Source organism: Salvelinus alpinus, chromosome 1 (genome assembly GCF_045679555.1).
Source record: "Salvelinus alpinus chromosome 1, SLU_Salpinus.1, whole genome shotgun sequence".
Lineage (NCBI taxonomy): Eukaryota > Metazoa > Chordata > Actinopteri > Salmoniformes > Salmonidae > Salvelinus > Salvelinus alpinus.
The window spans coordinates 79,539,521-80,033,604 of NC_092086.1; the positions used below are offsets into that span (position 1 = coordinate 79,539,521).

General features: G+C 41.9%; 1 protein-coding gene and 3 long non-coding RNA genes across 16 annotated transcripts; 2 read left to right on the forward strand and 2 right to left on the reverse strand.

The window, feature by feature from the left end:
- Positions 1-10,987: 10,987 nt before the first annotated feature.
- LOC139530641 (uncharacterized) lies at positions 10,988-39,520 on the reverse strand. The gene is made up of 2 exons (XR_011666089.1): positions 39,444-39,520; positions 10,988-14,719 (listed from the first exon to the last, which is right to left on the reverse strand). It is a non-coding gene; the product is annotated as an uncharacterized lncRNA (long non-coding RNA).
- Positions 39,521-174,918: 135,398 nt separating this feature from the next.
- Positions 174,919-458,562, forward strand: LOC139530740 (neural cell adhesion molecule 1-like). 13 transcript variants are annotated; one of them, XM_071327406.1, is made up of 23 exons: positions 174,919-175,168; positions 369,686-369,760; positions 370,701-370,910; positions 373,027-373,170; positions 374,626-374,763; positions 375,627-375,744; positions 377,082-377,242; positions 377,396-377,538; positions 400,017-400,046; positions 406,026-406,176; positions 408,366-408,550; positions 414,048-414,144; positions 415,116-415,283; positions 419,552-419,677; positions 423,324-423,338; positions 423,781-423,816; positions 427,698-427,745; positions 435,478-435,602; positions 436,011-436,191; positions 449,508-449,715; positions 449,941-450,057; positions 450,586-451,149; positions 455,239-458,562. In XM_071327406.1, the coding sequence occupies exons 1-23, from the start codon at positions 175,120-175,122 to the stop codon at positions 455,366-455,368; spliced, it is 3,219 nt and encodes a 1,072-aa protein (XP_071183507.1). In that variant the 5' UTR covers positions 174,919-175,119; the 3' UTR covers positions 455,369-458,562. The 13 variants fall into 13 exon arrangements, with proteins under 13 accessions (XP_071183507.1, XP_071183523.1, XP_071183514.1 ...); XM_071327422.1 differs by lacking the exon at positions 423,781-423,816; XM_071327413.1 differs by lacking the exon at positions 400,017-400,046 and having other exon boundaries at positions 174,920-175,168.
- Positions 236,758-244,908, reverse strand: LOC139530656 (uncharacterized). The gene is made up of 3 exons (XR_011666093.1): positions 244,684-244,908; positions 237,120-237,283; positions 236,758-236,995 (listed from the first exon to the last, which is right to left on the reverse strand). It is a non-coding gene; the product is annotated as an uncharacterized lncRNA (long non-coding RNA).
- A 778-nt stretch (positions 458,563-459,340) lies between the features above and the next one.
- Positions 459,341-475,673, forward strand: LOC139530804 (uncharacterized). Its single transcript, XR_011666124.1, has 2 exons — positions 459,341-459,704; positions 473,776-475,673. It is a non-coding gene; the product is annotated as an uncharacterized lncRNA (long non-coding RNA).
- The last annotated feature ends 18,411 nt before the right edge of the window (positions 475,674-494,084 follow it).

Here is a 494,084-nt window from a genome sequence, read left to right on the forward strand (position 1 = left end):
ATTTGGTGACGTGATTATATTTGGTATAGTTGTATCTAAAAAAGGATAAAGTTGAAGTGTGAATGTTTTTACTTCTGGTAAAGTGCAGGTTTTGTCCTTGAGTCTGATGATTAGCTTGATAAAAGTCTGAAGTTTACAAAGTGAAGCTAACAAGCCTGGCAAGTTTAAATATTGACTCAAAAACTGCTTTAAATTGTTTTGCGGCTATAGTTTGAATTCCTTTTTTTAGGTTTGCTTAATCTTATTCATTCCCTAGACAGACTGGCTCTGTCAGATTGTCTCTCTTTTGTAACACTGCTGTAATATACAGTATAACAATATCTATTAAGCAGTGACGTGTGGTGATGTCAGTGGCTGGGTAAGCACTGGCTATTATCAAAGCCAGATTTATTCACACATAAACATAGTTGAAGCCCAAGTTCACCATACAACTGCGAGCTCCAACAACCCAGAGTGACATAGGCTATTAAAGGGATACTTCAGGATCCCTGTGTTTTTTAAAATGTCTCTGTGTCCAGTATGAAGAAAGTTAGAGGTAGTTTCACGAGCTAATGCTAACTAATGTTAGCGCAATGGCTGAAATTCTATGGGTATCTGCTAGCATGTAGCTGTGATACGCAAGCGATAGTCTCAGATTGCCGCATAGGCATATTTCATATCATCCGACAAAATCACTCACAGCTCAACTCCAACAGCGGTAGCCATCCACAACCGATAGGCGCACTTATGATCAATATATGGACAATATAAGTAGCGTACTCAGTCACACTTGGTTTTCAACATACAAGCTATAGCTAGCACATTATCTTGTTAAACTGTTAAATGAGTAGGTAGCAAGCTACACGTTATGCCAAATAACAGACATATTATGTATTCTACAGTGGCACTTGTGTTGCTGCATGCAGAATGCAAACAGTGACCTGTTGAAAAAAATGTGAGGTTTGATACACAAGTTTGATATTTTTATGAAGCTTAAAATATGATATTTTCTACAGTATATAGGGCCTAAAATGTATGTCGTGGACGATGCGACTTATAATCAGTTGTGTAGTGCTATTGTTTTAGGTACCGGAGTGCACATTTTTTGTTGTATATGTCATCATTTCTCAATGAAAGTTGGTACCAACATGTAGCCTATTGTATAATATAGTTTTAGTAGAATATACCTAGCCTATACATAGCCTACGATGCATCATTCAAATGTAATGATTGCCTATGTTTAAATGACTCTGAGGGGCCACGTTGTTAAAGCTGTTTGCCTGAGGCTGATGCCATGCAGGTGTTTGTACACATGCATATACACACACTCTTATTCAAATGCACACACGTGCATATACACGATGCACACAAACATACACACATATAAATAGTGCCATACACTCAAACATATTCAGTTGGCCTTGCTGTTATGATTTTTGTTATGCTTGATGTCTTTTGTTTTTTGGGAATGGAATGGAATTATTTTATTTAATTGTATTGTTTTTTGGTTGAGAGGCAGCTCTCGGGAACTGTGGGGGGGGGATCTTGGAGGGCTGGTGGCATGGCGGTTGGGAGTTTGGGATGGTGGCTGATAGTTCGCTGGTTCAGGTTTCCGTTTTTGACCTTGTGGGAGATCTATCGATGTGCCCTTGAGCAGGGCATTGACCCTGGTTGCTTCTGTGGGTCTCTCTGGATGGGAGTCTGTTAGATGATTGAAAGTAATGTAAATGTTGAGCGGCTTCACTGCAAGTAGATTGTATGTATTTATATAAATAAAATATTTTTTTTAAACATAAGAATTAAATCCCTTTGTTATTGGAAGCCGAAATAAGTTCAGGAGTAAAAATATGCTTAACAAGTCACATAATACGTTGCATGGACTCATTCTGTGTGCAATAATAGTGTTTAATATGATTTTTGAATGACTACATCATTGATGTACCCCACAATTATCTGTAAGGTCCCTCAGTTGAGCATTGAATTTCAAACAGATTCAATCAAAAAGACCAGGGAGGTTTTCCAATTCCTCGCAAAGAAGGGCACCTATTGGAAGATGGTAAAAAAAAGCATTGAATATCCTTTTGAGCATGGTGAAGTTAGACCTTTTTTTTTACCACCATTGAGAGCAGGGTCTCTTTCGCAAGGGAGCTCTGCACATACAATCACGAGACAAAATCAAATCAAAATCAAATATAGTGCAAAAACAAACTAAAATACAGCACAACACAAACATTCTTGAAAAACAGCCCATTCATCAGCAAGTAGTTCCCCAATCAATATTTGTAATTGCCTGAGGTGCACCAGAGCATTGAGTTGCAGTGTATTTTGCAGTTGGTTCAAGCAATGAAGTGCATTAAAACTAAAAGTGGATTTATCTAGTTCGGTGGAGACCTGAGGAACCTCAAGAGTTAACCAACCCTGTGAGCGGATTTGGTATCTCATGTTTTATATTTTAACAAGAGAGGTTTGTAAACAAAAAAGGAGTAATAAAGTGATCTATGAGACTTTAATGAGGACCAGCCAACCTTTTGATACAGGATGCAGTGGTGAGTATTAAAACTGTCACCAGTGATAAAACGAATGGTGCTATTGTAGACGGCATCCAAAGGCTTAAGAGTATTGGCTGCTGCAATCTGGTAAATAGTGTCACCATAGTCAAGAACTGGCAGGAAAACGGACTGTACAATCTGCTTCCTGCTATTTAGGGAGAGGCAAGATCTAATTCTAAAAAAGAAGCCCACTTTAAAATCTTTGCCAATCCAAATGCCCAGATATATATAGGTGGGAAAACCGATCAATGGGAAAACCATCCAATTGACATTTTGAGAGAATTAGAGAATAACAGGTTTCTTGTCTTGCCCACATTAAGTAGAAGTTTTAAACCAACCAGGGCTTTCTGTAAGGTAACAAGGTCCAATTGCAGCTCTAACACAGCCTGGTCAACATATGGGACAATGGCATACATAACAGTGTCATCTGCATACAGAGTTTTAACAGATAGACCAAAATGATTTATCTAAATAGTAAAGAGAACAGGTCCCAGTACCGACCGCTGCGGTACACCTTTTTTTAATATCCAGGAAACTAGACTTAACACCATCAGAAATCACACATTGAGTCCTGTCTGACAGATAATTCTCAAACCACTTGCAAAATGCCTGATCAAGGCCTTTTTCAGTCAACCTTTGAGTAAGAAGGTGATGGTCAACAGTATCAAAGGCCTTGGAAAGGTCTATAAATTAGGAAGCTCAAGCAATTTAACACATCATCTGAAACAAGCGTAGCAGCTGAAATGGTGCTCTGTCCAGGTATAAAACCGAACTTGTGCGCATTAAGTATAGAGTGAGAAGTTAAAAAAGTTCCTAGCTGAAAGTTAGCCAAGGATTCGAATACTTTGGAAAGGCAAGATCATTTAGAAATTGGTATCTACAATAAGTGGGGCAGAGAGCTGCAGAAAGGGATCAAGTGAATCTGTCTTTTACATGTATCTTTAACAAAGCGCGTACTACATAAAAGACTTCAAATGGTTTAAATTAAAATAAACTTTGTCAGTCTGTTAGTGCATCATTCTCTAGTCTGTTCTGAGGTGCCTAATGGACTCTCTCTAGTGGGATAAGATTCATTTTCAAAGATGATCCTTTCAAGTAGGTGGCCAGCTGAAGCAAAAAGGTTATTCAAAATATTAAAAAATGCAATTGTTTTATTATGGGACCAGAGGCTGTCAAAACATACTGGTGCAACAAGGGGGTGAAGTTTTGTTAAAATGATTTGACCACTTTCCAGAAATTGGCTGGATTACCACCACTCTCCGATACACAATTAAAGAAATATGTTGATTTTTTTAAACCAGGGATAGACATCTATTTCTGAAATGCCTGAAGGACTGCCAATCAGACGTAGAATCAGGCAGTCTAGTCTTAGCCCTACATTTATTTCCTGTCATTTCTCAGACAATTACATTTGGATGGTGTATCAATACACCCAGTCACCACAAAGATACAGGTGTCCTTCCTAACTCAGTTGCCGGAGAGGAAGGAAACTGCCTAGGGATTTCACCATGAGATCAGTGGTGACTTTCAAACAGTTACATAGTTTTTTAATAGCTGTGATAGGAGAAAACTGAGGATGGATCAACAACATTGTAGTTACTACAAAATACTAACCTTAATTACAGAGTGAAAAGATTGAAGCTTGTACATCATAAAACCTATTCTCAAACATGCATCCTGTTTGCAATAAGGCACGAAAGTAAAACTGCAACAAAAAAAAGGTGGCAAAGAAATGTACTTTGTCCTGAATACAAAGCGTTATGTTTCGGGCAAATCCAACACAACACATCACTGAAATCCACTCTTCATATTTTAAAGCATTGTGGTGGCTGCATGGGTATGCTTGTCATTGGCAAGGACTAGGGAGGGTTTTTTTGGGGGGTAAAAAGTAAAAAGTAATGGAATAGAGCAGGCAAAATTCTAGGGGAACACCTGGTTCAGTCTGCTTTCCAACAGACACTGAGAGACAAATTCACCTTTCAGTAGGACAATAACCTAAAACACAAGGCCAAATATACACTGGAATAGCTTACCAAGACGACATTGAATGTTCCTGAGTGGCCTAGTTACAGTTTTGACTTAAATCATCATTGAAAATCTATGGCAAGACTTGAAAATGTCTGTCTAGTAATGATCAACAACCTTGAAGAATTGTTTAAATAATAATGTGCAAGTATTGTACAATCCAGGTATGCAAAGCTAGAGACTTACCCAGAAAAACATGTTTTCACTTTTTTTATAGATGGGTGAGAAGAAAATCAATTGAATCCATTTTGAAATCAGGCTGTAACACAACAACATGTGGAATAAGTCAAGGGGTATGAATACTCTCTGAAGGCACTGTATATAAAGAGAAAAAATAACCTATTAAGGTGAAGTAGGAAAAGTTGCATCAAACGCCTACTATCCTGAATTCCTGAAATCCTGATATTGTCCCAGTATCCCCAAAAAACGTGTCCATTTCATTTAACATCCATAACGGTTCTAATTCTGAAATTTCAAAGTGTAATTTACAAACTTTAGAAGCCTTTTTAAAGCTATTATACACGATAAGTTTGCATTTCCTGCTTTTCAGGAAAATTCTCAGCAGCAAAATAGTGATCAAAAAAAGATCCTACATCTGTACATTGTTGCCAAAATAATCAAGTATAGCCAAAGCCAATGAGAGGCTCCTCTCATTATGTGGAGATATTATGACTTGTATTAGTGTACCTATAATGAGGTTTGAGGAAAGATTTTAATATAGCCTGTGTGCCTCCTTTTTATCGATGGCCCTGTTGTCACCTTGTGTTCCAAAACAGATTTTCTGATTTGAAACAGCTTTGCTTCAGAATTTGGACAAACAAAGGAAGGAAAAAGCATGTACTTTGAGGGCCATGGCAGACTGGGCCAATTACTCAAGCCTTCTGGTTGATCCTCCATCCCCTGTACCAGATGAGCGTATTATTGCAATGCTTGAAACCCACTGCTCTGTTTTGGATGGGCGCTTGCCAGGCATCCAAGGAAAAAATAAAGGACACAGATTTAAGCCATCTTCCCATCAAACTTCCTCTTCATATACAGGTATACTGATACTAATGCACCCTGTTACCATCTCTATAAATATAGCTTGACACATTTTCTGTGAAGATCTGCTTTTATTTACAATAGAGCCCATGGTGATTGCAGGGCACTGATGCATTTTAGCACAGAGGTACTGCCAAAAATGGTACCACATTGTGCAATTGCCCTCCTGAAAATAATATTTTGACTATCAATTATATGTTTGATGCTGGGTTTGGCAATATGTGGGAGCAACAGATTACAGGGAAATTGAGAGTGACAAAGTTTGAAACTGAACAAGGGCATGGATCGAAATTTGTTTCATACTACCTAGTACGTACAGTGTAATTATTTTCACAATTTGCATATATATAGAAAATCAACCAGGCATGGCTAAACACTGTCTTGACATGCTATTTGTGTACTTTCGATTTTAGATATTCATGCTGTTTTGAGGTTTCGAAAGACCTCGCTGCTCTTTCAGAGATAACCTTTTGTCTTACTCGCTGTTTTTATATTTAGACCTAGTTGATCTCACAGCCTCATAATTGTTTACAAAATAGTTATGCACATCTATATGTATCATACATTTTCACGACTTTCTATTTCTGTATTTGACTGTGCAACAAACTAATTCAGTCTTTATTATACTGTTGCAGCTTTAGTGGGTAAGAGGGGTGCTTTGTGCAGACAAAGAACACAGCTCTGCAAAGACACTGCCTGTAATAGTGATGAACTGGAGTTAGTGTAGATCTAGTGAGTGAGAGTGGCTTATTTGTATTATTATTTTAATAAGTGTGGCTTACTCTCAATGATAAAGAAATATGATACAATTTAAGAATTATAATTTGCATTCATCTTTTGGCCAATGCAAACAAATGTGTCCTACATAACTTAATACATGTTCATCACTTACAATATCTTCTAGAAAAGCAAGATTTACATTTATATTGATCCTTAATCTGATTTACTGTAAATGTTGGATGTTTGTTCTAGAATAAATGTTTTTTAAATGGTTTAAACGTTTTAAAAAGAGATGAGGGGCATATTTCCTTATAATATACTGTAAGTCAATCATCTTCATTTTATTGATCATGTGAAATATAAGAATCCTTTAAAAAATACATAACATTTACTACTGTATTTTCATTCAACAAAAAGGATCTGTTCATCGGTCTACTGCTGTATAGAGTGTGCTTCAATTGAGGACATTTGTAGCTTTCACATCGTCTATATTGTTCGACTGTGGACCTTCCTACAGATAGATCGTCTTCTTGGTCTGTGTGAAAGCAGAGCTTTTTAATAACAGTACAGTTGCAGAAATTGGAGAGGCCTTGTGTATAGATTTGGCAGTATCAGAGATGGCAATTATTCCTGAGAATTCTTTGTTTTCACAGTCTGGTACTTATCTCACCATTATGCTCCCTAGTAAGTTTCAGTTAGTTTTTTACAACTCAAAATGTATTTCCGTACAAATTGCTTATGCACCTGAAGTCTGGGAAGGATGCTACTATCCCAATAAAAGACAACCCATCTCTATAAATGTCAATAAACCATGAAATGGCATGTGTAACTTGCACACAATGCAGGCTATCCTATCAGGATGGTGCAGGTTCATCGCCTTGGTACTCAAGCTTGAAAGGGTTTGTTGGGATCTAGTAAATTGGCAGCATTTCTCATGCCTTTCATGGGCCATCTCCATCCATACAGACCCACACTGTACAGGATTTCCATTCTCTGATATGCAAGTTATCTTTTTAGAGGAATTCTAACTTAAAATGGTAATATGCTAATTTGGGCATACTGTAGATTGAATCGTTACATTGAGGAACTGAAGAAAAATATTATTTTCAGGTGTAATTTACCTTAGCGGGTTGACGTCAGCAAACAGCGGTTAGTATTTCTCTTACTTCGGCCTCAAAAGCAGTATTGGTTTGTGCTTGAATTTGTTGTGATTTAACATAGCTTACATAGCTTGTGTAAAATATATTTGCAAATTATGCACTATGGTGAAATGTGACTCATTCTGCTACAATGATATGCAAATTAATTCACTATATTGATAAATGTTTGAGTCAATATATTTGCAACAACTTGTGAAGGACATACTTCTGTAGCCTACTTATTTCAAACAGAAATTTGGCAGGATTTGAGACACATTGCCTCTGGCACAGGCTTAGTAGGCAGGCTTTATTCCTGAAACAAGGACTTGATAATAGCAAAGCCCAGAGAAAGCATAATGAATGATTTAACAATGTCTGGTAAAGAATGAATGCATTGTCTTCTCTCCACCAGCTTGGCACCGTAGTCCACTACAATTAATCCCAGAGAAGCAATGGTCAGGATAGCTATTCAACACCAACAGTCAAAGGAATTGTAGAGTTGCATATCGCAGCATTTCATGTTTTCTGGCGGTGCCTGATAACCTAAATACACCAGTACTGCAAGGGTACAGTACATTATGTCTACCAGTGGCTATATAGTAAGGCTACAATTCACCTCTTTTTCCTGCTTGGGCCTGTTTAGTATACCTACTGTAGTCCTCATTAATACCATTCTAAACAGCCTGTCATTAACTTCTAGGGTTTGACATGGACTTAATCTACCATGGACCATATTAAGATACATTTCAATCACTTTGATTTAGCATGACAATTTTTCTGATTTTGTCAATGCATCACGTGATGAAGAATTGAATCATCACGAATGCAGAAGTGATCTGTTCATTTGTGTTACATTTGTTTGAAGACAATCATATCCAGACAGGAAAATGATTTAGATTCCCAGGCACGCAGAGGGAGCATCATTAAAGAAAACGTGGATTATATAAAGAGGTTTTGTAATGATTGTTTCAGAGTTCAGAATGCCACCATGGCGCATCTATCAATATGCAGATGAAATGAGGCGTTGGAGCAGGAATACAAATACTGGGTTTTTATTACAAACCGAGACACAGGAGAACATGGGGAAAGGTTGCAGGATAAGCAATTGTTGTGGTTTACTAGGGAAATACAAGAGAAGATACAAACACATGTTAACATACAAGCATGACTGACAGGTGCATAAACTGAAATGCATTTTACCAACAAACTGAGGATATATCTTACAAGCTGGACTGACAGGAAATAGTACTAAGGATTATGGCAGCATATGAACTTTAACATCAAACTAAAAGGATCTTAATATTAACATTTATACATATTCTTCAATAATGAAAGGTACTCACTTTGTCAGTCACGCACAACATGGAAAGGAAAAACATAGGATGGCCACCCCATGCATTCAGCAACAGGAATAAGGAAGACTGGGGGGGAAAATTGCTGCTTATATTAGACAAGGGGTGCAAATGCCTAGGATCCTGAATCTGGTGTCCAGTGTCCCCAAAAAACGTGTCCATTTCATTTAACATCCATAACGGATCAAATTCAGAAATTTCTAAGTGTAAATTACAAACTGTAGAAGTCTTTTTAAAACTATTACACACTACAAGTAGTGGGGACAGGTGAGTTGAGTGGCAATTGTATTTTGTTATTTTATTTAACCTATTTAACTAGGCAAGTCAGTTAAGAACAAATTCGTATTTACAATGACGGCCTACCAAAAGGCAAAAGGCCTTCTGCGGGGACAGGGGCTGGGATTAAAATAAAAAATATAGGACAAAACACACAGCATGACAAAAGAGACACCACAACACTACATAAAGAGAGACCTAAGACAACAACATAGCATGGCAGCAACACATGACAACACAGCATGGAAGCAACACGACATGACAACAACATGGTGGAAACACAACATGGCAGCAGAACAACATGGTAGCAGCACAAAACATGGTACAATCATTATTGGGCACAGACAATGGCATAAAGGCAAGAAGGTAGAGACAACAATACATCACGTGAAGCAGTCACAACTGTCAGGAAGCAAGGGATGGGTGGTCTAAGGTTAAGGGTGAGAACATGAGCCTTCACAACAGCCCCCTTCAAATTTCCATGGGAAAAAGGGTCCGTATTGGAGTTGGAAAGTTTGTTTCTGTTGGAGAGTCTGTCTGCCCTCTCTCTGTTGTGGTTAGAATGTATAGTTCAGAGTGACATTCATTCATGTCGTTATAGGTTAGATGTTTCGGCGGTTGTCGGTCTTCGTGTTCAATGATACCGAATTCCTAGCTGCAGACTAGTAATTAATATCAAAGACTTGTTCTTATTCTGTCGGTATCGATAGTCTAAGAGTTTAACCACGTGGTATGATTAAAAGATTCAGCCATCTACTCAAACCTTGGCCCTCTCGTGGTAAGCTGGTCTGCAACCTTTAGCCATCTCGTAATTGAGGTAAGCTCGGTCTGGTGATAGAAAACCCAGGAGGTCGTTTTATTCAGAACATCAATAAGGGCTGTCTCATGAAGCCAGGTCCTGTCTGGGCCCCTGGGGGAGTGCCAATGACTTAGTGAAACTTTTTAGGGAATTGGAGTTTCCTTCATTAAACAGTCCAAAATCACATTACACAATTTCACAAACAGTATCATCCTCACTCATTCATCTTATACAACAATTAGATGTAAGCCTCATAACTGAGGCTATTATATAAACAGCGTTATGGTAATGTGGCAGTATTGTCTCCCATGAGTTTCACATAATTGTACCAAACGGACCAGTTCGTAGCTGGATTCTTCACCGATTGTTTATACCTTCTCCAGAACATAAATGTTGTTCGGACCTCAAGTTCTGTGAGGTGGAAGAAATTCAATTGTTCTCTCTATGAAAACTCACTCTCTCTCTATACTGTGGCCATGAGGAGATAATCTCCTCCAGGAATTTACGACCTCTCTGACCACAGCAGCCTGGTTGTAGGAGACAGAGAGAGGGGGATGGTGCTCGCTGTACCCAAAGAGGGCAACGTCATGACACTAGAATGGTCCAAACACACCAAGACAGTCGAGAAGAGGGCACGACAAAGCCTATTCCCCCTCAGGAAACTAAAAAGATTTGGCATGGGTCCTGAGATCCTCAAAAGGTTCTACAGCTGCTACATCGAGAGCATCCTGACTGGTTGCATCACTGCCTGGTACGGCAATTGCTCGGCCTCTGACCGCAAGGCACTACAGAGGGTAGTGCGTACGTCCCAGTACATCACTGGGGCTAAGCTGCCTTCCATCCAGAACCTCTACAACAGGCGGTGTCAGAGGAAGGCCCTAAAAATTGTCAAGACCCCAGCCACCCCAGTCATAGGCTGTTCTCTCTACTACTGCATTCTCTCTAGTACCGTATGGCAAGCGGTACACTGATAAAAGGTGGACTGTATAAGTTTTTGTGACCAGTGATGGAAAGAGTACCCAATTGTCATACTTGAGTAAAAATAAAGATACTGTACCTTAATAGAAAATGACTGTCGTGGAAATTTACCACAAAGGACTCAAACTCTATGGAAATGAATCATTTCTTTATTATCGGAGAGGTTCACAAAACTCAATCCATGTTAATGAAAACTCTGAAAAGGGCTTTCCCTCTCAGTTCTTATATACTGCTGCACAAACAAGTCATATACTCATTATTTACATTATTCATTATTAACGTTGGTTCTTGCATGTGTCTGACTCCTGCCTGTGACTGACCGATACCTCACGAGGCTTCTTCTCTCAAAGCTGAGACCTTGAAACTGAGATACACCTCCTGGTTCCCAGAGCAATGTTCTGGGCCTATTGCCAAATTGCTTATAAAGTGAGTGAGGATTCCTCCCATGTACAATCAATCAGTCTGTACAATCAATCAGCCACTCGCATGAACCTAACAGAGTTGGTTATTAGAAAAGCAGCATTTTTGCTAAACATACGATCTGTGTACAATCTGATACACACAAACATAACATTTTCCCTTACATTCCCTCCATTTATCACTCTGTGATAATTATCATTACATTTTAAGGTAAGCATTAGATCATATTTTCTATCAAAGGAGGTTCTATCAAAATACTTCTAATAAAGTAAGCGAAATCAACACATAAAACCAGACACTTTATCCTTTCAAACCCTTCACTCTGGGTTGTACAATCTAAAATACACACAAAAACACAAGGGATCTATAGACTCAAAGGTAAATAAATCTCTCAATATTTAACCATTGTTTCCATAGCCCTTACCACAATCGGGTTGCATTGACCTGTTCTGTACTAACTGTCCCTGGGACATCAACTAGTCAAAATCTAAAACCTGTTGTTTAACAAATCCGCTAGGGCCTTCAAAAAGTTGGTGCTCTCTTATCACCTCAATATTTAGTACTAAAAACATTTACTTGGATCTACTCCAATTCTCGATGTTGTGCAATGTAATGGAAACAGATTATTGTTTTTGTCACATCTGCTCCTGCATCGCCCTCTACTGCTCATCCTGTGTCTTCTTGACCTGCCGCCACTCCCCCAGTACTCTCTACCTCTCCCTCTCTGTGTGTGTGTGATTGCGTGGGCGGAGACAGGTGTGCTGGAGTCAGAACAGATCCCCACCAGCTGCAACCTATTTCATTTTCAAGGCCTCTACAAATACTCAGCCCTGCCACTTCCACGCTGCCAGATCGTAATCTCTCAGCTCAGTCAGTCTACGTTTCTAGCCATTTGTTACTATTCAGATCCTGATGCTGTTTTCCTCTCCGCTACAGTTCTGCCCGCTCTGACTCTGGTCCCTGTCTCCAGTCCCACGTCTCGTCATCCTGCTACTATGTCCTGGATTCCCCACTCTACTACTCCTTTGGATTCCCCTCCAGACCTGCTTACCCTTTCTCAACCCCTCTCGCTCCAGCCTCAGCCTCTGCTCCTGGTTTCCAGCAACCCGCCCGAGCTTCCCCTGACCTGCACTCTATCTCCCCGTGTTTCAATAAATTCCTTGGTTACTTCATTCCAGTCTCCTCGTCTGAGTCTGCTCTTGTGTTCCCCTGTTCCATTCCGTGTAACAGTTTTAGATTACATTACCTTATTTAACTCACTGGTGTATTCAAACTATCGAATTGAGACATAATAATTGGAAATTGTCAAAAACGTATCATATTCAATTATTCATACCACTGTCCCAAATGTTCTACTGTGTCCCTTTACAACCTGTTTGAGTTCAGTGAGTAACACTGACTTTCACTGGTGGCTTATCTATTGGTCCACAGGAAGCTTATCTTTAAACCAATCACCAGATGGCAGCATCTAATATAATCAGTCCCAAGGCACAATCCCTCTGTTTGTCATGTGACCTTGTATTGAAACATTTACTTCAAATTACTAAGATATTGCATTATTAGTTTTATCTGAAAGCCACTAATATTACCATTCACATACTGTCAACACTCATTACATTTGACATCAACTGATAGATCATGAGTACCATGAATCTTTTTACTTTCACTAGTCTCCATATTGGTTTCCTTCAACTAGGAACCCTCTGCTCTTCCCAATAGGAAAAACCCTCTCAATCACTACTGCTAATGCATATGGATCACTCTCAAACTATGTTCTGCTTTTACCCCTATTGTTAGGTTAAAAAACAAACAATACAAACATGGTAACTTTTTCCTTATTGGAAGGCATTGTTTTCATTTTAGTCTACCCTAACAATGTTACTCTATATTTATTATCAATTTTTGCTGGATATTCACTTTCTGTTTTGCACTCACTAAATGTCTATTTTGAGATTCATAAGCAATGAGCCGAAATGATAAAATACATCAGCCAATTCAGAAGTGGAGAGATAAACTTTGGAGGGAGCTTCATTTTTAAATGTAGCTCTCGAAACTAGAGTTTCTTTCGAGCACTGCCTATCAGTCCACTGTCATTGGACTGCTCTGTCCATAATGAGTCTGGCACCTGAGACAGGATAGACTGGGAAACAGTGTCAGACCCCACTCCTCCTGCTTTTTTTGCCTGCTTACTCATTGGTTTAATTTCTCATTGTTTGGGATATCAACGAAAACATCTAGGCTACAATAAATTGTAAGTTAAGTTTAGTTAATAAGTCTCTTCCTGAGAAGTTACACGTTTGGGTGGATGAATACAGAACATCATTTTCAACATTCATTGGTCCTATGGAATAGGGCATGAGTTTTGTTTCAAAATGTATTACCGGGGTGGAGGAAATTCCATAAGCGTTTAAGCACCTACTATATCTACCAACATAGGAATTTCCTTCCCTTGTATGTTTACCATAATGTTTGAGCCAGATTGGTCTACTTTTATCTGAGGGCATTGCTGTATTAAAGTTTTTGTTTCCTCTGAGGGGCGTCCCTATTGTTGCTGGTTAATTTCATTTAATTATTGACGAAGCTTCTGATTTAACGTGGCAATGATATGTTTAATTGGAAGCTGTTATAAAAGCATATAAAATGCGCCAAGAGGCTTTATATCCCAAACCCTTTAAACAGTCATACTCATCAGAAAACTTGGTAATGGCCATTCCATCAGTCTTCTTGAATATGGGTGCCCAGCAGGGCTCTCCTTCTCCGATGACCATCTACTTCTAGGTGACTACTCAGGGCCTGCGTTGGTCCCTTGGACTCAGGATTAATCTCACCCTCTGTCAGGTTTCTCCGGAAGTCTTTGACCACCACGAAATCACCTGGGTTCAAATACTGCTGAGCTCCACCTGCCAAGTTCGGCAAAGACGCCTTCACCCGAGGGAAATTAGTCTTTAGAACACTGTTAAGGTTGACACAATACTCAACCATGTCTTCTTCCATTCCGTGCAGGGACAACCTGTTATGGGGAAAGGGAGAAACCTAGTCTCTCAGCACCTCGTGTGGAGAGAGATCAGTAACTGTGTGGGATCAGCCTCTCATACTCATCAGTGCCAGTGGAAACACCTTTACTCATGTTAGGCTTATTTCACCAATTAGTTTAATAAATTATGTTTTCAGAGTTTGTTATTCATGCAAATCAAACATTGTACAACCCCACCACCAGTGACATTTTTTGCAAACACAGTAAAACCTACTGTACACCAATATTTATTTACCATCCCTCCTTTTGATACATGGTCTTGACCATGTGATAATTTAGCAAGGAATTGGAAGATACAACAGGGCATGGCTGGTCTGCTCCACCCGAGGCGTCCTTCTCTGATGCATCAGCCGTTGCCTGCAGTCATTAACAGAGAAATGGCTACTGGAAGCAGGAACTGCTGCCATCTGTAGAAGGGTGGGGGGGGACAGAAGATGAAGCAGCCAATTTAGAAATGTTATCTTCAAAGGAAGTATGTCCCTGACACAGCCTGTAACAGAGACGAAACAAGATTACTGTCTGCAATCTGTTTTCAAGACGAGGTCAAAAACCTTCTATTCTTCCACAATGTTCCAAAATCATGCACTATACCAAATACATATCTACTGTCAGTGTAAATGTTAACAGAACTGTCCTTTTCCAAAATACAAACTCTAGTCAGGCCAAATCATTCTGCTGCCTTTGTAAATAAGTGTGAGACTCTTTTTCAGTTCTCTGAGCAGACCCATCTACAAAAAACTCAAAGTCTGGATTGTCTAACGGGGTGTCTCTCAGGTCCAACCTAGGTCTACAGTAAGCTTCACTAGCCAAATCACAGTCATGGTCTTCACAGGCATCTGCTGTAGGGATAAGAGTTAAAAGGTTTTAAGAATTATACATCATTTCAGAGTAACATGGGACATTGACAACAGAATGTGCTGGTAGTCTAGCAGTCTCGCAGGCGTCAAATGAGCCATTCTTGCCTGTGCAATAATTGCGTGCACAGAATGGGGCACATGTACGGTTAGAGGAGACATTGCCACAATATCAGAACATGCCAAAACAGCCTCAGTAGCAGCCACTACAGATCTCAACTTCACTCGCCACCATCTTTCTTCCATATATACAATCCTGCAGTGGTTGAACAAATTAATTGCCTGTAATCTATCGCTGGAGAGGGCGCGACCCTTAGAAGTAATGTCATTATCCAAATATTTAATGGAACTCCAGCATAATTGCATCTTGCTGGGGGAAACTTCATTATCTTTTTCTTCCCCCAATAAATCTACAATGCCCAAGTGTCCTTGTGACATATCTCCTCTGATTGTGAGCAAATCAACAAATCGTCATCATACTGAACCAAAATACTCCCTCCAGGAGCAACAAAAGAAGAGAAGAGAAAGAAAGCATTAGCTAAATCAACAACAACTACCTGGAGGCACCTGGGATAAAATGGTAAGTGTTAGGCACCAGGGGTGCTCTAGCATGCGGGCCGCCCCCCAAAACTCACGGACCAGGCAAGGAGGGCATTAATCAGAGAGGCAACAAAGAGACTAAAGATAACCCTGAAAGAGCTGCAAAGCTCCACAGCAGAGATGGGAGTATCTGTCCATAGGACCACTTTAAGCCGTACACTCCACAGAGCTGGGCTATATGGAAGAGTGGCCAGAAAAAAAGCCATTGCTTAAAGAAAAAAATAAGAAAACACGTTTGGTGTTCGCCAAAAGGCATGTCGGAGACTCCACAAACATATGGAAGAAGGTACTCTGGTCAGATGAGACAAAAATGTAGCTTTTTGGCCATCAAGGAAAAAACTGTCTTGCGCATATCCAACACCTCTCATCACCTCGAGAACACCATACCCACAGTGAAGCATGGTGGTGGCAGCATCATGCTGTGGGGATGTTTTTCATCGGCAGGGACTGGGAAACTGGTCAGAATTGAAGGAATGATGGATGGTGCTAAATACAGTGAAATTCTTGAGGGAAACCTGTTTCAGTCTTCCAGAGATTTGAGACTGGGATGGAGGTCATTGTCCTAAGTATGCTTAGGACAATGACCCTAAGCATACTGCTGTAGAAACTCTTGAGTGGTTGAAGGGGAAACATTTAAATGTCTAGGAATGGCCTAGTCAAAGCCCGGACCTCAATCCAATTGAGAATCTGTGGTATGACTTAAAGATTGATGTACACCAGTGGAACTCATCCAACTTGAAGGAGCTGGAGCAGTTTTGCCTTGAAGAATGGGTAAAAATCTCAGTGGCTAGATGTGCCAAGCTTATAGAGACATATCCCAAGAGACTTGCAGCTGTAATTGCTGCAAAAGGTGGCTCTACAAAGTATTGACTTTGGGGGGAGTGAATAGTTATGCACACTCAAGTTCAGTTTTTTTGTCTTAATTCTTGTTTGTTTCACAATAAACATATATTGCATCTTCAAAGTGGTAGGCATGTTGTGTAAGTCAAATGATACAACCTCCCCCAAAAAATATATTTGAATTCCAGGTTGTAAGGCAACAAAATAGGAAAAATGCCAAAGAGGGTGAATACTTTCGCAAGCCACTGTATCCCATTCATGGTCATCTCAACTTTCTATTTTTGTTTTGACCATCTCTGTTGGTATACAGGTTCCTCTTTGCATGAGGGAACAGCAGCCGTGCAATGTAGGTGTTTAGACATGTCCTCGTTGGCATACAACGGCTCCCTCAACATGTTGATCATTCAGGTGCCAAGCATAGTAACAGTTCATCAGGCACAGGAAGATTCAATTTTATTTTAATCCCAATGACAATCCTTCTTCAGTACAGGCAACAGATAAATTCATTTTACACATCAAATCTCTTCCTAATAAATTTACTGGGCAGGCAGAGGAGTATTGGAATCGGTGTCTCCATTTGCCCTCTCCCCACTCCACGTTCAGGAGAAAAGTCAAACATTCTTCAGAGGGAATTGCACCCATGAAAGGGTTCCCCCTTGGAGAAGGGCGAGCCAGGCTTCTTCTTTTTCGTTTGTCCTTCTTTCTCTTCAAGTTAGCCTCTCAGACTCCAGTTTTTCTGTGCTCAGTGTCCTGTCTTGTCCAGTCTTCTGTTTTGTTCAGTATCCACTTACCAAATGTTTTAGCCATTACACTACATGGCCCTTTTGGTTCCTAGCACGGATCCTCCATCCTACTCTTACTATTTCCCTGTCCCATACTAAATCCCTTGTTGAACTCATAGAAAAAACTTCCAGCTTAACACATCATCCCACATTCACACAACTCTCACAGCGGGGCTAAACCCCTGTTCAGTTAATTTGTCAATACTCACATCCACATTCACTATTCCCAAACACACTCACTGATCTCCCTTATTACTCCTCATGCATCTTCAACTATTCTCTTGTCATTACCTCCTATGCATACATATGTATCTTCAACAGTTCCTCTATAGTTTCTATAGTATCTATAGTCACTGAGTATCTAACGTTTCTCAGTCTCTATCGTCTCTATAGTCGATATAGTCATAAATGCCATAGTCTCTATAGATTCTATAATCTTGCCACTTCCTATACATATAGAATAGCACCTCATGCACCTTATGCTATTACCAGTGGTTCCCAGACCCCATAGATACTTCTCATAAATGCCTAGAGACAATTTTCAGTGGGGCTTTTCCTGCTCTCACTCTAACCTTCTCCTAAGACTAGTTATAGCCTTCTCTTAAGACTATGGTACCTTTCCTCATTTTTGTGGTCAGTTTAATTGTTTATATTATTTATTTTTATACATTCATTTAAATTGACTTGCTGAAATCAGCTGAGTTGTCCTTCTAGGTTTCGTAAATGTTGCGTTTCCTCCCAGACGTGTCCCCAAGTGAAAGTCTGTTACGGGCGGGTCCTCGTCCTCTTTTAGTGTGACAGGAATTTCCCTTTATGCATTCCCAAGAATGCGCCACCTGTGTTCTTTTTCAGACCTTCACTGATGGATCACACGAAGAAGATCAAACCCCGGTGTTCGTGACGCCAAAATTGTCGTGGAAATTCACCACTAAGGACTTAAACTCAATGTAAATGAATCAATCTTTATTATCAAGGCCAGATAGGTTCACAAACTCAATCCAAGCTTCATGAAAACTCTGAGAAGGGCGTTCCCTCTCAGTTCTTATATACTGCTACACAAACAAGTCATATAAGTATGATTTACATGATTAATTTATTAATGTTGGTTCCTGCACATGACTGACTCCTGCATGTGACTGGTATTTGGTATTGGTATTTTAATAGGATCCCCATTAGCTGTTGCAAAAGCAGCAACTACTCTTCCTGGGGTCCACACAAAACATGAAACATGACATAATACAGAACATTAATAGACAAGAACAGCTCAAGGACAGAACTACAAAAAAAAAATTAATGTCAGACATTGCCTATATATCAGTGCATATACACAAACTATCTAGGTCAAATAGGGCAGAGGCGTTGTGCCTTGAGGTGTTGCTTTATCTGTTTTATTTTTAAACCAGGTTTGCTGTTTATTTGAGCAATATGAGATGGAACGGAGTTCCTGGTGGCATGTCTGGTGGGGTAGGTTTGTGTGTCAGAGCTGTGTGTATGTTGACTATACAAACAATTTGGGATTTTCCACACATGAATCCAGTCAGTCTCTCCTCAACTCTTAGCCAAGAGAGACGGGCATGCATAGTATTATATTGGCCCTCTGATAACAATGAAGAGCAAGACATGCCGCTCTGTTCTGGGCCAGCTGCAGGTTAACTAGGTATTTCCTTGCAGCACTGGACCATACGACTGGAAAATAATCCAGATTAGACAAAACTAGAGCCTGCAGAGCTTTTTGGAGTGTGGTGTTAAAAAAGCAGAGCATCTCTTTATTATGGACAGACCTCTCCCCATCTTTTACAACCATTGAATCTATATGTAAAGATAAAAAGGTAAAAATCTGTCATTCTGCACCTGAACAAGGCAATTAACCCACTGTTCCCCGGTAGGCCGTAATTGTAAATAAGAATTTGTTCTTAAACTTCTTCAGGCTGCAAGCCCGACGCCGGTACACTTATGACAACATCCAGCTCAAGTGCAGGGCGCGAAATTCAAAATGTATTTTTTAGAAATATTTAACTTTCACACATTAACAAGTCCAATACAGCATTTGAAAGATAAACATCTTGTGAATCCAGCCAACATGTCCGATTTTTTAAATGTTTTACAGCGAAAACACCACGTATATTTATGTTAGCTCACCACCAAATACAAAAAAGGACAGACATTTTTCACAGCACAGGTAGCATGCACAAAGCCAACCTAACTAACCAAGATCCAACCAAACTAACCTAGAAACAACTTCATCAGATGACAGTCCTATAACATGTTACACAATAAATCTATGTTTTGTTCGAAAAATGTGCATATTTGAGGTATAAATCAGTTTTACATTGATGCTACCATCACAGCTACTGTCAGATATAGCACCGAAGCAACCAGAGTAATTACAGACACCAACGTCAAATACCTAAATACTCATCAAAAACATTTCTGAAAAATATATGGTGTATAGCAAATGAAAGACAAAGATCTTGTGAATACAGCCAATATTTCCGATTTTTTAAGTGTTTTACAGCGAAAACACAATATAGCGTTATATTAGCTTACTACAATAGCTAACACACAACAGCATTGATTCCAGGTAATCGGTAGCGATAGCACAGTTCGACAGATATATGAAATATCATCCCAAAATGGGTCCTACTTTTGCTGATCTTCCATCAGAATGTTGTACAAGGGGTCCTTTGTCCAGAACCGTCTTTGTTTGGGTTTAGAACGACCTCTTTCCCTCTTGAATTAGCAAGCACACTGGCCAAGTGGTGCTAAGCTCTCCATCCTGAACAAAAGCAGACAACGCAACACACCTAACGTCCCGAATAAATTTCAATAATCTAATAAAACTATATTGAAAAAAACATACTTTACGATGATATTGTAACATGTATCAAATAAAATCAAAGCCGGAGATAGTATTCGCCTATAACGACGACTTTCCAGAAGGCGATTCCAGGTCCAACTTCGCGCTTTCGAAAAAACAGGAAATGGCGGACTACTCATTCCAAGAGGATTTATTCCACTTCAGACCAAGATAATCCACTCATTTCTTCTCTCACTTCCTCTTGACATCTAGGGGAAGGTGTATGACGTGTATGTATACCAATGCGTATCATGACCATTTATAGGCAAGCCTTTGAACAGAGACCTCGATTTCAGAAATCTCACTTCCTGTCAGGAAGTGGGCTGCAGAAGGAGTTCTGTTTCACTCAGAGAAAAAATTCAAACGGTTTTAGAAACTACAGAGTGTTTTCTATCCAATAGTAATAATAATATGCATATTGTACGAGCAAGAATTGAGTACGAGGCCGTTTGAAATGGGCACATTTTTCCAAGTTACTCAATACTGAGCCTGCAGCCATAAGAAGTTTTAACTGACTTGCCTAGTTAAATGAAGGTTCAATTAAAAAATATATATATATGTTTTGACCATGACAGTTTACAATCTAAGGTAACGCCAAGTAATTTAGTCTCCTCAACTTGTTCAACAGCCACACCATTCATTACCAGATTCAGCTGAGGTCTAGAACTTAGGGAATGATTTGTACCAAATACAATGCTCTTAGTTTTAGAGATGTTCAGGATCAGTTTATGACTAGCCACCCATTCCAAAACAGACTGCAACTCTTTGTTAAGGGTTTCAGTGACTTCAATAGCTGTGGTTGCTGATGCTTATATGGTTGAATCATCAGCATACATGGTCACACATGCTTTGTTTAATGCCAATGGCAGGTCATTGTTAAAAATAGAAAAGAGTAGAGGGCCTAAAGAGATGCCCTGTGGTACACAACACTTGACATATTTGACATTAGAGAAGTTCCCATTAAAGAAAACCCTTTTAGTTCTATTAGATAGATAGCTCTGAATTCACGATATGGCAGAGGTTGAAAAACCATAACGCATACATTTTTTTGGAACTACAGGTTATGGTCAATCATATCAAATGCTGCACTGAAATCTAACAGTACAGCTCCCACAATATTCTTATTATCAATTTCTATCAACCAATCATCAGTCATTTGTGTCAGTGCAGTACATGTTGAGTGCCCTTCTCTATAAGCATGCTGAAAGTCTGTTGTTAATTTGTTTACAGAGAAATAGCATTGTATTTGGTCAAACACAATTTTTTCCAACACTGCTAAGAGCTGGCAGCAAGCTTATAGGTATGCTATTAGAACCAGTAAAGGCCACTTTACCACTCTTGGGTAGCGGAATTACTTAGGCTTCCTTCCAGTCCTGAGGACAAAGACTTTCCTCTATGCTCAGATTAAAAATATGACAGAAAGGAGTGGCTATAGAGTCAGCTACATTCCTCAGTAGCTTTCCATCTAAGTTGTCAATGCCAGGAGGTTTGTCATTATTGATCGATAAGAATCATTTTTCCACCTCTCCCACACTAACTTTACAGACTAATAACTTGCAGTGCTTTTCTTTCATTATAATTTTTTATGCATGAATACGATGGCTCACTGTTAATTGTTGGCATTTCCTGCCTAAGTTTGCCCACTTTGCCAATGAAGTAATCATTAAAATAATTGCCAACATCATATGGTTTTGTGATGAATAAACCATCTGATTCAAGAAAAAAGGAGTTGAATTTGTCTTTCTGCCCATAATTTCATTTAAAGTACTGCAACGTTTTTGATCTTGGCTTCATAATATAGTTTCTTCTTCTTTTTTTGAGTTTCGTCACATCATTTCTCAATTTTCAGTAAGTCAGCCAGTCAGATGTGTAGCCAGACTTATTAGCCACTCCTTTTGCCCCATCTCTTTCAACCATATAGTTTTTCAATTCCTCGTCAATACATGGAGCCTTAACAGTTCTAACAGTCAGTTTCTTAACAGGTGCATGTTTATCAATAATATGAAGAAGCAATTACATAAATTCATCAAGTGCAGCGTCTGGATGCTGCTCATTAATCACATCAGACCAATAAATATTTTTAACATCATCCACATAAAATATTTTGTATGATCTCTTATACACTATTTTAGGCCCAGCTGTTGGAACTTTGGCTTACCTGGATATCGCCACTATATTGTGATCCCTGCATCCAATGGGTAAGGATACAGCTTCTACAGTATTAGTAAAAATGTGATCGATACATGTGTATCATCTTGTTCCTGTAGTGTTTGACCCTGGTAGGTTGATTAATAACCTGAACCACTTGTTACAGTAAGAAGCTTCCTCTTGAACAGACAGCTTGATGAAAACCAGACTGACCGATACCTTACAAGGCTTCTTCTCTCAAAGCTGAGACCTTGAAACTGAGATACTCCTCTGGTCCCAGAGCAATGTTCTGGGCATACTGCCAAATTGCTTATACAATGATAGTGAGTATTCCTCCTATGTAGAATCAGTCAGTGTGTACAATCAATCAGTCACTAGCATGAGCGTTATTTGTAACTTATTTTGTACATAATGTTTCTGCAACCTTATCTTACGGCAAAAAAGAGCTTCTGGATATCAGGACAGCGATCGCTCACCTCGGATTAGACAAAGATTTTTTCTTCAACAAACAAGACGCACAAGAGATTCTCCAAACACCCGGCAGGGCCGACATCCCCGTTATTTGCAAGAGGAAGCGACGCAGGTACAGAGGACAAAGAGCCGGATGCCTGGTCAGGACCCGGAAAAGGCAAGTGGGAAAGGTGCCGTTACCGTCAATACTACTCGCCAACGTGCAATCATTGGACAATAAACTAGACGAGGTACGATCCGGAATATCTTCCCAACGGGACATCAAAAACTGTAATATCCTATGTTTCACGGAATCGTGGCTGAATGACGACATGGATAATCAGCTAGCGGGATACACGCTGCACCGGCAAGATAGAACAGCACACTCCGGTAAGACATATGTAAACAACAGCTGGTGCACGAAATCTAAGGAAGTCTCTAGATTTTGCTCGCCTGAAGTAGAGTATATTGTGATAAATTGCATGCCACACTACTTGCCTAGAGAGTTTTCAGCTATACTTTTCGTGGCTGTTTATCTACCACCACAGAGAGTTGCTGGCACTAAGACCGCACTCAGTCAGCTGTATAAGGAAATAAGCAAACAGGAAACCACTCACACAGAGGCGGCGTTCCTAGTGGCCGGAGACTTTAATGCAGGGAAACTTAAATCAGTTCTACCAAATTTCCATCAACATGTTAAATGTGCAACCAGAGGGAAAAATATTCTAGATCACCTGTACTCCACACACAGAGACGAGTACAAAGCTCTCCCTCACCATCCATTTGGTAAATCCGACCACAACTCTATCCTCCTGATTCCTGCTTACAAGCAAAAATTAAAGCAGGAAGCACCAGTGACTCGGTCTATAAAAAAGTGGTCAGATGAAGCAGATGCTAAACTACAGGACTGTTTTGCTATCACAGACTGGAACATGTTCTGGGATTCTGAGGCTGAGGGGCCAGACGGATTACCAGGACGTGTGCTCCGGGCATGTGCTGACCAACTGGCAGGTGTCTTCACTGACATTTTCAACATGTCCCTGATTAAGTCTGTGATACCAACATGTTTCAAGCTTTATGAGGTCTTGGCTGATTTTATTTCATTTTCCCATGATGTCAAGCAAAGAGGCACTGAGTTTGAAGGTCGGCCTTAAAATACATCTACAGGTACACCTCCAATTGACTCAAATGATGTCAATTAGCCTATCAGAAGCTTCTAAAGCCATGACATCATATTCCAAGCTCTTTAAAGGCACAGTCAATTTAGTGTATGTAAACTTCTGATCCACTGGAATTGTGATACAGTGAATTATAAGTGAAATAATCTGTCTGTAAACAATTGTTGGAAAAATTACTTGTGTCATGCACAAAGTAGATGTCTTAACCGACTTGCCAAAACTATACTTTGTTAACAAGAAATTTGTGGAGTGGTTGACAAACTAGTTTTAATGACTCCAACCTAAGTGTATGTAAACTTCCGACTTACATGCTGGACTGACAGTAAATTGTACTAAGGCATATGGCAGCAGCATATAAACTTTAACATCAAACTAAAAGTATCTTAATATTAACATTTATACATAATCTTCAATTATGAAAGGTACTCACTTTGTCAGTCACGCACAACATGGAAAGGAAAAACATAAGATGTCTCCACCATGCATTCACCAACAGGAATAAGAAAGCATAGTGGGGACAAGTGAGGAGAGTGGCAAGGGAGGGGTGGTCTGAGGTTAGGGGTAAGAACATGAGCCTTCACAATGATTATAATTAAGCTTACATGAAATTAAACAAAGAAGTAAGCGAAAGGAATAGGAATTAAGTGCAGGGTATAAAGTTTAAATTATTATTTGTGGGGTGCTGGGGATTTTGTATGTTTTTTAAATGTGTAAACAAAACCATAAATGCAGTATGCAACAATTTCAAATATTTTGCTGAGTTACAGTTCATATAAGTAAATCAGTCAATTTAATTAAAATAAATATATTAGGCCCAACCAGCGGTTGTGTGCACGGTTGGACGTACTGCCAAATTCTCTAAAGCGACGTTGGAGGCAGTTTATGGTAGAGAAATTAACATTCAATTCTCTTGCAACAGCTCTGATGTACATTCCTGTAGTCTGCATGCCAATTGCATGCTCCCTCAAAACTTGAGACATCTATTGCATTGTGTTGTGTGACAAAACTGCACATTTTTATAGTGGCCTTTTATTGTCCACAGGCTAAGGTGCACCTGTGTAATGATCATGCTGTTTAATCAGCTTCTTGATATGCCACAACTGTCAGGTGGATGGATTATCTTGACAAATTATAAAATGGTCACTAACAGGGATGTAAACAAATTAGTGCACAGAATTTGAGACAAACAAGCTTTTTGTGCATATGGAAAATGTATTGTATTTCAGCTCATGAAACATGGGACCAGCACTGTACATGTTGCATTCATATTTCTGTTCAGTGTTAATACATTTGGCTTTGAAAGTGTTGGTATGTAAGGATCAGTACAATGATATTAATTAACCATTATTTACACAGTTTGTCCCAGGTTGTGATTTGTTGGTCAGTTGATAGAATTGTGTTTATGTTCCTCCTGCACATGGCCTTTCCTATCCCAATCTTATACAGATAATGGCAAATGTGTAGACATACACAAATACATGTGGCCTGTGAGAACCTCAAATGGAGATTATTGAGCCAAATGCAAGCGCTCTTCCCACCATTTCTAGTGAACCTTTGTGCCTGACAACTCTGTAAACTCCCCTCCCCTCTGCATTTATGACAGGATAAATGTTACCCGCAACACACTTTGTCACTAGTAATGGGGACATTGAATCCTATCACATTGTGTAGCATCAATTAATTGATCTTCATTCTTCAAACTGCCATTATTCCTTGGAGTAAGGCAGAGATATTGCTCTAGTGTCATAGTGAACTTTTCCTCAGATCATTGTGCTGCGTGCAGATTTGATCGGCCTATCACACATTTTTTATTATGCAACCCTCAATGCGGGTGGTTCAAGCCTTACCAACATTGTTTTCTAATGGAATCTATTTTGAGCATGCCTCCCCATATAGAGCACATTTCTGCTTCCATGAAATTGTTCTATAATGACTTTGTTGCTGACAAATGCGGAGTCAATGCAGGTGAAGCACATCAAAATTGCACTAATCTCAGAGTATATCCGTACATTCGCTGGTTTGTTTATCCCTGTTAATTGTCCTCATAATGTCCCTGGCAAGATGATTACATTCTAATAACTTGTTGGTCGTGGCTGGCCAAAATGAAATATGAAAAAACAAAGTTGATGGAAACTTTCATTCATTACAACTGAAATATTGCAAAATGTACAGTACCTGTAGGATAATATAGTAGCCTATAACATTTGTGCTGTTATGGCAGTATACAGGATATTTGTTTCTTATGTCACATAAGTTAACCCATGTCCAGTCCACCTTAACTGTGAACTTCTCAGAAATCACTGCTGAAAAGAAAACACAAACCTTCAAATAGAATGCACAATCATCTCATGATTATGTCCAAGGCATGCTAGTCACATCAATTCCAAGGATAGGCCTGTTCCAAGTGTTAGAAATATGCATTTAATTAGATTGTGCTAATGTGCCTTTGGATATATTCTTGCACATATTTCTACTTTTGAGTAGCCCTATAGAGGTAAATACATGATTCATTAAACAAATATCTTGATTCACATAATTCTAATGTACCACTATCTTTGATGCAGAACTCTTATTGTGTCCTGGAGATATGTATTATACAGTTGCATGACTCTCTGTAGCCCACATGAATATAGAAGTCATGGCTTTCTGCAGATATATCTGCATTATCATCCCTGTGTAAATCACAAGCAGTTTCCTCCTGAAGACAACACCTTCATTCTCCTGTGATCTCTGCATGCACAGCAATGTAGGGACCAACAAAGTAAGATATACAAAATCTATTTCATTCAGTGCTTAGATGCATTTCCTACCTTCCTGTAGGACTATTGTGGACTATATGAGAAAATGTAGTTGAAGTTGCATCGGTTAAAACAATCTATTCCTAGCAGCACTGCCACTTTTGCCATCCAATGTCACTAAAGCCAACTTGGGAATTGAAGAAAAAACATTTATGGTCAAATATTGACTCAGCATCGTCTACAAAACCACAGTGTTTCCTGATATCCACTGAATCATTAAAATACCACTTGTTACCAAATGGAGGCAGTGACAGGCAGGTGTGACTATCTATTATTCCACCAATGTGGACAACCTTACAAGCCTACGTGTCAAACATCTAAAACAAGGCTATCGTAAAGAAGTCAGAATTAATGATAGAGGTTTTTGAAAACAACCAAGAAAATCTAAGGTTGTAACCTAAAAGAGGGTATAGTATAGAATGTTACTTTTAATTTGTAATTAGCTAGCAATCTGCCTGACATCATCACTAACAATGCAGAGCATGGTTGTGTTCCAGACTGCCTTAATCCATCTGTTTCACAATCAGACAGCCACACCGTTGTTACACCACACAGATACAGGATTAGTGGACTTTCTTAGCTATTGGCATTCAAGGACCAAATCTAAAGGCAGAGATGGTTTAGAAATATGACTCAGATCAAATGTATTTAGTCTCTGTGCTTTAATGTGGAAATATTAATGTCATTTCAATTATCCATGGGGCCACGCTGACATTTTCTCTTCTGTACTTCTTAACGTCTGTGCTAATGTATGTTTGTTACCTGGCAGCACTACTAAGGGGTCAAATGAACTCCCCTAAACCTTAAGTGTAGGCTATTTTCAGAGGAAATCTACAGACCCCTTTTAAAGAGGAAATTTGTCAAAATAAAACAGCTTCCCGTTTAAAGGCTTTTTCTAAGGTTCATTATAGTAATCACTCATACATTTCCAATGAAGGCTCTGAAAATGGTGATGTTTTTTTGGACACTACATCACCAAGGGTGGGATTTGGCTTAGCCTTTCCAAAAACATTTGAGATTGGTGCCTTGTTCAATTCTCCGTTCTTGCGGTCTGAGCACTCCCACACTATGGGTAACATGTTTCCAAGTGCAAGGTGCTTTGGAGGCCTGCTGTCATGCGGTCTCACAGGTAAAGCTCAAAATGTGCCATTGAAGTGCACTGTCGTGCCCTCACACACTTAGTAAAGACAAGAATGGGACACTCCCAACCTTTTTTGTGATTTTGAAAAGAGAACGGGGTGGAAAAAGATTGATTCAGCACTCTAACAGATCTTGCCATATGCAATGCATGGTGAAGTTGGGTACTCTCCCAGATCAAATCTACAGACACGTTTGGCGAGTGGAGGTCATTTTACCTTGCCATTTCCACAGCTCAGGCACTTGTGTTACATCATACAGGACTTGCTAACCAGAGCATGCTTGGTCTCTGGAGGTCAGTGCCACAATGTGAAGAGTATAGAGCAGGTGCTGCTATTAACAGGCTGCCCGTCTCCATACCTTCCGGCTATGGCGGCACCACAGTCCTCCTGTCCAAGTGCAGCAGGTGCTGTTTTACAGGTCTCCAAAAGAGGACCCTTCCTCTAATGGGATACATGACCAGAATCTCAACAGGGGTGTAAGGCAGCAGAGGTGTCTCTCGCTGCCTCCCGGCGATAAAGAGTTTTCAAACACGGCGCAGGCTTGAGATGTGCGACAAGGCGAGCCACAGGGAGAAGTTGAGGGCTCGCCCCATGTGAGCGTCTTACCAAGTGACAGGTCCTTATTTATCAGGTCAAACCAAGGGAATCTGGGAAGGAGGTGAAATAATGAGAAGGCGGGCTGAAAAAGAGAATGTGTGGTCCTTGCATTTGACAGCCGTCGGAAGACTGAATCTACTCTCCTCCTGGCTGAGGAACGGAAAATAACCTCATCCCACTCTATAATGCAATTATGTTGCCTCCAATGAAGATCCTGATAAATTGCTCTCATGAGGGTAAGTTGGCTGCGAGGTTGAATAAATACCCACTCTAATGGAAGATTAATACAACTCACTTTTATACAAACTAAAACGTTTTTTGTTGTCGTAAAGTAAACACAGATTTCATTGTAATTTCTATTGCTCAAATGTTCAAATATGGCTTTCAACAGTTGTTTGTATTGTAAAGGTCTTTGAAAATATTTAATTTAGCTTCTGAGCCTAAATATATGATTTAATTAGAGAGTATTTTGTTACGCTAAAGCTAACATAGCCTATACAGTGTAGTTCAAGCTCACAGCATTGCAGTTACGTGTTGGCAGGGTGGACCTTTAAGTATTGCTTGTGCACATTCCCCAATAATGCTAATGTTCTATGAGAATATCAGCAAGTATTCCATTCTGAACTGTTCTGTTACAGGTCTCTCCCACTATATCAGTGGTTCCCAAAGTTTTTAAAGTCTCGTACCCTTTCAAACATTCAACCTCCAGCTGCGTATCCCCTCTAGCACCAGGGTCAGCGCACTCTCAAAGTGTTGTTTTTTGCCATAATTGTAAGCCTGCCACACACACACACTATACAATACATTTATTAAACATAAGAATGAGTGGGAGTTTTTGTCACAACCCGGCTCGGGTTATTATAATAATATAATAATAATCAATCATTTTGCTCTTTATTTAGCATCTTACATATAAAACCTTATTTGTTCATCAAAATGGTGAATAACTCACCACAGGTTAATGAGAAGGTTGTGCTTGAAAGGATGCACATAACTGTGCAATGTTGGATTGTATTGTAGAGAGTGTTACAACTCTCGTGGGTTGAAGAAGGAGACCAAGGTGCAGCGTGGTAGGCATTCATGATTTTTAATAAAACTGAACACCGCAACAAAATAACAAAGTAGAAAACGAGCCTCTATGAGGCTCTATTGTTCAGATATCGGGAAAGTGGACTGGAGGCAGGGCATGAAAGGGATAACGAATCCAGTTGTTTGTGTCGTCCGTTTCAGGTAAGTACCTCCGTATTTGCCCACCCAACTCACTCAGGTGCTTCGCTACATCACATTTGACATTGTAAACTTGAGTTAATTTGCACACAAAAAAATCATACAATGATGGAAGGACCTACAGTATGTGTTGTCCTTGTTAATGCAGACAGAGAAGAGCTCCAATTTCTTAATTATAGCCTACATTTTGTCCCGCACATTGAATATAGTTGCGGACAGTCCCTGTAATCCTAGATTCAGATCATTCAGGCGAGAAAAAACATCAGCCAGATAGGCCAGTCATGTGAGAAACTCGTCATCATGTAAGTGGGCAAACAAGTGAAAATTATGGTCAGTAAAGAAAACTTTAAGCTCGTTGTCAATACTTTGCCCCTTGATAACCAGCGCACTTCTGTATGTTGTAAAAGCGTTACATGGTCGCTGCCCATATCATTGCATAGTGCAGACAATACACGAGAGTTCAGGGGCCTTGCTTTCACAAAGTTAACCATTTTCACTGTAGTGTCCAAAACGTCTTTCAAGTTGTCAGGCATTCCCTTGGCAACAAGAGCCTCTCAGTGGATGCTGCAGTGTACTCAAGTGGTGTCGGGAGCAACTGCTTGCACGCTCGTTACCACTCCACTATGTCTCCCTGTCATGGCTTTTGTGCCATCAGTACAGATACCAACATATCTTGACCACCAAAGTCCATTTGATGTCACAAAGCTCGCCTGTTGTCCTGGTTTCCAGTGGTTTGCAGAAGAGGATGTCTTCCTTAATTGACCCCCCATAAATTTAATGGACAAATACCAGGAGCTGTGCCAGGCCCGCCACCTCTGTTGACTCATCCAGCTGTAACGCATAGAATTCACTGGCTTGTATGCAAAGCAGTATTGTTTCAAAACATCTCCTGCCATGCCACTGATGCGTCGTGAAACAGTGTTGTTTGTTGAAGGCATTGTCTGTATACTTTTTGGGGCCTTTTCCCCAGCCTTGTTCCGGCCATATCCACGGCAGCAGGAAGAATTAAATCCTCCACAATAGTCTGGGACTTGCCTGTCCTAACCGCTCGGTAGCTCACCATATAATATGCTTCTAGCCCCTTCTTATTATTGGTATCTGTTCCATGTCTTACTACTCGAAAGTCGTCTTAATTTTCGCTCAAAAAACTCCTATGGCTTATTTTTCAAGTTAGCATGTTTCGTTTCTAAATGTCTGCTCAAGAGTGAAGGTTTCATTGAGTTGTGAGATGGTACTTTGCACATATAATACACTGTGGCTGAGGAAAGGCACTACTATCAATTTAAGTGATCCCCAAATCAATGTAGTTCTCATCACATTTGCGCCTCTTTGATGGTCCAACGTCCCTGTCTGTCCGGTGCTTCCCGGGTAAGGGGGCAGTAGCTCTTCGGCTGTAGAATGTAGAATTGCTGATGCTAGCAGGTGCAGGTGTAGTACTGCTGGTAGTAGCAATACTACCAGTAGAGCTGGTATGTGTCTCTATGGACGCGGGCCTGTTTTTTTTTTAACCATTTATCAATTTCTGAGCAAACGGAATGAGCAGCAGCTACGTTTGGCTGCATAAGGACTGTTAGTGGAATTCCCAGGAGAGAGTAATGGTTAATGTGATTGGATGTTAATTATTTGACTAGGCTACCTGCATTTGACATTGTTGTTATTTTGCTGCACATGCGCACCCCAGTTTGGGAATAGCTGCACTAAATGGTGTCACATTTACATTATAATCAGATAGTTAGACATGAAGGCTCTTGTTGAGCCTATACTTGGAGAAAATACTCAGTTATGGCATAAACAATATTCACGATACTAGTCTGTAATACCTGTAAAGCATTATACTCATTTAAACAGAATGTTATTAGGAGCTTATAAGGAGCTGTCATAAATCATTATAAATCTTTATCCTAGACAGCTAATAGTTTATCTAAAACAGTTGGGGTGACTGTAAAAAAACACCCAATGTTCGAAGAATGTACTTATGTCAGCACACAATCTACATGGAACTACTACAACTACTAGGTTGCTAACCAGATCAAAGACTTATACCACAAGCTTCCGATTATCTGGTAATCAAAAGAATGAACACAACAATATCTGTTTCTAATCCCTTAAAACATTTAGATTTGTTCAGATTTTGACATGGCAGAAAACCAACTTCATGCTTTTCTATACTTTCAAATTCAAGCGATATAATTTATTCATTAGTAGGTATTTAACATTTCAGAGATTACACAGACAAGCTTTAAGTATCTGCTGCGTAATACTCGGACACACTATGTGAATGGCAAATGAACTGTCTAATGAGACACTTAATGCTATCATGAATATGATATGGATGCAAAGTTAATTTGTTTGAGGAACCATTTTGTAAGAATTGGCTGTTCAAGAATTGTAGAATTGTAGATCCAGGTTTTGATATAAATCTGATAACTATTTGGTAGTACTGCTAACAAATTAATTATTTCTGCCATACTGTACAGACATGGTAATTAATTTTGTCCAAAACATCAACCACCTTCTCTCGGTTCATATGGCTGATCTTTTTGAAAGGCAGCCCATGAAAATGTTGATCAAAAACTTGATAAAAATAAACTCCACAGAGACATGGAATCACAGTAGGCTAACGTCACCAACCATAAACAATACAATTCTTTATCATCTACCTTCCATGTGACATGACAAATATTGTTTTACCATCCTTCAAAATGAAATATATAATTTAATCTACACACAGCGGATCTTCTTACGACAATCGATTTTTACATTGGGACACACATGAATCTTATTGATCTATACATTTTGTATGTAATATTATATTGACTCCTATAGATGTTGGATCTTAATGTCAGGATGGTGTATTAAAGGCGAAGTCAAGTGCAGGAGAGCAGATATATTGATGAACAGGCACACTTTATTATAGTTCCAAAAACGAGAGGACTACATGAAACAAACACGCTCAAAAAACGGAACATAAAAGTAGAGCGCGTAAGCTAACACCACCTAACATAAAAACAATTACACACAAGACATGATGGGAAACAGAGGGTTAAATACAAGTAGCTTGATTGGGGAAATGAAAACCAGGTGTGTATGAAAACAAGACAAATGGATATACGAAAAATGGAGCGGCAATGGCTAGAAAGCCGGTGACGTCGATCGCCGAACGCCACCCGAACAAGGAGAGGGGCTGACTTCGGCAGAAGTCGTGACACTTAATTTGATAACTCATTTGTTACTGAGAATTTTCCAGCACAGAAAGAAATCCGTTTACAGAAGACTTTGAACGCTTGTTATTTCCACTTTGAAATTTCAAACTTTATGTGCCCTAACGTAAAATGTATCAACCCCTACAAAAATATCCATATTTTTTTTTTTTCGTGTTTCTGCAGGATTATTTTTCTGCTGTAGCAAACTGGATCAAATTAAGATCCTACATCTGCACATATAATATTGATGCTTTTAGACATTTTGATTGATTAGTCGCTAAGTGAGATTACATATTGACTTCCCCCTGGAAGCCCTTTATGGACTGAGGAGTAAAATCTGTATGAAAGCCATCACTCACGTGACACCATTTGTTCCTATGTGAACACTCAATAGCGCATTTAAGCCAAATTAAGTCAGTTAAGATGACTTCTCATGGAGACAACATGCACAGTTGGAGCTACTACAAGAAGTGATGTTGCAGGCTAGCTCAGTGCTGCCCACTCATTGAATTACTCAAGTTGAAGGCCAACCGGGGTACTGCAGGCTGCCATTAGCAACTAAATTATGTTCTTCTGTGTGCTATTTTAAAATAATCGGTTCAATTCGAAGCAATTATTGGTACTATGATTGTCTTCAAAATAAAACAATTTTACATAAAGATTAACCACAAGGATTGGCATTTTCCCATTCACTATGATGGGTGATCCGGTTTTCGTTTTCTGCTAACAATGCCTGCAGTACCGCGGTCTGCCTTGAACATCTGTGGCTTCAATGAGAGGGGGCAGTCGTTCTCCCCTGGTTGTAACCATTAAAGAAAAACTTCAATGACTACAACAATTCAATGGAGGAGAGGCAGGCTAATGTTCCACTGAATAAAACTATTGATTGACCTTGAACACATTTCCAAATTATCAAAGCTATTTTTCTCACTTCTAGCATTGATCAATGGGAACCATGATGATTAAGGATCAGAGACACTTATTGGATTTGGAATTGCCAACCAACTGAAAACAGAAAATGGAGAGTCAAATCCTCAGCTCATTCTCACTCGCACTGGAAGCAGGGCCACAATCCAATCCTCTGCCTTCCTCTCACACCCACTCCATCTCACCAACAGATCCATAACAGATGGGGGAAGCGAAGCCTTTTGGTGTAGATGGAGTATTATTGGTTAAATCTCATAACCCTCTCTGCCCAACACCAGTTTATTGAATCCATTGATATCTTCTTATCAACAAAACACACCTCACCTGAATTTGTTTCCCCCTTCCTCTTTCATTAATTCCTCAGTATCTGGCCGTGAATGCAGGGCCCTTCCTGGCTATACTAATGTAGAGAGTCACCGTCAGTCTACCATTGAAAGAGGGGTACAAAAGAATGTTCAATTTGCTGACAAGTAAGTAATGAGACACACATTATATAAACAACAGTAACATCTCCCAGAGTGTGGAGAGATAATTTGATACCATAATGAGTGGTATTCTCAATTGCAATATGATTACTATGGAGAGAGGAAGCTCTGGAGGGGAAGGGCTCCTAGACAAATTAAACCATATTGCCAAAAAGTTCTGATTTTAATTATTTCTGAAATTAGGCATATTCTGCTCTAGCCTCAGGGGTGAGTACAATTATTTAATTCAAGCTCTTCAATGCAACCAGGATGATAGTATTTTCAGACTGAGGGATGGGAAAATTTTAACTCTTCTCTCAAAGGTCTGGCTATACAGATTAATTTGGCTGATGGAAAAGCCCCATCCAGTCTAGCCGTACACACAGCCACATCTTCATTTAGATGCTATTCATCCTGGAAACCTGTACAAGCAACCTTAGTAATTGTCTCCTGATGTGTGGTGTGTGCCAAATACTGATAAAGATTTTTGCATCCGCACATGCTAGACATACTGATGGGCAGACATAGTGGAAGGCCAGCTATTACAAATGGGCACATGTTTGATTGGTCTCCATGGGGTCTATTGTGCACATACCTTTTAACATCCCTCAGTGGCAGGGATGTTATTAAACAACTGTTTTCATTTAAACAACATCCCTCAGTGGCAGCGTTATGCATGACACATGGGTGTGCCTCAACTGTACTTCTTAAATACTTTTCACAATATGCTGTTTCAGTTTTCTACTTTGTCCTGAGAGAGATTGAGGATGACCATATGCCTTGCTACATTTAAATTTACTTCACAGAGCCAAGGAATGATACCTGCCCCTAATTCCATATACATTTAAGCACTCTATGATGGTACAATAGATGATCATCTGAGATCAAAAGGATACTGGCAGATACTTCCATTATCATTGCAGAATAAAATCCTCACCTTTTTTGACTGTGATTGTTTCATAGGCTACTATGAAACTGCGAAATACCCTATAGGCCTACAACAAGTTAGGATATGCTACCATTCGTCTCCCCTTTCTCAAATTTAATTGGACCCACTTCACAGTATTAAATAGATAAGCTATTTTAAGTATTTTGCTCTATGCGATTCGATCCGAAGCTCAGTTTAACTATAGAACAGACTGTTCACCTTGTCCATTGACGTTTGTAGGCTCAGCCTAAATACTTTAATGTACGTTAAAGCCAACAATATTTAATTTATGAACATAATATATATACTGAATGCACAAAACATTAGGAACACTTTCCTAAAATGTTAAGAAATACACAAAACTCCTTAGCCTGGTGCGAAATTGCGCGACATCCTCGAAATTAAACTTCAAAATGAATTACAGATTTCTTGATATCTTGATTTATTAGGTAACATGATAAGATTCATGGGAAGAAGTTGCACCGAGTCGGCACAGGATGCCCACTCAATAAAGAGGCTTCTGATGGGTGCAATGGAGCCCTCGAGGTCTTGACAAGTAGCGTTTGAGATTGACTCGATTGACTCGTGAACATGCATATCGAGTGATCGAGTGCTCAAAGTGTTCGGTTTGAGATTCAGCCATGGTGGATTTTCTGAGCCACATTTTATTTAATTTATTTATTTCACCTTTATTTAACCAGGTAGACTAGTTGAGAACAAGTTCTCATTTGCAACTGCGACCTGGCCAAGATAAAGCAAAGCAGTTCGACACACAACAACAAGGAGTTACACATGGAATAAACAAACATACAGTCAATAATACAGTAGAAATGTCTATATACAGCATGTGCAAATGAGGTAGGATAAGGAAGTAGGATAAGGAAGGTAAGGCAATAAATAGGCCATGGTGGCGAAGTAATTACAATATAGCAATTAATCACTGGAATGGTAGAATGTGCAGAAGATGCATGTGCAAGAAGAGATACTGCAAAGGAGCAAGATAAATAAATAAATACAGTATGGGGATGAGGTAGATTGGATGGGCTATTTACAGATGGGCTATGTGCAGTGATCTGTGAGCTGCTCTGACAGCTGGTGCTTAAAGCTAGTGAGGGAGGTAAGAGTCTCCAGCTTCAGTGATTTTTGCAGTTCGTACCAGTCATTGGCAGCAGAGAACTGGAAGGAGAGGCGGCCAAAGGAAGAATTGGCTTTGGGGGTGACCAGTGAGATATACCTGCTGGAGCGCGTGCTACGGGTGGGTGCTGCTATGGTGACCAGTGAGCTGAGATAAGGCGGGGCTTTACCTAGCAGAGACTTGTAGATGACATGGAGCCAGTGGGTTTGGCAATGAGAATATGAAGCGAGGGGAGGGGAGAAACAAATCTGCGAGGGAGGGTGCTTTTCAGACAGATAACTCTCCCAACAAATCACAAGTTTGGGTAGGTGGGGCTTAAAATGCGAGTGGGAATTGTGCTCTTGAAAAATAGAAAGACATATGAGGAAACACGTCTGTCCAAGTACGGTCTGCACACAGGGGAGAAAGACTGCCCCCTCTCATTGAAGCCACGGAAGTTCAAGGCCGAGCCGAGGTACTGTAGCCATTGTTAGCAGAAAATAGGATCTCCCATTATAGTGAATTGAAAAATGGCCGTCTTCATGGTCAGTATTCGTGTAACCAAAAATTGCTTCTTATACACCAACTGTATGTCCTTGAACCATTTTTTATCATACATAGAATAAGTTATAAGGATCATTTATGTAGTTGCAAATGGCAGCCTTAAACTTGAGGTGCTCAATGAGAAGGGGCAGCACTGAGCTAGCCTGCAACGTCACTTCCTGGAGGAGCTCCATCTGTGCATGTTATGTCTCCATGAGACGCCATCTTAACCGACTTCATTTGGCTTCAATGCACTATTGAGTCTTCACATAGGAATGAATGGTGTCACGTGATCGATGGCTTTGTCCATTCATATATAGTCATTGTCTGCACTTCAAGTGGGACAGAGAGGAGGAGGTAGAAATGGGACACGCCATAAATCTGTCCAGAGCCTTATCCATTCATGTCCTTTTGCCATAGGTCTGGGATTTCGGAGACTAGCCGCAGTTAGTGGTAGAATGCTTGTAACTATAATGTTAGTTGTAATGTCGAATGCAAAACTACTCACGTGCGAAATACACTAATTGAAGCATTCTCTCATAACCCGTCTGCCCAGGGAAACACATTTTCTCATAGCTACAAAAACAGCCTTATTTGTGAAAGTTGAACCAGTACAGACTACAGAGTACTACAACAAGGCTAACAAGGCTAAGTCTGTAAATGTGTTTCTATATTAACATTTAGTCATGGACACATTCTTGGTCAGGGATGTCTTAAATATCAGATAGGTCTACATCCATATCAGTGACATTTATAAAACATACAGTACCTTGAAACTTTCTCCACCAATAATGCTATATTCTGTTTTGCTTTCAGCTCTGAATTAACCAATTAGACATTTCTACTTCACTGTCAGAAATGCATCTTGTGTCTCACTCTATTTGAATCAGCTTTTGAATGGAACACAATAATGGCATAGCTCTGGCCTCATGTACTCTATAGTCATTGATTCAAACATAAACATTCTCAGGGGCAAGTATGAAAATAGCAACAACAACAAAAACAGAAATCATTAAACGCCTATTCAAATATGCTACAAAGCCCAGACATTGGATTCACATTATTCTCCTCTGTAATTAACCATCCATATCAGACAAATAACTCTGACTTTGTGCTATATCTGCATGTGGTGCCAGCGGTGACGCTCAGAACAATTTGTTGGCCTGGAAAAGGGACAGAGAACAGTATCTACCTTATCTACTGTATGTGTGGACTCAAGATGGACCCAGTCCATCTTGAGTACACACTGTGCATTAATGCGATACTGATTGCACTCGCAACTCATCCAGAATGCATTACAATGTCACGTTTCCGTAGTCTATGTATTTCAATTAGCTTTTTGTCGGGGCATTAGCTTGGGCCAGATGAAGACAGCATTGGTTTCGGTGGATATTGCTCCATATTGAAGGATGACACAGCTGTATCCCAGCGGCCTTACATTAATAGGAGCTGTCAGTTCAGCCTCTCATGAACTCCCATGAGCTCCCATAACCACTAGGCTACCCGGCAGGTAGCCTTGTGGTTAGAGCGTTGGGCCAGTAACCGAAAGGTTGCTGAATCGAATCCCTGAGCTGACAAGGTAAAATATGTCGTTCTGCCCCTGAACAAGGCAGTTAACCCACTATTTCCCCGGTAGACTGTCATTGTAAATAAGAATTTGTTCTTAACTGACTTGCCTAGTTAAATAAAAAAATCAACTCTGGTTTTGAATTCAAGAGTACACTACACTTTGAAACGGCATGATATGTGAATTCTTCCACACAGCCATTACACAGTAGTGTAAAGCATAGCACAGAGAATTTTTCACCAACCTTTACTTGGCAATACTTCCTCAATTCCCCACTAGGAAGACTACACGTCTTCTAAACCTCTAAATCAAATCAAATCAAATTGTATTTGTCACATACACACATGGTTAGCAGATGTTAATGCGAGTGTAGCGCTTCTAGTTCCGACAATGCAGTAGTAACCAACGAGTAATCTAACCTAACAATTCCACAACTACTACCTTATACACACAAGTGTAAAGGGATAAAGAATATGTACATAAAGATATATGAATGAGTGATGGTACAGAACGGCATAGGCAAGATGCAGTAGATGGTATCGAGTACAGTATATACATATGAGATGAGTAATGTAGGGTATGTAAACATAAAAGTGGCATAGTTTAAAGTGGCTAGTGATACATGTATTACATAAAGATGGCAAGATGCAGTAGATGGTATAGAGTACAGTATATACATATGAGATGAGTAATGTAGGGTATGTAAACATTATATTAAGTGGCATTGTTTAAAGTGGCTAGTGATACATTTTTACATAATTTCCATCAATTCCCATTATTAAAGTGGCTGGAGTTGAGTCAGTATGTTGGCAGCGGCCACTAAATGTTAGTGGTGGCTGTTTAACAGTCTGATGGCCTTGAGATAGAAGCTGTTTTTCAGTCTCTCGGTCCCTGCTTTGATGCACCTGTACTGACCTCGCCTTCTGGATGATAGTGGGGTGAACAGGCAGTGGCTCGGGTGGTTGTTGTCCTTGATGATCTTTATGGCCTTCCTGTAACAGGATTGTAAACAAATTTGTACACAAAATGTCAGAAAAATAAGTTGTTTGTGCGTATGAAAAATGTCTGGGATCTTTTATTTCAGTTAATGAAATCATGGGACCAACACTTTACATGTTGCGTTTAGATTTTTGTTCAGTATAGTTTAAATTGAGCATTTAAAATCACTAGATCAATATATCCACAAGCAACAGGAAGAGAGTTATACATAAAAACGAACCAATCTGTGAGTAAAGCAACGCTGAGACTGGAACCCAACAAGCCAAGGCTTCACTTAGAGGAAAAGACAAAGAACAACTTGGAGATGCAAATAAGAGCAACGAACAGCTGAAGGATATCCAAGAAAACATGGCTAAAATCCTCCCAATTCTCACAAAATAAACTGGTACAATCTGTTGTTTAAAAAAGTAGATTTGCTCGAAAGGAAAGTTGTCTATTGTGTCAGATATGCATACACAGGGTGGGCATGTAACAAAGAGGACAACAAAATATTCCTTCTGGAAACAAAGGTGCAAACTTTAGAAGATGAACTGGACCAGCAAGAAAACAGAACGAGACAAAACAACATGAGAATATTGTCCCTACCAGAAGACGAAGAAAAAGGAGACCTTTACAAAGGGGACCTGATCAAGCTGATATCAGAGGAGCTTTCCGTGGGTTTATCACCGGAGGATCTGGAGTGATGGCATCAGAAGCAGAAGAACGCTACCCTCCCATGGTAATATTTAAGCTGTGGAACTATCACACCAAAGTCAACATTCTAAGGGCACAGGGGCGAAAGGAGATCAAGGTCCATGCCAAGTCCATTTGATTCATCCAGGACCTGTCTGCTAGATTGAGAAAAAACCTGCAAGCAATTTATTCCGATCAGAAAGTCATAAGAGGAAAAAGGAATCAAGTCTCAACTCCAATTCCCAGCAGTACTGTGGGTATGGAAGGGAACACAAAGAATGGAGTTCACAGGCGCAGATGAAGCCCTGAACTGGCTGCAGGAAACCTTTGCAGTTGAAAGAGAGCTCAGTGCCCTGAGCAGAGGCAGAAGTGGAAAAAACAGATAATCAAACTTGGTTACATACAGTGATGCCCAAAACCATCTTATAGTAAGTTTAGACAACATTCCTTTTCCCTCCCACCGAAACAATATATTCTCTATTGTCCCCAAGTAATTGTTTCCCTCTAGGAAGTAACAATATAATTATCGGATGGCAATGATATACATGGACACTGACAATACCAAATAAAATAAGAAGTATAGTACACAGTGCCGCCAGAAAGTATTTAGATCCCTTGACTTTTTCCACATTTTATTTCGTTACAGCCTTATCCTAAAATGTATTAAATAAAACAAATTCCTCAGCAATCTACACACAATACCCCATAATGACAAAGCGAAAACAGGTTTTTAGAAATTGTTGCAAATGTATAAAACAACAAAACATATATACCATATGTACATAAGTTTTCAGACCCTTTGCACTCAGGTTAAACCTGTTTCCATTGATTATCCTTGAGATGTTTCTACAACTTGATTGGAGTCCACCTGTGATAAATTCAATTGAAGGAAAGGCACATACCTGTCTATATAAGCTCCCACAGTTGTCAGAGCAATGTCAGAGCAAAAACCAAACAATGAGGACGAAGGAATTGTCAGTAGATCTCAGAGACAGGATTATGTCGGGGCACAGATCTGGGGAAGGGTACCAACAAATGAACACAGTGGCCTCCATCATTCTTAAATGACAGAAGTTTGAAACCACCAAGCCTCTTCCTAGAGCTGGCCGACCAGTCAAACTGAGCAATCGGGGGTGAAGGGCCTTGGTCAGGGAGGTGACCAAGAACCCGATGGTCACTGACAGAGCTCTAGAGTTCATCTATGGAGATGGAGGAACATTCCAGAAGGACAACCATCTCTGCAGCACTCCACCAATCAGGCCTTTATGGTAGAGCGGTCAGACGAAAGGCCATGACAGCCCGCTCTGGTCTGATGAAACCAGGATTGACATTTTTGGCCTGAATGCCAAGCGTCACACGTGGAGGAAACCTGGCACCATCCCTATGGTGAAGTATGGTGGTGGCAGCATCATGTTGTGGGGATCTTTTTCAGTGGCAGGTAGTCAGGATTGTCAGGATTGTGTAAGGGTTGAGGCAAAAATGAACAGAGCAAAGTACAGAGAGATCCTTGATGAAAACCCGCTCCAGAGAGCTCAGGACCTCAGACTGGGGCGAAGGTTCACCTTCCAACAGGACAACAACCCTAAGCACACAGCCAAGACAACGCAGGAGTGGCTTTGGGAGAAGTCTCTGAATGTTCTTGAGTGGCCCAGACAGAGCCCGGACTTGAAGCCGATCAAACATCTCCCTAGAGACCTGAAAATACCTGTGCAGCAATGCTCCCCATCCAACCTGACATAGCTTGAGAGGATCTGCAGAGAAGAATAGGAGAAACTCCTATTGTGCCAAGCATGTAGCATCATATCTAAGACCCAATGCTGTATTCGCTGCCAAAGGTGCTTCAACAAAGTATTGAGTAAAGGGTCTGAATTATTTTAAATAAATTTGCAAAAATGTCTAAAAACCTGTTTTGCTTTGTCATTATGGGGTATTGTGTGTAGATTGATGAGGGAAATATTTTAGAATAAGGCTGTAATGTAGAAAATGTCAAGGGGTCTGAATACTTTCTGAAGGGACTGTCAGTCAACTGTCCATAGTGTGTGTGTGTGTGTGTGTGTGTGTGTGTGTGTGTGTGTGTGTGTGTGTGTGTGTGTGTGTGTGTGTGTGTGTGTGTGTGTGTGTGTGTGTGTGTGTGTGTGTGTGTGGGCGAAAGGGAGTAAGTGGGTGTATGTGTCTGTGCATATGAAGTTGAGATTGAGGGAGGGTGAAAATTAATATATATGTGTAGGAGGACGGGAGAGAATTGGTGTGGGGAGGCATTGGGTGTATGTTGTGTGTGTTAATGAAGGAGAATGGATGAGTAAGAGGATGCATAGAGGGGTGTGTCTTAGAAGAGGATAGGAGGAAAAGATGGTTTGGGATAAACTTGGCCTGGGTGGGTTAGGGAGGGCAAGGAGGGGAGGTGGTGATGAGCTTGGCTTGGGGGGGTAAGGGTGGGAGAGCAGGGAGAGGGGTGGATTTGGTTTGGGAGAGATAGAGGAAGGACTTAAATATACTACAATGTAATTGCATTTTTTTTCATTAATACATTTCATGGTATCCAGTTGGTAGTTACAGTCTTGTCTCATCGCAGCAACTCCCATACGGACTCGGGAGAAGCAAAGGTCGAGAGCCGTGCGTCCTCCGAAACACAACCCAACCAAGCCGCACTGCTTCTTGATACAATGCCCACTTAACCCGGAAGCCAGCTGCACCAATGTGTCGGAGGAAACACCATACACCTGGCGACCGTGTCAGTGTGCACTGCGCCCGGCCCGCCACAGGAGTTGCTAGTGTGCGATGGGGAATGAACATCACTGCCGGCCAAACCCTCCTCTAGCCCGGACGACGCTGGACCAATTGTGCGCCGCCCCATGGGTCTCCCGGTCGCGGCCGGCTGCGACAGAGCCTGGATTCGAACCCAGAATCTCTAGTACCACTGCGATGCAGTGCCTTACATAATGACCAGACCGGACACGTCGCGTGCGCAGGGCGTCGCAAAATAAATGTAGGAACCCATGTTATTCAATTATTGCACCCATACTGCTTGCGCCACCAAGGGCTAAAATAGATGTCGTTCCTATTTCTGACGTAGATCGCGCTGCAAGTCCTGCCTCTCCCATCTCCTCATTGGTTTATAGAAGCAGGTATCCACGTGCCATCTCCTCATTGGTTTATAGAAGCAGGTACCCACGTGCCATCTCCTCATTGGTTATACTCACGTGGGTGATAGAAAGACGAAAACTGTTTTGCCGGTAGTCGTGGTAATACAATGAAAGTTTAGATGCGATCACCATTTAATTTAAATGATGAAAAAGCCTGGAAGGAGGAGAGATGACTAGAAACGATTCGGTTGGCCGTTTTATATGTGGATTAATTGTCGGAGTAGAGATCCTTGTCCATTTCAGGTAAAATAACAACTTAAGGTTTATATCCCAGGACAAATTAGCTAGCAACAGCAAGCTGGCTAAACAGGACAAATTAACGTTAGCTAGCAAGTGCAAGCTAACTAGCTAAAATACCATACATGTTTAATGCTTTTCGACCTGTCCCCAAATGAATGTCATTGGTTCAGAGTTTTTTTGGATATTTTAACCTGCGTGTCGTGATCGCGTTTGGTGTGGGGGGGCAAAATAAATGTATGCACGATGGCGCACGCACGCAGCCGGTTTGGGCAAGGTGTTAGACCACTGCGCCACTCGGGAGGCCCTTTTTTCTTTTTCATGACTTCTAAATCTGTTATAAAATGAAAAAGAGTTCTGGACAGATAGGAAAGGATGCCAAATTATTATTATTCCTCGTTTGTCATAACTAGGATTTAATGGTGGTTATTGGTGAGAATGGAGAGGGATTATATCCGGGGGATTGGGATATGGGGTGACTAGGAGGGCATCAGACGCTTTTATGAGGTGTGTGTGGGGCCTCCACTCATCCCATTTCAGTCCCTCAGCGGACCCACTCAGTGGACTCCCCCAAGTAGACCCTCACCAGCCATTACACTTTAACTTAACTTATAAGGTAATACAAACCAACCACAGTACATAAGTGGCAGTCTTTCTTCAAATGTATGTACAATACCAGTCAAAAGTTTGGACACAGCGACTCATTCCAGGGTTTTTATTTATTTGTACTATTTTATACATTGTAAAATAATAGTGAATACATCAAAACTATTCTCTCAACCAGCTTCACCTTCGCACATATGCTGAGCACTTGTTGGCTGCTTTTCCTTCACTCTGTGGTCCAACTCATCCCAAACCATCTAGTTGGGTTGAGGTTGGGTGATTGTGGAGGCCAGGTCATCTGATGCAGCAATCCATCACTCTCCTTCATGGTGAAATAGCCCTTACACAGCCTGGAGGTGTGTTGGGTCATTGTCCTGTTGAAAAACAAATTACAGTCCCACTAAGCGCAAACCAGATGGGATGGCGTATCGCTGTACAATGCTGTTGTACCAATGCTGGTTAAGTGTGCCTTGAATTCTGAAGCTGGTTGATAGAATGCCAAGAGTGCACAAAGCTGTCATCAAGGCAAAAGGTGGCTACTTCGAAGAATATCAAATATAACATATTTTGATTTGTTTAACACTTTTTACGTTACTATATGATACCATGTGTTATTTCATAGTTTTGATGTCTTCACTATTCTACAATGTAGAAAATAGTAAAAATAAAGAAAAACCTTGGAATGAGTAGGTGTGTCTAAACTTTTGACTGGTACTGTATTTATGCCTTAATTAATAAATATATATAAACTCTTAGCTTTCATATGACACCAAATTGGATTGGTTGTTAAGAGGGCTGTTCACCACAATCCCCGGGTAATGCCTGTTAGCAGTTCCATTTGAATTATTAATGCACATCCACTGTCCCACAGCCCAGCCAGGCAATCTTCCCTGGAAAAAAGCATCTAGACATTATTTCCCCATGCTTCTAGCCTAGCATTTCGTTTGCAACATTTGAGGTTTGTCTAAACCTTGCTGGCTGCCTCTCCAACCTGTGCAACAATGTAAATTGTTGTTGTTGTTGTTGTGATTTCCGCTGTGCCATATAGAATGAACTTGTCCAGGATCAGGATCATTATAACGGATATATCCAAATAATTGGTAAAAAACCCGAAAAGGCACATACTGTAGTCTGCTGTCATCCCCGGTTTCTCAAGCTTTATTGCTTAAATAACACCACTGATGTAATATACGTCTTTTGTTGAGGACAATGAAGGTCATGGACTGGTGCATGAGTCACTCTTGGATGAATAAGGGTTTGGAGAGGAATCCGGGCTGATAGTACTATAATTGTATGTGGCCCCCAGTCTCTCAGTGGTACTACTCTCTAAACCTGCTCTTTGAAGTAGACACATCATATATGAAGATACCACACTTCTGTGACTACAATCAATGTTGTCTTCTTAACCCCGAGACATCTTATACAGTACCTGACACTGCAGGGTATTGGACAGAGAGAGAGAGAGACAGAGTGTGTCAGCATTTGATCAGGCGGCAGCCATGCACAATAGGATCGAGTTCAGTTAGTTGGAAAGCACACTGTCTGTTGACATCATGACAGCCAGGGAGCAAGGAGCTGTGTTAGCACTTTGCTAAGGTAAAGAATTATCACTTAGAGGTTTTCCCTGAGAGCGATAAAGGTCAAAGACACCCTTCACTCTCCATGAGAAAAGCTACTATACTTACAGGGTTGGGTAGGTTACTTTCTAAATGTAATCCATTACAGTTACCTGCCCACATTCTTTATCAGTAACGGAATTTATGGATTACCTAATCTCAGTAACGTAATCTGATTACTTGCAGTTACTTTTGGATGACCTTCCCATTAAGAGGCATTAGAGAAGACAAAAATGATCCATTAAATGTATTTGGTGTGTCATCATAGTGGTCTCTGACTTGTGGTCAGACTCAATCAGGTGGAACAAACTTAAAGTTGCACCTTTTTTCAATGCTGAATTGAATGACATTCAGAAAACATTGTCATTGTGTATTGTTTTCCCGCAAACATCCTTTTAAAATGTAAAAGTGATCCAAGAAGTAATCATCTAGTTTTTCAAAAGTATCTGAAATCTGATTGCAATATTTTTGCTGTTAATGTAGTTAATTACAGTTAGCTTTTTATAATCAGATTACATGGAACTGATTAATCAGTTATTCCCCATCCCTGTATACCTGACCAATTTTATTAACCGTGTGTTTTGATAGGTTCATGGTACCACACCAAACACTGTTCGCTGGAAATGTCATAGGAATTGCTGATGAGTTTTGTCTATTCAGGAAATGTAATCATATCTTAGTGAATCTATTATTTACTAACTAAATACTGTACAATGATCAAGCTCCTCTCTCCAGACACCTCTTTGGACTTTCATGTTTGATTAAGCTCATAAACAAAGGCATTTGTGAATTCATTAAACCTCACTAAACGGGTATGAAGCATCTCTCACTAAACAGGTTTGACCCATCTCTCAGCAATTTAAAATCTGTCATTCACCTCTATTTTCCAAAGTGTACAGTAATACTCCAACATGCCTCTAGTCTTCTATTGCCACATCTGGTATAAACTCCTGGGGTAGCATGCCTCAATGGAGAGACTTTTCTAAATACCTCCTAATGTGTGTCTGAGACATCTGTCAGAAGCACGTGATAGGACTGTGGAGAGGAATCCCACAGCAGAGTATCATACTGTACCGAAACACTTCAGGCAGTCAGAGAAACCTGACTCTTTCCATGGATGGATTACCCAGTTAGTCATTAGTGTTTTTCTCATTCCATCAGCCCTCTGCATCCCTTTACCGTTATGCCACGTTGTACTGTATTCCCCCTCCTGTACATTGTTAGGCAGAGATGGAGAATGTTGGAAACAGGAACATTTTATAAATGGATGCTGTGTGTGCGAATGGCCAGTGGGGAGCAGTGTTCCCTCTGCACTGTAGTGAAAAAATGGTTTTTCCTTTAATAAGAAGGATCCTTTCACCGCGTTTCCATGTACAACCATCACTTTCAGAGATGGCTTGTCTATTCCTTCAGCATTTTCATTGACTGACTCAGACACACCCATCCATATCCAAAATAATTGGATGTGAAGAATAGCCACTGTAATCCATTCACTCATGTAGTGTTCATATGTCCTTCCTGATTCTTTAGCCATTTTAATGCACAGACTTGTCAGCTACTTATTCTACTATGTAGTTATAAGCAAGGAACTGCCAATTGAGAGTACGTTTAAGGTGATGGACTCCCTGGCAGTGCACTTTAACCTTTCAATTGAACAGGAACTTGATCCATCAGCGAGACAGTCTGGTCTGGGATCAGTAATCATTCAATTGGATTAGGCTGCCACAATTCCTAATCTAACTTGATTCCAACCCAAAGAGCAATATTACTCCCGGTAACGGCATTGCAAAGTGAGCTCACTAAAAAAACTGAAACAACCATGTGAACATTATAGCATATCTGATGACTGCTCTAAGGGATATTGTACATCCTTGCTAACTTGAGCGAAAACCCCAGTGCATCTATTTTGTTCCACACAGTGGAGATTCTCTGCTTTGATGTACCCAATCCTTAGATCCACAATATGGTGGTAGGTCTATATAAAGCATCCACCATCTGAGGCTACAAATCGGTGTGCTTCCTCCAACACAGGACACACAACACGTTTTATTACATGAGGAATTTGTTTAAATGAAACAAACGAGGGCTGTGATCTACTAGATCAGCATTAGGATTAAATAACTCTTTAGGCTGTTGAAGCTCCAGAGCTTTGATTTACATTGGGAAAAAAACTGTTTCACTTAAGGGCAGAATTCCCACAAGGTATAAATCAATATCGCTGTTTCTGCAAATACACTGAGGGTAGGAAAAGCTCGTAAATTGTGTTTTCCATTTCACTAATTTAATGTAACGAACCATTCTGAGATCTTTGTCCATAGCTGATTATCTTTGAATTGTGGGAAGGGAAATGTATACTGTCAAGGTACAGTACCAGTCAAAAGTTTGGACACACCTACTCATTCCAGGGTTTTTCTTAATTTTTTACTATTTTCTACATTGTGGAATAATAGTGAAGACATCAAAACTATGAAATAACACATGGATTTTTTATTTATTTCACCTTTATTTAACCAGGTAGGCAAGTTGAGAACAAGATCTCATTTACAATTGCGACCTGGCCAAGATAAAGCAAAGCAGTTCGACACATACAACGACACAGAGTTACACATGGAGTACAACAAACATACAGTCAATAATACAGTAGAAAAATAGGTCTATATACAATGTGAGCAAATGAGGTGGGATAAGGGAGGTAAAGGCAAAAAAAGGCCATGGTGGCGAAGTAAATACAATATAGAAAGTAAAACACTGGAATGGTAGATTTGCAGTGGAAGAATGTGCAAAGTAGAGATAGAAATAATGGGTGCAAAGGAGCAAAATAAAATCATGTAGTAACCAAAAAAGTGTTAAACAAATCAAAATATATTTTATATTTGAGATTCTTCAAAGTAGCCACCCTGTGCCTTGATGACAGCGTTGCACATTCTTGCCATTCTCTCAACCAGCTTCACCTGGAATGCTTTTCCAACAGTCTTGAAGAAGTTCCCACGTATGCTGAGCACTTGTTGGCTGCTTTTCCTTCAATCTGCGGTCCAACTCATCCCAAACCATCTCAATTGGGTTGAGGTCGGGTGATTGTGGAGGCCAGGTCATCTGATGCAGCACTCCATCACTCTCCTTCTTGGTCAAATAGCCCTTACACATTGGGTCATTGTCCTGTTGAAAAACAACTGATAGTCCCACTAAGTGCAAACCAGATGGTTGTATAGTGACACTAGAACTCTCACAAGTCTATCATGGGCGGATTTCAAAACGTATTGTAATGTAAAAACTGCCATAGCTAAAGCGACTTACTTCAAAGTTTTTATTCCCCTGGGAGGTATGTTATTACTTTGCAATTACAGCTTGCATAATATGTATGCATACCATATGCTTCTGGTACAGAGGTGTGCTACAAAACAAGGAAACATTTAAATATAATTAATCTGATGTATGAGGTGTCTTTGTACAGCCCAATTGCATTATCATTTGGCTGTAAGAAAAGTTAGGAAAGTTGTGAGCCATCTCATTTTCATAATATTTCTTGATAGCTGTGGTCAAGGTAGGCAAAGTCCGCTGAATGAAATAGAGCTCTCCAAACAAATCACATTTTTCAATTTAGAGCGGAGGAACCACTTTGCTAACACCTTTAAGTGATCATCTTTCATCTGCTCATAATTTCCTTCCACCTTTGGCCGCTAACGGTGTAATAATCCCATTACATGGCCCATATTACTTTACTGACTATATGCCTTTTAGAGACCCTTAAAATGGGTCTGTCTAAATGTATTATTGGTGGAAAGTGAGAAGTTTCATAATCTAGAAAATATACACAGATTCTCATCATGCCACAGAAAGGCAGAAAAAGACCTGATACAGCATGAAATAAATTACATTTAGCAAAGTGGTTTGGGTACCTCGGTTCTCGATTGGCCATGGAGCTTGGCGCAGAAATATATTTACGTGAGAATAATCCTGCACTCCCAATTTCATATTTATGTATATTACTGTGGGGCACATTGTGTTCAGTGAATGGGAGGTCCTCATATATTGTAACCTTATTGACAGAGTGAAAAGAAGGAAGCTTGTACAAAATACAAATGTTCCAAAACATGCATCCTGTTTGCACCAAGGCACGAAAGTAATACTGCAAAAAATGTGGCAAAGCAATTAACTTTTTGTCCTGAATACAAAGTGTTATGTTTCCAATACAACACGTAACTCTCATACCACTCTCCATATTTTCAAGCATAGTGGTGACTGCATCATGTTATGGATATGCTTGTAATCGTTAAGAACTGGAGAGTTTTTCAGGATAAAAAATAAATGGAATGGAGCTAAGCACAGGAAAAATCCTAGAGGAAAACCTGGTTCAGTCTGCCTTCCACCAGACAATGGGAGATGAATTTACCTTTCAGCAGGACAATAACCTAAAACACAAGGCCACATCTACACTGGAGTTGCTTACCAAGAAGACAGTGAATGTTCCTGAGTGGCCAAGTTACAGTTTTGACTTAAATCGACTTGAAAATCTATAGCAAGAGCTAAGAATGGTTGTCTAGCAATGATCAACAACCAATTTGACAGAGCTTGATGAATTTTGAAAAGAATAATGGGCAAATGTTGCACAATCCTGAAAGACTCACAGCTGTAATCGCTGGCAAAGTCGCTTCTACAACACCATTCTCAAAGGGATATTTAATTTCTTTAATGACCCTTCTACCAATAGGTGCCCTTCTTTGCAAGGCATTGGAAAACTTATTTGGTCTTTGTGGTTGAATCTGTGTTTTAAATGTAAATGCTCGGCTGGGGGACCTAACAGATAATTGTATGTGTGGGTTACAGAGATGAGGTAGTCATTCAAAAATGTTAAACACTATTATTGCACACAGAGTGAGTCCCTACAACTTATTATGTGACTTGTTAAGCACATTTTTACTCCTGAACTTTTTTAGGCTTGCCATAACAAAGGGGTTGAATACTTATTGACTCAAGAAATAATTCCACTTTGACATTATGGGGTATTGTGTATAGGCCAGTGACCAAAATCTCAATTTAATCCATTTTAAATTCAGGCTGTTTCACAACAAAATGTGATAAAAGTCAAGGGGTGTGACTACTTTCTGAAGGCACTGTGTATTTCAAATTATGTTAATATAATTTCAAATATTTGTGGGAAAAATGTTGAGGTTGTCCCGTCTTTAAAGAATCCCTGAGCTCTAAAACAGCAAAATTTTCTCTCTGCCTTTTGACAAAAATATGTAAAATAGCATGAGATTAGCTATAAAAATGCACATTTGTCTGTCTGCCCCATGGCTCGAACCTTGCAGGGGGCCCCGTAAAACTGTGTTACGCCATTGGAGTTAAGACCCATGTTGCATTGGGTTTGTCTAGAGCCTTGAAAAAAACACCCACCTTGGCATGTGGGAAGATTGGCGCCAAGGAGGTTTGCCGCTCTTAATTTGATTTCAATCATTTACTTGATGTTTTGGGGGATTTGTTAATGACTTAAAAAGCAACAGATCTCATACTAATATGTGGGTATTAAACCTTTCCTTGTTTCCTGAACTATTATGTACCCAATGTTGCTATTTTGGTTCTTATAATTATGTTTTGACAAGAGACATTTTTAATGACAGAATCTCAGGCATATGGATAATTTCAGAAATTATATTGCTGATCAAGCACAATGTTACAACGTTGCCTCACAAACTATTATTTTGCAACTTTCAGCACATTCAAACATTTTAAAGGTAAAATAGGAAATTAATAGCCTAATGTGGGATAGTTATGAAGAATTGTTGTGTGTGTTGCTATGCTATGCTATACACTGTTTTTAAAGATCAATGAGAATTGGTGGGTTTGGTTGAGTTTTAATCTCAGTTGGCCCCTCCCCCTGAGGTGGGACAGTTTCCCTGAAGGTCAGACATATTAATCAAGCCCCGTCAGGAGTGAGCCATAATGCTCAGAGTGATCTCCCTATTCAGCATGTAATGATTAGACGTTGTTTTTAGGAAGCCCGCTGATGATGGGGATGATAATTACAACATTGTTGAGCATGATGACAATGATAATGATCGAGATGATGATGTAGGTGGTGGGTAAGACGATAAGGGTGAAAGTGGGTATGATGGTAATGCTGATGACAATTTTCGGCTGAAAAGAACACAGTGTATGTATAGATTGAAACACCTGAGTACAATACAAACATTCTGAAATATGGTTAGTCCCCACTGCATGATTTATTTTTGAAGCACTGTGGGTTGTCTAGCCTTGGACAAGCTGTACATCATGCCGAGTACCTTGGAGACAGGATGCTCAACAACAAAAAGCAGGTTGTGTCACCAACTCGGTTGGGTTACAGCAACATTGTGCATTCGCAGGAATGATACTTCTCATTCCCCTCTCTGTACAGCCCGGAAATTAATCTGGGTGAATACAGTGACAGCAACCTGAATGCAGTGGCTTGCTTATCCCCTATAGCATAGAATATCACTACTGTGCATTTGAGGGTATCGTACCACATACAGTGCCTTCAGAAAGTATTCATACCCCTTGACTTATTCCACATTTTGTTGTGTTAGTCTAAATTCAAGATGGATTTTTTCCCCTCACTCATCTACACACAATACCCCATAATGACAAAGTGAAAACACGTTTTTATATTTGCTAAAATATTGAAAATGAAATACAGAAATATCTAGTTTGCATAAGTATTCACACGCCTGAGTCAATACTTTGTAGAAATACCTTTGGCAGAGATTACAGCTGTGAGTCTTTCTGGGTACGTTTCTAAGAGCTTTGCGGAACTCGATTGTACAATATTTGCACATTATTTTATTTGTTTAATTCTTAAAGCTCTGTCAAGTTGGTTGTTGATCATTGCTAGACAGGCATTTTAAAGTCTTGCCATAGATTTTCAAGTCGATTTAAGTCAAAACTAACTAGGCCACTCAGGAACATTCCATTTCATCTTGGTAAGCAACTGTATATTTGGCCTTGAGTTTTAGGTTATTGTCCTGCTGAAATGTGAATTTGTCTCCCAATGTCTGTTGGAAAGCAGACTGAACCAGGTTTTCCTCTAGGATTTTGTTTGTACTTAGCTCTATTCCGTTTCTATTTATCCCCAAAAAAACTCCCTAGTCCTTGCCGAGCATACCCTTAACATGATACAGCCACCATCATGCTTGAAAATATGAAGAGTGGTACTCAGTGATGTGTGTGTTGGATTTGCCCCAAACATAACGCCTTGTATTCAGGACATTAAATGAATTACTTTGCCACATTTTTTGCAGTTTTACTTTAGTGCTTTATTGCAAACAGGATGCATGTTTTGGAATATTTTTATTAATAAGGTTAGTATTATGTAGTAACTACAATGTTGTTGATCCATCCTCAGTTTTCTCCTATCACAGCCATTAAACTGTAACTTATTTAAGGTCACTATTGGCCTCAGTGAAATCCCTGAGCGGTGTCTTTCCTCTCTGGCACCTGAGTTAGGAAAGATGCCTGTATCTTTGTAGTGACTGGGTGTATTGATACACCATCTAAAGACTAATTAATAACTTCACCATGCTCAAAGGTACCAATAGGTACCAATAGGTGCCCTTCTTTGCAAGGCATTGGAAAAGCTCCCTGGTCTTTGTGATTGAACCTGTGTTTGAAATTCATTGCTTGACTGTTAGGGACCTTATAGATAATTGTATGTGTGGGGTACAGATATGAGGTAGTCATTCAAAAATCAAATGTGGTAAAAGTCAAGGGGTGTGAATACTTCCTGAAGGCACTGTAATTGGCAGCATGGATCTCTTATGAGTTTGTCAGCTTGTTGGTGCTTTGAAGGTTTCATAAATTCACAAATAGCGATTAAATATTCACTTACTTTTTGAAAATCTTCCTCTGATTTGTCATCCAAAGGGTCTCAGCTATAACATGTAGTGTCGTTTTGCTAGATAAAATCCTTCTTTATATCCCAAAAAGTCTGTTTAGTTGGCGCCATCGATTTGAGTAATCCACTCGTTCAACATGCAGAGAAAGGAATCCAAAAATCTACCCCTAAACTTTGTTTCAACAAGTCAAAATACGTTTCTATTAACTGCTCAGATACCCTAAAATGTAGTCAAACTATAATATTTCTTACGGAAAGAAGTATGTTCAATAGGAAACCGATTTTAGCAGGTGCGTCCTGTCTTCATGGCGTGCGCAAACACGAAAAGACTATGTCCTTGTACTAAAACTGATATTTCCTATTCGTTTTTGAAGGTACAAGCCTGAAACCTTGAACATAGACTGCTGACACACGGTGGAAGCCATAGGAATTGCATCCAGGGAGCTAATTTTCAGTCTCTCTCAAAAAAAAATCTCTTTTTTTTTGTGGATTTTCTCCTACCATATCTATTGTGTTATATTCTCCTACATTATTTTAACATTTCTACAAACTGCAAAGTGCTTTCTTTCCAATGGTACCAATTATATGCAAATCCTGGCTTCAGGGCCTGAGCAACAGGCAGTTTACTTTAGGCACGTCATTCAGGCAGAAATTGAGAAAAAAATGGCCTAGCCCTAAGAATTAAGTAAACGATGGATAAGTAAAAAATAGAAAATAAAAATAACAAATAATTGAACAGCAGCAGTAAAATAACAATAGCGAGGCTATATACAGGAGGTACCGGTACAGAGTCAATGTCACGATTCCTAATGAAGGTGGCCCCCCTTCCTGTTCGGGTGGCGCTCGGCGGTCGTCGTCACCGGCCTACTAGCTGCCACTGATCCTTTTTTCCCCTTTTCTGTTTTTTGGTTTCACCTGTTTTGTGTTTGGTTAATTAGTTGGGCTATATTACCCAGCAGGCCCGCCTGCTAGTTGTGCCGGATTGTTTGTGTAACTAGGGTGCACGTTTGAGGTATACGTGTTTCGTGTTTTGTGGGTTTTGCTGGACTGTTGAAGTCCCCGGTTTTGGGGCACTTGTTTTGTGTGCGCCCTGTGTTTTTTGGGGTGGCTTATGTTCGCCGTTTTGGTGCATTAAATTAGCACTACCACTGAACTCTCTGCTTCCTGCACCTGACTTGGCACCCACTACACCCAGAGCGTTACAGTCAATGTGCGGGGGCACCGGTTAGTTGAGGTAATTGAGGTAATATGTACATATAGGTAGAATTAAAGTGACTATGCATAAATAATAAACAGAGAGTATCAGCAGCTTATGTCTGATCAATTTGATGTTATTTTAATGGACAAAAAATTTGCTTTTCTTTCAAAAACAATGACATTTCTAAGTGACCCCAAACCTTTGAACTATAGTGTAAATTATCAAGCATTTCACACATATTATCCAGATACTGACTGTTGACACTGGGTGGTCTATAGCAGCGTCCCACAAGAATGGGCTTTAGGTGAGGCAGATGAACCTGTAGCCATATTACTTCAACAGTATTTAACATTAGTTCGTCCCTAAGCTTTACAGGAATGTGGTTCTGAATGTAGACCGCAATACGCCCCCGTTGGCATTTCTGTCTTTTCGGTAGATGTTAAAACCATGTATTGCTGCCACTGTATCATCGAAGGTAAGTTTCAGAGATAGTCAGAATATGAATGTCATCTGTTACAAGCAAGTTATTGACCATGGACCTTGTTTCTTAGGCTACATATGTTAATATGGGCTTTTTTAGCCCTTTTCTGGGTAAATTGATTGTTTTTAATGCTTTACTGGGAAGCTTATCAGAAGTAGACTTACTCATGTTATTTACATTGGAGCTGATAGTGCAGGGTGAGCTGCACAATGTGGTCTTCCTACTAGGGCACACAGCCTCAGTGCTAACAGTGTAATTCTGGTTCATAACCTGAAAAAGCTTAAAACCAGCCAGCTGGCCATTCAGCCACGACTCGGTGAAACATAAGATATTATCGTTTTTAATGTCCCATTTGATTGGATATACGTGATCATAGTTCGTCTGTTTTATTATTGATTGATTGTAGGTTGGCTAATGGGACCGATGGTAAAGGTAGATTACCCTCTCGGCATCGGATCCTTACAAGGCACCCGGAACTTCATCCCCGATACAGTACCTCCATCTCTTTCTCCTGTGAATGACGGGGATGAGGGCCTTGTCATCCAACTCTTTGAAGAAAAAGTATTCCTCCAGGACAGAGTGAGTAATCGCTGTCCTGATATCTAGAAACTCTTTTCGGTCATAAGACACGGTGGCAGAAACATTATGTACAAAATAAGTTACAAATAAAGCGAAAAAACCTCCACACAATAGCACAATTGGTTACGGGATCGTAAAACGGCAGCCATCTCCTTTGGCGCCATTCTCTTAGATCTGGTAGATATTGCTGCAGTCAGCATGCCCAATGAACACTCACTCAAAACTTGAGACATCTGTATCATTGAGTTTTGTGCCAAAATTGCACATTTTAGTTATTTATTGTCCCCAGCACATGGTTCACCTGTGTAATGATCACACCGTTTATCAGCTTCTTTATATGCCGCACCTGTCAGGTGGATGGATTATCTTGGCAAAGGGAAATGGTCACTAACAGTAATGTAAACAAATGTGTGCACAAAAGTTGAGAGAAACGTTTTTTGTGAGTATGTAACATTTCTGGAATCTTATTTCAGCTCATGAAACATGGGACCAACACTTTAAATCAAATCAAATTGTATTTTTCATATGCGCTGAATACAACAGGTACCTTACCGTGAAATGCTTACTTACAAGCCCTTAACCAACAATGTAGTTCAAGAAATAAAGTTATTCACTATATAAACTAAAGTAAAATCTAATCAACTAAAAAGTAACACAAGAAATTTACATAACAATAACGAGGTTACAGTTGAAGTCGGAAGTTTACATACACCTCAGCCAAATACATTTAAACTCAGTTTCTCACAATTCCTGACATTTAATCCTAGTAAAAATTCCCTGTCTTAGGTCAGTTAGAATCACCACTTTATTTTAAGAATGTGAAATGTCAGAATAACACTAGAGAGAATGATTTATTTCAGCTTTTATTTCTTTCATCACATTTCCAGTGGGTCAGACATTTACATACACTCAATTAGTATTTGGTAGCATTGCCTTTAAATTGTTTAACTTGGGTCAAACGTTTTGGGTAGCCTTCAACAACCTTCCCACAATACGTTGGTTGAATTTTGTCCCATTCCTCCGACAGAGCTGGTGTAACTGAGTCAGGTTTGTAAGCCTCCTTGCTCGCACATGCTTTTTCAGTTCTGCTCACAAATTTTCTATAGGATTGAGGTCAGGGCTTTGTGATGGCCACTCCAATACCTTGACTTTGTTGTCCTTAAGCCATTTTCCCACAACTTTGGAAGTATGCTTGGGGTCATTGTCCATTTGGAAGACCCATTTGCGACCAAGCTTTAACTTCCTGACTGATGTCTTGAGATGTTGCTTCAATATATCCACATAATTTTCCTTCTCATGAAGGACATCAGGGATAAAATTGTAGACCTGCACAAGGCTGGGATGGGCTACAGGACAATAGGCAAGCAGCTTGGTGAGAAGGCAACAACTGGTGGCGCAATTATTAGAAAATGGAAGAAGTTCAAGATGACGGTCAATCACCCTCGGTCTGGGGCTCCATGCAAGATCTCACCTCGTGGGGCATCAATGATCATGAGGAAGGTGAGGGATCAGCCCAGAACTACACGGCAGGACCTGGTCAATGACCTGAAGAGAGCTGGGACCACAGTCTCAAAGAAAACCATTAGTAACACACTACGCCGTCATGGATTAAAATCCTGCAGCGCACGCAAGGTCCCCCTGCTCAAGCCAGCGCATGTCCAGGCCCGTCTGAAGTTTGCCAATGACCATCTGGATGATCCAGAGGAGGAATGGGAGAAGGTCATGTGGTCTGATGAGACAAAAATAGAGCTTTTTGTTCTAAACTCCACTCGCCGTGTTTGGAGGAAGAAGAAGGATGAGTACAACCCCAAGAACACCATCCCAACCGAGAAGCATGGAGGTGGAAACATCATTCTTTGGGAATGCTTTTCTGCAAAGGGGACAGGACGACTGCACCGTATTGAGGGGAGGATGGATGGGGCCATGTATCGCGAGATCTTGGCCAACAACCTCCTTCCCTCAGTAAGAGCATTGAAGATGGGTCGTGGCTGGGTCTTCCAGCATGACAACGACCCAAAACACACAGCCAGGGCAACTAAGGAGTGGCTCCGTAAGAAGCATTTTAAGGTCCTGGAGTGGCCTAGCCAGTCTCCAGACCTGAACCCAATAGAAAATCTTTGGAGGGAGCTGAAAGTCCGTATTGCCCAGCGACAGCCCCGAAACCTGAAGGATCTGGAGAAGGTCTGTATGGAGGAGTGGGCCAAAATCCCTGCTGCAGTGTGTGCAAACCTGGTCAAGAACTACAGGAAACGTATGATCTCTGTAATTGCAAACAAAGGTTTCTGTACCAAATATTAAGTTCTGCTTTTCTGATGTATCAAATACTTATGTCATGCAATAAAATGCAAAATAATTACTTAAAAATCATACAATGAGATTTTCTGGATTTTTGTTTTAGATTCCGTCTCTCACAGTTGAAGTGTACCTATGATAAAAATGACAGACCTCTACATGCTTTGTCAGTAGGAAAACCTGCAAAATCGGCAGTGCATCAAATACTTGTTCACCCCACTGTAAGTGGCTGTAGAAACAATTGTCTCAACATCCACTGACAGCTGATCGCAGACGTGCTTGCAGGCATTATGTGCTATGTGAGCTGGGCAATTAGCTTTCAGAATGCGATTGTTGGCACTGCTCAATAACTGGAAAAACGGAGTGGTGTTTTCCAATTTTGTCAGTTTCCGCAGTAGATGTTCTTGTGCATTTCTGTGGATGCATGCTGAGTTAGGTCATTCTCGCCTCCATGGCCAATTGAGAAAGCCCGACAGCATAAAGTACAGAAATCTTTCGTTCGAGTTACCACTGACGGGCTTAACCCACGTCTTTTTTGCTTGACATTGTTTGTTGTAGCTGTACAGGTTTTTCTTTTTTGCTGGTTTATCCATATTTCCTTGATATGCCAAACCGACCGAACAACAACAGAAATTACTTTGCAGGAAATGGCGTGTTTACGCTATACTGTGATTGGATGAATATTCGAGACAATGGAGGTCCCATATGGGACAAACCAATTTAGCGCAATATAAGGGATATCCCGGCTAATACGGGACAATTGGCAAACCTACATGCATCCCACATTTAATTTGTTTGCCCCAGCAAGGTTTACATGCTAAAATCACCACTTCAAATGTCATTGACAGAAGAAAACTTGAATCAATAGTTGTTTAGTAGTCCGAAAATGTCGGAAACATTAACTTGATTGGCCATGCTGTAGGTAATGTAACTGTTTGTTACATGCAATATGCTTTGTGGACTCTGGTTTTGTGATGAAACAAAGGTGTGGTTGAATTTATTTTTCCACTGTCTTCTTATCGTCTCAGCCTTAGGCCTATATATCAGGTGGCAAGGCATATGAACTAACAGGTTGTAGAGCACAACACATAGTTTGTAATATGGATTTTTATTCCTGGCTTGGCTTCCCCAGTGATTTTACCCATGCTACTGTTCCTTTATTGTGCAAAACGACTTAGGCTGTGGCGTAAGCACTCGCTGTAATACCTGTGTTTGGTCTGCGATGTTAACACCAGGTTATCTTGGCAGACGTAATATTACATACATTATTAATTGTTCTCGACAAGACCCCGATTTCAAAAGGTCTCTCTGTGCTCTATTTTAACACTGGGATTTGCAGCATTTACATATATTTCTGTTTCAAAGGTTGAGTGGTGAAAAACAGGGATTAGTGCGATATGAAACAGCGGGGCTCATCAATTCAGTTTATCTCTTCGCAGACTCCTTTCAGAGGGGCCCCTAATCTCGCCCCGCCTCAGTCTTCACATGAATTATCAACACTATTTAGATTAGTCTGAAATTGATGAGACAGTCTTTTGACTGAATAGAGAGTAATAGTAATGGCGTCTTTTTGTAGGTACTAACTCTGCCATGGTTCATTTAACAAAGCCTATGGGGAAATTGATTTTTTTTGGGGGGGGGGGGTATAACAACCCATCAATCATTTTCTATCCGAATACAACTCTTTTCTCTAAGAATATTCTAGAACATGGCTTGACCAATGTTTTGTGACTAACACATTTATTGTTATTTAGCACAGTTGTCATAACTATTCCGGGGGGGCATGAAACTCTTATATGTTGTCTACTAAGCTAACATATGGAATTGTTTTAAGATGGTCATACCACGGATAATTTAGCTATTTGATTTGAAATTTTGCTGGTATCAAAATATTTTTTAAATATTTGTTGAAACAATGAATTTGGCCTTACTGCTATTAGCCCAGAGAAACGCATTGAATAACACATTCATACATGGAAAAACAGATGTTTGTTTTGAAGTGACTGTCCTATATCTATGAGATATAAGCAACGTCTGACTCAGCTTTTTACAGTTTTGAATGCTGAACCAAAGCTTCAGAGTTCAAACTGCAAATATACAGCAGCGCAATCATTTCCCAAAGCTATTCGTTAGTCTCATTAGCCTTGCACTGAACTGTACAACTATATAAAGATGTAACTTTAGTGTTGTCAAGAAAGTTTGGAAATCATGCTGTGTTGAGGGATATATTGTATATGAAAAGCCAACTGGTTGCCATCTCCAATAGAGATTCCAGTTTATTATAGGTGCAACTGTCCAACAGTCCCGGTAAGAGGACTGATAAACAAATAAAAAAGCATACATGTCAGTAGGTATGCGCATCTTCCCCTTTCAAGATGATTCGAACACCTGCCATGACATACTGTAGACTGACCAGTTTTTTTTATTTATTTTTTTATTTCACCTTTATTTAACCAGGTAGGCTAGTTGAGAACAAGTTCTCATTTGCAACTGCGACCTGGCCAAGATAAAGCATAGCAGTGTGAACAGACAACACAGAGTTACACATGGAGTAAACAATAAACAAGTCAATAACATGGTAGAAAAAAGAGAATCTATATACAATGTGTGCAAAAGGCATGAGGTAGGCAATAAATCGAATAATTACAATTTAGCAGATTAACACTGGAGTGATAAATCATCAGATGATCATGTGCAAGAAGAGATATTGGTACTGGTGTGCAAAAGAGCAGAAAAGTAAATAAATAAAAGCAGTATGGGGGGTGAGGTAGGTAAATTGGGTGGGTAGTTTACAGATGGACTATGTACAGCTGCAGCGATCGGTTAGCTGCTCAGATAGCAGATTTTTAAAGTTGTTGAGGGAGATAAAAGTCTCCAACTTCAGAGATTTTTGCAATTCGTTCCAGTCGCAGGCAGCAGAGAACTGGAAGGAAAGGCGTCCAAATGAGGTTTTAGCTTTAGGGATGATCAGTGAGATACACCTGCTGGAGCGCGTGCTGCGGGTGGGTGTAGCCATCGTGACCAGTGAACTGAGATAAGGCGGCACTTTACCTAGCATAGCCTTGTAGATGACCTGGAGCCAGTGGGTCTGACGACGAACATGTAGCGAGGGCCAGCCGACTAGGGCATACAGGTCGCAGTGGTGGGTCGTATAAGGTGCTTTAGTAACAAAACGAATGGCACTGTGATAAACTGCATCCAGTTTGCTGAGTAGAGTGTTGGAAGCTATTTTGTAGATGACATCGCCGAAGTCGAGGATCGGCAGGATAGTCAGTTTTACTAGGGTAAGTTTGGCGGCGTGAGTGAAGGAGGCTTTGTTGCGGAATAGAAAGCCGATTCTTGATTTGATTTTGGATTGGAGATGTTTGATATGAGTCTGGAAGGAGAGTTTGCAGTCTAGCCAGACACCTAGGTACTTATAGATGTCCACATATTCTAGGTCGGAACCGTCCAGGGTGGTGATGCTAGTCGGGCGTGCGGGTGCAGGCAGCGACCGGTTGAAAAGCATGCATTTGGTTTTACTAGCGTTTAAGAGCAGTTGGAGGCCACGGAAGGAGTGTTGTATGGCATTGAAGCTCGTTTGGAGGTTAGATAGCACAGTGTCCAAGGAAGGGCCGGAAGTATATAGAATGGTGTCGTCTGCGTAGAGGTGGATCAGGGAATCGCCCGCAGCAAGAGCAACATCATTGATGTATACAGAGAAAAGAGTCGGCCCGAGAATTGAACCCTGTGGTACCCCCATAGAGACAGCCAGAGGACCGGACAACATGCCCTCCGATTTGACACACTGAACTCTGTCTGCAAAGTAGTTGGTGAACCAGGCAAGGCAGTCATTAGAAAAACCGAGGCTACTGAGTCTGCCGATAAGAATATGGTGATTGACAGAGTCGAAAGCCTTGGCCAGGTCGATGAAGACGGCTGCACAGTAATGTCTTTTATCGATGGCGGTTATGATGTCGTTTAGTACCTTGAGTGTGGCTGAGGTGCATCCGTGACCGGCTCGGAAACCGGATTGCACAGCGGAGAAGGTACGGTGGGATTCGAGATGGTCAGTGATCTGTTTGTTGACTTGGCTTTCGAAGACCTTAGATAGGCAGGGCAGGATGGATATAGGTCTGTAACAGTTTGGGTCCAGGGTGTCTCCCCCTTTGAAGAGGGGGATGACCGCGGCAGCTTTCCAATCCTTGGGGATCTCAGATGATACGAAGGAGAGGTTGAACAGGCTGGTAATAGGGGGTGCGACAATGGCGGCGGACAGTTTCAGAAATAGGGGGTCCAGATTGTCAAGCCCAGCTGATTTGTATGGGTCCAGGTTTTCCAGCTCTTTCAGAACATCTGCTATCTGGATTTGGGTAAAGGAGAAGCTGGGGAGGCTTGGGCGAGTAGCAGCGGGGGGGGCGGGGCTGTTGGCCAAGGTTGGAGTCGCCAGGAAGAAGGCATGGCCAGCCATTGAGAAATGCTTGTTGAAGTCTTCGATTATCACGGATTTATCGGTGGTGACCGTGTTACCTAGCCTCAGTGCAGTGGGCAGCTGGGAGGAGGTGCTCTTGTTCTCCATGGACTTTACAGTATCCCAGAACTTTTTGGAGTTAGAGCTACAGGATGCGAATTTCTGCTTGAAAAAGCTGGCCTTTGCTTTCCTGACTGACTGCGTGTATTGGTTCCTGACTTCCCTGAACAGTTGCATATCGCGGGGGCTCTTCGATGCTATTGCAGTTCGCCACAGGATGTTTTTGTGCTGGTCGAGGGCAGTCAGGTCTGGAGTGAACCAAGGGCTATATCTGTTCTTGGTTCTGCATTTTTTGAACGGAGCATGCTTGTCTAATATGGTGAGGAAGTAACATTTAAAGAATGACCAGGCATCCTCAACTGACGGGATGAGGTCAATATCCTTCCAGGGTACCCGGGCCAGGTCGATTAGAAAGGCCTGCTCGCAGAAGTGTTTTAGGGAGCGTTTGACAGTGATGAGGGGTGGTCGTTTGACCGCAGACCCGTGGCGGATACAGGCAATGAGGCAGTGATCGCTGAGATCTTGATTGAAGACAGCAGAGGTGTATTTGGAGGGCAGGTTGGTCAGGATAATGTCTATTAGGGTGCCCATGTTTACGGATTTAGGGTTGTACCTGGTGGGTTCCTTGATGATTTGTGTGAGATTGAGGGCATCAAGCTTGGATTGTAGGACTGCCGGGGTGTTAAGCATATCCCAGTTTAGGTCACCTAACAGAACAAATTCTGAAGCTAGATGGGGAGCGATCAATTCACAGATGGTGTCCAGGGCACAGCTGGGAGCTGAGGGGGGTCGGTAGCAGGCGGCAACAGTGAGAGACTTATTTCTGGAGAGATTAATTTTTAAAATTAGAAGTTCGAACTGTTTGGGCATAGACCTGGAAAGTATGACAGAACTTTGCAGGCTATCTCTGCAGTAGATTGCAACTCCTCCCCCTTTGGCAGTTCTATCTTGACGGAAAGTGTTATAGTTGGGTATGGAAATCCCAGAATTTTTGGTGGCCTTCCTAAGCCAGGATTCGGACACGGCAAGGACATCAGGGTTGGCAGAGTGTGCTAAAGCGGTGAGTAAGGCAAACTTAGGGAGGAGGCTTCTGATGTTGACATGCATGAGGCCAAGGCTTTTTCGATCACAGAAGTCAACAAATGAGGGTGACTGGGGACATGCAGGGCCTGGGTTTACCTCCACATCACCCGAGGAACAGAGGAGTAGTAGGATGAGGGTGCGGCTAAAGGCTATCAAAACTGGTCGCCTAGAGCGTTGGGGACAAAGAATAAAAGGAGCAGATTTATGGGCGTGGTAGAATAGATTCTGGGCATAATGTGCAGACAGGGGTATGGTGGGGCACGGGTACAGCGGAGGCAAGCCCAGGCACTGGGTGATGATAAGAGAGGTTGTATCTCTGGACATGCTGGTCTCAATGGGTGAGGTCACCGCATGTGTGGGGGGTGGGACAAAGGAGGTATCAGAGGTACGGAGAGTGGAACTACGGGGTCCATTGCAAACCAAAACAATGATAATGATAACTAGCCTGAACAACAGTATGCAAGGCATATTGATATTTGAGAGAGACATACAATAAGGCATAAAGTGATTGCAGGTCTTGATTGGGAGAGCTAGCTAAAACAACAGGTAAGATAACAGCAGCTAGTCCACTAACACAGCAACAACAGGTAAAAATGGCGACGACTAGGCAGAGAGGGTCGGATTAACTACACACAGATCCTGAGTTAAAGCACAGAGCCGACAGATAAACCACAAATAAACAGAATGGAGTACCGTGAATTAATGGACAGTCAAGCAGGCATCAGCTATGTAGCCAAGTGATCATAGTGTCCAGGGGGCAGCCGTAGATGGAGCAGGGAGGCCTCCACTAAGCTAGCACGCGGCGTTTAAAGTTAGTAGCCCGGGGGGTGGTCTGCTCAGACGGAGGGGGTCTGCTCAGACGTGGTCGTGTCGACAGAGAATCCAAGCCGGATGGCGATGGCGAAAGAGAGGTTGTGAATTGTAGAATTGTGTTTGCTAACTGGTGCTAGCTTCGTGGCAGTGGCGCTAGCTGCGCTAGCTGCAAGCTAGCTGTGAGGATCAGAAGTAGTGGCTCAGGGATTACGGCAGGAATCCGGCGTTGTTGTCGAGAGACAGTCCGATGCTGGTAAATTGGTGAGTAATATCCAGGCTAATAACAGGGCTGGTGTCTGTGCAGAAGGTAAAAGCTGCTAGCAGCGGCAAAAAATGGCTAAATTAGCTTGTAGCTGATTTAGACCAGTTGTGATGGATTGGCAGGGCTCTGTGTCGGCAAAAAAAGGTCCAGTCCAATTGGCAAAAGAGGTATTGTAGCCCAAGAATTCGCTGGTAGACCTCTTCGGCTAGCCGGCAGATGGGCCTAGCTCGAGGCTAGCTCAAGGCTAACTGGTGCTTGCTTCGGGACAGAGGTGTTAGCCAGTAGTAGCCACTCGGTTGCAGCTAGCTAGCTGTGATGATACGGTGTAATTGTCCAGAGCTTGCGTCAGGAATCCGGTGATGTGGTAGAGAAAAAGCAGTCCTATATGCTCTGGGTTGATATCGCGCTTGCAGACTGGCAGGTATTGGCCCGAGCTGAAGCTGGCTGTGTCCGAGTTAAGGGTGAAGACCGCAGCAGTGGCTAACTTACTACTAGCTAGTTATCTGGCTAGCTTCTGATTGGGGTTACGGTTCTAAAGTATAAAAAATAGCAGGTCCGTACCACATTGGGTGAGGCGGAATGTAGGAATGTATATTCAGTTCCTAGATGGAAAGTGAAATTAAAATATATACGAAATGTATACGAAAAATACGAGGACTATTTACACGGGACAAGACAAACACACGTCCGACTGCTACGCCATCTTGGATTCTATGATATGGCCCGCTTAACCACTTACTGTCACGCCCTGACCTTAGAGATCGTTATTATTCTCTATGTTTGGTTAGGTCAGGGTGTGACTCGGGTGGGAAAGTCTGTTTTCTATTTCTTTGTTTTTGGCCGAGTGTGGTTCCCAATCAGAGGCAGCTGTCTATCGTTGTCTCTGATTGGGGATCATATATAAGTTGTCATTTTTCTTTCGGGTTTTATTGGGATCTTGTTTTCTGTTTAGTGACTGTGCCTGACAGAACTGATCGCTTTCGTTTTTGTCTTTGTTATTTTGGTGTCATCAATAAAAAGACGATGTACGTCTACCACGCTGCGCCTTGGTCCACTCTTCATACCACCAACGAGAGCCGTAACACTTACACTCTGGCTCTCAAATGAACATGCAGATGCAACCAAAAAGTTGAAATAAAATAAAGTTATGGGGAGGCAATGTGTGTGAGGATTAGGGTTGCACATTTTGGGGAATATTCAGAGGTGGAAACTTTCTGTGGGAATTAATGGAAATATATGCAGATTAATATTAATACCATTTAAATGTAGATGTTTTTTGCATTGGACATTTTACCTTATAAGTAGACATAATTGCAAATGATAAAATCCTTCCAATAAAAGTTAAAAAAAATATGTATATATTTAGTTACGAATTGAACTTTATTTAAATGAGTTGACTCTTCACATGGGATGATTTCACTGAACAACAAAAGGGATTATTGAATGATCCCCAATGATCCATCGCATCTCCCCAAAAATGTTTTCAACATACATCTCTAAAATGATAGTCTAGAAACTAAAGTTTTGTTTGTCTTCCTCTCAAGCTTCCATGTCTTCTCCCTGGACCTCATCAATGTCCACCTCTTGAACATCAGACTCTGAGGCCTCATTTTCACTGTCACTTTCCAACCTTGTTGAGGATGGCTTGTTGTCAAGCTCAAAAAGCCTTAAATTGGCCACCAATTTTTCAACCCTTGTATTGGTCAGCGTGTTGCGTTCTTTGGTGTGTGTGTTTCCAAACAAGGACCAGTTGCGCTCTGAGGCACCTGAGGTTGGTGGAATTTGGAGGATGATGGAGGCAACAGGGGAAAGAGCCTTAGATCCACAAAGTCCCTTCCACCAGGTGGCTGATGAGACATGTTGGCACGACTGCCATATTGCATCTCCATCCCAAAGCCCTTGCATGGAAGTGTACTTCGCCAGACTACCAAGAACCTTACCCTCATCCAGCCCAAGGTGGCGAGACACGGTAGTGATGACACCATAAGCGTTGTTGAGCTCTTGCCAGCATACTTGGGGTCCAACATGTACGCTGCGGCGTGTATGGGCTTCAGGAAGAAGTCTTCACGCTTTTTGATGTATTTCAGAACTGCAGTTTCCTCTGCTTGGAGCAACAGTGAAGTGGGCAGGGCAGTACAGATTTCTTATCTTACATCTGCAAGCAGAGTCTGAACATCAGACAGGATGGCATTGTCTCCCTCAATCTGTTTAATGGCTACAACTATAGGTTTCAGGAGTTTCAGGCTGCTTACCACTCTCTCCCAAAATACATCATCCAGGAGGATCCTGTTGATGGGGCTGTCCATGTCGGAAGAAAGTGATATGGCCATTTCTTGGAGAGACTCCTTCCCCTCCAGGAGACTGCCAAACATGATGACAACACCACCCCAACGGGTGTTGCTGGGCAGCTTAAATGTGGTGCTCTTATTCTTCTCACTTTGCTTGGTGAGGTAGATTGCTGCTATAACTTGATGACCCTTCACATACCTAACCATTTCCTTGGCTCTCTTGTAGAGTGTATCCATTGTTTTCAGTACCATGATGTCCTTGAGGAGCAGATTCAATGCATGAGCAGCACAGCCAATGGGTGTAATGTGAGGGTAGGACTCCTCCACTTTAGACCAAGCAGCCTTCATGTTCACAGCACTGTCTGTCACCAGTGAAAATACCTTGTGGTCCAAGGTCATTGAAGAGAGCCTTTTGCTCATCTGCAATGTAGAGACCAATGTGTCTGTTGTCCCTTGTGTCTGTGCTCTTGTAGAATACTGGTTGAGGTGTGGTGATGTAGTTAATTATTCCTTGACCACGAACATTTGACCACTCATCAGAGATGATTGCAATACAGTCTGCTTTCTCTGTGATTTGCTTGACCTTCACTTGAACTCTGTTGAACTCTGTATCCAAAAAATGAGTGGATAAAGCATGTCTGGTTGGAGGGGTGTATGCTGGGCAAAGAACATTCAGAAATATCTTCCAACACACATTGCCTGTGAGCATCAGAGGTAACTCAGTTGCAAGCACAGCTCGAGCAAGACATTCATCAGCATTTCTCTGACTACGTTCCTCCATTGAGTCAAAAAACCTTCTGATTCCAGGAGGACCATGAGCTGTTGCTATCGAAAGGGTGTTTTTCATTTTCACCTCAAATAAAAGTAGAGGGACTTTTGTCAGAGTTTGCTTGTTGTGAGCTCTGAGGGAACTTTATGCACTTGGTCAGATGATTCTGCATCTTTGTTGCATTCTTCACATATGATTTGGTACAGTATTTGCAAATGTACACAGCTTTTCCTTCTACATTAGCTGCAGTGAAATGTCTCCACACATCAGATAGTGCCCGTGGCATTTTCCTGTGAAGATTAGGAAAAAATGAGTAACAAAAACAACAAATACAATTCCATGTACAGATAAATAGTTAAGCAGTTAGATTAAACAACTTGTTTGTAAGATAAATGTTTTAAAATGAAACACGTATCAAAACAGGTGAATTAACACTCCTCAGTTAGCAGGTTCCAGCAAGCTAAACTCACATGGTGGCAAAAACTAACTAGCAGAAATTGTTAACAAGTTAGAAATGATTTAAACACACTTTGCTGTAGGCTACTATTTACTAGTTAACAAAAAATCATGTCATATAAAATATATTCACCCCACCCAATATTGTAAACAAAACTTACCAGAAAGCATGCAGTCCTTGGCTCAGACAGTGTAGTAGTGTGGGCTCAATAGCATCTCATTAGTTTGCAAGATCTTGAGAATCAGCTGTACATGTGATGGAAGAATGCACTGTGCATGCAGAGGGTTGCAATTCCATTGAATTGGGGATAGTTTAAGCAAAATATGCCACAACACCTAGAATTGCCTTGTGTATCCCACAAAAAGGTTTACTGTTCACGGAATTGTACCGTAAAGTTTTCGATCCTTTGCAACTCTAGTGAGGAGAACTAAGTACAGCTTTGCCCAACAGCGACTGAAACGCTCATGCTTATTCAGAATTCGCACTGTGACCTGTAAGACAAGAATGCACATAGATGGTCCACTGACTGCAAAATATACACTCCTACAACACACAAAAACATCCAGTACCACATTTCATTACCTCACAAAACATCACTTCAGAGATGAAGTGGAAGTGCGTGTCAGTGTCAAAGTCCTTGTCCAGCTGTGCAATGACCCAGAATATCTTCCTTATGAGGGCCTGTTGGCACTTGGAGACTGCAGGATGAGCAAACTCTGAGTCTTCTTTTTGTCTCACTTTGGACGATCCTGAAGGATCCAGCCACTTGCTCATCCGGTCGTTTTTGACTCTGCCGTCGGAAAGCTCTCAGTATGCATAGTTTAGTGGAAGGGTACTGTTAGCCATGTGTGAATTGTAAGCTAAATGTAGTTGAGAGACTCATCAAGACAATCATAATTCTTCAGAGAAGAAAATTACCTAAATGTCTTTGTCAGTGAGGGCATCAATGCCGAGGTGGTGGTGGTGGAGGGCAAGTGTTCTGGAAAATACCAAGTAATAAAGTTCATTATTTTTCTTTGATCAAACGTTTTAGTCCAATTGCAAAATGATGCATCTACTATGAGGTGGAATCCAATTACATACCTGTTTTATGTCATCTTTGTCACTGCATACTCTGCCAGAGACACGGCACGGTATCAACAAAGATGCCACAATGCTGACTCATCGAGTTCCTGTGTCTCCACCAAAAGGCTGTGAACCTCGAGTCTGCCACCTGTAAGTCATAAGCAACAATATGATTGAGTTGAACATCTTCATTCAGACCCTTGGTTCAGAACCTGGAACACACAGATTGCGTATTTAAATAAGGCAACGACTTATGGAGCAGACTAAGAATCCAGTTGTAAGAATCCATCTGAGCCTGGCGCCATTGTGATGGGTACACAATGGTCCATTTACTCAGATCCCAGATTTCCTGAAGGGAAGGGAAATGCTATATATTTAAAATAGATTTTTTGAGGGTTTGTATCATTTAATTTACACAACATGCCTACCACTTTGAAGATGCAAAATATGTTTTATTGTGAAACAAACAAGAAATAAGACAAAAAAACTGAACTTGAGTGTGCATAACTATTCACGACCCCAAAGTTTATACTTTTTAGACCCACCTTTTTTTGCAGCAATTACAGCTGCAAGTCTCTTGGGGTATGTCTCTATAAGCTTGGCACATCTAGCCACTGGGATTTTTTCCCATTCTTCAAGGCAAAACTGCTCCAGCTCCTTCAAGTTGGATGGGATGATGTCTCGGGGTGATGAGAGGTTTTGGGTTTGCACCAGACATAGCATTTTCCTTGATGGACAAAAAACTATATTTTAGTCTCATCTAACCAGAGTACATTCTTCCATATGTTTGGGGAGTCTCCCATGTGCCTTTTGGTGAACACCAAATGTGTTTGCTTATTTTTTTCTTTAAGCAATGGCTTTTTTCTGGCCACTCTTCCGTAAAGCCCAGCTCTGGGGAGTGTACGGCTTCAAGGGGTTCTATGGACAGATACTCCAATCTCCGCTTAGCAGCTCCTTCAGGGTCGTCTTTGGTCTCTTTGTTGCCTCTCTGATTAATGCCCTCCTTGCCTGGTCCGTGAGTTTTGGTGGGCGTCCCTCTCTTGGCAGGTTTGTTGTGGTGCCATATTCTTTCCATTTTTTAATAATGGATTTAATGGTGCTCCGTGGGATGTTCAAAGGTTCGGATATTTTTTTATAACCCAACCCTGATCTATACTTCTCCACAACTTTGTCCCTGACCTATTTGGGGAGCTCCTTGGTCTTCATGGTGCCGCTTGCTTGGTGGTGCCGCTTGCGTAGTGGTGTTGCAGACTCTGTGGCCTTTCAGAACAGGTGTATATATACTGAGATTATGTGACACTTAGATTGCACACAGGTGGACTTTATTGAACTAATTATGTGACTTCTGAAGGTAATTGGTTGCACCAGATCTTATTTAGGGGCTTCAGAGCAAAGGGGGTGAATACATACAGTTAAAGTCGGAAGTTTACACACACTTAGTTTGGAGTCATTAAAACTCGTTTTCAACCACTCCACAAATTTCTTGTTAACAAACTATAGTTTTGGCAAGTCGGTTAGGACATCTACTTTGTGCATGGCTCAAGTAATTTTTCCAACAATTGTTTACACACAGATTATTTCACTTATAATTCACTGTATCACAATTCCAGTGGGTCAGAAGTTTACATACACTAAGTTGACTGTGCCTTTAAACAGCTTGGAAAATTCCAGAAAATGATGTCATGGCTTTAGAAGCTTCTGATAGGCTAACTGACATCATATGAGTCAATTGGAGGTGTACCTGTGGATGCATTTCAAGGCCTACCTTCAAACGCAGTGCCTCTTTGCTTGACATCATGGGAAAATCAAAAGAAATCAGCCAAGACCTCAGAAAAAAATTGTAGACCACAATTCTGTTTCATCCTTGGGAGCAATTTCCAAACGCCTGAAGGTACCACGCTCATCTCTACAAACAATAGTACGCAAATATAAACTCCATGGAACCACGCAGCGTCATACCGCTCAGGAAGGAGACGTGTTCTGTCTCCTAGAGATCAACGTACTTTGGTGCGAAAAGTGCAAATCAATCCCAGTACAACAACAAAGGCCCTTGTAAATATGCTGGAGGGAACAGTCACAAAAGTATCTATATCCACAGTAAAACGAGTCCTATATCGACATAACCTGAAAGGCCGCTCAACAAGGAAGAAGCCACTGTTCCAAAACCGCCAAAAAAAGCCAGACTACGATTTGCAACTGCACATGGGGACAAAGATTGTACTTTTTGGAGAATTATCCTCTGGTCTGATGAAACAAAAATAGAACTGTTTTGCCATAATGACTATCATTATGTTTGTAGGTAAAAGGGGGAGGCTTGCAAGCCGAAGAACACCATCCCAACCGTGAAGCACGGGTGTGGCAGCATCATGTTGTGGGGGTGCTTTACTGCAGGAGGGACTGTTGCACTTCACAAAATAGATGGCATCGTGATTATGTTGATGTATTGAAGAAAAATCTCAAGACATCAGTCAGGAAGTTAAAGCTTGGTCGCAAATGGGTCTTCCAAATGGACAATGACCCCAAGCCTTCTTCAAAAGTTGTGGCAAAATGGCTTAACTTCTCTAGGATATGTGGGACGGTAGCGTCCCACTTGGCCAAAATCCAGAAAAATGTAGCGTGCCAAATTCAAATATATTACTATAAAAATCTATCTTTCATGAAATCACACATGAAAGATAGCTGGATTCACAAGGATGTTGTGAATCCAGCCAACATGTCTGATTTCAAAAAGGATTTACGGGGAAAGCACACCAAACAATTATGTTAGCTCAAAACACAGCCATTTTCCCAGCAAAAGATAGTAGTAACAAAAACCAGAAATAGAGATAAAATGAATCACTAACCTTTGAACATCTTCATCAGATGACACTCATATGACATCATGTTACACAATACATTTATGTTTTGTTCGATAATGTGCATATTTATATCCACAAATCTCGGTTTAGATTGGCACCATGTTCAGAAATGCCTCCAAAATATCCGGAGTAATTACAGAGAGCCACGTCAAATAACAGATATACTCATCATTAACTTTGATGAAAGATACATGTTTTACATATAATTAAAGATACACTTGTTCTTAATGCAACGGCTGTGTCAGATTTAAAAATAACTTTACGTAAAAAGCACACTATGCAATAATCTGAGACGGCGCTCAGATTTAACAACATTTCTCCGCCATGTTGGAGTTAACAAAAAAACGAAATTACATCATAAATATTCCCTTACCTTTGATTATCTTCATCAGAATGCAGTGCCAGGAATCCTAGTTCCACAATAAATCGTTGTTTTGTTCGATAATGTCCATTACTTATGTCCAATTAGCTAATTTTGCTAGCATGTGTAGTACACGTGTCCAAACGCTCGCGCAGATGCAGGCTAACGTCGGACGAAAACTGCAAAAAGTTATATTCCAGGTCGAATAAACTGGTCAAACTTAGTAGAGAATCAATCTTCAGGATTTTGTTATCATTTATATCCAATAGCGTTCCAACCAAAGCATACTTTCATGTCTGTATAAGTAATGGAACGCAAGGCGACAACATGAAGAAAGCGCGTGGCCAAGAACTGGCAATCTGCCAGACCACTGACTCATTCCCCTCCCATCCGCTCACTGACTCATTCCCCTCCCATCCGGTCCCACAACACAGCATAAGCTTCATTCCACGTTCTACTGACTGTTGACATCTAGTGGAAGGCGTATGAAGTGCAAACAGATCCATATATTACAGGGAATTGAATAGGCGATGACTTTAACAACGACCACTCTCAGAATTTTCACTTCCTGTTTGTTTTTTTTCTCAGGTTTTTGCCTGCCATATGAGTTCTGTTATACTCACAGACATCATTCAAACAGAAACTTCAGAGTGTTTTCTATCCAATAGTAATATTAATATGCATATATTAGCATCTGGGACAGAGTAGGAGGCAGTTCACTATGGGCATGCAATTCATCCAAAAGTGAAAATGCTGCCCCCTATATCAAAGAAGTTACGGACAACAAAGTCAAGGTATTGGAGTGGCCATCACAAAGCCATGACCTCAACCCTATAGAAAATTTGTGGGCAGAACTGAAAAAGCGTGTGCGAGCAAGGAGGCCTACAAACCTGACTCAGTTACACCAGCTCTGTCGGGAGGAATGGACCAAAATTCACCCAACTTATTGTGGGAATCTTTTGGAAGGCTAACCGAAATGTTTGACCCACGTTAAACAATTTAAAGGCAATGCTACCAAATACTAATTGAGTGTATGTAAACTTCTGACCCACTGGGAATGTGATGAACGAAATAAAAGCTGAAATAAATCATTCTCTCTACTATTATTCTGACATTTCACATTCTTAAAATAAAGTTGTGATCCTAACTGACCGAAGACAGGGAATTTTTACTAGGATTAAATGTCATAAATTGTGAAAAACTGAGTTTAAATATTTGGCTAAGGTGTATGTATGCATGCACCACTTTTCTTTTTGATTTTTTTATTTTTTTTTGAAACAAGTGAATTTTTTCATTACACTTCAACAATTTGCCTTATTTTGTGTATGTTCATTACATGAAATCCAAATAAAAATAAATTTAAATTACAGGTTGTAATGCAACAAAATAGGAAAAACACGAAATGGGATTAATAATTTTACAAGGCACTGTACACTACCGTTCAAAAGTTTGGGGCTACTTCGAAATGTCCTTGTTTTTGAAAGAAAAACACATTTATTGTCCATTAAAATAACATCAGTACCGGAGCGCCAAGTCTAGATCCAAAAGCCTCCTTAACAGCTTCTACACCCAAGCCATAAGACTGCTGAAAAATTATTCAAATGGTCACCCGGACTATTTACACTGACCCCCCCCCCCCCCCCCCCCCCCGTTTGTATTTACACTGCTGCTACTCTCTGTTTATTATCCATTTAAGATCACTTTACCCCTACTTTCATGCACAAATTACCTCGACTAACCTGTACTCCCACACACTGACTTGGTACCGGTACCCCCTGTATATAGCAACATATTATTATTACATTTTATTTGGTAAATATTTTGGTAAATATTTTGTTAACTCTATTTCTTGAACTGCATTGTTGGTTAAGGGCTTGTAAGTAAGCATTTCACGTTAAGGTGTACACCTGTTCTTTTTGGCGCATATGACAAGAACTATTTTATTTTATTTTAATTGTGATTTATTCAGCCCAGATGCAAATGCAGTTGCATTGTTTTTCAATAAAACCTTTGATGGTGTCCCATTTAAATTCTAAGATCATCGACTGAATTTTTTTGTAGTACGGAAACATTAAAGCGCCATCTTGTGGCTGTTTTAGGAGATTCTGAAATGTGTATCTGGCAGTAATAAGCATGATGATCAGAAAACCTATTTTCTTGATCAAAGAAAATAAAGGAGTACATAATAGTACAAAATCAATTTGGGAGAACGTTTTGTGCCTATTTGAATAGAAAGTGTACTCTTTTTTTCTTTAGGGTTATGAGCTCGCCAGGCATCATTGAGGTTGTAATCAGATACTATATGTTGGAGAGCCTTGGTTGCCTGTGGATTGTAGGTGGTCTTATTCGATTTGGGCTGGTGTGATTACAAGTAGTCTGCGGTTGTGATGCCGGTTGGACGTATTGCCAAATTCTCTAAAACGACGTTGGAGGCAGCTTATGGTAGAGAAATTAACATACAATTCTCTGGCAACAGCTCTGGGGGACATCCTTGCAGGCAGGATGCCAATTGCACGCTCCCTCAAAACTTGAGACATCTGTAACATTGTGTTGTGGGACAAAACTGCACATTTTAGACTGGCCTTTTATTGTCCCCAGCACAAGGTGCACCTATTCCACAGCTGTCAGTTGGATGGATTGTCTTGACAAAGGAGAAATTCTCACTAACAGTGATGTAAACAAATGTGTGCACACAATTTTAGAGACATAAGCTTTTTGTGCTTATGGAAAATTTCTAGGATTTTTTATTTCAGCCATGAAACATGGGACCAACACTTTACATGTTGCGTTTGTATTTTTGTTCAGTATAATAATAAATTAAAACTACATAAGTAACCAATTCAGACCTTTACAATTAAGCTAACAGACTTGATGAGTAACGTAGGGTAATGAAGAAAAAAGAAAGACAATTAAAGCAAAAAGAAGATGACATATGCAAGCCTGATAGTCCCAGTACATTTTTTATTTAGTTTTTTTATTTAACCTTTATTTAACTAGGCCTTATTGACCTCTTGTGTTTTTTTTGACTCTGCTGTCACCTCTTAATATGGTGGTGCAAACTGTGTGTTCAATATGTATGTATTGTTTGTTGGTCATGCAGGTACCATCGTTTAACTTTTCCTCATGCTTGTTTATATTTATAAATAAGAACAAATTCTTATTTACAATGACGGCCTACCCCGGCCAAACCCGGACGACGCTGGGTCAATTGTGCGCCGCCCTATGGGACTCCCAATCACGGCCGGATGTGATGCAGCCTGGTCCAATATGGTCCATTGCTCATTAATGGTGTCATCACTGTGTCAATTTCCTGGATCATATGCAATATAATTATAACAAGTTCAATGATCAGCAATAAAAGTAATATTTTTCCTTGTACCCAAACATGAGGGGTGTTCTCATCTTCTTATGCTGAGGGCAGCATCATAGCCATAGGCTAGGCTGCGTGATTGTGCATGGATAGCGTACCTGAATAATGAGCCAGTCATGGGGTTCCATCTGTCGGCTTTTCCCCTTGTGTATTGGGTTTGATGTGCTTCTCAAATACAAATTATTGAGCTTCCTTGGTAGTGGAAAACGTGTGTGTTGTGTACGGGAAGGCAAAGATGAGTTCTGCCATGTGATAAGATAATCATGCGTGCTTGTTTTTCAAATCAGATTTGCTACTTTGCAATAATGTTGAGAGCTCATTTGCTTGCCAGAAACATTATGCTTTTGAACAGGCCACCTATTGACATATCACACTGTCACATCCTGATTAGTTCAGACAAATCCTCTTAAAGTTCTTACAACCTTTGCATATCTTTCACTATACAGTCATGGCCAAAAGTTTTGAGAATGACACAAATATTAATTTTCACAAAGTTTGCTGCTTCAGTGTCTTTAGATATTTTTGTCAGATGTTACTATGGAATACTGACGTATAATTACAAGCATTTCATAAGTGTTAAAGGCTTTTATTGACAATTACATGATGTTGATGCAAAGAGTCAATATTTGCAGTGTTGACCCTTCTTTTTCAATCCGCCTTGGCATGCTGTCAGTTAACTTCTGGGCCACATCCTGACTGATGGCAGCCCATTCTTGCATAATCAATGCTTGTAGTTTGTTAGAATTTTGGGGGTTTTGTTTGTCCACCCGCCTCTTGAGGATTGACCACAAGTTCTCAATGGGATTAAGGTCTGGGGAGTTTCCTGGCCATGGACCCAAAATATCGATGTTTTGTTCCCCGAGCCACTTAGTTAACCCTTTTGCCTTATGGCAACGTGCTCCATCATGCTGGAAAGGCATTGTTCGTCACCAAACTGTTCCTGGATGGTTGGGAGAAGTTGCTCTCGGAGGATGTGTTGGTACCATTCTTTATTCATGGCTGTGTTCTTAGGCAAAATTGTGAGTGAGCCCACACCCTTGGCTGAGAAGCAACCCCACACATGAATGATCTGAGGATGCTTTACTGTTGGCATGACACAGGATTGATGATAGCGCTCACCTTGTCTTCTCCGGACAAGCTTTTTTCCGGATGCCTCAAACAATCAGGAAGGGGATTCGTCAGAGAAAATGACTTTACCCCAGTCCTCAGCAGTCCAACCCCTGTACCTTTTGCAGAATATCAGTCTGTCCCTGATGTTTTTCCTGGAGAGAAGTGGCTTCTTTGCTGCCCTTCTTGACACCAGGCCATCCTCCAAAAGTCTTTGCCTCACTGTGCGTGCAGATGCACTCACACCTGTGAAGTACGTATAAGGAGAAGTATGTGGCTATTGGCATTCTCTCAACCAGCTTCATGAGGTAGTCACCTAGAATGCATTTCAATTAACAGATGTGCCTCGTTAAAAATGTATTTGTGGAATTTATTTCCTTCTTAATATGTTTGAGCTAATCAGTTGTGTTATGACAAGCTAGAGGTGGTATACAGAAGAAAGCCCTATTTGGTAAAAGACCAATTCCGTATTATGGCAAGATTCGCTCAAATAAGAGAAATGACAGTCCGTCATTACTTTAAGACATGAAGGTCAGTCAATACGGAAAATGTCAAGAACTTTGGAAGTTTCTTCAAGTGCAGTTGCAAAAACCATCAAGTGCTATGATGAAACTGGCTCTCATGAGGACCGCCACAGGAAAGGAAGACCCAGAGTTACCTCTGCTGCAGAGGATATGTCCATTAGAGTTACCAGTCTCAGAAATTGCAGCCAAAATAAATACTTCACAGTGTTCAAGTAACAGACACATCTAAACATCAACTGTTCAGAGGAGTCTGCGTGAATCAGGCCGTCATGGTCGAATTATTGCAAAGAAACAACTACTAAAGGACACCAATAATAATAAGAGACTTGCTTTGGCCAAGAAACATGAGCAATGGACATTAGACTGGTGGAAATATGTCCTTTGGTCTGATGAGTCCAAATTTGAGATTTTTGGTGAACGGATGATCTCCGCATGTGTGGTTCCCACCGTGAAGCATGGAGGAGGTGTGATGTTGTGTGGGGGTGCTTTGTTGGTGACACTGTCTGTGATTTATTTAGAAATCAAGGCACACTTAACCAGCATGTCTACCACAGCTTTCAGCAGCGATATGTTATCCCATCTGGTTTGCGCTTAGTGGGACTATCATTTGTTTTTCAACAGGACAATGACCCAACACACCTCCAGGCTGTGTAAGGGCTATTTGACCAAGATGGAGAGTGATGGAGTGCTGCATCAGATGACCTGGCCGCCACAGTCACCTGAACTCAACCCAATTGAGATGGTTTGGGATGAGTTGGACTGCAGAGTGAAGGAAAAGCAGCCAACAAGTCCTCAGCATATGTGGGAACTCCTTCAAGACTGTTGGAAAAGCATTCCAGGTGAAGCTGGTTGAGAGAATGCCAAGAATGTGCAAAGCTGTCATCAAGGCAAAGGGTGGCTATTTTGAAGAATCTCGGTTAGATACTATGAATGATTTGTGACCTCCCGAGACTCAAAACGCTCCGTCTGAGCAAATTGCGGCCTCTGTCCAAGGGAGCGCCAGATTACCTTCCACTGGCACTCACTGACACTTTTTTGGTTACTACATGATTCCATGTGTGTTATTTCATAGTTTTGATGTCTTCACTATTATTCTACAATGTAGAAAATAGTAAAAATAAAGAAAAACCCTTGAATGAGTCAGTGTGTTCAAACTTTTGACTGGTAATGTATTTGACAATGCTGAGCCATCTTTCACAGAATTTTTTTCCACATGAATGATACTGGTGACTCGTGCTATTTACAAGGTCAGCCAGTGTCACAGCCATGGCCTTTGTTTCTATGGAGACACAGGGCCCGCTGGTTTGTGACATCCATCACCACTTAACAGCCTTGTATGGCGACTCGGTTAGATACTATGAATGATTTGTGACCTCCCGAGACTCAAAACGCTCCGTCTGAGCAAATTGCGGCCTCTGTCCAAGGGAGCGCCAGATTACCTTCCACTGGCAGCAGCATCACCCACTCAGATGTTGTGACAGTGATGCTGTTGCCCAGCTAATTTGACACCTCAGAAAGCACTTCATGAAGAGGTATGAGGTGATTAAGAGGGGTGCAGCTGTAGCATGTTATAATTAAGCAATAAGGCCCAAAGGGGTGTGGTATATTGGCCATATACCACAACCCCCTTAGGTGCCTTATTGCTATTATAAACTGGTTACCAACATCAATAGAACAGTAAACAAGTATTTTTACCTCATACCCATGGTATATTGTCTGATATACACACGGTTGAATTGTTGTTTCAGCAAATCAGCATCAGGGACCCAAACTAACCAGTTTATAATGTGGCGTACTCACACTGTGTCTTTGGTACTGCTTAATTTTTGGGCCACGGCAGAGCAGATTTGAACAATTTAGGTGTGTGCTGCTTTAAGGCACTGTGGGACATCCCTCCCATTTGAAAGATACTAGCAGTTTTCTTAGACTTGATGAATAGACTTCTCCATACTGTGTGATAAGATACTGAATTACTTAAGCCATGCGCTGAAATACTGTAATGTGAAATATGATGAACTCTACTTTTTGGAAGCTGACTTTCGATTTTAGCCACCAAGATCATGCCACTGTTTGAGTGTGTAGTGTATTGTTAAATTCACATGGAATATTAACCCATGTGTCTTCCACTCCACAGACGGTTGAAATAATGCCAACATAAGGTCAAGGGGTTATTTGTTTGTGCAAATGAACCCCAATTAGCATATAAAAAATATACTGTACATGCAGTACATATAGAATACCAAATACATTATTCTTCACCCATGTCCTTCAGATTGAGCGAAAAATCAAAAATGTTGAGTATCGCACTATTTTATTTGACAATATTATATTGATACTGTGATTACAAGTCTGATTCCTTGCGAGGTTGTTAATGTTAGCTAGCGTTAGTCACCTGTACCTGTGCCAACATGTAGGTATTTGTCATCTTATAGCTTTACTCAGCTTGTTCTGTCTTCTTTTTAAATGGTGAGCCAGCATGATTTCAGCACTTTTATTTGTGAGGTCCCTGGCAAATCTATCCCTAAGTGTCATTGACAAGAAATTCCACTCATGGTATTGCATTATAGCTTTCAGTACTGTTTTTCTCTGTGCAGTAGATGCATATCATGAATAGCAATGGCTTAGTTTTTTTGTTCCTCTGCCTTTTCCCAAAAGCACCACTCTACTCAGGAGAGAATGGCCTTGACTGTTTATTGCATAATGTATGGAATTTCTAATCCAGCATATGAAAAAGCTTGACAGCAGGGACTGTATTTTCAGTCAGAATTAGCTTCCTTCGGATTTTGGCCGGGTCTCGGTGCCTCCAGTGTAACTGATTTTCTGATTATATATTTGATTGCTGGAGGGATCTCTCTTTCTCTCTCGATCTCTCCCTCCCTCCCCGTGGACAGGTTTTCAAGAAAAGTTTAAACCTGGCTGAGGGTACAATTTAGTGTCACAATATTGTTTTCAATGTTCATTTTAGGTCTGATGCCCAGCTGAGCATTCAGCTGTGCCTCAAGGAACTTTACTGGACTATGCAAACTGGAAACCATATATCCTGGGGCTTGATTTATTGTAGCTGGGATTTTAACAAAGCAAATTTGAGAACAAGGCTATCTAAATTCTATCAGCATATTGATTGTAGCACTCGTGCGGGCAATATACAGGATCACTGCTACTCTAACTTCCGCGATGCATACAAGGCCCTTCCCCGCCCTCCTTTCGGCATATCTGACCATGACTCCATTTTTTTCCCTCCCGTACTATAAGCAGAAACTCAAACGTACCCGTGACAAGAACTATTCAACGCTGGTCTGATCATTCGGATTGGGAAATGTTCCCGGGTTGCCTCAGAGAATAATACAGATTTATACGCTGATTCGGTGAGTGAGTTTATAAGGAAGTGCATTGGAGATGTTGTACCCACTGTGACTATTAAAATCTACCCTACCCTTTTCCTTAGATCTCTCAGATATAGGACAGACACTTCAGAACAAACTTCCTTTAGGGGGAGACTATCTGTTGTTCCGTGTAGTGAATCTCTTATTCTATGTGTATGTATGGGCTAATAGCAGTAAGGCCAAAAGGTATTTTTCAGCATATATTTATTTAATATATCTTTTTGATACTTCAAGGGGTCTTAAAATTCAAAATCAAATAGCAAGCTGATCCTTGATATGACCCCCCCCCCCCCTCCCCAGACCAATGGCAGTTGTAGGCCTATGTCATCCCATGTAATGCAATTTATGGTGGAACTCAGTGGAGGTTGGTGACTTGAAAAAGTGAGGAGGATGGGAGACCCACAGTATAGGCGCTGAATGCACGGACATGTCAAAGTGTGTTTCAAAAGTTATTTTAACCTAAAGCATTTAATAAAGACATTTATTGTACAATATTATGGGGAATGGGAATGAGAGGGCTACTTACACAGTGTTTGGAAGGGAGCACAGCAGGGATTGAATGAGGGTATGAGGCATGAGTTGAGATGTTCTCAAGGTTCTCAATGTTCTCAAGGCTTGACTTCAGTAAAGGACAGGATTTGTCTGGGAAGACAAAAAAACAATAACACAACACACTACACAGTTCGACCAAAGAGCTAAGAATGAGTTAGTCCAAGCAAGGAGTAATAATGTAATTGTGTTTGTGTATGTGATTGACTCTACATAGAGTAATGAAAAAAAATGGATAGGGGTACTCACAGTGCTTGGAGAGGAAACATTCAATGTGCCAGTGGATGAGCGGGCACATGAGACGTAGCTTCAGTTCATATCAGGACAGAGTTGACTGTGGTAGTAGAGTCATCACCTCTTGATCAGGGAACAGGAGGGAGGGGACTTAGCTGGAAATACAAATAGCAGATACATTCCATTACAACTGCGCCATCGTGGTTTGAACAAGTTTCTCCGTTAAACACAGAGTTCACATCTCGCCCACTTAACACATCAAAGTAGCCCAAGAAACATTCCTGAATAACGCCCTGGGGGCAAATTTTATACCCTGGGCCCTGGAGTTTTTCCTTATCTGTTAATTAACCTAACCAGGAAAACTCTGGACCCTATAAGGTATGACAGTGATTAATCAGTTGTAAAAATGTTTTGTAAGGGCTATGATGGGACCAGTTTTTCCTAATCAGGTCACATGGTTTTAAAAAATGAAAACAACTCCGGGCCCTGGGGGGGGGGGGTGAAACCCCTGTCAAATTGCAGCAACCTTATACTTGTTCATATTAATTATATTTAGACTAGATTAGAAAGGGGATTTCCTCTACCCTGACACAGAGACAACAACTGATAGACAATAGAACTGACAGGGCTGACCTTGCTTTATGAATGTTTGCATCATGCAGTTCTATGCAACTGTAGACCTTATTAAAAAAAAATACTCACATCTGTCATCATCATTATGTTGATTGATTAATTCCAGTTAATAATTTGGATTGAAAACATATTGGCAGCCTAGCCAGCCCAATTTTTTATATAAACCAAATTTAATCACATTCACATTTTCTCCTGACACACAAATGGACTATAAATACATAACGTTACTAAATAGTTAAACTGACCAAATGGACAGTGCACATAGGCTGTATGCATCTGCTCTTATTAGTACCCTACAGTTGATCAGACTGAAAAATTGTCTAGTTTTCATCCCATACAGCATGTCAGATCTCTAATGTTTAGGTGTAGCCTAGGCTGCTGCAACATTTATATCATGAGTTTTTGCTTGTGCCTGTCCGGAGTGATTATATATTTTCATCTTTGCCAAATAAATACCAGAGGAAAGTGGAAAGCCTACTTGAGCGCACTTGGAAAAATGCGCTGCATCAACCTCTCTCTTTAATCTAACTTTTTGTTCGAAAAGAACCTCTCACTCAACGTCAAAAAAACAAAGGAGATGATCGTGGACTTCAGGAAACAGAAGGTGGAAAGTTTTAAGTTCCTTGGCGTACACATCAACGACAAACTGATAGGGTCCACCCACACAGAGAGTATGGTGAAGAATGCGCAACAGTGCCTCTTCAACCTCAGGAGGCTGAAGAAATTTGGCTTGTCACCCAAAACTCTGACTAACTTTTACAGATCCATAATCGAGAGCATCCTGTCGGGCAGTATCACAGCCTGGTACGGAAACTGGTCCACACTCAACTGCAAGGCTCTCCAGAGGGTGGTGCGGTCTGCACAACGCAACACCGGGGGCAAACTACCTGCCCTCCATGACACCTATAGCACCCGATATCACAGGAAGGCAAAAAAGATAATCAAAGACAACAACCACCCGAGCCGCTGCCTGTTCACACTGCTCCCATCCAGAAGGTGAGGTCAGTACAGGTGCATCAAAGCTGGGACCGAGAGACTGAAGAACAGCTTCTATCTCAAGGCCATCAGACTGCTAAACAGCAATCACCAACTCAGAGAGTCTGCTGCCACTTTATCAAATGGATCACTAATCACTATAAACAATGCCACTTTAATTAATGCCACTTTAATAATGTTTACATATCTTACAATACTCATATCGTATGTATATACTGTATTCTATTGCAACTTGCCTATGCCGCTCGGCCATCACTCATCCATATATTTATATGTACATATTCTCATTCCCCCCTTTTTAGATTTGTGTGTATTAGGTAGTTGTTGGGGAACTGTTAGATTACATGTTAGATATAACTGCACTGTCGGAACGAGAAGCACAAGCATTTTGCTACACTCGCATTAACATCTGCTAACCATGTGTATGTGACAAATACAATTTCATTTCATTTGACTAGATAGGCTCAATGGTTGAAAAAGTACCCAATTGTCATACTTGAGTAAAAGTAAAGATACCATAATAGAAAATGACTCAAGTAAAAGTGAAAGTCACCCAGTAAAATACAACTTGAGTATTTGATTTTAAATATACTTTAGTATCAATAGTCAAATGTAATTGGTCAAATATACTTATCAAAAGTAAAAGTATAAATGATTTCAAATTAATTATATTAAGCAAACCAGACGGGACTATTTTATTTACGGATGCCCAGGGGCACACTCCAACACTCCAACATAATTTACAAACAAAGCATTTGTGTTTAGTGAGTCCACCAGATCAGAGGCAGTAGGGCTGACCAGGGTTGTTCTCTTGATAAGTGTGTGAATTGGACCATTTTCCTGTCCTGCTAAGCATTCAAAATGTGATGAGTACTTTTGCATATCAGGGAAAATGTAGGGAGTAAAAAGTATATTATTTTCTATGGGAATGTAGTGAAGTAAAAGTAAAGTTCTCTGCAACTGTGCAAGTGTGTGAGCTTGAGTGAACGACAGGGAGATCAAGCCAGAGAAAAGGGGAAAAACTTTACAAGACTCACCAAGGGATGTGTCCGTTGTTGGGTTGGCAGGACACAGGTTTTGCACCTGAAAAAATGGGCAAGTTGAAATAGGATTTATTTGCTTAATGAAGTGTACAGTCATTGTTCATATATGAATCATTAGTCGTAAATACAACTTAATCAATCCTAGTATCAATCAAAGAGATTTCCTTAGTGGTGCTAATGATGATGACATACTGATTATCTGCTGTACTTGTTTTGGGATAGTGCCTCCTCCACAACTGTGTTAACGTAGTTGGATGCATTTCTCTCATATGACCATTTCCACTGTGTTCTGAAAGTAGAAAGGTAATAAATACTTGCCCTTACCAAAAAACGTGTCTGAATACAACAGTGACTTTATATTTGGACATCCCAGGTTGGTAGAGCCAGGTGTTATACTGCATTGAAAACCAGACAAGTACAAATCAGGCTCTAATGTCTGGCACAAAGACAAGAAATGGGTGTAATTTGCCTCTGCAACTGTGAACTTGTGTGAGTAAAAGTGATTTACCTTGACAGTAGGGTTGATTTACTTTACTTTTGTATTTAGAACAAACTAGGAATCTATTCTCAATGATTACTTGTTAATACTGTTGTTTATATGTATTATGTATCACTACAGATCATGTCATTCATAAATTTGGAGTTGACTCTGGACAATTTAAGGCAGTGATCCGGACGAAGCTAAGCAATGAGGGCAGGGTGTTATTTATGTACGTTTTCATTACAATTAACCTTGGAATTTTGGGAACAAAGTAAGTAATTCATTTCACATTTCCAATCATTTTTATTTTGTATATTGCATTTAAGAAAATACACCCCATATATTTTAATTCTGTGCAGTATCAGTAGTAGTGGTGTCAAATTAAGCTTCAGACGGTAAGATGACACTGGGAATAAATCATGTCCCCATTTTAAGCCCACACATGCACAGTTCTTCATACATGATGCCTCCAGTCTTATTTTGGATTAATAGAGCTATCTCAAATAACTGTTTTTTTTCTCAACAAAGCCTAAACAGGTACTGTAGTGAATCTAAACGTTTCTGAATATCAGGTTAATGGCAGGGTAATTAGGAGTGAGCTAGATTTCCACAGTAATCAAACCTGCTTTATAGGTAAGGGTTTTTCATAGAAAGTTTGATTGCTGTTTATTGAGCTTTATTGGAGTTTATGCTTGAATTCATCGCACACCTGTTTTGGTATCCCTTGCTGTTTGGCCTAGTAATAGCCAGCTGTTTCACATCCCATGAGTTATTGATGACTTCCCACTAAATATGTGAATGTCAAATCAAATCAAATGTTATTTGTCACATGCGCAAAATACAACAGGTGTAGACCTTACAGTGAAATGCTTACTTACAAGCCCTTACCCAACCATGCTTTAAGAAGTTTTAAGAAAGAATAAGTGTTAAGTCAAAAATAGATAAGTAAAAATAGAAAATTAAAGTAACAAATAATTAAACAGCAGCAGAAAAATAACAATGGTGATGCTATATACAGGGGGTACCGGTACAGAGTTAATGTGCAGGGGGCACCGGTTAGTCGAGGTAATTGAGGTAATATGTACATGTAGGTAGAGTTAAAGTGACTATGCATAGATAATAAACAGAGAGTAGCAGCAGCGTAAAAGAGGGATCTGGGTTTTCAGTCTCCTGAGGGAGAATAGGCTTTGTCGTGCCTTTTTCACGACTGTCTTAGTGTGTTTGGACTGTGATAGTTTGTTGGTAATGTGGACACCAAGGAACTTGAAGCTCTCAACCTGCTCCACTTCATCCCCGTCGTTGAGAATGGGGGCGTGCTCGGTCCTCTTTTTCCTGAAGTCCACAATCATCTCATTTGTCTTCATCACGTTGAGGGAGAGGTTGTTGTCCTGGCACCACACGGCCAGGTCTCTGACCTCCTCCCAATAGGCTGTCTCATCGTTGTCCGTGATCAGGCCTACCACTGTTGTGTCATCTGCAAACTTGATGATGGTGTTGGAGTCGTGCCAGGCCATGCAGTCATGAGTGAATAGGGAGTACAGGAGTGGCCCCAGTGTTGAGGATCAGTGAGGTAGATGTGTTGTTGCCTACCCTTACCACCTGGGGGTGGCCCGTGAGGAAGTCCAGGATCCAGTTGCAGAGGGAGGTGTTTAGTCTCAGTGATGAGCTTTGAGGGCACTATGGTGTTGAACGCTGAGCTGTAGTCAATGAATAGCATTCTCACATAGGTGTTCCTTTTGTCCAGGTGTTAAAGGGGAGTGTTGAGTGCAATAGAGATTGCATCATCTCTTGGGGCTGTATGCAAATTGGAGTGGGTCTAAGGTTTCTGTTACAATGGTGTTGATTTAAATCATGACCAGCCATTCAAAGCACATCACGGCTACAGACGTGAGTGCTACAGGTCGGTAGTCATTTAGGCAGGTTACCTTAGTGTTCTTGGGCACAGGGACTATGGTAGTCTGCTTGAAACATGTTGGTATTACAGACTCAGTCACAGGGACAGGTTGAAAATGTCAGTAAAAACACTTGCCAGTTGGTCAGCGCGTGCTCGGAGTACACATCCTGGCAATCCGTTTGGCCCTGCGGCCTTGTGAATGTTGACCTGTTTAAATGTTGACCTTACTCACATCGGCTACGGAGAGCGTGATCACACAGTCTGTCCAGTAGTCAGCTGATGCTCTCATGCATGTTTTAGTGTTACTTGCCTCAAAGCGAGCATAGAAGTAATTTAGCTCGTCTGGTAGGCTCGTGTCACTGGGCAGCTCACGGCTGTGCTTCCCTTTGTAGTCTGTAATAATTTGCAAGCCCTGCCACATCTGACGAGCGTCGGAGACGGTGTAGTACGATTCAATCTTACTCCCGTATTGACGCTTTGCCTGTTTGATGGTTTGTCGGAGGGCGTAGCAGGATTTTTTATAAGCTTCCGGATTAGAGTCCCGCTCCTTGAAATCAAGAGCTCAACCCTTTAGCTCAGTGCGGATGTTGCCTGTAATCTATAGCTTCTGGTTGGGGTATGTACGTACGGTCACTGTGGGGATGACGTCATCGATGCACTTATGAAGCCAGTGACTGATGTACTCCTGGTGTACTCCTGAATGACATCAGAAGAATCCTGGAACATATTCCAGTCTGTGCTAGTAAAACAGTCCTGTAGCTTAGCATCTGCTTCATCTGACCACTTTCTTATTGACCGAGTCACTGGTGCTCCTGCTTCAGTTTTGCTTGTAAACAGGAATCAGGGGGATAGAATTATGGTCAGATTTGCCAAATGGAGGGCGAGGGAGAGCTTTGTACAGATCTCTGTGTGTGGAGTAAAGGTGGTCTAGAATTTTTTTCCATCTGGTTGCACATTTAACATGCTGGTAGAAATTAGGTAAAACATATTTAAGTTTCCCTGCATTAAAGTCCCCGGCCATTAGGAGCGCCACCTCTGGGTGAGCGTTTTCCTGTTTGCTTGTGGCCATATACAGCTCATTGAGTGCGGTCTTAGTACCAGCATCGGTTTGTGGTGGTAAATAGACAGCTACGAAGAATATAGATGAAAATCTCTTGGTAAATAGTGTGGTCTACAGCTTATCATGAGATACTCTACCTCAGGCGAGCAAAACCTTGAGACTTCCTTTGATTTCGAGCACCAGCTGTTGTTTACAAACATACGTAGTCTAACCAGAGGCCACTATTCTGTCCTGCCGAAAAAGCTTAAAACCCGCCAGCTGTATGTTATTCATGTTGTCGTTCAGCCACGACTCTGTGAAACATAAGATATTACAGTTTTTAATGTTCTGTTGGTAGGACATACGTAGCTCGTCTATTTTTTTATCTAATGATTGTAAGTTGGCTAATAGGACCGATGGTAAAGGCAGATTACTCACTCGTTGTCGGATCCTTACAAGGCACCCCGATCTTTGTCCCCAATATCTCTGTCTCTGTCTCTTTCTCCTGCGAATGACGGGATGAGGGCCTTGTCGAGCTTGTGAAGTAAAACCTTCCCGTCTGTAATTTCCTCAATGACGCAATTCAGTTTGCAGTTTACACAATATATATGGACAAAATCACCATTTAAAACAATTTGTTACATCAAAGGCATATTTAGCATTAATGAATAAGTAAATGAGGGGAATAGTTCAGCTAAATTAAAAATATATTTGTTAACTTACCTTGAAAGCAGTCTATGGACAAATAGAGACTACAATTCACACTTTTGTTTTCTTATTAAACTAGCCACTGCCACCAACTGTTAATATTAAATCCATGTATCTCAAGGTCCCCAGTTACAAGTAGTATGCTTCAATGGTAATGCCTGAATCATCTCAAAGTAACTAAGTCACTGAGCCACACAATCCCTTTCAAAGATGATTCTCACAAGAAGAATTTCCTCACATAACTGTTTACGGCATTGCGTACATAGCTAATCTAGTTAGTTTATGGCTTGTAGCTTAGTATAATCTTTGTTTATTCTTTCTCACCCTTGTTTTCAAAGGGAAAAAAGTAAATCCTCATCAGAGGGAAGACATTTTTATTCATCCACTAAAGGGTTTCAAGACATTTCAAAGTGTGAGCATCCAGAATGACTTGAATTGAAATACCATGTATCTAATTGGACTGGCTAACCCGAATGTCCAGGCAGTCATATTCCTAAATTCAAATACACATTGGATGTGAACTTTCAGAAATAGATGGGTACAATACAATTTATTCCCAGGGACTTGTCTGTGGGAAAACTAGTGAGGAGGAAACTCTGGGAACAATCTGTGAGAAAATAATATCAACAGAGCGGTTTATACAATCACTCAGCAAAGATGGAGCTTAGGCCTTATCTCACAGGGTGATTTATATGTATGAGCCCATATGAAGTGCTCAGATTTCCCCCTAACTAAATACAAGATAAATATCTGGTCATTATCATAAATATACATGAGCAGTATTTTACATCAGATATCAATCAGAATTTTGTGTGACAGAAAAACTTGTTTTTTTCAGTTTTACTGTTTTGACAATACAATGTCTCCACCCCCAACCACAGCTGTACCTTCACCCCCAAAGAAAGTTCACGAGTAATTCAATACAACTTATCTAGGGAAATTTCCTTGAAACCAGTTTACTTATGACTACTGGACAGTTTTTGAAATACAAAACTGTGTTCTGAAAAATGCTTGAAAGGAATTAGGCTACACCGCAAGATATGCTAAACACTTTTCTGCCATACATTCCGGCCTGGTGTCCAGTTATAGTGCTTTGAAGTTTGGAAAGCCTTTGCCTCTATCCATCTGGATTTCGTTTTCTCTCAGAGAACTACAGACCCACAATTCATCCCCTCAAAAGCTATCTCACAAAGTGACCATTTTTGATTCACAGTGCCATTGACTTTGAGGTTACATTTCATGTTGGTTGGGTTCTGGGCTACTGGCTCTACCATGTATCTGACATTTCAAAGGTATGAAAATATGGAGAGTTCCATTTGCTACGAACTATCATTTTCATAACACATTGCTCAAGGACAACCAGGATTTCAGTTGGTCTCTTATTCAATCACTTCACAATGCTTTTTTAAAATACATCTCTATGGAAATTGAACTTTTTGATAAATAAATGCCATGGACATTTGTCAATGTCTGTGTCTTATCATATGACCTCTTATTATGATTCATTCTCGAAGAGTCAGAAAGAGGCGTATTTGTTTTTTGCACTAGATGTCATTTTTAATTCAAAGTTACTTTATTTGGACTTGTGCTGGCAGGTTTGACATTAAATTGTTAACAACCTGCTGAAAATACATGTCTGGCACACTGGCTAGGTTTGTTCATGCATTTTACAGCGTCTGATTTCTCTTCATCTCTGGCTGGGTTCTTGTCATTTTTCTTGTATCCGGCCTTTTGCACTTTCAACAATCCTCATTCTATGTTCCTACCAAGGTTCACCAAAAGCCACTGATCATTTCCACTAGCTAGGTATTTTGGGAGGGGGGGACTCGGGTTTCAGGGTTTGAAGTTGTGTGTGTACTGTAAATGTGTCGTTGATGAAGTGAACCCTGATCCTTGGGTGTGTCTATTGAAAGAGAACTTCATATGGGCCTGCTACCATCCTCAGCATGCATGTTCTTTCTCCTGGAAGTAACATGGTTCAAAGCCAGGTCACTCTGTCAAACTTCCGCCTGTCAACATAGTGGGGTGAACGTTTTGTTATTTTCAGTTTATACAGAAAAGAAAGGGTCTTTTTAGTTCTGTGTTTCAAACCTCGTTGAAATAATACCCAATAAGTGTCAAGTGTTTTATTTTTATCTGATGAAGGGAAATGCGTTTGTTTGTTGGGAGTTGAGGCAGTGGTTAAAGTACCCAATTTTCATACTTGAGTAAAAGTAAAGATACCTTAATAGAAAATTACTTAAGTGAAAGTCACCCAAGAAAATACTTGAGTAAAAGTCTAATACTATTTGGTTTTAAATATACTTAAGTATTAAAGTCAATTTAATTGCTAAAATATACTTCAAAGTAAAAGTTTAAATCGTTTTAAATTCCTTATATTAAGCAAATCAGACAGCAGAATTTTTATTTTATTTACGGATAGCCAGAGATGTTCTGTTGATACGTGCGTGAATTGGACATTTTTACTGTGCTGCTAAGCATTCTATCATGATAAAGGTAAGACCCAGATGCAGACCGTGTCGAAGCAACAATGTTTATTACAGCAACAGGGGCAAAGGTACAGGACGGCAGGCAGGATCAGTGTCAGGGGCATGCAGAGTGGTCAGTCGGGCGGGCTCAGGATCAGGACAGGCAAGGGTCAAAACCAGGAGGACGAGAAAAGAGAGACTGGGGAAAAGCAGGAGCTGATACAAAAAAACACTGATTGACTTGGCAAACAAGACGAACTGGAAACAAACAGAGAACACAGGTATAACTATACAGGGGATAATGGGTAAGATGGGCGACACCTGGAGGGGTGGAGATAATCACAAGGACAAGTGAACAGATCAGGGCATGACACATTCAAAATGTAACAAGTACTTTTGGGTGTCAGGGAAATGCATGGAGTAAAAAGTACATTATTTTCATTAGGAATGTAGTGAAGTAAAAGTACAAGTAATTTTTTAAATAAATTGTAAAGTACAGATACCCCAAAAAATGGCTTAAGTAAAAACACTTAAAAATACTACATAGGTACTTTACACCACTGTTGAGAGGTAAGAACTACATCCATAGATAAAATAATCAAATTTTCTAATCAAATGAACCTTTCTCCATCTTGACGTAAGCCCTTGGCTCGGGTGCCCTTCATCACACTTGGTTTGTGGCAAGTTCTTCTAGGTCGCACCAGTTTTCTCCATCCCGGCCCATACAGTATGTCAAATATACATTTCCAAATAAACAAAAACAGTCCTCTTGGGTAATATTTCTTTAAATACAGTATTTAGACACATATCCCTAGAAATTGAATGCAAGCTGTCATGAATGAGGCAATCTGTCACGATCGTGTGGAGGAGAGACGGACCAAAACGCAGCATGTGGAAAATAAGCCATCTTCTTTTATTATAACGACGAAGATGAACATGAAACGAAACACTTATACAAACTATACAAAAACAACAACCGACCGTGACGCTACCAACGCAAGTGCACACACAAACTACTTACGTTCAACATAGACAATTCCCCACAAACAGCTAAAGCCTATGGTTGCCTTAAATATGGCTCCCAATCAGAGACAACAATAACCAGCTGTCTCTAATTGAGACCCAATTCAGGCAACCATAGACTTTTCTAGATACCTACACTCAACCATAGACACAGCTAGACTACTATACTAAACATAAACCCAACTACTCTAATAAACCCCCTAAACCTTACAACCACCCTAGACACTACAAAAAACACATACATTCCCCATGTCACACCCTGACCTAACTAAAATAATTAAGAAAACAAAGAATACTAAGGCCAGGGCGTGACACAATCCTTTTTGGTGGATATACTGAAAACCAGCAAGTGATATTAGCAAAGAGATAGCAAAGGCATGCTTTAGTATCAGGATTTTCTCTGCTGTGTCAATTACTTAATGTCATCCTATTTCATTCCAGATTTTGAGTGTGAATTAAGCCTTCATTACGATGGAATTACCCACATCCATCAACGTGTTCTAGAAAATCTACATAGTTCTGAATGCATCACTGATCTTTTGGGTAGCCAGCAGGTGTGAACTTTAGTCTTTTTTCCCCTGCAGAAGTGTCTGTGTCGGTGTGAGTGTGTGTCCTTGCCTTCTAAACAGTTTAGTTGCCGGAAGACAGCAATTGCACTTTCCTAACCCTTTCCAGCATCGATCCTTGCATTTTCTACAAACTTACTCCACTTTTGACAGGTTTCAGCTTCATCGCTCTGCCTTTGAGTCATGCACTATCTCACTTTTATGTATTACCAGTCGATATCCAGACAGATGATCCGCTGCATTGCCTCTCAGCTCTGCTCCATCAGCCATTGTGAGAACTTATGCAGAGGCACGACTCCATATTGAACTGGGTGATAAGTAAAGTTGGTGAACAGAATGTACTATAGAATGCATTATTCCACCACTTAGAGAGATCCCAAAAAATTAATAGTTTTGATTAGTAAAATAAGCTTTCTGAGAGATTATATTTTCTTTGCTTACATCTGACTACTCTTTTAGAGGCACATGGTTTAGGAAAAGGCTCTTAATAGAGACAGTCATTAGATCATTTACTTTGATACTGACCATATGTAGCTTGTTTTTGGTCACAGGTCCAGGAATGGCTGAAGAATTGCAACATTTACCTGGAGCTAACTCTGCAGATATCACTACCGGGTGATTTGTAAAGTCGATCAATAATATAATAATACTTTAGCAAAAATCTTTATCTTTAATTTACAATCTGTACAAACTATGAGAATAGAAAGGTTCAGAACTTTTGTGAAACATCACAGAACAGTTGAAAAATATATGGGAAATATAAATCCCATATGGATGGTGTTAAGAGACAGATGGGAGGGGTTGAGTGGAGCTGAAGGATGGGACTAATAACAACAACATAACTCATGTAAAATATACTGTGTCCGTAAAATATATATAGGTTCAGAAATGTTGTGAAACAGCACAGTAAGAAATATATGGTAAATAGAAATCAAACTGGATGGACATCAGAAATAGATAAGATAATTTAAGGGTAGAGGAAGGACAGGACTAAAAACAAATAAAATAGAACTATTGTAAGATAAATAGTGTCTGTAAAATGTATATAGTATGTATAAGCTGGAAGTAGAAGCCTAAGTAGTGTTGTTCATTAGTTTATTCCAATTAGGGGAGGGGTGGTAGGGTTAGTGGAAAGTAATAGAGGAAAATATATTTTTTAAAGATATGCATGTACAGTGGGGAGAACAAGTATTTGATACACTGCCGATTTTGCAGGTTTTCCTACTTACAAAGCATGTAGAGGTCTGTCATTTTTATCATAGGTACACTTCAACTGTGAGAGACGGAATCTAAAACAAAAATCCAGAAAATCACATTGTATGATTTTTAAGTAATTAATTTGCATTTTATTGCATGACATAAGTATTTGATCACCTACCAACCAGTAAGAATTCCGGCTCTCACAGACCTGTTAGTTTTTCTTTAAGAAGCCCTCCTGTTCTCCACTCATTACCTGTATTAACTGCACCTGTTTGAACTCGTTACCTGTATAAAAGACACCTGTCCACACACTCAATCAAACAGACTCCAACCTCTCCACAATGGCCAAGACCAGAGAGCTGTGTAAGGACATCAGGGATAAATTGTAGACCTGTACAAGGCTGGGATGGGCTACAGGACAATAGCCAAGCAGCTTGGTGAGAAGGCAACAACTGTTGGCACAATTATTAGAAAATGGAAGAAGTTCAAGATGACGGTCAATCACCCTCGGTCTGGGGCTCCATGCAAGATCTCACCTCGTGGGGCATCAATGATCATGAGGAATGTGAGGGATCAGCCCAGAACTACACGGCAGGACCTGGTCAATGACCTGAAGAGAGCTGGGACCACAGTCTCAAAGAAAACCATTAGTAACACACTACGCCGTCATGGGTTAAAATCCTGCAGCGCACGCAAGGTCCCCCTGCTCAAGCCAGCGCATGTCCAGGCCCGTCTGAAGTTTGCCAATGACCATCTGGATGATCCAGAGGAGGAATGGGAGAAGGTCATGTGGTCTGATGAGACAAAAATAGAGCTTTTTGCTCTAAACTCCACTCGCCGTGTTTGGAGGAATAGAAGGATGAGTACAACCCCAAGAACACCATCCCAACCGTGAAGCATGGAGGTGGAAACATCATTCTTTGGGGATGCTTTTCTGCAAAGGGGACAGGACGACTGCACCGTATTGAGGGGAGGATGGATGGGGCCATGTATCGCGAGATCTTGACCAACAACCTCCTTCCCTCAGTAAGAGCATTGAAGATGGGTCGTGGCTGGGTCTTCCAGCATGACAACGACCCGAAACACACAGCCAGGGCAACTAAGGAGTGGCTCCGTAAGAAGCATCTCAAGGTCCTGGAGTGGCCTAGCCAGTCTCCAGACCTGAACCCAATAGAAAATCTTTGGAGGGAGCTGAAAGTCCGTATTGCCCAGCGACAGCCCCGAAACCTGAAGGATCTGGAGAAGGTCTGTATGGAGGAGTGGGCCAAAATCCCTGCTGCAGTGTGTGCAAACCTGGTCAAGAACTACAGGAAACGTATGATCTCTGTAATTGCAAACTAAGGTTTCTGTACCAAATATTCAGTTCTGCTTTTCTGATGTATCAAATACTTATGTCATGCAATAAAATGCAAATTAATTACTTAAAAATCATACAATGTGATTTTCTGGATTTTTGTTTTAGATTCCTTCTCTCACAGTTGAAGTGTACCTATGATAAAAATTACAGACCTCTACATGCTTTGTAAGTAGGAAAACCTGCAAAATTGTCAGTGTATCAAATACTTGTTCTCCCCACTGTATATATATAGTACCAGTCAAAAGTTTGGACACAAGTACTCATTCAAGGGTTTTTCTTAATTAAAAAAAGTTGTAGAATAATAGTGAAGACATTAAAACTACAAAATAACACATATGGAATCATATAGTAACCAAAAAAGTGTCAAATGAATCAAAATAGATTTTATATTTGAGATTCTTCAAAGTAGCCATCCTTTGCCTTAATGGCAGCTTTGCACACTTGTTGCATTCTCTCAACCAGCTTCATGAGGTAGTCACCTGGAATGCATTTCAATTAAAAGTTGTGCCTTGTTTAAAGTTCGTTTGCGGAATTTCTTTCCTTCTTAATGCATTTGAGCCAATCTGTTGTGTTGTGACAAGGTAGCGATTGTATACAGAAGATAGACCTATTTGGCATTCCAGGTGAAGCTGGTTGAGAGAATGCCAAGAGTGTGCAAAGCTGTCATCAAGGCAAAGAGTGGCTACTTTGAAGAATCTAAAATCTAAAATATATTTTGATTTGATTTACACTTTTTTGCTTACTACATGATTCCATTTGTGTTGTTTCAATGTTTTGATGTCTTCACTATTATTCTACAATCTAGAAAATAGTAAAAATAAAGAAAAACCCTTGAATGATGTCCAAACTTTTCACTGGTACTGTATATGTATTTACAAAGAAATATATGGGGGATTGGAAAATATTCACACAATTACATTGATGGAAGCTACAATCTCTCTGCAATATTAAAGCTGATCTACCCCCCAAAAAATTTCATTAAAAAAATTATGAAAATAATTAGAGACAGACCAAAGACGCTCGAATCCAAGTCGAATGTCACCTAGAGGCCGTTATGGCCCTCAGTTTTGCTGTCGGAATTGATGGGGCATCGTAAATTCCACAGTGATCAAATGTGTTTTATTCCTCTGTGTTTCAGAACCTATTCAATGTTTTATTGCCTCCAAGATCCACATCACAGCCAAGGGGGTCATTACAAAACAATCCACTATGCCCCTGAAGAATAAACTTGCAATGACAGATACATATTTCAATGAGGATGTTCGAAATTGTAACTGTAACTTGAGAATAACAAAGGCTAAAATGGCCAGGGAGTTGGGCTATAATTATTGACAATAGTGCTGAGCAATTACCTGAAATTGAGGTTACTTTTCTACTTTTGACAACTAATTGAACGACATGGGTTATTATTCAATTATTTGAATACCATTACGTTAGTTTTCTTTCTGTGAGCTCAATGCGCACATTGCAGTTTCTCTAGAGATGAATCAGATCCAACCTGAACTGTGCGATGTATTAGGGCGTTGTAGTTTCCAACAGGCTAATATTCTACATAGTTTAGAGCATAAAACTTGGTAATTAACTACAATGACCATAATACATTGCGCATCTACTTTTCCGGTCAGTGTTTATTTTTTGACTGATACAGAAGAGACTGAAAAAATGCGGGATCATGAGGTTATATAGAGAGCAGCTGTTGCTTGGCGAGGTATCTCTACCTGAAAATACATTTTCTAAGTGATTGATAGTTGGTATTCAGCAGACATAAAAGTAAGCTTTATTGACTTTGAAGAACTACAAAATAGTGATTTTGTCAGACAGCATAGGCAGCCGCTCTATAGAGATGAGATGATGACTTGGAATGAAATAATCAAATAAAACAAATGTAATATATGTAACAGTATAACTTTAGACCGTCCCCTCGCCCCCACACGGGCGCGAACCAGGGACCCTCTGCACACATCAACAACAGTCGCCCACGAAGCGTCGTTACCCATCGCTCCACAAAAGCCGCGGCCCTTGCAGAGCAAGGGGCAACACTACAAATAGGTTTCAGAGCAAGTGACGTAACTGATTGAAACGCTACTAGCGCGTACCCGCTAACTAGCTAGCCATTTCACATCCGTTACATATACACAACAACTGAAATATTTTATTAAAATGGTTGCTCATGGGACTATTTATTAATTGCTTTATTTTGAGTTGTTACAGGATTCAACCCACATAATGCATAGTGCATTTAATGTAAAAATGTTTTATCGAAACTGAAATTGAAAACCAAACCGACCTCAAAAAGCACTAATTGCTCAGCACTACTGAGCGAAGCTTACTTGTGGAGTGGCGAGAAAGTCTGATACTGTAAATCTGCAACTACAAAAAAATACCTAGGTTCGCCACCTGTCATATTCAATCGTTATTAGTTACTAAACAGACCCTTCGGCTCAACAATATGATACTTGGAATGGAACACTAGTGAAATGGTCCACCCACAGACAGGAGGCTGAAGAAACTTGGCTTGGCCCCTAAGACCCTCACAAACTTTTACTGATGCACAATTGAGAACATCCTCTCGGGCTGTATCACTCCCTGGTACAGCAACTGCACCGCCCGCAACCGTAGTGCTCTCCAGAGGGTGGTGCGGTCTGCCCAACGCATCACCGGGGGGCACACAGCCTGCCCTCCAGGACACCTACAGCACACAATGTCACAGGAAGGCCAAAAAAGATCATCAGGGACATCAACCACCTGAGCCATGGCCTGTTCACCCCACTATCATCCAGAAGGCGAGGTCAGTACAGATGCATCAAAGCTGGGACAGAGCGACTGAAAAACAACAGCTTCTATCTCAAGGCTATCAGACTGTTAAATAGCCATCACTAGCCGGCTACCATCCGGTTACTCAACCCTGCACCTTAGAGGCTACTGCCCTATGTATATAGACATGGAATCACGGGTCACTTTAATAATGGAACACTAGTCACTTTAATAACGTTTACATCCTTCATATGTATATTCTGTATTCTACTGTATTTCAGTCAATGCCACTACGACATCGCTCCTCCAAATATTTATATATTTCTAAATTCCATTCTTTTACTTTTAGATTTGTGTGTATTGATGTGTTGGAGCTAGGAACACAAGCATTTCACTACACCCGCATTAACACCTGCTAAATATGTGTACGTGACCAGTAACATTTGATTTTATTTGATTTAGCTGACCATGCTGACTATCTATCAAGCTCTCAAACAATATTTCACTACACTACACTACATTACACTACAATACACTAGAGTTTTTGGAGATACTAGTAAACTAGTCTTTAGCGAGATAGTCTTTGAAACAAATGGGTGATTTCTCCCCTAATTTGCCCCTTCTCCATCACTATCGGGTAAAAAAATAATTGGGGAAAAGAAAGTGCATTTAGCTGTTAAAATGAGGTCAGTTAATTGGGTCAGTTAATTGGATCTCAGAGATTGAAAAGGACACACACCTAAATATTATAACCAAGATTCACAATTTTCAACATCAGCTGGAGCAAAATAAATCTCTCAAATTAAATATTCCAGCAACAATGAGATGGTAAGAAGCCACTGGGAAGCCAAAGAAGTGCTAGAAGTGTGTCTGTGGCGATTTGGAAATTAAATCAGTCTTCAGCATGCCGACTGGCACACAACCTGCATTTCAAATTCAACTTTGGGAAATTTCCATGCTGAGGTGCCGTTGATGTTTCTTTCACTGTAGTTCCCTGGAGCCCTACCATCAGTCACACAGTAAACAGTTCTGTTCAACAACAGGTGGTGGCCTGATTATTATCTTTTTGAGATAATGAGAATTAAGATGACAGTAATCCTCTCGCTCTCAGGTTTTTAGCTCTGAACCGTCTTATCGTCCACAGAGGTTTAGGCCTGTATATCATTCCCAATCCTAGCACTGCACTGATAATGTAAGGTAGGCCTGTATGGTAAAAATAGTTCAATGAAGAATGCAAAACCCTGCCATGTCCCACTCATTATAGTGGCAGGTTTATGGTAGAGGCTAGGGTCATGATGAGTTCACGACCGATAAATCTCAAGGAGCGGTATTACTAACAATAACCCTATATGCCTTCGCGCTGTGACAGTACAATATCTTGCAGTATAATGTTACCATGGTTACACATGTCATAAGGTCAAGATCTTTGAGAGGGTCAGATGTTTTTTTCTAATTTGCAGTCAGAGACATGAAGCTTCTTGATTTTCATTAGACCTTAGAGTCAAAGTCATATTCAATATGTTTTGAACTAAAACGAGGTGATCTGCTCCAGCTTGGCTGTAACATAGCTATCAGGTTTTCCTTGTATCGAGTAAGCCAATTCAAATAATTTCTGTAAGGCATTCATGTGTAAATAGAACTGACGTTCAACCCCAAAATTTGAGTGGCACAGTTTCTAGCGACTTTCAAAGTAGCCTACAGTACATGCCAATTCAATCTGAAAAGCTTATCATTGTAATCCTTTTAGTCCTTTGAAATCCAAGCAGACAGAGCAGCCTTGTTTCAGCCTTGTTTCCAAAATGGAAATGTTCTGTTAATTTGAACTGTCAATTATGCGAATTAATTACAATTAATTGTAATGACATTGGGCCTTTTTTTTCAATGAGGATTTGTTCAAGTGGTGAGTTGACCAAGACTGTGAAGGCCCGGGACCATCTTTCCCTGCGCAGGGTATCACAGCAGCCAGGCAAGGACAGACCTCTTGGGTATATGTTTTGCTGTCATTGATGATTTCCTCAGGGTCTCTCAAGCATTAGATGGGAATCTCCAAATCCACTGGCTCCTGTCGACCAGAAACCATTCATCCTCACAGGCCATAGTCCACAATACTTTTGCACTCCATTTAAAAAAATGTACGCCTTCGACTAGACATCTCTTTCTCGCTGTCATCTTAAATCGACATCGGTCAGGTCAGTTTTTAGTACTCTGTATAGTTTGTTTTCAAACTGAGATTGTGTGTTTTGGATAACCTGACAAACTACTGTCAAGAGCTTCAGCATGGCTTATATGGCTTGAATCCAAAAACGTTCAGTCCCTATCTTGAACATCACATTGACAACTTGCCAGTGGGGAATTTTCATGAGAAACATGGTTCAATCAATGAAAGGATTTGAGTGGGGGCTTACGTTCTCTGTTTGTGTCTGCAATTTTCTGTTCAGGCAAAGTAACAGATGCAGTTGACAGGGAAATATTTTTCTTTGGCAAGAACATGACATGACAACAAGATATTACACAGAGATAATGTAACAGCGTTCCTCTCTCTCTTCATACGAAGAGGAGGAGCTGGGATTAAACCAAGGTGCAGCGCGTTGAAATTACATACTGAAGTTTATTTCAACAAGAACAAAAACGAACTATACTTGAAATGATACAAAATAACAAAACGAAAGTAGACAGACTTAGGACGACGAACTTACATGAAACACGAAGAACGAACGAACAAGTACTTACTACAAAACAAACGAACGAACGAACGAACGAACGAACGAACGAACGAACGAACGAACGAACGAACGAACGAACGAACGAACGAAACAGTCCCGTATGGTGCAAACATAAACACAGACACAGGAGACAACCACCCACAAACAAACAGTGTGAACAGCCAACCTATATATGGTTCTCAATCAGAAGACAACGTCAAACACCTGTCTTTGATTGAGAACCATATAAGGCTGATTACAATAGACCTAAACATAGAAACACAAAACATAGAAATGCCCACCCAAACTCACGTCCTGACCAACAAAACATACAAAACTAACAGAAAACAGGTCAGGAACGTGACAGATAAGGGGTTATTGGAGGAACATTTAGTAGGCTAATCATTTCCATTTTTATGAGCTCATAATAAAACATTGTAAGGGCCCTTTGGTTATAACCGGTAATATATTTAAATACCACCTGTCGACTGGATGTGAAGTAAGCTGTCAGCAATTTATTATGCAATATTCGTGGGCAGCTCATAGATTAATCAAATAAATAAAGCATTATAAACAATAAATTATTGGTGTGTCAGTGTCCCGATTAATTAATGGATTGTTTCACCCAGCATATAACATGTATGTAGCCTAGCGAAAGTAAACCCAGCACAGGACACAAACTAATTTGGGGTTGTTTATTCTGTCGAAGCTTACATTTAAAATAGGATAATGTAGGAGGGAAATCCCCATAAAGTAAAGTTCAGTCTAAATCACAATCAAGTGAAATACATCTGTTAGTAAAGTGCATAAAAACAATCTGAGTACAATAAGAACAAAGTGAAATGCATAAACGGTAGTGGCTCTGCTTTTAGCACACTGTCTACGTGATACCCTAACCCCACATGGAACAGTAGATCTCACCCATACAGCAGCTTCAAATAATGTTATCAACTCCACAACATGGTTCTGAGAGCACTGGTTTTCAGCTAGCAAGAAGCTAGCATCCTCATGTCAATCCATCTAAAGTAACGTTGGACCCACTATGAATTACAACAGCTCTCCAGTATAATTACTTGCTCTCACTCTTACACACTGCGCAGGCGTGCCCATAAGCTCATAAACGCCCATAAGCGCTTGCACACATTATTTAAGGATCTCTTAAAGAGACAGTGCCATCTAGTGGATATAAATGAATACAGCTATGTGTTTTTACCACCTGGCTACACTTATATTAATTGTGGCGGGATTAAAGAGAACCTATTTCTCAATGTCAGAAAGTTAGAGCACCCCAAGAAGACATTCCCAAATTACAAATTTAAAATAATTGTTATAATATTGTAATGTTGTTCTAGAAGTTGGGTTTGAGGTTTTCTCCATATCAGCTCTAACTTCGGAAACAATGCCCTGCGGTCAGTGTCACATGGTGAATTAAAAACTTGTGAAAAAGTGGGATAAATTTGGGAGAATGAGGTGGGCGAATTGGGCGTCTACTTGTCAATCTGACAAGCACATTTCATACCTGAGAATTTTCAAGGCTATCAACAAAGTATATGCTGTCCTTACCATTAATGTGGCATCTCAAACAGACAGCAGCACCAGCGGAGATCAAGCTTTATCACTGGCATGGAAGTGAACCGTGTAGGTGGAAGAGCTAGCTTGGTACCGCTCTACTAACGTTAGCGAGCTATAGAGCTACCTCATTTAGCTCAAGTCTTCCATCTAAATAACACTGATAAAACTAACCAAATGTAAACATGTCTGCCAAGCTGTTGGTTGCTAACTGCTGATGATGTCATAGCCCACCTTGAAACCTAATATATTGACATACTGTATATTTCAAATACATACAGTATATGTAATATATGTACTAATATTTGAAATAAATATATGTAAATACATGTATTACTCACACACAGCATGTCCATAAACAGTACCAGTCAAAAGTTTGGACACACCTAATCATTCAAAGGTTTTTCTTTATTTTTACTATTTTCTACATTGTAGACTAATAGTGTCACACCCTGATCTGTTTCACCTGTCTATGTGCTTGTCTACACCCCCTTCCAGGTGTCGCCCATCTTCCCCATTATGCCCAGTGTATTTATACATGTGTTCTCTGTTTGTCTTTTGCCAGTTTGTTTTGTTTGTCAAGCCTTCCAACGTTTTCCCCTTGCGCTTGTCTTTGTCTAGTTCCTGTTTTCTAGTTTCCCGTTTTTGACCATTCTGCCTGCCCTGACCCTGAGCCTGCCTGCCATTCTGTACCTTGTCACACCACCCTGGGTTATTAACCTCTGCCTGACCTTGACCTGTCGTTTTGCCTGACCCCTGTTCAAGTAATAAACTTTTGTAAATTTGACACTGTCTGCATCTGGGTCTTCTCTTGAAACGTGATAAATAGTGAAGACATCAAAACTATGAAATAACACATATGGAATCATGTAGTAATCAAAAAAGTGTTCAACAAATCAACATTTTTGATTTAATAAGTGCAAACCAGATGGGATGGCGTATCGCTGCAGAATGCTGTGGTTGCCATGCTGGTTAAGAGTGCCTTGAATTCTAAATCAATCACAGACAGTGTCACCAGCAAAGCACCCCCACACCCTCACACCTCCTCCTCCATGATTCATGGCGTGTGCAAAGCTGTCATCAAAACAAATGGTGGCTACTTTGAAGAATATCAAAAAGAAAATATAACACTTTTTTGGTTTCTACATTATTCCATACGTGTTATTTCATAGTTTTTGAAGCCCATGTAATGCTTTGTAGGTTTGCAGTAAAACCTTGAAATCAGCCCGAGCCTTAACAGGAAGCCAGTGCAGAGAGGCTAGCACTGGAGTAATATGATCAATTTTTTTTGGTTGTAGCCAATATTCTAGCAGCCATGTTTAGCACAAACTGAAGTTTATTTAGTGCTTTAGCCGGAAAGTAGAACATTGCAGTAGTCTAATCTAGAAGTGACGAAGGCACGGACACATTTTTCTGTATCATTTTTGGATAGAAAGTTTCTGATTTTTGCAATGTTATGTGGATGGAAAAAAGCTGTCCTTGTAACAGTCTTGATATTTTTATCAAGAGATCAGGGTCCAGAGTAACGCCGGGGTCCTTCTCAGTTTTGTTTGAGACAACTGTACAACCATCAATATTAATTGTCAGATCTAACAGAAGATCTCTTTGTTTCTTGGGACATAGAACTAGCGTCTCTGTTTTGTCTGAGTTTAAAAGTAAAACATTTGCCACCATCCACTTCCTTATGTCTGAAACACAGGCTTCCAGGGAGGGCAATTTTGGGGCTTCACCATGTTTAATCGAAATGTACAGCTGTGCATCGTCCGCATAGCAGTGAAAGTTAACATTAGGTTTCCGAATGACATCACCAAGAGGTGAAATATATAGTGAAAACAATAGTGGTCCTAAAATGGAACCTGGAGGAACACCGAAATGTACAGTTGATTTGTCAGAGGACAAAAATCTAAGCCAGGCCAGAACTTGTCCGTGTAGACGAATTTGTGTTTCCAATCTCTGTCCGATGGGATCCACACAGACTCGTTTCACCAAAAAACCCTGCAATGCAAAATTCTTTCTCATTTTATGAGGGAATATTGGCGTTATGTTCGAAGAAACCCACTGAGCACAGACATCAGTTCCATGCCTAGTTTTGATTTACATTTGGTTGAGTTTTCAACTAATTAGAATTCATTGTGAAATCAGCAAAAAATGTAAGGTTAAGTTACCTAAAAAATACAAAATTCCCTTAGGTTAATGACTTTTTCAAATCCAATCAGTTTTTACGTCATCACATTGACGTCATCGCATAGCATTTTTTGGTTGAAATGATAGTTTGACCCATAGGTTGGATGAAGGCGTCAACTTCAATCAGATTTCTGGTTTATGTTCAGTGGAGAATGTTGTAGCAAAAGGTTTTGAAACATATATATATATAATACACAATTGACAAAGCATAGATCATATTAAGAAGGAATAGTCTATCATCCCAAAGTTCTTGAAATAGATTTTGTGGCTTAATTGATTTGGATATGAATTGAAAAACATGCTAATATCAGGAATATTATCTTTATTGATGCTAAAACGTTTGGAGACCAGGTAAACAAAACCAAAGCATGGATTGCTGTCTTACCTGAGTGTACAAAACATTAGGAATACCTGCTCATTTCATGACATAGACTGGCCACGTGAATCCAGGTGAAAGCTATGATCCCTTATTGATGTCACCTGTTAAATCCATTTCAATCAGTGTAGATGAAGGGGAGGAGACAGGTTAAAGAAGGATTTTTAAGCCTTGAGACAATTGAGACAGGGATTGTGTATGTCAGAGGGTGAATGGGCAAAAGGGGTGCAACTCAATATTAGGAAGGTGTTCCTAAAGTGTTGTACACTCAGTGTAGACTGCTAATCGCTTGTGGACAGACTATATAGCATAAATGGTATCGTAACATCTGTCAAAACTGTCCAATGCGACATCTAGCAACCTATTGCCCACCTTCTGTTTCTTATTCTATAATTTCTCATTCATCTCCTCTCAGTACTTAATCGACAGTGGTGTTGTGGAGAGTAAACGCCATTTACACTTATTTTGCCTGAGCGCTTACCTACCTATTGTGGAAAAATTATTGAAAAACATAGGGATACTGTATTTACCGCGGACGGGAATCAGATTTTAACTGTTTTAAATTTGACACTATATTGCTGTCAATTGAGTAGGTGGTGCAACAATTTTGTTCTGGGTTGATGAGATTAATAGACTGCTTACAGGGTAAGAAAACTGAAATGTAATTTTGTAATTTGGATGACCTATCTCTTTAATGACTTTTAAGAGGCCACACAGTTTGAAGAGTGCATGTGGTTCCTTACAATTTCCCTTTCAATTAAGCATCTGTTGTTGTGCAGGTTAGTGGACTGGTATTCCCTCCGAGTGAAATGAAACGGGTTTATGCCAGTCCTACCTCAAGAGGAGTCATCCTAGTTAATTAAGAAACTTCAAATTACCCCCTCTTTGGATGAATCTATTAAGATATCGGCTAATTAAAAGAAGGAGAGGCAATCCAAAGGTTACTACAGGATGATTGATTGTAAAACCTTAGAGAGTTTCAAAGACGATCATAGGTAGTCTGCAAGAGTTTTATTTGTAAAATTTGCATGGCTCTAAGGGACAAAATAGTTTCCCCTGACTCAAGTCATGCTGAGTTGACAATCATCATTCCACATCATTAGTTGCCACCTATTAAGGTAAAATCAGCAATATGACATCATTATAGACAGCAGGATGACTTCCTGCTCACAGACATCAACCACAACATAATTCAAATCTTCCAAAACTGCCTCTATTGCCTTTCCCAATACACTTGGAAAGTGGAGATGTCACAAACCGCATTAATGTAAACACAACTGCAGACACCTTGTCAGTTTTGGAGACAGACTTTGCTTGCAAAGCGAACTAATGGTAAATAGCTAAATGTCTTCTTCCCACAGTTAGCCAAGATGGTTAGCTATCTATCTAAGTTTGTTTACATTTAGCAATTGTTTATACAGTCTTTTGCTAGCTATCGTAGCATTGTCGTATCCAAAAATGATGAGATGGTTCCAATTGTTAGTTTAGTGATTGTGACACAGCCTTCATTCACTTTCCATGCGTATTTGTGCCCTTCCTTGAGGCATGTCCACATTGGGGAAGAGCTAGTAGTGGCAGTAGGTTTGGAATTATTGTATTGTTAGTAGGAAGTCTCCCCTGCTGTGTATGATGATGATTCGAATTTCAGACAGATGTTCTCTCTGTACACAATCAAGTATTACCTGAATTTGGTAGAGAGACTTTAAAAGGTCCAATGCAGCCGGTTTTATTTCAATATTAAATCATTTCTGGGTAACAATTAGGTACCTTATTGTGATGTTTTTCAATTAAAATTGTCAAAAATAAACTAAAATAGCTTCTTAGCGAAGAGTAATTTTAGCAAGAATTTTGCTTGGACTGCCTGGGAGTGGTCTGAGTGGGAAGGGAAAACTGAAAACTAGCTGTTATTGGCAGAGAGGTTTGGAACTATTTTTCTTATTGGTCTATTAACTAGGCAGGCCAAAACTCCATCCCACCGAAACAGGCTGAAATTTCAGGCGGTCTTTTCAAACAGCTGTTATGTCATAGTACTGACTTTAGCTCCTATATGAATAGAATTTACACTGACATTTGCATGCTCTCACAAATGATTGTCCTTAATTGGGCTCCCAGGTGGCGCAGCGGTCTACGGCACTGCATCTCTGTGCTAGAGGCGTCACTACAGACCCTGGTTCGATTCTATATCACAACCGGCCGTGATTGGGAGTCCCATAGGTAGTAGTAGTGCTTGAAAACAAAACCGATAGTTCTGCGAATGCCGCTTCTTATCTTGCAGGAGTGCGGTTTGTTGAGGGGCAGATCGAGTTGCCAAACCAGGGAATCCATTTGAGACATTAATAGCTGTGGAAAGAGTGATGGGCATGCAAAGAGCATGCAAAATGCAGTGAGGATTACAAGATGTTTTGATTTTGTGTACTTCTGAGAAGCAGAAAGAGCTTGTGTTGCATTGTACTCATGTCGTGCGTAGCTCTTCGGAGCAAGGCACCCCTCAAGGAGGTAATATCTGGTGTTTCCTGGGAAGTCAAGATAGAAAAAATACAAAATATCCTTGGAGTGATTGATGCGTGTCGGATGAATCGAGTAGTTAATGGAGAGAAAGTGAAGTCTATCTGTGCTTTTGTTTCTGTGATTGCTTTAGGACACGTGGAACGTGTATGTAGAAGCAAGAAGCAAAGGTGTGAAGGTTGTGGAGAAGATCTTATTGAGTGTAGTTTGAGTTTTGATCGTGTGAAATGCTTCAATTGTGGTGGGAACCATGTTGCTTCATCTTTGGAATGCCCGACGAGGGTGAAGGAAAATGTGGTGGCTAAAGTCAAGGCCAACCAGAACATATCATATGCAGCGGCTGTCAAGAGTGTTGAGGGAGCGAATGTTCCGAAAGGGCCCATGGTAGTGGATAGGTATTGACTGCAGGTGGCAGGGGTTGTCTCTCATCAGCAAGATCCAGATATTCTACAAAATAAGTAGGTGGGCATCGTGGTGGATGCAGCAGAGGTTTCTGGGATTGGAGGACTTCTCGGCGAAGGAGTTACATTAAAGGCTGTCATGAGCCGTACTACCCTCTCAGGCCCCAGAGCCTGAGTGGGGAGATATGGAGCTTTGAAGGAGGGAAGAAGTGGGAGACTTTTTGTTTTGTTTTGTCGACTATTTTAGTTGCGAAGAGTAAGTTAGTTTTCCCCATTAAGTATGTTTTATTGTTTACTTTGAATCCAGTAGTGGGTGGCAATACAACTTTTGGGATGTAGTCCACCCTAAATCCCCACCAAAGATGAAGGAGCGCATCCGTGGCGCTGGAGTACAAGATGCAAGTTCTCGGTCCAAACGACAAAGGTCTGAGCTGCGGAGCTCTGGTTGGAGCTATTTCGTAATGGTGCCCGTCTTAAACATAGTTCGCTCTGCGTTAAGGGTTGTCGGCTATCGTTTGTTCTTTTATAGTTCTTGCTCCAAGTGACAGTTCATGATTTGATTTCCTAGGTATTTACTATTGGCTGAGTAGCGTGCAAGCCACCATCCGGGTATGTATTGATTGATAATTGTTGTGATATTGGCTTGAAGAAAGAAGATTTCCAGTTGGTTTTTAACCTGTAAATGAACAAAGTTTATTGTAATATTGCTCATGACCCAATCCAATAGATGGCCTGTCACAAATGTGTGTCTTATACTGGTTGAGGTGTTCCCCTCATTAAACAGGAACTGGCATAGTCTGGTAGTTGAGCAATTTTAGTCACTGCCCCTCTTGGCCAGGGTGTGACTCTTACACTAAAATGCCCTTATTATCATTTCACAGTACTTTTCCAACCTCATAGTGTGAAAATACAGTATATATAAAACATAGGAAATCACTTTTTTCTCTGCACTGGGCCTTTAGATATTTAGATTGTGCTTGAAAAAGAAATGTACTTTATCATACTAAACTTATTTTAATTTACTAGAAGACTTTGAAACTCAGATGAAAGCACTGCAGGGCACTTTAATTCAAAACCTGAATGAAGTTATTAAAAAAGATAAATACTGAATACATTATGATACAATATAACTTTATTATCCCTCATGAGGGAATTACCTCAGACGACAAAAGAAAAACGAATGGAACATGTCATAAGTTGAATTCATTTGCACAGTAGGCCTACATATTTTATCTATCATGGCATACTATCCCAACTAATAGGAAGCCTGCTTCTTATCATGCACTGTAGACAGCACTACTTAAAAAAATTCAACCGAGTGTGTTGCTCAATCGGGGATTGCTGTTCAGTAGTGCGAGAACAATGAGATGGCAAATAACAAGGCATACTCATACCAACCAATTAGAGAGGGAGACTCACATCTCCTCTTTAAAGAAAAGTCAATAGACTGCATTATATGGTGATGATATTAAACTCCATCACTAGGACTCTGGGGTGTATTGTATTATCCTTAATTGAAAATATTTGAAAAAGATGAGCTGTGAATCATAAGCATGCCCACTGTGTCTGCTCTCTGACTAAGTTAATCAATTGACATGAATTAAACACAGATCCCGCACTAATGGCATTAAAATGATGGCGACCACTGTTTTCATATTCTGCCTTTTCACCTTGTGCTTTATTGCATTGCAGATTCCACTGCGCAGTTTGAACACAATGATGGGGAAATGCACTGATAGAATCATTTCTGAACCATCCATTCTGTGCATGTACTGAACAGCCGTCCTACAAACAGTCCCGAGTGTTTCATTGTTTTTCTTCCCTCCAGACATTGAGACGCAGGGTAAATTGGTCATGGTCTGCACAGAAGCCATGGGTATAATACCTTGATTGCATGTTGCAACATGTTTTTTTCTATAGAAATAAATTAAGTTATTTGCTTTCCTCCCATCACAAAATGATAGTATTCATAAGAGATTTGTCAAGTGCTTACGTGCCCATCTCTGTTACTCAATCGCACAATTTTTCTGATGTGGTGGTTGTTTTGTTCAAGAGGAGCTCATTAGGGAGGTTGCAATTTGTTCCACAGTGACAGTTGAAACTACTCATCCCCCGACAGTGTCTGTCACAAGTTGTCCTGAAATGTATAACACAGAGATCCAGCACTGTGTAGCCTAGGCTATATACTTTTTTATAGACTTGTTGTTTTGACAGGGCATGATATTATACATTATACTTTATAGATGATATAATAACTGTATATATAATATACAGTACATGCCATTTAGCTGATGCTTTCATCCAAAGTGACTTAGTCATGCATGCATTATTTATTTGACCCGTATGGGTGGCCCCAGCGGGAATCGAAAACACAATCCTTGCAAGCACCATGCTCTACTAACGGAGCCACAGAGGACCACAAGATAATGATGAAAGTGAGAGAAATAACATTTTAGTCAATACTGACTGGATTTTCTAAATGTAATATCTGCAGTTAGAATTCACATAGACGCATAGATGTTTTTTTTTTACCTTGGTATTATACAATTGTCAAAACACTTGTCAGAAAGTTAACCACAGTGTTTGGCAACTTTGTTCTTATTTACATTTTTTGCACTTCAGAGGGATACTGACAATGTGGAAATGCAACCAATATTATATAAGGGACTTTGCAAAGTCTGTTCACGATGATAAGTCCCTTATATAATATGACAAGGTTGGTGCATTCAACCCAGCATTTTTCAGTGAGGACAACTTCTGTCACTATGGCCTTGATATCGGCCTAGTGAAATCAGTCCCTAGCATAAAGCATGACATCGGAGACGTTCGTTAACATCGCCCCAGGAGGGGTCGGGAAGGTTCCCGTCAGACTCTATGATGGTATACCTTCCCGGATGCTGTAATGGTTCATAGGCCACAGGCTACAGAGAGTCACCAGAGACAATGATGAGAAAAAGGGCAGGAGAGAGAGGATACTCCAAGGCCATGTTGTATTTCAGTGACATTGGGAATATCTTTTTCAATTAGCGTTTTTGTCCCAGTTGTCTTGGGTAAAATGTGATGCAACATTTAGAGTAAATAAGTGTACATTAAATACACTTAGTGCTCGTGGAGAATTCCTCAGTCAATAAATAAATCAACCACCAATCACCTGAACTGATTGAAATACTGTAGCTTACGGTATTCATCTGAAGATATAAGCTTGGGGGTTTACCCTGACCACGGACCATAACTTTTAACCATTATCTATCAGTGTTGCATATCTCTGGGGTTCACCTTTCAAAACATAGGGGCACTTCAAGGCTCTTAAACCCATTGTAATGATATCCGCTACTGTGATACCATCAGCCTTACCTCTGCACCAGATTGATCTTTAAAGGCCCAGCACAGTCCCCCCAAAATCAGTGTCAGTGTTTTTTCCCCCTCCCCACTCAGACCACTCATAGACGGTCCTAGCTAAATTCTTGCTTGATAAATAGTTTTTGCTAAAAAGCCATTTTTGCTAATTTTAATGGAAATCTATTAGAGTAAGGTACTTAAAAGATCCAATAAAGTCATTTTTATCTCAATATCAAATAATTTCTGGCTAACAATTAAATACCTTACTATGACTGTTTTCAATTAAAATGGTAAAAAATAAATAAAAATAGCGTCTTAGCATAGGGCAATTTTGCTAGGACTGTCTGCGAGTGGTCCAAGTAAGGAGGGGGAAACTGAAAACTAGCTCTTATTGGCAGAGAGGTTTGGAACTCTTTCTTGTTGGTCTATTAACTACACTGAACAAAAATATAAATGCAACATGTAAAGTGTTGGTCCCATGTTTCTTGAGCAAAAAAAATATATCCCCAAAAATGTCCATACACACAAAAAGCTTATTTCTCTCAAAATGTGTTTACATCCCTGTTAGTGAGCATTTCTCCTTTGCCAAAATAATCTGTTCACCTGACAGGTGTGGCATATCAAGAAGCTGATTAAACAGCATGATCTTACACAGGTGCACCTTGTGCTGGGGACAATAAATAAAGGCCACTATAAAATGTGCAGTTTTATCACACAACGCAATGCCACAGATGTCTCAAGTTTTGAAGGAGCGTGCAATTGGCATGCTGACTGCGGGAATGTCCACGAGTGCTGATGCCAGATAATTGAATGTTAATTTCTCTACCAAAAACTGCCTCCAATGTTGTTTTAGAGAATTTGGCATTATGTCCAACCGGCCTCACAACCGCAGACCAAGTGTAACCAAGACACACCAGGACCTAATGAATTCATTTCGATTGACTGATTTCCTCATATGAACTGTAACTCAGTAATATCTTTGAAACTGTTGCATGTTGCGTTTATTTTTTTGTTCAGTATAATTCACTGCATGGTGATGGAAGGCCACAATGGATGGCCAAATCTCCAATCCCAAAATCTCCATGTCTTTTCAAACAGCTCTTACACTAAAAGGGCATTTATCATTTTCACAATTTCACATCATATTCCAACCTCAGGATGGAAATATATATAAAGCACTGCACTGGGCCTTTAATTGTTAACCAGAAATTATTTGATATGGATATGAAAATGGCTGCATTGGGCATTTAACACACAACATTTACTATGTCCCGAAGATTTATTTCAGCTAGGGTACTTTCTCGTCCCTATGAAATGAATACTCAAGTTATTAGGTGCAGCATATAAATTGTGTAGGCTGAGAGATCCACTGTACTGGAAGGCCTGGTACAATGTGCTTAATGGTTTACAGATGCAAAATGTTGGTCTTTAAAGCCCTAAGATGGACTTGGAGGGGAAAAAAGAGTTGAGTGCACTTTTTTAGCAAACGTTGCCAAGTCTCACAGCTTGTATTATTGAATTGCTCCCTTCCTCACATAATTACTTAATTCTGTCCATTTCTAACTTTCACGGCTGGCTGTCAACTATACATTTCTTGTACATTTTTACTAATGTATAATTTAAAAAAAAATGAAATACCTTATTTGCATAAGTATTCAGACCCTTTGCTGAGACTTGAAATTGAGCTCCGGTGCATCCTGTTTCCATTCCATTGATCATCCTTGAGTTGTTTCTACAACTTGATTGGAGTACACCTGTGGTAAATTCAATTGATTGGACATGATTTTGAAAAGCACACACCTGTCTATTTAAGGTCCCACTGTTGACAGTGTATGTCAGAGCAAAAACCAGGACATTCAGAGACTTGTCCCGAAGCCACTCCTGCGTTGTCTTGGCATTGGGCTTAGGGTTGTTGTCCTGTTGGAAGTTGAACCTTCGCCCCCAGTCTGAGGTCCTGAGCGCTCTGGAGCAGGTTTTCATCAAGGATCTCTCTGTACTTTCCCTTTCCCTCGATCCTGACTAGTCTCCCAGTCCCTGACACTAAAAAACATCCTCACAGCATGATGCTGCCACCACCATGTTTCACCGTAGGGATGGTGCCAGGTTTCCTCCAGACGTGATGCTTGACATTCAGGCTAAAGAGTTCAATCTTGGTTTCATCAGACCAGGGCTGTTTTTCATGGTTTGGGCAGGGAAATCTTAACATTACAGCATACAATAACATTTTAGACGATTCTGTGCTTCCAACTTTGTGGCAACAGTTTGGGGAAGGGCCTTTCCTGTTTCAGCTTGACAATTCCCCAGTGCACAAAGCGAGGTCCCTACAGAAATGGTTTGTCAAGATCGGTTTGGAAAAACTTGACTGGCCTGCACAGAATCCTGACCTCAACCCCAATTCACCTTTGGGATGAATTGGAACGCTGACTGCGAGCCAGGCCTAATCACCCAACATCAGTGCCTGACCTCAATAATGCTCGTGGCTGAATGGAAGCAAGTCCCTGCAGCAGTGTTCCAACATCTAGTGGATTGCCTTACCAGAAGAGTGGACGCTGTTATAGCAGCAAAGGGGGGACCAACTCCATATTAATGCCTGTGATTTTGGAATGAGATGTTCAACGAGCAGGTGTCCACATACTTTTGGTCATGTAGTGTATCTACCTCAATTATGCCTATACATTGACTCAGTACTGGTACACTGTGTATATACCCAAGTTATTGTTACTCATTGTTTATTTATTATTACTTTTGTTATTTCACATTTTACTTTTCTATTATTTCTCAATTCTTTTCTTTCTGCATTTTTGGCAAAGGCCCGTAAGTACACTTTAAGTCTACACCTGCTGTCTCTGAAGGTCCTTGAGTGGCCCAATCAGAGCCAGACTTGAACCCAATCTAACGTCTCTGGAGAGACTTGAAAATAGCTGTGCAGCGACGCTCCCCATCCAACTTCACAGAGCTTGAGGGGATCTGCAGAGAAGAATGGGAGAAACTCCCCAAATGTGCCAAGCTTGTAGCGTCATACCCAAGAAGACGCTAGGTGCTTCAACAAAGTACAGAGTAAAGGGTCTGAATATTTGTGTAAATGTGATATTTCAGGGCTTTATTTTCAATACATTTGCAAAAATGTGTAAAACCTGTTTTTGTTTTATCATTATGGGGTATTGTGTGTAGATTGCTGAGGGGAAAAAACAATTGAATCAATTTCAGAATAAGGCTGTAACGTAACAAAATTTGGAAAAAGTCAAGGGGTCTGAATACTTTCCGAATGCACTGTATGTCATTGCCGAAGTGAATAACAATGATGTGATTTCGGAATACTCTGATATGGAAAGTTGGGAAGTAAAACAAATAAAATTGTTCCGCAGGACTCCGGACTTGAAGTAATTCAAAATTAGTGTTTGCTGGATAACAATGCAAGCCTTTGGCTCTGAGACAGCTGTTGATAGCTCTCCCAGAAGCCACTGACAATGGCTGACATATTCTGTGCCCTTTTCCACAAAGTCTATTAAAGCAGTAACATATAGCAAGCCTTGTATTTGAGCAATGGTTCCACTTATCGAGGGGGAAAAAATAATTTCTACGAGTGAGCTATATATCAGTGCCAATATACAGTAGTGACAATACTGGAGAAGAAGAAAACAACATCCACTCAATGGAATGAGACACTAAATCATGGTGAATAACAAAATCTCAAAAGCCATATCTGCATTGAAAACAGATTGGATATGGATGCAGATTATTTTGATCCACTGCGGATGAGTTCATAAAAGGCCTGCTTATGTTGAATCCCCAAAGAGTGCCACAGACAGTGAATGGTAACAGATTTTCTTTTGAATATGTCTTACTTAGGAAGATTTATTAGAAATAAACAGCAGGAGGGATGTATTATCAGACCAAATGCGACAATGTCAACAACAATGGACCCAAACAAAATAAATTAAACTTTTCTCTCGGCCCGTTTTTACTGTCAAATTACTGGTTGATCGCTAAAGTGTGGTGCGCAGCCACCAAAAATAATTTAAAATGTACTTAATTTCCCAGGGTGCTCGTGGGAAGTCGCTCTGATTGTCATTCCAGTGAGCAGCACACGTTGCTTTCAGTCTTTCAGCACGGAATCTGGCCATTGATTTTGAGGGACCTGTATTTGATGTTTGCCCTGGATGCAAACTTGCCCAACTGTTTCTGAGCTCTATAAGTGACAGGGGAATAAGGCGAGAGTTGCTGACACAATGAGGCCCTTCTGGATGGCTCTGGCTGGCCTCAGATTGACAGAAAAACTGTCTCTTCCTTTCTCTCTGTCTATTTTTCTTTCTTTCTCAAACTCTCCTCTCTCTCTCCTGCTTGATTCAATCTCCTCCCCTCTCTGTCTCTCTCCCCCCTCAAAATATATTTCCCCTCTTCCTCCCTCTCTCTCTCTGTCCCAGTCTCCCTCTGGTCTTGTTTCTCTCCTGTCCCTCTGTCTTCCCCTCAACCACTCTCCCTCGTCTCCTCCTCACTGTCCTCCTCCCTCCCCCTCTCCCAGTTCTTCTGCCTCCACCCCTCCTCCCAGTCCTTCTCCCTCTCCCTGGCCATGTCACAGCGGCTAAGTGTAATGTAGTGAGCCGCGGCTGCACTCCAGTCACCTGCCCTTAATCCCAGCTTCAAACCACAATCCAGGGGCTCACTGTCACAGCCAATCTCCTCTGCCAGCAATGACTCCCTCCCAACCCCCATCCTCCCGCTTCTGACTCCTGCACAGCAGCTAGCACCTGGTTTATTCCATCTCACCCTTATCATTTGTCACATATTGTATACTGCGACAGACTCCTCTGTCTATAGACATCACTGTATCACTCACACCTACAGTAACAATGTCACACTGACACACACATTTACACACACACACGCACCCCATACTACTATACAATTATACTATTTTTCAGCCTCACACACACCATTCCCAATCACACACACACACACACACACACACACACACACACACACACACACACACACACACACACACACACACACACACACACACACACACACACACACACACACACACACACACACACACACACACACACACACACACACACACACAGACACACACACACACACACACACACACACACTGTTCCCGTTCACTCCACCCACACGTGATACAAACTTATCCACTTCCCAACCTTCCTCTTTATGTGTTTCATCACCCTTCCCTCCTCCCTCCCACCCCACCTCACAGAGTACCAGTGAGTGAGTGGGTTGTTTACTGTGGCTTGCCAAACTTGTCACCGGGTAGGCCTGCAGGGACTGTGCAGTAAATATGGTGACAGACAGAATAAAGGCTTGTCTTGTCTTGTCACATACCTGGACAGCTCGGAGCTAGGAGGAGGAGGAGAGGAGTAGGAAGGGGGCAGGACTACAAGGCAGAGAGTGAAATAACTGGACGTGAAGCCAAACCCCTCAGGAGGGCGTGTGTGCTGAGCCGGTGGTGCTCTCCTACAGCCTGTGCAGCATGTACCACCGCCGGTGGTTTTTCAATTGATATGATATCTAATCCATTATGAAAATGCTCAGCAGAACCGCTCACTTTTTCTCATGAGGACACCACTGTAATATGGATTATGGTAAACACATTTGCCTTTATTGATGGAACAAGAAAGGCGACAACTCTTTCTGATTTGTGCTGACGTGCACTGATAGAGAGGAGGGGGAGAAAATACCGAACTCAGCATGAGGGTCTGCCCACTCTCTCCTTAAACTCTGATTGGGGGAGGCTGTAAACGGAGGACTTTGGGAAAGTGATGGACTATGAAGTATGTCCGTGCAGAGCCCAGTTGCCTAATTTTGGAATGGCATTTTGGCAGTGACCCCAGTGGATAAGCTATATTTGCAATTTTGTTTCCCATAACAGAAAGTAGTTAGTCACATGGCTAACGTGACTGATAATGGTGCAAGAGCATCTCTAAAAGGGCATTTTCAGTCAGTATACTTAGCCAGGGTTAGAATGGAAAAATAGTCCTTCAAATTGGTAGCCTGAGAGGGGAGATACACCAGACTAACTGTGGCTGATCCACTGATCCAAAACCACGCCTGACACTGGAGAGGCCAAGACCTAGGCCATGAGTGTACTTATGTGGCCATAACTATAGTTTTATCGTCCAAAACCATTTACCATGCAATACGAGCTTTCACGTCATTAGGGGGAAATGCTCAGAGAGGAATATCGGTAGGAAAAAGTAGTAAATACACATAAACAAAAACATAGAGAGGTGCTGGAGGGAAACTGGACTAAAGGCAGGGTCAAAGGTCGAAGTAAGAAATGGAAGGGGCAGTGCAGTACCGTTGATGGAGTGTATATTACAGAATGCATGGTTACAGTCTCTAGCATCCAGCCACCTGTTCTTATTCAAGGCAGAGGTAAAATAACTTTGAAGTGGTAACTGTGAGTGCAGTGTATACATCATTCAGGACCAAATAAGAAGAGTTTAGCTTTGGGTTGGCTTAGCTTAATAAGATCAATTACGCTTCAGCAGCCCAGGCCTAAATATGATATAGCATGTGATATACAGCAGCATCTTTCTGTATGAATGAGGCATAGGGGATGAGAGGGCTGAGCATTTGGGTCTGTTAGTGGTATTTCCATGTCCCTTGGCACCGCACATACTGTATGGCAGGCAGCATTCTGAGTTTCCCGGTAAACCCAATCCTCTGTTTGATATGCCAGGGTCACTGCAACTCAGCAATATTCTCGATGGCAGTGATCAGTACAACATAGGCCCCATCAGTATCCACACGCTCCCAGCCTCCCAGCTACAGCACAGTCCAAGTCCAATTCACCTTTGTTGCAGTGCATTATTTGAGAATAATTATTTTGAAAGTAAAGGGAGAGAAAGCATTGGGTGTGAAAGCGCTACATGTTTTTTTATGCATATTTATAGCGATGGCCTCGCTTATTTTCCGCTTCTTTAGCTCTGCACTTTAAATCTGTACGTTGCACATCCGCCACCTCTCGTCGGCTTGGGCCTTTCCATGCATACCAAAGCCTATGATTAACAAAAAACAAGAGACTTGGATGTGATCCAAGCAACTCTGTGCCAACAATGCACTAAAGTCACTGTTGTAATTTTCCTCCCTCAGATTGAAATAGGTTTTGTTTTGATTGGCTTTTCGTCATGGGCTAACTTTTTGCTGATTTATTTTCAATGTGTATCCATTCGAAAACAACAGCATAAAAACCTTGAGATTTAACCGCATGAGGTTGTGCACAGTTGTTCACTAGTTTGCGTCAATAATACATTTGGAAAACAACCTGAAACGTTTTTTGTAATGCAATAAACATGTAAGAGGAGGAATTCCTTATATAACGGCGAAATGAATGACCAAGTCGGCACTACCTGGAGAGAACATGCCTCATGAGGATGTGATGATGAAAGAGCAAAGCAAATCCACACATTTCTCTCTTGGTCCCCAGGCTTACCTACCTAGGGTGTGTGGAGAAAGATTAAGTGCACCTCTAAACAAAGCAATAAGGCAGTCTTGTTCTCAGTATGGGGAGAAAAAGCAATTCATGCCAGCCTGATCCATCATAACCTTGTTAGTAGGAGTCGGGAAGCTTACTTTGAGTTGTGTCAGAGAAAACTAAAAGCACCTAATTCAGATTGCTCAGCAACACCGCCCACTCGTAGTCAGGAAGTCCAGTGTTTTACATTTCCAATTTATACACAGATACATGAGCAGAGCTTGTTTTACAGAGAATCTCCGGAGTCACCCTGTTTTGCAGAAGGGCTACATGAACAAGCATGGAATAACACCTTCATGAATGCTCCCTGAACCGTTAAGAAATAAAGATATAGAATAAAGAAAATGTATTTCAGAATAACGCTCAAGAAAGGAATGAAGGAGAGAGGAAGAGATGGAAAAGCATGGTGGTGAGATATTCTGTAGCTAAAGCCAGGTAATGTGTCAGCCTATAAAATGCCCCATTACTAAGCTATTCAAAACCAAATACAAATTCACTATAATTGTAGGCTAACTCTGTAAGCCAACCTGCACAATCAATAAACCAACAGCTGCAATGAACCAACAGCATCGCCTATGCCTATACTGTAAGGACAGACACTTGGAGACGAGAAGAAAGTACAGGGATTGAACATTTAATTAATAAACAGACATGAAACAGGACAGCGTCTGGACATGAAAAACATAACGACATTAATGCCGACACGGGGAAGAAACTGAGGAAGTGACAGATATAGGGGAGGCAATCATTAAAGTAATAGAGTCCAGGTGAGTCCCATGAAGCAATGATGCCCGTAACGATGGTGACAGGTGTGCGTAATGATGGGCCACCTGGCACCCTCGAGCGCCAGAGAGGGGGAGCAGGTGTGACATATACATTCTCTCCCAGACTCATGTATATATAGTATATATAGTTGTATATATCCAAACTATATATAGTTTGGAGTGTTGCATAAAGTAACCAGTCCTTCCAGTATGTTCGTGACAGAATAACCCTACGATCCCCAGTCCGGGGCCTCCAGCGATGATCCCCAGTCCGGGGCCTCCAGCGACGATCCCAAGTCCGGGGCCTCCAGCGACGATCCCCAGTCCGGGGCCTCCAGCGACGATCCCCAGTCCGGGGCCTCCAGCGACGATCCCCATTCCGGGGCCTCCAGCGACGGTCCCCAGTCCGGGGCCTCCAGCGACGGTCCCCAGCCCGGGGTCTCCAGCGATGGTTCCCAGCCCGGGGCCTCCAGCGACGGTTCCCAGCCCGGGGTCTCCAGCGACGGTCCCCAGCACAGAACATCCGGCGATGATCCACGCAGCGAGGGTCCCCAGCCCGGGGCCTACGGCGAGGATCTGCAGTCCAGAGCCTCCGGCGATGATCCACGGGTCAGTGCTACAATTGAGGACTCAGTAAAGAAGGGGAGCGGCGTCCAGATCCAGAGGCGCCACCGAGGGTAGATGCCCACCCAGACCCTCCTTCAGGTTTGCGGTCGGGAGTCTGCACCTTGGGAGGGGGGGGGTACTGTCACGCCCTGACCTTAGTATTCTATGTTTTCTGTATTATTTTGGTCAGGTCAGGGTGTGACGAGGGTGGATATGATTGTTTTGTATTGTTTAGGGGTTTTGTATGTCTATGTGATGTTGCATGTTTCTTATAGCGTTCACGTTCGTTTTTGTTATTTTGTATAGTTTGTTCAGTATTCGTCTTTATTAAAGGAAGATGTATTATAATCACGCTGCGCCTTGGTCTCCTCACTACGACGTTCGTGACAGTATGGCTGTTTTGAATTAGTCATCACCTTAGAAAGTGCTGTCGATTTTGTTGTGTTAGGCTTTGAAACAACATCCACAACGACCATGTTTTCCACTCAGTTTCAACCTGTTGTTGAACTTCTTTCTTCAAATTGATCAGTCACAGTGAAGTGAGTTTTAAAAGCACATACTGTTTTGATGATGATTTTCGATTGCATTTGCATTGATATCAGAGTGGTTAGAGGGACAATAGAGCCCTGAGTACCAGTCCATTAGTGACCTGATGATATTTAACCAATGCATGTCCAGAGTGCATAAGAGGAGATTACAATGACTCAACGGTCACGTGGAAATTACTCATGACCGCCGGTGTGGCGGTAATCAATCAAATGTATTTATAGAGCCCTTTTTACAACAGCAGTTGTCACAAAGTGCTTATACAGAAACCGAGCCTAAAACTCCAGAGAGCAAGCAATGCAGATGTAGAGGCATGGTGGCTAGGGAAAACTCCCTAGAAAGGCAGGAACCTAGGAAGAAACAAAAAAAGGAACCAGGCTCTGAGGGGGGGTCAATAATAATATGGTAATATAGTCAACCGCAACAGCCCTACTTACGGTTCAAGCTGAATTTCCTGAGGTTGACGAGGCGCTGTTGTGCCTTCACCACGCTGTCTGTGTGAAGGGACCATTTCAGGTTGTCAGTGATGTGCACGCCGAGGAACATGAAGCTTTTGACCCTCTTCACTGCGGCCCTGTCAATGTGGATGGAGACGTGCTCTCTCTGCTGTCTGCTGTCTGCTGAGGTCCACTATCAGCTCCTTTGTTTTGTTGACACTGAGGGAGAGGTTAATAATGGTTAATAAACAACTCTGAAAGTTTTATATTTTCCCCAATTATGTTTTCTCAGTTTTATTTTTCCTGGTTTTGGGTTTTTCCACTCTCAAAATTACAATTGCTCATAGAAAACAAAAAAAAGTGGATGTTCAGTCAATGGTTAAATCACATCAGAAGAAAACAAACATTTATTTTTAAGTGTAATTCCCCTTTAAATCTGCATCAAGCCCTTTAATTGCACATCTAGCGAGTGAGGAATGTGCCCTCTAATGTGTCGGTCTAGTGATGGTTCTGTACCGCTGCTGCTCATTTCAATGCAAAGTTTGCAAATAACAAATAATAGATACAAATTATATACTTACTCAAGATCAGTGGAGGCTCATCAGAGGAGGAAGGGAAGGACCATCCTCCTCAGTGAAATTTCATAAAAAATTAAAACATTAGAAACATTTAAGAAATTCGTCATTTTTAGATACAACTATACTAAATATATTCATATGTCTCCAAATAATTGATTAAAATACACTGTTCTGCAATGAAGGTCTACAGTAACTTCAACAGCACTGTCTGGGGTAGCACCATGGTGTAGCCGGAGGACAGCTAGCTTCCGTCCTCCTCTGGCTACATTGACCTCAATACAAAACCTAGGAGGCTTCTAGGCCTCACCCCCTTCCACCCCCTTTAGACATACATGGTAATTATGACCACTTCCGGAGGGCGTCCTCCAACCAATCAAAGCTTTTGCAGTATGAACTGACATGTTGTCCATCCAATCATAGAATTAGGATCAGAGAATGAACCTAGTGTGTTGTATTGGGATTGTGCCAAGAGCATTATGGGGTTCTATGTGTTGAGAAGCTTGCTGACATTGTAGGATAGAGATTAAGAGTGAAGAGTGATAGTTGAGCATTTTTGTGATATTATTCAATACAAATTCGTTTTTTGAAATTACAGAAGAAGGAAAAGGTATATTCTAAAAAGTTTTCTTGGTTTTAGAACTTTATTTTTGTGTCCAGTTAGTGCAATTTATTTAAAATGTTTAAATGTTAGCCATGATAACTTCAGTAGCTAGCTAGCTACCAGCATTAGTGTGCTGGTAGCTAGTTTTCTCCACCAGAATGGTAGAATGGCCAACATTGCCGAAAATGTTGTGGGCTTTTTGTTGAAGAACCCCTTTCATTCTCTGGGGTACATGGAAAAAGTGCGAATTATAAGTGAGGGTCGACCTCTGCCTGAGATCATTTTCCTAAAGAATGATGAAAAGGTGAGGGCGTTCAATATCAACGGGTATCAAAAGTATAGCTGGTTAACAAGGAGCCGTTCATCAAGCCGCCTGTATTGCTGGCCTTGCCTGCTTTTTGGAAAGTCTGAGCCTTGGTCGAAAGGTGGGTACAGTGCCCTGAAGAACATCGATCGTTCAGCTAAACAGCAAAACAAAAGCAGGGAGCATATAAATGCACACATCAGATTCAAGCTTCTGGGCAAAAGCTGCATTGATAGAGGACACGACGAGAGGGAAAGTTCCCGCCAACAAGGTCAACTACAATGAGCTTGCAGAGGTAATTATGACGCTTTACTTGCTTAACATATCAAACTTTCGACTGTCTTTTCTAGGATGTCAAAAACAATTCAGAATGATTTGATAGCTTCCATCGCATCATCCATTAAAATTTAGATTAAAGAGAGAGGTTGACGCAGCACATTTTTTTGAGTGCCCTCAAGTAGGCTTTCCACTTTCCTTCGGTATTTATTTAGCAAAGATGATAACACATAATCACACCCAAGCAAGAACTCTACACCTAAACATTAGAAATATGACATGCTGTATGGCAGGTATTCCCAAACTGGGGTACGCGTGCCGTTTTTTGTATATTTTTATATATACTGTATATATTTTTTTCAAACAGTACATTTATGTTTTCAAACTGGGCTATACATTTGGGTGCGTTTTTTTCCTCGCCTGAGTAGCCTCATTTCACAGCCAAAAATACAAAAAAATAACAACACAATGTCAAATACAGGTAGCCTAGTCAAATAATCAACATCCAATCACATTAACTGTTACTCTCTCGCAAGAAACCTTCACTCTTGTACAGACATTTAGATAGGAAACATGACAATTTGAAAAATAAGCCACAAGAGGTTTTTGAGCGAGAATAACGACTCTTGAGTAGTAAGACATGTATAAAAGCAACAGATACCATTAATAAGAAGGGGCTAGAAGCGTCTTATACGGTGAGCTACCAAGTGGCTAGGACAGGCAAGCCCCAGACTATTGTGGAAGATTTCATTATTCCTTCTGCCACGGATATGGCTGGGACAATGCTGGGGGAAAAGGCCAAAAAAACTATACAGACAATGCCTTCATCAAACAACACTGTTTCACGACGCATCAGTGACATGGCAGGAGATGTTTTGAAATGTTTTGAAATGAGTAAGACATTTAAACGTGTTAACCCTCACAATGCTGCCGGCCCAGACGGCAACCCTAACTGTGATCTCAGAGCATGCGCAGACCAGCTGTCTGGTGTGTTTACGGACATATTCAATCTCTCCCTATCCCAGTCTGCTGTCTCCACATGCTTCAAGATGGCCACCATTGTTCCTGTACCCAAGAAGGCGAGGTCAGTACAGGTGCATCAAAGCTGGGACAAAGTGACAGAAGCTGTTTTTCAATCTCAAGGCCATCAGATTGTTAAACAGCCATCACTAACACAGAGTCCACCTTCATCACAAAGGGTATCGTGGGATCTGGGTGTTTGAGCAATGGGGCGGGGGTAAAATGTCCCTTCAGTAGGCGGAAGGCCTCGTCAGCTGCTGGACTCTTCACCAACCTACGGGGACCACCCTTGAGTAGAGAGGTGAGAGGAGCGGCTATGGTGCTAAAGTTCATGATGAAACGGCAGTAGAAGTTGGCAAACCCCCCAAAACCTTTGTAGCCCCTTTATGGTGGTTGGGACCGCATATACCTTCTTGAGGTTGATTTGGTAGCCTAGGAAGGAGGCAGCCTTCTGATGAAACTGGCACTTCTCAGCCTTGACAAACAGTTGGTTATCAAGGAGGCGTTCCAGGACTACTCAGACTTGAGCGATGTGATCCTCCAAGGTAGCCGAGTAGACCAGGATGTCGTCGATATACACGACCACCTGGCGTCCGAGTATGTCCCGGAACACCTCAATGACGGATGCCTGGAACACTGACGGAGCATTGGTTAAGCCAAATGGCATCACCTAGTACTCGTACTGACCAGACATCCTGCTAAAAACTGTCTTCCTTTTATCCCCTCCAGGATGCGGATGAGATTGTATGCACTCCGCAGGTCCAATTTGTTAAAGAACCAGGCCACGCGGAGCTGTTCGATGAACATGGAACCATACAACATAGGAGTAGCGTTTTGACATGAAACACAGAAACAGTACTGCCTTGGTAAAGGGAGGTAATGAGTGAGGTAATGGAGTCCAGGTGTGCCTCATGATGAAGAGAAGGTGACGTAATGATGGTTACCAGGACCGGTGGTTAGTAAACCGGCGACGTCGAACACCGGAGGGGAGGAGCGGAAGTCGACGTGACAGGTAGCAAAAATATCAGGGCTGATATGATAGCGATTTATGCCAGCAGCATACCTCCCTGCATCCCACTGCTGGCTTGCTTCTGAAGCTACGCAGGGTTGGTCCTGGTCAGTCCCTGGATGGGAGACCAGATGCTGCTGGAAGTGGTGTTCGAGAGCCAGTAGGAGGCACTCTTTCCTCTGGTCTAAAAAATATCCCATTGCCCCAGGGCAGTGATTGGGGACACTGCCCTGTGTAGGGTGCTGTCTTTTGGATGGGATGTTAAACGGGTGTCCTGACTCTCTGAGGTCATTAAAGATCCCATGGCACTTATCTTAAGAGTAGGGGTGTTAACCCTGGTGTCCTGGCTAAATTCCCAAGCTGTCCCTCATACCATCACGGTCACCTAATCATCCCCAGCTTACAATTGGCTCATTCATCCCCCTCCTATCCCCTGTAACAATTCCCCAGGTTGTTGCTGTAAATGAGAACGTATTCTCAGTCAACTTACCTGGTAAAATAATGGTAAAAAAAAAAATATATAAAAAAACCCGGCATGTCCTAAATTGCACCTCATTCCAACAACTATAGTGATAAATTATATGTCCTTAATTAGGCATACGCCCCATTCCAACTATTTTATTTTCAGTAGGAGGAAGTCATGTAGATCACACACACCCTCAATATTCACATGAAACTCACAACTATGTACGAGTAAATACGTTTTTGTAATTGCTGTGCAGTTTTTACAGTGTGGTTGAGTTTGAGATGGACAGTGCTCAAATCAAAGGTTGTTTGTGGATCGTATTGCTGTCAAGGTGATGAACCACTGTGAGGGAAAAATAATTTGTATGTGCTCATTTCTAACCACCACTCGGTGTTAGACTGGTTAGAATGTGTTCTTCATAAGGACAAAAACAGACTTCTCAACGGAGGTTTGGACATTTTGGCATCAAAGATGGCTGCCAAAACCAAATTTTGGAGCTGTCTGTTTTAAAAGTAAATGCAGTTGGCTGTTTTAGTGCTAATGATAGTCTTTGCCTTGTGTGCAGAGTGCCATTACACTCCAAACAGTGTTGTTTGTCCTTGGTTGAGCGTAATACGTTGTGAAATGTTAAAATCTTAATATTGTCCCCAGAGTGACAGATTGTGTTTTCTCTTCATCAACGATGGCCATTCAGAGCTCGTCCTAATTTTGGAGTTAATAGTGACGGGTGTTGTTTGTATGGGGGAAAAAAACATTTGGCACACAAAAACAAACCCAGACACTCTCTGATGCCAGACAAAAACACAACTGTGTTCAAATCGCTTTGCCTTTTCATCTCTTTCCATCTTAGCTATGCATTCTCATATGGAGAAACACCAGGAAATTCTAAATTATTTATAAATTACCTTTACCTTATCAGATAAAATCCATTGCCTTTTATCATTTACAATTAATTTATAATGGCATCAGGAAGAAAGGTTTAGGTCCATTCCTGGGCATTCCAAGGAGCAGAAGGCCAAAAGCCAATACAAAAAACACTGTCATATCTGCATAATCAGAGGTTTGGCGTTTCTAATTGAATGATATTGAAGCTTTATTATTTATTGCCCATAGTGACTCATGCTTGACCTATCAGTGTTTCCTGAGGGGAAATTTAAAATGCATTAGCCCCCTTGCACTTCAGATTGTCAGTCGGGATAGCTCTATCAGATTAATGGGACTATGATGGTGTTGGACCAGCTCCATGTGCAGGAAAGGAGAATTTCCCCAAGTCGTTTCCAGCTCCGCTGTTATAGCACAGTGATCATCCCGGCAAATATTTACTGGGATTTAGGAGTTTTCCCTCCTCGGATGATTTAGGAAATCAACACCTAGTAGTGGAAAGTCAAAAACATCTTTCAGGTGACTGAAAGTCACACACAATGGATTCCTCAATATTTTGTCAGGCACATTAAGTGTAAAATCTCAACTGCCCAAAGTGTCAACATTCTTATATTTCTTAACTCTCTGAGATCAATAGCCCCCAGCGGAAATAGTTGGGACTGGAGTAAAAATATAGTCCACTCTTGGGTCACAAGGTATTATTACATGTCATTAAGGATACCCCTAGGAATAGTCATTACTGCACCATGAGACAGCTTGTTTGAATTAAAGGGTAGTTGAAAAAATTATCATAATTTCTTAATCTCTTACTGTCCTGGTCCGGTTTTGATTGAGTGTGGTCCATTGGTCCTCCCGATAACAGCATAGCACAGGGAAAATCTTGTATGATGGCGGCAAAGTGTTCTTGGAACCACAAGAAGCAAATCAATTACAAATTTGATGTGCCTCGTGCACTTATTCTAACAAATCTGCCGAAGCCATATTAATTGGGACCACATCCAAGCTCCCTACAGTTCCGCTGAAGGCCACCTTGCACCACCAATTAGACATAATGACTGAGAGTGCATTACTGAAAATCAACAGAACAAAGACAGATGGAATACGTCAAAACCTTTTGCCTTTGTTATAAATGCCTCTTTCATGTGCCTTTGAAGTGCTGGCTATGGTAATTGTGTTCTTAATTAGCTGTTTAGACGATGCACTGAATTCAGTCAATTTTAATAGTGTTACATGGTTATCAGTTTCAGTCATCCAAACCTTTAAGTGGATTTATGAATTCACTCGGAACAATCATCAAGGCTTTCACTCTTAAAGACTCAATACTACAATAATATGCTTGTGTTGGTGTGTGTTTGGGTGCTGTGTGGAGTATTCTCAACACATTTCACTACTATCTTCTACACATTATACATACACATCATACACAGTAGGCAGCTTGCCTGACCAACAGAGAGAAAATAGCTTTTCTGATTTCCATAATCCTATACCCCCCAGTACAACAGTCTCCTGAATTGTACATTGTGAATCAAAACATTTAATTCATGAGACCTTGGTGGCTGGTTTCAGATGTGATGTGCACACTGCAATCATTCAAAGTCACAGACAAATGTCCAGTGGCATTCACTTAAAAAATAATGAAGCTACAAATCAGAAATTATGCCTTAGTTCATCGATAATAACATCTGTTGCCATTCTAGCCTAATTGTATCACTTGTCAAACATGCAGTATGGTAACTGCACCCATGTCACGCCCTGACCGTAGATTGCTTTGTATGTTTCTCTTTTTAGTTTGGGCAGGGTGTGATGTGGGTGGGTATTCTATGTTGTAGGTTTTCTATTTCTATGGGTTTGGCCTGGTATGGTTCTCAATCAGAGGCAGCTGTCTATCGTTGTCTCTGATTGAGAGCCATACTTAGGTAGCCTGTTTTCCCACTTTTGTTTGTGGGTGGTTGTTTTCTGTTTTGTTTGTTCACCTTACAGAACTGTTCGTTTGTCGTTTTTGTTGTTTTGTTCAGTGTTCAGTTGTTTAATTAAAATAATGAACACTTACCACGCTGCACCTTGGTCCTCTTCTCCTTCTCCCGACGACGTGCGTTACAGAACCACCCACCAACAAGGGACCAAACAGCGTGGTGGAATGGACTCCTGGACATGGGAGGAAATCTTGGACGGCAAAGGACCATGGGCACAGCCGGGAGACTGTCGCCGTCCTAAAGAGGAGCTGGAGGCAGCTAAGGCGGAGCAGCGACACTATAAGGAGTTGGCCCGAGGAAAAGTGCACGAGAGGCAGCCCCAGATCTTTTTTTGGGGGGGGCACACGGGGAGATTGGCGGACTCAGGTAGGAGACCTGAGCCAACTCCCCGTGCTTCCCGTGGCGAGAGAGTGACTGGGCAGGCACAGTGTTATGTGGGGAAGCGCAAGGTGTCCCCAGTGCGCACGCATAGCCCGGTGCGCTACATCGCAGCTCCTCGAATCGGCCGGGCGAGAGTGGGCATCTAGCCAGGAGGGATGATGCCGGCTCAGCGCATCTGGTCTCCAGTGCGTCTCCTCGGCCCGGGGTATACTGCACCAGCCCTACGCACGGTGTCCCCAGTTCGCCAGCACAGCCCAGTGCAGCCTGTTCCAACTCCCCGCACTTGCCGGGCTACAGGCGGGATCCAGCCAGGACGAGTGGTGCTAGCTCTGCACTTGAGACCGCCAGTGCGCCTCCACGGTCCAGTGCATCCGGTGCCTCGGCCAAGGACAAGGCCTCCTGCATGTCTCCCCAGCCTGGTGAGTTCTGTGCATGTGCTAAGCTCTAACCCTCCTGCATGTCTCCCCAGCCTGGTGAGTCATGTGCCTTATCCCAGAGCCAGGCCTCCTGTGTGTATCTCCAATCCAGTGATGATCCATGGCACGAAGCCTCCAGTGATGATCCATGGCACGAAGCCTCCAGTGATGATCCATGGCACGAAGCCTCCAGTGATGATCCATGGCACGAAGCCTCCAGTGAGGATCCATGGCAAGAAGCCTCCAGTTAGGATCCATGGCACGAAGCCTCCAGTGAGGATCAATGGCATGAAACTTCCAGTGAGGAGTTATGGCACGAGGTCCCCAAAGAAGGACGTCAGTCCGGAGCCTCCAGCGACGCCCTCTAGTCCGGAGCCTCCAGCGACGCCCTCTAGTCCGGAGCCTCCAGCGACGCCCTCTAGTCCGGAGCCTCCAGCGTCGCCCTCAAGTCTGGAGCCTCCAGCGTCGCCCTCTAGTCCGGAGCCTCCAGCGACGCCCTCTAGTCCGGAGCCTCCAGCGACGGGCTTCAGTCAGGAGCAGCCAGAGTCTCCCTCCTGTCCAGAGCAGCCAGAGTCTCCCTCCTGTCCGGAGCAGCCAGAGTCTCCCTCCTGTCCGGAGCCCGCTGCGAGGGTCCCCGGTCCGGGGTCGACGGTAAGGGTCCCCGCTCCAGAGGCACCACCTAAGTGGGCCAAGACTAAGGTGGAGCGGGGTCCACGTCCCGCACCAGAGCCGCCACCGCGGTGAAATGCCCACCCAGACCCTCCCCTATTGGTTCAGGCAAAGCAAGTTGTATTTTAGGAAGGGGCATATCTATATTTTTGTTGTGTTGTAGGTCATAATTTTGCCCGTTACAGAAATGGACAGCAAAAACGTCTCCTTCTGCAGCCAGACAAATGCATTTAATTAAGGAGCTGTTTCAGAAGGTTGCCTCTGATATTTCCAGATATCAGCTAGAAATGTTCCCTGTAATGGATAAGGAGCCTGATGCTATGATATGAAATACCTGAAAGCCCACTGCATGCTTGGGGACACTATCCAACTAATACATAATTCAAATACTGAACATGTCATATCTTATGCTATACAGGCTTCCTGAAAATAATATGCTAATGTATGCCGCTGCTTGGCTTTGATTTATAGTAAGGGACAAATTGTACCATAACACATTATCATTCAGACGTTACAGTCAACACCTTAATATTCTTTCAACAGCTAACCCTTCCATCAGCCAATCTGGCTATACTACTAACAATGTGCAATACCTTCTGCTTGCTGATGTTCTATGAGTAGGGAAAGGCTTTGAGTTTGATAAGTCTTTGCCGGGTCTTACTCCCATTAACAATCAACCAATGGTTAGCTGAGTGGAAGGGGGAGATACAGTATCTGACAATATACACTGGCACCCTTCCACTTTTCTTAAATATTTCCCTATTTCTTCTAAAATAAATTCACCACACCTTGGATTTTCTACATTGCAGTACCAATTATATTTTTGTAAAGCTACATTTACAATTTAAATGTGAAAATAAAGATAAATGGCATGGACAAAATGATTGGCACCCTGGAGCTAGTACTTGGGCCAAAATAACAGCAGACAAACCGTTCTACTAAACATTAAAAAAAAATATTTACACTTTGACATTATGTGGTATTGTGTGTCGGCCAATACACCCAGTCACTACAAAGAATCACTAACTCAGTTGCCGGAGAGGAAAGAAACCATTGTGGCTCAGTTGGTAGCGTAAGGCACTTGTTACGCCATGGTTGTGGGGTCGATTCCCACAGGGGACTAGGATGAACAAATTTGAAAATGTATACACTCTGTTAAAGGCGCTGCATGGTCAATCCGACGTGTGCATTGGCCGTATCGCATTTACGTATCGCATTTACGGCGATACTGACTCAGCAGAAGGCAGGGCATTCATACTTCTTGCAGAGCTGTTGTGAAGGAAGTTGTTTGTGTTTTTACAGGACCTCCTGCACCCACCTGCCGTCAACCAATCATGTCAATGCAGAGCTACAGTGGGGCAAAAAAGTATTTAGTCAGCCACCAATTGTGCAAGTTCTCCCACTTAAAAAGATGAGAGAGGCCTGTAATTTTCATCATAGGTACACTTCAACTATGACAGACAAAATTAGAAAAAAAAAACAGAAAATCACATCGAGAGGAACCAGGCTATGAGGGGTGGCCAGTCCTCTTCTGGCTGTACCGGGTGGAGATTATAACAGAACATGGCCAAGATGTTCAAATGTTCATAAATTACCAGCATGGTCAAATAATAATAATCACAGTAGTTGTCGAGGGTGCAGCAAGTCAGCACCTCAGGAGTAAATGTCAATTGGCTTTTCATAGCCGATCATTAAGAGTATCTCTACCTCTCCTGCAGTCTCTAGAGAGTTGAAAACAGCAGGTCTGGGACAGGTAGCACGTCCGGTGAACAGGTCAGGGTTCCATAGCCACAGGCAGAACAGTTGAAACTGGAGCAGCAGCACGGCCAGGTGGACTGGGGAAAGCAAGGAGTCATCATGCCAGGTAGTCCTGAGGCATGGTCCTAGGGCTCAGGTCCTCCGAGAGAGAGAAAGAAAGAGAGAATTAGAGAGAGCATACTTAAATTCACACAGGACACCAGATAAGACAGGAGAAGTACTCCAGATATAACAAACTGACCCTAGCCCCCCGACACATAAACTACTGCAGCATAAATACTGGAGGCTGAGACAGGAGGGGTCAGGAGACACTGTGGCCCCATCCGATGATACCCCCGGACAGGGCCAAACAGGAAGGATATAACCCCACCCACTTTGCCAAAGCACAGCCCCCACACCACTAGAGGGACATCTTCAGTTACAGATTTAAAACAGTTACAGATTTTATTGGCTGTGATAGGAGAAAACTGAGGATGGATCAACAACATTGTACAGTAGTTACTCCACAATCCTAATTTAATTGACAGTATGAAAAGAAGGCAGCATGTACAGAATACTATAAAAACTACTTGAAATCTTGCATCCTACTGTAGGCACAAAAATAAAACTGCAAAAATGTCTTATATATTTTAATTTGTTTAACACATTTGTGGTTACTACATCATTCTATATGTGTTATTTCATAGTTTTGATGTCTTCACTATTATTCTACAATGTATAATAGTCAATAGTCAAAAAATTATGAAAATCCCTGGAATGAGTAGGTGTCCAAACTTTTGACAGGTTCTGTAGATAGATAGTTCTATAAACTAATTTCACCAAAAATAGGAGTAGCCTATCAATAACCACACTTGTCATCGAACGGTGGAAGAAAAACCATCATATAATTATTATTCTCCTTATTTTCTAAAGAAATGTGTGTATATGTAACCTGTTTCAATAAGCTGCTACCAGCTTTGCTTCCTCCACTGCCCCTGTCCCAATGCTAGGCTCGAACCAGTGGTCCTCTGATCACAGACACATGTGACCACCAGACAAACAGACCAGGGGTTAATTCAACGCGACGCAACCTTTTGGAAGGTAAAAAATATATATAATATGTAGAACAAACACCCCTCAGAGCATATTGCCGGGCTCCATCACAGCCTAGTATGGCAACTCCACCTCCATCGACTGCAAGGTGCTACAGAGGGTGGTAAGCTCAGCCGGACACACCATTGGGTGCACACTGCCTGCCCTCTAGGACACTTACAACACCAGGTGTCGCAGGACGACCAAGAAGGGACCCCAGCCACGGACTGTTCTCCCCGCTTCCATCACTCAGACACGGGAGGTATAGAAGCATCATGGCAAGAATTGAAAGACTGGCCAATAGCTTCTACCCCCAGACCATCAGGCTGCTGAATAGCCACCACTAGTCTGCAACCTGCTCACCCCTGTCCCCAGTGGTGGGAAAAAGTACCCAATTGTCATATACAGTGGGGCAAAAAAGTATTTAGTCAGCCACCAATTGTGCAAGTTCTCCCTCTTAAAAAGATGATAGAGGCCTGTAATTTTCATCATAGGTACACTTCAATTATGACAGACAAAATGAGAGGAAAAAATCCAGAAAATCACATTGTAGGATTTTTTATGAATTTATTTGCAAATTATGGTGGAAAATAAGTATTTGGTCACCTACAAACAAGCAAGATTTCTGGCTCTCACAGACCTGTAACTTCTTCTTTAAGAGGCTCCTCTGTCCTCCACTCGTTACCTGTATTAATGGCACCTGTTTGAACTTGTTATCAGTATAAAAGACACCTGTCCACAACCTCAAACAGTCACACTCCAAACTCCACTATGGCCAAGACCAAAGAGCTGTCAAAGGACACCAGAAACAAAAGTGTAGACCTGCACCAGGCTGGGAAGACTGAATCTGCAATAGGTAAGCAGCTTGGTTTGAAGAAATCAACTGTGGGAGCAATTATTAGGAAATGGAAGACATACAAGACCACTGATAATCTCCCGCGATCTGGGGCTCCACGCAAGATCTCACCCCGTGGGGTCAAAATGATCACAAGAACGGTGAGCAAAAATCCCAGAACCACACGGGGGGACCTAGTGAATGGCCTGCAGAGAGCTGGGACCAAAGTAACAAAGCCTACCATCAGTAACACACTACGCCGCCAGGGACTCAAATCCTGCAGTGCCAGACGTGTCCCCCTGCTTAAGCCAGTACATGTCCAGGCCCGTCTGAAGTTTGCTAGAGAGCATTTGGATGATCCAGAAGAAGATTGGGAGAATGTCATATGGTCAGATGAAACCAAAATAGAACTTTTTGGTAAAAACTCAACTCGTCGTGTTTGGAGGACAAAGAATGCTGAGTTGCATCCAAAGAACACCATACCTACTGTGAAGCATGGGGGTGGAAACATCATGCTTTGGGGCTGTTTTTCTGCAAAGGGACCAGGACGACTGATCCGTGTAAAGGAAAGAATGAATGGGGCCATGTATCGTGAGATTTTGAGTGAAAACCTCCTTCCATCAGCAAGGGCATTGAAGATGAAACGTGGCTGGGTCTTTCAGCATGACAATGATCCCAAACACACCGCCCGGGCAACGAAGGAGTGGCTTCGTAAGAAGCATTTCAAGGTCCTGGAGTGGCCTAGCCAGTCTCCAGATCTCAACCCCATAGAAAATTGGAGTTGAAAGTCCGTGTTGCCCAGCAACAGCCCCAAAACATCACTGCTCTAGAGGAGATCTGCATGGAGGAATGGGCCAAAATACCAGCAACAGTGTGTGAAAACCTTGTGAAGACTTACAGAAAACATTTGACCTCTGTCATTGCCAACAAAGGGTATATAACAAAGTATTGAGATAAACTTTTGTTATTGACCAAATACTTATTTTCCACCATAATTTGCAAATAAATTCATTAAAAATCATACAATGTGATTTTCTGGATTTTTTTTTCTCATTTTGTCTGTCATAGTTGAAGTGTACCTATGATGAAAATTACAGGCCTCTCTCATCTTTTTAAGTGGGAGAACTTGCACAATTGGTGGCTGACTAAATACTTTTTTGCCCCACTGTATATATATATATATATATATATATTTTTTTTTTTAAATAAATGTTATCCCCTTTTTCTCCCCAATTTTCGTGGTATCCAATCGCTAGTAATTACTATCTTGTCTCATCGCTACAACTCCCGTACGGGCTCGGGGGAGACAAAGGTCGAAAGCCATGCGTCCTCCGAAGCACAACCCAACCAAGCCGCACTGCTTCTTAACACAGCGCGCCTCCAACCCGGAAGTCAGCCGCACCATGTGTCGGAGGAAACACCGTGCACCTGGCCCCCTTGGTTAGCGCGCACTGTGCCCGGCCCGCCACAGGAGTCGCTGGAGCACGATGAGACAAGGATATCCCTACCGGCCAAACCCTCCCTAACCCGGACGACGCTAGCCCAATTGTGCATCTCCCCACGGACCTCCCGGTCGTGGCCGGTTGCGACAGAGCCTGGGCGCGAACCCAGAGACTCTGGTGCCGCAGCTAGCACTGCGATGCAGTGCCCTAGACCACTGCGCCACCCGGGAGGCCCCCAATTGTCATACTTGAGTCAAAGTAAAGATACCTTAATAGAAAATGACTCAAGTAAAAGTATCAATCATTTCAGGTTCCTTATACTAAGCCAGTCAGTGTCATGCCTTTACTTTCATTGATCTGATGACTGTTATTTATCTAATCAACCCATTATGTTTAATTGTTACCCAATTTAAAAGAATCACATAACAATTAACTCATTAGGATTTGGGGCACCACGAGACCGGTTCTATAAAGAATTATCAAATCCCGAATTAAACTCTAAAAGTCTTTACCTATCACATCTATAAACAGTCAACTTATTAATCATATCCTCGTATCATATCATCATTCTGAACAGTCGTAACCTTGCATCTGCAAAAACCTGAGCCAAGCTTATGATTCAATACTACACAAATTGGTTTAATGATTTATTTACTAGCTAACTAAATGGTAACACACGATAAACATACATACTTAATACATTAGAAACAGGTCCCTAGAGACCCAGATGCAGACGCAGGAGGCAGATGGTTTCAGTCTCTGATATTTATTATAATCCAAGGGACAGGCAAGAGAATGGACAGGAAAAAGATCATAACAAGGTCAGAGTCCAGGTGGTACAGAGTGGCAGGCAGGCAGGCTCGAGGTCAGGGCAGGCAATATGGTCAGGCAGGCGGATTCAGAGTCAAGGCAGGCAAGGGTCAAAACCGGGAGGACAAGAAAAAAAACAGAGAAAAGGAAAAAGCAGGCGCACGAAGTAACTCGCTGGTTGATTTGACAAAACAAGAGGAATTGGCACAAACAAACAGAAAACACAGGTATAAATACCCATGGGATAACCTGGAGGGGGTGGAGACAAGCACAAGGACAGGTGAAACAGATCAGGGTGTGACTGAACAATTCTTCGGTGAATTTGGAGAGGGATGTCTGAGTGTTCTGTCCTTCATTTACAACAGGGAGTGAGGTGTTAACCCCCACCAGCACTCCTCCCTCTGCGGGTGAGAGGGGGTCTGGTTGAAGTTATTTATTGCTAAGCTGATCTGACCTATTTGGATCCTCACATGACATCAGACTGCATAATTTTTTATTTAAGGATAGCCAGGGGCACACTTCAACACTTTGACAATAATTTACAAACAAAGCGTTTGTGTTTAGTGAGTCAGCCAGATCAGAGGCAGTACAGATGACCAGAGATGTTCTATTTATAAGTGTGTGAATTTGGCAATTTCCCTGCCCTGCTATGCATTAGAAATATAACGAGTAGTTTTGGGTGTCAAGGAAAATGTATGGAGTAAAAATAATATTATTTTCTTCAGGAATGTAGTGGGGAAAAATAAAGGTTGTCAAATATATAAATAGTAAAGTAAAGCACTGATACCCCCAAAAACGACTTAAGTATTACCATAAATATTTTTACTTAAGTACTTTACACAGCTGCCTGCCCTCCCGGGTTGTGTCAAGTTGGCTGGATGTCCTTTGGGTGGTGGACCAGTCTTGATACACACGGGAAACTGCTGAGCGTGAAAAACCCAGCAGCATTGCAGTTCTTGACACACTCAAACCGGTGCGCCTGGCACCTACTACCATACCCTGTTCAAAGGCACTTCAATTATTTTGTCTTGACCACCCTCTGAATGGCACAAATACACAATCTATATCTCAATTGTCTCAAGGCTTAAAAATCCTTCTTTAACCTTTATCCCCCCCTTCATCAACACTGATTTGAAGTGGATTTAACAGGTGACTTCTATAAGGGATCATGGCTTTCACCTGGATTCGCCTGGTCAGGCTATGTCATGGAAAGAGCATTTGTTCCAAATGTTTTGTACATATAATATAACACAGGAATAACAAGGTGTGGTGACCATTTAAAACTTGTTTAAGAAGAAATAGGGAATTATTTAAAAGTCACAGTGCAGTCGATAATGTGTTTTTTATAAATCATGTTTTTCCTGTGTTTTTTGCATTTTCCTGATTTCATTTTGCATCATCATCGTGATGTGGCCGGTGACACTTTGCGTTTTGAAAGTCCAATATCTTGAAAAATTCACTGCTGACATTCAAAACATTTTGGGACTGTATCAAGTGGACAAAATAACAAAATATATTGGGGGTGGATTTTCCCTTCAAGAAAAGTGGAAGGGTGCCAATATATTTGTCAGACACTGAACTAGCTTGAAGAAGTGCTTTAGTACCTTCAAAGTATGCTGCATCTACTAGCTAGATATATACATCAATGTTCCTCACTTCCAAGTTGTTACTGTATGTCTCTTGGCCATTCATTAGACTTTCACAGAGCTTAACTATTTACCGACACTTGTTTAAGACCTTATCCTAGCCCTTGTTTTCCAGGAAACGCAGAGATCCTGGTTCGGCCCCCATTACTATCCAACACCATAATGAACCTGGCTGTGATATTAAGGGGTTGAGAAAAGGGACAAATAATTAATGAATTACTCCCCTATGATAATGGTTTCCTGAAGACTTGTCATTAAATACTTTAATGGTGACTTTGGCCATTGATGTCATCGAGATACTGCGGCGTGGCAGTTTTTAGCATAGCTTCAATAAAAAAACGAGGCCCTTTGCTCCACTAAGAGCTAAAAGGAATAGTTAAAGTAGTCAAATGAAAAGCTTTGGTTGAAAGTTATATATTGTTCAGGGTCTGTGATGGTCATTGTACACATTTGGCAACTGAATTAGCTTATTCTTGATTGATGTGATCAAATGATCTCTTCTACGTTACAATTAATGTATTGGTACAGTTTTATAGCACTTATTTATTGCGACTAAATATTTGGTGGTCATATGATCGTGGACAAAATTTATGTAATGCATTTTTTTTTATCCTTCTTACTGCATGACACACTTGGGATGTCCGTAAGCCAGATATGCACATAAGTTATCTATCCATTTTAGCATTATTAGTTTACAATCCTTATTGTTTTATATTGAAATATTTGAAATTAGTTGTTTTCTTTTCAAGGTGAAATTAGTTGTTTCCTTGTCAGGTAACCAAATGGCTTTAAAATAGATTATTCCAATCTGGCTACGATGACAATTAGATTGCGAGGGCAGGAAAGGTATACAATCTACTATTTAAATAAATAATTCTCGCTCTATGTCGCTCTTAACTTTCCAATCTGGAAAAACAAAAAGTTAACAGAAGGGGAAAATCTATAAGTATCCCCTGGAGAGACACTAAGAAACCATATGGTAATTTACTTTAGACCATAGTCTCATAAATTACCCAGCGTCCCCTCACTAACTTTGCCCCGATCAGAGTGTTGTGGGGCCTCCCCTGGTGTGTGCATTTTCATCTCCACACCAGCACTGTGGCTCCACACCTCTCTGGGGGGGACCCCAGAGGGACTCACAACCTGAGACATCTGGAAGGGAAGGAGAAGGATATGTGTGAGGGGATGGTGTTTAGGAGGGAGATGTGGTGTATATGAGTGTAACAGACTCCCACTTGGCCTCCCTGACAGCCCATTGACAAGTTGCAGCTGCTGGGTAGACTCTCCCACTGCTCTGGGGGCTACTGTTGCGCACGTGCCTGGAGTCAAGAGTCCTCCGAGTTCCATCAATTCCTGGCCCGCCAAGATTCCCTGCATTCCACTTTCTCTTTCTCTCCATTCATGGCTTTTTGGCAGCCTTTGTTCCCAAAAAGCCATGCTTTGTTGAAGCGGGGAAGTTTCGATCAACTGCTAAAGTTAGCACTTAACAGCACTCAACATATTTTGTACTTCACTTTTTTGTTAGACGGGCCCCGAATGCTTGACGATCCATAATGTTTGCTGTTTTACTTCCTGAAGAAACACGTTAATAATCTGGTGTACAAAACATGTTAATGACAAGGTTTGAACATATTGAAGGGTAATAATAGGGGTTTAACTTGCTTTATGCATCTCCTCTCAGACCCACACAACTCAAACGAACACACACGAGGTGGTGCCTCCCATTTCACTTTATGGAACTTGAAATGACATCCCCCTCCCAGTGCTATATTTTATCCTTAGTTCAAGTAGTCAAGCCATCTGTCAGATGCCTCTCACTTTAATTTCCTGCTTAGTAAGAGCAGTGCACTGGAGAGTCGCTCGAACCAGTGGTCCAGAGTTAATTTATGTATTATGCAAAATGGTCCATTTCCCTCTCTGTGCCACAGTTCCTGCATGTCACATTTGATTCATTCTTCGTCTCCATCCTAGGTCTGTGCAGTGCCATTCCTCCTGTGTGCTTGGCAGTTTTCGACATCCATCTTACTTGTGCGGGCATTAATCACCTTAGCCCATGGTTGCAAATCAGCAGGCTGGGGTTGAAGTAAAGTGGGCACCCTTTCAATGGAATAGGGCCACACACTCATCTCCATGCTAGTTAGTTTATTGTTAGATCGTTTTTTTTGGAATGCGGAAAAACCCAATGGGTGGTGTGTGTGTGTGTATAGTTGTACCATATCAGTTTTTTCTCTAGGGTTATTCTTGACATTACTACATTTTCACATGTAATCAAAGGCATTCAAGAGGGGTTACGGATATACACCATTGCAATCTCCGATATTACATTACCAAGGTTTTTTCTACTAGTGTTAAAACCTCTCTAGTGATTCATGTTCACTTACCTTTGCTGATCTTCGTCGGAATGCACTCCCAGGACTCCCACAAGAAATGTTTGTTTTGTTCGTTAATGTCCATCATTTATGACAAAACAAATCCAAAGTCACGAAGCGCGTTCACTAAAAGCAGACGAAATGTAAAAAAGTTCCGTAACAGTCAGTAGAAACATGTCAAACGATGTATTGAATCAATCTTTAGGATGTTTTTAACATAAATCTTCAATAATGTTCCAACCGGAGAATTCCATTGTCTTCAGAAGTGCGATGGAACAGAGCTCCCTCTCGTGTGAATGCGCATGGTCAGAGCATGGTCAGCTCATGGCAGACCTTACTCATTCCCCTCTCCTTCGGGCCCACTTCACAGTAGAAGCATCAGACAAGATTCTAAAGACTGTTGACATCTAGTGGAAGCCTTAGGAAGTGCAACATTACCAATATCCCACTGTATCTTCAATAGGAGCTGAGTTGAAAATCAACCAACCTCAGATTTCCCACTTCCTTGTTGGATTTTTTCTCAGGTTTTTGCCTGCCATATGAGTTCTGTTATACTCACAGACATCATTCAAACAGTTTTAGAAACGTCAGAGTGTTTTCTATCCAAATCTACTAATATATATGCATATTCTAGCTTTTATGGCTTTGTAGCAGGCCGTTTACTCTGGGCATGCTTTTCATCCGGACGTGACAATACTGCCCCCTACACCAAAGAAGTTAAATGCTATTCTCCTGCTGCACTACTAGTTGTATCACTCCGTAAATGTGAAAATCACCAATACCAAGGCTGCCCTACCATACCTCCTTGCCCTTCCAAATTAAATATTGCTGATTTATTTGACCGAGAGGAGAGCCAACAGAAAGAAGCATCAATCTCAGATAAAGCATCCGAGTGAGCGAAAATATCTGCACCCCACTGTCTCAGTATGTGTAGGCCATGTATCTGATGCTGTCTGGACAAAAACAACATGACATGTAAATACTATTTTTTGGCCAGACAAAGATCTCTGGTATCAGCTACTTGCAAATTGGAAAGGACTGTGCGTGTGCAGTTCAGATGCTGGTTTCCCCTAAAGTACATTAGATTTTTTGTAAAAATTATGTAATAACTCCTGTCTAAATAAAATCATTTTAAATACTTCACCAGAGAGCATGACTTAGCCACAAAGGATCATTAGCATCTTGAAAAAAAATTGCTGTGGATTGTTTCAAGTCACAAGTGCATAGGCCTATGCCTAATTGAGAAGCCCGCAATTTGGGCAGCGCACGTGGCAATAGGCCTAGCTGATCATTGAGTTGCAGCTGTCAGTGAAAAGCATCTAAAATATGTGATAAGATAATGTGTCTTGAGTATAATTTTAAATGTTGAGACAAGAAGAAGGGGAGGGTATGTGGCGAAGATATGACATAACTCTCTCCAGAATGCATCCACTCAGCTCTCCAGAATGCATCCACTCAGCTCTCCAGAATGCATCCACTCAGCTCTCCAGAATGCATCCACTCAGCTCTCCAGAATGCGCACAGCTGTCTCCCGCCAATTCTTGCGTGAATTGTTCGCTCTTCGATTGTTTGTTTTTATCAATTTCCCATGACATATGTCATCAGCTGTAAATGTACCATTAATCGCCGTTATTTGGTTACATTAAATTCTGTTAATGCATGTATTAATTACAGTAATTTACAGTTCTCATTATCGGAGTTTGCAGAGTTCACAACCTGCTACACTTGTGAGAATACAAGTTTTGGTTTATTTCTTAACCATCATTTACGAGTTTTGCCAATCTTTTCATTGTCTTTTGTTTGGAATGCTCCACGTGAGCAATGAGCATGTGCCTGGTTTCTCTTTCGTGATAATGTTGAGGGAGTGGGTGCGGCTGAGTACGCATAGAAGTAGGCCTACCTGGCATGCTGCGCAAATGTAGGAACGTTTCTATTTGGGGGATGTTGAATTTCTAATCGTTTTAACTCACCATGTCCACCACAAATAAGCTGAGCTTCTCAGTCATTTTTTTCTTCAACTCACACAATAAGTCAATGAAGTCTGTTTTTTTAACATCCATTGTAAATGATAGACTAATAGTTTCTTACAGAAATTCTACACATTTTGCCATGACTTATACCATGTTAATGATATCTGAGTGAGAGTGACTAACAAAATCAATGGGGTCCCCTGTAGGTCAGGGCCCCTGGGCACGTGCCCGATCGCTATTTGGCCATGATTAATACAAGTTAAGATAGTCTAGCCAGCTAACTAACCAATCTAAAAATTGTTAGCTGACATGGCTAATTGAGTGGCTGTCAGTGATTGACATAAGAGAAAAATTACTGATGCACAACTAAATAAGTTGAAACCCCGACTGTGTTCCTTTTCTTTTTGGGGCCTGAGTCCCGAAGCGACCGCTTATAGTATGTCGCTTATGCCTGGAGCCGGCCCTCGGGCCCTGCCTCACAGTATTCCAACACTCTCCTGGCCTTGATAATCACCAAGCCTTTGTGTGAAAGAGCACAATATCATGATCTGATGATCCCATAAATCCAGTGGAAACATCTTTCCCAAGCTTGCGCAAAAATAGCTGCTGTCCCAAGCTCACTGGCGCGGGAAACTCTGAGGGCCCCGAATAGGCAAGTTGATACAAAGTTTGCTCGTGACAGCTTCGGGCCATATCCATTTGATTGATTTGATACAATGTTGCACTTCACTAACGATAGCTCAAGTCAAGACTGATAGAAAGCGAGGCAGACAGGTGAAGAAGAGAGATGAATGCGATTTGAAAGAACCTGCATTTTCATCAGGATATTTTCTCCAGTTTTCATTTGTTTGCTTTAGGCCTACTATGTAATAGACTTAGTTGACGATGGAAGTTATAGGCCTGCTGCTACATTGGCCTATCGCTGAGTTCCATGTGCTCATTTCTTTAGCCGCCAATGGATCACGGTGTATCAATGTGTCCATATGGTAGAGGCTGGTGCTCTCGCATTAGTTGAATGGTCTTTACTATAACACCCATGAAATAAAAAATGTGCACATGTAAGCTGATTTGTTCTGGCGCCGGCCCTGCTCAATGCTCATACCAGTAATTTACAGTACTGCAGTATTGTTGTCAGAGAGCAGACAATCCGGGCATTACTACTTCCATTGATAATTGCAATTTCACAGACTTCTGTGCACAGACAAGCAAGGTCGGTACAGAGTCGGTCCTTGGATAGGAGTTAAGATTCTGCTGGAAGTGGTGTTGGAGGGCCAGTAGGGGTCCCTCTGGTCTAAAGATCAAATCCCAACGCTCCATGGCAGTGAAGGGGACATTGCCCTGTGTAAGGTGCTATCTTTTGGAGGCAACGTTAAACGGGTGTCCTGACTCTCTGTGGTCACTAAGAATCCATATGCCAATCATCCCGCTCATTCCTAATTGGCATATATCCCTCCTCACCTCTCCACCTCAAAGCTGATGTGTGGTGAGCGTTCTGGCACAAATTGGTCGCCTTGCAAGTGCGTGCTACACATTGGTGGTGGATGAGGTGAGGATTTTCATTACTATGTATAGCGCTTTGGGTGTCGAGAAAAGCGCTATATAAATCCAATCAATTATTATAAGTCTGTGTATGACCTCACATAACATGGAGAGCACCGTTGAAGAGAGACAGGCCAAAATATTCCAGCAATTACTTGCACAATTAAATACAGCTTTCAAGCAACGTTAAATCCACTCGCCACACCTCCCGCTTGGGTTGAGCTCTCCTATTCCTTATGATGGTGTATTTTTTATCAATTCACCCTGACATCCCATTATCTTTTAACCTACAAATTATATAGTGACTTTACCTAATTTACTTTCGGGGATAGAACAACGACTATTTAAATGTACTTAAACTTAATAAACTGTTGTAAAACATGGCTTTGTATTATCTGTAGGGACAAAACTGACAACACTGCTGCACGGCACATTTTTGTGGGGAAGCTCAAGAACATTTCCGAGAAATTATACCATTTACAGTATATAATGTTTACATTTAAAAAAAGTCAGGAAGTGGTTTCAAGCTAAATATAAATAGTTTTGTTCAAATGCTATACCTCAACCTTGAGGGGATGTCCTGCACAAACTCAAAAGATTTCCCGATACTTGAACTATTATAATAGTATAGGGTGTCTATATAAGAACAGCTTCAGAGTACCTGGAGATAAGTTTAGATTTTACATGATAATTTAGTGGATATTACACAATTGTAGACCTATGCACTAAAGTAGTGACAGACAACTGTTACTTTGCCAGAACTTTAACAGGCACCCAGAAGCAGTCCACTGGTTCGATAACTCCTGGGAGATTCACATGATCCAACCTACTGTAGCGACTCATCTGGAAGCACTTCCCCATTTCCCCTGGTGGAGTTGCAGACCCCAGTCAAGGCAGGTCATGTGCGGACATATGATTTACGTTCACACGTGAACGCTTCCCAGTTTCAGCAGCGGCCATCAGACTTCCATCTCTGACAACCGACCCATTTGGTCCTGAAGTGTGGTAAAAACAGATCTAGAGAGATGGGGGAGGTAAGAGAGACAAAGAAGGAGGGAGGGAGGGAAAAAGAGAGTGAGGGGGCAGCAGTTTGTTGATGAATTGACAAAAACACACAGAAGCTGTCTGTCTGTGTCCATATCCTAGTGAGCGAAAGACCTTCAGTCCAATTCTCCTTGGCCTTCTCACCTGTCTCCCAGGTTTAGAGATGGGGAGTGGAAGGGAGGTGGGGGAGGTGGAGGAGGTAGGAGTGTATGAACTTCAATAGAGTGCGCATGAGGAGGATGTTTTCTATTAGAGGGGCATGAGGCACATGTGACAGGATAGACAAGACGTGTTGGAAGGGAAGGGGGGGATCTCCCAGATGGAGGGGAAGGAGGGAGGGAATGCTGTCAGATGGTTCTGATTTTACAGCCCAGTGAGCAGCCTCTCCACAAACACACAGAGACAGATCTGTTGTGAGGCAAGGCGGAGAGAAATAACAGTCCCTCCATAATTCATTCTAATTACCTCCGCTGTCAGACCTGGTTACTTATCAGTACAGTGAAAGCTTATTATTCCCCCCTTTTACTTTTATCCCTGGTTCCCAGCAGTGTATTGATAGTCACTTTTAACACTCTTTATTCCACTTTTCAACAGTGCGACGCTCATTCCCCTCATTCCTCACTCCTCGTGACAGTTAATTAGTATTTAGAATGGTTCATTTGAGCAATGTGTTGTTACATTCCCCCCCCTAAAATGTGTTTTAAATTGAAATGTTGTCAATTAGCATTGTGGGAAAAGTAATGACTAATTTAAAAGATGTGAGTTGTGGAACTTAACGCAGAGCAGGTGGATCAAGGATTGTTATTTGACTGAATGATTTGCATGATTTACTGTTTGAAATCTGATGCTCATTTTGAGAAATTGTAATAGGGGATAGGATTCACCCACAGTGTGTAAATTAGCAACAATGTTTGACCACATTACCTTACAGCTCAATTTAGTCGTTAGCACAGCTAGGATACCTGCTCCGTGGACAAAGAAATGCAGCTAAGCACACTCAATATCATCTACCTGTTGCCATATACTGCAGCAATAATAAGAGCATAAAGTGTAAACTGCAGGTAAATACTAAATGAAAATCAATACCGTAATCAGGAGCATTGAATATGTGAATACCTTTCAATTAAAGTAGTTAACTGGCCCGTTAACTCTCAGTTTTAAGATGCTGACTAGACCATTCTATTTTGAAACGCATAAACTATTTCAAGTGTTTTAATGCAATATGAACGGGGAGCACCTGATGGAGTGAGATAAGACAGCTGTGCCATCCGCCCTCTCAGTTCTGCCATGCACCTGTACCTCCGCAGCAGAAACGGGGTCTGTTCATGAGGGCGCACTATAAAAGAGAGCGCAGGTGTTGCACAGTCCGTGACACCGACTCTGTTTGAGGGGCAAACTACAAGGATACACAATTCTGGAGCCTCATCAAGTGTTGTTACCACACAGCACTGTGGGAGATGGAGTGTATCCACAGAGCTGTGGCTGCCACTGCCACTCCTAGGCTCTGTCACACATCTTCATTACTCTCAATTAACCTCGATTAGCAGCTTTGGAATGTGTTGGGAGGCTGGAATCAGTTGGGCTTTCAAAAAAATACATTTCTCACTGAATGAGACAAGACTGTATTCTGTCTCTTTGAGTTGAGTGCATGTCTGATGAATATGTGAAGCTGTGTGACAGGTCTGTTTCAATCCACACTAACGTTGTTGGATCATCACTTGGGCCATTTCCAAAGCAGTGCACCAGAATCATTGGATGTTTAAGACAACGTGTTATATGCATGCCACCAATTGTACTATAACACCTTTAAGATGTAGCTGAAACGAGCAACTGTGAAATGTTTTATTTATCCGAGTGAGTATGCCAATTCAATAAAGGTATTCAACATGTTGAGACATTTGAAGAGTGCCTTGGAATGTTTCCAAATATGAGTTCTTCAAAACAAATAAAACGTTTTAAAACATGTTGATGTAGTATCCAAAGATGCAGCTGAGGAATTTGTGAAAAGGATGCACAGGTGCAGACCCTGGACCTTTAGCCTTAACCCAAGCTGGAGCATCAATAAAGTATTCCCGTGGCTCTCTGAGAGACTGGACCCCGTACCACTTGAGTGAAATGAATACTAGATACAAAATAAGCCTTGTGGTTATGGTAAAACACAACGATACGGAATAACTTTGATTGCTGAAAGATTGACACCCACCATCTCAGATTGTTGTAAAATTATATCACCTTACACATTTAGTAATGACAGAATGCATTTTAAATGCACAGTAACACTTGTGTGATTTAATACAATTATTTCATCGATAGGAGTGAGAACAAAGGTGCTTGTGGTTGTGCATTGATAAGCACACCAAAGGACCCCAAAGTCGGAATTAACGATAAGTAATTAAATAAATACGGCACTTTATTTTAAAAGCCTATTTCACACCATAGCCTGCTGAATTTGCAAGATAACTTTTATTTGATTTTGATTTCGGCACAAATTAAAATGTTGCACTGACCCCCCCCCCCCCCCCCCCATGGATTGTCTCAATGAAGAGGTCAGTGTTCGACTAGCCATGTGCGACATGCATGCGCAGTTACAAGCCTGTTAGAGTCAACAGCAGGCAGACGAGCAATGTCCACCGTCGTAGTATGGATGAAGCCTGGGATAAGATGCTAACTGAATCTGGTTAGCTTTTAGAAAACTCCAAAAAGTTATCATTTGTAACAGTGGCCAGGTAAACAAACCAAAGCATGGGTTTATGTCATACCTGGTCCATAGACTGCTTACAGGGTAAGAACACCAATATGTAAGTGTGAAATAATGGGGGGGATTCTTTAAATTATCAACTAATAGCATGAAGGTTCTGACCATCTAGTGGTCAGAACCTGGTCATATCAGGATGTAGATTTGGACATAAACCCAACAGCTTCAATTACTAATTTCTCTGAACAAGGGGGGAAAGCATCACTCCGAATCGCAGCACTATACTACTTGTCAAACATAGAGAACTGGTACTGTATACTCGTTGTTGGGGTGGGATTGTCATGGGGTGTGGGGGGCCCGTGGATGGCTTTTATTATTAGATGTCTTACTCATTAGAAAAAAAGTTTGGTCCAAATCGGATGTTACGTACTATAATTATTGAATATGAATATAATATTCTATTAAAATGGCCAATTTGGGTGCAATCGATTAGCTTAATTTCTCAGAGATCAAATTCTATTTCAGCAAAATAATGCTTCAGGAATGGTTATCTTATCGATACATGACACCCCAAACCGCACTTCTTAACACCCGCCCACTTAACCCGGAAGCCAGCTGCACTAATGTGCTAGAGGAAACACCGTTCAACTGACGACCGATGTCAGCCTGCCACAAGGAGTCGGGAGGCCACCTTATCTGTTTCTAACTACAGAAACGATTTCAGAACAATCTGAGATGGTGTGTGTCATGTTTTGCTGAAATGACATGGAACAAACGACCCATGTTCTATTTTGCCAGGGGACAGGTTTGCATGTCTCAATGAGAAAACACAATTTACGAAGATTTTGTGGTTTCAGAAAATACATTTCTCCAAGTCTCCAAAGAGCATTATTAGGCTTCCGTCCTTTATGATTTTACAAGATAAAGTCGCCGTCATTATTTGAAGATTTAAGACTTCCTTTGCGCTTTCAAAAAGGACGAGAAAATCAGAAGATAATTGTAATGATAATGTTCCGGTTTGTGCAAAGGTTCAAAGTCCTGCAACTCAAAGTAAAAAACACTGTGATGTTTTTTTATCTAACAGAAGGCTCTTAAAATCCTTTCATGCGGTGACTCCAGAAGCAAGTCCCATTTCCAGTAATCTATTGTGTCCTCTAGGTGTGCACTGATTGCAGAAAATAATCTTATCAGATGTGGCATGTCACGGGCAAAGAAGTTTTCAGCTCCTGGAAACTGCCAGGTCAGGTCTTTATCAGAAAATTGGAGATGGAATTGTTTCGTAATAAAGGATTTGCATATTTTGGACAGAGACATACTTACAGACATTGTTCTGTGAAAAAACAAACATTGAGTGACACATATAATACAAAGAAGAAGAAAAAGCTCCGTGAAGTGAATATTTTTTACAACGTCACCTTCATAGCAGACAAATGTTCCCTGGCACACGATGAAAATCCATGACCTCTTTGGCTGGAACCCAGAGGAGACTGGCACTAGGAGTGATGTTCCATGTAGAGGGTCAGCCGAAGCATTTCACGGTGTCTCTCCTCTCGCCGGCACCAGCCCTTTACTCTCCAGAGCAAGGTTATTATAGTAAACTAAAACAAAAACTAGTCATGGAAAAACTATTTAGTAAACAAATAAAATCATTAACAAATCCGTTTGAAAACTAAAACTATACTAAAACTATTTTCTTTGACTCCAAAACGAAATAAATAAAAACCTTAATGAATTATGTTTAGTCTTAGTTTTTTCCCCTAAACTTTGGGCAAAAGCCTAAGCAGGTCAATGGGGGTTTCAAGTTTTGTGGGTTTTAAAGCTACTGAATCTGATGGGTAAATGCTGCCAGGAGATGGCGACGTATCAAATAGGCATAGTTTGTATCACTAGCACTAGCTAACAGGGGAAAAAATGGCTAGGTAGCTAACTTGATTCTTCTTACATGTACTACTAAAGTTAACAAGCATTGGATTGGTGTAAACATGGACGAGAGAGGTTCCTTTCAGCAATTTCTTTTGCACCAGTCTAAGCACTATTCATTTTAAATCCAAGTCACATTGAGATTGCCCTTATCATTTAAACCTAACCTATGTCCTGACCCATTACCTTATGTATTACTGCCCCCCAGTGGCAAGAAGTGACATCCCAAAAAACTACACAACACAAATGGCTCTGTAACGGCTGTCGTCTTCCTCCTCGTCTGAGGAGGAGAAGTTTGAAGGATCAGAGGACCAATGCGCAGCGTGGTAAGTGTTCATGATGATGTTTTTAATTAAACTCAGAACACTAAACGATGTGAACAAACGAAACAGTACCGTGTGGCGACAAACACTGACACGGAAGACAAACACCCACAAACCAAAAGACAAAACAGGCTACCTAAATATGGTTCCCAATCAGGGACAACGATTGACAGCTGCCTCTGATTGAGAACCATATCAGGCCAAACACAGAAAACCAACACAGAAATAGAAAACATAGATTACCCACCCAACTCACGCCCTGATCAACTAAAACAAAAGACAAAACAAAGGAACTAAGGTCAGAACGTGACAGGCTCCTAGCCTCCCACGCATGCTTTCTCTCACTATCACTAAAACAAAAACATAAACTAAATTATATAAAAACTAAATATAAATATTTTTATATAACCAAAACTAAATAAACATTTGCAAATCAGATCTGAAAACGAACTGTAAACTAAACTGAATTTCAAATAAACATCGAAAAACGAATAGAAATAAAAAATAATAGAAAAAAACTAAAGTATAATAACCTTGCTACAGTGGTTCCTTCTTTAAAAGCTGCGAGCTTGCACCGCAGGACTTAGAGGTACCCAGCATCACGCTTCATTGCTCCAGACCACCACAAGGGGGAGTTGACGTGAGCCACCTGTGTTCTTTTGGCGTTCTTCAACAAAGATGACTGACAAAACATTACGGTGGAACCAAATGTAAGTTGTTATAACGTCATAACGAGTCAAGCAAAACATTTACAATTGAGAGGAATATGTTAGTTAATGTAGAGACAAACGTTTGTGCATATTTTTTTTGTCATAAAGTTAATTTACGAAAATTGCCAGCTAGCTAGTGTTAGGAGAATTAATTTGTAATTCGTGTTGTTAAATGTTTTAGGAACTCCTGAAAAAACCAGCAAACTAGGCTGTCATCTTGTGTGAACGCTGCGTGTAACACATCCGGTGTCAGGATAAATAAAAAGCAAGGTCTACTAACTTTCTTTAATTATGTTTAATTACCGCAAACAATGAATGGCAAATGCAATTTTCGTATATACGGGTTCGCTGTATCACCGCGCAGGATGAACAGGGAACTGGCAAGAAGTACGTAAACAGCTGTTCTTATACCGTGATGACGTAGTTTCAACGCGTCTGTTAGCCTATCACAGTAGAGGCTGGGCTTGGTTTAGACTTTGCCCCCCTTTGCTGGCCCTTTGTCCAAGCCCCTTGGCGCGTTCCTTTGTTCACATCTGGTTGCTGGGTAGATTAGCTCCGTCTTGGGTCTGTCGATTCTACACTAAAACAGTTCCTAATATGGTATTTGTCCAGTATTCTAACCTCCTGGTTGGTCTAGAGAGATGCACCCCTCCCCTCTCCAGACTGTCCACAACTTTTATGGCCTGTGTTGGTCAGTCCTTACACCTACACACACACACCCCTCTGTATAGTTTGTGTATGTGTGTAACAAAACAATATTCCTCTTCAACCAATATGCTAACAGGCTATTATGCATAAACATAAATCCTAACACTTGTGAAACAGTTGGTGTAAAGAATCTAGCTAGCTAAAGCATTTACTGCAAATTGAATGTAGAATTGTGTAAGCTTGCCTTGCAATGCAGTTGAAGTAACATAGCTAGCTAACTATTTACATGCTTATTGTGTAGTGGAGGATAAAAATAACTGTATGCCTATTGATGTGTAGCTAGCTACAGTATATAGCCGATCTGTGTATGGACCCTAAAACGTTAGGTTCTGAACTAATATTCATACCAATCTATGAACCTAAGCTATTGTTGATGATTCGTTACTAGAGAAATGAGACCAAGTCAAGACGCTGGACAGGGTGGATCGGTATATAGTCAGACAGTTTATTCGGATGTGAAGATATCTGAGAAATCGTGCAGCACGGCCCCTTTCTGTCTGACTCGTAAGGAATCGTCGGAAAAGAGACCGCTAAACAATTTGTGCTGATTATATATGCAACAAGTAAAGTAGGTTGATCTTGTAGTCTGGCCTTCCGATTGGTCGATCTGGGTCGTGGGTAGTCCTGTCCGGGCCTGATGTCGACGTTCCATTGGCTCTTAACACAGTTCTTTGTCTTAGAGTCTCAACCTCGAACAGAATGCATGTGCGCTTGTTTTAACAGGGGCCTGTTCATGGGGGAGGGGAGTGTGTGTGGGTCTGTGGTTATTATAAGGGTACGAAGAGTGGGGGTATAGTGGGGGATGGGTGCATGTTGTGTCAAGTATAGCTTGTGTTGAGAAGTTGTTAAAACAAGTTGCCAGTATCTATTACAATTCCTTACACTATCATAGTCTGAATGGCATTAATGAAGCCTATGGATAGAGTAGAATATAATAACTTAATTGTGCCAAGGTTGCAAGTCCTATATAATCAAATCAAATTTGATTTGTCACATACACATGGTTAGCAGATGTTAATGCGAGTGTAGCGAAATGCTTGTGCTTCTAGTTCCAACAATGCAGTAATAACCAACGAGTAATCTAACCTAACAATTCCACAACTACTACCTTATACAAAGATAAAGAATATGTACATAAAGATATATGAATGAGTGATGGTACAGAACGGCATAGGCAAGATGCAGTAGATGGTATCGAGTACAGTATATACATATGAGATGAGTAATGTAGGGTATGTAAACATAAAAGTGCATAGTTTAAAGTGGCTAGTGATACATGTATTACATAAAGATGGCAAGATGCAGTAGATGATATAGAGTACAGTATATACATATACATTATATTAAGTGGCATTGTTTAAAGTGGCTAGTGATATATTTTTGATCAATTTCCATTATTAAAGTGAGCTGGAGTTGACAGTATGTTGGCAGCAGCCACTCGAGGTTAGTGGTGGCTGTTTAACAGTCTGAAGCTGTTTTTCAGTCTCTCGGTCCCTGCTTTGATGCACCTGTACTGACCTCGCCTTCTGGATGATAGCGGGGTGAACAGGCAGTGGCTCGGGTGGTTGTTGTCCTTGATGAACTTTATGGCCTTCCTGTGACATCGGGTGGTGTAGGTGTCCGGAAGGGCATGTAGTTTGCCCCCAGTGATGCGTTGTGCAGACCTCACTACCCTCTGGAGAGCCTTATGGTTGTGGGCGGAGCAGTTGCCGTACCAGGCGGTGATACAGCCCGACAGGATGCTCTCGATTGTGCATCAGTAGAAGTTTGAGTGCTTTTGGTGACAAGCCGAATTTCTTCAGCCTCCTGAGGTTGAAGAGGCGCTGCTGCGCCTTCTTCACAACGCTGCCTGTGTGGGTGGACCAATTCAGTTTGTCCGTGATGTGTACGCCGAGGAACTTAAAACTTACTACCTTCTCCACTACTGTTCCGTCAATGTGGATAGGGGGGTGCTCCCTCTGCTGTTTCCTGAAGTCCACAATCATCTCCTTTGTTTTGTTGACGTTGAGTGTGAGGTTATTTTGCTGCCATCAATCCACAGTTTCTGGTTTGGGAATGTTTTAATAGTTGTGGGTACGACATCGCCGATGCACTTTCTAATGAACTCGCTCACCGAATCAACGTATTCGTCAATGTTGTTGTTGGACGCAATGTGGAACATATCCCAATCCATGTGATCGAAGCAGTCTTGAAGCGTGGAATCAGATTGGTCGGACCAGCGTTGAACAGACCTGAGCGCAGGAGCTTCCTGTTTTAGTTTCTGTCTATAGGCTGGGAGCAACAAAATGGAGTCGTGGTCAGCTTTTCCGAAAGGAGGGTGGGGGAGGGCCTTATATGCGTCGCGGAAGTTAGAATAACAATGATCCAGGGTTTTACCAGCCCTGGTTGCACAATCGATATGCTGATAGAATTTAGGGAGTCTTGTTTTCAGATTAGCCTTGTTAAAATCCCCAGCTACAATGAATGCAGCCTCAGGATATGTGGTTTCCAGTTTACATAGAGTCAAATAAAGTCCGTTCAGGGCCATCAAATGTGTCTGCTTGGGGGGGAATATATGCGGCTGTGATTATAATCGAAGAGAATTCTCTTAGTAGATAATGCGGTCGACATTTGATTGTGAGGATTGACTGTAGGCTGTGAGATTGACTGTATGACTATTTGAAAACACATTTGTAGTGTGTGTAGGGGCAGTGATCACCAACCATCCTCCTGGAGATCTCTCCTTCATTAGATTTTCAGCCCAACCACAGCTTGAGCACATGTAAAACAATAACTTGAGGCCTCCCGAGTGGCACAGCGGTCTAAAGCACTGCATTGCAATGCTTGAGGCGTCACTACAGATCTGGGTTTGATCCCGGGCTGTATCGCAGCCGGCCACGACCAGGACAACCATGAGGCGACGCACATTTTGCCCAGCTTCGTCCGGGTTAGGGGGGGTTTGGCCGGCCGGGATGTCCTTGTTCCATTGCGCTCTAGTGACTCCTGTGGCGGGCCGGGCACATGCACGCTGATAAGGTCGCCAGGTGTACAGTGTTTCCTCCGACACATTGACTACCATGTGCCTTTGTTGAGGATTTATTTGAATGGGTAAGGTGCTGGTCTCTAGACTATTCAATCAACCAATCAGGGCTGTATATGCAAACATATTCACATTTGTATCACCACGCCCACACAGTTGGACTGAGCATTTCAGTGGCTCGGGGAGATATATTATTGAAAATATATACACTGAGTGTACAAAACATTAAGAACTCCTTCCTAATATTGAGTTGCACCCCCCTTTGCACTCAGAACAGCCTCAATTAGGGGCCTCCCGGGTGGCGCAGTGGTCTAGGGCACTGCATCGCAGCGCTAGCTGTGCCACCAGAGACTCTGGGTTGGCGCCCAGGCTCTGTCGCAGTCGGCCGCGACTGGGAGGTCCGTGGGGCGACGCACAATTGGCCTAGCGTCGTCCGGGTTAGGGAGGGTTTGGCCGGTAGGGATAACCTTGTCTCATCATGCACCAGCGACTCCTGTGGCGGGCCGGGCGCAGTGCGCGCTAACCAAGGCAGCCGGGTGCACGGTGTTTCCTCCGACACATTGGTGAACAGCCTCAATTAGTCAGGGCATGAACTCTACAAGGTGTCGAAAGCGTTCCACAGGGATGCTGGCCCATGTTGACTCCAATGCTTCCCACAGTTGGGCGGATGTCCTTTGGGTGGTGGACCATTTTTGATACGCACGGGAAACTGTTGAGTGTGAAAACCCCAGCAGGGTTGCAGTTCTTGACACACTCAAACTAATGGTATGGTAGTACCCCATTCACCCTCTGAACGGCACACATACACAGTCCATGTCTCAATTGTCCCTTCATCTACACCGATTGAAGTGGATTTAACAGGTGACATCAATAAAGGTACATAGCATTCAAATGGATTCACCTGGTCAGCCTACATCATGAAATAGCAGGTGTTCCTAATGTTTTGTACACTCAGTGTATTTTGGAGTTATATAAAAAAAAAACACAGCCAGTGATTTATTATACATAAAGTGATCATTTAAACATTAAATTAAAAAGATTGCATGGGGGCTTTAAGAACAGCGCCTGAGACTAAGTACCTCTCGAAAATAAAGCACTCTCAACTGACAGCCCCTTAACTTATTAAAACCTCTAAGACAGGCTAGGCTGTCTGAGACTGCGGCTAAATAAAGAGTGAGCACTATCGGGAGGCTGGATATAACGTAAATGAAGGAGGGAGAAAGAGAGAGCTTTGTAAGGATATCCGTCCCTATCACAAAGACACGGCTCTTTAGGGAATTCACAATGCACCGCCAATGTGTCTGAATGGCAACTAGCCAGATGTCGTGCCTCAGTCCAGATGCCACAACAGACACCTTTGTAACTCTTAGTGTCTGACGAGGAGACATTGGGTACAACATTTATGTGCTTCAAGAGGGCAGCTGAAATGCTGGGATTTTTTTATTGTATTCTTTGGTCAGGGACAGTCCAGTTTATGAGTGTGGGAATATAGTCCTAACAGTCAGACAGACCTTCTATCCCAGTGGCCCAGAACGTTCCCTGGTAATACTTGACAATAGCAGAGAACATGCCAGATGCAAGCCATAGAATTTGTTTTCTTTGATGTTTACAATAAAACATGTAGGCCTAGAAGTCTAACACGTTTCCAGTCCTACTATAACACAGAAAATGTAAAGGGGCAATTTCAAAAGTAGGAGGTGTGGTGGGGGGATATGACAAGGAACTCAAATGCAATCACTCTAGCTCTCAAAAAGAGTCATCTCCCATTTGACATCAGTACTGTATACCTCATGCCATAGCACAAAACTCTTTGTTTTTACAATATGTTCCCCTCTTGTATTAAATGTGCATTTCTTGCTGCTCTGCTGACTGTCAGGGTTTTCTATTTACAGAGCTGAGAGTTAGTGTCTGGGACAAAATCAAAGCTTTTTTTCTCCAACTGTAATCCAGCTTTCGGAGCTAGTGGTTTATATGATGACTGCCCCAGATGCCACTGTTACATCATGTTATTGAGATCGTAAAAGATCTGTACCATGCTGAATAACAGTAAAACACCTCCTGCACAGACCTCTTCCTCATTCCCAAACCTTTTATTGGGCTCTATGTGCGACAAAATACTTTTAAAGATGCGATATGCAGAAATTCAAATAGTTTGCCTAATTTCAGTTTATGTGACAAAACTATCTGCCATTGTCTAGCAAATCATTGTGCCATCTGTCAGGTTTTGGCCAAGACTGTTCGGGTTTTGGTCACTAGATGTCCCCATTGCACCTTTTTTGTACCTTTTGTTTTTTCTTGCTCTAATTATTGTTTGCACCTGTGGGTCGTTCCCTTGTTAGTATTTAAACCCTGTGTGTTCCTCAGTTCCTTGCTCAGTGTTTGTAAGTTAGCACCCAGCCCCAGCCCAAGCCTTGTTTTATACAGATATTTCTCTTGTTGGATTTTCCAGAGGTTCTCTGGTTTAGTTCTTGTGTATTATTTGAGTAGTCTTTTGAGGTTTGTTTTTCCCTGCTGTTTTTTACCACTTTGTGGAGTTTCTTTTGTATTTTGGAGGATTTCCATTTTGTGCCTCTTGGCTTTATTTTTGGACATTGTGGATTTAGTTTCTTTGCCTGAAGATTTTGTTCTTTAATTAAACCACCGTCTCTAATACTGCTGTGTCTGCCTCATCTTCTGGGTTCTGACGATTATTAGTGACTGTTTCTCGCACCGGGTCCTGACACCATCTAAACAATATGTGAAATATATTTTCCATAACCAAAAATATTGTATTTTCAGCTGTTAGAAGCTAGTGTACAAAACTGAAAGTCAAAAAGGCAAAAACGAAACTTAAGAATGAGAAGCATAGAACTGGCTTACATAGAACAGATAGATCTACTGCTTCTTAGACTTGCTTTCAATGAGTGACAGATCTGTAACACAAATTTCTATGTGAATTTGGTTGGGTCGCCCAAAAAGTAACATATTGTAGCTTTAAATGAGAATCACTAATGTGTTTTTTTAATGCATTAATTGAAAACCATAACCCTGTTTGGATTTTGTTTTAAATTAATTCAACACTTGCCTGTAAAAGTTAATAACTATGCTATGTAGAAAAGCTCTGTGGGCGCCATGGAGTTCAAGCTGTTAGAGAAGGGAGTGAAAATAACCTCTTCAAAGCAAACAGCCTTATCTGGATAGTAACTTAACAAGGTCCAGAATGGCCAAAGGGGGTCCATTTTAAGTGTCAAGGCAAATTCATCAATCTCTCTCTGTCTCTTGGTAGCCAGGCCCATAGGTGTCACGTTGTCAGCACAGCGTTGACAAGCAATGCATTAACATTGTTTTACAGGCAAAGTAATTGGCCTGATCTGTATCTTGCTGCTGGTTGGCCACGTTTGTTTAAGGAACATGTCAGGTTTTTTCCCAGAGGATCGGGTCAAAACGTTCATCTTGTACTGAGAAGTAGAAGGGCAAGGGTCGATGTGGGGGAGTTGAACCAACCTAAAGACTTTAATTTCAATTAGTTTATTCTTCCTTTAAACATTCTGTAAGGGAGGATGGAACAGTGCACTTTATTATGTGTGTTGATCCTTAGGGCCTAGTTTTTATGTGTTCGGATTTTGGCAATCGGATAGGATTAAATGCATAGAAATAGAATGAATAGAACATGGCATCATTGACTTGAAAGGGGATTCCCATCCTATTCATTAAATTGTTTTGCATTTAATCCTATCCGATTGCTGAAATCCGATCAGATAACTGTTGAAAAACTGCATCCTGGGAACGCTGACAAAATTGTAGCCAAGGCAACTCCAGAGTGGCGCAGCGGTCTAAGACACATCATCTCAGTGCTTGAGGCGTCACTACAGACCATGGTTCGATTCTAGTCTGTATCACAACCGGCCGTGATTGGGAGTTCCATAGGGCAGCGAACAATTGGCCCAGTGTCATCCGGGTTAGGGTTTGGCCGGGGTAGGCCGTCGTTGTAAATAAGAATTTGTTCTTAACTGACTTGCCTAGTTAAATTAAGGTTAAATAAAAATAAAAATCATACAGATTATGACAGTACACAAGCACAAGCATATGAGTTCTCAGCATGTTTTTTTTAAATTAATCAGTCAAAGACCTTGATATTCTGGACATGTCATTCTATCAAATAGAAAATAATTATTCGATCTATAAGGAAGCAGATCCCTTATTCAGCTTTGTTTGATTTATGTCCATGAAGCAGGAGTGCTATACATAGATGGTCACTTTAATTTATCTCTGTAATGGAAAGTTAAGTTTTTTTGAATTGATGTGACAACTGTGGTTGTGTTATATCTAAATGTTTATTGTGTTGTTTCATTTCTACAGTATGGCATCACCAGATGTTGTCAACCAAAATATGAATTATGAATACCACATTCATAAGAGGCTTGAGAAAATGTCTGTAGTGCCTCTATTCTCACATTGGCAAACTATGCATTCACACTAGATCTGTTTTTGACCAGATTCAGAGGCATTACATGCCATTATGAATCATGCTTCCATATTGTAACAGCCTAAAAGGGAGTTTGAGCAGCTGGCTTATCGGCGTCATTGTGAGTTACATATTTTCACATCTCACCTTTGACTTGCTGTTGCACTCCTCCATCTGCCCACAATGAAGGCCCTTGACCCCTCTACCATTAGTAATATTACACAATCGAAAAAGGCCCATTTGTTTTGACCCGAGCAACACTTCAGTAAATTTCACTCTTTGCACAAATGGCATAAAAACACCAGCTACAGTTACGTGTGAAGAAGTCTACAATTCCACAAGCAATTTACCACTAACCACAAAACTAGAGCCAGCCCCTGTTGTATTTTACTAGGGTCTTGTTGCTAATCTTATGTATTTTCCAAAGGAATACCATAATACGTATCCTATGCATGTCTCACCTTTACAATATATGGCATAAACAAACTGGAAAATCAATGAGGATCAGAGTAAACATGAAAGTGAGAAGCCGAATGCAGCGGGATCAAAGCGAGCTTCCATGTACGTGCTGGGATGAAACGGGGTGTAAATATTCCTATTTATCCAGATAGACTGACTCTAGTGTGTACCAGAACAAGAGGAAAAGTTGGGTGCACGATAACAGAGTGCTTGTCAGCTTCAGTATAGAATGTACTGTATGTTGCTACTGTAGATTACATGGAGAAGAGGAGCAAGCGAAGTAGTGTGGCCTAGTTAACAGGCTGTGAGATACAGTATGTGGTGGCACAGAGATATGGAAGGAGGCCATTGTTCATTAACAGCGTCTCACCGGCTCACCCCGGCTGGCTTTGTGCCGCCAAATTTCCCCTTGCTGAGTTGCTGAATCGGGCATATGCAAAGCCTTTGTTTTCCTGTTGGGATTGGGGGGATAATCCTGCCTGAAAATGGCAACCATGCAGTGTTGCCACAACCATGCAGTGTTGCCACAACCAGGATTCTGGTGAAAGCAGGCTAGCTGAGGGAGCATTGGGTTTCTGTGGTGGATTTCATAGAAGACAGGCCACGAGAGGCCGTTTGACACAACATGTTACCTCTATAGCAGGGGAAATTAACACATTTATTTCCCCTTTGGAAGAGTTGTACTGTATGGGCTGTATGCTACCGTGAGCTGAAGAAAGGCCTGGTATTAAACGCCAGGTCACTGCTCTGAGTGAATGTGGAGGGAAGTGGGGGTGGATGTGTCATCAAAATAGGCTTGCCCTCACATTGTTAGCATCTGCCACGTACAAATGGTTCCCCCAAGTTTTGCATTTTTATTGAGGCATCCCTTCACTGTGAAAATGAAGTGTCTTTTCAGCATCATAAATACGTTGACGTGTCTATCAATCAGAAATTCATTATAGTTCATTTCAGAAACAGAGGGTCAAAAGAAAATGTTTTATTAGGCCTAGTTTCTTGAGTTCATAACTTTGGTTGAGAGAGTTTGGCTTTGAGGGCACAGTGGTCTTGGTTCAAACCTACATTTCTCTAAAGTAGAGTTAAAGGTCAACTTCCCCTTAGAAACAACTTCTCTGGTTTTAAACAGACTATGCATAAGTCAGAAACATTAATTATAGTGTCAAAATTGACTACAAGGTGTAAATAGGAAAATTTTGTCAGTCACACATGTGCGATTCCTGAAAATGTACTAATTTAAAATGGAGATAGCGTCAATGGCACTGCCCATGCTGTCACAGAAGCTATAATGTCACAGCTACAAAGATGATTCCTCTATCTATCTCTATGTTTATCTCTGCCCTCTTATTGGCTAGAATGGTCCATCCTGATCTTGTCTCACCTTCCATCTCTGAGGACATGTATTTCCATTGTTAGAGCATTCACTCGAATATGAAAACGATCTAAACCATATGCCATGGCCATCTCAGTCACCAGATCTCAACCCAATTGAACATTTGGAGATTCTAGAGTGGTGCCTGAGACAGCATTTTCCACCACCATCAATGTAAAACCAAATTATAGAATTTCTCTTGGAGGAATTGTGTCGCATTCCTCAAATAGAGTTCCAGACATTTGTATAATTTATGCCAAGTTGCATTGAAGCTGTTCTGGCTCGTGGTGGCCCAATGCCCTATTAAGACATTTTATGTCGTTGCTTCCTATATTTTGGCAGTTACCTGTAGATTGGCAATGTTTTTGAGCACTGTGACCATTAAGCTGCCCCCCACATACAAACCTGGCAGGACAGAATTATCGGTGTTGTCCCTAAATCACTTTATTTTTCATTGGGACAAAAAGTAAGAGCTCCAAACACAAAAATATATGAATAAATCATACCTGCATGTAGAAACACTTGAGAGAGTCACTGCAGGGAAGGACAGGGCTAACTGCAGACTATTAAAGGGTGACTGCACTTCCTGATTTGGCCTTGTTTTTCCATCAATGCTCATTAAGAAATGCTAGCGGCCGTGACTGAAGGTAAACGAGAGTTGTCTTGGGGGTGTGGTTTAATGTTGGTGTTTCTTGGGTGTGTCTTCGCCATTCAATCACAACAAACAAGGGCAGTAGTGAGTACAGTGAAGTAAGCTAAGCTAGCTTTGCTATGGAGAGAACTGGAATGGCATTTGCTAGGTCTAACCAGAACTAGAATGGCATTCTATTTGGCTGTCTAACCACAAACTGACATGCGCAGCTCTCTGGGTGAGGTTCTGTCTTCAAGTTTCCAGTGGGTGATTAAGTCCCTTACATCTATGTAGTGTATTACAGATTATGGGCAGGTGCAGTCAGGTGGCAGGAGGGGTGGAGTGCATGATACTGCATCCTGACCTGGACATGAAAGAGTTTGCCCCAACCCATGGGTCCAGTAGGAAGAGTTCAATAATACAGGCAGATGTGTGACGCAAGAAGATCCAGGAAGAAGCTTTGCATCGGGCAGTAGCTGACTCACAGCTAATTCACAAGGGACAGGTGCCAGCATGGCACTGGCCGGTTGGCATTACTCACTCAGGCCCAGGAGTAGTCCATTGGCACAATGAAAGAGGGCACCTCCTTACAACATACAAGACACATATATAAACACAGCACTGATTATTATCAATGGGTGAATTTCAGGATAGATAAGCTTCCATGACTGGTCAAAATACTACCTGTCCTGGAATATAACGTGCCTCATTTTCTGGTGTTTTTTGCACCTGGTAGTTAACAGGTAGGCCAGCTACTCACTTATACCTCCACCTATATATCTATATGAAGAGCATACTCTACTGCATACGCATAGCTTTTATGCATTGATCAGTTCATACAATACAGTACATCGTTGATCTTTCTTCCCATGAGGGCTGGAAGATAATCAGCAAGAGTCTCCAAGGTTGATGGTTTGAGGACTGTCTGACTGTCTGTATGTAGCCTGTCATGCCGGTAGAAAATGCAGTATACAGTGCTCTCAATCAAAGGAATTAAAATCTCTTCTCAGTGCAGCGCAAGTTTAACTATCTAATTTTGCCGGTTGTCATCCGATTACCTTGACAACTTATTGAGGGCTGCAGACATAAACAGGATCATTTCAACTGCAGTTGTGAGCTATCCATAAAGGGGGGGCCACAGAATTATTGTCTAGAGCCTCCCATACACATTATTGCCATGACAACAAATGGATTCTCCTTCGTTAATATCGATTTATTTGTGTAGCCCATGCCCTTGTCCAAGGTGATGTTAAATGCCCACAATGAAATGGTCGCTTATGCAATCAAGAAATGTAACTACCAAGGTCATAGCTTTATCTGCTTAATGGAAAGAGTCAATGTGTCTGGATGAGCTGTATGGGAAATTACACTGGTTCAGATTCTAAGAGACCAAACTTTCTGTTTCTAAGGCCCTGGGTGTAACAACCTACTCAGACATAAGTGGCCTAGCCTAGTTGAACTCCTTTGCGAGAGAGTGACTCAAGATGGTAATTATCTTTTTTTAAACGAGAAATTAAAAGGAATGAGAAAGTATGATAGGAAAACTTAACTACAATCTCTAACATTGAAATTGTTAAACGAATCAGAGGAGGAGCAGACCTGGGTTCAAAATACTATTTAGAGTATTTAAATTACTTTCAACGACATTTGGAAGGAAGTATTTCTAAATGTTTTATTTGGAAAGACAAGTAGTTGAATATTGGAATGTATACTCCCTTGTGTATTTATTTGGATAGTGAAGATAAACCTTTAAATTTGACTCAATACTCCAACATTTTGGATTTGAGATTTTAAAAAATGTATATGAGGCGACAGTACAGTACCTTTTATTTTAGGGTCTGTTCATACATATCTGTTTTACCATTTAGAAAAGAAAGCACTTTCTGTATCCAGTTCCCCCATTTGAAGGTGTCATAAGTATTTGGATATAATTAGATTTATATCAAATCAAAGTTTTTTTGTCACGTGCGCCGAATACAACCTTAAAGTGAAATGCTTACTTACAGGCTCTAACCAACAGTGCAAAAAAGGTATTAGGTGAACAATAGGTAAGTAAAGAAATAGAAACAACAGCAAAAAGATAACAGTAGCGAGGCTATATACAGTAGCGAGGCTATAACAGTAGCGAAGCTACATACAGGCACTGTCACGACTTCCTCCGAAGTCGGTCCCTCTCCTTGTTCTGGCGACGTTCGGCGGTCGACGTCACCGGTCTTCTAGCCATCGCCGATCCACATTTCATTTTCCATTTGTTTTGTCTTGTCTTTCCACACACCTGGTTTCAATCCCATCAATTACATGTTGTGTATTTAACCCTCTGTTCCCCACATGTCCTTGTCCGATATTGTTGATTGTAAGAGTTTGAGCACGTTATGTCTGGCGTGCGAAGTGTTTCGTCCCATTGTATTTATTTATTGCTTTTGTTCACAGTGATTTTAATATTAAACTGCACCGTTGTAACACAGTCTTTGCTCTCCTGCGCCTGACTTCTCTGCCGCCAGTACGCACGCATTACAGACACCGGTTAGTCGGGGTGATTGAGGTAATATGTACATGTAGATATGGTTAAAGTGACTATGCATATTTGATAAATAGAGAGTAGCAGTAGCATAAAAGAGGGGTTGGCGGGTGGCGGGACACAATGCAGATAGCCTGGTTAGCCAATGTGCGTGGGCACTGGTTGGTCGGGCCAATTGAGGTAGTATGTACATAAATGTATAGTTAAAGTGACTATGCATACATGATAAACAGAGAGTATCAGCAGCGTAAAAGAGTGGTTGTGGGGGGGGGGGGCACACAATGCAAATAGTCCGGGTAGCAATTTGATTACATGTTCAGGAGTCTTGTGGCTTGGGGGTTAAAACACTTGAGTAGCCTTTTTGTACTAGACTTGGCACTCCGGTACCGCTTGCCATGCGGTAGTAGAGAGAACAGTCTTTGACAATTTTTAGGGCCTTCCTCTGACACCGCCTGGTGTAGAGGTCCTGGATGGCAGGCAGCTTAGCCCCAGTGATGTACTGGGCCGTACGTACTACTCTCTGTAGTGCCTTGCGGTCAGAGGCTGAGCAATTGCCGTACCAGGCAGTGATATAGTGTATTACATTTAGTCAAAAGTCTAATATTTTGTCCCATATTCCTAGCACAAAATGACTACATCAAGCTTGTGACCCTACAAACTTGTTGAATGCATTTGCAGTTAATTTTTTTTGTAGTGCCCAAAATAAATGAATTGGAAATAAGAATAGAAAGTTTCAGAACTTCTACATTAATGTGGATACTACCATGATTGTGGATAATCATTAATGAAGCGTGAATAATGATGAGTGAGAAAGTTACAGAGGAATTGATATCATAGCCCCCCCCAAAAAAATGCTAACCGACCCTGTTATTGTTAATCATGGTAGCATCCACCGGGGTTCCGCTACCCTCGCCAACAGCCAATGAAATTGCAGGGCGCCAAATTCAATCAACAGAAATCTCATAATTCAAATTTCTCAAACATACAAGTATTAGACACCATTTTAAAGATAAAATTCTCGTTAATCCAACCACAGTGTCCGATTTCAAAAAGGCTTTTCGGCGAAAGCAGAACATATCATTATTTTAGGTCAGCAACTAGTCACAGAAAGCATACAGCGATTTTCCAACCAAAGAGAGGAGTCACAAAAAGCAGAAATCGAGATAAAATTAATCACTAACCTTTGATATTCTTCATCATATGACACTCCCGGGACAACATGTTACACAATACATGTATGTTTTGTTCGATCAAGTTTATATTTATATCCAAAAACCTCCAAAACATCCCGTGAATTTGCACAGAGCCACATCAATTTACAGAAATACTCATAATAAACATTGATAAAAGATACAAGTGTTATTCACCGAATTAAAGATATACTTCTCCTTAATGCAACCGCTGTCAGATTTCAAAAAAACTTTACAGAAAAAGCACACCATGCAATAATCTGAGTACGGCGCTCAGAGACCAACACAACACAAACAGATATCCGCCATGTTGGAGTCAACAGAAGTCAGAAATAGCATTATAAATATTCACTTACCTTTGATGATCTTCATCAGAATGTACTCCCAGGAATCCCAGTTCCACAATAAATGTTTGATTTGTTCGATAAAGTTCATAATTGATGTCCAAACACCTCCTTTTTGTTAGCGCGTTTAGCCCAGTATTCCAAATTCATGACGCGCGATCACTAGGAGAAAAAGTTACGTTACAGTCCGTAGAAACATGTCAAACGATGTATAGCATCAATCTTTAGGATGTTTTTAACATAAATCTTCAATAATGTTCCAACCGGAGAATTCCTTTGTCTTCAGAAATGCAATGGAACGCAAGCTAACTATCACGTGAACGCGCATGGTCAGCTCGTGGTACTCTGGGAGAGACCTTACTCAATCCCCTCTCATTCGCCCCCACTTCACAGTAGAAGCATCAAACAAGGTTCTAAAGACTGTTGACATCTAGTGGAAGCCTTCGGAAGTGCAATATGACCCCATAGACACTGTGTATTCGATAGACCAAGAGTTGAAAAACTACAAACCTCAGATTTCCCACTTCCTGGTTGGATTTTTTTCAGGTTTTTGCCTGCCATATGAGCTCTGTTATACTCACAGACATCATTCAAACAGTTTTAGAAACTTCAGAGTGTTTTCTATACAAATCTACTAATAATATGCATATATTAGCAACTGGGACTGAGTAGCAGGCAGTTTAATCTGGGCACACTTTTCATCCAAATGTGAAAATGCTGCCCCCTATCCCAAACAAGTTAATGTAAAAGTTTGACGAAATGTCAGAAAGCACAAAGTTCAGCAAGAACATTACCTTTCAATGTTGTTCCGGACTCTGATATTGCTCGTTCTTATGTGTTTTATTTCTTGTGTGTATTGTTATTGTATTGCTAGATATTGCTGCATTGTTGGAGCTAGAAACATAAGCATTTCGCTGCACCTGCGATAACATCTGCAAAACTGTGTATGCAACCAATAAACTTTGACTTGATTTGATTTGTTTATATTCCACTAACCTGAGGGATGCATCTCTAAGTATAATTTCAGGATATTTTAGGTAGCCTACAGTAGGCCTATATTTGGATGTAATTAGATATTTAGAGACACATTGCATGTCCCTGATCAGTTTATTGGAATATATTAAACAGCGACTAAATTGAACAAATATTATTAACAGATAATACTAAATTAATAAAATATTTTGATTTGATTTGACAGGACTTGGCTCTCAGAAGGTCGTTACAGTGCTATTTTTGTTTTTAATCCAGAATGAGCTGTCGCGATCCACAAATACCAATCTCTCCCAGAAATAGGTACGATTTTTCTTTCAGATTAGCATTTCCCATCCAAAAACCATTGAGGATCCCACTTTACTATGAGTGTCCTGACAAACTACAAAGTTATATGTAACTATGTTAACCTACATTGTAATTACACAGTACTTGCCTGTGTAACTAACTACCATGTAAATACATTGGTATTATGGACATTTTGTAGTTTAGTTGATCAGACTTCAATTAGCTTAGCTTAGTAGGGACATGTTATAGCATGACAGTATTTTTTCATCAGTTAATGCATGTTTTAATCAGCCACGTACTTCCCATTTGTGATTCACTTAATGAAGTAGTACAAATCTGTCAATTATGTATATGTTACAAAATAAAATGGTATTCACTTAGTAGTCCATTTTCAATTGTTTCCAAAGTGGTGGTTGGGTTGGTCAGTGTTTACTTAGTCTGGGGGTAACTTTGTCACACCCTGATCTGTTTCACCTGTCTTTGTGCTCGTCTCCACTCCCTCCAGATGTCGCACATCTTCCCATTATCTTCTGTGTCAGTTTGTCTTGTCAGGTTTTACAGGGTGCTTTCCTGTCTTCCTTATTCTCAAGTTCTGTTTCCTAGTTTTCTCGGTTCTGACTATTCTGCCTGCCCTGACCCCGAGCCTGCCTGCCGTCCTGCACCTGCCTGACTCAGACCTGATCACGAACTCCTGCCTATCCTCGGCCTGCCCTTTGCCTGCCCCGTGTTTACAATAAATCATCTGAGAAATGTATTATCTGCTTCCTGTGTCTGCATCTGGGTCATATCCTGAGTCGTGATAAACTTTTTGTTTTTGATTGGGTTTTAAGAGGTCATGAGACAGAAATCGGCATTAACTGGACAGTTGGTGGGCTCCATGAATACACATTTAAGGTAAACTATTGCAGGATTGTCTTTACAGCTTTTGGTAGATAGCCATCTTACAGTAAGACCAACTGCAATTTTTTTTTTACGCCATGAAGCCAGAACCCCTTGACCAGCTCGCTAGGTGTTGTGTAAAGGTCGCTTCAATATGTTTTCAGAAAAACGTGTCTGTCACGATCGTCTTCGTATTGTGAGAGAGAGGACCAAGGCGCAGCGTGATATAGAGACATCTTCTTTTTAATAATGAAGAAGAAACAAACACGAACACTAATACAAACTAAACCAAAAAACAACAAACGACCGTGAAGCTACAAACGAAAGTGCAGACACAAGCTACTAATGTCAAACATAGACAATTACCCACAACCTACTTAATGCCTATGGCTGCCTTAAATATGGCTCCCAATCAGAGACAACGATAGACAGCTGTCTCTGATTGAGAACCATTCCAGGCAACCATAGACTTACCTAAACACCTACACTGAACACAACCCCATGAACTCTACAAAAACTCCCTAGACAATACAACCACCCAAGAAGAGACAAACACACACAAACATCCCCCATGTCACACCCTGACCTAACTAAAATAATACAGAAAACAAAGATAACTAAGGCCAGGGCGTGACAGTACCCCCCCCCCAAAGGTCCGGACTCCGGCCGCAAAACCTGACACAGAAGGGGAGGGTCCGGGTGGGCCTTCCTACGGCGGCGGCTCGGGTGCGGGACGTGGCCCCCACTCCACCATAGTCAATACCCGGTTTGGTGGCGCCTCTGGAACGGCTACCCTTGCAGCGAGTCCCGGACTGAAGACCATCCCAGAGGGCGCCACTGGACGGAGGGGCAGCTCCAGACTGAGGGGCGGCTCCGGACTGAGGGGTGGCTCCAGACTGAGGGGCGGCTCCGGACTGAGGGGCGGCTCCGGACTGAGGGGCGGCTCCGGACTGAGGGGCGGCTCCGGACTGAGGGGCGGCTCCGGGCTGAGGGGCGGCTCCGGGCTGAGGGGCGGCTCCGGGCTGAGGGGCGGCTCCGGACTGACTGACGGCTCCGGACTGACTGACGGCTCCGGACTGACTGACGGCTCCGGACTGACTGACGGCTCTGGCAGCTCCGGACTGACTGACGGCTCTGGCAGCTCCGGACTGACTGACGGCTCTGGCAGCTCCGGAATGACTGACGGCTCTGGCAGCTCCGGACTGACTGGCGGCTCTGGCAGATCCTGGCTGGCGGGCGGCTCTGGCAGATCCTGGCTGGCGGGCGGCTCTGGCAGATCCTGGCTGGCGGGCGGCTCTGGCAGATCCTGGCTGGCGGGCGGCTCTGGCAGATCCTGACTGGCGGGCGGCTCTGGCAGATCCTGACTGGCGGGCGGCTCTGGCAGATCCTGACTGGCGGGCGGCTCTGGCTGCTCCTGACTGGCGTGCGGCTCTGGCTGCTCCTGACTGGCGGGCGGCTCTAGCGGCTCAGGACAGACGGGCGGCTCTAGCGGCTCAGGACAGACGGGCGGCTCTAGCGGCTCAGGACAGACGGGCGGCTCTAGCGGCTCAGGACAGACGGGCGGCTCTAGCGGCTCAGGACAGACGGGCGGCTCTAGCGGCTCAGGACAGACGGGCGGCTCTGAAGGCTCAGGACAGATGGGCGGCTTTGACGGCTCAGGACAGACGGGCGGCTCAGACGGTGCTGGGCAGACGGGCAGCGCAGGCGGTGCTTGGCAGACGTACAGCTCAGACGGCGTTGGGCAGACGGGCAGTGCAGGCGACGCTGGGCAGACGGCAGACTCTGGCCGGCTGAGGCACACAGTAGGCCTGGTGCGTGGTGCCGGAACTGGAGGTACCGGGCTAAGGACACGCACCGCAAGGCTAGTGCGGGGAGCAGCAACAGGGAGCACAGGACTCTGGAGATGCACAGGAGGCTTGGTACGTGGTGCCAGAACTGGTGGTACTGGGCTGGAGACACGCACCACAGGGCGAGTGCGTGGAGGAGGAATAGGGCTCTGGAGATACACTGGAAGCCTGGTGCGTGGTGTTGGCACTGGTGGTACTGGGCTAGGCCGGGGAGGTGGCGCCGGATATACCGGACCGTGCAGGCGTACTAGCTCCCTTGAGCACCGAGCCTGCCCAACCTTACCTGGTTGAATGCTCCCCGTAGCCCGATCAGTGCGGGGAGGTGGAATAACCCGCACTGGGCTGTGTTGGCGAACCGGGGACACCATGCGTAAGGCTGGTGCCATGTATGCCGGCCCGAGGAGACGTACTGGAGACCAGACGCGTTGAGCCGGCTTCATGGCACCTGGCTCAATGCCCAATCTAGCCCGGCCGATACGAGGAGCTGGAATGTACCGCACCGGGCTATGCACACGTACAGGAGACACCGTGCGCTCTACCGCATAACACGGTGTCTGCCCGTACTCTCGCTTCCCACGGTAAGCACGGGGAGTTAGCGCAGGTCTCCTACCTGACTTCGCCACACTCCCTTGTAGCCCCCCCCCCAAGAAATTTTGGGGTTTGACTCTCAGGCTTCCAGCCTCGCTTCCGTGCTGCCTCCTCATATCGCCTCCTCTCGGCTTTAGCTGCCTCCAGCTCTTCACGAGGGAGGCGATATTCTCCCGGTTGTGCCCAAGGTCCCTTACCGTCCAGTATTTCTTCCCAAGTCCAAGAATCCTGTGTGCGCTGCTCCTGCTGCTGCTTATAACGCTGCTTGGTCCTGGTATGGTGGGTAATTCTGTCACGATCGTCTTCGTATTGTGAGAGAGAGGACCAAGGCGCAGCGTGATATAGAGACATCTTCTTTTTAATAATGAAGAAGAAACAAACACGAACACTAATACAAACTAAACAAAAAACAACAACAAACGACCGTGAAGCTACAAACGAAAGTGCAGACACAAGCTACTAACGTCAAACATAGACAATTTCCCACAACCTACCTAATGCCTATGGCTGCCTTAAATATGGCTCCCAATCAGAGACAACGATAGACAGCTGTCTCTGATTGAGAACCATTCCAGGCAACCATAGACTTACCTAAACACCTACACTGAACACAACCCCATGAACTCTACGAAAACTCCCTAGACAATACAACCACCCAAGACGAGACAAACACACACAAACATCCCCCATGTCACACCCTGACCTAACTAAAATAATACAGAAAACAAAGATAACTAAGGCCAGGGCGTGACAGTGTCCCCACGCTTCTCTATACCAATTCCCTCTGATGGCCTCACAGGCGTCATCCCACTTCGGACACCAATGCAGCAAAAATGTGGGATAGCCACAGCTGGGCCTCAAACCCCACTCCAGCGACTGTCATTCCAAGAGTCAAGGTCACTAGGTGTTACAATATATGTTGGACTGTGTACTGTGATCAGTGTACATTTTGTTTTAGATGCATGCCAGCAAAGCCACTACACAACACAACACTAAACAATACATGAATTGTAACGGTGCCAAACGGTGCCCACAAACTGTTAAGGCCTACATAAAGCTTTCCCAACAGCAGTGCTTTCATTTCAGCACCAAGGAGTGAATCCTTACCACCGCTACACCTGGCTATCAGCGGAGCCTTGTCTGGCAGCAAAACAGTTCATTCAACATCATTTACTGCCATTTAAAAAATATAGCTGATATGGCTGACTTGCTTAAACAAATGTGGTTTCTGCTGGCAATTGAGATGTACAAGCTATGTCATAAGGGAACGACGAGCGGATAAAAGGTCATCTGTAATTTCGATTAAGACATTAATGAGAGAGCTAGGACGGACGTAGTCAATATAACTATTTGTTCAACACTTGTGAAATGTACAGCAACAGAATACAGAACATGGGCTGTTCTTACAGTATTCTCCCTGTACACCAAGTCAGAACCGTAGGATACATAAAGGGGGCATACAATCAGACAATTAATGCGCTTGCAGTATTTGATGATTACATTTCTCTAAAACAGGCTGTGCACCACAAAGTCAGAACAGTAGGCTAGGTTATGAGGGGGAAAGGGACCAAATTATAATGATGAGGCACATGGGCTACTAACAGCTTTCTACACAACATACACTTAGTATTACTTTCTTAGCTACAGTATACATATCTCCCTGGCATATTACATAATTTAGGCAGAAGCATACAATACATATTTGGACATACCTTGCTGTGCTCACTTTATTTTATTTAACCAGGAAGGTCTCGTTGAGATTTAAAATCTAGTTTTCAAGAGCGTCCTGGCCAAGATAGGCAGCACCAAGTCATTACACAATTACAGACAGGCAACATGAAAAACTACAAGTAATCTAGTAAAAACCATATAAATCACTGGAGTATTTATTTATTTAACCTTTATTTAGCTAGGCAAGTCAGTTTAAGAACAAATTCTTATTTCCAATGATGGCCTACACCGGCCAAACCCAACAAGGACGACGCTGGGCCAATTGTGCGCCGCCCTATGGGACTCCCGATCATGGCCGGTTGTGATTCAGCCCGGGATCAAACCAGGGTCTGTAGTGATGTGTCTAGCACTGTGATGCCGTGCCTTAGACCGCTGCACCACTTGGGAGCCCCTAAGTATTACGAAATCATAAAACAGCAAATTAAAAACATTGACAGGTCAAGGAATCAGCCTCAAAAATCTTCATCAATGATTTAAAGCACCAATTGGGACAAGTTCCTCCATTTAAACTATTTTGTAAGGCGTTCCAAGCCGATGGCGCAGAGTACATAAATGACCTTTTACCAAATTCAGTTTGGACATTTGGAACAGTTAGCAAGATGAAGTCCTGCGAACTTTGAGAGTACTCACCACATTTCTGAAGAATAAAAATGCCCAAATAAAATAGTAGTAAAACCTGAATGGCTTTGTAAATAAAAGTATACCAGTGATTGACTGAGCCTACGAGTGACTAGAGGAAGCCAGCCAACACTAGAATATAAAGTGCAGTGGTGCATAAGGGTTTTGCAGTTTAAAATAAATCTCAATGTTTCATGGTAAAGGGTGTCAATTGATCTCAAACACTGAGCGGAAGCATTCACATATAAAATATCACCATTGTCTAGTATAGGCAGGAAGGTGGCGCGGCGGTCCTTCTTGTGGACAAATTCTGTCATCAAACTTTGTCATCAAAGTCTGGCATTCTGGATTTGTGGTGCTTTCAAGACAACTGGGAACTCAGAAGAAAAAACAAGGTTGAATCATGACGTCAGTGATCTTCAGGTAGGAGTTCTAGAAAGAGGCCCGAGTTCCCGACTTGGAATTCCGAGTTGGATGACGTTCAAAACGTGTTTTCCCTGTCTGAACTCGATTTGTGTTCCCAGTTGTCTTGAACTCACTGAAGACTGAGATTTCCCAGTTCCGAGTTTCCAGTTGTTTTTAACGCAGCAGAAGTCATGCTGGATTGACAGCATGGCCAATGTATTCAACCTTTTTGGCCCATGGTATGTGGATGTTTATCCTTTTAAACTTGCAAAAAGGACTCTTAATCCCAGACTTGTACCACACACCTGCTCCACTGAATAGCAGGCTAGTGATTGCTGTCACAACTGTCCTTGTGCTTGTCTCCACCCCCCTCCAGGTGTGGCTTATTATCCCCGGTGTATTTATCCCTGTGTGTCCTATCTCTCTGTGCCAGTTTGTCGTGTTTTGCCAAGTCAACCAGCGTTTTTCCTAGCTCCTTTCTTACCCAGTCTCTGTTTTTTCTTAGCCCTCCTGGTTCTGACCTTTGCCTGTCCTGACGCCGAACCCGCCTGCCTGACCACTCTGCCTGTTCTGACCTTGATTCGGCCTATCCCTTTGTACTGTTTGGACTCTGACCTGATCACTGAACCCCTGCCTGTCCTGACTTTGAGGCTGCCTATCGCCTGGTACTGTTTGGACTCTGACCTAGATTATGAACTCTTGCCTGTCCCCGACCTGCCTTTTGCCTACCCCTTTTGTTATAATAAATATCGGAGCTCAACCATCTGCCTCCTGTGTCTGCACTTGAGTCTCGCCTTGCGCCCTTATAGTACGAACCAGTTCGAACTGGTACGAACTGGCCAGGACAGACCCAGCAGACTTGGACCAGCTCCGTCACGCTATCTCCCTGTAGGGAGCCACCATTAGGGGGCATGAGGAGCTATTGCGGGCTTCATTCCCTGATGGAAGGCCACGACCAAGGGTTCAAGGCTATAATGGAGCAAATCCGTGAATTAGCTCATAGGCAGCACGCCACATCTGAGACCTCCCAACCACCCAGTAACCTTTCTACTACTAGTGGATTTGTTCAACCTACCCCGGCTCCCTGAGAACCCCGCTTACCACCTTTTGTTATAATAAATATCGGAGCTTAACCATCTGCCTCCTGTGTCTGCATTTGGGTCTCACCTTGTGCCCTTATTTCTTTGCAAAGCTTGCAGTTAGACACTGATTCCTTCCAAACCACTCATTGTTGAATTTGCATTTTCCAACTTGTTGTGTAATGTTTATGTCCAATAGCCGATGAGCATTGATACGTTTTATCTATACTTTCTCTTCATATGACAAGGATTGAAAAGGATTTGCCAGTAGAAACTTTAAAAGTTCTTTACATTTTCCGGCTTGATTAACCTTCATGTCTTAAAGTAATGATGGACTGTGTCACGCCCTGACCTTAGAGAGACTTTTTATTTCTCTATTTGGTTAGGTTAGGGTGTGATTTGCGTGGGCATTCTAGTTAGTCTATTTTTTTGTTGGCCGGGTATGGTTCGCAATCAGAGGCAGCTGTCTATCGTTGTCTCTGATTGGGGATCATACTTAGGCAGCCTGTTTTCCACCTGAGTTTGTGGGATCTTGTTTTTGTTAGTTGACTGAGTAGCCTGCAGAACGTTACGTTCGTTTATCTTTTGTTGTTTTTTGGGTGTTCATCTAAAATAAAGAAAGATGTACGCTTACCATGCTGGTCTCCTTCTCCTTCTCCTTCTATTAACGAGCATAACATACTGTCATTTCTCTTTGCTTATTTGAGCTGTTCTTGGACTTAGTAGAGCTGTTCTTGGACTTAGTACTATTCAGTACTACCTTGTCACAACACAACTGATTGGCTCAAACGCATTAAGAAGGAAAGGAATTCCACAAATTAACTTTTAACAAGGCACACCTGTTAATTGAAATGCATTTCAGGTGACTATATGAAGCTGGTTGAGAGAATGCCAAGAGTGTGCAAAGCTGTCATCAAGGCAAAGGGTGGCTACTTTCAAGAATCTAAAATGTATTTTGATTTGTTTAACACTTTTTTTTGGTTATTACATGATTCCATGTTTTGATGTCTTCACTATTATTTTACAATGTAGAAAATAGTAAAAAATAAAGGAAAACCCTAATTAGTAGGCGTGTCTAAACTTTTGACGGTAGTGTAAATATTTTTGTATTATTTTCTTTTTTTTTAGCTAAACAGGTAGGGATCAACTGAGTGACAGGTTGCCACTGACTGTGCTCTTTAATGCGTAATTACTGTAGGCCCATCCCCCTTTTTCAATCTGTTAGTAATGATAGCAATAAGTTCCATTGATCAAATTCATATCACTGGTGTGAATATGAGAATGTCTGCTCATGACAGATAGCTGTAAAAATGGCGTAAAATGCTGTTAAATGTAGCCAGTGTAAAATGCTTAGTAGCCTATTTATCAAATGGCCATAGAAATGCAATTCTCGGTTTTCTATGGACACCATCATGTTGTTGCACCTGCTATAATGATTTATTTGCTCTAGTCACCTTTGAAACATTAAATTAAATGTGGTTTGTAGACTCAGCATAAAGAGAGACGCACCACATGAGGGATGATGAGTCTGTTTTGTCCATTACTGCTTATACGGGAATAGGAAACTAAAAATATAGTTAAGAGGGGACGTTGGTGACACAGTGAAGAGGACGCCCTATTTCTCGGGAAGCATCTTATTAAATCAGGGCGCCGGCCGAGTGTCGTTGTCATGACCAGATGGTGAGACTGAACACAAACTATTTAATACGGACTGCAGGTTTCACGATTCATACCATTTATGGTCTAAAGCAGGTAATACAGTGTTTTAACTAGGTGTATGCTAAATACAAAACGTGGGAACCAACCAACAAGCTGCTTTATGAATGCATGCATGCATTATGAGAAAGGAGAATTGGTCATTTGGCGAGTCACAGGCCCATAAATAATAGGTCGACTATGCGCAATTACGCACAATTGCACATTGGACATCTCATCTGGTGCAGGTATTTTGAATGGTTGAAAATAACTGGGCAAAATAATGTTGGTTAAATATCTTCTCAAAATGCACTTCTATGTTGTACGGATCAATAGAGGTTTCGTGAGATTCCTAATCCGAATTACTCCCAGTGGAGAGCGACTAGCTGAGCGCACTAGTTTGTGCCTGCATCCATTATCCCCCTTGAGTGTGTGAGCACGAACATTTTGCCCAGGCGGATTAATTCGTGTTGTGTGTGTGCTACGGCTGCTAGTCACTCATTCTGCGAGCTGCTCTCGTGCGTATTCGGGTAGCTGCAAGGACCAATTCGAATATTGCTATCAGAATACAGTAGTTGGAAAACATACATTTCTTCAGAACACTGAAATCGTTTAGTCAAGTCTGTCCATCTATTCTTCAAGGAGAATATCTTCGTGAGATATTGCAATGCTTCAAACAAGGTATCTCATCTGGGCATTGCTCTTTGGCTATGCAGGTAAGATTGTTTTTTTTAAATGTTTTTTTTGGAGAAATTATTGGATATCGCCAACTGATACATGTTACAATGCAAATTCTATAAATTCTGAAAGTGCTTTGTTTTGTTCACAGTATAGCAGTGTCCGTATGTGTCCCATCCGTGCTAACTGCGTCTCATATGTATCTCAACGAATGGACAGTTAGATCTATCATATTAGAGCTGTCGCCTCGGAATATAAACAGGCAATGGAAACCTGAGTTTCTCATAGATAAGAGACGAACGGGAAAGTATGGCTCTTCTCTTAGTAATGGCTGTGGTAACATGAAGGGAAATGAACGGTATTTGAACCTTATTTCATAATCGTATAGACTAAATCACAAGTATGCTCTGTCTGTAGTTTACTGTTTAGGCTACTAATTCTCTGCGTAATAAGATATCACTTGTCCGTTAATTGAGTCGTTGCATTGCGTCATGGTTTGAAAATACATGGTTTGAGCAGTTGGACAAACTGTTTTTCCTAACCTTGAGCTTTGTTGTTGCGGAGGAGTGGGTATAGCGCCAAGGAGGAGATGGATGCGTTCGGTCTTGGGAGGAGAGTCAGTGAAACAAGTATTGCCTTGCTGGTCCTTTGTGTCAGCAAAATCACCCAACAGTTAATGTGTTTGAATTATTGTCCGTCACGTTTAATTCATGGAACCAATAGGCTTACCCTTTTTACAGTAGGCTAATAAAAGGAGTTTGGTAGCTTTTTATGCTTTATATATATATATATATTTGGAGGTGGCGCGCATATTGTGCTCTCAGCGTTGGTTGCCGATGGGGAGGATTTGTTTCGGTCCTCAAACCTAGCACCTGCAAATATTTTTTTGAACGCGGTAACTACGACACTTCTTGGTGGATTAAGTAACGTAATAGTAGTCTAGGTTAAACGCGAAAGCCTAATGTTTTAATTAAACTTGTTTCACAGTTCTTTATCAATTCATGCGTAAATGTGAAAGCTCTAGACTGATTTTCAATTGCAAAGTTGAAGCCTTCCAATAGGCTACATTGTATTTGATGCGTGGAGCCTACTCAGTGCAGACTGTGCGTGCTTGTAACGTGAGCCACATAGGAGCATAGTTAGCTATATCAATACATTTCACATGAATACATACAGACCTAGCCCTTCTAGACAGGCTTATATATGCGACAAAGATTTTTTTCTTCCCCGAACTGAATAGGACTACAGATTTTTGGAGAGATAACAGAAAACAGACCTCCATAGACAGAAAAAGTAATTGGTAAAATGCTACTATTATCTATACAAATATCTAAAGAAATGGGTCAGTAGTCATTATGAATCCCATGGTAAACAATGTTATCCAACCAGAGAGCGCGAACTCAGGCGGGGGACCCGTTATATTGGATCAGTCTGTATATTACCCCCCCCCACACACACACACACACACACACACATGCACACGCAGATACACACCACAAACAAACTCATATTTTTCTTCTTCTAGAATGCATGTGTGTTTTTGCATAAAGATGTCTATATGTAAAACAAATGTATTGCTAAACAAACACAAAACACTCCTTTGTCTTTGGTTGAACTAGGGGCGTGGCATTGATCTGCAGGGAGGTTTAGGAGGGAAGCTCCACTGGCAATGTGGGGAAGAAAGTTGTCATGAGGACTAAGCAACAGTAGGGGGAATATTAATTAAGAGCACCTCAAAATCAGTAGCCTACTTCAGTGTTCACTATAAATACCCAGAGACTGCTTCAGTTCTTTTTTGAGGAGGGAAAGTGCAATGGACTAGACAGAGATAATTGAACGATTGTGAATAACTAAGTTCTAACCCATTGCAAGGGAGTTAAAATAAGAAATTGATCACATTATTTGATTGGCCTGGGAGGTATTAAGTGAGTAATGACAGTACTGTGATGTTAGAAAGCAAAATAAAAAAATTGTGCAGAAACAATGTAATTAAATGCTGACAATTACATTTCGATGCCAAGGGCTAATAAACTTAGAAGGAACCATGGCCACTGTCCAAGAAAATGCCCAATCACCGCTAGATTCTTTGCTGGATGAAATGCAATACAATTGTGTGAGAGAGAAACTAATTGAATATGAAAAGTGGCTTATAGTACTGTCTTGACAAAAAGGCAGCGAGACAAAGGCTTTGGCTGGTTGGGGGTGTATGAACAGTAACTGGTTCTGTGGAATGGAGGTGCATCATCACATCTGTTACCATCGGTGTGAAGCCAGAGAGCACATGGGGGTTCCAACCAGACAGACTGGGAGCTGTTGCTGGTTACATTCCATTCTCTGACTTAGTCAAGTACAGATGTTGGATCTTCATTTGATCACTATTTTGTTGCTGAGAATTTTCCTGGCACTTCAGGAAATGCAAACGTGTAGTGTATTTGAGTTTTAAAAAGGCTTCTAAAGTTTGTAATTTCCACATTGACATTTCAGACTAGATTTACCCTAATGAAAAATGTATCAACCCCAACAAAAATGTCCATTAATTATAATCCACATAATAATTCTTATTTCCTGCAAACTGGCTCCAAATAAGATCCTACACATATGTAAGAAGCACATTGAGAACCACCTCCATTCTTTCTTCCCTCCTCTTTTTTATACATCACTTTTGTCCATCAGAGCTGTTTTAAGGAGCTGGTATAGTTGACTCCTTTCACGGTTTGAATATATATTACATTTGGGCGATGAGATTTGTGGCAAGGGGTAATGGTGCAGAAACTCTCCCTGTGCGGTTGTCATGTGTTGACATGTAAATGTTAGCATGCAGCTGCTCCTACAGCGCTCCTTACCATTAAGTGCATGTGTGACTGCCAGCCAAAAGATGGCCCCGGCCACACCTTCCCATCACATTGCTGACATTCTCTGGGAAGCCCCTGGCCCTGGTGCTTTTTGCCAGGTTCAGGTCCCCATCAACATCAAAGAAGTACATCCAGGAGAGAACACGCTTCAGGGAGTTCTTTAAAGTCAAGCAAATAAATAAAAGGGAGTGCAAAGACTTTCCAAAAAGCGTGTTGTTTATGTGTGTCCGGCGTAGAGTTCACCTCAAGAAGAGGGCGAAGTTTAAGATTAGTCAACAGTTGGGGAGAAAATAAACAATTCCACAATGGTTAACATCTGGGACTTCAACTTCTGTGGCAAGTTCAAAGCCACTATGAAAATAGGATTGCCTATTTTTGAGAGGAGGAAACAGTAAAAAGCAGCCTAACAAGGGAAAATTATAAGTCTTTCGGTCTGTTGCTTGGAATGGGATATGAATAAAACATCCAGCTGGATACTTCAAACCCCATCCCATTCTAGTTGGGTGAGAGGCATAGCGTTTAAAGGGATATACACGGTTTCAGACTTCTCTGTTGCCATAACTCTGCAATAATGTAGCATTGTAAATATTATTGCCCTTGTTCCGGATTGCTATTGTTACCACCTCCAATTTATGGTATAACCTAACTGTGTGTATCCACCTGGAGGATGACCTTATCCCACCCAGAATGGAGGTAAATTATACTTCAAATTTGGCATAACATTGATTGTCTTCAATGTAACACTACTGTTATTTGTAATGATTGGCTACATCTGTGCGTATGAAGTATAGGTTATTCCTCCCGTACATAATGGCACGTCCGCCCTTGATCTCCCGGTGTGGGCCCAATGAGGCGTTAATAGCAACCTCTTTTAAAGTTTATCATTCAATCTGGCAGCTGTCCCTTAGCAGATTTTGCGGTCAAGGCTGATTGTGTTCACCACAACTTAGGAGAACCACTGTGTGTCTAGGATTGTTCAAAAGACTGAATGTGGAGATGGACGGCAATTCAATTTAGTGAGGCGAAATGTGTTCATAGATAAGCCACATTTGGAAGAATTGATTTCATCCCAAGGATGAGTGTTCATGGAACATAAACATAAACATAAAGAGATCCCCTTTGAACCAATCCAGTCAAAAATTATAAATTCCACTATATTTAATTAGAGTAAGACAGCAAGTGCAAAAATAGACTGAAAGTGAAAAGGCTTAAATTATTTGCTCAACTGGCAGGCTAAAAAGTCATATGATTAACCACGAAACCGAATCTCATCGGTGAGTAATTTATTGCAGCGCCACTTCTTCCATTTGCTGAAGCCTGATGAGATTGCAGAGGTTTTATTATTTATTTAACTATGCAAGTCAGTTAAGAACAAATTCTTATTTTCAATGATGGCCCAGGAACTGCCTTGTTCAGGGGCAGAACGACAGATTTTTACCTTGTCAGCTCGGGGATTTGATCTTGCAACCTTTCGGATACAAGTCCAACGCTCTAACCACAAGGCTACCTGCCGCCCCAACACTCTAAGAAAAATAGGGTTCCAAATTGGTTCTTGTGCAGCCCCATAGGAGCACCCTATTTGGTTACACATAGAACCCTTTTTAGTTCCAGGTAGAACCCTTTTGGGTTCAATGTAGAACCCTTTCCGGTTCTACCTAGGCTTGGGGGGGTATACTGTATATACTGTATACCGGGGTATTTGGAAAAAGCCAATGCATAGTTTTTCAATACCATCAAAACTATTTATTTGAAGTGTTTCAATACATTTGACTATTTGTACACTCTTAGGGGGAAAAAAAGGTGCTATGTAGAACCTTAGACGGTTCTTCGGCTATCCTCATAGGATAATCCGTTGAAGAACCCTTTTTGGTTCCAGGTAGGACCCTTTTGGGTTCAATGTAGAACCCTTTCTACAGAGGGTTCTACAAGGAACCCAAAAGAGTTCTACCTGGAACCAAAAGGGTTATCTTATGGGGACATCCGAAGAACCCTTTTTTCTAAGAGTGTAGCTACTTAAGTTATTACCTGCTGTCAACTTGTGCAAATCCTTAGGATATGAAGCATATTGTGTTCTTCATTTCACCTGTCACATTGTCAATTATTAAGCTTACCGTAGTTCCCCAGAACAGATGAGCCAGTCACGTGTTTGTTTGTAAATGGGAAAAAGCGAGCTTGGTGAGTCCATAGCATTCTATATCTCTCTGCGAGTCTCTGTTGTGTGGTGCACATCATGTGATGAAGTTACACTTGTATGCAATTCACTACAAACATTTTGCCATCAGATATCTTATAATGGTTTTAAGAGCTTTGGATGAGTTATCTGTACAGCTGCCATTTTTTCGCTGTGCTTCCTACTAGTGTTTTTTTCCTCCTCCGTTCTTAACCCATCTGCTCCATCTATACATGCTGCTCTTCCTTCAGAAAAGCATTCATAACAACTTTGTTTATTTGCACAGTTTCTCTCGTCCACACTCACCGGAAATGACATTCGGTAGCTACTAGCTATGCTTATATTACTTGATGAGCTGGATTTGCCTGTTTTTGCAGTTTGTTTGTTTTTGCTCATTAGAATTTAGCTAACAGCGTCTGTGATTTCGCTATTAGTTTGTAATAATTTTGTTAGCATTCTGTTAATAGAGGCCCAATGGGCTTTTCTTGCGTTTTTAGCGGCCCCTTGTGTGCTATGCCGTATGCCAGTAATACCGTAAATCCCGGTATGAGAGAAGGATGGTATGACAATATGAAACCTGTAACCGAAAGGGTTCTACCTGGAACCAAAAAGGTTAGGTTCTAGATAGCACCTATTTTTCCCAAGAGTGTAAAGACTACACTAATGTGTTCAAGTCAATGATATTTCTGTGGCTCTAGCGTAGTTGTAGGCGTGCATTGGAGTAGTTTGACTGTGAGACAGATATTGGGGGCTAAATAACCAGTATGTGCCAAAGATTCTCAATACCATGGTTTTACTGTCTCATAATACGATTAGTGAGTTGGAATAATTGTCAGAAACTGCAACGTTATCATCAAAACGAAATGGTTTCATATTTCACTACTTGAATGAACCCAAAGAGCAAATGGATGAAAAATTCTAAATGTCTACACTGGCAGCTTGTGTTGTATTTTTCCATTGCTGACTGTTTGATAAGGATGGGTCGTCTTTGCATATTAATCAATCCATGAAAAGGGACTCATACTGATTTGCATTGTGTAAGCTCTGAAGGCATCCTATAGAGTATTGGAGGAGAAAAAGAAAGAGAAATGGGTTCGGGTTTGTCATGCTGAAAAGCAACCTCTCCCTCCCCTTGCCAACCCCCACCCCCCACCCCCCGTCTCTGAAAGGATTTTTTTTTTCTTAATTGAAGTGGAAAGGCCTTCGAAAGTCGAGAGGACCTATAAAAGGCGACCCTGTATGGGACCCAGGACGTGCGCACGCACACACACGCACACACGGCTGTTAGGGAGGGACACAAGGAGGACTGGGGGCATGTGCTGTACCCCAAGATCAGTGAATGACTCATCACTCTGATGTATTGGCACCTAGCAATGGCACTTAGCTCATCCTGTGGGTTAGATGCACGCCTGCTGATTGGCTAGGTTGGTTTTATAGGTCCTATGGATGATGCTGCAGCATCTTTGTCGGAAGCAAAGAAAACATTGGCTCCACTGGGGGAGAAGAACATGACAGGATGTGTGCTAGTCTCTAGAATTGTTTACTCCTTAGTAGAAACGGTGCTGCTATCGCCACACCTTAAGCACAGGCAATGTCAATGTTGATGCAGGACTATTCTTAGGTCATCAGAAAATAACTGATTGCTATATGATCTATGATATATTACTTATTACTATCAACAAGCGTTTACTAGGGCCGGGACGATACCAGTATCGCGATAATGGGGAAAGGAAACAAAACACGAAGGGAATTTAACTTCTTTAGGAAACTATCCTTAATGTCAGAAACAAACATCATTATGTTGTCATCCAGAGTCACATTTATTTATTTCCCAAGTTAGAGCACACAATATTTTACATACAGCAGGTTTTTAACCTTTTAGAATCCAAAGTTGCCTTCGACGGCCTTTCTTTAAATTACTATAGCGGCTGCGAACGGCCTTGTTTTTCAAACTATAATATCTGTGTCAATATCGCAAAATGAACTTGCTAAAAACCTGTTGTCATGAACCAGAAACCGGAAAGAGGGTATAATGTAATTTGACTTTTAAAATAATAAATGACTTCATTACTCAATGACAGCAGCGGAGCGGCCACGTTGGTTGGTGATATGGACTCGGACATGTCCTTGCACTGTGGCAGCCCAGGGGAGTCAGAGGTGAAACTCACAATGAAAAAAGACAGCGGTTGACCGTTTTGCGGTGGTCAAACAAAAGTTGTTCTTTAGTAAAGGTTGGGGAGAACAGGGAGGGGAGAAATATCAAATCAAATCAAATGTATTTCTATAGCCCTTCTTACATCAGCTGATATCTCAAAGTGCTGTACAGAAACCCAGCCTAAAACCCCAAACAGCAAGCAAATACAACTGAAAGGCCTCTCAGGTAACGGGTGGGTCACTCCTCGGACCGCCTGTGTGAATGAAAAAAAAAGAGGGAGAGAGAGCGATGAGGCCGGGGTTTCAATACTGTCACGTACAGTATACTCCCTCTCTGGCTTCTATGTCATCAGGCTGCTGATTATCCCGCACACCTGTCACCATCGTCAAGCGCACCAGCGCCTCGTGACACTCACCTGGACTCCATCACATCCTTGATTATTTTCCCTATATCTGTCACTCTCCTTGGTTCTTTCCTCAGGTGTTATTGACTCTGTTTCATGTCGGTGCGTTGTTTGTGTTTCGTGTTTGTTTTGTTTATTTAATAAAACACTCACTCCCTGTACTTGCTTCCCAACTCTCAGCGCACTCATTACAAATACTTGCACCAGGTGGCGTGCTGCCCGGGAATGGGTCCTCTTCTCCAATTCTTCTGATGTCTAGGCGTACCCACTGACAGTCTGACTGCATCTATACTTATACCCATCATAGGCTATACATTGCCTTGTTTTCCTATTATTTGACCGCTTAGCTGTCGTGTTAGGGTAGATGCCCACACAGTGGTTCTCAGATGATATTGAATTGCAGTGATATTTGTTTACATAGCCTGCTAATAAGTTGCTTGTTTTGTCCTGTTTCTACTGATGCTATTAATTTGGAAACTGTCCCAGCTTCGTAACTAAACAGCTAACATTGGCGAAGTCTGTATGTCTGTCAGGCAAGAAAACGAGAGTTGGAGGCAACATTGTGCTTCGCTCGCAACGCTGTCACTTGATCGTCTCACTCTCTCCCTACAAAGACAACCAGCTAACTATGCCCATCGAAATAGGTGAAGAATTATTCTTAATTGCACATAGAGTCATCTTAGGAAATCTTTTACTTTCAGCATCCTAAATAAATAATAGTTGATGTGTTGAATCTGTAAACCGGTGTGCCACAAACTTGACTTCTTACTAGATATGAAAACTAATCTGACCACGGGTCTTGAAGTGTGAATACCCTATATAGCTTTTATGGTTATAATCTGACACATCTAACATAATAATGAACATATTTTTGTGTACTCTATCCTGTCTGATTATTCATAAGTCTGACATACTGTACATATGCACACCATCAACTGAGAAAAAATCTAGCCACTAAGGACTTCATAAAATAATGTTGATTGATTGATTGAAAGTGTTGTATAGCATCATGATAATACTGTTGGAGCGAGAGGAAAATGGAGGGAAAGAGGAAAAGGAGAGTGAAGAGCAGTGAGAGGAGAGTGGAGGGAGAGGAGGAAGAGGAGGAAGCAGAGGGAAGAGGGAGAGGAGAAGGAAGAGAGAGAGGAGGAAGAGAGAGAGCACACCCGAGAGGGGAGCCTAGGTTTCCATGCAGTGCGTTGGCCCGAAGTCCCACCATTCACGAGGTATTGCTCGCCTGAGTTAGAGTACCTCATGATAAGCTATAGACCACACTATCTACCAAGAGATTTTTTATCTATATTTTTCCTAGATGTTTATTTACCATCACAAACCAATGCTGGCACTAAGAAACCACTCAGTGAGCTGTTTAAGGCCATAAGAAAACAAAAGAAATGCTCATATAGAAGCGCCATTCTTAGTGCGGGGGATTTTAATGCAGGCAAACTTAAATCAGTTTTGCCTAATTTCTACCAGCATGTCACATGTGCAACCAGAGGATTTAAAAAAATCTAGATCACACACAGAGATGCGTACAAAGCTCTCCTTTGCACTCCATTTGGAAAATCTGACCATAATTTTATCCTCCTGATTCCTGCTTACTAGCAAATCTTGAAGCAGGAAGTACCAGTGACTCGCTCAATACGGAAGTGGTCAGATGACACGGATACTATACTACAGGACTGTTTTGCTAGAACAGACTGAAATATCTTCCGGGGTCATCCAATGGCATTGAGGAGTATACCAGCTCAGTGTGGCAGGGCTTGCAAACTATTGCAGACTACAAAAGGGAAACCCAGCTGCGAGCTTCCCAGTGATGCAAGCCTACCAGACGGGCTAAATGCCTTTTATGCTCACTTCGAAGCAAGCAACACTGAAGCATGCATGAGAGTACCAGCGGTTCCAGATGACTGTGTGATCACGCTTTCCGTAGTTGATGTGAGCAAGACCTTTTAAACAGGTCAACATTCACAAGGTCCGCAGGGCCAGACGGATTACCAAGACGTGTACTCAGAGTATGCGCGAACCAACTGGCAAGTGTCTTCACTGATATTTTCAATCTCTCCCTGACCGAGTCTGTAATACCTACATGTTTCAAGCACACCACCATAGTCCCTGTGCCCAAGAAAGCTAAGTTAACCTGCCTAAATGACTACTGCCCCGTAGCACTCACGTCGGTAGCCATGAAGTGCTTTGAAAGGCTGGCCATGGCTCACATCAACTACATCATCCCGGGAACCCTAGACCCACTCAAAATCACATACTGCCCGAACAGATCCACGCAATCTCAATCGCACTCCACACTGCCCTTTCCCACCTGAACAAAAGGAACACCTATGTGAGAATGCTATTCATTGACTACAGCTCAGCGTTCAACACCATAGTGCCCTCAAAGCTGATCACTAAGCTATGGACCCTGGGACTAAACACCTCCTTCTGTAACTGGATCCTGGACTTCCCGACGGGCCGCCCCCCAGGTGGTAAGGGTAGGCAACAACACATCTGGCCACGTAGTTGTGTTCACCCACGAATGCGTGGCCAAGTACGACTCCAACACCATCATTAAGTTTGCTGACGACACAATGGTGGTAGGCCTAATCACCGACAACGATGAGACAGCCTATAGGGAGGAGGTCAGAGACCTGACAGTATGGTGCCAGGACCACCACTTCTCCCTCAACATGAGCAAAACAAAGGAGATGATTGTGGACTTCAGGAAAGGAGGGCCGAACACGCCCCCATTAAAATCGACTTGGCTGTAGTGGAGCTGGTCAAGAGTTTCAAGTTCCTTGGTGTCCACATCACCAACAAACTATCACGGTCCAAACACACCAAGAAAGCCGTGAAGAGGGCACGACAACGCCTGTTTCCCCTCATTAGACTGAAACATTTTGGCATGGGTCCCCAGTCTCTCAAAAAGTTCTACAGCTGCTTCTTCGAAAGCATCCTGACTGGTTGCATCACCGCCTGATATGGCAACTGATCGGCATCCGACCGTAAGACGCTACAGAGGGTAGTGCGTACAGCCCAATACATCATTGGGACCAAGCTTCCTGCCATCCAGGACCTATATACTAGGCAGTCAGAGGAAGGCCCAAAGAATTGTCAGACTCCAGTCACCCAAGTCATAGACTGTTATCTCTGCTTCCGCATGGCAAGCGGTACCAAAGCGCCAAGTCTAGGTCCAAAAGGCTCCTTAACAGCCTCTAACCTCAAGCAATACGACTGCTGAACAATTAATCAAATGGCCACCCGGACTGTTTACAGCAGCATTTTAGAATTATATTTGGGTTTAAACGGTTAACTTCTCTGGGATATGTGGGACTGTAGCGTCCCACTTGGCCAAAAGCCAAAAAAAATGTAGCGCGCCAAATTCAAATATATTCCTATAAAAATCTATCTTTCATGAAATCACACATGAAAGACACCAAATTAAAGCTACACATGTTGTGAATCCAGCCAACGTTTCTGATTTCAAAAAGGATTTACGGGGAAAGCACACCAAACAATTATGTTAGCTCAGTACATAGCCACAGAAAAACACAGCCATTTTCCCAGCAGAAGACAGTAGTCACAAAAAGCAGAAATAGAGATAAAATGAATCACTAACCTTTGATGATCTTCATCAGATGACACTCATAGGACATCATGTTACACAATACATTTATGTTTTGTTCGATAATGTGCATATTTATATCCACAAATCTCGGTTTACATTGGCGCCATGTTCAGAAATGCCTCCAAAATATCCGGAAAAATTGCAGAGAGCCACGTCAAATAACAGAAATACTCATCATAAACTTTGATGAAAGATACATGTTTTACATAGAATTAAAGATACACTGGTTCTTAATGCAACCGCTGTGTCAGATTTCAAAAAAACTTTCCGTAAAAAGCACACCATGCAATAATCTGAGACGGCGCTCAGATTTAACAACATTTCTCCTCCATGTTGGAGTCAACAGAAATACGAAATTACATCATAAATATTCCATTATCTTTGATCATCTTCATCAGAATGCACTCCAAGGAATCCTAGTTCCACAATAAATCATTATTTTGTTCGATAATGTCCATTACTTATGTCCAAGTAGCTACTTTTGCTAGCATGTGTAGTACACGTGTCCAAACGCTCGCGCAGATGCAGGCAAACGTCGGACGAAAATTCAAAAAGTTATATTACAAGTCGAATAAACTGGTCAAAGTAAGTAGAGAATCAATCTTCAGGATGTTGTTATCATATATATCCAATAACGTTCCAACCGGAGCATCCCTTCATGTCTGTAGAAGTTATGGAACGCAAGGCGATATCATGAGGAAAGTGCGTGACCAGGAACTGGCAATGTGACAGATCACTGACTCATTCCCCTCCCATCCGGCCCCACAACACAGTATAAACTTCATTCAACGTTCTACCGACTGTTGACATCTAGTGGAAGGCGTAGGAAGTGCAAACAGATCCATATATTTCAGGGAATTGAATAGGCGATGAGTTTAACATCGACCAGCTTCAGAATTCTCACTTCCTGTTTGGATTCTTTCTCAGGTTTTTGTTATACTCACAGACATCATTCAAACAGTTTTAGAAACTTCCGAGTGTTTTCTATCCAATTTTATAATAATATGCATATATTAGCATCTGGGACAGAGTAGGAGGCAGTTCACTATGGGCATGCAATTCATCCAAAAGTGAAAATGCTTCCCCCTATATCAAAGAACTTAAAGGACCAAATAGTTGGGTCTGCTTTGTGTTTTCATTTTTGCCATGGAAAAACTATTCCCAATAGTTTTCCAATTGAGTTTTTTTACATTTTCTAGAGGACATTCTGCTATGTTCTGCTATGTACATTTTGCGTATTTTTTAAGCACATTATTTTCTGCACCTATAGTCAGTGCTTGACTTGGACTGAAATAGGTTCCGGTACTCATTTAGGGTGCCGGTACTGTTTATGTTTAGTTGAAGGAGCTCCACAATACTTTTGCGCTGATATTCTATAAGAGGAACAGGAGCTCAAGCAGTAGAACATTTTAGGTGCCGGTACTCAGCAACAATTGAGCTCCTGCTCAAGTCAAGCACTGCCTATAGTAGGCTACATAAACTGTTGCCAAAGGCTCCTCTGTATTCAACTGGCATGTTTTGCTGGGTTCTCTTTCAGAGCACAGGATGAGCTGAGAAGTTGAATAAGAAGGTAACAGCTAACCCAAAAGTAATTATTGAGGCAACTAGAACAGAGAAATATTAATGAGGTCTTTCATTTGATGAGGTAAATATTATCTGTTAAAGCTTAATGAAATGGATATTGAGTTTGTGTCTACATGCAACGATTTGGATAGCCTGGTAATATCTCTCTTTCACCTGGATATATTCACTACAAAAATTTAAACCATCTAAATGAATTTAAGTTGGAAGAGATAATGCTGCCATAGCCTCCCTTTTATTTACTTTTGCAGCAGCGTGGGACATTAGCAGAAGATTTGGCAAGGTTACTAAATCCATGCCTAGTTATCCCCATACTGTTTATGCCCCTTTAGCAGGCTGTGAAATACATTTTGAAAAGCATTATCTACAATTAGACACATTTGCTGGCATTGCTGTGATGTTCAATCCATGCATCTCTGTATCAATGTTCTGTGCAAGCCAAGATCATGTTTGTAGAGGCCAAACAATAGATTTACAGTGGTGGTGGTGATGGGTTGCTGAGGCGCTGCTGCTGTCAATACGGAAATGTGGACGCCTTAATCAACTCTGATTGGCTAAGACGAATGGTGGTGTTGTGTTCGGGGGTAGCAGATGGTTAGTGGACTGATGTGTTTGATTTCCTGAGAGAGATTGGTAATGTCCCTCCTGTCCCAATGAATTGTCCTTGAACCACACACCTTTCAACCAAAGTCTGGGAAGAGTCCTATTTTTTACATTCTAAGATCTTGTGACCAATTTTTTACAGCGTGTGCCTTTGCAGACAACTTGCAGATAAATTATACAAAGTAAAATAATAAATAAAACAACATGTTACTAACCAACCAATCTGAGATCACATTCCATCATACTATATGAGGAAACCTTTGAAACAGTGTGAGACTTTCCCCATTTGACCCCTTCGAAAGACCACGAAGAAGGGCTTCTCATTATGTTGTTTATGGTCAAGCCGCAGGACTTCACAAGAATAGGGGAGCCCGTGATTTATTAGGGTTGTGGACTAAAAACAATATCAAAGAAGACCTCTTAAAGAAAAACCTGGTGCCCCTATATGCACCCAGTGAGAGAAAAAAGAGAGGCAAAGGCAAACAAAGGTAGAGAGGCAAGGTGGGGGGAAGGGGCGGAGGAATAGAAACAGAGAGGGCACAATGGAGAGTGTCATCAGGGAGGGGCTGCTGGGCAGTCGAGTGAGCGTGCAGCTGAATTGATTGTGGTCCGTTGCTGTGTTACAGCCCATCATCTGTAATATGCCTCACTCAAATGGTAGTTAAGGCGTTTTTCTCCGTACAACCACAAATCCCTTTATATAATCTTGGACCATGACCAATCCAGACCTATTAAGATGCTTACTCTTTCATATTCCCAATATTAACTTGACCACATTTACACATGGACAATTCCATGGTAACAGAGTGACAGTGAGCCTTTAAAATGTATGTCAAACAAAAACACAATGATTGCAAAGTTATACAAACCATACAACTCTATGCACAAGGACCACTTTTAACAATTTCCACAGAAAATTTGACAAAAATACATTTGTTTGAAGAACACCGCACAACAGAAGTTTGGTAACAGAATGAGCACAAACTGTCATTCTGTTACCAAACTTAGCATCTGCACTTTTCTTCAAGTAAATGTGTTTTTGTAAAATGTTGTATGGTTTGTTTAACTTTGCAATCATTGGTTTTTGTTTGACATGGGCCTACATTTTAAAGTGAAAAATCTTAGTCTCAGTTTTACCATGGAATTGCCCACATCTGAACAAAATAAATGGTATAATGAACAGAAATTGTAAATGGCCACCAAAAATAGTGCAGCCGAGATGCTCAGGCATCAAATCTAAACCAGCAAACTCACTTGGCTGGAACATAAGGACTGATTATCTTCTCTAACTCGCTGCTCTTAAGCCAGTGTATAATGTTCTGATTACACCACAGCAAGTGTAGAACTGCTCAGATGACTGATAGCTGTCTCGTTTCATCTGCAGTGGCTGCTGTGCAAGTGGTGCTTTACTGATCAGTTAGCCATTGCAGCAAGGTTCTGCATCTGCACACATAATTAGTCTAGTAAGTGGGCTGAAAATATTGTATTTTCTGAAATAGTATGTTTAGCTCCAGGAAAACTAGACCAATGTATTAGTGTTCCTAAACATGTACTGTAAGAGATGTATTACACTACATTGCCAAAAGTATATGGGCACCTGCTTGTCGAACATCTCATTCCATAATCATGGGAATTAGTATGGAGTTGGTCTCCCCTTTGCTGCTATAACAGCCTCTACTCTTCTGGAAAGGTTTTCCGGGAAGGTGTAGGAACATTTCAGTTTTCCCATTGTTTCTCACCTGTGCTCTTACAATAGCCGATTTATTGCATTAGCATATTAATCAAAATCAGTGTTATATCTAGTGCGAAAAGATAATGAATTCTATGATCAAACTCTGACTGATATAAACCTATCTTGTCAATACTATACCTTAATGATTTCAGCACCTAGATAGATAATGTAATGAACATACTGTTGCTACATAATATACTGTTGCTACATACAGCTTCATGAAATGGGTTTCCATGGCCGAGCAGCCATGGGGCAGTGTTGGGTTGGGGCAGGTAGCGTTCTCCTGGCATCCGCCAAACCCAGATGCGTCCGTCGGACTGGCAGATGGTAAAGCGTGATTCATCACTCCAGAGAATGCGTTTCCACTGCTCCCGGGTCCAATGGCGGCGAGTTTTACACCACTCCAGCTGACGCTTGGCATTGCGCATGGTTATCTTAGGCTTGTGTGCGGCTGCTAGGCCATGGAAACCCATTTCATGAAGCTGTATGTAGCAACATTATATTATGTAGCAACAGTATGTTCATTACATTATCTATCTAAGTGCTGAAATCATTAAGGTATAGTATTGACACCATAGGTTTATATCAGTCAGAGTTTGATCATAGAATTCATTATCTTTTCGCACTAGATATAACACTGATTTTGATTAATATGGTTAATGCACTAAATCGGCTATTGTAAGAGCACAGGTGAGAAACAATGGAAAAACAGGAGTGATCTTCCCCTTCAGGACATCATAGCATAATAGTCTATAATTTACTGTTGAACACAAGCATCAATATGCACAAAGAATTGTGCTTAAGTGACAAGGGCACTCCCTAAATTCCTCCGCTTGTAAGTACATCTGACCAAGAGTTTGAGATCACTTCACTATAAATATACTCTGACCCAAGTTATCTGAAGGCCCTGCAAGAACCCGTTTAGATTTGAATTTAATGTCAGTATTAATTTCTTTCATGCCAAGGGGCCTTACCGGCGGAGAGAGAGACCTGACATTTCCCACTTGCTTCAAATGGGAATGAAGGTCTGAGCAGCACAGAGAATATTGTTATTCTGGCTTTTCATAATTCTCCACCACAGGGAATCAGAAACAATCAACCCACTTCTTCAGCAGACCTGCAATTTAGAGTCACAAGCTCATGGCACACCACTGATTGTACCTGCTCCTTTCATTGCTTCTGGTGCCTATACATGTCTTAACCATCCTTCATCAGAAAGCAGTTCACTCTACTTATTCTACATAACATTTGGCTGGCAGCATGTTATTTGGCTGTCCTGCCAGTGTTTGCCAAAAAAACATTGAGTCATTGCAGCCAACCAAGTTAATCTTCAATAGGGCTCTTCAAGCTTTCAGTTAGCCTCTAGTTAGCAGTTGACAAGGGACAGAGGCTGAGCGAGCTCTGGGCAGATTAAAAGGTGATGACCTCGATGCGCATTGCCATATCGATGTATATTTGGGGCATTAATCTAGCCGCTAGCTGGAAACGAGTAGGCCGTTTGTTTCCCACCACATCTGCATCTCTCACCCAATTCTCTTGACTAGGAAGGAGATGAGATGAGCAGGAGGGTGGGTGCAGATGTGCCGCTTCCTCAGAGAGTGGAGGATACCTTCAAGAGCTGCCGGCTCCCAAGGAGTGTAACAGATTAGAGTGATTAGCAGCAAAAATAGTCTGCACCACCTTGTCTGTGAAAAGGGCTGCAGTCCACTGACCGAACCAAGCTAAGAAATAGATTTGGCCAAATTCACCATAGATGCCAAGTTGATGTCTCTTGGCTTCTATGGACAGGAATAGACTAGTGGATTTGAGTCAGATTTTTGTTTTCTCAAGAAAAGCCCTCATTCCTCTACATAACTTGCGACAGACTGGTTGTAGACAGAATATCAATGGAGATCATTCGGTCGAGCCCCCGAGGAAAGACATCTGTTTACATTGGAGGAACAAAGGGGGATGTCAGGTCAAATATGATTGATACTGCCCCGCAATATGTACAGCTAGTTGGGCTGCACTCCGTGAAGTCAATAGGGGGGCGGGGGTTACCCTTTTACCAAAGCCAAGAAGGTCTGCTTCAGTTACTCAGTTGATAGGCGCAGGCCCAAAGATTTCAGATGTTTTTGGCATGGCTCATTGACTTTCTTGCCTCATTGATGTTGTAGTGAATCTGCACATCAACGAGATTGGCTCGTGATCCATAAGATGACCAATATGGTATCTCAAGGATGATCAATGGAAACAGGACGCACCGGAGCTCAATTTCGAGTCTCATTAGAAAGGGTCCGAAAACTTATGAAAATATTTTTTTTATTATTATTTTTTTTTATTATACATTTGCAAAAATTTCTAAAAACACGTTTTCGTTTTGTCATTATGCGGTATTGTGTTTAGATTGCTGTAAAAAAAAAAAAAAAAAAATCAAGGGGTCTGAATACCTTCTTATTTTCATAAGTTTTCGGACCCTTTCTAATGAGACTCGAAATTGAGCTCCGGTGCGTCCTGTTTCCATTGATCATCCTTGAGATGTTTCTACAACTTGATTGAAATCCACCTGTTGTAAATTCAATTGATTGGACATGAAAGGCACACACCTGTCTATATAAGGTCCCACAGTTTACAGTGTAAAAACTGTCAACTGTGTTGACAGAGAAAAAACCAAGCCATGATCTCAAAAGAATTGTCCGTAGAGCTCCCAAGACAGGATTATGTCGAGGCACAGATGCGGGGAAGGGTACGAAAAAATGTCTGCAGCATTGAATGTCCCCAAGAACACAGCGGCCTCCACCATTCTTAAATGGAAGAAGTTTGGAACCACCAAGAATCTTCCTAGAGCTGGCTGCCCGGCCAAACTGAGCAATCACCTCCACCAAGAACCCGATGGTCACTCTGACAGAGCTCCAGAGTTCCTCTGTGGAGATGGGAGAACCTTCCAGAAGGACAACCATCTCTGCAGCTCCACCAATCAGGCCTTTATGGTAGAGTGGCCAGACGGAAGCAACTGCTCAGTAAAAGGCACATGATAGTCCGCTTGAAGTTTGTAAAAAGCCACCTGAAGACTCTCAGACCATGAGAAACAAGATTCTCTAGTCTGATGAAACCAAGATTGAATTCTTTGGCCTGAATGCCAAGCGTCACATCTGGAGGAAACCTGGCACCATCCCTACGGTGAAGCATGGTGGTGGCAGCATCATGCTGTGGAGATGTTTTTCAGCAGCAGGAACTGGGAGACTAGTCAGGATCGAGGTAAAGATGAATGGAGCAGTGCAGAAATATCCTTGATGAAAACCTGTTCCAGAGCGCTCAGGACCTTAGACAGGGGGGACAGTTCAACCTTCCAACAGGACAACGACCCTAAACACACAGCCAAGACAACGCAGGAGTGGCTACGGAACAAGTCTCTGAGTGGCCCAGCCAGAGCCCGGACGTGAACCTGAAAATAGCTGTGCAGCAACGCTCCCCATCCAACCTGACAGAGCTTGAGAGGATCTGCAGAGAAGACTGGGAGAAACTCCCCAAATACAGGTGTGCCAAGCTTGTAGCTTCATACCCAAGAAGACTCAAGGCTATAATTGCTGCCAAAGGTGCTTCAACAAAGTACTGAGTAAAGGGTCTGAATACTTTTAAAAATGTTGCTAACATTTCTACAAACCTGTTTTTGCTTTGTCATTGTGGGGTATTGTGAGTAGATTGATGAGGAAACAGTTTTTAAAATCTATTTTAAAAGAAGGCTGTAACCTAACAAAATTTGGAAAAAGTCAAGGGGTCTGAATACTTTTCCCGAAGGCACTGTATATTGAGTCTCGCTCAGCATTGTGGTCTGCTAATGATTTGTCAGATGATTCGTATTTGTCGTTCTTCTTATTGATATCTTCATGGTGTTGATTGTTTTCAATCCACGCATACATACCCTCATCTACCCTAAGAATGTCCAACTGGGGCCAATGACGCATAGTGGATCTCCCATGAAGATAAGTGTTTGTTGAATGATACAGCAGTTGAACGTTAATTAGACACCGTTGAACATCAGATCTAGTATACCTCTCCTGAGGTAGTGTAAACAGTGGAGAGAGGATGGGAAGCAACAGAGCAATAATTTGTGAAAGGTACTATGGTAAGTGTGTCCGTTACAGGACATGAAAAGGTATCAATTAGCAAAGCGTCTTGAGTGTTTAGACCTAATCACTCCGCCATTTCCTGGTTGAAAAATGTCTAATAGTCTAATAGTCTAATTTCTGTTTATGTGACAAAACAAACAAGTACAGTGAAGAGAATCATTGTACCATCTACACTTCTTTGTAATATATTTTCCCTTACCAAAAATATTGTGTTTTCAACTGTTTGAAGTGGGTGTACAAAACCGAAAGTAAAAGATGCAAAAACTTTTATCAAGAATGGGAATCATAGAAATAGAGCACATAAAACATATCTATCACTTCTTAGACTCGCTTTCAATGCGAATGACAGATCTATAACACACATTTTGTTTGTGAATTTGGTCAGGTCTCCCAAAAAGTTACATATAGCAGTTTTAAATGCCTTCTGCAATACCTTCGGTTTGAAAAGGCAATAAAATAATCTTAGTTCACACTTCAAACATATATCACCTCTGTGAAAATGGGAATCTGGACTCAGGTGTCATTGACAGCTGTTTAAAGCTAAACCAATGAATCTGGATGCAGAGAGCCCCTAAAATGGCTTCTGGACACATTGTTTTTCTTTATGGTGCTGGATGCTCCTCATTTGTAAATCTATCTTGCAAGAGGACAGATGGTGGGTTGTGGGCGATATGTGGTGTGTGTCAAAAGACAAACCACAGGGATTGTTTTGTGTTAGTCACCCTCCCTTTGCAGCAGAATGTCCAACTTTGAAACCTCTGTCACACGCTCTCATATCTTTTCACCTGGCTTTCAAAGCATTGTCACGTTATGCACCTTCCTCACATTTTCATACAAATTACCGGTTCTATTACAGGAATGCAATACCTATGTTCTTGCACTCTTATCGTCATATTATCACTGCTACCATTTTTCTTCTTTTATCGGGCTGTCAATAGGCATTGATAGCTCACTTATCAGCTTTTGACCTATTGCCAATTTAAAGACCCACTTGAAATGCCACATCAGAGAAATTCTCCACTAATTCACTGAAACTATTTCTTCCCCTTTTTACGAAAGCTTTAGGAAGCATACCATACTCTGTGAAGGCCAAGAAACACACTCAAAGTATTGACTCAATTGTTTTGTCAGCACCAATGCACTTTAATTGCATAGTGCATCACTTGGATACCATACCAGACACCATGTTCCATAGAAACCTCTGGGACTGTTGATTCCCAGGTTCTTTGCTCATTCTCTAGAAATGGGGACCAGGAAAGGCAGACTCCTCATTAATCATTGTGTCAGATTTACCCTCGGGCAATTATAACCAGAATCATCCCCAAAGTGTCAGGAGGTAAAACGGATGGTGTACATTGGAAATAGACTACCAGTAAATGAGAGATGGAGAGAGAAAAATAGGGAGTGAGAGAGAGTTGCTGAGAGGGCTGCAAATGAGGCCGAATTTCTCTCTGGTGAGAATGGGCTGGTTGTTAGCTGTGCTGCGCTGGTTGCAGGAGACTGGGGAAGATGCAGTAGGCAGACATGGCCAGGGCAGGGCCTTTTTAGAGGCTCTCCTCCTCATTAGAGGAACAGCTTCTATTGTTTATGGACTGTAATGGGCTTTGCCACGACCAGGGAGAAAAATAAAGAGGAGTGAAGCGGAAAACACAGACATCGCCATCGCTCTGAATATAACATGTCTACTCTTCGAGAGGAGAGAGCTCCAAATCTCACCCCTTCCCCCCTGTTTTGTGTCGACGCAGACAGGCACCTCACGGGTCTGAAGGCTGCTGGCTCTCCCTCTCTCACTCTTTCTCTCACCTTGGCTCCCTTTCTTCATCTCACACACTCTCTCTAGTTTGTTATTTCTCATTACTGTTATTGGGGAAGACAGTCTCAGGGTACCATTTTGCCGAGGACATTTAAGAGCCTTAATTAGTTAATTCCCAAATATGGTGGTTCTTACTAGTTCAATGGTTTTTAATGCCTCCGGAGAGCCTTAAATGTCAAATTCCCTCTCACAGACAGAACCCTTAAACACAAAAAGTTCATACGGAGGCACCCTCGCAAATGGTAATGTTCAGTCTGCGGCATGCATTTATTTATAACGTCTGTGCTCTTTTCCTTGGACAGATTCAGTTCAATGCGTGGTGCACACAGATTTATGTCTCTTAACACTAGTAGGGACAGAGAAAGAAAAATACAGCAATTAACTTGGCAATGTATATTGAAGGGAAGTAGGGGAGGCTGCTGCGGGATCTGCATGAATACCCCAGGGGCTCTTCCTTTGCAAAAGATTTATTGCTGTGATCTTCGTTCTTGATTTGCAGTATTCAAAACACTGGGTAAATGCGGGAGGCTTGTAGGATGGGGGGGATCAAATGTTGAGAATGGGGGATACAGAGAGCAGGGTTAAAAGGTAATGAAAGAAGTTCCTAGATGAGACTACTGTTTATATTCCTTTTTTTTGCAGCAACAGCAGCAGACAAACTGGATCGAAAACTTTGGTACAATTAGCATGGGTTGTTTCAACTTTCATTGACGTGAGTTGTGATAGTTTCTGGGGCGTAGCTAGAATTCAAGGCACAATCAAGCCTCTCCTATCGGTTGGATTTACTCTGGAAATTAAATCACGTGAAGCATAGAATGATGTTAGTTGTCTGATTGAATGGGAAATCTAGTTTGGAGGCTGTGGCCGTCTCTGGGCAACAAGAGTGACAGCTGTGCATGCCTTTGTAACAGGGGGTGGGGGGCACTGGGATGAAAGCCCTGTGTCCATGGGAGCCTGGGCCGGGCCTATCGATGCAGCTGTGTTTGAATAGCCAGATTACACGTCGATCACAGGCCCCAGGGACCCCGTGTGTGATACAGTCTGAAGTAAAGAAAGAACTTTATAAGTTTCTCTTCTTGAATATTGCAAGAGTGAGGCAGTTGGCATAGCCCTAATTATCTTCAGAGAGTCAAGGGAAACAGGGGAGTGTGAATGAATGACAATTAGACCAGAGGGGCTGGTAAAAACCCTGTCTTTGAGAGATGACAATAGGCAGCAGATAAAGAATGTACGTTGCTTTGACTTTAAAATGCCGGGGCCAGCCGAGCAAGGACCCAGTCTAGGAAATGCTCACTGTCTTTTTGTTTATCGATTTGGATGGTCCAGGAGAGATTTTGAGTCTAACAGCAGCAGCAGCATGACGAAACAGGAGCTCACTGCAGGCACAACCTCATTAATCACTGACCTTTATTTCATCAAAATCAAATCAAATGTTATTTGTCACATGCTTAATTAACAAGCCCTTAACCAATCATGTCATTTTAAGAAAATTGAGTAAAGAAAATATTTACTAAATAAACTGAAGTAAAACAAATATAAAAATATAAAAAAGTTACACAATAAAATAAAAATAATGAGGCTATATACAGGGGGTACCGGTACCGAGTCAATGTGCGGTGGTGCAGGTTAGTTCATGGCTGGACAAGGTGGTGGTGTAAGTGGATGGAGGTGGGGTGTGGGGGACAGGATTTTGGGATGGGTGGTCGTCTGTACTGGGATGTTCTGGGGGAATGGGTCGTTGAGAGTTTGTGCCCCAAGCTCTAATGCCTGCCCTTCATCTGACATGCCATTAAGCCCATTTACGCTGTGCCTCCTCATCAGTATCAAAACGAGGGGCCATTATCTGCATGGCACTTACGCCACATCAGCTGCCTATTTGCCTGTGGGCAAAAGGGTGTGTGCAGCAGGGGTCTGTCTACTTCTGAGTGACTCTCTATCCTAGTAGCCACAGGCTACACAGCCACATTGTGTGTATTATACAGTAGGCCAAATACTGTATATACAGTGGGTATAGAAAGTCATGACCCCCTTTCAAAATGTTCACCTTTTGTTGCTTTACAGCATGAAATGAAAACGCATAAAATCAGACTTTTTCCAGCTTTATTTACGCACAGTAACCCACAATATCCAAATGGTGGAAGAAAAAAAAACGAATTAATTAATGAATCAGAACTAGAAGAGTAAAATACCCCATTTGGATAAGTGAACCCTTCCCTGAGTTAATATCAAATCAAATGTATTTATGTAGCCCTTCTTACATCAGCTGATATCTCAAAGTGCTGTACAGAAACCCAGCCTAAAACCCCAAACAGCAAGCAATGCAGGTGTAGAAGCACGGTGGCTAGGAAAAACTCCCTAGAAAGGCCAAAACCTAGGAAGAAACCTAGAGAGGAACCAGGCTATGAGGGGTGGCCAGTCCTCTTCTGGCTGTGCCGGGTGGAGATTATAACAGAACATGGCCAAGATGTTCAAATGTTCATAAATGACCAGCATGGTCAAATAATAATAATCACAGTGGTTGTAGAGGGTGCAACAAGTCAGCACCTCAGGAGTAAATGTCAGTTGGCTTTTCATAGCCGATCATTAAGAGTATCTCTACCGAGTCTCTTTTAATACTTGGTGGAACCACCTTTTGCTTGAATTACAGCCATGAGTCTCTTTGAATACGTCTCTACTAACTTTGCACACCTAGACTGTGCGATATTTGCCCATTCTTCCTTGCAGAATTGTTCAAGCTCAGTCAAATTGCATGGTGACCGCTCATGGAATGCACTCTTCAAGTCATTCCACAGATTCTCGATGGGATTTAGATCAGGGCTCTGACTAAGCCACAAAGACATTTACCTTCTTGTCCTTCAGCCACTATACGGTTGCTTTGGCGGTGTGCTTTGGGTCATTGTCATGTTGAAACGTGAACCATCTTCCCATTTTCAACTTTCTGGTAGAGGGCTGCAGGTTCTCAAGAATCTGTCGGTATTTTGCACTGTCCATTTTCCCTTCTATCCTGACAAGTGCTCCAATCCCTGCGGAAGAGAAACACAGCCACAACAGGATGCTGCCACCGCCGTGCTTTACTGTAGGAATGGTGTTCTTTGGGTGGAAAGATGTATTGGGTTTTCGCCATACATATCGTTTTGCGTTCAGGCTAAAAAGTTCACTTTTGGTCTCATTTGACCACAGCACCTTTTGCCACTTGGCCTCGGAATCTACAGTGTGCTTTTTGACAGAGCTCAAACGAGACTTGATGTGGCTTTTTTTGGAGGAGTGTTTTTTTCTTGCCACTGTCCCATAGAGGTCAGATTTGCGGAGCGCTTGTGATATTGTCATCACATGCACACATTGACATTACATTTACATTTACATTTAAGTCATTTAGCAGACGCTCTTATCCAGAGCGACTTACAAATTGGTGCATTCACCTTATGATATCCAGTGGAACAACCACTTTACAATAGTGCATCTAACTCTTTTAAGGGGGAGGGGGGTTAGAAGGATTACTTTATCCTATCCTAGGTATTCCTTAAAGAGGTGGGGTTTCAGGTGTCTCCGGAAGGTGGTGATTGACTCCGCTGACCTGGCGTCGTGAGGGAGTTTGTTCCACCATTGGGGTGCCAGAGCAGCGAACAGTGACCAGTCTTGCCATAAAGGCCTGATGCTCCTTCAGTCGCCATTGGCTTCTTGGCAGCCTCTCTGATCAGTCTCCTCCGGCCTGATCTATGCAGGGTCTGGGTGGTGCCATACGCCTTCCACTTCTTAATAATGGTCTTAACTGTGCTCCGAGGGAGAGACAAAGCCTTTGAAATCTTTTTATATCCATCCGCTGACTTGTGCCTTTCCACAACTTAATCTCATAGATATTTTGAAACTACCTTTCCGCCCATAGTGGATTCTTTGCTTTGAATTCCACTACTAAGCAGTGGAGTCCTCTATCAACAACTGCTTTTATTCTGAACTAGTCAAAGTCACTACAATTGATCACAGATGGAACCCAATTAGCTTGTTTTGTGATCTGGAAGGTGGTTGGTTATACCTCAGCAAGTTTGCAATTGCAAATTTAAGGGGAGGGGGTGTTCACTTATCCAAATAGGGTATTTTACTGTTTAATTTTTTTTTTATTATAATAATTTCACTTTGATATTGTGGGTTACTGTGTGTAAATAAAGCCGGAAAAATTCAAATTGTATGTGTTTTCATTTCAGGTTGTAAGGAAACAAAAGGTGAACATTTTGAAAGGGGGTGGTGACTTTCTATACCCACTGTATGGTCTGCACAGTAACAGTTTTCTTTAGAACGCTAGACAGCTGTCAAGTCACTTGTCAAGCGCACCAGCCATCGCTGTGTTAAGATGTTTTATAATGACACAGATTATAGGTCAACTACTGTATTTTTCCCACAACAAAATCCAAAGTCCCTACTGTGATAATTACTTGAGTGTGTAACTGTTTTCACATTTAGAGACAAGACTTTTGAAAAGGGGTTGTGATTATGTAATTATGGTTATTGAAAAGTATGAATGAGCACCACAGTATGGACTAGAGCTTGTGATTACGTACAGTTCAACTGTGAATAGTCCCATTCGTAACCATCCACCATTTTCAGAAAATGTACACCAACCACACACCGATTTCTCCTAATCCTTTAAGGCTGAGGTCAACCAAATGCTTTGGTTTGTGAAAGGTTTAAACCTATGTTGCATCTTAGTGTCTCAGAGAAGACCTTGTGGTACATTTAATTTGGCACATTCACCGTTCACAAATAATATTATATGCTTTTGTATGTTAAGATCGATTACATTTAAGAGCAAAATTGGTTTGACATGTCAGCTTGAAGATATGTTACAGATGAGTGCTAATAATGCTAATAATGCTAATAATCAGTTGTGAATTATCAGAGAAGCCAGTAAACAAAACCAAATTCTCTATAAAAAAATGTTCCCCGTGGACTTTAGAACGGAGGCGCCATCTATCCCGCTGAGATGCCAGGCGGTGGGGGTGGCAACAACGGTGTGATAAATAATAAATACAGATCCCTGTATTCCCTGTGCTGATTGAGGCATTTAGTCTGGCTGGGGCTATGGCAGCCCCCATTGGCCATGCGGCAGGGACTGCCAGTGCCAGAGTGGCGCCAAGCTGGGAAGCAGGGTGTGGCCACCATGGGGGTGGCTGGTTCCCCCTAGTAAGGTGAGGGTGGCAGATGGCGAGGCGCCAGGCTGGCGTGCGACAAACTCCCAGGAGCAAGCACAATGTAGCCCCCCTGTGGTGGGAGAGGGGGCCCCACCACAGACAGACTGCCTGAGCCAAGCTAAGGGGCTCCCAGGAGCAGCCATCTTCTGCTTGAGACTCTGAGCCAGCCTGAAAGATTCAAGCCCAAAGTGTACTGGAGGAGACACTGAGCCAAGAGACAAAAACAGCGTGAACATAGGACCACACACACAGACACACACACACCCTAGAACACACTCTCCCTTGAGCCAGCACTCATCAACATCCACTCATTATCTCTCACTCTCTCTGCCTCCCTCTCTGCCTCTCTGTTTCTGCGTCTCTCTCTTCCTCGCACACACACACTCTCTGGCCCCGGTCTGTCATTCTTTTTACATGCCTCATTTTGTTCATTAGGTGGATATGAGCAATTCCAGGAAACAAAATGAAATATATCTACCAGCTAAACCTGCGTACCCCCTGCTGTAGTACTGAGTCATAGTGAAAAGATGTTCCTGTCGTCGGAGTAAAGCAGCAGCTCGCAGCTAAGAAGCATTAATGTAGGGGTTAGTCGTGAATCAGCCTTGCTGACTGAACGAAGAGGTGTTTCACTGGGAACGTCCTCTCGAGGCTCTGCACATTGTTCTTGTTAGCCCTGTCTGCCGCCCCTTCCTCTCTAATGTCAGGTTCTGTCTCCTCTAGTAGAGCGCTGTTTGCTGCTGCTGGTCTTCATCCAGAGTCCAGCATGTGAAAGATTACCCAGGCTTCTTTTGGCTACGGTGTCAAGACAATTCCTAGTGAGGTACTATGATCGCGAAGGGATGTGATACTAGCCAAAAGCTTCCAATGGGGAACCTGACCCCTACTACTAGCATCATTGGTGATGACTTTTGCACAATTACTTAATGTATTAATCATTTGCATAGCATCAGCATGATATTCAGTGGTTGTGGCTTTAAAGCGGCAATCAGCGGTTGAAACAATAACAAAGCATATTCCGCACCACTGTTTCAGTAAAAAATGGGGGGATGGGGCAGGAGACATGTAACCACTCTCAAATTCAAAGACAGTGCTATGGATGCAAGGATTGACCATCCATGATATCAAAATGATAGTTTTAACCATGTTTTATAGATTATATTGTGTTTGTTTGCATGTACTCTGTTTAGAAACATTGGAGTAAAACAAGTGTATAGTTTGGGTTCTGATGGGGTACGACAGTTGAACTAAGCTCATGAGGCATTTATAAGTTGTATTTTTCAAGAATCAATGGATATATATCATGAATTTTTAAGTCAAAACATGGATGTAGCAAGTAAGGATTCTAGCTTTAACCCGTGGCTATTATGAAGGTTTGATGTCCCAAGCTTACAATCAATGCATTGTTTCTGTTCCTCTTGTTCTGAGATCAATCATCACATTTGATATGTTATTTGGGGACTTGTGCGGCTTGTCTCAGCCTTACAGTAAGAAGAAATAAGAAGGCCCATCTTACCGTTCCATCTTGCTGTTAAAGCCAGACAATAAGTTAGATAAGATCCGGCTTGGCTCTCAGTCCCACAGAGGACTCCGTGCACCAGCTCCCCCACGTCCTGAAGATCCCAAAATAGCGCCAAGGAGAGAACCCTGAAATGTGTCAAGGTTAGAGAGTGGAACCGGCTGATCCCACCGAGATTAATCTACGTGACTTCTTTTTTTTCGGGAGTGATGTGATAAATCATAAGAGAGGGAAATATGGCGCCCGGGATATTTGCGTGGGCTGCAATGCAGTTTGTCTCCCCTTTACTCTAATGAAAGTGTGAGTCATCACAGTTTATTGTGTTGGGAAGAGGGCATTATGACAATTTCAAGAGTGCTTGTTTATTGTCACAATATTAATCTTCACGCATGATTGGCTGTGCTATTTCTCTATTTTCCCAATTTAGGCCACTGCCTAGACTTTAATAAGCCAGTATGAGAATATTAATAATGATAGTAGTAGTAGTAGAAGTAGTAGTAGCAATACAAGTGTATAATTTTAGAGGTTTATCTTTCAGAAATCTATTCCAATTCATATTCACGTCATTATAAGACTCGGATATGACTCAAATGCACATGGTAGGGATCATTATCTTGAGACAGTTCTCTAGATGCCTGGGAGCTTTCAACCTTGTGAGTGTGTGTGCGTGTGTGTGCGTGCATGAGGTGACTGATTCCTGGACGAACCACACAGTTGTTTTTACAGTTTACCCTCTGTTTACCCACCGGACTCCAGGGGTACATACAGTGCCTTCGGAAAGTATTCAGACCCCTTGACTTTTTCCACATTTCGTTATGTTACAGCTTTATTCTAAAATGGATGCAATATTATTTATTTCTCAGAAATCTACACACAATACCCCTATAATGACAAAGCGAAAACAGGTTTTTATACATTCTTGCAAAAAAAAGAAAGAAAACATTTTTTACATAAGTATCCAGACCCTTTGCTATGAGACTCGAAATTGAGCTCAGGTACATCCTGTTTCCATTGGTCATCCTTGAGATGTTTCTACAACTTGATTGGAGTCCACCCGTGGTAAATTCAATTGATTGGACATGATTTGGAAAGGCACACACCTGTCTAAATTAGGTACCACAGTTGACAGTGCATGTCAGAGCAAAAACCAAGCCATGAGGTCAAAGGAATTGTCCGTAGAGCTCCTAGACAGAATTGTGTCGAGGCACAGATCTGGGAAAGGGTACCAAAACATGTCTGCAGCATTGAAGCTCCCCAAGAACACAGTGGCCTCCATCATTCTTAAATGGAAGAAGTTTGGAACCACCAAGACTCTTCCTAGAGCTGGCCGCCCGACCAAACTGAGCAATCGGGAGAGAAGGGGCTTGGTCAGGGGGGTGACCAAGAACCTCGATGGTCACTCTGACAGAGCTCCAGAGTTCCTCTGTGGTGATGGGAGAAACTTGCAGAAGGACAACCATCTCTGCAGCAATCCACCAATCAGGCCTTTATGGTAGAGTGGCCAGACGGAAGCCACTCCTCAGTAAAAGGCACATGACAGCCCGTTTGGAGTTTGCCAAAAGGCACCTAAAGACTCTCAGACCATGAGTAACAAGATTCTCTGGTCTGATGAAACCAGGATTGAACTCTTTGGCCTGAATACCAACCGTCATGTCTGGAGGAAATCTGGCACCATCCCTACGGTGAAGCATGGTGGTGTCAGCATCATGCTGTAGGGATGTTTTTCAGCAGCAGGGACTGGGAGACTAGTCAGGATCGAGGCAAAGATGAATGGAGGCAAAGATGAACAGAGCAAAGTACAGAGAGAATGAAAACCTTCTCCAGAGCGCTCAGGACCTCAGACTGGGGTGAAGGTTCACCTTCCAACAGGACAACGACCCTAAGCACACAGCCAAGACAATGCAGGAGTGGCTTCGGGGCAAGCCTCTGAATGTCCTTGAGTGGCCCAGCCAGAGCCTGGACTTTAACCCGATCGAACATCTCTGGAGAGACCTGAAAATAGCAGGGCAGCAACTCTCCCCATCCAACCTGACAGAGCTTGAGAGGATCTGCAGAGAAGAATGGGAGAAACTCCCCAAATGCAGGTGTGCCAAGCTTGTAGCGTCATACCCAAGAAGACTTGAGGCTATAATCGCTGCCAAAGGTACTGAGTAAGGGATCTGAATACTTAAGTAAATGTGATATTTCCGGGGGGTTTTTAAACATCAATTAGCAAACATTTCAAAAATACTGTTTTTGCTTTGTCATTATGGGGTATTGTGTGTAGATTGATGAGGGAAACATCTAAATGTTATCAATTTCAGAATAAGGCTGTAAGGTAACAAAATGTGGAAAATGTCAAGGGGTCTGAATACTTTCCAAAGGCACTGTATGTCATTTTGGCTAAGATGCCTGACATTGCGAAAAGTTACAGCTGTATAGTGGATTTGTTTTCACTCCAGCCCCAGATTGAATTTCAGTAAGAGGCTAGTAAGCGAGGCTAGTAAGGAAGAATATGACTGAGATAATTCAGGTGTATGTTCTATCAAGGGACAATTAAACTGTACTGTGAGAAACAGCAATTGGATCAGTTTTTTTACATAAATATTTTATCTTTTGCTCTTTTATCTTTTTCTGAAACACTGTTGGAACACATTAAATCCAGTTAGGGCCTACTTATCCGTATTCAAACGGCCTGTTATGACAATAGACCAAAAAAGAGGATTCTAGCTGAAAATGGGTAGCATGCTGAGATTTCAGAGTGGTCCTTTCAAACCCCTTTTGCTCTAGCCCTTTGAATGACAGACCAGATAGAGAGTGAACTCTCTTCTCTCGTATTCCCTGTGCTAGTAGCCTTTTTTACAGCCCTCATGTTACTTTGCACTTCTGACACCAATCTTCAACTCCAAATTGTTACTGACATTACAGCGAAGCCCTACTGGGTTGCCTCTAACCGGTATACGCCTAATGATACCTTCATGCCTGTTATTCTTTTTATGGACAGATGTATTTGGAATTTCCGGTGCATTTGGATTTGGAGTATTCCAGCAGTTGAGGAGAATACAGTAGCCCCCATTATCCTCAGCTGAAAGGAATGCTACTATTTAGCTTTTCACGCTCACCGAGCAGAAATAATGCAGAACATTATTTATGGAATAAACCCTTCCCAACCTTCCTCACCATCCACCCCAAACGGTTTTAAACATTTAGAATGCCCAGATAGTGGCACTGTGTGTTGCTGTCACACTGGCTTAAAGTAATTGCTTTTTCTCCAGCAGCACCCTGTACTGCATAGAGCCGATCACTGAGTATAAATCGCCTGAACTGGTGACACAGTCTATCTAGCTGGGAAGGATAACAGCTAGTCCTATTCTATTAAAGATGCATGGGGAAAACCCCTTGTCCCTTCAAAGAGAAGACCAAAAACACACAACCCCCCCGCCCCCCCCTCATTTACTCTGCACATGTCTGCAATACATACAGTCGTCATACTTTTTGACATCTTCTCAACCGTTTTTTTTTACTTCAACTAGGCCTAACTGATTTGAAACAGCCCACAAGTCTAGTTTGCTAATCACAATCATCCCCCTCCCTACATAACTGCCAATTATTGCTTAGCTAATTAATTTACATTTCTGTTAGTTAGAATTTATCATTACGATTTCTTTCGCTCTTAGCAAATTGGCTAACGCCAGTCTAACACTACATGGTGACTTTACTGAGTGAAATATTGTGAATGTGGTGAGAAAGGTTGAATTTGCCCATGAACCCTTTAGGGCGTTGAAAAGTCGAGAGTGCGAAAGCTTGTTTGTCTAAGACCTGCATAAGCACACAGAATTGATATTGAAAAATGTCACTTAGAAAAGTTTGCCTGCAATGTTTGCACAACTGTCGGGGGTCGTAATTGGAGGTTATAGTTGCAGTTGGTGGTCCTCACCATATACATTCCTAAATGAGGGGCATGCGTTGAGATCTCAGAGAGTTAATGTTGGGGAAGGGGGTTGTGGGTGCAGATGTTACATTTCTCAGTGGAATGCACCATTGGTATATTTATGATGTACTTCTGGCAAATGTGATCATGTGTTGTGTCATTTTTTTGTTGACTCTTCATGCATCGAGTTAAGCTGTTTGTTTCATTTGTTTAGTGTCTTTTAATGCTTATAGACAGATTTCTTTGTTGTGTCAGGGCTTTTAGCATGCAGTGTTTATATAGTAGCATATGGTGTTGAAATCAGTCTACCCATTGTCGCCCAAGACACTATCTGTGTGTGTGTGTCTTTTAAGAGTTTTTGGCAAAAGGAAGTGCTATGAGATTTCACAAAAACATGTCTATGTGCATGGTCTCATCTTAGACCATATTTCTTGGGTAGAGTCCCAAAACAAACTCTCAGTGGGCTGCCTGAAAATGAAAAGCCCCGCAGCCCCACACTTTGAGCTAGATCTTTGACGACTCACAAAGAATGCTAATGGAAATCCGATTGAACGCTGAAGGGCAGATTGTACAAGGTACAATATCTGCTCTCATGCTGCTTTTGAAAGCAGGCCAGTCTTTCTTTGGGGATTCTCCTCCACTCACTGCTCATGTTATTTGCAGTAACTAATAGATGGGTAGTAGGCCCCCCTTATCTGTGTGTTTCAGCATTTACAGTAGTAGTGCTGAAGACAAATGTCATAAGGATGCCTTTGAGATGCAGGACAACAAAGGCACCATTGAGAAGTTGTCGGAAGTCCTACCAAGCCAGAGCAATGGACAGTCTCTGTGCAGCTGTTATGGAAACCACTGATGGTTGCCAGTTGAAGAGTTGGACTCTGGACCGTCTTGGACATGTTTCCTTCAATGTTAAATGTTTTTCAATAGCTGTTCATGTCTGGTCTGTGAATGTGGTTGCCTCATCAACACTGTCAGACTTTGTCCTTAATGCCAACACTGGCAGACAAAGAGAGCACCTATGGTTTCCAAAGAATACAACAGTCGAGCAGACACTGAATGCTCGTTCTTGTTCCTTGTTTGTTACTGCGAATTGGAGCGCAGCTAGTTCCAATTAGGATTGATTCCCTAAATTTAGGTCCTGCCAACAATAATCATTCATGCATAAAGTGAAATGTCTCCAATTTGACGACCAGGGAAATAGTGTGTTCTATTGACTGCACTATTCTGCATTTATTAATATTTCCATTTGTAACCTTCAGTGTTCATGTTCTGATTTCTATATCCGCTGAATGCTCAGAATAGGAGAATCGTCAGCACAAAGCCCAAGTAACGCATTTTGCATTTAGAAAGGCCTGCCTGTGTGTTCTGTAATTGGGACATGCATTCATCTGTCAAACAGGCTTGTTTCAAAATGAAGGACAGACCATAATACATTGCACTCCAGTTGCGTCATTCTTCCAGTGATCAATCTTTAGTGTCTTACAGGGAATCATTTCCCCCCATGTATCTGAGGAGAAAAACAGAAAGACAGATTCTGTACATTTTAAGTTACTCCAACTGCCAGTTCTTGGGGGCTTGCAGATCAAAAGCATACACTCTATCCTGTCATTTAAATTATTAACCATGATTTGAGGTGAGCTATTTATGGACTTGTTGAATACTTGAAGCTTAACTAGTTTACTGGAAACAACTGGAGCATGTGGAGTACTCAGTTGACCACAGAATGAAAATTGACAGACATATTGTTCTGAAAGATGATAATAAGGGTAATTTATGGTTGAGTAGGACCACTCATGTTCTGTTTCTCGAAGCAACCCAAGCGAAAGAATCCCATCATCCTTAGCTTCACAAAAACTTTCGGGGCAGGAGGAGAGGAGTGGATGCAGCCCTTTATTTTCTGAAACCCTAATACATGTATTAATAGCAATGCATTATTGAATAGTTTGTTTGATGGTCATACAAGAGAAAATAATTTGTCATAAAGAATATGTTTGAGCAGCATCAATAAGAGAAAGTAACACATTTCAAGCATAAATGATTCCAATGCACCATGATATGTGAGGGGAAAACTTGACTTTCAGCGTCATCAAACTGTTATTTAAAAGCATGATGGATGGTGGCCATTTTGTAACTCATCATGAGGATCTTTCATAGGTGAATCATGGAATAGAATTGGAGGTCTTCTGATGGTTGCCTGCTGCGTACGGTGGCTCCGCTTGCTTCATCCTCACTTCAGCCCGCTAAGTGCGATTGATGTCATCTTCCTGCCTGACCTGTGTGCTGTCGGCTCTGCAGCAGGGCAAGGGCTCGGGGGAGGAGAGAAGCGGGGAAGAAGGGGAGAAGCAGCCCACTTGAACTTTCTCAGAGTCACTGCAAATCAGTTTGCACCCCAGGAAGCATTCAGAGTGAACTGCTCACCCTTTGGCGCGGTGCCCACCAGGGCTCTGAGAGCCTGTGAGGGCCGGGGGGATTGTCTGGGGATCCCGCTCTCCACAGGAAGTCAGAGAGGCGCTGGATAATGGTTGGGGCGTTCTTTGTGTGGTATGTTTATCCCGCAGACCCGGAGTGCAAGCCCATACACCCACCAAAACTCAGACTCGCCTCCTACTGGCTGGACTCACCTCTGGGGCAGGATAGTCATTGAGAGCCTCAGCGATGATCATAAGCAGTTGAAAGTTCCATGTTCAGTGGTTAGACCCATCGGAATTACCCAGAAACCCTGCCCGCCTCCGCTCAAGGAGGCAACCTAAGCTGAGTGACCTCTCAGAGCCGCCTGCCTCCCCAACCTTTCTGTAAACACTGGGGGAATGTGGGAGAATGCTCCTTCCCTGACCCCTCTCTGTGAGGGACCAGAGGGACACCTCCACAGCATGTCAGCACCTCGACAAAATCCATTAACTTTGCAATAGTAGCACAGGCTGACTTCGTATTTATGACATTTGAAATTGAACTATACATCTAGACATTTTCGAGCCTGCACCCCCATATCTCTTGGTAGTGAGTGTAATTTGCTCCCAGCCGACTTTAGGATGCAGCACGGAGAGGCCCGGTAGTAAAGTTTGTCATTCAGCCAAGGTTGTTGATAGGGGGGACACAACTTATTTGCCTTGTTAGAAGCTTGGGTTCAATTTCAGTACGATCAGCACAAGTCGTTCACTCTTAACGGCAAGTAATAGCAAGCACTTTTCAAGGTCCTGAGCCGTATAGATCTGATGAGTAATTCTTGTCTGTGGGGATGGCAAGAGTCAACGAGTGTTATTGGACTACAGCTTTTTGGGGAGTTCATTTCTGCTGATTATAATGCAGTCAGGAAAATCACTGAGGCTGCGATTGTGGACTGGCACAATGATTACTGAACATGTGGATATTGAGAACACACATACACCGACCGATCTTGGTAGTTGGATCCAAAGCCTTTGCAGTTAACAGCGTAAACCTGACCACGCGTCATAGGAAGTGAGTTTCCCAGAAACATTGTACGTCAAATCAAATGTATTGGTCACATACACGTGTTAAGCAGATGTTATTGCTGGTATAACGAAATCCTGTGTTCCTCGCTTCGACAGTGCAGTAATATCTAACAAGTAATATCTAATAATTTCCCAACATATAGGGAGAGCTGATCCCATTCACATTACAATGTCCTGTGTAACTCTTAACATTGGTGTACTATAGATCTCCAATCCTGATTGGTTTGATGTTATGGTGTGTGTACGTGTCATGGGTGAGGCAGAATGCCCCCCTGGGTGGGAGATGAGATGGAAGAGGGCAGGGGTGATAACTCACTGTCATGTTGACTAAGTCATCATAAATTTAGCTTGGTCAAGCTCCGAGCACATGATTTTTGCTGGGGGATTATAGGACAGCTAAGCTCTCGAATGTTCCATCTTCTGTGGCTCTAATTAATCAGGGCAGGACTCTACCGTGGGGCTTAACAGTTCTCTCGTCAATTTGCAGCTCTCGCCCTGCGCACCCAATGCAGTTTGTCTAGTCCTAGTTATCATCCACTATGGATTTCAGACTCTCAGATCCCATTTGAGATACATGTTGATCAATCAAGGTTTACAAATACTGTTTTGGATGCAATTAAATGTTATATTTAATTTGATGGTCCATAATCGAAAGAAAACAAGCACAGACACACACACGCTAACAGTGCTTTGTAACTTGCGGTACCAGGCCCTTTGTATGTGAGGGAGCTCCCGAAGGACATATACAAAATTTAAGCTCACTTATCTCGGAAGAGGAGTTGCTTCAACTGAGTGCTCAATTTGTAAAGCCTAATGTGGGAATGCGTTAACTCAAGTCACTTAAAAGGTCCGTCAGACACATTAATAGCCTTGTTTTCAGGAGGTCTTGAAGCTAGTGCTAATCGACTGGCAGCTATGCCCCACTTCCTTTATCTTTTAATGAACTGCACTGTCACGGTCAGCTCGGTTTAAAATGGAGGCCAGTTGTTGTTATTGGTCAACTGCTAGTCATAGCGATGCCACAGACTACATGCCTCGAGCAGTGCTGTGTCCATTTTTGATTGACTATTGTGAGCACTCATCTTCAGCTTCCCCCACCACCGCACACATGCGTATGCACACACATGCACACAAATTTCTTCCTGAACACTTCAAGGCTCACTGTAAAGGTAACATCTTTAGCCTTGCAGTGGGACTCGGCTTACGATTCAGGTCTCCGTGTCCCTGAATCGATACATCACTGCTCTTTGAAAAGACCAAATCAAAATCGAATAAAATGTTATTCCTGTCTAATTTATGTATAACTCTGCATCGTTGGGAAGGGCTCGTAAGCAAGCTTTTCATGGTAAAGTCTACACCAGTTGAATTCAGCAGGGGGGGAGTGGGAGGCACACTCAGGCCAGGTCAGATTCCAAGGTACGCCATGATACCAATCACCTCATCCGCTTTTTTTGTTCTCACGATATACAGTACCAGTCAAAAGTTTGGACACACCTACATATTCAAAGGTTTTTCTTAATTTTTACTATTTTCCACATTGTAGAATAATAGTGAAGACATCAAAACTATGAAATAACACATGGAATCATGTAGTAACCAAAAAAAGGTAATAATATATTTGAGATTTGAGATTCTTCAAAGTAGCCACCCTTTGTCTTGATGACAGCTTTGAACAAAACTCTTGGCATTCTCTCAACCAGCTTCATGAGGTAGTCACCTGGAATGCATTTCAATTAACAGGTGTGCCTTGTTAAAAGTTAATTTGCAGAATTTCTTTCCTTCTTAATATGTTTGAGCCAATCAGTTAATCTGGAAAATTTCAAGAACTTTGAAAGTTTCTTCAAGTGCAGTCGCAAAAAATAGTGTTGATGTCTTCACTATTATTCAACAAAGTATAGTAAAAATTAAGAAAAATTCTTGAATGAGTAGGTGTGTCCAAACTTTTGACTGGTACTGTATATACACTACCGTTCAAAAGTTTGGGGTCACTTAGAAATGTCCTTGTTTTTGAAAGAAAAATACATTTTTTGTCCATTAAAATAACATCAAATTGATCAGAAATACAGTGTAGTTATTGTTAATGTTGTAAATGACTATTGTAGCTGGAAATGGCAGATTTTTTATGGAATATTTACATAGGCTTACAGGGGCCCATTATTGGCAACCATCACTCTTCTGTTCCAATGGCATGTTGTGTTAGCTGATCTAAGTTTATCATTTAAAAGGCTAATTGATCATTAGAAAACGCTTTTGCAATTATGTTAGCACAGCTGAAAACTGTTGATCTGATTAAAGAAGCAATAAAACCGGCTTGGTATGTGGTATGTGTTTGTGAACAGTGAGGAAGAGGCTAAGCGAGATGTTTCACTCTCGCCAAAATCTGTCCAAAATAAGGCCAATGCATTTCTATGGGCTTATTTTTGACCTAGGCTTGTCGCCTGCTTTTCTGCCTTTAGGACAACGACTCCCATTGTTAGAGCGGAGACATGAGCATGTCGTCATTATATACAGATCTGGTGAAATTGAGAAGGTGCACACAGCACAGAAGGCGCGAAGGAGACGAGACCAAAAAGACAACATGAAACCAAGCGGACATAAACGCTCAGTAAAACGATAAAATAAAACAAACCTCAATGCCTTGCAATACAAGCATTTGGAATATCGCGCAAAAACATACATTTGAATTCGATATATCGCCCAGCTCTAATGACAGGACCCCTCTAAAGTGCTGGATGAACAGACATTACTCATTATAGCTCCTCTACTGTGTGAGGAGAGTGTGTATAAATAAACTACCGTTTAGTCCGGTGGTAATAACACTTGAGTATTTGCAATAGGCTGCTGTGACGAAGGTTGAAAGTAGAAGCAAAAAAAACAAGCTACTACTAACATCTCTTAAGGTTAATTTAAGTTTCAAACCCCCACTCTATCCACCCATACATAACCTCACCTCAGGCAGACCGATTGTTGGATTCAGAAGTCAGCCACACTACTATCATTGGCAATATAAATCATCCCAGAGTTCTGGATGCTTTCAGAGGGCTTTGATTGGCTGCTGTACTTTGTGGACTGGCAGGGCCACTCACATCTGGAAGAAAGATGGACAGGTGGCGGCCAACGTTGAAATGATGATAAAATAAGAAAAGTGGGATGATTCAGCCTGACTAACCGAGGTGGAAGGCACAAGATGGTTAAGAAAAGATAAGCCAAGGGAGAGAGCACTCTTGTTTACCAAAAGGATAGAGATATGGTGAGAGGCTTAAGGAAAGGAAGGAAGATGAAGGGATTTAGTGGCAATCTTCAGATCAACAAGATTGGGGAGACTATGATATTTAACCCACAATGGGTTTGGAGAGAAATAGAGTGTAGGGTAAAGAGGTTTTTTCTCTGAGCCGAGCGCCTTTCATTTCCTACCGGAAGAAGCCTGGCTTTGTTTTATCACTTCTTGTTGTCCTCTAATGATTGCTCTGAATTCATTGCCAAAGTGGAAAATGTATCACAGGTGGTGAGCTTGATTCAATTCACTGTTACCACTACTCAGACCTCTCCTGGATAGAAAACTGTTGGTCGTTAAAGTCTTCCTCAATAAAAAGTTATGTATGTGGCTCTCAGTACAATCATAGAAAAAATTGCCTCGCCAAACAACAGTAGGTCGGAAATGGGGCTTTTAAATCAGAGTTCTCCATCTCACCATAGCAGATATTGCTTGTCTGCCTCCACCAACTCCTTTTGTGACAACAGGGCATTTGTCACCACACAAACCTGTTAAAACATGGTGCACTGAGCGTGCACTTTTAGAGCGACGCACCATTAAATGTGTGATAGGTGTATTGGAGAGGCGATTTTATCACCCCGGGGTTCAGAACCCTACTCTTCGTGTTACATGACAGGTGACTGATGGGAATCACAAGCATCTCTCGTCTGTCTTGGGGTAAATTTATTTTTGTGCCAAATACAGCCCACGTCTTGTATTTCTGGCCATGGCAATTGAGATAGGAGGGTGTTTTTTTTCCTTGGGGTATTGACAAAGATCATGTGTTCCCTGCCGAAGCCCTAGCAGTGGGGTAACACGCATGGTCACTCCTTCGCTTTGTAATTTGGTATTTGGCCGGTGTTGACATTAGCTCTATCACTGTAAGCCAAACTCCTCAACCAAACAAACTATAAAAGAGCCGAGTCAAGGGTCGCTTTCATCTGCCAGAGAAACAAAGGTGTCATTTTGCCCTCTAAATATTTAGCTAATTTGAAACTGGTGCTATTTGTTTTCTCAAGTCATTCAATTCCTGCACATGTTGCATAGTCCCAAATTAAATCTAATACATTCTGCGAACAAGTACAGTAGGTAAAAGTACAGCAGGGGGATAGCAGCAGCAATGCTGTCCTCCATTAATAAGCACATTGGAAAACCAAGCACATGTCCTGGCTGAGTAGATGAATCCAGTCTGTATAATGATAATAAAGCTGGACTCCATCGAATGGAATGTTCGATGAAGAAATAGACTGGCCTCTTAAAGAGCAGCGTGTGTGTATAGGGCCTACAGAAGATAAGTGGGCTAGGAGACAAGAGGACTAGGGCCCAGATGAACCACAGATAAGGAGTTAATGATGATGGTTATAATTCATTTCATCATTGAGCGAAACAAAAGATAGCAGGGGAGATAGTGTCTCCCATTAGGGATCTGACAGGCTGTTGCAGCAATGATTGTCTGTTCATGGGTTGAAGGGCAAAATGCACCGTGGTATTGATACAAGTAATTGCGTATTCGAGGTTCAGATTAGCATAGTTTTCAAAATGGCCTCATACTTCAGACACATGAATTGGTGTAGACAATTTGTGTCCATTTTTTTCTCCACAAAAAAACCTGTTTATAGTCTTTATATTTCATTGCCCACCTTTCTTTCCCTGGCAGTCTAGAACTTATTTGCACCCAGAGCTCATACATTATGTATGATGTAGGGAGCTCCACTCACTTTGTAGCAGGAGGATATTCCCTGGATTCTGTGTTGGAAATGGTTAAATAAAGCTGTCACTGGATTGAAACATGAGATCTCAATAGAGTGTGCCCATATGCCTCACCAGATATAGGTTTACTACCAAGTTTTTGTTCATTTCTGGTTAGAACGAATGATTATCCATATTTCACGATTGGCTATGGCAAGGCACCATTCCGACTGTCACATTCTGACACTCATGCGGTAACATCATACATTTATTTTCTGTGTTGTTAAGTGACGCTCAGTGAGCTGTTAGCCAGTGTGCTTTTGGCTTGACATAAAACATTTGAGCTTACCTTACCTCAAATTGTGCTAGTAGTGATGAAGAGGTGCCTCAGTGTGCCATTGTTGGGGCTCTTCAATCAATTTTACAAATGTATTTTATAAAGAACTTTCAACATCAGTAGTTGTCACAAAGTGCTTATACAGATACCCAGCCTAAACCCCCAAAGAGACAGCAATGCAGATGTAGAAGCACAGAAGCTCTTATCTGTTTGTAACTGCTTCTTTGGACTGTGCCTCACCGGTCTAGCCCGCCCCCTTGAACAGTTGTTTTGGCATGGCCACAACTCAAGGAATTTTGCAGACACGTCTTCAGCAGTCAGACACAGGAGGTTCATTTAGAGGCTACAGATTGCTATTGTTGACACACAAAATAACCCCAGATGCTGAGATTGTCTAGAAGCAGAACCTCATTATTCCCTTGTTCCTACAATAACACTACTCTAAATGGCTTATGCTATTTCTCCACATTAGAAATGCTACTCACTTACAGAATCTGTTAATATTTTTGGAGTGCAATGCTGTGGAGAGACATATTCATGTTGAGTTTCTTTTCATCCAGTTCTAGAGATGGCACTTCTCTTCAAATGAAAACAAACAGTTAGCTACTTTCTCAGTGGACAAAGATCTCAGACGTAAGAGCTGTGGCTCTGATAGAGATTTCCAGCCTCTGAACAACAACCCCACCTCCAACCTGCCCAGTCAAGCCTTACACAGCCTCACACTGACCGTATTCCCCTTAGCCTCATCTTGTATTACTGGGTGGTAAAGAAAGAACACATGGATCCCCTATCCCCAACCTCCACTACACACACATCTTGTAAAATACCTGCTACCAGTTGCCAGTTCAAATTGACCCAGGTTTCTTTTGTGGAAGTGCATCCCGAGACGTTCACAGTTTAAGCGGCCTCTCTGCTAATCGACCCCGGCCAGGCAGTGTGTGTAAGTCCCCGCTGCAGTCTCCAAGGCCAACTCTGTCGGGGTTCAGTGCATGGCATAAGCTATTTCGAGGAGCGAGGCAGCACTTGCGGGTGACACCGATACAAATTCCTGCTCTTTGGCACTCCGCTCCGCCTGCTGCAATATGAGATTGCATTAAGTGAGCGGTATCCCAGAGCATACAGCTCTCTCCATTAACCTAGGTTGATGGGTAGAGAGTGAACTACTGGAGAGCAGTGCAGACTGAGACCTGCTACAACCCATGAGGAGCTCATAAGGATGTACATGAAACATCGATTACATCAGCTTAGCTGAAACAAACTGCTGAAGGAGGACAACACGAGTGGTTTCCTACTATGTAAATGTCAGTTAAGTTGAAAGAGAGAGAGAGAGAAGAGAAAGGACTAGTAGCTGTTGATTATTCAAGCATATTTTCACATTGCTCAGACGGGAAGAAATAGCCCTCCCGCATCGTGAGAGGTAAATGTGCCAAATGTTTATCTTGGTGGAACTCGATTCTCCTCACATCAGCGAGCCGCGCCGTCCTCTCAGATCCGAGCGGCGGGGAAGCTGCTCAGCATTCAGGAACCCGCCGTGTCACCGTTGAGAGGGACGGGGGACTCGGCACTCTCCACTGAATCAACCACTCCAGAGTTCACACAGGCCGACACTGAGAAGAGTCTCTCAGCTTTTACAACATTCATTATCATTAGTCAGAGATATGGAGAAGTGCACAGCTGCCTCTTGCTATTGCACTGAATATCTGAGCTCAGATATTAGAAGTACCAATCCAGCCAGTGTATATTGTTAGAGATATTGCTTGTGTTACTTATAGACAATTCCCAAAATGTCATTTTTTCTCAATTTTGGACAAAATTATTTCAAGTTTATACCCAGGTTAAAAGGGAGTAGAAGATCAATATGTTGCTAAATGTTAGCTTTAAATGCTTTGGTCCCAGAGCTGCCGATGTTGGGCTGGCAACGTACAATTAAGACAGCGGGCGCTCTCTTTAAAGCACTTTACAGTGAATATCAATGATCTGTGTGTGTCAGCTTAAGCCTCCATCTGTAAAGTCATTTGTGTTTTTGCTTGGCCCTTTGTACCACTATATCCTGGCAAGCACTAGAATAAGCTGTGCTAACTGCCACTTACAACGTTAAATGGAAAGTATGCTTTTGCAGAGAGTTACAGTCAACCCTGGCATTTGTCACAGGCCTTTAGTTGTGCAAAATGCTATGTGTCCGATTGGCTCGGCAGCCGAGTATTCATTGTGAATCTGAAGTTCATTAGAGGATGAATGAGCGAGTGTTCTATGGTGTTGTTAGCTGGAATTTAGGAAGTGATCTGGAATGGACAAGGCTAATTGGCCAAGGGGCCTAAATTCTTCCCATCTCCCACCTTTTCCTCAATAATAATCCCCAGTGTTCTTCTGCAGAGCCTATTGGAGCTTTGGGTTATTGGAATAATTTTCAACAATTAATAATTTAACAATAGACCAAACCAGACAGAGGAACTCCACTCTGAGGAAAGAAACATACAGCTGTGACCTTTGCACAAAGAGAACAAGAGCGCTTCTCAAATGACGTTCTCAGTGAAAACTTGCAAACGCTGAGCCAAAGTCTATGTTGGTTATTGTCGCTTATTGTCGCTTATTGCTATGCGCGGATCCCTGATTATAGTGTGACCTCGCTGCTGAAAGGATGCCATGTAACCTGAGATAGCGTTAATCTCTTAGACCAACACAAATTCAATTACTGGCAAGCAAACACTGGTGGTTTAGCTGCAGTGATTTTTACCATTCAGAGATGATGTATATCCATGACAACACCCTTCGAACTTGTCTAAAAGACACAGCTTTGTAATTCAGACAGTACGCCATGTCCTTCTCCTGTGCGTCGTAATAAATGTGAGAATATGATTAACCTTGGGCACACAGTCTTTATTCACCTCCATTAATTCTCACATGATGATGAACAATCACAAGATATGAGGACAGTATCTCAGTTAGCCATTAGAATTTGAAACGGCCACCTGAGACTATCTTAGGAAGTTTTCTCATGAAGATGACTGGTGAACTTTGTTGTTAATGGTACTGTATGTAGATATTTTCCGACCATCACTATCGTATAGAAATGTTTCGCAAACTGCACACCCGAATCAATGTGATTTACAACTTGTATGTTACCATTCAAATCATAAACCAATGACTAATTCAGTGTTTGGACTTTCTCTCCTGTCCTCTGGATCCTCTGGTGTCTTGATGGTGTTTTCTTGGTATTCTGTCTCTTTCTCAAGGTAAGTCATTTATTGTTTACTAGTAACTTTGAACCTTTTAGTTTAGGTTACTTCTAAGGTGTATCATACTATTTCTACTACTGTTTCACATTACTCCTACTCTTAAAAACAATTACGCAGAGAACTCCAGTGAGATGGATCCTTCATATTAAGTAATGTGAATGATCCAGCGACCCCCAAGCCAGGTGGTTAATGGGTCAAAACATAATGACGCCCAGAAAGAACGCACATATTCTGACACATTCATCCAAATCCCCTTACACACGCACATACACAAACAGTCACACACACATATGCAATTAGGCTCGCATCTTAAGACCCATAAACTGTACGAGCTTTTGGAGTTTTGTTTTCATCTTAATGCTCCAAATCTGGTTACGATTAAGCAGCTCAGCGAGACTCTCAGGAAGTCGTCCATGCACTGCCTGTTCTTTCTAAATGCTCCCGTCTGCTCACTCCACTCCACCATTCACCATGGCACATTTCTCTAGAGGGGCCTCCGGCCTCCTGTCAGGGATGGGGCCTGACGTCTGAGCCATAGGGGAGAATACAGTGGCCACCACCTGTAGGCTAGGTGATGCACAGCCTAGCGTTGTCCATAACACTCAAGTTTCACCCCCAGAATGTATCATTGTTTTCCCCAAGGGCTCGTGCAGGGCGGCTTTTCCCCCCTCATTTTTAACTCTACTTGTGGGAACTTCCAACATCTGTAAATGTAGGTAAAATAAAATCTGCCTTGCGTGTTTTTAATTGGTCATAATTCACACTTGGTCATAATAACCCACTAGTTACTCCTAGTTTCACCTCGTTTATATGCTTAGCAATTGATTTGTATCTTTGATGATTTTCAAGTGCGGTGGTGCAGTAGTAAAGGAACACTTGTTACCCCACATAAAGTCATTGTAGGTTAAAAACCTGCTGTTGTTGCTCAGTGACGTGGTATTGGATGATGGCAATACCAGACCAGTTAATAAACAGGAGCAGAGTTGCTACAGACCTATATCTATCCTGCTACAGACCTATATCAAACTGCTACACACCTATATCTATCCTACCCTGCCTTTCTAAGGTCTTCGAAAGCCAAGATAACAAACAGATCACCGACCATTTCGAATCCCGCGTTACCTTCTCCACTATGCAATCTGGTTTCCGAGCTGGTCATGGGTGCACCTCAGCCACGCTAAAGGTCCTAAGGTCCTAAACGATATCATAACCACCATCGATAAGAGACAATACTGTGCAGCTGATTCACCGACCTGACCAAGGCTTTCGACTCTGTCAATCACCACATTCTTATTGGCAGACTCAACAGCCTTGGTTTCTCAAATGACTGCCTCGCCTGGTTCACCAACTACTTCTCTGATAGAGTTCAGTGTGTCAAATCGGATGGCCTGTTGTCCAGACCTCTGGCAGTCTCTATGGGGGTGCCACAGGGTTCAATTCTCGGGCTGACTCTTTTCTTTGTATGCATCAATGATGTCGCTCTTGGTGCTGGTGATTCTCTGATCCACCTCTACGCAGACGACACCATTCTGTACACTTCTGGCCCTTCTTAGAACACTGTGTAAACTAACATCCAGACGAGCTTCAATGCCATACAACTCTCCTTCCGTGGCCTCCAACTGCTCTTAAATGCAAGTAAAACTAAATGCATGATCTTCAACCGATCGCTGCACGCACCTGCCCGCCCGTTCAGCATCACTACTCTGGACGGTTCTGACTTAGAATATGTGGGTAACTACAAATACCTAGGTGTCTGGTTAGACTATAAACTCTCCTTCCAGACTCACATTAAGCATCTCCAATCCAGAATTAAATCTAGAATCGGCATCCTATTTTGCAACAAAGCATCCTTCACTCATGCTGCCAAACATACCCTCGTAAAATGGACTATCCTGCCGATCCTTGACTTCGGCAATGTCATTTACAAAATAGCCTCGAACACTCTACTCAGCAAATTGGATGCAGTCTATCACAGTGCCATCTGTTTTGTCACCAAAGCCCCATATACGACCCACCACTGCGACCTGTACGCTCTCGTTGGCTGGCCCTTGCTTCAAATTTGTCGCCAAACCCACTGGCTCCAGGTCATCTATAAGTCTTTGCTAGGTAAAGCCTGGCCTTATCTCAGCTCACTGGTCACCATAGCATCACCAACCCATAGCACACGCTCCAGCAGGTATATTTCACTGGTCACCACCAAAGCCAATTCCTCCTTTGGCCGCCTTTCCTTCCAATTGTCTTCTGCCAATGACTGGAACGAATTGCTAGAATCACTGAAGCTGGAGACTCATATCTCCCTCACTAACAGAGCAGCTCACAAATCACTGCATCTGTACATAGCCCATCCAACTACCTTATCCCCATACTGTTATTTTTTGTTTGTTGCTCCTTTGCACCCCAGTATCTGTACTTGCACATTCATCTTCTGCACATCTATCACTCCAGTGTTTAATTGCTAAATTGCTAAATTGCCTTACCTCCCTTATCTTACCTCATTTGCACACACTGTATATAGACTTTTTTTCTATTGTGTTATTGACTGTATGTTTGTTTATTCCATGTGTAACTCTGTGTTGTTGTTTGTGTCGCACTGCTTTGCTTTATCTTGGCCAGGTCGCAGTTGTAGATGAGAACTTGCCCTCAACTAGCCTACCTGGTTAAATAAAGGTGAAATAAAAATAAAAAGAGGGGAGTGGAGACCCGGCAATAGCATTTCTGTCTGATGTATTATACGGAACAAAAATATAAATGCAACATGCAACAATTTTAAAGATTTTACTGAGTTACAGTTCATAGAAGGAAATCAATCAATTGAAATTAGGCCCTAATATATCGATTTCACATGACTGCACAGGGGCACAGCCATGGGTGAGCCTTGGAGGGCATAGGCCCACCCACTTGGCAGCAAAGCCAACCCACTGGGGAGCCAGGCCTAGCCAATCAGAATGAGTTTTCCCCACAAAGGGCTTTATTACAGACAGAAAACTCCTCAGCACCTCTTCCCTAAAATGACAATGTAGGCAGCTTATGGTAGAGAAATGAACGTTCAATTATCTGCAACAGCTCTGGTGGACATTCCTGCAGTCGGTGTGCCAATTGCACGCTCCCTCAAAACTTGAGACATATGTGGCATTGTGTTGTGTGACAAACTGCACATTTTAGAGTGGCCACATTTTTCTATTGTCTCCAGCACAAGGTGCACCTGTGTAATGATCATGTTGTTTTATCAGCTTCTTGATAGGCCACACCTGTCAGGTGGATTGATTTTCTTGGCTAAGGAGAAGTGCTCACTAACAGGGATGTAAACAAATTTGTACACGTTGCTGACAGGTGTATAAAATTGAGCACACGGCCATGCAATCTCCATAGACAAACATTGTCAGTAGAATGGCCGTACTGAAGAGATCAATGACTTTCAACGTGGCACCGTCATAGCATGCCACCTTTCCAACAAGTCAGTTCTGCAAATTTCTGCTCTGCTAGTGCTGCCCCTGTGATTGTTATTGTGAAGTGGAAACGTCTAGGAGCAACAACGGCTAAGCCGCAAAGTGGTAGGCCACACAAGCCCACAGAATGGGACTGCCGCGTGCTGAAGCACAATAACTGTTTGTTGCAAGCATCATGAAATGGGTTTCCATGGCTGAGCAGCCTCACTCAAGCCTAAGATCACCAATGCCAAGCGTCGGCTGGAGTGAAGTAAAGCTCGCTGCCATTGGACTCTGAAGCAGTGGAAACATGTTCTCTGAAGTGATAAATCACGCTTCACCTGGCAGTCTGACAGACAAATCTAAGTTTGGTGGATGCCAGGAGAACACTACCTGCCCGAATGCATAATGCCTACTGTAAAGTATAGTGGAGGAGGAATAATAATCTGGGGTTGTTTTTCATGGTTCGGGCTAGGTCCCTTAGTTCCAGTGAAGGTAAATCTTAACGCTACAACATACAATGACATTCTCAACGATTCTGTGCTTCCAACTTTGTGGCAACAGTTTGGGGAAGGCCATTTAATGTTTCAGTATGACAATGCCCTTGTGCACAAAGCGAGGTCCATACAGAAATGGTTTGTCGAGATCAGTGTGGAAGATCTTGACTGGCCTGCACAAAGCCCTGACCTCAACCCCATCGAAACATTTGGGATGAATTTGAACGCCGACTGTGAGCCAGGCCTAATCGCCCAACATCAGTGCCCGAACTCACTAATGCTGTTGTGGCTGAATGGAAGCAAGGCTCCACTGCAATGTTCAAACATCTAGTGGAAATCCTTCCCAGAAGAGTGGATGCTGTTATAGCAGCAAAGTAGGGACCAACTCTATATTAATGCCCATGATTTAAGAATTAGATATTCGACAAGCAGGTGTCGACATACTTTTGGCTATGTAGTGTACATATACCCACGTACTGTACATGTACAAACCCATACAAACACATCTCCAGCTCTAGACAGTGCATCTTCAGCTCTGGATGGCTCCACTGATAACACATTCATGTGGTGTAAGAGAGGAGGGTTAAGTATTGCCCTTTTAGTTTGAATGATCTGTACTGTATCATCTCTATCCTCGTCTAGCAGTGATATACTGAGATTGAGATTACTGAGATTTTTCCAAGGATATGCTGTCAATGTAGCTTTCCAATAAAGAATATATATTACACAGATGGTAACCTAGGTTACAAAACTTAGGGAAAACAGTATCTAAATCCAATAAGTTAATAATATTGAATTTACTGTACACATTCATGAGTATGACAGTCACTTATTTAAGGGGTTTTCAAACATTTCTTTCCAAGGGATAGTTAAAGGGATAGTTAGAGATTTTGGCAATGAAGCCCTTTATTTACTTCCCCAGAGTCGGATGAACAGGAACAGCTAATGTATTTTTTACTTTTTCTTTTTTGGGGGGCGTGCAGTACCTTCACGGACAGTACTCTGCGGATCCTACTGACTGGAAGTCTACAGGAACAGTTAGCATGCTAGCTGTTCCTGTTCATCTGAATCTGTAGAATTAGATAAAGGGCTTCATTGCCAAAATCTCAAACTATCCCTTTAATATGGAGGAAATTACCATCATTGGAGCTAATTACAAGTTTTTTCCTGTATAGAAAATTCTTAGGCGGGCCGTCTAATTGGTCATTTTTGGGATGGAAAAACAGTTTCAGTGTCAACATAAATGACCAAAACGAGATAGAAAGCATGCAGAAAAGATATTGAACAATATACAGTATATATATTTTATATATTTTTATAATACCGTCTTTGAGAACTAACTCAAATAATACTAGGAGCCAGTTTGAATCCCCCTTGCTTAGTTAACTCAATATGGCTGGCTTCATAAGGAAACTATTAGAAGACACTTTTGAGAAAACCAATCAAGGTATCATTGGCTGAGGCATAGATGACCTGGCAGGCATTCTTATTGCTATTCTTAACATGGGCTCTCTTTAAATGCTCATTAAATATCCTTTTTTAATTAGGGTAGAGCCAGGATGGGAGGCTCCTGGTGCAGTAGGCATCATCACTGAGATGTCTGTTTGCCTTTTCAGTTTCCTGCTGGGACACTACTTTAAAGACATGTAAAATGGCAGAACTGTAACGAGATTGGAGGAGATTCTAGACATGATATAATTGTCGAGACAGAGTATCCGAGGCGCACAGAGCTATCAAAAAAATATGGAGGAAAATGCACTTAAAGGTGTTGAACAGCATGGCACTTTTCAAATGCCAAATGCATTATTTAACAGCTTTGACAGCTGAGGTATCTTTAGGAAAGGAATATAGTCATGATGTCTGGTGCATCTGAAGTTGAGTCATATGATGAAAACACTGACTTCCTAGCAATAGAAGGATTGTGTGTTCAAGGCCAGTCTCTCCTCTCGGTTGTTAATTTATTTACAGCTCTTGTCTGAATCCCGGCTCCTCTGCCTCCACAACATACCCCCGGAAGTTCACCTCTCTCTCCCTCCCTCTCTCTCTTCTTTGAATACTTTTTGACTCGATTGTGCCTTAAGTGTGAAAACCTGAAGTGCTAAGAAGAGCCAAATAACCGCTAATAGTAGAAGGTCTCAGAGAGCCACAAAACAATTTGCCCTCTCTGTCGGTGTGTCAGCGCTGCAAGCTAAGTCTCGTCTGCCAGTGTCAGAAGGTCTGGGAGAGCTGGCGTAGCAATGAGGATGTTTTCCCCGCTCCACATTCCCAGGAAAAACGCTCCGCTGTGCTCTACTCACGGCCCGCCAGTCTATTTCTGTAAACCCTGATTGGCTGGCTGGGAGGGATCGGTGTCGGCAGGCTGGTTGTGGCACATGGCATTCCCTATCATCTGTTGCCCGTGTGTTGAGCTGGCTGGAAATCAGGTCGACCCCCTTTGCAGCTCTGTTTGGTAATGACTCCCCAACCCTAAAGACATTTCAACAATTTCGAAGATACTCCTTGAGTTGGCACATCCTGCACTGGCAGCCAGGAAAGGCCCCAAAATGGATGTTAAACATCCAAAGACCTTGTGGTATTTCCAAAAGGCCCAGGGTTTTTGATGACTACGAACCAGGCCTGGTTCAAAGCCAACCACACTACTCACACTCCAAAAAAAGGGCAACAGAGCGCCGCTGCCCTCGAAATTACCCTGGAGCAGCCACAATTACAACCTTTAGAGCGAGGCAGAGTTTTAAAAAGAGCAAAGAGGGGAGGAGAGTTCGTTTTTAAAAAGAGGTCAGATGAATGTGAATCAGGGATTTGACTGGTTTTGTGAAGGCTTTCATCTTCACGGCTATTTTAAGAGCATGTCATTAAACACTGAGGGAAGAGTATGCCATTTGAAAAAAACATATGCTTAAGCTCTGTGTTGTGATGGCTGTTTGTTTACTTTTTTATTTCATGAAAGCCTGAGATTACCATGGCCTAAGCATCTTAAAAACATCACGGATGGAATGCACCCTCCGTATGAAGATATGACCTAGAAACATGGAATCGTTGCATTCAAGGCGTGAACACAGCAACTTCCCGCATACATAAAGCAATGTTTCCTAACGGTGTACCCCATTAATTAGTTGGGAGTTAATTGCTTTACAGATGAAGCATTAATATCTCAGCTTGAGCTGGCATTTTATTAATCTTCTGGACCTTTTATGTACTTATATAGTATTAACTTAGCTAATATCTTACCTGCAATGCTGTATATCATAACAGACCACAATCACTGAGGCTCACTGAGGCCCTTTTCTCTCTGGCCATAAAGGGAACCGTCTTAAACCGGTTCTTACCGGGGCTGACTGTGCGAGATACAGAGCTGTTTATGTCCAAACAAACCAAATGTAACAGTGTCCGTCCCTCTAAATAGATTACAGCTGTGGTGAACCCTACATGTTTGGGTTGTCAAAGGCACTCAGGGATACTGCTATCCTGTAGCTAAAAAGGATCAAACCAACTGCAGCTTTCAGACAGAGAATTCAAGCATTTTGCTGTGTTTTTTAGATGTACAGATGTAGGATCTTAATTTGATCCAGTTTGCTACAGCAGTATAATTATCCTTCAGCAACAGAAAATGTGAGTTATGTGGATTATAATTAATGGACATTTTTGTAGGGGTTGATACGTTTTTTTTGTAAGGGAAAATCGAGTCTGAAATTTCAAAGTGGAAATTACAAACTTTAGAAGCAATTTTTAACCTCAAATACACTACAAGTTTTACATTTCCTACAAAAAACTTTTTGGGTTATTAAGGATTGGCCAGAACTATATATAATGTTTGAATAACAAATCACTTAAGACATAATATATGACTAATAAGACAAAATAAAGGCCTTATAAGCTACTTATATACAGTTGAAGTTGGACGTTTACATACACCTTAGCCAAATACATTTAAACTCAGTTTTTCACAATTCCTGACATTTAATCCTAGTAAAAATTCCCTGTCTTAGGTCAGTTAGGATCACCACTTTATTTTAAGAATGTGAAATGTCAGAATAATAGTAGAGAGAATGATTTATTTCAGCTTTTATTTCTTTCATCACATTCCCAGTGGGTCAGACGTTTACATACTGTACACTCAATTAGTATTTGGTAGCATTGCCTTTAAATTGTTTAACTTGGGTCAAACGTTTCGTGTAGCCTTCCACAAGCTTCCCACAATAAGTTGGGTGAATTTTTTCCCATTCCTACTGACAGAGCTGGTGTAACTGAGTTAGGTTTATAGGCCTCCGGGCTTTGTGATTGCCACTCCAATACCTTGACTTTGTTGTCCTTAAGCCATTTTGCCACAACTTCGGCTTGCAAGCCTCCCCCTTTTTCCTCCAAACATAGCGATGGTCATTATGGTCAAACAGTTCTATTTTTGTTTCATCAGACCAGAGGACATTTCTCCAAAATGTACGATCTTTGTCCCTATGTGCAGTTGCAAACCATAGTCTGGCTTTTTTATGGCGGTTTTGGAGCAGTGGCTTCTCCCTTGCTGAGCGGCCTATCAGGTTATGTCGATATAGGACTCGTTTTACTGTGGATATAGATACTTTTGTACCTGTTTCCTCCAGCATCTTCACAAGGTCCTTTGCTGTTGTTCTGGAATTTATTTGCACTTTTCGCACAAAAGTACGTTCATCTCTAGGAGACAGAACACGTCTCCTTTCTGAGCGGTGTGACGGCTGCATGGTCCCATGGCGTTTATACTTGCGTACTATTGTTTGTACAGATGAACGTGGCACCTTCAGGCGTTTGGAAATTTCTCCCAAGGATGAACCAGACTTGTGGAAGTCTACATTTTTCTTCTGAGGTCTTGATTGATTTCTTTTGATTTTCCCATGATGTCAAGCAAAGAGGCACTGAGATTGAAGGTAGGACTTGAAATACATCCCCAGGTACACCTCCAATTGACTCAAATTATGTCCATTAGCCTCTCAGAAGCTTCTAAAGCCATGACATCATTTTCTGGAATTTTCCAAGCTGTTTAAAGACACAGTCAACTTAGTGTATGTAAACTTCTGACACTTGAATTGTGATACAGTGAATTATAAGTGAAATAATCTGTCTGTAAACAATTGTTGGAAAAATTACTTGTGTCATGCAACAAGAAATTTGTGGAGTGGTTGAAAAACGAGTTTTAATGACTCCAACCTAAGTGTATGTAAACTTCCAACTTCAACTGTACATACTTATAAACTACAGATTAGTGGCTAATACAGTATGTGTACCTTAAAATGAAGTGTTACCAATTGGGTATTGAATGTTATCGATGGACGCAGCATTAGGCTGCGATGGACACAGCTTTAGGCTGCGATGGACACAGAACCTAGGATACACAGCCTGCTTCTGCTCAACATTCGAACTCGAGAAGAAATCAGGGGGCTGCTGCAGTTCGAGAACGATATGTGCTTATCTCCTCGTCAGTCAAGTCATTCCACAAAGAGTCATTCACAATCTAGTGCGGTTACGATAGCACCTTGTTTTCTAAGAGTGTAGACATTGTTTCAAAGGTAGCAATAAATAATCATATTTTTTGTATGCCTAGCAGTCACAAATGTACATTGTTTGAAGTACACTTTTATAAGTCTCTTAGTCACATCTCTCCATCAATAAGCCCCCTATGGCGAGAATCATGACTCTTTCAAGTTTTGAGGGCTCTGGGCATTTCTGAATCAAATGAAAATGTGTTATTTTGACTGAACGAGTTGAAAAGATCAGAGTCAGTAAAAAAAAACGGAACTTCCCATCACTACAGTGTTGCCTCTTCGCCCTATAACATAGTAGGGGGGACTTTATGGGGTCAATTTAATATGACATCATTCTAAATGGCCACCATAAATCAAGGATTCCTGGTTACTAAATGGGTGGGACCCTTTATGCAAATGAGTCCGTATTAACCTTTTCTAGAAAAGATGCTTCATCTGTAGATGCTATTATACATTTATTGGTCTTTATGAATTCACAAACTAGTATGTCTGGGCTCTACTGTAAGGCTTCAGTGTGCTTGTAGGAATTCAGCCTTTCAGTAAAAACTGATAAAGAAAACATGTTCAGAGTGGCCCAGTGGTCTAAGGCACTGCATCTCAGTGCAAGCAGGCGTCATTATAGTACCTGGTTAGAGTCCAGGCTGTATCACAACTGGCCGTGATTGGGAGTCCGATAGGGCGGCGCGCAATTGGCCCAGCGTCGTTGGGGTTTGGCCAGAGTAGGCCGACAATCAATCAATCAAATTTATTTATAAAGCCCTTCTTACATCAGCTGATGTCACAAAGTGCTGAATAGAAACCCAGCCTAAAACCCCAAACGGCAAGCAATGCAGGTGTAGAAGCACGATGGCTAGGAAAAAATCCTTAGAAAAGCTGGAACCTAGGAAGAAACCTAGAGAGGAAGCAGGCTATGAGGGGTGGCCAGTCCTCTTCTGGCTGTGCCAGATTCTTGAAAATAAGAATTTGTTCTTAACTAGTTAAATAAAGGTTAAATAACAAAAAAACAAAAAAAATTAAAGGGCTATTGGCTCATTGAAAATGAGGAGGTCTATGGGCCAATTCACCTCTAATGAATTGTCCTCCACTGTAAACATGGATGGTGGAAATTGTAGTAGAGCACAGGTCAGGATGACTATCTATTCTGATGTCTGTTGACAGAGTGAAACAAAGAGAGAGTGAGAGAGAGAGAGAGAGAGAGAGAGAGAGAGAGAGAGAGAGAGAGAGTTGAGCTTCTTTAGCTGTCAAGACATTGCAGATCCAACTGCTCAGAGGGGTTCCTCTGCTCTGAGTGTGGTTCAGCCAGGCAGGTTTAATTGTATTGAGGCTAATATCAGTCTAATGGAAAGCAGCTGCAGAGAGGGCTGACTAACATAGAGATGGTTTACATTAAGTTCTTGGTCACAGGGACGCCTTGTCTTCTAACACTAACATGCATGTCTGCGTCTCGGACTGCCAGGGGTAAGCAGCTCAGTCAATATACTTCTACATCACATAGAGAGAAAACAGTTTGCTGGAAAGAAAAGAGGACTGAAAGCCAAGGAAGCTCCAACTGCTTTCCAGTGCCTCCCTCCCCCCCTTCTCACAGTGAACTGTGTATGAGATTCTCAATAAGCATTTCATCTTTTTTGCTTTCTTGTTCTCTCTCACTCTTACTGTACAATTCATCTGAGCCATTTGGTGTTGTGTACACTGTGAAGTGGTAGAACATTTGAGCTCTCATCAAAAATATGGGCTCCTGTGGAATTAACTGAGTGTTGATCCACAAGCACAGTATTGGATCGAAAGCCTCCACTTTTGAACAGCCTGGTAACAGCCTGAAGGTCTTACGTCAATGCTTTCTCCACATTTGCTGCTTGAGTTACCATGAAAAAAAGACAGCAAAGGAACGAAAACAGAGCAGACTTACGGCACTGAGGTAAGCAAGCCAATCTTCCTCTTGAAGAAGTGTAAGTATTGCAGAGGCTGGCAGGGGCTAAGGTGATTGCTGAAGCCATATGGCTCAGCCAGGCGCCAGGCAGAACGGTGGAGATCAATGTGTTCAGGGAGCCTGTCAGCTGCCATTTTGTGTCTGTGCCTCAGAGAGAGAGAGAGAGAGAGTAGTGGTAGTAGACAGGCCCCATCTATCCCATCCAACCCCCCCCCCCCCCCCCCCCCTGCATTTAATCAGACCCCTGCTCGAGTGTCGCAGAAAGTATCCCATGCTGGAATGCTTATGTGTTTATTGCTACTGCTTTGATTCATTAAGGCACTACTCTCTCATTCTCCTCCCACCCCCCACACTCTTAACACCATGACTGGGCTGTAGACCATGTGAGAGCTGGGTAATCGAGGGAGCCAGGATGCTTTTGAGAAGATTCCCCAGGTGCCTAAGTGTCATTGTTTGTGGAATTACCCTTGCAGTTGTCCTTTTGAAAATGGGGGTGAGCCCATGCCAGCTTTCACTGCAGACAGTAATCAGGCAGCTTTGATGTGCACCCCTGGTTTTACCCTCTCCTAAGTTTTTTCCTCCTGTCTAGACATTGTTGTGTGCCAGACAATCACCATTGACGAGTCCTTTACAGCACAGTTGTACTATGAGGAGCGTCAACAAACACATTTTATTAGGACCATTTATTGAATTGCAGCTGCTATTCATCTGTCCAACAAATAAATAAATATGTTATCGACTCTACTGAATCAAAACCCCGATTGTGGAGGGTTATTTTGTGAAGAGGATATGTTTTCAATACCACCACTTCAATAAACATATTGAAGATGTCTCAGACTGCCTTTGGAGTTAGACAGTAAAGTACAGCAAATGAAAACAACACAATTGTGTTATATTTCAGTTGTATTTGAAATACATATTAGTCCATCTGTTTGAGTATTAAGGTGATTGACAGTTACTGTGGCTTTAACTGTTTTAATGCTGATGAGCTCGACCATTGGGACATTACATTATTATGCCAAGAAATGCAATACCCATTAAAAAAGTAGTCTCGCTGGATTACTTTAATTCAGGGGAATAGATGTATTGATTTGCTGTCATAACTAGGCCAACTGTAAGACATTTCAGCCCATTACACATAATGGCCCATAGATTAAGTTAATCAAATTAATTGTAAGGACTGCACCGGATTTGGAGCAGCTATGAGAGCAGGTGGCATAACGTTGTGCCAAGTGTCCAAAAGGCAGAAATAAAGTATCAAAATTTAAATCGTTGTGCCGAAATCTAAAAACGTTGTTTGAACGGCTTGAACTGTCTGTGAAGAGATAAAGTGATCTCTCAAGACATATTTTGGAACGGCTGCATCTTTCAGCTGTGAAGAAATTGTTTCTATGTAAATTGAATTCTCTCTTAGCTAACAGGAGAAGAAATCTAAATTGCCAAGTGTTTGCAGTTGAGGTTTGGAGCGACAGTCAACTATCCACTCGTGGTTGTGCGCACAGCTCAGACAATGTGCAGTCAGGTTAAATCTAAACCCTGTAGTTCTGTAGATGTTGCGACTTACTATCTGGAGCCACAGAACCAGACAATGCTTTCAGTGACTAGATTACTGGCAGTTGTGGTCTGCTGATAGTCAAGGTAACCTGAGCCACCAACAGATTGCCTGGAATTGAGGCTTCTGAGATCTTGGGAGAGGTCATTAGCATATATCGGATGTAACCTTTGTTTCTAACCTTGAACACTTACATGATAGATGGAATAAACCAGAGAAGAGGGATGAGCATGTCAAATGCGTGCAAAGCAAGAAGAGCATATCTACTCTTGGTAGGTGTTGGTTGTCATGGCAGTATCTTCGGACAGGGAATTGCCAGGGACCTCACGATATGATATTAACACGATACTTAGGTGCCGATACGATATGTATTGCGATTCTCACAATTCTATATGTATTGCGATTCAATACTGTGATTTTATTGCGATTGCATGGTCCTAACATATTTCTCACCATATGTCTGCTGCAGGGGGACAAGAGAGAGCCATTAGAAAATGAGTATTAATCAGTCATGAAAATAAAAGTCATGAAAACAAATTGGTTTGTTTTGGTGCAGGTACAGCCAACTACAGAAAACATTATCTTGCGATATTGTCAAAACAATACAATGTATCGTAAAAAATAATATCCCGAAATGTAACTGTAGTGATTTTTTCCCCTGCATCACTACAGTATCATGGCTAAAACACAACAACAGTTCATGAGGAGGTAAGGAGAGGTATTCACCCAAACGGTCAGCTTTTCGAATCTAGTATGTGTGCCGTGTTTGAACAGCTTTATAGACTCAGCTCTCATTGGAGGATCTCGCCAGTAATCTACTAGTCAGGGTGAAAATAGTGTCACATGCTGTCAACTGGGTCGTATTCTATTTCCATGGCAGGGTATGATAATCTTCACATACTGAGAAATGAGCATGTCCTAGACCAGTGTTTCCCGACCCTGATCCGCGAGTACCCCTAAAAGTACAAGTTTTCATTGTAGCCCTGGACAAGCACACCTGATTCAACTTGTCAACTAATCATCAAGCCCTCAATGAGTTGAATGAGGTGTGTTTGTCCAGGACTACAACAAAAATGTGTACTATCGAGGACCAGGGTTGGAAAACACTGTCCTAGACATGTACTTGAGATTCATGGTCTGTCGCTGAAACATCTCTAGGTCAAACATCCAACTAGGCTTTACATGATTATGTTCATTGATCCCATCTAATGAATGATCATGAAACCATCTTTGCGATCGTGGCACTGCTATTTGTGTGAAAGGTGAGAAGACATTCACTGAGAGGCCTCCTTAGAATGCAGCAAATAAGTCTTCCCTTAATTTATGTTTCTACACTGCTCTGTCCCATTTTAATGGGCCCAATTCATCTCTTTGATCCTTGAAAGGCAATCTACAAAGACCTATTAGCACTCCCCTAAATCTGCTTATTCAAGGGGAACATCCTCACACGCAGAAAAGCCCTGTTGACTGTTTCAGTACCATTCATTTGTAAGTAGCAAGTGTTTTCTTTCTCTCTTTTTTTGCTGCCAATTTATTTATTTATTTTCCCAGCGGCAGTTGACATACGAGTCTGTCTAATTGGCAGGGGGGTAGGGAGAAGAGAAGACCCCTCAGACAGTGAGATTGGGTTAAGATTAAATAATTGTATGCATAAACATTAAGCCGAAGGCTGCTCATCGATTGCTGAATGTGTTTTCATTAGCATGAGTCACGCGTTGCCCTGAACACATTGAGACAGGGAATTGAACCCAGTGTGCTGAGCTAGGGTGTAAAAAGAGAGAAGAATAACAGGTTGGTAAAGCCCCCCAAAAATACTTCATTAGACTTCTGGATCTCAATCGGTGCGTATTAAATGAGCTGGCTACACGGTGTAAATGAGCTGGCTACACGGTGTACTAAGAGTTTACTTTAACTGACTCTAAACAGAGACCCGGAGGCTTAGAGAGGTGAAGGTGGCAGCCTTTTAGCTCCTCATCACTTCTCTAGTGCTCGGGGTGGGTCAAACCCGGAGGATTTAACAACCAACCCCTGAGATCATACTGTGAAGGATTGTGCTATAACTCAACAAGTACGATCAGGGCCTTGTCGGCAGTATTATTACTGCCCCCTGCACACTCAGCAGCTTTAGAAGAGAACTACCCTCTTAAGCAAACTGAATTTTCAGAGTTGAAGGCACCCCCAAGAACAATAGCAAATTCCTTTAGTCATGAATCACCTATTGCTACTGAGTACACATGGATCATATTCCTAGATTCTGTTCCACAAATACTCCTATTTTAAGTCTCAGCACAGTTCCCCTCCAGTGGTCATCTGCATGGTGTTTTTTTCCAGCTGTGGTCTGACTTGGCAGTGAATAGATTTCCCTCATGTGCTCTACTAAAGACATTCAGATGCCTTTTCCCCCCTCTTGGCTCGGTGAACAAAGCAAAAGAAACCTTAGCTCCTCCAACCTTGAAGTTGCCCAGGAGTTCAGGCTCGATAGTGTATCTGATAAACATTTAGAACCTTGAAGTTGCCCAGGAGTTCAGGCTCGATAGTGTATCCGATAAACATTTAAAACCTTGAAGTTGCCCAGGAGTTCAGGCTCGATAGTGTATCCGATAAACATTTAAAACCTTGAAGTTGCCCAGGAGTTCAGGCTCGATAGTGTATCCGATAAACATTTAAAACCTTGAAGTTGCCCAGGAGTTCAGGCTCGATAGTGTATCCGATAAACATTTAAAACCTTGAAGTTGCCCAGGAGTCAGGCTCGATAGTGTATCCGATAAACATTTAAAACCTTGAAGTTGCCCAGGAGTTCAGGCTCGATAGTGTATCCGATAAACATTTAAAACCTTGAAGTTGCCCAGGAGTTCAGGCTCGATAGTGTATCCGATAAACATTTAAAACCTTGAAGTTGCCCAGGAGTCAGGCTCGATAGTGTATCCGATAAACATTTAAAACCTTGAAGTTGCCCAGGAGTTCAGGCTCGATAGTGTATCCGATAAACATTTAAAACCTTGAAGTTGCCCAGGAGTTCAGGCTCGATAGTGTATCCGATAAACATTTAAAACCTTGAAGTTGCCCAGGAGTTCAGGCTCGATAGTGTATCCGATAAACATTTAAAACCTTGAAGTTGCCCAGGAGTTCAGGCTCGATAGTGTATCTGATAAATTCTTAAAGAGTTTAATCGAGCTCCCGCACGGACAGTCTCTTTTTGTTCTGAGGAGCTAAGAAAATGAAATGAAATGACAATACTTAGCTACAGGCCTTAATTGATGTCTTTATCTCTTTCCTTCCGCTCTGGCAAAAGGTAGTAATTACAGAGTCAGTTAGAAAGAAAGTGAAAACTGTGGAGAAGTGTGCTATTCCCGGTATTTTTATTCAAATATGCGTCCTTTCAAATACTTGTGTATATCCATCCCTTAAGCACGTCTTAGTAGTGAGAGACAAATTAGTTTGACACTAGTAGAGACACACATCCTCTTCGCTAAGTGACAGACTCTGCAGCTTGATCGATGAAGGGAAATGGTCAATCCAATTAGATTGGTTTAACATGAGCATTATTGAATTAAAAGTCTTTCAGCTTTCCCATTGATCCTGCCAGAGCTTAGGCCTAGTAGGCACTGTACATATCTAGAAGGCCACGCCCTCTTTACAGGACAATACATGTGGATATGAGCCCGGGGTAAATTGTAGTAATGGGGGGAAAAAGCTATACAGTTTACATATCTCAATAGTTTTTGGGGACAATATGGGACTCGTTTCAGGAAACTAGGTGTATGTCGCAAGCCACTACTTTACAGAAGAGGCATTAGAATGTTTAATTTTTTTATCAAAATGCATTTTTTGGGCAGAATGCCTTCTGGAACACGTGTACTTTCATGTGCCTTAATAACAAACTTGCATGCCATCTGTAAATACGAATAAAAATAATAATCACAAGCCTAGATTTTTTTAGCCACAGAAAAAGTTAGGAACCTTCCCGCTAGACATGATTGGCTGAGATAATGAATGTGCTGGACAAGCCGAGAGATGAGTTCGGATTGATCTGCCATGTAGCACATTCTGTCTATAACATAACCTGCTCGGTATGTGTAGATACTCCTTTCTACTGCAGCTTTTTTGAAAGATATCATCGAGGTGTTTCTCCGGATTACATATTCAAACTAAGAGCAAAAATGGAATCCACGACAGAGGGAAAAAGATCTGATGATTCTTATGGCATTGCACACGGTCAGTGTGAACCAGAGTGACTTGACACAACGGGCGAAGTAAGCTGTACAAACGAAACGGAAACGACACAGGACGTCTAATTTAATGAAATGGGTTGCAGTCTGCCGTGAAGCGTTCATCAATGTATACGGGTAAGAATCCAGCTACATTTTCAGATATTATACATTTCTAATTTAGTCAGGAAGTCGTTTTCATTGCAAGTTAAAGCTAGCTAGCTAACATTAGTTGGCTGGCTCACTAGCTAACATTACGTTTATGATCTCTGTATTAATATTATCTCATGAAGCCATTTGCATTGCTAGTTATAGCCTAATGTTAGCTAACTAACTTTGAACCTAGTTGGTTAGCTTTAACTAGCTATGACAATCGGTTTGTATTGCTTGTACTCTATGGGTTGGGGTTATGGTTCATTGTTTAGCTAGCTACATCTCTAAACAAGACTCCACTTCGGCAGATGATTACATGACTAATCAAGTTAGTCAGGTGTGTATGGCGGTGATTACGGCTATCTATAGTATAATAATGCTAAGATATTTGTATCTGGAATTTGTCTTTCAGCATCCGTAGAACACGACAGACTCTCCTCCACCAGTCATACAAGGAGAATGGTCTAATGCCTCTCATCAAAAAGAGATCCGGGCCAAGCAAGCGCAGGTTACACCTGAAGCATGAGGACTTGCAGCGAGTTGTGAACTTCAACAACTACGCAGAGGATAATGCAATAATATTACCAGGACGTCACCCAGGACACAAACACTTTGGTGGAAAGCTGCTGCTATCACATGTGACAAAAGCAGCAGTGTGGTGTCTCTACAAGGAATCGATGACAACACTTGGTATGTAAAGCATAAATAACACATCTTTTCATTATTTAATTTACCTCCAACATGATTGGCACTACTTTTATTGATCTCACATTATTTGTTTATTTTTCAGAGGTACATGTAGTCGGGCTTTCTTCCTTCAGGAATCTGTGGGGAGATTGCTGGTGTGGTGAAGGACAGCACTGTGACGGGACAACATCCCACTGTTGGTTGGACTGGAGGTTGGTACAGTGCTGGTGTAAGGCTATGGCTGGCAACAACACCTGACTCCTTACTTCAGGCGGCTGCCACAGTTTAAGCAGTACCAGCACTTCAAATTAATATAATTTTTATTGCATTGTATGAGGTTATTCTTCTTATCTAAACTTGGGAGGTCAATTGATGTTATGCAAGGTTGTAATGTCTTACATTTTTTGGTCTATTTTCCTGTTTTACAGCTTTGATGCTCTGGAGCCTGGTGTTGTTGTCGCCAAAGGAGCAGCGACAGTCGGGACCAGGTTTCAGCTGCTGCGCAATGCCGATGTCCTTTCTCCCATAGATGGTCTGCCTGTACAAGCACCACCTGGACACAACTAGACAAAGATATATTTTTGAGAAGATTAGGGAATTTTGCGACAAGGAGGCCATGGACTTCAAATCTTCTTAACCAAATTAAAGGGCAGGACAGAAACAGGCTCTACGAATATACATGCCCTTGTTCATGCGTGGTGCGGACGGACCAGTTCATCACTGGGGGCCGAGTTCCCATTCATCCGGACTCTCTCTAGTAGCAGCACATCACTCTCCCCCTAACATGCATACCATACGTTGCTGCTACAATTGTTTTTTATCACGCTGCTCAGCCACTTTACCCCTTATTGTATGCATATAACTTCATTGTCTATCAAAAGTATCACTGATATCGTTATTGATATTGTTCGTGTACATACTGTATATTTTGTTCTTTCTCTTACTGGCACTTTGACACTTTTGTTTATTTATATTGACACTTTATATTTTTGATATTGCTACTTTGCAAGTAACCATTTCACTGTATTGTGTACACCTTCTGTACACTTAACAAGATGTGACTGGCATTTATAGCATTTCTTTCACAGGACCCATCAATTTAGACATTTGTCTGGGGTAAGCATCATCTAATATTTATAAAATATTTTTATCTGGACACTTTGTTTTTGATATTGTTACTTTACAAATATGCATGGAACCATTTCACTGTACCGTTTACACCTTCTGTATGTGACAAATAAACTTTGATTTTGTTTGATATAGTGTGTGTTTACCAGAGACAGTAATGTGAAGAACAACATGACCTGCACCAAAGTCAGATTAGGATATAGGCCAAGGACTAGATGAAGTGTATTTTTACCTGGAGTTTTTCCTTATTGTAGGCTACTACTTTTAGTCTTGAAATATTTAGTTGTTTACTATACTGTTTAGCACATGGCTTGTCATGTGAATCCTTAAAGAAATGGGTGGTGCTAAGGCTTCACAGGGTGTGAACATGCTGAATGTGTTGTCAAAGAAGAACTCTCCAGTAGGTGTACCAAAACATTCAATGGCCATTTTCTCAAATGGGGTTACAAGTTTATCAACTTCCAAAGCAGAATTACTTTCCCATTGTTCCTCAACAACAGTTTATTATATACCATTTTCTAGCTCTGAGTCTCTACTTTTATCCATTGTAAAAAAACAAAAGCAAAAATAATAATAAAAAACAACAGTTCCTCTGTCTAGTGTCTGTGTTCTTTTGCCCATCTTAATCTTTTCTTTTTATTGGCCAGTCTGAGATATGGCTTTTTCTTTGCAACTCTGCCTAGAAGGCCAGCAACCCGGATGCGCCGCTTCACTATTGATGTTGAGACTGGTGTTTTGCGGGTACTATTTAATGAAGCTGCCAGTTGAGGACTTGTGAGGCGTCTGTTTCTCAAACTAGGCACTCTAATGTACTTGTCCTCTTGCTCAGTTGTGCACCGGGGCCTCCCATTCCTCTTTCTATTCTGGTTAGGGCCAGTTTGCGCTGTTTTGTGAAGGGAGTAGAACACAGTGTTGTACGAGATCTTACATTTCTTGGCAATTTCTCGCATGGAATAGCCTTCATTTCTCAGAGCAAGAGTAGACTGACGAGTTTCAGAAGAAAGTTCTTTGTTTCTGGCCATTTTGAGCCTTTAATCGAGCCACAAATGCTGATGCTCCAGATACACAACTTAAGAAGGCCCGTCTTAAGAAGGCCCGTTTTATTACTTCTTTAATCAGATCAACAGTTTTCAGCTGTGCTAACATAATTGCCAAAGGGTTTTCTAATGATCAATTAGCATTTTAAAATGGTAAACTTAGCTAACACAATGTGCCATTGGAATACAGGAGTGATGGTTGCTGATAATTGGCCTCTGTACGTCTATGTAGATATTCCATAAAAAATCTGCCCTTTCCAGCAACAATAGTCATTTACAACATTAACAATGTCTACACTGTATTTCTGATCAATTTTATGTTATTTGAATGGACAAAATAATTGCTTTTCTTTCAAAAACAAGGACTAAGTGGTAGTGTATATATGTTTTTTATTTTTAATAATTTTGCTAGCATTTCTAAGAAACTGTTTTCGCTTTGTCATTATGGGGTAGTGTGTAGATTGATGAGGAAATTATTTAATTTAATCAATTTTAGAATAACATTAATGTAACAAAATGTGGAAAAAGTCAAGGGGTCTGAATAATTTCCAAATGCACTGTATAGTGTGCAATGTTTGGAACATCAAATGGCAATAAAATACACAATATTTAATCACAATACTTCTAGAATCGTGAGAATCGCAATACATATTGTATCTACACCTAAGTATCGTGATAATATCGTATTATGAGGTTCCTGGCAATTTCCAGCACTAGTAAATTGCATTTGGCCTGCCTGTAATGCTTAAATCAGAAGGCACTCTGCCAGAGGGTAAAGTGACCCGGTTTTAAAAATGTCCGATACGGTTGCGTTGAGCACTTACAATAAAAAATTTTTTTCATGAGAACGATCAGGACATGTTATTGCTCTATGCTCAAGGTAATTCATAAAAATAGTTCCTTGGCTGAACCCGCCACTCGTGTTACAGTTGTTCCCTCACAAAGAACCTTTTGTTCTTCGGTGCCATTCGCCGCTGATTTTTGTTACTGTGTCATCCGTGTAAGTGTCATCGCCAAGTCAAAGCTATTCTATTTTCTTTCATGTCCACATTTGAGCTGCCTGGAGTGTTGTGTTAACACTGGCCAGTTGCCCCTTACAAACGCCCTCACCCTTACCCCCCGCATACAGGAACCTTTCGAAACGTGTTGGGGAATAAGGTTACATTACTGAACTATACCCCTATGGAGAGCTAGAAACTCTAAAGAAAGCTGACTCGGATGCATAATTAATGCTGAACTTAACTTGGGACAGGTTATAGTTGTAGCATATTGCTTCGCTGAACAAAGTGGCTCTAAGTTTGTCCTTCATTACCTCCCTCCTGCCATTTAAAGCCTATATGGCCTGTCTTTTTGTGACGGAAGCCTGGTGTCCAGTTCTACTTCTTTGGCTTTTCCCTCCATTTTGTGCCGCTTTTGTCTAGACAGCTGTGGGTAGCCGGGGTCTTTGTGTTCTTGCATTGAGCTCCCATACGTTACAAAGTGAGGGGAGATACCCCTTATGCTACCAGTTGCCAGAAACTCAGCTGCCACTGTAACTGAATCAATGGGCGTCCCAGCAATTGCCTGATTGGTTAGATAAGATTCAAAAAGCATCTCTTTATTTGGGAGAAATTATGACCGAAGTTGGGAGGGGGCTAGGCTCCCTGGCTTTAAAGTAATTCATAAAAAGTGGCTTTACATATTTCTCTGCATTCTTATCTTATTGTTGTGAAGCTGACTGGAGATGTTTAATATGGTTTAGTCAAGCTGATGGGCTATGCATCCATTATGTATGACTGCTCTATATATGGTCGTATTCACAGCCTGTTCGTTACAAGGGAATAATCCCCAGCCCAGCTGCATCGACCACACGCTCCCCCTTTTAAAGAGGGTCCTTTATGGTAGAAGGCCTCTCTTAATTTATGGCTCCTGGTGGGCCTCTTAAATAGCGTATGAACCTGAGAAGAGTAGACAGAGATGTGGGCAGTACATTGTGTCATCTCATTCCCCACACAGATTTAAAAGCCCTCCTTGGCTATCTGGTACAGACAGACAATCAGTTGGAATGTCTGTCCCACCAGCCCAGTATGGGTCGGTCACCCAGCTCTCGTTTAGTATCTAATTCATGCTGTTCCTCAACACATGTTTTAATAGATCTTTACATATTTCGTGGCCTCATTTGGGTCCTTTTGGTACTATTCGCCAGTCCAGACTCCAAGGGGGATTTATTTGGCTTCCTTTGTGCCTGTGTTAACAAAAACAAGACCTTAATCAAACCCCAACTTTGAAGGTTTGAACTCACAGCCTGCATTCAGTTCTTCCTGATAAAAAATATCAATATTCTATTTTGATATGAGCCATGATCCCTACCGGGAGAACCATTTATTGGAATGATTTCAAGCCTGCCATAGTGTTTGTGTTTCCATGCCAATTCTCATTTCTGCATGTGGGGAGAAAATATGCTCACCTCGGTTCATTTGTTTTTAATATCACAGATTGTGGGCCGCTAACCTAGGCTAATGCTGGGGAGCTATAGATGTTTGCCTCCCATACATTTTGGGCCAGCAGCATACCACTTTGCATACCACCCTGCAACCCTGCTGTCTTGCCTCTGACACTAAGCAGCGTTGGTCCTTGTCCGTCCCTGGATGGGAGACCAGATACTGCTGGAAGTGGTGTTGGAGGGCCAGTAGGAGGCACTCTTTCCTCTGGTCTAAAATAAAATATCCCAGTGCCCCAGGGCAGAGATTGGGGACAGTGCCCTGTGCACTGTCCCCAATTGGCTAATTCCTCCCCCCTCCTCTCCCCTGTAATTATTCTCCAGTTTGTTGCTGTAAATGAGAGTGTTCTTAGTCAACTTACCTGGTAAAAAAAATAATGATATATATATATGGACATATTTGGACAGACCTACTCATTCCATTTTTTTTTGTTGTTGTTGTTATATTTTCTACATTGTAGAATAATAGTGAAGGCATCAAAACTATGAAATAATGCATATGGAATCATGTAGTAACCAAAAAAGTAGATTCTTCAAAGTAGCCACCCTTTGCCTATTTGGTCTGGCTAGACTGTAAACTCTCCTTCCAGACTCATATTAAGCATCTCCAATCCAAAATTAAATCTAGAATTGGCTTCCTATTTCGCAACAAAGCCTCCTTCACTCACGCTGCCAAACATACCCTCGTAAAACTGACTATCCTACCAATCCTCGACTTCGGCGATGTCATTTACAAAATATCCTCCAACACTCTACTCAGCAAACTGAATGCAGTCTATCACAGTGCCATCCATTTTGTCACCAAAGCCCCATATACTACCCACCACTGCGACCTGTATGCTCTCGTCGGCTGGCCCTCGCTACATTTCGTCGCCAGACCCACTGGCTCCAGATCATCTATAAGTCTTCGCTAGGTAAAGCTCTGCTTTATCTCAGCTCACTGGTCACCATAACAACACCCACACGTAGCACGCGCTCCAGCAGGTATATCTCACTGGTCATCCCCAGTGATTTGGCCGCCTTTCCTTCCAGTTTTCTGCTGCCAATGACTGGAACGAATTGCAAAAATCGCTGAAGTTGGAGGCTTATATCTCCCTCACTAACTTTAAGCATCAGCTATCTGAGCAGCTCACCGATCGCTCCAGCTGTACACAGCCCATCTGTAAATAGCCCATCCAACTACCTACCTCATCCCCATATTGTTTTTATTAACTTCTTTTGCTATTTTGCACACCAGTATTTCTACTTGCACATCATCATCTGCACATCTATCACTCCAGTGTTAATTTGCTAAATTGTAATTACTTCGCTACTATGGCCTATTTATTGCCTTGCCTCCTTACTCTATACTGTATATAGATTTTTCTATATTTAGTGACTGTACTTTTGTTTATCCCTGTGTTGTTGTTTTTTGTCGCACTGCTTTGCTTTATCTTGGCCAGGTCGCAGTTGTTCTCAACTTGTTCTCAACTGGCCTACCTGGTAAAATAAAGGTGAAATATATATTTTTTTAAATGACAGCTTTGCACACTCTTGGCATTTTCTCAATCAGCTTCATGTGGTAGTCACCTGGAATGTACTTCAATTAACAGGTGTGCCTTGTTTAAAGTTATTTCCTTCTTAATGTGTTTGAACCAATTAGTTGTGTTGTGCCAAGGTAGGGGTGGTATACAGAAGATAGCTCTATTTGGCAAAAGACCAAGTCCATATTATGGCAAGAACAGCTCAAATAAGCAAAGAGAAACGACAGTCCATCATGAAGGCCAGTCAATCCGGAAAATTTCAAGAACGTTGAACGTTTCTTCAAGTGCAGTCGCTAACACCATCAAGCACTATGATGAAACTGGCACTCACAAGGACCGCCACAGGAAAGGAAGACCCAGAGATACCTCTACTGCAGATGATAAGTTCATTAGAGTTACCAGCCTCAGAAATTGCAGCCCAAATAAATGCTTCACAGAGTTCAAGTAACAGACACATCTCAACATCAACTGTTCAGGCCTTCATGGTTGAATACTGCAAAGAAACCACTACTAAAGGACACCAATAATAAGAAGAGACTTGCTCAGGCCAAGAAACACGGGCAATGGACATTAGACCGGTGGAAATCTGTCCTGCGCTTAGTGGGACTATCATTTGTTTTTCAACAGGACAATGACCCAACATATCTCCAGGCTGTGTAAGGGCTATTTGACAATGAGGGAGAGTGATGGAGTGCTGCATCAGATGACCTGGCCTCCACAATCACCCGACCTCAATCCAACTGAGATGGTTTGGGATGAGTTGGACCGCAGAGTGAAGGAAAAGCAGCCATTAAGTCCTCAGCATATGTGGGAACTCCTTCAAGACTGTTGGAAAAGAATTCCAGGTGAAGCTGGTTGAGAGAATGCCAAGAGTGTGTAAAGCTGTCATCAAGGCAAAGGGTGGCTACTTTGAAGAATCTAAAATCTAAAATATATTTTTATTTGTTTAACACTTTTTTGGTTACTACATGATTCCAAATGTGTTATTTCATAGTTTTTATGTCTTCACTATTATTCTACAATGTAGAAAATAGTAAAAATATAGAAAAACCCTTGAATGAAAGATAGGTTCTGAACTAATATTCATACTAAAAGCTTTAGGGTCCATACACAGATCGGCTACATACTGTAGCTAGCTAAACATCCATAGGCATACAGTTATTTTTATGCTCCACTACACAATAAACAAATAAATAGTTAGCTAGCTATGTTACTTCAGCTGCAATGCATGGCAAATATGAGCAAAATCAAATCAAAATCAAATGTATTTAAATAGCCCTTCTTACATCAGCTGTTATCTCAAAGTGCTGTACAGAAACCCAACCTCAAACCCCAAACAGCAAGCAATGCAGGTGTAGAAGCTAGTAAAAACTCCCTAGAAAGGCCAAAACCTAGGAAGAAACCTAGAGAGGAACCAGGCTATGAGGGGTGGCCAGTCCTTTTCTGGCTATGCCAGAAGGCAAGCTAACACAATTGTACATTAAATTTGCAGGAAATGCTTTAGCTAGCTAGATTCTTTACATCCACTGTTTCACAAGACTGCAGCCTGGTTTCCTGCTTTTCTCAGGAATCCCTAAAACATTAAACAACACGAATTACAAATTCTTACTCGTGTCATAACACTAGCTAGCTAGCTGGCTAATGTTAGCTGGTCAGCTAACTTGCTAAATAGCGATTTTCGTAAATTAACTTTATGACCTAAAAATATGCACAATCGTTTGTCTCTACATTAAATAACATATTCCTCTCAATTGTACATTTTTTGCTTGACTCGTTATGACATTATAACTACTTACATTTGCTTCATCCGTAATGTTTTGTCAGACATCTTTGCTGAAGAAAGTCACCAGGGAAGGGTGGCTCGTGTCAAATTTGTCATTGGAACCACTTGATATGATTGGTCATATAAAAACCTTGGGACCCAAATACATAATGAGTGCTCTAACTCCCCCTTGCGGTGGTCTGGAGCAATGAAGCCGTGACGCTGGGTACCTCTTAAGTCCCGCGGTGTAAGCTCGCAACTTTTAAAGGAGGAACCACTGTAGGTGTGTCCAAACTTTTGACTGGTACTGTATATAGTATGCAGACAAAGTGAGCATTTGCACTCCACATTACCTTAAATCAGAGCCATATCTGCCTGATATTATTCAACCCTTTTTTAGAGAGCTATTCTTTTCCCCCCTACTTTCAGCAGTGGTACTTTAAAATAGATAGTAGAGTAGCATGCTATTTCCATACCCAACCACATCTAGCTAGGATACCGAAGTGGGAAATTACATTGAAGCCCTGTTCTGTCACCATCAAATTGGCCATCACTGAAGAATGACATCATTACAAAGCAGCATTGGTTTGCGTATCTTTAGGCCATTGGACATGGTGCACAGTTTGTTATAACACTGTCAATGCTTGTACAAATGCCATTCAAACTATACTGAATAAAAATATAAACGCAACATGTAACAATTTTTTGAGAGTTACAGTTCATATAAGGAAATCAGTCAATTCAAATAAATTCATTAGGCCCTGTAAAATGAACTGTAACTCAGTAAAATCTTTAAAATTGTGTTTATATTTTTGTTCCGTATAATATATCAGACAGAAATGCTATCCCCGGGTCGGCACTCTCCTCTGCTCCTGTTTATTAACTCGATCTGGTGTCACCATCATCCATTGGCACGTCAATGAGCAACACTAGCAGGTTTTTAACCTACAATGACTTTATGTGGGGTAATAAGTGCACCCCTGGACTTGAAAATCATCAAAGCTACAAATCAATTGCTAAGCATATAGATGAGGTGAAACTAGGAGTAACTAGTGTGTGTTCGAGCGGAAAGGCACATTTGTTGATTTTTTTATAATGATGATGCAATTAAAAACATGCAAGGACGATTTTATGTTACCTATTATTTTTTTCCCCACAAGGGGGGTTTTTACAGACAGAAATACTCCTCCTACTTTACATATTGCATTTATATTTTTGTTCAGTATAGCATGTCATTCCTCACTGCCAGAATGAATAGGGATCTGTGTTTGTGTAGCTAGATTGCAAATATAATGCTGCTCATTTAGCAAATTTGTTTGGAGACTAACTGAAATTATACTCAAGGGGATTTCACAATAATGATATGGAAAGCACGGTGCAGCAGCACTAGAGTGCAGAGAGATGTTTACTTTCTACTGCTTCTGACTCATATAATGGTTTTATACACTGAGCATAAAATACATTAGGAACACCTTAATATTGAGTTGCACCCCCTTTGCCCTCAGAACAGCCTCAATTCGTCGGGGCATGGACTCCATAAGGTTTTCGAAAGCGTTCCACAGGGATAGTGGCCCATGTTGACTCCAATGTTTCCCACAGTTGTCAAGTTGGCTGGATGTCCTTTGGGTGTTGGACCATTCTTAATACGCACAGGAAACCGTTGAGCGTGAAAAACCCAGCAGCGTTGCAGTTCTTTACACAAACCGGTGCGCCTTGCACCTACTACCATACCCCGCTCCAAGGCACTTAAATCTGTTGTCTTGCCCATTCACCCTCTTTAATGTGTATATTGTCTATTATGTTTGTCTATACCTGCCTGTAGTATGTGCTTGTTTTTGTATTTTGCAGAGCTCATTTGTAAAAGAGATTTTAGTCGCAATATGACTTCCCTGTTGAAATAAAGGTAAATACAATTAAATTCACCTGGTCAGTCTATGACATGGAAAGAGCAAATTAAATTAAATAGTTTTTCAACCTCGGGCCCCCGCAAGGCTCTGACATACAGAATTCTGACGTCTGCTCAGCAGCAGACGACATACAGTAAAAACCAAGAGGACCAAGCCCCCATTTAATCTTCAACTATAGCGGGATATTATTTGCTAAGGTTTTTTACTTCTCTCTTAGTCTCATTGACTTCACAGCTGTGCACACATAACCGGATCTCACGTCATCTTCCAGATCGCACAGACGTGGTTTTATATCACAGAGAAAAATCCTACTGGAATAAACGCATCAGGCCCTGGGATAGTGTGAAGACTTTAACAGACGACACGGTGGAAATGAAATATGAGTCTGCTCCGTTGGGCTGGGGGAACTTCAAACGACAGACCTATAATCATTTATCCAGTGCTTTACGGCATGGCGGGTTGACTGTCCCAGGTTCCGCCTTGCTGCCAGGCAGGCAGGCAGCCCTCGATGCTCCTATTCCACAGATAGGCCAGCGCCAGACCTCATGGAGTATATAGAGTTTGGTCTAGTGAGGGGTCAGGCAGGGAATGGGGTGGAGGTGGAGAAGAAAGGGAGGTCCCTCCAGTCCACTTGAAAAAGAGTGCTTCTTCCTAACCTCTGTCTAGACACAATTAACATTCCAGACAGTCGGTCTCTGATATGAAGGAGGGTCATCCGGAATATATGTGCACCTCTCACGTGATCTAATTTGGATTTGAGGCTTCGTTTTCGGCCCCGTTTAATAACTATAGGTGTATATTTGCTTCATTGATAAAGAAAGTTTTGACTAGGGCACCATGCATTCTTGCGGAGGTGCTTGTCAGTTTAAATCTTGCGATTTCCCTCCTGTAGTTGTCACTCCTTCCACCACCTCATGTATGATTTAGTCGGTCTACAAGGAGCAATAACTTTGCATCATGCATCATGAAAATGTCCCCCCTGTTGTTTCAAACTATTTACAGAACAGACGCTTAAGAAAACAGATTGTTTTAAGATATGAAGTGGCTCTAAAGTGAATGTTACCATATTCTCCCCATGTAGACTTCTAAGGAGAGTTGGTTGTGTTAAAAGAGACTCCCTGAGGCACAATTTCAAAATGCTCCCCCTCCTTTAAGACATTATACAACAATAACAAATAAAGACACAGGAGGAGTTCCCAGGAGCATTAGCGCTTGTCACGCTTAAGTCTTAGCCTCTCTCAAAATTGCCGGCAGAGTAGCGTCAAACAAAAAAAAGTGTGTGGTGGCTTCCAGTACCCTGGGCCTTCTCCTCTCCCCTTTATCTTCCGTGTAGACACAGAGGAGAGGAGAGGCCAGCTACCTACAAAAGCTCCCTGAGAACCACAGAGGATGAACGGGGTCACCTGGAGGTTAGAGCAGGGACCCCCTGAGCAGGACGACGCCAGTGTGCCCTGGGAAACAAAAACTCCAGCGATCATTTCACCTCAGAGGAGAGAGGGGTGGGGGAAAGACATAGTCAGACATGGCCATTTCTCACCTGGAGACACTAGTGCATGACTTGGTGCCAGTTTGTTTCAGAATTGTCAACGGAAACAAAATGGTTGGCCTACATACACAGTGAAGGCAACACAATTGAAATCCTTGTTCCACATTATCATGAATAGCCAGTCAATATTAGAGTATCTTGTGGGATTGCAATAGCGGGACCCCACACAGATCACAGTTGCGACAGACAGACTGTGTCATTGGACGGTGGACCTTTGAAGCATAGTGTGCTTGAATGAGGGTCGCGACCCCACAATACCGTCTGAATGAGAAGCCTCATGAATTGTTAGTGGAATTGGCTATGCAGCTTTGCAGCACCCCAGTGAGCACATAGAGAACACGCTGTGGTTCCAGGCTCTCTAACCCTCATACCGTTGTTCGGCCAGCATTTTTACATGCAAAGCCTGACAGTTGGAGGGAGAAAAAGTGTACTTTACAGCGGCAGCCCTGATGTGTAAAGGTTTCATGCCATTTTTGATCAATTGGCTGCATGTCTGGCTGAACATTTTAACAATGGATTCCGTTGTGGTTTCTCTTCCCTCCTCCATTTACAGGACTCAAGGCAGGGTACAGTTCATGTTCGCTAAGGCTACTGAGCCCTCTGACTCATTCTGGTTGGCTGTCTATGGACCCTGAGCTACGTGCGAATGCAGATTTCATGCAGCATGTAATTAAGGGACTGCTTAAGCATGGACATTTGAGCATTCAGCATTCAAGCCCGGGAGCGGTCAGGGAATCGTAATAGTTGCGCAAGGACAGGCTTGCCTTTCTCCCAAAACAGAATCCACTGTGAAAAAGCCTGTCAGAAAACTGGCTGCCATTATCGTGACCGTCTCAGCTAGACGTAATGTGATTCGTGTCGGTCAGCTTCTTTTCTTCTCCAGACAGGCCTCTTCAGATGACAGACCCTAATACGGCTGAGGATGTGCACAGTATGGCAATAGAAAGGCGCCTAAGCTGTGTGGATGGTATTTTGGTCTCAATGCAGTCATCTATTGCGCTTCTTTGTGTGGTGCATGTTGAAAGTGCTGTGATATGGGAGAAGGAAGACAGATCCGGAATGTGAAAGGTCATCGATGTGTGCAAATGTTTGTTAGCGGTTTGTTGAACCACCAACAGTTCTAATTCATTCACATTTTACTCTGACACATTTTTTGGGCTTGCCAGAAGGCCAAGGGAATTTATTTCAGGACGCCAACACATCTTGAGTCTGCAGCACACATTCAGTCTGAAGTGAAATGCCAATCACGTCCCAGTGTTTATGCTGCTGGTTGCCATACACTCAAGAGGTAAATAATCTCTTGTAGAGGATTACTGGCAGCCTCTATGTCGTGTCATTCATTGAGAATGTGTCAGGCCTCTGGTGTACTGGGCTCTACGGCCACCTGTTGTATTAGAACCCAAGGATTTTAGAACCTCCCTCTGATGGCATGGCATTTACCTCAACAGACAACCTTTTCCTCTCTACGTTTGAGCCATGCCCAGATGATGCCATTTTGTGGCACTATGGAACTAGTTAACCCATATTAAGGATCGTAATTGAAAATGTCACCGCTAATAAGCTATAGCATGACCTTTCTATCAAGAAATGCATGTTTGAGATGTACCCTTTATGCTTGTGCTATAATAGCCTGTGATAAAACTAGGCTTTCCCTTAGTCCCCCTCTAACAGTAAAGAGCAGTAAACAGTAAAGTAGAAGTAAAAAAAACTATGCAAATCTGAACTTCACCTTTTGCCGTTGCTAAGCTATCTATCACGTCGCCCACAACCCGCAGTCCATGAGACGTGCTCGTCAACAGATTAGCAGGCCCCTGGTGCATTATAAATGAGCGACGGAATGGAGGCTCAGCGAATAACACTCTGTGTTGGACATGGACGCCTTATTTCAGCATGCTTAGGAGCGCTGGAGTTTATCACTCACCATCAGTGACATGTACACTCCACTCTGAGATAGATCCATCTCTTCTGACAGGACGGTTCTGGATGGGTGAGCTGTGATGCAGGCTCTACTGTGGGATTCTTGGGCTCGCTCGAGGAATTGATGTCATTTCCCTCCAAGTCTCTGTCTCCCTGGTTAATGGGTAATTAAGAAGACTCCAAAGGTCGATGAGACTGACATAAGCTAGACTTACTGATGACAAGGAGGCATAGCTATTTTGAGTTTTTGAAAACAATTTATTTGAAATTTCCAGATTTTCTTTTCATTGTTCTATCTTGATAGCATTTCCTACTGATGGTAAACATACAAAGAACATGATGCAATTGGTTTAGGAAGTTTTGAGGAACTCCGGAGTTCTGAGATAATCCTTTTACATGGTGTTCTCTTACCCTCCCTGTCTACATAGCTGCTTCGTATTCTGCCCATTTATTTGGGGGGTAGATCTCAAGTATCCGAGTCATGACACCGGGGGTAAATAGCACAATAAAGGAAGCAATTGAACCCGTGAACTCTGCTACCACACACCGCATTCCTAACCTAAATCCACAGAAGAGCCATTTCTCAGAAGAGCCCTCTAGACAATAAGCCATGGTTGCAGAACAATACGTACAGTTGAAGTCTGAAGTTTACATACATCTTAGCCAAATATATTTAAACTCAGTTTTTCACAATTCCTGACATTTAATCCTAGTAAAAATTCCCTGTTTTAGGTCAGATTTATTTCAGCTTTTATTTCTTTCATCACATCCCCAGTGTGTCAGAAGTTTACATACACTCAATTAGTATTTGGTAGCATTGCCTTTAAATTGTTTAACTTGGGTCAAACATTTCTGGTAGCCTTCCACAAGCTTCCCACAATAAGTTGGGTGAATTTTGGCCCATTCCTCCTGACAGAGCTGGGGTAACTGAGTCAGGTTTGTAGGCCTCCTTGCTCGCACACACTTTTTCAGGTCTGCCCACAAATGTTATATAGGATTGAGGTCAGGGCTTTGTGATGGCCACTCCAATACCTTGACTGTGTTGTCCTTAAGCCATTTTGCCACAACTTTGGAAGTATGCTTGGCGTCATTGTCCATTTGGAAGATGGTGTTCTTTGGCTTGCAAACCTCCCCCTTTATCCTCCAAACATAACGATGGTCATTATGGCCAAACAGTTCTATTTTTGTTTCATCAGACCAGAGGACATTTCTCCAAAAAGTATGATCTTTGTCCCCATGTGCAGTTGCAAACCGTAGTCTGGCTTTTTTATGGTGGTTTTGGAGCAGTGGCTTCTTCCTTGCTGAGTGGCCTTTCATGTTATGTCAATATAGGACTCGTTTTAATGTGAATATAGATACTTTTGTACCTGTTTCCTCCAGCATCTTCACAAGGTCCGTTGCTGTTGTTCTGGGATTGATTTGCACTTTTCAACCAAAGTACGTTCATCTCTAGGAGACAGAACGCGTCTCCTTCCTGAGCGGTATGATGGCTGCGTGGTCCCATGGTGTTTATACTTGCGTACTATTGTTTGTACAGATGAACGTGGTACCTTCAGGCATTTGGAAATTTCTCCCAAGGATGAACCAGACTTGTGGAGGTCTACAATTTTTCTTCTGAGGTCTGATTTCTTTTTATTTTCCCATGATGTCAAGCAGAGAGGCACTGAGTTTGAAGGTAGGCCTTGAAATACATCCACAGGTACACTTCCAATTGACTAGAATGATGCCAATAGCCTATCAGAAGCTTCTAAAGCCATGACATCATTTTCTGGATTTTTCCAAGCTGTTTAAATGCACAGTCAACGTAGTGTATGTAAACTTCTGACCCAGTGGAATTGTGATACAGTGATATATAAGTGAAATAATCTGTCTGTAAACAATTGTTGGAAAAATTACTTGTGTCATGCACAAAGTAGATGTCCTAACCGACTTGCCAAAACTATAGTTTGTTAACAAGAAATTTGTGGAGTGGTTGAAAAACGAGTTTTAATGACTCCAACCTAAGTGTATGTAAACTTCCGACTTCAACTGTATGTGTGTCCACCCCCATACTGAAGACTTGATACATGCAACCATTTTCCGACCACTTAACATTTATCTGGGGTGTTTGGTCAAATCAATATAGGGAATGTTCCCTATTGCTTTATTTTCGGGAAGATAATAAATATTTTTAGTGGCCGCATTCCACGGAGTAAAAACACAAGAGCTTTAAGAAATTATCTGATTTTAATCAGGGATAAGAAACCTTGGATAACCTTAAACCAATCTGACTCGGTGCAAGCTTTGACTAGACAGCTTTATTTAGTATGAAACTATTTCTACCGAAGGAATGCACAATAAAATGTCTGTAACAATTAAGTCCCCATTGAGGTGAGATTTCTATTTGCTGTGAACTCAAAGCCCTCTTTACTAAAGATGCCTTCAAGCAAACAACTTTGTGGGCTGTGTCCAAGCTTACAGCGAAATTATGTAAGTGTTGTCGTGATTTGAAACATTTTGTTTAAACACTTTCCTGAAAGTCTCTGGTATTGGAAGCCAAATATTTGTGGTGGAATGCTGTCTCCTCTCCCAAATTGAAATTGATCGTCATTACATTGTGGTTAGTCTCTGCTGTTGTTGTTTTTTTTACACTGATATGTTGGTTCTCCACTCTGCTGCAACCTTCATCTATTCTTGTCCTCGATATTCGGCAATTAGTTCTCTGTTCACTCCTTATTTATTTAACCTTTATTTAACTAGGCAAGTCACTTAAGAACACATTTCTATTTACAATGACAGCCCACTCCGGCCAAACCCTAACCTGGACGGCACTGGGCCAATTGTGCACCGCCCTATGGGACTCCCAATAATGGCCGGTTGTGATACAGCCTGGAATCGAACCAGGGTCTGTAGTGACGCCCCTAGCACTGAGATGCAGTGCCTTAGACCGTTGCACCACTCGGGAGCACCTAATATAAAATCACACAACCTACTTTCTAGTTTTGGTATTATTGACAGGAAAACATGTTTTTCATTTTGTAGGGAAAATGCCTTCCATCAATTGTACTCGTCAGATGTATTTGCCTTGTAAAGTTTAAGCTTGTTTAAGCTCCTACATAATATTTTAGGGTTCTACCTCATCACATTGCCAAAGAAGGGCTAAGTTGACCAGTTAAGCAAGTATTTGCCACCTCAGTGCTTGGCCTTTGAACAACAGTTAGCTCTCGTGCTGTCCTGCAAATAGTTCACATTAGAGCAGTGTTTTGGGAGACCAGAGAGAAAGCTGTTAGCATTAAAATTGCACACACATGCCAGTATTCATAAAACTTTTCAATGACGAAACGTTGAATAAACATGGCAGTCTTTTGTCTTTGTAGTGACTGGGTGTACTGACACACCATCCAAAGTTTAATTAATGACTTCACCATGCTAAAGGGATATTCAATGTCTGCTTTTTTCTACCAATAGGTGCCCTTCTTTGCGAGGCATTGGAAAACCTCGCTGGTGTTTGTGTTTGAATCTGTGTTTGAAATTCACTGCTTGACTGAGGGACCTTACAGATAATTGTATGTGTGGGGTACAGAGATGAGGTAGTTATAAAAAAAAGAATGTTAAACACTATTATTGCACACAGAGAGAGTCCATGCAACTTGTTAAGCAAATTGAACTTATTTAAGCTTGCCATAGCAAAGGGGTTGAATACTTATTGACTCAAGACATTTCAGCTTTTCATTTTTTATAAATATTTTAAATATGTCTAAAAACATACTTCCACTTAGACATTATGGGGTATCAAATCAAATGTATTCAATATACGCTTTTTCAACTTAGTGTGCGCTGTCCTTAAAAAACATAAGAGCTAATGGACTTTTTTTTACCCTCTTCTTTTTTCGTTCCATCTCTTTCTTTGACCGTTCACAGGGAGGGTTCTAGAAAAGGTCTATAAGGACTCATTTGCATAAAAGGTCCCACCCATTTAGTAAGCAGGTATCCTTGATTTATGGTGGCCATTTAGAACGATGTCATATTAAATTGACCCCATAAAGTTCCCCCTTCTATGTGTTGTATACAACACTCCTTCCGTGGCCTCCAACTGCTCTTAACGCTAGTAAAACTAAATGCATGCTCTTCAACTGATCGCTGCCCGCACCTGCCCGCCTGACTAGCATCACTACTCAGGACGGTTCTGACTTAGAATATGTGGACAACTACAAATAGCTAGGGGTCTGGCTAGACTGTAAACTCTCCTTTCAGACTCATATGAAACATCTCCAATCCAAAATTAAATCCAGAATTGGCTTCCTATTTCGCAACAAAGCCTCCTTCACTTACATACCCTCCTAAAACAGACTATCCAACCGATCCTCGACTTCGGCGATGTCATTTACAAAATATCCTCCAACACTCTACTCAGCAAACTGGATGCAGTCTATCACAGTGCCATCCGTTTTGTCACCAAAGTCCCATATACTACCCACCACTGCGACCTGTACGCTCTCGTCGGCTGGCCCTCGCTACATATTTGTCGCCAGACCCACTGGCTCCAGGTCATCTATAAGTATTTGCTAGGGAAAGCTACGCCTTAGCTCAGCTCACTGGTCACCATAACAACACCCACCCGTAGCACGTGCTCCAGCAGGTATATCTCACTGGTCATCCCCAAAGCCAACACCTCTTTTGGCCGCCTTTCCTTCCAGTTCTCTGCTGCCAATGACGGGAACGAATTGCAAAAATCGCTGAATTTGGTGACTTATATCTCCCTCACCAACTTTAAGCATCAGCTATCTGAGCAGCTTACCGATCGCTGCAGCTGTGCACAGCCCATCTGTAAATAGCCCAACCAACTACCTACCTCATCCCCATATTGTTTTTCTAAACTTTTTTTTGCTCTTTTGCACACCAGTATTTCTACTTGCACATCATCATCTGCACATCTATCACTCCAGTGTTAATTTGCTAATTTGTAATTACTTCGCTACTATTGCCTATTTATTTCCTTACCTCCTTATTACGCCATTTGCACACACTGTATATAGACTTTTTTTCTATTGTGTTATTGACTGTACTTTTGTTTATCCCATGTGTAACTCTGTGTTGTTGTCTGTTGTCGCACTGCTTTGCTTTATCTTGGCCAGGTCGCAGTTGTAAATGAGAACTTGTTCTCAACTGGCCTACCTGGTTAAATAAAGGTGAAATAAATAAATAAATAAATGTAAAATAGGGCGAAGAGACAATACTGTAGTGATAGGAAGTTCCGTTTTTTTACTGACTCTGATCTTTTCAACTCGTTCAGTCAAAATAACAAGTATTTTGACTAATTCTGTTCATTTGATTCAGTAATGCCCAGAGCATGCAGGTCCCCCTACTGGCGAACGATGAATTGAAAACTCGAAAGAGACAGGTTTCTCACCATAGGGGGCTTATTGTTGGAGAGATTTGTGACTAAAAGACTTCAAACAATGTTCGTTTGTGATTGCTAAGCATACAAATAAGATTATCTATTGCTACCTTTGAAACAATGTCTACACTCTGAGAAAAAAAGGTGCTATCTAGAACCTTAAAGGTTTCTTCAGCTGTCCCTATAGGATAACCTACATGGAAAAGGGTTCGACCTGGAACCAAAAATGGTTCTCCTATGGGGACATCCGAAGAACCCTTTTGGAGTGTAGTTGCGGCCACAACTGGACTAGATTGTGTACGACTCTTTGTGGAATGACTTGACTGGTGCGAGGGAGATAAGCACGTATAATTTGTGAACTGCAGCAACCCCCCCAAATGATTCATTCTCGAGTTCGAATGTTGAGCAGAAGCAGGCTGTGTAGCCTAGATTTTGTGTCCATCACAGCCTAAAGCTGCTACAGCCTAAAGCTGCTTCAATCGATAACATTCAATAATCAATTGGTAACACTTTATTTTAAGGTACACATACTGTATTAGCCACTAATGTGTGGTTTATAAGTATGTACAGTACCAGTCAAAAGTTTGGCCCCACTACTCATTCAAGGTTTTTTATTTATTTATACTATTTACTACATTGTAGAGTAATAGCGAAGACATTAAAACTATGAAACTATAAAACTATGTAATAACCAAAAACAGTGTTAAACAAATGTTATATTTTAGATTCTTCAAAGTAGCCACCCTTTGCCTTGATGACAGATTTGCACTCTTTTGGCATTCTCTCAACCAGCTTACTAATACATGACTAATAAGACACAAAAAAGGCCTTATAAGCTACTTATATACATACCTATAAACTACAAATTAGTGGCTAATATGTGCACCTTAAAATAAAGTGTTGCCAATCAATACATTTCATTCTTGCACCATGTGATCAATTATCAGTTCTATACAGTATTTTTCTAGACAGTTGGTGGTAGGAGCATGTCTCCAGAGCCGGTGAGTCGGGAGGAGCACGTATTCATCCTGCTGTTGAATTAGTTGCGGCCAGCAGGTCAAACAATTACTAAAATTAACGAGTCACTCGGAAGAACGAACCATGACTCTCGAGTCAGTAAAAATCATTTTCCAATAAGCACATCACTTCAACAATGAGAGAAAGAAACTGATTTGTGTAGATAAAGATTTCTCAGAAGAGAAAATGGAAGTTTAAAGACTACGTCATAATTATCTACTGTATATTTTTTTTATCTATTGAGTGGATAGGCCTACCCTTAACTTCCATTTATTCTACTAAGAATACCCTATGTGTGTGTATTGTCACAATATAGCCACCACACTGTATTAGCATGTTGGTCTCATTGACTTTGTTCATAATGCCCAGTTTTTAGTAATGAAGTTTCAGTTGTTCATCAGCTGGAGGGCTCAGATAACCCCACAATGCTAACAAATGGTCCAAGCACACCGAGACACTCGTGAAGGGGGCACAACAAATCCTATTCACCCTCAGGAGACTGAAAAGATTTGGCATGAGTCCTCAGATCCTCAAAAGGTTTTACAGCTGCACCATTGAGAGCATCATGACTGGTTGCATCACTGCCTGGTATGGCAACCGCTCAGCCTCTGACCGCAAGGCACTACAGAGGGTTGTGCGAACGGCACAGTACATCACTGGGGCGAAGCTTCCTGCCATCCAGGACCTCTATACCAGGCGGTGTCAAATTGTCCAAGACTCCAGCCACCCTAGACATAGACTATTCTCTCTGCTACTGCACAGCAAGCGGTACTGGAGCGCCAAGTCTAGGTCCAAGAGGCTTCTAAACAGCTTCTACCCACAAGCCATAATTCTCCTGAACATCTAATCAAATGGCCACCCAGACTATTTGCATTGCCCCCCTCCCCCCACACTCTTTTACACCGCTGCTACTCTCTGTTGTTATCATCTATGCATAGTCACTTTAATAACTCTACCTACATGTACATATTACCTCAACTAACCGGTGCCGCCGCACCGGTACCGCCCTGTATATAGTCTCGCTATTGTTATTTTATTGCTGCTCTTTAATTACTTGTTACTTTTATTTCTTATTCTTGTTCGTAACTGCATTGTTTGTTAGGGGCTTTTAAGTTAGCATTTCACTGTAAAGTCTACACCTGTTGTATTCAGCGCATGTGACAAATACAATTTGATTTGATTTGAAATGTCATGGGAATACTCAGCCATTTTGTGTCTTGTCCTGCGCTTGTAGACATGTATGTGGTGTGAGTTGAGGTAATGGTGGCTGGGTTAGGAGCTAATGCAGAGTGGTTGTCTCTGTGATGCTGAGCAGCGCGGGCCAGTGTGTGGCTCCCAAAGACCAAAGTAAATCAGTGAACTCCTGTGGCAGATCTGGAGAAAGAAATTGAATAACGCTCCACTCTCTCCCCTCTGGCCCTATTAATTTCACACTTGATCGCCTGCCGCCGTAACATGTGGCCTAATCCTCCCCAGCCTTCAACTTCAGGTATCAATGGCTTGTACGTTTTGTCAGAGCTCCACACTCCATCCGCCTCACACCGAAGGTCCTTCGCATCAAGTGCTGTCATTTCTGGGGAGGTGTCAGTGGGGATGCTTCAGTGAGCTCAATAACACCTAATGACTTAATTACCCTACACTCTTGTCACATTATTTACTGTCCACGTGTGGAAAGACAGAGCAACTCCTCACTCAGTGAGGATACTGTTGTCTTGCCTCCCTTGTGGCCCTTTAGCTAATGCCAATGCATGGTGTACAGGTTAAAGATGTTTTTTGGCACTTATCTACTTTTTTTCTCTTCTCTTTTCTCCCATGGTGCTGTGTTGACGTTGGCTGTACTTTTCATCATCGTGATAGGTAAGAGACGTATTCTATTAAACATCATTACATAGACATGCAAGGTGTTTCCTTGCTGTCAAACACAACAGCTCATGAAATTCAGTACCACAACTATTGATATATACATTATAGCCTATTGATTAGCAAATTATCTTAAATTCATAATTTGATCATGAGTTATACAAATCCTATTGCGAAGACCATCCTTGGTAATGTGTTGTCAACATCCAGGCTGTATCACATCCGGCCGTGATTGGGAGTCCCATAGGGGCGGCGCACAATTGTCCCAGCGCCATCCGGGTTTGGCCAGGGTAGGCCGTCATTGTAAATAAGAATTTGTTCTGAACTAACTTGCCAAGTTAAATAAAGGTTCAAATAAAATCCTAAAATCCAAATCCAAATAATAATCATAACATACCCTAGTTTATCATTCAGCATAGGATTATAGCTATGACATTCAAGACACAGAAGGTATGTCAGATAAGCACTGAGGAAGTAGGCCATGGGCTCTATACCCAGCCTTCTGGGCCCTCATCACAGGTTCAGTAGCAATGACAACTCTGGGTTCAGGTCTGGGGTTAGCTTTAGAAGGCTCCTTGAACATCCTCCTCCCACAAGCTCCAGGGAAGGTTTGATGTTCAAAGGATCCCCCTGAAGCCTACTGCTATACTTACACAGAAAAGAAGGAGAAAATGTCCTCTTTCATTTTGTTTTTCTAGCTGTCACACTTGCCTCATATTCTGCCGGGGCTGAGAAAATGTACACTGGGGTGGACACTGGGTTTTTAATTTATCTTGATATTGCTTGGTGTACTGGTGAATCTCCTGGGAAAGTGTTGAATAACCGTTGAATAACGTCTGTGTGCGTGTGCGTGTCTGTGACAGCCTCTGTGTGTGTGTGTGTGTGTGTGTGTGTGTGTGTGTGTCTGTCTGTCTGTCTGTCTGTGTCACGATCGTCTTCGGGTGAAAGAGAGGACCAAGGCGCAGCGTGATATAAATACATCATGTATTTAAGAAAGACGAATAACACTAAAACAAACCGACGACCGTGAAGCTATACAAACAAATAAATGCAGACACTGGCAACTTACACATAGACAATCACCTACAACCTACCTAATGACTATGGCTGCCTAAATATGGCTCTCAATCAGAGACAACGATAGACAGCTAGCTGTCTCTAATTGAGAACCAATCTAGGCAACCATAGACTTACATAAACACCTACAATGAACACAACCCCATGAACTCTACAAACACCCCCTAGACAATACAAACACCCTAGACGAGACAAAAACACACAAACATCCCCCATGTCACACCCTGACCTAACTAAAACAATAAAGAAAACAATGATAACTAAGGCCAGGGCGTGACTGTCTGTCTGTCTGTCTGTCTGTCTGTCTGTCTGGCTGGCTGTCTGGCTGTCTGGTTGTCTGGCTGTGACAGCCAGTCTGTGTGTGTGTCCATCCGCTCAATCCCGATGAGTGAAAGTGAGAAATTCACCAGAAGTGTTTTCCCAAGGCTATATCCATTGTCACCAGCGAGAAGCCACACATGGCGTCAGAGCCAAGGCCATTGTTCCAACATTGTTTCAGCTCCAGCAATGCAGCCAGATAGAAGTGCCTTTTAGCAAAGCTATGTCCATAGGCTTGTTTACTGCATCACAGATCTGCCTTTTCTAATACTCTTTTATGTCTCCACATGCAATAACTGAATACAAAGACATTAGTGCTACCAATCTATTTCCCTGTCTTTCCCCACTGTTCTCACTAGTTTTTTTATCCTCTATTGGATTGCACTGTGAATAAGCTGAGGCCTAGTCTTCTGTGGATTAATAGTAGTGCACAGCAGTGGAGTCTGGTGGGAGGAGCTATAGGAGAACGGGGTCATTGTAATGGCTGGAATGAAATAAATGGAAGGGAGTCAAACATGTGGTTTATGTTTGATGTGTTCAATACCGTTCCATTCATTCCATTCCAGCCATAACAATGAGCCGTTCCTCCTATAGCTCCTCCCGCCAGCCCTTCTCTGGTGCACAGAGATAAAGATGTGAGCATAATGAATTGAACAAAAACAAACAGACAGTTAGCTAATATGTGCTCCCAGTCATGTGGCAGGTGGGAGCTTAGGGCCTGTCTCGGGAGTCTAGAGTGACTTCCTCTCCTTGTGTTCTCTTACATTCATCCCTTTTTTTCGCATCAGCGCAGACTAGGGAAAGAACACAAGGAGAACACAGTCACTTTAGATGATCGAGAAGCACTCGCACTGTCTTCTTTCCTTACACTTTCAGGGCTCTCTGCTTTCCCACCCTTAGCCATGCTAGTCGCGCTCCCAAGGAGCTGATATATTTATTTATTACAGTCGTTTTTTTTGTCATGAAGATTTATGACCTGGCATTTACAATATTAATGAGGGTGTTTGCCCAGGTAGGCTAGGGACCTCGGCAGAGGATGTCGGCGGTGAAAAGATTCCAGGTTCTCTTATTACTCCTGAACGGTTAAAACGCCAGGGGAGCAGGAACGTCGACGAGACCACTACCGCTACTACAAAGGAAAGATTCCTCAGAAGGGGAAGTGGTGGGAGGGGGTACACACATTGCCTTTAGTGATGTTTTTGTGGCTAGGCGGAGTATAGGATGGCGAGAGAGAGCAACACCGCAAGTGTTAGGGACATTTCTTGTCATCGCGGGTTCGTTTTAACTCACTGAGCCGCCATTTTGGATCACGAAGAGAAGACACTAGCAGGGTTGTGTCCTACTGACTAAACGACCAAACTCACTGGGCTGGCTGTACTGTACTACTGTACTAGAACACAGCTTTCTGTACTGTAACATTTGTCACTCCTGTAAACTGGGAAAGTCCTTGTCCCTGACCTTGTGGAAGCGTTCTCCATTCCCCATTTCTCTGAGGTGCTGTGGAACAGAGGAATGGGGCCGAGGACATCTCCTCTGGTCTCCGAGAAACAATAGGCCAATTCTGTGCTAGACATGCCGAGCATTATCCCTCTCTATCCCATCTCCACCCCTCCCCTAATAAGAGCTCTCCCCTTCCCCGCTGTTCTAGTGGATGAAGGGCCCTCATTGCAGATGTTAGTAGTCTATTGTTGAGCGTGATGTAGTGTCTGCTCAAGAGGGGGAGAGTGGTGGGGATGCGAGCCAGCCAGACATAGACAGGCGAATGGAGGGGGAGGGAAGGGGAGGGATAAACATTCCCGCTGAGATGGCGTTACCTCATTCTCACCCCTCCACCCTCCCCTCCTCCCCTGCCTCCGGGCACCCAGACATTGTCTTACCATGCATATATGCCTCCCCTCCACTCCCCTACTCTTCTCTTCTTCTCCTTATATCCACCAACCCTAACCCTAACCCCTTCCACTGTTACCATCAACAACGCTCCTGGTCCTCTGGGAAGAAGGGGAGAATCAATTAGAAAATAGAATGGAAGGAGAGAGCGGGACAAAGACGTCTGTAATGCAATACTAACAAATTAAGCACTTTGTAATGGGGGGCTCCCCGCTCTCCCTCCCCTGCCGGACTCCTATTGAGCCAATCCAATTGTTTCATTATCTAGACTGGCAGTGGTAATGGGGAGAGCGGGACAGCTTTGTCTTCCTTAATGGAACACTGTACACTAGTGTAGAGCAAAATGTGGCAACAGTTCCAAAGTCTACCTTGACAGGGGTCTGGAAAATCACCCTGATGGCTCTACTAATGATGGTGCTGAACACCCCAGCACAGGAGCTTATCTTGTGGCTGCTTGTCAACAAGTTAAATGATCACAGCTCTCCTGGAATGTGATTTGGGAAGGATATAGGACACTGCTCTATCCCTCCCATTAGGGAAATGTATGTCATTTCGAGAAATGACGCATGCGGTTATCATCCTTTCTGGATGTCCATCTTAAACAACTGCCACAGGGCCACCAATGGCCATCTGATGCTACAATCGTGCCACTCTGGTAGAAGCATGGATAATGGGATTATTATGGAGTAAAGGCTTGCTGAATGATGACGCAAACCTTTTCGTTGTTTTCACATCTTCCCCCAGTTCTATCCCGATAATAACCACATGAATATGAAATATTAGATTTAGTAAATAAGTTCAGTTTCTACTCAAGTAAAATGTACTATGCTATTGCTTGGGGAGATATTATCTTTAAATGGAATCTATTGCCAATCCAGTTGGTGATTTCTTTGGACTGCAGCCAGAATAAATGGATTTCCAGTGGGAATGGAATAAAGTATCAGATTTATCTATCCAGATAAACAATAACTCGGTTTATCATTGCCCTCCCATTTGAAGCATTGCAGGCCATGCATTCCACCAGGTTAGTGTGTCTTTCAAAACACAGGATAAACAGAGGAATTTAATGAGAATTCAAATCCTTTATGTGTTTATGACCTAGCAAGAGATGCTTGATTTATGTATGGCACATTTTATACCAATACACTTAAATGCTGTTTATTTGTCCTATTTCTAATTTTACATGTGAAAAAAAAAACTTAAATCTGAACGGTTCTAGAAATTCTGTACCTGTAGCAGACAGTAGCATCCGGACTAAACAAGCAGGTCATGACATTTTCATCAGCCAGACGTGATGGATGGCCTTGAAAAGCATCACTCATGTCACTGCAACAGCATTTTGAAACCAGGACAGTCCAGATTCTTCCTTTGTTTTGCCATGGCTGTCTTGGAAGGTAAGTCAGTTTCAGGTCATAAATTAACGCCTCTGCAAGGTGAATTCATTTCAGCCAGCCAGGGACAGCATCCCCTGACGCCTGTGACCGGTCAAAAAAAAGAGTGTATTTGTAAACTCTCAAATCCCCCTTTGATGGATGCAGAAGTGGGAGCACAACTGGTGGATGCAGAAGTGGGAGCACAACTGGTGGATGCAGAAGTGGGAACACAACTGGTGGATGCAGAAGTGGGAACACAACTGATGGATGCAGAAGTGGGAGCACAACTGATGGATGCAGAAGTGGGAACACAACTGATGGATGCAGAAGTGGGAACACAACTGATGGATGCAGAAGTGGGAACACAACTGATGGATGCAGAAGTGGGAACACAACTGATGGATGCAGAAGTGGGAACACAACTGATGGATGCAGAAGTGGGAACACAACTGAGAGGGACAAGTCTGCTTGCTCTCTCTCTCTTTCTCTCTCCGCCTCTTTTTCTCTTTCTGTCCCCCCCTCCCCCATGTTTGGGACGAGCAAGGTGTTTTGGCAGCCCAACCATGACTATACTTCACGTTAATAAAAAGGACAGTTGAAAGCACAGTGGGAGCCATGCAGGAAGAGATTTGTCCAGATAACCTGTCACCTCGTCCTCCCCTTCCTTGCCTCGCTTCAGAGGGCATATGCCGGGCTCCCCGAGAAGACAATTAGGAATGATTAAGCTTTCTTAAATTCAGAGTTCACTGGAACGCTTCCTACTTTGTGTTTGTCTATATTCCTGGAATCAATACAGAAATTATACTAGTCTTATCTCCTTATATACAGTTGAAGTCAGAAGTTTACATACACTTAGGTTGGAGTCATTAAAACTCGTTTTTCAACCACTCCACAAAAGTCTTGTTAACAAACTATAGTTTTGGCAAGTCGGTTAGGACATCTACTTTGTGCATGACACAAGTCATTTTTACAACAATTGTTTACAGACAGATTATTTCACTTATAATTCACTGTATCACAATTCAGGAGTCAGGAGTTTAAATACACTAAGTTGACTGGGCCTTTAAACAGCTTGGAAAATTCCAGAAAATGATGTCATGGCTTTAGAAGCTTCTGATAGGCTAATTGACATAATTTGAGTCAATTGGAGGTGTACCTGTGGATGTATTTCAAGGCCTACCTTCAAACTCAGTGCCTCTTTGCTTAACATCATGGGAAAATCAAAATAAATCAGCCAAGACCTCAGAAGAAAAAATATAGACCTCCACAAGTCTGGTTCATCCTTGGGAGCAATTTCCAAACGCCTGAAGGTACCACGTTCATCTGTACAAACAATAGTACGCAAGTATAAACACCATGGGACCACGCAGCCATTATACCACTCAGGAAGGAGATGCGTTCTGTCTCCTAGAGATTAACGTACTTTGGTGTGAAAAGTGCAAATCGATCCCAGAACAACAGCAAAGGACGTTGTGAAGATGGTACAAAGGTATCTATATCCACAGTAAAACGAGTACTATATCGACATAACCTGAAAGGCCGCTCAGCAAGGAAGAAGCTACTGCTCCAAAACCGCTATAAAAAAGCAAGACTACATTTTGCAACTGTACATGGGGATAAAGATTGTACTTTTTGGAGAAATGTCCTCTGGTCTGATGAAACAAAAATAGAACTGTTTGGCCATAATGACCATCGTTATGTTTGGAGGATAAAGGGAGAGGCTTGCAAGCCAAAGAACAACATCCCAACCGTGAAGCACGGGGGTGGCAGCATCATGTTGTGGGGGTGCTTTGCTGCAGGAGGGACTGGTGCACTTCACAAAATAGATGGCATCATGAGGCAGGAAAGTTATGTGGATATATTGAAGCAACATCTCAAGACATCAGTCAGGAAGTTAAAGCTTGGTCGCAAATTGGCCTGGTCGCAAATGGACAATGACCCCAAGCATACTTCCAAAGTTGTGGCAAATTGGCTTAAGGACAACAAAGTCAAGGTATTGGAGTGGCCATCACAAAACCATGACCTCAATCCTATATAACATTTGTGGGCAGAACTGAAAAAGCGTCTGCGAGCAAGGAGGCCTACAAACCTGACTCGGTTACCCTAGCTCTGTCAGGAGGAATGGGCCAAAATTCACCCAACTTATTGTGGGAAGCTTGTGGAAGGCTACCCGAAACGTTTGACCCAAGTTAAACAATTTGAAGACAATGCTACCAAATACTAATTGAGTGTATGTACACTTCTGACCCACTGGGATGTGATGAAAGAAATAAAGGCTGAAATAAATCATTCTCTCTACTATTATTCTGACATTTCACATTCTTAAAATAAAGTGGTGATCCTAACTGACCTGAGACAGGGACTTTTTACTAGGATTAAATGTCAGGAATTGTGAAAAATGTGTTTAAATGTATTTGGCTAAGGTGTATGTAAACTTCCGACTGTAACTGATCTCCAAGCAGCAAGTTTCTACAATGAGGATAGTAAGTAGTACTGTTGCGCTGCACACTATTCTGCTCCAGTCTTCTGTGTATCCGGCGTGGTATGAGTCACCTGTCAATATGATTTTGAACTAGTTAAGTTGTCATTGCACAAAGGCTCTGTAAACCTACTCAGTCCTTCCTTTGTAAAACACAAGGTAGCATGACTGATTCATGTTCAGACAAAGTAATCAGAGTCAGACATTCTGTAACCTTAGAGGTGGAGTCACCACCACTGTATATCTCACAGGTCTTCTCTTCCTCTCGAGGCCAATTCCGAAACAGAGATCGTCTCAGCCCAATTAGTCTCCCTCCATCACATACAGTAGGTCCCACATTGTTTTTGGTTAAACGGGTCCTGTAAAACCAGCCACACACATTTAATTGCAGCTTTATTGTGGTTAAAAAAAGCTTGCCTTAGTTTCCCCTCACTGTTGGGGGAGGTGTTGAGTGCTGGAAATGTATGTATACAAAACCCATCCATTAAATGGGCTGTAGCCTGCTTTCCTCCTCTCCTCCGTTCGCTCTGGCTACGGCAGGAATTACCTCCGCCTGGCAATCAGTCATCCAATGGTCTCACAATCAGTGTGTGTAGGGAAATGATCTTGAAGAAACACACCCACCTTATCATGACAAGTTCAGAAGGCCTCCTTGTTATTTATTACTCTGCCATTATATGCCTCGATTCATGTTACTAGGGGTGTACTGTACTTAAAGTGGGTGAGAATATTCAATTTCCAACCCTATGACACAATAGCTCCATCAACATGAAAGGTGAAACTGTATTTGTTATATTGCAAGTTACATTACGTTAATTAACAGTTTGGCATCACCAAAATTAAATTCAATATATTCCCTGCCCAGGTAAGTCTGAAACAGCCATCAGTTCAGGGGGCTTTGTAAGTGGAGGTTTCTGTGCAAAATCACAGCTAATATACTCCTTGTTCAAACAAGTGGTAATGACGTGCCAGTAATTCATCGGACTGGTAAATCAGAGTCAGCCTTTCAACCTTGTAAGAAATCTTATTAACCTAAGTGCAACCTGACACCGTCCTTGTCACCATGCCCGCCCGGGTGCGTCGGCGAGTTAAGAACCTCTCACTCTCGTCGAGCCTTACCTTTCCGCCACGCAACAGCCCCGCAGCCCTCCAAATCTGTAGCCGTTGAAATTTTTTATTACAATAGCCCTCTCATTTATACACTTCGATTAGTCTGGTAGCGTTCAAGAAAAGACTGTTTCGGTGCGCTCGCCACCTCACCCGGCCTCTATTAACAACGGATTCCGTTGACACACATCTTTGTTTATGTCTGCTGAGTGTAAGATGAGCAAGGGTGTAGGATCATACTGTAGCACAAAGGCTGGTGGGCAAAAGGTAGGATGAGTGACAGTAGTAATAATTCCTTGGTACTTTCTGTTCCTGTTTTGAGCTCTATAATGTCATGGTTCTGATATTTGACCTTTTGACTGTTACTTTGGCACATAAGTTAAAAGGTCTTTCTTTAGTACTTAGAAGTGCTGCTTGGAAAATAAATAACATTGGACATGTTGTAACCTCTGATAAATATGCCAAAATGGACAAAAGATCACCCAGAATTGGTGAACTCAAAAAGTCCTGCCACAGCAGGATGGTGTGCGCAAGAAATGATTAGTCTGGTGAAAAACTTCCCACCATTCTCTGTCAGCACTGCCCCCAATTGTTATTCAGCGAGCGTGTTCCCGGCTCTCTCAGCTGCAGAACGTTACCATGGCAACCAGCACAGCCTCCTGTTGCTGATGTTGATCAAAATCTGTGTGCGCGAATGGTGAGGAGTTCTATCCTTTTACGGCCTAGCCCAAGCCGGAGGCCCATCGAAACCACTTTGATTGCCAATGATCTAAAACGATTGATGTCCCCAATAATCTCGGATTAGGGTTTCATAATAAAAAGGATTGTGTAGAAAGAATCATATCATTAACAGTCGAAAGAAAGAGACCGCTTTAAAAAATATATATATATATTAAAGGACAAAAAAAGCTCTGATACAACAGCGACGGCTACAAAGGAGCCTACATCTGAAAGTCTCGCATGCATTTGCATGTGTGAGATGTTTTCGAGATGGTCTCTTGTAGAGCGCTCTGGTTATGTTCCCTAACCTGTTTGCGGCTAATTAAGACTCTCGTAAACAGAGCGTTTTTTTTTATGAGCTTTAATTTGTTGCGTCTGCACCTATTAGCCGGTGACAAATCGGAATATGTTTTGTCCAATGAGACCAGATTGGTCTGATTCATGCCATTAGAGGCCAATGAAACCTGAGCGCTGACACCGGGTCAGTGGAATTCAAACCAGACCTCTGGGTTTCAGACTCTAGCTGTGGCTATCTCTCTCTCTCTTACCGTTGAATGGAGAGGCTACTTTTAATTCAGCCCATTTACCTCCAATGCCCACTTGGTATGTTTTATCTGTCACCAGGACAGCTTCCTGCCGAGAGCTGTATGAGCTTAAGGACAGGCATTCGGAGCATAAGCTTTCTAATAGAGCCATAGCCCGGGCCCTATAACCAATAGCAGATGGTTTATTTTTAAAGTGACAGACGTGGCAGATTGACTCGAATATGGTGAAGCACAGTCTATTCTGTTACTCCTTTAATGTAGACATCCTGTACAGTGCATTTGATTGTGTATTTCTAAGGGGTGGATGTAGTCACTAGGTACTATTTTTGAGGAATTTCCTCCGTTGAAATACTTTTTGTTATAGAAAATAATTTGCTTGTTAAATTGTAGCCCCAAACTCCTATCCTTAGGTACAATGTCTAAATGTAATAGCAGCATTACAATAATGAGGAGGATGTCAACATAGTGTTTATCTATTTGGCCTAGAGGTAACAAGTTATGCTAAAATCAGAACCGACTGAACTCTGAAAGTTTATGGTTAAACTCAATAATTGAGCTGAACCCATCAGGGGTGTTTCGAGGTCTCGGTAGGGTTTAGTGGGGGGACTATAAATGGTGGTGTCTGTGGTGGAATATGGCTCATAAGCTGCAGGCTAGCCCTCCCCGGCCTGGATCAATGGGAACAGGGCAGCGCAAGCCCATTAATGGATTACCGCTAGCTACCTCACATCCTCCCATCTCTCCACTCACCCACTTTATTTATCTGCTCTGTCAGATCAATCAATAGCTACTGATTCCCAGTCAGAGGCGCAGCCGCCCCCCCCTCCCGGCATTTATGAACACGCTACTGAAATGAAATGAGTTTTGGACTAGGCTAAATGAGCCGAGTTTTCAGTATCATACAGACTGGAGGCGGTTGACTTAATCTATTACGCAGCGAACAATGTGTTACTTATTAAGGTGCTATGAAGTACTAGTCAACTGCCATTTTTCTCTCAGGTTGCAGGAACTTCATAACCTTGGTTATGCCCTTTGAGGTTGCTTGAACCCCTTAACTTCTGCACTGCAGTGTCTCCTACACTCACATGGAAGAAGAGGGAGAGTTGAGTGACAATGTCCAAGATGGTAGAAGCATCAGAATGTTTAGCCGTTATTCCCCTTTACCCTTGCATACCCTAGGAACTACTCTACCCCTCATGTGTTTGAATAATGTCCCTCACTTAGCATGCGCCCCTACAGTGGTGGGACACCTCAGTGTAGTGGGGTCAGTCCAGAGAGCAGGCACCTTACAAAACAGGCAACAAGCACCATCGACAACAACACGCCATGAGAGAGACTATACCAGGAAGCTTATGTGAGACCCATGCTGAATAATGTTTCTGCTTGCTTCTCATCCTGTGTAGAGTCTAGTAGTCTATCTCCAGGTCCCCGCTTTGGCCTTCAGTCTGAAACTTTTCTGCTGAGTCATGACTAACTCTGTGCTGAGTCATGGATAAGACCAGGACAGCATTGTTACACTCCCATCTGCATAGATTAGATTTGTAGATATATGGACATTGAAAAACTCTTTGCATGGAGATGGCGGGAAATATTTGAGATTTGTAGAAATATTTAAAATGGAAAAACTCTTGAAGGGCCATGGTGGAAATATAATGATCGTATATGACAAAGTTGAAAGAAATGCTTTCATGTCTTAAACGTATTTTTGTCCAAAGTTGTCCAGGTCACGCTTCTGTGGCAAGTAAATAAGGCTTTGATTTTGCTGCCGGCCTCAACCCCCTTTATCGATCAGGCCCCTGTTTGCTGTGCTTTTACAGCTCTTTAAAAATGTTACCATACTATGACAAACCACACTGAAACAGGGATCACAAGTCGAGCAGAAAATGTGGAGTGGCTAAAAAATTCCGCCTGTGTGGGGAAATTTTAACACTGGGCTGATAACTGCCCTCAGGGTTAAAATTTGACCACTAATTGAAACAGCCGAACAGTATGATTATTTTGGTTTTTCCTCCCACATAGCCGTTCACTGAGCAGTCTGTGTGTGTAGGTGTGTGTGTATGTTGGAGACAAATTCTATTCCCATGTCCAAACCACATTGGTATGAAGGTCAAATTATAGTTCGGAAAAAAGCACTCCCCTTTTTGAAAGACTGTTTTTAATTTAATTTTATCTCCCGCATTCCAACTCAAATGAAGATCAGAGTCACTACTGATCGTTAAAGTAGCCCAACTTCAGAACCTAATTTATTCCTCCCATCTAATGCATAGGAGATTAGGGCTGAGTCAGGACACCTGAAACAGCATGGAGGGCACTGGCAGGGACAGTTAATGGTGTTTGTGAACTTATATTCCACTCACATCTGGCCCAGAAACAAACATGTGTGTAGTGTATAGCAGAACCATGTTTTAGGGGGCTTTGTAGGTTCAAACTTCAGAGGGTGGGCTTCTCAAGCTTTTGAAGTTATGCCTGAAGAAATTTGAAAGCACAGGTACAGTAGCCAGGCAAAAGGAAATATACATCCCATACAATGCCTCACTGTTAATGTAGGACGACATAGCAAGCCAGTGTTACTTTGTCTCTCTCTCTCTTCCTCTCTCTCCCTCTCATTATCTATATCCCTGTCTCTCTTCCTGTCTCCCTCTTCTCTCCCTCCAAAAACTATTTCTACAAGAGACCCAGAACCTCCCAAATGTTGTGCTCCAGATTTTATGCATCTCAGTTCAAATCATCCTTCTATTAATTTAGTGATGCAATCTTTTATTTATAGGCCATGTAGTTCTGTTGGTAGATTGTGGCACTTTTTAAATAGAAGCCATGTTGCTTTTATGGAAAACTGTATCAAGAAAGGGCATTCTTATCTTCAAGGACAGATCTTTCCAAACCTAGAACTGTTCCACTCATAGCACAGAGCATTTGACATTTTCTATTTGACTTGCATTAAAACAGTGGTCAGCAACCGGTCGATCTCGATCAGTCGATCTTCAAGGCATTCCTAGTTGATAACTAAAAATGTCCGTAGAAAAGCCGATGATGAAACTCTACGCGTCCTATTTTGTCTTGCGCTGCTGGCGGTAGGTATTTGGTATTTTATTAAGATACCCATTAGCTGTTGCAAAAGCAGCAGCTACTCTTCCTGGGGTCGACACAAAACATTACATAATACATAACATTAATAGACAAGAGCAGCTCAAGGACAGAACTACATCACTTGATTCAGAAGCCCTGCATGCCGGGTAGGCAAGTGTTCCCATTTTTAACCATTTCATTTGTCTGAAGGGACAAACTCCACTTACCCGGCGTACCAGAAGAGCTAAATCAAGTGCGCCTACTGCGCTGGTCAATCGGATAGCTCAAATCACCAATCACTTTTGTCCATTTTGGCATATTTAGGTCTATATTTATCAGAGGTTAAAACATATCCAATGTTATTTATATTCCAAGCAGCACTTCTAAGTACTAAAGAAAGACCTTTTAACTTATGTGCTTTTTGCAATGTACCAAAGTAACAGTCAAAGGGTCAAATACTGCTTCCACGACCCTGCTGCAAAATGTTATACTAGCCTACGTGAGACATCATAACTTTTAAAACCATGACTGTCAAAGAATACAATGAAGAGCTGTTTATCCGTTTTTATTCAGCACTGTCGACAATGTTTTTAGTCAACACTTTTACAAAACATAAAACGTGCTTCTCCCTACCATTCACGCTACAACCAACACTGCAGCTTTCTGCAATGAATAAGTAGCCAAGTGTATCAATAGGCCTGCATTTTTCGACTCGAGTTTCACCATTAGGTGGAAGGCGGTTTCCCCTCTCTCTGGTCAGTCTCACCGAAGGAAAGGAGAGAGCAGGGACTGTGACAGGCTGACCCTCTACTGCTCTATCCCTCCCCTCGCTGAAACTGACCCTCAGATGCAGGTACAATCAGTCCAGTAAAATAAAAAAGACAATTATTTGTCAATTATTTCAATTTATGCTCAGCTGTGCCTTGCAAGTGATACAACACCTGATCTATTTTCTTATCAAAGCTTGAGTTTTGAAATATAATATGGTCTGAAAAGACAATATGCTGTGATAATGTATAAAGCCTACTGCACAAACCTCAATCCTACAGAATTGTGTTTATTAGGTTAATGTTGCATAGGTTTAAAACAAAATCATGCTTTTTGACTCCGAAAGTGATCTTGACTCAGAAAAGGTTGGTGACTACTGTATTAAAAAAGTACACCGCCAGTGTGCCAAACAAAGACAAAACTACATTGTGCTAGATTCTACTCTCCCTGTCCAGCTGTAGAATGTTAATTTCATCTGCTAATGTGCCTAACAGAGACAGTAAAAGCACACACCATTGACCATCTCTGTCTCCCACCACACGTACCTTCTTTTTTCATTTTTTTTTAATAGTTTAAATATGGAGCGATCAATATTTTTCATTAGCAGCAGCACTGAGATTGGATGATTGTGCGTGGGTCACAGATGGGCACTGTAACCAGAGGAGTTCCAGGGAATAAGAGCAGCTGCTCCACTGCTAACACAGAATAGATCACATAACCCCAGGCCATTTTTACCTTGTACTAATGCAAAATTATAGGGGTGTAGGCACCCCCCCACCCACCCACACACACACACACCCACCCACACACACCAGAAAGTGCTTCTGCAAAGTGCATAATAATTTAATTAAACAACAGCTGCCCAAGGTTATAATATTACCAAGTAGCAAATGAACAGGCTGGGGGAAAAGTGGGAATCCTCTCCTCTAATACTCAATCACACTGAATTTATGACACACAGGGACTGCCACATTAGTCTTAAAAGCAACGGTCTGATATTTAAAGCAGTAAATTTACTTTTAACTTGTATATATTTTCACCTAGTAACGGTGCTGGATGTTGCGTGCATGGCTCTTTCCTGGGGTGGAGGATAAATTACAGACGCTGTCTGAAGTCCGTATAAGGCTACAGAAGGAGAAACAACCTTATTGAAACAACCTTTATTTATTTCCAGGCCTGTCCCGCGCCATATGAAAGCCAATGAGACGATGACGCACCTCTAATCCAGCCCAATGGGCATTAATAAAGTATAGTGGAAGTCAACAAACTTTTCCGGGGCGTAAGACTTCACAGAGGATGTTTCAAATTTCTAGTTTTATTAGTCGTATGTACGGGATACACATGGTATACACTGTTCAACAAAAGGCTTACTTGCAGGTTCCTTCTCGACAATGCAACAACAATAAAAAATAATAAAAATAACAATACGAACAAAGTAGAAAATAATAAACATTTTAGCATAAGTATAGTACAAGTCACAATTTATAGTAAAATGTTTACACATGTTTGGGGGAAGGAGGGATTGGGCGACAAGTGTTTTAAATTAGGCAGTATTAGCAATAGTAAATGCATGTGTAGCATAAATGTACAAATACACTTTATTAGGTACCCCACACCGTTCATGAAAATGGTTTGCTCCTACAGATAGTAAGTCATGTAGCCGTGGCTTGCTTTATAAAGCAGGCAGACAGGCATCGAGGCATTCAGTTACTGTTCGATTTAATGTTAGAATAGGCAAAACGAGTGACCTAAGCCAGGCTCGCCGGTTCCAGTATCTCAGAAATGGCCGGCCTGTCTTGGGTTTACAGAGAATGGTGTGACAAACAAAAAACATCCAGTCAGCGGCAGTCCTGTGGGAGAAAACAGCTCGTTGATGAGAGGTCGAGGGAGAATGGCAAGAATCGTGCAAGTTAACAGGAAGGCAACAAACAGACAAATAACGTCTTAGTACAACAGTGTGTTGGCATCTCGGAACGCACAACTCGTCGGTCCTTCTCATGGTTGCAGCAGTTTTCCACAGCCTGCTGTGTGAACATGTTGAAGATACAGTATCATTAGAGCTGTGACAATTATGGCATTTTTGTTAACAATTAATTGTCATGCAAATGGCTGTGGTTATTTTCATAATTGTCATTTTTTTAAAAACATTGTTGGGGCTTGTAATGTATCATAATGCATATTTGAAAACTAGCTACGGCACACCTAATAAATACAACACAGCTTTGGTGAGACCAATGGTTTTGAAAATTAAGCTTCTCCCAACTGTGCCGTTCTGCTCATAAAATTATTAGCTTTAATCACTTCATGTAAAAATGAAAAACTGCTATTGGGTAAACTATATCTATCTATCTAGTGGTTCTAAGGCACTGTATCGCAGTGCTAGAGGTGTTGCTCCTCACAGGAGACCCATGAGGTGGGGCACAATTGGCCCAACATTGTCCGGGTTAGGGGAGGGTTTGGCCGGCCGGGATTTCCTTGTCCCATCGCGCTCTAGCGACTCCTTGTGGCAGGCCGGGCGCCAACTGGACGGTGTTTCCTCCGACACATTGGTGCGACTGGCTTCCAGGTTAAGCGAGCAGTGTGTCAAGAAGCAGCTATGCAGGATTGTGCTTCGGAGGACGCATGGCTCTCGACCTTCGCCTCTCCCAAGTCTGTACGGGAGTTGCAGTGTTGTAACTACCAATTGAATATTACGAAATTGGGGAGAAAATGGGGTAAAAAGTACACAAAAAAAAATACATTTAAAAAATGTGTCTATTAAGACTATTATGACGAGTATTGTTTTAAGTTCAAGGTTTTTGTCCATTATTGTCAGTTATATGATTATACAATAATTATGCCAGCCCTAGATATCTTGCTATCAACATGTCAGTCATCATTGTATGGTTGTGATTGTGTTGTCTCTCTATCTGCGTTGAGTGAACTATCATCTGTCAACACCATTTCCACTACATTGATTCTGTAGGTCATTAGTGCTTTGCTTGAGACTGGAGACTGTTTTGCCACATTTTCTATCAAAGGCCTTTATTGTATTGGATACACTACAGGATAGTACATGGATAAGTCATCATACTTGCAGTTGGATGATTGAAGCTGACTTACTGTAGATGTGAAGTGAATTCTATGCCCTCTTATTCCAAACAGGTGTATCTGACACTGACACCCCCGGGGGACACAGGAAATTGCATAAAATACATACAGATAAAAGTAAAAGTGTGAGAGTTGAGATATCGAAAGTCAATAATGTAACTCAGTGCCAGAGAAATACAATTTGTTATGGGACTATATGCTTACGTTTCAACCCCTGAAAGATCTACTGAAATGTATAGTATAGCCTATTACATGTATTGTGATCGTAAGCCCACATTTGAATCTAGTCTCTCACTTGTAAAAATTGAGAGACAATCCAAATAAACATGTTTGTTCTAGAGCACGGACAAAATGGAGAACATGGTATTATTGTGGCTATTCGGAGATATGTACATATGCTATCAAAAAGAAGGAAAGACGTGTGTGTATGTAATCAGGTGTATGTAATGTGGTGAATAGTCTGTTAGAGTAGTTCAATCTGAGTATGGAGGCGCCATCGGTTCATCCATAAACTCCAGAGAATGGGAAGAATGGCAGGGGGACGGGGATCATTAAAATATCTCTGTAGTGAATGAACCGCAAGTCTCTTTTCAGAGGCAGTGTGCTGCTGTAAATTAATGTTGGCATTTGCTGACAATGGAAAAATCGTCTCCTAATGTCGGCTAGATGGGGCTGACCTGGGACAAGAGGTTTGCAATTGGGATTCAGCAGTGCCAGCAGTGACAACACACACGCTGCTCATCGCCAAATAACACATAATTGTCTCTCTCCCCCATTATTCCCTGTTGTCAATTAAATTTGTCAAAGTTTGTTGCTGAAACATGCAAAAATGGCGGCGTACACTTTCCTTCCAACGTCGCTATTTGAAATATATGTGGATTGGTGTGAAAACAGTACGTGCTCTACCCTCTCTGATCCATCTCGTATTTCAGCAGAGACGTACTTGGGGTCGAGACGCCACACAGCTAATACCTCCATCTGTTAAAATACAGTTCCTGGAGTTTTTTTGTTTTCTCCCTCCAGACTTCTGTTGCTCTAATACCCGTATATAAAAAGCAGATGCGCTTAATTAGAAACAAACGCAAAATGTAGGGAGGTATAGGAGCCGTAATCCAACGGGCTGAGAGAACCTAATCCTGAGACAAAGAATGCCTTTTATCAGCCAGGCATAAGTACGGGGGGATAATGTATTCTGTTTGTTTATGTTTGCTGTCCGTCTGTTGAGAACGAAGTGAAGGCCCCTCTTCTGTTTTGTGGGCTCCCCGGCTCCATTTACTTTTCCCTGACTCCATTTACCCCAAGCAGGATGGCCTTTGTTTCCTTGCAGCAAGATCCACATGGAGCCTATGTGAGGTATGCTGTTAATCGCCACAACTGGAGGGCACAGAGCTTTCAATCTCTCTCTTTTCTTCACTCTGTTTCGGAGGGATTCTATATTAATATGCTTATACCAAAAACAACGAAGCACAAAATATCAGAAATAACATCAGAGTTTCTAAACCCAGAGGTGCAACATCGCGAGACTTCCGGGAATGCTTGCGAAACAGATCAAACAGACCATGCCGGGGTTAGGGGTTTGAGAAGTCAATGGAGAGAAGTGAAAAATTCTTCCTTAGTTGTTATTTCTCGAAATCTTAAGGCTCAACCTAGATGTCTTAAGTAGTTGAACATGTTATAGATCTAACCTCGTGAAAGTGGCAAACTGACACGTTTTCATTTTCATCAGAAACAACTACGTCGAAGTGTCTTTGATTTAACGGCCTGCACATGCCCAGTTCGGCGCGAGACGACTGTTAGCCCCGATGTGTTTCTACGCATGAGATTAGCTAGCCAACATCACCATGACATTGCCATGACAAGTGTAACCGGGGATTTCATTTGGAGAAGCAGTTTTAGCCTATCTTCATACTGTACTGTCTTTGATAGCAAAGACACAAAGTATAAAATACATTAAAGGGAAGAGTTTGAAGGAGAAAGAGTAGGCTTATGGCTAGTGCGACTAGGAGAAAGAGTAGTTTTATGGCTAGTGCGACTATGAGATGCTGATGAAATTGACAACCATTAGGAAAATAGAAATGACGTGCAACCCGTCACCTACATATTGATTAAACGTTGATCAATCTTAGTGAAGCAGGTGGTCAATGCTGACCCCACATTTTTATTTGAGTGAGTACACTCTGGAAACCGGCTGAGATTTATTCTGTTTTGCACAGTACGGATGGTTAATTCACTGCTGTATCAGGCCATATATTTACCCCACGAATGAAGGTTATGAATGAGCTTCTATACTGAACAAAACTATAAACGCAACATGCAACAATTTCAACGATTTTACTGAGTTACAGTTCATAAATTCCTTAGGCCCTAATCTATGGATTTCACATGACTGGGCAAGGGCACAGCCATGGGTGGGCATGGGAGGGCATAGGCCCACTCACTGGGGAGCCAGGCCAATCAGAATGAGTTTTTTCCCACAAAAGGGCTTTATTACAAACAATAATACTCCTCAGTTTTATCAGCTGTTCAGGTGTCTGGTATCAGATGATCCCGCTGGTAAAGCAGCCAGATGTGGAGGTCCTGGGCTGGCGTGGTTACACGCGGTCTGCGGTTGTGAGGCTGGTTGTAGGTACTGCCAAATTCTACAAAAATGGCGTTGGAGGTAGAGAAATGAACATTCAATTCTCTGGCAACAGTTCTGGTGGACATTCCTACAGTCAGCATGCCAATCGCACACTCCCTAAAAACTTGAGACAGCTGTGGTACTGTGTTGTGTGACAAAACTACACATTTTAGAGTGGCCTTTTATTGTCCCCAGCACAAGGTGCACCTGTGTAATGATCATGTTGTTTAATCAGTTTCTTGATACACTTGTCAGGTGGATGAATTATCTTGGAAAAGAAGAAATACTCAGTAACAGGGTTGTAAACAAATTTGTGCAAACAATTGCGAGAAATAAGCTTTTTATGCATATGGAACACACACACACACATATATATATATACTTAAAACTGCCTATGCTCCATTGAGACCCTTCTTTCAAAGTCACATTAGATCTCTTCTTCTAGACATGGTAGCCAAAATAATTGGCAATCGGGCATTTTTATAGATGACCCTAAGCATGATGGGATGTTAATTGCTTAATTAACTCCGGAACCACACCTGTGTGGAAGCACCTGATTTCAATATACTTTGTATCCCTCATTCACTCAAGTGTTTCATTTATTTATGCAGTTATCTGCATGTCTGTCCTCACTGTTCTCCTGCACAATAATGCACCTACTCAGCTATTCCTAAGCTCTTGGTGAGTCGCAGGAGAAGTTGTTGGTTACTTATTTAGATTTTTTTTTACTGTTAGAATTGTCGAGACAGAAGCAACCTTGCTTTTGCATGCTGAATGTAAAATACTGCATAGTCCAAATTAACTATCAGGAAAAGTTTGAAATGAGAGAGATCACAATGGTGTGATCACATTGCTGGTGATGATGAATGTGCATACATTGTTGCACTGACAGGATGCACAGGACAGGCAGAGAGCAGTATGGCCTATTATGAAAAATAAGATCCAAAAGCGGTTACAGCCATTAGAAAAATAGAAATGACCTGCAAACCACTTGAGCAATGAGCATTAAAGGCCATCATAAATCAACATTCCAAAATGTTTCTGTCCAGTCAATGATGTAATAATGTGAACAAAAAAAACATGGTGATTTTCAGTTAGCTGGCTTTCTAGAATCTGTTTTTTCTGTTCCCCTTTAACTGCCCCGTTGGCAGAGAAGAACCTGACGTTGAAAAACAAGTATGTCTACAGAAAGTTAAGTGTGAAATCTGTCATCGATCCAAGAATCTTTGGGCTTATGAATATTCAACAAACCTATGTGATAATGTTTCTTGAGCTTCCCAGCATTAATCAGCTGTTAATGGTTTCCAAGATCCTAGTAATTAGGTATTTCACTTGGCACGACTCATTTGGGATTATACCCCACTTTTTCCAGTATGCCATCAATGCACATTTTAAGTTTGCACCCACAACAGAGAGTAAGGAACACTATAGGCTTCAAATAACTCAAGGCCTTTAGATCCTAGTCATAACACTGTCAGAATCATTACACATCTGGACCAAAGGAAATTAGTTTTGACCAGTAGAGTGCTTATGTTTTATTTTTCTGCCATTGGCCAAGACATTGAGGAGATGCAGAAAGGAAACTTTGAAGCCTGAAACATGGCAGCCATGATAGTATGTTACACCACAAAAATTCCATAACTGTATTCAAGACTGAGTAATTAGCATATATAAACTTTTTAACACTAACAGTTCTACTGTAGCTCTAAGACCTGTGTTGTATTCAAGTGTAGGCTATGCAGTGTGAAAATGTGATTCATGTGTCAGTGAAGCCACAAAAGCTCTATTTGTGACTCGTTTTAGGAAACTAGGCGTAAATTGTGCATCACTACTTCACAGGAGAGGAATTTGAAAATAAACATGTATTTTTTATCAAAATGAGTTTTTTGGCATGTGCCTTAATAACAAACGTGTATGCCATCCTATAAATACACATACAATTGTTAAATTACGAGCCTAGTTGGGTTTAGCCACGGAAAAAGACAGGAACCTTGCCGCTAGCCATGATTGGCTGAGGTAATGGATAGGCTGGACATGCCGAGAGATGAGTTTGGATTGGTTTGCCATGTAGCTCGCTTCTGTCTATAACATGAGCTGCTCAGTGTAGGTAATCCTAAAATATCACGAAGAACTGCAAAAGTGTTGCTAATGCTCTTCACATTCTGGAGGACCAGAATGTTCCTCTCCTCGACCCTACCTGGGCTCGAACCAAGGACACTCTGCACACATCAACAACAGCCTCCCTCGAAGCATCGTTACCCATCGCTCCACAAAAGCCGTGGCCCTTGCAGAGCAAGGGGAACAAATACTTCAAGGTCTCAGAGAGAGTGACATCACCAATTGAAACGCTATTAGCGCGCACCCTGCTAACTAGCTAGCCATTTCACATCGGTTACACTACACCTTTTGACCTCCTCCTTTTCCGCAGCAACCAGTGATCCGGGTCAACAGCATCAATGTAACAGTTTAGCGTCTGTCCCTGTCCTCACCCCTACCTGGGCTCGAACCAGCCACCCTCGAAGCATCGTTACCCATCGCTCCACAAAAATCACGTCCCTTGCAGAGCAAGGGGAACAACTACTTCAAGGTCTCAGAGCGAGTGACGTCACCGATTGAAATGCTATTAGCGCGCACCCCGCTAACTAGCTAGCCATTTCACATCGGTTACAGAAGCAGAGTATGATAGCTAAGGAGATGGAGAAAATGCTGGCGTTTGATTGTAAATATGCGGAGGGAGTCGAAAAGAGAACACACAGAAGGCTGTTGTATAAAACACCTGTCTCCGGATTACGTCTTCAAACTAAGGGAAACCATGGCATCCGTGACAGAGAGGGAGAAGCATCCATCCATGTATACGGGTAAGAGAGTCTAGCTAGCTATTATAAGATATTATACGTTTCTAATTTTGTCAAGTCGTTTTCATTGCAAGTTAAATTGTACTGTTAGCTAGCTAGCTACATGTTTGATCTGTATGGTAATATTATTCTTATCTTAGAGCTATTTGCATTCCAAGTTATAGCCTAATGTTAGTTAGCTAGCTAACATTGAACCTAGTTGGTTAGCTTTAGCTACCTGCAGATTCATGCAGTGTAGTATTGTTACGAGTTGGGATTATGGTTCATTGCAAGTAACCAATCCACTATACCTTTACACTTTCTGTATCCTGTGTACGTGACAAATACACTTTTTTATTTTATTTGATATAGTGTGTTTACCAGGATGGCAATGTGACGAACAACATGACCTGCACCAAAGTCAAATTAGGATATAACGTTAGGCCAAAGAGACAGTGTTCAAGTTCTAAAATTCGCCCATAGAATGTCCTGCTTTTATTTTGTCACATTAACAACTGTAAGCTATTTTCTGTAATTAGCTCGCCATTAACTTGTAAATAATAATATTAGTTCATTTTTCTGTAATAATGAATACAATATGATATGGTCATTATTTGAACTGGCTAGCCAGCTAATTTAACGTTAGCTAGCTAGCTGACAAGCTAGAAATTAACCAAAACATTGTTTAGGCTGTTGCTTTTAGTTGCATGGTTTGCTAGATTAACACATACTAAATTCATTTTTAAACAGATTGGTTTATTGGTGTTAAAATACACCAGTTATGCTATTATGGACCACCATGCTGCTGATGTCATGCAGCCTGTTTTTTTTGTGTTCATACTTTATCATAATGACAACGACAAGTTTGATGTCGGACGACAATAGAATGTTCATGATGCCACTGCGACATTTGTGACTCGTTTCAGGAAACTAGGCATATGTTGTGCATCGCTACTTCACAGGAGAGCCATTTGAACGTAAACTTTTTTTTAATCAAAAAAAGCATGTGCCTTAATAACAAACTTGTATGCCATCTGTAAATACGAATGCAATTGTTAAATTACAAGCATCGTTGGTTTAGCCACAGAAAAAGGGTTTAGCCACAGAAAAAGACAGCAACCTTCTGGCTAGCCATGATTGGCTGGGATAATGAGTGGGGTGGGCATGCCGAGAGATGAGTTCGGATTGGTCTGCCATGTAGCTCGCTTCTGTCTATTTAAGCTGTTCAGTATGTGTAGGTAATCCTGTCTAACGCTTTTTTTATTTTATATTGTGTAGTAGAACTGCATAAGTGTTGCTCTCCACTTTCCTGGAGGACCGAGTTTTGAAATCAGCAAACATGGCATCTGTGACATAGAGGGAAAATCGTCCATGTATACAGGTAACATAGTCTAGCTAGCTACATTTTCAGATATTACACGTTTCTAATTTTGTCAGAAAGTTGTTTTCATTTCTAGTTAAAGTGTACTGTTAGCTAACTGGCTAACACTGTGTGTATGATCTGTGTAGTAATATTATTCGTATCTCAGAGCTATTTGCTTTGCTAGTTGTTAGCTAGCTAACATAGAACCTGGTTGGTTAGCTACCTGCAGATTCATGCAGGGTAGTAATGTCATGAGATTATGGTTCATTATTTAGTTAGCTGGTTCCATGTCTTAACAAAAGACTCCACTATGCAAGTATCCATTTAAATAGAATGTTCATGGTGTCACTGCGACACGACAGCTGTTGATAGTCTACTCCGATTTCAGAGCACTCTCATCTGAGTGTGCCAGAGCGCAGAATATCTGATGAATTTACGAATGCTCAACACCCATTGAATATGGTTGGTGTCAGTAAACGTTCCCAAAAAAGCGTAATTCAATTATTGCCAGCAGCACAGTTGCAGTCACCTACGCTCTGGATAACATAAAAACAGCCTATCCAGCTTTGCTAGGGTGAGTAAAATGGTCAGTGAGCTGTTCTCTCATTTGTGTCTGGAATTAGCTAGCAAGCTAGCCAACGTTAGCCAGTTAGCTTGGGTGCATGACTGCTGTTAGCACAGAAAGCTTGGATCAACCCATAAAGAGATGGGTGAGGAGAAGGCTTAAGAGGGTGTGAACGATGCTGAATGTGTGTAGACAAAGAAGAGCTCTCCAGTAGGTGTACCAAAACATTCAAGGGCTATTTTCTCAAAGTGAGGTTAAAAGTTTATCAACTTTCAAAGCAGAATATCTCTCCCATTGTTCCTCAATTGTAGTGTATGATATACCAGACTTTTAACCAATGTAAAAAAAAATACACCATTTCGAATTTTGCTACATAATATTGAGTCGGTCGGTCACATTTAGGCTTTGTCTTTTTTGATACACAAAAATCCTGATGTGGAGTTTAATCTGATTTTGAAATATGGCCTGAAAACACCTCATGCCATCAGGATCCCCCTATGCTCAGTTTTGCTGTGTGGGCTTTTCCAGTCAGAGAGCAGAGTGAGCGCATTTTGGAAATCTGAGCAGGCCAAATGGTGACCAAAGCTGGGAGAATGCTGAGCCAACTGCAGTGCCCTCATCCTTCAGCAATGTGAAACTACATGAGCCAAAGCTGTCAGGCCTTGCTCTATAAAGAGTCATTAGAATCAGAAAGTCTAACTATTTACAAAGGTTGAATGGGAGTGCAGCTCCTATAGGAAATGGTCTCATCACAGAAATGCTTGTACAAGGCTTGCACTCCTGTTCAGCTATAAATTGGAAGCAGATTCAGACCACTTGAGCTAGTTGTCAACATCAGACATCGGGCTTTGCCATTTGGAGAAGGCTCCACACAGCTGTTGCAGATGTACACTGCTTTTGGCTGACATCTCACTTGTCCCCATGTATGCCTGCCCATCCTATATAGTTTCCAGTGAATTTGGAGGGAAAAAGATTCCAGTCATTTTACCAGCCAACATTTGGTTGTTTGGAATCTGAGTCAACTAATTTGTGTTCCCTGACTTATGTAATCAATGTGAAATGACTTGTGTCATCGACTTGTAAAAAAAGACCGTCTGGAAGACTGCCGTTTTGTTGAAGCCGGCAGTAAAGATAAGTGTTGTCACTCCTGTTCCTCATCACTGTTGCGCCTCTTTATTGGGCTTTTAAATCTGATATGCCAACATCGGAGGATGTTTACCGTACTCTGACAAGACTTTGGGGCTGTGAAATAGTGCATTGCGAGTTGTTTTCCAATTAGTTTTTACATTAATTTATTTATAAACCTCATTTGCAATTCAAATGAGGCCTGGTGCACAATCAAGCTATAGTCAGAGCCAAAGCCAGCAGACTGACTTTGAAAACTCTTCTGTTTTTTTTGTTGTTTTTTTAACATAAATATGCCCACCACACACTCTCATAACAAGATACGTGTTGTGCTTCATTTTTCAGCCGCTTGTCCAACAATTGACGAGGCAGTGTTTGAATCCAGACATATTGCCTGGTCACCAGAGGTTGTATCATCTGGCCCTTGACTATGTTCCCCCAGCCACACTTTGTCGTGATGGCAGTACACTGCATTTAAACTGTAATGGCTTCCTCCTTCATTTGTCAAAATGTCTCTCTCTATCACCCCTAGTGTTAGCCTCTGCAATAGCTCAAAGCTAACGGCTAGCTCATTCAATTAACGGTGATGAGTTAAGAGCGAGATGTCAGTGAATTAATATTTATCTTGGGATGCAGTTGTGGGGGAGGTGATATTCTAGAAGGAAAACAAAAAGCTTTTGATTCATTGGTGCAAGTTTCTTCTTCAAGATTCTTCAAGTATTATAACCAGTCTGCGTTCTAGGACCGTCCTCCTAGTTTCTTGAGCTATCAGGTGAATCTTAGGACAGCTCGCTGTTCTCGTTCCAGGCACCAACAAAAGGCAATGAGTGAGATGGTCCAAGAGGACCCAGAGGAAGTGATGACCATGGAAGTGTTTGGCACTGTTCTGTGGTGAATAAAAGGCCCCAGCTGAGAAGGGGGACTGACTCTGTTTTGTCCCAGGCAGAAGTGAAGGGCAATATTTGTCTTTCATGCCAGGGAGGCTCAGCAGGGGTGTGACAGAAAGGTGGAGGGAGGGAGCGTGTGGGGGATAAGAAGGGAGGGGGGGGAGACACTTCACTGATTCACACAGGCGATGGTTGTATTCGTCTGGAGACTTCCTCTTGCAACCTCCCTTCATCTCAACATGTTTTCATCTATTGATTTCTCAGATTTGAACATCTTGTCAGGTAAAAGTGTACACCTAAAACAATGCAGGGGTGATACCTCCAAGTCAAGACACTCCACTCTTTGACTCGATAAGGAAGGCAACGTGAGTATAAAATGCTCAGCTCATTGATTTGTTCGAGCACCTTTCCCTAATTTTCACCAGGAATAATTAGCTCCGTTGCCATGGCCGCGTTGCGAGGCCCTGACGGTTTGTAACCGAAGCAGCATAATGACATCAGCTCTGGTGTCCCTGAGGGCTTGGTGGTCCAATGAAAGGTCTTTGTTTTACCAGTTCATTAGTGCAGTGGGCGGCACTCTGGGTCCCTGAAGGACTTCCATGGTTGCTTTTGTGACTACGGAAAAAGTGAATTTGAGACTACCTGCTGCCATACTTCAGTAAGGGTCTGAGCTCCAATAACAAGGGGACCAGGGAAGTATGAAAAATGTAAAGGAGAGCTGCACACTCTCGGAGCTCAGATGCAATAATTTAATAACCTAATAACCAACGTTTCGACAGACAAGCTGTCTTCATCAAGGTATAATGACAAACACTGCGGGGTGACTAGTTAATATAGTGTTAAAGGACACACACAGGTGTCTGTAATCATTAACATTGGTTAATTCCCAGAAAGGATAGCATACGATCCTTCAAACACCCCCAAACAGGGAAACAGATCCCAATCAAAGGTGTTATCACATGCTCCACTAAGGCAGTTATTTATCTTATAACTTGTCCCTGTGGTAAAAATGATGTGGGTAAAGTAAAGTGAGAATTAAAAGTACGAATCTCTGAGCATCATAGCACCCTTAGATGCAAAAACTCGACTTACCCAGTTGCGGCCCACTTTTTGGAAGCAAACCACTCGATTTCGTCCCTACGTTATATCGACATCGAACATGTCACCCTCCCTAGGAGAGGGGGTGACCTCAACAATTTATTGTTAAAACGAGAGGCTGCCTGAATCTTTGATTTAAAGACTCTTGCTCCCTTCGGTCTCAACGTAGACTTTGATCTGAAGCCATTCTTGTGATTACTGTGATTTTGCTATTGTAAGTGTTTGTAGGCCTATGTAGCCATGATCGTATGCTATCCTTTCATGTTTTTGGTATGTTATTTTTATATCTGAGAATTAACCAATGATATCAGGCCCCACCCGGCCATTATTACAGACACCTGTGTGTGTGTGTGTGTGTGTGTGTGTGTGTGTGTGTGTGTGTGTGTGTGTGTGTGTGTGTGTGTGTGTGTGTGTGTGTGTGTGTGTCCTTTGACACTATATTAACTAGTCACCCCGCAGTGTTTGTCATTATACCTTGATGAAGACAGCTTGTCTGTCGAAACGTTGGTTATTAGGTTATTAAATTATTGCATCTGAGCTCCTAGAGTGTGTTCTACTCCACTAGCCAGCACCTCGCCTAAATAGGTGTGCGTTTCTTTCGTCTCTAGATTAGCCAGGGAAGTATGGCCACTCCTTGGTTGTCAGTCAAAAGAAGTGTTTATGCTGTGAAAAACATATGTTGCATTCGTGCTGTAGAGATGGTCTTTCACCGGTGAATTACACAACATTACATAAATAGTCCCTGACATACAGACATACAGTACACAGTACCACAGAGCCGTGTAATGGAGGCCGCTGGACGCCAGATGTGAGAGAGGATGTGTCCTTGGCGCGTGTTAAATAAGTCTCTCTGTGTGTGTGTGTGTGTGTGTGTGTGTGTGTGTGTGTGTGTGTGTGTGTGTGTGTGTGTGTGTGTGTGTGTGTGTGTGTGTGTGTGTGTGTGTGTGTGTGTGTGTGTGTGTGTGTGTGTGTGTGTGTGTGTGTGTGTGTGTGAGTAAAGCTTAACATATGCTTCCCAGTTGAAACTATTTGCGCATATATTATGACAACATTTTGTTACGTTTTTGTTTGTTTTGGCGTTCAGCAGCGTTCGGCATTTTTGTTTTTGGACACATCTTTTTCTTCAGATAAGCCGAAGTTCGGTAGCCGAAGTCTATGTCCCTTTGTTGGTGATTGATCAAGAGTAGGGTATCTTCAATGACGTGTGTGTCATTCAACGTCAGACGATTAGTTTTCATGCACATTTTTTTCACTTGAGAAATAATGCAGCAAGCATCGTAGATGTAAAATTGACCTCCTCTGCAAAAACTTCAAAATGAATTACAGATTTCTTGAGTTAGATTAATTCAGACTATTTTGAGGAAGTGTACTGCTATGGCGTCTCGAGGGACAAACAGTATTATTGCTGCTTTTTCCTCATTTTTCAAGCCAATGTATTTTAAGGGAGTTCTGCCTGCGGCTATGGAACCCTGACCTGTTCATCAGACGTGCTACCTGTCCAAGACCTGCTGTTTTTAACTCTCTAGAGACAGCAGGAGCGGTAGAGAAACTCTAAATGATCGGCTATGAAAAGCCAACTGACATTTACTCCTGAGGTGCTGACCTGTTGCACCTTCGACAACCACTGTGATTATTATTATTTGACCCTGCTGGTCATCTATGAACATTTGAACATCTTGGCCATGTTCTGTTATCATCGCCACCCGGCACAGCCAGAAGAGCACTGGCCACCCCTCATAGCCTGGTTCCTCTCTAGGCTTCTTCCTAGGTTCTGGCCTTTCTAGCGAGTTTTTCCTTGCCACCATGCTTCTACACCTGCATTGCTTGCTGTTTGGGGTTTTTAGGCTGGGTTTCTGTACAGCACTTTGAGATATCAGCTGATGTAAGAAGGGCTTTATAAATAAATTTGATTTGATATGCAAGCACAGACGTTCACTTCGCTTAGGTTCGGTTTGCACCTAGCAGAACTTGGCTATGTATGTGGATGTCTTAAGTGGAGTGAGTGTGTTAGGGTTAGGCGGCATCCAGATTTTCATATACTAATACCGTCCTTTTCTCACACCAGGATTTATGGTATTTCTGGCTTAGTACACAAGGGGGCACCAAAAATAAGCAAAAAAGCCCATTGGGTGTCTATTACCAGAACGCGAACAAAATTTGCACAAGTAATAGGGAATTTCCATGGAGGCTGCTAGTTAACGAGCGCAAATGAAAATCAACAAATTGCAAAGACAGGCAATCCAACTCGTAAAGTTATACATATATAGGTAGGCGTTACCAAATGTAATTTCTGGTGAGTTTGGACATTTTACAAGCGAATGTGAACGTGAGGCATTGTACAAATCAACTGTTTTGATGCATCCGGTTCCGAAGGAAGAAGAGTACTGTCACTGCGTGGAGTCTAGGAGTCGCTAAGGCAATGGGCCTGCTTGCTCTGCTCGGGGCAGAGGGGCCCAGAATGGAGAGGATAAAAACGCTAGGAAATCAAGCTGCAGTGGCAGCTGTACAGATAACTCATCCAAAGGGCTTTGACTTCTCAAACACGGCAGAAAGCTAACACAATATGAAGCCCTGTGACCTTATTAATTCAGCCACTTACTTAGATAACTAGCAAGTTAAGGGTCACCCTAATACAAAATTATTTGTTTTCTATGCAGAAAAAAATATTGCGCATAAGAAATATCTTTCTGTATTTTGTAAATGCTGATCTTAAATGCTTATTGTAAATTCTGCAGTTGCACTTCTCCACTCGGATGAGAATTCACGAATGGGCATTCTATCAAGACAGCGTTCTGACTGATTTGTAGATACTTTTCTTCTGTATTTTTCTAGGTGTAGCCAGCCTACTTTTCTCCTGTAAAATGCAAGATTAACTTTAATAAACATTAGTAATAGGATGGCCATGCATCGTTTTATTAAGCTGCCAGCAAAATAGTGTTACACTTCTTAAATCAAATCAAGCTTTATTCATACAGTACATTTCAGACAAGCACATTGTGTTGCATTCCATTACAGGAAAAAACAAACAATGAAATAAAAGCTGAAATATGTTTGTTGTGTAATAAATGAGATTTTTTTTTTTATGTGGAAATGAGAAGCTGAATAACTAAAAAGCACCCTAAGGAAAAGGAAAGCTAAAAATGTTTTAAGATCTCTTTTTAAATATGTCCACAGTTTCAGCCCCCCTCAGGTTCTCTGGCAGGCTATTACAGAGGCTGGGGGCATAATAAATAAAGTCTGCCTCTCCATGCCTCTTGGTCCTAGGCTTTGGGATAGTTAAAAGGCCAATGCCAGAGGACCTGAGTAACCTACTGGGTACATAACTTAAAAGCATGTCTGGCACAATTGTGGATTGATTTAAAAACCAATAGAATAATCTTAAAATTAATTCTAAAACTCACAGGCAGCCAGTGCTGGTCTTGGTCAGTACCCGCGCTGCAGCATTCTGTATGTTTTGCAGTTGACCAATGGCTTTCTTGGGTAGACCAGACAGGAGAGCATTACAGTAGTCAAGACTGCTTGTAATAAAAGCATGGATGAGTTTCTCTATATCAGCCAGAGAGAGAAACGGCCGCACCTTGGTAATATTACTCAGGTGGTAAAAAGCTACATGGTCACATTGCTAATTTGTGATTCAAAATTTTGTTCAGAATCTATAATAACATGTAGGTTTTTTATGTGGTGTTGTATCTTTACTGCCCGTGAATTAAAATGTGCAGCTAGATTCTCTCTCTGCTTTGACTCCAACAATAAGTACCTCGGTCTTGTCTTGATTTAGCTGGAGAAAGTTGTGAGCCATCCAAGTATTTAAATCACTAATACGGTCTAATAATTTATTCGTGGAGCTAAAATATTCTGGTGACACAGAAATGTAAAAGTGTGTATCGTCTGCGTAGTAGTGAAAATGCTGCCAATGGGTAACATATATATATAAACTGAACAGTATCAGACCCAAAATCAAACCTTTTGGGACGCCACGTGATATGTATTTTCTCTGTTTTATGTTCACCAAGGGTGACAAACTCTCGACCGGTTAAATAGGTCCTAAACCAATTTAGAACTGGACCAGGGAGGCCAACCCACCTCTCCAGTCTGTCCAGAAGGACATCATGGTCAACAGTGTCAATTGCAGCACTTAAATCTAAGATACAAGGACAGAGAGCTGTTTGGCATCTGTGTTGGCTCTAAGATCATGTACCACTTTAACTAAGGCTGTCTCTGTGCTGTGGTGGGCACGAAAACAAGATTGGAATTTTTCAAAAATACAGTTACCTGTTTGAACACCAATTTCTCCAGAATTTTGTTTAAGAATGGAAGGTTGGAGATTGGCCGAAAATTGCTGAGAGCTGAATAATCTAGATTACTTTGCTTTCACCATAGTAGTTTTTAGTGCAGTGAGGAAAGTGCCTGTGAACAGGGAGTAAGTAACAATAGCTTGCACTTCTTCAGATATGCAATTAAAAACTGTTTTGAAGAAGGGGTTGGGGATAGGATCGAGAAGGCAGGTAGAAGGCTTAAGTTGTGATATCACTTTCCTGAGTATGTCCTTGTCAACCACGGAAAATAAATCCATAGTTCCTTTGCGTGGTATGCTAGTGCACATATCAAACTTCTCATCAGATCTTGCTTGACTGATACCCAGCCTAATGTTGGTTATCTTATCTCTGAAATATGCCACGAACAGGAAAGTTCATAGGTTTGCAGGGGTAGGATTTCAGGCCATCAATGGTCGAGAAGAGCACTCTCGAATTATTCTGATTTAATAGTGATCAAGTGAGAAAAATGAGCCAGTCTGGCATTTCTAATTGCTTTGTTATATATGCCAAGTTGCTCTCTCAGAATATCATAATGGACCTGCAACTTTGACTTTCTCCACTTCCGCTCTGCCTTTCTTCAATTTCCCTTTAATTGATTAGTTTCATCCAAGGGGCTCTCCGTGGCATCAATGGTTGCCCTTAATTTGCTATTAAAGTTATCAACTAAATCATCACAAGAGGAAGGCAGAGTAGGTGATGGAGTATTGTTCATACACTCAATAAAATCTGTCGGAACTTCAGAGGTAAGATAGCATTTCTTAATAATGCACTCAGAATTGCCCTGTACTATGGGAAACAAGGTAGTAAGAAATACACAGTGGTGATCAGATAAATCAACAATATAGGATATGTCAATAGAATGCCCCTTGGTAATAACCAGGTTCAGAGTATGGTCGCGTTATGGGTGGGCCCAGTAACATGTTGGATAAAGTCCATAGTGTCACGCTGTATAATGATAGGAGACAGGCGCAGGAATACGTAATAGGGTTTTTATTTCTCCACACAAAATAAAGTATGTCATGAAAACGACGAGGACGAAGCCCAAAACAAACACGTGTGTGTGTGTGTGTATACAGTTGAAGTCAGAAGTTTACATACACCTTAGCCAAATACATTTAAACTCAGTATTTCACAATTCCTGACATTTAATCCTAGTAAAAATTCCCTGTTTTAGGTCAGTTAGGATCAGCACTTTACTAAGAATGTGAAATGTCAGATAGGTCAGTTAGGATCAGCACTTTACTTTAAGAATGTGAAATGTCAGATAGATAGAGAGTGATGTATTTCAGATTTTATTTCTTTCATCACATTCTCAGTGGGTCAGAAGTTTACATACACTCAATTAGTATTTGGTAGCATTGCCTTTAAATTGTTTAACTTGGGTCAAATGTTTCAGGTAGCCTTCCACAAGCTTCCCACAATAAGTTGGGTGAATTTTGGCCCATTCCTCCTGACAGAGCTGGTGTGACTGAGTCAGGCTTGCTCGCACTAGCTTTTTCAGTTCACAAATTTTCTATGGGTCAGAGCTTTGTGATGACCACTCCAATACCTTGATTTTGTTGTTCTTAAACCATTTTGCTACAACTTTGCTTGCAATTATGCTTGGGGTCATTGTCCATTTGGAAGACCCATTTGCGACCAAGCTTTAACTTTCTCACTGATGTCTTGATGTTGCTTCAATATATCCACATAATTTTCCTTCCTCATGAAGCAATCTATTTTGTGAAGTTCACCAGTCCCTCCTGCAGCAAAGCACCCCCACAACATGATGCTGCCACCCCCGTGCTTCACGGTTGGGATGGTGTTCTTCGGCTTTCTAGCCTCCCCCTTTTTCCTCCAAACATAACGATGGTCATTATGGCCAAACAGTTCTATTTTTGTTTCATCAGACCAGAGAACATTTCTCCAAAAGTACAATCTTTGTCCGATATAGGACTTGTTTTACTGTGGATAGAGATACTTTTGTACCTGTTTCCTCCAGCATCTTCACAAGGTCCTTTGCTGTTGTTCTGGGATTGATTGTGTATGTAAACTTCCAACTTCAACTGTATGTATGTATGTATGTATGTATGTATGTATGTATGTATGTATGTATGTATGTATGTATGTATACATACGCACAGTTAAAGTCAGAAGTTTACATATACTTAGGTTGGAGTCATTAAAACTCGTTTTTCAACCACTCCCCAAATTTCTTGTTAACAAACTATAGTTTTGGAAAGTCTGCAGGATGGCAGCAGGTTGTCAGCACGCTGTCCATGGCGCTGCTGAGTCTGGAGAGACAGTCCTCTTGATGCTGGACTGTCTCTACGATGGACGCTAGCTCTGCCTTTCCCGCTGTCTCCATTTAGATTGGTCGATTATTCTGTCACACTGTATAATGATAGGAGACAGGTGCAGGAATACATAATAGGGGGTTTTAATTCTCCGCCCAAAATAAAGTACGTCATGAAAACGACAGGGACAAAACCCAAAACAAACGTGTGTGTGTGTGTGTGTGTGTGTGTGAGAGAGTGAGGTGTAAACTTCTAAATTATGCACGGGACGAGACCCGTAATAACAAGTGCACAATAACACGTACCACGTAAGCCGACACAACAGAGCACAGGTACTCACAAGACCAACGGACATGGGACAATAACCGACAAGGACAGGGGGCACATATATACATACACATGCTAATTCAGGGGGAATGACAACCAGGTGTGCGTAATGAGACCGGGGATGGTGGTAATGAATCCAATTCAGTGATGTCTAGAAGGCCGGTGACGTAGACCTCCGGAGCTGGTGAACGGAATGAGCAGCAGTACCTGGGGGATCCGTGACAGAGCTTAAAAGATTAATACATTCAATGGCCTTGGAGTCAGTCTCTTTGTCAACATGAATATTACATTTGCCCAACACAATGATTTTACCATAGTTCTCAAGGACAATAGACAATAGTTCAGATAGATCAGTAAAGAAAGTGGGGCAGTGCTTTGATGGTCTATACAGGGTTATGGCCCACACTGGTGACTGACATTTAAACAGTTTATCGCGATGCTCAAAAGACCCAAAGTTGACAAACTAAATGTCGTTACAGCTGAGAGCATTAGTAAAAATAGAGGCTGTTTCCCTTTTAAACACCCTTTAGTTTGTTTCCCTTTTAAACACCCTTTTTCCCTTTTCTAATATAGTATGAAAAGCTGTAGTCTGGGGGAGGCTTCAATAAGAGTGGCACTACAGTCTGATGACTGAGAAACAAGCAATCAACTTTGTGCTCAATATTGAGATCATTCACGGGAAAGGTTTAACTTGTGATTGCTCTAATATTTAAAAGCACCATATTCAATGAGTGTGGGCCACTCTACCCTTGGGGCATCTGCCTCGAGGTAACCAATGGAATAACAACCAAATTATGAACGTTACAACCACATTTCTGACAGTCTCCAATCTCTATCACAATGGTAGGAAATAAGTTTGTATAAACTCACTAGAAGGCAGAGTTAACCCTTTGACGTGTACCAACACACGGGTGTGATCATTCTACATTGGCCCCTGCAGCATACGCTCAAACCGGTGTGATTAGAACACTTATTTAGAACGTCCAGTTTCGATTGACGCAACAGTCAGTGTTTGAGCTGGTAACACTGTTTTTCACTGAAACGTTTTGCACAAACCAGTTTAATTTTGGATGCAATGTTCAGACATTCACAGTAGTGGTGACAGCATAACCCAATCATCCAAACCGGAAAATGTAGGCTACATTAATCCTAGCGCTAACTGAGGAAAGATTGACATAACACAAGCGGTCACATTTAGCTAACTCTCAGCTGACAGAAACCATAAAATGAATTACAGAATAGAAATTACTATTTATAATTCATCACATCACGGGTTATCTCATTATTGATCAAAATAATTGAGTAAAACACAAACAATCAAAAAATCTAAAGTAACATGACGGTGGGTAGTTTGTGCGTGCCGCCATATTTGTGACACCCAGAATGCATTGTATAATGTCAACAAACATGGCGCCACACATAGCTGGCAAATAGCTATGTGTGTACAACCTTTAAATAACTATTTTACACACGTGTCCATTACAATATATGCAAGAATCGGAACGCATGATTTGTCACCAGTACTTGAAAACATGAATAAAATAGGAAATACATTATGCTCCATACATACAGTAGAAACGACAACAAAATATACAGAAAATAAGGCACTTACTTTGATTAGAACGCACACATGTCCAAAGTTATTATTTGTAAAGAAAACAACAATGCGAACGGCAGCCAGAATCACGAAATCTGGGAGAAAAAGGAGGCATAAAAAAACTCATTACATGGGTGACCGTTAAAGATATTTGGAACTCACACGTGAAAAGGTCAAAGAAACATAAATTAGGTTACTCACAATAACCATAGTGCCATTTCTACAGGAGTTGATATACACTAATGTATTTTCTGTGAAGGAAAACTATAGTTGCACGTCCATGATCACTCTACTGACGTAAAAAAAATACTGACTTTCAATATAAAATGTGACCCCTGTCACACAGCTGGAATCACCTGCTCCCGCTTTCTCCCATTGTGCTATGGGTTAGGGTTAGGGTTGTAGCAACATTTGAAATGGTGTTTTTTACATTGGATGAAAGTAGAGACTCAGATCTATAAAATGGTATATCATGTATGCAGATATGGAACAATGGGAAAGTAATTCTGCTTTGAAAGTTGGTCAACTTGAAACCCCCCTTTTGAGAAAATGGCCCGTGAATGTTTTGGTACACCTACTGGAAAGCTCTGCTTTGTCGACACCCATTCAGCATCGGTCACACCTTCTTAAGCCTTATCCCCCCCATCTCTTTAAGAATTTAGATGTGAGGCCATGTGCTAAACAGAGTGAATACGGTAGTGTAGTAAACAACAAAATATTTCAAGGGTAAAAGTGGTGAAAGGTAGTACAAATAAAGAAAATTACATTTTATTTGTCACATACACATATTTAGCAGATGGTGTAGTGAAATGCTTGTGTTCCTACCTCCAAATGTCCAGTAGTATCTAACAATACACACAAATCTGAAAGTAAAAGAATGGAATTAAGAAAGAAATATTAGATTGCTCAATGTTGGAGTGGCATTGACTAAAATAGAATAGGATACAGTATGTACAGTATGTACAGTATATACGGTCCGCTAGCGACCCACCTCGACAACATCCGGTGAAATCGCAGAGCGCCAAATTCAAAATAAAGAAATACTCAAAATAAACATTCATAAAAGTTACAAGTGTTATACATCGGCTTAAAGATTCACTTCTTGTTAATCCAGCCGCTGTGTCAGATTTCAAAAAGGCTTTATGGCGAAAGCATACCATGCGAATATCTGAGGACAGCGCCCCGCTTACAAAAGCATGCAAACATTTTCAAGCCAAGTAGAGGAGTCACGAAAGTCAAAAATAGCCTTTACCTTTGATCTTCATCTGGTTGCAGTCACAAGAGTCCCTGTTACACAATAAATGTTTGTTTTGTTCGATGAAGTCCCTCTTTATTTCCCAATAACTCCGTTTTGTTGGCGCGTTTTGTTCAGTAATCCACAGGCTCAATGGCGGTCACAACATGCAGACGAATACATCCTAATAGTACCGCTAAAGTTTGTTGAAACATGTCAAACGATGTTTATAATTAATCCTCAGGTTGTCTATTGTCTAAATAATCGATAATATTACAACCGGACAATAGCATATTCAATAGAAAAGAAAAACAACGAAGGGCGCACAATCGGTCACGCGCGCAAATTCTACATTCTACAGTCCAATTACAAAATGGTCTCATTCTTTCTAATTCTTCAGAAAACAAGCCTGAAACAATGTCTAAAGACTGTTGACATCTAGTGGAAGCCATAGGAACTGCAATCTGGTTCCTAACCCATTACATATTGTATAGGCATTCAATTGAAAACTACACACATCAAAAATATCCCACTTCCTGGATGGATTTTCCACAGATTCTCGCCTGCCATATCAGTTCTGTTATACTCACAGACATTATTTGAACAGTTTTGGAAACTTTAGAGTGTTTTCATACTGCCCCCAAGCCATAACAAGTTTTAAAGTGACTAGTGTTCCATTATTAAAGTGGCCAGACATTCCAAGTCAATGTATATAGGGCAGCAGCCTCTAAGGTGCATGGTTGAGTAACCGGGTGGTAGCCGACTAGTGATGGCTATTTAACAGTCTGATGGCCTTGAGATAGAAGCTGTTTTTCAGTCTTTCGGTCCCAGTTTTGATGCAGCTGTGCTGACATCGCCTTCTGAATGATAGCTGGGTGAACAGGCCATGGCTCGGGTGGTTGTTGTCCTTGATTATCTTTTTGGTTTTCCTGTGACATCGGGTGCTGTAGGTGTCCTGGAGGGCTTCTAGTTTGCCCCCAGTGATGCGTTAGGCAGACCGCACCACCCTCTGGAGAGCCGTGCAGTTGCCGTACCAGGAGGTGATACAGACTGACAGGATGTTCTCAATTGTGCATCTGTAAAAGTTTGCAGGTTTTAGGGTCCATGCAAAAAAAATTGCCTCCTGAGGTTGATGAGGCACTGTTGCGCCTTCTTCACCACCCTGTCTGTGTGAGCGGACCATTTCAGTGATATGTACGCCGAGGAACTTGAAGCTTTCCACATTCTCCACTGCGGTCCCGTCGATGTGGATAGGGGCATGCTCCCTCTGCTGTTTCCTGAAGTCCACAATCAGTTCCTTTGTTTTGTTGCCGTTGAGTGCAAGGTTATTTTCCTGGCACCACACTCCCAGAGCCCTCACCTCCTCCCTATATTTGTATTTACTATGGATCCCCATTAGCTGCTGCCAAAGCAGCACCTGGGGGCGGTTACACAGGGTAGGGTTCAGACCCAGGGCCCCGAGCTTGATGATGAGCTTGGAGGGTACTATGTTGTTGAATGCGGAGCTATAGTCAATAAACAGAATTCTTACCTAGGTATTCCTCTTCTCCAGATGGGATAGGGCAGTGTGATGGTGATTGCATCGTCTGTGGATCTTTTGGGGCGGTAAGCAAATTGAAGTGGGTCTAGGGTGTCAGGTAAGGTAGAGGTGATATGATCCTTAACTAGCCTCTCAAAGCACTTCATGATGACAGAATTGAGTGCTACGGGGCAATAATCATTTAGTTCAGTTACCTTTGCTTTCTTGGGTACAGGAACAATAGTGGACATCTTTGAGCAAATGGGGACAGCAGACTGGGATAGGGAGAGATTGAATATGTCCGTAAACACTCCAGCCTGCTGGTCTGCGCATGCTCTGAGGACACGGATAGGGGTGCCGTCTGGGCCGGCGGCCTTGCGAGGGATAACGCGCTTAAATGTCTTACTAACGACGGCCACGGAGAACGAGAGCCCACAGTCCTTGGTACCGGTGGCACAGTGTTATCCTCAAAGCGGGCGAAGTTGTTTAGCTTGTCCGGAAGCAAGGCGTCGGTGTCCGCAATGTGGCTGGTTTTCCCTTAGTAGTCCTTGATTGTCTGTCACATACGTCTCATGTCTGAACTGTTGAATTGACACTCCACTTTGTCTCTGTACTGACATTTTGCATGTTTGATTGACTTACAGAGGAAATAACTACAGTGTCTGTATTCTGCCATATTCTCTGTCACCTTGCCATGGTTAAACGCTGTGTTTCGCGCTTTCAGTTTTGCATGAATCCTGCCATCTATCCACGGTTTCTGGTTTGGGTAGGTTTTAATAGTCACAGTGCGTACAACTTCTCCCATCTTCCTGATGAACTCAGTCACCGTAACTGTGTATTCGTCAATGTTATTCTGAGGCTACCCGGAACATTTCCCTGTCTGCGTGATGAAAACAATCTTGAAGCATTGATTCCGATTGATCAGACCAGCTTTGAATAGACCTTAGCACGGGTACTTCCTGTTTGAGTTTATGCTTATAGGAAGGGAGGAGCAAAATGGCATCGTAGGCCTTGTAGGCATTTCGAAAAGTTGAATAGCACTGGTCCAATATTTTACCAACAATATGTGGTAGAACTTTCTGTAGCGTTTTCCTTAATTTGCTTTGTTAAAATCCCCAGCTACAATAAATGCATCCTCAGGATATGTGGTTCCCCATTTGCATAAAGTCCAGTGTAGTACTTTGAGGGCTGTCGTGGTATGGGCTTGAGGGGAATATACATGGCTCATGGGAGATAATTCGGTCTGCATTTGATGTTGAGTTATTCTAGGTCGGGTGAACAAAAGAAACTTGAGTTTCTGTATGTTATCATGATCACACCATGAGCGGTTAATCATGAAACACCCTAGCCTTTCTTCTTCCCAGAGAGTTCTTTATTGCTGTTTGTGCGATGTACTGAGAACCCAGATGGCTGTATGAACGGGGACAGTATATCCCGAGAGAGCCATGTTTCCGTCAAACAGAGTATGTTACAATCCCTGATGTCTCTCTGGATGGAGATCCTCGCCCTGGGCTCGTGTACTTTATTATCCAGAGACTGTACATTAGCAAGTAATATACTCAGAAGCGGTGGATGGTGTGCACGCCTCCTGAATCGGACTAGAAGTCCACTCCCAATACCTCTTCTCCGCAGGTGGTGTTTTGGAGCAGCCTCTGTAATAAGCTCAATTGCGCTGGGGGGTACGAACCAAGGATCCAATTTTGGAAAGTCGTATTCCTGGTCGTAATTATGGTGAGTTACCGCTGCTCTGATATCCCAAAGTTATTTCCCGCTGTATGTAATAACACAAACATTTTCTGGGCTAATAATGTCAGAAATAACACAAACAAAAAAATACTTTAAAATTGCTGAGGAGCTAGAAGCAGAGCTGCCATATCTGTCGGCGCCAGAGCTGCCATATCTGTCCCTGGCCTATATCCTAATCTGACTTTGGTGCAGGTAATGTTGTTCTTCACAATACCGTCTCTGGTAAACACACACTATATGTAACCGGTGTGAAATGGCTAGCTGGTTAGTGGGGTGCACTCTAATAGTGTTTCAATTGGTGATGTCACTCGCTCTGAGACCTTGAAGTAGTTGTTCCCCTTGCTTCGCAAGGGCTGCGGCTTTTGTGGAGCGATGGGTAACGATGCTTCATGGGTGTCAGTTGTTGATGTGTGCAGAGAGTCCCTGGTTCAAGCCCCGGGTAGGGGCGAGGAGAGGGATGGAAACAATACTGTTACATTGGTGCTGTTGACCCGGATCACTGGTTGCTGTGGAAAAGGAGGTCAAAAGGTGGGTGAGTGTAACCGGTGTGAAATGGTTAGCTAGTTAGCGGGGTGCGTGCCTTAATAGCGTTTCAATTGGTGACGTCACTCGCTCTGAGACCTTGAAGTAGTTGTTCCCCTTGCTCTGCAAGGGCTGTGGCTTTTGTGGAGTGATGGGTAACGATGCTTCGTGAGTGTCAGTTGTTGATGTGTGCAGAGGATCCCTGGTTCGAGCCCAGGTAGGGGCGAGGAGAGGGACGGGAGCAAAACTGTTACATATATCAAATATAATCGAAGTTGGTTTGTCACATGCACAGGATACCGAAGGTGTAAACTGTACAGTGAAATGGTTACTTGCATAGTGGGATCTTTTGTTTAGACGTCTAGTTTAGACATGAATTGTCCGTAGAGCTCCGAGACAGGATTGTGCCGAGGCACAGAATCTGGGGAACATAGTGGCCTCCATCATTCTTAAATGGAAAAAGTTTGGAACCACCAAGACTCTACCGAGAGCTGGCCGCCCGGCCAAACTGAGCAATCAGGGGAGGGCCTTGGTCAGGGAGGTGACAAAACCCGATGATCACTCTGACAGAGCTCCAGAGTTCCTCTGTGGAGATGGGAGAATCTTCCAGAATGACAACCATCTCTGCAGCACTCCACCAATCAGGCCTTTATGGTAGAGTGGGCAGACGGAAGCCACTCCTCAGTAAAAGGGACATGACCGCCCACTGGGAGTTTGCCAAACGGCACCTAAAGGACTCTCAGACCATGAGAAACAAGTTTCTCTGGTGTGATGGAAGCAAGATTGAACTCTTTGGCCTGAATGCCAAGCGTCACATCTGGAGGAAACCTGGCACCATCCCTACAGTGAAGCATGGTGGTGGCAGCATCATGCTGTGGAGATGTTTTTCAGCGGCAGGGACTGGGAGACTAGTCAGAATCAAGTGAAAGATTAACGGAGCAAAGTACAAAGAGATACTTGATGAAAACCTGCCCAGGACCTCAGACTGGGGCGAAGGTTCACCTTCCAACAGGTCAACGATCCTAAGCACACAGCCAAGACAATGCAGGAGTGGCTTCAGGACAAGTCTCAATGTCCTTGAGTGGCCCAGCCAGAGCCCAGACTTGTACCTGATCGAACATCTCTGGAGAGTCCTGAAAATAGCTGGGCAGCAACGTTTGAGGATCTGCAGAGTAGAATGGGAGAAACTTCCCAAATACAGGTGTGCCACGCTTGTAATGTCGTACCCAAGAAGACTCTAGGCTATAATCGCTGCCAAAGGTGCTTCTACAAAGTACTGAGTAAAGTGTCTGAATACTTATTTAAATGTAATATTTTTGCAAAAATGTCTAATCCTGTTTTTGTTTTGTGTGTGTGTGTGTCCTGGGAGTGGACCCTGACCAGGAGATCCGATCTCTATACTGTTAACACATGAATGAATGAAAAATAAAGACAACTTAACGGCGGCGTATCCATTTCTTGTTTAAAGCATATGGAAATTAGTGTACAAAGCATCGTGAGGTTAAGTAGACACAGATGAGGTTGGCTGGGAGCTCCGTTCTAGTGGTGAAATACGCTATGATTAGCTTAACGCTATGCTAACGGAGGGGAAACAACACCAGAAGCTGATGGTGCTGGGGCCCGACCAGTCCTGACGGAGTCTCACTATTCCCTCAACAGTCATAAAGTGACTAAGGCTCAGTCCTCCCCTCATATTTCATACTTGGTCCCTTGTTGCATTTTAATTCTTGTTCAGCGTACTTTACACCACTGTAAACGGCGTATGGTCAAGAACTGCAACGCTGCTTGGTTTTTCAAGCTCAACAGTTTCCCATGTGTATTAAGAATGGTCCACGACCCAAAGGACGTCTAGCCAACTTGACACAGCTCTGGTAAGCATTGGAGTCAACATGGACCAGCATCCCTGCATCCCATGGGCCAACTGTGGAACGCTTTCGACACCTTGTAGAGTCCATGCCCCAACGAATTGAGGCTGTTCTGAGGGCAAAAGGGGGTGCAGCTCAATATTAGGAAGGTGTTCCTAATGGTTTGTACACTCAGTGTATATGCCACTGTTGTTGTTGTGTACATGCCTGTCCAGGATTTTTGTGCCGAATCAAAGTGTCAAATACATAAAGGACTTCTTATATCATGCAGTTTATAATACACAAGGTTGTCGTCCTAAAGAATTGCAATGCTACCTAGGATGTTGCTCAGTGTTTGTTTATGGTAGGGTGGTATAGTTAGGGGTTTCTGTTTGTGAGGGAGACAATGGGTAGCTGGGGATTGTAATACAGTGTGGGTGTGTTTGTGGCTGTCAAGCTGCCTTATGGAGAGAAAGTCCGGGGGAGGGGGTCTTCACTTCCAATAATTAGCTAAAAACAACCCCCCAGTCGCAGTGCTAGCTCAATTGTTTTAAGCTGACAGCGTTAGAAGGTACAAATCTATCCTGAGACCTACCGTACTGTGGAGGAGGACATGGTCCATGATGCCTGTCATCATTACCCAGGGAGCACCTGGGCCATTCTGACATGCCATCAATGATTAAGATCATAATGAGAGCATATGTAGCCTACGACAGATTATTTGGATGTCAATGTGCATTATGTATAACAGGCATGAATTGCAAGGGCTTTCAATTTATTTTAAATGTGGATCCATTAAAATTATATGATGCTTAGATGCAGGCTTTCTGTCGTTATTCGATTTTGGCTTGATAAATGGGATGCTCCCTTAGAATTAGGTGCCTTTCTGCCATTGCATGATCTTGCAATGGCATGCAAATGAACTGCACTGAGATTATTATTATTTTTGACCTGTAATTTAGGCCTACTGAACACAGTGGAGCCTTTACCTTGGTAATGAAGAGAGATGCTAGGTAAAACTGTGGGGGTTCTAGAGTAAAAAAAAAAAAAATACCACTTGACAAGTCCGTTCAAGATAAATGGCATGTGCTCACTAAATTTTCACAATGTACAGCTTCAGTGAACTAAAGAAAGATGATGTTGTCTCTTGGTTTAGGAATTATGTTATCTTTTTTCCCACAACGTCAAGAAGTGGTCTCTGTCAATGAGAGGAACACTGTGGGCTTTGCTCTCCCCGCTATGACAATTGAAGGAACACAATGGAAAAGAATGGAACTTTCCGATAATGGAACAGCGATGCCGCTACTCCGTAACCCATTATGACTAGTCAACCAGGGCACTGCTCCTCCAACATGGCTCACTCTCTCTGCTGGCTGGGAAGCATCTGTCTCTCTGGATTGGGATTTTTCCTTTTTTGTCTCCCATTGATCCCCTTCCTTGTCAAGTCTCCAGCCTCTATTATCCCCCACCAGCACATCACACCATCTCTCCCTCCCCCTGCCTCCCCCATCCTTCAGCAGATTCCGCCCTCCTGTTGCCTATCGAGAGAGACATGATCCTTGGACTTCCTGCCAACGTGGAGGGAAAAAAATGGGCCTGGATTTTGGGCAGAACATCTGCCAATGTGGGCATTGTGCCTTGGCTTTTTCCTTCCTCTCTCTCTCCGTTTGTCACAGTGGGTCTGCCGGGAACACGGCCTCAGACGAGAACTTGGAGAGGAGTGTGGTAATCTCCTTCATAACGGTGTTGTTCTAGCAGCGTGTTGGGACCAGGGAAAGAAAGGGTTGGAAGAGAGGACAGGGCAGTAGTTGCCACCTCTACCCCCTATTCCACAAGGACAGTCGGAGACTCGCTATTGTTGTTTATTTCCAAAGATGGGAAGATTTCAGATTTTGTATACAACAAGTGCTTGCCAAAATGTTTAATACCACAAATGCCTTCAATTTATACTGATCATACTGTATATTATGAGTATTTGAAATAATTTGAAGTCGAAATCCTGAACAATACCTGTTTATATTCAGAATAATGTAATTTATCACAAGTCCAAAGTCCTTCAATGTCCCTGGTGTATTTGCACCTGTAGTCATTGGTAATCAGTAGTTATTGTTCAGAGTGCCTTTCTTTAAAGATATATTTCTCCTGCATATTAACGAAACATTTGAATGACATTGAATGACATTCTGCCCTAAGGGACTCCAAGATCAGAATGCTTTTCCAACCTCCTATAGATGCCCGAATTCATCTCTAACTCTTTAAGTATGAATTGATTTTAGGCTAGGTGACTATCCCTGTGTCAAACCTGCAAAAATATAGCACCGTCCTCAGTCGATGCAGGAGCCATAAGATGAAAAATATGATTCTATATTTACTGAGAAATATATTGGAGTCTGAAAAGCCCAATAACAGAACCTGCCGATGCGGCTTTTGTCTGGCGTGACCGGTCTCTTCCAGCGGAGGAGAACGCCGTCCATCCATAGTCATGAGAAGACTCGGGACACACACACACGTGTTCTACACATGTTGAAACATCGCCGACAGTAGTAGATCTCTGTGACTGATATTTCGCCACAATCGTTGGGTTAAAATGCGTTTTCAACGTGACCAAGATGAAGTATGTAACCCATGTCACTGCATAGCAATGGATTAGAAATGAAAACATCATTCAGTTTAGGAGTGTGACAGGGGACTTAGTGTCTTTTAACCTTGTGATGGTTGCAGTCATAATTCACAGTTGATTAGTGACCTATAACTTAAAAGTTGCCTATAACCATAAAAGTTGCCTATAAATAATCGTGTTATTGGATTTCATCCATCGTTGATTGATGGCACACGGTAGTTAGAATAATCTCACCCACTTTAAAGTTCATCAAAAACCTCATATCTACCAAAACTCTCGATTTGAATTATAAACTGATCAGCAAGCCTGCAGCATCCAAAAGACGGCTAATGGGAGTGAGTAAGGACCTTCTCCACCTGTTGCTGGTGAGAAGCTAGTGCTTTGAGAGAGAGATTAATTAATTGGAGGTATGGGAGAGAGGAGCCTGCTGTCTCCAATTGTCCTGATTAATTCATTAGTGCCACAATTGTAAGGTGTACTTAGGAGGAGTGAACCACTCTACTATAGGGCGAAGCTCTGCTTGGCACATGGGGCCTGATTTACTAAGCAGTTCAACTAGTGCAAAGTTCTCACCTGGGTCATATTCATTAGTGAACAAAATGTTTTGCAACAGGAAATGAAAATTGTGTTTCCTTTTGGACGAGCTCAGATAGCCCCTCCCAGTATCAGCTAGTTTGCTTCCGTTTGGTACCTAGTAAATATGACCCTGTTGATCTAGGATTAGAGACTGCTCAAAAAATGTGAATATAGGTGAGAACAAGGGATGAAATTTCCAGGTATTGTTTAAATCTTTGTTTTTGTGTTTACTCCCTTCTGAATATAAAACCTGCAAATTTTCCACAGGTGTGAATGTTTTGTAAATCAGCAACCTGTTAAATCCAGTGGGGCTTTCAGGGGGATTCACATTTTACTCAGTCCATACATTTAAGCATGTGTTTCCCAAGGCAAGTTTTTGCCTACCTGTTAATTTTCTGCTCTCCATTATACTGAGAGAAGTTAAAGATAGACATGCATGCACTGTATGTCTATCTAAAGTCTCAATCTGAGAGCTAAGAAGAGCTTTGTATTTGTCTTTGATCTGCCAGTGTCTTGACTGCTAAGTTGGCTTCCCTACGCGGTTAGGGGCAGAGGCCGGCGGGCGTCTGCTGAGCAAATTGACTGAATATGGTCAAGACTAGCTGGCTCCAGGCTGGTATTAGAGCTGCATAGCCGGTGGTTGGATTTTGAGGGAGGGGGGGGGGTTTAGCTCAAGAATTCTTCTTACACTTTGATTCTGCAGCTTGAGGATTTCCCAGTAACAGACAAGGCTGCTTTTCCTCAGTTGGGCCAGCCGGTGAAATGGATATTAGTCTCTCCGTTTGGCCATTCAAAGGCTCCGTCAAGAGTTTGAGTGAGCTTATCGACAACAAACTGCTTATGTCATTGCACAGTCTGGTGACACCCAACCACATATCAGCCATATTACCATCTCATATCTAATTTATGAGACTATATCTCTATTGCGGCATTGTTTGCAGAGCTCAGACACACTGGCAACTTGTAATGGGCATAAACCCAAGCAAGCAGCCTAGTCAGTTTTTACATCCTAATAATCCTACAGGTCCTTTTCTTCCCTGTAAAATAAGTTACAAATCATCCTTGATGGGACAGTGTTTCACTGAGAGATGTTTAGACGGCTGACGAGGAGGCAAAGCAATGAAATCCTGTGGGCAGAGGAAGATGTCCATGGCAACGGCAGTACCTAGACTCTCTTACTAGGGCCAGAGCACGTGGATAATGAGGTATTAATATTTCCAACAGGACTTGGTAAACAGATTAACAGGACGCTTTATGTTAATTAATCAAGATTAGTTGATACAGCGCCAAAGAGAACATTTGTCAGAATTCAGCACTCAATGACCTCGACAATCTGCAATATTTGTCAGAATTCCAACTTTAGCCCTGAACCTGCCGAGCTGCATTTTGAATGACTCATTCTCTCCATTTAAAGTGGCTGTCGAATTTCTCAAGGTGACCCAAAAGCAATCGCAGAAAAATAGAGGTGGGAACCTTTTTTTAAACAAGGACGGTCCTCGTGCTAAAAGGCCAATCAGGCAGTGTATCCCTAAAATTCCCATACACATTTTTGAACTCAATAATTCAGAGGGAAATCACTCCTGCGACGCCGTTGTGAATAATTCAAAGTATTATGACTTAAAAGATTTACCATCTGTATTGGAAATGGAGAGAACAATGATTAATTCAACATCTGGTTTAATAGAGTTTCAGTCAGAAGTTTTGATTTATGTTGGCGGTCTCCCGCTTACTGTCTGCTCTCCTATTACCTACTTTGACGAGAAAAGAAAGGGCTTTGCCCGAGCCTATATTTCGACTGCGCGGCAGGCATAGTGCCCGTTTGTTCATTCATTCTAACAGCACTATTTTTTTTATTTTTAATAAAAATTGGTGAGCTTAAAGTATGCGTCTCTGCAAGCATGGTTTTCTGTGGGTAATGGTGAATTGGAGGCGAAGTTACTGTCTGTCACTGAAGACAGATATGAGGTTGAGATAATTGGAGAGGACATGAGTCCCAAATGGCACCCTATTACCTATGTAGTGCACTAGTTTCTGGTCAATAGTGCACTACATACAGTATGGAATAGGGTGCCATTTGGGAGGCAGCCTCTACACAGTACGCCCTGTGGTTTGTGAGGGAATGTTGAAGAAAGTGACTCCATTCTTTGCTGTGAAAACTCTGCAGCCGCACTGGCCACCTTAGTCGGTTTGTCCAGCTATTTTCGATTGCGCAAACATATCTTACAGTTTAAAACGCTGTAGACGCTGGGGTACAGTATGACATGACTACAAGGAATGGCAATTGGAAATCTTGGACGTCTGATCAAGACGAGGCGTGGAGTACTGTGTCCATATTAGGAAAGTATCTCAAATAACTTATCGGAGTATGAGTTTTATTTTTGTACAAAGTCATTGGTTTCGTGTTGAGTCATTTATTTGCAAATGTTGGTTGACCTACTAATAAATTGGAGAGGGTTCAATAATGAAGTTCAATAATCCAGATGGTTCTGTGTGGAGCATTTGAGGTCATGCTGTCTTTGAAACGTCTACGCTCACTCTCCTACTGATGCAGTCACATTATAAGATACTTTTGTTTTTTTGGAGACCTTTTCATGATCTTGGCACCTGGCTTGTATTCAGTACACCCACAACTCAACGCAATACAAGTCAATACAAACAATACAATCAACTCCTATTTTGGCATAATATCCATGTACTGGTTTTGATCCAATGTATTGATATGTCAGTGAGGGAATGTGTGTGTGCGTTAGGGGTTGCATTTGCGTACAAAGGTTCAACTGACAGATTTAGTTTACTCTCCCCCCAAAATCAATGGCTCCCCTCCGCACACACAGACACACAGAATCCATGATGTGTCACGTGCAGAGTGCAGCCAATGACGAAGCTCTTTCCCACACTTCGCATGGATCCCCTGTCTCTTCTCAAGGTCGTCTCATGCCATGGGCTCCTTAGTGTGCAATTCTTATCAGGGCAACTCAGATCTTTAACGGGTCATTAGGTGCAATATAGTCTCTGTCGGTGGACTCATTCTCTCACCTATACAGTAGCACAGCCTTCACAAACAATTCCACCCTCTCGTAAATTAGTCAAGTTCAAATTCACAGCTATTCCACACTGCCAACTTTATCAAACTGACTCCTACAGACTTGGACTGCCCTGGTTCTGCTCCTCTCCGTGCAGTTCATTGTTCGTTCAAAGCTGACTAAACTGCTGTGACATTTCAGACCCAAAAAAGCAAAGAAAGTAGATGACTGGCAGAGGAGGTTTTGATCTTGTGCTGTTGAACACGCCCAGCTGGCTGTGTGTGTGTGCGTTTTTGTGTGCAGAGAGGAGCAGGGTTCTCCTCACAACGTATTGTGTTGTTACCCATACTGTATACTTGGGCAGAGCAGGGAGAGGAGGAAAGGAGTAGATGGTAGACCCAGTGTCAGAGCCAGCCCTGTTTAGATGAAACGAATGCAGACATGCATAAGTAAATAAGGATGGGGGCCTGGGGCGGCTCTATTCACAAGGCAACCCATGTTGACATCCCTCCCTCCCTCAAGTCTCTCTCCCCGACCGTTGCTGTAGCCGAGCGCTAACCGATTGGAGAGATACGGGAGGGGGAAATGAATGGTATTTTATTTTCTCCTAATTCCCCACTTTTTGTTCTTTATTGTCTCGGAAATCGCTCGCTTTGCGCTATCGCTTTTCTCTCGGCAGACCAAGGCCTTATGTGCGTCAATGTCTTGATCCGCGCCGGTATAACCCTCACTTTTATAATGAGTTCACTCCCTTTGTCACTATTGAGAACGGCTGAGATATATATATTTTTTAAGGAAGATCGTGTTGCAGTGAACACGGTCAATTCTCCGTGTCCTCCAGTGCTCAGGCCATGCTGAGATTATAGAACCATAAATTGGATTTCTTATGGATTACAAGTATTGCTTTGCAGAGTTTTTTTTTTTTTTTCATGACCTCCTCAGAATATATAGAGAGGGAGAGAGACGGAGGAAGGAAGAGAGAGAACAAGGACCACAATGGAAATAAGTCCCAGACTTTATTATCCTCAATAATGTTACTTATGTATGTGTATGGCTTTTTTAAGTATTATGTGAGCTTGTTTTTTAAAATGGTCAAATTAATAAACTAAACTAAAACTATACTAAACAGTTATTTGGAGCAAGTATTCAACATTTCTATCTTCTTCCCCTCGTCTTTTTCTGTTTTAACTGTCCTTTTTTCCACCTTTTCTTTTCTCCCTCACCCCTCTTCTCTCTTCCTCTTTTTCCCTTGCACTCTCTCTCTGCTTCTCTTTTTCTATCTTTTTCCCTGTCGTAATCTCCCTCCCTCTCGCGCGCTCTCTCTTATATCGGTCAGATGTTTAGCAGCTGAGGAGGCGTGGCCCTGTGAGCATTCCAGGTCGATTCGACCGATGTTAGATGATACTGAAATCACATTGGTGGATGAGGCTTGTTAACCACAGGGGAAGGCAGTACAAGCACTTCACATGTCTATTCCTTACCCACTCTTCATCGGCCTACGTTCTTGATGTTGTTTAGCACTCCATCCATTACACACATGTTCTTTTACACACAGATGGGCCCAACATCAATATCCACTACTGATGTGGATGTGGGAAATCTGTTGAACATCTGCGACTTGTATTTGCTTCAAACGAGCCGTATGTGCTGCAATTTATATCATAACAGCTAACAAATCGGTGTATTCTCAGAGTAACAAATATGGCTGCCCCAGGGTTCAGAACATACTCGGATGCAAGGGGTGAATTTAAAGGCATACGCTCCTTAGAGTAGAATATTTATTTGAGAAACCCTTTTCCCCTCTTCATTCCGTACATTCAAGGATGTTTATCAATGGGGTCTATTGGGAAATCCTTTTTTGTATTTGTTGACTTGTTTATTTTGTGTGGCTGGGTTAAATGCTGCTTATGGTGACTTTGGCCTACTGTTTCACAGAGGCTATGTTGTTGTTGCTTCTGTCTGAATGATAAAGGCACAGCGACCACCCACTGGTAACACTGATACTACACAGTAAATCCTCAGTTAACCTCTAATTCCTCCCAAACCCGGATCCGGGAGCACCCCCCACAGTAAAAAAGCTGACTAGCATAGCCTAGCATAGCGTCACAAGTAAATACTAGCATCTAAATATCATTAAATCACAAGTCCAAGACACCAGATGAAAGATACACATCTTGTGAATCCAGCCATCATTTCTGATTTTTAAAATGTTTTACAGGGAAGACACAATATGTAAATCTATTAGCTAACCACGTTAGCAAAAGACACCACTTTTTTTACTCCACCAGTTTTTTACTCCATCAGTAGCTATCACAAATTCGACCAAATAAAGATATATATATAGCCACTAACCAAGAAACAACTTCATAAGATGACAGTCTGATAACATATTTATTGTATAGCATATGTTTTTTTAGAAAAATGTGCATATTTCAGGTATAAATCACAGTTCTACATTGCAGCTGCAATCTGAAATAGTGCCGAAGCTGCCAGAATAATTAGAGACCAACGTCAAATACCTAATTACTCATCTTAAAACATTTCTGAAAAATACACAGCGTACAGCAAATGAAAGCCCAACATCTTGTGAATCCAGCCAATATGTCAGATTTTTTAAGTGTTTTACAGCGAAAACACAATATAGCATTATATTAGCGTACCACAATAGCCAGAAACACAACCGCATTTACCAGCAGCAAAGGTTAGCGATCGTAACAATCCAGCAAAAGATATATAATTGGACTAACCTTGATATACTTCATCAGATGACAGTCCTGTAACATCATATTACACAATGCATATAGGTTTTGTTCGAAAATGTGCATATTTAGCAGCACAAATCGTGGTTATACAATGTGATCAGTGGCAACAGGTCATGCATTCTGGCCGGCGCCATCTTGGAAAGGCACCTAATCTAATCAATAAATAATCGTAAACTTGACTAAAAAATACAGGTTGGACAGCAAATGAAAGATGCATTAGTTATTAATGCAACCGCTGAGTTAGATTTTTAAAATTAACGTTACTAGACATACAGTGTGCGTTACAGCCAGACTAGTGCCTCAATAATGGCGGATAAATGCGTTTACATTTTTCCACATAAATACGGAATAACATCATAAATAGCTCTTACTTTTGGACGAGCTTCCATCAGAATCTTGGGCAAGTGGTCCTTTGTCCAAAAGAATCGTTGCTTGGTTGTAAAACGTCGTCTTCAACTTCGGAATTAGCAGCTAACATTAGCTATGTGGCCACAACATGCCCAAATGTTCAAAGCGCAATACTAAGGAAATTCCGAAAATAGCAATATACTCGCATAAACTGATATAACTCGGTTTAAAATAACTTCGTTATGATGTTTCTAACACCTATATCGAATTAAATTACAGACGGATATAGCTAAGGCCGATAACTGAGCGTTTCAAAATGCCATCCTGAGGTCTTGCTTTGCGCAATGACGAACGACGAAAAGAGAGCTCCCTTCGTTCCTTGGCCTTTTATAAGCTCTGAGAACTACGTAGACACTCCATTCCACTTCTCATTGGTTACTGACATCCAGGGGAAGGCGGGTGCAGTTCATGTCGACCCATAGGATACATACAGAGCTTTAAACTGATCTGAGAACAGAGCCTAGTTTTCAGACCTTCGCAGTTCCTGTCATGAATTTCGCTGCAGAAAGAGTTCTGGTTCACCCACAGACATAATTCAAACGGTTTTAGAAACTAGAGATTGTTTTCTATCCAATAGTAATAATAATATGCATATTGTACGAGCAAGAATTGAGTACGAGGCAGTTTAATTTGGGAACGATAAATGTCCAAGTTGAAACAGCACCCCCTGTAGTGTCAAGAGGTTTAATACACTGAGTGTACAAAACATTATGAACACCTTCCTAATATTGACTTGCACCATTTTTTGCCTTCAGAACAGCCTCAATTTGTCGCAGCATGGACTCTACAAGGTGTCGAAAGCGTTCCACAGGGATGCTGGCTCATGTTGACTCCAATGCTTCCCACAGTTGTGTCAATTTGGCTGGATGTCATTTGGGTGGTGGACCATTCTTGATACACACGGGAAACTGTTGAGCGTGAAAAGCCCAGCAGCGTTGCAGTTCTTGACACACTCAAACTGGTGCGCCTGGCACCTACTACCATACCCTGTTCAAAGGCACTTCAATTATTTTGTTTTGCCCATTCACCCTCTGAATGGCACACATACCTCAGTCTTGGGGGCGGCAGGTAGCCTAGTGGTTAGAGCGTTGGACTAGTAACCGGAAGGTTTCAAGATCGAATCCCAGAGCTGACAAGGTACAAATCTGTTGTTCTGCCCCTGAACAATGCAATTAACCCGCTGTCATTGAAAATAAGGATTTGTTCTTAACTGACTTGGCAAGTTAAAAAATATTAATAATACACAATCCATGTCTCAAGACTTAAAAATCATTCTTTAACCTGTCTTTTCCCTTTCATCTACACTGATTGAAGTGGTTTTAAGAAGTGACAAAAAGGGATCATAGCTTTCAGCTGGTCAGTCTATGCCATGGCAGGTGTTCCTCGTGTCATGTTTTGTACACTCAGTGTATGTGGCCAGTGGGTTTGATAACAAGCTACACAAAACACTGTCTTCTACCTCATTTCTATCTTAACCTTAAACTCTGTTGCTTCAATGATACATGGAAGCCAGCTAGTAGAGTACTTTTAAATTAGCACACATCACTCTTTCAATATCTTTCAGACCCTTTGCAGCTGTCTGTAGTAGTTTTATAGCATCACAGAAGTGCTCATCAGTTAATCAAGGAAAAGCATAGTATTCTATATCTCTATGGGGGAAAGCGTTACATAACAGGGAGCACTGAGTTGTTATGAAGGCAGTGACCTCACATACCGTGTTCTCACATTCTGCCCTCTGGGATGACACCACTCTCCATCACCATAGCATCAGCAGCCTGTATCTGTAACACCGCCTGGCATTTATCACGTTAGCCGCAGCTCCATCCTCCCACAATTGATCTCTGATTGTGTCTCACGGTGAGAGATTTGATTCTCACTGCCTCTTTCAAAAGAACATTTCCTATGTTGTATTAATGATTCTCTTCCCTTCTCTCTCTCTCCTTTACTCCTTCTCGCTCGCTCTCCTTTACTCCTTCTCGCTCGCTCTCCTTTACTCCTTCTCGCTCGCTCTCCTTTACTCCTTCTCGCTCTCCTTCCTTTGTGGCCTGGTGATTGGTGCGTTCCCTTTCTCTGCCGCTTCGCCACGTCTGGTTGAAGGTAAGAGTTGTGTGCTTTTAATCGGCTACATAGACAGTAGAATCCCCTGCACTAAATACCTAGCCCTGATCACAAGGAGACATAAACCCACCCTTTTCTTACAAAGGAACTGATTTCTTAATATAATGAAATACTCTTGTCCAGTCCCCTGTGACTGTGTTACTGCTACGTATCCGGCTTATTTCATTAGTTTAGCCGCACAGAATGACAGGAATTCATAAACAAGACTGAGAGCTCCACTGCCATTGCCAAGTTCTGTTAGGCCCCCATTGACTGCAAGCTGAAATACACACACCACAAAATACCCCACAAACACTTCCTTCCTCTTGGCAATGCATGACTTTTGTCACTGTATTTGCTTTCCTCGCTCTCTCTTTCTCGTTAGAATTAACATTATGTCGGGGAAAAAACAAAGCGTAGACTTAATCAGCCCGATGCAATTGGAACGAGAGAATATAAGAGGAAGAATACGGTAAAAGGAATATGGCTTCCCTTTGTACCTTATCTCCCCAGAGCCCGCTGTAGCGATTCTCACGCTAATCTTCTTTTTGTTTTGACACTTTTTTTTATTCTGCAGTCTTTTCTACTCCACTGCATTATCTCAGATTTAGGGAAATGCACACAAAAACACCTTACAGAGAGAGTGCGGATTGAAAACAATGGATGCAAAATGTGTTTAGCCATCGGGTATAATCGACCCTTTCACTTGTTCACTCTCTAATGGCCTGCGGTGGCTGAGGTGTTTAGTTTTTAAGGTGAACAAAATGGCTACATGGCTAATTAGTGCACTATTACCACCACCCACACCTCTCTCCACTTCCTCAACCTCCCTTCTCCCTGCCCTTCACGTGAACACAGTTGACGTGATGATGCAAGGTACAACTAGGGGTCACATGACCCTGACCGTCTCCTCCCATTCGCGGGATTGATTGGTGTCATGGTAACAGGGGTGAACGCAGGGTGGTAATGACAGAGGGGGAGAGCTCCTAATGACAGCACTCTGTGGCAGCAGAGCTACCGAGGCCCTGACTGAGTGGCTCTTACTTGGCACTGACACCTGTGTGCCAAACCTCTCATAGCAACCCAACCAACGGCTACAGTACAATACAGGAAATAGAGTGCAGCTGGGGTTACATTGAAAACAGCCCCCCTTCATTTCCATACCGTGACCCATTGATAAGCACTGTTGTCGAATAGAGGAGATTTTGTCATTTGTAAACAATGCCCATTCAATGCTTCTCTGAATTAGTCCTGTAAATGTAGTTTTTTTTTATAAATAAGCACCCTGTGTTTGGGTATATGGATCCTGTTTGTTGAGCACTTCTCCCCTGATTGTTCTAGTGAATTAATGCGGATTCGCTGAGAGCTGAATCCACCTTGAACTGTAATATGTGAGCGGTGGAGGTGAAGTTAGATAGAACCTGAACGGAGCAACCTTGGTGGATTGTTATCCCAACTGTTAGAGAAAATTTAAGATCTACAAGCACAAAATATTTTGTGTTTGTAAACACACCCACAACCTTGACTCTAACACCTCTCCTCACCCACGTTATTTGTTTTTGATGGGATCCTGAATATTTAAAACCCTCTTAAAAATATATATTTAAAAAAAAAACTGGTGGCACGCCAGTGTGTTTGTTTGTAAAGGGGCCTCCTGAGCGTATAACATGCTCCAGCTCGCTGCCTCCATGCTAAGCTGTTTTCCCCCAAAGCTTTGCTCTCACACCCTATTCATAGTAAGATTACCAGCAAGGAGGGGGGAGAGAAAGGAGAGAGAGCGGGAGGGAGGCAGGTGTTTCCATAGCAACCCTGAGCAGGGAGTACGAATGCAGTTTCTGCAACAGCATCAGCAGCAGCAGGAGTGTGCAAGGAACACAGGGCCTTGTCTTAACAACTAACCTCTGATCCAGTGTTGCTTCCTAGCTCTACGGCTGGATCCTTGCATATGTCTTACCACTCTCCTCCTCTCTTTGTCTCTCTCTTTCACTCCATTTATCTATCTCTCAGGCCCTTTCTGTTTTGATAAGCATTTTCTCTATATTCTCTGTCTGCTTTTATTCTCTTCTGGAGGATAACAAGGGTTTCTCTAACTCCAACATGTTTATTTGTTTCCCGATGGTACCTATGAATTTTTCATACAGCCGATTTGATTTCTTTGTCACTACCAGTAAGATGTTTAGAATCGCAGTTAGACGCTCTGACAAATCCAGCAAACTGTAAGCTACCTCCGGCCCCCATGCTGTGCATGCTGCTCCTTCCCAGGCTTTCTGCTTCCTTTTTCCTGTCATGTGACTGTGACCGCTAATGTCACCTCTCAGCAGGGCTCAGTGTAAGCATGCAAAGTGCTAATCACCTTAGTCCTCCGCTGGTCACGTTTGCCAGCAGAGGTGTATCTATCTCTCATTGGAGTAGATAGTGAAGGCAATCCCCTTCCCTGAAACCTCCTAGGCAGCAGCCAGAGAATTAGCAAACCTATGACATCATTGTGTACGGTTTTAACTTCTTATGGCTGAAGGGGCAGTATTGAGTAGCTTGGATGAAAAGTGCACAGAGGTGCCCAGAGTAAACGGCCTGCTCCTATGTTATAGTTGCTAATATATGCATATTATTATTAGTATTGGATAGAAACCACTCTAAAGTTTCTAAAACTGTTTGAATTATGTCTGTGAGATTAACAGAACTCATATGGCAGGCAAAAACCTGAGAAGTCCCACTTCCTGTTTGGATTTTTTCTGGGGGTGCCATATTTTCAACCAAGCTCTCATTGAAAATACAGAGAGATATGGACGGGTTTTCACTTCCTAGATGTCAACAGTCAATAGAACTAAGTCTGATGACTCTAATGTGAAGGGGGGTCGAAGGAGACAAATTAGTAATCACTGCCATGAGGTGCCCACGCATTGAACTGGCGCGTTCACGTGAGAGTGAGCTCCGTTCCATCTCAATTGAAGTCGATGTAATTCTCCGGTTGGAACGTTATTCAAGATGTATGTTAACAACATTCTAAAGATTGATTCAGTACATCGTTTGACATGTTTCTACTGACTGTAACGGAATGTTTGGACATTTCGTCATGTTATAGTGGTCGCTATAATAAATGTTATAAATAACGGACATTAACGAACAAATCAAGCATTTATTGTGGACCTGGGATTCCTAGGACTGCATTCTGATGAATTCATCAAAGGTAAGGAAACATTTATCATGTATTTTCTGGTTTCTGTTGAGTCCAACATGGTGGCTAATTTGGCTAATCATCTGAGCTCCGTCTCAGATTATTGCATGGTTTATATTTCCGTAAAGTTTTTTTGAAATCTGACACAGTGGTTGCATTAAGGAGAGGTATATCTATAATTCTATGTGTATTATTTGTATTATCATTTATATTTATGTTGAGTATTTCTGTTGAAACGATGTGGCTATGCAAAGTCACTTGATGTTCTTGCAACTAGTGAATCTAACGCCTCAATGTAAACTCTGATTTTTTTATATAAATATGAACTTAATCAAACAAAACATGCATGTATTGTGTAACATGAAGTCCTATGAAATTAACCGAAGGTTAGTGATTAATTTTATCTCTATTCTGGTTTTTGTGAAAGCTATCTTTAGCTGGAAAAAATTTCTGTGGTTATTGTGGTTTTGTGGTGACCTAACATAATCGATTGTAGTGCTTTCGCTGAAAAGCCTATTTGAAATCGGACACTTTGGTGGGATTAACAACAAGATTACCTTTTAAAATGATATAAGACACATGAATGTCTGAGGAATTTTAATTATGAGATTTCTGTTTTTTGAATTTGGCGCCCTGCACTTCGACTGGCTGTTTTCATATCGATCCCGCAGCCATAAAATGTTAAAGTTGGTTATGTTGGCACACTAGTGGTAATTAAATTACCGGGTCTGTTTTGAATTGGGATGTTCTCTCTAATTAATTTAAAATGTTGTATAACACGTTTCCAAGGAGGTCAGGTTACCACTAAGCAGATAACAGATTGTTGCAATCAAGTGGATGTGAAAGTAATGGAGATCAGGATAATGAGCCGGATGTTTCACCCAGTCATTTGGTGTTGAAGCCAGAGGTGGTGTTGGATAGTTCAGTTGAAGGTTTTTAAAGGAAGGAATTTATACTGAAGAAAAATACACTACATGACCGAAGTATGTGGACACTAGGGCTGTTGCAGTGGCAGTATTACACCGGTGCTCACGAGTCATGAAGGCAGTCAAATAATTATGCTTCTCCAAGCTCTGATGCTGCTGCTGGTCATTAGTAGCCTACCAAACTTGCTAACTGCTTGGCACTCAGAACTCTATTGTCACTCTAATCACTCTGACATCAATGCAAAAGTAATAGAAAATCGAATCAAACACTTCATGAGAGCCCATGAGCCCATGTTGCGCAACATTTCTATAGGCTATGCAATTGCGCAAGAAAACAGAGTGATGATCTCTATTAAAAAGAGATGGATCCCATCAGCTTTCTATAGGCTAGGCCTACTATATTTATTTCTCAACTTTCCTAATATAAAGCACATTATTTATATTTACAATAGGAGTATAACCTACCTAGCTGGCATGAAAATGAACGACAGGAAAAGCGTCCTCCATTTGCTATTTAAGTGCATATGTGACATGTATTTTTTCCCACTGCCCCTGTTTCGATACAGGTGCATGATAATGATCCATTCTAAATCAAAACAAATTTCACATTATTTAGTGTATATACACTGCTCAAAAAAATAAAGGGAACACTAAAATAACACATCCTAGATCTGAATGAATGAAATATTCTTATTAAATACTTTTTTCTTTACATAGTTGAATGTGCTGACAACAAAATCACACAAAAATTATCAATGGAAATCAAGTTTATCAACCCATGGAGGTCTGGATTTGGAGTCACACTCAAAATTAAAGTGGAAAACCACACTACAGGCTGATCCAACTTTGATGTAATGTCCTTAAAACAAGTCAAAATGAGGCTCAGTAGTGTGTGTGGCCTCCACGTGCCTGTATGACCTCCCTACAACGCCTGGGCATGCTCCTGATGAGGTGGCGGATGGTCTCCTGAGGGATCTCCTCCCAGACCTGGACTAAAGCATCCGCCAACTCCTGGACAGTCTGTGGTGTGGCGTTGGTGGATGGAGCGAGACATGATGTCCCAGATGTGGTCAATTGGAGTCAGGTCTGGGGAACGGGCGGGCCAGTCCATAGCATCAATGCCTTCCTCTTGCAGGAACTGCTGACACACTCCAGCCACATGAGGTCTAGCATTGTCTTGCATTAGGAGGAACCCAGGGCCAACCGCACCAGCATATGGTCTCACAAGGGGTCTGAGGTACCTAATGGCAGTCAGGCTACCTCTGGCGAGCACATGGAGGGCTGTGCGGCCCCCCAAAGAAATGCCACCCCACATCATGACTGACCCACCGCCAAACCGGTCATGCTGGAGGATGTTGCAGGCAGCAGAACGTTCTCCACGGCGTCTCCAGACTCTGTCACATGTGCTCAGTGTGAACCTGCTTTCATCTGTGAAGAGCACAGGGCGCCAGTGGCGAATTTGCCAATCTTGGTGTTCTCTGGCAAATGCCAAACGTCCTGCACGGTGTTTGGCTGTAAGCACAACCCCCACCTGTGGACGTCGGGCCCTCATACCACCCTCATGGAGTCTGTTTCTGACCGTTTGAGCAGACACATGCACATTTGTGGCCTGCTGGAGGTCATTTTGCAGGGCTCTGGCAGTGCTCCTCCTCCTTGCACAAAGGCGGAGGTAGCGGTCCTGCTGCTGGGTTGTTGCCCTCCTACGGCCTCCTCCACGTCTCCTGATGTACTGGCCTGTCTCCTGGTAGCGCCTCCATGCTCTGCACACTACGCTGACAGACACAGCAAACCTTCTTGCCACAGCTCGCATTGATGTGCCATCCTGGATGAGCTGCACTACCTGAGCCACTTGTGTGGGTTGTAGACTCCGTCTCATGCTACCACTAGAGTGAAAGCACCGCCAGCATTCAAAAGTGACCAAAACATCAGCCAGGAAGCATAGGAACTCACCACCTGCAGAACCACTCCTTTATTGGGGGTGTCTTGCTAATTGCCTCTAATTTCCACCTGTTGTCTATTCCATTTGCACAACAGCATGTGAAATTCATTGTCAATCAGTGTTGCTTCCTAAGTGGACAGTTTGATTTCACAGAAGTGTGATTGACTTGGAGTTACATTGTGTTGTTTAAGTGTTCCCTTGATTTTTTTGAGCAGTGTATAGACAAGATTAAATCAAGAATAGTCTGATGGGTGACAATGTTAGCCTATCACTTGGGAATGATGCCCAGCACAGAAACATTGCCTTTTTTTTGCACCTTTTCGAATGATAGTCGCACACCTCATGTAGTCTAGCCCTTAGGCCTATATGTTTTGATAAGGTTTGTATCACAACTAAAGTGGCCAAATAACTTCTTAAAATTAAGCACATTAATCCGCATTACAAGGGATGTTTTCCGCTAATGGAACATTCACGCTTATAGCCTACTACTATGTGGGCATTGCTGCACTTACAATGTGAAGAAATAGCCTAATAGTTTATCAACATTTTAAGCTAAACGTTCTGATCTGTTGCGTCAGCCACATTGCGTAAAAGTTTTTTTTTATGCTAGTGGTTGTATAAATTTGGGATCTATCACAGCCCACAACTGTCCCAGACTATGTTTGGAATATTTATTTTTCACATAGAATAGGTCAACTTTTGTACTATGGGGGATAGTAGATTGACACAGGCTAGTGCTTTTGTTGTTTGTTAAGCCTACTCATCTTGTTGGCTGGCAAATGTGAGAGAGAGAGGTGATTAGGAGCTTTTCAAGCAACTTTTCATATCATCATTAGTCGCATCATGCAGCCTTAAAACGTAACGTTTGTAGAACAACTAAAGTTACATTAATAACTCTAAATTAAGCATATAAGAATACCTTTTTCTTTGTTAACCGCTCAAGACAGAATAACCGCATGTGTGCACTCCCTCATTGCTTGGAGAAAAAAAAGTTTTATTCTGCTTTGTTCAATTCTTCATACTATAAAATAATGCAACGGAATTCTAAGCAAATCTTGTCTGCTAAATGAACAAGTATAGCCCACAGCCATTTGGAATAGCCAGATCAGGACCTAACATAAGGACAACTCAGAGTATGCTATTCTGTTCTTCTGAAATAGACTACCTTTTCTTCATCTCATGCTTCTTTAGACCTGTCTAAAATACATAATAGATTTATTGTGAAACCCAGATTCGTCCGTCAGACTGCCAGATGGTGAAGCATTATTCATCACTCCAGAGAACGCGTTTCAACTGCTCCAGAGTCCAATGTCGGCGAGCTTTACACCACTCCAGCCGACACTTGGCATTGCGCATGGTGATGAACTGACTTTTTGGAATAAGTGGCATCCTATGACAGTGCCACATTGAAAGTCACTGAGCTCTTCAGTAAGGCCATTCCACTGACAATGTTTGTCTATGGAGATTGCATGGCTGTGTGCTCAATTTTATACACCTGTCAGCAATGGGTGTGGCTGAAATTGCCGAATCCACAAATTTTGAAGGGGTGTCTATACTTTTGTGTGTATATATAGTCTTTAAATAGTTTAAGGTCATCAGCCAAAAGCATAAATGTTTCCAAAACGAAAGCACAACTGAACTGTACTTAAAACCGTGTTACTGAAAAACACTTGTATAGCCCCATTCCTCAACACAAAGACATTTTGTTTTCTTTTCATGTGCTGAAAAGTCAAAAAAAAAATTAAGCTGACCTTGTTTCAGGAATATTCCTCCGCAGGATGTTAGGAGCAGATGTGAGCAGACAAGCTGTCTCCTCCACCGAGATTGATGAGGTGTATATTCTTGAATATCAGATCATTCCTAACCAAGGGCCTGACTTTCTCTCTACTATGCTGGTGGAGACTCAACTGCGACTGTGCATCTCTGCTCACCTTTATCTGGCTAACTGATACCGAAATGGGAGATAGGAACCAGGATAACTGAGATTGGGAAAAATAACCAAATCAGATAGATTTCACACGATATTGACACCTGGCTGAATGTAATTTTTTCCTCATGCTGACAAAAAGATATTGGGCCTTGGAAGATTGTGATCAAACAAATCTGTTTGAAACAGGATATCAGTTGTCATCGTTTTAGCAAAAACAGAAGGGGTAACCCAGACACGTCACAGATGCTATAATGCTGAAGCATCCGTTTTAGAATGTTTTCTCAGCACCAAATATGGTAGGGCGAAGAAGTCCAGTTGCGGGTAGTGGTAGAGGATGGAACTAGGTGAAACTGGGTCAACGTTCTGCTAATTTCCGCATCAATGAAACATCTGATCTCAATATATTTTTCTGTTCACAAAACTAGAATATTTTACAAACACTGTCAACTGGGTTTTATAGACTTGACAGTTTGCCAAAGTAAAAAAAAAAATGTTTTGTTTAGAAGGAGTGCAAGGTCAAATTGAGTTTGTGCAAACGCGCACTTCAGAGGAGGTGTTCCCTAATGGAAATATGTAAATACATGCTACTACGTGCCAATAGGAGCTCGCCAGCTCATGCTTTGCTTTGCCCACCTTCTTGCTTGTTCTGCCCATTATGCTTCACAGATTAACAATCTTGGGTTAGTTCTAAATATCTTTGGTTTTAGTGAAAGCTGTAGAACAGAGCAATAGCCTATATTCTGTACTGTGAAGCCATTTGTTATGTCACAATGTAACATTGGCCTCAATGCTCTTTGTGCACCAACCATGCATTATTAGTTGAAATCAAATTGTATTTGTCATATACACATGTTTAGCAGATGTTATTGTGGAATGCTTGTGATGTGTAGCAGATGTGTAGCGAAATGCTTGTGTTTGTAGCTCCAACAGTGCACTAATATCTAACAATACACACCACCTAAAACTAAAATAATGGAATTAAGGAATATATACATATTAGGATGAGCAATGTCAGAGTGGCATAGACTAAAATACAGTAGAATAGAATACAGTATATACATATGAGATGAGTAAAGCAAAAATATGTAAACATTATTAGAGTGACCATTGTAGCCAGTGATTTCAAGTCTATGTAAATGGAGCAGCAGCCTTTAAGGTGCAGGGTTACGTAACCGGGTGGAAGCTGCCTAGTGATGGCTATTTAAGTCTGATGACCTAGAGATTGAAAAACAGCTTCTGTCTCTCGATCCCAGCTTTGATGCATCTGTACTGACCTCGCCTTCTGGAACATAGCAGGGTGAACAGGCCATGGCCCGGGTGGTTGTTGTCCTTGATGATATTTTTTGCCTTCCTGTGACATCGGGTGCTGTAGGTGTCCTGGAGGGCTGGTACTTTGTCCCCGGTGATGTGTTGGGCAGACTGCACCACCCTCTGGAGAGCCCTGCAGTTGCGGGCGGTGCAGTTGCTGTACCAGGCGGTGATACAGCCCGACAGGATGCACTCAATTGTGCATCTGTAAAAGTTTTAGGTGCCAAGCCAAATATCTTCAGCATCCTGAGGCGTTGTTGCACCTTCACCACACTGTCTGTGGGTGGACCATTTTAGATCACCAGTGACGTGTACGCCGAGGAACTTGAAGCTTTCCATCTTCTCCACTGTGGTCCGTGTCGATGTGGATAGGGGGGTGCTCCCTCTGCTGTTTCCTGAAGTCCACAATCAGCTCCTTTGTTTTGTTGCCGTTGAGTGCAAGGTTATTTTCCTGGCAACACTCCACCAGGGCCCTCACCTCCCCCTGTAGGCTGTCTCGTCATTGTTGATGATCAGGCCTACTACTGTTGTTTTGTCTGCAAACTTGATGATTGAGTTGGAGGCGTGCGTGGCCACGCAGTCATGGGTGAACAGGGAGTACAGGAGGGGGCTGAGCACGCACCCTTGTGAAGCCCCTGTGTTGAGGATCAGCAAAGTGGAGGTGTTATTTCCTACCTTTACCACCTGGGGGCGGCCCGTCAGGAAGTCATGGACCCAGTTGCACAGGACGGGGTTCAGACCCAGGGCCCCGAGCTTAATGATGAGCTTGGAGGTTACTGTGGTGTTCAATGCTGAGCTATAGTCAATGAACAGCATTCGTACATAGGTATTCCTCTTGTCCAGATGGGATAGGGCAGTGCGATGGCTATTGCATCATTAGTGGAGATGTGGAGTGCTGTGCCTTAGACAGCTGCGCCACTTGGGAGTCGTAAGGCCAGGGTAGCTTAAATACAACAAGCCAATACTTCTGACGCAATTAGCATTGTTTTACAGAGCTAATAGAAGAATGTAGCAAGCTACCTAAGCATTGAGTATAACACCAGAAAGGTTATGAAATGAGTAACGTTACCTCGCGGTTATAAGGAATATACACAAACATATTATGCTACAGTAGAAACGACATTACACGACATGCAGAAACTATTATAACGTAATAAGGCATTTACTTTGATAGAAATGCACACCTTTCCAAAGTTATTATCGGTAGCGAAAACAACTATGACTGCCTTGCAGGCAACAGAAAATGTGAACAAGTGTGTGCAGGACGGGAGATGAGCAAATGTCTGCAGACTTGAACTGCACAAACAATTGAAGTGTTTGGGGAATTTTGTCCGGGTGTCAATGGTGTATTGGAGGCGAAGTCAGGTGCAGGAGAGCAGAGTATAATGACCAGGCGCACTTTTATTAAAGTTCCAAAAACGAGAGCACTACATAAATCACACGCGCTCAAAAAACAGAACATAAAAGTAAAGCGCGTAAACTAACACCACATAACATGAAACAATTACACACAAAACATGATGGGAAACAGAGGGTTAAATACAAGTAGATTGATTGGGGAAATGAAAACCAGGTGTGTATGGAAACAAGACAAGACAAATGGATATATGAAAAATGGAGTGGTGATGGCTAGAAAGCCGGTGACTCGATAGACCAATGCTGCCCGAACAAGGAGAGGAGCGACTTCTGCGGAAGTCGTGACACCGGGTCAGAAAAGTAAAAATGACTACTTTTATGTGAATGAATGAGGTGGAACACACCTCAATTCAAACTGTTCTTATAAAATAAAAAACTTGTTAGAAAATCATTTGAAATTGACAAGTTGAAAACAGCCAATAAATTAAAACAGGCTGCGTGCCTTGGTTTGAGGGCAGCGCGGATTAAATGTACTGTTGCGTAACAATCACATTCTGGAATGTTCTAACATCACGTGCATAAAAAAACTCACGCTGAGGCGACCGTTAGAGATATTTGGAACTCACGAATGAAAGTTAAGAGGCAAAAAAAAAAATGCATGAGACGTCCCGCTCTTATTTACACTCCGTTCACATCGGCACGAACACCTCACTTTGAGTGCCTTTTGAATTTAGGACCTTGTAAATGGATTGTGTTTATTATCAGAGGGCCTGTCATGCCAAATCGTGTCCCCCTCTGCGTCACAATGGGATTCGATAAACTATTAGCGTCCGTTGCTATATCAACGGTGTGATGACCTAATGATTAGAATTTTGGAGATCATTACAGCCTAAATTACGTTATTTTCATCATCGCTATGCAAACAAGGCTGATTTCCAAAACAATTTGCAACTGCTTTAGTGCTAGGCGTCCCGTCAGCGGGACACCTGTCAACAATTTCCGGTGAAGTTTGGAGGGTGCGCAATTCAAATAAATAATCATAAAAATTATGGATATTAAACATTTAGGTACAAGTCTTATATCGGTTAAAAGCTTGTTCATCTAACTGCAATGTCCGATTTACAATAGGCTTTACAGCGAAAGCTTGCCATTCGATTGTTTTGAGGACGGCGCCCCACATCAAAATATTTTTCAACCAGCACAGGCTGGTATTCACTTACTTTTTGATAATCTTCCTCTGATTTGCAATCCAAAGGGGCCCAACTACAACATGGATGGTCGTTTTGTTAGATAAAATCTTTTATATCCTGAAAAGTCAGTTTAGTTGGCGCCATCGATATGAGTTCAACATGCAGAGAAAAGAGTGCAAAAAGCTACAGCTAAACTTTGTTAAAACAAGTCAAAATATGTTTCTATTTAATCCTCAGGTACCCTAAATTGTAATTAAACTTTAATATTTCATACGGAAAGAAGTATGTTCAAAAGCAAAGCAAAATAAGCAAGTGCGCGTCCTCTTCGTCGTGCTCGCACAGACTGATTTCCAACTCTGACTCCTAGTACCAAAACTCAAAATTCTTCCTCATTAGGGAAGAAACAAGCCTGAAACCTTGAACAAAGACTGTTGACATCTAGTGAAAGCCATAGGAATTGCAATCTGGGAGCTGGAATTGCATTTGACCCATAGCTTTCCATTGTAAGAGCATGGGCTCTTATAAACAAAATTTTATAATTTTCTCCTACCATATCAATTGTTATAGTCTCATACATTATTTTAAAATTTCTACAAACTTCAAAGTCTTTTCTATCTAATGGCACCAATTATATGCATGTCCTGGCCTCTGGGCATGAGTAACAGGCAATTTACTTTGGGTACGTCAGTCAGACAGGAAGTGGAGAAAAATAGACCCTAGTCTGAAGAAGTTTTAATTAACGTTACCGTGAATTCTCTGCCACCCCTATGAATGCTGCGCCTTTTGTCGAGATCAGTGGTGACTTCATAGTACTTCGCCTGGTTGGAAAGATAAAAGAAAATCTCCTCAAGGGATGCCATTAACTTCTTGACGCACGGATCCCTTTAGCGGGATCATTTTCGTAAACAACCGCTGAATTGCAGAGCGTCAAATTCCCCCAAAAATACAAAAAATATTTATTTTCATGAAATCACAAGTGAAATATACCAAAACACAGCTTAGCTTGTTGTTAATCCACCTATCGTGGCAGATTTTGTAAATATGCTTTACAGCGAAAGCAATCCAAGCGTTTGTGAGTTTATCGATCACTAGACAACACAGTAAGAACACCTAGCAGCCATGTAGAATGGTCACGAATGCCAGAAAAGCAATAAAATTAATCGCTTACCTTTGATCTTTGGATGTTTGCACTCACGAGACTCCCAGTTACACAAATGTTCCTTTTGTTCGATAAAGATTTTTTTTATATCAAAATACCTCCATTTGTTTGGCGCGTTATGTTCAGTATTCCACAGCCTTAGGCAAGTCATCAAGGCTTGACAAAAATTCCATATAGTATCCGTAAAGGTCGTAAAAACATGTCAAACGTTTTTAATAATCAATCCTCAGGTTGTTTTTAACATCAATAATCGATAATATTTCAACCGGACTGTAAACTATTCAATACTGGAGAGAAAGAAAATGTCGAGCAACGAGTGTCTGGCGCAACAACTAATGGAGGGTCATCCGCCTATCCACTGACGCGTTTTGATAAATCTCGCTCATCTTTCAAAATAAAAGCTTGAAACTATGTCTAAAGACTGTTCACACCCTGAGGAAGCCACAGGAAAAGGAATCTGGTTGATATCCCTTTAAATGAACGAAAGGCAAGCAATGGAACAGTGATTTTTTTCAAAATAGAGGTCCCTTCCGGGTTGGATTGCCTCAGGTTTTCCTCAGGTTTTCAGTTCTGTTATACTCACCGACAATATTTTGACAGTTTTGGAAACTTTAGTGTTTTCTATCCTACTCTGTCAATTATATGCATATTCTAGCATCTGGACCTGAGAAATAGGCAGTTTACAATGGGAATGTTATTTTTCCAAACATAAAAATTCTGCCCCCTAGCTTCAAGAGGTGCAAGCTACATACAAACAGAAAGCATCTACAATAAGTTAGCTAGATAACATTAGCTAAATAAAACTGGCTGGCTGGCTAGCTGACAAGGGAGGATGAGGTAAATAAGTAGCTAGCAATGTCAATATAAAATCAATTAAAAAAAGCTTAAATTATTTATTCCTATTTAACAATATTTTCTTATATAAAGACAAATATATGATAAAGAAAGTGTTCTCTTTTCGGTTCTCTGAAACAGCAGGTAGTCAGCAGGTTGTCACTGTCAAAAATACCGTCCTCGGAGAGCAATTCTGAGGTAATAATTTTGAGCAGACTGAGCGAGCGCTTCTGAGGTGAATTAGAACTAGAACTGCCGTCGTCCTCCTTCCTTCGCGACCGCTACGAGGAAAATGGAGCCAAGCAACCAGCATAGCAATGGACGCTTTGGTTCATTACGTAATCAGGTCAGAATTTTTTAAGTTCTAGCAACAGCCCTAGCAACAGAAGCTAAAACTCATCGAATCCCATTGTGACGCAGAGACTATTTAGCCAGTTGACACTATTTGGCATGACAGGCCCACAAATCAAAAAGGCAGTGTTTTTTTATGTATTCACTATCCATTTTCCTCAATAAACGGTCTCACACTTTTGTTGAGGATCAAAGAGAAACTTGGCCGGGACGTGAAGGGTTTGGGACGCAACGAAGAACAAAACATAGTCCATAGGGCTGTTCTTTCTAGTAGTATAGTTTATGCCAGTCTCTTTGAAATGTACACATTGTCGAAAGAATACTGGGGCACACTCGTGTCTGGGGGGAGTACATGGGCATGAACACCAAAAATATATTTATTTCTTGTTTTATATGCCTACATATTTAATTGGTGTAGGGAGTTGCCACGGCAACAGCTATGACCCGGAGTAATTCCTGACAGGAGCCGAGTTGAATGGCTCTGGGAATTGGGGAGCGCTCCACATAGCCATGGAAAAGGGTAAATTTAGCTAGTCTGAAAAGAGGGAGCAGTGAAGGGAAATAGCACTGGCATAGAGCGCTCTGTCTTTCTCTCATTCTCTCTTCTTGGCTATCTGTGCAGAGAGAGAACTCCTATGTTGGGCGCCTTGTTTATTGGTCCACTATAACCAGCGAGGAGTGCAAGGCATTCTCCATAAGATGACCTCTCCCACACGCAGCCACTCCACTCTGCCATGTGCTATATACTTGTTATTGCCGAACATGGACGGTAGTGCGCCTTTTGCTCTTTTCACATCATGGTCTGGGGAAAATGTGTGGTGCTTGGGTGAAAATGGCCCTCCTAGCGTGCAGGCAGTGTGGTTGACAGTGTTTTGTAAAGCTATTGTCCCAGTGTCCCAGATCAGTTGTTGTTGTTTGTTGACTTGCTTGCGTTTTCAACCCAGCTTTATTTCACCACAACCATAAGGTGCAATACATTTCACAGATGAAAAGACCTGCATTTCCCTCAATAGCAGCTACTGGATGGTACTCTTCGATGATACATTTCAGATAAGGAGAACGTTTTCAGCTATAGTAGATGGAAGCAGAGGGATGTTTTTGATCTAGCTATATCTGGTTACCTACCCCCTCAGAAGAAGGGGGTGGGGAGTGTGGGTGTGGGTGGAGGGGGGGAAAGGGGGGTGTTCTGTGACAGACAGGCAGCATTTGATGAAATGTTCTCCCTGCTTTCGTATGTACATCTGGACTGCCCAGTCCCTTTTGTCTCTGCTCATAGGAAGACAATGGCCACTGGCTAGAGCCTGCACCACGGGTCTCCACTTACCATGACAAAAGCTGGGGGCATCAGAGGGCCACTTCATCCTGCCAGCGAGTTTAAACCTCCAATCCACACACAATACTCCAAAGCAACACATTCAGCAAACCACATATGTTGTTGCACACAAACACACACACAGAACTCAAAGACAAAACAGCTTTCTTCCTCAGGAGATTAGCAACATATGTCTGAGAGGCAACTTAGTGTGACATTCATAAACATTTGAAAAAGGAGACGTTATCCGCTAACGTCCGCACAACTCTCGCTGATGGAGGCTTTCTAACACCGCAGTGCCATTTCCCCCTTAGTCAGCGATATTTGGAGAGGGCTAATGCTACTATATCGCCGCCACCTCTCTCTGATTTACAGTTTCCCATTGTTCCACCGACGTGCCTCGTTTGATAAGGGCAGCATCGTATTGATGATCCCCGCCACCTCATGCATTTAGTTCGGAAAATAAATGGACAAAATTAACTGATGCCACTGGGCGGACCGGGACTGCCTATTTTCTTCTTTTCTCTGTTTTATCATACACTCTTTGAATGTTAAATCCTCCACGACTGCATGAAGACTAACTGGCCTCATTTGTCTCTCTCAGCACGGGTTCTCTTTCCACCAAAAGCAGCCATTGTACACACTTTTCAAAGCCCCAAAGTCTGAGGCGCAAAGAGAGAAGAAACCCAAATCTCCTCCTCCCAGCATCCCCACGGTAAAGATTTGCCTTGAAAGAAGATGGGGGGGGGGGAAGAGGGGCACCAGATAGAGATTGCACAGACATTGTTAAATGGATTACAGAGGCAATTATAGCTGCCGGGCCTACCTCTGCTAATCTGGAGCTGTCGCTCTCTTGGTGTCAGCAATTTGACAGACAGGTGTAATCTGGACCAGGGCTATAGTTCACCTCTACTCTCCAGTAGCACAGCACGGTTAACAGTCCAACCACCTCCACTCCCGCTCTATACTAGAGCGGGGCGATATGGACAAAGATCCATATCACAATAAATTGACTGAATTATTATAATGATAAATTGAACGCTAAATGTATAACATGAATGTGCAACACATTTTTATTTATATTACCCATGAAATTGCTACAACTACTTTAATGGGACAATTGATAGCTACAACATTCAATCACCCGTATTAGCAAACTTATTTAATTTCTAACTTCACATTTCTCAGTAGGGCCCTATAGGTTTTTTTATTAGAATGAACGATACCAGCAAAATGTCCACAATAGTGTAAGTGGTCGGTTTGGTCAGTGTCGATCATTTTTGGTTTATCGTACCAGCTCTACTCTATACACTGAGAGAAACCATGTTTCATGTCTTTTTCCACTATAGCTCATGCTATAGTGCTGAGTATTGTATCAATATACATGTGTGTGGATGCACTGGTAATCTCAATTTCACATGAACCCAAGGTCATTTCATTGCAGTGGATCATTTTCTATTCATCATCGCTATGTGGGAATATGTAGTTGCTTCGAACCGATATTGGTTTGGAATTCCTGCTGACGCATCTCCCACCTCTGTGTTGAGAAATGGAGGCGTTGAAAGTCCTTCAGAAAAGAATAAATGGACAAGCTTATTTTAGCTGTTCTCCTGCCTTCTGTCCCTGGTTACACTGAGCCATCTGCTCGCTTATCTTTTGATGTAGCATTGTGTGATAAATAGTTATTTGCCTTTGGGCCCTTTTCCCTCTTAATGAAGCACTCAAGCTCCTGTTGCTGCCAGCTAAGGCGCGGTGCATGGTAACTGGTTAATTTATCGCAACAACCCGGTGGGGATGAGCAATAGATAGGTTGGTGGCTTTGTTGATAGTGCTGGCCAGTGTTAGGGGCTAGTTGTGTATTAACACACAAGATCGGGGTTACTTAAACAATGGGTCGGGACCCAAAGTGGGCCCTGGGCATGTGAGAGAGATATGAGAATACATATATAAAAGCACACTTTCTTTTTAATTGGAGGATGATTTGGGTTACGGGAGGATGGTCAATTTCAAATGTTAGTCTATTTTGGGTCTCAAGCTGAAAAACTTTAAGAACCCCTGCACTAGATCACAACATCCGATTAAGGAGATGCAGGGCAGCCAATCCAGGAACATTCTGTTGTGACGTCACAGGGGGGCCCTTGTATCTGACAGCATCCTAGGATTTTATAAATTAAATGCCCTTTCAGGTTCTCACATACAGCACATGCCTGTTTCCTCGGGGTCAATTAAAGAGCAGCCGATTCAAATCCCTTTTATATGGTTAAAGCCGGCATGAAAGGTTAAATTACAGCATTTTTTGTTAACTTTTTATTGAACCTCTATTTAACCCAGAAATCTCATTGAGGTAAGAAGACCTCTTTCTTAAGGGAGACCTGGTGCACAACTGAAGCTAGGTCCAGAACAGGAGGGTCTCCTTAAGTCATGCGTAGCACATTGAGTGGCAGCAAGCAGCTTTGTGTGCAAGTGCGTCCCCTGCAGAGGTCAACTGTCCATGATGGGTGTCCTCACCCCCAAAGCCATGTATGGTCAATGGGCTGAAAAAGGTTGAGACTACGTGGTTCTGAGCCCAATTTGCAGCCGAACACAGCTGTCTCTACATTTGAGAGAAAAAGTACTCGTCATTACAGGAGACAATGGTGTAATGGTGATAGTCATTCTCCTCCAAAACACATCCCCTAATAATACTCTCCACACACTCTCTGTAACACAGGCTCTCTGAAATCGATGTGACACGCTAGCCCCCTAGTCATTGCTATATATATCTGGATGGGGAGTGAGTGAGCGAGCCATCGAGGCAATGATTGGGCGCTCAGGCACTCTGCACTTGCCCACCGGAGTTGTCAGCCTAGTTCTGGGCTCCCGTTTTTCAAGGACAAGGCGCCTGGTAAACAGCTTCTTACGCCGCTGCCAGTGGAGCCAACAGGAGTGGCTGCCGCTGCCTCCCTCCCCTCTTCTCTCCTCCTTCCCCCTCTCATCTGACGCGGTGTGTAGTCTTCCCTACCCAGTGCTAGGAGGCCATGTCATGGTGGCCATGTTATGTCATGAATTATTTAACAAGCCAAAAAAAAGGAAAAGGAAAGAAAAAAAACTGGAGCTTGGCTAACAAGCAAATCCCCTCCTACAGTACTCGGGGAATACTGATGGTAATGGTGATCTGTATTCAGGGGATGAGTGTCAATACATATTCATGAGGACAGACGTGTCACCTCGGCTGTGGATGCAGCACTGTGGGATTGAAAATCAGGTAAATGAGTGGTGTCCTTATTGTTTGTTTACTGACATTGCTACATGATTCAAACATATATGTGACCGACCAACTCGATTCTGTCTTATGTAGCAAAATTTGAAATTGTGTTAACAAAAGTAGACTCCGAGCTAGAAAATGGTGTATCATACACTACAGTTGAAGAACACTGGGAAAGTAATTCTGCTTTGAAAGTTGATAAACTTCTAAACCCACTTTTGAGAAGATGGCACTTGAATTTTTGGTACACCTACTGGAGATCTTTGTCCTACACCTATTCAGTATCATTCACACCCTCTTAAGCCTTAGACCCACCCATCTCTTTAAGGATTCACTTGAGGCCATCTGCTAAACAGAGTGAGTACAGTAGTGTACTAAACAACCAAAGATTTCAAGACTAAAGGCTGGTTTATACTACGTCTATCGACATGTCTGTAGACAGTTGTCGCAGGGACATCATGAACATTCTATTGTCGTCCAACATCGTACTTGTTATGAAAACGTATAAACACAAAAACAACAGTCTCCATAACATCAGCAGCCTGATGGTCCAAAATAGCACAACTGGTGTATTTTAACACTAATAAACACCCATCCGTTTAACAAATAATTTAGTATAAGTCAATCTAGCAAACCAGGCAACTGAAAGGAACTTTCTAAACAATGTTTTAGTTAATTTCCAGCTTGTTTGTTAGCTGGCTAGCCAGTTCAAATAATGACCATTTCATAGCTGACAACGTCTTAACTTTAGCAAAAAAATAAAATATTATTACAGCAAAATAAACTCACAACAAGATCATTATTTACAAGTTAACGGAGAGCTAATTACAGAAAATAGCTTATGGTTGTGAGTTTGGCGAAATAATAAAAGCAGGGCATTCTACCGGATATTTTTTTTTAACTTGGACACGGTCTTGTTGGCCTGACGTTATGTCCTAATTTGACTGGTGCAGGTCATGTTGTTCTTCACATTACCGTCTCGGGTAAACTATATCAAATATAAGTGTATTTGTCACATGCACAGGATACAGAAGGTGTAAACAGTACAGTGAAATGGTTACTTGCATATTGGAGTCTGATTCATTTTCAGAGTCAGAATGGCATGATCATCCTCCAGAAAGTGGAGAGCATTATCAACACTTTTGCAGTTCTTTGTGATATCTTTAAAAAAAAGCCGCATTAGAAAGGATTACCTACACATACTGAGCTGCTCATGTTATAGACAGGAGCATGCTACAAGGCAGACCAATCCGAACTCATCTCTCGGCATGTCCAGCCCAGCCATTATCTCAGCCAATCATTGCTGGCGGGAAGGTCCCTGTCTTTTTCTGTGGCTTAACCTTTCCCTGGCCAATAGCCAGGGAAAATACAGAGCGCCATATTCAAATAAAATGATATAAAAATCTAACTTTCATTAAATCACACATGTAAGATACCAAATTAAAGCTACACTCATTGTGAATCCAGCCAACATGTCAGATTTCAAAAAGGCTTTTTGGCGAAAGCATAAGATGCTATTATCTGATGATAGCACAACAGTAAACAAAGAGAGTAGCATATTTCAACACTGCAGGCAGGACACAAAACGCAGAAATAAAAATATAATTCATACCTTACCTTTGACGAAATCCTTTTGTTGGCACTCCAATATGTCCCATAAACATCACAAATGGTCCTTTTGTTCGATTAATTCCGTCGTTATATATCCAAAATGTCAATTTATTTGGTGCGTTTCATCCAGAAAAACACAGCTTCCAACTTGCGCAACGTCACTACAAAATATATCAAAAGTTACATGTAAAATTTACCAAAACATTTCAAACTACTTTTGTAATACAACGTTAGGTATTTTTAAACGTTAATAATCGATCAATTTGAAGACGGGATGATCTGTGTTCAATACAAAAATAAAACAAACTGACGCAACTTTTTTGGTAATGTGCCTCTCTCAAACAATTGACTTCAAGTGACCCTCCTTTACGATGGCTGTACTTCTTCATTACACAAAGGAATAACCTCAACCAATTTCCAAAGACTGGTGACATCCAGTGGAAGCGGTAGGAACTGCAAACAAGTCCCTTAGAAATCTGGTGTCCCAATGAAAGCTCATTGAAAAGACAGTGACCTCAAAAAAAAAAAAATCTGAATGGTTTGTCCTCGGGGTTTTGCCTGCTACATAAGTTCTGTTATGCTCACAGACATGATTCAAACAGTTTTAGAAACTTCAGAGTGTTTTCTATCCAAATCTACTAATAATATGCATATCTTATATTCTGGGGATGAGTAGAAGGAAGTTGAAATTGGGCACGCTATTTATCCAAAAGTGAAAATGCTACCCCGAAGAAGTTAACCAACTAGGCTCGTAATTTAACAATTCTATTTGTATTTACAGAGGGCATACAAATTTGTTAATGAAAGTTCACATGTTCCAGAAGGCATTTCTACAAATTTTGATAAAAAAAAATTAAAAATGTTTACGTTCAAATGCCTCTCATGTGAAGTAGTGACGTGAGACATATGCCTAGTTTCCTGAAACGAGTCACATATTGTGTTTTTAGTCCATATAGCTACCTCTCTCAAATGTATTTTCATACAAAGCCTGTTGACTGGCCTTGTCTAGATGTTATTACTGTCTCCCTGTATAGTTTGACATAGGAAATATGGTACATCACTATGCACTGCGTGTCCAGGAGTATGTTGCTTTGAAACAATCCCACTTTCATCTGAACCTTCAGTAGGAAGAATCTGAGGAAAGCGAGGGTTAGAGTGTGTCTCATGCTTGTTACACTGTATCATCTTTGATATTCACATCACCCACCTGCCGTAGCTACACCAGAATGATACATTTGTTTATCTCTTCAGCCGACAGCAACCATGTGCCTCATGTTCCTGACCTATTGTACAGTATACCGTTAACATAAAAGGTAATGCATTTTTTATGTTCTGCAGTATCCTAATGTAGTCGGTATCGGTAACCTCCTCCATAAAGGTCACTGAATCATATCACACGACCTTGTGTCGCGAGAGCACAAATGCCCTATGATCCTCGGCAACAGAACAGGTGCCATTCACTGCATTCATATGGACATGACACTCACAAACATGTGTGAACAAAACTCTCACAGGTTATAAGCCTAGTGGTTAGATTATTGGGCCAGTAACAGAAAGGTTGCTAGATCGAATCCCCGAGCTGACAAGGTAAAAATCTGTCGTTCTGCCCCTGAATAAGGCAGTTAACCCACTGTTCCTAGGCCGTCATTGTAAATAAGAATTTGTTCTTAACTGACTTGCCTAGTTAAACAAAGGTTAAATAAAATAAATGAGCAGAGAGCAGACTCAAAATAAAAGGTGATTCTATTATTTCTAACATTTCCATACATTGCCTTCTACTGGCTTTTGTCACGCATGTTTGTAAACGGAATAAAAAAGTTCATGTAGTTGCCTTTCCCCATTTGATATTCATGAACGTAAGAGTGGCATTTGCAGTGCACTCAGTTTAAAGAGCTTTCATAGGCTGTTGTAGCCCTCCTGTAATGACAATGGAGCGTGTCAAAGTACGGAGCCGTGTGTGAGGTACTCTGCCGACATGGGTGGTGACACGACATTGACTCCAAGTTGAGCAGGTCGAGATAAGTGACAAGGAGCCTTTGTCAATACATGCCCGGTGACAAGGACACAATCTTCCCCTTCCAAGAGTTGTTGTCATCTGTCATGATGCTGTCTATTGGGGCATTTGCTAGCACACAGTGTACAGTGGTGCTATCAAAATACTGAAGCTCTTTTTATCTGAAGCTCCTTCCATTTTTAACAGGCATTCGGAGAATATACATTTGTGTTCGTACCATAATGTAGAACATGATATCAACTATATGCTAATAGAATACTGTCTGTTGCTGTAGAAAATATATAATGCTATCAACCCCGATTCCAAAAAAAAGTGTAGCATCTGTGCGCATTGCACTTTTAATTCATCCTCCATCTGTAATAGACTGAAACATCCATTAAGTTCATGGTGTATGCCTCTCCAGATATGAAACATTCACGTTTTCTGAATTACTGTTAATACTTTTCCATTATCCACAATTAGTTACTGATGGCACAACTAGGAATGTATTCACTTGCCTTTTGATATCTGAATTTGTGCGGAGGGGGGGTGAAGCTAGATTAGAGTAATTGCCCCAGGTGATGAGTGATTATTATATTCTATCAAGTTCATCAGACTGTGCCAGAACACAGATCAGAACAAGCAGCTTTTACTATCAGCGCTATGTTCCGCAGTGGTCTCTTTACATTGTGTAGTTGGGCTTCTCATGTTCTGCGGATGGTGCGTTAGATCTTGCAGAGGGGAACATTTTTGTCAGTCACGGCACATTAATATCTGCTTGAACATGGTGGAAATCAGATTGGACATGAAAGAAACAGGCTTGAGTCATGAAAGATTCATTCAAATTAGTTTCATAGCATTACAATTTACAGAACGTATCAGCCTTTGTCTTTGATAGCAAAGAGCTTTATTGAGTACAATATAATCACAAAAAGATATCGAAAGGCTGTGGTGTTGTCACGTTGCTAGGAGTGGTGGGTGCGGAGTCAGGCGCAGAGAGCAGAGGTTTCGGGAAAACCGTATTTATTTCGGTAAGTAAATGGTCACGCCAAAACAAAAGGCGAAAATAATGACCGACCCAAAACAGGACACCAAACAGTCCGGAAAATACAAAAACACAACCATCCACAAACAGAACAGAGAACAAGCCCGCACAAAAGCAGGCGGGCATAAAAGGCTTAAATAGCCCTGAAACAACCCCCAAACAAGAAACGGGTGAAACCAATACAGACATAACCAACAGAAAAAGAAAAGGGAATCGGTGGCAGCTAGTAGACCGGTGACGACGACCGCCGAGCGCCGCCAGAACAAGAAGAGGAGCCATCTTCGGTGGAAGTCGTGACAGGTGTTGGCTTGCTTATATCTATCTTTTATTTATATATATATATAAACATATATAAATGTGATTATTCTTGAACTAGCATGTATTTAGGACACAGCCAGTGCCGTCAGCAATTTTTATTGGTATAAACAGGCCCCCCCAAACAGTCTTGCGTCTGAACCAGCGATGGATGCTGTCACACAGGAGGAGTGAATAGCAAAGAGAAATCCAATTGGAATCAAATGTCTCTCAATAACAAAAGTCTGTTGATTGAATACGACGGGGCAGGCAGGCTCTCTCCGACTCGCCAGGTGACTTGCAGATGGGTGTGCGCTGCCGTTTCCACGCATGACAAGACAAACCCATCTATTCCCTGTCTGTCCTCACCACCCTGATGTGTCATCGAGCTGTAGGGGAGACCGTGGGCAATTGTTACATGGGGTAATTGTAACACCTTCAATTTCTCCAAACAGGAACAATATAGAGTGATAATCACTCAGTACATTTAGGTTCTCTCCCTGCTTGAACAGTTTCAGACACATATCTCACCATTTTTAGGGGTGAAAGTCATTTTTTCACCGGCTGTATTTTTCTTATACTGTCCTGACCATTTATGTCCAAGAATTCAAACCAGCGTAATTTTCATAGACCTTGGCTAAACATTTACATGATTAACATTTGTCACTATTGTTGTCTTTTGCTTGGCACATGAGATTTTGTCATGGCTGCTGGTGTTGGGGGAAATTGTAACGCAATGTTAAAATGACCCTGAACCAAGCAGCCAAATTATGAAAAAGAGATTTTAACATAAATTACAAGAAAATAAACATTAAATAGCCTTCAAGTCCTCGTCAGACATTCAAGATATAATGAAAGGAACCAAATGGCCAATCACAAACAAGTGTTAGTGTAAATATTGGTTACTTATTTGTATATTTCTTACAAAATCATTACATATGTCTCAAATCAAATTTTATTGGTCACATACACATGGTTAGCAGATGTTAATGCGAGTGTAGTGAAATGCTTGTGCTTCTAGTTCCCGACCGTGCAGTAATATTAAACAAGTAATCTAACAATTTCACAACAACTACCTTATACACACAAGTGAAAAGGAATTAATAAGAATATGTACAGTGAGGGAAAAAAGTATTTGATCCCCTGCTGATTTTGTACGTTTGCCCACTGACAAAGAAATTATCAGTCTATAATTTTAATGGTAGATTTATTTGAACAGTGAGAGACAGAATAACAACAAAAATTACCAGAAAAATGCATGTCAAAAATGTTATAAATTGATTTGCATTTTAATGAGGGAAATAAGTATTTGACCCCTTCTCAATCAAAAAGATTTCTGGCTCCCAGGTGTCTTTCATACAGGTAACGGACGGAGATTAGGAGCACACTCTTAAAGGGAGTGCTCCTAATCTCAGTTTCTTACCTGTATAAAAGATACCTGTCCACAGAAGCAATCAATCAATCAGATTCCAAACTCTCCACCATGGCCAAGACCAAAGAGCTCTCCAAGGATGTCAGGGACAAGATTGTAGACCTACACAAGGCTGGAATGGGCTACAAGACCATCGCCAAGCAGCTTGGTGAGAAGGTGACAACAGTTTCTGTGATTATTCGCAAATGGAAGAAACACAAAAGAACTGTCAATCTCCCTCAGCCTAGGGCTCCATGCAAGATCTCACCTCGTGGAGTTGCAATGATCATGAGAACGGTGAGGAATCAGCCCAGAACTACACAGGAGGATCTTGTCAATGATCTCAAGGCAGCTGGGACCATAGTCATCAAGAAAACAATTGGTAACACACTATGCCGTGAAGGACTGAAATCCTGCAGCGCCCGCAAGGTCCCCCTGCTCAAGAAAGCACATATACATGCCCGTCTGAAGTTTGCCAATGAACATCTGAATGATTCAGAGGACAACTGGGTGAACGTGTTGTGGTCAGATGAGACCAAAATGGAGTTCTTTGGCATCAACCCAACTTGCCGTGTTTGGAGGAGGAGGAATGCTGCCTATGACCCCAAGAAACCATCCCCACCGTCAAACATGGAGGTGGAAACATTATGCTTTGGGGGTGTTTTTCTGCTAAAGGGACAGGACAACTTCACCGCATCAAAGGGACGATGGACGGGGCCATGTACCGTCAAATCTTGGGTGAAAACCGCCTTCCCTCAGCCAGGGTATTGAAAATGGGTCGTGGATGGGTATTCCAGCATGACAATGACCCAAAACACACGGCCAAGGCAACAAAGGAGTGGCTCAAGAAGAAGCACATTAAGGTCCTGGAGTGGCCTAGCCAGTCTCCAGACCTTAATCCCATAGAAAATCTGTGGAGGGAGCTGAAGGTTCGAGTTGCCAAACGTCAGCCTCGAAACCTTAATGACTTGAAGAAGATCTGCAAAGAGGAGTGGGACAAAATCCCTCCTGAGATCTGTGCAAACCTGGTGGCCAACTACAAGAAACGTCTGACCTCTGTGATTGCCAACAAGGGTTTTGCCACCAAGTACTAAGTCATGTTTTGCAGAGGGGTCAAATACTTATTTCCCTCATTAAAATGCAAATCAATTCATAACATTTTTTACATGCGTTTTTCTGGATTTTTTTGTTGATATTCTGTCTCTCACTGTTCAAATAAACCTACCATTAAAATTATAGACTGATCATTTCTTTGTCAGTGGGCAAACGTACAAAATCAGCAGGGGATCAAATACTTTTTTCCCTCACTGTACATATAAATATATGGATGAGCGATGGCCGTGCGGCATAGGCAAGATGCAGTAGATGGTATAGAGTACAGTATATACATATGAGATGAGTAATGTAGGGTATGTAAACATTATATAAAGTGGCATTGTTTAAAGTGACTAGTGATACATTTATTACATTCAATTTTTTATTATTAAAGTGTCTAGAGATTTGAGTCAGTATGTTGGCAGCAGCCACTCAATGTTAGTGATGGCTGTTTTAACAGTCTGATGGCCTTGAGATAGAAGCTGTTTTTCAGTCTCTCGGTCCCAGCTTTGATGCACCTGTACTGATCTCGCCTTCTGGATGATAGCGGGGTGAACAGGCAGTGGCTCGGGTGGTTCTTGTCCTTCGTGATCTTTTCGGCCTTCCTGTGACATCGGATGGTGTAGGTGTCCTGGAGGGCAGGTAGTTTGCCCCCGGTGATGCGTTGTGCAGACCTCACTACCCTCTGGAGAGCCTTACGGTTCTGAGCGGAGCAGTTGCCATACCAGGCGGCGATACAGCCCGACAGGATACTCTCAATTGTACATCTGTAAAAGTTTTAGTGTTTTCGGTGACAAGCCACATTTTTTCAGCCTCCTGAGGTTGAAGAGGCGCTGTCTGTGAGGGTGGACCATTTCAGTTTGTCTGTGATGTGTACGCTGAGGATCTTAAAACTTTCCACCTTCTCCACTACTGTCCCGTCGATGTGGATAGGGGGGTGCTCCCTCTGCTGTTTCCTGAAGTCCACAATCATCTCCTTTGTTTATGTTGACGTTGATTGTGAGGTTATTTTCCTGACACCACACTCCGAGGGCCCTCACCTCCTCCCTGTAGGCCATCTCGTCGTTGTTGGTAATCAAGCCTACCATTGTAGTATCGTCTGCAAACTTGATGATTGAGTTGGAGGTGTGCATAGCCACGCAGTCATGGGTGAACAGGGAGTATAGGAGGGGGCTGAGAACGCACCCTTGTGGGGCCCCAGTGTTGAGGATCAGCAAAGTGGAAGTGTTATTTCCTACCTTCACCACCTGGGGGCGGCCCGTCAGGAAGTCCAGGACCCAGTTGCGCAGAGCGGGGTCGAGACCCAGGGACTCGAGCTTAATGACGAGTTTGGAGGGTACTATGGTGTTAAATGCTGAGCTGTAATCGATGAACAGCATTCTTACATAGATATTCCTCTTGTCCAGATGGGTTAGGGCAGTGGGATTGCAATTGTGTCGTCTGTGAACCTTTTGGGGCGTTAAGCAAATTGGAGTGGGTCTAGGGTGTCAGGTAGGGTGAAGGTGATATGATCCTTGACTAGTCTCTTAACTTAAAGCACTTCATGATGACGGAAGTGAGTGCTACCGTGCGGTAGTCGTTTAGCTCAGTTACCTTAGCTTTCTTGGGAACAGGAACAATGGTGGCACTCTTGAAGCATGTGGGAACAGCAGACTGGGATAGGGATTGATTAAAAATGTCCGTAAACACACCAGCCAGCTGGTCTGCGCATGCTCTGAGGACGCGGCTAGGGATACCGTCTAGGCCTGCAGCCTTGTGAGGGTTAACACGTTTAAATGTTTTACTCACGTTGGCCGCGGTGAAGGAGAGCCCGCAGGTTTTGGTAGCGGGCCGAGTCAGTGGCACTGTATTGTCCTCAAAGTGAGCAAAGACGTTTTTGAATTTGTCTGGGAGCATGATGTCCGTGTCCACGACGTGGCTGGTTTTCTTTTTGTAATCCGTGATTGACTGTAGACCCTGCCACACATGTCCCGTGTCTGAGCCGTTGAATTGCGACTCTACTTTGCTTTCAGTTTTGCGCGAATGCTGCCATTAATCCACAGTTTCTGGTTGGGGAAGGTTTTAATAGTCACCGTGGGTACAACATCACCGATGCACTTGCTAATAAACTCACTCACCGAATCAGCATATACATCAATGTTGTTGTCTGAGGCTATCCGGAACATATCCCAGTCCACATGATCAAAGCAATCTTGAAGCGTGGAATCCGATTGGTCGGACCAGCGTTGAACAGACCTGAGCATGGGCATTTCCTGTTTTAGTTTCTGTCTATAGGCTGGGAGCAACAAAATGGAGTCGTGGTCAGATTTGCCAAAATGAGGGTGAGGGAGGGCTTTGTATGCGTCACGGAAGTTAGAGTAGCAATGATCCAGAATGCTGTCTATGATAATTACAGTGCCTTCAAAGTATTTATCCGCCTTGGCGTTTTTCCTACTTTGTTGTATTACAACCTGTAATTTTAAATCGATTTTTATATGGATTTCATATAATAGACATACACAAAATAGTCCAAAAAAATTCTAAAAAACAAAAAAGTGGTGCATGTATATCTATTCACCCTTTGCTATGAAGCTCCTAAATAAGATCTGGTGAAACCAATAACCTTCAGAAGTCACATAATTAGTTAGATTGCACACAGGTGGACTTCATTTAACTTCTTGACGCTACGGATCCCGTTACTGGGATCATTTATCAACAACAACCGCTAAACTGCAGAGCGCCAAATTAAAAAAAAAAATACTAAAAATATTTATAATCATGAAATCACAAGTGAAATATACCAAAACACAGCTTAGCTTGTTGTTAATCCACCTATCGTGACAGATTTTGAAAATATGTTTTACAGCGAAAGCAATCCAAGCGTTTGTGAGTTTATCAATCACTAGACAAAACACTAAGAACAGCTAGCCTTAAATTAGCTTGGTCAGAAAAGCAATAAAATGAATCGCTTACCTTTGATCATCTTCGGATGTTTTTACTCACGAGACTCCCAGTTACACAATAAATGTTATTTTTGTTCGATAAAGATTAGTTTTATAACCAAAAACCGCCATTTGGTTTGCGCGTTATGTTCAGAAAACCACAGGCTCGTTCCAGTCCTGAAGGGCAGACAAATTCCAAAAAGTATCCGTAATGTTCGTAGAAACATGTCAAAGGTTTTTTTATAATCAATCCTCAGGTTGTTTTTAACATACATTATCGATAATATTTAAACCGGACGGTAACCTATTCAAAACTACAGAGAAAGAAAATGTTGAGCTACATCTGTCGCGCGCAGGAACTAATCAAAGGACACCTGACGTGTTTTGAAAAATTGCTCATTTTTCAAAATATAAGCTTGAACTATGTCTAAAGCCTGGTCACAGCCTGAGGAAGCCATTTGAAAAGGAATCTGGTTGATACCCCTTTAAATGGAGGAGGGGCAGGCAACGGAACAGCGATTTATTTCCAAATAAAAGGCACTTCCGGGTTGGATTTCCTCAGGTTTTCGCCTGCAAAATCAGTTCTGTTATACTCACAGACAATATTTTGACAGTTTTGGAAACTTTAGAGTATTTTCTATCCTAATCTGTCAATTATATGCATATTCTAGCATCTGCACCTGAGAAATACTCCGTTTACCTTGGGAACGTTGTTTTTCCAAATATAAAAATTCTGCCCCCTAGCTGAAAGAGGTTAAGGGGAAACATTTAAATGTCTTGGAATGGCCTAGTCAAAGCCCAGACCTCAATCCAATTGAGAATCTGTGGTATGACTTAAAGATTGATGTACACCAGCGGAACCCATCCAACTTGAAGGAGCTGGAGCAGTTTTGCCTTGAAGAATGGGCAAACATCCCAGTGGCTAGATGTGCCAAGCTTATAGAGACATATCCCAAAAGACTTGCAGCTGTAATTGCTGCAAAAGGTGGCTCTACAAAGTATTGACTTTGGGCGGGGTGAATAGTTATGCACGCTCAAGTTTTTTGTCTTATTTCTTGTTTGTTTCACAAGAAAAAATCTTTTGCATCTTCAAAGTGGTTGGCATGTTGTGTAAATCAAATGATATAAAGCCCCAAAAAATCTATTTTAATTCCAGGGTGTAAGGCAACAAAAGAGGAAAAATGCCAAGGGGGGTGAATACTTTCATAAGCCACTGTAATAAACTTTAATGTTTTTTAAGTTTATGGTTTATTTTGTAGGTGTTTATATTTGACCCCAGCTACTGTTATAAGGGGCAAATGTAACGTCAAGACTGTTCGGATTCAAATCAATATTGTGATCGAACAGTCTTATGTAAAGACCTATAAATTGTATGAATGATTAGGAGACATATGTACTTTTCTTATATAAAAAAATTAATGACCTAGTGCAAGTGGTCTCTGAGCAATCAAGTAATGCCAGTAATGCCACTACCCGATTTCGCCACGAGTTTGCCGTCCCAGATTCATTTTCATGATCGGGGTGAAATCCTTAGAATTTGTGCCAGGATTAGTACGTCAGGCTCGCGTTGTTTGAGCGGGTCAAGGGCGTACCAGTGATGGCTGTTCCGTTCTCCAGACCCCTGTCGAATGTACCAATAATTCTCTGACAGGTCAGAAATGTTGGTTGTGCATCTTGTAGTATGAGCAGTGCTATGATGTGATTTGGCAAGGATTACTGCCAATAGCCAATGAGCACTCATCATGTGAGACCAAAACAAAGATGGCTAAGAGAAAGGCTACAACAAAATGCACTGTGTGGACCAGGTGATGGAAGACAGATTGGTGAATAACATTATTCTCCTCACAGAGTCATTTGTCTCTGTCTGAGACGGCGGGACAGGGTGTAGGGGAGACCGGGGGCAATTGTTACACTTTTTGTCAACCAAGAAACGCAGGGCAGGATCAACTAGGGAATCATCGTCTAATGTGAGCACCCACGTCCTGGGGTTGAGGATGGACGGAATTAAAGATTTGCGACAAATAAATCTGGAAATTCTGAGCACGTCCAAGTAGTTACTATTTTAGAATCGTGTAGTGTATGCCCTAAAAGACAATAAGTGTTACAATTGCCCCCAGTCTTCCCTACGTCCTGTCCCTGAGGTCAGGAGGATGCCCGCCATCTCAGAAAAAAAGACAGATGACTCAGTGAGGAAGATAATGTTATCCTGTATGTTTAATCTAGACTTCTAATCTCACTTTTGTTTTTTGGTTAACGTACCCCAAATATTATGGAAAGATTGGGTATGACAGATAAATAGACTTTGACAATGAGCTATGTTGTTGTTACTTTGATCAAATACTGAAGTAACGTTATAGTTGTAAATACACTGTTTTAGCCATCTAATGTTCCCTCATAAAAAATGTACAGGCCCCAAGAATATCTATAGTACAGTATACTCTAATCCGAGCCTTAAGGTCGGAAGAACTGCTGTCTTTATTTTCTAAATGGTTATTTCATGGATTGATGTGATTGGCTAATTCACTCCTGAATCACTCCCTGATTAGGGGGAACGGCTGCAAACCATGATTGCCGCAGACCTGTAGGCACAGATTTGAGTTGGTGCTTGGCTGTTACACAAATCCACCCCAAAAAATTACTCCCACTCCAATGTAGATTCTATCTGCAAAAGAGGATTGTGCAGATGGGGAGTAGAGCCCTGCACGGGCATTAATTTTAAGCCCAAGCCCCACATATGCCCGTGACGTTCAGGCCCTACCAGGGCCCGATTTGCTTCTGTCAGATTTAAGGCCTGAAACCTGAAATAAGAAATAACTTCCTCCGTTAGTAAATCCATTAGCTGCTCCTCTGTCTGTCACTTGCTCCCTTTGTGCAGATCGCTCTGTTCATGATGGCTCTGAGAGTATCTGTTAGTAAATCCATTAGCTGCTCCTCTGTCTGTCACTCGCTCCCTTTGCGCAGATCGCTCTACTCATGGCTGCTCTGAAAGTATCCATAGCAACGGCTCCGCTTGGGCTGCTCTGCTCAGTGAAGAGACATGAGAGAGCAGTTAGTTGATATTAGCTACTTTTCATCACTAAACTGACTAAACTCAAGGAAAATTATTATTTTCTGTGAAATAATCTCTTGTCTTCTATTTGACGAGGTTGAAGCACTTCTGACACCATGTTATGAATCTTAGTCAGATATGACTACTGTGCAGCAGAGCACAAGCAAATGGCACAGCTTTAAAATGTTAGTGATCAATTTAGTGATACCTGAGCCCTGCCCGTACCCTAGTTATTGATCAAAAAACAGGCCCCACCGGCTGGCCCTAACCCGATGTATAATGTCAGGCCGTCGGGTAGTAGAGCTCTAGTGGGAAGGTAGCCTATTCTATATATGCACTTTCATATTTAGACTTATTAATTTGAAGAAAGGGGGAGGCTCCAAGCATGTTGATAGATCTAGGAATTATGTGCGTAATGTGCTTTTAGCATAGTCATGATTAGTGATTTATCCATCAAGCTTTTCCCCCTCTCTAGTGTGTGTTAGCAAGTACTGTACCCTTGAAGACAGACAGTCAGGGAGAAAACATTACACTAATAACAATATATGGTTGTGTCTCAGCAAAAAATCTATTAAAGATGGTATCTTTGCTATTTAAATGGTTGACATGGCTTGCCACCGCCATGAAACTGTGCCAGGCAATCGGGGTCAGAGCAGCTCTACATGACTTAACAGGCTATTGCACACCTTACTACTATGTTAGTGGAGCTAATTTAATCCCCTAAGCTACTGTAGTACTATTGAAGGCTATAATGTTCAGACTAGTGCAAACCCATTACTGCAGGTTGCTGCGGAATGAATGGCTAATAGACGGGTTGCCTGACAACATCACGAAAATGATGCACGCTCATCGATGGGGCAGAAGGCCGTGTGGTGTTATGATTCTGAATGGTCAGATAGCTAGCAACAATGACAAGAAGCTGCAATATGGGAATCGTAGGTGATTTGTTTTATCTTGTTCTTAATTTCTTGTTTTGACTGATGTCACGTGTATGCTAATATGGCAAAAATTTGCTAGCTAGCTAACCAACAGCAGTAACAATGTATTTGAGAGACAACACATGCTCATTTGGGCAAATGTATTTGGTTTTTCAATAAACATTTGGATGCAAAATATAGTTTACATGTTGTCAACAATCTAAGCCAACCATGTCTGTTTTTCCCCAAAGTTGCACTTGCATCAGTTTTGTTGCTTAACAACCAACCCATCTATAGTCTCTCTCACTCACTCATATTGCAGTATCCAGGAAAGGTGATACTCAATAGTGATATTGGATTATGTTTTAGGCCAATACCTCACTTTTAGTCATATTAGTGAGTAAATGTTGTTTCTGCTTCACTGTGCTTTGGAAAAGGCTATTGGTAGATATGCTACAGTGTTAATATTTTTTGGCTTATCCCTCCCATTACTGTAATGATCAAAAATGATGTCTTTTAATTTGTGCCTTGGTCTGCAGTAATGTGTTCATCTGATTTTAAATTGTTTTGCTCTGAATGTGTCTGAAATTACACCACAGCAATATTCTGATTCTCCTGATGAAAATCAAAAGGAGCAACCGACGGGGGTTCAGCCCTGGCTAGTACAGCGAGGATCCATTTTGTTTTTCTTTTGCCACTCGCTTTAAAATGAGCTTGGACAATCTCATTCATAAAGCAGTTTGAGGAGGAGTAACACAAATCATTCTTCCTAATGTTAGTATAGTGCCAGCTTAGTGTTGGGCCTCCTAAATGCTATCTGCCTAAGGAAACCCCTCGATTAAAATCATTCAACTTCTCAAATTAGCTACCATTGGCAACTTGTCATTTGATTATTGTGTAGCCAGAAACAATGTTGTTACATCCAAACACTTTAATGTTGATGTATTTTTTTTTCTAATTCGCATTACTACCTCAGGGACCATAGTCTGGACAAAGCCCCCATTCTCCTCTTGATAATTTTTTCATAACCAGTTCCAGGAACATATGTGGGGGATTCTTCAGTTCTGAATATCTAGAATGTGCTCCTCTGGACAGCAGTAGTTTTTTAGCGGGCCTTAGTGGGTACCTTAAGAAAACATGGCACACACCTACAGCGTCATCTCTCTCTCAGCACACCATTACGCCATCACACCGTCACACCGGGCTCTGAGGTGATTTAATGACATGGAGAGCTGCCAAAAACGCCAGCTCCCCACATCCACAGGCGCTGATTGATGACACGGGGGCCTGGCTGGCGGAAGCAATCATTTTTAGGAATGGTCCTACAAATCACAGCAGAGAGCACAGCGGAGGAGGTGCAACTCACTAGGAGACCGGCCATCGAAGAAGCACCGCCACAAATCTTTCACCAAAAAGAAAATAAGAAATCTAGATTGTCACTCTGTGGCATTTAACTGCTCTCTCTTAATTCATCCCTGCCCTGCCCCCAAAAATGCCATCAGAGCTCACTAGGTACTGGAAGTCTTGGAAACCCCATGAATTACCCTGGCATGAATTCATTTGGGTTGTAAATGTCACCGGGGTGTAATTGTATGACACCTGGGTGACTCATAATACAACGTGGGAGGAAGATCTGTTGTTTGGTTAATGTTGTTATGAGGTAGTGTCTCCTGACAGGCGCAAAGTGCTTTTGTTTTGACTCATGATACATCCTCTAGTCTGTGGCATCGTGTGCAGACGAGAGCGTCACAGCAGTCAAATCTGTCACTCTTTATCCATGTCAATCACGAGTGATGCTGCCACATAGCCACATCTAGGCTAATGCTCATACACATTCAAAACAAACTCTCAATGCCATAGATGTCCTTTACATGGAGATTTGTCTGAATGCATCTGATAAACATCAACACAGCTGCATCACGTTGCACCAAAACACCAGATCTCACCTTTGCGTAATGCGTACCCATCGGAAATTCTTTGTTTCCGATCAACTTCTCCCCTTCTCAACCTGATTTGAAAAAGTATTAAAAAGTACGAAATGCACTCACTATTGTAAGTCACTCTGGCTAAATGACTAAAATGTCATGTAAATGACTGAGTATCCATTGTCCCTGAATTCCAAATGTTCTGGTTAATTACACAGCACAAAGCACGGACACATCTCTTCAAGTCTGGGTTCTCTTGATTTTTCTTGTATTTGTTTTCTAGTTTTCTTGATTTCCAGCTTTTTACTAACTGAATGCATATCAAAGCATGGGCATGTCTTACAGTTGCTGCTGTCTTACAGTAGTTAGCTTGATTACTGGCTTTTTATGAGTATGCAAATGTTCTCTTGCATCTAGGCGCGACAGAGAAAGACATAGACGGGAGACGGGTTAAGATGGTTTCTCACAGCTGAGGGATAACCAAGTTGCAGCTGTTTGTGCATGATATTGACAATGTCTCTGCAGCTAAATAACATATTTTCTCCAAGGGGATTGGTATCATAGACCAGCACAGCGATAGGCCTCCAGTATCATTCAATAAGAGATAAGTTCCTATTTTCTTGGCCAGCCTTCTGAAATACACATTGACTGTGTAAGAAATACTAACTCATCAACAGCCAAGTGTTCCTTGGGACTAAAGTATCTCTGTTTGGTCTTAACGTACAAAGACCTTGTGCTATAAGTTCATGGTCAGTGTGTTAGGATTGAGAGGGGGAATTAGCACAAAGCTCTTTGGCTCATTACTATCTCAATCAACCAGGATGGGTTCCCATCAGTTTTGCTGCGAGCCATTCCACACACATTGGTTATGGGTTCTCCATAACATTCTTCGCCTTCATTATTCTCGCAGTGCTATGTCCATAGAGGGATTAATTGGAATGCACTCGCGCTCTTAAGTCAAGTCTGTGTGTGAGTGATATAGAACATCTTACCGAAGCGTCTTTGGTATCTTTTGAAGAATGGTGTGAGAAAAAATGTAGTTACCTTTGCTTCATCCTGCAACGAGCCATTGTTTAGACTCATTGCGGAAGCTTCTGTAGCCTGGCGTCCTTAATCAACCAATTGTAAACTATTCGGTTTCACCAATTTAAGGTCCATTCTAGAGCAAGCAGTCACGTGAGAGTAGGCTACCACGTAATCGCCCACTTCTACAGGCGGAACAAGGGAGACCCTAGATAAAAACGTGTTTAAAACTATTATTTGACAGTGAAGGACACGTTCAAGCCGACGAATCGTAAGTATTGCTCCTAGAGATATTGGCTATGCCTCTAACGTTAGAACGGTATTTTAGTGAAACCGAATAGTTTACGTTTGTTTTATGTCTAAACAATGGCTCGTTGCAGGACAAAGCAAGAGTTACCTCAGACAGTGTATGTTGTCACTGTTTGAGTCTATGCAGTGAGCCTACTATTGCAGACCCCTGTCTGCTGGACATAGGCCAAGTGTTATTCCTCTGCCAAGCAGAACAGGTAGCTGGTGCTAATAGGGAATCAAAGTCTGGGCTTCCTCCGGGGATAGCAGGACAAATTTGGCACCATCTATAAGAGCTAGCTTGATCAGCTCCCAGTTTTCAAAACTAAAGTCGTTTTCTATGGCTAATGAACACGTCAGAGACTTGAGGAGATTAGGCCTGGAGCTGGTTTCATATTTCTCCTTGGAGAGAAGTAGGCGCAATCCTCTTTCTCTCTCCCCTATCTTTGAGATACCTCCATCAATACTCAATTTGACATACCCCTCACGCACAGCAACCACTGTATGGCATGTTGCTAGGCAACAAAGGAAAGGGAAAAAGGCTCCTAGACCCGAAAGGTCAACCTTAAAGAGGAGGCCATTCGGCACATGGATCTATCGGGCTGATAATGGAGAAATCTTCTCCCGAGGAGGGCTTTCCTGCCTGGGAGAGAGAAGATGAATAGATAAAGACCCTTCTTACAGTTTATCCCCCCCCCCCGCCCCTCCTTCATGAACTGTCTGATTATTCCCCCATTGATAGAATGCTCAGACGGAAGAGTCAATTCACAGCACCGCACAGGTTTTGTATTGGAATTACAGGTTACCACATTGGTATTAATGGTTTGGGTAGAATCGACTTTCAAATGGCAGTTCTTCAGGACTTTACAGAAATACATTATCCCTTGGTACCTAGTGTCAGCAAAACTGTGCATAAGGTTGCCTGCAGATCTCCAAATCGATTATGTCATGCACCGGCATTATATGTGGTTGTTCCTTTTGCCCTGACCTTTCTAAAGCCACCTCTGGAAAGCAATCGTCAAAACTTGTTTTAAATTTTATCCTGTGCTTAAAAGTAGAACTCTAAGTTTCTGACAGAGTTGCCTCTATCTAGGGATGCTTTGGTTCACATGTGAAGGGAAGAGGTTTTCTTCAAAGAACTAGCCATGCTCTGGTGCTACTTCCATGTTCAAGCTGTGCTGGGCTGCAATAGATACCCTCTTGAAGGGCTCGTGATGACAAACTGTAAAATTAGCTTCTTTTATACAGGCCTTGGGCTCGCAGCACAACTTCCTCAATTGCAGCGAGTTTACCTTAGCCACTCGCTGCCTAGACAGCCACTCAGATCATTTAGCCACTGTCAACATTTGGATGAGATTGCTGGCCCATGAAGGATAACACAACAGTGTCTACCCCAGCCTCTTATCATGCTTGGAAACATTTTAACCGAGAGGTACCCTTGCATGTGAATCGGTAAACACTCAGGCCAAAGTGGTGCTACCGGTTCACACTTTTGTATTAGCGTAATTTGTCTCACTCATGTTATATTCCTGGTGGAACACAAAGGCCTCGGCACAAAGATTTGGAGATACTTAAAGGCCCAGTGCAATAAAAATATTAATATCGTATTGTACAACAGCTGATGAACTAACACTAAAAGTGGCTAGTTGAAAATACAATCTACACAAGACCTTCTAATCAGTAGGTTTGCATGGGCGGGAGTTTTGTCTTTCCATGATGTCCCCATGTGGTAAATTGGTTAAAGGCCCAATGTAGCTGTTTTTATATCAATATCAAATCATTTCTGATTAACAATTAAGCACATTTAATACATTTCTATATAAAAATATATTTCTCAAGCAAGAATTTTGTTAGGACTCGGAGTGGTCTGAGTGGGGAGGGGAAAACTCAAAACTACCAGTTATTGGCAGAGGTTTGGAACCCTTTTTGTTATTGGTCTATTAACCAATTTACCACTTGGTGATGTTACCAGGCAAGCCAAAATTCCTGCCCATGCAATCAGGCTGATTGAAGAAGATCCAGTATAGATTGTATTTTCAAACAGCAACTATCAGGAAATAACACTGAGCAATGTTTAGCTGCCATCAGCTGTTGTACAATATGATAAAAACACAGAAAAAAAATAATTTGGACTGCACTGTACCTTTTAATAGGCCAATAACAAAGTGAGTTCCAAAACTCTTTTGTTGTTGTTGGTATTCCCCTCCCCACACAGACCACTCCCAGACAGTCCTAGCATTTGAATGGAAATCTATTACGGTAAGGTACTTAATTGTTAAGCACAAATTATTTGATATTGATATAAAAACTGCTTCATTGGGCCTTTCATGGGTTATCACTGCTCCCCTGAAACACACAGAGAGCCAGCTCAAGTCAGCCAGATGCACTTAGATTTGGTTGATTCTCATAGCATACTTCTTCTCTCAAGTCAACACTCAAGCATGTGATGTGGCTGCAGAGGGGAGAAATGATTGTCTCTTCTTGGTCAAATAGACAGATGGAGGGTTTAGCTACAAACAGGATTATGGGACTATTCTTGGCCCTTAGCAAGATTTACATAACATCTCAACATATTCAATTACGCATATATAATGTGCTCTCTTGGAGGCAAATAAATCTCCTGAGGAACAAGCCTGAGGGAAAGATGGGAACGAGCCCCAGGAGAGGCCAGCCGGGCCGAACTCAACCTCTGCCGGGCATCACAGTCACAGGGACGAAAGGCTGTGACTGTGGGGAACTCTGTGTCCCTGGTTTGAACATGGAATTCTAATAAGGACACAGGGCATGTCCAGCCAACCAGGGAGGGGGGTTGGGAGTCCATTTGTTCATTAGTTAATTAGAGTGCAGGCCTGAGATTTTGTTCACTCACACAGACACTTTGTACCGGCTTACCCTGTTCCAGAGAGAGAACGCGAAAGAGAGAGAATTGGTGAGAGTGAAAGAGAAAGTGAAGGGAAAAAGACAGAGAGGACATTCACACACTCTGGGCAGTGTTACTGATGAATTGACATTCCGAATTCTGACACCATTGAACTCCAGGACCAGAGTACCTCAGTTAGGGTCATATGGATGGCCTGCAGCTCTTACATCAGCAATTCAATGTGCCATCTCGAGTTTACTATGTACACTGTTTCTAGTTTTCTCTCTTGAAATGTTTGGAATGGCAAGTTGGGGCATGTAGTGAGCCACAGTGGCGTTGGAAGCAATGATATGTAGCCATTGATTAATATCTCTTGGAAGTTATAAAATAAAGGGGTCACTGCAAAACATGTTTAACCAAGAGCCATAATTGACTTTCACAATGGCATGTTTCTTTCAGACTTCACCCTTACAGGACATTCAGAGACTCTTTTCAAAGTGAACAGTCACTTCAGAGTTGCTGGCGTCACCAGACTCCCCCCCTCCCCTGTTGCTCAGCATGGCCCTGTTCTCAGACTCTGTTAGATCGCCTTCTGTCCTGCATTTTGTTCCACCTAGGCCATTGTTAAAACGCTTAGACCCCACAGCCTGTTCTAGCACACATTGCATCTGTTAAGTGCCCTTGTATTGAATAAGGCTTTGACATGGGTCCTCTGTTAAGTCAGTGCCGTCATGTCAAACCAGATGAACGCCAGCTTTTACCATCAGTCAATTGTTAATGCATGAACAGTTTAAAGAATGGAAGCTTCACTATTTGCAATGCATGTTTTGAGAATCACTGGAAGAGTTAGCTGATGCTCTTCCTTTACATTTAGTTAACTGTGTTAGGTCCAATGCATTCGTATATAATTCCAGGTCTAGTTAAGAGGCAGATACTGTACCTACAGTCCATTTGCATGTCTTCAGACTAAGGCAAAAAAACATGTGAAATTGAGTTTGAGTAGTCTATATCAGGCTTTGGTTTGAATCTCCATTGGGCTCTGAGTTGGATCCGTAAAGCCCTACGGAGGAGAGAGGCATCAGTATTCGATAAGCTGGCCAACATCAAAAGATGTGCACTGGTGCAGGAGTCTTTTTGATTAGCTGGTCGATAAGGTAACGGATTCCGTGCGACTTAATTTAAGGAGACAGACTTAAAAAAATATATATATGTTTTTTACTTTAGTGGGGTTTTAGAAATGATCATTTTTAAAGGTGGGTCTTTTACCTTTTTCCCCAGTAGATTTTGGAATAGATTTTTATTTTGTCAACATAATACCTAGGTAAAAGCCTCATTGCCAAGTTAAAAGCCTTCCTGGCTGACATACATTTTAGAAATTCATAAAATGTATTTTAATGTCAGACAAAAAAATTAAGCTCCTCATTTCAGTCGTTGGTATTGTTTAGAATGGCTGTGAAGATGAAACTTGCACAGTATGTCTACAATGTGCATACTATTATTTAGAAAGAGATATGAAGGTTGTGGAGTTGAGGCTACTTCAGGAGCCTAATGCCTCATCACACGAGGGGAAAGGAGAAACTGATGGCTTTGCTAGTCGCCTTGGCCCAACCCCAGGGTCATACAGCGCTTATGATTCAGGCCCTGTCACCATTTTCCCTTGTACATACCACCCATCATAATAAATATGTCTCCAAATGTTTTTCCTTGTCTCCTTGAGAGTTTCCTCCATGGATATGGGGACCTTTAAGATAAGCACGTAGCAATCCCTCATGGCTTCGTCTTGAGTGGAGTTTCATTTTTTCTCTCAGCTGACCTTGACATATGGTATTCCCCTCACATGCTCCACCCATTACAAGGTGAGAGACCCCTGACCAGAGGCCCACGGGGCAATAGTTTGGGTTCCAGGTTGAGATATTTCCGTGCACAAAATTCTTCAAGGTCTGTCGAATTGGTTGTTGATCATTGCTAGACAACCATTTTCAGGTTTTGCCATAGATTTTCAGGAACATTCACGGTCTTCTTGGTAAGCAACTCCAGTGTAGATTTGGCCTTGTGTTTTAGGTTATTGTCCTGCTGAAAGGTGAATTCATCTCCCAGTGATTTTCCTCTAGGATTGTGCCTGTGCTTAGCTCCATTCATTTCTTTTTTTATCCTGAAAAACTCCCCAGTCCTGTACGATTACAAGCTTACACATAACAAGATGCATCCACCACTATGCTTAAAAATATAGAGAGTGGTAGTATTACTACCACTATTGCAGTATTACTTTAGTGCCTTATTTGCAAACAGGATGCATGTTTTGTAATATTTGTATTCTGTACAGGCTTCCTTCTTTTCACTCTGTCAATTAGGTAAGTATTGTGGCATAACTGCGTAGAATGTTGATCCATCTTCAGGTTTCTCCTATCACAGCCATTGAATTCTGTTTTTTTCTTCTCCTCTCTGGCAAATGAGTTAGGAAGGACACCTGTATCTTTGTAGTGACTCCACCATCCAAAGTGTAATTTAATAACTTCAACATGCTCAAAGGGATATTCAATGTCTGCTTTTTCTATTTCTACCCTTCTACTGATAGGTGCCCTTTGCGAGGCATTGGAAAACCTCCCTGGTCATTGGTTGAATCTGTTTGAAAATCACTGTTCGACTGAGGGACCTTACAGATAATTTTATGTGTGGGGTACAGAGATAAGGTTTGTGACGACATAAAAAAATCATGTTAAACCCTATTATTGCACACGGAGTCCATGCAACTTATTAAGCAGAAAATATTTACTGCTAAACTTATTTAGGCTTGAAGTAACGAAGGGGTTGAATACTTATTGACTCAAATATATTTCAGCCTTTAATTCTTTATTAATTTGTAAATGTCAAGGGGTGTGAATACTTTCTGAAGGCTATTCCACTAACCCAGCACAGACATTTTTTTGTTTGTTAGCTACTGTAGGGTTATACTGTGTATTGTGTAATACAAGTAGGCTATTCAATGTTTCAAACATAACTCAGAAAGTAGGTCTCCAACATATCGGAGTGGGTGGGCTAGCAGCATTCTGTACAGAGTGCTTGGCATACTTCCCTGCAAGCATCCAGGCGGCCCTTCGGTGTCAGGTCCTAATCAAGCTGTAGGAGACGTGTCAGCCCTAAGCCTGTGTAACGCCAGAGTCCTTTACTTGTTCACTGCCACTTTGTCTGGATTACCGCCTGTACCATCACTCTCCTGGCTGTAACAAGTACAAAACTTAAAGGGCGATTTTTATAGACCTCTCATCAAAAGGAACAATCAGCTTTAGTTTGAAGGCTTCCAGGAAGTAAAATGTAACTGTCGATTGAGCCAACTACAAGAAGCTTCAGGTCATTAGTTGGTCTCGTTCTGCCCCATTTTGGAATGCTAGTTCTTGTTGTATTGAAAGAAGCACAGTCTCTATATTCTGGTTATTGTTAACCGATTGGGATTAACACTTCAATCAAAACATGTATGATTTGAAGAGGAGATTCTGTTACCCTGTCTGTGTGCAGCGGAAACGATAAACTAATTTGTAGCCAATGCAATGCTACTCAGTTGTCTTGTGAAGATCAAAAGCTCCCCCCTTTCCTTCCAATTGGAGAATCCTTTGCATCAAAGTCTTGCAAATAAAACCAGGGCCTCCCGAGTGGCGCAGTGGTCTAAGGCACTGCATCGCAGTGCCACTAGAGATTCTGGGTTTGAGTCCAGGCTCTGTCGCAGCCGGCTGCGACCGGGAGACCCATGGGGCGGCGCACAATTGGCCCGGCGTTTGGCTGGCAGGGATGTCCTTGTCCCATCGCGCACTAGCGACTCCTGTGGCAGGCTGGGCGCATTGCATGCTGACACGGTTGCAAGGTGTACGGTGTTTCCTCTGACACATTGGTGTGCCTGGCTTCCGGGTTATGTGGGCATTGTGTCAAAAAGCAGTGCGGCTTGGTTGGGTGGTCTTTCGGAGGATGCATGGCTCTCGACCTTCGACTCTCCCGAGTCCGTACGGGAGTTGCAGCGATGTGACAAGACTGTAACTACCAATTGGATGAAATTGGGGAGAAACCATGAAATTGGGGAGAAAAGGGGCAACAACAACAACATTTCTAAAAATGTTTTATTCAGGTCAAGCGCAAAATCGCTTCCTATGTAGAATGCCATGTAGAGCGCAGGTTGAAAAATGGCAGAGGGGGCCCAGGGAGAGGGGAGGGGGAAAAACAGGTTATTTTAAGCAACCTTCAGGGGAAACCTGCATTGGATTAACCTTTTTCTCAATTTTGGCACTCTGGCCACCAGTCTCAATGACTTTCAATAACGAGTCAATTAACCCTAATTATGGCCTCCTTTGTGGGGGCCCCATACCGAGAATTCCCTATTAATCTGGTTCCACAGCTTCTCCCCCTCCACATCTTTATCCACACAAACAATCTCCCTGGTACTGTTTAATTAACTATTCTCACAATGTCATTATCTATATCTTGAGTTATCAGGAAGGAGGAAAAGCTCCCCTTGCCTCGGCTACATAAACCACACTAGCAAGCTAGCAGGAAATGCTAAGCGCTCACCTAAACTCTGAGTTTGAAGCCGGGGTTGTACTGTTAAAGAAGAAAACAACACTTGGGCCAAGCAGTTCATTTGTTTAAGTCATTTATTATTTAAACTGCTGTGGGAAAATGTGCTAGTGCTGTGTTATTGACAGAACCATACCTCACACAGACAGAGCTTGACGTCGCTAACTAGCGCCGGTGTCTGAGTTCAACCACCTAAATCTCCCCAACTCTCTGCAATTAGAATCCCACAGGATCCCCAGACTCGTGTCAGTGGAAGGAAGACACACTTCCATTGAGTGGAGAGGGCAAACTGCAGAAATCATGATCATTAATGCTAATATTACTGAGGCAAGCAGTAATTTGGGAGGAGAGGACTTATTAAAATATATTTTGAGAGAGCGAGAGAGAGAGAAAATAAGTGTCTTAATTAGGACGAGAGGAAGCATACATTTGGATCCCTGAAATTTTGGTCACCCACAACGTTTTCTGATCCTTTGAAGGACAATATTGCCATCGCATGTGTGGTAATGATATGGCAATGATGTGCACTAGAAAGAAGGGGGGATGGGGGGGAGAACAATTTGCCGTTTATAATTGCTGTTTCCCAAAGCCGGCATAATGACTATTAGGCGTGTTAATGAGACAAGGGCATTGACCCCAAATGAAAAGTGCTGGTTTCAGCTTGATTCAATGACTGAAGTGGATGCCATCGTTAGCTCCAATTGCTTTTGCGTTATTCATTTGCAACCCATTTTGTGGTTGTTGTGCAACCCAGGAGTTTTAAGTGCATTCGCAACAGATTAGTCATTCGAGTGCTGCACAATTTTTGCTCTTCTTTTCTCCAGTAGCCTTGGATTCATTAATTACATCTGATTGTTAGTTTCTTGGTCAACCCTGGGCCTCTCAACTCAATCCGAAACTGCATCAAAACCTGACGTGCATTTAAACAGACAGAAATGTCACAATGAATCGGTCTCCTTTCCCTCTCACTCGACCCGCCTCTTCCCTTGGCACCCCCATCTCTCTCTCTCTCTCTCTCTCTCTCTCTCTCTCTCTATACAGCCCAGATCAGAACGCTGTGCCTCCAGCCACTCCCACCCCCCACTTCCCACCACCTCCCCACCACCTCCGCCATCACCTTTATCTCTGTGCTCCTCCAACGTGGCGGAAAGCCTATCTCCATCAAGTGAGAAGACTTTTTGGCTCTCTTCAGAGAGATTCTTTATCTCTGGGTTGCTGATGCGTCCACTGTGACTCGTCAGTGTCTGGGAACCCCGAGGGTCCGTGGCTCTCTGCTCCCTTTCCAGTAGCTCCCCTATCCTTTCTGCCCCAGTGGCTGACTGACACATGCCATCCACACACAGAGCACTGATGGTGGGATAAGGTCAAAAACAACCCCTCAGATCTATGTTCCCCTTGGGTGAAACTGGCCTCTGATCACTGGTTTAAAGTTCAAATGCCTTCTCCTAAACAACAAGTGGATATTTACGCCCTCAAAGGCGTTGGTGGGAATTGTTTCAGGGGTACAGAGGAGGCGCTATATTCAACCGTTGTTTGAGGGAAGTGTCGTTTCAGTGACATGGATTATATTTTACAGTATTATAATCCATTTAGACCTGTTACTGATTCATTAAACCACATATCTGCCATTAGAAACACACAGGTTCCATCGCCTCGATTTATTTATTATTGTGGACTCTGTTTCTGTGTGTGTGTGTGTGTGTGTGTGCGCATTGTAAAGTTTTGTGAAAACCTTTTTGAAAAGGTCATTTTCATTGACCTCAAGAGAACCTGCGCACATCCATAACAATTAGTTTAGTTTGAAAATGCTCATTTTCACAATTGTCTTTATTGGCATATTCATTAAAGTGCAATAATGCATGATGGTCATCGCTCCCCCTCGCCTTCATTGATCCCCTCCATTTCTCATGCTGTAATTGTGCGGGCCTCCTTTGACAGGGGAAGCGATTGCCATTGGTGCGCTTTATCTCTCCACCAGCTCTTGCCTTTGATGCAATTAGTCAGGCTTGACGGTGCCTGAAAGTAGTCTGGATGGGCCAAGTATAACACAAAGTTATGAGCGCACTAGTAATTGCACCGAAGACAGAATTGTGGCAGTCCCTCCATTGTGGTGACTTATTCCTGCTAAATGAAAAGATGGAAAACAAAACTCCAGACAGCATTGCATTGTGGGAGCTCAGAGGGTGATAATAGGAGGGCCCTAGGATGCAATTATCATCAAGAGATGTGAGTGGATGGATGGTTGGGAATCGCTGGCTGTATCTGTGGCTATCGTGCCTCTCCTCCTCATTGTCTTGTCTATAATGGAATAGTTTAGCGATAGTGCCAGCTGCACTCACACAGTGTACAAGTGGAGAAATGCATAGCTGCCTTATGAGCTTGACCGTTTATATTGCGGTCGACTATTGATCGGTCAGTGTTCTTTCCAATGATCAACTTTTTCACTCAGGCCCCTCTTCCAGCATCGGGGAACATCCCGTCCACCACGTCTATTTCTATGGACATAAGCACTGTTCACGACACAAACTGTTCACACCCCTCTTGTTGGCGGAGAGAACATTTTACAGGTTTAACCTAATTTCCTGCAATTCTATACATTTTGCCATGTCTAATGTGTATTCATGTGATATTTGAGCGACTCGAACATTACAGCAAATCTATGGGCTTAAAAGCCTAGCTAAAAACGTTAGCTGACATGGGCTAGTTGATCTGGACATTTCTGACAAGTTATAGATGGCTGTCTAAGGTATTAATTGACTGACATAACAAGAGGAAAACTGATGATGATCTACCCAATTTCAAAATTGCACCTTGTGCATTCTACTATTACAACTTGCAATAGAAAGACCCTTTTGGAAAGCCCCTTTTGCCCTCAGAACAGCCTCAATTCGTCGGGGCATGGACTCTACAAGGTGTCGAAGGTGTTCCGCAGGGATGCTGGCCCATGTTGACTCCAATGCTTCCCACAGTTGTGTCAAGTTGACTAGATGTCCTTTGGGTGGTGGACCATTCTTGATACACACAAGAAACTGTTGAGCGTGAAAAACCCAGCACTGTTGCGGTTCTTGACACAGACCGGTGCGCCTGGCACCTATTACCTACCGTACCCAGTTAAATATTTTGTCTTGCCCATTCACCCTCTGAATGGCACACATACTGTACACAATCCATGTCTCAAGGCTTAAAAATCCTTCTTTAACCTGTCTCCTCCCCTTCATCTACACTGATTTGAAGTGGATTTAAGAAGTGACATCAACAAGGGATAATAGCTTTCACCTGGTCAGTCTGTCAGGGAAACAGCAGGTGTTCTTAATGTTCACTGTCTGTTCTTTTGTTGGTTGCTCAGTTGGACCCGTTGATTCAGAAGCATGACTAGGCAAGCGAACCCAAAAAAGCTGTAGGGAAAATAATAAATTTTTGTGGTAGTTTTAAGCAGTGTGAGACAATATCAACGGGGTAAGACTATTACCAGCCCTATTGTCAACGCCGGCTCCTTTTTCTCCCTTGTCTTTCCCAAGGATACGGCATGTTGCTGCTGCATGGTTGGCGCATCCCGCACACCTGGTTGAAGAGGAACAGTGGAAGTGGAACAGTTGAGGAAATATATGATTGGGTCGAGCCCTGGCAGGGAGGCCGTTAATGAGGGCAACCCTTTCCCCCTTCACCCCACGTGGCCCTCGCCTCCTACCAGCCTGGCACCTGACACACATTTTTTATAAATGAAAAAGATTGCCCACTCTTTGTTTTCTCCTCCACCACACTGACCTGCCAGTTGCCCACAGCTCATTGGTTTCTATGGTAACCTGCCAGAGACTCAACTCCCCCACCCCCTTCCCCACCTGTTAGTGCGTGTGTGTGGACGTGTTGAGAGCTTCAGTGATGTGTGTGTGTGTGTGTGTGTGTGTGTGTGTGAGGACATGACTGGAATATTAAGCTTCAACAGCTGGCTGTTGTGGAGTTCTATTGTAATGAAGCCTGTCTCACCAGCTGCCAAGCTCAAATTAGGCATGCGTACTTCTACTGTGGCGATGGAAAACACAGTCTGGAACTCCAGTCCATCCCCAAACTGGCACTGGAAGAGTTCTTTCACCACAGACCACAAGGTTTCTGACATGCCCACTGTTGCTTTCTTTTGACAGGTGATTGTTCTGAAGATTAGCAGCACCACAGAACTTTGTTCCTTCTAAAGAAGGGTTCCCCAACTGGCGGCCCGTGGGCCTTTCTTGGCCCCTCAAGTTTTCTGACAAACTTTTTTGACATAAGTCAGTGATTTTGAAAGGGGAGTGCTATTTTAAGCTAAGTTTTTCCATTATTCCAGCCAAATAAATGACTTAGGAAAATGTGTGCTATAATGGAATGTTGCATGGCGGGTGCACTTGAAGGAGAAGAAATACGGTGTATAAAGTAGACAAACTTGGCAGTGGTCACTCGGCAGCACGTGTTGGATCGGCTATTAGCTGTATAAAGGTGTACTGGTGAACTAATATGGACAGTGAGTAGTGTTTACTCATAATTAATGGGGATTACCAATTCAGATAAGTGGAGACTCAGTCCATTTAGCAGTGAGTGCCTCCGGGGGGAGAACCTAAATGTACAATGTGGAAGTGCATGAGGTTTAGCATACATCAGAATTTATTTGCTAGGGGTGTGTGTGTGCTTGTATATGTGCGGGGGGGGGGGGGGGGGGGTTTGTCTGTGGGATTTTAATCCTGTGATGGGAAATCTACGCATGATCTTGCCCATGCTCTTTGATCAGTGCATCGTGGCCTGTCTGGCGTAGCATTCTAAAGCACCACGTTCCCACCTGAAAACAATGCAGAAGTAAATTCTCTGTCAGGGAAGTTTGTCTCCGGTAGACTCTTTATCTTGGGGGGCCTGCAAAGTGCTTAACTAAGCCTGGGGTGGGGTCATTTAGCGATTTGATTTTTAATTCTTAGGACCCCTTTAGGTACAAAGAATATATATATTTGATGAAACATTGAATTTGGCCTTACTACTATTGGCCCATAGAAATGCATTGAATAACAAATGAATATATTGAGAAACAGATTATCAAAAAATAAATCCAAAGGTTGTTTGTTTTGAAGTGTCTGTCCTATATCTGAGAGATCTAAGAGAGGGCAGGAAATTATTGGGGGGAAAATGGACCCATATTTAACCCCTTTTTTTTAGGCACTAAAATGGTACCAGGCTGCCTTTAGATGAGTCTTGTGAGGCTTGATTTTCTGCCTCTGATTTGTACATTTCCACGCCAGTGCCTCCTGTCTAGCATAGCTTAATAGGTCATATGAGAGAAAGGATTAAAATTTAGAGGCCAAATTACATCATAGTACCATGAACCAAATCTACCCCTCCCACATTCATTATGTCATGTCAGTGTCGATCATTTATTCCCAAACGTGAATATTGTTGTTCATCTCTTGCTCTCATACACCTTTTCTGTTTTGTCTTGATTGTTTTTGCATGCATCGAATGTTCCATAAGTGAATGACGGGTAGAAAGAATGGTGAAGGCCAATCGAACAGTGATATGTGAAAATCTTAAGAGTTTGTTTATGTCAGAGTTGATTCACATGAAAACCTTGATGATTGCTTATTTTCATGATGAATTGAAATGGCTGTCTCCAGTGGAAAATATGCTCAGTGCGATGATCAACAGGTATGAGCAAAAGCACACATGGGCTCATGTGAATTTACAGGTTCACTGTATGGCCTGCGTTCATTTGGTACCCAGGATTAATGTTCTTGCTTTGTAGTAAGGTTGTCATCCAGTGTATATGAAATTAAAAAAGGAAACGTGTACACAGGAATGACTAGTGTGTGAATGTTATGTTTGTAACATTCTGTAGTGTAAATTCTCTTTCACTATGATATAAGGAACACCATAGAGAAGTTGCATCTGTTTCATACTTTAAATGGAACATAGCCTATGGCCTGGTTTCCATATTGACCACATCATTCTCCTAAGAATGGAGACACAGCCCTGTTTTTTGAAGTTAAATCTAATTTCAAATTGACCTTGAGTTATTGAATCTTGTTTAATGGAAATGAGGAAGGCTTATAACATGTTTAAATCATAAGCTTTTAGTTAAATTGGTTGGGCAACTTTTATAGGCAGTCTCAGGTGTGCTCTTTTCCCCGATACAGATATCTTCAGGGGGCTTCTTCAACATTACAGCTGTCCAATAAACTGCCTTATTGTATCTGCTCCCTACTCCAGCAATCAGCTTTTACCACACTTGTACAACCCATGCCTGTGTGCATATTGTGTTAGGAGTTTTTTCCTAGGCCGTCGTTCAGAAATGCAGATCCAGGATAAAACGCTAGAATTATCGCTTCATTAAATGATGGGCAGAATTGCTTGGTGTACAGGGACTTTGCTCTGGGCCCTATGTGCCAGAACATTTAGGCAGAAACAGGCGCGGCAGCAGCAGTAGAGGCTGAAGTGTTTAAAATGTGTTTTGTAATTAAGCTTATCGATATCCCGCCCCATTATGTTTTGTGTGCTTATTTGTTTGCTATGTGCTTTCAGCAAGGACACAGCAGCTCACTTTTTGCTGTGTCGACGGTTGGTTGTGTACGTGGGTCAGAAACTTTACCCTGTTACCGCATTCACTCTGGAGTTTCAAGCTTCAGCCTCAATTTAAAGAGTTTGAAATCCAAAACACTAAAAATAGCGTTTTTACCGACTTGGCCTGAAATACATTTGTCCTCAGAATTGGGGTCTGTGGTGAGGTCTCTCCTATGCCCTACTTGGTAAGAGAGGAAATAGGAGCTGTTATTTTTGTTCTTGTGTGGTACCTCATACCAGGCACAGTGAACATGCTTTAGACAGCTCAAATTTCACTGCCTCTGAGGATGGCTCCATCTTACAAGCACCGATCATGTTTAGGGCAGAATCCAGGATTTTTCTGCAAATATATATTTTATGGCTTTCTCAATAAATCTGCTGGGTGGTTTTAGTTTGCATTTCAGTAAGTCTTTCGAAGCAATATAATTTTTCGTCAGTGTCATTGCCTGGTTGTCTGGAATTGAAATCATAGGCAAGAACCATATGAAGTGTATGAAGCCTATATAAATATCTACAAATGTTTTTCCTCCTGTAAGGAAGGAGAGACTATGAATAACTTGTAAATAAGAGAGCCGATACCATAATGTGTGAGAAAAAAAATCCTGTATGAGGAACATTAGTTTGAATGTGAATTAGGTGTTGATTTAGGCCTCTTAAATCTACCCCCAAACCAATAAAGCCTAATTAAGAAATCCCCAAAAAGTATCCTGTGTTCAGGCCCATGTAAGCACTGCAACCTTGCCACTAAAAGAATGTCCAGTAAATGGCTGAACCCATTTAGTCGACTGGTCAATTGTTTGGTTGATAGGCTGTTGGTCGACCAAGATTTATTTAGTCGGGCAGCAGCAAAAAAATATATATCGATCATGGTGTACAAGACACCTGTCTGAGTGGACTGATCCATTGAGGATGGCACAGTCCATCAGTCGAAGACATGTGCTACTGAAATTGTATGGTTATATTACATAAGAACAATGGTGCAACACGGATAAATATTATTTTATAACAAATGTGCATTCTCCACGTTGGATACCGCTGTCCGCGGTTCAGAAACACAGCAGTGCGCTGTTGAATTGGCACCTTTTCCTAGACCATATTGCTATATGCATATTAGCAATGTTAACCATCATATTAGTGTTGAGAACAATGCGGTGGAGGCAGCAGCAGTTGAGAAAACAGCCCTTGCCTTATTGTCTAAGAAAAGTGAGGAGAGAGGAAACCCCGTCTATAATCAATAATAACGCTCCTTTTTCTTTATCTCCTTCGTATTGTTATTATTACTATTGCTATGATCCTAAGTAAAGTCATTATCATTAGTAGGCTTAGTATAGCAGCCTTGTATAACCACCGTTGAGCTGTAGGCATACGAGTGCATCCTGTTTAGTCTTATAGGCTACTGTATCAATCAATCAATCATTCATTCATCACACAGCATACGTCATCACACAGCATACGAGTCATTAATGATTTATAATACAATCAAGCATTTTAGTTTTAAAATAAAGCGAGCCTTGAATAAATAGCTTAGTCGTTGCTATAATAAAGGATAACAAAAAAACTTTACAACAGACTCTGGTACGGTTAAAGTATTGTTGTTTACATTGCTCCAAACGATCTGGAAAATGATATTGTAATCTACGCAGCACCTGTTTGACACACATATCTATGCAGCTCTTGCTCCTTACCTTCATTTTCTTGATCTCCTGTATTTTTCACAACTAGTTAAATGTATTCCACACATCTTACTTTCCCTTTGCCTCCTGAGCAACCACAAAACATTCCCCCGTTTTGAGATTATTTGTTACGTCCTCTGCATCTACATTTGAAGTCAGAAGTTTACATACACTTTAGCCAAATATATTTAAACTCAGTTTTTCACAATTCCTGACATTTAATCCTGGTAAAAGGTCCCTGTCTTAGGTCAGTTAGGATCACCACTTTATTTTAAGAATGTAAAATGTCTGAAAAGTAGTAGAGAGAATGATTTATTTCAGCTTTTATTTCTTTCATCACATTCCCATTGGGTCAGAAGTTTACATGCACTCAATTAGTATTTGGTAGCATTGCACACACTTTTTCAGTTCTGCCCACAAATTTTCTATAGGTTTGGAAGTATGCTTGGGGTCATTGTCCATTTGGAAGACCCATTTGCGACCAAGCTTTAACTTCCTGACTGATGTATTGAGATGTTGCTTCAATATATCCACATAATTTTCCTGCCTCATGATGCCATCTATTTTGTGAAGTGCACCTGTCCCTCCTGCATCAAAGCACCTCCACAACATGATGCTGCCACCCCTGTGATTCACGGTTGGGATGGTGTTCTTCAGCTTGCAAGCATTCCCCTTTCTCCTACAAACATAACGATGGTCATTATGGCCAAACAGTTCTATTTTTGTTTCATCAGACCAGAGGACATTTCTCCACAAAATATGATCTTTGTCCACATGTGCAGTTCCAAACCGTAGTCTGGCTTTTTTATGGTGGTTTTGGAGCAGTGGCTTCTTCCTTGCTGAGCAGCCTTTCAGGTTATGTCGATATAGGACTTGTTTTACTGTGGATATAGATACTTATGTACCTGTTTCCTCCAGCATCTTCACAAGGTCCTTTGCTGTTGTTCTAGAATTGATTTGCACCTTTCGCACCAAAGTACGTTCATCTCTGGGAGACAGAACGCGTCTCCTTCCTGAGCGGTATGACGGCTGAGTGGTCCCATGGTGTTTATACTTGCGTACTATTGTTTGTACAGATGAACGCGGTACCTTCAGGCGTTTGGGAATTGCTCCCAAGGATGAACCAGACTTGTGGAGGTCTACATTTTTTCTTCTGAGGTCCTGGCTGATTTTTTGGGGGTTTTCCCATGATGTCAAGCAGAGGCACTGAGTTTGAAGGTAGGCCTTGAAATACATCCACAGGTACACCTCCAATTGACTCAAATTATGTCAATTAGCATATCAGAAGCTTCTAAAGCCATGACATCATTTTCTGAGATTTTCCACGCTGTTTAAAGGCACAGTCAACTTAGTGTATGTAAACTTCTGACACACTGGAATTGTGGTTCAGTAAATTATAAGTGAGATAATCTGTCTGTAAACAATTGGAAAAATAACTTGTCATGCACAAAGTAGATGTCCTAACCGACTTGCCAAAACTATAGTTTTAACAAGAAATTTGTGGAGTGGTTGAAAAACGAGTTTTAATGACTCCAACCTAAGTGTATGTAAACTTCTGACTTCAACTGTATTTTGCTGTCATGTGTTAGTGTTCAAAGTTTGTTATAGCCAATTTATTGATGTGATTATGATCTGCTGTAGGTCAGGCCCTACTGGTAACGTGCATGCGATGCATACATGTGTCACGTAAAGAGAGCAAGGATTGAGGGATTAGGGAATGTTTTTCATAAACAAGGGATTTCGGAAACAGAACTTTTCAGTCAGAAATGGCTGTAATTATGTTGCAGCTTCAGCAACACAGACAGAGCGATAAACACTGTTGATATTCTGTGGTGGTCGCTGTAGCAGGGAGGAGAGCGAAACAACGGGTGCTAGTCATACAGTCACTCCTTGTCTTTTTGTATTTAACACAGTGCAGCAAGTCCGGCCCGGCACAATCAAATCAATTGGTCCGACTCCCTCTAGTCATTTGAGTGTCTTAGTTATTTAATCAAACAGTGTGCTTAAAGCATCAGACAAGCTCAGTGGATGTAGTTGATTTGATTAAAACACACATGTCAATATATGGAAAATACATGTTTAAAAATTGACAAATTAATTGGTCTAAAGAACTGACGACTCTTGATCGACCAAGATGTTTTTTAGTCGGGGACAGTCCTAGTCCAGTAGTTCATTACAAAGTAAGAAGCCTGAAGGGCATTTTGGAAACCTGTCAGGTAACACTTTATTTGACACCTAGTGTCATAACACTTTGACACGCTCATAACCATGTCATAATGTCAACAGATGACAACTTGTCATAATATGATCATAACGCTGTCATGAACCATATATTTACACCTGATATGCATTATGTTATGGCTGTTATGACACCTGCATAAGTGTGTCAAAACCCACATTTATTAAAATGTGTTTTTTCCCTGACAAACTTTAGTTTGAAAGTTAAATCCTTTGTTGTTGTAATGAATTCTCTAAAGTAATGTTTTTACACATTATGACACTGTCAAGAAGCATTGTGACCATCAGAATCATATAAGCCAGATAGGCCTATCACATACATGCCCTTATGTCAGATATCTGTCAAAAAGAGGGTGTCTTGTCCTGCTCCTGAAATATGCTCCTGCATTCATCTCAGTCATCAGCAACAGAGCATTTGGGGTAGGTGCATGTTTGACATCAATGTGTGCGCAATTACAATGATAATTCAATATGGTACATTTCAGAAAATGTTATATAACATAAAAATACTGTTGACAAGTAGGCTATGGTGTAATGGAATGTTGTGCCTTGTGTGGTAGATTTTGTGGGTTTTGACACTCTTATGTTGGTGTCATAACCAGCCATAGAATAACGTCACAGGTCTAAATATGTCATGTGTTATGACATGTTATGTGAGCTGTTATGGCATATTATGACACGGTTATGACTGTCACAATGTGTTATGATGCTAGGTGTCGAGTAAAGGGTTACCAAATGTCACAATGTATAATGTATGGCCTCTGTTAGATACAAGGAAAGGTATTTTCTTGTTTCCATTAAAGCTGCAATATGTCACTTTTGGATGACCTGACACACACATAGAAATGTCAGTTATAGATCTGTCCTTCTCATTGAAAGTAAGTCTGAGAAGCAGTAGATCTGTTCTATGTGCGCTATGTCTATGCTTCCGTTCTCAAGGTGCGTTTTTGCATCTTTTACTTTAGGTTCTGTACACCAGCTTAAAACACCTGAAAATACAATCTTTTTTTGTTATTGAAAATATATTTCACAGCGGGTCAGATGGTACAATGATTCTCTACACTACATTGCTTATTTTGTCACAAACTGAAATTAGGTTAACTATTCTAATTTTAGCAACCATGAAATGGCAGAGCCATTTCTGCATATTGCACCTTCAATGTCTGTTCTCCCCTGTTATTTTAGCTGAAGTTTAACAGCGCTGTCAGTCTGCCATATTGTGAGGAAGGGTTTAAAAAGCACAGCACGGACAGCCACCACTGTGTCCCACCTAGTCGACTATGTGTTAGCTTTAGCATTAGCTCTTATGCGTTGGTGGTTGCTGCACAGCCAGTTTGAGGTACCAGCCCAGAATCAGGTCAGTTGAATGCAGCTGAGCTGAGTATCACCTGGGTTCAACCTGACATCTATCAGGGTTGGTAGAGAGACAATGTATGAATAGTGTCAGCCGAGTCATGGTAAATCTTATGTTAAGTTCATTTTAGAATTCAATGTTGTATCGGCTTTGCACTCTGTGCTTCACTCTTGAGGCACAGATCTTGGCAGAGAGAGTGCCTGACCTGTTTTGTGAAGAGAACAGTTCCTAAATAGGCGCTATCAGATCAGAGAACTTTTGAAGAAAGAGACCTCTGCTGTCGTCCCGGCACACCTAGGGTTAAGATTATGTAAATCTTTAAGGTATGAAAATGTTGAGTATATCTCTCTTGTCTCTCACCAAGTTGGGAGTTGATTCCTCTTTAATTTATCCAGCAAAGCAGAAGAGAACAAACACCAGCTGCTTCTCTCCGGTACATTCTAAATCTCATCTGTGTCACCTGCTTTAGCTGATGCAGAAAGATGAAATGTATTAGGCAGCATCTCAGGAAGCTAATATGCTATGATTTATGGAATTACACTTCCTGAGCGTGGAGTCTGTGAAAGATGAAAAAGAGAGAACACTGGGATACCTCAGTTAGGTGGCTTTCATTAGTCTTGAGTGAAATTCGAGGCTTTAGGTGCCATTTTAGATCGGCAGGTTAGGGTGCTCTCGAGCGGCTTGATGTTCTTTACCATTCGGCCATCAGATTTGCCACCAAAGCTCCTTATAGGACACATCACTGCACTCTATACTCCACTGTAAACTGGTCATCTCTGTGTACCTGTCGCAAGACCCGCTGGTTGACGCTTATTTATAAAACCCTCTTAGGCCTCACTCCCCCCTATCTGAGATATCTACTGCATCCTTCACATACAACACCAGTTCTGCCAGTCACATTCTGTTAAAGGTCCCCAAAGCACACACATCCCTGGGTCGCTCGTCTTTTCAGTTCGATGCAGCTAGCGACTGGAACGAGCTGCAACAAACACTGAAACTGGACAGTTTTATCTCCATCTCTTCATTCAAAGACTCAATCATGGACACTCTTACTACTGACAGTTGTGTGATGTGTTGTTGTCTCTACCTTCTTGCCCTTTGTGCTGTTGTCTGTGCCCAATAATGTTTGTACCCTGTTTTGTGCTGCTGCCATTTTGTGTTGCTACCATGTTGTTGTCATGTTGTGTTGCTGCCATGCTATGTTGTTGTCTTAGGTCTCTCTTTATGTGGTGTTGTGTTGTCTCGTCGTGATGTGTGTGTGTGTGTTGTCCTATATTTTTATTTAATTTATTTTTAATCCCATGCCCCGCAGGGGGCCTTTTGGTAGGCCGTCATTGTAAATGAGAATTTGTTCTTAACTGACTTGCCTAGTTAAAAGGTTAAAAAATGAATAAAATATGAAACATCATCAAGTCTCCGGACCCCTGAGTAATTGCCACTGAGGTATAAAAGAACTGGAGACTGCGTCCAAGATGTCCGCCCGTTGTTTTCAACTAAATCTACTAACGTTTGCATACGCCGATTCTTGGGCCGTCTATAGTATATCCGGGTTGCATCCAGTTTACACAGCCCAACATCACATGCGCACTAGCAATGCTGGGACCTTGCCAAGTCTCTGACAATTTGCACATCTAGAGGTCCAAAAATACATGCTACTGTGGCCTATAAGCCTACAATGTGGGTTTATGTGTTTCCATTTGTTGTCTTGGCATACCAACTCTGACTTTGTCTGCTCCAGTTTGTTTTAGTGACTGTGCTTCTTCTAAAATGACGCTGCAAATAAAAAAATGCTTGTTTGTCAACAAAATCCAATTAACGGCATAAATGCAGCATCAAACGGAAAAGTGAAGGGTGGGAAATGGCTCATCTCAGGTTGATCAGCAGCAGATGTTCAGTGAAATTTTTGATGCATTAAAATGTGTCTTGCCTTGCCTTGCCTCACTGTGCTTTGCCCCTGTGTCATCCTGTCATAGTCATTCTCCCCTTGGGCACAACTGCTCCAGGACCTGCTCTGTTTAAACACATTTTTACTTGAACTGTTCTGAGACCTGCTCTCTGTTTTTCTCTTCCAGCCTCCCTGCAGGTGGAGATCACCCCGATGCAAGGAGAGATCAGTATGGGGGAGTCAAAATTCTTCCTCTGCGAAGGTAGGTGTGGTACAGATACCATCGTCTCCACAACAGCAAACCCCCACTTAGCTACTGTATTCGGACTGAGGATTCCAAATAAAGTGCAGGTGCTACAGCAGTTCTCATGGATTCAGTAGCATGGGCTTCCCGGGATGCCAACCTGCAACTGTGGTTGTTACACCCCCACCCCCCACACTACTGGCAGTCTGCTGCAGGTCAGCGTCCTGTTGTGGAATTGCAAAGACAGAAGAGAGGCTCAATATGTCATGGAAGAAAGATGAAACCATCTCACTTTAATGATGTTTCCTTTGAATGAAAAGAACTGTAGCCAACTGTGTAATTCTTTTGCAGTAAAAAGTCTGCAAAATACTGTTTTTCTCAACACTTCTTTATTCCATTATGAATGAAGAGGGAGTGAAAGAATCCAGGAAACGTGACTTTGCTTTGCCCTTTCAAAACATCAATGGTGGAGAATGCGATAGAACTTCTCAAGTTTCATTTGTATTTTTTTATTTTTTTTAGGTAGTACATCATCTGAGCAAATATGTAATAAATAATGCATGTCCTTGAAGCCGGTAGCCCTAGGGAATGCTGCCCTAGTATTAATCCATTTGTACCAAAACAATGTTTACTCGGTCTAGTTTATCAGGATGTTCACGTCTTTGTTCAGAGTGAGATGTTGTGACATTATGCCTACGTTATATACTTTTTAGGTTTTATCTTATGTTCATGACAGATTTTCGTCTTGCAGAGGTAACTTAAACAGCATTAGGATGGATGTTATGTTGCTAAGTAGAGAAACCTGTTAACCTTAAAAAAAAGCTATAATGCATACCTCAGACATCATCTCGCAAAGCAGCACATTTTTCTCTGTTGTCAATCATATTAACTGCTGTAGACACATACAGTGCATTCGCACTCTACTCACACGTCCACCCTGCCTCTATTTGTCCCTCAGTTGTCGGAGATGTAAAGGACATTGATTGGTATGCCCCGAACGGTGAGAAGCTCCTACCGAACAGACAGGACATCCTCGTGAACCGCAACGACGAGTCCTCGTCCACTCTCACGATCTATAACGCCAACGTGGACAATGCCGGCATCTACAAGTGTGTTGCCAAAAATGGAGACAAGGAGTCTCAGGGCACCGTCAACGTTAAAATCTTCCGTAAGTTCCCTCTCAAACTGCTTGAAACAAGGTCCTATTCTTCATTGTACTTTAGCGGATTACCACTAAATTAAATCCTCTCACTATATTATCTGTACATGTTTGTGGAGTGCACAATGTAATTTTGAAGAATGTAATTTAAACTTGTCTGCAGATTCTGTTCATATTTGTTTACTTCAATTGGCCTCCCACATTATTTATTTACCTTTATTTAATCAGGGAGTCACCATTGAGACCAGTGTCTCTCTTTTGTGAGGGAGCCCTGCATATGCAATTGCATAAAAAATCAAATACAATATGAAACAAATTATAATAAAGCACAACACATATTGCACAGACAAAGATAAATATACACAACAAACAGAAAACACATTCAACTAAAACAAACACATTCTTCATTATAAAAAATCCTCTGTCCTCTGCCTGAACTGCCCTAGGGACACTAAAGCATCTATTCGAAATGTATTTTGAAGATCATTCAAAACATGTGGATCAAGAAATCTAAAGGATAACTTACTTAATTCTGTGAACGCCAAAGGGGTGTCCAGAGTTAACCAACCTTGTGAACGAGTTTGAGAACTTGTCATTTTAAATCTTAACAGTGAAGTTAGGTAAGTCAGAAGCTTGTGGAGCAGGGCATTGTAAACAAACAGAGCATAATGATGTCATCTATGTGACTTCAAAGAGGTTCAGCACAACATTTTGGGAAAGAATACAGTGATGAGTAATACAACTGTTTCCTGTGATTGTTAGGCCGCTATGAAAAACATCATCCAGGAATTTAAGAGTAGAGGCAACTGTACTTTGATAAATAGTATCACCATAATCAAGAACAGACAAAGGTTGACTGCACCATCTGCGTCCTACTGACGAGAGAGACTAGATCTGTTTCTGTAAAAGAAAAAGCCCACTTTAAATCTTAGTATCTTAAAACCTGTAAGGGATCGGTGTCCCTATACTGGGACGATTGAGCTAACGTGCGCTAATGTGATTAACACATAAGTAACAGCAAACTTTCCAGGACATAGACATGTCTTACATGGGCAGAAAGCTTACATTTTTGTTAATCTAACCGCACTGTCCAATTTCTTTAGGATTCGGCCGTGTAGGCTCAGTTATCAGCTGAGACCGGCTTAGCGCAGAGTAAATATATTTCAGCGTATCTGACCCTGATGTCTTCTAATCAATATTAAAATTGCCCATAATGAATAGTTCAGATTACCATATTAAATTTCAGATGAATTGGTTAAGAGCACATGAGGGAGCAGAGGGAGGGTGATGCATTCCTACTAGTGTCTACTGGTTATTATGACCAAGGCTCATATTAAGAGCGAGCCAATCAAAGCGCTTAGGGACAGAGGTAGCAAGAGATACAGAAACATAAAAATTGTCCTTTGTAAATATGACAACACCCCCACCTCTGCCAATTCTGTCTAATCTGGAAACATTATAACCAGACAGACACATCAGCAAGTTTCAGAAATTACCAGAATGTCCACATTGGATTGATTCCACCTTTGAAATCAAACTTCTTGCATTTACATGAACAAATCCAAGACCGCAGCTGCGGGACTTAAGGTCAGATGAAGTCTCTAATACAAGCATGCTATGATCAGTAGGTAACCCCTTATTTGAAAATGCCATAGGATTGGTTTGAATTGGTATAGGTACAAGATTGTCTAGAACTGAACCATTGGGCCTATGCGTCGAGTGAGGACGTGAGTTAAAACAAGAGTCAATGAGGGTTACCTGTTGCAGGTCTGCAGTATGCTGATAATTTATTGTTGGGATTACCTGATACTGACTTGGAGTGGTGAGCAGGTCTTGGAAAAAATAATATACGGTATTGTTGATTGTATCTTTGCCCTAGTATCATTGTAATGGTATCCAACAATGTATCTTCATTTAGAGAACCAGCATATACAACTATACTAACTGTATAGTATGAAGTATATTATTTTTGAACAGATGGAATGCCACTACAGTTAGCACTCTTTCAAATGCATAGACTGGGTAACAAAGAAAGTGCTTGCCATAGAACATGTTGGTTAATTAAGTTTGTTGACTGGTTCAGGAAATCCAGTTGACGGTGGACTTCTATTCTTCTCCCCTACAGAAAAGATAACCTTCAAGAACGCCCCTTCCCCACAGGAGTTCAATGAAGGGGATGACGCTGACATCATCTGTGACGTCGTCAGCTCGCCTCCCGCTGACATCATCTGGAAGCACAAAGGCTCAAAGATCCAGGTTGCAAAAGACGGTAAGGCTTGTGCACAGTTCGATGTGCCAATGTCTGGGTTGCCTACTGCCAGAGTCATGCGGCTCTCCACTTTACCATTTTTTATATTTTTTATTTGCTTTCATCTATCTGCCAACTTTTTTTCATTCACCCCCACACTCACTCGCTCCCTCCCTAAGTGCACAGCCCTGCCTTTTGGTAATTCAAGTGTTCTGACATAATGGATGAAGAGAGAACAGGAAACAGGATATTTCTTGATCAGGAGGAATGGTTGTTGTCGGTTGTGAAAGAATTTGAAGGGTTCATATTTAGACGATTTAGTCAAGTCGAGTGGGATGCTGCCTGAAGGATTTTGTTTCTCTCCATATTGCACTATTTTAACCTTAGAGGACCCCTCCCTCTTGCAACCACTGGGAAGCAAAGGGTGACCGCAGCGCTCTGGTGTGTGGTGTTTTCTTGGACCCTGGACGGGTTGTGTTTTTCACTGGAAAACCACTAATTGTAGCCCAGATTGAAACCCATACTGCTTATGTAAATACAATTTTCCACATTGCTCCAGTTAACCTTTTCCTTATCAAAGCTGCATGTGCTTATAGCTCAAATTACAAGTATTTTTCATGCTAATATGTGTTTCACAGCTCAGAGAGCTATTTAAAAAGTCTGGTTAATGAATTCAAAGCTTTTGCCCAAATACACATTCAGTAAACCAGATATACATCTGGCACTGCTTCAGAAGAGGGTTAACAGAACACAGTTGCCATACAATATTTATACGCTGGCTGCCAGATGTTTGAACTTAGAGGGTTCATAGAATATTTACATAGTAGAGCTTTGATGACGCAATTCAAGAAGTAGTAGTGGTTTCAGCATCTGTATGTTTACATTACCATGTTTTACCACATTTACTACAGTATGGATATAAAAGATATAGAATAAGACACGTATTCTCGTATACAACGCTGTTAGAGGCACCATGTCATGGCAATGCTCTGTGGAGCAATGTAAAGAAATATCACAGTGAATAGTATGGCATTTAATTTGTCTAAATAAACATTGAACATAGGTAAATAAACATTATTCCAATTGATGGATGGTAGAGCTTTCTTTTGATTAATTTATGCCACTAATATTACAGATCAATCTATTTCTGATGGTGAGTTATGTACCCTATCATATGGTCCTATTTATAAAAAAATAAAAATAAAGGTATGTTCTCTCCACCCCTCCTTATGTTTCCTAGTTCCAGCCAACAGAAATAACTCATGCAATATTTTTACATTGTTAGCTATATTGCTGCTGGGGGGGGGGGGGGGGAATACAGCATTCCTCTGTAACGGAGACCATGCCTCCTGAAGTCGCACATTATGTGTGCTTTTACCATGTTGCCTTGTCTTAAACCCACACCACCCACTGTTAAGGATAAATGACCCTTCTCTGTTTCCTTCTCTTGCGGTTTGCCTTCTCTTGCGGTCATAGTTCGATTTAAGATCCTGACCAACAACCACCTCCAGATCCGAGGCATCAAGAAAACAGATGAAGGGGGGTACACCTGTGAGGCCCGTGTAATGACCAGGGGAGAGATTGACCTAAAGATCATCAAGGTCATCGTCAACGGTGAGTATCACATCCTCCCTCTCACCCTACCCCTCTTTCACCGCCTATGCTCTCGCCCTTGGATTTGCATCCGAGCACAATTAGAATATAGTGTAGTTATATATGCAATACTGTGCACTTATGAACACCATTTTTATTTATTTTTTATTTATCCGTTATTTTACCAGGTAAGTTGACTGAGAACACATTCTCATTTGCAGCAACGACCTGGGGAATAGTTACAGGGGAGAGGAGGGGGATGAATGAGCCAATTGTAAGCTGGGGATGATTAGGTGACCGTGATGGTATGAGGGACAGCTTGGGAATTTAGCCAGGACACCGGGGTTAACACCCCTACTCTTAAGATAAGTGCCATGGGATCTTTAATGACCTCAGAGAGTCAGGACACCCGTTTAACATCCCATCCAAAAGACAGCACTCTACACAGGGCAGTGTCCCCAATCACTGCCCTGGGGCAATGGGATATTTTTTAGACCAGAGGAAAGAGTGCCTCCTACTGGCCCTCCAACATCACTTCCAGCAGCATCTGGTCTCCCATCCAGGGACTGACCAGGACCAACCCTGCTTAGCTTCAAAAGCAAGCCAGCAGTGGTATGCAGGGTGGTATGCTGCTGGCATTACAGAATTATGACAGAGAAAATAAGCCTGTATCAAGCCTACAGTAACATTTATTTTCTCCTATCATACTTAGTCAACCAGTATAGTGAATCATGATCTGATTATACATTTTAAGATTTTTTAGAAGCATATAACACCCTTAAAATGTCTTATCTTAGTATCATCTTAGTATAATTTATTTCCTACTCACGTATGACCGCTGTATCTTTGAATAATGCTTGTATCCATGTCTGTCTGTGTTTCAGTGCTCCCTAGCATCCGCACAAGGCAGTCGGAGGTGAATGCCACGGCGGACGTCAACCAGTCTGTGATGCTGGCCTGTGACGCTGACGGCTTCCCTGAACCCACAGTCACCTGGGCCCGGTACGTCACACCGACCACCTTGTCTTTTAATGAGCATAAACAAACTGGCTTGTTGTGACTGGTTGAGGAGGTGACTGTGAAGTGAATAAGGGTTGTTTATTTTAACTTTTTTCTAATCTTTTTGGTTAGCATTCTCATGATAAGAGGATGGTCAACAGTATTGAATTATATTTATGTAGTACCTTGAAGATGGCCAAAGCTCATTTGTTTGATATATCCTCAGCATAACTGTTGACACAATGGGCCCTCTAGTATAGTATGAGAATAATTCCAACACTGCTTCTCTAGCTCCTCTTGGAGTGTAAACGAATGAGAAGGATAGGAGGATGAGGAGATGCATCCGATTAGGGCTAGGCCTCGCCAGAGGAGGAAGGAGACAAGCGAGGTAGGGTGAAGGGAGGGAGTAGGGGGGCAGAAACTCCTAACATTTTTTATTTATTTCCTGGCCGTTGACAGGCCTGTCATTTGGTATCCCTTAGAGGCTACTTCAGGATTGAAGCTCTTAGAAGCATACAGATGTGGGACCGCAGTCCAAACTCAGTGTGTGCACATCTGATTTAGAGTTCAAGGGAGGCTCAGGCATGTCATGGTTCAAAGAGAGTGCTCGGTCAAGAGTGCCGAAGAAATTCCTCAACTTGACATCATACAGTGTATCACCATCCTATGGATGTAGTCCCTTTGTAAAACAGCCATGATGCAGCTATGGTAACAAAGCAGAGCCAGAGAAACAAAGACAAAAGCTTTTTGATTTCTGTCCTGGATGTCTGGTCAGTAGCTCTAAAGACATTGGTTTTATGTGTCACGGATCCCTCTGGAAGTTTCCTTGCGCACACCTTGCCGCTATTCCCAGTGATTGTATTTGTATAGATGTGCCCTTTGTTCACCATGGTGCTGTCAATTTATTGTTACATTGTCCGTTGGTGCGTGTGAGTACCTGTGCTGTGTGTTTTGGCTTTCGTGCCCTTGTGGATTGTGCAGATGATTACGGGTCTCGTCCCGTGTGTTATTTATTGAAGGTCCTCACTCTGTTTGTTTGAGTTTCAACCCTGTGTTTTTGTTGTTTATTTGGTCTTCGTCCCCGTGCCTTTACACGGCATGCTGTAATTTGGGGGATAATAAAAAATAACTATTACGCGTTCCCTGCACCTGTCTCCCGAATCTCTTCATGCCAACGTGACATTATGGTTCTGAGCCAGGCCTTTTGTTTACCAGCTGATCTACTGAGATACGGCCCCCAAAAAGATCATACTCTGAGTGAAGACGACTATTTTTACCTTCATGCTGTGGAGACAGACATCAGTGACGTGAACTCTGCATTTCTGCCTTTCCCCCCTCAGTAACAACATTGTCCTTGAATCGAACGATAAGTACGGCCTGAACAACGACGGCTCGGAGCTGATAATAAAGGATGTCAAGAAAGTGGATGAAGGAGATTACACATGCATCGCCCGGAACAAGGCCGGGGAGAAAGAGGAGGAAGTCAGCTTGAATGTGTTCGGTAAGAGCAAAATAATTACTATTAACTGTGGTAAAAGAATGTTGTGTTTTTGGGCTTTAGAATTGGTTTTATTGGTTTTACTATAGCAATGTGCATACAAGCAATGTATTCCATTGTCATCCATCAATTTATTGTATTTTTTACCTTCTCTAGTGCAACCTAAGATCACCTACCTGGTCAACCAGACTGCATCAGAGCTGGAGGAGCAGATCACCCTGACCTGCGAGGCCTCAGGAGACCCCACCCCCACCATCACCTGGAGCTTTGGTCGCAGGATCTTCACAGAGGGAGAGCAGGTACTGGTGTCTGGGGACCAGGGGAGGCTTGCAACCAGGGGCCTGAGCTGTGGTGGACAGGGTATGTCACTCAGAGTGCCAACTACTGACCGATCCATCACTGTTCTGAATATTGATAGGAAACCTAAAAAGCAAGCACAGCTCTATTTCATTCATGGCATTATACAAAACCTGTTCAAAATTCAATTGAGCAAGTCCAACATTAAAAGCCAGTGGATATGTACTAATCTGTCCTGATGGTTTCATCCATTGGTTTCTCTAAACAAGAATTACCAGGTATGATATTCAAATGGTCAGGTAATGAAACTCTATATATGTTGGGTTGTTGTGACTATATACTGTACAGTATATCCACCCAGATTTGATTTTTTTAAAATCTGATATAATCGAACAGATGCAAATCCGGTCATCCGCTCGAATTCCTGTAACTTTTTGACCAGCTTAACTTCTGATCTTATCAGGGTTCGGTAGTTTGATTTTGCTGTTTGCATAGTCACTGTGAATGCATAGATTGCACTCAAATCCCCCCCACCTCTTGTGGTGCAGTTCACATTTTGGGATTGAAAACCAAGCTTTTGATTGTCTTTGAAAGCCCTTAAACCACCACGTCTGAACCAGTGTTCATTTCGAGGCACGTGTTTCAGGGAATGGTCCTATCTGACGTTGCACCGGAATGCTGTCATATCCCTTTACTACCAGCCATTCCAAGTCATTGTATACTCAAACAATGAAAGAAATGCAGCAGCAATCGCTGAACCCCAGGTGCAGCTGCATCTCAGTATATTTAAGGTAATTAGTAATTCCGCAGCTTTCCATCATTTCATGTTTTCTCATCCAAACAGTCAAGCAATATCCATCGACAACTGCTAACAGCTCTCATCAATATTCAGTCATCAAACCAAATGTTATGTCACTTGCGCCAAATACAACAAGTGTAGACCTTACAGTGAAATGCTTACAAGTCCTTAACCACAACAATGAAGTTTAAAAAAAAAATACCACAAAAAAAAGTAATTAAAGAGAAGCAGTAAAATAACAATAGCGATGCTATATACAGGGGGTACGCACCGGCCAGTCAAGGCAATTGAGGTAGTATGTACATGTAGGTAGAGTTATTAAAGTGACTATGCATAGATAATAACAGAGTAGCAGCAGTGTAAAAGGGGGGGAATGCAAATAGTCTGGGTAGCCATTTTATTAGGAGTCTTATGGCTTGGGGGTAGGTGTTTAGAAGCCTCATGGACCTAGACTTGGCGTTCTGGTACCGCTTGCCGTGCGGTAGCAGAGAAGTCTATGACTAGGGTGCCTGGAGTCTTTGACAATTTCTAGGGCCTTCCTCTGACACCACCTGGTATAGAGGTCCTGGATGGCTGGTCCGTACTCATTACCCTCTGTAGTGCCTTGTGGTTGGAGGCTGAACAGTTGCCATACCAGGCAGTGTTGCAACCCATCAGGATGCTCTTGATGGTGCAGCTGTTTAACCTTTTGATGATTGAGGACCCATGCAAAATCTTTTCAGCGTCCTGAGGGGGAATAGGTTTTGTCGTGCCCTCTTCTAGACTGTGTTGGTGTGCTTAGACCTTGTTAGTTGTTGGTGATGTGGACACCAAAGAACTTGAAGCTCTCAACCTGCTCCACTACAGCCCCGTACGTGAGAATGGCGGCGTGCTCGGTCCTCCTTTTCCTGTAGTCCACAATCATCTCCTTTGTCTTGATCACGTTGAGGGAGAGGTTGTTGTCCTCGCACCACACGGTCAGGTCTCTGACCTCCTCCCTATAGGCTGTCTCGTCATTGTCAGTGATCAGGCCTACCACTGTTGTGTCATCGGCAAACTTAATGATGGTGTTGGAGTCGTGCCTGGCCGTGCAGTCATGAGTGAACAGGAAGTACAGGAGGGGACTGATCGCATCCCTGAGGATCAGTGTGGCGGATGTGTTGTAAGCTACCCTTACCACCTGGGGGCGACCGTCAGGAAGTCCAGGATCCAGTTGCAGAGGGAGGCATTTAGTCCCAGGATCCTTAGCTTAGTGATGAGCTTTGAGGGCACTATGATGTTGAATGCTAAGCTGTAGTCAATGAATAGCATTCTCACATAGGAGTTCCTTTTGTCCAGGTGTGAAGTGCAATAGAGATTGCATGATCTGTTGAGGCAGTATGCAAATTGGAGTGGGTCTATGGTTTCTGGGATAGTGGTGTTGATGTGAGCCATGACCAGCTTTTCAAAGCATTGCATGGCTACTGACATGAGTGCTACGGGTCTGTAGTCATTTAGGCAGGTTACCTTAGTGGTCTTGGGCACAGTGACTATGGTGGTCTGCTTGAAACATGTTGGTATTACAGACTCAGACAGGGAGAGTTTGAAAATGTCAGTGAAGACACTTGCCAGCTGGTCAGCACATGCTCGGAGTACACGTCCTAGTAATCCATCTGGCCCTGCGGCCTTGAGAATGTTGACCTGTTTAAAGGTCTTACTCACATCGGCTGCGGAGAGTGTGATCACACAATCGTCCGGAACAGCTGATGCTCTCATCCATGTTTCAGTGTTACTTGCCTCGAAGCGAGCATAGACGTAATTTAGCTCGTCTGGTAGGCTCGAGTCACTGGGCAGCTCTCGGCTGTGCTTCCCTTAGTCGTCTGTAATAGTTTGCAAGCCCTGCCACATCTGATGCGCGTCGGAGCCGGTGTAGTACGATTCAATCTTAGTCCTGTATTGATGCTTTGCCTGTGATGGTTCGTCAGAGGGCATTTCTTATAAGCTTCCGGGTTAGTGTCCCACTCCTTGAAAGAAGCAGCTCTACCCTTTTATCTCAGTGCGGATGTTGCCTGTAATCCATGGCTTCTGGTTGGGGCATGTATGTACAGTCACTGTGGGGACGACATCATCGATGCACTTATTGATGAAGCCAGTGACTGTGGTGTACTCCTCAATGTCATCGGAAAAACCCTAGAACATTTTCCAGTCTCTGCTAGCAAAACAGTCCTGTAGCTTAGCATTTGCTTCATCTGAGAATTTTTTTATTGACCGAGTCACTGGTGCTTCCTGCTTTAGTTTTTGCTTATAAGCAGGAAACAGGAGGATAGAATTATGTTCAAATTTGCCAAATGGAGGGCGAGGGAGAGCTTTGTACGTGTCTCCTTGTATGAAGTAAAGGTGTCTAGAGGTCTAGAGTTATTTTTGAGACTTCCTTAGATATAAAATGTTTTTGGTCACATACACATACAGTTGAAGTCAGAAGTTTACATACACCTTAGCCAAATACATTTAAACTCAGTTTTTCACAATTCCTGACATTTAATCCTATTAAAAATGCCCTGTCTTAGGTCAGTTAGGATCACCGCTTTATTTTAAGAATGTGAAATGTCAGAATAATAGTAGAGAGAATGATTTATTTTCGCTTTTATTTCTTTCATCACATTCCCAGTGGGTCAGAAGTTTACATACACTCAATTAGTATTTGGTAGCATTGCCTTTAAATTGTTTAACTTGGGTCAAACATTTCGGGTAGCCTTCCACAAGCTTCCCACAATAAGTTGGGTGAATTTTGGCCCATTCCTCCTGACAGAGCTGGTGTAACGGAGTCAGGTTTATAGGCCTCCTTGCTCGCACACGCTTTTTCAGTTCTACCCACAAATGTTCTGTAAGATTGAGGTCAGGGCTTTGTGATTGCCACTCCAATACCTTGACTTTGTTGTCCTTAAGCCATTTTGCCACAACTTTGGAAGTATGCTTGGGGTCATTGTCCCTTCAATATATCCACATAATTTTCCTGCCTCATGATGCCATCTATTTTGTGAAGTGCACCAGTCCCTTCTGCAGCAAAGCAACCCCACAACATGATGCTGCCACCCCTGTGCTTCACGGTTGGGATGGTGTTCTTCGGCTTGCAAGCCTCCCCCTTTTCTTCCAAACATAACAATGGTCATTATGACCAAACAGTTATATTTTTGTTTCCTCAGACCAGAGGGCATTTCTCCAAAAAGTACGATCATGTGCTTTTTTATGGCGGTTTTGGAGCAGTGGCGTCTTCCTTGCTGAACGGGCTTTCAGGTTATGTCAATATTGTCACGCCCTGACCTTGGAGAGCTTTTCATGTCTCTATTTTGGGTTTGGTCAGGGTGTGATTTGGGTGGGCATTCTTTGTTCTATTTTCTATGGTTTTGTATTTCTTTGTTTTGGCCTGGTATGGTTCTCAATCAGGGACAGCTGTCTATCGTTGTCTCTGATTGGGAACCATACTTAGGTAGCCCTTTTCAATCCTTTCTGTGTGGGAAGTTGTCTTTGTTTGTGGCACTATAGCCCTTAAGCTTCACGGTCGTTTTTGTATTGTTTATTGTTTTGTCGGCGTCATTCTATTAAAAAGGAATATGTATGCTCACCACGCTGCGCTTTGGTCCAGTTCTTTCGACGGCCGTGACAGATATAGGACTCGTTTTACTGTGGATATAGATACTTTTGTACCTGTTTCCTCCAGCATCTTCACAAGGTCCTTTGTTGTTGTTCTGGGATTGAGTTGCACTTTTCACACCAAAGTACGTTAATCTCTAAGAGACAGAACGCGTCTCCTTCCTGAGCGGTATGACGGCTGCGTGGTCCCATGGTGTTTATACAGATCAACGTGGTACCTTCAGGCATTTGGAAAATGCTCCCAAGGATGAACCAGACTTGTGGAGGTCAACATTTTTTTTCTGAGGCTGATTTCTTTTGCTTTTCCCATGATGTCAAGCAAAGAGGCACTGAGTTTGAAGGTAGGCCTCAGGTACAGCGCCAATTGACTCAAATTATGTCAATTAGCCGATCAGAAGCTTCTTAAGCTATCACATAATTGTTGGAAAAAGTACTTGTCATGCACAAAGTAGATGTCCTAACCGACTTGCCAAAACTATAGTTTGTTAACAAGAAATTTGTGGAGTGGTTGAAAAACGAGTTTTAATGACTCCAGCCTAATGTGTATGTAAACTTCTGACTTCAACTGTAGTTAGCTGATGTTAATGCGAGTGTAGCGAAATGCTTGTTCATCCATTTCCGACAGTGCAGTAATATCAGCAAGTAATTGAACAATTCCACAACTACCTCATACACACAAATGTAAAGGAATGGAATAAGAATATGTACATATAACTATATGGATGAGCAATGGCTGAGCGGCATAGGCAAGATACAGTAAATGGTATAAAATACAGTATATACATATGAGATGAGTAATGTAAGATATGTAAACATTATTAAAGTGGCGTTATTTAAAGTGATTAGTGAATCATTTATTAAAGTGGCCAATAATTTGAGACTATGTAGGCAGCAGCCTCTGTTTTAGTGATGGCTGTTTATGGAAGCTGTTTTTCAGTCTCTTGGTCCCAGCTTTGATGCTCCTGTCCTGACCTCGCCTTCTGGATGGTAGCGGGGTGAACAGGCAGTGGCTCGGGTGGTTGTTGTCCTTGATGATCTTTTTGGCCTTCCTGTGACATTGGGTGCTGTCAGTGTCCTGGAGGGCAGGTTGTTTTCCCCCGGTGATGCGTTGTGCAGACTGCACCACCCTCTGGAGAGCCTTGTGGTTGTGGGCGGTGCAGTTGCCGTACCAGGCAGTGATACAGCCCGACAGGATGCTCTCAATTGTGCATCTGTAAAAGTTTTAGGGTCTTAGGTGACAAGCCAAATTTCTTCTGCCTCCTGAGGTTGAAGAGGCGCTGTTGTGCCTTCACCACACTGTCTTTGTGGGTGGACCATTTTCAGTTTGTCCGTGATGTGTACGCCGAGGAACTTTACTTTCCACCTTCTCCACTACTGTCCCATCGATGTGGATAGGGGGGTGCTCCCTCTGCTGTTTCCTGAAGTCCCCGATCATCTCCTTTGTTTTGTTGCCGTTGAGTAAGAGGTTTTCCTGACACCACACTCCGAGTGCCCACACTTCGAGTGACACCACACTCCGAGTGTTGGTAATCAAGCACACTATTGTTGTCTGCAAACTTGTTGATGATATCGTGCACCAGCTGCTGTTTACAAATATACATATACCTCCACCCCTTGTCTTTCCAGAGGCTGCTGTTCTATCCTGCCGGTACAGTGTATAACCTGCCAGCTGTGTGTTATTCATGTCGTTGTTCAGCCACGACTCTGTAACACAAGTTATTCGTTTTTAATGTCCCGTTGGTAGGATATACGTGCTTTAAGTTCGTCCATTTTATTATCCAGCGATTGCACGTTGACCAATAGTACCGATGGCAAAGGCAGGATAGCCACTCGTTGTCTAAACCTCACAAGGCACCCCGAGATCCTTCCACAAAACCTTTGTCTTTCTCCTGCGAATGACGGGGATGAGGGCCTATTCGGGTGTCTGGAATAAATCCCTTTCCTCCGACTCATTTAAAGAAAAATTCTTAGTCCAATTCAAGGTGAGTAATCACTGTTCTGATGTAGAGTAGCAGCAACATTGGTGAGAAAGTCTTTACCCACTCTTCAGCTAATTTTTAATCTCACTTTCACACTCTTCCTCTGCTTTGCTCTTTTTTTCTCTCTAGATCTCTCTTTTACTAGGACAAAGTCTTACCAAATCCCTCAGCAATTACTTTGCACCCCTGCAGTTCCTCTGTGTTGCTAACAGCACTCTTAGTAATCATTAGCACTTTTTAAAGGGGCTTTGAGGTCCATGGAAGAATTGGGGCAGAAGGCATTTTTTAGAGGGAGGAAATAGGTTTTATATGCAATTGGACTATTTTCCACTCAATCCCTAGGTCAGTATGTCCCATGCAAACCTTATTTTGCATGTCATAGTTTGGTTTGTACGTCATTACCTTAAACTCTTGGACGTTTAAATGGACACCTGACAAGCAAGGTATTGTTAAATGCTTTGTGAATAAGACAGTGCTTTTTATTAACAGCATTAGCATTTTCTTCAAAGAGCAGATTTGGTTCCAGATTGTGTGTCTACATATATTTATGAATCTCTGTCACCCCCAGCGTTACGCTCCTGTTCTCCTTTTATGTCCTTGAATAATACTTTTACAGTTGGACTCCAACTGCCGAACAAAGCTTAAAGCGCTCAGCAGAATTATATTTATTTTTTATTTAACCAGGTAGGCTAGTTGAGAACAAGTTCTCATTTACAACTGCGACCTGGCCAAGATAAAGCAAAGCAGTGCGACACAAACAACAACAGAGTTACACATGGAATAAACAAACATACAGTCAATAACACAATAGAGAAAGTCTATATACAGTGTGTGCAAATGAGGTAAGATAATGGAGGTAAGGCAATAAATAGGCCATAGTGGCGAAATAATTGCAATTTAGCAATTAAACACTGGAGTGATAGATGTGCAGAAGATGAATGTGCAAGTAGAGATACTGGGGTGCAAAGGAGAAGAAAAAAAAATAACAGTATGGGGATGAGGCTATTTACAGATGGGCTATGTGCAGTGATCTGTGAGCTGCTCTGACAGCTGGTGCTTAAAGGTAGTGAGGGAGATATGAGTCTCCAGCTTCAGCGATTTTTGCAATTCGTTCCAGTCATTGGCAGCAGAGAACTGGAAGGAAAGGCGGCCAAAGTAGGAATTGGCTTTGGGGGTGACCAGTGAAATATACTTACTGGAGCGCATGCTACGTGTGGGTGATGCTATGGTGACCAGTGAGCGGAGATAAGGTGGGGCTTTCCCTAGCAAAGACTTATAGATGACTTGGAGCCAGTGGGTTTGGCAACGAATATGAAGCGAGGGCCAGCCAACGAGAGCATACAGGTCGCAGTGGTGGGTAGTATATGGTGCTTTGGTGACAAAACGGATGGCACTGTGATAGACTGCATCCAATTTTTTAGTAGAGTGTTGGAGGCTATTTTGTAAATGACATCGCCGAAGTCAAGGATCGGCCGGATAGTCAGTTTTACGAGGGTATGTTTGGCAGCATGAGTGAAGGATGCTTTGTTGCGAAATAGGAATGCCGATTCTAGATTTAATTTTGGATTGGAGATGCTTAATGTGAGTCTGGAAGGAGAGTTTACAGTCTAGCCAGACACCTAGGTATTTGTAGTTGTCCACATATTCTAAGTCAGAACCATCCAGAGTAGTGATGCTGGACGGGCGTGCAGGTGCGGGCAGCGATCGGTTGAAGAGCATGCATTTTGTTTTACTTGCATTTAAGAGCAGTTGGAGGCCACGGAAGGAGAGTTGTATGGCATTGAAGCTCGTCTGGAAGTTGGTTAAGTGTCCAAAGAAGGGCCAGAAGTATACAGAATGGTGTCGTCTGCGTAGAGGTGGATCAGAGAATCAGCAGCAGCAAGAGCGACATCATTGATGTATACAGAGAAAAGAGTCAGCCCGAGAATTGAATCCTGTGGCACCCACATAGACACTGCCAGAGGTCCGGACAACAGGCCCTCCGATTTGACACACTGAACTTAGTCTGAGAAGTAGTTGGTGAACCAGGTGAGGCAGTCATTTGAGAAACCAAGGCTGTTGAGTCTGCCGATAAGAATGTGGTGATTGACCGAGTCGAAAGCCTTGGCCAGGTCGATGAATACAGCTGCACAGTATTTTCTGTTATCGATGGTGGTTATGATATCGTTTAGGACCTTGAGCGTGGCTGAGGTGCGCCCATGACCAGCTCGGAAACCAGATTTCATAGCGGAGAAGGTACGGTGAGATTCGAAATGGTGGGTGATCTGTTTGTTAACTTGGCTTTCGAAGACCTTAGAAAGGCAGGGTAGGATAGATATAGGTCTGTAGCAGTTTGGGTCTAGATTGTCTCCCCCTTTGAAGATGATCACGGCAGCGTTCCAGTCTTTGGGGACCTCTCACGATACGAAAGAGAGGTTGAACAGGCTAGTAATAGGGGTTGCAACAATTTCGGCTGATAATTTTAGAAATAGAGGGTCCAGATTGTCAAGCCCTGCTGTTTTGTTAGGGTCCAGATTTTGCAGCTCTTTCAGAACATCAGCTATCTGGATTTGGGTGAAAGAGAAATGGGGAAGGCTTGGGCAAGTTGCTGTGGGAGGTGCAGGTCTGTTGACCATGGTAGGGTTGGCCAGGTGGAAAGCATGGCCAGCCGTAGAAAAATGCTTTTTGAAATTCTCAATTATTGTGAATTTATCGGTGGTGACAGCGTTTCCAAGCCTCAGTGCAGTGGGCAGCTGGGAGGAGGTGCTTTTATTCTCCATGGACTTTAGTGTCCCAGAATTTTGGGGAGTTTGTGCTGCAGGATGCAAATTTCTGTTAGGAAAGCAAAAGGCTAGCTTTTTCAAACTGCCTGTGTATATTGGTTTCTAACTTCCCTGAAAAGTTGCATAACGCAGGGGCTATTCGATGCTAATGCCGTACGTCACAAGATGTTTTTGTGCCGGTCAAGGGCAGTCAGGTCTGGAGTGAACCACGGGCTATATCTGTTCCTGGTTAAAAAAATATATATATATGGCATGCTTATTTAAGATTGTGAGGAAAGCACTTTTAAAGAATAACCAGGCATCTTCTACTGACGGAATGAGGTCAATATCCTTCCAGGATACCCGGGCCAGGTCGATTAGAAAGGCTTGCTCGCTGAAGTGTTTTAGGGAGCATTTGACAGTGATGAGAGGTGGTCGTTTGACCGCAGACCCATTACGGACTAAGCAATGAGGCAGTGATCACTGAGATCCTGGTTGAAGACAGCAGAGTTGTATTTGGAGGGCAGGGTGGTTAGGATGATATCTATGAGGGTGCCTGTGTTTACGGATTTGAGGTTGTACCTGGTAGGTTCATTTGTGTGAGATTGAGGGCATCAAGCTTAGATTATAGGATGGCCGGGGTATTAAGCGTGTCCCAGTTTAGGTCACCTAACACCACGAGCTCTGAAGATAAATGGGGGGCAATCAATTCACATATGGTGTCCAGGGCACAGCTGGGGGCAGAAGGTGGTCTATAGCAAGCGGCAACGGTGAGAGACTTGTTTCTGGAAAGGTGGATTTTTAAAAGTAGAAGCTCAAATTGTTTGGGCACAGACCTGGATAGTAATACAGAACTCTGCAGGCTATCTCTGCAGTAGATTGCAACTCCGCCCCCTTGTTATAGTTAGGGATGGACATTTCAGGGTTTTTGGTGGTCTTCCTAAGCCAGGATTCAGACACAGCTAGGACATCCGGGTTGGCAGAGTGTGCTAAAGCAGTGAATAAAACAAACTTAGGGAGGAGGCTTCTAATGTTAACATGCATGAAACCAAGGCTTTTACGGTTACATAAGTCAACAAATGAGAGGGCCTGGGGAATAGGAGTGGAGCAAGGCACTGCAGGGCCTGGATTAACCTCTACATCACCAGAGGAACACTGGAGGAGTAGGATAAGGGTACGGCTAAGGGCTATAAGAACTGGTCGTCTAGTATGTTCGGAACAGAGTAAAAATAGCAGGTTTCTGGGCGCGGTAGAATAGATTCAATGCATAATGTACAGGCAAAGGTATGGTAGGATGTGAATACAGTGGAGGTAAACCCATTCATTGAGTGACGATGAGAGAGAATTGTCTCTAGAAACATCAATTAAACCAGGTGAGGTCACCGCATGTGTGGGAGATGGGACAGGAAGGTTAGCTGAGGCATATTGAGCAGGGCTAAAGGCTCTACAGTGAAATAAGACAATAATCACTAACCAAAACAGCAATGGACAAAGCATATTGACATTAGGGAGAGGCATGCGTAGCCGAGTGATCATAGTTGTTGTAGCACCCTCGTGCGGTTAAATCGGCAGACAAGTCATGATGGATCAGCAGGGGTCCGTGTAGTAAAAGGGTCCAGGCCAATTGGCAAAATAGGTATAGTAGCCCAAGCAATTGACTGATGGACCACTTCAGCTAACAGTCCGGTATGCTCTAGACCGCTAGTGGGCAGCAGATAGCAGGCTAGCAGATGGGCATTCAGGGGACGTCGCGATGAAGGAGCCTGTTGAAAAAAAAACTCAGGCAGATTACATTGGCAGTCCAGTCGTGATGGATCTGCGGGGCTCCGTATCGGCAATAAAAGGGGTCCAGGCCAATTGGCAAAATAGGTATTGTAGCCCAAGGAGTGGCTGATGGACCTCTTCAGCTAGCCGAGAGATGGGCCTAACATAGGCTAGCTCCAGGCTAATTGGTGCTTTCTTCGGAACAGAGACGTTAGCCAGGAGAAGACAATCGGATAGCAGCTAGCTAGTTGCGATGATCCAGGTGAAGAGGTTCAGAGTTGCGGTAGGAATCCAGTGAAATTGAGAAAAAGGAGTCTGATAAACTCTGGATTGAAACACGCTGTACAGACTGGCAGGAGTTGTCCTGGCTAAAGGTTAGCTGATGACCGCTAGCAGTGGCTAGCTGACAACTAGCTTGTAGCTAGTTAGCTGGCTAGCTCCTGTTGGGGGTTCCGGTTCTAAAGTAAAGAATGATACATTACACACCAGAATCAATACTGCCCGCCTCTAGGTATATTCCTATCATGCAAGGATGTCAGAATGAAAGGCATTATCGCTGTTCTGTGTTTAGAGTAAGGCAAATAACCTAATTTCAAGCCTATTGTTGTGCTCTTATTGCTGCATTCAGGTGGTGGTGTTGGCTTTTCTAAAGCCATCTGCTAGTGGTCGATTCTGATTGAATTGTGTAAAAAAAAGAAATAGGTATAAGGGGACTGGCTGATTCACTCCACCGTATGTCAGTAATTGTCCCTTGAATAAACCTTGGAAAAGTTGCCCTCTACTTCTTGTATAGAATCTCAAAGCATGTTTCTCCACAGAGAACTCTATACAGTTGAAGTCAAGTTTACATACACTTTAGCCAATTACATTTAAACTACATTTTTCACAATTCCTGACATTTAATCCTAGTAAAAATTCCCTGTTTTAGGTCAGTTAGGATCACCACTTTATTTTAAGAATGTGAAATGCCAGAATAATAGAATAATAAATAAATTATTTATTTCAGCTTTTATTTCTTTCATCACATTCCCAGTGGGTCAGAAGTTTACATGCACTCAATTAGTATTTGGTAGCATTGCCTTTAAATTGTTTAACTTGGGTCAAACGTTTCGGGTGTCCTTCCACAAGCTTCCCATAATAAATTGGGTGAATTTTGGCCCATTCCTCCTGACAGAGCTGGTGTAACTGACTCAGGTTTGTAGGCCTCCTTGCTCGCACACGCTTTTTCAGTTCTGCCCACAAATTCTCTATAGGTTTGGAAATGTGCTTGGGGTCATTGTCCATTTGGAAGACCCATTTGCGACCAAGCTTTAACTTTCTCACTGATGTCTTGATGTTGCTTCAATATATCCACATAACTTTCCCTCTTCATGATGCCATCTATTTTGTGAAGTGCACCAGTCACTCCTGCAGCAAAGCACCACCACAACATGCTGCCACTCCCGTGCTTCACGGTTGGGAGGGTGTTCTTCAGCTTGCAAGGGTCACCCTTTTTCCTCCAAACATAACGATGGTCATTATGGCAAAACCGTTCTATTTTTGTTTCATCAGACCAGAGGACATTTCTCCAAAAAGTACGATCTTTGTCCCCATGTGCAGTTGCAAACCATAGTCTGGCTTTTTTTATGGAGGTTTTGGAGCAGTGGTTTCTTCCTTGCTGAGTGGCCTTTCAGGTTATGTCAATTATAGGACTCGTTTTACTGTGAAAATGGATGCTTTTGTACCCGTTTCCTCTAGCATCTTCACATGGTCCTTTGCTGTTGTTCTGGGATTTTTTCGCACCAAAGTACGTTCATCTCTAGGAGACAGACTGCGTCTCCTTCCTGAGCGGTATGACGGCTACGTGGTCCCATGGTGTTCATACTTCCGCATTATTATTTGTACAGATGAACGTGGTACCTTCAGGCATTCGGAAATTGCTCCCTAGGATGAACCAGACTTGTGGAGGTCTACAAAAAAAAGTTCTGAGGTCTTGGCTGATTTCTTTTGCTTTTCCCATGATGTCAAGCAGAGGCACTGAGTTTGAAGGTAGGCCTTGAAATACATCCACAAGTACACCTCCAATTGACTCAAATGATGTCAATTAGCATATCAGAAGCTTCTAAAGCCATGACATCATTTTCTGGAATTTTCCAAGCTGTTTAAAGGCACAGTCAACTTAGTGTATGTAAACTTCTGACCCACTGGAATTGTGATACAGTGAGTTATAAGTGAAATAATCTGTCTGTAAACAATTCGAAAAATAACTGTCCTAACCGACTTGCCAAAAATATTTTGTTAACAATAAATTTGTGGAGTGGTTGAAAAACGAGTTTTAATGATTCCAACCTAAGTGTATGTAAACTTCCGACTTCAACTGTATATTATAATTGTATATAACAGGACTTTCAAGACCAGTCTTACTATGGTTGAAAAAAAGAATCACCAGCTGGTGGTGGACTCCGATAGCGGTGGCGGTTTAGATATAGGTACAACTGTCCCAGCGCCCCGGTTCGAGGACATAAATTAACCGTAGGAAACAGGGATACAATTCACACTTTATTGCCACACCAAACAGACAAACACAGAGCAAACGGGAAGAGAAAAGGACTTGTGTAAGTGTATAGGGTAAATCCACTTGAATTCAATCACTTTTTGACAGCACACCTTTTGATTTGAATCAAACCTTCCATCCAAACAGCAAGTTACAAGGGACTAAATCGAATTTGTGTCTTCAGACAACAGTTATTTGCAGACATGGTCGCGCTAATTGTGAAAGTAACAACGGGTGTCTGCACAGTGATGTGGTGGTGCTCGTGTTTCCTAACGCTCAGTTTAAAAATATATATATATTATTTAACCTTAAACTATGTGCAAGTCAGTTAAGAACAAATTCTAAATTACAATGACAGCCTAGGAACAGTGGGTTAACTGCCTTGTTCAGGGGCAGAACGACAGATTTTTACCTTGTCAGCTTGGGGATTCGATCCACCAACCTTTCGGTTACTGGCCGGTTACTGGCTCTAACCATTAGGCTACCTTCCGCCCCAAAAGTTGTGTAGCAAACTAAGGTGACAACAATGCCTGCATTGGACGTTTCTCAGTTGCAAAATAGGTCAACTTTGAGACCCTTTATCTCATGAATGTTTTGGCATTCATGACAAAAAAGTCACTTTCTGGCCACTTCTTCCATGGGCTAACATGTATGGAAAATGTTGTTTAAAGCAAAAGGGGTGCTGTCAAAAAGAGATTGAATTCAAATGGATTTACCCTATAGTGAAGAGTGGGTGTGTCAAAGGCACATTAAACACCAGTCAGGAGTCCAGAGGCAGGATTGCCCGTGTGGAAAGGGTCCAGATGTGAGTGGAGGGCAACAGTTTACAGAGGTTGTCTCAACCTGCCCTCCTGAAAACAACTAAATAGTTCAGGGGCAGACTTGAGTCTCCAACCTCAGGCTACTGATTGACTGACTGGGTCAGCTGATTCTGTCCCCTGGCAACCTGGTCCCTAACACATAGATGTGAATTGGCCTTCTGCAGCAGGACAATAGACTCAGCCTGAAGGCTCATCTGCTGCTGGAACCTGAGGCACTGAGTGGGACTCTGGTTGGAGAGTTGGTTTGAGTGTCATGTCCAGGCCAAGCAGGTCTGCAAGGGCTGCAGGCAGTGTAGGGTCCAGCACCGGAATTGAGTCCGGTGTTGGCTGGTCCAGGAGTGACACTAACTGGAGTGATAGTTGGGGTGCAGGCTCAGGTGCACTTGTGGCTGCAGGTCTGGCTGGCAGTCTGGAGGTGGGGCGCTGGCGCTTGCTGGTATGGCTGCAGCTCTGACGACGTCTCGGTTTGCTGGAGCTCTGTTGGTCGTAGGGCAGTCTGCAGCACTGACAACTGCTTTTCTGGCTCGGGTGGTGCTCTTGGTGGCACTGGCTGCGGTGCATGTTGAGCTAGCTACTGAACCTGCCTAGGCTCCAATGGTGGCTGTTTGACAGGCCGAGTAACTGGCTTGGGAGCCGGTGGGGGCACTGGCTGGAGCACCTGTTGTGCATTGGCGACTGCCGGACGAGCTGGAGTCCTGGTGACAGTTTGGGCCTAGTAGCTGGCAAAGGAACTGGCTGGAACACTGGTGACTGCCGGACATGCTGGAGTCCAGTGGAGTTAGAACTGGCTGGCGGGCCAATGGCCACTAAGTGAGTAGCGGCTGGACCGGCGACTGTGGCACCCAAGCTATTTGAGGCTGCTGCAATGTCCTGGGCTCAGGATGTGGTTGGTCGATCCATTGGTGCTCAAGGGCTTGAAGTGCTGGCGTTGGGGTGCTACCAATAGCCAGGCGGAGGTTGTGAAGCTAGTGGCTGCTGGGCAGGACTCAGGACCGGCGTTGCGGGTTCTCTGTGCCCACGTACTTGGGTTGGTCCTGGTGTACCATACCGCCCCTCGCAGTTACTGCCCGCAGTTACTGCCCGCAGTTCCTCGATGACCTTGTCTGTCGGTCCTCCTATTCTTACCTGTGTGTGTGTGTGTGCACCTCATCTGGGTCATGGTATGCGGCATGAACTGCATCCCGTCACTACTGGTCATAGTCCAGGACAAATCAAATGTTATTTGTCACATGCGCCAAATACAATAGGTGTAGACCTTACAGTGAAATGCTTACTTACAATACCTAACCAACAATGCAGTTTAAAAAAAATTATAAAAATAAAAAATACATGGAAAAAATAAGAAGAAATAAAAGTAACAACTAATTAAAGAGCAGCAGTAAAATAACAATAGTGAGGCTATATACAAAGGGTACCGATACAGAGTCAATCTACGGGGACATCGGTCAGTCGAGGCAATTCAGGTAATATGTACATGTAAGTAGAGTTAAAGTGACTAGGCATAATAACAGAGTAGCAGCAGCGTAAAAGGGGTGAGGGGGAAATGCAAATAGTCTAGGTAGCCATTTGATTAGGTGTTCAGGAGTCTTATGGCTTAGAAGCTGTTTCGAAGCCTCTTTGAGGTGCTCCGGTATCGCTTTCCGTGTGGTAGCAGAGAGGGCAGTCTATGACTAGGGTGGCTGGAGTCTTTGACAATTTTTAGGGCCTTCCTCTGACACCGCCTGGTATAGAGGTTCAAGATGGCAGGCAGTTTGGCGCCAGTGATATCCTGGGCCGTACGTACTACCCTCTGTAGTGCCTTGTGGTCGGAGACCGAACAGTTGCCATACCAGGCAGTGATGCAACCCGTCACGATGTTCTCGATGGTGCAGCTGTAGAACCAAATCTTTTCAGTCTCCTGAGGGGGAATAGGTTTTGTCTTGCCCTCTTCACGACTGTCTTAGTGTGCTTGGGCCATGTTAGTTTGTTGGTGATGTGGACACCAAGGAACTTGAAGCTCTCAACCTGCTCCACTACAGCCCTGTCGATGAGAATGGGGGCATGCTCGGTCCTCTTTTTCCTGTAGTTCACAATCATCTCCTTTGTCTTGATCATGTTGCGGGAGAGGTTGTTGTCCTGGCACCACACGGCCAGGTCTCTGACCTCCTCCCTATAGGCTGTCTCGTCGGTGATCAGGCCTACCACTGTTGTGTCATCGGCAAACTTAATGATGGTGTTGGAGTCGTGCCTGGCCGTGCAGTCATGAGTGAACAGGAAGTACAGGAGGGGACTGAGCACGCACCCCTGAGGAGCCCCCGTGTTGAGGATCAGCATGGCGGATGTGTTGTTACCTACCCTTACCACCTGGGAGCGGCCCGTCAGGAAGTCCAGGATCCAGTTGCAGAGGGGGGTGTTTAGTCCCAGGATCCTTAGCTTAGTGATGCGCTTTGAGGGCAATATAGTGTTGAACGCTGAGTTGCAGTCAATGAATAGCATTCTCACATAGGTGTTCCTTTTGTCCAGGTGTGAAGTGCAATAGAGATGGAATCTGTGGATCTGTTGAGGCAGTATGCAAATTGGAGTGGGTCTATGGTTTCTGGGATAATGGGATAATGGTGTTGATGTGAGCCATGACCAGCCTTTCAAAGCATTGCATGGCTACTGACATGAGTGCTATGGGTCTGTAGTCATTTAGGCAGTTTACCTTAGTGTTCTTTGGCACAGTGACTATGGTGGTCTACTTGAAACATGTTGGTATTAGACTCAGACAGGGAGAGGTTGAAAATGTCAGTGAAGACACTTGCCAGTTTGTCAGCACATGCTCGGAGTACACGTCCTAGTAATCCGTCTGGCCCTGCGGCCTTGTGAATGTTGACCTGTTTAAAGGTCTTACTCACATCGGCTGCGGAGAGTGTGATCACACAGTTGTCCGGAACAGCTGATGCTCTCATCCATGTTTCAGTGTTACTTGCTTTGAAGCGAGCATAGACGTAATTTAGCTCGTCTGGTAGGCTCGAGTCACTGGGCAGCTCTCGGCTGTGCTTCTCTTTGTCGTCTATAATAGTTTGCAAGCCCTGCCTCATCCGATGCGCGTCGGAGCGGGTGTAGTACGATTCGATCTTAGTCCTGTATTGATGCTTTGCCTGTGATGGTTCGTCAGAGGGCATTTCTTATAAGCTTCCGGGTTAGTGTCCCACTCCTTGAAAGAAGCAGCTCTACCCTTTTATCTCAGTGCGGATGTTGCCTGTAATCCATGGCTTCTGGTTGGGGTATGTACGTGCAGTCACTGTGGGGACGACGTCATCGATGCACTTATTGATGAAGCCAGTGACTGATGTGGTGTACTCCTCAATCTCATCGGAATAACCCTGGGACATTTTCCAGTCTGTGCTAGCAAAACAGTCCTGTAGCTTAGCATCTGCTTCATCTGACCACTTTTTTATTGACCGAGTCACTGGTGCTTCCTGCTAAATGTTCAACCAGAGGGAAAACAAAAAACTCTAGACCCCCTTTACTCCACACACAGAGATGCGTACAAAGCTCTCTCCAATCGGCAAATCTGACCACAATTCTATCCTCCGGATTCCTGCTTACATGCGTCAGATTTGCCGATTGGAGAGAGCTTTGTTTTCCCTCTGGTTGCACATTTAACATGCAGGTGGAAACTAGGTTATACAGATTTGTTTCCCTGCATTAAAGTCTCCAGCCACAAGGAGGTCCGCCTTTTGAATGAGCGTTTTGGTTTTTGCTTATGGCGGTATACAGCTCATTGAGTGCGGTCTTAGTGCCAGCATCGGTCTGTGGTGGTATGTGGACGGCTACCCAAAATACCTATGAAAACTCTCTAGGTAGATAGTGTGGTCTACAGGTTATCATGAGATGCTCTACCTCAGCCGAGCAAAACCCTGAGACTTCCTTAGATATTGTGCACCAGCTGTTGTTTACAAATATACATAGACCGCCATCCCTTGTCTTACCAGAGGCCGCTGTTCTATCCTGCCGATACAATGTCAAAACAGCCAGCTGTATGATGTTCATGTCGTCGTTCAGCCATGACTCGGTGAAACATAAGATATTACAGTTTTTTATGTCCCGTTGGTAGTTTAATCTTGCTCATAGGTCATCAATTTTATTTTCCAATGATGTCATGTTTGCCATTAGAACAGATGACAGTGGGGTTTTACTCGCTCGCCTACGAATTCTCAAAAGGCAGCCCAACCTCTGCCCACTTTTTCCCCGTCTTCTCTTCACTCAAATGACAGGGATTTGGGCCTGTTCCCGGGAAAACAGTATATCCTTCTCATCGGACTCGGTAATGGAAAAAGCTTCTTCCAGTTTGTGATGAGTAATCGCTGTTCTGATGTCCAGAAGTTATTTTTGGTCATAAGAGACGGTAGCAGCAACATTATGTACAAAATAAGTTACAAATAACACAAAATAACAAACAAAATAACAGTTTGTTAGGAACACGTAAAATGTCCACCTATCCTATTGAAGAATCATGAAAAGCAATTGCAAGTCATTGCTATTCCAACAAACACAGAATAGATAGCAAATTGCCAACCTAACATTTATCCTCAGTTAACCTGGGACTAGTGGTTGCCAGGCTTGAATAATACATTTTCGAAGCTTTCGTACATTGGTGGGCTCTATTGGCTTCTTTGACAGCACCGGTAGCTGGAGGCTTTGGTGTTTAAAGAGGATGTGTGAATGTCCTGCAGCATTTCCCTCACTAAAAGGTCATGCTTGACTCCCTAATAAGTAGCGAGGTAATGCTTTATAACGGGCTGGCTGTGAAGGAGGCACATCATGATGATGGGGGGTGAAGTTTCCTCAACTCTGATCTTGGGTCAGTTTTGTATTTTCCTCACTAATGGTTTCAGGTTAGTATTAGGGGAGGGATAGCTGATCCTAGATCTGTATCTAGGGTAAACTTCACCCCAGAGCCATCTAGATGAGGTGGGGGAGGGTGTCAGAACACCTGCTGTACCAGCTCACACTCCCTTCAATGACCACATAACCATACCTTGCTGGAGATAACTGGGGATGTTCCACCATGCTATATTTATCACATATAATTTGAACAGATTTTCTAATAATAATGATATTACTGACTATTAAAGCTTTATTGTCACTTAATTGATATTCTGGATTGTATTGTCATATCTGGCCCATCTTCCCTTCCAGTTAGGTGTAAAACTCGTATAACGCTGTCCTCCCCTAACACGAATGATCCACCTGGATAACATTGCTTCATCACCGCTCAGTAACGCCAGGGTCTATCCACTTTGTATCTGTCTGCCTCTTTCTTTTTCCCCTTTCCTAGTGTCACAGAGGATTTGATTTAACGCCCTCTGTAATGGGAAAATCCTGCTGTTCCTGTGATAAAGGCTTTCAAAGATTCTATTGGTTCATTGTCATTCCGCCATCGATCATTGGACTAGTCCCCTTCTGCCTCGCTCCATCTTCCATTCATGTCCCTTTTGATATATCAGAGTTGTGGATCAAGTCTGTGAGACCACACACTACGAATGCATATTCATCATGACACACAATGGCAGAAATGTCATTTTCCACCAAAGAATGAATCTATTGATTCCTAATGTATCTCAAACTAAAAGGGACTGCTTTTTGAATCTCACCCTGTCCTGTCCAAATGACTTGTGAATAGATCCCAGTTTTGCATGAAAACCACCTGGCAAGGTTGAAGGTTTTTGGACAAGCTTCGGGGGTTCTATAACAAATTATTTTAGAAATAAAAGTTTGGAAAGGGTGTTCATTTAAATGTGTGACATTAATTGGTATAAAAGTTGGTGGGGCAAACTCGAGCAATTTTTTTCCGATGCGTGCCAGCGAAGCCGCTACACTATTCTTAAACAATACATTAATTGCACTATAACAGTGACAAACTGTTATGGCCTAATAAAGCTGTCCCGACAGAAGAGCTTTCCTTTCAGCTCGTCTGGCAGCGAAACAGTTAATTCACCTCATTTACTGACTTATTAAAAACTAGCTGATATGGCTGACGTGTTTAAATAAATATGGTTTCTACTGACTCCTTGTGGATTTGTGTAACTCGATAAGAACATTCTCCTTCAATAATAACAAATGCCGATATGATTTTTGACTTGTGAACCAGACACACACATTACTCAATTTGTGTTTAGTGAATTCGTAATCTTTGTTCTTATCATTAGCACTTATCTCTAAGTATAAGCAAGTGCAAGCAAACGAGCAGCGACGACGTAGTCCTATTTGTTCAGCACTTTCAAAATGGACACCGACAGATTCAGACATTTTAGTTCAGATAAATTCAGCAAGATGTTGAGACCTTAACTTTCTCTCTCTCTCTGTGGGGGAGGGGGAGGAAGAGAGGGGGGGCCCACTTTTATAGACAATATACTGACGCATAGTCAGCGCATTGCTCCAACAAAACAACCCTTGCAATCTCAACTGGAAATACATGGGACAATTACTGAACCATATATTTGAATGGGAAGAGACTCACTGGCAAACATGGTTGCAGACCCACAAATATTTATATAGCATCCCCTCCTCGTGAAAACCACATTAGCTAATTATAACACACAAAGTAAGCGAAACAATGAAATGCATCATTCCAACATTGCCTAAAAGGATGAATACGATACTAATGACATGGACCTACAGTATATAAGCAATATAACAATTAAGATGTACAAACTATGGCATAAGGAAACGATGAGTGGATAAGAGGCAAGCTGCAATTTTGATTGAAGATGAGCGAGCTAAGACAAACGTAGTCAAAATGCCTATTTGTTCAGCACTTTTCAGTCAGAACCGTAGGATAAATAAGTTGTTTTGAACGTGACAGAAGTCATGCTGGATTGACAGCATGACCAATGTATTCAACCTTTTCTGACCCATGGTGTTGCGTATGAATGTTTATCCCTTTAAGCTTGGAAAAGAGACCCTTTCAGACAATGTTTTAAATCCTTAAACCCAGACTTGGACCACACACCTCCTCCACCGAATAGCAGGCAGGGGAAGCAAAATAGTAATTGCTTTGCAACACTTGCAGTTGATCACTGATTCCTTCCAAACCACTCATTGTTGACATAGTGTCCCCATGAGTGACAGAACACTGAGCCAATCACGGCTCAACTAGAGAATATTACCAACACCTACACTCTGTATTTTCGCTGGCTGCCTCTCCACCACAGAAAGCATTGAGCTAGGATGAAACACCTGCATTTTGGAGCAAGAAAGAGAACCTGTTTGTATGCGGCTTTATTAACTCAAGGATTATTAAAACATGTTTTACATTGTTTGCAAACTCATGTGACACCAAAATAACATGCAAAATAGGCCAAATTCTATATTTTAAAAAATATATATGTTTTGCTAAACTGGTGGGGTCAATGACGGCCCCACCCGCCCTGAATGACGGGTCGCCACTGACTAAAGGTAATAATGAAGATGTACAGTATATTATTCTGATAACAATGTTGGCTACTATTTAGCAAAGGAAGTCCAATCGGTTACCCATAACGACTTTCTCAAAATTAGCCTCAATGGCCTTTCTCTTTCCCTGCAGTTGCATGAAAAGTGATTTAGAGCCTCCCATAATGTATTACAGAGGACGCCATGGTTTGGCATTTGATCACTTGTCAGCGTGCATGTCCCGTTGTGCAGGTGGCCTTTCACCCCCTCCCAGACATGTCTCCTCCTGAATAGTAGCCATGTAGGAATGCTGTTGGCATGACACACCTCGTCACAGAATATCACATTCCCCCTTCAAATTCATTTTTTCATCATTTTCAAACCTTGAAACTGTATCCAGTGTCTGTCCTTTGGTTGTTGATGATGCTGTTGTTTTGTTATCGCTTGTGATGGGATGATAACATGGAAAACAACTTAAAGCTGAAGCTCTTGGCATTGATTAAGCTGCTGAAAGTAATAATAGCATAATGCTTGAGGGCAATTTTAAAGCGAAATCTATAACAATATTGTGCTCAAGTAATAGCCTTAACTTTGCCTGAAGACCTACAGTAAATGTTACGTCAGTGTTAGGCTCTGTTGTTCAACTGTGAGGGTTTAATCACCTAAAATAAATGGTTCAATCTAAATGTGTGAGTAAAGCTTCTTTAACATGTATTCTCTCATTCAATTTCATGCATTTTTGTTTTGACATGAGCTAATTTCACTGGACTGCTACAGGTCAAATCCAGCCTGCATTGGCAGCATCTAACATGTGTGGTGTTTGTCCCCTCAAGGCTTCTTGGACTCGGCCTGAGACGTACGAGGTATGGCTACTAAACACGTAGCCAGATCCTAGATTCAGTGCCTAACACCTAGCCAGTCTCATAGTAGACTAACCCTGTTCACTACAGAGCATTCGTGTTGACTTTCTCTCCAAAGTCTTTCCTCAAACTCCCCAAAATCTGGCACCAATACGATTCCAGACTAATGAAGTCAAATTCAGGAATATGAAATGAGACGCTTCCTTTTGAAAGATAATTTTTCATTAAATGTTTTGATTGCTAATTTGCGACTTGCCCTCCAGTTCCTCATATATTGATTCCTCTCATACATTTGGTTTCATAACCACTTATTACGAGGGCGTCGACAGTTCCCACAAAGCAGTTTGCCCCAAGAGTCCTGTCTAGGGACTGGGGCTAGCCAGGCACCATTGGAAAAACCTAAATCAGCCAACACTATGCTCTGCCGTGGACCAAGCCCAGCCAATCTAGCTGTGGCTTTTTGAAAACACTAACCAGCAAAACTGTAGACTGCACAAATAAAACCCTAAAATAGAAATGTCCCTTAATGCTGTCAAATCCACTGCTTGAAAGAAAGAAAAGACAAGGATAAAAGCCAATAAGATATTTTATAGTAATGTGATGCCAGACAAAACCAAAACCAACATATGAATTCAACAAATGCTTATGCCTTTGTGGTAAATATCCGAGGCATTTACTCAACCACCGCAATTCCTCTGTCACACAAGGCATAACTTTTGTTTTGTTTGTTTCAGTGTATGAATATTCATCAACATGTGTGCTGTGTTTATATGAAAGATTCAGTGACATATGGATGGTGTGTGTGTGTGTGTGATGGGGAAAATAGGATTCCCAGAGCTTTAACTCCAGATTAAAACTAGTTAATCATCTTGCAAGCCGTCATAAACCTTTCATGAATCGCACTGCCTTCACAAAAAAATACTAAGTTAAATTCACTGGAAAAAGTATATTATTCATTCAGGTCTCAGGTGATCAATACTCTAGCATCCAACCATGAATTCACATCAGAAAACTGAATGTCAGTTTTCAACCAGTTTTCAACCTCAGTCCAAAAAATGGGACTGCTACCATGTAGCCTAGATAATTGCCCCACAGCCAGGATAATTTTATAACTGAAATGTTGATCTGTCAGAATTCATATAATATTGGTTCTCCTAGCTTAGCCAATTTTTGTTTTGCTTCAGTAGATAACTAGTGTTGCTAAATGCTTATTTATAGATGCCACATAGTATTCCACCAGTCTTAGTCTCTGGTATTCTAGACTCGTAGTTTGTAGGAAAACCAGTTTGCATTTCACAATGTTGTCATGTATTTTACTTTTGATATTTTAATTAGCTGCTCTGATCTTTTCACCATTGCAACTGGTTTGAGGCAACTTGCATTAACAGTGCAACGTGTGGGTTGATGAGAGGGTTGGTGTGTATACACATAAGCTTCCATTTTGGCAAAGCTGTAACATAGGGCCCACTTGCATCATACACGTTAGGAGTGTCCATGACTCACATGGCGGCGTGAGTGGAGGATTTATCCATGCTTTCCTAGGTTCACCCTCCATGCGACAGGTCAGTTTGGCAAAATCCCATTGTAAGTGTGCCACGCTGTCCACATCCCACTCCAGTCCAGCCTCCTCTGGACATGACACCTTTTGAGAGAAATGAGACTCCCGTCCGCAGCAGGTATGACTGCTTCTGAAGGCTGAGAGAGAAACCGAGCGGTGTTTTTCACTCTTGTACCCGGGCTCAGCCAGCCGTTCTATTTTCCTTGAATTGAGTGGAATGAGAAAAAGGGCTTGGTAGAATGATGCTTCTGCGCTTTTTATTAGAGAAGATAAGAGCCAGAAACAGAATTACATTATGGGGCCACGCTGCAAAGCCTCCCTCTTGCAAAAGCTCCCTCTCTCTCTATCCTGTTTCTCTTGATGTGACAACACAAGAAGAGCTGCACGAGGTGAGGGTGTGACATGAGCCTCGCCAGCGACCAACCCTCACAATGTAAAGCAGTGTGCACACTGCTTATATATGACATTTTCTCCCCGCCTCGGAACACATGTAATGCAATAGGCCCTGCATGTACAGCTTACCGCCAATTACTAGGTGAGGGAAGCTGCTCTGTAGACAGCCTTGTATACTAACAGGTTAAGGATTGTGAGGCGGAAACAGGATGGAACCCACGCTCCAAAAAGCCTGTCTGTAATTTAAAGCACTCAATGCCTTTGGCTCATGACTAAGCCATCCCACCTTAAAATCGACTTACTGAATAGATTGAATTGCAAAGCCCCAAACGTGCGATACAGACCAAATCCCCTCTGGCCATCACACAAGTAATTTGTAGACTTAAGAAGACCTTCCAAAGGTGTCACAATGTCATATATAATAAAGAAGTTCTGGCTCAGGGACAGTGACCAGAAGATCAATTGCCGACTTTTCCCCACCACTGGTCCAATGATTACATTATCATGATGTGCAGGGTTTTTCTTTATATTTACTATTATCTACATTGTAGAATAATAGTGAAGACATCAAAAACATGAAATAACACATACAGAATCATGTAGTAACCAAAAAAGTGTTCAACAAATCAAAATATATTTTAGATTTGAGATTCTTCAAAGTAGCCACCCTTTGCCTTAATGACAGCTTTGCACACTCTTGGCATTATCTCAACCAGTTTCATGAGGTAGTCACCTGGAATGCATTTAAATTAACAGGTGTGCCTTGTTAAAAGTTAATTTGTGGAATTTATTTCACAGTTTTGAGCCTATCAGATGTGTTGTGACAATGTGGGGGGGAATAGCCCTATTTGGTAAAATACAAAGTCCATATTATGGCATGAACAGCTCAAATAAACAACGAGAAACAACAGTCCATCATTAAGGCCAGTCAATCTGGAAAATTTCAAGAATGTTGAAAGTTTCTTCAATTGCAGTCGCAAACACCATCAAGCACTATGACGAAACTGGCTCTCATGAGGACCACCACAGGCATGGAAGACCCAGAGTTACCTCTGCTGCAGAGGAGAAGTTCATTAGAGTTACCAGCCTCAGAAATTGCTGCCCAAATAAATGCTTTACAGAGTTCAAGTAACAGACATCTCTACGTCAACTGTTCAGAGGAGACTGCATGAATCAGGCCTTTATGGTCAAATTGCTGCAAAGAAACCACTACTAAAGGACACCAATAATAAGAAGAGACTTGCTTGGGCCAAGAAACGAGCAATGGACATTAGACCAGTGGAAATCTGCCCTTTGGTCTGAGTCCAAATTTGAGATTTTTGCTTCCAACCGCCGTGTCTTTGTGAGATGTAGAGTAGGTGAATGGATGATCTCCGTATGTGTGGTTCCCACCATGAAGCATGGAGGAGGAGGTGTGATGGTGTGGGGGTGCTCTGCTGGTGACACTGTCTGTGATTTATTTAGAATTCAAGGCACACTTAACCAGCATAGCTACCACAGCATTCTGCAGCGATACGCCATCCCATCTGGCGTATCGCTGTCCCACTATCATTCGTTTTTCAACAGGACAATCACCCAACACACTGTGTAAGGGCTATGTGACCAAGAAGGAGAGTGATGGAGGGCTGCAACAGATGGCCTCCACAGTCACCCGACCTCAACCCAATTGAATTGTTTAATACTTTTGGTTACTACATGATTTCATATGTGTTATTTCATAGTTTTGATGTCTTCACGATTCTACAATGTAGTAAATAGTCAAAATAAAGAAAACCCCTTGAATGAGTAGTTGTGTCAACTTTGACTGGTACTGTACATGTCGCTGCTATTGCTTTAGGGAGAATGTGAGACATAGACTTTCCATATAAGTAATGATGCTCCCTTTACTCATTAGTTTTGTTAGGGTCAACACTTATTTTGAGACTGGAATCGTGCTTGCCATGTAACATTTGCAAGATGGCGTGACTCAGTTTGACGTGTAAAAGCGCGCTACTGACACTACGATCATGATTAACATCTCACATCTAATGACAGCTTTTGTAATAGGGTGTCAGCTGGCAGGACAAGAAAAAACGATTAAAACGTGTCATGGAAGGGACTCTTCTTGAACGGTTAAAACTGGTCACATTGGGCCAGTGAGTGGTGCGCAGTCAATTAACGTTCATGTTTACCACGATATCAGCATGTGCCATTCATTATTCAACCTGTCCATTAAATGTCATATTGAGTGTCTGTACCATTCTGATTTGTAATTGAAATAGCTCTTTATCATAGAGTAATGAAAACAGTTCTTTGCACTTAGGTTTGCACTGAAACATCAATCTGAACATTTTGTCTATTGGATCAAGCTTTAGATGTTCAAATACCTACAGATGTAGGATCTTAATTTGATCACCCTATTGCAGGAGAACTTTAAAACTTGTAGTGTATTTGAGGTTTAAAAAGACTTCTGATGTTTGTCATTTCCATTTTGATACTTCAGACTTGATTTTCCCTTAAGAAGAATGTATCAAACTCTACATCAATGTCCATTTAATAAAATGTCTTGTTGCTGCATTTTCATGCTGTAGCAAACTGGCTCAAGTTAGGAGCTTACATCTGTATTGGGCCATCAGCTTTTTCCAGTTTATTATAATCGGAACAATACTACCCTCTGTTACCTTATTTCTATTCAGACTCATAAGACACAGGAGCAGATGCTTGCTCTAACAGTCCCTTAACACAAGATTAATGTTGCCCTTTGAGAAGGTTGTAGGACACGCCTCAGCTCCTCAGCCAGCTCGGTTTTTAAAGTGCTGCACGGCCATTGTCACTACATGGAGAACATAACACAATAGGGAGGGATTGTTCAGTATCTAGCATTGTATAAGGACTGCTTTATAGCCTTGCCAAAGATCGAATAGAATTTTCAGCCTAACAAATAGAATAGGGACCAGTAAATTTTAACGTTAACAAGTTCCAGATGCACAGTTAGGGCTTTTTGTTTGATCAGATTAGTCACGTCAGCCAGCAAACGGTACGTAGCACGGAGCTGTGCACTATTACCATCAGAGAGATGCACAGGTGAGTGAGAGCCAAATCATGCCTAATCTCATTTCACACATTCAAATGTTCCATGAATATGAAGACGAGAGAGCGAATGAAAAAATACGTACCGAATAATAAACGTCAAATTAGATTTTTTTTAAATGCCCCCAAAACGCAGGCAATCTGCTCTGAACCAGATAGCATCACAATACACAATTGATAGGATTGTAGGGACTAGCGGTTAGCTGGAGTCTGGCTAGTGAAAAATCAGTTTGTTAGTTCAGGAATGTTCAGTTCAGTGTTAGCCAGTAATTAGCTATTAGGAAAGGTGCTTTGTCTCGAGCAAAATGCTCTCCCTGCTAGATTAAACCCAACCAGATTGCAGAATCGGGACAGTATGTACACACAGGATGATGCCGGTATTGACACTTAAAGTACTAAAAACTCTTAATTGGGAAGACCACACAATAGGGAGGGGTGTCACATATAAAATCTTGATCTATTATTGAAATAAAGCAAAAGCTGAAGTGTGATGCTGTTTTATAAAATAGTCCTAGAGAGTTAGTAGTTCAGCAAGTAGATGTATTTCTGCCCATTGGTGTGAAACTGTGTGTAGCCCAAAAGAAGCTGGGAAAAAAGTTGTTAGTGGATTTTTTTCCCCAGCCATGCTTTTAGAACCTGCTGCATTGATGTGCTACATTATTGATGTGTTTGGTTCTCCTGCCACCTCCTGCAAAGCAACCCGGAGAAAATACCAACATATCTGTCTCAGTCCGATGGAAGCTTGCCATCTTTATTTGGCAGCATTTTGTTAAAGAATTGAGTAGAGAAAACAAATCTATTAAAAATACAATTCTGTCCAAATCCGACAGGTGCACAGAAAAAAATAATAACAAATGATAAAACCGGAGAAAGAAGGTTGCACCTTGAGTGGTCGAAGAGTAATCCCAAAACATGAAATGGTCAAAGTGTTAATTGTGTTTCTTCTCTGTTCTTCCTCGTAGAGTCTTGATGGAAATGTTGTGGTGCGTAGTCACGCACGGGTTTCCTCTCTCACCTTGAAGTATGTCCAGTTCACCGATGCCGGCCACTACCTCTGCACTGCCCGCAACTCCATCGGTCAAGACCAGCAGACCATGTACCTGGAAGTGCGCTGTAAGACACCCATCTGTCCGTCTCTATTAGCTTGTTGTCAGCGCTTTTTCACATCACATTTCACTAATACCACTTTTACCTGTATCTTCAAAAGTTCCATGAGTTGTCACCTTCTATTTGCGTATAGTAATTTTTGACTAAATCGAAGAGATTGTCTTGAAGCGTGATAGTCTAGATCAAAAAGTTACCAAAAGACACACACGTCTTGAATTTGACACAAATTTAACCCAGAAGCCATTGACCCAATGACCTTGACCCATTGTTTTTTCCTTTATGCTCTGTCATTAGAGTTCAATGGATTGTTCAGTATCTAGCACTGTGCAATGATGGCTTTGTAGCCTTGCCAAAGATGTTATTGAATTTTCTGCCTAACCAATTGAGTAGGGGCCAGTAAGTTTCAATGTTAACAAGTTCCAGACGCACAGTTAGGGCTTTTTGTTTGATCAGATTAGTCACTTCAGCCTGCTAACGGTACGTAGCACGGAGCTGTGCACCATTACCATCAGAGAGATGCACAGGTGAGTGAGAGCCAAATCATGCTTAATCTCATTTCGCACGTTCAAATGTTCCATGAAAATTAAGGGAGAGAGAATGAGAAAAAAATATGTACCAAATAATGAACGTTCAATTAGATTAATTTCCCTTGCCCCCAAAATGCAGGTAATATGCTCCGAAAATCAGATAGCATCACAATACACAATTGATAGGATTGTAGGGACTAGCGGTTAGCTGGAGTCTGGCTCGTGAGTAATCAGATTGTTAGTTCAGTGTTGTTAGTTCAGGGTTGTTCAGTGTTAGCCAGTAATTAGCGATAAGAAAAGGTGCTTTGTCTCGAGCAAAGCGCTTTCCCTCCTAGATTAAACCCAACCAGATTGCCAGAATCAGGACAGCATCTACACATAGGATGATACTGGTATCGACACGTACAGTACTCAACTCTCAATTGAGACACTCACTTCACATTATCTGTAGTATGCGGTTTGTGTTTGTGCTACTCATGTGCTGATATAAAGAAAATCTGTCTTGGCCCTTTTCGGTTTGTGTTGGTCTGTTTGGTAGGAATATCTTATGAAAACAATGATTGTTTTAGCTCTCCTTACGATAAGCGCAGGGTTTATTTTGAGAAACCCATTTAGCTGAAATTGAACAGCGGGGTTCATCGCAGAGTCAGACAGTGGGTTGAGAATTCAGAGGGGGAGCAAGGCCTTATCGGTGGAGCAGGGATGGAGAATCTGCCGACTCGGCGATGTCCATCAATCCCAAAAGCTGGGGACCGCAATGTTATCAAGTGACCAGTGTCAGACGTCGGAACCAAAGCTAACAGCGTCAGGGGAGGCGTCAGTATCAAGGACATATGAGAGAGAACAATATTTTACACAGCTTATGTGTGTCCAAGGAAGCCCAGGGTTATTTTCTTACAATATTAAACATGATTAACTTAAACAGTTTTGGGGTGTGTGTGGTAGATCAATAAATTGTGATAGCTTTAATAGCAGTTGAGGTAGTGAAGGGAGAGTCTGTGACGCTAAGTCAACAGTACTGAATTGGTTACAGCAAGTGTGTAGAGTAGCAATAGGTGAAAGCTAGTGCAGTCCACACACTGCTGTACTGAGAGTTTTACTGACAACTGGTTGATTTATGGTTGCCATGTGACATTAAAGGCCAAACAAAGAACCATAACCATAAAACAACAAATAAGAATAAAATATAAGTCCTCCTTACACGGCAGATTATTTATTATTCACATTGGTGTCCATAAAGCACAAATTGCATAATAAAACAAATTGATAGTGTAGTGGTGACTTTAATGAAGATTCAGCCTCTGTCTTATCTAGTGTTATTTTTACACAGTTGCTGGCTCATCACTTTTACCCCTGAATGCAACTTACCACAGCAGCCTTTATGATTTTAGTTCATGGTGTAGCACAACGCTACTATGCTCACCATATGATATATACAATTTTATGTCCTCATAGAAAGACAAACAGAATTGCGAACTTTTTGAGTGTTAAACTTTTTATTTATAGTGGTTAAACCTAGGTAATGTGGGAGACGTATCCAGAAATTAACTATAGAAACCACACCCTGAATAATATACTATTATAGTATTCATTATAGTGTTTTAGCTATGTACAGATGTTATGTCTGGTGCAGACATAACATTCCCCCCCTCCCCCGTGTTGTTGCAGATGCTCCCAAGATCCAGGGCTCGGTGACGGTCTACACCTGGGAAGGGAACGCAGCCAACATCAGCTGTGAGGTGCTGGCTCATCCGGGAGCCTCAGTGGTGTGGTTCAGAGATGGCCAGCAGCTGTCTAGCACGAACACCACCAACATCAAGATCTACAACACACCAGCTGTCAGCTACCTCGAGGTATGGTACAATAGGGATATGAGGGCCCCAAAACTGTGTGTATAGTATGTGATGAATGATATCCCATTTTTAAGAATGCACTCCATATAATGTAATGCCAAACATTGTCTGGTTCCTGCATAACATGCGTGGCTAAAACAAACGAGACTCCCTTGCAGAACCCTGACATTTCTGCATGCAGTGATACAGTAACAAGTTTGCTGAAAGCTTCATTTTAGCTGTAATTCAACCAAAGTAGAGCACCCATTTAACATACTGAAACTTCCTAATGATACCAGGGAGTAATTGACTGCTCAAGTTGTGAGACATGTGCTTAGGCTGACCAATTAAGTATGACAGTAATGTTATCTCGCAATTAACTGTCAGTGAAATGATAGCACACGGATGTTATATCACCATAATACACCGTGGCTATTTTGTGTCAAGGTCCCTGGAGAGAGAATAATTGTTCGTATTAATTGTTGATGGCATAATTCTTTCTGAGGTACTTTAGAGACTCTTTTATGTAACGTGAAATACAATAATACAACTGGATTTATACTGGTATGTGTTTTTCCTGAACCATTTTAGTTTAAGTGCCTTTCTCAAGTTAAATAAAGGTTACGTTTAAAAAAATATATAATAAATAAGTGCCTTTCTCAAGTTAAATAAAGGTTATGTTTAAAAAAGATATAATAAATAAGTGCCTTTCTCAAGGACTGTAGTTGCAGTTAGAGCGTTGTAACCGGAAGGTTGCTGGATCGAATCCCCGAGCTGACAAGGTAAAAATCTGTCATTCTGCCCCTGAGCAAGGCAGTTAACCCACTGTTCCCCAGGCGCCGAAGACGTGGATGTAAATTAAGGCAGCCCCCCACCTCTCTGATTCAGATGGGTTGGGTTAAATGCAGATGACACATTTCAGTTGAATATATTCAGCTGGACAACTGACTAGGTACCCCTCTTTCCCTTTCCTCCTGGGATTGACAGCTACCTGTTGGTTTATACAATTATCAGATGTTAAAACACAATTCACCTAAGGCAAGCTCAAACTGGGTAACCCCAGCAGCACATATGTGACCACATTTCCCAATTGAGACTTATGTACCATTTCCAATATTGGCTTTTCTGTACATTTTACAAAAGTACAGACTCTGAGCTTCAAAAGGGTATATCACACACTGCAGTTGGGTGGAAAATGGAAAAGTTATGCTTATTTGAAATGTGATAAACTTGTTATTCCACCTTGTAGACAAGTACCAGAAAATCCCCTTGAAAGTTTTTCACACTTGCTCAAAAGCTCATTTGGCATCATTCTCACCCTTTTAAGCCCCACATATCTTTTTAAGTATTCACTTAAGGCCATGTGCTAAACTAAGTGATTATGGTAGTGTAGTAAACAAGTGGTGAAAGTAGTAGCCTACAATAAGGAAAACTTTTAGGTAAAAAATACTTAGTCTCTGGTAAACACTATATCAAATCAAATCACCCCCAGATATATCTAGCTAAGTGGATGGGTTTCTATTGTCTAAACCTGTTCACATGTTCATTTAACACGGGATAGATGGCCTTAGCACCCCCAGACACACCTGGCTACATGTATGGGTCATGTAATCATCTGGCTAAGTGGAGTCTTTTGTTTAGACATGTAGCACGCTAGCTAAACAAGTTCATGAACCATAATCCCAACCCATACAGTTTAGCAATACAAATGGATTTCTGACTAAATGAGATCCGATTTATAACGTTAGCTGGCATTAGATACCAAGCAACTAACATTAGCTAGCTAGTTAGGTTTAATGTTGGCTAAAACTGTTGATCCTCCTTTCTTCCCCATCACTGTCATCAGAAGACTCTGCATTGTCTGGTTCAATGACAGTTGTTCAGTGACAGTTGTTCAGTGACAGTTGTTCAGTGACAGTTGTTCAGTGACAGTTGTTCAGTGACATTTGTTCAGTGACAGTTGTTCAGTGACATTGCTATTATCTTTTCAAAACATCTGCGGTAGACTGCTGATCAGGGAAGCCCCCAATTATGTCATATACCAGGGGTCTCCAACCTTTTTCTAGCATGAGAGCTACTTGAATACATTTCTCTTTAAAAAAAAATGTATAGCTTTCAAATAGGCACATTCTCCTCTTTTCCGGGTCCTTGGTGTACAAGCGATGTGTTTTCTGTCAATATACCTGGTAAAATAATGGTTAATAAACAACTCTAAGGGGCCCTATCAAATTATATTTTGTATTTTCCAGAATTTTGTTTTCTGTTTTAATTTTTCCTGGTTTAAATTTTTTTGTTTTTGACTCTCAATATTACAATTATTCATAGAGAAACAACAAAAATGGGTCCACGTCAATGCTTAAATCACACCAGAAGACCAATTTTGAGGTCTAAACAAAAAAAAAATGAAGAAAAATATTTGAGTGTAATTCCCATTTAATTACACATTTAGAAAGAGAGGAATGTGTCGGTCTAGCGACGTTTCAGCCTACTGCTGCAGCACGTCATGGCAGAGTTTGCAAAATGATGACCACCCAATTGATACAAATAATCAGGATATCTTTCTGTCATGTAAGCCCACTTTGCAGTTAACATTTAATTGAGAAGGTTTTTGCAGAAAGTCTTTCTGTCTAACCACAAGATGTTTATCATTACTAGCATTCCTAACTGGCTACATACTGAGTGATAGACAAATGCGCACACAAAACAGACAGACCTACTGGATATTAATTGGCAGAGTTTGTTAACGTTTGGCTTTTTAAGCCAATAGTGGATAACCAGGTGTGAGGTAATGCCAATGTGGCTTTGGTTGGATAGTAGCCAGGAGCTTGTTTAAGAAGGTTTGCAATGGGACACATGAAGAAAATGCATGTACTTTCAGAATTGCTTGGCGAGCCACTCATATGTGGGCTGCGAGATACTGGTAGCTTGCGATCTACCTGTTGGAGACCCCTGCCTGTTATAGACAGTAGCCTGTGGCATGGTAGAACAATCAGAACTCATCTCTCAGCATGACCAGCCCCTCCATTATCTTAGCCATTCAAGGCTAGCCAGGAAGGATCCTTAGTTTCTCTGTGAGAAATAAACTAGGCTCTTAATTTAAAAAAAGTATATTTACAGATCACCGACAAGTTTATTATTAAGACACATGAAAGTTCACTCTTTTTTTACATCTCACTTGAGAGCTCCAGAAACACATTGTTACCCTTACAAAAAAAACGAATGTCAAAATCGCATTTTCACATGTTGGGTTTATTGTATTTTTAATTTAGAGTTCACCACACATGTGAATTGCTGTTTCACATGTTAAGAACTTTAAGAACTTTCACATGTGAAAATCAGATATGCAGTTTCATGTGTGTGAAACTCATGTGATCACATTCACATGTGGAATTGCAAATTCACATGTGAAAATCTATTTGAGGTGTAAATCTAATTTGCAGTTTCACATGTAAAGAAGATTCACATGTGAAAATCTCACATTCACATGTGGAATTGCAAGTTCCCATGTGAAAAACAATCATGTGAAAATCTAATTTGCAGTTTCACATGTAATAAAACTCTACGTGTAAATCTCACTTTCACATGTGGAATTGCAGGTTCACATGTTGTGGTGAAATAGTGTTATTCTCCTCACACGTGAAAAGGTGGTGTTAACATATTGCTGTAGCAATGCAATTGCAATTTGTAATGTAATTCTGTTAAGGTAACTTAGCCTACCTGAGTATAATAATAATGATTATTTTGTATTTCTGAGCCATCCATTCAGTGTTACTGCTGCAGGCGCACAACTCTCTTCTTCATACATTGGTCAGTGACTGTTGGAAGAAGTTCAGTGAAAAGAACAGAAAAGCTAAGCCTATGTGTTTCCCTATTTATCCTTTTTAACATGTAAAAATGTGTGCTGTCAGTTAATCAAATGAACTGAAGTTAGTGCGCACACTTTTTTTTGCGCATTGTCTGAACGCGTTCAAAATACACTGAAAACATCCAACATACATCATCTATACAAGTAGAAACAACAATGCGATGACAAAACAAGTTGACTTTGAGGTTAAAGAAAGTGTGTTTATCAATTTACCAGATTTTGCTAATTGTTACTTTGGACAAAATCAAAACGGCAATATTCTTGTGATGCTTTTTGTATAGTTTTTTTATTTAATTACAGCTCAATTTGAGCAAATTATGAATTTGTGATTAATCACAGCAAATCCTGCGATAAACTAGATTACATTTGAATCGTTTGACAGCCCTAGTTGACATTAAAATGTGAAAAAGCTTGTGAAAGCTTAGCGGACATGCGTCAGTCATGGTTGCTCATGGTCATGTGATGAGGTAGCCCTGCCTGCAACTTAAACGTTAGTGTTAGCCCTCTTGGGCGGGTGGTCAAGACATTGGCAAAGAGAAGAATGAGACAGATATTTCACCGGAAGTATGAATGTGAAGCATCCACTTACTACCAAATATCATAGTGAGAGGAAGCCCAGTGGCCAGCAGTGGTAGAAGATGGATTTTGACTGACATTCTGCAAATTTTCTCATCGATGAAACATTTGATCTCAATACAATCACAGCCCGGGAAATGAACCCAGGTCTGTAGTAACGCCTCTAGCATTGCATGCGATGCAGTGCCTTAGCCTGCTGCGCCACTCTAGAGGCTCTCAATACAGTTTTTTTTATTCCCAAAACTAAAATCTGCTATGAACAGATTGGACTAAATTGCGTTGTTTAGGAGTGCAAAGGCGAATTGAGTTATTGCACACTTCACAGAGTAGGTGTTCTCTAAAGGGCAGATGCATGCTAGAACGGGCCAATAGAATCTCACTAGCTCGTGATTTGCTCTGCCCACCACCTTGCTTGTTCTGCCCACTATGACTCATCTGTTCCCATTGGAAACGGCAGGCTGTGGTCTATCTTAGTTAAGTTATACAAATCTTTGACAGTCGCGTCTGCCGTGGGAGACCCGGGTCCTAATCTCACCATTTATAAAAGCACACGTGAAACGTGTTGGGAAACCACAGTCAATGGCTGCGTCTCAAATGGCACCCTATTCCCTATATAGTTCACTACTCTTGACCAGAGCCCAAGATTCTAAGTAGAGCTTTATAATGAGAATAGGGTGCCATTTGGTACGCAACCATTGAGTCTGTTCCCAGGACCTGGGTAGACACAGTCAGCATGCATAACCTTCTGTGTGGAATCTCAGGCAGTGAGTGTGTGCCCATTCAAAAGTGGGTTTCATGCCCAGTGTCCCCTGAACCTAGAACGCTCTCTGTGGCAAAGAGGACTGTATGACCCGCTGGTACATTTACCTTAAGATGCCTGGTTAATGGTGCCACCAGAGGGGCCCACTGCCAATGTTACTCGATAATTATTGAGCAAGACGTATGCCAGCGGTGAGGAACAGAGAGCGCTGCTAGCACCATGGCGATGAGATCCTCAGTAATCAACAAGACCATCTGGGGTAAATCAGATCATTGAAGGAAAAACATGTTGATGCAGAATTTCTTTTCTTCTTCCAGGTCACCCCAGATTCCCAGAATGACTTTGGAAGCTACAACTGCACAGCTACCAACATGATCGGAGCAGAGTCCAAGGAGTTCCTCCTGATCCAAGCAGGTCAGTCAACAGGGCTTACTCTGTGATACTGTACACTGATTTCCCTTTTTCAGATGATTCATATGTATTCATTATTAAAACATTTGATACTGTATAGCTGAACAAATACGGCAATAGAAAGTTTGTATTTTAGTTAAAGGGAAGGTGCATATAGTACAGCCACACAGTGTCGTTACCACACCTTAAGCAGCTTCAACCAATTATTTCTGGAACAGTTCAGAAGTTTGTTCTCCATTTTACTTCAGAAACCACAAGTATTTCTGTGTCAGCTTCATACATCACAGCTGGAGGTCAACATAAGGTTTTTAGCTTCAAGATCAGTTACTTTGCAGTTAAGGTGAAATGCCATTGTGATTTAAAAACATAATGGGTGTAATTTCCAGGGCGTTTACGAAGCCATTTTGGGGTAAAGTACAAATTTAAGGCTGCTATTTTGGTGGACTATAAAGCAGTGCAGACGTCAAGGGTAGTTGGACAAGCGTTATTTTATTCATCTGCAACACGGTGGTGACTGCCACTTTAACACATTTGTTCGTAAAGTGGCACTGTGCTTGCGAGTGCACCAATGGGAGAACCATTCTTACATTTTTTTTTACAAGCTAGTTGTAAAAAGATATGGCAGATTTGGCTGTTACAATTGTTTCCCTGTGTCCAGTGCCAGTAAACCATGTGTGTCTCAGAATATCACCCCAACATGTTCTTGCCAATATAATTTGGAAGATGTCATTTGGATTATTCCCTTGCAGTTGGGACATCATTTCACATGTAGCTCCCGTTGCCTGTAGTATCATGGGACTTCCAAAACCTTAAACCGTGATGGGCTGATCTCTTCATATATGGCCTTTTGACTGCATGAATCCGGGCACATTTCTCTTTATATGATTGGTTGAATCCTTGAGTCTGATTGGCTGCACATCCTGTGGGTCTCGAGGGCCAGGATTTAACCTGTATGTCTCTGTGGTGTTGTGTAGATGTGCCGTCGGCACCCGCCATCGAGCGAGTGGAGCCCTTTTCCAGCACCGCCGTTGTGGAGTTTGAGGAGCCCGATGCCAGCGGCGGCGTTGCCATCCTCAAGTACCGGGCAGAGTGGCGCATACAGGGTGAAGACTGGGCCGGTAGGGAGTACGACGCAGAGGAGGGTGAGTCGTACACACACACACACACACACACAGACAAACTGAGCAGCCCACCACAAAATGACATTGCCAGTAGGACTCCAAGTAGACTAGTTTATCAAAGCATGCCAGATGGTTGAAATGGTTGTGAACGTCAGCCTTCAGTTCTGAATAAGGCCCGTTTGTTGAAACATAACCTAGTGTCAGAGCATTATTAATACCTTTCATATTGATTCTTAGCCAGTGTTTTCTTGGAAGAGGCAAATCCATCTCAATGGGATAAATAACATGTAAATAAAATATCAAAACCTATGTGAGATGTTGGGGTTGATATTAGAATTTAATTGTCAGCACAGTGATTCAGCCGAAATGACGACAAACACAACGATACACTAAATAACAAATCTGTCAGGGGCTGACAGGCCCTCAGATATCTCCTTCCTGTCAAGTATATGTGGCACTGTGTCTATCTGTTGGTCTGTCTGTCTTATCCATGCTCACATGGGATATGTCAGCAGATTGTTGACAAGCTGTTCTGTCAGCCTTGAGCCCAGCCTGACACGCACACACACGAAAGAGCCGGCTGACACACACACACACACACACACACACACACACACACACACACACACACACACACACACACACAGGAATCCCTAACAGCACAGAAGCACACAAACTTAAAACAACTTGGTTCACACACAAGTTACTGCAATTCTGACACAGACACACACATAACGCCCTGCCAGCACACACTCAAGCGGTGTAAGGCCTGCCGACGAATGCACGCAGATATCAAATCAACGTTTATTTGTCACGTGCGCCGAATACAACAGGTGCAGTGAAATGCTTACTTACAGGCTAACCAATAGTGCAAAAAAGGTATTAGGTGAACAATAGGTAAGTAAAGAAATAAAACAACAGTAAAAAGACAGGCTATATACAGTAGCGAGGCTATAAAAGTAGCGAGGCTACATACATACACCGGTTAGTCAGGCTGATTGAGGTAGTATGTAGATATGGTTAAAGTGACTATGCATACTGTATATGATGAACAGAGAGTAGCAGTAGCGTAAAAGACCGGTTGGTGGGTGGCGGGACATAATGCAAATAGTCCGGGTAGCCATTTGATTACCTGTTCAGGAGTCTTATGGCTTGGGGGTAAAAACTGTTGAGAAGCCTTTTTGTCCTAGACTTGGCACTCCAGCACCGCTTGCCATGCGGTAGTAGAGAGAACAGTCTATGACTGGGGTGGCTGGGGTCTTTGACAATTTTTAGGGCATTCCTCTGACACCGCCTGGTGTAGAGGTCCTGGATGGCAGGCAGCTTAGCCCGGGTGATGTACTGGGCCGTACGCACTACCCTCTGTAGTGCCTTGCGGTCGGAGGCCGAGCAATTGCCATACCAGGCAGTGATGCAACCAGTCAGGATGCTCTTGATGTTGCAGCTGTAGAACCTTTTGAGGATCTCAGGACCCATGCCAAATCTTTTTAGTTTTCTGAGGGGGAATAGGCTTTGTCGTGCCCTCTTCACGACGGTCTTGGTGTGTTTGGACCATTCTAGTTTGTTGTTGATGTGGACACCAATGAACTTGAGGCTCTCAACCTGCTCCACTACAGCCCTGTTGATGAGAATGGGGACGTGCTCGGTCCTCCTTTTCCTGTAGTCCACAATCATCGCCTTTGTCTTGGTTACGTTGAGGGATAGGTTGTTATTTTGGCACCACCTGGCCAAGTCTCTGACCTCCTCCCTATAGGCTGTCTCGTCGTTGTCGGTGATCAGGCCTACCACTGGTGTGTCGTCTGCAAACTTAATGATGGTGTTGGAGTCGTGCCTGGCCATGCAGTCGTGGGTAAACAGGGAGTACAGGAGGGGACTGAGCACGCACCCCTGGGGAGCTCCAGTGTTAAGGATCAGCGTGGCAGATGTGTTGCTACCTACCCTCACCACCTGGGGGGCGGCCCGTCAGGAAGTCCAGGATCCAGTTACAGAGGGAGGTGTTTAGTCCCAGGATCCTTAGCTTAGTGATGAGATTTGAGGGCACTATGGTGTTGAACGCTGAGCTGTAGTCAATGAATAGCATTCTCACATAAGTGCTCCTTTTGTCGAGGTGGGAAAGGGCAGTGTGTAGTGCAATAGAGATTGCATCATCTGTGGTATGCAAATTGGAGTGGGTCTAGGGTTTCTGGGATAATGGGATAATGGTGTTGATGTGAGCCATTACCAGCCTTTCAAAGCACTTCATGGCTACGGACTTGAGTGCTACGGGTCTGTAGTCATTTAGGCAGGTTGCCTTTGTGTTCTTGGGCACAGGGCCAATGGTGGTCTGCTTGAAACATGTTGGTATTACAGACTCAATCAGGGACATGTTGATACTGTCAGTGAAGACACCTACCAGTTGGTCAGCACATGCCTGGAGCACACGTCCTGGTAATCCGCCTGGCCCCGCAGCCTTGTGTATGTTGACCTGTTTAAAGGTCTTACAGAAGTCGGCTACGGAGAGCGTGATCACACAGTCGTCCAGAACAGCTGATGCTCTCATGCATGCCTCAGTGTTACTTGCCCCGAAGCGAGTATAGCAGGGATTTAGCTCATCTGGTAGGCTTGTGTCACTGGGCAGCTCGCGGCTGTGCTTCCCTTTGTAGTCTGTAATAGTTTGTAAGCCCTGCCACATAAGACGAGCGTCGGAGCCAGTGTAGTATGATTCAATCTTAGCCCTGTATTGACGCTTTGCCTGTTTGATGGTTCGTCGCAGGGCATAGCAGGATTTCTTGTAAGCTTCCGGGTTAGAGTCCCGCACCTTGAAAGCGGCAGCTCTACCCTTTAGCTCAGTGTGAATGTTGTCTGTAATCCATGGCTTCTGGTTGGGGTATGTACGTACAGTCACTGTGGGGACGACATCCTCGATGCACTTATTGATAAAGCCAGTGTACTCCTCAATGCCATCGGAAGAATCCCAGAACATGTTCCAGTCTGTGATAGCTAAACAGTCCTGTAGTTTAGCATCTGCTTCATCTGACCACTTTTTTATTGAGTCACTGGTGCTTCCTGCTTTCATTTTTACTTGTAAAGAGGAATCAGGAGGATAGAGTTGTGGTCGGATTTACCAAATGGAGGGCGAGGGAGAGCTTTGTACACGTCTCTGTGTGTGGAGTACAGGCAATCTATTTTTAAAAATCATGTTAAATGTGGTTGCACATTTAACATGTTGATAGAAATTTGGTGAAGACACCTGATTTAAGTTTCCCTGCATTAAAGTCTCCGGCCACTAGGAGCGCCGCCTCTGGGTGAGTGGTTTCCTGTTTGCTTATTTCCTTATACAGCTGGCTGAGTGCAGTCTTAGTGCCAGCATCAGTCTGTGGTGGTAAAACCACTCTCTAGGCAAGTAGTGTGGCCTGCAATTTATCACAATATACTCTACTTCAGGCGAGCAAAATCAAGAGACTTCCTTAGATTTCGTGCACCAGCTGCTGTTTACAAATATGCACAGACCGCCCCCCCCCCTCCCCCTCGTTTTACCGGAGTATGCTGTCCTATCTTGCCGGTTCAGCATATGTCCCGCTAGCTGAATATCCATGTCGTCATTTAGCCACGATTCCATGAAACATAGGATATTACAGTTTTTGATGTCCCGTTGGTAGGATATTCGTGATCGTACCTCATCTAATTTATTGTCCGATGATTGCACGTTGGCGAGAAGTGTTGACGGTAATTGCAGCTTTCCCAATCGCCTTCTCCGGGTCCTCACGAGGCATCGGCTCTTTCACCTCTGTACCTGCGTTGCTTCCTCTTGCAAAAAACGGGGATGTTGGCCCTGCCGGGTGTTTGGAGAATGCCCTGTGCGTCCTGCTTGTTGTAGAAAAAATCGACTCATGGACTAGAAAATACACACATACACACACAGAAACAAACACAACCAACCTCAACATATGACATACTCGCACACCCTCGCCCCCACACACACACGGTCAAGCAATACACCTCCCCACACACTCACTCAAACAAACGAGGGCGAGCCTCCGAGCTCGCTCATACACAAAAAACAGTCATGCCATCACACCCCCTCTCCGCTCACACTCTTCTCCACCACACTGCCTTGCTCCTGGACAGAGAGGAGATCAAAATAACAGCCAGCACTCTGTCCTGTCCTCTGCTCTTTTTAGCACAGGCCCTACCATCGCATCACTCTTCCTAGACCCATCCAAGACATGGGTTTCATCAGCCAGCCGGGTGACTGGGTCCGTGATGAGTAGCTTTAATGGAGCTTTCTAAAACCCTTTTTCCTCCGACAGGCCTGAGCATGATCACCATCGTTGGCCTGAAGCCCGAGACCTTCTATGAGGTCAAGATGTCCGCCATCAACGGCAAGGGCGAGGGCGAGAGCAGCCCTCCCCAGAACTTCAAGACTGAGCCAGTCCGTAAGTGCCTCCCTCCTTCCCTGTTCCCTCCTACTCCCTCCCTCCTTCCCTGTTCCCTCCTACTCCCTCCCTGTCCCTCCTGAAGAGCGATAGCACTCACCTGACCGTAATGCTTTTCCTCCCCATCACCACCTAGTGCAGTCTAGCCATCCAGCCACGACCACCCCAAGCCCCCTGCGCCAAAAGCATAATGCATCCCCCTTCCGATCTCTCTGATAGACCAGCCACTCCGCTCCGGGGATGCATTGCCAACTGACCCCAGCCTGTGTGTCTGTTTGCATAGAAGGGTTGGGGAAGGAGGGCTAGGGACCTAGTGCTTCATATAATGGAGGGTGAAAGGGGGGTGCAATCCTAGTTTCTGTACCCCCCCCCCCCCAACATACACACACACTGCTCCTTGTGACCATGATGGATCAATGAATGCTACTACCTAATAATTGATTGAAAGGAGTTTTGTGTGAACATCGCTTTGAAGCATCACTTACTACACAACCATCACTGAAGCATGACTCCTGGAAATTCTTAAACTTCTAAAGCATAGTGAATTTGGAGTAAAGCCATACATTATACGTTTGCCAATATAATGGAATATCGTATGGAATAATGGTATCTTCAGATAAGTCAACACTGAGGGTTTGATATTTTGAATCTCAGATGCAGTCACGAGTACGAAGAGGTTGTTTCTGCACATTCTCTCTACAGAAAAATCCAAAAGTCAGGCAGTGAAAATAGTGTTATACTTGTAGAGTAGCACGGGCATAGTTAGAGATAAATGTACTTCCTGATTAGATTATAATTGCTCCTCTTTTTGGCTGTTTCATTAAGGCCACTTTACACAAATTAAGTAAGTGGATAAATCTTGTAAGAATTGCTTAATGAAATAGCATAATATTAATCTGGCGAGATTCACACACTGCAATAGCCATCCCAAAACACAGGTGCTGAAGGAATTAGAGAGTTGGAATGGAATAGCGACCCCATCTTTTCTCTTCTCCCTCCTAATTTGCCAGTCATGCTGCTTGAAGTTGCTGCGCTGGCTAGTTATATAGGTTTATTCCGTTCAGATTCAACACATTGTGTTTAAGGCATGAATCAGTCGGATTCGGTTCTGCTTCTTGCCACGCTTCCATCTGCGCTTTAAACCTTCTGCTTCTGCAGCAGTCACCCTTAGCTGCCACTTGGATTTACCCTTTTTTCAGTCTGAAGTATAGAGGGATGTCTTGTCCTGTTATTACTTCGTAATTTGGAGCATTGAGTACCTTTTTAAAAATCAGATAAACAGTGATTTCATAATGCTCTGGATGTTTTCTTAGCTTAAAAGTACAGTGACGTTATTTTAAGTCTATCCCGAATCCTTAAAGAGCAACTACCCCACTTTTCAACCTCATATTCATTATCTTCAGAACCAAACCAGTGTTTACATAGGTGAAAACAGCGTATTTGTTTTGTAGAAAAAAAATAACGTCAGAATGTTATACCGAATGGCATTTTTTAATTATTTTTTTATTAAGTGATTTTCAAACACTGAGGTTCGCGGTGACGTGGGAAGCAAGAAAAAAAGCTCCCTCTGGCTAGAAACCCTTTCCAGGTTTTGAAAATCCCTGTTTTTTAAACTTTTAATCCTACCCTGTGATTTCACAAAGAAGCATTTTTTAGGACCTTATCTTTTTAACCATAGATAATTGAAACGTGCCATTTTTACAAATGTAAACACTGGTTTGGTGCTGGAGATGAGGAATATGAAATCAAAAAGTGGTGCAGTTGCCCTTTAACATACCTAATTGATGATAAAGTACATTGATTAGGTATTTTTATTGAGTTCTCTAAATTTAGAATACTTGCTTTTTTTTTACTGGTTATATATACAGTGGGGAGAACAAGTATTTGATACACTGCCGATTTTGCAGGTTTTCCTACTTACAAAGCATGTAGAGGTCTGTAATTTTTATCATAGGTACACTTCAACTGTGAGAGACGGAATCTAAAACAAAAATCCAGAAAATCACATTGTATGATTTTTAAATAATTAATTTGCATTTTATTGCATGACATAAGTATTTGATCACCTACCAACCAGTAAGAATTCCGGCTCTCACAGACCTGTTAGTTTTTCTTTAAGAAGCCCTCCTGTTCTCCACTCATTACCTGTATTAACTGCACCTGTTTGAACTCGTTACCTGTATAAAAGACACCTGTCCACACACAATCAAACAGATTCCAACCTCTCCACAATGGCCAAGACCAGAGAGCTGTGTAAGGACATCAGGGATAAAATTGTAGACCTGCACAAGGCTGGGATGGGCTACAGGACAATAGGCAAGCAGCTTGGTGAGAAGGAAACAACTGTTGGCGCAATTATTAGAAAATGGAAGAAGTTCAAGATGACGGTCAATCACCCTCGGTCTGGGGCTCCATGCAAGATTTCACCTCGTGGGGCATCAATGATCATGAGGAAGGTGAGGGATCAGCCCAGAACTACACGGCAGGACCTGGTCAATGACCTGAAGAGAGCTGGGACCACAGTCTCAAAGAAAACCATTAGTAACACACTACGCCGTCATGGATTAAAATCCTGCAGCGCACGCAAGGTCCCCCTGCTTAAGCCAGTGCATGTCCAGGCCTGTCTGAAGTTTGCCAATGACCATCTGGATGATCCAGAGGAGGAATGGGAGAAGGTCATGTGGTCTGATGAGACAAAAATAGAGCTTTTTGGTCTAACTCCACTCGCCGTGTTTGGAGGAAGAAGAAGTATGAGTACAACCCCAAGAACACCATCCCAACCGTGAAGCATGGAGGTGGAAACATCATTCTTTGGGGATGCTTTTCTGCAAAGGGGACAGGACGACTGCACCGTATTGAGGGGAGGATGGATGGGGCCATGTATCGCGAGATCTTGGCCAACAACCTCCTTCCCTCAGTAAGAGCATTGAAGATGGGTCGTGGCTGGGTCTTCCAGCATGACAACGACACGAAGCACACAGCCATGGCAACTAAGGAGTGGCTCCGTAAGAAGCATCTCAAGGTCCTGGAGTGGCCTAGCCAGTCTCCAGACCTGAACCCAATAGAAAATCTTTGGAGGGAGCTGAAAGTCCGTATTGCCCAGCGACAGCCCCGAAACCTGAAGGATCTGGAGAAGATCTGTAGGGAGGAGTGGGCCAAAATCCCTGCTGCAGTGTGTGCAAACCTAGTCAAGAACTACAGGAAACGTATGATCTCTGTAATTGCAAACAAAGGTTTCTGTACCAAATATTAAGTTCTGCTTTTCTGATGTATCAAATACTTATGTCATGCAATAAAATGCAAATTAATTACTTAAAAATCATACAATGTGATTTTCTGGATTTTTGTTTTAGATTCCGTCTCTCATAGTTGAAGTGTACCTATGATAAAAATTACAGACCTCTACATGCTTTGTAAGTAGGAAAACCTGCAAAATCGGCAGTGTATCAAATACTTGTTCTCCCCACTGTATATATATATATATTACAAAAGTGAACTATCCTATTATCACTGTCGGTCATGGTTCATAGTCAATTCTGAAGTGACAGGACAGTCAACTTCTACCATTCTGTTCTCATTGTTTCTATTTCTTCTGATTTTGTTATTCATGTTTACCCATCTCTTTTTGTTCAATTTGACTTCTCAGGCTATGCTTTCACAAGTAAGTTCTCATCCCTTTTCTTTGTCTTTGTTTTCATTTCATCCATTTATTTTAAACATTCATTTCTGAAATCTTTGTAGAAAATACTGAATTAGCTATTGGTGGTAGTAGTAGTAGTGTAGATCAGTGTTTCCCAACTTCAGTCCTTGAGTACCCCCAACCCCCAAATGTTTGCCCTGGTCAATCCCTCGATGAGTTGAATCAGGTATGTTTGTCCAGTGCTACAACAAAAAAATGTGTTCTGTTGAGGGTATTCAAGGACTAGAGTTGGGAAACTGGTGTAGATACATTTATTTTCAACAATTGAATTTGGTCTGTTACGTCATTGAATTAAGAATTATACTTGACCATTGCCTTAACCTTTTGATTGGGGCATTTTGGTAGAGTATTTGCCTTCAAGCAAATACTCACGCAATATCTCTTGTCTCATAAACCTTTCCAGGCGGCATACCATTTCATTACTCTAATGTGGACTCAGGTTTGTCTTAGTTGTTGTCGTTTCTTAACACAGACATTGAATTTATAATAAGTGAGTGACCATGTACCATAGCAATCCCATAGTTCCATAGATCATTTTTAGTACTTGCTTCTCCCCTGTGACTTGTCCCCTTTCCCTTTGTACAGTGCACTGATTGACCCCTGATTGACTGCAAATAGTCACTCATCCCTTAGCCAATTGTACATATACGCAGTAATTAGTATGAACATAAGAAGCAATAACAACATGTTGGGAGAGTGTCATTGCTAATACAGTAGCATTTACAAACAAAGAACTGAGCCGCATTATCGCTCAAAGGGAAATACAAATATGCAGTGCCATTAGTTTCTCAATGATGACTCATGGTTAATGCGGGCACAATTTTAATGTAACTTGAGGAATCGGCAACAGACAGGATTCAGCCTCGGTTCAGCCTCGGCTGATAGTTTGTTGCCGTTATTAAGGCATCCCTAATTCGCCAGACAATCTGCTTTTCCTCTGGGTTTATAGCATCTCTGTTCAGCCATGACAGTGTGAGGCACCATTACTGAGAAGCCTATTTTTCCCCCTCATAAGACTCTGATACAGAAGGCAGAGAAGCGCAACAAAGACCATATCTCTAAATGATACTGATTCTCTTGGAGGAGATGGATCGCATCATCTGTTTTTGTAGTGGAGGTTAACCCGTCTGGATGGGAGAGGTGATTGGTGGGATAATGGTCCGAACACTCCAAACACTCACTTAACATTCATCAGGGTCTGCGTGAATAACCAGGAGCCCAGGGATGTCGTCAACTTTAGTCTTCTCTGTTGCTGTATGCAGTTACTATACTATTTCCAGTGGAAGGGACAACTTGTAAATGTAGTCCAAAGCTGTTGATATTAAATTACATTTAATTAAGGAATTATTTCAAAGTATTGAGCTAAGTAGATATATTCTGGTTATACAAGTTAACTAATCTCCTTTTAATTAGGTTGTGTGTGCAGGCGTGTATGTCATAGTAGGGACTACAAGATAGGCCATAGTGAGTGCTCACATGTACATTTGTGTCATGCCATTGTTCTAGGCTCCCATGTGGCTCAGTTGGTAGAGCATGGCGCTTGCAACACCAGGGTTGTGATTTTCATTCCCGCGGGGTCCAGTATGAAAATGTATGCACTCACTACTGTAAGTTGCTCTGGATAAGAGCATCTGCTAAATGACCTAAAACCATTCTACACAGTGTATTCATCGGTTGAGGACAGAAGACAAGTCTTAATTTAGAAATATAGTGACCCAGGTGTCCACATAACCTGCAAAGGGATATGATGATTCCCTGAGGGCTGACCCAATGCTTGAGGTTGCTGTAACTAACCAGAACCCCAGGACATTTCAACCAAAGAGAGTACAGCTGAGGACCAGGGAGGTGTAGTCATGGGCACCATGTCGGAGACAGAGGACACTACACCATGTACTGAGGTCCAACTGACAACCTACAGAGGGCAGCACGGATGTCCAAGGTACAGTATCACAGCTGTTTCTGTAGCAGGGCCCCTCCTTGTTGCCATGACCACACTGAGCCTCCGTCCAGCCAAGGCAACAGAGACCCTGTGACCCATGGCAATAGCCCTGAGAACAACATTGTAGATGGCATGGATGAGGAGCTCTTTAACTCTGTAGGTGGAGTCACCAGTGAGCCAGCCATGGTGGTCGAGGCTGAGGTGGTGACGGAAGTTTGGAGACCCCTGAATCAGACTGTTCTAACATCAGCAACCGCACTTCAAATTACATGTACAACAGCAGCTACCTCACAAAATGCTCCCTACATACTCAGGCTGGGCAAAAGGAGATCACTGGCAGCCTAACGAGCAGCAGTCCAGCTGGTGACCTGACGTAATTGGACAGTGAGTACGCCTTTCTAAGGGATGTCTCAGCCTCTCTTGGCATTTTTCAACTAATTGGTTTTTCAGAAACACTTCTAACATGATTTAGGTGCCTTGGCTGGGGCACCGCAGAAACTTGGCTATAAATACCTTGGCTGCCTCTTAGCTTTTATGCAATTGCGCAGACATTTTTGAAATTGGTAATTTTTTCTTGTTCTTTTTTTGTAATCTTACATCATTTTTGGTATCCAATTGGTAGTTACGACCTTGTCTCATCACTGCAATTCCCCAATGGGCTCGGAAAGGCGTAGGTCAAGACATGCTGCTTCTAAACCCGGAAGACTGACGACCGAAGTCAGCTTGCAGGCGCCTGGGCCGCCACAAGAAGTCGTTAGAGCGCGATGAGCCCCCCCCCCCCCCCCCAGGCAAACCCTCCCCTGACTTGGTCGGCGCTGGGCCAATTGGGACTCCCGGTCACTGCTGGCTGTGGTGCCTCAGCACTGTGATGCTGTGCCTTTGACCTCTGCACCACTCGGGAGGCTATTAAATCTGTTCTTATCTAGCTAGCCAAAATGTCCTAATCCCTATTAGTTATTAAAAGGTTAATCTTTTTTTTCATTAAGTAATTTTCCCCTTTTTGTCAAAACTTATCTGCCCTGGAATTTACCACAAATATGTGATTTGCAATATCTGCGCATTGCCAGACAAAGTTGCTGGCCTGCTCATGCAAGACGGATTATCACTCAACTTCTCACCGGTGAAAGAACTCTATTGTGAGTTTCTGATTGCACTTCTGTTTCTGAACTGATGAGAGTTTACAGGGAGTCAAGCAGTGTGATGCTTCTTTGCAAAGTCGATGGCTTATGAGCGGTTCTTGCAAATATCATGTCAAAAGTGGACATGCTTTTTTTTCAAAGATTTGTGGAGTGGATTATTGCTTTCTGCAATACTGCACTACTTTCAAATTAAAACAATTCTCCTTTTAAATTGACTGTGTTCTACCAAGCGTTCTGTCAATGGCTGCAATGTTGCTTTTATCACTTTAGTGTCTTTGTCTGCCATAACATTTCTCACCTCGTGTATCTAAGGAAAGCCTGACACCCCTGGAACAAAAACTCTGGTTACCTTAGACAGTTCTACTCCCACTTGTGTACAAACAGCCTAGCAAACTAGGCTGATTTGTACACCGATAGTCTATTTTATGGTTCACTTACACAATATGCTTTTGTCACAAATAACACGATGTGTGTCACACAAGAGAGTAGTTTCTCATCTCACTCTTTTCAGCTGACTAACAATGATACATGTTTCATTGAGTCATCATGAGTCTTTGTACAGATCTGTGGTTCTTACAACGACACCTACCTTGTGGGTAATGACTCATGATTATCTTGAGAAATCAGCTTAGTTGGAATGAAATTAGTTTGTTGATAAAGTGGGTTCAATTCTATTGATTGTCGAACAATGACAAACAGCTATTCTACCTGCTTGAAACAAGCCTTGTGAAAACTCATCTGCCCTTAGGAATTGTGTGGGGAAGTCAATTATGTATTTAGAATTTACGGGGCAGTACATGTGCTATCTGCTGGTGTTCCTAAAGAAGATACGAATCATTTTTGGTGTGACACTTAAGTTTATTGCTGTACAATGTAGATTCCAGCTGATTTTACTGATAAAAACACAGTAAAATACACTGCTCTACATTCCATGGTAGAAGCATCTCAGATAATGACATGAATAGACCTGTGATATGACATATTCTTTATTATGAATGTGATGTTGTACTGTACATCATGATTTTAAAGTGCTCTTGTTCGTGAGGTGTTTCATGCTGCTCAGCATAAGCCTTATGTGAAAGTCGAAATGACGCTCTGTGGTGTGTTGGTGCCGGTAGATGACTGATGTGTACCGAGGTGGTGCTCTGCCATCAGAACAGCCAGTCGTCTGTAACACTAGCGACTGGCACTGCCCTCTGGGCAATCACGGGCACCTCTCACCATGTTTTCACCATCTTGCAGTTTCGTCAGTGACACCAACCTTCATTCCTTCAACAAGTGCAGCCCTTAGTGAGTATGCCGGCAGTGTGTGGTGTGTCTCTCTCTACCCCCGATGTCCCTCTGTCTGCTTGGTCTTACCACTGCTTAGTGCTACGTCATCACTCTGTAGAGAGAACCGATGTAGTGACAAGGAGCTACTGATGTACTGTTATTAGTTAAAGGGATGTGATACAGAGAGACAGTCACTGACTCTGCTCACTGCCTCAATCCTTAGTAGATTTCCACTGACTAACCGCCGCCTGCGAGAAACAGGTTGCCCCTCTACTGCCTCTACTATTTCCCTCTAATTTCCTTCCAATGAGCGCATGTATTCATCAGCAACATTCACACCACTGTGCATTTAGCATCGGCCCCCACAGTTTGCCGTGCATTTAATTTAGAGTGGAAACCTCCGATTGGGTTTTACAGACATGATTTATTTTTATGTCAAAGCAGTGCAGCATGCAGCGCGCATTTCATTAGGGGATTGATCACTGTAACATTTAACGATCACTGCTGCATGTTGTCTGATTAGTCTAAAGAAGGAAGTGACCATCCTCCCATTTAAATAACATCGCCACCATTAGCGTTAGTGCACCAAGAGCTTCTCTGCCCTTTAGATATATAACTAGTCTGCTCATTCTATCTCTCTTCCTGTCTGTGTGTCTGTGGCTCCTCTGCTAAGCCAGGTGCAATGTTTGAACACTCTTCTAAGATGTAGGCAGCTCCCTCCCCTTCTCTCTTTCCCCTGGTGGCTATGGTATTGACAGTGATGTCGGGTAACATTCCGGGTGTTCCACGGGTAACCATTACAGCATGCGTTACATATACCTGTCGAGAATAAGGGAGCCTGGTTTGACAGACAGCGAGGCGAGACAGAGCTTATTCTGACAGACCGGAGGTTTTTGAAAGATAACCATTCTGTGATTTAATAAAAGAGGGTGACGGTGTCTGCTACCTACAATTGGACAATGTTGCCCAGCCATCGGCATGCTGTGCTTTGAAGGGTGACTACAGGGATAATAGAGTAAACAACATGAAGATCAGACTGCATAGAAAAAAGACAGCAGGATTTTGATTTTACCAATATTTTAAACAAACGAATGAATGCCAAACAGTAGGGATGTGAATCCGTCCTAACATAACTCCTGTGCTTCATTAAAAGAGAAGGATGGAAAGGGGAAAAAGGGAGGGATAAAATAAAAAGGCTCAGGTGGTGAAGAACGAGAGGCATGAATAAGCAACTTCCTTGTATAAGATAGAGCTATGTTATCTTATAGAATTGTACTGAGACTCATGGTTGTTGATGTCACTTACTGATGAGATTATTTTGAATTGACTAGGACCACTAGTTGTGGTTTGTTGTTTAAATTTTGAAGTTCCCACATGTGTAGCCTTTTCATATGTTTAATGCTCTTAAGAATTTGGCTACATACATGTTTGGGAAGGGCAAATCAGGTATCCCTAAAGTATTGTTAGGATAGGCATGGCTGATTTCATTGGCTGAATGCTTTGATGCTGCTATGGGTCAACATTGGGCCCTGGTGTACAGTATGGTTGTGTTCATTGTGTGTGTATGTGCTATGGGTCTGTCAAATTGCTGTTATCTGTCTAATGTAGAAAATCTAAGGATACCTGAGGAACTATTTTGTAGGTCATGTGCCAAGTATATTTCTAGGCTAACCAATATACATCATATAACAGCTCTAATATAACAGTGCTCTATTAGTTACTAATTTGATTTTGACTCGCCTGTAGAATATTAAATTGTAGTTCATATACAGTGCATTCGGATTGTATTGAGACCCCTTGGCTTTCTCCACATTTTGTTACGTTACAGCCTTATTCTAAAATTGATTAAATACACACTTTTCCCAATCTACACACAATACCTCATAATGACAAAGCGAAAACAGGTTTTTACATTTTTTTGCTAATTTATTAAAAATAAAAAACATAACTTATTTACATATGTATTCAGACCCTTTGCTTTGAGACTCAAAATGTAGCTCTGGTGCATCCTGTTTCCATTTATCACCTTTGAGATGTTTCTACAACTTGATTGGAGTCCACCTGTGGTAAATTCAATTGATTGGACATGCTTTGGAAAGGCACACACCTGTCTATATAAGGTCTCACAGTCGACAGTGCATGTCAGAGCAAAAACCAAGCCATGAGGTCAAAGGAATTGTCCGTAGAGCTTTGAGAGAGGATTGTGTCAAAGCACAGATCTGGGGAAGGGCATCTAACATTTCTGCAGCATTGAAGGTCCACAAGAATACAGTTACCTCCATTCTTAAATGGAAGAAGTTTGGAACCAGCAAGACTCTTCCTAGAGCTGGCCTCCCGGCCAATCGGGGGAGAAAGGCTTGGTCAGGGAGGTGACCAAGAACCTGATGGTCACTCTGACAGAGCTCCAGAGTTCCTCTGTGGAGATGGGAGAACCTTACAGAAGGACAACCTTCTCTGCAGCACTCTACCAATCAGGCCTTTATGGTAGAGTGGCCAGATGGAAGCCACTTCCCAGTAAAAGGTACATGACAGCCCGCTTGGAGTTTGCCAAAAGGCAACTAAAGACTCTCAGACCATGAGAAACAAGATTCTCTGGTCTTATGAAACCAAGATTGAACTCTTTGGCCTGAATGCCAACCGTCATGTCTGAAGGAAACCTGGCACCATCCCTACGGTGAAGCATGGTGGTGGCAGCATTATGCTGTGGGGATGTTTTTCAGCGGCAGGGACTGGGAGACTATTCAGGATCGAGGGAAAGATGACTGTAGCAAAGTACAGAGAGATCCTTGATGAAAACCTGCTCCATCGCACTCAGGACCTCAGATTGGGGTGAAGGTTCACCTTCCAACAGGACAACGACTTGAAGCACACAGCCAAGACAACGCAGGAGTGGCTTCGGGTCTGAATGTCCTTGAGTGGCACAGTCAGATCCCGGACTTGAACCTGATCAAACATCTCTGGAGAGACCTGACAATAGCTGTGCAGCGACACTCCCTATCCAACCTGACAGAGTTTGAGAGGATCTGCAGAGAAGAATGGGAGAAACTCACCAAATAAAGGTGTGCTAACCTTGTAGCGTTATACCCAAGAAGACTCGAGGCTGTAATCGCTGCCAAAAGTGCTTCAACAAAGTACTGAGTAAAGGGTTTACATTTTTTATTAATTTGTAAAACTTTCTAAACCAGTTTTTCCTTTGTCATTATGGGGTATTTTGTGTAGATTGATGAAGAAAAAAAAAACATTTAATCCATTTTAGAATAAGGCTGTAACGTAACAAAATGTGGAAAAAGTCAAGGGGTCTGAATACTTTCCGAATTCACTGTAAAGTCTATGTAATTCATATTAAAAGATTTAGTCATTTATCAATACTGATTGCCTTCATGTGTGATTAGTATTCTAGCTGGCTAAATGCGAAATATGAGGAATTTGCGCTTAAGGCTTCAGGTGTGTTTACATGTGCATACGTTAAATGTATTTGACACCAGCTAATTGGAGTAAGTATGTTTTATGTCTAGTGGTGTGTTTAGAATTCATTAATTGAAATTCAGAGTCCACTCTGTGTTTCTGTAATTCATGTTTCTTTCCTCTATAACCATATTAAGCATAATATCTTAAAGTATGGGACTTTATACTATGGTAAGGGTTTACACTGCATTCTCATACGTCGTGGCCATATCTTTTGACAATATGGCCTTAGATACAGTATGCAATTGTACAATGTGTGACTGGATGTCAAATGTGTCCCAAATACTTTAACCCCCCCAATGCTTCATGTGGTCATACAGTAGTTGTCATATTGGCATACCATATTTCATTGCGCATGTAACATTTTACAATGTGCTTTGTCAATCAGTATTGTTAATACTGCAGAGTTTCCTCTGTTTTTCTTTTCTTTTACACAACTGTCTTGGTTGGAGCGAAAATGTTCAATGTATACAGACAACAAGGCTCTATGAAGACCCTTTAAGGTCAAGAGCCAAAGTATAAGCGACAGTCTTATACAAAGCCACAATTTATTTTGTGTAGAAATAGTATCAAACTGATATTCGCATTAATTCCAGTCCAGAGGAAATACTGTTTCAAAGAAAGATGCATGAGGCAATTTTAGACAAATAGCATTTCGTGGAATTGGTATCCAGTAAAATTTGTGCATACATGAGCTGACTTATTTCTGGTCATGACATCTTTTGAATACACTAAAAACCTGCACTTGCAGTCCTAAAATGCTTCATGTATCTAATTGCTGTACATGTTTTCTATGTCTATTTGATGTGTAAAAAAGTTCTGTTCTGAACGTATGTATTTATTTTGTCATGTGTTTCTGTTTTGAATCATTTTGTCTTTAACGTTCTTATTATTTTGTTCCTTACCCATGTTTACATCATTTTTAAAATGTTTTGTATTTTCCATGTGACCCCCCCCTTTCCACTTTTCTTTCAACCAATCATGTGCGTGCGTATCATATGACTATGTCATGTGGCTCTTGCATGGTGCTGATGATGTCGTCTTCGCTGGTGAACAGAAGGTAATTTTTTTTGTTCTGTTTGGTCCTATTCATATTATATCAATAAGAAGCAGTGGAAAATTAGACATGATTTCAAGCTTAGATATGCTACTTTGATAGCCATTAAAAAAAAATAATGGGTCAACTTGCATTCTATCTACCTCATCTCCAACCATATTAACACAATTACATGCAGATGTTTGTGCTTACTTGGTTACCCACTAACAGAGGTATAATTCACGTTTTTTTCTGAGAGGTGCAGAGTATTGTAATGAAACCGGCAGGGAGCAGGTCTCGAACCCTCGACCTTCTAGCCCGAAGTCCAGCGCGCTATCGACTGTACCCCAAAAGCATGCTCAAGCGGCAGAGTCGATATCCGTGCTTATAAACCCAGGGTTGTTACAGTATATTTCCCTCATTCCTATAGCTATATTATATATGTTATATAGATAGCTATCAGTAAGCATTACATAATGTAGTTGGAAATAAGCAAAGGGTTGACCTCTAACCGGATATCTTTTTTTATAGTACATTTTTGGGGGGTGCCTACGGTGCCATTACTGCCTACGGTGCCATTACTACCTCCCATGGCTATCATGTGCAAACAGAACATGTTTTTTTAAATTTACTTTTTTGTTGCCAAATCACATCATCTCAATAGCAGCGTTGAAACCATCGCCTTTAGCAACTGCATCGCACGCTCATTGAATTGTGTTTTCCTGGAATGACGTATTCATCCTTGGAGTTAACTCCTTTTCAGACTGTCTCCCAGAATGCTTTTCTGAACTGACTAACATTGGTAATCACCCCCACATTACTGCATGCATGCATGTTCACTCCTCTTTCCTTCAACTCCTTTGTTTTCTTTACTGTCTCACCAGACAGAAAGGTCTGGCCTGTCTGCATGTCTGTCGGTCTGTGTTTGTCTTCGAGTGCCTCTAAGTAATTCACATGTATTGATATTGACTGAAAAATGACAGTCCCATTTACAATTCATGACTCCTTTAACCCATCTGGTGTGACAAACTTTTCATTGCATTTGGGCACAGCAAACCAATAAGCTCATTGGTTCACACAAACATTTGTCTGATGTAACGTTCAGAAATTGCTAAGTATACATACACTACTGTGCAGACAAACTTAGAGTAATATTACTGTACAATATTTACATCATGTTTAACTAGATAAGACAACTTTTGGGGAGACCAATGGAAAGTTGAGTTATTGTTGCATCAGATGAAAATGGGAACGATCATGGGACTGTCACAAATATACCCGAATCACTACATATTGAATAAAAGCGGAGTTTGCATGATAGAGCATGTTTTTGTTAATATCTCTAATTCACATAACCCTAATGGCTCTTCTTTCTTCTTAACATTTGGAAATTCCTCACCTAACTGGGAATGATGCTCACGACTGGATAGACTCTATGAATATACCTCCCTGTACATGCCACCGTTTTGACGGGTCTTTCTTATCACTAACTCTGTTTATTTCAATTCCAGCATCAAATCATGCTTACTCCAATACTTTTGAGTCCAATGCATTTTGGAGGAGAATTTAATCAGATAATCACCTGAGATCAAGATCAAGTGCCTTCACGCATGTCTGATTGACTAATTGTGTAATCACCACTGAAATGAATGTTTGAAGTGTCATTAATTAACCAGATTCGACGTCAATTTAAATTTAGAATGCAACCGTAAAAAAAAAAAAAAAAATTACCCGCAGACATGATCTTTTATACATTTTATGAAGGATTGAAATTTGTGAAAATTAAAGATGGTACTTACCTTTTCAGGTCCAAGGTAGAGGATAAATAGGAGCAGACACTGGAAAATATTATCCAATCATAGGATTCAATCAGGCTGAAGTCAGGGAGCTTTAGGCCAAGATCCAATGGATAGCGTGAGCAAAAGTGGAGCAGGTTTCATCTGTCTGTCTCTCACCCTATTATTGCTTATCGTTCTTAACAAATTTTGGCTGAAGTTAAAGGAGGGGATCCAAACAGAATTCCAGGCTGGAGTATAGGTGAAAGTCCAACATTAATATTCCCTGCTGCACTTCCATGGGTTACTTTCAGAATGCCTGGCAGGATTGTTGTTGTCTGCTGCTCTTTCACTGCCCTCTGTGGGAATAACCTGATCTCAGAGTTCATTGGTGGATAAATATCATCAGGGTGATCAAGGGCAACAATGATCCCAGAAGCATGGCCTTGAGCTTCAAAGCTTGTACCCAGTGTGACTGAAGGTCAGGGTGTCAGGCTGCAACATTTCAGAAAAAAACTAAATCGGGACAGTAAATAATCTCCTTTGATCTCAGCCAAAAACAAACAAATCAGTGTGCATTGGAGATGTGCTGTAGCAGCAGCCATTTGAAACCTGATACCACCTTTTGGGGCAGTTAGTGATAGTGTGTAGTAGAATACTGGAGCTGTATGTAACATGCTGTGTTCTGCTAGTTACTTTGTAGCATATTCACACTGCTAACTGTGTGTAACCAATGTTCCCATGATTAATGAGTTATGGTGATTAGAGTCTCCTCCCTACACCCTCTGTGACTGAGGTGTCATGGCTGTAAATTTGAACGCTAACATCATTAGACACAGACACACTCAAAAGGCAAACACACACACACACACTGTACATACGCTGGAACACACCGACCCTCCCCTCCCAACGGACCATGATAATGTTATTAAATGTAATAGAGTAACATGTCCAATCAAGACGAGAAGGCTAATTAGCCTGTTCCCTTTGTCTGGAGGAGAGGACATGTAACGAGCTGCTTCTGAACGAGAATTATCTCTCCACTGGCTCTCTCCCTCACCCCACTGACCTCACTGTCCCTCCATCATAAAACCGTCCTTGAGTCTATGAGGGACAAGACTGAATTTTATCGTCTTGGAACGTCCTCTGCCGGTGCCACCGTCAAAACAGTAAAAAAAATTCTCCAGATGTACTACATTTATAGCAGTACTTACACAAAAAACCAGAGGCAAGGGATTGAAATGAAGTGAGAATCCCACAGCGGCTTGGGCTTGTTAAGAATTATAATCCCACTCCTGAAGCGAGGGCAGATTTAGTGATGTAGACTGTTTCTCCGACAATGGGAGTTAACGAGGGACAGCTGCATTCAGCCATGCCACCTAGGTTAAGGGCCGTGGGCAGGAGACTGAGCTGAGCATGTAGGCCGTCACCATGGTAACTGACTGACCGCTTTGTCCTGTTATGTCCTGTGTAGGGGAGCCCAGTCCCCCTAAACTGGAGGGCAAGCTGCAGACCACGGGCAACGCCCTCAAGGTCAACTGGATCAAGCAGGACGATGGAGGCTCGCCCATCAAACACTACCTGATAAGATACAGGGCTGTGAGTATGACGGAGCATGGATGTGTAACACTGTGTATACCGATTTGCTTCCTGGTTTTCCCCCAAGAGAAGCTATTCAGCATGTATTGGTTACATATCTCTCCGGTTTTATCGCACGGTCATTATTTCAGTTTAGGAAAAAGCAAATAGACTTATGGATATTTGAAAAACAGAAATGGATCACATGATTTGTAAACATTGACAGATCACCATTGTGTTTTATGCCTAGATTGATAAATGGTTAGTGATTCACATAGGAAGATTAATGGAGGACCAAATAACAAGTGTGACTGCATGGAAACATTTACAGTGATATAAAGTGATGGGCAGTTTTCTGGAGTGCCATAGCCACAGATGTCTTACCGAGTCAGGTCTTTTGAGTGTCTCTTTTTTTGCGACACTCCCTAGAAGCACGTTCCGGACTGGAAGCCGGAGATCCGCTTGCCCAACGGCAGTGAGTACGTGGTGCTGAACAGCCTAGACTGGAACACAGAGTATGAAGTCTACGTGGTGGCCGAGAACCAGCAGGGCAAGTCGCAGCCCGGCACCCTCTTCTTCTGGACTGCAGCAGAGCCCACCGCCATCCCAGGTACTGCCCACCCCCACCCCACCCTGCACTGCAAGGACACATACACTTCCAACAGAGTGCCACCGTGACCCAATGTATACTGTGTTTACCCCTCCAGTTCTTCACCCAAATGCACTTCTAGTCAGGTTTTGAGACTACCTAAGCCCTGACACTTCACAGATGTAGATGTCACTCCTCTGTCCTGATGTGTTAGGCTAGCCTGTTAGGGCAATTGATTGGTTTGAACATTTCTGCTGGTATTTTCATTCGGTCTTGCAATTGGCACACCCTCATCAAGTTTGTTCATCCCAAAAGAAGGTTGGAAAAAGGTCAAAGTTAGACAGACAGAAAACAGAGTAGCAAAGTCATCTTCTGACTGTCAGGGCTACATTTTAGAAACACTTTGCCCTCTGCAGTCCGCCTCAAAGCCTCAATTCCAGAGTTTGTCGCACCATTGCACAAAGCTTTGGGGTGATAAGAATTGAACAAAGACTGTGGCAGTTTGTCTCGCTGTTTGTGATGGAATAGTTTTGCACACAGTGAGTCTTTGTTGCTGTAGAGTGAGATTGGTCATTTGTTCTCGGCCTATAACCTCTCTGGCTGACATTGCTGCGCAAGTTCAGTGAGCAATAATGTCAGGACAGATGATATCGGTCAGGCCTCAAACATTCTCTTTATGTCCATAGCAATGCCCCTACCCTGGTGGTCACGGTCCGCTGGTGCTCTGTTGACAGTGTCGTGGTCTGAGAGGTTTGAATTTTAACTTGGGCTGCCTCCCCACTGACCAAACCTGAGCTTGGAACCTTTTCCTTACTATTTATCTCTTTCTCATAAATCCCTCCTTGCACTGAATCGTTCTCTCTTTCTCTATATATTATTGTCTCTTACTTTCCCACCCGCACTTCTCTCTTTCTTATGTGTCTATCAGTAGCTCCATGCATTTCTCACTTTCTCTACACCTTTTTTAGCTCTTTTTCCCTATCTTCCATTCCTCTCTCTTTCCATTTCTCTTCATGTCATGCACATTCTCTCTCTGACTTTTTGATGTTTCGAGCATCAAAAGTCTGTCTCTCCCTCTCCTCTCTGTTTCTCTCCCCTCTATCTTTCTCTTCCAAAGCCAGGTTTAGTGCGTCTCAGTTCAGGCTCACTGCTGTATTTACTGACCTGAATATGTGCCTTGCCTCAGTGGGGATGCAGCCTTCAGTCTTGCATGGTGACGCGTCAACAGGATTAATGTCTTAATGCTTTACTGGAGACCTAACAGGCATCTGCCAGTGCATGGCACAGGGACCGGCTTTTTCTCATCCACTTGGTGGGAACCAGCCATATAGCAGTGGGAGGTTTGGATCACTTATTATTCTGTCTGAGCAGGTTCACGTGGACACCGTCCAAGTTCCCTTTTTATTTACTTCTTTATATAAAAATAAAAATGTGTCCCTTTGCCGAGCTTAGCTACACACGTAGCAGTGCCAATAATTTTTATGCGAAGCATCTGGGTATTTGACTATATTTTTAGGCTAAACATCTGCACCGACTTAAGGTCCACAGCTGTTCTTAGTAAAGATGGCCGAAAACAGGGTTGTTCCATGAAATGGGTGCCTTTTGGACATGCAAACTGTTTAGAAATTAACTTTTAGAATATTTTTTCTTTCAACATTCAGTTGCATGGAGGATATGTTTAGCCTACAAAAAAAACACATTTTCCCATCTCTGGCATTGAAATCCTATGAACTAAGAGCATTTTATCTGCACTTGTACCACACTGACCATGTTTACATGCGCACAGTATTCCAGATAGTAGCTCATACCCGCTTAAGGTCTTATTTGGGATAAGCTGTTTATATGCACCTTTGATATCCCGCTCACGAGCATCCCTGTATCCATGAATAAACAGAATATTTCTCATTTTAAATTCATATGGGTTAAATGGAATAGAAACTGAAATCTGGACACTGATTGTAGGCCTATTTCACATGTAGCCTAATATAATATTAACTCCTGCAGAATTTCTTGAAGTAAAATTATACAACAAATGTACATTTTGTTTAGGGAACAGGAGTGGAGAAGTATGATTTCTTTCTTTCAGCATCTCTTGAAAATGTGAATATGCGTGTAATGTGTTATCTTTGACACTGTAATGCAAGCGGACAGTGTTTCAACCACATAAAATATGCACCCAAGCCAACTGAAATCTTATCAGAAACTTGTTTCATCGTTTTCTCAGCTTTTCATTTCCTTAAAACCGGTCAAACTGACATTTTGACATTTTGCACGGAACCATCTTTCCACTGTTTTGGAATTATTGTGTTTTCTCCCCGGTCCTTAATTGAAACTGAAGTTAACTAGATTACGAACGCATTCATTCTGTCTTGGGACCACTACTTTATTTAGTATCTAGGCCAGGGCAACAAGTTATGACAGAAGAGAAGCTGCATGTCTCTAATTATAGTTTACAAACAAATGGCATAGCAAATGGCGGAAATTATAATATAGCCTACCAAATGTTGGAAATTATAAACAGAAAGAAACCTGTCTAAATTAGGTGTGAAAGTAATCTAAGCCATTAGCCTATATGGTCCAGTAAAGTGTGTCAGCAAAATAAACTATGAAATTATTATGGTGGATTGAACTGCACAGGTATAGCCTACTTTTTTAAGTGATTTTGATTTGATATTCAGATGAAAACATCATCACACAACACCTATGATATGCAAAACTGAGCGCGCACAGACCTTAAACAACCAAACGGGATTCGTTGACATGCCATACTATTCTGTCTAAGATCAGCATATCCCAGGCATCTTATCCAGGTTTCTCATAACCAGGATACAAGCTTTTTAGTTTTATTGTACACGGTATATGATGTTTATATGTGTCAACTCAAAAACAAAATACTTGAGTATTCCGAATAATAATGGGGTATTGGTGTGCATGTAACAGGTGGTCACTGTCTGTCAACCCTGTTACGGACACCGATGTAACTGCCAACATTTTATCATTGATCAAGTATCCGTTGTACAAATTAACTTTCAGAATCTCCCTAGGAGAGGTGGGTGTGGAGTCAGGCGCAGGAGAGCAAGAATATCCCAGAAGGGTGTTTTTATTACTGTCCACCAACACAACAGGTACAGGACCACAAAAGTAGCCACAAGAACACAGGAACGCAGTCTAGTGAAAAACGGAAAACTCTCCTCTGCTAAACTAACGTGCGGGCAAAACAGTCCCGTGAAAACAAACCTGCTTAACACTAAAAGAAAACGCAACCCAAACCAACGACAGTAATACAAACAATCCCGCACAAAACCTAGCGGGTAGGGCGAGATTAAATACCCCACTGATTAACTTAAACTAGACACAGGTGAACACAAGACAGACAAAACCAAACGAAAAAGGAAAAGGGATCGGTGGCAGCTAGTAGGCCGGCGACGCCGAGCGCCGCCCGAACAGCGGGAGGAGCCACCTTCGGTGGAAGTCGTGACATAAACTCACATATAATATCAAACTCTTGAAGTTACCGTTGGGCCTCTAACAGGGTTGACAATAATGGGGTTTAGGTAAAGACCGGCATTACTCCTAATGTGGTGAAGAGCACGGTGTTCATGAAATTAGGAACTATACGTATGTTCCACACATAATGATAGTTAAATCAAATTCATGTTTTCCTACCATTAATTGAGTGAACAGGGTTGACGGGTTGAGCTCGTCTATTTATAAAACAATTATAAATAGACCAGAAAGAGAGTGAAGACTTACTTATTTTTAAACCATGCTGTTCAGAAAACTCAAACGATGTCACCTGCTGTGAATAATTTAACTTGGTGGAATGGTCCATTATTTTAAAGGGGTAAATTGTTTGCATAACAGGCTTGGCCTTAAAATGACCGACAGATGTAAATGAATCACTAATATAACATGACATCTTCCTAGAAGTGACACAGGGTTGACGGAGAGACATGTCAAAAGGCACTTCAGCAAACCTTTATTCATATGAAAAATCAGATTTATTCAATTCTCCATGTGGTCTATATTAAAGTGCACTTCGTGTAATATAACAGGCTTTTAAAATTCAATATTAGTGCATAATTTCTACTTGAAATATCAAATGCACTCAAGGCGCCCATTTCGTGGAACGACCCAACAGCTGCTGTGTCATAAATCCAGACTCTCTCGGTGTTATATATTGGCACTGCAACATATTAGATAAATATAGGTGAGTGCATATGATATGAAATGTACTTTTCCTTTTTTGTTTACTTACTGGGCATATATACAGTGAGCTCAAAGTATTGGGACAGTGACAATTTTGTTGTTGTTTTGGCTCTGTACTCCAGCACTTTGGATTTGAAATGATGAAGTGCAGCCTGTCAGCTTTAATCTGAGGGTATTTTCATCCATATCGTGTGAACCGAAATTACAACACTTTTTGTACATAATCTCCCAATTTTAGGACACCAAAAGTATTGGGACAAATTCACTTATGTGTATTAAATTAGTAAAAAGTTAAGTATTTGGTCCAATATTCATAGCACACAATGACTATATCAAGCTTGTTGATTGCATTTGCTGTTTTTAGTTGTTTTTAAGATTATTTTGTGCCCAATAGAAATTAATGGTAAATACTTTTATTTTAAATAAGAATAGAATGTTTCTAAACACTTCTATATTAATGTGGATTATACCATGATTAAGGGTAATCGTGAATGAATCGTGAATAATGAGTGAGAAAATTACAGATGCACAAATATCATACCCCCAAGACATGCTAACCTCTCACAATTACAATAACATGGGAGGTTAGAAACTTTCTCACTTATCATTATTCACAATTAATTCAGGATTATCTGTGATTAAGGAGCATCATCATTCATGTAGAAGTGTACTTAACTTTTTACTCCTTTAATACACACATAAGTGAATTTGTCCCAAAACTTTTTGGGGACTATGTACAAAAAGTGCTATAATTTCTAAACCTTTCACCCAATATAGATATAGTTATAGATAGATAGATACAAAGTATGTGGATACCTCTTCAAATTAGAGGATTCAGCTATTTCAGCCAAACCCGTTGCTGACAGGTATATAAAATTGAGCACACAGCCATATAATCTCCATAGACAAACATTGGCAGTAGAATGGCCTTACTGAAGAGCTCAGTGACTTTCAATGTGGCACCGTCATAGGATGCGCCCTTTTTTGCCCTGCTTGAGCTGTACTGGTAATTTGTAAGTGCTGGTACTGTGAATTGGAAACGTCTAGGAGCAACAACAGCTCAGCCACGAAATGGTAGGCCACACAAGATCACAGAACGGAACTGCCAAGTGCTGAAGTGTGTAACGCGTAAATATCGTCTTTGCAACACTCACTACTGAGTTCCAAACTGCCTCTGGAAGCAACAACCGCACAATAACTGTTTGTCGGCAGCTTCATGAAATGGCTTTCCATGGCCAAGCAGCCGCACACAAAGCCTAAGATCACCATGCGCAATGCCAAACGTCAGCTGGAGTGATGTAAAGCTCACCACCGTTAGACTGGAGCAGTGGAAACGCGTTCTCTGGAGTGATGAATCACGCTTCACCATCTGACAGTCCGACAGACGAATCTGGGTTTGGCGGATGCCAGGAGAACGCTGCCTGCCCCAAAGCATAGTGCCAACTGTAAAGTTTGGTGGAGGAGGAATATTGGTCTGGGACTGTTTTTCATGGTTTGGGCTAGGCCTCTTGCTTTAAGAGACATCTTAAATCTACAGCATACAATGACATTCTGAACAATTATGTGACTCCAACTTTGTGGCAACACTTTGGGGAAGGCCCCTGTTTCAGCATGACGATGCCTCCGTGCACAAAGCGAGGTCCATACAGAAATGGTTTGTCGAGATCGGTGTGGAAGAACTTGACTGGCCTGCACAGAGCCCTGACCTCAACCCCATCCAACACCTCTGGGATATATTGGAACGCTGACTGCGAGCCAGCCCTAATCTCCCAACATCAGTGCCCGACCTCACTGATGCTCTTGTGGCTGAATGGAAGCAAGTCCCCGCAGCAATGTTCCAACATCTAGTGGAAAGCCTTCCCAGAAGAGTGGAGGCTGTTATAGCAGCAAATGGGGGACCAGCTCCATATTAATGCCCTACAGCTGGTGTCCACATACTTTTGGTCATGTAGTGTGTATACATAGAAGTTTACTTTTGAGAAATATATATATATATATACGCACGCACGCACTCACACAAAAGCACACACACACACACACACACAGACAGACAGTAAACTTCAATCGATGTTCCTCAATGCAGGTCAAGTAAAAAAAAAAAAAAAGGGAAAGGTTGAATAATTGGAAATATTGACCCACATGATTCCATGGGTTTGAGCATGCTCAATACTGAGTGTGCAAGGACCACTGGAGTTCTAAATTGACCAATCCAAATCTCCCCAGCTAAGGTTGACATTGAGTAAAGCTATAAAAAGCCATTCACTTTTGTGGTTTTGGTAACATGAGATCACCCATTAATCCATTCCACCTGCCATCTGATATTGCCTTGACATTCCACCAGTTTTTGAATGTGTGTTTTGCTTGGGCAACTCTACCTGCCATGGAAAATTTGATTTGATCTCTCTTGGATGTGTGCTCACGTTCAGGGGATTGCCCATCATTTAATTGATACAAACGTATGTGTTTATGTATGCGTCTTTTTCAACATTTCCCGTCACCCAGCACCTTTGACCTTTCTCTGACCTTTCACCTTTGCTTGCTGTGATACACGTCATTTGCTGTGCTACTAACATACTTTTTTATTATTACTTTGATCCTCTAACTTGCTTGGATTTGCTTTTTTATTCCTTTGTTTATTCTCAATGAATCTTTCAAACTTGCATTTTTGTATTTATGACCTATTTTCTATCTCTTTTTTTTCTCTCTCCCTTTCCCTTCTTCTCTCCCACCTCCCCTTCTGTCCTTGTCCTGTCTTCACGTGTGATGTTGGGCACTATGTGGACCATAACATTTGTCATACACACTATTTTGTTGTATTTTTTGGTGTAAAATTGTATTTTCCAATTTTTTGCTGTGAATATCTCTGTGAACAATCTTTGGTGTGTTTTGGCCTCAGCTACCCTTGGTTCCTCGTGTGTGACGTACACTCTGGCATCTCTCATGCTCTCCACGCTGACTGTGTTCTTGCTCTCATAAACTGTGTCTCGCTCAATGAGAGAGGATAGCTTGTCCTTTCAAATCTCGGCCAGACCCCTTTGTTTTCTATGCCTTTTGACCCTTGTGCAGACACACACACAAGATGAAGAATCAAGATATCAGTTTCATGTTAAATGGTTAAAATGGGTTGCTTGATACTTATATCATTCTGAATGTTCTTTTTTTTATCATCAATGTTTATTTTGCATAATGAAAACAATATGGATTTGAATAAGGCAGCATTGTTTGTGAAAAAGTTTTGTCATACCACAGAATGGAATTGAGTCCTATTGGGAAATTGTGAAAAGAACTGTGCCTACCTTATGTGTATCTGGATACAAGCTTAAATTGTCATTGTTCCCATTGTACATAAAAGGGAAGGCACACGTTTCAGAGGAATTTTGTATTGGTTAAGATTGGTCATGAAGATTAAGACATCTCAAGTTTTTTACGTCTTCTTTTCATAGTCACAAGGCTCATTTTGAAAGGGATGGCTATATGAAGGACAAGCTACTGCCTTGTCTGTTTGACGGTCATTCAAATCATGTTTTGTGTACATAATCTTTTCAAAAGTTCTAAACTAAATATAGGCTGTTCTTTTGGTTGTTTCTTTTTGCTCTTCTTTTACCTGAAAACAGAAAATGCTTAACATTTATGCTACAGCTGTTTAATACAAATCTGTCAGTCATTTTCAGTAATGTGAAATAATTATATTATATGACACATTTTTGTAAGTACATACCAGTGTGTTTCCATGCTGTAATCATTGTAGGTTTTAAGAAGATATGATAAAATAGTGTTAACTTTTTTCGACATAATAATGGCTAGAGCTCTAGACTTACATTCTGAAATGCAAGTGTGTGACACAGTGCTGAATTCTGTTGACTGTTCATCCTCAGAAATGCCAAGGTTGTTTTATCCCATATCTTGTGCTTGTCTGAAGCTTTAACAAAGTGTCTTATATTGTGGCGGCCCATTCTGGGGTTGTAAACTAAGGTTAGGACTGTCCCTAAAGCCTGGCTGCACTTAAAACACTCTGCCATGGGAAAGAGTGATAGATGTCCTTTGTTGAAAACTCAGATTAGCATTTTGTGATGAGTCTTCTCGCAGTTTTGGTCTCCCCCACCATTTTAAATTGACTCGGAAGGTAATAAAGTGATGCACCGGGAGTTTGGCTCCTGGATTCGCATGTGCCAATCCCATTGTTTGGTTCTTCTTTCATACAAGCAAGTGCCACTCCTCAGAAGCATCCGGCAAGTGTTCATAGGCGACTGTCGGTTGAGATGGTGTTTGATAGTTGTGGCTTTTATGATATCAAGTAGGAAGAGCTAACTGTCATGAGATAACAAGCACAATATGTGCATAGTTTAGAACCTCTGTGGGTACCCATATGTTCACTTTTTTAATCCATGCAGTACCTTATAAGCTTAACCATACTGTAGTACTGTGCTTCCTACAATCGGAGTCAGACCCAGAGGGCAAAACTGGTTGCAATGATGTCAGGCCAACGTCCTTGGTGACATACATGGTCAGGTTGCATACTGACTGCAAAGGGACCAGTGACCATATTACAACCAAATTAAGTTGTCTTTTCCAGGCATTTTGATGCCATAAAAGATGTCTTAACTTTGCTCCAATTTGACCAGAAAACCAGTTTACAACCAGAAAACGACAACATTATGACATCCGATGCAAAATGTTGCACGCTGGGTAGGACACTGATGCTTCATACGGTAATGACTATTATCTCTTGGAGAATTTTTTCAATTGGCTTTATTGACTGTGTTTCTGTCCTACTTCCTGTATTCTGTTTGTTATCTGCAAGATATGAAAAAGGTGCGGCAAAAATATATTTTATGCTCCTTGTTGACACAGCATGGCTCTGTTTCTCCATTTCCGAGAAAGCTTTGTGAGGCGGCCCCTTCGGTGTTAAAATGTGTGATGTGATTTATCGCACTTCTTAAGATGCAGCGGGAAAACAAGAATTGTCGCCCTGCCCTGCAGGTAGATGCTTATGCTCTCTCCCACTCTTAGCAACAGCAGTAAATAAAGAGCTGCCGGTCGGAGCTATTGCCGCCACAGAGGTTGACTCAACTTTATAGACTTTCAGAGAATATGGCCAATCAATGTGAGAGGAAATAACAATTGGCCACTCTGCCTCTCTTTAGAGGTCTTATGCCTTACAGCTAATTGCTGCTCACTGTAGCTTGGAGCCAAGCCAGCGATTTGCCAGGACTTTGTTTAAGAGTTGTTCCCCAGCACTGCAGCAGTCACTGAAAAGTATTTTCCTATCAGCTCCCTGGTGCATGGTATTAATAATTCAGCTGCCCTCCAATGCATTAGCTTTACCCATATGAGGGGTATAATTAAGCAATAAGGCCCGAGGAGGTGTGGTATATGGCCAATATACCACAGTTAAGGGCTGTTCTTAAGCACGCTGCAACACGGAGTGCCTGTCCACAGCCCTTAGCCATGGTCATATATTGGTCATATACCACAAACCCCAGAGGTGCCTTATTGCTATTATAAACTGGTTATCAACATAATTAGAGCAATAAAAATACATGTTTTGTCATACCCATGGTATACGGTCTGATATACCGCGGCTGTCAGCCAATCATTCAGGGCTCGAAACACCCAGTTTATAATGAGGGTTATATCAACAACTGTAATTTAAAGCCGTTTCATCAGAGGCAGAAACACTCCGCACTAGATTTATAGGAATTTATACCACAGGTATCCATTTTGGCGCATATCTCGTGACTCACTTAAATGATGACCTTTTTGACCATTTACTATCATTTCCCAGATTAGATTTTGATATGATTTGAAAGTTCCATTTGCAACGTACAGTATTAGTATATACTGCATGGTGCTAAATCTTTGTCAACTATTGCCAATTAATATTTTTTTAACTTACTGTTATATCATCCCTCTCTATGCTTAATGTAGACTGGTGAAATTATAGAATAGCTTTCTATATTTGCCTACAACCAAACCGTATGCAGTCAACAACATTATTTCAAAGAAGTGACAGATATAATACACTCAGGTCTGACAAGACGATTACATTATACAAATACATCAATCAAGTGTGTGTGTGAATTTGTGTTTCTGCCACACAAAGTATCCTCCCTCTCAAGGTACCAGTGTATATAGAGTGGATTTGCATTAAGATGCACATCCTCTCTGTGCAGCCGAGTCTGTCTCCTTACACACATTTGTAAGCCAGTGATACTGGAGCCCAAACGTCGGCTACTGTTTGCCAAAATCACTGTGTGTGTTACAGTAAGATAAGACCCAGGCTTCCTGGTTGTTTGGAGGGAACGCTGGAATACGAGACGGAGCAAAAATCTCAACACATTTCAATGGGAATGAGCACTTTGCTGAATTTTTTATTTTATTTTATTTTTTATGAAAGACTTCCTTCTCGTGCATTTCATTGAACTCAGAAAGGGAACAATGTCAATGAAATTACATGATGGTTCACATGACCCAAATAAATGCCTACCTTGAAGCCTACCCTGTTTGATAAGTGATAGAATTATTCAAGTACATTTTGTTGCATTGATTCTACTGTGAATACTGTGTGGTGTGTGAATCTGACATTTGGACATCCTGATATTCTCAATATGACAAGAGCAAAGAGTAAGTCCAAATCGAGGATTGCCTGTGTGTTGCTTTAATTCAGAATATAAATTGTCTCATATTTGACACCTAACAGAGCTAACAAAAACTGGAATTTAATTTTGTTCTGTCATCATAATTCTATCTAACCTGTTTGTCATGTGTAGAGCATAATGTGTCAAATCAACCATACTCCAAATGTATTTGAATTAAGTTTTAGATTATTCTGTTTGATCAAATCTCTGATCTCTTTGTGTGTCTGTTTACTGAATGCAAATTAGCTGCAAATGATTTCCAAATTTGATTGTGTGAGATTGATTTGACACAAAGCATAGTAATAATTGTTTTGTGAAACATTCATCTGTTGAACAGTTTTGCGGTTGGGTTACAAGCACGTATTAATTCTGTTCATGATGGTGTGTGTTTGTGTGTGTGTCGAAGGCAGAGTATTAACAGTGTGGTTACATGGTCATCCATTGTAGTGGAGAGATACATACAGTGCCTTCAGAAAGTATTTATGCCCCTTGACTTATTCCACATTTTGGTGTGTTACAGCCTGAATTCAAAAGTGATTAAATGTATATTATTTCTCACTCATCTACACACAATATCCCATAATGACAAAGTGAAAACATGTTTTTAAAAATGTTTGCAAATTGATAAATGAAATATAGAAATATCTAATTTACATAAGTATTCACACCCCTGAGTCAATACTTTGTAGAAGCACCTTTGTCAGCAATTACAGCTGTGATTCTTTCTGGGTAGGTCTCTAAGAGCTTATTTGTATTCTGTACAGGCTTCCTTCTTTTCAATCTGTCAATTAGGTTAGTATTGTGAAGGAACTACAAAGTTGTTGATCAACCATAGTTTTCTCCCATCACAGCCAATAAACTCTGTAACTGTTTTAAAGTCACCATTGGCCTCATGGTGAAATCCTTAAGCAGTTTCCTTCCTCTCCGGTAACTGAGTTAGGAAGGACGCCTGTGTCTTTGTAGTGACTGGGTGTATTGATACACCAGCCAAAGTGTAATTAATAACTTCACCATGCTCAAATGGATATTTGTTTGCTTTTTTATTTTTACCCATCTAATAAGTGCCCTTCTTTGTGAGATATTAGACAACCTCCCTGGTCTTTGTGGTTGAATCTGTGTTTGAAATTCACTGCTCGACTGAGAGACAGTGGATAATGGTATGTGTGAGGTACAGAGATGAGGTAGTCATTCAGAAATCATGTTTAACAATATCATTGCACACAGAGTGAGACCATGCAAATTATTATGTGATTTGTAAGCACATTTTTACTCCTGAACTTAATTAGGCTTGCCATAACAAAGGAGTTGAATACTTATTGACATTTCAGCTTTTCATTTTTTATTAATTTGTAAACATTTCTAAAAACATAATTCCACTTTGACAAAAAATCTCAATTTAATCCATTTTAAATTCAGGCTGTAACACAACAAAATGTGGAAAAAGTCAAGGGGTGTGACTATTGTAAATCTTTCTGAATATTGTAGTATTTTACATACGGTAGTCCTGGATATTCATTTTCTGGTAAGTACTGTTGCTTCGTGAAAACACAATCCATTGCTTTTGTTTTGTGCCCTTCTTATAGGCTTTACTTCCGCATTGTTTTTGTTTGTGTGCAGTATTCATCTATGTAAAAGAGATTTAAACATATTTGCATAATGTTTGATTGATTTGACTGTCTTTCCACTGCCTTTTGCTTTGTCTTACAACTGTCAACAATAATGAGAGTGGGTAAGCGACAGACCCACATGGGGTCATAAAGGCATATAGACCCGTATAGGAAGTGATGATAAGACAAGCATCTTTATTTAATGAACCAGGTGCTCCAATGGTTGACTGTTTTATGATTTTTGATTGATGCCCCATTAGACTTCCTTCATGTTCTGATGTTTAGATTTGATTAGTGTAGGATGTCGTGATGGGCATGTCTGGTGTGTGACCCTAATATGGGTAATATTTATCTGCTCACCTCTTAATATAGTACCTTAGATGGCTGATACATGCCGTGTGTCTAACATTAACTTGGATAGTAACTGACCGTTGTTTATTGGTTAAATGCAACTAATGCAATGCGTTGTGATTTCTCTCGGCCCAAGTGTGTATTTTTTGATAATCTGATTATCAACCTATTTTTAGAGTCTTAACAGATCAAAAAAAAAAAAAATAATTCTGTGTAGCATCACTCTGATGTATTTTTAGTAGAATATGTAATGATTTGGCCCAGAGCCTGTTCAAAGAACAACAACACACTTGACGCCTGGAGAGAAGCAGTCTGACGGTATGAAGTTATGGATGAAAGGTTGGAGATTAATACTGACTCTAATGCAACGTTTCTCTGTCTCTATCTCGTCCTCTCTCTCCAACGTTCTCTTTAACTCCCTCTCTCCCCGTTTCTCTTCCTCCCTCCAACCCTCTAACTTTCTCTCCACTCTTTCGGTCTCCCTTACTCTCTCTCTCTTCCTCCCTTCGTCCTTCCCTCTCCTTCCTTCCAGACACTATGGATAGCGGCTCAGGCCTAGGCACAGGGGCCATCGTGGGGATCCTCATTGTGGTCTTTGTGCTGCTGCTGGTGGGCGTCGACGTCACCTGCTACTTCCTCAACAAGTGCGGCCTCGTCATGTGCATTGCCGTCAACTTCTGCGGCAAGTCCGGACCCGGAGCCAAGAGCAAGGACCTCGAGGAGGGCAAGGCGGCGTTCACGTGAGTCTCTCTTCTTATCTGCTTCCTGGCTCCCTTGCTCTTCTCTCTGAAATGCTGTAAGCAATTTGAGTGTCCTGTTCATCTAGCATCCCACAGTAGCTGCTCTCAGACAACGGACCACAGTTTGAGAAGTGCAGAAGTGCAGGGTTTTTAAAACAAAAATGACTCACTACAATGTACTTGCACTGCACCAGCATTTATTTAAAATACTTTTTCCCATTACAGGAAGGATGAGTCCAAGGGGCCCATTGTGGAGGTGAGGACGGAGGAGGAGCGCACTCCTAACCATGAAGGGGGGGGGCCTACAGAGCCTAACGAGACCACCCCTCTGACTGAGCCTGAGTGAGTACTCCAGCACTGGCTGTGGGTAGACCCCCTGCTCTGGGGTTGCCCTACACTGGCAAACCCATACTAATCGTGTAATATGTCTATGCATAAGACATACTTCTTATTCCATAATGACAGCAGTTGAGTGTTGCTGACATATTGGCTAAATTAATTGATCAAATAATGTGAGAATGGAATATCAAAACCTGATACTGAAGATGTGCTCGGATGTTTGTTGTTTACACTGATGGTAGCAAAAATAGTTGTTGTACTAGAAGCCTCAAACATTTAATAACTTAGACCCTTCAGCACCTGATTTTGATTTAATTTGCTTTAGTTTGCTTAAGATAGTGTCTGTGTCTATACCTCACTCACTTTAACATTTTGAATCGCTAGTTCTTTGCTTTATCACTGCATGTAGCACTCACTCTGGATGTCTGTTTGTGCCTTGGCCTCACCCCCCTACCCCTCCCTGCTCTCTTTTTCCTCTCACCCTCTTGCGGCTCGATGGCTCTTCTCTTTCCTGCTTTCCTCTCTTCACAGGCCCGCTGCTGACACTACCGCCACGGTGGTGGACTTGCTCCCTTCTGTCGCCACTAACTCTGAACCTGTCACTGAGAGCTTTAGCACAACCCAGAACAGCCCAGCTAGCGAGAGCACCACTCTCACCTCCAGCGCAGCTGGCCCAACCCCTGTCCTGGCTGAGTCCAAAACTGCCCCCAAAACCTCCCCTAAAAGCACTCCTGCCCCCATCCCCCAGTCCAGCACGGCCAAACCTAGCACCCCCGCACCCCAGCGTGCCACCCAATCCGACGTGGCTCCCCTCGTTGACCTAAGCGAGGCTCCTAAAGCCATACCCTCGTCCGACCCCAAGCCCCCCACCCCCACAATCCCATCCTCGAAGCCAGTCAAGGTCCCCTCCAACCCCCCCTCTGCCACAGCCGATGCCGCACCGCAGAGCCAGCCCGAGTCTGTCCAAAGCCCCTCCGCCACCAGCAGTGAGAATAAGGACTTACAGATAGACGGCCTGGCCAAGGATGTGTTTGATGCCCCAGGCAAAGGCTCCAAGGCCCCAGCAGACTCCACTGCTGCACCCGCCCAGGACGAGTATGACCCCCCTCCTCCTCCTCCTAGTCTGTTTTACTGTGTGTCCTCGCTCACCCTCTATCACCACCTCCTACTGTGTCCTGTTCTCATAGTGATGGGCTCTCTCTCTCTCACTCACTCACTCACTCAATCAGATGTTTTACCAAATCTGATAGACACGACAGAATTATGGTCCTGATATTACTGCCACAATCATCTTCTGCGGTTGTTATCTCCTGAAAACAATCTTTCTTCGCAACAATACAAAGCCATTTCGATCAGCGCCGTATGAAAGGGCTTTGTTCTCGGTGAAAGCTCGTACATTTCAGTCTTATCTCAGGCAAACCCTAAGGATGATCAGGCGAGCTCTGTAGAGCGGTATTCCAAGAGCTTGCTCCGATTACACCCTCTCTCTTGTCCCATGCTTTTCACCCATAACACCCCAAACAAAAAACAGAGATCAGTGATGAATGTCAGGACTTGATGTATCCGTTCGTGGCAACGGGGCTCTCGTCATCGGCATGATGAAACATGACTCTTGAACGGGCAGATATATCTTCATAAGTCTAGCGGGTCTGACGCATCTCCTCCTCCCCGGGCTCCACAGTGATTTGTCTGCCACACGACAACCAACCAGTCTTGTCAGGCATCTTACAGGCTTACTAGATTCCTGAGCTTGTCCACTGAGGACACCTTCTTCCTCTCCTGCGGAGGTAGAATAGTCTCCTCCGCAGGCTGTGCTACAGAATACTGATCCCTCTGTACATTCAAAGGACTAGTGTTAGACTATGCCAGCCTTGTTATGTGGACAGTCCTTAGATGGTACTTTTATTTGACTTAGCTGTCCGACTTTTTTGAAAATCAGCCCTGAAGGCTGGTTTCGAAGGCCACCCCTAAGAGGTTGACCTTGGGCACCCTCGGATCATCAATGTTTGAAAGCCCATTGGGCTCTTGCTTTTCCCATTTGGTTCCGCTCAGCCAAAACATAGGCACTTAGTTTATCTGCATTCTGGCTGTGGTGGGCATGCATAAACACCAGCCTCTTTAGTACCTGGGACCTTTACCATGGCAGAGTCTCCCCTGCCGAACTTGGCTGCAAACATAGATGTCCACGGGGCATGAACAGGAATGGGGACTATTCAAATATTTACAAGACACTTTTGTTTCTTCCTCCCCCTTCTCTTTTCGTTGTTCAACGGTTTGTTTGCCCCCCCCCCCCCCCCCCTTCCTCACCTCCCTTTGCTGCCTTTGAGTATTGGGCTCACGCTTCTATGTCTGCCGCTGTCAGCTCTGAGCCCAGGGCCCCATGTGCGAACTGCTTTAATCAGTACAGAAAGCAAACAGAGCCGCTACACTCTCCCATCTCAGAATGGAGGACTGTTTATATTTTACCAAGGCAGAATGAAACTGCGGGACTGCAGGATGATTTGGCCCCCCACAGCATTGTGCACACACACAGACACACAGCTCTCCCCTCCAGCTGACATACACAGACACACACAGCTCTCCCCTCCAGCTGACATGTAGCTACAGTAAAGTGCAGCTGGCAGATGTAACTGCTCCTCCACATCTGGGTGCTAACAAACAGACAACTACTCGGTTCCTCTGTTTTCATCCATTATATCGTTATATTGGACAGAAATCGAGTTTATTTATCTTCCTTGCCTCCCAATATTATCCACACCAGGGTTCCCATAGCAACAGGGGCAGAGTTCACCCTCCAGCCATTCCAGAATAGGCTAGCCTAGTTTCCCCTGCCCTGGCTAAGGCCAGGCTGCTTAACAGACCCTGTCATCAATGATCATGGTTGTCAATGGCAGTTTGTCCTCCAGGCGATAACAACATTACACTTTTATAGCTATCCAAGGCCGTTACCCTAATTAGTTATATTTATGTCACCTTAGCAGGATACGTGGAGAAAAGCCTTTCAGGCTCCCAGTTTATCTTCATTGTCTAGCACAGGGATGGGCAACTCCAGTCCTCGGGGGCCTGATTGGTGTCACACTTTTTCTCCATCCCTAGCAAACTCAGCTGATTAATCAAATTGCATTCTAAACTGAAAGTCATGATTAGGTGATTATTGGAGTCAGGTGTGTTAGCTGGGGTTGGGTCAAAGCTGTGACACCAATCAGGCCCTCGAGGACTGGAATTGCCCACCCCTGGTCTAATAGCTAATTTGCCTGACTTGCTATTTGTTTAGGTGGTTGTTTTCCTACACCAACTTTATTTTTGTCCCTGTTGATACCATTCCTGTGCTACTCTCTACTGCCAAGGTCAGTCAGTGCTGAGATCAATGACCCTATGACTTCCTCCGGCAGCCAACCTGGTCATTTTATCAGGACGCTACTCTGACACGTTCAACCGCAGGGCGATACAGCACCAGACGTCTGACAGGGAACGCTACCCCTGAGGTGACAAAATATCCACTGTAATAGTCCTTTCCTTGCCAGGTTGAAGGTGGCCTGAGGTTTCCCACTCTTTCACAGTGGCCGGCAGAGTGCTTTGGCCCTGACACTGCCAAAGAGGGAAGCACCTTTTCACTGATGCTACTAATCCCTGCTGAGCCGCAAGGCGGTGGGTGGTGGTCTTGAAACATGCATAGCCAGCCGGGCGGTCACCCACTGTGGCCAGCAGCAGCAGTCCTCCCAGAGAGGGTTATTATGGACAAGGTAATGGAAGTCCTGCTGCTGTCATGATCAAGCCCAAATCTCTGGGATCAGTTACCTTTTGTGGAGGCTGACAGTAGGAGCCAGATCCCGGTGGACTCCAACAAAGCCCAGTCCACCGGCGGATGGTGTAGATAGTAACCTAAGACCCTTTTCGCTTTGAGGCCGCCATAATGACCCACAATGCATCTGTCGCTAATGGAGACTCACGTCTTTATCAGCAATCATCAGTTACCCCAGTTCCTTGTTGACTCTGTCACTGTGCCATTTTATACAGGGGCTGTTCATCAATGGGTTACCCTGGTAGTAGAATACATGGTTTCCCAGGTACGATACAATGCCATGGTAGGTGAAATTCTCCAACATGGTTCTTTGCCGTACAGAGTACCGTACTACTCAGTTAGCCTGGGAGTCCTCGGGCTTAGTTATTACCAGAGAGAGGCCAAGTCCATCCTCATGATCTAGCCCATAGTCATTATTAATCACCTGAAGTGTTTGTTTGAAGAATATCATTTGAACAGGAAGGCACGGTACCAGAGGTTGATGAAAAGCATAGGTCAACTGAGGCACAACGCGCCAATGAAGACTTATGCCAATTCACTCTAGAATTCTCAGCTCTACAGCTTGATCCGTTTTGATCATTCATTAGCATTTATGATTAGGCTAACACTTACAGGCCCAAAAGTTCGTTTTTTCCCCCTTGACAGTCAATCAATACAAACTAACCCCGGACTAATCATAGGGGGAAAAGCAATTTGCTGTGACGTGGACTAGACTTCTCTGTCACATCTGATGAGATACAAGTTAGGCTTCATTTCATTTAATTATCAAAGTGCGATCTGCATGACTTGTGAAACTGCACGACTAGGAAAAAATGTCTGGCCCAGTCACAAAGCTTATGTACTTTACTGCACTTTTGGATAGAATGAAAGATAGTAATCAGTGACACATTTAGTGACCACCAGACCAAAGGGGTAAACGACAACGAGGTGTAATTTTGTTGCAGTCTTGAAGTGGATGTTATGTAGAACAGTCATTGACTTAATGTTGGAAGTTTTTTCTCCGTTCTCCCCATTCATCATTCGCTCCTCCTTCAATTCAGACCATCTGTATCAACTCCCAGTATTGCTTCGTATTGATGTTCTGTTCCAGTGTGCCGTTCCCTCATGTACTGTATCTCTGCTCTCTCAATATAATATAACCATGCATTCTCCCATGAAACGGCTGTGACATCCGCGTGACCGTCTTTGATGTCAGGATAGGATAGCAGAGCAGATCCTGTTATGTGTGAAATGCATTTGGTTCCAGGGGATACACATTCCCTCTAAAACCTGAAGCAACTGTTTTTAAATGCCGCTTAGAACAGACAGTTGTGTGCTGCAAGAGATTGGTATGCATCACTTAAAGAATCTCTCTTTTTGTGTGGTTCTCTCCTTCCCTTCAGCGGTAAAATCGTGACAGACGATAAAAGTAAAGCGCCGGAGACAGCGACAGAGGTGAAGAAAGCCCTGTCTGATGTTAAGACAGTCCCGAACGAAGCTGCAAAGACAAATGGCAACGAGAGCAAAGCATAATCCCGACAGCGAGAAGGGAGGGGGTCGGGTGCACCACAGTCACAGACCTCCAGAGGAAAACGTCACACACCACTCCGTCAAACAACAAAAAGCTCAATAAAGGGTATTTTTCTTCAGTGTCTTCTATGAGTTCTCCAAGCAAAAGATGAGTTTGTTAGACATGTAGATCGGGAATAAGACCTAATGCACCTGCCTTAGTGTTTCTTTATCTGTTATTCCTTTTGTCATTTTCTCTGTGTTCACGTGAAGGAAAATCCTTACCTCTAGTTCACTCTCCTTGACCTCCTTTTATATGTAACATCAACGTTACCAGTCTTTTAAATGGGACAGAAGCTAAGTATCATTGGCACAGATAACCATGGGAGTTGTAGCTTTACTTCAGAACAATGCCTTTACGATGTGCACACACCTTACCCACACACTATTTCCAGTTATGTTCTCTTTGTTATGCAGTAATGCCATCATTATTTCCACTGCTAATGGATTTTGGGGTAATTTTTTGTTGTGTGTTTAAATAATGTGCAGAAGTAACTGCATTTTATTGTATCTTTATTTTTCATGTATAATTTTCGAGAACTAGAGCGAGCATATTTTTTCATATGTGGTTGTCTTTTGTTTTATTTTTGTTCTTGAATGTTTACATTGTGTTAACTCTGTCCCAAGATTGTGTAGACACAACAAAAACAAAAGAAGACACAGCAGAAAGACAATGTTTATTCCACAGTTATAGAGGTCGAAGTTGGCGGTTAGCGTTACGCAATTTATCGTCTCTAAGATTCCATTTTTTGGTTAATTTGTTTTGGCAAATATAAGAACACACTTTCTCTAACACACACACACACCTCTATATCTTCTTAATTAATTCTCCAATTAGATGAGCTTTGGACCTGTTCCACTCCAAGGGTTTCAGGGCTCAGCTTTAACCCCGGAAATGTTGCAGGTCCCAAGAGGTCACAGGAAGAGACGGGCATACAGAGTAGCATGGCTTATGGGAGAATGATGTAATCAAAGGCCGGATATGAGTGGTAGCAGCTGAATGTATGAACAGAAGTCCTTAAAATAGCCTAGAAACAGTCCTATTTATTCCCCCATTTGATGGCTTTGTCCCATAACTTCAGAATACTGTGCCTGTTGCGAACAGCACTTCCAATTTAGTGATTGATTGGGCTTCATCTCAAAATGCAAGGGGATAAAAATGTATGTTTTGTGTTTTTCAGCATATTTTATGCATATAAACAAATGTAATGGCCGGATTTATACATTTCTTATTTAAGCCATAGTACTCCGGTGTGGATTTGGTAAAATCGAAAAATATAAAATCGGACCTTTTTGTACAGCGTTTGTCATACGTTAGACTGCAAGCTTGTGCACTGTGAATGCGTGAATATCCTAGTGTGAATACGTGTTCTTTGTCATAGAATTTTAAAAATATGCATAGTTTGGTTGTGAAAGGTATAGCTAATAGTACAGACAACAAAAAAGTTCCATGAAAAACCATGAAAGCAATGAGCAGACGAAAACAAGAAGACGGTGCCTTCTGAGACGCTTAAAAATGCAGCATGCGTTCCATCCTGCTCAGTGTCTGCCTGTTCTAGGAGGTGAGAGCATAAGGTTTCGTGTCCTAGTTCTGTCCATTGCCATTCCTTTACTACACAGTCCAAGGAAAACACACAGGAAGAGTACTGACAATGTAACTGGTTTGTAAACTGTGAAATTACTAAACTGCTGCGTCATTGTGTTAGTGCATAAACTCAGCTTGGGGGGTGAAAATGGAGGTGGTCAGTTGTGTCCACATTGTTTACACAAGGCTCCTCATTCACTGGTTCTCCATGTGACTAATGCAAAATAAAATGTTATCCCCAAACAAACAAGGAAAAACAACATTCATTCCAATGATTAACGCATGATCACTACACCAAAAGTACTTTCACACAAACACAACTTTGGACATGATCAAATATTTCTAATCCCAATTGGCTCAAATAACTTGCAGTGCTCACGGTTTGTCTTCAAAACCGAACATCATTAATGAAGGGAAAAAAATATTTTTCTTGACCTGAAACAAGCATGCAATGTACTCTTATCTTGGATTTCATTGGTGTGGCAGCACTGAAAAGTTCCTGAGAAAGGAATTGACCAAGGCTTTATCTGTTGTACATTGATCTTTTGAAGTGTTCTGTAAACTGTCTGTTCCGAACTTTTTTGTTTTCTTCAAAATAGACATCAAGTGCTTTTACTCCACAAGGCTCTGTAATGTAAAGAGGTGTGTTCAAATGACACAGTTTCTGATTAAATGTGTATAAACCATTCCTAACCATGTAATAAAAAAAATATATGGGTTTCTCTTGACCCAAAAAAAGCTGGACTGCTGTGGCTTTTGACCTGTATGTTCAAATGCTATGATAATGTGGGACCAATTCCTATGTACGTTTACATTGAAATTTTCATTAGTGTACTGTGCCATGAAACTTATTTCAGGAAAGAAGTCGGGGGAACAAAAAAACAATTTTCAAAAACTTTAGAAATGCCATGAGAAAGGGAAAAACGCTCTTTCTCTCGGACTTCCTCACTTCCTGAAAGTAACCACTTACCTGACACTGTTGGCTTGGTGAAAGTGAGGTGTCACCGTATTGCTTCCACCTCACCAATCATGCCAGTTTATTTCAAGGAATACAGGAAGTACGGAAGCGTTTTTTCAAGTATTTGAATGGAGTCTAGGGCCATGTTCAGTACGAAAACATTGTGGAATGTTGCAGATAGAATTGCCATGACTAGAGTTGACGTGATTGCTTAGTCTATATAAAGATAGAAATGTATGATGTAGAACAAAAATACCTATCTGAACGTTGGCCAATGTTGTGACCTGCTGAACGTTGCCCAGGCAATCCAACGAGGTTTGGAGTCTCTTACTCCGATAGCCAAACAAAAGTTGGTAATGTGACATTTTCAGTCAGATAGGGGTGTTTTCCCCACCAAGATGTTTCCCAGAGACCTCCATTCTCATTCTTACCCACCATTCCCTGCTTTTGGGGCCTTCTCTCTTGTATACAGATTTTTACTAAGTGAAACATTGGTACCACCTCTCTTTCCACTGTCACTGGTGTAAATACTGAGTACTAACCGAAAAGAGAAAAAAAACAGTTTGACTTTGCATTCTGTCAGAAATTGTGTTCAATAAAGTTAAAGGAAAAATATCATTGCGTAATTGACTTTTACTTAGCCACAACAATGACAAGAAGTCCATCAAAGAAACTATTCTGACAATGTTTTGTTGGAGTTTTTGTTAGTCATGACTTTCAGTAATAGTGTCAATAAAATTGTTATTTTATGGTAGTTTGTAGTGCTTGTTTGAAATTTGGAAATGATGAAGGATGCACTTTGTTTACCAAAAAAATTAATGACAATTTGAGTGATGGGCTCAAATTTACTGGAATCCATTGCTGTTTACAGGATTTACTCAGTCACTTTTTAAGTAAACAACAATGGGTTGAAGTACACCGCTAAACACATCTGAGTAAATATTGTCATCCATGATTGTCATAATATGCTGTAACCAGTAACTGTATGTCTGTACCACAACCAACCATACATTGCCCATACACTACAACCATGATGCTGAGGATTATAACCACTAGATGGTAGAAAAGGGCAATTCCATGGTAATGGATTACACTGAGACTCCTATTTTTCACTTTAAAATGTTTGCTAAACAAAAAACATTGATTTCAAAGTTTAACAAACCGCACAACTCTATGCACTGATTACTTAACATTTTACAAAAACACATTTACTGAAAGAACTGTGCAGATGCAATGTTTAGTAACAGAATTATAGTAGAATCTACCCTTTTTTTTATCCGACCAAGTTTTCCAAAAACGTAAATATCTGCTCCGAAATAAGATGCAAAGATGTCAGAAAGAATGGGGTGTCAGCTATGACATGACACATTGAGTTTGAAAAAATCTATTTTGGTTATTAAACTACAGTAGGTGAAGTGGATTTACATCCGGTAACGGAATTACTGTAACGGAATTAAATAAGGATGTAACATTCGCCATTATGCATCGGTCCCTGATTGTAATGTTTAAGATACACGTGCATCGGTCTGCGGACCCCAAACAGATCCAAATGTAGCATGCGTTGGTCAAATGATACAAATCGACGGTTCATATTACTTTCTTTCTACCTTCCGAAAATACCTAATATTTTGTGACAACTGATGCGTCCTCTTCTTCAGTGTCGAACTGCAAGTGTTGACCGCCATTGATCCCCAAGCAATATCAATAGCCTGGTCAAATGTGCTCTGTGGCCAGCTTCGTGCGCTGACCAACGTGAGGTAGGTGGCCTGTTCCTGATCTTGCACATCTGCGCAGCACCTTCAGCATTCAAATGGTAAAATGGCTTGCGTGATATTGGCTTGTCACGGTGTGCGCTACTGGTGGAGAAGTCAGGTGCAGGAGAGCAGAGTTGTGAACAGGCGCACACTTTATTAGGGCAGAGGCAAATAAAACAGACAGACAGACGACACTGCGTCAAAATCTCCAGCCAAATGTTAAAATGCTCTGCGCGAAACAGTCACAGAAATTGAGCAAATGTTGTACAATAAACATCCCTCGTGAAAAGTCACGGAATAACGGGGAAAAACCCAGCCTGGCTCGTACACACGAACATGTAACAAAAACAATTTCACACAAAGACATGGAATGGAACAGAGGAATAAATACACGCAGTGTGATTATGGAATGAAAACCAGGTGTGCAGGGAACAAGACAAAACAATTAGAACAATGGAAAAATGGAGTGGCGATGGCAAGAAAGCCGGTGACGTCGACAGCCGAACGCCGCCCGAACAAGGAGAGGAGCCGACTTCGGCGGAAGTCGTGACAGGGCTTTATTAGTGGAGTGACAACCTATGTCATTTGCTAGTTTTTTTTTAAATCTATGGGCTGTTGAAAATTGTGTTTTACCGGAGTAAAAGTAAGCTACCAGAGACAAGTCATATCTGGCTATACCTAACACTTCGATAACACCGACAACGTCATTGCGCGAAATAGTACGCAGCATCATCTGGATATTATTTTTATTTAACCTTTACTTAACTAGGCAAGTCATTATTATTTACAATGAGGCCTACCCCCTGCCAGATGTGATATAGTCTCGATCCGAACCTGGGACTGTAGTGACGCCTCTTAGACCAGTGCGCCACTCAGGAACTTTTGTATGCAGCAAAAGTTCAACATTCACCTTCTGCTACCATTTCTGTCAAGCCGTCTACGCATACAGTTTGACACATAAGTTTGATATATCCAACGTAAGCACCACACCGAACGCACTGCAACTGCCTTTGCAACGCAATGCTGCAAGGCAAACGTACAATTTTCCCAGCGTCGTCTGGGTTATCGGAGGGTTTGGCCGTGGTGCTTTACAAGTAGGTCGTCATTGTAAATAAGACATTTGTTCTTAACTGACTTGCCTAGTAAAGTAAAGGTTAAACAAAAAAATACCTGGTGAACAGGCCTTACAATAGACTATTTTGATTGTTCAGGTTCACCATCAGCAATAGTTTTGGTAGTTTTGCTCTACACAATCAGTGCATTTTTAGATATTGCCCCTCTAATTTGTTAGTGGTAGTAGGATGGTCGATGCCTAGCCTACTTTATGGCTCAGCTCAGGTGCCTACATAGTGCAGACACCATAAACATTCATAATTTACACAAACTCAAGTCTGCTCAGACAGACCCAGCTCAGAGGCCCAGCTCACGAGCTCCATCAGAACCAGATTTGAATGTATATAGACAGGAAAATGTGTGTTTATGCAACAAATGTTAGTGCATTAAATCATATCACATCGAACCAAATCGCGTCGATTCATTCTCTACTCAAACCGAATCGCACCGAATCGTTTCAAACTAAAAGGTATGGTTCCTGTACTGTATCTAGATACATAGGCTCTGATACGTATCGAATCGTATTTTAAAGGGAATGATGCACATCCCTATTTAAATAATGGGTTCCTGATCTGTATATACAGAAATGCATAATTATCGATATGAATATCATTGTCTTCATGGTGATATATCCTGAATAGGTACACCAGTGGCAATTTTAGCATGTAAATCTTGGTGGGGCAAACCACCCAAAATTTTGGAATGCATGCCAGCAAAGCCACAACACAACACTAAACAAAACATTAATTGCACTATAACGGTGACAAACGGTGTCCACAAACTGTTAGGACCTACATAAAGCTGTCTAAACAGCAGAGCTTTCTTTTCAGGCACCATGGAGTGAATCCTTACCACTGCTACACCTGGCTATCAGTAGAGCCTAGCCTGGCAGCGAAACAGTTCATTTAGCCTCATTTACTGCCTTTAAAAAAAAACATAGCTGATATGGCTGCCTTGCTTAAACAAATGTGGTTTCTGCTGACAATTGAGATGTACAAACTATGGCATAAGGGAACGATTAGCGGATAAGAGGCAATCCGTAATTTCGATTAAGATATTAAGGAGAGAGCTAAGACGGACGTAGTCAATATAACTATTTATTCAGCACTTTTGAAATGTACAGCGACAGAATTCAGAACATGGGCTGTTCTTACAGTATTCTCCCTGTACACCAAGTCAGAACCGTTAGATAAATAAAGGGGGCATATAAGCAGACAATGAAAGGTCTTACAATATTCGATGATGACATTTCTCTAAAACAGGCTATAGGCTAGATGTGCACCACCAAGTCAGAACAGTAGGCTAAGTTATGAGGGGGAAAGGGACCAAATTATTAGGGTGAGGCACATGGGCTACTAACAGCTTACTACACTACTTTTCTGGCCCATGGTGTTGCGTGTGAATGTTATCCTTTTAATCTTGGAAAAGAGACCCTTAAACCCAGACTTGGACCACACACCCTCTCCACCGAATAGCAGGGGAAGCAAAATAGTGATTGCTTTGCAAAACTTGCAGTTAGCCACGGATTCCTTCCAAACCACTCATTGCTGAATTTGCGATTTCCAACTTGTGTAATGTTTATGGCCGATGAGCGCCGATACGTTTTATCTATAATATATTTTCATATGACAAGGATTGAAAAGGATTTGCCAGTAGATTGACGACATGATTAATGATGACTGCTTGTCTAGCTTGCTAGCTAAGATTTTGAATGTATGATGTTGACATGATCAGTCCAATCAAAGCTACAGTAGATATAAAGTGAGTTGGCGTCATTTTATCTGTGGTCTTCTTGGATGGGCACTTCTAATGTAAATCTATGGCAGCACTCAAGGGGGCTTGTACTTTCTAGCTCTCCTTGTAGATTTTGTGGTGACATAGGGTCCCCATGAGTGACAGAACAGGGTGCCCTTGAGTGACAGAGCATATTATTCTAGTGAGCTCCGCCTCCAAAAAAGATCACATTTGGTTGGTCCGGACCAGACCAGACCAAATCTGAACCAATCATAGACATCTATGTTTCACGAGTTTGGACAGCACAGTAGAGTACAGTATATACAGTGCATTCTGAAAGTATTCAGACCCCTTGACTTTTTACACATTTTGTAAAATTGATGAAATTGTTAATTAAAGCAAAAACAGGTTTTTTGAAATTTCTGCAAATTTATCAAAAATAAAAACTGAAATATGACATTTACATAAGTATTCAGACCCTTTACTCAGTACTTTGTTGAAGCACCTTTGGCAGCGATTACAGCCTTGAATATTCTTGGGTAAGACGCTACAAGCTTGGCACACCTGTATTTGGGGAGTTTCTCCAATTCTTCTCTGCAGATCCTCTCAAGCTCTTTCGGGTTGGATGGGGAGCATTGCTGCACAGCTATTTTCAGGTCTCTCCAGAGATGCTCGATCGGGTTCAAGTTCGGGCTCTGGCTGGGCCACTCAAGGACTTTCAGAGACTAGTCCCGAAGCCACTCCTGCGTTGTCTTGGCTGTGTGCTTAGGGTTGTTGTCCTGTTGGAAGGTAAACCTTCACCCCAGTCTGAGGTCCTGAGCGCTCTGGAGCAGGTTTTCATCAAGGATCTCTCTGTACTTTTCTCCGTTCATCTTTGCCTCGATCCTGACTAGTCTCCCAGTCCCTGCCACTGAAAAACATCCCCACTGCATGATGCTGCCACCACCATGCTTCACCGTAGGGATGGTGTTGGCCAGGTGATGAGCGGTGCTTGGTTTCCTCCAGACATGATGCTTGGCATTCAGGCCAAAGAGTAACATATTGGTTTCATCAGATCAGAGAATCTTGTTTCTCATGGTCTGAGAGTCCTTTGGGTGCCTTTTGGTTCAGATTTTGTCCAGCAAGGGCAGACTGACCAAATTTGAACTACTTTTCAACGTTTTTGTAAGTCTAGTGTCAGTCGGTGCTCAGTGTGTGAGGATGCTCGTTACAGTAAATAGAAAATAGAGTAGGTGGTAGGTGTCATGGTAAGTGTCAGTTAGAGCCGGGAAAGGTGACATTAACTGAAGAGCGAGAGCGGCAGAGAGAGGGAGCGTGAGAGCGAGCGGTTTGACCACCAGACGACAGAAAGAGAAAGAAAACGATTATAAGCAGAACACAAACATATACCAGTGGAAGGGAGGACAGTAGCTGGTGACCCAACTGGTTTGTGACTTCTATGATTTATCATTGTTGCCAATTCAATTTGGTAACAGAATTGAGTTTTAACCACTTAATAATTCCTAAACAGACTTGATATCAGTAAAAACGCTAACTAATTGGTAGGTCTACCTTTACTTGATACTTCTGTGAACTTTCATAATCCTCCCTCCATGAACAAGAGAAATTACTGAATATTTTAAAGATATGTGGGTTTTTGGTAATGGAATTACAAGGCAAAAGGAAATGTTTCTTAAACTTACAGAATGCAAATAATTTCTCCAAAACAAAGTATGTGTTGATATTAGTTGGCAGGGGGCTTCACTTCAACATTATTGTGTTTTGATGTATTTCTAATACTTTTTAATACTTTTTCTGGTAGATGTGTCTAAGACCCCTTTTCCATCTGTTTGACCTGAAATCAAAGTCTTTGCTTATTCCTAATTTTTAGGATGGAAAATGGTTGAAAATATTACAGTATGCCTTAATAAAAAAAAAATATATAGACTCTTAGCCTTCATGTGACACACAATTTGACATGCTCCTATGAACTTCACGTTGGTGGTCATGTGTCCTTTTACATGGAAATGCCCCATAGTTACACTGTACATTTAATCAAGATCAAAGACAAGTCCTGGTTATTCACCCATTTGGCAACACTATTTTAATAGTACCGCTGTAGATGTAACAAACTGTCCATTAACGTCCAGTAATACAATATGTCAACTGCCTATCCTTTGACATCAGACTAATACGTTTCAAGTACTTGAATAGCCTACATCTGTTAATATTTGACTGACTAACCTTGTCTAATAGATGCTTTCATTTTACAAGTCAACTGAAATGCATGTTTGAGAGTTAGTTTGTTGTGCATCATTTGCTGTACAAAATGCTATATATTCTCTTGTGCTTGATTTGTTACACTGTACAATAACATTTAAAATGACTTTTAAATCTAATAGTGTACGTTTCAAATGTACCACTTCATTTTGATAGCCCATCTGTAGATGCTCTACAGACTGTCAGTAACATTTCAACTATCTACTAACCCTAGCTCTAACCTTAACCCTTATCCTAACCCTAAACTTAACCCTAACCTTAACCTTAACCCCTACCCTAACACTTATTCTAAACCTAACCCTAACTGTAACCTTAGCAAGCAGTTGCTTATCAACAGTTTGTTGATAGTATGGTCTTCTGTATGGCATTTACAGATGGAAAATCTGGACTATCCAAATCGTTTCTTGTCCACTCATGTTCCACAAAAGTTTATGATTATGTAATATTTCCTGTATACAATATTAAGATAATATGAACAAGATAACAGTAATGTCGTCCCCCACAAATTATGCAGCCCCCCGCTCCTGCCTTGGGCCAATCAGCGTAATTTTGTAAATACTGGATTTCAATGACAAGACGCATCATTCACCCAAGTGTCGTCTAAATCATCCCAGTGCTATCTGAGATATCGCATGTGACTAACGTATGAATGAATAAGAACGAACAGAGACAGATCCAGAGTCCCTTCACCAATTTCATTGTGGGGGACAAGTGTCAGGTATACGTACCTTGGCACATGACAAATATATGCTAGATTTGAGTGATACTCACTGTGCTGTAGAGAAACCATGTTAGAAGAATATGACCGTGTGGATGCATTTCTAACTCTTTTCCACTAGATGGCGGAGTGGTACTATTTGTCAAATTTGCTGGCTCTTAGGCTGGATTGATCCTGACTAGCTTGTCTCAGATGCATACAGCCATATGGTACAAATTATACTTTATATGTATCAGCTTAAAAATCTATTGATTTCATAGTTTTGACCAGTGTTTGGCAGTCAATACTGGCCCTTGAAAGGTTAAACTATGTCTAGTACACCTCCAGCCTCAGCCATGGAGAATCACTGTCACATTTCACCAGACAGTACCAGACCAGGTCTGTACCAACACCAACCCACTTTCACCACACTTTGTGAACTCCGATCTGGCAACAACAAGACATTTTAGTAAACACTTGAATGTCAGTTGGCTGAGAGGTAACATTTCTGTCTGACTGACTGAGTGAGAGAAGTTAATGAAGAAGTGAAGTGTAATGATGACAGTGGATGAGATTGTGATATGTCTGTCTGTCTAGCTGGTGTGGCTGTCTAAAGGCCAAATTTGGAGTTCAATAGAAGCTTCTGGTCTGGTGCCTTGTTATGAAACAATCTGGCAGATACAGGAGAGACGAAGAGAGGGAGAGACAGACAGAAAGAGTGAGAGAAACTGAGACAGAGCGAGAGAGTAGTCCCACAGGTTTTGCCACAAATCTGTCTGGCTAGTTCAAAATGTTCCCTCAGAGGAATGCCACTGGCCCATCTCTGCTGTTCCCTTCCCTTGCAGTGAGGAGAGAAAGAGTGAACATGCATGGCTTGTCTCTTTCTTTCCCAACACTCCTCACTAAGTGGCAGTAAATAGGTTACAGGAACTTGTCCCTATCAAATGATCCCTGTTTATCCATTTGGTAATGGAATGACATGGTAATGACCTAATTATAAATCTGGGGGAGAAATACTGTATATTCTTATTAATTTATGTTCTCCTGGAAATGTGAACTCCGTCATTATCCCAATGTTAAACTATTTAAGAAAGGGACTTTATAGCCATGTGTGTGTTTCACACTGTCACATAAGCAGTCCTGTGACCTCCATAGCCACTATTATTGCTAGTCTCCAAACCATCCCACTAACCCCTAACCTCACAGGCCATAAGATTAGGGCCCTTTCAGTGTGGCCACCCCTCCCCCGATGTACAACAATGGACCAGTGTAGGCCCAGCCCAGAGTAGATCTCACACACAGATAGTAGCGACAGCCTGGGCCTCATATACTACCTGTCTAAACACTGCCTTTGTCATCACTACTATAGCACTACAGACTACACTAGCAGAAAAATGCTACAGGTTGCATGCATTTCAGTTGATAATATGTTTTGTAAAATGCACAGATTGGCTGTTTATGTCCTAGCTATTGGCTATTTTAGGCTAGTTCCTTGATTTTCAGTTACTGTTTGTTGATGTTATATAGCATACAGTGCCTTGGAAAAGTATTCACCCCCTTGGCATTTTTCCTATTTTGTTGCATTACAACCTGTAATTTAAATAGATTTTTATTTGGATTTCATGTAATGGACATACACAAAATAGTCCAAATTGGTGAAATGAAAAAAAAAATCTAAAATTTCTAAAAAAATAAATAAAATGAAAAGTGGTGCATGCATATGTATTCACCCCCTTTGCTATGAAGCCCCTAAATAACATCTGGTGCAACCAATTACCTTCAGAAGTCACATAATTAGTTAAATAAAGTCCACCTGTGTGAAATCTAAGTGTTACATGATCTGTCACATGATCTCAGTAGATATACACCTGTTCTGAATGGCCCCAGAGTCTGCAACACCACTAAGCAAGGGGCACCACCAAGCAAGCGGTACCTTGAAGACCAAGGAGCTCTTCAAACAGGTCAGGGACAAAGTTGTGGAGAAGTACAGATCAGGGTTGGGTTATAAAAAAATATCAGAAACTTTGAACATCCCACGGAGCAACATTAAATCCATTATTTTTTTAAATGGAAAGGATATGGCACCATAACAAACCTGCCAAAAGAGGGCCACCCACCAGAACTCACAGACCAGGCAAGGAGGGCATTAATCAGAGAGGCAACAAAGAGACCAAAGACAACCCTGAAGGAGCTGCAAAACTTCACAGTGGAGGTTGGAGTATCTGTCCATAGGACCACTTTAAGCCGTATACTCCCAGAGTTGGGCTTTACAGAAGAGTGGCCAGAAAAAAGCCATTGCTTAAAGAAAAAAATAAGCAAACATGTTTGGTGTTTGCCAAAGGCATGTGGGAGACTCCCCAAACATAAAGGAAGAAGGTACTCTGGTTAGATGAGACTAAACTTGAGCTTTTTGGCCATCAAGGAAAATGTCTGGCGCAAACCCAACACCTCTCATCACCCCGAGAACACCATCCTCACAGTGAAGCATGGTGGTGGCAGCATCATGCTGTGGAGATGTTTTTCATTGGCAGGGACTGGGAAACTGGGAAACTGGTCAGAATTGAAGGAATGATGGATGGCGCTAAATACAGGGAAATTCTTGAGGGAAACCCGTTTCAGTCTTCAAGAGATTTGAGACTGGGACGGAGGTTCACCTTCCAGCAGGACAATGACCCTAAGCATACTGCTAAAGCAACACTCGAATGGTTTAAGGGGAAACATTTAAATGTCTTGGAATGGCCTAGTCAAAGCCCAGACCTCAATCCAATTGAGAATCTGTGGTATGACTTAAAGATTGCTGTACACCAGCGGAACCCATTCAACTTGAAGGAGCTGGAGCAGTTTTGCCTTGAAGAATGGGCACAAATCCCAGTGGCTAGATGTGCCAAGCTTATAGAGACCCCAAGAGACTTGCAGCTGTAATTGCTGCAAAAGGTGGCTCTACAAAGTATTGACTTTGAGGGGGTGAATAGTTATGCACGCTCAAGTTTTATATTTTTTCGTCTTATTTCTAGTTTGTTTCACCCCAAAAAATATTTAGCATCTTCAAAGTGGTAGGCATGTTGTGGAAATCAAATGATACAAACCCCCCAAATGTTTAACTTCAAGGTTGTCAAGCAACAAAATAGGAAAAATGCCAAAGGGGGTGAATAATTTTGCAAGCCACTGTATGTCTGATCGTTATTGTATGTCTGATTACTGATACTGACACCTATCTTTTGAAGTTATTTTGTATTTAGTCTGTTTGTTTTTTGTCCTTTTTGTAATTTGCAGTGGTTGGTTTTGGTAGCACTATAAAGTATCCACTACTACCACCCCACCCCATTCCGATCTGTTCCTAAGAGCCCAGGCAGCATTCCCATCAAGAACACTTTGCCTCATCTCTGGTTCCCAGCCTTTAATCACGTAAGAGTTACATAACAACACATTCAGTGATATTCTCTTCTAGGCTGCCATGCCAAAATATCCAATTCCAGTATCCCCTCGCTCATGTGTTTTTGTTGTTGTTGTGTTAGTGGTAGAGGAACTGAGAGGACCGTTGGCCTTTGACCTGCAGGATGTGCATCCTCCTGCAGATGCCTCACAAGTCCTCAACTGGCAGCTTCATTAAATAGTACCCGCAAAACACCAGTCTCAATGTCAACAGTGAAGAGGCGACTCCGGGATGCTGGCCTTCTTCTTTGTTTCTGGCCATGTTGAGCCTGTAATCGAACCCACAAATGCTGATGCTCCAGATACTCAACTAGTCTAAAGAATGCCAATTTTATTGCTTCTTTAATCAGACCAACAGTTTTCAGCTGTGCTAACATAATTTCAAAAGGGTCTTCTAATGTTCAATTAGCCTTTTAAAATGATAAACTTGGATTAGCTAACACAACGTGCCATTGGAACACAGGAATGATGGTTGCTGATAATGGGCCTCTGTGTGCCTATGTAGATATTTAATTTAAGAAATCTGTTGTTTTCAGCTACAATAGTCAAGTACAACATAAACAATGTCTACACTTTATTTCTGATTCATTTGATGTTATTTTAATTGACAATTTTTTTTGTTGCTTTTCCTTCAAAAACAAGGACATTTCTAAGTGACCCCAAACTTTTGAATGTTAGTGTACATGTGCCCAGGGAGACAGCAATCTTACTTTGGTCCCGGACCAGCTCTGTCTCTCTTGACCTCTTGGTCGGTCAATACAAGCGGATTATTATTTGTTGTGTTGTCTATGTCGTAACAAAGGAAAAAATCTCAGTCACCAATATCTATTTTATACTTTTTTTCTCTTTATTTTCCATAAAACGTCCTTAAAACCCAATGATTCCCACCGTAACGCACGTTTTGGACATTTTACACATTGTGTGTTTGAACTGCAGACTTCTTGGTTGCACAATTGGATTTGTTCATTTCTTCTGCATCCGTAGATACCAACCATTTATTTGTGATTAACGGGGGCTGAGCTAGAGCAGTGTTTGTGAGACAAGGGTGGATCCCGAAGGGGCCCGGGGGGCGGGTATTTGTACAAACAAATTCTTTAGAGTACAAATAGTTTGAGCAACAAACTATTAAAAGCTGAGACTCCCACGGACACGCACATATAACATGTTTTGCGCTATGCCACTCACAAGCTACACAAGAGTCGTTAAAAGGTAAGGGGTTCTTCTACATAGAAGATCATAGGAAGTCCCAGGATATAGTGTCTATAATAGTGTAATAAGATCACATATTTGCAGTCACAAACGCAACACCGTTGTCACTGACTAGTTGGATATTCATTTACCAGTGATCAAACAATTTCTGTACTCACAGCATTTATAAAAATTCATTTTTATCAGGTTTTTGCTTTGGCGGACCTTAATTTTTTTATTGACATTTGTGAATGCAACTGTTTATGTCAAATTGTTTTGTGTTCTACTTGTAGCCCAGGTTGTCCTGAAAATAAAATGGTAAAACACTTAATTGTGAGGCTAAATAGTAAGGGCTGGACATGCATATAAATGAAAGTCAGATAGATGAAAACGCTGATTTTTGCAGGGGCCTTCAGGATAGGGCTTAAGAGACCAATATGTACACTATAAATATTAGAGCTTTAGTTACACAACCTGACTACAGAAACCCTTAACTCTGAGATAAAGCCATTCTCAAAACCAGAAACCAGTCTTAAACCAAAACCATCAAATTCACTGCTCTACTCTAAGGTCATTTCTTCCTGCCAAAAGTCTCTGACTTGACCAAACCAAGGGACAACCTGTAACCCCTTTGTTCAGCGGTAAGAGACTTGGAGCAACCACCACCAGGGACAAGTAAACGTCAGCCACAAACTTTCTCCCCTATATGCAGCCCTTCACTCATCTGCTGTTTCAAAAGTGATATTTCCTGTTCTAGCCTTGCTATTTCCTACAAGTATTCCTCCTATTGACTGCTAAGCTCCACCCTGTCACATCGGGCCCCTTCCAGAGTGGACAGGACTCCCCCAGAGAAGAAAACCCCAATCTGAAGAGACCAATGTGGTTGATGAAGTGTGTGGAGGCCCAAGTCTGGTTGTGTTTCTACATCGTCATCAGAGTGCTCAGCTGAACACTGTATACTGGAAACACTCAAACGTTTTAACTAAAACATAACCAATATTTTGTTAAACATAAATAACAAACTTGTTTTTACATGGATTATGTGACGCGGTTGGCTTTTAACAGCTATGACCGCTATTTCTTGTCCCGGAATCCTGCTTAACTGTTAGGTTAAAGTCTGCTTGAAAGAGCTGCTAACCTAGCTAAGCTGCTAACGTTAGCCATCAAGCTAACAAAGTTAGTCCCAGATTAGTTTTCCAATGGAGCCCTCTTTGTCTGGAGAAGTAAATGTATGGTTCCAGTGCTGTAGAAGCTGTATCAATTACGCTTTGTTTCGGGACAAAATGGGGGTTGGGGGTACCTGTGTCTGCGACTGCTGTGTTTACTCCTTCCCCTGTGATTTATAAGTTGATGTCGGCAACTTTTGTCCCTACTTTGGATCGAGAGGGACTTCTGCATCTGTCGGAGGCCTGCACCATCCTGTGAAGCATGGGAGTGGGCGGATTTCTTTGTCCTTCTTGCCAGCGGTGATTTTGGGCAGCTCCATGGTAAGAAATGTGACTGTTCATGGTGCAAAAACAGAGCCCAGAGCTCGGGTAAATGACACTACTATGCTGCTCCCGAATGTACCACGCCAGGACATCAATTCTACCGTAGTTCATCTGGGTTTTAATGACATTATGAAGGGCTAGCAAGTTATTCATTTCATGAACCTTGTTTCTTAAACTACATATGTTAACGTGGGCTATTTTGAGCACTTTTCTGGGATGCTTGCTTGTTTTCATTGTTTTACTGGGAAGCTTAGCAGGAGTAGATATTCTCATGTTATTTATGTTAGTGCAGGGTGAACTGCACACAGTGGACTTCCTACTAGAGCACACCGCCTCAGTGCTAACAGCATACATCTGGTTCATAGGCACATGATTGCTGCATACAATAGCTGTAGGATCAGCAGAGGCATTCAGGGCAGTTAGAGGGACATAAATTAGGTTACTTACATTGTGTCTACAAATGCCCCTGGTATAATATACATTTGCTAAAGCATTATGATGACCCTGAGCTGGGCTGTGCTTGGGTCATTGATAAGTCATTGTCTCAATGTAGCCTTATAATGCTGTGAAAGAATCCAGGAACCCAAATTATTTGGGTGGATCCCATCCTCCTAATAAAATGTGTTTTGTTTCCAAAAGGTATCAAAATTGTCAACAAAAGCTGCAATAATCACGTAGACAGTTGTGAAGAGAAAGAATCCTGCTAAAGCGTTCAATGCCACGATTCAAAGAGGACACAGGGCCAGATATGATGGGTCTTTTAATAGTGTCTAGCAGAGAGTCAATCAGCTCTTTGAAATCCAGTTTTAACTGTTCAGAGCTAACCATAACAGATGGCATTCATATTCTGACTATCTCTGAAACTCACATAGACAATACCTTTAATGATACAATGGTAGAAATACAATGTTATAACATTTACAGAAAATACAAAAATGCCATTGGTAGAGGTGTTGCTGTTTATATTCAGAACCACATTCCTGTAAAGATTAGAGAGGATTTCAAATACTATTGAAGTAATAACGGCTACAGGTTCATCTGCCTCACCTGAAGCCCATTCTTGTGGGAAGCTTCCATAGACCACCAAGTGCTAACAGTCAGTATCTGGATAACATGTGTGAAATGCTTGATAATGTATGTGATATCAACAGAGAGGTATATTTTCTGGTTGATTTAATTTGGGCTAGGTGTCCCGTGGGACAACTTCCGGTGAAACTGGAGGGCGCACACTTCAAATAAATAATCATAAATATTATGGATTTTAAACATTTATGTACATATAAGTGTCTTATATCAGCTGAAAGCTTAAATTCTTGTTAATCTAACTGCACTGTCCGATTTATAGTACCTATTACAGCGAAAACATGCCATGCAATTGTTTTAGGATGGCGCCTAGTTTTGGAAAACTTTCTGTTTGTGACAACAGACTTCAGCACGCTTATAGGGAAGGACATTCAACAAGCACATCACTTACACAAATGACTGATGATTGGCTGAGAGAAATTGATGATAAAACGATTGTGGGGGCTGTTTTGTTAGAATTCAGTGTGGCTTTTGACATTATTGATCATAGTCTGCTGCTGGAAAAATGTATGTGTTATGGCTTGACACTCCCTGCTATGATAATGTTATTGTGGATAAAGAGTTACCTGTCTAACAGAACACAGAGGGTGTTCTTTAATGGAAGCCTCTCAAACATAATCCAGGTAGAATCAGGAATTCCCCAGGGCAGCTGTGTAGACCCCTTACTTTTTTCAATCTTTACTAATGACATGAAGCTGGCTTTGAGTAAAGCCAGTGTGTCTATGTATGCAGATGACTCAACACAGTACACGTCAGCTACTACAGCGACTGAAATGACTGCAACACTTAACAAAGAGCTGCAGTTAGTTTCAGAATGGGTGGCAAGGAATAAGTTAGTCCTAAATATAAAAAAAAAACTAAAAGCATTGAAGCAGTGAAGCAACACAAACATAGGCGCAGACACATGCATACACACATGATTACATACGCACTATACACACAAGTACACATGGATTTTGTGTTGTAGATATGTGGTAGTGTAGTAGGGGCCTGACGGCACACACTTAGTGTGTTGTGAAATCTGGTATGAATGTATTGTAATGTTTTTTAAATTGTATAACTGCCTTCATTTTGCCAGACCCAGGAAGAGTAGCTGCTGCCTTGGTGACCTGAACATTGACTGGTTATCATCTACAGTTGAAGTCGGAAGTTTACATACGCTTAGGTTGGAGTCATTAAAACTTGTTTTTCAACCAATCCACAAATGTCTTTTTAACAAACTATAGTTTTGGCAAGTCGGTTAGGACATCTACTTTGTGCATGACACAAGTCACTTTTTCAACAATTGTTTACAGACAGATTATTTCACTTATAACTCACTGTATCACAATTCCACTGGGTCAGAAGTTTACATACACTAAGTTGACTGGGCCTTTAAACAGCTTGGAAAATTCCAGAAAATTATGTCATGGCTCCAGTATTTATGCCACAGTAGTTTATGTGTTGGGGGGCTAGGGTCAGTCTGTTATATCTGGAGTATTTATCCTGTCTTATCCAGTGTCCTGTGTGAATTTAAGTATGCTCTCTCTAATTCTCTCTTTCTCTCTTTCTTTCTCTCTCTCGGAGGAACTGAGCCCTAGGACCATGCCTCAGGACTACCTGGCATGATGACTCCTTGTTGTCCCCAGTCCACCTGGCCGTGCTGCTGCTCCAGTTTCAACTGTTCTGCCTGCGGCTATGGAACCCTGACCTGTTCACTGGGATTACTATTATTTGACCATGCTGGTCATTTATGAACATTTGAACATCTTGGCCATGTTCTGTTATAGTCTCCACCCGGCACAGCCAGAAGAAGACTGGCCACCCCTTATAGCCTGGTTCCTCTCTAGGTTTCTTCCTAGGTTTTGGCCTTTCTAGGGAGTTTTTCCTAGCCACCGTGCTTCTGCACCTGCATTGCTTGCTGTTTGGGGTTTTAGGCTGGGTTTCTGTACAGCACTTTGATATACCAGCTGATGTATGAAGGGCTATATAAAGACATTTGATTTGATTTGATGGCTTTAGAAGCTTCTGATAGGCTAATTGACATCATTTGAATCAATTGGAGGTGTATCTGTGGATGTATTTCAAGGCCTGCCTTCAAACTCAGTGCCTCTTTCCTTGACATCATGGGAAAATGAAAAGAAATCAGCCAAGAAATTGTAGACATCCACAAGTCTGGTTCATCCTTGGGAGCAATTTCCAAAAGGTGCAAATCAATCCCAGAACAACAGCAAAGGACCTTGTGAAGATGCTGGAGGAAACAGGTACTAAAGTATCTATATCTACAGTAAAACGAGTCCTATATCGACATAACCTGAAAGGCTGCTCAGCAAGGGAGAAGCCACTGCTCCAAAACCGCCAGAAAAAAGCCAGACTACGGTTTACAGATGCACATGGGGACAAAGATCATACTTTTTGGAGAAATGTCCTCTGGTCTGATGAAACAAAAATATAACTGTTTGGCCATAATGACCATCGTTATGTTTGGAGGAAAAAGGTGGAGCCTTGCAAGCCGGAGAACACCATCCCAACCGTGAAGCACAGGGGTGGCAGCATCATGTTGTGGTGGAGCTTTTTTCCAGGAGGGACTGGTGCACTTCACAAAATAGATGGTATCATGAGGATGGAAAATTATGTGGATATATTGAAGCAACATCTCAAGACATCAGTCAGGAAGTTAAAGTTTGGTTGCAAATGGGTCTTCCAAATGGACAATGACCCCAACCATACTTCCAAAGTTGTGGCAAAATGGCTTAAGGACAACAAAGTCAATGTATTGGAGTGGCCATCACAAAGCCCTGACCTCAATCCCATAGAAAATTTGTTGGCAGAACTGAAAAAGCGTGTGGGAAGCTTGTGGAAGGCTACCCGAAATGTTTGACCCAAGTTAAACAATTTAAAAGGTTTAAAAGGCAATGCTCCAAATACTAATTGAGTGCATGTAAATTTCTGACCAACTGGGAATGTGATGAAAGAAATAAAAGCTGAAATAAATCATTCTCTCTACTATTATTCTGACATTTCACATTCTTAAAATAAAGTGGTGATCCTAATTTTTACTAGGATTAAATGTCAGGAATTGTGAATACTGAGTTTAAATGTATTCGGCTAAGGTGTATGTAAACTTCCGATTCAACTGTAGTTGTCCTCGCAAGAGGACGTTTCTTACTGTGACTAATGCCTGTAACATGACCCAGGTTATCACTCAAACAAGTAAATTAAATCAAATGTTATTGATCACATACACATATTTAGAAGAGTGTATACCAATAGTGTTGTATCTGTGAAATCCATTTGTATTGATCATAGCTTTGTTTCAAAGCAATATCAGTTCCCATTGGCTGTAGTGACCATAACAATGTGCCAATAACAAGGAAAGCCAAAGTACCAAAGGCAGGTCCTAAAGTTACACAACATGACTAAAAGTATGTGGACACCTGCTCGTCGAACATCTCATTCCAAAATCATGGGCATTAATATGGAGTTGGTCGCCCCTTTGCTGTTATGCAACCTTTATTTAACTAGGCAAGTCAGTTAAGAACAAATTCTTATTTACAATGGCGGCCTACCAGGGAACAGTGGGTTAACTGCCTTGTTCAGGGGCAGAACGACAGATTTTTACCTTGTCAGCTCAGGGATTCAATCCAGCAACCTTTCGGTTACTGGCCCAATGCTCTAACCACTAGGCTCTTCTGCTGCCCCAGCATCCACTCTTCTGGGAAGCCTTTTCACTAGATGTTGGAACATTGCTGCGGAGACTTGCTTCCATTCAGCCACAAGAGCATTAGTGAGGTCGGGCACTGACGTTGGTCCATTAGGTCCGACTCACAAGCGGCATTCCAATTTATCCCAAAAGTGTTTGATGGGGTTGAGGTTAGGGCTCTGTGCAGGCCAGTCAAGTTCTTCCACACCAATCTCGACAAACCATTTCTGGATGGACTGTGCTTTGTGCACGGGGCATTGTCATGCTGAAACAGGAGGGCCTTCCCCAAACTGTTGCTACAAAGTTGGAAGCACAGAATCGTCTAGCATGTAATTGTATGCTTTAGTGTTAAGATTTCTCTTCACTGGAACTAGGGCCTAGCCCGAATAATGAAAAACAGCCCCAGACCATTATTTCTCCTCAACCAAACTTTACAGTTTGCATTATGCATTGGGGCAGGTAGCATTCTCCTGGCATCCACCAAATCCAGATTCGTCCGTCGGACTGCCAGATGGTGAAGCGTGATTTATCGCTCCAGCGAACACGTTTCCACTGCTCCAGAGTTCAATAGCGGCGAGCTTTACACCACACCAGCCGACGCTTGGTATTGCGCATGGTGATCTTAGACTTGTGTGTGGCTGCTCGGCCATGGAAACCCATTTCATGAAGCTCCCGGCGGACAATTATTGTGCTGACGTTGCTTCCAGAGGCAGTTTGGAACTCTGTAGTGAGTGTTGCACTTCAGCACTCGGTGGTCTGAGCCATTGTTACTCCTAGACGTTTCCACTTCACAATAACAGCATTTACAGTTGACCGGGGCAGCTCTAGCAGGGCAGAAATTTGATGAACTGACTCGTTGGAAAGGTGGCATCCTATGACGGTGCAACGTTGACTGTCACTGAGCTCTTCAGTAAAGAAATTATACTGTAAATGTCTGTCTATGGTGATTGCGTGGCTGTGTGCTGAATGTTATACACCTGTCAACAACGGGTGTGGCTGAAATAGCCGAATCCACTAATTTAAAGCGTTGTCCACATACTTCTGTATATATAGTGTATTTATAAGAGATCATACAAAATCGTTTCTTAGAATTCTTTGGTTGAAGATGTAAAAAATTTATGTTGGTCTAATGTATATAAAGAGGAGGATCCAGATGCACCACTAAAACTATTCTTGACCATTGTTGACAGACATGCACCTGTTAAGAAACTAACCGTGCAAATTGTTAGAGCCCCCTGGATCGATGAGGAATTGAAGAATTGTCTGGTTTATAGAAATTATGCATAAAAGGTGGCAAGCAAGTCAGGCGGCTCAGCTAATTGGTTGACATAATGTCAATTGAGAAAAAAAATATGTTACCAAAACAAGATAAATTACATTAAAAAACTATGGGAAAATACTTTGGAGCAAAAACCCAATTCATCTCCATCGTTCATTGAAGTTGATCGATCATTTATAACAAAACATTTTGACATAGCCAATCATTTCAATGACTATTTCACCAGTAAAGTGGACAAACTGAGAAGTGAAATGACAACATTGAACAGTGAATCATCAACATTTGTGTATTGAAGATCTAATAATAAAAGAGAAGGTTTGTATTTGGTCAAGTTTGTGTGGAAGAGGTGGGCAAAGATTGTTATCCATCAATACTGATAAGCCACCCGGTATAGACATCCTAGATGGGAAACTATTGTGAATGGTAGCCTAAAGCCTAAGGGAGTGTGTGTCAACAGGCGTGGGAGAAAGTCATTCCATTACCTAAAAATAGTAAAGCATCGTTTGCCTGCTCAAACAGCCGCCCAATCAGTTTGCTGCCTGTTCTTTGTAAACTGATGGATAGAGTTGTGTTCGAACAAATACAAATCTATTTTTTACATAACAAGTTAACTACTGACTTTCAGTATGCATATTTATTATATATATATTTTACCTTTATTTAACTAGGCAAGTCAGTTAAGAACAAATTCTTATTTACAATGACGGCCCACACCGGCCAAACCCTAACTCTGACGTCGCTGGGCCAATTGTGCACCGCCCTATGGGACTCCCAATCACGGCCGGTTGTGATACACCCCAGGATCAAACCATGGTCTGTAGTGACACCTCTAGCACTGAGAAGCAATGCCTTAGACTGCTGCGCCACTCGGGAGCCCTTCTCCAGAAGTTGACGTCGGTAGAAACTGAATGAGACTTGGAAAAAACATAAATCTGTTTTAAGCTGTTTGGCAAATAAAAATAAGGCTTTGCGCTTTTACATTATTTCTTAACCTCCTAGCATTGAGTGAAACTATAGACAATGATAAAGTGGAATATAGAACAGAAAGTACTACAAGCTAAACAACAATCGCAACTCGAGTAAAAATGAAGGAAAAAAACTGCGCTGCACACCATAGAGATTTAAATGATTGAATGAGAATAGTTTAATTATAACAAAGGCAACTGCCAGACCAAGAAACAACAAAGAGCTTGCTCACTGCCTACATATACTGCAGCTAAAAATAGCATAAGTGATAGAAAAAATAAAAGAGTAAATATCCATTACTCCAGTAGTCGAAAAAGAGATCTGCTCAAATATAGGGAAGGGCACTGACTCAGATGACTGATGATTGGCTAAAATAAATGGATAATAAGATGGTAGTTGGAGCTACATTGTTAGATTTTAGCACAGCCTTTTATGTTATTGATAATTTGTTATTGAAAAAGCTCACTTATGACTTTACATTACCTGCCATCACGTGGTTGGAGAGTTACTTATCCAATAGAACTCAGAGTTTTCTTCAATGGAAGCTTCTCTAACATCAGATATGTACAGTGCAGTATCCCCCAGGGCAGTTGCCTTGGGCCGTTAGACTTCTCTTTTTACAAATGATTTTCCACTTGTCTTACAAGAAGCTAAAATGACTATGTTTGCACACTGTACACATCTGCACCTACAGCCAGTGAGCTCACAGACTCTTAGCAAGCAACGAGTTAGTGTCAGAATGTCTAATTAACAATAAACTGGTCTTAAATACTGTAAATCTAAAACCAAAATCATTGTATTTGGTTCGAAGCATTCTCTTAGACCTAAACCTTACTGGAGTTGTCCATAAAGGGTGTTACCATCGAAAAAGTTTAAGCTGAACTCCTATCAGTAACATTAGATTGTCAATATGACTTTACCATGATAACTGACCAAGTTGTTGTGAAGATGGGGAGAAGTATATCTGTTCTAAAAAGATGTTCTGCATTTATGTTCAGGTTTTGATCTTATCCCTTTTTGGGTACTGTCTGGTAATATGGTCAGGTAGAGCAAAGAAAGACTCAAAACAAAGGAAAGGAAAGGGGGATACATAGTCAGTTGTACAACTGAATGCATTCAACTGAAATGTGTCTTCCACATTTAACCTAATCCCTCTGAATCAGAGAGGTGCGGAGGGCTGCCTTAATCGAAATCCACTTCTTCAAAGCAGCACACCTTGTGCTTAACCTCACAAACAGAACTAACATCAACAACATGCATGATAGTCTTTCATGGTAAGGTTGAGGAAAAATTGACTATTTCTCCAAGTCTTTAAGAAATGTGTGTTGAAAACACCTAACCACTTGTATAATTTATTTGCATACACTTCAAACAGACATGTCACTTTGGGTTTCTTCATGGTACCCAAACCAAAAACAGTTTTAATGCGTCACTCAGTGTAACGACCGTCTGAAGAAGAAGGTGACCAAAACGCAGCGTGGGAAGTGTTCATGTTAAATGTAATAAATAAACTGAACAACGAGCATGAACGAAACAGTCCTGTAAGGTGCAGCAACACAAAACAGGAAACAACTACCCACAAAACCAACATGGAAAATGTCAACCTAAATAGGCTCCCCAATCAGAGACAACGAGAAACAGCTGTCTCTGATTGGGAACCAACTCAGGCCACCATTAACCTACAAACCCCTAGACAATCCAAAATCCCCATAGATAACAAAAACCCTAGACAAGACAAAAACCCCTAGACAATACAAAAACTAAACAAACCACCCCTTGTCACACCCTGACCTAACCAAAAAATAAAGAAAGCAAATATAACTAAAGTCAGGGCGTGACACTCAGTTATGTATAGAGCCATGTCATTGAGGAATGCGACCTGAGGTTATTCAAGCAAAAAGCAAGTTTAGCGTTAAAAAAAACATATAAAAAAACATATTTTATCATAGCGCTTCTCCTCTTTTTAAAGATACACTTTAACTGTACTGTATATATGAATATGAATATGAATATTGTGTAAATAGTATTATTGTTGTCTTTTATTCTGTCTTTCCTATATATAGTACAAGTCAAAAGTTTGGACACACCTACTCATTCAAGGGTTTTTCTTTATTTTTATTATTTTTACATTGTAGAATAATAGTTAAGACATCAAAACTATAAAATAACACATATGGAATCATGTAGTTAGCAAAAAAGTGTTAAACAAATCAAAATATATTTTATATTTGTGATTCTTCAAAGTAGCTACCCTTTGCCTTGATGACAGCTTTGCACACTCTTAGCATTCTCTCAACCAGCTTCATGAGGAATGCTTTTCCAATAGTTTTGAAGGAGTTCCCACATATGCTGAGCACTTGTTGGCTGCTTTTCCTTCACTCTGCAGTCCAACTCATCCCAAACCACCTCAATTGGGTCGGGTGATTGGGGAGGCCAGGTCATCTGATGCAGCACTCTAACCCTCTCCTTCGTCAAATAGCCCTTACACAGCCTGGAGTTGTGTTTTGGGTCATTGTCCTGTTGAAAAACAAATGATAGTCCCACTAAGTGCAAATCAAAAAATGTGGTAGCCATGCTGGTTAAGTGTGCCTTGAATTCTAAATAAATCACAGACAGTGTCACCAGCAAAGCACCATCACACCTCCTCCTCCATGCTTCACAGTGGGAACCACACATGCGCCTCACAAACCAGAAATCTCAAATTTGGACTCATCAGACCAAACGACAGATTCCCACCGGTCTAGTGTCAATTCCTCGTGTTTCTTGGCCCAAGCAAGTCTCTTCTTATTATTGGTGTCCTTTAGTAGTGGTTTCTTTGCAGCAATTCAACCATTCAACACCGGGGTGGCAGATAGCCTAGTGGTTAGGGCGTTGGGCCAGTAACTGAAAGGTTACTAGATCGAATCCACTGAGCTGACAAGGTAAAAATATGTCGTTCTGCCCCTGAACAAGGCAGTTAACCCACTGTTCCTAAGCCGCCATTGTAAATAAGAATTTGTTCTTAACTGACTTGCCAGGTTAAATAAAAATATATTTTTTAAATGAAGGCCTGATTCATGCAGTCTCCTCTGAACAGTTGATGTTGAGATGTGTCTGTTACTTGAACTCTGTGAAGCATTTATTCGGGCTGCAATCTGAGGTGCAGTTAACTCTGCAGCAGAGGCAACTCTGGGTCTTCCTTTCCTGTGGTGGTCCTCATGAGAGCCAGTCTCATCATAGCACTTGATGGTTTTTGCAACTTGAAGAAACTTTCGAAATTCTTGACATTTTCCGGACTGACTGACCTTCATGTCTTAAAGTAATGATAAAGTAATTTCTCTTTACTTATTTGAGCTGTTCTTGCCATAATATGGGCTTGGTCTTTTACCAAATAGGGCTTTCTTCTGTATACCACCCCTACCTTGTCACAACACAACAGATTGGCTCAAACGCATTAAGAAGGAAAGAAATTCCACAAATTAACATTTAACAAGGCACACCTGTTAACTGAAATGCATTCCAGGTGACTATCTCATGAAGCTGGTTGAGATAATGCCAAGAGTGTGCAAAGCTGTCATCAAGGCAAAGGGTGGCTACTTTGAAGAATCTCAAATATATATTTTGATTTGTTTAACACTTTTTTGGTTACTACATGATTCCATATGTGTTATTTCATAGTTTTGATGCCTTCACTATTATTCTACAATGTATAAAGTAGTAAAAATAAAGATAAAGCATTGAATGAGTAGGTGTGTCCAAACTTTTGACTGGTACTGTATGACTCTTATTGTATTTTTTTAAATTATTATTTAATGTAATATCTTATGTTGTTCTTGTCTATTACTGTTCTGTACGTTTTATGTGGACCCCAGGAAGAGTAACTGCTGCATGTGCCGTATCTAATGTGGATCCTAATAAACTAAACTAACCACCAGACCGGTGGCAAGCACTCACTCCACTTTTCCCATAACGTGTTCACCACCTCTGCTATTGCAACCTCCAGCATTTTTGCCACCTGACCTAACTGATTCCTCGTTACCTTGAGAAGACCCCAGCTATCCTCTACCTTAGCACGAAACACTGCTGACTCAAACGCCCCTTAGTCAAAATCACCACGCCAAACACAAAAAATAAATAGACTGACAAAGTTCTGATAGCCACTAGCTCACCGCTAACCAACCAATACATGCACGCTCTCCAAGCCCCAGAGATAACCACTTATACCAGGCAAAAACCAAACCACCATGCTATGCACAAAAGCTACAAACCATAGCCACAGTTAGCCACTAGCTGAGCACTAACACAACCTAATTTACCAAAGCTACAAACCATAGCAACCGTTAGCCACTAACGTAGCACTAATACAAACGCATGTGCCATTTCCTACAGACTCCAAACTGGGAAATATAATCCTGCAAACAGGACTAGCAAAAGCTACTAAAACCATAGCCAAAACAGTCAACAAAATGTTTCCGGCCCACGAGCAAAACACCTCATCACCCCTACAGTTGCTTATGACTACCAACTGCAAAAAATGTACTACCATGGCAGGAACAGCGACGCCAAACATTTCTGTTGACCAGAGCCATCAGCTATCTTGAAACTCACACTAACACTGCTGCAAACCTCTCCTAGCATGCTAACTCAACACAAAAACCTGCTACAGACTTTGTCAACAAATGCACAACTACAAAACTGAACCATACTGGTTAAACATCATTAAGGACTTAACATGGTCCACACACACCACACAGTCATGAAGAGGGCATAACAGCACCTCTTCCCGTTCAGGAGAATGAAAAGATTTGTCATGAGCCCTTGGATCCTCAAAAAGTTCTACAGCCGCACCATCAAGAGCATCTTGACTGTCTGCATCACCTCGTGTAATGGCAAATGCACCACCTTAGACCGCAAAGCACAACAGAGGGTGGTGCAGACAACCCAGTACATCACTGGGGTCGAGCTTCCTGCCATCGAGGACCTCTATATCAGGCGGTGTCAGAGGAACAGACGAAAAATTGCCAAAGGCTCGAGCCACCCAAGCCATAGACTGTCCACTCTGCTACTATCAAGCAAATTCTACCAGAGCATCGACTCTCGGACCAGCTGGCTCCGAGACAGCTTCTATCCCCAAGCCATAAGGCTGCTAAATAGCCATAAGACTGCTAAATAGTTCATTATTGGTTACCTGGACTATCTGCGCTGACCCTATCTTGCACTGGCTCTGTGCGCAATCTCAAGACTGTACTGTATATACACACTATACAGTGCCTTCAGAAAGTATTCATACCCCTAGACTTCTTCAAAATGTTGTTACATTTATCAAAATGGATGGAGAAAAAAACACAAAAACATCTATACACAATACCCCATAATGACAAAGTGAAAATGTATTGAAAATTAAATACAGTGTCACGATCGTCTTCTTGACAGAGATTGGACCAAGGCGCAGCGTGTGCAAAATACATCTTCTTTTATTGAGAAGAGAGAGAAAACACAAAACGAACACTATATACAAACTAACAAAACAACAAACGACCGTGAAGCTAAATAACGTAAGTGCACAGACAAGCAACAAACGTTCAACATAGACAACTACCCACAAAAGCCTACTGCCTATGGCTGCCTTAAATATGGCTCCCAATCAGAGACAATGAATGACAGCTGTCTCTGATTGAGACCCAATCTAGGCAGCCATAGACATAACTAGACAACCTCACTCTTCTCTACCCCATACACATACAACACCCCTAGACTAAACAAAAACACACAAAGACAACCCACCCCAACTCACGCCCTGACCAACTAAATAAATAACAGAAAAAGGAACAATAGGTCAGGAACGTGACATACAGAAATATTTCATTCACATAAGTATTCACACCCTTGAGTTAATACTTTGTAGAAGCACCAGCTGTGCGTCTTTCTGGGTAAGTCTCTAAGACTTTTCCACACCTGGATTGTGCAACATTTGCCCATTTTTTATATTTTCTAAATTCTTCAAGCTCTGTCAAATTGGTTGTTGATCAATGCTAGACAACCATTTTCAGGTCTTGCCTTAGATTTAAGTCAAAACTGTAACTTTGCCACTCAAGAACATTCACTGTCTTCTTGGCAAGCAACTCCAGTGTAGATTTGTCCTTGTGTTTTATGTTATTGTCCTGGTGAAAGGTGAATTCATCTCCCAGTGTCTGATGGAAAACAGACTGAACCAGGTTTTCCTTTAGGATTTTGCCTGTGCTTGGCTCCATTACGTTTCTTTTTTATCCTGAAAAACTCCCCAGTCCTTAACGATTACAAGCATACCCATGAGATGATGCAGCCACGACTATGCTTGAAAATATGGAGAATGGTACAAGTATTGTGTAGTATTGGTTTTAACTCGAACCTAACACTTTGTATTCAGGACAAAAAGTTAATTGCTTAACCACATTTTTTGCAGTATTACTTTAGTGCCGTTTTGCAAACAAATGCATGTTTTGGAATATTTTTATTCTGTACAAGCTTCCTTATTTTCACTCTGTCAATTGAGGTTAGTATTGTGGAGTAACTACAATGTCGTTGATCCACCCTCCCTTTTCTCCTATCACATTCATTAAACTCTGTAACTGTTTTAAAGTCACCATTGGCCTCATTGTGAAATCCCTGAGCAGTTTCCTTCCTCTCCGGCAACTGAGATAGGAAGGACGCCTGTGTCTTTTTAGTGACTTGGTGTATTGATACACCATCTAAATTGTAATTAATAAATTCACCATGCTCAAATGTATATTCAATGTCAGATTTGTTTTATTAGTACCCATCTACCAATAGGTACCCTTCTTTGCGAGGCATTGGAAACCTCCCTGGTCTTTGTGGTTGAATCTGTGTTTGAAATTCACTGCTCGACTGAGGGAGCTTACAGATAATTGTAAGTGTGGGATACAGAGATGAGGTCATTCAAAAATCATGTTAAACACAATTATTTTACACAGTGTGTCCATGCAACTTATTATGTGACTTGTTAAAGAACAGACTAAATGTGTTCTGGGAATGTTCTTGTAACATCAGATGCATTTTTCTATACCCTAAAATAAACATTGTATAATCATCTGCACAACTGGAAAGTTGTTTGTGTTTTGGGAACATATCTTTTGTGATGTCCCCACAATGTTCCCACCAGACTGTTCCCACAACCTAATAAAACATTCTGAAGAACAGACAAAATGTGTTCTGGGAACGTTCTTGCATCATCAGGTAAATGTGTTATACAAACATTGTATCATCATCAGCACAACTGAACAGTTTTTGTGTTATGAGAACATTTGCCACAACCTAACGAATGTTCTGGGAACTTTCACATAACTAATTTTGGTTTGCTGGGAAAGCATTACTGGTACATTGTGTTATTACATTACCTGGAAGCTTAATGAGAACTTTTGGGAAATGTTCTGTGGTGGTTGTTACAGATTTTATGCGTACAACATTTTAATGAATGTTAGGAGAACATTCCAAGGATATTTAATTTAAAGCATAATTATTATTATTTTTAAAGATTGTGTTATCAAAAAAAATGTTTTGTATCATCCTAATGTTAAATAAAACCCCAACTAGAACTTAATGGGAATCATAGCTAATGTTTTGGGAATGTTCCTGGATAGTGTGTTTGTCTATGTCCTAACACTAACCTTCCCACCATATTATGGCAACTGTATATGCTATGCAAACTGTTATTCTGATATGAGCTGTTTTCTTAAAATCCCAGGTGCGTTCAAACAGATTCTTAGGCTACCAGTTTTTGATCATAACTATTCCAGGGGGCTTCTTCAAAGAAATAACTTCCCACTTCACTTCCTAGTCGGAACAAAAAGTCCTCTCGAAATGAATGGCTTTTGCTCACAGCGTGTGGCCGCAGCTGGCAGTATTGTTGCCCACTCTCTTGCTCCGGCCAGAGAGTGAGGGAGAGAAGGCCACGCTACAGGTACACACATGAAAGGAGTGTAATTATACCCTCGCTTCCTTTAAACACTGTGTTCACGGCTCTGCTTTGTAAGAGTCGCAGTTTGACTGTTTGAACATTGTTGTTTATAGGTGGGATATTCAGTTGCAATTTGTGTCATTGAACAGAAGCAACGGATGCTTACTTGATGATTACTATATTTGTCATGGTCTTGAGATGTGGCCACGGAGGGTTGGATTCCAAGCTGCTGATGATGATGATGGTATGATGACAACTACAACAAAGAACTGCATATTCAGCCAGCAGAAACTCTCACAGCTTGCATGAAATCCTCCATCAAAAGAGGTCAAACATAAAGATCACCAATGTGTCAATAAGATATTGTTATAAGCTGTTGTGGTACATAAAACAGATACTCTCATCAAGCATGAGTGGTCTGTGTGCAGTCCCACTGCATTAAAAAGTCCCTACACTGTCACAAAGGGTTTATGAATCACTACTAAACAGCATATGCCTCAGAACGACAGCAGACATGTGACATGACATCAGCTCCTGTGTAGTGGATGGCACATCATGTCATATATCACTTATCATATACGGCCAACTTTCAGGAAACAGTACGTAAGTCATTCATACAGTATATGGCTCCTGTTGAGTAACACCCCGTGGCTATAACATATGGATAACACAAGGTGAGTTATGTCTGGTGATGGTGACATACTTCAAAGAATGTACATACTGTAACTTGTACATCAAATGGCATTTGGCTGTTTTGAATATGTGACGTAGGGGAAAGGTTTTGTCCTTCCCCTTAGGGTAGATTTTGCACATACCGTTATGGTTAGGAATGAGGAAGCTATTTGTCTTACAGTAAAGTATGTACTGTATCTAGGTGCTTTGGTGGTACCGGTGGGTCAATTGTGCAGGAGGCATGAATTCTATGAAGGCACTCTTTTAAGAGAGAAAGTTAATGGTGGCTAGCTGATTTCCTCTTTTTTGCATTTACTCGTCCCACGTTTACTAAAGAGATCCATATGCTCCCCACACACAGTCCCTGAGTCTCCAATGTACATCATAGCCATCCTACTATCCCAGAAGGTAAATAGCTCCAGGGGATCAACATTGCAACTGACGTTGTACTCCTCCTAAGTATGGTATATGTTTAAGTTTTGCAAACAGAGCAAAAAGACACATTTCCATTCTAAATATTTGAGGGACTTCTCCCACGCTACCCTTGATTGACTTTCCAATGACCCAAACTCCACCCAAGCAAAAATACATATCTCCATTGTAACATGGAGGAGTACATGCTACTAAGAACTATTCCATATTCTAGTATACTTTTCTATTCTAGACAGATACCTAGTTTCTACTATCACTTACAGTCTAATTCAATCAGAGTGCTGGAGAAGTTCCAGTGTCACCTCCTTCCTCCCTGCATCTCCCCTGTGTTACAGTAGAGGCTCTATTATGGGTTTTGTTTATTATTCAGACAGTGGCTTCCTCATGTATATTTAATGAGCATCAGGCTCATTTTAATACCACTGGACGTGGTTCAGGGGTGGTAAATCTACACCCGTGTCCCACTAATGTGTTTAATTAGAGGTGATTTATCACGCATATTAATTATTGATAATAAGGCTATGTGGTGTGCAGTCAATGGGGTGTAGAGAAATAGAGCGCAGGTGATGAAGGGACCCAAATATAATGGCAAATGAGATGTAGAGGGCAACGTCTTGCAGAAGTACTTCCTGACCTGACAGCACACTGTCTGTGTGTGCGTGCGCGTGTGTTTTTGGGTGTGCTCAGTCCTAAAATATATTTACAGTACAGTGTATTTGTGTACAGAAGTGTTTATGTAAATGTGAATGTAAAAGTTGTTGAAAATGTGTATTAAGTCCAGCAGAGTGGTCACTGCAAACACGCATCTTTGTTTTCACAGCGTTCATTGAACATCAGTCACCTCTACACTCTTAGAAAAAAAGGTGCTATCTAGAACCTAAAAGGGTTGTTCGGCTGTCCCTATAGGAGAACCCTTTGAAGAACTCTTTTTGGTTCCAGGTAGAACCCTTTCCACAGAGGGTTCTACATGGAGGCCAAAAGGGTTCCACTTGGAACCAAAAAGGGTTCTCCTATAGGGACAGCCAAACAACCCTTTTGGAACCCTAAGATTGTATACTGTATGTGCCGCTGGACAGACAGTGTGTGTGTGTACTCTTACTGTATATCCAGGTGAATGACTAAGGAGGGGGGGATCCGGGGTAGTGGAGTCGACATCCTTGAGCGGTTAAAGGATCCTCCGTCTCCAGAACTGTTCTGAAAGGCTGGGATGAAAAAGGGAGAGAGAGCAAAGCCAGGGATTAACCAAAGGAGCTTCCCTTTGGCTAGCTGTCCTTCTTTCCCAGGAACACTGTAATATGATTACTCTGTTGTTTGCCATCGGTCCAGTGGTTAAGCACTATGGAGAAGAGGGCTTGACTACCTCCACTGGGGAAGTTTTGGAATTTTGCTCCACTGGGAACAGCTGGGTTCTTACACTGGGTGAGCGAGAGAGAGGGGGGGGGACAGAGAGACACACACACACATATACCTACTGCTTTCACAGCACCGAGGAATGCGCAGTACTCTTAGTTTGGCCCTGGCCCCTTTCTCTTGGTCTGCCCAGCTGAAAGAGTGGATGCACTCCTAGAGAATGGAGCTATGCAAGACATCCCACAGAAAAGCTTTATCTCAAGTGGTCCAAGGAAAAAGACCACATGGATGGACCCTCCAGGCCTCCATAGTTCTAACTTTCCACATGGATATCGCTCAGGGACACTTGAGGCTGAGGTGGTGAAATGGACTTCTGACCTTTGATTGTCCTCCAGGTTTTTCATCATAGTTGGAAATACAAGTGGATAACAAACTGATTTGTAAATAAGGACTTTGTCAGTTAAAAGTAGATGTCAGCGTGATGTCTTAGATGTGACTCTGTGCATATGTGTGTGTTATACACTGAGTGTACAAAACATTAGGAACACCTTATTGAGTTGCACCCCCTTTTGCGCTCAGAATAGCCTCAATTTGTCTGTGCATGGATTCTACAAGGCGTTGAAAGCGTTCCACAGCGTGGTGGACCATTTTTGATACACACGGGAAACTGTTGAGCGTGAAAAACCCAGCAGCTTTGCAGTTCTTGACACACTCAAAACAATACGCCTGGCACCTACTACCATACCCAATTCAAAGGCACTTAAATCTTTTGTCTTGTCAATTCACTCTCTGAATGGCACACACACACAATCCATGGCTTAATTGTCTCAAGGTTTAAAAATAATTATTTAACATGTCTCCTCCCCTTCATCTACACTGATTGAAGTGGATTTAACAAGTGACATCAATAAGGGGTCATAGCTTTCACCTGGTCAGTCTATGTCATGGAAAGAGCAGGTGTTCCTAATGTTTTGTACACTCAGTGTATGTACAAGATAAACACGACTATGTCTATGATTTATTTCTGTGTGCGTTTGATAGTAGGTGTCACACAATGCTATATTGACACGTCATATAATTTACAAACACAAACTGCAGCATATTTAACTTGCCTTCTATTGGGTCCCTATTGTTTGTATGGGGCGGAGACATACACGTGAAATACATTTTATAACATTTTCGCTGAAAGAGAACTCCAGGGATCCGCATTTTAATGGGCTTGGTATTCATTGGGCCCTTGACCAAGCAAGGGACCCAGGGCTCCTTCTGTGAAAGGCAGCCCAACTCCTGAAAGGACCTCAAATCCTCATTAGCCAACAGAGGAGCATCTCTGAGATACGAAATAGGTTGGTGGACCATGTGGAAAAAGGTATAGGAGAGGTAAAGGGGAGAGAGAGAGAATGACCGAGAGAGAGAGAGAGAGACAGAGAGACAGAGAGACAGAGAAAGAGCAAGAGGGACAGAGAAAGAGAAAGAACCCATCTAGGACAGGACACGACAGGCATGTACTGTTGATGTGTCTCTATGACTACCTGTCAGAAATAACTGGCCTCACATGACAATGGATATTTTTTGTGTATATCATAGAAAGAGTTCTGCCTTATGAAATTAAATTGTTAAATTACGAGATAATTACCTAATGATTACTATTTGGTGTCTTTGTAAATCAGTGAATAAAGCACAATTACAATTCCATTAGGATTGTAAATAAAGTGCCACCTAGTCTCCATTTCTAAATGCATGTTCTTTTTCACAAGCAGCTCTGATGATTTTTTCGCTTTTGTGTCCATTTAACATTGAACCCCATTAGCCATTACTGTGATGTCATCAGATTAGATGTGTATTTATTTAGTGGGAATATTAATGTCTGGTCTCTTCTTGATTATCATCCATGCAACAGATGCAACAAGTGGCTAATTTTCAGGCTTATCGTAGATCATAACAACTACTAATTGACTCCCTCTCTCTGGGCATAATTCTAGTGTGGCGCTCTCACTAAAACAGTAATTAGTCTATTGGAACACTAACGGGCACTTACAAGGCCCATGCCACCACTGAAAGACAATAACTACTATAAGAAACTATTGGTCCATTTACTGTCATATTTGGTTGAAGAAAGTTAAACTGTAGTTATAGATCTGTAGTTATAATGCAAAGTTTCAAGAGAAATGCATTGTCCTTACAGTTTTTGAGTTAGTTCAACCAGGTCATCACAATCGATTTAAATGACAAAAATGTAAATGTCATATGTATGAGAATGATCTGGAACACAAACACAAGAACAGCTTAGAGTTGGGAAGGCATGGGTCCTTTCAAATTATGTGCATTGAATCAGGGTGCTATGGTGCTGACTAATTAGTCACATGGTTAATCAGTCTCTCTGGTTGAACTTCCGTAAACTCCCCATTTATTGGATAGGCCACATTCCTAACCATCGCCTTGGTGAGGCGCTCCCATTGGACCGTTGTCTTTGTAGTACTAGCGAACAGTCAAACCTAAAGACATCTCAGTGCCTCAGTGTCTGTGAGAGCCCTGGGAGAAGAATTTATCTTTTTTGAACGCAGATTGAGTTATATCCCCTCAGAGCACATTTATTGTTCCCTGATTGGCTTAGTCCAACCAGCCAAAGAGCTCAGCTAACACCAGTGAAGTGTTTAAATGGGTTTAAATATGTTAATTATTAATGAAGCAATTATCTGGGCTTGGCGTGGGTTTGGCGTGGGTTTGGCGTGGGTTTGGCATGGGTTTGGTGCTCTCCAGTCCCTCTGTCTGCCTATCACCTGTCAAAGACAAAGGAAATCACTTCCTGTGGTTAATTAGTGTGGGGAATTCAATTAGAAAGGCATATTTGAGAAACGTTATTGAAACTACGGCGCTGTACAATCTTGACAACAGTGTGGGGTCAGTTGAGTCTCCTCCTCTCCCTCCCTCACATGGATGGAGGATTGATGGTGAGACCATGGAGACCCATTACATTATCTATTTAATTAGGTGGGTGAGACCGCTTAAAGCAGAGAAGTTTGGTCAGAGAAGTGCATTGATAACATAAACTATCCTGAGACAGGTATGGATTTACTGTACCCGAGAAGACGACAGTGTGAGTCTATTAGAGAACGTTATCTCTCTGTCCTTTTATGTCGTTTATGATCTTTTCATTATTAGCTTTCCTCTTTTCTAATCTCTTCTTGGGAGCCAGTGTTCAAAGCAGTAGTGAGTCATCATGTAGTGTTGGTATAAATAGAGAAATACCATGCTCTGGATGGAACACTGAAAACACCCAACTTGGTATGTCGCAGTCAGGAAGACAAACTGATCTACTGTTCTAACCCCTAACTGGACATTCATGTAGCCATGCACAAACAGACATGAACACAGACACACATACCCTCTCTCACCTCAACATAGTGTCTTGAACTGAACTAGCCTTTCATTGGCATCTGCCTACATGTCTATGTGGATTGAGAAACTGTCTACTTACATCCAGGGTTTAACTTTCATAATCCCACTATGAGTAATATAGTCAATAAATGCTCTGATCTCTTTCCAAACCCACTTATATTACAAACTGTCAACCTGTGGTCTTTTTCAGCCTTTATTTGTTTTTTTAAGCCAATGCTGATTGGTTCTTTCCCCACGCCTCAGCCCAGACGTTTGCACATCCAGACAATGTTATCCAGACATATGATGACGGAAGTGTGTTCACTACAAGCCTGCAGCACTTCATTAATTACTTATTAACCCATATCTATTTCCACAAAATATGACATGCAAATTGTGACAGTTTATCTAATGGTCAGAGGGAGATTTGGACGATCTAGCTAAGTGGTGATAGAGAACGGAAACGTTCTGAAAATGTTGGGGGTGAGGACAATAGGCTTTTATTTTCCAGACTTTTCCAGAGTGCTTTTATAGTTTCCCTGTGGCCAACATTGTCAAAACGCACTGATCATGTTTCAGCAACATTATTATACTTCCTCAACTAAGGTCATTATACTTGTCACCCGAAACTGACCAAGCAGCCTTGTTTGTACAACTGCCATTCTTCTGGTCTGACAAGGCGAACAGTATTGATTAGGGATCATCTTAACTGAGGCACTTTGTCTACTGACCAGCCAGGTGAAGGCTGAAGCCTTAGAATGGATGGGTAAATATGCACTTGTTAAACAAAACACCTAGGTCACCCATTAACCTAACCTAAAGGAAGAAGACCACTGTTAAAGGAAGGACAGTGAAACTGCACTGTCGGTTAGGGGCTTGTAAGTAAGCATTTCACTGTTGTATTCGGCGCATGTGACTAATACAATTTGATTTGATTTGATTTGAATAGCCTACAAGGAATTCTGCAACCAACTTGACAAACAAATATACATTTTGAGTGTTGTTGTTTTTTTTATAGATTTTTGTTTGTTTTTTATGATTATAGTGCAATTTGGGCTGGCAGATAGCCTAGTGGTTAGAGCGTTGGGCCAGAAACCGAAAGGTTGCTAGATCGAATCCCTGAGCTGACAAGGTAAAAATCTGTCATTCTGCCCCTGAACAAGGCAGTTAACCCACTGTTCCTAGGCTGTCATTGTAAATAAGAATTTGTTCTTAACTGACTTACCTAGTTAAATAAAAAATATATAAAATATAGAACAACATCAAGCGTTTCATGTGAAATGCAAAGACAATGTTATGTTATAGTCTTGAGGCTATCCCTGTACATAAACCCAGAAAGGCTTGTTTTAAAAGTAAGTTCCACATGAAACTATGGTGTAGCATGATAGAGATTGGTAAATAGAGAAAACATTTATTTTTGTTTTACGAAAATCTTTGTTGATTTGAAATTAAATGAATGCATGTAAGATATGTTGCTCGTTACTATTTTTTGATTTCATACTGTTGTTGGTTTTAGAGAAGAGTCACTGAGAAAGAGTAGTTGGCTTCAGCACATGTGTTTAGGACTAAATCCACTGGTGGTCAGAGGTTGGGGTCAGGGGTCAGAGAGGCAGGCTCCAGTCCCGGAGAAGCCCCCAGATTTACACAAGTGTAAAAAAAAGCCATTCAGTCTCAGTGTGTGTGTGTGTGTGTGTG

Excerpts from the sequence above, each read along its gene's own strand:
- LOC139530740 (XM_071327406.1), top strand. The coding sequence starts at position 175,120 with ATGCTTCAAACAAGGTATCTCATCTGGGCATTGCTCTTTGGCTATGCA. Across the intron at positions 373,171-374,625 it reads GATCCAGGTTGCAAAAGACG|TTCGATTTAAGATCCTGACC; the intron begins GTAAGGCTTGTG and ends TTGCGGTCATAG. Across the intron at positions 435,603-436,010 it reads ACCTGATAAGATACAGGGCT|AAGCACGTTCCGGACTGGAA; the intron begins GTGAGTATGACG and ends GACACTCCCTAG.